This window comes from Acomys minous (genome assembly GCF_964271855.1).
Source record: "Acomys minous genome assembly, chromosome: 14".
NCBI lineage: Eukaryota > Metazoa > Chordata > Mammalia > Rodentia > Muridae > Acomys > Acomys minous.
The window spans coordinates 18,323-555,763 of NC_140496.1; the positions used below are offsets into that span (position 1 = coordinate 18,323).

Below are 537,441 nucleotides of genomic sequence, written 5' to 3' on the forward strand. Positions count from 1 at the left end.
TAAGAGCACTGGCTGTTCTGACACGCTCCTCATGGTCTCTGTGAGTACCAGTAGTCCACAGACAGACACACGCACGCACGCACGCACGCACGCACTCACGCACAGTCGTACAGAGACAGCCAGTGGCTCAGGACAAGCTGAGAAACAAATAAATAACAGGAAACTAAGTCTTTATCCATTTATTTATTTTATTGAGTCAGGGTTAGTGAAGGAAGGCAAATGGCCTGGGAGGAAGGGAGAATAACACCTGTGGGTCAAGAGGGGAGGGTCGTGTTACGCTGGAAGGATGGTCAGTCAGTCCATCCGTTGGTCCAGATGGGCTGGGGCATAGTTCTGTGCCTTTTATCTTCAAGAAGAACCTTCCTTCTGGCCTCCCTCCTGCATGGAGGCAAGGAAGCAAGCAGAGAAAATGGCCATCAAGTTGGAACCCACAAAGCAAGCATCCATTCCACAAATGCTGACAGCAGAGAGAACTGAGTCTAACACACACAGTCATCTCACAGCCACCTTCCTTCCCACCCAGATAACAGAGCACTCCACTCGGAGTTTTAGGGAACACAATGCTTCCCAATGTCTGTCTCCTCCATGTTTCTCTTCCCCACCTCCAGCAAACGGCACCCCCCATCTCTCAGTATGCCTCAAGAGAGACAATATGCAGACCTGGGACAAAACAGAAAACTCTGCTAGTCTGCTATTTCTGGAGCGAACATTGGACTGCTCTTCAAGGTGATCTGGTGCACCTGCAGATAGATAAACGTGAACGAACGAATGAATGAATGAATGAACAGATAAAATAGCTCCTGGAGAAAAAGAGAGCTGGTGCCCTTTTCCGGCCTGCAGAGGTGCCTGCAGATAGACAAACATAAATAAATAAACGAGTAGACAGGCAGATAGCTAGATGAATAAATAAATAAATAATAAATAAATAGATATAATAGCTTCTGGAGAAGAAGAGGAGGAGGAGGAGGAGGAGGAGGAGGAGGAAGAAGAAGAAGAAGAAGAAGAAGAAGAAGAAGAAGAAGAAGAAGAAAGAGATCTGATGCCCTCTTCTGGCCTGCAGGTGCACCTGCAGATAGACAAACAAGTGAATAAAAAAATAAACTAGTAGATAGGTAGATAGATAGCTAGATGAACAAACAAACAAATGAGTAGACAGGTAGATAGCTAGAGGAAACTGTTTGGAGAAGAGAAAAAATATCTTCACAGAGTGACTAACCCTGACCCTGACCCTGACCCTGACCCTGACCCTGACCCTGACCCTGACCCATTCTCCCATCTCTGTCACTTAAAATCCAAATATCTCTTTTAGGCTAACTACAAAGCGTGCAGCTGTGGTCAAATCTGGCCCTCCTATACCAAATCTCTTGAGTACGGCATTCTACTTTATTTTGTTGAGCGTGTGTTGGCAGGGCTGGAGATATCATTCAGTTTTTAATACCAATGTTAAACTAGTTTAATTCCTAGCACTCACATGGTAGCTCACAAGGATCTGTAACTTCAGTTCCATAAGAACCATATATCTAAGTAGGAATAAGCTGGCACCTGGCATTGACCTGGGTTTATATAAATAAGAGGTTTTCTGTGAGTACTGACATTAGGATTCAAAAATTCATGAAATAAAAATATACTCCTGTCCTACAAGGGAACATCAGAAAGTTGTTTAAGTTACTGTCCTCTGACAGTGGCTGACAATATGTAATGTAAAGAATGAAAGGGCACTCCAGCTGATGGTCTGGGGATGCACTCTATTATGGTAGGAAATATATGGGGCCAGTGTTGGAAATCTAGCTTGATAATTGGGTTAGAGGTCAGAACTCCGAGATTAAATAGAAACTTACAACAACTACAAACCTTGGATACTTGACAGCAAACTATTTCTCAAAAATGACTCAATCTACCAAAAGTTGCACAGCTGCAAAACTGCATTGTCAGATTGAGATTCAGTGTTTAAACACATGAACTCTGGGGGATATTTCAGATTCTAACCATAAAAGTTAATTCTGGAGCAAAATATCAGTGACCATGACCTAGTAAAACAGAATAAATTAATACAAAGTCAATGTATAATGACAGTCACATAGAGTTTTTATACCCATAAGAAGGAACAAAGAAAGTAATAAACAAAAGCATTTAATACACATTAGTGGGAGCATAAATAGACATGTTACACAGAAGTGGGTTTATCACTCGTGGACACTTCACATTGGATCTCATGACAATGTTAGTCTCTCCATGGGTGAATACTAAAGTAGGATGGCAGTGGGCACTATGACCCCCTTACAAGTTATAGGAGCCTCAGGGATAGGTTGGTTAGAGTGCTATCATGGATATTAATGTTTGCTTTTTCTGTCTGCTTGCCTCATTTGTAAATGGAAAGGTCTTGGTAGTGAATCAAGAAGCTCTATATTAGTGACAACTGAACAACTTCTCTCCTCCTTTAGAAAGAAAGTCTAAGTATAATATGATTTTTAAACTACTGTACCATTAAGTACTTGTTCCTCTTATATGGTGGCCAGATATTTTATAGAAAAAAAGGAAAGCACTTTCTCTTTAGGTTGTCCAGAAAATAATTATATTCAGTGAGTAGTATTATAGCCAATTTAGATTTTTGATAAATTAAGGGGGAGTTTTCTTGGGAAATCTAAAACAGACACTTCAAATGGCCAGGAGTGTAGAGTTCTTAGGGGCAATAGATATCTTGTCAGGTATTCTGAACAATTCTATGAAGCCTACATATGCCTCTCTGGGTATCCGCACATGATGTGGCATTGTGTTCCCTGGAATCTCCAGCACTTTTTAGGAACTGTTACCAGAAAAAAAAAACCTGTTACCAGTTTAATTGGAGCAACTTTCCTGGTTACTTCCGACCACAAATCATAGAGAGTCTCACTTTTGCCTTGTCTGAACATGAAGGCCTCAGCATCCTCCTAGTTCCAATATATGATCTTGGTCCAGTAACTCAGGGTTAGAAGCTGTCATTCTACCTTGCTGCAGTCAGTGCTGAATGTATTTGTTTTTATTTACATAGTTAGCTTTCAAAAGACTTATTATAACAGACAACTTATCATATATACAGCAATCATATATGTATTGTGGATGGTTCTACACATGGTTATTGAATCTCCACTATTTTTCACTGAGAAAAGGAAACAACACAAATATTGTTGACGAGCACATGAATTCATCAGGCTGCATAAGACTGCATGATACAGTAGCTCAGGGGAGAATATATGTCATCAGTTTGTGCCCTTCATGTGAACCTTCATTCATGTGCATTCACATGTGTATGCACAGGTACATGAATGCACATATGCACACACACAAACACACAATAAAAATGAAGAGTTAAATATTTTTAAAAAGAAAATTGTTGTAATGCATTTTTCACTTCTTATTTTATTAATTTGTGTCTTCCCTCTCCTTTGGATAAGGATTTTCCAATCTTATTTATCTTTACAAAGAATCAATTTTTCATTTCATTACTTTTTTTTTTGAAAAAATTGAAAATTTCTATTTTATTAGTTTTAGCCCTGACTTCGATGGCTTAGAATTCATTGTCCTGAGGTTTATCCATGTCATTCTCTGTGGACGTCTTTATTATATGGTCAATAATTTTTGGAGAAGATGATTTGTTAATTAGATTTTTTTCTTTCTTTTCCTTATTTCAAGTCACTTCTTATGTTTCAGTGGAGGCATTTAAATGATCAGGAGGGTAAAAATCTTGGTAGGCACCAACCAAGGACAATGTGTGCAGTAAACTTCGAACCCCTACCCAGATCTAGCCAATGGACAAGACATTCTCCACAGTTGAGTGGAGAGTGGGGTCTGACTTTCACACGAACTCTGGTGCCCCATATTTGACCATGTCCCCTGGATGGGGAGACCTGGTGGCACTCAGAGGAAGGATAGCAGGTTACCAAGGAAAGATTTGATACCCTACGAGCATATATAGGGGAAGGAGGTCCCCCTCAGTCACAGTCATAGGGGAGTAAGGGGAAAATGAGAGGGAGGGAGGAATGGGAGGATACAAGGGATGGGATAACCATTGAGATGTAATATGAATAAATTAATAAAATATAAAAAAATCTTGGTAGGATAGAGATGCAATTTTTCCTTTGTGTCACTGATATTGAGGACCACAAGCTATGTTCCTGTTCTTCTTCTGAGAGCCAGTCTCGGTTTAATGCCTAGAGCAATGTTCCTGTATCAATACAGGTGGTACCTGGAGGTGAAACCTAGCCATGTGGAGGAATGGCCCAAGGCAGTAAAAATAAATAATCTAATCAGGGGAATGAGATCATCACATCTGGTCCTCGAGGTTGCCAGGTGTCATTGGTGGGCCTAATCTCTAGAAGGCACAGGAGGTCATACTGATGATTGAGATCTTAGAAGAAAATCCCTGTGCCATGGTTGGTGTAGGGGCCATCTAGGAAAGGCCCCAAGATAGAGTTTACAGGTATCTTATGTGACAGGATCTGTCATTTGGTTCTGGAGTTTCTGGGACAGCAGAGGTAAGCCTAAACCTAGAATCATTTAGTGAAGGAGTCCTAGTAGATTGGCCTCTGGAGCCTAAAATACTTAATTTTATTAATATTGTAATTTATTCTATAATTGGGAAAATACTTAAAATATGCAATAACTCAACTGTACTTTTCAGTTGGACGGACTGGTTCATATCTTTCATAATATTGTTTGAATTTTCATTTTATAAACTCCTAATTTTATGCAATCTCTTTCAGATTGATGTTACAAGAGCATTATTTTATGCATGTTGTACCAAAAAACATAGCTTTCTTTTAGCTAGAAGGAATCGAAGAGAAAACATTGAAATGAGAAGGTAAGAATTACATTTTGTTTTTAAAAGGCATTAGAAAGAATGTTTATCTAAACTATATACTCAGTCTTCTAGCTCAGGAGTATTAGTATTTAAATACACCATGAGGGATAAAAAGAGTTAACTATCCCTGTAATGTTTACCTCATGAATTAACAATAGGGTAAATCAAAACTGGTGTGTGTGTGTGTGTGTGTGTGTGTGTGTGTGTGTGTGTGTGTGCGCGTGTGTATAGATATAATGTATCTATGTATATATGTGTATGTATGTTTTGAGTCATATTTTGACAATTCAGGAATATTAGGAAACAAGGCAGAAGAGAGAAAGATGTGGGGAAAAGTACAGAAGACCATGGAGTTGGCTTGGCCTAGCCTCCTTGAGAGGAAGCATTATATGTCTAGGACTCCTGAGGCACAATGTGCATTCCAGTTCCTGAGACACCAGTGCACTCCCCCAGGCAGTAAAGCATTCAGGTCACCTCGTGTTTCCTCGTTAATAGTTGAGGAAGCATGGAAGCTTGACAGGACAGTTGGTTTTAGATGTTAATCTTGTGTACCATGTATAACTTGCAAACATCATTGTATCCCGGAAATTACAACTGTAATGAGCCAGTCTATTGCCATTATATTCTGTTTATGATAAAGGTATAAAAAGTCTGATTGCTCTCAATAAAATTGTCACAGCCTCAATTGTACTGTGGCCCCTCCAACTGGGCCTGATTTAATGTCTTGAGGCCATATCAAGTGCCCTTACCTCAGTAAGTAAGCACAGGTACTTATAATAAAGAATATGAACAACTTCAAACACAGGAAATAAATGGAGGAAAATGGAGCAATGTGTAGGTTGTAGGGTAAGAGAATAAATTATTTAGAAATGAAATATAGCAAGGTGTTGTAAATGTAATAAGAATATAAATGCGTTTCTAGTTCAAAGTTTCATCCATAGGAGAAAAGTTATTTCTAATCTCCATGTTTTCCTCACTGTTATCAAGTACTAGAGTTAGGATCCAGTTTAGAGTTTAAAACTAAGTTGAGTTTTATAATTAGACTTAACATTATATAGTAAAAAGAGCAGATTTAACGTTAGAGTTAGGTGTTAGTGTTAAGATCCACAGCTGTTATGGAGCTATTGGCCTGTCATGAACACTAAGGAAGTATGCAATTATTAAACTGAATATTAATGATGGATGAAAGATGGACCAGAAGCATCTTTATTGGCCCATATATTCTATAATGTTATTTTATCAATTGAATGGATTATTCTTCTCATTTGGAAGTTAGAAAAATCTGCCATGATTGCCTGAAAAATTCTCTGATTATTCACAACAGGACAACTGTGGAGGAAGTTTGTCCCTTTGGCCAGAGAGCTGACAGGGCAGCCCTCAGAGGAGCTAAAGAGTCATCGGGGAAGGGAGAAGTACGCCAGGTGATGGTGTTCAGGGAAACCTCACAGCTCTGACTGTGCAGCAAACAGGGGCTTCTTTATTTATACAGGCATCACAGAACAAAGACAGACTAATGATTACTCAAAAAGTGCAGATTATATGCTTGATTTTATTTTCATTACATGTTCAGGGTTACAAGTTCAGTCACAATTAGAAAATACAAACAGAACAGTTTTTTATTATTACTATCAGCCCTATAACTTGAATCTAAAGAATCTAAAGAGTGTTTCCTCCAAGCAAATACATTTATTATATGACAGCCAGCTTTTAGGCTGGCAGTGTTTGCAGCTTTAAAGCACTCCATACAAACAGCAACTATCTGAATTAGTCTTATGAATAGCAAATAGTAATACTTGTCTCCTTATATGTTTTATCATCTATGATATAAAGTAGGAAAAATTAATTTCAGTTCATCTATCTTATTACTAAGTTTTGTTCCTTTAGGAATGTACCCTGTATGACCTCCTCCATATATTTATTTTTCTGAGACAGGGTTTCTCTGGTAGCCCTGGCTGACCTGGACTCACTTTATAGACCAGGCTGGCCTCAAACTCACAGAAATCCACCTGCCTCTGCCTCTTGAGTGCTGGGATTAAAGACATGTACCACAATGCCCAGCTATGACCCCCGATCTTCAAATTGCATTTTCAGAGAGCTCTAAGCCATAATAAAAAGAGTCTTGAATCTGTATCCTTTTCTCCTGGCCAGTCAGAATTTGTCAGTTGTCTCTGTTTACCCTATACCAATTATAGTGTTTGAATTTGCTCAGGAACAGATACTCCAAGAAGATTCTTGAAGTAATGGGAATTACTTCATCTAGCTCTGTGCTTAATGATCTCTAGGCCATAAGAAAAATTTCCAAATATTGGCCAGATAAGGTTATGTTTAGAATGTTCCTAAAAGACTCAGACATGATTTTCTCAGAAAAGACTAAATGAATCATAATACAGAAAGCCCCCAAGAATAAAATACACAGATATCACACCCAGCATATTAAAACAAATTTCTGTAAGTCAAATGCTATTTCATCACTCAGTAGAAGGAAATATGCTTGCATGTCTAATATTGTCCTAGTCAACAAAATCAAATTTCTGTAGGCACTAAAACCCATTTAAAAAATACAGCTGAGATCCTAACAGTACAAAGTTTCTTTAATGATGTGAGGAGTTCATTTCCTCAGGAACTGCTATGCAGTTTCTATACATTATTCTAACACACAGGTGTCTTTTCATCTTCTTTCATACTCAGAATGAGGCAAAGAAAAACCAAGTTAACTCTCCTTCACCACCAGACTTTACACCCAGAAATCCTAGGTTTTTTTCATGTGTTTCAAAATATACTTTGCGAATAATATTTATTGTCAGATATTTTAAGCTTTATATCTTTTGTGGTTATAAATGGCCAGTATTTGCCTATGAATCTTCCAAAGGTTCTTGAAAAGTAAAACTTCTACACAGAAAACTTCAATAAACAGAATATTTTATATTCTGAATATTTGTCTGGCATACGTTATCAGGCATAAAGATCTGCTTATTCAATCATCAACAAATAATTATTGAATGCCGGCACACATTCCAAGTCACTGACACTCTTGATACCTCAGACTTGGTATTCCAATGTAATTCATGCTCTGTTCATTTTCTATTACACATAAACATCTCTTCTTTTCTAGAATATCAGCAGCTGTTAAAGGTTCACATCTACAATTTCATAATGACATTGCAGCATCAAGGCTACTCCTGACAATAGTCATTAGCACAAGAAATTACTTAATGACTGTATTTGTGTTGTTTTCTACAAAAACCTGTGTCGATCACTCTCTCTCTCACTTCTTCCACTCTGGAAAAAACCACTGTTCCTTATTTGCTGACTGGGCACCGCAAGTTCTCTGTTGCCTTTTTTTTTTAAAAACATATTGAGTGCAGTATAGGTGTTTTAGGCTTCCGTGTACCCACACTTGACTCCTCGCAGTTGCTAGGGCACAAAGGAGGCAGAGCTTCGGGCAGCGGCAGAGCTGGAGGTTTGTGTCCTGTGGTCTTTGCCTCATATATGGGCATGAGGTATCCTGGTGAGCCAAGTGTCGCGCGCCACACCCTGTGATCGTTTCTGATCCCCTGGGCGCAAGGGATCGGGGTGGCAAGGCGCGAGCCCTGCGGTCGGTTGTTAACACCTTGGGCGCAAAGGCCCACCTTTCCCTTTCAGCACAAATGTCAGTTTGTACTGGGGCAGGGCTGTTGCCTGGATAGTTTGCTGGCTTCTCCCAAAGAAGTCTAGGAGACTCGGAATTAACAACTTTCTCAGGCAAACGGATTCTCATCTTTACAGCCTGCTTCCCCAAAGCCAAGCTGCCTAGCAAGCCAACTTCCAACAGCCTCAGCAGGTACAGTTCTAAGGTGGGAGGCGCTGCCTTCCTGAAATGTAAGGGTGCACTTTAGGCTCTTGGCAAGAGTATTCTCATCGATGAGTCCTGATGCATAACTGCCATATTTAAGGTCCTTTCTTGTTTCTCAGGGAGTATGTGTCTAGCAATTGAATCGCTACAAGTCAGCAAATACTTTCCATTGGTTCATTCCTATACCCTAGTGTGTGTTTCCTCAGTATAATATAACAACGTGGCATAGACTTTGAGTCTTGAAATGGAAGTTAATCACTACCCAGTTCCTAGGCAAGAAGTTCAAAGTCAAAGTGTTTCCAGGTCAGGTTCCTACCAGAGAGTCTTAGAGCGAGTGTGTACTGCTGTGCTCATTTCTGATGGCTCCTTTGTCTTCTAGACCTGTCACTCTATGATCTGCCTCCCATGCAGGAACCTTCTCCTCTCTGTGTTATGTGTTTACTTTGTATAAGAAAGCATTTGGAGGCCGGGCGTGGTGGCACACACCTTTAATTCCAGCACTCGGGAGGCAGAGACAGGCAGATCTCTGAGTTCGAGGCCAGCCTGGTCTACAAAGTGAGTCCAGGACAGCCAAAGCCACACAGAGAAACCCTGTCAAAAAAAAAAAAAAAAAAAAAAGAAAGAAAAAGAAAAAAGAAAATGTTTGGATTGGGGCCTGTTCTGATCTAACATGAAGTCAACCTGATCACATCTTCAAAGACTCTAATTCAAAACAAGGTCACATTCACAAGTTAGGAATACATTTGGAGAAGAACACATTTCAATGCACAGCAACATGAAACTTGTTTCTTTTTCACATTAGGAAACTCCCTTTGACCACATGTCCTCTCTCCGTATTTTAGCTAATTTTTTCTAGAGTTATTATATTCATATTCTTTCTAATTCCTCTCTGACAGTTGTCTAGGAGGTTTAAGTCTCTCGAGTTACTGAAATTGCTTTTGTTATTCATGTTCCAGACATCAGACTTAAATGTTTTTCTCACACATATTCGAAATGTACATCCTTGTCACATGTTTACTTTTCAGTTAGGTGCCCTCTGTACCTCTTACTAGAAATATCTTTTGTTGGCTGAAGTGCTAAAGCAAACAAACAAACAAACAAAGCTCACAAGCAAAATTATTTTTTTACTACTTTCATTTTTAAATCCACAGTTGTATCAATAAGTATTTTCTGCTTACATTAGAAATTATGCCCAACATAACTGAAAAATTAAGTATTTAAAACCTTTATTAAAATAGTTCATTTTATGCCATCACTAATTTCTGATTGAAAATAGAATTTTTCAAACAATGTATTCTGATTATGGGTTTTGCTCCCCCTAACTCCTCCCAGATCCTAACTTCCCATTCCACCCAAATCCACATTCTTTCTTGTTCACTTTCATTAGAAAACAAAGATGCATCTAAAAAAAATAATAGAAGAGAATAATATAGAAAAACAGAATTGGACAAAATAAACAAGAGAAAAAAAAGCCCAAGACCCATTTTGGGGGTTGAATGGGCCTTTCAAAGAGCTTGCATATTTGATGTCCTGCATATCAGATATTTATATTATAATTCATTACAGTAGTAAAATTATGGTTATGAAGTTGCAATGAAAATAGTTTTATGGGGGTCTGGAGAGATGGCTCATTGGTTAAGAGCACTGTCTGCTCTTCCAGAGGTCCTGAGTTCAATTCTCCACAACCACATGGTGGCTCACAACCATCTATAATATGATCTGATGCCCTCTTCTGGCTTGTAGGTATACATACAAGTAGAGGACTTATACATAAAATAAATAAACTACCTATATATGTGCAAAGAACTGCCTTAAAAATAAAAAATCATATAAAAAAAGAAAACAGTTTTATGATTGGGGTCACTACAACATGAGGAACTGTATTAAAGCATCGAAACATTACAAAAGTTGACAACCACTGAGGCACTTCAAAGGGAAATGCAGTTCTCTGCTGAAAACTTTTTATGCATATAAATCTTGAAGGAGATTTGAGTAAAAACACTGACAGGACTTCTTTGGTTCCCAGATTGGGATTAAATAAGAACTAGGAACAAAGAACCAGATCCCAGAACTGGCATTTCCCACTCAGAATTACTTTCAGCTCTCGGGCAAAACTTACCTTATTACCTGTGATTTTATGTTCAAGTTTAAGTGTGGCTGACGGGGTGGAATAATCTTGTCACACTTCTCTCCATATTATTCTGCTATAATTCCACTTTGTCCATCCAGGTTTCCATATTGCCTCCACAGTAAGATGGACACTGTTTACTTTCCATATTGCCTCCCCAGTAAGATGGACACTGTTTACTTTCCATATTGCCTCCCCAGTAAGATGGACACTGTTTACTTTTCATATTGCCTCCACAGTACGATGGACACTGTTTACTTTCCATATTGCCTCTACAGTAAGATGGACACTGTTTACTTTCCATATTGCCTCCACAGTACAATGGACACTGTTTAAGACACCGCCAGTGCAAACTGTACTCTTCTGGAGCCCCTTTACAGTGGTAGGCAAGCAAAGTGTCTATCCAAGTTAGCATTGGTTTTGAGGTGCTTACTTCAGAAGTCAACAGAAATGTCTGCACACTCATCTCTGCAATGCTGATCTTGACTGTATGAGAGCCCAGCTCCCCATTTTCTTTCTCAGGTTGTTTTTATTTGCTCAAAGTTCCTGTATTATCTTAGGGGACGTCCTGGAGTGAGCCTTTCTGGTTAGATTTTTGTTGCTGTTGATGTTGTTCTAATTCTTCCATGAAGGCATTCAGATCTTCCTTGCCAAGCCAAGCCAAATGACATACAGTTCAGGCCTTTCCTCAAGATGATGAAAGCACACAGGGAATAACAGATCTTGCAGCACAGCTGTAAGTAGTCTTCCTTGACATATGAATGGTTCCTAGTTGCATGGAAGCCTCTTCCTCTGCTGATTGTACTGGAGCCTAAATCCAGAGGCTCAATGTTAAGCACAGAATAGCTGTTTGAGCCTTTCTTGGGTTTCTCCAACCGTCTGCAGGCATGCTTGTTGCAGTAAGCTCTTTGTGATTTTTTTTTTAATCTTTCTTTGAAAGGTGAGTAGAGATGCCAGGCTCATACCTCACACTCAATTATTTTGCTGACTTGGGAGCTGCCTTCCAGGAAGGGAAATTCCTGAATTCTGTTGATTACTCCCATTGAGGAGTGAGACTAACTAATCCCCTGGGCAGCCCAGATGGGCGAGGAAGTCACATAGAGATGATCCAAATGGGTAAATAAATCTCTTAGTAAGAGGATAAGGTCAACTGTTGTCTACTAAAAGGAAAAGAGCTAAGTCAGAAATTAAAGTCTAAGCCTTGTATTATTGGGAGCGCCGCAGGAACTGGGGAAGGACGGACTTTAGAGTGCAGAGACGGGGCTTCCAGTGCAGAGGGGAAGAAGCTTGGTTTTGGATAGGAAAAGAGGAGGAGTTGCAGAGCAAGCAGTGGGGACTCTTTATTCCCTGGCTTGAGAGGTGACAAGAGAAAACTCCCAGCTACTACAAGCCCCACACTGCCTGAATGCCCAGAAAATGCTGAGGCTACGTACCTGGTTGAGATCGATCATCTTTTTGTGGTCATTCTCCTGAGTTTGAAAACAGCCCAATTTAAAGCACCAAACTAAGGTGAGTTATTCTGTGCTTGGGGAACCTACAGCATTGCCAGCCAGGCCTGGATTCTTGATGGTGAGAAGTGACTACCACATGGCTGGCTGGAAGCATTCCTAGTGTGGAGCATCCCATCCCCGAGAAACTGCACAACCAGCACAGGCCACTCCCACTACAGTCCGTTCAGCACTTTGAACTGAGCTGGTGGTGACGGGGACTTGGACTCTAGTCCCAGGCCACAGCTTTAGCCCTAGCTCTCCTTTGTTGGTTTATTCCTTAAAACACATTTATTTTTTAGCCCCCAGTCTGTTTGAAATTCAGATAAAACTATATTATCTTGTGAGAAGAAATATTAAATGATCCCATTGATATCCTCATATCATCAATGATAGCCTTTTTAGGTTTCACGTTCTTTTATTTATTTATTTATTTTTAAGGTTTCACATTCTTTCTGAAAGATTTTTTTTATTCTTCTCTTTTACCTTACATTTATTTCTGATGTACTTTGTGATTTTGTTTGCTTCCTGTTGGTACTCTGAGAATATTTTGAACTGTGCCTTCTGGTACTCTTTAAGTCTGAGAAATTTGTTCTTTATCATTTGTTTGAATATTCCTTCCTATATGTTTCATATTTCTTTTTCAAAAAGATTTATTTATTTATTTATTTATTATGTATACAGTGTTCTGCTTGGATGTATACTTGCAAGTCAGAAGAGGACACCAGGTCTCATTATAGATGGTTGTGAGCCATCATGCGGTTGCTGAGAATTGAATGCAAGACCTTTGGAAGAGCAGCCAGTGCTCTTAACCTCTGAACGTCTCTCCAGCCCTTGTTATCTATCTGTATTTATGTAAATCAATGTATCACTTAATTTTGCTCTTCATTTCTCTTCCTTTTCCTTTGTTTTGCTTTTATGTTTTATACTGTTCTCTGTCATATCATTTCAGTCAGATCTTCGAGGTGTCATCAATTATATTGCCCATTTTTATTTACACTATTTCCATTTGAGTCTTTATTTTTTTTCTATTTTTTTTACTTTATTAATTTATTCTTGTTACATCTCAATGGTTATCCCATCCCTTGTATCCTCCCATTCTTCCCTCCTTCCCATTTTCCCCTTATTCCCCTCCCCTATGACTGTTCCTGAGGGGTATTACCTCCCCCTGTATATGCTCATAGGGTATCAAGTCTCTTCTTGGTAGCCTGCTGTCCATTTGAGTCTTTAAAAACACCACTTATACCCATTTATAGTGCATAAGCACTAGCCTATGTGTGGCGACTGTCAGGCCACAAGCCAAATTATTGTACCTTAATTTTACCACTGTATCCACAATAACCATGCTTTGAAATACCTTTTCACATTCTTTAGGAGGATATATTGTTCTTAGTCTTAATCAAGTTTCAAAGAAGAAGGAAATACACAAGTGAAAGCAGGAGCCTTTCCTTACCACGATGCAGCTTCTGGAATAATGCTACATATGGAGATGTACATTATAGAAAAAAATAAGAATAGAATTTTAATGTCTCCTAGAACATTGCTTTACTGTTGCCTCTGCCTTTTTTCCTCTTCCTAAATTTCTCATATACAAATCAGACTTGAGTCAATTTTCAAAACTTATCTTGACTTCTTGTCAGGATATCCCCTCTGTTTTACAACCCAAGGTTGATTTTTAGATTGATTTTCTCTGTAATAGATACTCTTGTCACAATTCCAAATCTGAAATAGTTTCACTTACTTCATCTTTCACTCATATGAAATGTGATGCATTTTGAAGACAAAAGTGATATCATTTGGTGCAAATAGTATAGAAAAGAAGCAAAATTTGTAGAAAAATTGGTCTTTATTGAAATCCCAACTATAACACTTCCTATCTTTTCATGTTGTCCTGGGATTAGCTTCTCTGAGACTGGTTTACATACATGCAAAATGGGAATGACGGTGTATGTAAATGATGTGTTTTAGCTTAATAATGTGTCTTTCACTTTTAGGTTGCATACTTGACTTTAAATATTTCCATTGTTTTATTTTACTTGCCATTAAAATAGCAAAAAAATATAACGACAGCTCCTCCCAGAAGAGATTTGATATATGTTTCAGCTATTTTTGCTTGCTGTGACAAATTATCTGACAGGAGTGCCTGCTGAAAGGAATGGCCCACTGGGCTAACAGTTTCAGAGGCTTCAGCCTGTGGTCACTTGGCTCTACGCTTCTGAGCCTGTGGTAAGGGCAGAGCTTTATGTGGGAAGCATATGAAGGGTGAAGCTGTCACACTGCAGCGGACAGGGAGCAGAAAGCAGAGGAATCTGGAGACCAGGCGTAAACCTTCAAAGTCAGCATTCACTTATCAACTTCCTCCAGCTAGGCCACACCTCCTAAAGTTTCTGTCACCTCACAAAGTAGCACTATCATTTGGGAAACAAATGTCCAATATATGAGCCTTTACAGAACTCCTTGTATTCACACCGTAACACTGTCATCTGAACAGCCGGCTACATGCAGTACTACAATGATAAAAAATACATAGTATATGAATTTCATTAAATAACTTAATTCTGTTGATAAGTTAGTAGTGTGGGATTTTTCTTTGAATCCATTAATATTTTATTCACAGGGAGGTGCTGAGATTTTTACATGTAATTTGGAAACTAAGTCAGCCACAAAAATGAAACGAACAAGGCAGCCATCAACCATTAGTAAGAAATTGACAAGTGTTCCAGAATTACCTTATAAAAAAGGAATACTGAATTCACCACGTAAGCCAAAAGAAAAACGTAATGCCAAGCCAACACATGATAACGTTGAACCAATGGTCCTGGGGTCTCCACCCACAGGAGAATCAATTGTACGGTATGCCTTGCCGATACCATCAAGTAAGACAAAGGACTCAATAACAGAAGATGAAATGGTCCAGAAGATTGTCAAACACCTGAAGATGGTAAGATATTTGCTGGGTCTCCTACTGGGGTAATTCCCAAGAAGATCACTAGCTAGAGGATTTGCTCTTGGGCAACAGAAGAATCAGCTATAGTTAGGATAGACTCTGTATTTCACCGTATCAATAAGATTTATTACATCAGAAGGAAATAGGGCCAAAGCTGCAAGAATGTTCTCTGAGGCATGCTTAGTTTTTCTGGCAACGACACATGGCAACTCGAATAGAATGTGTGCCACAGGAGCCGTTAGACACTCAGTGCCCAGAGGGGTGATAATTCAAAGTGCTCTTTGTCGAGCACATATTAGAATTCAGAATCCCAAGGAAAGCAGGGAGTTCAACATGAAGCACACGGTCTTGGATAAGACTGTTCTTTCTAGCTTCCTGAAAACAAAATTTCTAACTGCCAGGCTAAGGCCATCTTTGCAAGCAGGGCTTTGTAGGTATGGGTATCTTGAAATCTCATGCCAGCTGAATAATTCTTGTCTGCACTTCAAACAAGAAATGCAAGGCTATAGTACTTAATATTTTCTCTAAGTATCTTTTACATAATGATTGACAGTCAAATTCTAAATAGCCTTTTAAGTGAGCATAGGCGGGAAGACAACAATACAAAAACATTGTGGTTCATCATACTTCTAAGATACCTGATAGGTGATAGTTTGCGATCGTGGAGAATGTTTAAAACTTATTGCTTTCAGCTGGGTATGGTGATGCACACCTTGAATCCAGCACTAAGCAGGCAGAGGCAGGTGGATAGCTGTGAGTTTGAGGCCAACCTGGCCTACAAAGCAAGTCCAGGTCAGCCATGGCTACACAGAGAAACCCTGTCTTAAAAAAGTTTATTGCTTTCTTCTCTTTACCTTTTTAAAAAATGTGATATTCAAAGGAAAATCAGACTACGTGGAGAACTCTGCTTTCTCCATCTCTCCTCTCTTTTAGCTCTGTATCCACATAGAGAAGATAGACTCTTGGAGCATCCCTGTGTCTAGGAAACAGGGTCAAACACTTCATCAGGGTATCTTTTTGATGATGTGTGATGAGTAAAGGGCAAGAAAGTTTACATTCCTGCCACTGGCAATAAAGTTACATCTATAAGATCATGCTGTAACTTTTTTTTGCATTTTGACTATGAAATTTTAACTTGTTTTGCATTGTTTTTTGTAGGTTGCTTCTTCTTTGGACGACACCTATGGAGCTTTCAGTGAAGACAGAGAAAAAATAAGAGTGAAATCTGCGGAGGAAGACTTATCTTTATCTGTAAGTGTATATAATGCAAATGAAATAAATTAAATACTTGAAGGGGTAACCCTTGCCTTCAGAATCCATACACACTGAATGGATCACTATTTGCACAAAGATCTTGTGACATTTGACAAAAGTGTGCTACTGTTTCCAGCCTCAGCCCATTCCTCCTGCCTTAATTATCTGTAGTCTGCTTTTTATAGCCTTGCCTCTGTGGTGAGTTTTAAATATGAGCTTGGCTACTTTGCTTGAGTTGGCTATAAGAAAGTATTCTTGTGCCAGGAAATGGTTCAGTGGGCAAAAGTGCTTGCCACCAAGTCTGACAACTTGAGTTTAGTCCTTGGGAGCTACATGGCAGAGGGAGAGGGCCAGTTCTTACCAGGTGCACTCTGACCTCCATGTGTATACTTTTGCAGGCAAACATGAACCCCCTTACCCAACCCCCACGCACACACAGATAAATAATAAAATGTAATTAAAAATATTCTCTTCTAGACTTTAAAGTGGGTTACAAAAGGTTTTTGAGATTTTTGTACATACCTTTGTTGCAGATTTCACTGTAATGAGGCTATTAAAATAACAGTATGATTCTCCTTAAGTTGGTTAGGCTTTGTTTGTTTGTAGTAATTTTTGTTTTTTGGGGTTTTTTTTTTTGCTTATTTAACATTTTAAGGTGTTTTAAAATTTTATTTATGCATATGTGTATATGTCTGCATGTATAAATGTGGTGGTACCTGCAGAGGCCAGAAAAGGACATTGGAGCTAAATCGACAGAAAGTAGTAAGCCACCAGTTGTGGATGCTGGGAACTGAGTTCTAGTCTTTTCCAAGAGCACCAGGCACTCTTGACTGCTAAGCTATCTTGCCAGCCCTGTTTTATATATGTTTGACTCAATTATATGTTTGCACTTAACTTTTTAACATTTATTTACTTATCTATTATTTATTTATTGTTATTATCTGGGTATGAACAACTACATGTGCCATAGCATATGTGTGGAGGCCAGAGGACCACTTTGTTGGTTAGTTTTTTTCTTTTACTTTACATGGGATTCAGGTATCAAATTCAGGTCATTAGGCCTGTCCAGAAAGTTCTTTTCCTCTCTTAGCCATTTTGCAAGCCCCCTTTTTTACTCTTTTTTTTTTAATTAAAAGGTCTTTAAAAAATTTTTTTTATTACTTTATTCTTGTTACATCTCAATGGTTATCCCATCCCTTCTATCCTCCCATTCTTCCCTCCCTCCCACTTTCCCCTTATTCCCCTCCCCTCCATTTTTACTCTTTAAGCTACAATATTATCCTTTTATTTATAATTAGTTCTACAATGGATTGATTTGGGCTTTGTCTAATAATACATCTTCCTATAAGCCTCTTTAATATCTGTATTTTTATGTCTTATTTAATTTCATTCAGAATATAAATTAGCTCATTGTTTACATCATTTACATGATTTGTTTGTCTTGTAGATTGGAGGGACTGCCAGTGACATTATGCTTAAGACTTTAGTTTCTATGCACTTGGTAGGAGTGACAAGCATATGGTTGTTGTTTGGGATGATCTTAGATCTTGTACATTTTATTTCTCAGAACTTTATGCTGATTCATTGAGGGGATAATTATGTCATCCTCACCAGACACTTTAATTTCTTTTATTCAGAATGCTTTTTATTTTCTTATCTTGACTTATGATGGTTTGGGGTTGTATTGGATAACAGTGGTTATCCTTAGGGGCCGCTGGGGAGGGGACTCCCATTACATGGAAGACTGAGGACCCTGTATGGGTTCCCCAGTGGCCACTTTCCTCAGAGAAATTACAGGCAGCCACAACCCTTGTTCAGGAACAGCTTAGCTTAGGACATATTCAACCTTCTGTGTCACCCTGGAATACCCCCATTTTCGTTATTAAAAAGAAGTCTGGAAAATGGAGGCTGTTGCATGATTTAAGAATTATTAATGAGCAAATGCAAGTGATGGGACCAATTCAGCGCGGACTCCCACTACTTTCTACCCTGCCTCAGAATTGGCCCATAATTGTTATTGATATCGAAGACTGCTTTTTTTCCATTCATTTAAATGAAAGGGATTGGGAACGTTTTGCTTTCACAGTTCCTTCTTGTAATCATGAAAAGCCAGACCAGAGATATGAATGGGTAGTGTTGCCACAAGGTATGGCTAATAGCCCTACGATGTGTCAGCTTTATGTAGGACAAGCTATTGAGCCACTGAGGAAAAGATACCCCAAATTAAGATGTATCCACTATACGGATGACATCCTTCTGGCACACAATGATGAAACCCTTTTGCATACAGCTTTCTCCGAACTAGACCAATTGCTGCGACGAAGGGGATTGTCTATAGCCCCTGAGAAGGTACAACAAGACACCATAGTGAGTTATTTAGGAGCAAAGATTCTACCAAGACAAGTTTGCTCCCCAAAATTGCAGTTACTCCTGGATTGCCTACACACTTTAAATGATTTTCAGAAATTGTTAGGTGATATTAATTGGATTAGACCTTATTTAAAGATTCCAAATTATATCTTAAAGCCATTATTTGCAATTCTAGCGGGGGACAGTGATTTGAATTCCCCTCGACAATTAAATGAAGCACGAAAGGCTTTAAATAAAGTTAATCAGGAATTGCAGAAAGCTTGCCTAAATAGAATAAAAGAAGGAATTCTCATTCAAATGTGCATTTTTACAAACAACAGACCAACCTACAGGAATTCTATGGCAAGATGGACCTTTATTATGGATCCACCCGAAATGTTCTCCTGCAAAAACTATAGATCAGTATCCCACAGCCATTGCAAAATTAGCCATGGAAGGCCTAAAACAGATTTTACAATTCTTCGGTATGGTCCCTGAAAGAATTATTGTCCCTTATGATAGTCACCAACTTCAAGTTTTGTTTGCAACAGTTGATGAATGGGCTATTTTAAAAACTAGTTTTGATGGGTATTTTGACAATCATTATCCAAAACATCCATTGATGACCTTCTTTAAGGTACATCCAGTAGTGTTTCCAAAAATTACTCGATCCCAGCTCATTAGTGGAGCTGTTAATATCTTTACAGATGGATCAAAGACCGTTTACATGTGTCTCAGATGCATACTCAAGTTATGATGGCTCAGGCATTTGCAGCAGTTGAGGCGGGGCAATCTCTACAAGTGTGGTTGTGGGTCCTGAAGAATTGATCACCTCGTCACGCTCGGGGTGCAAGGCAGAGCACTGCACAGGAGGTACATTGTTTGCAGTTAGTGGCCTCCTGGGGAGCAAGTCTGATTGCATGTGGGTTGGTACTCCAGACCCCACCTCCAGTAAAAAGGTACCGGATGGGTCCAGTGCTGAGCCAAGTGAATGGCTTTGGCTGAGTACTGTTGTACATCAGTGTCCATTCGACAGGACGGGTTCAGCACTCAATCTGGTGGAGGGCTTAGATTGTGGGCTGTTATACATCAGTGTCCTCCTGGAGATCAGACCTCTACTCTCACCTGTTGCATCAGTGCTAATAAAACAAAAGGGAGGAACTGTGGGGAGCCACAGAGCCCTTTGTGGACCCCCGCCTCCACATGGCACCTGGCATGCAGCCAGAGCCGCCTCGATTTAAACAAACAACCCTTTATTTGAAAAAGGTCCGCTGCTCGTGAGCCTATCAGCGTGTGAGACGTGGCTTAGTGTGATTGGCTGTTTGGGTGGTATAAATGAGCGTGAGGGGAGTGGCTTGGGGGATTCTCCAAAAAAGAAGGCCTGAGTAAAGCTGATTAGGAGAACCGGTGGTCGCATCTTTTTTGCTGGTAGAGCAAGGCGCAGCATCCCTCCCTCCCATTTTCCCCTTACTCCCCTCCCCTATGACTGTTCCTGAGGGAGATTTCCTCGCCCTGTATATGCTAATAGGGTATCAAGTCTCTTCTCGGTAACCTGCTGTCCTTCCTCTGAGGGCCACCAGGTCTCCCCCTCCAGGGAAAATGGTCAAAGGTGAGGCACCAGAGTATGTGAGAAAGTCATATCCCACTCTCCCAAAGAATCGAGGGCCATGGCTTTGCTGGACAAGTACTATACCACTGGGATGTATCCACAATCCCACATTACCTACCTTTCTTTCTTTTTTCTTTCTTTCTTTCTCTTCTCTCCTCCTCCTCCTCCTCCTCCTTCTTCTTCTTCTTCTTCTCTCTCTCTCTCTCTCTCTCTCTCTCTCTCTCTCTCTCTCTCTCTCTCTCTCTCTCCTCTCTCTCTTCCCCCCTTTCTCTCTTTACAAGACAGGCACTCTCTGTGTAGCCTTGGCTGTCCTGGACTCTCTTTGTAGATTAGCATGGCCTCAAACTCACAGATCCATCTGCCTCTGCCTCCCTGAGTGCTAGGATTACTGGTGTGCACCACCATGCCCAGCACCCTATATTATCTTTCTAACGTGTGCAATAATATACACACAGTAGTTATTTTCTTTAGACCCTCCTAAAAACAAGAATGTAAGGGTGGGATGCTATGGTTTCTGCAGTTGTATAGATAAGGGTAGGAGAGACATATTGTGTGTAATCACTCTACTTCCTTCCACATTTCATTTCTAGGAGGGTTTGGTGGTATAACATTTGAAACATGGTTTCTTGCCACCCATGTTTGAAGGGACAGAAATTACACCAAATTAAAATACTTTCCAAATACAATCAAATATATTAAGAAATAAGTAGATATACAAGTGGGTTCTAAAATTGAAAGTAACTCTGTTTTGTTCTTTTTGGAAGGTTGGTGATGATATGAATGCTTTTTTGTTGTGCTGTTCACAATTTGCAGCTCAGCTGGAGGAAGCAGTTAAGGAAGAACGTATTGTAAGTATTCCAAGTGCCCAGCGTAATTAAACTCTTAAACTTTGAGAGCTTGTATTGGTTGTAGAATTTGTGATGTGCTATCCAGCCAGCAATATTAGCCTAGAATTAATCCTTTGGGGAATTACAAAGGTCATTAGATTTTTAAAATATATTTCTTTATTCTTAGTGTAGACATTTATACCTATGGATCTTTTCTCTAAATACAGTATCAATATAGTCATATGCACTTTCAAATAAGATCTATATATTTATTTTCATTTAAAAATTAAGTTTGTATTATCAAAATCATGTTCACATTAATGTTAAAAACAAAGACAGGAGGCTAGAGAGATGGCTCAGAAATTAAGAGCACTGACTGTTCTTCCAAATGTCCTAAGTTCAATTCCCAGCAACCACACGGTGGCTCATAACCATCTATAATGAGATCTGGTGCCCTCCTCTAGTGTGTAGGGACACATGCAGTAAGAACACTGTATAAATAATAAATAAATAAATAAATATTAAAAAAAACAAAGTCAGGTTTTTAAAGGATCACTATAGTACTCTTTTTCCAGTACGAAAAGAAAAATACTATTACACAGTTTTGCTTGACTTTCTTCTTTTCCTTATATATCATTATTTTCCCTGATAAGTTATTATTTTATATTATGTTATTATTTTTTAGAAGTGAAATAATGTATGGCTTGAAAGACAGCCCAGTGGCTACGGGCATTTGTTCCTCTTGCAGAGGACTCAGACTTGGTTCCCAGTACTACATGGCATCTCACAATCGTGTGTAACTCAAGTTCCAGAAGACCAGCATCCTCGTCTGGCCTCTGTGGGCCACATGTAATGCATTTGTACAAACAAGCACACAAGACAAGTACAGAAAATAAAAATAAAATATTTTAAAATTTTAAATGAAACCACATTTTTCTCATTTGCCAATATACTTGAGTTTTAAAACACACCATGGTCATTATTACATTTGTAAGACATTTAGGGCTTGTTAGGCTGACTATTTTATAATGTCTTCTTATGTACCATGAAAGATAAACTCAGTATTTATATGTGAGGGTCAATATTTAGTTTCTTTTCTATATACACTATATATTAGTAATATTTAATATACACTTTACATTCTGTAATATATACATATATCCAACTTCATTTGTAATGTTTAACATCATTTGTCTCTGCCCTTTCCCCACCTCCTCTTTCCTCCTCTTTCCATCTGTCTGCCTCATAATTCCTTATGACTATTTTATCTTGATGGCCAATTCTATTTTGTGCTCCTATTTTGCATGTTACTTTATCTGATACAAATATTCTTACTACTTTTTGTTTGTATTTTCCAAGTAAATGTTTCCTTTTTAAACATTTCTAACATTATTTTTATGTTTGTTTCTCATTTAAGAAAAATTCCAAACTTTTCTCAAAGTTCCCTGTAATCCAAACAATATTTCACTTGATGAAGATTGACCTATAGACCTGTTTACCAAGTAGAGAACCCAGAGGGTTGAGAGAGGGCTGTCTTGGCAAAGTGCCTGCCTGTTGTGCAAGCACGAGGGCCTGGGGCAGACCCACAACAGTCACATAAAAGCTGGCTGGTGTACATCCTGATCCTTACACTGGGATGAGGGATAGGGCTGGATGGATCCATGGAGTTTACTGATCAGCTGGTCTAGCCAATCAGGTTCATCAAAATACATGCCTGTGCTCCACCCTCACAGACTCTAACCCTCAGAATCTGTAAGACAGTTCATGTTTTCTTTCACAAGCTGCTTTTGTCATGGTGTTTTTCTTTTTATTTGACAGTAGTATAATTGAAAAGTAAAATTACATATTCAAGATTGATATATTAAATACACTAATATTAAAAAATAGCTTTTATAATCAAGTTCATTAGCACTGTTTGTATGTATGTGGTGTGGTAATGGTCTCTCTCTCTTTTTGTCTCTATGTATTTGCCATTTTATTATGGAAATATAGTGATTCCCACATTAAAATTAATTAATATAATAAAAATGAAATTACATTTTATTGAATTTTTCCTTTATTAATTTTTAAAATATATCTTTTCAATACAACACCAACTATATAGCTTTCACTAGATTAGATGTTTTCCATAAATGCTATGTCTGCTTTTTTCTGAAAATATTTCTAATTAGATGATAATTCTAAAGCAAAAATTATAGTATGCTTATTCTATAAATGTCTCTTTATTTTTTAATGCTATTAAATTATTTTATTGTGTGTCCTACAAGTTTCAATTAATAATGAAATAGATTTTGAAAAAAGTATGCTTAAATCATATCTCAAAATACATAGAAATATATAGAAAATACATAAATCACATTCAAAGATAATTTTTGAAAACTTTCTAAAACAAATAATAAACGTGTTTATAATAAAGGAGACTGCTAGAATAAGACTGCAAGTTTTTCAATTTGAAAAGTATTTTTAGGGGAGCTGGAGAGATGGCCCAGTGATTAAGAGCACTGACTGGTCTTCCAGAGGACCCGGGTTCAATTCCCAGCACCCACATGGCAGCTCACAGTTGTCTATTACCCCTTTTCTAGGGGATCTGATACTCTCACACAAACACCAATGTATATAACATAAAAATCAATTTTAAAAAAGAGAAGTATCTTTTCTTCATTTTGTGGTGGTGGTGAGTGGGGCACAGGAGTGGGAGGAATAAGAAGCAGTGAGATCAGGGTGCACTGTATGAACTTCCCAAATATTTAATACAAATATTGTGTTGGGGAAAATAACAATTACTAATATTAATTCAAATGCAGGTAGCTGTAAGAACAACCACTTCAGAGCAGAGAAGTGGGGAAGATTTGCTACATTTACCATGCTGTGAAACCTCAGACTGGCTTCATATGCCCCAGATAACCAATTTGCATCCCCCCACTAATTCTTTTCTATGCAGTGCTTTGCCACTATTTCTTTAAAAAGACAGAGAAATATTGAAGAGAACGTTAAATGAAGTGTGATGTGCAAAGCATCTATAATTTCCTTTTCTTTTTTGCTCTTTTAATGAAAATAGATTGTTTTCCCTTACCATATATCCTGATTACAGTTTCCCCTCCCTGTACTCATCTCATAAGAATTCCGCTCTTTGTTTCTCATTGGAAAAGAACAGGCTTTATCATGATGTTTTGACACAGCAATATAAAAGTAATTAAGATAAACATGTAAACCTGTCTTCAGGAAGATTCTCTTCATATAGTTGTTTTAAGCTTCAGCTCCATTAAGCACAATTTAGCTCAACTCAAACTTTAGCATAAAGAATAGTCACTTAAACTCACCAGCTGATGGCTGGCCCCACTAAATAGAGTGGAAAGGAAGAAGTTAAAATATCTTTATTTGCAGATGATAAGATTCTCTCTATAAAAGAACAAATACACTCCACCAAAAACCTCTACTCATAAACATATTAAGTAAAATAAATAAACAGAAAATTTAGACACAAAAAGCAATAGCCTTCTTATATACAAATGACATACATAGAAAGAAAACAGGGAAACAATATTTACAATCACTTCAAAAATAAACTGTCTTGGAATAAATCAGGAAGTTTCTATACTAACAGAACAAGAGAGTTATAAATAAAGTATTTTTTCAAATACTCTTCTGGAAACATCAAGTAGGCAGATTATGGCACCGTGGGGAAATCTCTGCTGTAGGCCTCAGATGTTAGCTGATGCATTCTGAACCTTTCAGCTGATGGGACCTATGGATCTTGGTTATACATTGGAAACCGATCAATCTAATAGTTACAAGAGTATAAAGTCACACAGAGGCTGACAACCAATGACTACTTGGAAGCTAAGATAGTACAGGATGATTTTCCTTTGAAATCGCACATCTCCACCATCGTTTGTGTTTCAGTAAGTTAGCCACACCTTGTAAGACATATAACACAGGTGTGGCTCTCTTCTGGAAACCTCATCTCACAAACAAAATATTAGACGTGAGTAAGTTGGGAGTTTACAAATACAATCCTGTAGAGTGAAAATCTATTATTTCTTCTAGAAGTAGTTGTATATACAAAATGGACTAAACACCATAACTATGAAATTATTATAGCTTTTGAACTATAGAGTTGTAGTTATTTTAGCAATATAAATCATCATAATTTTATCAAGTTTATTTGAAATTGAAAGAGTTGCATGACACTTATAATCTTTAAATATACTAACTTAAATTTTGTTTTCTAGGTTTTGGAGTCTCTTTTTAAGGTATGTGCTTCAATTCATTGCAGCTTAAATTAAGTAAAACTAATGAGAAAGATGCATAGTAAGCAAAGATGTTCTAGGTTTTGAAATTGCAGCATTTCATGGTTGCTGCTAGATGTTTTTAAGTTTCTCTTTGCAGTTGTATGTTCACTAGCCCCATTCTGAACCCTGTGTGATGTGTGAGTCAGAAATAGTGCTTGGCAGATTCAGGGTTAAAGACAGATGTATTAACTCTATCATTTCTGTTCCTTTTTAATGAAGTGGTTTCAAAAACAAGTCAACCAAATGGAAGAGGTAAATATAACACTTCTTAACTCTTGATTAATTAGTAAGTATTTGACCCATTTGAAAATCAGTCTGAAGTATGTATAAGTCAAATGTTTTAATAACCATTGATTGTAAAGTAACACTTTGATTTATGTTGAAAAATAATTAGTTGGTAGCAAAAATGTTTATCAGTAATTTGCAAATAAGTTTTCTGAATTAATCCAGTAAAGAACAAGATTTATTGGATTATTCTTTCTCCTAAAAAATAATGAAAAATTCACTCACTTTCTTTTTCTAATTTGCATTAAAGTGATGAGAATTTGTCAATTTTTCCTTAGAAAAATTTAGTGAAACAATTAATTTAGAATTGTTCTTGTAAATATTTTGAGTTGCATTTGTTGTTATTGACCTTACTTAAAATTTTTATACAGCAAAATAGTAAATACCAGCTTGACATGTAAGTATCCTGAGTAAGTTGCAGCTCTATTGATAGCTAAGTGCCCTTCACTATATTTTAATAATTATATCAGTGTTTGGCGATAGCTATATATAAGACTAAGTAAAAGCTATTCATATTTGATAAAGGTAATAATGAAATGTTTTTGAGGCATGAGACCAAAATGAATCTTCAGTAACTGGTCAATTTTGTTTCTTTAGCTAGGGAAAGACCAAAGTATTTTAGAAAGAGATCTTCCATCAGATGACAAATCAGTCAATTTAAGCATTGCACAAATAGCAAAGCTAATGCATAAAGTTGAAGATCTGAAAACTCGCCTAAAGACCTCCACACTGCCTAAACGCATGTAAGTGAATTATAAGGATTAATAAAAATCAGTAATTAGCATTGGATGCAAGCTAACTCAATGTTACTGCTTTACAAAGAACTTCTAAATGATATCTGAATGTTTAGTTGCTTTTTTCTGATTTAAAGTTTTAATAGCCTGAGATGATGTTATTCAGTACAGTGGACATTAGCCACATGTGGGTATTCAAATTCAATTTAGTAAAACAAATTGCCTTCTGGATCACACTAAACATATTTTAAACACTAAACAAATATAAAAAGCTAACATTTAAAACTTTTGTTTATCTTTAAAATATTTGGATTATAAACATGCTTCTGAATGCTTTAAAAATATTTTTAAATTGAAATAGAATTATATCACATCCTCTTCTTTCTCCCTTTAAATCCTCTCAGGTGCCCTTCCATGCCCTCCTTGAGTTATTAATCTCTTTTTCTGTATTGTTGTTACATACATACATACATACATACATATGTATGCACAGATATATATTTACAGTGTACTGAGTTTATTTTTGTGGCTTGTGTATATATAGATTCAGGACTGACCATTTCTCACTGGATAGCTAATCAAGGGGGCTCATCTCTGAGACAGGCTAATTCTTCTCCCTGCAGCCAATAATTGTCATAATTCTTTGTTTAGGGGTGGGACCCTGCAAAAATTTCCACCTTCCACATTAACATGTTCATGTTACTGACATTGTTCTCCACCCTTGTTTATACAACCTTTTCTAGGAGGCACTGTTTCACAGTAGGCTTCCTGGTATTTTGATCTTACAATCTTTCCATTCCCTTTTCTGAGATGTTCTTTGAGAAAGAGATTTAGGAGCTATGATGTGGTCTCTGAGTGTCTGGAGTCTTCTCAGGAGTGGTCTCAAGAGTGCTATGCCTCACCTGTGTTATGGCTTTGGGCAGGGGTCATCTTGGGCATGGTCTGCCTCCCCTGGCCTGTGTGGCACTGGCCTGGTGGTCACCTTAGGCTCATTTCTCACTCAGACTGCCCACATGGCCCCATGCTAGTCTCCAGCTCATTCCTCCTGGACTTGAACATAGTATAGTAACACTGGTGGTCATCTCAGGTTAACTCCCTGTCTGGGCCCCCTGGTGACAAACTAGTAGTGATCTCAGTTTTGCTTCTTTTTTAAACTTCTTTTTTTTTAAATAAAATATTTTCATTTAACTTTAATTTATGTGTGTTGGTGCGAGGGTGTCAGATCTCGGAGTTATAGACAGTTGTGAGCTGCCATGTGGGTACTAGGAATTGAACCCGGGTCCTTTACAAAGAGCAGGCAGTGTTCTTAACCGCTGAGCCATCTCTCCAGCCCCTCAGTTTTGGCTTGGTCAAGGAGTGTTAGGCTACTAATCATTCAGATGTTCCCAGATCAAACACTGAACATACACATAGCCACCTACCGATGCACATGCAACACGGCAGCCATACCTGTAATGCCTCTGCGGGGCAGGGGTAGACTGTCTCTTAAAGTCCATTACCTTACTAGTGCGGATCACTGTCACAATGCAGCATCACTTCCTGATAGGTAGATTGGTAAGTAGGTAAGTGGAAAGATAGATGATAGATAGACAGATAGATAGATAGATGGATAGAAAATAGATGATTGATAGATGATAGATAGGTTATTGATAGATGTATACATATACAGTTATATTTATCAAAAAATCTTGGTATTATTTTTTCCCTCATCTGTCTTTCACCTCTGTGTTGGCCTTCCTCCCCTCCTCCCTAGTTGAAGCTCCTCCATGTTTTTTTCATTTTCTATTTCATATTACTATTTCCTTCTCATTCCACTCACCCCATGCTTATGGTCCCTTTATACTTTCCTGGTTTTAATCATTACTCCATGTTGTATGCTCACATTTGAGGATTTGAATCCAGAAGCCACAGATGAGCGAGAATATTGTGTTTCTGGGTCTGGCATGTCTGAAGTTGATCAAGTGAGACCTACTAGAAAAATCTATGTTTGTTTAAAAACTATAAAACCAAGTTTAGAATTATACTTATAACCACTGGTTTTCATCAAGTATATATAAAGCACATTTTTTTTTGGTTTTTCGAGACAGGGTTTCTCTGTGTAGCCTTGGCTGTCTTGGATTCACTTTGTAGACCAAGCTGGTCTTGAACTCACAGCAATCCACCTGCCTCTGCCTCCCTAGTGCTGGGATTAAAGGCGTGCACCACCACCACCCGGCTAAAGCACATTTATATTGTTAAAAGAAACTCAGAGTTGAAAGAGGATAACGCTCAGTATGCAATCTCTTGATCTGATTTCTCTGTGTTATTAACTAGTTTACAGGAATGAAGAGAATTTCATTATGTCAGTGCTATTAGAAGGCTTCTGTACGTGCATTTGAGATCTTTGTTGTTAGGCAGGAATATTTGTAAACAATATATTAGTTTGATTTTTAAAAATAATTTATTTAGTTTTATTTTATGTACATTAGTGTGAAGGTGTCAGATCCCCTGGAACTGGAATTACAGACAGTTGTGAGCTGCCAGGCGGGTGATGGGAATTGAACCCGGGTCCTTTGGAAGAGCAGGCAGTGCTCTTAACCACTGAGCCATCCCTCCAGCCCCCAAATTTATTTATTTATTGTACATGAGTGCTTTATCTACAGAAGAGGGTACCAGATCTCATTATAGATGGTTGTGAGCCACCATGTGGTTGCTGGGAATTGAACTCAGGACCTCTGGAAGAGCAGTCAGTGCTCTTAACCTTGAGTCATCTCTCCAGCCCCTTTTAGTTTGATATTTAAATTATTCTGTACACAAGGTATTTTTTAGTAACTCCTGGTAGCCTAGTAACCGCTTTAAGAGAAAGGCACTAGTATATGTAAATTTCAGCAGCTAAAGACCCTGGAGCTCAGAGAGGCACAGCAGCTGCCTCCTGGGTACACAGTTACAGGGTTGGAGCAGGTTGTCTCGCTCTCAGGCTTGGGCAAGCTAAGATGCACTACACCAAGTGATAACGTATTAGCATTTTCTACTGATTTGTTTTGTCATTTTAGTTTTAAATGTTATTGGTGTGCTTAATTATATTCTTGAATATATAATTTATAGAATTTGTCCTTAATAATGTAGGATGGCTTTATTATTCATTTATCTTAGTAACTATGAATGAATGATAAATGATATGCTAACTTTTATTCCACCAACTTATATGTCTAGTCTGTAAATTATAGTTACTGGGGCATGTAACTTAACTCTTAATGAAGATATGTTTTATTTATTTGCACTCTTAATAGGGACAAAAAGGCTTTATCAGAAAAAATGAAAAGTTATGACACTGTGGGAAAGCAAATTGAAGGTAATATTTTGTAAATGCTTGAACTGTATACAGTTTCCTATGTATATTAACACTTTGATATTTAAAGTTTAATTTTTTTAAGTTTAATTTTTACACTTAAAATTATACAATGACAAATTGAAGACACTGTTCAGTAGGGAGTTTGATATTTCCATACAAGTTTTATTATTGTTTGGATTTGGGAAACATAAAAGATTAATGCCGAGCTGAAGAGATGGCTCAGCAGTTACTATCACTGATTCCTCTTGCAGAGGATCCGGGTTTGATTCCCAACACCTACATGGCAGCTAACAACTCTCTGTCACTCCAGTTCTGGCAGCGGGAAGCCCATCTTCTGTTATCTGCAGGCATACCGCACTTATGGTGCAGATACATATATGCAAGCAAAACCCTCAAACACACAAAATAAAAATAAATAATCTAAACATGTGAATGCTATTATGATTTGGTTGTTGCTCTCATCAAGTTTGGAGTTTTCAAGGTCACACACATTGTGAATCATTTGAACATGCAGTAATACATGATGGTCTGTTAATGTTGTAGTGCGACCACAAATTGGTTTACCTCAGGAAAATTTTAAACACTGTGCAACTTAAAAGATGAACAGGATTAAGCGGATGTGGTGGCGCATGCCTTTAATCTCAGAACTTGGGAGGCAGAGGCAGGTGGATCACTGTGAGTTCGAGGCCAGCCTGGTCTAGAAAGCAAGTCCAGGACAGCCAAGGTTACACAGAGAAACCCTGTCTCAAAAAAAAAAAAAAAACCGAAAAAAAAAAAGATGAACAGGATTTATTTGAGTGGAGAAGGAAAACATTGGTCATTTGAGATGGTAGTAACAAGGGAAAAACCCAACATTAACTAGAGAATTAAACTGGAGTAATAGAATGTAGAGGTCGGCAGCACAAATCTGAAAGAGGTCCTGTTTGTAGGACTGATTGCTAAATCAGTTGCACATTTTTAGTATTTAACAGGGAATTGTTAAAGATCTTGTATAGTGAAATGGCAATGCAGATTAACTGTGTAATAAATACAAATTATATCACTAATAAAAGGAAGTGAAATGGACAGTTTAGAAACGTATTTACCTGATACAACTGACAAAACTTGCTGACTGAATATGAAAGAAAAGATGATGAGATACTCATGCTACTATCAACAAATAGAAATGAATAGAAGAGGGAAGCATGTAATGGGAGAGTGTGGCACGTTGTGGAGCACCTGCTTAGCATACTAAGACCTGGGCTTGATCCACAGTGTCACACAAAAAAGATGTTCCAGTGAGAAAATAATGGATCTGTAAATGGTTCATTCAGTGACCATAGCCCATGTGCCTGATTGCGAGGGTTTGATATTGGAAGCTGTTATTTCATCTTTCTTTTGCATGAATCATTAAAATTAAAAATGTAGACTATGAACCCAATTAGTGCATAGAATTTCTATACAGCATGTATAATGGCAGATACTTGTATCTATTTCAGAGTTCATAAAGTCCCATCCAGCGTTAGAGTCTGAAGTTGTTTCTGAAACTGATCGAGGTAAGCAGCTCTTCATTTAAACATTGTCATGCTAACACCTCCTAAAGGTTCCATATCCTTCCCAATTATTGCCATCAACTGATGACCAAATGTGTACATGTGAGAACATTCTCAATCATACCACAATAGTAAGAAGCCTCTTCATTGTTGATGCTTTCAAGAATTTTAGTCTGTTTTATTTGTGTGTGTTTGTTTTTTTAAAGAAAGGGTCTCATGTATCCCATTTTGGCTCCAAAAAACAGCTCAGTGTCCTTGAAGTTCTTTCTGTAGTCTGCGGTACTAGTGACGATTGAAGGAATCTTCATATGCAAGCACCTGCAGGAGGCACCTGTTGAGGCTTTTGGTAGCAAAGGCTGTTAGAATTCTCGTGTGTGTGTGTGTGTGTGTGTGTGTGTCTGTGTGTGTGTGTGTGTGTGTGTGTGTGTGTATGTATGTATGTGTGTGTGTCTCTGTGTGTGTGTGTATGTATGTATGTGTGTGTGTGTATGTGTGTGTGTCTCTCTGTGTGTGTGTATGTATGTGTGTGTGTGTGTATGTGTGTGTGTCTCTGTGTGTGTGTGTGTGTGTGTGTGTGTGTATGATTTCTCACCTAAGGGAAACTACAGCAGTGGGGTAGCTGTTGGTCAACAATATAGCTTGCAGGGTGATCTGTCAAAGTCCAGCTTTGGAGATTTAGGCTCAGTTACACTGGTGATTGACATCTCTTTCTCTCTTTGGGGGGGTTCAGTCAGTGACTGATGTTTCTTTTTCATGTTATACACCTAAATTAAGAAATCTTTTAAATTTAAAGACTGAAAGAGGCAGCCAGTAAGTACAGGGAAGAGGAGAGGAGACAGTTTTCTCTCTGAGGCTTAGAAAGGCTGCTCTACCACTGAGGAGGAAAACCTAAACTGACCACCTTTTTTCCTGTACTCAGGGCTGTGAAAAGCAGCTTCAAGCCAAAAACTGCAGGGAATTGTAAAAGGTGGCTCTTTGAACTGTGTAGGCCTGTTTGCAGAGATCTCTGGTAGTGGTATGCCTGCTGGTGGTGAAGCCCTGAGTCTGTTAACTGATTTGCGGATCTACAGGGAATAAGAAACGAGAGAGAGAGAGAGAGAGAGAGAGAGAGAGAGAGAGAGAGAGAGAGAGAGAGAGAGAGAGAGAGAGAGAGAGAACAAGACCATTCACACACACAAACACTCAAGGGAGAAAATGAATGAGGTGACCGGCCCCAGCAAACTTTATTGTTCTGGTTACACCTCTTATGCCCTGAGGAAAAGCTCTCTACATCAGAGAAAGGATCACCTCATAGTCAAATGGACTTACCACAGAGGCAGACTAAACTGTGACAATGGGAGGATTTTTAATGACTACATACATATTTCATTACTAAGCTAAACATTTCTTTTCTAGTCTTACATTCCAAGATAAAAAGTAAATTTGGAATCATAGTGATTTATACCATAAGCTGACAAGGTATAAAGACTTACAATGAAACATTTCATATTTTTTGACATTAAGGTTTTTACTTAATTTAGACATATCTTGGAAGCCCCATTATATTCTGGGTTCATGAGAAATTCAAACCAACTTGCCTATATTTACAGTGCACACCAGTATTTGTGATGCTTGTCTGAAGCCACAACGCTGACTCAAGCCTGTCTCCTAGTGAGCCTTCTGGAGGTCCACAAAAGAATTTATTGGTGCTGTAAACTTTCTATCTGCTGCTTAACTTTTTAACTTCTAAAATTGTTTGAATCAAATCAGGAATTCCATTATCAGGAATTAACTCATCTGAACAGCAGTGCATCTTCATAAAGATCCCACAGGAGGTTTGTTCAATCAGAGTGGGTAAACACCCAGAAAGTGATGGTTCACACCATGCCAGATTTTTGAGAGATGCAGCAGCACAAAAAGAAGGGGTGTCAGAGGCTGGAAGCAATTCTGGGGCTACATCATGGTACAGACCTTGCAAAATACCAGACTATCTTCCTACATGCTTCTGAACTTCCCCAATACAACGGCTCTTGGCAACGATCATAATAATGGTAGCACCAGCATTGAGGCACGCTACCTGTGGACTGTACATGGATTTGGGTTCTATACCTTAGGTTTGCAAGGGCTAGCTGTGACTGTGAGGTCCAGATGCTACTGTATTCTGAGCTACTGTTTCCTTAGCAACCTCAGTGAGGATGTACTTGCTTCATCTGAAGCACTGGTGTCTGCATTGCAGATGCTTTCAGACTGTCCCTGAAGCCAGGCTCTTGGATGTAATCACACGTGCAGCAGCAGTTGGACCAGGGCCTTGGGCTGTAAACTTATCTGCTCTTATGTTTGAGTACTGGGCATCCAAGGTGGCACTGAAGCTTGGGTTACAATGCAGTGTGCACACAGTGCAGCTCGGGTTCCTGGGGACTTCTCACATGCAAGGATGGTTTTTCTGGCTGCATGTAAGAGAGGAGAGAAGTCTAGTGTTTTCATATTTTTTTTTAACCAGGGTTAGGGTTAGGAGGTTATTTTGGTCCCTTTGACTTCTTTAGATTTTTCTCTCTTTGTCTTTGACTTTTCTGAGGTTTGACTATTATTGCAATATTAAGCAAATATTTTGACTTTGTTTTTATTTAGTTATTTTCAGCTTCAGGCCAGTCAAGTGACTCAGCAGGTTAAAGTGTTTACTGCATAAGCTTGGTGATCTGAGTTCAGTCCCTGCAATAGTGGAAGGAGGAAAACAGACTGTACAAAGTTGTGCCTAATTATCTGCACTCAAACCCTGTCACAATCACTCCATAAACACATCATGCATAACGATACAATGATAACAAAACATTTTAAAGTGATACATGATTTGGCACCTGTCATTAATTTTAGAAAATGTGTCATCATTATCACTTTGCATTGCTCTTTTGTTTGTCCTTTGTTACTGGTTACCACATAGGGCATATATTGTATCTTTTCTTAGTTGTTTCCAGATTCTCAGTTACATTTTTATCTCATTTGCTTCTCACTTGGGAAGTTTCCAATGATAGTTTCATGCTCACTGACTTTTTTCAAGCAAGTTGCTTTAATGGTCTGGAAAATATTCTTAAGAATTACCTAAAAACATGCAGGTTGTTTTCTAAAGAATTACAAGTATTAAATCACATTTTTTATCCCTACAGTTGCCATATAGAGTAGATATATTTATTAGACAACAATAGAACATTACCTGGTTATTATGATTATTAAAAGAGCTCACCTGGCCCTGCAGATCCAAAGCTGCAGGATCTCCATGACACAGGGAAACCACAGGATAACTGAGGAGTCCCAGTCAGGATCCAGTACTGATAGTGTATCAGAAGTCAGAGGCCTGGGAACAGACCAATGAACCATTGCAATGAACATTTGCAAGTAAAGACACATGAACAAAAGAGTATACTGTGTTATAGCATACTTCAGCTCCTACAAGAAGTTTTTTTGTTTTGTTTTGTTTTTGTTTTTGGGTGAGGTTGGTTTTTTTTTAAAATTCTCTTTTTGTTTTTGTTTTTTTTTGGGGGGGTGGAAGTTGCAAGGGTGGAGGACGATGTGAATGGATGGAGAGATGAGTGGGATTGGGGTGCATGGTGAAAATTCACAAAGAATCAATACTTTTTTTTTTTTAAAGAGCCTACATAGATTAAAACACATAGTGTGATTGGTACAATGCAAGTGATTGCAAAGGAGTAACAGTGATTATTCTGCAATATTTTTTTTCTTTTTCTTTAACCAAGACAGGGTGTTTTTCTGTAGCCTTGGCTGTCCTGTAACTAGCTCTATAGACCAGGCTAGTCTCAAACTCTCAGAGATCGGCCTGTCTCTGCAGGTGCTAGGATTAAAGGTGTTCACCACCACTGACCTTTTTAAAAAAATTATTTATTCATGAAGTTTATGTATTAGTGCTTTATCTTCATACATATCAGAAGATGGAATCAGATCATGTTATAAATGGTTCTGAGCCACCATGTAGTTGCTTAGAACTGAACTCAGGACCTCTGGAAGAGCAGTCAGTGCTCATAGCTGCTAAGCCATCGCTCCAGCCCTGCATTATTTATTTTTATTTACTTTTTACTTCCGGCCTGTAGCAGTCATAAGACATTCTTTGTTGTAGTGTGGCAGAGGGTTAGCATTTCTTTTTACTTAATTATCAGAGTTTCTGCTTGTATTATCCAACTGCTCTTATATGTTGCAAGTTTTTCCGTAGGCAACAGATACTGTTAATTGGTTGTTTAAAATTCCTGCCTGATAACTTAAAAAGACCTGTTGTATTTGAAATCCTGTGTTGATAATTGCTTATCTCTGCAGACTGTGTGGTGTTTTTTTTTTTTGCATCTAGGTATGTCTTGTATCATAACTATTTTCTATTGAAAGCCAGAGATGATATATAAGATAAAATAAAATAAGATAAATGTGGTTGAAAGTATTATGTCGCCTTTTTATGTTCATTTAGTTTTCCCATCCATATCACTGAACTGTATGGTCATATAACTTCAGCCATTACATTACCTTTATATTTTTTGTAATAGAAACTCCTTATTCAGTGACTAATCGGATGAATGTGATGATTAAAATGTTTGAAAATCAGACAAGTATGTTAGAGAGGTAAGCTTTGAAATAATTATTTCTTATTTTCTACTTATGAAACTGAGCATAGAATAGAAACATTGGGGACATAAGTAAGAAATGAGGCCACCATCAAAAGCTGACCTCTAAGATGTATGTGTGTATGTATGTATGTATGTATGTATGTATGTATGTATGTATGTATGTGTCTTAGTTTGGATTTTATTGCTGTGAAGAGACATCATTACCATGGCAACTTCTTAAACATTTAATTGTGGCTGGCTTACAGCTTCAGAGGTTTAGTCCATTACTTTCATAGTGGAAGCATGGCAGTGTGCAGCAGACATGGTGCTGCAGAAAAAGCTGAACGTCCTACATCTTGATCCGTAGGCAGCAGAAGGGGACTGTGTGCCACAATAGGCATAGCTTGAGTATTGCAGACTTCAAAGCCCGCTGCCACAGCGGCACACTTCCTGCAACAAGGCCAGTCCTCCTAATAGTGCTCCTCCCTACGGGCCAAGCATTCAAACCCATGAGTCTAAGGGTGTGAGCTCCTTTCTCCGGGAGGCTGGGCTGACAATCTAGTCACAGAGTTTTCTTCGGTCTTCGGGAGGCTAGCTGAGGAAGGCTCCGTCCTGAGAACCAGTCACTAGGAAGGCCTCCTCGGCAGTGAGGGAGCTTTCTGGTCAGATCCCCTAGTTTGAGGGAGTTCAGGGTGGCCTTGCAGTTAGCAGGGACTGAGACAATGGGAGTCTGTGTCCCTTCCAGCAGGAGAAGGGAGTCTCGGGCTTGTAAAGGGCCAGGTAACCGACTGCACTTGTTTAAAATAAAGACAGCCAAGAGTCGAAGAGCTAGATTTTAATTTACTAAGCTTAATGAAAAGAGAAAGACAAGGACAGGGAGCTACAGGGAGTGAGTCCCCTCCTCCCAGACCTCTGGGATTTTAAACCAAGGGTATCTGAATTGCAGGAGTCACACCCAGGACACCTCATGGGGCTTATCTCCAGGGCAGCTTTGATATGTGTTTTTTCTTTTTCTATTTTTTAAAATATATATTTTATTAATTTATTCATATTACATCTCAATTGTTATCCCATCCCTTGTATCCTCCTATTCCTCCCTCCCACTTTCCCCTTACTCCCCTCCCCTATGACTGTGACTGAGGGGGACCTCCTCCCCCTGTATATGCTCATAGGGTATCAAGTCTCTTCTTGGTAGCCTGCTATCTTTCCTCTGAGTGCCAGCAGGCCTCCCCATCCAGGGGAGGTAGTCAAATATGGGGCACTAGAGTTCATGTGAAAGTCAGTCCCCACTCTCTACTCAACTGTGAAGAACATCCTGTCCATTGGCTAGATCTGGGTAGGGGTTCGAAGTTTACTGCACGTACTGTCCTTGGCTGGTGCCATAGGTTGAGCAGGACCCCCGGGCCAAGATCTGCCCATCATAATGTTCTTTTTGTAGGTTTCTAAGACTCTCTGGATCCTTCTATTTCCCCATTCTTCTTTACCTTTCACACCTAGAATCTTAATAGAAAGTCCTAGTATCTATCCCAATCTCCGGCTAAGTGAAGACTTTCAGGGGGCATCTCTGTGGGCTAGTTTCCAATTCAAGTGAGTTTATGCCATGTGTATCTTTCTGCTTCTCGGTTAACTCACTTGGGATGATCATTTCTAGTTCCATCCATTTGCCTGCAAATTTCATAATTTTCTTGTTTTTAATAGCTGAGTAGTATTCCATAGTATAAATGTACCACAATTTCTTTATCTATTCTTCGACTGAGGGACATCTAGGTTGTTTTCAGGATCTGGCTATTACAAATAAGGCTGCTATGATAGCATCTTCAACACATGGTGCTGGTCTAACTGGATGTCTACATGTAGAAAGATGCAACTAGATCCATATTCATCAGCATGCACAAAGCTCAAGTCCAAGTCGATTAAAGAGCTCAACACAAAACCAGAGACAATCTGTTAGAAGAAAAAGTAGGGAAGAGCCTGGAACTCTTTTGCACAGGAGACAACTTTCTGAACAGAACTCCAATAGGCCAGGCTCTAAGCTCAACAATTAATAAATGGGACCTCATGAGGCTGAGAAGTTTCTGTGAGGCAGAAGACACTGTCAACAGAACAAAGCGACAGCCTACAGACTGGGAAAAAATCCTCGCCAACCCTACATCTGACAAAGGGCTTCTTATATTTTTATGAGCAAGACTTTCCTTAGCTAGGGGACCTTCTCTATAATTTTGTTGAAGAACTGGCCTATGTCATTGATTTGTGTTGTAGGTACTTTTTCCTCCGGCCCTTGGTTCCTGGAATAATGACTCATGAGACTCAAGATAATTATTTCCAAATACCCAGGCCATATAGCTAGGCTCTTCTCTAACTAGCTCATAACTTAAATAACCCATTATACTAATCTACATTCTGCCATGTGGCTGATTACCTGAGCTCAGGCACCATGCACCTATCTTCCTCACATCTTGCTGGCAGAGTCTAGCATGCCTGGTTCTACCCCAGATTCCTTTCTCTTCCTGGATGTTCCACATCCTATTTTCTGCCTAAGCTATATAGGCCATTGTGGAGAGCCACAGATAGCAGCACCCCCTGCTGCTTCCCCGGCGCAATGCGCCCCTTATGCACATGTGCAGTGCGCCCCTTTTGCACATGCGTAGTGAGCCCCTTATGCGCATGCGCAGTGAGCAAGCCCCTTATGCGCATGCCTGAAGGCATAGCGTGAGGTGGCGTGATTCGAACAAGGCATAGCATGAGGTGGCGTGATCTGAACAAGGCATAGCGTGAGGTGACGTGATCCGAATGCACCAACCAAGAGCGACAACGTGGCAGTCTCTGATAGGACCAGGCACACTATAAAGGTTCTGTGGGAGCTTTTCCCGGGGTCACTCCGGTACTCAAGGTTCCTGAATAAACTGCTTCGAGAAGAGTTCCCAGTGTTGGTGTCTTTCCTGCTGGACGGGGGCGGCATCGACAGGCCATCAGATTTATTATTGACAGGTGCTGCATTCATACAATACACAACATATTCTTTCTATCAATTTGAGAGTCTTTTCCCTCATCTATAACCATATTTTGAAGATCACATTTGGTTGTTTGTTTTTTATGGTGTCCAACATCTCCTGTGTGTTCCTTTCCAGATTCTTGTTTGTTTGTTTAATTTCTCATGTTTCTTGCTTATTTGCTCTAGATCTTATCCTTGGGACCTGATATTCTGTCTTCTACTTGATTCATTCTACTTGTAAGGCTTTCCACTGGGCTTTTAGGGTTTTCAGTTCAATCTTCATTTCAGCTTATGTCCTCTTTGGTGTTTCTATGTCCTGATTAAATTCTGTTCTCCAGTCTTGAATTGTTTTCATCATTCCCAGCAGCATAATTTTTGTGTTTCCTTGAGCATCACTCGGGCATTCATTCTCCTTAAAGTGTTTCTCTTTGGTTTCACTGAACTGTTTCCTTGTGTCTCCTTTAAACCCTTAACTTCTTTGAAAAGGCTTATGATTGTTCTTTTAATTTCTGTATCCTGACATTTATCTAGAGCAGTGGCTCTCAACCTTTCTAATGCTGTGACCCTTTAATACAGTTCCTCATGTTGTGGTGACTCCCATCCATAAGATTATTTTTGTTGCTACTTCTTAACTGTAATTTTTCTACTGCTATGGATCATAATGTAAATATTTATGGTTTTTGATAGTCTTAGGTGACTTTAATAAAAGGATCATTTAGCCCTCAAAAAGGTCATGGCCTTAAGTTGAGCACCCCTGATCTAGAATATTCTCACTAGCAAGAATTTCTACAGGATTAGCAGAGGTTTTTGTTTGTTTGCTTTGTTTTTCAAGACAGGGTCTCTCTGAGTGCTGCAATTAAGGGTGGGCACCACCACAGCCTGGTGAACTTGCAGAGTTTTTTTTTTAAATACTTACTTGATCTTTGAAATTTTGGGGTATTCCTGTGGCAAGATCTAGGCATATGGACTTGTTTATTAGCTTTGTTGGAGTTGTAGCAGTGTTGGAGAGAAGATGTGAGAGTGGATTGAGTCTAGAGGATGGAAACAGCTTGGATGCAATGAAGTCAGGTGAATGAAAGACATCAGGCTGGTATGAAGGATGTGTTTCCTGTTAGAATCTGCAAGTATGGAAATATATCAGTCTGAGTGGAAACTTTGGATGTGCTGTGCATGGCAAATAGGTAGGGAGGAGACTGGCCCAAGCCTAGAGCTCCTCTGCCATGAAGGCTGGGAAAGCAAGACTAAGCTGGTGCACTGATTGTGGAACCCAGGCTAAATCTGTTAGATTACAGAAAAGATATGGATAAAGATATCAGAGGTGCTTAGCAGGCTAGAGTGTTGAGGATTACGTAGAAGGTTAGGCTATGTCCTGGCAGACATCTAGATTTTAACTACAGCACAGGGGGTAATATTCAGACAAGGCTGGGATGTGGCATATGGGACCCTGCAGAAGCCTAGAGGTCACTTCTGCAAGTTAGGGTGGCCAGACTGGGCCAGGGTGCTGGCTGTGGGATCCAGGGTAGACCCAGTGGGATGTGGAAAAACAGCTATTGGGTAGGGAGAATGCTCATCAGGCTAGACCCTGGAAGAGGACATAGCAAGTCTAGGTATGGTGAGGTGTGGAAAAGAAGATCAAAGGGTCCTGTTGGTGGATACATGTAGAGAGAATCCTAGCAGGAGTCTAGACGTTGGCTACAGAAAGAGCAGGGGAGGCTGTGAGACTAGGCAGGGGCACCTGTTAAAAAATCTTTAGAAAGAAATTGTAAATGTAAATTAAAAAAATGCATATATTTAATATAGTGTAGTAACTTATGGTTTGTTTTTCAGAGCTTTAAATGATCAGAGTATAATTGAGACGGTAAGTATAACATTCTTAATCTGATATTGTACATTGTCTTTGAATTTTGGAGAAACTCCAGAGATGGCCATTTTCTTTCATTGTAACTAGAGATGAGCATTCACTCAGTTCACCCAGCTTGTGAACTAGAAGTAATTGCATGTTATTTTTACTTTAAAGACACAATGGACATTCAGAAACACTTCTGAAATACTAAGCTGGAATCTCCAGCTTACCTAGATATGTCAATCCCAGTGGTAGCTCAGAAGTTAATGCCAGCGGCTCATTCTTTTTCATGCTTAAGTGAAGTTAGTCTTAAATGAATAACTAAGTATTAACCATTACTGAGATGCTTGGTTTTAATTGAAATTATTACATTTTTCTTTAGAGATATAAACAGATGGAAGCTGATTTTCAAATGTTAATACTGGAGAAAATCCTGCTGGAAAATGAAATACGAAAAATGAAAGATACAGAGGTTGGTAATACAAGTGATGAAAATGCCATATAGTACCCACTAAGGCCTAGTATCATACAGAGAGGAATCAAAGTGGCATTTATTTGTTTTATGACACATTTCTAATAGTAATAATTTGTAGAACCTCTGAATTTAAAGCCTAAATTAATGTTCTAAATGTCTATGTTAATTACCTGCACAAAGCGATGCATCAACCAAGGACAATGCACACGAGAACCTAGACCCGCTGCTCAGATACAGTGGATGGACAGCTCGTTCTCCATGGTGGGCGGGGTTACAGTGGATGAACAGCTCGTTCTCCGTGGTGGGCGGGGTGGGCACTGCCTCTGATGTGAACTCTGGTGCCTGCAACCTGATCACTTCCCCTGATAGGGAGGCCCTGTGAGCACACTGAGGCAGAGAATGCAGGATATCCTGTTGAGACCTGATAGGCTGTGGTCAGATGGTGGGGGTGGAGCCCCGCACACCCCCATCAGAGGTCTAGGGGAGGGGAATAGCTCAGAAGAGGGAGGGAGGGTGGGTGCCGGAAGATATGAGTGAGGGGATAACAATTGGGATGTAATGTGAATTACTTATAATAAATTTAAAAACATGTGTTCAGTAATGATATGATGGTTTTAGATGCAAATTTGTTCCAACTATGTTGCACACTTTGAATTTCACTCCTCTCTGTGTGCCATTTTATTGGAACAAACACAAGTTGAATGCAGCTTTGACAGAATCTTATTTAGGGTTTTACTGCTGTAATGAGACACCATGATCGCAGCAATTCTTATAAATAAAAACATTTATTTGGGGCTGGCTTACATTTTCAGAGGTTTAATTTATCATCATCATGGTGGTAATTGTGGCAGCATACAGACAGACATGGTGCTGGAGACGGAGCTGAGAGTTCTTCATCTAACCCCAGGCAGCAGAAGGCGACTGTGTGCCACACTGGGCATGGCTTGAGCATGAAACCTCAAAGCCCACTCCCACAGTGACACACTTCCTCCAACAAGGCCACACCTCCTAATAGTGCCACCACTATGGGCCAAGCATCCAAACACAGGAGTCCATGAGGGCCATTCCTATCTAAACCATCACAACCAGCTCAATGAGTCTCAACAAACAATCTCATACAAGTCACATCTGGTGCTTCAACTTTCTTTCTAGTTTCAGATAAACCTGTTTTCACTTCAGGTTCAACCTCTACACAGGGGTTTTCAGGTTTCTCTCAAGACAAAGGGCTGTATCTTTTCAATATACTTCTGTATTCTGAGTCATTCACTTCCGTTTTTAAAAATGTCACTGAATGGAATTTTTGTATGATGTCACCCTAACATATTTCCCCATGTGCTACTGACTCGACTGTATGTGTGGCACAAGGAGGTGACTTTCACACCATAGCAGAACCGTAAAACTGTCAGAGGAAATTAATTATTTCAGGGTATGAAATTACTCTGTACATATGTATGTTTATAGAGGATGGAGAGAGATCATTAGTGGGTGTGCTTTCTGCACAAGCACAAGCTGCTGAGCATGGACCCCCAGAATCTACATTCTGCACCTGTATCCCCAGCACTGGGGAGCAGTGATGGCCAGATCCCAGGAGCTTGCTGGCCAGCCAGTCTAGTTAAAATGGCGAAGCCCACGTTAAATGAGAGACTCAGTCTTAAAAATGAAGATGAAGAGTGATAGAGGAAAACCTCTGACCTCTATACTTGCATGTATGTGCAGGTGCCCCCTTTAAAGTACAAATAGAAACAGCACAGGCAAGTCACTAGTTTTTCTTTGTTTCTGTTCAGATAATTTCCCCCTGAAGCAGTAGAGTTATTCCCAGGGTAAAGGGGAAATCTCAACAGCATATATTACCATGCATCTTTTATAACTTATGCTAACCTTATTTTAACTTGTTCAAAATTGTAGAAACCAAAGCTTCCAAGCAAGAAACCTGCAAAATCAGAAAAGAAAAAAGATAAAGATTCAGAAAGGTAAGGCATAAAGATATATGATCTTTTCCTTCCTAAGGTGGCAAAAAATGTACCTAGTCACAGTTTTAAAAAATAAAATTAATAGCCGGGCATGGTGGCACACGCCTTTAATCCCAGCACTCGGGAGGCAGAGGCAGGCGGATCGCTGTGAGTTCGAGGCCAGCCTGGTCTACAAAGTGAGTTCAGGACAGCCAGGGCTACACAGAGTAACCCTGTCTCAAAAAACAAAACAAAAAAATTATAAATAAATAAAAAATAAAAGTAACAAATATATAGGTTTATAATAAGGATATGACTGGGAAAAGACAAGAAGGAAATGACAAGGAGCCGTTACAGAATTATAGGTGGAGAGTAATGCAGAAGAGGTTAGAGGTTAGAAAAGCAAAATGAAATATTTAAACAAAGTTCAAAGTTTGAGAAAAGTTATTCATTTGTTTATCACTTAAGCCAAATGGGTCTAATGGCCATTTTAATGTATGAGGGGCTGTGGAGGTGGCTCAGCATGTAAAAGTCCTTGCTGTATGTGGGAGGAGGTCTCTCTCAGTCACAGTCATAGGGGAGGGGAATAGGGTGAAAGTGGGAGGGAGGGAGGAATGGGAGGATAGAAGGCATGGCATAACAATTGAGATGTAATATGAATGAATTAATAAATAAATAAATTTTTAAAAAGTCCTTGATGTATAAGTCTGAGAACATGAGTTTGGTCCCTGGAAACCATATAAAAGACAAACACAGTGTTGTTCCTGTCTGTAATCCCAATGCTCTTATGGCACAGATAGGAGACAGGAGCAGGTCATGTATGCAGTACAGTGAAAGAAAGTAGAGAGCTTGCCTCAAACACAAGATAAAAGCAAAGAACTGACTCTTTTGAAATAAAAGATACTATTACATTTTTAAAATATTATATGAGGTTTACTAAATGAGCATGGGGAGAGAAGGAAAGAGGGGATGGGTACGAGAGAGAGAGAGAGAGAGAGAGAGAGAGAGGAAGTAAGGAGATAAGAGGGTAGAGAGGTGAGGCAGGTCTGTCCTTTTATATACTGGGCAGGGCCACACCCTCATGGCAAGTAGGTAATGACATCACAGGTAGGCAGACTGAAGCAGAATTCTAACATTCCTCCCTTTTCTTATAATTAAAAATGAGAAACCTGTTCAGGGTAGAGGGTGTGGTATGTCAGCGTGTCCTGCAGCAGACAGGGCCGAGGGGTGCTGGGGGAACCTGGAGCTGTTTGTCTGGAGCACACCATTTCAACCTTTTGTAAGTGGATAAGGGGTAAAGTTATCATCTTAACAACTTCCTGCTGACAGTAGGGTGGTGACAGGGGGTTGGAAAGCTGAAATGTTGGCCAGGTTCCAGAAGAACAGGCTGTTGTATTTGCTGTCTAGGGTCTAAGAATATCTGCGGCTGGGAGGAGCAATGTAGATCCAGCTGACATGGTCTGTGAGGTTGGACTGGAGCAGCTGTGGGTAGCTGCTTTGACGATGTAGGAAGTCTGTCAGGATGCTGGGACATATATATGGGCAGAAGACAAAGTTAGTAGGTTAGGGAGAAAATTTCCTTCAGGTATACATTTGAAAGTCTTGGGAGAGCAAAGAGAAAAGGCTGGAAAATAAAGAGAGAGACAATGCTGACAATGCTTGAAAATTTTGGGAGCACAAAGAAGAGTTTGAACGTGGGGGACTTCCTTCCATTTTACCCTAGGTGTTTACACGAAACTCTTGGGAGAGCAGAGAAAAGGTTTGGCTATAAGGAGCTCCTTCCCATTTTACCCAGTTGTTGGCAATAGTTAAAAAGCGTTAGTTTTGGATCTGTCCAAGTTTGGTTGTAGAGGCATGTAAGTTTAGCAGCCCTTAATGGGGCCGTAGGGATTTGAAATTCTCCAGAAGGCATCCCAAAGGTGTTCTAGGAGGAACAGACATCTGGACATTTTCCATGGGAAGGTGAAGCCAGTAATTTTTTATGGCATTCCCCAAAACGGATAGTGACTCAAAAAGACAGACTGCTCGGTAGCTCATCAGCACTGACCAGAGACCAATGGAGCACAGCTTGCCAGATAGCTGGATTGTTGGCAGCGGTGGCAGCGATGGCAGCGGCGGCAGCGGTGGGAAAGAAGCTACATCTGACTGCTCACCAGATGGGAACGGTCCTAGTCGTAGGTCAGAGAAGACGACCAGCCTCAGTCCTGAAAAAGCAGGCGTCGGGCATGTGGTTGTCCTTAAAGATGGCAGCTAGCCACGTGATTGACCTTAAGGATGGCATGGAGCAACTCCTGAGACCTGCCAGGGGGTAGGGTGTGTGTGTATGTGTGTGTGTGTGTGTGTGTGTGTGTGTGTGTGTGTGTGTGTGTGTGTGTGTGTGTGTGTACCTGCAGGAGGCTGGTGGAATGCAGCCAGCCCAGTAATCTGGGCCACTGAGAGTGGCAGGTCAGGGGGCCTCGGGACCCGCTGGGGGCTCAGCATTTGACCCTAGGTGGGATTGGCCTCTCTGGGAATTAAGGCAGCAGCTGTGCACGTGCATCCTGGAGTGCTTGGTAACCCAGCCCGAGCAAGGGAAGAGCTGTGCACGGTATCCCCAGAGAAAGGAAGGGTAGGGGCTGAGATTTCCAGGTAGTTTACCTAGCTTTGGATTGAACAGTGAACACAGGGAGAGCCAGTTTTAGAATGTAGAGCAGAAATTTATCTCAGCTTAGAATTGTGGTCTCTGGCAGTCTTGACAATCTGGTTGGGAAGACTTCCTCACAGGTGGCTCCGGGTAAGCACAGTTAGGTGGCTGTGGCAGTGGGAAGTGGGAGAACAGTACTTAGAGAAAGGAATTTGGCCCTTTGGATTTTGTATCTCGGGTTTCAGGCACCAACTTTATAATTAATAATAAAAAATAAGATAATAAGAGATAATAAGAAACCAAGGCAACAGATGTTAGGATATATGAGGCACCAATTTTGTATTTAATAATAAGAAATAAGACAATAAGATAATAACATACCAGGCAGCGGACATTATATTATATGAGGCTTATTAAATGAGCATGAAGAGAGAAGGAAAGGGGGAGAGGTACCCCAGAAAGAGAGAGAGAGAGAGAGAGAGAGAGAGAGAGAGAGAGAGAGAGAGAGAGAGAGAGAGAGAGAGAAAGACAGAGACAGAGAAAGGGAGTAAGGGAGTAAGAGGGTCGATACTATTATTTTTTAAAAAAATATTTATTTTATGTATATAAATGCTCTACCTACATGCACACCTGCATGCCAGAAGAGGTTTAAATTCCTTGGAAAAGCAAAGACATTATGTGTTTTCAAATATCATGATTAAAAAAAAGAAACTATTCTTAATTACAGGAAGATATCTCCCAGTCAGGAACTTAAAGCATATGAAGAACTGCTTCAAATCCAAGTAAGATATGTTTTCTCTATTTCTGTAATAATTCACACAAAATTATCTTCTGCTTCATTTTGATGGCTCACATGTCCTTTTGGAACTCTACTCTGCTGAGGTGGCCGGGTGCCATCAGCAACCTGATTATAATTCTGGCTCTTCCCCATGCATTTTTTTTTCCAGTTTCCAGGTCCTACTGGTTGGTTATTAGAGGTTTGCTTTTTGTCTTCTTTGTTACTTTGGTTTTGTTTAAATAGATATTGTTTCCTCTCAGACTTCAATAAGAAGAATATTATAGATTTCTAGTGTTTTCTTATAACACTTGCTTTATTAAAGAAAACTTATAAGTGTTTTACACTTCAAAGAAGGTTTTGTATTTTTATTTGACTTCGGTGTTTCTGGTGAGATACAGCCTTCAAATTGTTTATTTCCTGTGTGATGTTTGGGTATTTTCTTTTTTCTTTTCTCTTTTTTAAGGCTTTTCAACAGTTTGGTTTAGTGTCATGGGTACGTGACTGTTCTTTTTTAAATTCACTGTAATTTGACTGTTATTAATATACTGTTTGGGTATGCAGAGCACCTTGACTATGTAATGTCTGCCAAAGTTTCAAATATACTTCTGCCACTTTCTGTACCTATAGGGAAATACAGTTGGATAGCAGAAATCTGATGTCATTCTACATTTCCTTGTATGTCTGTAAAAGGTTTATTTCTATATTTACATATTTTACAGTGATAGGTCTGCGTGGTTTCAGCCTTTCATTATCCTAACCCACTTGTTTTTCTATCCACACATCCACGATATAACTGTTAATACTGCAGTTGTTGACATTTGGCCATCTATTATAGTTTCTGTTTGATGAGATGTGTCAATTCACTCACAGACATAGGAGTGTCACGGTGGCCGCTTTAAAAATGTTCTTTACTAATTTTAAAGTCAGTGGTGTCTTGGGATCTCTTTTTTGGTTTCTTTTGTCTTAATAGTAAATCCATTTTCAGTTTTTTCTAATTGTTTTATGGATATTGATAGTGATGTGGTGTTAAAACTCTGGCATCTACTATGTCCTTTTGATGATGAGTGAGTGGGAACTATGTCTCTATCCAGACACTTATTTTAATTCTTTTAGTTTTTGCAAGGTTGTTTTGAGTCTTATTTTGTGTATGTAGTTTAGAAATTAGAGGGAGGTTTAGACAGATTTTATACAAAATTATTGGGCTATTGTCTTCAGTTTCCTTCTTTGTGTGACTTCACTCTTTCCATGGTTAGGATTGCCTCAAACATTGCCTTTGCTTATCCATTGTAAGACAGTGGCTTCCTGTAAGCTTTGGAGTGCCTCATATGACTTAAGTAACTTTACTCCCAAACTGAAAGCCATGAAATCAGAAATCCTACCTAGGCCATCTGTTCATTTGTGGGTCACTTACCCTTGTTGCACATCAGTGTTGGTGATTCTGCTTCATGTGGTGTGCAGGTTAGATGTGGCACGTATTGCCCCCAATCTTGATATGACATACAAAAAACATGCATGGGGCCTTAGGTATGGTACTCAAACCATCATCCACTGTGTGTTTCCAGAATGTGTAACTTATTCATTTCTGCTAAAGCCTGAACTGTTTCTGATGCTAAAATTAGAGATCCTTCTTAAATATTTCAGACCTAAAGAAAATGAGAAATGAAATGTTTCATTCATAATAATTCTAAATTACAAGATTCATGGTAATTTTGTGCATGGGAAATCAATAGGAAGCTATAGCTTCAAGGGGTACCCACCACTGCATAGGAGAACTTTGCAGGCAGATGTGTTTAGGTCACCATGTTGGCCATCTGTGTATTGGAGACATGTAATAATCACAAAAATTAAATCTGAAAAGTACTTGAATGAATATTTTTCTCTCTTTTTACCTCCTAGAAAGAAGCAGAAGAGCTGAGGATGGAGAAGCAAGCCCTTCAGAAACAACTGAAATGGGCTTTAGAGGTGAGGGTTGCACCGCTAAACAGAAAAAGCTAAGAGAATGCCTAGAGGAAATTTCTAAATGAATGCTTTGATTTTATAAACTGAGTGTGTGTCTGTATGCATAGATACGTATATACACACACATACAGCACTACACATAATACATTGCTGCACATGATCATTTATGCATGCAAATATATTAATAGACCATAATGTTCATTCATATCTAAAACAGCAATCCAGAAAGAAAATAAGTCTTTCTTCATGAAGAAAGCAATCTCTTTTAAACTGCTGATACACAATTTATTTGAAGGTAAAATACTGCTCCTCTGAGATGGCTCAGTGGTTAAGGGTGCTGCCTCTGACTACACAGCCTGCCTTTAGATCCCTTTCCTCTAATTGGAATGCCTTGTCTAGCCTTGAGGAGGAGATATGCCTAGTTTCATTGCAACTTGATATGCCAAGGCTGGTTGATATCCATGGGTGGTCTCCCTTTTCGGAGGTGAAGAGGAGGAGGAGTGGACGTGACGGAGGATAGGAGGGAGGGCAAGCTGAGATTGGGATGTAAAATAAATAAATAAACACACACACACACACACACACACACACACACACACACACGAGTGCATACTGCTCTTGTACTACCTACTGGACTCCACAGGGAGCTGCACACAAATGTGCACACACCCACACTCAGATGACCATACACATGAGTAAGAAAGGAAGGAAGGAAAGACTGACTCCTGCCACTCCAATTAAGTTTAATAAAATGAGTACATTTTCTCTTTCTGCTTTTTCTCAAATTCTAGCCAAACAAAAATTGAAATGAGATATAAACATTTCATAAATGGACACACAAAGTATAAGTATTTATATTCTGTATGATGTTTTATTTTAAAATATAAGAAAATCCATTTATTATACAATTTAAAGAGTAGCTAAGAACAAAGAGACTGTATTTTAGAATAAAATAGTAATTAAGGAAGTGACAGATTTCCCCCAAGATATTTATCAATTACCTCATTCAGAAAATGTAATGCAAAAAATTAGAATGATTTAGGATAACATTGAACAGAAGCACAGGTAATATTTCATGAAGGGTCATAGATGAAGAGTGAAGAAACATAAATTTTCCAATCTGAAAGTTCCATATTATCAGTATTTTAATTTACCATATTTATGAGATTAACACAGAAGCATAAAGAAATCAGCTCATGGATGAAAATGCAATTCTTTTTCTTACATATATTGTTTGGTTATTTGAGACAGGGTCTCTATGTAGCTCTGGATGTCTTAGAACTCACTTTGTAGACCAGTCTGCCTTTACCTCCCAGAGCGCTGGGATTAAAGGCCTGCACCAATGCCTTGGGTAGATGCAGTTATTTTTGAGCATAAGAAAACTGCTAGAAGATGTAAGGGACAAAAACCCAAATTATGAAAAAAAAAAGATGAACAATTAAGGAGATGACCCTCATCCAACATGAATGTAAGATTTCAGTGATGAAAGCATTTCCACTTCTAGTGTTGAATGTAAAACAGGTACACATTCAAATTAATATGATAATATGGTACTTAACAATTTTTAGTACTAAAAGTTCTTATAGAAGAATATAATAGTTGCCCAGGGTAAGAATTTAGAGAAAAATGGCTAAATACAGTACTTATTATTTTAAAGTATCAAATTTACAACTAAACATTAATGATAGTATTACTGTCTAGCCACAAGAGCGTCCCGTGTGGGTTGCATGCATCCCAGGATAGCTGTGACTGTGATGACAACATCATGTCAGTATCTTTCCTGATTTGCTTTCCATTGCTGCAATAAAACACTAACCAAAAGCAATCTGGAAAGGAAAAGATTTATTTGGCTTATATGTTCTGATCATTGAGGGAAGTCAGAGCAGACATTCAGGCAGGAGCAGAGGCAGGAGCCACGGATGGAAGCGTCTTACTGTCTTGCATGATGCTTTTGATCAGCTAGCTTCCTTAGCTCACCTACTTAGGGGTGACACCACCTACAGTGGGCTGAGCTCTACTGTATTAATCATTAATCCAGAAAATGTCCTATAGGAATGCCCACAGGCCAATCTGATAGAGGCATTTCCTCAGCTAAGGTTCTTTCTCAGACTCTAGTTTGTGTGAAAATGACAAAAACTAAATATCACACTGTCAAAAAGTCAGACATTTTGCTAAAGCAAACCTTTCTAAGCATTATTACCCAAAAGCAAAATGTTAATGAATTTGAGTCTACTAAATTTACACCTTTTAGATTGTTTTATTTTATTTACTTTGTGTGTATGGGTGTTTTGTCTGTGTGTATGTGAGTGCCATGTGCATGCAGTGCCCTCAGAGGCCAAAGAAGGATGCCAGGTGCCCAGGCCGGGAGTCAGATTCAGTGGTGAACTACTGTGTGAGTGCTCAGAATTTGAACCTGAGGCCTTTGGAAAGGGACCCAGGGCTCCTAACTACTCAGCCATCTCTCCAGCCTCCCCTAAATTTACAACTTTCAGGTTGTAAATTGTGACCTGAGTTGTCCTCAGTCTTGTTCTCTGGTTTGTAAGTCTATTGTGAATATTAGTTGCTCTGTGTTGCTCAGGAAGGGGCATGCTCCTGAACTGAAAGCCATAAACACGGCAATCTTGTCTAGGTAAACATATGATATAGACAGTATCAAAGTTTTATATGAAGATATTTCATAAACTTCCTTGAAATACACAAGAAACATAAGCCAATTGTGATTCAGAAACAAACATGCTTAATAAAACACAGAAACAAAAGTGTCAATGTCACTGACTATTGAATTTCACTTTAACAATAGATATTCTTCTTCTACAATTTTGCTAAAACTTTAGGAACAAAAATAACTAATATTTGTGGATATATGCCAAAATATACAATCTTTCCCATACTTCTTTTATATTAGCATGAATTGTTGCTATTTTGGAAGAAAATATACAGTGAAGGTCTTGGGGAAATGTAACTATTTCATTTATCAAGTTCAAATATAGAATTTTATCCTAAAAAAGGTACAGAAATTTTCAATTAAGGAGGAATAATTTTTTTTTTTTGGTTTTTGAGACAAGGTCTCTCTGTGTAGCCTTGGCTGTCCTGGACTCACTTTGTAGACCAGGCTGGCCTCGAACTCACATTGATTCACCTGCCTCCCGAGTGCTGGGATTAAAGGTGTGAGCCACCACGCCTGGCTAGGGAGGAATGAATTTTAATAGAAAAAAAGTGTGAAATCAGCAAAATGCTCACTGGTAAAATATTTGCAAATTAAATAATGTCATTTTACTAAATATATTCTGTTACCTATTTTTGTGAATATATATTTTACTGTAAGAATATGACACTTTAATGAAAAGACCATATTATATGTTTATAGCATAATATAGTATATGTAAAATTAAAATGTATATCTATAAGAACACATAAATGTTGAGTGATTTTCTATGTAATTAGAGGGTTTTTTTTTTGGCCTGGGTTTTCTTTTTCATATTTTTCTTTGTAGAAGAAATTCTGATACTTGGTGTTGTAAGCACCCCTCATTCAGAGTCTTTCTGGGGTGCCAATCGTGGTCTTGAAAATGGCATCTTGGGAAAATACCTGGGCTTTGTTTTAATAAGATAAAAGTAGAAGACCTTTAAAATTTTTTTGTTCCAACCTACAAATAGCTTTTATTAATTATGCTAGACTGATTAGTTTAATTATACTAGACTGTTTAACTTAACCTCCTCGAATCAGTTAGAGAGAATGTGGGTGTCAGGTTGTGTAGATTCCTGAAGTATGTGCTTTGGTGGGGGAGATGTGACTGAAATCTGACAAACTGCTTTCTCACAAACAGGAAGCTGAAAGAAATAAGAATCAACTCAGCAATGTCCTACATCAAGACACGGAGACGTCTAAAGAAGGGAAGAGTAAAACAAAGGTTACGGGTGAGGATCCCAAACATACCCAGCCAACAGACAGAGTCACGCAGTCAGGTGGACAAAGGCAGACCCAAGACAAGGTGAGGGGAAACTGACCCAACAGTCGGCGTACAGTGCATTTACTTTCATATTCTTTATTACTATATTTGCACAAATTGCTTTTATTTATTTGGAGTTTTGATATGTGGATTTATTGTCATTTTAAATACCACCTTTACCATCTTTACCATCTTTAAGTTAATTTTGGGTGATGATTTAAGCTTTTGTTTGAGAACGGGGAGAAAATAAGGTTTTAAAACTAAAGATATTCTGTTTAAAATGAATAAAATTCAATATAATTGCAAAATTATAAGGAAGAATTCTAAAGAATATTTTATTTTGTTTCTGCTGCACTATGGATTCAGAAGCTTTGCTTCCATCTCTGACACTAAAACATTTTCTTGAGCTTTGCTCTGGCTTGCTTGAGTCTCACCCTTTCCCAGGGTCTGAGCTCTTCTTTGACTGACCTACAGGTCTTTGTGCATACTCTCATGACGATGCTTACATCTGTACACTCAAGTGTACCTTCTGCTGTAGCCACACAGACTGCCTCTAGGTCAGTAGAAATGCTACATAGTCTATCATGTTCAGGCTTTCCTAGTTTGCTCCTTGTGCTGTTTCTCCCTTATTTTCTAAAAATTTTCTAGTTACAGAGAGAGATGTAGAAAGAAAAGTACAATTTCAGTTAGTTATCGTTGGCTACATAATAAATTCCCACAGAACTTCATAGCCCAAACAGCATACACAGTTATCTCAAATTTGTGGGCCTGGATCCAGGTGTGCCTTAGCTGGGTCTCCTGGTTCTGACTATATTTAAGGGTTAGTACAGTCACAGTGTCAGCCTTAGGACCCACACAGACTTGTTAGTGCCACAAGCCTTGGACTTAAAGATCAGAACCTTCCCTAAGGAAGATAAAGGTATGAATGTATTGTATGCACTATTATGTATATTTAGAAATAATTTCAAAGTTAATACATAAAAATGTTAACTGATTTTTCTCTGTATGGTGAGATTTTATGAAATTTGTTATATTATTTCTAGTTAAAAGCCTTAAATTTTCATTTAAGAAATAAATGGATTTTCTACACTTCCTCTCATCCTTTGATATTATGGTATTAATTGTCCTGTTTCTAGTATACACTTCTACTACCGTAGATCTACTAGTTTTTATGTTTTTTCTATACAATTAGAGCACAAAACACCAGCAGTTTAGAGAAATGCATTAGAATTAAAAATTGTCCTCAGAGGTGGAATTTTTATAACTTTTAATTTTAATTATTAAACCATTAAACTATTGTTTTTGCCAAGTGGATTAACTCAACTTTTCCAAGTCAGCAAATCAAAGTTGAGAGATAATGTATGTACATACTCCTGGAGGTTGTGAGAGTGCCAGGAAAATATCACGGAAGGCTATCCTTAAAACACTTTCTTCACAGCTTCACAAATTCTGAAAAAGCAGCAACAAAGCAAAGGCAAAGTCAGAGAGATGTGAGGCACTGAGACACGCTAGATCTTGGAAGTGACATACGCTCAATCTCACCATAACCCCTGCATTAGAAAAGCTTCATTCTTTAATGCCTTGTTGGTTATGGCAAGACCATACCAAGACATGAGAAGACTCCATCACTGGTATGAATACCAGGCTGAGAGCATGGTCATCTGTTGAGAGGCTGCATGCTAAAAGTAGATTGAATTGAGCACTAAGTTTAGTAGTTTGGCTTCCAATCCTCAACAAGAGGAGCCACAAAAAGATTTTAGGTAAAGGTGTAATATATAAAAATTTATAGTGTTTAAATTAAGTAAGGGGCCAGGATTGCCATTATTTCTGTCACGAACTGAAAACAATTATCTGGCAATCTGTTAATGGGATATAGTAACACTTTAAAGAGTTAGTGAGTATAAAATGGCAGAGTGTTCACAAACTGCTTATTCATGTTGTGAGCACTGTGTAACACTGTACTGCATGGTTTTGCTGGTGCTTTTTAGCTTGGCCACAATCTGCAAATGGCTGTATGAAAATCATTGTGTCTTATTAGTGCCCTGCTTGACTCTTACAACAGACACTAAGTGTGAAATAGCTTGATCATACCAGGGCATCACTGACAGTAAACCAGGGCCAGTCTGTTGGAGAGACTTATCTGCTGTCATTCATGTGTCCTGGCATATGGAATCTTTTGTTTGTTTGCTTGCTTGCTTATAGACAGGGTTTCTCTGTGTAGCCTTGGCTGTCTTGGACTCATTTTGTAGACCACGCTGGCCTTGAATTCTCCGAGATCTGCCTGCCTCCCCAAGTGCTGAGATTAAAGGTGTGGTGGTGCATATAGAGTCTTTACAAGTGGCTTTGGGTACAGCATTCAGCCTCAGCACTTAGGACTGACCTGAGGAACTTTCCACTTGTCACATTTAACTTGAAGAAAACTTAGAAAAGCAAGCTAACAAAGTGTCTAATAAAAAAGTAAGTCAGTTTGGTGAATGGTCAGAAGTCTTGCTGCAGGTGAGTAAAGATGTTCATGTGAAAGAAACAAAATTAGGTGATATTCAGGCCTAGAGTAAAACTTAACATCAAATCTATGTTGCAGAAAAATACCCATTACTGTTCAAAGGAATTCATCTATTAATAAAATCCCACTTGTTGGGGAACAGGTTTCAGTTTGATCAGATACCTCAATAAATATTGCAGTATGCATTCTCAATATACATTTAAAATAAAATAAAAATTTAAAGCACCATTATGTTATTACATTAGCATGATAAACAAATCATATAGTAATAGATACATTTAAAATAATTTTTATCTACTAAAATTACCTATAGACTTTTAATTAGGAAATACAGCTCTGGACTGGAGAGATGGCTCAGTTGTTAAGAGCACTGTCTGCTCTTCCAGAGGTCCTGAGTTCAATTCCCAGCAACCAGATCGTGACTCAGAACCATCTATAATAAGATCTGGTGCCCTTTTCTGGCATGCAGGCATATATGCAGATAGAGCACTCATATACAATAAATAAATAAACACATCTTTAAAAAAAGAAAGAAATGCAATTTTAGGGTCAGCTCTTCCATAATCTCTTCCTATGCCAAAATATAATTTCTCAGCCTTTGTAGCATATTTGACTTATATGAATGTTATATTAAGAAAACTATTTTGATGCTTGGTATGATGATGCAATCTCTAATCCCATTGCTTAAGAGGCAAAGGCAGGCTGGGCATGGTGGCGCATGCTTTTAATCCCAGCACTCGGGAGGTAGAGGCAGGTGGACCACTGTGAGTTCGAGGCCAGCCTGGTCTACAAAGTGAGTCCAGGACAGCCAAGGCTACACAGAGAAACCCTGTCTCAAAAAACAAAACAAAACAAAACAACAACAAAAAAAAGAGGCAGAGGCAGGAAGACCTCTTGAATTCAAGACTAGCTTGGTCTGCATAGTAAGCTCCAGCCCAGGCCACACGATGAGAACTTGTCTCAGCAACACTAAGGCAGGGCAGGATTAGGAAAATTATTTTGAACATTTTTTTCTAGGTGACTCAATGTGAACATTGCCTATACATATTTGTTATGTGTAAATTTAATTTTATCTTTATTACAGATCTCAACTGAACAAAGGTTAGTTGGTGAAAGGTTAGTTGGTGAAAGGTAAAACATTTTTTGTTTGTTCTGTCTTTTCATAATTTTATCAGTTTATATACCTACATGTAAAAATAGCAACCTGAATCTTTATTTCGTCATGTGTTCTTGTGTTATTACTTTGGACAACTAACTTTAAGTAGAAAATGTTTGGAATTTTAGATTTCAAAAGTTGAAAACTCAAAACTCTGAAATAACTTTAAATTAAGAATCATACAGGCGGTAAACCTTAAACCCCTACCCAGATCTAGCCAATGGACAGAACACTCTCCACAGTAGAGTGGAGAGTGGGCTATTACTTTCTCACGTACTCTGGTGCCTCACCTTTGACCATGTCCCCTGGAGGGGGAGACCTGGTGGCACTCAGAGGAAGGACAGCAGGTTACCAAGAAGAGACTTGATACCCTATGAACATATACAGGGGGAGGTAATCCCCCTCAGGAACAGTCATAGGGGAGGGGAATAAGGGGAAAATGGGAGGGAGGGAAGAATGGGAGGATACAAGGGATGGGATAACCATTGAGATGTAACAAGAATAAATTAATAAAGGAGAAAAAAAGAAAAAAAAGAATCAGATTTAAAGTATGATTAGATTTCTAAAGTGATAAGCTGAATCTTATTTTTAATTTAGGTACTAAAATATATGTGATTATGTGCATGGGGATTAAAACTTCCCATTGCACTAGAGTCTCATTACCACAAGTCTCTCTGTTACCTCTGTCTTGAACCTGGTCTTGAACAGGCTGGTTTCCATAGTATTGATCAATAGACTAGAAAATATCAACCAGCAGGTGGGTTAGGTGAGAGTGGGCATCCAGGATCATGCGAACTCTCATATTCTTGGCTAGCCACAGAGGGATGCTTTGGGTGTCTGTTCCTATCTGGAAAAAAAAAACCCATATTTATTGTTTCCCTTGACATATGCTCCAGCCATTCCTCAGAGACAGACATGTGCACACCTGATAAACACATATGTTAATGCTCCACAGAGATAAGCTAGACACTCCATTTTCTGGAGTGACTGATTTAGGAGAGATTCCCACGATGTCCACATATAGAGTATTCTGGGGCAAAGATGATGCCTATCTTTTAAATGAATAGTATGTTTTATTCGCTTTGTTGTAAGGTCAGAGAAAGAGTTTGAAATGAAGGTCATTATTTCTATTGAAGTGATTTCCCCCTACACCCAGACCCGAGTTGCTTTGGCACTCAACCTCAGTGAAGGACCTTTGCATCATATAATGGCATGTAACTTGGGAATTGGAAATCGACTTATGAATACATCACTTCTGAATTTTCTTTCACATCAAATCTTATGCTTTAAAAAAAACCTTTCTACTTCTGTGGCCATTTTAATGTCCCAAGATTATTCTGTCCCGTGTCTCTGTGGCTATATGACTTTTGGTTCTGCTTTAGCCAAGTAGTTTGTCCCTTGTGGAGCACTTGGGACTATCTACAACACAGTCACTGAAATGTGTGCCATAGCAACTCAGAACTCAGTGGTGATTTGTCTGGTGTGAGGCTTCACATGGGTCATTCCCCATCTTAAGAGTGATGTAAAACTTCTATTTTCAAAAACAGTAATAGCTAGGTGCATCATATACCACATCTCTATATAGTAAGCTTTATTGAATCTTATGCAAAGTAGTAGCAGACCATGAGGAATACACTAGGCTCTCATATATCTGTACAGTGTATATTTATATTAGGAGCAGATGGTGGACAGTGAGAAGTACCAGTAACTTATAAGTTTATAGAAAAATAGGTAATTCTAGAACTCTTAAAGCTTCTGATAAGAGAGATAGATACTTTTTGGGAAAGGGACACGTGAAAGGCATTCACAGTCCAATATTGTAGTCATTCACAGAAGACCTTGTCTTGACCAAACTATAAAATGGGAAAGAGAGTCCACTGGGGGGTGGGTGGGGGAACTCCTGTTCATTATTCCCATAAAAGAGTGATTTTCCTACTAAAAGAGGAATAGTTTGAGTCATATAATATTAGTTTTACATAATTTCCCTATAGTTTAAATTCTGCTTTTTAATGTTGACAATAATCAAAATGTTGGATCTAGGTGCATAATCAACATTGTCCCTGTGTGAATTATTACACACAGGCTTTAGTGGTCCATCACTCACATTTTCCTATGTTAATTAATTCAAGTATTTTTAAACTTTGGCTTATACAGTATTATAATAATGTAAACTACTAAACCTTTTGAGTATATCTTTAATTGAAGGGCCTACCACATGTTGCTCAGAAGATTTTGACCAATGACAAACATTTTAAACTATTAACTATTTGTGTTAGAACGAGGGAACTATTTCAGTTGGTAAAGCGCTTGTCTTGCAAATGGGAAAACCTGACTCTGTCTCCAGAAGCCGAGTGTAATGGTGTACAACTGTAATCTTAGCAGTGAAGAGGTGAGATAAACTGGTACCAGCAGAGCCCTGACCAGTTAGCCTAGTCTAATTTGTAAGATTTAGACCAATAAAGACCCTGTTTTGAAGGAAGTGGGCTCTACTCTTGAGCATGATACTCTGGTTTTCTTCTCGTCTCCACACATGCCCACATGTACTCATATGTGCTTGCACATGCACATATGTGATAACTATTGAGTTTTACATTTACAATATTGAAAATTTCAATAAATTTTAGTTTTAGAATATCTTATATTATAATGTACTATACATCTGAAGCTTAGTTTTTTTTATATGAGATGTATTCCACATCTTATATCGTAATAGATAATATTAAGTTCACTCACCTATATTTACATTGATGATTAAAAAGTCAGCAACTACAATAACACTTGAGAGAGTTTTGGGGTTTTTCCCCCTAAAGAGGAGGGTTGTGACATGGGCATGGTGGTGCACGCCTTTAATCCCAGCACTCGGGAGGCAGAGGCAGGTGGATTGTTGTGAGTTTGAGGCCAGCCTGGTCTACAAAGAGAGTCCAGGACAGCCAAGGCTACCCAGAGAAACCCTGTCTTGAACCCCACCCCCCGCAAAAGGAGGAGGGCTGTGGCTGAAGTGTTCTGAAAGAATGGGAATGGAGCTAAGCAAAGTTATCCTGAAAAGGACCTTGAAAAGACAAAATCAGGGAAGTTTCCTCTGTTTTGCCCTCATGGCTCATGTAAGAAGAGCTTTTGTCCATGGTGTGTCTACAACAAGCACACATGTAGTAACTCAGTGTGAAGCTGCTGCAGTGCCCAGACGCGGGGGATTAACATGGGTGTTAGACAGAAAGTGATTTGTCCTCACAGAGCTATCTGAGCTATAGGGAATGCTGTCCTGGGCTGTATGAGCCCTGTTAAAGCATGTGCCTCAGTTTATACTGTTGTACTGTTTCATGTTCCGGAATAGCGATGGCTAGCAAGAACCTTAAACTGAGGTAGGTGGTGAATGACACAAACTGATAAGACATAAACCACACCAGAGAGGAGGCAAGTACCCATCACTTTCATCATTACTTTTATTATTGTTGTTGTTATCTTTAGGAGTATACACTATACACCACTTCCTCCTTTGTGGTTCACAGTGGCTTTGAAACACTCCCATTCCCACATCTCAGAGGCACTGACTGGACTGACGTCAGATGGTGTCGACCTCTAATTGCATCCATTTAGCACTTTTCCTCTCAGGGTTAGGGCCAGGGTTATCTTCCCAGCACACACTCCTCAGTTATATCCAGTGGTCTTCTATGAGTTCAGAAGATGAGAAGTGGTCAGTGTCTGAGTGTGAGAAAATGCTTATAAATCAGTATTTCAGGCCACACTATTGGGATTGCTACAACCTTTCTCTGTTGTTACGTAAGATGGTTTACCTGCTTAAATCAAATAAGTAATAACACCTCAAAATAAAATCTCCATATCAAAAATTTGAGAAATATTGTATTCTCTTCTTAAAGTTGTATGCAAAAATTAATAATAGCAAAGGAAGGAAATTTCTAAAAAAACATCAGTTCGCAGTGTACACCCAAACCATTTTTATGCTTCAACAGCCCGATGACAATAGTCCTCTGGTGTGTGTCATTAAAATCACATCTAGAAGAATATGTGTTTAATAAGTATTCATCTTAAATACTAGGAAAACCTAGTAAGTCATGCTTGAGGGTGAGATTTTTATCCTTGTTAATTTAAAAGAGGAAGGGAACCATTCTCTGTAACATTAGAACTTGCTTTATAATGGCACCACAAAAATCTGTACTTGGAAATTTCTTACCCACTTTACTGAATTATTTTAGAGACTTTGCAACAACCATTATGCAATTATTTCAAACAAAGTATTGTTTGACTAAGCTAAACTATTATAATCTTAAACTTGGTTAAGACTGCTTAAAGACAAGTGATCAGTGATGGCCCCAATAAAAAGGAGTGTTTCATAGAAAATGTATGTACTGATACCATTAAGTATTACCTGCTGTTGAATATTGTTAGATGCATAAACCGGGACTGTGCAGGCAGAAAGTGCTCTGTGGACACTCTAGTTCTAGAAACTCGGGGGCTAGTCTCATGCCTTGTGGTAGGAAAGAAAATCTGATTTCATGCCTAACCCTAACCCTAACCTTACTTTAAAACCCAACTAACTCTGAACTTGGAGTTGTCATGGTTTAAAAAACATTTTAATGTTAATGTTTAGTGTTATGTTTGATGTTTGATGTCACTTTTAATGTTAAGACTTCTCTGGGGAGGTTTTTATTCCACTCTGAGATAAATTTGTGAGGATGTTTTTCAAGTAAATATGACTAAACAACAGCCTCCAAACTACCCTGAGTTCAGCTTTGGCTAATGCTTGTCCTATGCTCTGTTATCGTGAATGACTACTGCAATATTTTAAATGCACTTTTTTGTGTCTTTACTTTAAATCTCTTAAGATGCGTTGCCATCTTCAACTTATGTGACATCAATTTTGTGTCTGAATTACCTTTGACCAGTTGATGTATATAAACTTGCTTGCCTAATATCATTGCCAATTAAATGATTCTTCAGTTACAAACTTAATGTCCTCCACCTAATCTAACACTAGACATTTTGTAATTCTAAAGCTTGGAGAATCCTTCAGCTTTAGAGGGTTTCTCTGGTGCATCAGATGATAGATCCCTACCCGACGACGAGCACTCACCAGAGAACTTTAAGTCCTCTACAGCAATGCCGTCAACAGAGGAGCACCAAGAACCAAGCCCACCCCAGCCAAAAGAAACAGAGATGTCGTCCCTGGTGTCATTTCCTGTTCTCACTGATGAAACAGAAAAGGTGTGGTACAGTATGTTGAAAATTGCTTAATTTAAGTTAATAGATTTTTTTGGTGTTTTTAATAGTTTCTGAATAAAACCTTACCAATATTTCCTTACTAGGCAATAACAAGTGTGCTTTTTAATATAAAAGGTTTATGTTTACAATGTTGGAAATAATATTTGGAAAAAATCTAACTAGAAATTTCAATGTGTAAAACACTCTAATTGGTATTACAGAAAGTTGCTTAAATAATTCATGAGATGAAGAAAATGTTCAGTTTTTATTCAAAATTAATCAACAATGATATTTATAGTGTAAAGAAGTTTGACTGTAAAATCATATCAGTTTGAGTGATTTTATGTACAATTATTTTTTCTGAGACAAGGTTTCTCTGTGTATCCTTGGCGGTCCTGGCTTTGAATTCACAGCGATCTACCTGCCTTTGCATCCCTAAGTGCTGGGATTAAAGCTGTTCCTGTCTTGATTTTATATACACTTAGAACCCAGGAAAACTTAAGAACCACTTTAGTTAGAAAAGTGTTTAATTATGACATTTTTAGGGCCAGAAAATCTGGGAAAAAGAAAGGTTAAACAGTCCAAGTGCACATGACATATCTCCAACAGTATGGTTTTTTATCATTATTATGGCTGTTACTAAAGTGGGCTTATGGAAGACTTCTGGAAGCCATTAAGCTTTGTCTAAGGAATTAAGCATGCTAAAATGGAATTTTAAGCAAGAGCTATAATGTTGGTTACATTACATGACTCCCTGCCATTTCAGTGCTTGGTGTTCCCACATGTAGCTCAGATTTTCTAATTGTTCACAACTTTTTATTTAATGAATTGAGAGAGTAATGAAAAATAAAATGTTTTTGTAATGAGAACTCAGATTAGGGTGAAAAGCTTCCTGATAAAATAGTAAATTAAATAGCGCTTTGATGTATATTATTTGTAATAATTTACCACAATTTTTTGTTGTTAAGAATGAAGCACCAGAACAAATCCTATCCCAGACAGAAGCAGAAAACATTAAAGGTAAAAAAGATTTTCTGTTGTATAACATGAAATGTGAAAGTTTGTGTCTCCCTATGAATAAGGCCCTTGTGAAACACCAACATAACAAACTCCTAAATAAAACCTATGCTCGCTGGGGGTTATGCAAGAGTTAATTTGATGTGCTCTCACTATGTAACTAAAACTCCATTTCAACTCCATGGCCTGAACTGAGAGAGAGCAGAGTTAGCACCATAAACTATTAGTGCATCAGAAGTTCATCTGGGTACATCAGAAGACATGATGATCTCTGCTATTGAATAATTGGTATTTTGCTAGGTTCTTTGAGGATTTGTTGATATATAGTATGTATAAAACTAAGACAAATCTAGTCTTTATGCACACATGCCTTTTTCATGTATTTAATATATTAAAAGGAACACAGTATAAATGCTGTGGTATAAAGAGGCTCTACATTTTTCACAGAATGAATTCTTAAAAATGATCTTGCAGTGAAAGAGAATTGGGATCCTGAAACATGGATTTCAAAATTGTAACCCTTGCAGTGAAACATTTTGCCATTTTCTCTATATATTAACATCATTGTTCCTCTAGAAAGAATTTTCATTAACAGTCATTTCATGTAAAAAATATATGTAGATATTTAACTTCCTGAGTGACTAGTCATGCAACAAATATATAATTAATGAATTTTAAAGCTCTTAGGATGAACTAGTATAGATTTATAATATATGTTCAGTGGTGATAAAATTCAAGAGCATACCACAGACTTTGTACTTAAATTCTGAGTTAGGAAATATGAGTTATCCCCAAACAAAACCAATAAACTGGTTTAAGTAAACTTAATAAATGGATTACTGAGAAGTTCTATTTTCTTGTTTATTAACAAAATGCAGACAGCCATTTCAGACTATAGACACCAAAATGATTCATTACTGAGAAATTTCTTACAACACAAAAGGGTGAGCTAATTAAACTATTTGATTTATAATACAACTGATCTGTACAGTTCATCTCTCCTGGACTGTCTGATGTGACCAGAATGATGACACACTCTTTTGTATAAAACTCTTCCTCCTCAGAAACCCCGAGGTAAGGTAATTAGAGTGACAAATGAGGAGCCACAGTTCTGTATGGAACTGCTGCTAGGCTTAAAAATTCTTCCAAAGACAGAGGGGAAATTGGGGGATTACTCTGTATAATTTCCTGAACTATTTCTGGAACAACTTAATTAAAAGGACTTAAAGTGGCCCTGTAAACAACGTCCCTGGAACGCTCGTTAATGCCGAGATGAGGGCCATTTCCCACTTCTACTGCTGTCCATCCTGTTATCACAGTCATGGCTCCAGCCATCATGATTTCCTGTCATCAGAGTAGAAATCCTCTTGGCTTCCTCTGTAATGATAGTCAGACCCACGGTCAGAGTAGCACTGCTCGCAGGTATAGTGTCTATCTGCTAGGTAGGGGTGAGAATTCTGTCCTTTACGCTGGGATGACAGTGCATCTTGGCTCCACCAGGAGCTGGAAGACTGATTAAAGCTATGAGCTTGTGGTTGAACTGATGCTGAAAATCCCGACTGATCTCCATGTAGAGAACCAAATTTACCAACATCTGACATCTGTCTGAACACTGTTCATCAGTGCTTGCCGCTGATAATCTTCTGGAGAAGAAAAGGACCTCTGGACAATCTGGGCTGATGGAGTCCCCTTACCCACCATCCTTTCATAGCTGTCAGGAGATGTGGAGGTAGGGCTTAAATTTCCAACGTGAAGCTGAGGGTATGACACACTGGCATCCTGAGAAGCCTGACTACTTCCTGATCTAAACTGAATTTTGATAGGCCTTCCAAAAAAGTTTGATTCCGTTGAGAAGATTCATGGCATAAAGAGCAGATACCTCGTGCTTGGAATTTGCAAATGCAAACTGCTTCAGTTTGCCATCTTTATCTTTTGGGATTTTTTTCCACCTTTATTACTGGTCCAGCGTGTGGAACAACTCGAAGAGCAGCTCCTCCGTCACCAGGTTACCCACGAACCTCTGCGGCCACGCCCCATCGCCGAGCCGCTTCCAGTCTCAGGCCTAGGCTGCCATCTCCAGGCTGACCGACCTTACTGCGCCGCATACCTGTCTTTAATATCCCACTTACATTGCATAACTTTCCAAATAAAGTGAAATGGTTGAGATTTTAGGTATGGAAGCATCACTCCTGTGCTCCTCAGTGTAAGTGCCTCCGCATGTCCTCTGTGGCCGTGGGATATTCAGACACAGTCAGGACTCCCATGTTAGTTATGATTTTAAACAAGAGTTGATTTTAACTGACTTAATTCAATTCAGCGTCATTAAGCACACTCACAGTGTGCTTACACAGTAACATACACCAAAAAAAAAAACCCTCAAGAAAGAAAACATGAGCATAAATATTTATAACCTTAGATTTAATGAAGAATTATCAGTGAAGACAACAAAACTAAAAGAAATAAGAGTATCTACCTCCATGGCCTTTCATGGCTACAGTTTTGTGAAGCTCATTTTTGTGTATCCCTTTTGTTTCTTTTATAATTCCGTACAGATTACTGAGTTTTCTCCATTTAGGATGACGTTGGCTGTATGCTTGCTATAAATAGACTTTTATATTGCTGAGGTATGTCCCTTATCTCCAATTTTTTTTTTATCATGAAGGAACATTGGGTTTTGTTAAATACTTTTTCTGCATCTAATGAGATTTTTTTCAGTCCGTTTCTTTGGTAGATTACATTCATTGATTTATATATGTTGAACTATGCTTGCTTCTCAAGGATGAAGTCAACTTAATTGAGGTTGATAATCTTTTTTGTGTTTTGAAATTCAGTTTACTAGAATTTTGTTGAGAATTTTTGCACCTATGTTAATAAGGGTGATTGACCTATAATTTTTTTCCTTTCCTTTTCTTTTTTTTTACTTTATTAATTTATTCTTGTTACATCTCAATGGTTATCCCATCCCTTGTATCCTCCCATTCTTCCCTCCCTCCGTTTTTCCCTTATTCCCCTCCCTTATGATTTTTCCTGAGGGGGATTACCTCCCCTTGTATATGCTCGTAGGGTATCAAGTCTCTTCTCGGTAACCTGCTGTCCTTCCTCTGAGGGCCACCAGGTCTCCCCCTCCAGAGAAAATGGTCAAATGTGAGGCACCAGAGTATGTGAGAAAGTCATATCCCACTCTCCACTCAAGTGTGGAGACTGTTCTGACCATTGGCTAGATCTGGGTAGGGGTTTAAAGTTTACCGCCTATATTGTCCTTGGCTGGTGCCTTAGTTTAAGCGGGACCCCTGGGCCCAAATCTGCCTATCATAATGTTCTATTTGTAGGTTTCTAGAACCCTCTGGATCCTTCTACTTTGCTATTCTCCCATGCTTCTCTCATCTAGAGTCCCAATAGGATGTCCTCCCCTCTGTCCCAGTTTCCTGGTAAGTGCAGGCTTTCGTGGGACATGCCCCTTGGGCTAGTATGCAGATGTAAGTGAGTATATACCATTTAAGTCTTTCTGCTTCTGGGTTAACTCACTCATTATGATCATTTCTAGCTCAATCCATTTATCCACAAATTTCGGGAATTCCTTGTTTTTAATAGCTGAGTAGTATTCCATAGTGTATATGTACCACAGTTTCTTTATCCATTCTTCTACTGAGGGACACTTAGGCTGTTTCCATGATCTGGTTATTATGAATAAGGCTGCTATGAACATGGTTGAGCAAATTTTCTTGTTGTGTGCTGGAGCATCTTCTGGGTATATTCTAAGGAGTGGAATAGCTGGGTCTTGAGGAAGCCCTATTCCCAGTTTTCTGAGATAGCACCAGACAGATTTCCAAAGTGGTTGTACTAGTTTGCATTCCCACCAGCAATGAAGGAGTGTTCCTCTCTCCCCACATCCTCGCCAGCATGTGGTGTCGCTTTAATTTTTGATCTTAGCCATTCTGATGGGAGTAAGATGGAATCTCAGAGTTGTTTTGATTTGCATTTCCCTGATGACTAAGGAGGTTGAGCATTTCTTTAAGTGTTTCTCAGCCATTTGATATTCCTCTATTGAGAATTCTCTGTTTAGTTCCAAGCCCCATTTCTCAATTGGGTTATTTGGTTTGGTGGTGTTTAGTTTCTTGAGTTCTTTATATATTTTGGATATTAGACCTTTGTCAGATGTAGGGTTGGTGAAGATATTTTGCCAGTCTGCAGGCTGTTGCTTTGTTCTCTTGACAGTGTCTCTAGCCTTACAGAAGCTTCTCAGCCTCATGAGGCCCCATTTATTAATTGTTGACATTAAGGCCTGGGCTGTTGGTGTTCTGTTCAGGAAGTTGTCTCCTGTGCCAATATGTTCCAGGCTCTTCCCCACTTTTTCTTCTAAGTGACTTAGTGTCTCTGGTTTTATGTTGAGGTCTTTAATCCACTTGGATCTGAGTTTTGTGCAAGGTGACAAATATGGGTCCAGTTGCATTTTTTTACACATTGACCTCCAGTTAGACCAGCACCATTTGTTGAAGATGCTATCCTTTTTCCATTGAATGAATTTGGCTTCTTTGTCGAAAATCAAGTGACCATATGTGTGTGATTCATATCTGGGTCTTCGATTTGATTCCACCGATCAACCAGCCTGTTGCTGTGCCAGGACCATGCTGTTTTAATTACTATTGCTTTATAGTACAGTTTGAGATCAGGTATGGAGATTCCTCCAGAGCACCTTTTATTGTACAAGATTGTTTTAGCTATTCTGGGTTTTTTGTTTTTCCATATGAAGTTCAGAATTGAACTTTCAATGTCTTTAAAAAATTGTGTAGGTATTTTGATAGGGATTACACTGAATCTGTAGATTGCTTTTGGTAGGATGACCATTTTTACTATGTTAATTCTCCAGATCCATGAGCAAGGAAGATCATTCCATCTTCTCATGTCGTCTTCAATCTTTCTTCAGAGTTTTGAAATTTTTTTCAAACAAGTCCTTCACTTGCTTAGTTAGAGTAACTCCTAAATATTTTATGTTGCTTGTGGCTAATGTGAAGGGTGTGGCTTTCCTAATTTCTTCCTCTGCAAGCTTGTCATTTGTGTATAGGAAGGCTACAGACTTTTTTGAGTTAATTTTGTATCCAGCCAATTTGCTGAAGGTGTTTATCAGCTGTAGGAGTTCTCTGGTGGAATTTTGAGGGTCACTTATGTACACTATCATATCATCTGCAAATAGGGATAATTTGACTTCCTTCTTTCCCATTTGGATACCCTTGATCTCCTTTTGTTGTCTTATTGCTCTGGCTAGAACTTCAAGTACTATATTGAAGAGATATGGAGAGAGTGGGCAGCCTTGCCTTGTTCACGATTTTAGAGGAATTTCCTTGAGTATCTCACCATTTACTTTGATTTTGGCTATTGGCTTGCTGTATATAGCTTTTATTATGTTGAGGAAAGTGCCTTGTATCCCCGATCTCTCTAAAACTTTAAACATGAATGGGTGTTGGATTTTATCAAATGCTTTCTCTGCATCTAAAGAGATGATCATGTGGTTTTTTTATTTTCAGTTTGTTTATATGGTGGATTACATTGATGGATTTCTGTATATTAAACCATCCCTGCATGCCTGGAGTGAAGCCTACTTGGTCATGACGAATGATATCTTTGATGTGTTCTTGTATTCGTTTTGCAAGTATTTTATTTAGTATTTTTGCATCGATGTTCATAAGAGAAATTGGTCTGAAATTCTCTTTCTTGTGAGGTTTAGGTATCAATGTGACTATGGCCTCATAGAATGAATTTGGTAATGTTCCATCCCTTTCTATCTTTTGGAGTAGCTTGAAGAGGGTATTAGCTCACCCTTGAAGGTCTGGTAGAATTCTGCACTGAAACCATCTGTCCCTGGGATTTTTTTGGTTGGGAGACTATCAATGATTGCTTCTATTTCTGTAGAGGAAATGGGACTATTTAGCTTGTTTATCTCTTCTTCACTCAACTTTGGCAAGTGAAATTGATCAAGAAAATCGTCCATTTCCTTTAGATTTTCAAATTTTGTGGCATATATGCCTTCAAAGTAGGATCTTATGATTTTTTGTATTTCTTCAGTGTCTGTTGATATGTCTCCCTTTTCATTTCTGATTTTGTTGATTTCAATACTGTCTCTCTGCCTTTTAGTTAGTTTGGCTAATGGTCTGTCTATCTTGTTGATTTTCTCAAAGAACCAGCTCTTGGTTTTGTTGATTCGTTGGACTATTTTCTTAGTTTCTAATTTGTTAATTTCACCCCTGAGTTTGATTATTTCCAGACATCTACTCCTTTTGGATGTTTCTGCTTCTTTTTTTTCTAGGGCTTCCAGTTGTGTCGTTAGGATGCTTATGTGCGATGTTTCCAATTTCTTTTTAAAGGCACTTAGTGCTATGAATTTTCCTATTAGCACTGCTTTCAATGTATCCCACAAATTTGGGTATGTTGTTCCTTTATTTTCATTGAATTTCAGAAACTCTTTGATTTCTTTCTTTATTTCTTCCCTGACCCAGGTGTCATTTAGCAGAGAATTGTTTAGTTTCCACATACATGTAGGCTTTTTGTTATTTCTGTTGTTGTTGAATTGCAGCCTAAGCCCATGATGATCTGATAGGATACAAGGTATTATTTCAATCCTCTTGTATCTGTTGAGGCTTTCTTTGTGACCTACGATGTGATCAATTTTGGAGAAGGTTCCATGGGGTGCAGAGAAGAAGGTATATTCTTTCTTGTTTGGGTGAAAGGTTCTATAGATATCTGTTAGAGCCATTTGACCCATGGCATTGGTTAATGATGTTATTTCTCAGTTTAGTTTCTGTTTCGATGACTTATCCTTCAGTGAGAGTGGGGTGTTGAAGTCTCCCACTATTATTGTGTGGGGATCGATGTGTGGTTTAAGGTTTTTAAGCAGATCTTTTACAAATGTGGGTGCCCTTGTATTGGGAGCATAGATGTTCAGAATTGTGATGTCATCTTGGTTGACTTTACCTTTGATGAGTATGAAGTGTCCTTCCTCATCCCTTTTGATTAATTTTGGTTGAAAGTCTATTTTGTTCGATATTAAAATGGCTACGCCTGCTTGCTTCTTGTGACCATTTGCTTGGAATATTTTTTCCAACCTTTTACCCTGAGGTAATGCCTATCGTTATGGGTGAGATATGTTTCTTGAATGCAGAAGAATGTTGGATCATGTTTATGCACCCATTCCATTAGTCTGTGTCTTTTTATTGGAGAATTGAGACCATTGATGTTGAGAGATATTAATGACCAGTGACTGTTAAGAGTCTTAATTTTGATGTTGTTTCCAGTCAAGCATTTGTGTAGTTGTGTTTTTGCCATGGTATAGTTATCTATTTCCTGAGTAGTTTTGGTTGTAGCTTGACCCTTTGGGATGGAGTTTTCCTTCTAGTACCTTCTGTAAAGCTGGATTTGTGGATAGGTACTGTTTGAATTTGTTTTTGTCATGGAATATTTTGTTTGCCCCATCAATGGTTATTGATAGTTTTGCTGGGTAAAGTAGTCTGGCCTGGCATCTGTGGTCTCTTAGGGTTTTCAGGATCTCTGTCCAGGCCCTTCTGGCTTTTATGGTCTCTGTTGAGAAGTCGGGTGTAATTCTGATAGGTTTGCCATTAAATGTTATTTGGCCCTTTTCCCTTGCAGCTTTTTAATATTTTTTCTTTGTTCTGTATGCTTTGTGTTTTGATTATTATGTGACGGGCAGTTTTTCTTTTCTGGTCAATTCTATTTGGTGTTCTGTAGGCCTCTTGTATGTTTATAGGCATCTCTTTCTTTAGATTGGGGAAATTTTCTTCTATGATTATATTGAGAATAGTTTCTGGGCCTTGGAGACTGATATCTTCTCTTTCTTCAATGCCTATTATCCTCAGATTTCTTCTTTTCATGGTGTCCTTAATTTCTTGGATGTTTTGTGTCAGGAGTTTTCCAGATTTGGCATTTTCCTTAATGGTTGCTTCAAGATCTGTGATTGTATCTTCTAGACCTGAGATTCGTTCTTCCATCTCTTGGATTCTGTTAGAAAAGCTCAGGACTGTGTCATTCGCCTTCTTCTCTGAGGTCTCACGTTCTCGTTTTTCTTCTGTCTGTGTGTTTATCATTGAATCCATTTTCGTCTTCAGATCTTGAATTGATTTTTTTTCATCTGATTGTTTGCATATGCCTGAATTTCTTCCATTGCTTCTTTATAGGTCTTCAGAGCTTGAACCGTTTTATTTATTTCTTCCATCTGGTTGTTTGCATTTTCCTGAAATTTTTCCAGTTCCACTCTATGTGCTTCTTTTATGTCTCTCACCTGTTTGGCTGCATCCTCTTGCATTTGATTACGAATTTTATTTGTTTCCTCCATTAATATCCTCATTACTAAGGATTTGAGGTCATTTTCTTGTATTTCCATTGTATTTGAGTTCTCTGGGTTGTTTTCTTTGGGATAGCTGGAAACTGGAGACGCCATGTTGTTTTGTTTTTTTTTTGTTTTTTTTTTGCATACACTTTTACGCTGTCCTTTAGACATCTTAGCGTCTTTGTTTTTGTTGGGTAGCTTCCAGAGTTGGATGGAGGGGGTCTGATGATAGATTCACTTGTTTTCTCATGATTTCCGTAGGCTGGAATCTCTGATACTTCACTGGTGTGGATGGCAGGAGGTTAGCCCTGTCATTTTGGACTCTCACAGCCAGTGATCCTCAGCTCCCCTGTGCTGTGGGTCCTGCAATTGTTCTGGGTCTCTGAATAAGCATTGGCTCAGGCCAAGGTATCCACAGCCTTCTGGGTTCCCTGCCAAGTCCAGCCAGGGACACTGGGCCTGAATTGTGCACTGAGCTCAGCTAGATTCTCAGGGCCTGAACCGTCTGCCGAGCTCAGCAAGGGATTCTGGGCCCAAAATGCACACGGGGTCCAGCCAGAATTTTTGGGCTGGGACTGTGCACCAAGCTCAGCTAGGGGCTTTTGGCCCAAAGTGTGTGCTGTGGTCAGTTATTGACTCAGGGCCCGAACCGTCCACCAAGCTCAGCCAGGAATTCTGGATTCAAACTGCACACTGTGTCCAACCAGAGTCTTAGAGCCGGGACTGTGTCAAAAGTTCCGCTAGTGTCTCTGGGCCCAAGCTGTCTGCCAAGCACAGTTAGGGACTCAGGCCCCAAACTGCACGCCAAGCTCCACCCGAGTCTCTGAGGCGGAACTGTGCACCAAGCTCAGCCAGGGACTCTGGACTCACACTGCACGCTGAATTCAGCCCAGGACTCTGGGCCTATACTGCATGGATAGTCCAACCAGAGTCTTGGAGCCACTGAGCCCGTGCGCACAGCTCAACTAGAGTCTCTGGACCCAATCTGCCCGGCAAGTCCAGCTAGGGCCTCTGGGCTGAATCTGCGTGCTGACCTCAGCCTGCGTCAGCGCCCCAGAACTGCCCACTGAGCTGAGCTAGTGTCTTGGGCAGAACTGCTCGTTGAGGTGAGCTGGCGCAGAGGGTGGAACCGACCGCTCTGCCCAGCCTGCATCACAGCCGGAGAACTGAGGCTGCGCTGAGCTGGCGCAGAGGGTGGAACCGAGCGCTGTGCCCAGCCTGTGTCGCAGCAGGGGAGCTGTGGCTGCGCTGAGCTAGTGCCTCAGGCAGAATTGCTTGCTGCGCTGAGCCAGCGTCTCCATGGCACTATGCACTGAGCTGAACCCGGGACTCTGGGGCTGAACTGTCTGCCAAGTCCAGTTTGGGTCACAAGGCACCATGGGACGCAAATCCTGTCCAGAGCCCCCTCTCCCGCAGCAACTCCCACCGGCCACCACACCAATCGCCTCCACCAGAAGGCTCAGAGCTGCAAACCTCAGCCACTGTCGCTGGTGCCACTGGTGCTGCTGCTGCCGCCGCTGCTGCTCCTCCGATCCGAGAAAATCCGTGCTCTTCTCATGTGCAGGGGCACGCAGGTCCTCTGCATCCTGGTCCCTCTGAACCGCGGATCACTCCTGCTGCCGTGGTGTGGGGACCTTGGTGTTCCTGGCTCAGAAATCTGTGCAATTCCCTGAATTGTTCACTGGAGCTTCCAAACACGGTCCACACTGCTCGCTGCCATCTTGGATCCCCTATAATTTTCTTTTTATGTTCAGTCTTTATGTGGTTGTGGTATCAGGTTAGTGGTGATTTATTTTAAAAATTTGAAACATTCTTTCAGTTTCTATTTAGTGGAATAATTTGAGGAGTGTTGGTATTAGTTTCTCTGTATAGGTACAGTGGAATTCTTTGCCAAATTCACTGACACTGTTTTTTGTTTGTTTGTTTGTTTGTTTTGTTTTTGTTATCGTTGCCAGGAGATTTTAGTTATTGTTTCTGTTTCACTTGGGTTTATGAATCTGTTTGAATTGATATTTCATCATAATTTAACGTTGACAGGTCACATATATCAAGAAATTAATCAGTTTATTTAGTTCTCCGATTTGGTGGAATAGAGATTTTAAAGTAAGTTCTTATGTGTCTATGAATTTCTTCAATGTTTGTTTTAATGACTCCCTTTCATCTCTAATGTATTTAATTCAGATTATCTCTTGGTCTTTCTTTTAGTTAACTTGGCTAAAAGTTGGTCAATTTACTAATTTTCTCAGAAAGCCAACTCTTTGTTTCATTGATTCTTTGAATTATACATTTGTTGTTCTACTTTTTTTTCATTCATTTCAGCTCTGAGTTTATTTCTTTCCAGCTATCCCTTTTGAGTATTTCTTCCTCCTCCTCTCCCTCCTCTCCCTCCCCTGTCCCCCTTCCTCCTCTTCCTCTTTCTTTTTCTTCCATCTTTCAAGTGTGGCTTTAAGTTACTAAGATGAGATATCTCCATTTTTTTTTTAAATGCAGGTGCTTGCGACTGTGAACTTGCCTCTTAGAGCTGTCTTGATTGTATCCCATAGGTTTGGGTATATTGTGATTTCATTCTCATTTTACATTATTATTTATTTTCATTTTCGTCTTGATTTTTGTCATGATCCCATTTTCATTCAGTAGTGAATTACTCAGTTTGTGCACTTTTGGCCGTTCCTATTGTTGTTTGTATTTAGCTTTAATCCATGATAATCAGGTAGGATACAGGGCGTTATTTCTCCTTGTATCTTAAATCCATTGAGACTTACTTTGTATCTTAGTACATGGTTGATTTTAGAGAAAGTTTCATTAGCTGCTGAGAAAAGTTATATTCTTTTGTGTTTGGCTAAAATGTTCTGTAGATGTCTGTTCAGCCCATTTGATTTACCACATTTTTAAAATCTAACGTTTCTTTGTTTAGTTTTTGTCTATTGGTGAGAATGAGATATTGAAGTTGCCCATGACTAAGTTGAAATATCCTCTGGGTAGACTTTTCCTTTGATGAGTGAGTCTTTCCCTATCTCTTTTGATTAGTTTTGTTTTGATGGTTGCTTTGCCTCATTTAAAAATGGCGACACCTGCTTGCATCTTAGGCCCATTCATTGGAATAATCCTTTCGTCCTTTACCCTGAGGTAATGTCTATCCGTGGTGGTGGAGTGTGTTTCTTGAATGCAGCAGAAAGATGAATCCTATTTTCTAATTCGCCATCTTACTCTGTGTCTTTTCATTGGGAAGTTGAGATCATTATTATTGATAGTCACTATTGGGGAGTATTTATTCATTCATATTATTTTGTTGTGTTTTTTCTCCCTCTTTTGATTTATTACTTACCATTGTTTATTTATTCTTTGTTTCCTCCAAAGTGTAGTTAAGTTTATCTTGACAGTGAAGCTTTCTCTCTCTGTAGTCTGTAGAACTGAATTGGTAAGAAGAAATTGTTTAAATTTATTTTTTATCATGGAATATTTTTCTCTTTCCATAAATTGTGATTGATCCTTTGCTGGGTATAGTAATTTGGGCTGGTGTCTGTGCTCTCTCAGAGCTTGTGGGACATATTTCCAGGCTTTTCTAGCTTTCAGTGTCTCCTTTGAAAACCTGGTGTTATTCTAATGTCCCTTCATTTATATGTGACTTGAGGCTTTTAGCATTATTTAGTGTTTTGATTATTGTGTGTTACGGAGATTTTCCTTTCTGGATCTGTCTAGTTGGTGTTCTGACTGCTTCCGCCCTTATGCTAATACTTTCCAATATATAGATCCTTAGAAAATGCACCCATGTTAGCAGAAGGAAGGAAATAAGATGAGAAGAACAATAGAGAAAAAATGAATTTGAAGTGTTTTTAAGAAGCTCATAGAATAAAATGTCCCCGCTGGCTGGTGGTGGCAGCGCACACCTTTAACCCCAGCACTCAGGAGGCAGAGGCAGGCAGATCTCTGTGAGTTTGAGGCCAGCCTGGTCTACAGAGTGATTCCAGGACAGCTAGGGATACAGAGAAACCCTGTCTCAAAAAAACTTAAAAAAAGAAAGAAAGAAAGAAAGAAAGAAAGAAAGAAAGAAAATATCCCCAATCTAAAGAAAGATACCTATCATGGGATGGGAAGCACATATTTTATTTTCTCTTACTAACACATAAGAAACACTTATTTATCAATATATTATAATTTTAATTAAAATTTTTATTTTTGAGACTGTTGTAATGAGTATTGTATTTACATAATTTCCACTGCCCCTCTCTATCCTGCAATTCCTCCTGTGTTAGCCTCTCCCTTCAAATTCATGACCACTTCCTCTTTAAATGAATATGTAAGTATGTACCTACATGTGCACACATGCATAAACATGTACACATTTTTACACGAACACGCACACACAACTGATTCGTCTGCCTAAAGCCCTTTGTCTAGAGGTTAAGCATTATCATGACTCCCCATCCACACCGGCATGCCAACTGGTGTGGCCATTGTGTTACTCTTGTTTATGCAACTATCCTGTTGAGATTTCATGTGTGTAACATCCCTGCTGTGTTTAGAAGTCAGTGTTTCTCATCTGGCTACAAATACTCAAAGTATAGTCATATCAGAATTAGCCTCTGGGTTATTTACATTTAAAAGTAAGGGTTGCTGTCATTTTCTTTGATATTTGAAATCTAGATACTCATAAGAGATAGGATTTTTTGTTTAGTATACTGAATGATTGTTTTTATGCAGTTATTTATGAGATACCAAAAGAAAGTCCTGCACCAGAAGATAAAGATTTGCTGTCAGCTCTCCAAGTGCCTCCAGGGACGCGACTTACTGACAGAGGGAAACGAAAATGTGAGCACAGTCACAGAGAACTTTGACTAAATTATTATAAGCTAAACACAACTACAAGACACTTTTCCTTGGATCACAATTATTTATATGAGAATACATTTTATAGCTTTATTCTAATAATTTCTAATTAAATAGTCTAATATAATTAAATTTCATTCTTCAACAGCTCCATGTACATGAGTATATAGAAAGAGATGACAGAGAGGTAGCATTCTAATTACTACTCTCTCCCTTCCCTTCCATCCCTATCACACCCACCCTCATCTCTACCGCTCCCTTTCCCATAATCATGACTTAGAATGTTTTCATCTAAATATACAGACATCAAAACACCCAGAGAACTAAAATACAAGCATTGACACCTTTTGGCTGCCATTTGTATGGTCGGTGACCGCTCTGAAGTTTGCTCTCTGCACACAAGAAAACTCCTTGCACACTCCCCATTTAATTGGCACTGTCTTTTTGCTGTATAGTTCATGAATTTAGCTTTGTGTTCCTCTTTCTGAAACACCAGACAAATGGGACGGTTTTGACTACCCAGAAGACTCATCATAAATCTATTTCTCTTTAGCACTTTTTATCGCTGCAAAAACACCTGATGTCAATAATTTAATTTCAAGAACAAAATCTGAAATGGAGAATCTTGACGCCACCAAATATGAGAGCGTGTTTAGTAAGTAATTATTAAATATTACAAAGGTGTTTTCAACTGAATTCAGGATAACTCTGTCCATCCTTTTATAGTTATACCAATAGTTATGTCAGGGTTTTATTTTATAATGTAATTTATCCATACTTACTGTTCTTTATTGATTATTTGCCTGTGTTTACTATATTCAATTGTTAACTTTTCTACTAACCCTGGCATACAGAAACTTACTTTAGTTCTAATTAAAGACACACTGTCTTACCACTTCTGCAGTTAAATGTTTGTTAGACTTAAAAACTGTTATGTCTTCTGTTCAGGAAGTTCTACTTTTAAAAAACATGTTTTTATGATATATCATTTTCTATCTTAGCAATATAATCTTCCCACACATTTATGGCTTTTCCACATGCCCTTTATCATGCATACAATGATAGTGGTGTATTTTTTCAAATACAACTAGCTGTCTTTTAATTAGTACTTGTGACTAATTTAATTTAGTTACTTCTTATTTTAAAGTTTAAGTATGTTTTTGTGTGTTGACTTTTAAAAATCTAGTTTATTACTCTTTTAATGCTGTATAGTTTTATAACATCATATATTTTCCCATAGGCATATAATGACAAATATTTTAAACTTTGATAATATTGTCTTAATACACTAAGAAAACTAGATAATGCACTATCTACCTGTGCATCTGAAAACTAACACAATGTTTATAGTTCAGGTAGACCATCTCCTTTATTAGTTTATTGTCACAAAGTACAAAATTCCTTATGTCTGAAGAAATGAGGCAAAATTACCTTGAGTAATTAATGTGTTATGAATTTAGCACTTATACAACAGGTATGCCTTCGATTCTGAGCTTTAACAGCCTTTTTTCCTTGTAGTCCCAAGAACAGAGGAAGAGTAGATAAAAATATTGTGCCAGATGCTAAAAGCCACTAGAAGAAATTATAGTGAATATAATTGTATTACCTGTTCTGAGCAGGTGGTTTCACTACGTGTGCACCGCCTTGCCCTTTCAGGAACTCGCATTAGGCTGTGTTGTTTAACTTGCTCTGTTTTCATTGCCTTGGGCTTTGTGTTAGTTTTGACATTAACTGTAAGGTGTGTATTCTTGTACCTTCTATTTAGGCTTTACATATTTCTTCTTACAGTTCTATTTAGTTTACAATACTTCTTATGTTATTGGTATCTACCACATAAAAATTCTCATATTTCTTGCAAACTCATCTTTTTCTCTTTCTCATATCAATAAAACTACGTTATATTTATTCTTTTTAGAGGAGACTACTGAACCCAGGGCCTCAGATATGATAGGTAGTCTCTGATATTGAGCTACTTCCAGCCTAATTTATTCACCAGTACATTCATAATGTGTAATTCTTACATATTTTCTATTATTGTAAATAGTTTACAGTTAGGTTGTGCATAAATACAATGTAGCCTCCACTGTTTGCCCCTCACATGTGTACACAAACACATACACATGCACAGATACACAGTGTAAAGCTTTTAAAAGAGGGAGAACTCATAGACATACAAAACTGTCTTCATGGAGTAATGGTCCGCCCTTGCGTTTTCTCAGTAAAAGCACTGTTGTAGTTCTTATATTTAGTATCATTGTTTGATTTATTCGGAATTACAACACAACACTGTAAGAACACAATCTTAATGCTATCACTACTAGGAAGTCCGATATTCTATTATGGCCTCTTCATTTTATTTTTGTTGTATTATTATCACCACATGCATTGACGTCGTCTGCCTTCCTTCTACCCTTGTCCTTCAGCACTGCTTCCTCCCCAGTCCTCTTCTACTTTTAAGTAATGTCTTTCTTAATTTCCACTCATGACATAGCATGTAGATTTATGACCCTTGTCTTTCTGTGCTTAGCTTACTTCCTGGACATGATGTCCTCCTGCTCCATGTATTTTTCTGCAAAATGCAAGATTCCAATATACACCATATAGCCTTTATCCATCTGCACTGTCATCTGTACTGGTGATAGGTTCCTATGCTGTTTTTCTAACCTTATCAATAACAAACATGTCCAACTATGTCTCTGTCTTTGATTTTGCTACATCTGGGTACATACTGGGAAGTAAATTGGTTGGATCGTATCATTCTGCTTACAACTTTCTGAGTAAATGCAATTCCATTTCCCACAGTGGACGCATCAGTTTTTATCCCCATCAACGGCTCTCAAGGGTTCTTTTCTCTCAGGTACTTCCTCAGTGGTGTCTGCTTTATCACAGCCATTCTGATGTATCTCATTATGGTTGTGATTTGCGTTTCCCTAATAGCTAACATTACAGAGTTTGTTCATGTATTGACTATTTGTATTTCTTTTAGAGTCTGTCTATAGTGGCTATTTTCATTTGAATTCTTTAATTTCTGTGTTAGGACCTTTTATGTTTGTTTGTTTTTTAGCTGACAGCTGGCAAAGATTTTATCCCTTTCTGTAGGCTGCTTTTTCACTATGATGATTATTCTCTGGAAAGGCTTGTGGGTTTGGTAGGCTCCCACATGTTAGCTTTGTTTTGTTTACTGTGATCTTGGAATCTTATTGAGAAAATTATTGCTTGTATCAATATTTGAAAGTTGTTTCCCATCTTCCTCAGCACTTTCTGTTTCAAGCCTTCTGTCTAGGTTTTTTACTCATTTTGAGTTGATTTTTATCCAGGGTGAGATGAGTTGAGTTTCATTCTCTTTGTGTAGATGTTTTCCTATCACCCTTTATAAGATGCTGAGCTTTTTCCAGGATGGGTTTTTTTGGCACTTTGGGGGACTATCACTTAGCTGTGGACATATTTCTAGGTTCTTTATTTATTCCACTGGTCTATGTATCTGTTGTTCCTCTTTTAATGTCAATTCAGTGTTATTTTGTAATAGATCTGTAGTATTTTTAAATTTTTATTTATTTATTCACTTTACACCCCAGTCATAGCATCCCCTCTTCTCCTCCCAGTCCCACCCTCCCTCCCTTCCCTTATTCCTCAGAAAAGGGAAGCCTCCCTCACCCACCCACATACACCATCTTATCAAGTCACATCAGGATTGAGTTCATCTTATTTTCCTTTGGCCTGGCAAGGCAGTTCCATCAGGGAAAAGTTATCAAAAAGCAGGCAACAGAGTCCATGCCAGAGACAGCTCCTACTACCCTTACTAGTGGCTCACATGAAGCCTGAGCTGCCCATTGGCTACATCTATGTAGAGGACCTAGGTCCAGTTCATACATGGTCCTTGGTTGGTGCTTTAGACTCCACAGGCCCCTCTAGGCCCTGGTGAGTTGGCTCTGTTGGTCTTCCGGGGAGCTGTTGCCACTTCTACACCATTATATCCTCCCCTCCACATTTCCACTAGACTCTCTATACTTTGCCCAATGTTTTGCTCGAGTCTCAGGATCTGTTTTGAACCACTGCTAGGTGGAGCCTCTCAGAGGACAATTCTGGTAGGCTCCTGTCTGCAAGTATAGCTGAGTATCATTAATAGTGTCAGGGACTGGCTCTCTTCCATAGGGTGGGCCTGGGATTTGGCCGTGCATTGGTTGGACATTACCTCAATCTCTCTATTACCTCTACCTGCTCTATCTTTATGCCTGCATATCTTGTAGGCAGGGTAAATTTTGGATCAAAGTTTTTGTGGGTATATTGGTGTTCTCTTCCCTCTACTAGGAGTCTTATCTAGTTAGAGGGTGTCCTCTTCAGACACTATGACCCCTGCTACTAGGAGTCTCAGCTGGATCCCCCTCATATCTTTCCAGAGACCTATTCTGACTTAAGTCTCCAGCTTGTCAACAGAGATGCCCGCACCCACAGTTTTCTTTCTGTAGGCATTCTGTTCCCCCATCCTGACTTTCCCCAGGTCTGATCTCCACCCTTACTTCTCTCTGTGTTCCCTCTCCTACCTTGTCCCTCTCTTCAATGACAACCTCTACATATTCTATTTTCCCTTCTGAGGGAGGTTTAAGCATCCTCCTTGTTTCTTATCTTCTATGCGGCTGTGTATTGTGGTATGTTTATTTGTAGAGGAATGTTAATTCAGAACATGGCTTTTCTGGCAAGAGATCACATCCAGTGTGATCCATCTGGCAAGAGAGCATATCCAAAGATCTTCCAGGTCTGTGTGGTCAGCTGGAATACAAACACGCCTTTAATCCAGGACACAGAGGCAAGCAGACCTGAGTTCAAGGCCAGCCTGGTATAGAGCAAGTGTCAGGTAAAGAAAATCTTAGATCCAGGCATGGTGACACATGTCTTTTTTTATATACTTTTATTTTATTACACATATATAAAACAAACTACATACAGCAAGGAGATCCATGTGATAATCATGAGAATAATGAGTTCTAGACATGTTACATTCATAGTGACTTGGCCATCTGCATTCATCTCGTTTGAAGTGTCTTTCCTGTCTTGTTGGGTCTAAATTTATGAATGTGATTCAATATCCATCCTATCTCAACTCTAATCACTTAACTTCTTTATCTTGATCTAAAATGATCTTTTCCCCTAACCAGCTAAACTTGGTTATAAAACTATACTATCTTGTCTTCAATGCCCCTCAGAGACTTGAGAAGGAATAAAACTTAAATTCCTGAGTGAACCAGCAGTGTGGGTTAGCAGCTCCCAAAATGTACAAATTGACTTTTTGTACAAAATGTACAAATTGACAGTTTACTGCCTGACCAGTCACCCAATACACTTTATAACGTTGGAGCCTCATCTTCAGCTTTCTGGTCTAATATTTCTGCCAGACTTGTTCACAGGGCAGGAACTACTGAGGACTTGTTTACCCTGACTTGGCTGAATCCATCTGACCCAGGCCTTTTTTTGGTTGGGAGACTTTTGATGACTGCTTCTATTTTCTTAGGGGATATAGAGCTGTTTAATTTGTTTGCCTGGTCTTGATTCAACTTTGGTAAGTGGAATTTATCAAGAAAATTGTCCATATCCTTTAGATTTTCAAATTTTGTGGCATATAGGCTTTTGAAGTAAGATCTAATGATTCTTTGCATTTCCTTGGTATCCATTGTTATGTCTCCTTTTTCATTTCTGATTTTGTTAATTTGGGTACTCTTCCTTTGTCTTTTAGTTAATTTGGCTAAGGGTTTGTCTATCTTGTTGATTTTTCTCAAATAACCAGCTCTTGGTTTTGTTTATTCTTTGTATTGTTTTCTATGTTCCTAATTTATTGATTTAAGCCATGAGTTTGATTATTTCTAGTCAACTACTTCTCTTGGGTATGTCTGGTTTTTTTTTCCCAAGAGTTTTCAGGTATTCCATTAAGTTGCTGTTTGTGATGTCTCTAATTTCTTTATGAAGGCACCCAGTGCTATGAACTTTCCTCTTATCACTGTTTTCATTGTGTCCCAAAGGTTTGGATATATTGTGCCTTCATTTTCACTGAATTCTAGAAAGTCTTTAATTTCTTTCTTTACTTCATCCCTGACTCAGTTGTTATTGATTAGAACATTATTCAGTTTCCATGTGTTTATAGGCTTTTTGTTAGTTCTATTATTGTTGATGTTCAGCTTTAGGCCATTGTAGTCTGATAAGATGCAGAGGATTATTTGAATTTTTTGTATTGATTGAGGCTTGTTTTGTGGCCAATCATATGGTCTAATTTGGAGAAGGTTCAATGTGGCATGGAGAAAAAGGTATAATCTTTTCTGCTTGGGTAAAAAGTTCTATGGATGTCTGTTAGGCCTGTTTGATTCATGACCTCTGTTAGCTGATTATTTCTCTATTTAATTTCTGCCTTGAGGTCTCCTATTGTTATTGTGTTAGGATCAATGTGTGATTTAAACTTTAAAATTATTTCTTTTACGAATGCAGGTGCTCTAGTATTTGGGACATAGATATTTAGGATTGTAATGTCCTCTTGGTAGATTTTTCCTTTGATTAGAATAAAGTGTCCTTCTCAATCTGTCTTGATAAATTTTAATTGAAAGTCTACATGAAAAGATATTAGAATGCTTCCTGGGTCCATTTGCTTGGAAAATCTTTTTCCAGCTCTTTACTCTCAGATAATGTCTATATTTGTTGCTGTGATGTGTTTCTTGAATGCAGCAGCATGATGGATATTGCTTTTGCATGCATTTTGCTAGCCTGTGTCTTTTTACTGGGAAGATGAGGACATTGATGCTATTAGTGACCAATGGTTCTTGGATCCCTTTATTGTGGAGTTAGTGGTGATTATGTGTGGCAGTGTGTGTTTTGGTTTTTCTGATGTGAGAATATCTCTATACTGCATTTTATTGAGTGTGGCTGACCTCATTGCAATGTAGTTTTCCTCCTACTATTTCCTGTGGAGCTGAGATGGAGTTTAGATACCATTTAAATTTGATTTTGTCATGGAATATCTTGCTTTCTCCATCTACATGATTGAAATTTTTACTGGATATAGTAGTCTGTGGTCTCTTAGTGTCTGGATGACCTCAGCACAGGCCCTTCTGGCTTCCATGATTTCTGTTGAAAAGTCAGATGTAATTCTAATGGATCTGCCTTTATATGTTACTTGGCCTTTTCCACTTGCTGCCTTTAATATCTTTTCTTTGTTCTGCAGATTTAGTGTTTGATTATTATGTGGCAGGAGGAATTTCTTTTCTGGTCTAGCATATTTGGTGTTCTGTAGGCCTCTTGTATGTTTAAGGATATCTCTTTCTTTAGGTTGGGAAATTTTTCTTCTATGATTTTCTTCTTTTTATTTAATTAATTTATTCAGATTATTTATAAATTGTTATCCCATCACTTGTATCCTTCCATTCCTCCCTCCCTCCCACGTTCACCCTATTCTTTTCCCCTAGTCTATGACTGAGGGGGACCTCCTCCCCCACTATATGGTCATAGGCTATCAAGTCTCATCTTGGTAGCCTGCTTATTCTTTCTCTGAGTGGCACTAGGCCTCCCCACCTAGGGGAAGTGGTCAAATATGAGGCACCAGAGTTCATGTCAGAGTCAGTCCCTACTCTCCACTCAACTGTGGAGAATGTCCTATCCATTGGCTAGATCAGAGTAGGGGTTCAATGTTTGCTGCTTGTATTGTCCTTGGTTGGTGCAGTACTTTGAGGTTTCTAGGACCCTCTGGATCCTTCTATTTCCCCATTCTCCTATATTTCTCTCACCTAGAGTCCCAATAGTATGTCCTCACATGCATTCCAATCTCCTGGTAAGTGAAGACTTTCATGGACATGCCTTTTGGGCTAGTGTCCAATTATAAGTGAGTATATACCATGTGACTCTTTCTGTTTCGAAGTTAACTGACTCAGTATGATCATTTCTAGTTCCATCCATTTATCCACAAATTTTGGGATTTCCTTGTTTTTAATAGCTGAGTACTATTCCATGGTGTAAATGAACCACAGTTTGTTTGTTTTTTTTTTTTATCCATTCTTCAACTGAGGGACATTTAGGCTGTTTCCAGGTTCTGGCTATTATGAAAAAGGCTGCTACGAACATGGTTGAGCATATGTCCTTGTTGTGTGGTGGAGCATCTTCTGGGTATATTCCAAGGAGTGGAATAGCTGGGTCTTGAGAAAGCCCTATTCCCAGTTTTCTGAGAAGGCACCAGATAGATTTCCAAAGTGGTTGTACAAGTTTGCATTCCCACCAGGAATGAAGGAGTGTTCCTCTTTCTCCACATCCTCGCCAGCATATAGTGTCACTTGATTCTTTATCTTAGCCATTCTGATGGAATCTGGAGTCATTTTGATTTGCATTTCCCTGATGACTAAGGAGGTTGAGCATTTCTTTAAGTGTTTCTCAGCCATTCAATATTCCTCTGTTGAGAAATCTCTGTTTAGTTCTGAGCCCCATTTCTCAACTGGGTTATTTGGTTTGGTAGTGTTTAATTTCTTGAGTTCTTTATATATTTTGGATATTAGACCTTTGTCAGATGTAGGGTTGGTGAAGATCTTTTCCCAGTCTGTAGGCTGTCGCTTTGTTCTATTGACAGTGTCTCCTGCCTTACAGAAGCTTCTCAGCCTCATGAGGTCCCATTTATTGATTGTTGATGTTAAGACCTGGGCTATTGGTGCTCTGTTCAGGAAGTTGTCTCCTGTGCCAGTTGTGTTCAAGGCTCTTCCCTATTTTTTCTTCTAACTGGTTTAGTGTCTCTGGTTTTATGTTGAGGTCTTTAATCCACTTGGATCTGAGTATTGTGCATGGTGATAAATATGGGTCCAACTGCATTTTTCTACATCCAGTTAGACCAGCACCATTTGTTAAAGATGCTATCCTTTTTCCATTGAATAGATTTGGCGTCTTTGTCAAAAATAAAGTGACCATATGTTTTTGGATTCATTTTTCGGTCTTCGATTTGATTCCATTGATCAACCAGCCTATTGCTGTGCCAGTACAATAATTACTGTTGCTCCATAGCACAGCTTGAGATCAGGTATAGAGACTCCTCTGGAGGGTCTTTTACTGTATAGGATTCTTTTAGCTATTCTGTGTTTTTTGTTTTTCCATGTGAAGTTGAGAATTGATCTTTCAATGTCTTTAAAAATTTTGTATGTATTTTGATAGGGATTACATTGAAATGTAAATTGCTTTTGGTAAGATGGCCATTTTTACTATGTTAATTCTCCTGATCCACGAACAAGGGAGATCTTTCCATCTTCTGATGTCATCTTCAATCTCTTTCTTCAGAGGTTTGAAGTTTTTTTTCGAACAAGTCCTTCACTTGCTTTGTTAGAGTTACTCCTAGATATTTTATATTGCTTGTGGCTCTCATGAAGTGTGTAGTTTCCCTAATTTCTTCCTCTGCATTATTGTCATTTGTACATAGGAAAGCTACTGACTTTTTTGAGTTAATTTTGTATCCATTTATTTTGTTGGAGGTGTTTATCAGCTGTAGGAGTTCTCTTGTGGAATTTTGAGGGTCACTCATGTACACTATCATATCATCTGCAAATAAGGATAATTTGACTTCCTCCTTTCCCATATTTGATCACCTTTTGTTATCTTATTGCTCTGGCTAGAACTTCGAGTACTATATTGAAGAGATATGGAGAAAGTGGGCAGCCTTGCCTGGTCCCAGATTTTAGAGGAATTTCCTTGAGTATCTCTCCATTTAGTTTGATGTTGGCTAATGGCTTGATGTATATAGCCTTTATTATGTTTAGGTATGTGCCTTGTATCCCTGATCTCTTCACAACTTTAACCATGAATAGGTGTTGGATTTTGTCAAATGCTTTTTCTGCATCTAAGGAGATGATCATGTGGTTTTTTTCTTTCAGTTTGTTTATATAATGTATTACATTGATAAATTTCCATATATTAAACCATCCCTGCATGCCTGGAATAAAGCCTACCTGGTCATGGTGAATGATATCTTTGATATGTTCTTGTATTCAGTTTGCCACTATCTTATTGAGTATTTTTTTCCGTCAATGTTCATAAGAGAAATTGTTCTGAAATTCTCTTTTTTTGTTGGGTCTTTGTGAGGCTTAGGTATCAATGTGACTATGGCCTCATAGAATGAATTTGGTAATGTTCCATCATTTCTATCTTTTGGAGTAGCTTGAAGAGTATTGGTATTAGCTCCTCTTTGAAGGTCTGTTAGAATTGTGTGCTGAAACCATCTGGCCCTGGGCTTTTTGGTTGGGAGGCTATTACTGACTGCTTCCATTTCTGTAGGAGAAATAGGACTATTTACTTTGTTTATCTGATCTTGATTCAATTTTGGCAAGTGGAATGGATCAAGAAAATTGTCCATTTCCCTTAGATTTTCAAATTTTGTGGCATATATACCTTTAAGTAGGATCTTATGATTCTTTGTATTTCTTCAGTGTCTGTTGTTATGTCTCCCTTTTCATTTCTGATTTTGTTAGTTTGGATAGTGTCTCTCTGCCTTTTAGTTAGTTGGGCTAATGGTTTGTCTATCTTGTTGATTTTCTTAAAGAACCAGCTCCTGATTTTGTAGATTCTGTGAATTGTTCTCTTTGCTTCTAATTTATTGATTTCAGCCCTGAGTTTGATTACTTCCAGACATCAACCCCTCTTGGGTGTTTCTGCTTCTTTTTTCTAGGGCTTCCAGGATGTCTTAAATTTCTTTATAAAGACATTTAGTGCTTTGAATTTTCCTCTTAGCTGTTTCATAGATAAAACCACTTTCAATCAAGGCCCCAAGACAGGCCAGTAATTGACTTTTTAAGTGTGTGCCCTACCTTTCAGATCTGTCCTACAGACTATATAGTTTATAAAAACTGTAAGAAGTGCCTCTACTCTGTGCTAATAACCATTTGCCATAATGTCAAACAAGCAAGCAGAGATGTAGCTGCAATCATGCCTCAAAGAACAGTGGGCGTCAGTCTCCCACAGTAGAAGGTCCGCAACATGTTTTTGGTTGTAGCCCTGCTCAAAGATAACAACTTTCTTGTAATATATAGATAAGTACTATTAAGAATTTCACATGGGCAGGCAGGCGATGGTGGCACACACCTCTAATCTCAGCACTCGGGAGGCAGAGGCAGGCAGATTGCTGTGAGTTCAAGGGAAGCCTGGTCTAAAAAGTTAATCCAGGACAGCCAAGGCTACAAAGAGAAACCCTATCTCAAAAAACAAACAAAAAATACTGAAAGCTTACAATGTTGCCAGCCTGGTCTACACAGCGAGCCCAAGACAGCCAAGGCTAACACAGAGAGACCCTGTCTCAAAAACAAAAACAAAAACAAAAAGACAAGCAAACAAAAAAAGAATTTCACATAGGGAAATAAAAGTGCAAGGTGCTAACATGTCTCACCACAGCTGGGTCTCTTTCATAGTCATTGGAGCAAAGTAGGCCAGTGGCTAACCATCACCAGAATGTCCATCATGTTCATTCCAAACCATGTCTCGAATCTCACAAGGTTTCTAGGTACTTGTGCCTTGTGAGCAATAATTGTCCATATGAGTGACATATATGAGTTACTAGGGCAGTATTTACCATTCACACAAATTCTTCAATAGAATGTGGATCCAGGGTGACTTTTCCATTGATGGCATCTATTCTGAGGATTTTTGATGGCTTCGTGGAGTTTATTAGTAGTGTATGACAAGCTATTTCATAAACAGGAACGCTGATCACCAGCCACTCTACATCACTTCCTATGTATCTATTCATTTATTTTAAACAATAACAAGAGGTGAACAAAGGAGCTTTCATTGTCATAGGAACTGTACCCATGCATTCCCTCATTGAGTCAACATTGTGCAGAATTGCTGCCGGAATTGTAAGCTAAATGTGCTTTACCAGGATTGATGAGGATAGTGCCAGTGGCCATGGTGGCCTCTCAGATGGCCCCCAAGACAATCTGTAGGTTTGGGTTCACTCAGGTGTTGAGCTCTGCTTGGTAAATTCATAGATTACTTCTGGTAACACCCCACTGACGGTCACAAAAAGGGTTCCCATTCCAGAGAAGACGCACAAATAGCATCAATTCCTTTGTACTTGTTGGGGTCAATACAGGCCAAAGGCTGGCATTTAGCTACTCTAGAACAAGACAACATGTTACTTCCAGCTTTCTTTGGTCCTTGCACCTTATCTGTAGTAATGGACAAATCATGCTGTATAAGATTCAGTGAACATGGATTCCTTGTTAGCTAGTGCCCTCACCTAGATCTGCCATTGGGCTATCACAATCTGCTAACAGAAGCAGTCACTGTCACACACTGAAATATTCATGTTTCTATGGTCTCTGCAGATGAATGGTGAAATGAACTGGAGAGACTTTCTTTCTTTCTTTCTTTCTTTCTTTCTTTCATTCATTCAGATAATGAGTACAAGAGGTGATGCTGTGGAAAACTTGTCAGACATTTGAACCTAGGGAATTTCAAACTTAGGTAGTTTTGGAGCCAAGGTTTGATATGTCCCAGGCTGGTCTTTAGCTGGTTATGTAGCCAAAGGTGGCCGTGAATCCCTCTGTGTCTACCTCTTGAGCCCTGAGACTCTAGGCGTGCGTCACACACACAGTTCCAAACATTTTTTCACAGATTGAACTAGATGTGTCCTTTGTGCAGATCCTTATTCAGATGTTGATGAAGCACTTAGTCCTGAGAGTCAAGGCTCAGTATCAGAGGCAGACTCACAAACAAAGACGCAAAGAACTCACAAAAGAGAAAGACCCATTGGTAAGTATAAATATTCCAGGTAATTGTATTCTAACTAACCTTTTCAAGCAGTCTTTTATTTTGCTTCATGGATATGCATATAAGCATGTATGTACAGAAATCTTACCCTGTCACTAAAATGTTAGTTTCCTAAATTAAGGAAGAATTAAGATTAGAACTGCACAGCTCAGACTGGCCTTGAATTTGACTTCTCCTGCCTTATCCTCCCAAGCAGAAGTTTTGACTCTGATTATTTAGTAGCCATAAAATGTGGTGTCCCTTGAGTCCCACTAGCAAATAACTTCCCAAAGTGTGTCTTTTTCAGTGTTCTGATGTGTCTCTGGAGTTTTGTGGTAGCTCAAAAGAATATGCCCATAGTAGAATTTGACCAAGGTTGTTTTTTTGTGGTAGACTCAGAAGCAGAACATGAAAACATCATCTTATCCCTTAGCAACTCTGCAACATATGAGGGGAGAAAGAGAAAGGGGGGCTTCTAGAGATTGTGATATCCTGACCTGGGGAGCAGTGGCCTTCTGGTTGGCTATATACTCCAGTCATAAAAATAGATATTATTGAGATAAGCAAGGTAAACACAAATAAGGAGCCAAAAAGTCTAAGGAGTCATCTCTCAAGCCTTGTTAGAGCATCTTCTTATTCATAGGCCCTAAAATAAAAAAGCGTTTCTGGTAACCTCACAGGTGTGCCTCAAGAAACATGCCCAAATGAAGGAAAGGAGTGTAGACATATGAGTAATCCCACCCACAATCACACCTTTTTAATGTGTTGAGTTATTAGTATCAGAAGCTTGGCAGTAGAGTCTAAAGTATCATCCCATGCCTGTGAGTTACCAGAACCATAAATTTGACTTGGGTTCTAGAAGTACTTCTTAAATCTGCATAAACTAGGAAGCTTAGCATAGATAGAAAAAAATAGAACACTTAGTCCTTGAGCGATGTCTTTACTAGGGTCCATTTGTGTGGTAACATCCATACGGCAGAAAGCAGGTACTTCCTCTAGATCATTCAGATGCCCTTGCCTGTAGACTTATGACTGGATAGGAGAGCAGTTCAAAAAGCCTGTGAAAGGATATTAGTGGTGACAACAACTTATCCCTATAAAGTTAACGTGGTCTTGAGCTTCTATGAAAAAGGACACTGTATGAAAACGGATACTGGAGATATAAGTTTCTGCATATTAGTTTCTGTCTCCTTGGAAAATAGTCATAGTGTATAAGACAAAACACAGTATCACGTGTCACATGATTGTACAACATTGAACCATGTAATTATGCCACAGCCAAGAACTCTGTGTGCACAAACATTCTTGTTACAGAGATTCCCTTTGAGAATTTTTGTTTCACTAATCTCAGTCACGACAACAGCTTTATTTTTCTCCCTAGAAAGCTGTTTTGGGTAATAAATGTGACAGATATACATGTGGAGATTTCTGTATTACATACCCAATTCAAAAGACTTAAAACCATTCCTTTGGTGCCCAAGGCTGAATGCAAATGAGAGGCTTGAAGTGAATCTGTCTCTAGACCATGTTGTCAAGTAACTATGGCCAGGGATTCCTATGGCACCCTTACCCTGAACATCCAGGAATGGTGCCACTTAGCATTGTTAGGTTCCAGCGCTGGCTTAATGCTAACTGCTTTTCTATTCCATGTCGGTAAAACCTGGATATCATTGTAAATCAACTGGCATAGCCTTACAGAAGGGCTTATTTTAGCTAGGTAAGCATTGTCAAGATGCCTCGGTGGGTAAAAGCAGTTGCTATACAAGGCTGATGATCTAAGTTTGATCACAAATCCCATGTAAGATAAATGGAAATACCACAAGGTTGTCTGACCTCCATAACATGCACACATACACCACACACACACACACACACACACACACACACACACACACACACACACACATACAAAATAACAATAATCAATAAAGTTAGCTTAGCTAGGTAACCAGTGAAAGTGGTAGAAATAAAACTAGAAGTCAAAGTCTGAGAATAGGTCTTCACATTTTTGTCCTCACTCTACCATGACTTGGGAGAAGCCCATGGTGTCTCTGCAAATAACGGACCTATCATTCTTCCCAGTGCACAAGCCATCATGTAAGTACAAAATATGGTACCCAGCAAGGAAGTAGAAAGTCATATATTCCTCCTTTTGGGGGCAGTGTAGCTGCCACGGCTCTGAGGAAAGTTGTATAGTGACAAGCCTACACTGTGCCACTCCCCCTTACAAAGATAAACAAAATTCCAACCCTTATTGTGGAAGGAAGTTGTCCAGGTTGTTAAGGTTTCTGCATTGCTAGGCAACATGATCCACGGGACTTTCTCACAAAATCCCAAGTCTTAAAGACTCACTGTATCACAGGATGCTTACAGCCAGTAACTACCATGAGGCTAAGCATGCAAAGCACTCATCACCTTAGGACCATAAGCTATAAACAAAAACTTACCGCAACTCAGACCTTTTTTCCAAGTCCGTGGGTTGGAGCTCGTACATAGACATCCTGGTCAGCAAATACGGAGTTAGAAAAGATTTCAAATGTGATACGTAGCCTCAAGAATGCCCTGAGGGGCCTGCCATCACATTTTGAGGCTAATGATATAACTAGAAGAATATTGAGCAGGGCCCTGTCTCGCAACTGGAGCACCCTCCCTCCTGAGAACATCAGAATCAATCACTCTGTCCAAACCCTGTTTCTTCTAGAAAAGCTTTGTGCATCTATCACTACTTTTTCTTGGGGTGTCCTATACTATTTATTTCTTCTGATCTGGAAGTGTGGTTGTCTTAAGATTACCACACAGAACACTGGCACAAGACCCAGAAGCGGAAGGGTACAGGTAAGTCAGCCGGTACAGACCACAGGCAAAGGTAGAACTTTTGAACCTATATTGGGCAAGTTCATGTAGCAGTTGAAAATCACACAGGTTCACACACAGGTACTTGGGCAGCTGGTCAGGACCGACTTCCTTCAGGAAATCTTTGTGTCTAGATAGTGAAGGCCACAAGTGCAGGACTCCGAGCACTGTGATGTACCAGGTGACTTTCCTTGACCTGTGGTCATGGTGGGTTAGCTCAGGAAAGTCAGACCCTGAGACACAGGACTTGCTCAGTGTTCCCAGGGATAGAGCAAAAGGGCATCCACAGTAAAAAGCACAAGAATTATACATGATGGCTCAGGATGCCTACACTACGTTCAGAAATTCGTATAGTGGCAGGTGCCGGGTTTTCTGGTTTTTTTTAAGACAACAAAGCAATCTCAAGGTAACAAGTTAACCATGACTTTCTTACTGCATTATTAAAACCCCTCCCTAGGTTCCATTTTGCCACCCCAAATAGTCTCTGACAAGGGACGAACACAGTACAGAATGCAGCATGGCGAGTGCCTCAGCCCCAGAGGCCTACGACTTATGAGGCCAAGATAGCTGGAATTCTAAGAAGCCCCACCTCCATAATCAGACAGTTTAGAATTGCTTAGCACGTGCCACTGGAACAACAAGTGATATATAGATGATATAGATATAGGTATAGATATAGAAATGGAGGTAGATATAGATAAGACAGAAATAGATATAAAGAAATAGATATAGGTGGTATAGATATAGGTTATATATAGATTATATATAGATATATATATAGGTTAGATATAATATAAATTAGATATAGATATGGACGATATAGATTATATATAGTTGATATAGGAGACTAAAGAACTTCAGGATTAATTCATAACTTCTCACCCCAGTACACAGTCCAGCTTTATGTTCAGTATTATGTCCTTGAGTTACTGCTTTTGCTTTTTCCTTTATACCTAAATTTTATTGTTTTCTGTTTTCATTCGATCTCATATTTTATTGATTTAGTTTTGTCTCCCAAATACTTAGAACCTGAACTCTCCCCACAAAGTGAAAATCCATGCTTAAAGGGGTTTCATTTCTTGCCCAGTTCTGGCCTCTCATTTTGTAGATAACCACCACCATCACTCCTCCTCTCTGTCCTGGAATGGTTTTGTAAAGATAGCCATCTCAGCTGGGCAGGTGGTGCTGGCCTGGATGCCTATCATATAGAAAACAGGAACATGAAAACTAAGAGTTCAAAGCCATCATGGGCAATTTAGATCCTGTCTCAAAGTAAAAAGTAAAAAGAAGACTGGGAATTCTAGCTTAGTTGTTTAGCGCTTGTCTCATAGGTACAAGGCTCCAGGTAAAACTCCAGTGCCACTAATGTAAATAAATAACCACTGCTCCTTCATTTTCTAGTTATTCATCTTCCTAAACATGCAAGTTTAGGAAGGATAGCATGCAAATTTTCTCCATACCAGGTTTTTTTCCTGGACATTGAACATGTGCATTTTCATTTCTGTTTCTGTGAATACACCTTAGCCTAAACTATATAGAAGTTAGAAACAAGTATAGAATAGATACCTAGAAATGTAAAATGAAGGTCCAGTATACAGCCAATAACTATAGTTTCACAATTGGACCCTGTGGTAATTTATGTACAACTATCAAAATGAGAGCAATTCTGCTGTACCATTATAATAACCTTGAAATATAGAGAACTGAAAATGGATCTATTTTCTAATAAGTAAAATACAATTCCTCATACAGCTTCTAATAAAAAACCAGAAAAACAGTTGGAACATCAAGAGTCAGAGTTGAAATCTGAAATCCAGTCAAAGAAACTAAAAGTTTCCAATTATGAAAATGGTAAGTATAAAATTTATAGTTAACTTTAAATTTAAAGTGTTAATCTTATCAAATCCTTTCCTTTAGTTCATAAATATACACATGAGCATATAATTTATAGAGATTTTGTGTCTTGACATAAAATGTGAATCATCAGAATGATTAGAGAAACAAAGTGACCTGCATTTGTTTGACATTTCGGGTTGTGGGGTCTCCCCCTGGCAGACTTGTGGGCTCAGGGTTTGCCAGGATCTAGCTACTCCAGATGTTAAATTTCTGCAATCACAGGAAACTCTGACTCCAAAACCCAGTGGGCTCCGTTCCCTGATCCTTGTCATAGATTTGAGCTGGCAATCAAAGAGTCTGATGAGACAAGAAAAAGCACATTAGAAGCTCAGGAAAAGGGCGACTTGGGTTGCCTGTCGGAGGGTGTGCTGGCTAGTTACTATGTCAATTTGACATAAGCTAAAGTTAACTGAAAGGAGGGAACCTCAATTGGGGAAAATGTGTCCATAGATCAGGCTGTAAGGCATTTCCTTAATAAGAAATTGATGGGGGAGGGCCACGCCCATTGTGAATGGAGTCATACCTAGTCCCGGGTTCAACAAGAAAGCAAGCTGAATGAGCCATGGGGAGCAAGCTGGTAAGCAGCACCCCTCCATGGCCTCTGCATCAGCTCCTGCCTCCAAGTTTCCACCCTGTTTGAGTTTCTGTCCTGACTTCCATGATGGGCTACAATGTGGACGTGTAAGCCAAATAAACTCTTTCTTCCCAAATTTGCTTTTGGTCATGCTGTTTCAGCATAGTAATAGTGAGCCTAAGGCAGACAGGTGAGCCCTCAAATAGCTGAGGAAGGCACGCAAGCGCTCCCGAAGCCAACTAGTGCCAGTGGCTATCATGTGCTAGGACAGAAAACTTATAACACTTAGAAGATATCTTCTTTGTGGTGAAATTGCCTCTTTCTTCCTAATTTCCCCCCCAGACTTCATGTGAGTGTTAGCTCTCTGTCTCTGGCCTGCATTAATGGTCCAGCTGTGTTATAATAAGATCCCAGTGTCCCTGGCATGGCCTTTGTCTCGTCACAGAGAAGGGTGTGGTCAGGATCATGACAGCCTGCTGTTTCTTAAGAGTGCTGCTTCTCCTGGGCCAACCCCTTTGGAAAGATGTAATGCTTTCCACACGAGGCAAATCAAGCCTGATCATCTCTGTGGACAGGATGCTGACAAGAGTCATCTGCTCCATACCTGCTGCCTTCAGCTTGAATAGTAGCCACTGTTGATAGCACAATGTCAGGTAATGCCAGGGGCAGCAGCACTGCAGTACTGCAGGGTCAAGTCACCAATGGCCAATTGTTACCAAGCTCCCAAGACCAGCTGGTAAACACAACTTCCTTAAACCAGTGATGAGAGCAGGCATTTCTTATCCTGGAGGTAAGTGATACTGTTTCTGAGATGTCAAAGTGCCCGGCAGATTTACTGATATAATTCTAACTGCAGCAATCCTCAGGGGCCAGTTCTTAGGGCACTTAAGTCACTTGCTGACTGACAAGGACCCATTCAAAATTCACTGGGGGGAGAAGAAACTGCATCTGTGTTAGTCGTGAGCACAGCCACTTGGAAGACCCTAGGGAGATTCTTTGAGCACGGAGGGTAAAACACTCAGAAGCAGTCATCCATCCCATTTTATCTACCATGTATCATCTAGCCTGTTTCTATGTCGTTACCATGCCATTTTTATTACTGTTGCTCTATATAGTACAGTTTGAGATCAGGGGTTGTGATTCCTCCAGAAGATCTTTTATTGTACAGGGTTAGTTTACTGTTTAGTTATTCTGTTTTTTTCTTCATATGAAGTTTAGAATTGTTCTTTCAAGGTCTGTAAAGAATTGTTTAGGTATTTTGATAAAGATTGCATTAACCCTATAGGTTGCTTTAGGTAAGATGGCCATTTTTACTATGTTGATCTTCCCAATCCACAAGCATGGGAGATCTTCAACTACTTTCTTCAGAGTCTAGAAGTCTTTTTCATACAAATCTTCCACTTGCTTGGCTAGAGTTACACCAAGATACACTAATATTATTTGTGACTATTGCAAAAGGTGTAGTTTCCCTAATTTTTTTTCTCAGCCCGTTTGTCATTCGTATACAGGAGGACTACTGATATTTTGAATTAATCTTGTAGACAGCCATTTTGCTGAAGGTGTTTGTCAGCTGTAGGAGTTCTCTCGTGAAATTTTGCGGTTGCAGATCACTTATGTACACTATTATAACATCTGAAAATGGTGATACTTTCACTTCCTCATCTCCTATATGGATCCCCTTGATCTCCTTTTGTTGTCTTATTGCTCTGGCTAGAACTTCAAGAACTATATTAAAGAGATATGGAGATATTGGACAGTCTTGTCTTATCCCTGATTTCAGTGGAATAGATTTAAGTTTCTCTCTATTTACTTTGATGTTGGCTATTGGCTTGCTGTATATTGTCTTTATTATGTTGAAGTATGTGCCTAGTATTCCCGACCTCTCCAAGATTTATTTTTTTTTTTGGTTTTTTGAGACAGAATTTCTCTGTGTAACCTTGGCTGTCCTGGACTTGATTTGTAGACCAGACTGGCCTTGAACTCACAGCAATCCTCCTGTCTCTGCCTCCCAAGTGCTGGGATTAAAGGCATGTGTGACCACGCCTGGCTCTCTCTAAGATTTTAAACATGAATGGGTGTTGGATTTTGTCAAATGCTTTTTCAGCATCTAAGGGGATGATCATGTGGGTTTTTAAAAATAACTTATTAATTTTTATTATAGACAGTTGTGAATTGCCATGTGGGTGTTGAGAATTGAACCTGGGTCAGTGCTTTCAACCCCTGATCCATCTCTCCAGCCCCCTTGTGGGGTTTTTAAAAAGTTTGTTTATAGGATGTATTATATTGACGGATTTCCATATACTGAACCATCCCTGAATGCTTGGGATGAAGCTCATTTGGTCATGGTAAATGATATTTTTTATGTGTTCTTGGATTTCATTTGCAAGTATTTTATTGAGTATTTTTGCACCTATATTCATAAGGGAAATTGGTGTGAAATTCTCTTTCTTTGTTGGGTCTTTGTGAAGTTTAGGTACCAAGGTGACTGTGGCCCCATAGAATGAGTTTAGTAATGTTCCTTCCATTTCTATTTTGTGGAATAATTTGAAGAGTATTGGTATTAGCTCTTCTTTGAAGGTATGGTATAATTCTGTGCTGAAACGATCTGGCCCTAGGCTTTTTTTGGTTGGGAGACTTTTGATGATTATTTTCACAGCAAAATAGTTGTGTCCCTTTTGTACCTGTTGGATCTCAGAAGTGTGTCAAGTGTCTGTTAATTCACCCATCTTGGTTTCCTTGGTCGGAGTGTTTTTGTGAGTCCATCCTTCACACATTGTCCCTTAAGCAGTTACATGCCTTGGGTAGTCTTCCAGAGAAGGTGTGATTTTCATGCTTATCTGTCTACTTTTATTTGTTAATAAGCTGGAAATTTTGAAAATTTTTGTTTTTCTGTTTCATTTTATCTAATGATTCATTTGTCACTTTCTTTACCAATTTCTGTTCTAAAAACAAAACAAAACAAAACAACTAAACTATTCCTTAAATGCTTTATTCTAATATTCAACTAACAAAACATCAGAGTTCTTTGCTCACAAGTTCTACTCGACAGAATCGCATTGCCCACCATCTTATAATCACTTTTCCTCCCCCAACATATCTCCAATTTCCATCAAGCCTTACCAGAAACATTTTCAAGACTCATATACCTGTCAGTTTTATGTCCATGCCAGTGTAAGTTTCCATCTAAGATGACAGAAGTGTCCTCAGTAAGTTCTTCGCTTTTCTTTCTTAGATCACATTCATCCGTGGTTAGGGCTTTACTTGTATCTTGTCAAAGTGGGTAGAGTTAAACCTCCAACCTTTGAACTGGATAGTGTTAAAGACTGTGGAGACTGCAGCTAATTATACCAAGAGGCTCAAGAAGAGCGTACCACTCATGCTTTTCTTGGAATAAAGCATCGTTCTCCAGTATATAAATAGGGGCCAAACCCAACCACTGGTCCTATTTATTTTAAAAGATGAGATGCTGAATTAGAAATTTAGAAGCATGCTCCAGTTCACATAGAGATTCACCCAGGGAGAGGGGTGCGGATGTATAGCCACAGGGCTTTCTTTGATAGACCTAAGCCCACATTTGAATCCCTCCCAAGACCACTGTGCACTAGTTGTTATCACATTTGGAGTTTAAGTTTTACTCTATGATAATCACTAGAAAAATTTTGTACTTATCTAGGGTTGGGTCTAAAAGAAAACCTGTAAGACTTTAAGATGTAGCTGCTTATGTGCATAAACGTGTATATATGAACTCTCTTAGATGCCTTCAGTGTCAGTATCTAGGGCTGGTTCTCACTTTCTCCATTTATCATGTGTGTCCTTCTTCAGCATTAACCCTGATTCTCAAAATATTTACAGATTTATTAAAAATATGAGCCCTGATACTTCATAGATTTACTCTTATATTAAAGATACTAAATGCATATCCTTATGTAGTTCGTTTCGCAGAACCAGATGAAAATAATGCACTATTCCACCAAGAATCCGCAGCAGAAACACAGATGCAAGTTGAAAGAGGAACAACTTCTGAAGATGCAAGACACAGTAGTAAGTGAGATAAGCACAGCAGCTTTAAGTCAAACCCAACTGAAGGCCTGTGTCTCTGAGTCATTCTCTCTGTATGAGTGTGTCTCGTGGACAGCTTGCGCTCAGAGCTAAGTGTGTTTCTTTAGAGCACCGAGAAATGGAAGTCAAAATGAATAAAGTGGGCAAAACGGGGAAAGAAAACAGAGCAAGCAAGCAACCTATGATCATTGGCTTCTGGGTGTTACTGTCATGCTCAGGAGTTGCTAAGAAAGGCCATGCACCGTCATGAATATTGTGCTCAGCTTTCCTCATCTCCCTGTGGGTGGGAAGTCTGAGTTCAGAAATTCCCTGACCCATGTGGTTTTTTTCCTCTTTAGCAATTCCTTTAGAATACCAGAAAAGAGATGGATCAGTGGACAATGTATTTTCAGAGAAGAAACTTGTCACCAGAAGACAGTCTCAGAGCAAGAAATATTACCCTCCCTTGGATGATAATTCAGAGAGTGCGGGCTTGTGAATAGACTCTCAGCCACGTACTTCTCTGAACTATTATATGCCCATCACTTCCGAATCTTCTGATAATCTAGGTATCTTTTGTAATTAACTGCTGGCTTACTTCCACTCAGTGCCCACTTTCTAGGTTTCTCTGTTTCTTATTTTAGTATCAAGCAACTACGCTTTGATCTTAGATGCTATGTATAGCCTTTTTGTACATACAGATGTTAAAAATTCATCTCCTCAAGGGCAGAGCATATGGTCCTACTAAAGTGACACTCATCGTTTTGATAGTTTTCTTCATTTCCCTTAATAACTTCCTTACCTGCTGTTCATGTAGCTCAGCACACTTTCTTCTGGTTAGTTTCTGGATGAATTTTTCACCTCTGTTGATTTAACTTTCTTCAGTTTTATGATTTATAAGAAACTTTGTGTATGATTTTGTACTCATTCTGATATTTACATTTCAATAAGTGCTTAAGGGTATATATAACCAAATTATGGATATCCCTTTTCAACATTTTTTAGATTTGTTTTTCATTTTATGAGTGTTTTGCTTGCATGTACACATGCCCCCATGTGTATGTCTGGTGCACATGAAAGTCAGAAGAGGGTGTCAGGTCTCATGATACTGGAGTTATAGATGGTTATAAACTGCCGTGTGGATATTGGAACCGAACTTGTATCTTCTAGAAGAGCAACAAATGCTCTTATCCACTGAGAACCATCTTTTCAACCCCAAATTACAGATATTCTAAGCTGTAATTACTGCCGTTTTCTTGACTTTTCCTATTTTACTACCTGTTATGTTGCTTTCATTCTCTCTACTGTACTTTCTGTAATTATGTCTGGTGCCATATTGGATGCAAATATTTTGCATTCAAAGTATGGATTCAGTAAGAAAAGTAATTTAAAATATGATAATTTTGTTTGTAATAATGAATAAAATAATTTATAAACTAAAGTCACTTAAATCACAATGTACAAAAAGTATCAAAGGTGCTTTTATGTTTGAATAGTTAAGTATATATTCACAGTATATTTATATTTCAATTTGACAAAAATTTTCTTTCATCATTAACATTTAGAAGAGAGATTTCATATATGTTCCATGTGAGGTTAGAGGTTTCACCCTCAGACCCCCAGTTCAACCCTCATCATGTTATGCCTTGGACTGGTCATATGTAGCATCAAAGAGTCATGCCTAGGACCCCATACCAAAGTCAGGGCCATGCCCGATAGCCAAACACCTCAGACTTGGTCCCTAAGAGGTCAGAAACCTATTCCTGGAGCCCAGCCCAACTTCAGGATCTCATCCCTCCACTTCCTACCTTGGACTGTCCATGTAAGATACAAGGCCAGTGGTGCACGCCTTTAATCCCAGCACTCGGGAGGCAGAAGCAGGCGGATCGCTGTGAGTTCGAGGCCAGCCTGGTCTACAAAGCGAGTCCAGGACAGCCAAGGCTACACAGAGAAACCCTGTCTCGAAAAAAAAAACAAAAAAAACAAAAAAAGATACAAGGCCAAAAGCCCATGGTCAGAGATTCTGCTTTATTTCAGTGTCCCATGCCACTATTCCTCACCTTAGACCAGTCTAGGCGTGGCCAGAGACCCATGCCACAGAGCCATAGGCAGAAGAAGGTTCAGATCTACAGCTAGAACCAGTACCAGACAGTGGCACAGAACAATTCTCAGAAACAACAGAAAGGGACTTCCTGTCACAGAGGAACTCCTAGCTGTAAGAGCTAGGAAAGGAGTGCAGAGGCCAGCAAAGACAACATAGCAATCAAGGCACCTGTCCTTAGTGCCTTTTGTTGCAGCCAGTAACCTAGTCTCAGGGGAATATCAGTAGAACTCAGTAGCCTGAACACCGGTCTAGTAAAGGAAAGTAACACCTGAATCATAGCCACAACCTAGCTCCTACAGCATATTGTAAAAACTCTCAATAAAATAAAATAAAAAAGTGACCTAAAAAAATAAAGCAATATGCTCAAAGAAATCAATAAGAACATGACAAAGGAGTTAAATGAAATATGGAAATCCATACAAGATATAGAAATGAATTTAGGAATAATGAAGAAAAATTGATCTAAAATGCTGGAGATGAAAATTTTTATAAATTAAATTAAAAGCTCAATGGAAAGCCCCACTAATATAATGAAACATGGAATAAAAGGCAAGAATCTGGGGAGTTAAAGAAAAGGTAGAATAAGGGAAACATTTAGTTAAGAATGTGATTTTTAAAAAATTTATGAAAGGGACATCTGAGATCTTTGGGAGACCATGAAAAAACCAAGTATATAAACAATGGGCTTGGAAGTAAGTAGCAAACCTACAAGGCAAAGAAAATATTTCAACACAATTTTAGAAGAAAATTTCCCAAATCTAGAGAAGTAAAAGCCTAATTGGATTTAGAAAGAATACGGAATACCAAATAGACAGGACCAGAAAAGAAACTTCAGTATACTGAAATCTAATGAGAAACACAAAGTCACATGTAAAGGCAAGCCCATTAAAATAACTGCCAAACTTTCCATGGAAACCACTAAAACAAGAAGGGTTTGGAATGATACACTTTCAAGTTCTGAAGGATTACAGTTACGAACCCAGATTAATATACCAAGCAAATGTATCTCTCATGATTGAGGGAGAAATAAAAACTTTCCATGAAACATAAGCTAAAAGAAGTTACGAATACTAACCCAGCCCTACAAAGTATTTTAGAGGAGATCCTTTGTACTGAGGAGAGCACAAACACATCCAGGAACCTACAGGGGGAAAAAGATGCAAAGACAGTAGTTGTACAAAGGAATATTAGGGAAGAGCAAAATACTATGAAATCAACAAAATGACAGTAACTAATGCATACCTTTCAATAATAGCACTGAATATTAATGGTTTCAGACATTACCTTAAGGTTGAAAAGATTTTAAAAGTCATTCCAAGCAAATGAAACTAGGAAACAAGGAGGCCCTACTATTCTGATAAGAGACAGCTTTAATCCACAAGAAATGTGAAAACTAAGATGGACCCACAACTTCCATTCTGGTTAGCTGTTTAGGGGTTAAGATGTTTTCAGGTCTAGCTAGATGTTTTATGTTAATAGAGATGAGATATGATAGATACTGATTTTCATTCAGAATTTTAGACTCATCAAGATAGGAAAGATGGTTTCTTCAAAGTTGCCAAATACAAATAGCCAAATCACTGTGAATGTAACATTTATATAATTCCTGATTGCTTCATGGCTCTTCCTACTATATGTAGTTTATTTTATTTATGTGTAATAATATAAATGTATATGTTAAAAAGAAATATAATTTGAAGTAAAAAAATTTACCCAACAAAAAGACATCACAATTCAATACATACACACAACCAAACATGGGTACAACACACATGATAATACATAAAGATATGGATTTCCCCTAAGTAAATAGCCTGCTCTCACCAATGAACAGATCATCTTTGCACAAAATATTTGTATTAAATAATACCATAGATCAAATGAACTTAATAGCTATAGAACATTTCATCCAAATGCTGAAGAATGCATGTATTTCTCATCAGCCTGTGGCCCTTTCTCCAGAACAGGCCACCTATTGAGACACAGAGCAAACCTTAGCAAATTTATGAAAACCAAAAGAAACCCCTGTATCATGTTAATTGTATGGCTATCTCGCCTGCACAAATGTTTGTACACCATGTGTGTGCAGTGCCTGGGGAGATAAGAAGAGGGCTTTAGAGCTGGAGTTACAGGTGGCTGTGATCTACTGTGTGGGTTCTGGGACTCAAACCTGGACCTTGCACCTGGTGCTCTTAACTGCTGAGCTATCTTTCCACCACCATCGCCCCCCTGATTTTTTTTTTAAATGTAGGCACTGAGAGCTATAAACTTCCCTCTTAAGACTCCATTCATTGTATGTAAGGTGGTTTTTGTTATGCTGTATTTTTCATTTTCATTCCATTTAGGAAAAAATTATTTCCTTCTTGATTTCTTCACTGACACATTCATTATTCAATCACCAGTGACTTAATATCCCTGAGTTGGAATGTTTTCTATATTTTCTCTTGTTAATTGCTGGCTTTTCCTATTGTGTTCAGATAGAACAAAGGACACAACTTCAGTTTTCCTATATTGGTTAGACTTGCTTTGTGTCCTAATATGTGACCTTTTTAAGGAAATGCTCCTGGGGACGCTAAAAAGAATACATACAATGCTTGAGTAGAATGTTCCGTAGATGTCTACTAGGTGCACCAGATCTATGATGTCATTTAGTTCCATCCAGAATTTCTTTGTTCATTCTTTTTTTGTCCACTTGGTCTGATGGTGAACGTGGCATATTGAGACTACCCACTATTAATATGTTGGAGTTTATCAATGACTTTGATTCTAGTAATATTTGTCTTGTGAAACTGGATGAGCCTGTGTTTGGTGAGTTGTTCTCTTTATCTCTTCTGACTAGATTTGTTTTGAAGATGATTTTTGTCAGACAGTAAATAAGGGCATTTGCTTGTTTCCTGGTTCAGTTTGGTCGGAACATCCTTTCCCATCCTTTCACCCTGAAGTGACAGATAATTGTTATCATTGGTGGTGAGGTGTGTTTCTTGGAAGCGACAAAAAGGAAGATCTTGTTTCCTAATGAAATCTGCTAACCTCTTTTTTTTCTTGGGGGAATTGAGAACACTAATATGAAGAATAATTATTAAAAGATGTGCATTGATCCTTATCATTTTGTTGGTTTTTCAGTGTTTAGTGCTTTCTTGATCCATTTTTTGCTTGAAAAGTATCTTAGAATCATTTATATTTTTCTCCTATAGTCTCTCAAGTCTGCTTTTCCTTGTCTTCAACCTGATCTATTCCATTCAGTAACTTCTGCTGGGCAGTCTTGGTAGTCGTGCATCCCTTTAGCCTGTTTTTATCGTGAATAATTTTTCTCTAACTTTCAGTTATGATGGTTCTGCTGGGTACATTAGACTAGATTGGCAGTTGTAATTTTTCAGCATTTGAAATATATCCTTTTAAGACCTTTTTTTAATATAAGAGTAAGTTATTCTGATGGGTATTCTTTTGTATGTGACTTTACCCTTCACTTTTACAGCTTTTAATATACTCTGTTCTGTACATTCATATATGATATGGAAGGTCTCTTTACTGGCCCTGCTTGTTTGGTGAACTATGCTCCTCTTATATCTTATGTATGGATAGGCTATTCTTTCCCTAGATTTTGGAGATTTTCTTCTATGACTTCAGTAAAAGTATTTTGTATGGCTATTGTGTGAAATTCTTCTCCTTCTTTTATATGCATAGTTTTGCCTTTTCACGATGTTCCAAAGTTCTTATTTATTTATTTATTTATTTATTTATTTATTTATTTATTCTCTTTATATATTGATTACAGGATGTAAACTCTCCTACCAGTCTCTATCTCATGCACTCTTTCCTCCATTCTCCCTTTTATTTCTCCTCAGAGAAGAGGGAGGTCCCGCATGGATATTAACCTGCTTTGGCATATTAAGTTGCGGCAGGACTAGGTACATCCTCTACCACTGAGACTGGATACATGACAGAGGATGAGCATATTTCTTTTTTGGCCTTCAGTTTAACTGCTTTTCTTTTTAGATTTGGCAGCGGGGGAGGGAGGGAGACCGTGCACAGGTGATGGCACACATAGCTGCAGCTCTGGGTGGGCAGGGGAAAATTTTCCTGACTTGCCAGCTGTATGGCCTCCGAGCAGGTGCTGGAGCAGTTGGTCCTTTCCAGCCGTCTGCATCGGTCGCCTACCCAGGTCACCCCAACCAGGTGTGTAAGTGTGGAGGCTCAGGGAACACATGAGTGGAGGAGGCTACAGCCAAAGGGAAAGTTCTTGGCTTCTTTAAATGCTGTTTTGTTGGTTTTGCTTTTGTTTTTAAATATCCAGACTCAAATAACCAAGTGGCTGTATTTTTTAGATGTCTGGTAATTGTTTCTGTGCAGGTAAGACTCATCAGGAGAAAAGCCTATGCTTTTTTATCCAGTGGCATGGTACCAACTCTTCCTATACCTGTTTCTGTTAATGATTACTAATCCCTCTTGGGGGAGCAGGGGCATTTCTCTGACTACCTGGAGTCCCAATGGGCTCTTCTCAATTATTTGGGCCCAGAAATTTAGGTAGAATAACTAGGACCCACCTCTTGGGAGTTTGAACCCACAGTATAATGATAACGGGGGTGAGGCCAGTATCACTCGGCACATCCTAGAAAAGCAAAAGGCTTAAGATAAGACTGTTTCTCCTCCTGATATTGTGAGAATGACTTTTGATGACCTTTGGGGTGTCAATCCTTCATACCTGTTAAAATTTGTCTTTCATGTTTATTGGGTACAGTGGCTGTTAGGATCTTCCTTCTTATCCTTAGAGTCTGGTATACAGCATTGCTGTTAACTGCCCCTGAGCCAAGCATGAAAATCCACCCTGAACTTGTAAGAAAAAATGATGGGTGAGGGACATGTGCTGGGATATCTCTGAGAGAATAAAGTCCGGAGTGAATGTTTGCTATGGACATTAGCTCAGCTACATCAACAACTCCAATATTTCATCCCCATGGCAGCGTATTAATGTCCTGCTGTGTCTCTGAGGAGGTCCAGGGCGGGGTCTCTGGTGTTGGATGAGGATCCCTTCCAGTTCGCTTCTTTTCTTGGGTCACCAGAGCTGATGGCTCAGGCAACTGATCAGGATCAAAAGAAGAAACAAGAATATATATCCTAAGTCTAACAGAAAGATGTGACTCTATCGATATATGAGGTAAAATAGTTGAATAAGGTCTTCAAACGCCTCAGAGACACACAGAATAAGGCATTTAAAGTTGTTCTTACAATCCTAAATTTCTTCGACAACAAGACAAGTTAACTCCTGACAACACCCAGCCGACCTCAAAGATGATGATGAGCATCAAAGAGCCTCCTTATGGACATGGCTTCAAAGGTGGCAAAATGTCCTCATTCCTGCCACAAACAGAATCTGCCTAAAATGGGCAACTTAGATTCAGGCAGAGTCAGCGGCTGCACTCTGCCAAGTCAGGGTAAGCAAGTCCTCAATAGTTCCTGCCCTATGAACAAGTCTAGCAGAGATACTAGGGCAGAAAGCTGAAGACGAGGCCCCAGCATTATAAAGTATATTGGGTCAGGCAGTAAACTTTCTTAAGTCAATTTGGAAGCTGCTAACCCACACTGCTGGTTCACTCAGGAATTTAAGTTTTACTCCTTCTCAAGTCTCTGAGGGGCATTGAAGACAAGATAGTATAGTTTTATAACCAAGCTTAGGTGATTAGGGGACAAGATCATTTTAGATCAAGATAAAGAAGTTAAGCTATTAGAGTTGAGATAGGATAGATATTGAATCTCATTCTGAAATTTAGACCTAACAAGACAGGAAAGACACTTACTTCAAACAGATCAAATGCAGATGGCCAAGTCACCATGAACATAACATGTATAGAACTCGTTATTCTCATGATTGTCACATGGTTCTATCTGCTATATGTAGTTTGTTTTATACATGTATAATAAAATAAAAGTATTTTTTTAAAAAAGGAAGAAAGAGGAAAGGGAGCCCAGTGTTTCTTCTCTAGAGACTGGCTGTACTGCAGCCAAAGAGGAGAACTTAAACTGACCACAATTTTCCTATGGCTTAGGCTATAAAAGTGTCTTCTGCCAGAAACTGCACAGGGGTCACAAAAGTAGGCTCTTTGATCTGCAGACAGGCATCTTTGTGGAGATCTCCAGTAAGCAAATGTGAACCTAGGCCTGTCAGTCCTAAAACGCTGATGGAAAAGCCCTGAGTCTGCTAACTTATTTGTGAATCTACAGGAAATAAGAAATAAGAGAGTGATAGAAAATAATCCACTCACACACACATAAATTCAAGAGAAAAGGTGGATGAAGTTAGGCATCTTAACTTCAACTGACGATAAGTTTCCCAATTTCAAAGCCATTTATTGTTGGTCACCGTACTTATACTTCTGAGAAAGGGGAATTACCTCATAGTCAAAAAAGGGCAATTAATCACAAAAACAGATAAATTCTAAAATACAACAGGTTATATGCTTTAAAGCTAAACATTTCTTGGCTGGGTGGTGGTGGCACATGCCTTTAATCCCAGCACCCTGAGAGGCAGAGGCAGGTGGATTACTGTGAGTTCAAGGTCAGCCTGGTCTACAAAGCAAGTCCACAGAGAAACTCTGTCTCAAAAAAAAAAAAAGAAAGAAAGAAAGAAAGAAAAAAAGCTAAACATTTTTTATCTAGGTATCCATTACATAAGTTCACAGTGAGTTCAGAGTGACAAAGGTAATATATGACTTTTCAATTAGGACTGATCTAACTATACATTATCCAGCTATCTCTTAGTTCATAATGAGTTCAGGACAATAATTGTATCTGTATTTCATTCTAAAAAACTGAGTAAATTTAAAATGACAACACATGATGTCACAAAGTGACAAGGTATAAGGAATTACAACAGAACAGTTTGTATATATAAACATTAAGGTTTGTACTTAGTTCAGACATTTCTAGGTAGTCCCATTATATTTTGGGCTTATGGGAAGTTTAAACCAACTTGCCTATATTTATGGTGAATACCAGGATTCATGGTGCCATCTGGAGGGGAGGCTTATCTGAAGGCACAGATCTGCTACAAGGCTATCCCTAGGCATCTGGAGGTCTGTATTTATTTCAGCCATAAACTCTAAAATTGTTTTATAAGATCTAAAACAATGTAAAATTTTAAACTATTTGAATCAAATCAGAAATTCCATAATCAGGGATTAACTCATCTAAATGACAAACAGTACATCCTCAACAAGATCCTGTAGGAAGTTTGCTCAATCAGAGCTGGTCAATACACAGAAAGTAACAGTTCACACCAATGCCAGATGCTTTCTCTTTTGTTTTGTTTTGTTTTGTTTGAGACAGGGTTTCTCTGTGCAGCCTTGGCTGTCCTGGACTCACTTTGTAGACCAGGCTGGCCTTAGACTCACAGTGATCCACCTGCCTCTGCCTCCCTGGGTGCTGGGATTAAAGGCATGCACCACCATGCCTGGCTCTAATGCCAGATTTTAGAGAGATGCAGCAGTGCACGACTGACAGGGTAGTCAGAGGTTGGAAGCAATTCTAGGGTGCATCACAGTACAGGCCTTGCAAAATACCAGATCCCTTCCAGAGATCTCTCACACCTACTGAACTTCCCCAAATCAATGGCTCCTGACAGCATGTCAGAGGCTGGAAGCAGTTCTAAGGGTGCATCACGGCACAGACCTTGTGAATACCAGATCATCTCCTAGACTGCCCATATGCCTAGTGAGCTCCTTTAACAGGATGGCTCTTGACGGCAGTGGCAAAACAACCCCCTACTCAGAGTGGGCTCTTTGGGGATTTGAATGTAAATGTTGATAGCGTGTGCAGAAAATATGCACAATAGCTTTCTCCCCCTACCCCCAGATGTGTAAAGCTTAAAGACAGCTCTCCTACAGAGACTCCCCTACCAAGATTGGCTAAACCTGATTCCTTGATTCAGCCTGTGCAATATCCCCATGTCCCTGTTCAACTGTATATAACAAACACTGTGAGCTTCCAGGGTGCTGTAGCTTCTCCACCAGAGAGGCCACGCCGTTCAATTTCAGCTTTTCTCTATGTTTTCAGATCTCAGTCATGCCCAGAGCCATGCTGGTTGAGGCAGATCAGAAATTATTCCTTATGCGATTTTAAAAAACTTGTTAGATAAATCCCAGAGCTCAGAATGTGCTCCATCTTAGTGAGTGGTGCATGAAGTAGGACTGATAAGATTATACGCCGCTCTCGCTCAGTGAAGCAACTGATTGATAGTGGTTTCTATGCCCATCATGATGAATGAGACTTTCTTACTACATCCCTGCTGGCATCTTTTTTTTTTTTTTTTTTTTGGTGATGTCTTAAATTTGGGACTTTGTAATGGTATTTCACTGTTGTTTTAATTTATATTTATGGGCTGGAGAGATGACTCAGTGGTTAAGAGCATTTGCTCCTCTTGCAGAGGACTTGCGTTCTGTTCTCAGTACCTACTCACAACCTGCATTGTATTCACAACCTTTCTTTGTAAATTCAGCTCCAGTTGTCCTCTTCTGGCCTCCACAGGCACAAGACACACAAAGTACGCAGAAATACACATAATTTTAAAAATTAATTCACACTTAGGCAGTGCACGTATATGTATGACAGTATATGTCAACTGGGAATAATGAATTAAAACAGTAACAAAATACCACTGTGGCTCTTTCATCTATTCTACAGAGAAAATGACCTTTGTTCATAGATGACATGACTTATTTTTCCTTTTCTCTATGTATATTTATTAACTAATTATAATGTCAGATTATCTGAACATCGTATTTGGACGTTGTGAAGTGGATCATCCTTGCCTTGTTCTTCACCTTAGTGGAAAAATTTTCTAGTTTCTCACCATTTAGTACAATAATAACTATGGGGTTCCCACACATGGTGTTTAGAAAGTTGAAATCACCTTCTGATTTTGCTGGTGTTATTTCTTGTAAATGATTGTTAAATTTTATCTAATGCCTTTTTTGCATCTGTGGGGATGATCATATGCTTTTTCTTAGCCTGTTAATAGTAGATGTCCAACCTGCAGATACTGTACTTCCTTGTAAGTCTGAGTTAAATTCCAGTAGTTCTAATTCTTTGTAGTCAACTTATTCATATTTCATTGAGGGTCTATGTTGCTGAGTAGTATTGATGTGTAATTTTCTTTTCTTATATTAGGGCAACACTGGCCTCAGAGAAGTAGAAATGAGTCCATTTTATTCTCTTTTCTAGAAAATGTGGTAGAAATTTGGTATATGTCTTGTGTTAAGTGTTTGTTGCAATTAACCAGGGAATCCCTTTGGCTCTTCTTTTTCTATTATAAACAGTTGTTAATTATATATTCAGTTTATTTAATGAACATATTTTAATGAGCTTTTTCTTATGTGAGATTTGAGAGAGATGATGTCTTTCAAAGTATTGGGCCATTTGACATAGGTTACTAGTTTTAAGCATGGAGTTATTTATAGTTTATTGTCATTTAAGCCCACAGGATGATTTTAACAATTTATACTCTCTGTGCTTACCTTGCTTAAAGATTTAGAAATTTTATTTATCTCCTCAAAAAGCTAACTTTTATTTTGCTGATTTTCTTGTCTGTTAACTTTTATTTTCAGTTTTGTAGAGTTGTGCTCTAACTATTTTACTCTTTAACTTTATATTTTATTTGCTCATCCTTTTCTAGTTTTGTACAGTAGAAACAAGTTATTTGTATGTGAACTTCTTTTCTAATATATGCACTTGATGCTATAAATTTTCTTACAAACACTACTTTTGCTGCAGCAGATTGATTCATGACTTACAAAGAAAGAAGCAGAACTTCTAACATAAGAGTGTAACACTGAAGGAGTGGGCAGGAGTGTTGAAAGCTGCATGGCTGAAGGTGTTTATACAGAGCAAGCTTTTTAAATGCGAATGAAATATCCCTGTATTAGGGAAAGATACCATCAAGGACTCTCGCTGCAGGAAGTCAGTGACTGAGAATACGGAGGACAGTTTGATTTTCTTGTTATGAGCTAATGCAGATCAGTGACTTTACAATGAAACCTGCGTTCGTCATTTCAGTAACCTGGGAGCCTTCAGAATTGGACTAAGTCTTCCCTGCCTGTGCTCTGTAAGCGCAGCAACGTTGCCTGGATGACAGCTCATGTCTACTGAATAAGCCCATTGGGAGATCTACTGCCCACAAAAAAAAAAAAAAAAAGATTGCTTTTAAGATACTGTTATTGGGATGCGTGGAGAAGATGTGTGATTAGAGAAACGCTGCAGAGCATACATGCTGGATACCACGAAAGGCCCAACATTCGAGTCTTAACGCATTTCAAAGGTTCCTACTGCCCTTCCTGATTCTTTTGATGGAGCTGCATAAAGGAAATGGAAACCACTGGAAAGAGTTCACCATCTAGATGTCATCTTTTATCACAGGGAGAACGTAAACTGTTTATATTAACAAGAGTTTGGAAAACACTGATCCCAACATTGGTGGCTTTGAGACATTCACAACTTGACTGGAGGAAGAACCTACGAACGTGAAAGAGGAAGAAAGTAGAGCCACAGGTGGAGTCTGGGGTCACAGCCTCACAGCTTCAGTTTTAGGGTTCAGTGTGACTGAGTGGGGACACAGCCTCACAGCTGCAGTCTCAGGGTTCAGTGTGACTGAGTGAGGATCTTAGGGTTCAGTGTGACTGAGTGGGGACACAGCCTCACACTGCAGTTTTAGGGTTCAGTGTGACTGAGTGAGGACACAGCCTCACAGCTGCAGTTTTAGGGTTCAGTGTGACTGAGTGAGGACACAGCCTTACACTGCAGTCTCAGGGTTCAGTGTGACTGAGTGAGGACACAGCCTCACAGCTGCAGTTTTAGGGTTCAGTGTGACTGAGTGAGGACACAGCCTTACACTGCAGTCTCAGGGTTCAGTGTGACTGAGTGGGGACACAGCCTCACAGCTGCAGTTTTAGGATTCAGTGTGACTGAGTGAGGACACAGCCTCACAGCTGCGGTTTTAGGGTTCAGTGTGACTGAGTGGGGACACAGTCTCACAGCTGCAGTTTTAGGGTTCAGTGTGACACAGCCTCACAGCTGCTGTCTCAGGGTTCAGTGTGACTGAGTGGGGACACAGCCTCACAGCTGCAGTCTCAGAGTTCAGTGTGACTGAGTGAGGACACAGCCTCACAGCTGCGGTTTTAGGGTTCAGTGTGGCTGAGTGGGGACACTGCCTCACAGCTGCTGTCTCAGGGTTCAGTGTAACTGAATGGGGACACAGCCTCACAGCTGCAGTCTCAGGGTTCAGTGTGACTGAGTGGGGACACAGCCTCACAGCTGCAGTCTCAGGGTTCAGTGTGACTGAGTGGGGACACAGCCTCACAGCTGCAGTTTTAGGGTTCAGTGTGACTGAGTGGGGACACTGCCTCACAGCTGCAGTTTTAGGGTTCAGTGTGACTGAGTGGGGACACTGCCTCACAGCTGCAGTCTCAGGGTTCAGTGTGACTGGTGGGGACACAGCCTCACGCTGCTGTCTTAGGGTTCAGTGTGACTGAGTGAGGACACAGCCTCACAGCTGCAGTTTTAGGGTTCAGTGTGACTGAGTGAGGACACAGCCTCACACTGCAGTCTCAGGGTTCAGTGTGATTGAGTGAGGACACAGCCTCACACTGCAGTCTCAGGGTTCAGTGTGACTGAGTGAGGACACAGCCTCACAGCTGCAGTTTTAAGGTTCAGTGTGACTGAGTGGGGACACAGCCTGACAGCTGCAGTCTCAGTGTTCAATGTGACTGAGTGGGGACACAGCCTGACAGCTGCAGTCTCAGGGTTCAGTGTGAGTGAGTGGGGACACAGCCTCACACTGCAGTCTCAGGGTTCAGTGTGACTGAGTGGGGACACAGCCTCACACTGCAGTCTCAGGGTTCAGTGTGACTGAGTGGGGACACAGCCTCACAGCTGCAGTCTCAGTGTTCAGTGTGACTGAGTGGGGACACAGCCTCACAGCTACAGTCTCAGGGTTCAGTGTGACTGAGTGGGGACACAGCCTCACACTGCAGTCTCAGGGTTCAGTGTGACTGAGTGAGGACACAGCCTCACAGCTACAGTCTCAGGGTTCAGTGTGACTGAGTGGGGACACAGCCTCACACTGCAGTCTCAGGGTTCAGTGTGACTGAGTGGGGACACAGCCTCACACTGCAGTCTCAGGGTTCAGTGTGACTGAGTGAGGACACAGCCTCACAGCTACAGTCTCAGGGTTCAGTGTGACTGAGTGGGGACACAGCCTCACACTGCAGTCTCAGGGTTCAGTGTGACTGGTGGGGACACAGCCTCACACTGCAGTCTCAGGGTTCAGTGTGACTGAGTGAGGACACAGCCTCACAGCTGCAGTTTTAGGGTTCAGTGTGACTGAGTGGGGACACAGCCTCACACTGCAGTCTCAGGGTTCAGTGTGACTGAGTGAGGAGCCACTTTTTAGAAATGTACAAAGAAAACAATTTAACTCATTGTAGAATTTCTTGCAAAGTTAGTCAGCCCTCCAGATGCTATCAACTACATTCTAAACTTTTTGCTGTCTTGTCAACAACATTCACAGCATCTTCACCTTGAGTAGAATTCCATCAACCCTCCATATTCTCATTTATCTTCAAATCCATCTTAATACCTAGTGAGGTAACCCAAACCTTTATTCTCATGATGCCTTTTTTGTCTTTATAAATGGCTATTTTTCTGTTTATCATTATTTTTGAGCAAGAAAGTATTAAAAAGTGACTCAGGGCATCAGCTAAAAATATTTCATTGGAAAACCCCTTTCTCTGTCTATAGCTGTTTTAATGGCACAACAACCCCAACTGACAATAGGATGTGTTACCTTTTACTTTATTGGAAACATGACTTTTAATAAAAGCTTCTCCCCTACATTCATTTGAGATATTAGGTACAAAGTATTTGTGTCACTAAGCACATGTTTTACAGAGCATCTAGTGCCATATATTGGCCCCTGGTTTCAGCGCTATATCACATCTTGCATGGTATCATCACAGAGTACTCTCTAAAGATACCACAGTAACTAAGGCATTGCCGACACATTTCATAATACCCTCAAAATCATGTTTTGTCGATGGTAGAGTTTGTACTAGTTCCAGTGAATTTTGTGGGGATAAACTCATTGTGACACTCCCATTTTTAAAAAATCTTATTCCCAAGACACTAGCCACCTGGCTGACTCACTAGCTTCTGTCTATGACCGATAGTCTGAATCTTAGACCTTCTCTGGGCCACACATCATAGAGCATTTGTGCTGTCCCAATTTTTGCTCTTTATTGCTGTTTTGTGGTCTCCAGTTAGTGTGACTGCAATGTATTGCCAAATAAAGGGTTAATATACAAAATATACTTAAACATTAAGCAATCTGAAAAATAAATGGGAATAAGACAAAATAGATTGAGAAAAGCAGAAGTGTCTCATGTGGTGGAGATGTATAAGGATAAAGAAAAGAAAGTATTTCAAAATACATTCGTAAGATTCTGCTTCTGTGCCCATCAAGACTACAGTGTCTCAAAATAGAGGCCCTGTGTTAAGAATGAGCACTCTCTAATCTACCTTGGTCTCAGGCCCCTGACCTAAAACTCCCATATTTGTTTCTCCTCTTCTGCCCGACCCTGACCTTAGCTGGGGTTTTTTAATTGCATGAGAGGGATTCCAACTCATGACTTCCTTATGCATGCTAATATTTTTTTAATCTGTAAAAACTTAAGTGATAGTTGATTAGCTATATAATGTTAAAATAACCACCTTAATAAAATGAAGAAAATAGGCCATGTGTTTCAGCATGTTTTTCAGAGTATATCTTTCTTCAATGAATTTCACACATCTGCTTTGTAGGTCAGAACATCGACCTAAGGTCTCATGAAAATTATATGTCAGTAGAATCAACATCAAAAGATCATCCTCAATGTAAGAAACTGAAAACTGACCACATAGAAAACACCTGGTATGTATAATGGCAGCAAATAACCTTGAGTCCTATAACTATGCATATGAAAATAACAAATTCAAAATGTTGTCACAGAGGCCTGGCAGATGGTTCATTGGATAAAGTTTTTGTCATACAAGCAAAAAGACCAGAGTTTGGATCCCCAGAATCCACAAAAACTAGCCTGGCATGGAGGCCCATCTTTAATCCTACTGCTCAGGGTGTGGAAACAGGATTCCTAGGACATGGTAGCTAGCTGGATCAGCCACTTAAGCAAGTTTGGGGTTCAGTGAAAGACCTTTCCTCAGTAAAATTCTAATGGGAAGGTGGTGAATGCAAGCAGTATTAATGTTCCAAAAGAAAGAAAGAAACATCTCAATTGTTATCCCCTCCCTTGTATCCTCCCATTCCTCCCTCCCTTCCATTTTCCCCTTACTCCCCTTCCCTATGATTGTGACTGAGGGGGACCTCCTCCCCCTGTATATGCTCATAGGGTATCAAGTCTCTTCTTGGTAGCCTGCTATCCTTCCTCTGAGTGCCACCAGGTCACCCCATCTAGGGGATGTGGTCAAATATGAGGCACCAGATTTTGTGGAGAATTAGAATTGTTCTTTCAAGGTCTGTAAAGAATTATCTTGGTATTTTGATGGGGATTGCATTGAATCTGTAGATTGCTATTAGTAAGGTGGCCATTTTTACTATTCAAATCCTACTGATCCTGAGCATAGGAGATTTTTTTCATCTTCTGATACCTTCTACAATTTATTTCTTCAGAGACTTGCAGTTCCTGTCATGATTGGTTCTTAACTTGCTTGGTTAGAGTTACACCAAGATACTTTATATTATTTGTGGCTATTGTGAAGGGTGTAGTTTCCATAATTTCTTTCTCAGCCTGTTTGTCATTTGTATACAGAAAATATACTGTTTTTTTTTTAAAGTTAACTTTGTATCCAGCCACTTTGCTGAAAGGTGTTTATCAGCTGGAAGAGTTCTCTGGTGGAATTTTTGGGTCACTTATGTATACTATTATATCATTCTCTAATAGTGATACTTTAACTTCTTAATTTCAAATTTGTATCCCCTTCATCTCCTTTTACTGTCTTACTGCTATTGACAGACTTCATGTATTACATTGAAGAGATATAGAGAGAGGGGGCATCCTTGCCTTGTCCCTGATTTTAGTAGATTTGCTTTAAGTTTCTCTCCATTTAATTTGATGTTGGCTATATGCTTCCTTTATATTGCCTCTACTGTGTTTAGGTATGCACCTTGTATCCCTGATTTTTCCAAGACATTTAACATGAAGGACTGTTGGATTTTTTCAAATGCTTTTTTGGCATCTTATGAGATGATCATGTGGTTATTTTTCTTCCAGAATATTTATAAGGTGAATTACATTGATGGATTTTCATATATTGAACCACCCCTGCATGCCTGGAATGAATCCTACTTGATTTGGTGGCTGATATTTTTGATGTGTTCTTGGATTCAATTTGAAAGTATTTTGTTAAGCATTTTTGCATGCATGTCCATAACAAAAACTGTTCTGAAATTCTCTTTTTTTGTTGGGTCTTTGTGTAGTGTAGGTATTAGGGTTACTGTGGCTTCATAGAATAAGTTTGGAAATGTTATTTCTGTTTCTATTTTGTGGAACCATTTGGGGAATATCGGTATTAGCTCTTTTTTGAAAGTCTGGTAGAATGTAGTGTTAAAACCATCTGACCCCGGGCTTTTTTTTTTTTCTGTTTTTGGATGGGAAACTATTGATGACTGATTCTATTTCGTTGGAAGTTATAGGACTACTTATCTTGTTTACCTGATTTTGATTTAACTTTGGTAAGTGGAATCTATCTAGAGAATTATCCATCTAATTTACATTTTCCAATTTTATTGAGCACAGGATTTTGAAGTTAGACCTAATGATACTTTGGATTTCCTTCATGTCTGTTGTTATGTCCCCATTTTCATTTCTGATTTTGTTGATTTGAGTATCGTCTCTCTCCCTTTTGGTTAGTTTGGCTAAGGGTTTGTCTATCTTTTTTATTTTCACAAAGAACTAGCTCTTGGTTTCATTGATTCTTTGCATTGTTCTCTTTGTTTCTAATTTACTGACTTCAGTCCTGAGTTTGATTATTTCCTGCTGTCTACTCTTCTTTCTTTGCTTCTTTTTTTCCCCTAGAGCTTTCAGGTGAGCTGTTAAGCTGTTAGTATGAGATCTCTCCAATTTCTTTAGGTAGGTATTTAGTGCTATGAACTTTCCTCTTAGCATTGTTTTCACTGTGTCCCATTGTGTATGTTGTGTCTTTATTTTCATTCAACTTTAGGACGTCTTTAATTCTTTATATCTTTCCTGATCTAGTACTCATTGAGAAGGGAGTTGTTCAGTTTCCATGAGTGTTTAGGCTTTAATGCAAGGTGAACTGATAAAGTACAATTGGTTAATTCAAATTTCTTTTGTTGGTTAAGGTTTGCTTTGTGACTTACTATATGGTCAATTTTGGAGACTATTCCATGCAATGCTGAGAAAATGGCATATTCTTTTGTATTTGGGTGAAAAGTTCTGTAATTATCTATTAGGTCCATTTGATTTATGACATTTATTTTTTTAAGTTATTTTTTATAAAACTATGTTTGTTTGTCTCTTAACCCACCTATCACACAAATAATGGAGACTCTATTATACTGTTTAAACAAGATTTACATCACAAGAACTGAGCAATTATTATGCTAATCTTAACCCTCTAAGCTAATTTAGCTTCCTCCCAGCTTACATTCCAGAGATTCTCACACTTTGTAGCTTTCCTTGCTCCAATTCCTCACCTGATATCTCTCAGACCTCTCCCTTCACTGAATCCCCTACTTCCTCCTCTAACTCTCCACCCCCCCCCCCCACTGGATGGCAAGAAGTCTAGACCTATTCTCTCCCTTGATCATCAATTGCCTATAAGCTGCTTTATTGGCATATCAGGGGATAATTGGGGAACAGTATTTATATAACATTAAGACAGGAGATTCTCAGAACAAGGATTATAACCAGATATTATTGGATACAGAAATTACCATTTTAATTACACAGTAACTTTATGCATACACAATTTCATTATTTCCCTATTTAGTTTCTGTCTTGATCTGTGCATTGTGAGAATGGGGTTTTGAAGTCTCCCACTGTTAATGTGTGGGGTTTGATGTGTGTTTTAAGCTTTAGTAATGTTTCTTTTAAAAATGTGGGTGCCCTATGTATTTAGAGCATAGATGTTCAGGATTGAGATGCCTTTTTGATGAGTATGAAGTGTTCTTCCCCTTCTCTTTTGATTAACACACTAGTTTCTATGGCTATATAAAACCCTGTTATGTACATCATAAAGTAATAGCTGTGTTATGGTGTGTATAATTATAATTTACTCTTATCATCCCCTTCCCTCTGTGCTTCTTAAGCTACTGTGAATGTTTTTTTTTCTGACTTCTTTCTCAGAAACATCATTATTGGTATTTAGAAAAGCTACTTATTTTTGTGTATTGATTTTGTATCCTAATTCTTTGCTGACAGTGTTTGTCAGATCTGATATTTCCCTGGTAGTTTTTAGTGCCTTTTTAAAGTAAAGGATCATGTCATTAGCAAATAGGGATAATTTAACTTATTTCCTTCTTATTTGTGTCCCTTTTATTTTTTCTTACCTTATGTTCTAAGACTTCAGGCACATTATTGACTAAATAAGAGAGTACACACCCATGTCTCACTCTTCATTTTTAGATAACATGCTTCTGATATTCCTCCCTTTATTATAATGCTGCTGTAGGTTTAGTGTATATAACTTTTATCATGAAGGAAAATTGGACTTTTCCAAAGGCCTTTTCTACATCTACTGAGATTGTTATATGATTATGGTCCTACATATGTTATTTAATATGCATTATGAACCATTCTTGTATGTCTGGAATGAAGCCCACTTGGTCACAGAGGATGATCTTTCTGATGTATTCTTGAATTTATCTTACAAGCATTTTATTAAGAATCTTTGCATTCCTCTTTCTCACACCCCTCTCCTCAAAGTGCAGGCATCTATGCAGAAGAGGGGTGGAAAGATGGTAAGAGCCACAGGTGGTAGATGATTTTAAAGAAACAGTATTTTCCTGACACAATAGGGCAGATGCACACATGAACGCATCAAGACTGTGCCAACATGCACAGTACCTGCATAAGTTCAAACCAGACAGAATCCAAGCATGAAGGGAGTCAGACACAAAGTCCCACCACTAGCCAAGAAGCTACTCACAAATGATAGCTATTGGGGAAGGAAAAAAGAGTTCTCTTCAATGGAGTGACACTAGGCATATCAACCAGGACAGGCTTCATACTAAGGAGGGGAGAGGGAGGTTGGCCAAAATAAATTAATCTCCATGCTTATTAATAGTTTATTTTTTGTACGAATGAGAAAGAAGATGAAGGTGGGTGGATAGGGAGGGGAGGATCTGAAAGGTTTTAGAGGATGGAAAAGAATACGATAAAAATAGACTGTTTAAAATTCTCAAAGAATTTAGCAATGAAACTGTCTGGTATTGAGCTTCTTTGTTGGAATATTTTCTCTCTTCTTCCAATCTTGTTGGTGGTATATCTGTCTGTAAGGGCTGGTATTGACTTTGGTAGCACATATGCATATGGTAATTTATCTTTTACTTCTGTATTTTCTACCTTCTTAAAATACAAGTTTTGAAAATGTTCCCTGATGGTTGTCTGGATCACATTGGCATTTGTTTGAGTTCCTAATTTTCTTTTCAATTTACCATTTTGTGTCCTGTTTATTTTTTCTGTTTTCTTTTGGTTCATTTGTACATGATTAGTCAATCTAGTTTACTTTTTCAGCAACAACAATACAACAAACAACTTTTGTGTTTTCCTTTAATATTCAATGTCATTCATTTCTATATTGATGTTATGTTTTTTATTTATTGCATTGCAATTTACTCATTTTTAAGATCTTAAGATGCATTATTAACTCAGTTATTTCAACCTCAGTTCTGTTCATGTGAGCCTTCACAGTTGTCAGTGTTATTTTTAGAACTTTTATTACCATATTTCAAAACATCTGAAATGTTTTTCCTTATATCTTTATTTGATACTAAGAATCTCTATATTTCCTCATTGATTTTTTTAATGATTCACTATTCAAAAATATTTAACAATTTAGATATGTTAATATCTAAAAAATAATAACATGATACAATAAAGAAATTATTTTGAATATTTTTATTTTTTATTATTATTATTATTATTATTATTATTATTATTATTATTATTATTATTATTTTGGTTTTTCGAGACAAGGTTTCTCTGTGTAGCCTTGGCTGTCCTGGACTTGCTTTGTAATCCAGGCTGGCCTTGAAATCGTAGTGATCCACCTGCCTCTGCCTCCCGAGTGCTGGGATTAAAGGCATGCACCACCCCACCCCCAGCTTGAATATTTTTTAAATGTGTCTTCACATCCATGTTTATGAGGGAGATTAGCAAACAGTGTTTACTTTTTGTTGTGTTCTAGTCTGATTTGGACACTGGGGTAATGCTGGCTTCAAAGAATAAGTCTGAGGGGGCTGGAGAGATGCCTCAAAGTTCGGATCTCTGGCTGCTCTTCCAGAGCTCAATTCCTTGAATTCAATTCCCAGACACCACATGGTGGCTCACAACCATCTATAATGAGATTTGGTGCCCTCTTCTGGTGTGCATACATAAAAAAATAAACAAATCTTTAAAAAAAAAAAGAGTAAGTTTGAGTATATTTATTCCTTCACTTGTGTTTTTTGAAATAATTTGAGGAACCTTGGTGTTAGTTGTCTTTTAAAGATATGATAGAGTCCATCTGATCCTGAACCATTTTTAGTGGAAAGACTTTATTACTGCTTCAATTCCATTGCATGTTATGTTATGTTATGTTTTTTATATCCTCTTTGTTTAATTGGTATCTCATAAGTATATGAAAATGTATTTTTTCTTCTAGATTTCTAGGTTCTTTTCAATATGAATTCTCAATACTCCCTAGTGCTTCTCTGGATGTCAGAATCTAATGTAATAGCTTCTCTTTGTATCTAATTGTCAATTTTGGTCTTCTATCTCCATTTTTTTTTTTTTTTTTTTTTTTTTTTTTAGTAATTTGACTGGGAGTTTGTCAATATTGTTTATTTTCAAAGAACTGGGTATTTTATTGATTCTATGTATTATTCTGTTGGTCTCAATTTTATTAATTTCTGCCCTGATTTTTATTATGCCATCTACTGGTCTTGGGTTTCTGTTGCTGTTGCTCTACTAAGACCTTGAAATACATTATTATTGATTTTAGATCTCTGATTTTTTTAAATGTAGGCATTCTTAGCTTTATGTTTCCTTCTTATATCTGCCTTTCTTGAATCCAAAAGAATCTAATAAATTCTGCTTTTATTTTCATCTGATTCTAGAAAATTTTACATTCTTTCCCTGATTTTTTCCGTGATTTATTCCTCATTCAAGATGTACCATTCAGTCTTGAGTTTGTGCACTTTTAATGGCTTATGTTGCTATTGATTTATAGTTTTACTGAAAAGATACAATAAAATATTTCTATTCTATTTGTAAGTCTCTCTTTGTGGCCTAGAACATGATCTATTTTTAGAGCATATTCTAAGTGCTACTAAGAAAAAAATGTGTATTCTGCTTCTGATGGGTCAAATATTCTTTTTTCCATTAATTTATTTATTCACTTTAAATCTTGATCACAGACCCCCTCCCTCATCTCCTTTCAGTCCCACCCTCACACCACCCTTCAACCACTCCTCCTTTCCCTTGTACTCCTCAGAAAAGGGATACAAAGCCACCCTGGCGCATCCTCTAAGCACACATCCCCTACTGAAGACAGACAAGGCAGCCCAGCCAGGGGATGGGGATCCAAGGCAGGCAACAGAGTCAGAGGCAACCCCTGCTCCGACTGTTAAGGCAGCTTCATGATAATCCTGCTGCACATCTGCTACATACGTGTAGGGAACCTATGTCCAGTCCGTGCATGTTCTTTGGTTGGTGGTTCAGTATCTATGAGCCACTATGAACCCAGGTTAGTTTACTCTGTAGGTCTTCTTGTGTTGTCCTTGACCCCTTTGGCTCCCTTAATCCCCTGCCATGGCACACACACTCTTTCACAAGACTCCATAAGCTCTGCCTATTGTTTGGCTGTGGGTCTGTGCATCCGTTTCCATCACCTGCTGGGTAAATCCCCTCAGAAGACAGTTATGCTAAGCTCCTGTCTGCAAGCACAGCAGATTATCATTAATAGTGTCAAAGGTTGACTCTGAGTCTTTTCTGTTCTTATAACTTTTTGGTTTGGTCTTTTTATAGTGTCCCAGATTTCTTGGATGTTTTGTGTCAGGAGTTTTACAATTTAACATTTCTTTGGTTTATGTATTGATTTCTTCAATAAAGTTTCTTTCTGGCTTTGACTTTGTATTATCTTGAAATGGATGAGAAGCAGATACTAAAGTTACCCACTATTGCTGTACTGCAACATTGGCCTTTGCTCTACACACATGCAGACACAGTCCATATCTTTACATGCACACGCACTTACACAGATGTACACACATTCATACATATATGAACTCTATGTGATAAATATTTACTGACAAGCAATGTAGTCATATAAGTGATATTAGCATAAATGTTATACTACTTTATACAACATATTTCTTCCTTATGCTACTAACTTTATCAAAATAGGTAATTCAAATAAAAATATTATTCAAATTCTTGAGTATTCACGATTAAAGCAAGAGTTACTTATAGAAATCAAGGTATGAGCTGTTTGGTTGAAATAGAAATGAATACTATCTTATAGGAATAAATGTCTAGGACAGTTTTAGCTAAAAATAACTCAGGGTTTGTGAAATTAACTGCTGACGTTTAATGAGATAACATTTTTTCTTACCTGAATGATATATAAAAATGTGCTTACCTTTTAGACATTATGTTTATTTTAAGGTTAGGCAATAATCAGTAAGCCTCAATGGTACTATGTTTAATTAATTAAAAGTTTTTTCTTTTTGTTTTGGGTAGATAAAAATATGAATAGAATCTTTACAAATGAATACCTAGCATCACAAGACATGGATCGACGGAGACTAAAGGGTATGTGGCATATTTTAATACATTTTCAATAAGAGTCATAAAGTGTTTAATGACTTAAAACATAGTTTTAAATCTGATTCAACTTTATTTGTAGCTTTATTATTGAGTCTTTTGTAGAATGGATATTTTAGAACATAACTTACTGACATTTAAATGTGATGACACCAATGAATGCTAAAGTACTACTAACACTCCCTTTTGCTTCATACGGTTCTTGATATTCATTTTTTATTATTATTCTTAATATTGCAAAGCTTTGTTTTAGGTTGGAAAAATTCTCAGTAGGTAAAGTGCTTGCCATAAAAGCATGAAGACCTTAGAGCCCACATAAAGCCAGATGGAGTAGTGCCTGTAGTTCCAGAGCTGCTGAGCAGGATTGGAGGTAGAGAGAGAAGACAACCCAGAAGGTTGCAAGGCAGCTAGCACAGTGTACACAGCCCTAACCCTAGTCCTGTCTCAGGACAAGTGGCAGGTGAGGTCAACCACTCAGGGCCACCTGCTGACCTCCAAATACACCGTGGCATGTGTGCACATGCATTCACGCACATAAGCACAAACATACATAAAGTTCTTCTTTAATTTCCACTTGGCTAAAGGGTTACCTCTTTGCTTTTTGAAATAGTGTTTTATAAACTATCATTTTAATAAGTAATTTTCTAAAAAATTTGTAGCTATCCCACATTTATTTCACTTTTTAAAGTTTATTTATCTTGTGTTTGTATTTACATTTTATCAGGTACCATTAGCTGCTAAACTGTATTTTCTGTTATCTAGGCAAATTATTCTTGTTATTGTACAATTTTGAAAGCTCTAAATATATATGACCACTCCTTTTAACTTCATAAGTTGGATAGTAACACTCACTCTGATCCTAAGAGATAGGGCCTTTGGAGGAAGTGATTGAGTCAGAAATGTCCCACCCTTGTTAGTGGGATTACTTCTCTTATAAAGGTGTGGTATGGGATAATTTGTTACTTTTGCTCTTGTGCCATGTGAAGATACAGAAGGAAGCACCCACAGGGTGAGGTGCTACTGTATCAAGTATCCATAGTGGCAGATGCTAAACAAGACAGGCCTATTTCTGTGAGGCTCAGCTTAGTCGAGGCATTGAGAAAGCATATAAAAACCCTTCCTCTTCTTGGAGATGATCCAAGTGTCCATGACTAGACTAGAACATTGTAGAATATGGAGAGTAGAGGCCATTCTGACAAAGTCTCAGATCAAAAAGAAGAATGGGACATTAGAAACTGGAAGAAAGGCCATCCTTTCTGTGAGTGACAAAGGACTGGGCCAAAAAGCGTCTCTGTTCGAGTGTTCATGGTAGGAGGCATTTAGGAATACAAAAGAAATTACTAAGAAAAAAGCTGAGGGTTCCATGTGGTTTCTCTTGACTGCTCATGATAAAATATACAAAAAAATCAATTAAAGGCAGAATTTAAAAACAAAAGGCAAGCAAACTAATCTGTGGAAAACTTTCATCTGGACCAGGTTTATAAACATGTGTTTAGAAGAGGGCACCAAAGGTGTGACATGTGACCATTTGGATGAAGTAATTGAAATGCCGCTCAGGAAGACAATGAATGACCCAGAGCATTTCTGAGACTCCTCCTAACTCGTTATCTTTTTTCTTGCTGTAACAAAATGGCTGATAAAAGCAATTTAAGGAAGGAAGGAAGGAAGGAAGGAAGGAAGGAAGGAAGGAAGAAAGGAAGGCATTATTTTGAAAAGCTCACAGTTTGAAGGCACTGTATGGCAGAAATGCCGTACATAGTGCAGAGGCAGCTGGCCGGTCACTCTGTATCTGTATGGGGAGCATATGCTTTATAACCCACAGCCTCTTCCTGATTGACAGCCAAATGCAATCTGACTACCCACTGCTAACTCATTATGTCCCTCACCATGAAGGAATATTTTGCCCAACAGTAGTCTAAAATAGAGCCTCCTTTTAAATATTGCTTCCTGTCAGGTCATACACCAAGAAAAGTAACTATATAATGACACATGCTAACCCTTGGCAGGTTCCCATGGGCCCTTCTACAACCGCATCATTCATATGAACTATTTTTCATTCATCATATTGCCACATGCCTGATTATGTAAGCATAACATTAGTCACAGTGAAGAATTTTGTGACCATACAGACAACCCCCTTAGAAGTAGGGCCAAATCTTTCCTGTGTACTCGGTCTCTGTCTACATCCCTTTCCTTTCACAAAACTCTAATGTAGTTATTATCACCAAAGTATCTTAGACATGCCTTTTCATCATGGCAGTTTGGAGAAATATCTGTGCACTTCTGCAGAATCAAGCACACATAAATGGTTCTACTGTGTTACCCCAGATCACAGAACAGTACTTCAGCCCTCAAAATATGACTTTTATATTGAGGTTATAAATTTTCATTTATAATTCTTTTCTCTTTTTTGTGATAGTTTATTCGGATTACATCGCAATTGTTTTCCTCTCACTTGATCTTCCAGTTCCCCCTTCCCCCTCTTTCACCCTATTCCCTTGTCCTAGACCTCTGACAGAAGGGGACCTCCTCCCCCACCATAAGGTCACAGCATATCTGGTCTCATCTAGATAGTCTGTTTCCCCTTCTTCTGTGTGCCTACCAGGCCTCCCCACCAAAGGGAAGTGATCAAGTTGGGGGACCAGAGTTCATGTCAGAGGCAGTCTCTGCTCTTCACAAAACTGTGGAAAATGAGCTGTCTATTGACTACATCTGAATAGGGGGGTCTAGGTTTACTGCATGCATTGTCCTGGGTTGGTGCAACAGTTTGTGCAGCCCACTCTGGGTCCAGACCTGGCAGCCTTGATGGTCTCCTTGTGGGGCTCCTGAACCCTCTAGATCCTTCCATCCTCCCACTGTTCCGTACCACTCTCAGTGCTCCACCCAGAGAACAGCAGCATCTGTCCCAGCATCTGTCCTGATCCCCTGCTGGGTAGAGTCTCAGGACATCTATATTGGTCTAATATCCATTCATAAGTGAATATATACCATGGGTGTCTTTCTGGATCTGGGTTAACTCACTCAGGATGATCATTTCTAGTTCCATCCATTTGCCTGAAATTTTCAAGGTGTTCTTGTTTTTAATAACTGAATAGTATTCCATTGTGGAAATGTACCACAGTTTCCTTAACCATTCTCCAGTTGAGGGACATCTAGGCTGTTTCCAGATTCTGGCTATTACCAACAAGGCTGCTATAAACATGGTTGAGCAAATGTCCTTGTTGTATGGTGGAGCATCTTTAGGGTATATGCCCAGGAATGGAACAGCTGGGTCCTGAAGTAGCACTATTTCCAATTTTCTCAGAAAACACCACATTGATTTCCAAAGTGGTTGTACAAGTTTGCACTCCCACCAGCAATGAGGAGTGTTCCCTTTTCTCCATATCCTTGTCAGCGTGTGCTGTCACTTGAATTTTCTTTTTATCTTAGCCATTCTGACAGGTGTAAGATGGAATCTCAGAGTAGTTTTGATTTGCATTTTCCTGATAATTAAGGACGTTGAACATTTCTTTAAGTGTTTTTCAGCCATTCAATAGTCCTCTGCTGAGAATTCTCTGTTTAGTTATGAGCCCCATTTCTTAATTGGGTTATTTGATTTGGTGGAGTTTAATTTCTTGAATTCTTTATAGGTATTGGATATTAGCCCTTTGTCAAATGTAGGGTTGGTGAAGATATTTTTCTACTCTATACGCTGATATTCTGTTCTGTTGACAGTGTCCTTGGCCTTACACAAGCTTTTCTGTTTCATGAGTCCCATTTAGTAATTGTTGATCTTAGAGATTGAGGTGTTCGTGTTCTTGTCAGTAGGTTGTCTCCTGTGCCAATGAGTTCAAGGATCTTTCCCACTTTTTTCTTCTAACAGATTTAGTGTGTCTGGTTTGATGTTAAGGTCTTTAATCAACTTGGACTTTAGTTTTGTGCAGGGTGATGAATATGACTCTACTTGCATTTTTTTTACATGTAGACATCCAGTTAGACCAGCACCATTTGTTGAATATACTATCTTTTATCCATTGTTATGGTTTTGGCTCTTTGTCAAAAATCAAGTATCCATAAGTGTGTGGATTTATTTCTGGGTCTTTGATTCGATTCCATTGGTCAGCCAGCCTATTTCTATGCAAGTACCATGAAGTTTTAATTAGTGTTGCTCTGTGGTACAGCTTGAGATCACAGATGGGGATTTCTCTGGGAGATCTTTTATTGTACAGGATTGTTTTTAGCTATTTGGTTTTTTTTTTTCCATGTGAAGCTGAGAATTGATCTTTCAAGGTCTGTAAAGAATTGTGTAGGTATTTTGATAGGGATTGCATTGAATCTGTAAATTGCTTTTGGTAAAATGGCCATTTTTACTATGTTGATTCTCCTAATCCATGAGCATGGGTGATCTTTCCATCTTCTGATATCTTCATCAATTTCCTTCTTCAGAGACTTGAAGTTTTTTTTTTTTCATGGAAGTCTTTCACTTGTGTGGTTAGAGTTGTACCAAGATACTTTATATTATTTGTGGCTATTGTGAAGGGTGCAGTTTCCCTAATTTCTTTCTCAGCCTATTTGTCATTTGTATACAGAGAGCTACTGATTTTTTTTTTTTGGAGTTGATTTTGTATACAACCACATTGCTGAAGGTGTGTCTCAGCTGTAGGAGTTCTCTGGTAGAATTGTGGGGGTCATTTATGTACACTATCATATCATCAGTCAATTGTGATACTTTAACTTCCTTCTTTCTGATGTGGATCACCTTGATCTCCTTTTGTTGTCTTATTGCTCTAGTTAGAATTTCAAGTACGTATTGAAGAGATATGGAGAGAGTGGACAGCCTTGTTTAGTCTCTGATTTTAGTGGTATTTCTTTGGGTTTCTCTCCATTTAACTTGATGTTGGCTATTGACTTGCTGTATATAGCCTTTATTATGTTTAGGTATGTGCTTTGTATCCCTGATCTCTCCAAGATGTTAAACATGAATGGGTGTTAAATTTTGTCAAATGCTTTTCCAGCAGTTAAGAAGATGATCATGTGGATTTTTTCCTCTCAGTTTGTTTATATGCCAGATTACATTGGTGGATTTCCATATATTGAGTAATCTCTGCATAAGTGAGATGAAGCCTGCTTGGTCAGGGTGAATGATGTCTTTGATGTATCCTTGGATTTGGTTTGTGAGTATTTTATTATTTTTACATCAATGTTCATAAGAAAAATTGGTTTGGAGTCCTCTTTCTTTGTTCAGACTTTGTGACATTTAGGTATCAAGGTGACTGTGGCCTCATAGAATGAGTTTGGAAATGTTCCTTCCATTTCTATTTTGTGGTGTAGTTTGAAGAGTAAGGTCTAGTAGAATTCTGTGCTGAAACCATCTAGCCATAAGATTTTTTTTGGGGGGGGGTTGGGAAACTTTTGAGATTGCTTCTATTTTGTAGGAGAAATAGGACTATTTAATTTGTTTACCTGATCTTGACTCAACTTTGGTAAGTGGAATCTATCAAGAAAATTATCCATTTCCTTAAGATTTTCAAATGTTGTGGTGTATAGGCTTTTGAAGTAAGACCTAATCATTCTTCGGATTTCTTCAATTTCTTATTTTGTTCATTTGGATAGTGTTTGGGTTTTGTTTATTCTTTGAATTTGTTCTCTTTGTTTCTAAGTTATTGTATTCAGCCCTGAGTTCTATTATTTCCAACTGTCTACTCCTCTTAAGGTGTTTTTGCTTCCTTTTTTCCTTAGGGCTCCCAGATGTGTCATTAAGTTGCCTATATGAAATGTTTCCAATTTCTTCATGAAGGCACTTAGTGCTATGAACTTTCCTCTTTGCACTTCTTTCAATGTGTCCCATAAACTTGAGTATGTTGTACCTTCATTTTCATTGAATTTTAGCAAGTGCCTAATTACTATCTTTATTTCTTACCTGTTCCAGTTGTCATTAAGTAGAGAGTTGTTCAGTTTCCATGTGTGTGTAGGCTTTTTGTTATTTTGTTAGGCAGAATTCTGTCTGTAGCCAAAATGAGGGAAGACAAGCTATTCCCCGACAAAACCAAATTTAGACAATATCTATGCATCAACCCAGCTTAGGGAGATATTTGAAGGAAAACCTTAACACAATGAGGTCAGCTACACCCAAGAAACACAGTATATAGATAATCTCACAACAGCAAAACCAAAATAGGCACATCCACACACAATCACCACAAACTCCACAATAAAAAGATACAACAATCATTGGTCACTAATATTTCTCAACATCAAAGGGGCTCAAATCCACAGTGAAAAGTCACAGACTAACCAAATGGATGAGGAAACAAGATCCAACATTCTGCTGCGTTCAGTAAACTCACCTCTGCAACAAAGATAGGCATTACCTTGATTTCTTGTACGTTTTGTATCAGGAATTTCTTAGATGTAACATTTTCTTTGATGGTTGCATCAAATTCTTCCATTGTATCTTCTACTCCTGAGTTTCTTTTCTCCATCTTTTGTATTCTGTTGGTGATGCTTACCTCTGCCATTCCTGTTTTCTTCTCTAAGTTCTCTCTTTTCTTTCCAGGATTTATCCAGTTTGTGCCTTTATCGTTGTTTCCATTGTCATCTTCAGATGTTGAACCATTTTATTGATTTCCTTCACCTGATTGTTTGCATTTTCCTGAATTTCTTCCAATGATTACTTCATTTCCTCTGTATAGGTCTCTGTCATAGCCCCTTTAAGGTCCTCAATCTGTTTGGCTTTATCTTCCTGTATTTGTTTATGGATTTTATTCGTTTCCTCCATTATCATCTTCATTATGAAGGAGTTGAGGTCATTTTCTTGTTTCAGTTGTGTTTGAGTTTCCAGGACTGATTGCTTTGGGATAACTGGGTTCTGGAGATGCCATATTATTTTGACTTTTGCTGTTTGTGTTTTTTACACTGGCCTTTAGTCATCTTGCTATTTATGGCACTGGGTAGTAGTTTCTGATGTCCTTCACTGGCCTTTGGGAGCAACTCATAGATGAGTGGCTATAGATTGAGACCCTTCACCTGTGGGGATCAGGGAACCCTTTCGTGGATCAGGTGGGTGACCTGTGTTCAGATCTGGGAACTTTCCGTGGATTGGCTGAGTAGCCTGAGGTCAGATCCACTTGTGCTCTACACTGTGGGCTCTCCTCTGGGCTCTAAGAACCAGACACTGTGGCCTTGTGGCCTACAGTTCCATCTGAAATACAGGGTATGGGTACTGCTCCCCACCTAGCATGTGACTAGCTACTTTGGAGCCTGTGCCTATGCCTGCTCAGACTCAGAAACTCTCCTTGGATTGTCCAAGTAACCTGAGGTCAGATCCACCCATGTTCCACACCATGGGGTCTCCCCCCTTGGGCTAGGAGTCCCAGACACTGGTGCTCTGCTGTGCACAGTTTCACCTGAGACAGATTGTCATGCATGTGGCTAGGCTTTGGCCACCGTGCTTGTGCCTGCCTGGGCCCTGGGGCCTTCCATGGATTGGCCTGGTGATCCAAGGTCAGATCCACTCATGCTCCACACCCTGGCTTCTCCCCTGGGATAGCAGATCCAGATGCTTGTGGTCTGCAGCACACAGTTCAGTCCAAGACACACAGTCTGAGATGTAGAGCACAGATGCTGCTCATAGGCAGGTATGTCTCCAGACTCTGGGGACTGGGCACCCTCCCGCAGGGAACCAGGGGCTCCTCTGTGGACCAGCTAGATGGGCTGAGGCCAGACCCGCACGGTGTAGATCCCTCCGCACTCCAGTTCTCGTGCTTTGTAGCTCCCGCCCTGGCCCCTCCACTCATTCCTGCCGATCAGATCCAGTGTGTGATTGGCACTAGTATTTTGGATCTTCCCTTCTTTTTCTACTGTTCTTTTCTCTCTTTTGGTGAGCTTATTGAAGAGAAAGGAAAGAGCTTTATTAGGTGATTTTCTATGGAGTTCGCAATAGGAATGTGACTATTTGATGTCAGTTGCACTGGAATACCATGAAGAAGACAGTTTAAATTGATATAAAACTAATTGCCCCAAGAAAAAACCTAGTGCTAGACCACAGTAGTCATCTACAAAGTGGATGACACCAGGCTAGGACCCCTTGATTGCTTTTGCCCAATTCTATCTTGTAGATGGTTACTTTTACTTGATTCCATCCTATGCTGCTTGGTAAATGTGGTGCCTCCAAAATGCATAGACCAATGGCTGGTTCTAAAATCCCACTCATTTATTAAATCAATATTTTACCAAAGATAAGTGCTAAGTAATTTGTTTTGTCTTGAGTTTTTTTGTTTTTGTTTTTGTCTTGCTTTTGTTGGGTGTTGAGACAGGGTCCCCTGTGGCTCATGCTAGCCCCAAATGTACTATGTAGCAAAGAATAAGCTTAAACTTATGATCCTGAAGTTTCTCTTTGCCTAGTGCTTGAAACAAACATGTAACACTATGGCCGCTTTATACAGTACTTAGAATTTACAGCTAGACATCTACTCTTTAAAGTATAAAAGACTTTAGAACCCTAGTCCTGTGTTTTCATCAATTAATGAGAGTGCAGTATTGCATGAAGCAGCTGTTCCACACATCCCTTCCCCTCTTCATGTTACTACCAAACCCTGGTCATACATATTACACGCTCAGTCCCACTACATATTTGAGCTGTGACCTGGAAAATAGATTATAGAATATAAAGGAACAAGTCCATTCCAAATTTCTACATTCCATGACTATTAATATCTTCATTTTATTTTATTTTTAATTTTATTAATTTATTCAGATTACAACTAAATTGTTATGCCATCACTTGTATCCTCCCATTCCTCCCTCTCTCCTGCTTTCACCCTATTCTCCTCCCCTAGGTCTATGACTGAGGGGGACCTCCTCCCCCACTATAGGGTCATAGGCTATCAAGTCTCATCTTGGTAGCCTGCTTGTTCTTTTTTTGAGTGCCACCAGGCCTCCCCACCCAGGGGAGGTGGTCAAATATGGGGCACCAGAGTTCATGTCAGAGTCAGTCCCTGCTCTCCACACAACTGTGGAGAATGTCTTGTCCATTGGGTAGATCAGAGTAGGGGTTGGATGTTTACTATTGTATTGTCCTTGGTTAGTGCAATAGTTTGAGCAGACCTCCCTGGGCCCCAATCCACCCACCATGATGTTCTTCTTGTAGGTTTCTAGGACCCTCTGGGTCCTTCTATTTCCCCATTTCCTATATTTCTCTTACCTAGAGTCTTAGTAGGATGTCCTCACATCTATCCCAATGTCCTGGTAAGTGAAGACTTCTTGGGACATGCCTTTGGGGCAAGTGCCCAGTTATAAGTGAGTATATAGCATATGAGTCCTTCTGCTTCTGGGTTAACTCACTCAATATGACCATCTCTAGAATCTTTTTATAATAGTCATAATCTTTCTAAGACCTACTCTCTTGTCTGGTAGGGAGCTTAAATGCTATTTAGGTGTTGTGTAGATTAATGAGATAATATTTGGGACTGAGAAGATATCCCAGGGAGTAAGATACTTACTGCACAAATATGAGGACCTGAGTTCAGATTCCTACATACAAATTTGGCCATGGAGTCCAGCAAGATGGCTCAGAGGGTAAAGGTACCTGCTGCCAAACCTGATTACTTGAGTTTAATCCCCAGGACCCACATGGTGGGAGGATAACACTGTCTCACCAGATTTGTCTTAACCTATACATTCATGCTGTGATATACATGTGTGTAACTTTCTATACACACACACACACACACACACACACATTCAGATGAGCATGTGCACATGTATATACTACACACACTAAACAGTGGTAATAGTTGAAGGTGCTAGCATGATAATTGTCATACAGTGTGTATTTTATAAGGTTTTAAAAATTGATGAATTGGGGCTGGAAAGATAACTCAGTGCTTATAAGCACTATTGATTTTCCAGAGGACCTAAGCTCAGTTCCCAGCGCTGTTGTTCACAGCAGCCTTTAACTCCAGTTAAAGGGGCTCCAAAAATCCTTCTCACCTCTGTGGGCACCTGTAGTCACATGACATACACATGTTTCAGATGTACACATAGGCAGAAACACTTATATGCACATTAATAAAAATAAATATTAAGATAAATACTGACACATTTAACTTCAATTGGTGTTAAGTTGCAAAGTAAATAAAGTTAAATTATTGTAATGTGTACTATCTTTAATCTCATTATATAATACAACTTAACCTCAAAGTGTTCATTTGCAATAATGGAAGCCTATTATTATTACAGCTCAGAATAAATCAGTAATGGAAGTTCAGGAGATGCCAGAATTTCAAAAATCACTGAACCCAATTGTTAGTGACGTCATACTTCATTTGGGCATGGACAGAGTGGTTGGTAAGTACACGTTTATGACTGAATATTGAAGAACAGTCCAATGGGTAAATTTATGAAATCTTAGTTTCAAAAAGTAGACAAATTAAGCAATAAATGTCCTTTCTCAACTTAATAATAAAGTGGCTCTAATAAGCCCACATATTAATATGTAATTTTTAGATTATGTATCTTTTGTTTTATCAAACAAACAATTATGTAATGCATAGTATATTTACATGCTTAGGAAATAGTAGGTAGATTTTTCTGTACATTGCATGCTTTTGCGACATAAATTAGATGCTACATGTCTCATTCTTTCTGAACATAGTTATCAAGTTATATATAACAAAACCAGGAATGAACACAGGCAATATGATGATCTTACAATGTGCCTGTAGCTCAGATGGGAAACTTGAAGTAGAAAAGATTGTCATGATATGTAAGAATTTAGGGTATGTGCAGATAACTGAAGCCTTCAAATCACAATTCTGAAGGCAACCATCAAAATTCAGCAAAATGGTAGGCTAACGTTTTTTGTCTTTCCCAGACAAAAAAAAATCTATCAGAACCAACTATACTGAAGTTGTATAAAACAGCCAAAGGCTTACAGTAGCCAAGATAATATCCACTTAGGAAACTAAGGAAAAGCCACTGCTGAGGAAGAAAGTTTACAGAAGCCAATGCATTATCAATAGACATACTCTTTAATAAGTGCTAAAGGAAGATCTTCAATTGTAGCAAAAGGCTGACAGGAAGAAACTGAACCATGTGAAGAAATAAATGTCTCCAGCATGTTGTAATTTTGATTTGTAATGCCAGTTTTCAATGCCTTATGTTTAAAAGGCTCCAAAGCAATGGAAATTAGTAAATGAATGAAAAACAATTCAAAATAATAAGGAAATTTGAACACTTACCGGCAAACAATTAAATGAACTCGGGAAAACAATTTGTATTCTGAGAAAAAGCAACAGAGACAGATAGTCACAAAGCAGAATTAAACAGACATCTTGGAACTGAAGAATTGAATTAATGAAAAAGTTTAGGTAGAATTTAGATCAAATATAGCAGAAGTATAAATCTATGAATATATAGATCTTTTGAAATAAGGGATTCAGAGGGCAGAAGAGGATGTACAGTGTCCTGGAACTGTAGTTACAGATGGATATGAACTTCTGTGTGGCTGCTAGGAGTTGCAGTCACTACTCTCAACCACTTAGCCATTTCTCCAGCCCATGGGCAAGCTTTTTTTTACAAGGTACCTACACCATATATAAAAGTAGAATAGTGTTATGTGAAATGAGACTTGCAATAGCTATGGAAATATTTTTAACTCTAGGATACCCTCTTAAGAGTATGTAAAGGTTATAATTGATAGATTAAGGAAATGAGAAAAATAATCTTTAAAATTAAATATAGGAGAAACTAAAAGAGAGCAAGAGAGCCAAGCACAGTGGCTCAGACTTATAATCCCAGTACACAAGAGGCAAAGGCAGGAGGATTGCCATGAATTGAGGCCAGCCTGGGCAAAATAGTGAGTTCTAGGCTAGCATGGACTATAGAATAAAACCCTGGGATTACAGGCATGTGCCACTATGCCAGGCTCCAAAACTCTTTTTAAAACATCTTATTTAAGATTAGAAAAAGACTTAACAAAATATAGCAAGAATTAACTCTAAAAATAGCATATTATAATTGTCCCCATATATGAATAACAGTTATACAGAAAACTAAAAATCATTAAAAGTAGTTTTAAAAAGCTTAAAGAAGTAGAAACACACACCAGGCTTATAAACTGGGAAACTGAGTGTTTAAACTCATTTTCTTAGAATTTCTTAAAATTCAATGCAATTAAAACTAAGTTTATAGCCATATTTTTCTTTAAAATGAATACATTAACTCTTAAGTGTATGTAGAAGGTCATAGGGTCAAAACAGATCACTCTGACCAAAGGGGGAAACGTTCAAAGGATAGAAATAAAATACTATGTGAGTTGATAGGGGGGGGTGGGCAGGAGGGTCCCCTTTTCTAAGGAATAGGGGAGTGGGAGGAGTGAGAGGGAGGGTGTGACAGTGAGGAGAAAGGGCTAAGATGAGGATGTAAAGTGAATAAATAAATAAATAAATTTAAATTAAAAAAAAAACTACATGAGGTGTCTTTGTAAGCAGCAGCCCCAACAGGCTAGGATAATTAAAGAGTTAAGTAGTAGTGGGGAAAAAAGAGATGGAAAGGATATCTAAACAACACATTGGGGAAGGGACAAGCAAACAACAAGTTTGCCTTTAGTTCAAATAGACAAAGAATTGGGGCAGAAAGACATAATAAAACAGCACTGATCAAGGTGTGACCTTAATTCTGATTCTGCAAGTGACCTGAACAGGCTGTGGTTGCTGTTCTCATGTGAGGGGTTCAAACTGGCTCTATCTGGGGCAGCCTCACCTCCGTGGACAATTGCCTTCTCCATGGTTCGCTCTCCCTGCTCTGCTGGGCCTGGGATGCAAAATGACTTGAGGTCTACCTGTGTCTTCAGCTTCGACGGGAGGTGAGATCAGTGAGATGGTGAGGTGTCCTTGAGTGACTCCTACACCCACACACACTCAGAAAGGACTCTGAGTCAAAGAAGACAGACATGAAGAAAGAAACAAAAAACAAAACAAAACCTGCTGGAGAAAGTCAAGGAAGTCTTTAAGACAGAGGCATAGACAGAGGCTCCGTGAAAAGGGTATTGGCAGCTCAGGCAATAACAGCTGACTGACGTGATCTCATGAAAGAAAGGCTTCTGCACAGCAAAGAAAACACTTGGCAGAACGAAGAGACAATCTGCAAAACAGGAGAACCTAACCTAGCCCTGAGATGAACATATGACTGGATGAATATCTAATATATATAAATGACTAAAAGAAAAATTTCCAAAGCGTAAGCCAGCCATTAAAAGGAGAAGTGAGATGTATAGTTCACAAATAGCAGAGATGCTGGCTAGGAAAGATGATGTAAACAGGCAGGTTCTCATAAAGCTAAAACTCCAACCACAATATAACCCAGTTATAGCACAGTTATTATAAATTTGAAGGATTCTATATCAGAGTACCACAGAAGTAGCTGTATATCCCTTTTTATTAAAGTAATATTCCCAGAACCCAAGATACTGTATCAACAGATAAAGAAAATATGGTACATTTACACAATGGAATTGTATTCATCCTTAAAGAACACTGAGATTCTGCAATTTTCATGGCAATGAACCGTCATAGTTAACAAAATAATCCAAACTCAGAAAGATAAATATTGCATGTTTTCTTTCATATTTGCAATTTCAAGGGTGTGTATGTATATACGCTCATGCATGTGAAATGAAAATATACAGAATAGTAGGAAAAAGAAACAGACTAGCAGGAAAGGCAATGCTGGGTGGCAGTAGAGATGAAAATGCTCAAATTATATCATGTACTTAAATGAAAACATCACAATAAAACCCATCACAATAAATTCATGGTATTTGTGGGTAAAGGTGCGTGGACAAAAGGATAATGCTGTAGGACACACTGTGACACACTACAGCTTCCACAATGCAGTTTTTTATGTTTTGTTTTGTTTACATTTGTTTTTCATTTTGGGGGACATTGCAAGGCAGAGGGTGGGTGAGATGAGTAGGATTGTGAAGCCCACAAAAAAAATCAATAAAAGTTTGAAAGTTAAAAAGAATAAATATGTGCTAATAATTTTTTAAACAAAAATACTCAAATAAATAGCAAGAGAACTCATTAGTAACGATTGGCTTATCTGAAAAATATCGAAGAAACTTCCAGAAACACTTCAACATACAGATAAAGTCATGCCAGCAGCTCAGTTATCTGAAACTCACACACACAAAAGGAGAGTGAATGAGTAATTTTTTAATTACAAAAATGTATGCAAATGAATATGTCATCTCTCATCTTGCCTTAATTTCTTGAAAAGGCAGCTGTGTATAACACATGTATACAGCACGTTGTTGGGCTTATAACTAAGGCACATAACTCACAGACAATGGGAGCAGGTGGGAATGCCCAGGAAGTAAGAAAATGACAACCGAGAAGGCAACTCACACAGGAACGAATACTTGGATGCAGAAATGCCAAAAGCAAAGGCCTTTATAGAGCACGAATGTTGTGTATACTTTCTTGAGTCATTTTCTTTAACAGGCAGTAGCTTACATGAAGCTATTTATGTGTGCAATCTGTAAAACAATAGCATGAGATGGAAAGGGAACAGAGCCGTATATGAACATTAATCCTGCTTCCTGTATCTGTAGAAGCACAAATCTGAATTGCCTTCTGAAGTTGCCTATAGGCTTAACACTAACTTGTGAATTTAGTTGTCACCAATCTAGATCCCTAGATGGCCACATTTCATTTACAGATCTCCTTTTGGTAAGCCCAATAGCAACTTTTACAAAAGCTATGGCAAATACTAGTTAAAGACACCAGTTTGCATAAGAATTACGTTATTACTTAGATGTGTGGTTTTGGAACAAAGATCTTGAGCTTCTGTGCATGGATGTTTATATGCTCACTCACAAATCTGCTCTAGTGTTCAGTGATGTGACAGCCTAGAGGTCATCAATAACAAAGTCTAATTCAGTTAGTACCACACACACACACACACACACACACACACACACACACACACACACCTTATATCTATCTTATAATTGCCTTATCAAATGTCTTTGAAATCCATTGTTCCTACAGAGAATGACCCAAAAAACTTGAAAGAGCCCTTTGGACAACAATTATTAAGAGATGAAATAAAAACATACTCAAAGCGTGGACTTGGTAAGAAAACCTTTTTTAAATATTTTATTAATTTATTCATATTACATCTCTTTTTTTTCTTTTTTTTTCTTTTTTTTTCATTTTTTTCATTTTTTTTTCATTTTTTTCTTTTTTTTCTTTTTTTTCTTTTTTCATTTTTTTTTCATTTTTTTTCATTTTTTTCATTTTTTTTTCATTTTTTTCATATTACATCTCAATTGTTATCCCATCCCTTTTATCTTCCCATTCCTCCCTACCTCCCATTTTCCCCTTGTTCCCCTCCCCTATGTCTGTGATTGAGGAGGACCTCCTCCCCCTGTATATGATCATAGGGTATCAAGTCTCTTCTTGGTAGGCTGCTATCCTTCCTCTGAGTGCCACCAGACCTCCTCATCAAAGGGGACGTGGTCAAATATGGGGCATCAGAGTTCTTGTGAAAGTCAGTCCCCACTCTCCACTAAACTGTGAAGAATGTCGTCTCCATTGGCTAGATCTGGGTAGGGGTAAGAAAACTTTTTAAGCCCAATACTTTTCATCATTTTTTTTGATTAATGTGCACTTTTAATGGAAATGCATATATTATTTGACATGGACAAATCTCTGCATGCACACTGTCATATTATTGTGTAGACCAAGTATTTATTGAAAATTTAAAGTTAGCCAGATAGCATTACATTTAGAATTCATCCACTTAGGATATGTTCCATCAAAATCCATCACAGTTTTAGGGAGCATAGAATATTACTAAGGCAAGTGTGTATAGTGTTGTTCTTATTACGTTCTATGTCCACTTTGGGTAGTAAGGTGAGATCTTAATCTGTGAGGGGCAACACTGGCTCACAGGTGTAATAAAAAGTGGTACTCAGCAGTTCTTTCACTAGCTAACAGTCCCCTCTCTACCCTGGAAAGAGGAAGAGAACAAGGGAAAGGGAATAGAAGGGAAAGCTGGAAGGTGAATGTCATCTAAGTGCATGTGCCAACTATGAATCCCTTCACTTCTTACAGTGAATGTACACTAATAAATATGTCTAAGGTGCAGCTGAGTTCTTCAGAGCAAGACCTCCACTCTGTGTCAGAGTCAGGAAACATTTTCAGCTTCCCATATGTGTCCCGCTGCAACCAGCTTTCATACAAAAAACAACAACAAACAAACAAAAAACAACAGCAAAACAAAAACCAATTAGGCATGATAGACCACACAGTTAATGTGTTAACTAACTCATTCAAATAGAAATTCTTTGGACATATTTCATTTTAGGGGTTTTTTTTTTGGTACTGCTCCTAGATATTCATTTCTCAAGGAAAAGTACAAATCAGTAAAACTTAAATACAAAAAGACACAATCCTAATTCCAATACTTGTTAAATTATCTTTTTCTCTCACTGAGGTACTAAAGCAACCTATTGAGATGATGTATGAGAGGCTTCCATTCCTTGACACTGCCTGTTATTAATTTCCACCAATAGTACTTACTGTATTTAGAGTTATATAATGTGAGAAGACCACGGAAGCTCACTTATGTGAGTTGAAGAGTGACTGCTATGTGTGTGGGTTATGGTCAGCAACTTGGCACTGGGGGGAAATGCTACAGTTCCACCTCACCAAATAGATCCCTGCAGCGTTCATTGATTTTAACATATGCTTAAAGCTCATATTACTGTCAAAGCTATGTATGATTATGGAAATCTGCAATAACTTTCTGCTGCCTGGAAAAAGTAGCAGTTAAGAAATTGTAAGGCATGGCCCTATGCATCAATATTGTTATCAATGTGCTGTGGAAGCAAATCACTAAATGTGTAACTCCCGATACAGCGGGGTTTTTTTGATCAAGAATTTCTTCTCAGATGCACTCACATTTCTATCCTATTCTGTTGGAAAATGCTAACCAACATAGTACTGAGCACATGAATATACTTATGTATTATTTAGATCATCATTTGTAGAGACTGATACAGGGCAGTCGACTGATGTCTTTAGAAGAGGTGTAATAATACAAGGCAGATGTCACCACATCAAGAGCACTTTAAAAAATATACTTCTAATAAAGATTAAAAAAATATATACTTCTGTCATACTTATATCTTATAGAGTTTAACTAAATAATGGTAACTAATGACAACAGAACTTAGTTTATTGTTACATAAGAACTTTTCATAAATTCCTTCTGGTCTTTACTTGAATTTTAGTGTTTGTGAATAAAAAGTAAGCTACATATTTATACATCTGGAGCTTTTCTATTTAAAAAAAACGATCCATAGAAGTTCTTTTTCATAGTGACTTTAGACTATACGTTATGGAAATATTTTAAATACATTGCAATCATTTTCTAAGTTCAGTGTGTTGGTACTTATAAAGCTGAGGTAGAAAGATCAGAAGTTCAAATCCAGTCTAACCTACCTAACATGTTCTCGGTCAGCCTGGACCCTAAGACTCTGCATAAAAAATTAATTTCTATTTCTGGCAAGTTAGGAAAGTTGCTTTTCATTTTTCCAATAGGAAATGCTAGCTTCCATTTGGGATAGCAAGGAGAATATAGCTAATAATTATGTTATTGGATATTAATATCACTCTTAATGATTACAGGATCCAATAATCTTCATTTCTCTGAGAGGGCATTTTCTCTTGCTTTATTGTTGTCACTTGATGCATAGTTACATAATCAAACAAGAGCTAAAATACTCTCCTACTAGGAAACTTCTATGACTCCTAAATCCAGGACTGTGTGTTTTTTCTCATGTGTGGAATCTAGTGGGGGGAAATCGTGAGATAGAGAAGACACTGGGGACATGGGAGCATATAGAAAGGCTAGTGAGAGTCAAGCTCACACCTCCAGTCCCAGCACTTAGGGAGGCCGAGGCAGGTAGACAGCTGTGAGTTACAGGTCTACAAATCAAGTCCAGGACAGCCAAGGGAACAAAGAGAAATCCTCTCTTGGAAAAGATTTGTGGTAAGAACACACTAGAAGCTATCTGATAAGTGATGAAGGCTAATGATGGTGATAGCCTGCACTAAAGCATGATGGTAGTTGTAAGGTTGATGATGATGATGACGATGATGACGACGACTCCAACTATAATATTACTAGGGAGAGGGACAGAGTTTAAAAAAATTATATAGAAGATATAGGCAGTGTAAAAAAATAACTAAGCTGATTATTTGTATCATAAAAGAAATAAGTGAGACTGTGTATTCATGTAAGAAAACAGAGCCAGTTGTTAACTCAGATTCACAGAAACAAAGAACCAGGTAATTTAAGCAAAAGAGTTAATGTAATGAATATTGTAAATATATAGTTTCTCCTGTCTTCTTTCAACTTTTTTCATAGGCATAGCATGGCATAAACAAATAATTATGACATTAGAGCAGTATCTGTAATATGAAGTTGTATTTTGTTTAGTAATAGTGCAGAACTCTTGAGAGGGGCAGAACACAGAAGAGTCCTGTTTTCATACATAGGCTGCTGCTGTCCACCTTTTCTTCACTCACTCCTCTCTGGAAATATGCTCACAGACACACTCAGGAGTTAGTATCTCCTATGTGATTCTAAATCCATTTTAGTTTGACATTAAAAATTAACCATCACTATAATGTCCATGAAACATGGTTGTCAACAGAGTTGGGAATGTCAAAGGAAAAAACAAAACTTGTACATTAATTTTTCCTTTATACAATATTCTTAAATGTGCTTTGTGTTTTTGGATAATAATCTACAGTTTTCTGAAGACATGAAACTACTTGGAAAAATGAAGGGTAAACATGCTAAGAATAGTAATTTTTCAAGTCATATATTTATGATTTATTTATTAATCTCTAATAACAGTAACTTTGTCATTGCATAAGCAACATTTTTGTTATTTATCTCTTATAAAGAAATTCTAGTATGTATTATAAGTAGGCATAATATAAATAACATGAATCTTAAAACTGAGCTAATTAGAAAATAGCCCATTCAAATTAGTGCCACATCAATCTTGGAGTGTCTGGGGGAAATACTCCTGATGCCATTTCATACATTTTCCATTTCTGGCTTAGATTAATGCATTGTGTTGAACTTGATAAATAAATCTCTCTGGTGAGTGTGCTGAGAAAGGAACTACAACACAGAGACCCTTCCCTGCTGGTTACTTTTACAAGGTTAAGTTAGTGAAAGTAGATGTTGCAGCCCTACAGTGGATTTCTTCCATTGAGCTCTCTCCGTTACAGATCACTGGTCCTGAATGGTGTTACTCACACTTGTCCTTGCGCCTATAAAGGCTGCATCTGTGAAGAGTTTTTCAGAGTTGATTCTGATTAGTGTCTTCAGAGACTTGTCATGCCTGCCTCCTTGTAAGGACATGGGGAGAAGGTGAATCTTCTACACCAAACTCCCTGCAGAGTCTCAAGTTTGAAATACAATTTTCCCATCCCAACATATGCACACGTGCTGTAATGGAGGTTTAGTGGCAAGGCATGGTCTCTTTAGCTTTGCATATGTGTGTTGTATTCTCATGTGTTATTAATAGAGTAAAGCCTCTTCACCTAAACACTTACAACTGAGGGAGAGCTAGGATTGAAAACTGAAAGTATTTACCCTGGAAAACAAGTCTGGGACAGTCAACCTCAAGGCCACCCTCAGGGACTCCTTTGCCCATGTGAACCTCCCCTTCCTAAAGATTCCACAGCCTTGGCAAACACCACCAACAGTGTGTTCAAGCACATGAACCTGTGGGGATATTTCACATTCACCTTTGTTAGGATTATATTTCTCATCAATTTATAACTGTCAGGATTTGAGTGTAATAAATAATTTCAAATTAGAAGAAAAGGAAACATTTGGGAATATGTTACTGACAAAATATCAGAATGAACAGTCATGTCAAAGTTAAACAGGGTTTTGATAGAGGCTAAAACTACCAAAGATGCCATTGTAGGGTGCAAAGCTAAAGCCAAGACAGATGATGACATGACAAGATACTTTATAGAAGGTGAAGTAACAGACAAGTGTACACTCCACATAATACATAGAGAGAGCATTACAAATAAAGATCAACACATAGAGCTTGTATATATAATATCATAGTATCATTTAACACATTTGTTTTAGATATGAGTCCATCTCCAAACAAAGACAATATTAGTCCAGGTAAGTTCCTTAGGAAGTCACTCATGAACAATCAAGGTAAAGAAAATATATTAACATGTAAGATAAATTAGAATTTTCAGACATGCAGGTTTTTTTCCAGTGAAATATTTTAAAATTTGGAAGATATACGAAGACTTAGTGTCTTAGGCTGGATGGTCTATACACAACAGAGACATATTTCTCATGGAATTTCTTCAGAAATATATCTCTTGCTGTGTCCTCAAGCGCTAGAAGGAACAAGCAGAGGTTAGGGGCCTCTTAGGACAATACTAACGGTTCTCCTGACCTTATAACTACCTGTATCCAGTACCATCAAAAGGTGATTCCAGCCAACATGAAGACGGAGGACAGGACGTTCAGAGCACAGCAAAGATGCATGGTAACAGTGCAAAAACAGAGTCCTTTCTACACCATCGTCATCTCATTCTCTAGCTCCTCAGATATTACCGTGGGCAGGAATAGAATCCATATAATGATGTTTTATGCAAGTATTTTCTAAAACAAAATTGCAACAGCATTTTGTTTTTCCTATATCCTATATTGCTATTTCATGAATCACATTTAATAATCACAACACAACTCTTTCCTACAAACATCTCTCAATTAAATGTTTTTTCTTTTCTTTTCTTCTTTAAATTTTATTATTTACTATTTTACATCTTAGCAATATTTAGGAAATATATGTAAATGCCATCTATTAAAATTAAATCACTTGGGGCAGACTTTTAAGACAATTATATAGAAAATTACATTCAACTTACAGTATCAAACTATATCAAAGAATCCTCATATAAATCATTGTACATGTATGGTTCCATGAAAATTATATACATAATAATCATAAATTGTGGGGTTGGGCCATCATACTATATTAAGGTTGCTATTTTTATTGACTTACACATTTTCCTCAGCTTCTTTGACTGACTAAGCCATGGCTTCTGAAATCTTCGACCATAACTCACTCTCTTGGTGGTCTGTAGTTGTGACCTTACTAAATCTCTTGTCATCCAGCTTTAGTTTAATATCTAACCAATGGTTGAAGTACATGAGTCCTGTAGTCTCTCGTACTTTCCCTCCGCTCCCTTCCCCTTTCCTTACGTGTATTTGACTCAGGGTCTTGCTAAGTTGTCCAGGACTCATTAACTTGCTCTGAAGCCTACTCTGGCTTTGAATTTGTAATCCTCCAGATTCAGCGTTCTAATTTTCTGAAATTACTAGCCTGCACCATAAGGCCTAGCTTGGTTTAAGTTTCCTGTTCGATAGTTACCTATGTTACTTTTATGACAGTGTGACTTATAACAACTAACTCTGACAATTGTTGCTTGTGCTTGGGCCACGAGATTCAGCAGCTTAAGAACAAAGCTTTTTTCTGTAAAGCGAGCCGTCAACTGTTTCTACCTACGGATCAAATGCAGAAATAAGCAGAGTGGAGGTGGGAGGCGGGTACAGGTCCAAATGAAGAAAAACACTATCACAGAGCACAAGGACAAGAAAGAGAAAAGGATGAACAGCGTTGTAGAAACTGAAGTAATAGTGAACGTTTTATAAAAGTGTGGGAAAGAAAAATATAAGTGAAAACATACAGATGAGTATACAGAGTTCGGGGTATAGATTATGAATACTCAGAACTGTCATGCAAATGTCCTTTTCAAACTTTGTTTCAGACACGAGTTCATGGAAAACCAAACTTTATGAAAGTACTAATGCCAAGAACCACGCACCGACATTTCCAACAAAAGTGATCAATCTGTCACCTTTTGCCAGTAACGGTAAGAGAGTATTCACAAAGACAATAAGGCCTAATTGCATAAAGTAGTTCAGAAGTATGCCTTTTCTTTATTCTGTAACATATTCTTTAATTTAACTGTGCCATGGGGAATGCCCCTGGTGCCTGAAAATGAAAAAGTTTCCTTCCTTCCTTCCTTCCTTCCTTCCTTCCTTCCTTCCTTCCTTTCTTTCTTTTTCTGTCAACAGTGTAAAATTTCATGGTTTATAATGCTTTATTCAGCTTTATTCAGAGACGATGGCTGCTCAGTGGGACTCAGGGTTAGGGTAGTCCCACAATGGCTGTCTCATAGGAGCGTATTATCAGACATAATGACTTTAATTTCTAGTATCATATCACTTTGTTTTTCTCTCTCTTTCTTTTTAGGCAGAGATGAAATTTATTAAAAGACATACTCAGTACAATGGCCATGTCATGTTCAGAAGACAGCACTTCATAGCACTCTTCCTCCATCCTTTGGCTCCTGCATTCACTTTTTCCACCCCTCCTTCTATGATAGTCCCTTAGCCTTAAGGATAAAGGAGTTTGTTTGTTTGTTTGTTTGAGACAGGGTTTCTCTGTGTAGCCCTGGGTGTCCTAGAACTCACCTTATAGATGAGGCTGGCCCCAAACTCAGAGATCTGTCTTCCTTTGCTTCCACAGGGCTAGAATCATGGGTGTACACCAACACTGCCTGGCTTACAAGGCATTTTTATGTTAAAATATATTTTTGAATTATGTGGAAAGTTTTTATTAATTAAATTTCTTCTTTGAGAATCTTATTTATGTATATGACACACTCTGACTGCTCTCACCCTACCCGCCTTTACCCACCTCCCATCCTCACTGAGTTTAACTATGGCCTGCTGAGCTACCCAGTAATGAAGGGTAGGTCCCCCGAGACTGCTGCCCGTGTATGTCCAACTGTTCGCAGGCCCATTTTTGCACAGACTGAGTGCCAAGAACCACAAATCCCATACCACAAAAAGCATAATTCTTGAGTATTATATCTTAGCTTCTTTAGACCCACAGACCAAGGCAACTACAAGTGTTCTTTGTTTCTGGAAGACTTGCTCATATTAGTTAGCATAGAAATGGAATCTTACCCTTCCCTAAAACTCTTCTTTGCAGCCTCTATCTTTGTATTCTTAATTGAGTTAATGGTCTCAAACTATTTTAGTTTGAATTATCTACATTCCTTTAATTTTTATTGAGAACTAATTTACAGTGGCTATTAAAAGCAACTACAAACATGATGCATCTTATACCTAACAATCTATGTTTTTCTAGAAGAAAACTTGGGAAGCTCTTCACCATATATGGATGTAGTTCCAAAACCACTTTATCGGACATCTAGGGGAAGTTCAGCCATCTCTGCAACCTTCCAGAATTTACTAAACAGAAAGACTTCAGGTAATGTTTAATAATTGTCTGTGTGAACACTTTAGTTATACAGGAGCAGTTTATTATATTTAGGCATAAGATAAATAATACAAATATTAAAACTGAGCCAATTTTAAAATAACCTATTCAAACCCATCCAAATCTAGAATGGAATTTTGCAAAATGTAAGTGGATGCGTACTGAACTGTGTTCGGCTAGCACATGTTCATTTTGATGGTGAGTGACATCTCTGACATGTTGCCACATTCTAACAGACAGTACCATCATCTGAGCCCTAACAGGCCTGAACGTCCTAGCCCAATGGCCTTGCCAGCTCAATACACCTGCCAGAATATGCACCACCTACTCAGAGTATCACCCACTCGGAATATACACCATGTGTCTTTTTATCTCCCTGCTTAGAGAAAATCGTGTTTTCTTGTTGTGTCTAGAATATAATTATGCTCTGATAAATCGTTTCCTACTGGAGTTTTAGACTTTCAATGGAAAAGCCAGCCACAGGGAGGACATTCTTTATGTGCACAATCAATGGAAGACCTGAATATGGAAACTCAGTGTTTTAATGTAGTTGTTGCCCATTAACACTATTTTCTAACTGCAAGCATTCTGCTACCATATTTCAAGATTTGTCCTCAAATAAGAGTCAGACATTTTCATTACATTTGGTCCACAATAATGTTTAAAAAAATGTTCCTAACAGTATTCATTACACCTCTCTGCAGTTTTCCTCTATATTTTCACCATATAAATTCCACCACCCCCTTTATAAAAATAGCTTTTCCTACAACTAAAATCCCATCTGTAATATAGAGTGAAGTGACTCACGGAATTGTATATAATCCTATGGTTTTAAAGATGTTCTCCTCATGTTCTTATATAGCATTTCTTTTCTTTCTTTCTTCTTAATGTTTATAGTAAAGTTTGCATCAAATTCACTATTTAGTCCAGGTTGACATCAAGATTTCCAGCCCCAAGCATCTCAAGTACCCACCCCCACACACCCCCAAAGGCAAGTCTAGTCTTGAGTTTCCTCACTTGTATGCTTACAATGCAGTTATTTTGTATCATCTCTAAATTTATAAGAAAAAAACCCGTGTTTGTTCTGTTTTTAAATTTTTAAATTACTTTATTTCTTATATAATTTTATAATGTCATTTTTTTAGGAGCTCCAAAACCAGTGGACAAAAAAATACAAGCAGCTGAACTTGAAAATCAGCTGCGTATGTCGATCACACCTTCAAAAAAACATATACGTAAAGGTAAAAAAAAAAAAGTAAGACAGATATATGAAACAAAATTATATTCTATTTGCACTGTTTCTGTTGACCAGAACTGTCAATCTTGTGCCCCTTCTAAAACACAACCACACCAGTCCAGCGTGCTCTCCGCCGTTCTCTATAAACAGACAGATGCGTGAGGGCTTGGCGCCTCTGCATCGCCATAGTCCTGTGAACAGACGCTTTTTACCTCTGAACCAGGCAAACTGGTGCATTTCTGTCTCTTGGCTTAGTGTTCTAGAAGGTCAGTATTTCAGAATGTACTCAATGGTTTCTTGTTTAAATAATGTCTATTTATTAGGGCTATAATCAATATTGCAATCAACATAATTTCATACATTTTTACTATGCTGCTTGTGTTGATGTTTCTGTAAATTTGAGTGGGTAGGACTGGGAGTATGGCTCATAGGGTAAAGCATTCACTGTGCAGCGTGAAGACCTCTAGATGGGACCTCTAGAGACCTTCAGATCTTCAGATCTCTAGAGCCCACATTAAAAACAGGTTGTAATGGTGTATGTCCGTAACCCCAGAGCTAGCACAGATCCTGAGGTCTCCTTTACCTGTAATCTGCCAAATTGTAAGCCTCAGGTTCCGTAAAGAGACTCTATCTCAAAAAAAAAAGTGGACAGCGATAAAGGGAGACACTCGACACTGACCTCTGTTCTCCATAAGAACACACTTGAAGCAGTAAACTTCGAATCCCTACCCAGATCTAGCCAATGGACAGGACATTCTCCACAGTTGAGTGGAGAGTGGGGTCTGACTTTCACATGAACTCTGGTGCCCCATATTTGTCCATGACCCCTGGATGGGGAGGCCTGGTGACACTCAGAGGAAAGATAGCAGGCTACCAAGAAGAGACTTGATACCCTATGAGCATATACAGGGGGAGGAGGTCCCCCTGAGTCACAGTCATAGGGGAAGGGAGTAAGGGGAAAGCGGGAGGGAAGGAGGAATGGGAGGATACAAGGGATGGGATAACCATTGAATTGTAATATAAATAAATTAATAAAATATATTTTAAAAAAGAATACACTTAAAAAAGCACACTAACATGCACATGTGCACACACACACACACACCACAGAAAGACACACACAAAATGATTAAAATTAACTATATAATGGTATATCAGCAATACCATTATATACTTAATTTTAATATATATATATGATTTTAATTGTAACATATGTTGCTAAATACTTTCAAAAATATTTATAGTTCATTAATGGCTTTGCCAGTAAATCCAAGAAAACCCTACTTTCCTATATCTTAGTAATAACTAGATACTTTATGGATTAAATATATTAACATCTAATAAAAAGATATTAACAATATAAAATTATGTTTTATGTCAATACAACAGAAAGTTATCTAAAGGCTGAAAACTCCTAAAAATTCTAAAAAATAATTTACAGAAATAGAAAAGGACACTTTTTAATTCATGTGGAATCTTCAGAGACCATAATACTCTAAATCTAAAAAATAAAAATAAAAATAAAAACAGTATGAAGAATCACTTTATAATTCCCAAACGTTCTCCCAGGCTACAGTAATGGAGATATTATGGTTTGTACACAAATGCGACCCAGGCCAGTGAAATAGACTAGAGATCCCAAAATTAAGCTCACACCTGCACCGTCAAGGCATCAAGACTGCTCAGTGAGGACAGGGCATTCTACTCCATATGGTGCTGGGGAAGCCACACGCAGAGGCATATGAAACGGAGTCCCTCAGCTTAAACTAGGTTCAAAATATGACTCAGCATGAATCATAAGAAACAACAAAACTGTAGAAGAGTTAAAACTCTTTAAAATCCTACAAGACACAATGTGTTTTCGGATCGACATCAAAGACATAGTCAAGAAAGAAAAAAAAAATGGACAAGTTGAGTTTCATCAGAATTTTTAAACTTGCACATCATAGGATAATGTAACTTTGTACATTTAATATTTGCTAGTAAAAATAAATAAAATAAAATAAAATAATGATGTCATCAGAATAAAAAGCAACCCCTAGAATGGGTGAAAATATGTTCACATCTTTATCTGATAAAGGATTGATAGCAGTGCTGTATTGATTGTAGGAACTGGGGAAAGGGCATCAGTGTGCACATCACTCCTAGGAAGGTATTTCGAATAGTAAGCAAACACAAGAAAACATGGATGGATGGCAGCACTGATCTTTGGAGCTAACTCAGTAGAGACTGCCAGTGGTAGACCCCTTCGCACCCATTGGATAGCTCTTGCCAGAAAGAGAAAGAGGAAGAGATGAAAAAAAAGTGGGAAAGCTGGATCTGGGTGCACAGGCCTGCAATTCTAGCTGCTTTGTAGACTGAGACTAGGATGGAATGTCCAGGGCCAACCTGGGCAATTTAGCAAGACACTGTAAAAAAATAAAATAAAAATGAAATGGTTATGGTTGTAGCTCAGTTGTATCACACTTATTTACCATACGTGAATCCCTAGGTTAGAAATGGGATAAAAGAGCAAACATTGGCTATATGTCTAGAAACTGAGACCATGATCACATGGTCCTCCAGCAGCCCTCCCCTCTGCTGCCCTCCCTCTGCAGCCCTCCACATGCAGCCCTCCCTTCTGCAGCCTTCCCCTCTGCAGCCCTCCCCTCTGCAGCCCTCCCCTCTGCTGCCCTCCCCTCTGCAGCCCTCCCCTCTGCTGCCCTCCCCTCTGCTGCCCTCCACATGCAGCCCTCCCATATGCAGCCCTCCCTCTGCAGCCCTCCCTCTGCAGCCCTCCCTCTGCAGCCCTCCCTCTGCAGCCCTCCCCTTTGCAGCCCTCCCCTCTGCTGCCCTCCCTCTGCAGCCCTCCACATGCAGCCCTCCCATATGCAGCCCTCCCATATGCAGCCCTCCCTCTGCAGCCCTCCCTCTGCAGCCCTCCCTCTGCAGCCCTCCCATATGCAGCCCTCCCATATGCAGCCCTCCCTCTGCAGCCCTCCCCTCTGCAGTCCTCCCCTCTGCAGCCCTCCCCTCTGCAGTCCTCCCCTCTGCTGCCCTCCCCTCTGCTGCCCTCCCCTCTGCAGCCCTCCACATGCAGCCCTCCCTCTGCAGCCCTCCCCTCTGCAGCCCTCCCTCTGCAGCCCTCCCTCTGCAGCCCTCCCTCTGCAGCCTTCCCATATGCAGCCCTCCCATATGCAGCCCTCCCTCTGCAGCCCTCCCTCTGCAGCCCTCCCTCTGCAGCCCTCCCATATGCAGCCCTCCCATATGCAGCCCTCCCTCTGCAGCCCTCCCCTCTGCAGTCCTCCCCTCTGCAGCCCTCCCCTCTGCAGTCCTCCCCTCTGCTGCCCTCCCCTCTGCTGCCCTCCCCTCTGCTGCCCTCCACATGCAGCCCTCCCTCTGCAGCCCTCCCCTCTGCAGCCCTCCCTCTGCAGCCCTCCCTCTGCAGCCCTCCCTCTGCAGCCCTCCCATATGCAGCCCTCCCATATGCAGCCCTCCCTCTGCAGCCCTCCCCTCTGCAGTCCTCCCCTCTGCAGTCCTCCCCTCTGCTGCCCTCCCCTCTGCTGCCCTCCCCTCTGCTGCCCTCCACATGCAGCCCTCCCTCTGCAGCCCTCCCCTCTGCAGTCCTCCCCTCTGCAGCCCTCCCCTCTGCAGCCCTCCCCTCTGCTGCCCTCCCCTCTGCTGCCCTCCCCTCTGCTGCCCTCCACATGCAGCCCTCCCTCTGCAGCCCTCCCCTCTGCAGCCCTCCCTCTGCAGCCTTCCTTCTGCAGCCCTCCCCTCTGCAGTCCTCCCCTCTGCTGCCCTCCCCTCTGCTGCCCTCCCCTCTGCTGCCCTCCCTCTGCAGCCCTCCCTTCTGCAGCCCTCCCCTCTGCAGCCCTCCCCTCTGCAGCCCTCCCATATGCAGCCCTCCCATATGCAGCCCTCCCATATGCAGCCCTCCCTCTGAAGCCCTCCCCTCTGCAGTCCTCCCCTCTGCTGCCCTCCCCTCTGCAGCACAGATGTCTCTTAGTCTCAGTAACCCTCATCTACATTTTGTTTTCAAGTGAGCAGACATTAAAATTATTTTAATTATTATATTTTGGGGTTACTTTTTATTTGGAGGTTTTTATTTGGGAGAAGAGGTTTTAAAAGAGTCTTGTGTAGCTCAAACAGGCCTCAAATTCCTTACTGAACTTAAACTTGTAATCCATCTCTACCCACCTCCTGAGCACTGGGATCACAGACATGTACCGTCACACCTGGTGTGAATGGTGCTGGAACTTGAACTCTGGGGCTTATGGATAGTAAGCAAGTATTCCACCAACTGAATGATGTCTTCAGCCTCCAATTTTATTATTATTTGAGACAAGATCTCGCTATGTACACAAAGATGCCATCAAATTCACTAGCTTGGCCAACCTGGTGCACAAGTCTCCATTTACCTGCATCAGCGCCCCCGTGTGGCAGAAATATGAGTAGACAAGTGCCAACATGCCTAACTCTTCTGCAATATTCCTAGCTTAGACCTTTTTAAGTACCAGGCAAGAAAAATTCATATATGTGTACTGCTTACACAGCTTCAGCAAAACTGCTGTGCTTTGGGGCCGGAGAGATGGCTTAGAGGTGAAGAGCACAGCAACCACATGGTGGCTCATTACCATTTATAATGAGATCTGGTGCCCTCTGCTGGCCTGCAGGCACACATGCATGCAGAATACTGTATAAATAGTAAATCTTCTTTTTTTAAATTACTGTGCTTTAGAAAAGGGATAGAATTTGTCTTAACTTCCAAAAGATGAAGTGTGTTTAATTTTAATACAATTTAATGACATTTTTCTCATTTTTCAGGGAAGTCTAAACATCAAAAGATAAAGAAAAAGAATGCTGAGCCTCCAGTTAACCTACGTACTTCGAGACCTTCTACCAAAAAACAGAAACCTAAAGGTGAAGGGGTCATTGTAGCACAAATATGTGAAGTGCCATTGCATTTTATTCACATTGCTTCTACTTACCAGTGTCCTCAGCATATGTGTGGCAGATTTCCTTCCTCCCTCAAACCTTATATATGGTGCTCTGAATAATGGTGTGTAATGAATTAGTCAATAGTTCTTACTGAAATGCAAGGCCTTTAGTTTTTAGTGTTTGTTGCAGTTCCATCCGAGATGCAGTGAATATATTTGCACATATTTTTACTATAATGCTTACATTTCTGTAAAACAATATAAGTAGGATTTGTGGGTTAAATTTTACTTTAATAGCCATCCCCAAATACTTTTGAGAAGTATAACATAATAATTTTGCCAACAAATGCACAAAAAGCCTATTTCCAGGTATGTTGGCCAGCACTGGACTACTTATAAATTGGAAAAATAAACTATTAAATTATACCATTCAGATGTCAGTTCCACACAGTTGTGATCTAGAGACTCTTGGGGAAAGTCCCTGGAATTACAAAGAGCTCCTGCAATATAAAAGTCCATTTTAAAATTCATATGGAATCTTCAGAGACCATAATATTCTAAGTAATCTCGGAAAAGAAAAAACTAGAGTCACACTTCATAATTTCAAACATGCTACCAAGATGTGGACATTATAAGTTTGGCATATGCTTATTCAGTCATCCATCAAAATCCATCCAATCAGATACCAAGGAACCCAGGGAAGAGGAGGTGGAAAGAACCAGAGGTCATGAAGGACACCAGGAGAATGTGGCCCTTTAGTCAGTTAAGCAAGGTACATATGAGCTCACAAAGGCTGAAACAGCAAGCACAGCACCTACATGGGTGTGCACTCAGTCTTCTGCATATATATTATAACTTTTAGCTTGGTATTGTTTTTGGAACTCCTGAGAGTCAGAACAAGTGGGTCTCTGACTCTTTTTCCTGCTCTTGGGAGTCTTTCCTGCCTGTCTGTTTCCATGTCCAACTTCAATCTTACTTTGTCATGTTTGGTTGTTATCTCTCAAAAGCCTATTTTCTGATGAGTGACAGAAGGGGAGTGGACCCAGAGGGGATGATGTGGAGAGGAATTGGGAGGAGTAGAAGAAAGGGAAACTATAATCAAGAATATTGTGCAAGAAAAGACTCTAATGTCAGTAAAAGGAAAAGCACTCATGGTGTCATCTGGGAACGTGGACGACTACAGATACAGAGCTTAGTAACTTATTATTAATTGTAGCCAATACTCATAACTCAGGTCCATCTTTGTGACCCCTTCCAGGCATTCCTTCCCTCACCAAAAAATATGTCTGGCATACAGACAGATAACATGTAGACCAAAAAATAGCAAAATGATCCCAGAAGTAACCTCCTTGCAACCTGTATGGTCAAGACTACTCGGTGGGCAAAGCGTTCCACCACAGATGGTGCAGGGGAAAATGGGCATCCTCAAGCAGGAGGATGAAACATGGAACTGAGCTTGAACTATATTAAAAAATAATTCAACACTAAATCAAAGACTTATAAGTAATGCCTAATATATGGAAATTTTACAGGAAAATACAGGGAAAACCCTTCTTTTTTTCCCAAGATATATATTACTTTATTAATTTGTTCTTGTTACATCTCAATGGTGGGAAAACCCTTCTTGACACTAGATTTGGCAATATCTTTTGGCAATGGCCTCAAAGACACAGAAAAAAAGGTAAAAGATGAAAAAATATTAATGGGAATCTAAAAATAAACAATAAAACTCAGGAAAACTGAGGTAATTGCACTAAAAGGCACTTCTCCTAAGAAGATGTTATGATAGCCATGGATATATGAAAAAAATTAAAAGGTAGCTATCACTAATCATTTAGAAATTCATCCCCAAACTATAATCAGATAGCACATCATGAATGGCTAATATCAGAAATGGAAGGAAACAGGGAAGAAGACAGGAAAAAAGATGATGGACCTGGTGGCGTAGGCCTGAAATTCCCGCTACCCTGAGGCTGAGAGCCATAAGGTACACATGAGCCTCAGTCACAGAGCTTAAGGCCAGACTGGACAACGTGGAACCTATCCCAAAAGAAAAGGGGAGGTCAGGATTGCTATCACTTAACACACGTGTCTAGCACACAGACATACCTACATTCAATTCTCAGGACCACAAGCAAACAAAACAAAAACAGATGAAGAAATGAATACATGCTAGCAAGGACACCCGAGCTCCAGTAGGCTTGAGCAGCCCTCCCTTTATGGCCCTGCCGTTCATAGCACAGGGTACCCTCTCAGTCTCAGTATCTCACATCTGCATGTTTACTCTCTGATTAGAGAGAGATAATGGTCTCCTTTGTGTGTTTAATTGAAATAATTCCGGGATAATTTTTTTGTCAGAATGTCAAAATTTTCAGTCTGAAAACAATGTCAGGTGCATATTCTTCAAGCAGATAAGTGCAGTAAATAAGTAAAGCATTTCATTTTTTTGTGCCAAAAAATGTAACTTTCCTGTTTTGTGCTTATTCCCTGTGTGGTTTTTTAATCACACAGTCTCATGTTTCTTAGACTGGCCTAGAGCTTTGTAATTGAAAAAGACCTTGAACTTCTGGTCTACCTAACTTTTTGTCCTGAGTGCTAGAATTGCAAGCATACACTTTGATCCATCCAGATGGATAAATAAATGCTTTTAAAGATTTATGTCATGTATATAAGTGTTTTGCCTGCATTTGCGTATGTGCACTGTGTGCAGACCTGGTGCTTTGTAGAGCCAGAAGAGGCCTTCAGTTTCCTAGAACTGGAGTTTTGAGTGGTCAGGAGCCATCACGTAGGTTCAGAAAAATCAAACCCCAGTTCCTCTGAAAAAATAGCAAGTGCTCTTAGCCACTGAGCCATCTCTCTCTAAGAACTGAATAAATGTGGGTTTTTTTTTTCTGAAATAGGGTTTCTCTGTGTAGAGCCCTGGCTGTCCTGAACTCACTTTGTAGACCATGCTGGCCTTGAGCTCACAGAGCTGCACCTGCCTCTGCCTCCTGGCGTGCTGGGATTACAGGTGTGTGCTATCACACACAACTTTTTTTTTTATGAACTAATTTTAAAATAAAGGGAATCCACAAAGCAGAACAAAATGTTCCAAATCAAATACATACCCAAAGATTTGCAAATAGATATCCAAATCTCAGCAATAATAAAACTCAAGTAAACACCTTGCACAAATTCTACTAGACCTTTCTTCTAAGAAAATAACACAAATGGCCAACAAATATATTACACACAAGTAAACATCACTAACCACTGAAGAAATTCAACCTAAAACTAACAAAACAAAACAAAAACCCAAAACACTTAATACACCTTGGATAGGTATTATTAGGAAGGGAGAGAGAAATGAAAGACAAAGGTGAAAGAAAAAAATAAAAGATACCATTATCAGTAGCCTTTACTAATAGGAAAAGCAGTGCAGGAGGACCACATATTCTAGGACCCTAAGACACAGAGTGAGGTCAAGGTCACTCTATTCCTACATAGGAATAAAAGGAAGGCAGAGAGCCTTGCCTAGTGCACACTGAATTCCTTCTTTAGCTTATGGAGCAAATGAACACAGAAAAAGAACAAATGTTGGGAAGGGTGTCAAAAAAAGTAAAACTCAGTGGCGCATACTGCCACACAAGCCCCAACAGGCTCGAGCAGCCTCCACCCACAGCCCTATCATTTGCATTACAGGTGTCCTTTCAGCCCCTCAGCCACACTGTGCTGATTCTTGATTGGAGAAAAGGGGCAATGGTCTAGTTCTGGGTGCTGGATGAAAGCAATGCGAGGATGCATGGTTTTCTACCAGAGCATCCAACTTAGGGCCAAAGGGAGAACCCAGGCGCACATTGCTCACGTACATTTATCTCACTAAATGGAAGTGTAAATGTTTCACTTTTGCCCAAGAAATACAATATAATTTTTTTTAATTTGTAAAATTGGCCAGTTAACCTTGAGGAAAGTCTCTCAACAGCCCACTTACTTTATTTAAGTCTTGCCGACAAATGGAAAGACATAAAAGCTATTTTATTTTCTATTTATTTTCTTTTCTGTTTAACACTTTTCCAAATTCACGTACAACAGTGTTTCATAATATCTGTCTTGCTCTGAAGTTTTCATTGTGAAAATGTCACCTTATAATTTTTTTAAAAAACAGATATAGCTTTACATGTACAGAAACTATCCTAAAATGTGTTCCAGACACTCATAGTTTCATTTATTGTCCTACTTGGGGTTTTTTTTAAAGGTGTTTTGTTTTGTTTTTTAGTCCTTTCTCTGACATTTTCGTATAGCATCTTTGGTTTGTGAGACAGGAATGTTGTGTATAGCAAGACTGAGTCACACTTAGTGACTTTTGAGTGCTGGGAGCACAGGCATACAATACTTCTCCCTGCTCTATTCGTTCTCCTTATGTGCAATCTTTTACAAGTATTTGGGGGGGGTCATGTGTACATGTTCCTGTATATGTGCATATGTGTATGTATGCATGTATTTCTGTGGAAGCCAAATGTTGGTCTCCCCTGTTAATCTCAAACTTATTCTTCTTTTTTAAATTTGTAAAATGTGTTATTTAAAAACTTTGCAAACATCAAAAAGTAACACCCAATCAAATTAACCAGGCTTAAAGTCTATAGAATTTAATAAATTTCTACACAGATGAGGCATTTGTAACAGAACTCATGAAGCCTCGCATTAAATTTTATACTTTCAGTGTAAAACCTATTTTCTGAGGCAGAGTATCTCAGCAAACACAGAGTGAGATTATCTAGACAGCAAGCCTTAGGGGGTCCTCTTGTGTCATTGTCCCGGCACTCGGATTGCAGTCTCCTGCCACAGCCCCGAACTTTATGATGGGTGCTCGAAAACTAGCCTCAGGTCTGCATGCTTGTGTGGCAAGCACTTCACCTACTGCTCTGTTTCCTCAGCCCCCGACTTACACTGTTATAACAGACTTAGATAAAACATCAACAACCAGACAAGGCAGGTTTAAAAAGAGTCTACATTTGCTGGTTAAATTGCTTCATATAAATTATGAGGAGTTAGGAGGCTTTAGAGGAGATTGATTAGTTTCTCCAAGACCTGAACAATGGCAACTTCTATAGATGAGGGAAAATCTCACAGGGCCACACCCCTGGGCAAAGAACTACAGGAGAGTAACGACTTCTGAGAGGGGAAGAATTAGCCTCCCCCAAGCCTGAGCCCCCTGATTGCTTATCCAGCCTGATGTGGTCAGCCCAGAAACTATATACATACAGAAACAGACACAACAGACTGCACTTGTGCATTTGTGCATATGTATGTAATGATAGTAGCCAACGGAAAAGGGCTATTAATTTCAGAGTGGGGGCATCTGGGAGAGCTGTAAGGAAAGACCATGGGAAGGCCTCGACATGGAAAGGGGAAGGAATGTAATTGTGGATCAACTTAGACGGATTTAAGCATAAATACATATGTAATGAGTTGATTTTTGCACCTATAATTTTTGAAATTAGTTTATTTACAGTATCATTTAATAACCTTCCTGTTTTTTCCAGAACAGCCTAAACCTGTAACATTACTTGAAGGAGACATTGAACTTTCAAATAATCTGAAGATAGCTGCCTCTGCTCCAAATATCAAGGTCATTAAAGGTAAAGGAAATACCTTTAATGTGTCTGAATGTGTGTCTGAAATGGAACTCTGTTCCCACTGTTCCTATCTACCAGTATCCTAGATGTGAGCTCCTCTAACAAACAGCCTGCATTATGAGCCCACCATGCTTTTCCTGCAAGCAGACACATGTGTGGAAGGTTTGGGGAACTTGATCAGAGCAGAGTCCTGTGTGTACACTGATCCCCTTACTTCTAGCCCAGATAGACTGATTGATCCCCTTACTTCTAGCCCAGATAGACTGATTGATCCCCTTACTTCTAGCCCAGATAGACTGATTGATCCCCTTACTTCTAGCCCAGATAGACTGATTGATCCCCTTACTTCTAGCCCAGATAGACTGATTGATCCCCTTACTTCTAGCCCAGATAGACTGATTGATCCCCTTACTTCTAGCCCAGATAGACTGATTGATCCCCTTACTTCTAGCCCAGATAGACTGATTGATCCCCTTACTTCTAGCCCAGATAGACTGATTGATCCCCTTACTTCTAGCCCAGATAGACTGATTGATCTCCTTACTTCTAGCCCAGATAGACTGATTGATCTCCTTCGTGCTTTATACCTTTCATCTTCTCTGTACTGTTATAAGGTGAGAACATATTACATCTCTGCAGTTGCAGTTTCAATCAATGGTGCAAAAAAATCATAACTTTTTTCTATTGAGACACGGTCTTTCTTACTGTGTAGCCAGCCACAGCAGACATGGAAGTTGCTAGACTGACAGGCTGGCTAGAACTCATGGAGATGGACGGCCTTTGCTTCCCATTGTCCTAGGATTAAAGGCATGTGCCAACATATACCACTAATCACATTTTTATATTAGTTTGTCTCTATAAAGTGTGTGAGTGAGATTGTAATTAGGAAATGTATGGTTTTACTATTCATAGATATTTCTATATACATTCTAGAATGACTATTAGTTATTGTGGAAATAATGTTATGAAAAACTTTTGCATAATTCTCAGCACTAGATTTTGTGAATTAACAATATTAACAATATTAAACTATATTGGTATCTGACACTAGCATAGAATCAACTACAGCCTGCGGGAAAATCCCTAGAATTAGAAAGATATCTTACCAGAGTAAAGAAAGTCCATTTTCAAATTCGTATGTAATCATCAGAGACTGTAACAGTCTAAATGTTTTTTTTTTTTTATGAGCAGAATGCTGGGGTAGGGTAGCTCAGTTGTAGAGCTCTCATCCAGCATGTGCAGAGACCTGCATTCAGCCCTCAATATCATAAAATCTAAAGAAGAAAGGAAAGAAAGGAGAAATGGAATAGAGAAGAGGAAAAAGTCAAAAATGTCAACAAAGGGAATGTGAAGAAATAGAAAGCAGAGGCACATGGTGACTACAGGCCTGCGAGATCTCTCACTGCTCTGTATTAGTTTCCTGACTTATGCTCTTGTAATGCACAGATACATCAGACAGAGGCTACTCATGCTTGTTAGCTACTCCATGTAAATAGCTGGTGGAAGATGTGCTCAGAAATAGTTTATTTCCATCATCTTTACATGATATTGTGCTTGTTTTCCAGAGCTGTCTAAAACTTCTAATTTAGATGATGAAGATCTTCAGTTTTCAAATAATCTGCCCAAGTCAACATCTGCTGCAAAGACACCTGAGATTAAAGGTAAAGCACAGATGTGTGAATTAAAATGTTCCTTTCCCTCTTTGCTGTTTACCAGAATCCTCAAATCTGTGAGCCCCTTTCCAACAAACTGCCAAGTTACATTACAAGCCTGTGTGGAGAGCTCTGTCTTTCTGCACAGTAACAGGATCTTGTGCACGTAACCCCTCTTCTATGACCCAGGTGAACTGCTGGGCTTCCTTCCTCTCTCACAGCTTGAGATTTCCTCGTTATGCCTCTAAATGAGAAAACAGAACACACCCAACCTGTAGTTCCTCTTTACGTCATCCTTACATTTTTGTTGTTGCAACTACAATCAATACTATCTGTGTCCTACTTTGTACGATAGAGTGTGTGAGTCTGGTACCTGGACTAATAACATGTACGCTTTTAGTTTTCACAGATACCCACAAATATTTTGTAAAGTGACCATGATTAATAGTTGTGGCAATAAAAGCATGAAAAATATAGCCAAATATCAAAGCTAATATTATATTCTTCTGTGAGTCATTAATAAATCAATAGTGTGTTGCCTAATTTCTGTAGTTTCCCTTACAGTTGATACCTACTTTTATTCTACTGTGGTTAGATAGATTAAAGAGTATTATCTCAATTTTCCTGTATCTGTTGAGACTTACTTCATTTTCTAATGTGTTGATAATTCTAGAGAAAGCTTCATGGTCTGATTCCAACAATGTGCATTCCTTAGTGTTTTGGTGAAAAAGATTTAAAACTTTTTTTTATTTAAATAATGTATTCAGATTACATGTTGATTGTTATCCTTTCACTTGTATCTTCCCGTTACCCCCATCTGTCCCTCTTTCACCCTATTCCCCTCCCCAGGCCTGTGATAGAATGAGACCTCCTCCCCCACCATATGGTCACAGCCCATCAGGTCTCATCCTGGTACCCTGCTCACCCTTCCTCTGAGTGCCAGCAGGCCTCCCCACCAAGGGGAAGTGGCCAAATAGGGGGCACCAGAGTTCATGACAGAGACAGTCCCTGCTCTCCACAACTGTGGAGAATGTGCTTTCCATGGGGGATAGGACAGATGATGTGACTTGCTATTGGGACTCCAGGTGAGAGGCGGGTGAAGTGTTTTATTGATGTCTTTACGTTCATTTAATTTATGATGCCATTTGACTCTAGTGTGTCAATGTTGACTATACTTCCAGAAGTTCTTTATTGTGCAGAACTGGTGTAGCTATTCTGGGTTTTTTGTTTTTCCATATGAAGTTAAGGATTGTTCTTTCAAGGTCTGTAAAATAATTGTGTTAGTATTTTGATAGGGATTGCATTGAATCTGTAGATTACTTTTAGTAAGATGGCCATTGTTACTATGTTAATCCTACTTAGCCATGAGCAGGGAAGATCTTTCCATCTTCTGATATCTTCTACAATTTCTTTCTTCAGAGACTTGTTCTTATTATACAGGTCTTTGACTTGCTGGGTTAGAGCTGCACCAAGATACTTTATATTGTTCGCTGCTATTGTGAAGGGTGTTCTTTCTCTAACTTCTTTCTCAGCCTGTTTATTGCTTGTATAAAGAGAATTACTGATTTTTTTTTTAAGTTTCGTATCCAGCCACTTTGCTGAAGGTGCTTAGCAGCTGTAGGGTTACTCTGTAGAATATTTGGGGTCCCCTGACAGAGGTACAAGCATGTCCCAATTTAATAAATTATATGTTCTCAATCTTAAAACTTATTTCTGAAATTTCACTTATATAATATTTTAATGAATTATTGTTTTGGTTCATGTCTGAAGCATAGTCCTAGAAATGACAACTTCCATCCAGTAAAATAATGAAGGCCATGAGATGATAGACAAAAATGGAGGTTGATAGCATCCCAGAGACAGTTGCCAAGAATCTCTGAAATCAATTTTCACTAACAGAGGACATTTGTGTGACTCTACATACTCTGGATTAAGTGAAAAACTATCATTTGCCTATTTTGAATGTAATTATACTAGTCAGAATTCCATTTGCTTGACAGAAAATGAAAGAGCAAGAGGTAGTTACACCTTGAAATATATTGGATAAAAGTTTCAGAAGACAAATATGATTAGGAAAAATAGTGCGAAAAGTGAATTGCCTGTTAAAAATTCAGTGTGAATAAAAATAGAGGTTAAGGCAAATCTTATTCCTTCTATAAACTGCTGCAGGACATAGTTTGTATAAGACTCTCTTGCTTTTTCTTCCATGTTCTCCTTCTTGTTTTTGACATTCCTAAAATACCAGTTCATTACTTAAATAACTCGTGGTTTTTGTTTCACACTTGCACATTTTCACCTGAACTGCTCTCACCATGATGTCTGTAGAGTTTATGAAAGTTTAAATCCTTGCTAGCTTCTAGTATCCTTTTCTTGTGGCTACAGGACATGTGTAGATCATTCTACATTCCTTGGATAAAGCTATGCAGTGGAAAGTGGTAAGATTGTTAAAATCTAATGAGTACGGAAGGGGGTTATACAAATCTGGAACTTAAGTGTCTATCTCTGCCCCCCAGGTATTTTAAACAAAATATCTTTTTTGCTTAATTTTGATTAAATTGTGCTTATAACTGCCTGTTCTCTACAAGCCAGTGTGTGATGTTCAGTAAGATCAGTGCGTTTTGGTCTATGAACAGAAAAGTGACAAGTATCTTCTTTGAACAAATCGCTAGACCACCAGAGATGAGGCATATAAGAAATATTTTGCTTCCAGACATTGAGATTTGGTAGTTGCTTAATGCTACAGTCAGTTCTTTTCTGTTTTTTTCCCCATACATTGAAACCAGTTTTCCAATGAAATGGTATTCAACCATAAAGATGGATGGAACTAAAAATTATTTTGACAAGTGAAAAAATGTGGGGTCACTTAGTACACTATCATATTATCTGCAAATAGTGGTGCTTTGACTTCTTTCTTTCCAATGTGTATCACCTTGATTGCCTTTTGTTGTCTTATTTATTTAGGTAGGACTTCAAGTACTATATTGAAGAAATATATATAGAGAGTGCAGCCTTGTCTTGTCCCTGATTTTAGTGGAATTGATTTTAAGTTTCTTCACTTAATTTGATATTGGCTATTGGCTTGCTATATATTGCCTTTATTGTGTTTAGGTATGCACATTGTTTGTCTTATTTCTCCAGAACTTTTAACATGACCAAGTGTTGCATTTTGTCAAAGGCTTTTCCAGCATCTAATGAGATGATCATGGGATTCTTTTTTTATTCAGCTCATTTATATGGTGGAGTACTTTGATAGATTTTCATATTTTGAACCATCCCTGGCATGATGCCTACTTGATCATGGTAGACAATGTTTTTTTTTTAATGTATTCTTGGATTAAGTTTGCCAGTATTTTATTTATTGAGTATTTTTGCATCAATGTTCATAAGGGAGATTGACCTGATATTTTCTTTCTTTGTTGAGTCTTTGTGTGGCTAAGGTATCAGGGTAACTGTGGCCTCATAGAATGATTTGGCAATATTACTTCTGTAGTTTTGTAGAATAGTTTGAGAAGTATTGTATTAGCTCTTCTTTGAAAGCCTGGTAGAATGTTGTGCTGTCCCTGGGCTTTTTTTATTTTGATTGGGAGACTTTAAATGACTGCTTCTATTCTTTAGGGGTTATAGGACTATTAAAATTGTTAGCTTGGTCTTGATTTTAGGTTGCCCAATTTTGTGCAGAGCATGCTTTTTAAGTAAAACCTAATTATTCTTTGGATTTCCTCAATGTTTGCTATTGTGTCCCTCTTTTCATTTCTGATTTTTGTTAATTTGGATACTGTCTCTCTGCCTTTTAGTTAGTTTGGCAAAGGGTTTATCTATTGTAGAAGAAATCTTTTGTGTATGAAAGCATTACCTGTCAATAAAAGCTGATGGCCTATTAACTGAGGCAAGAAATAGATGGTGGGAGTTCTGGCAGGGCGAGAGTGGATTCTGGGATATAGTCAGAGATGTGAGAGATTCTCCCCAGATCTTGAGAAAGATGGATGATGAAACTGGAGGAGAGGTAACCAGCCATGTGGAACACATAAGATGATAAGGTATGAGCTAGTCAGGGAATGATCCAAAGCTTATGGCCTAGGCATATATTCATAAATATAAGGTGTCAGGGTCATTACTTTGGGAGCTCTTGGTTTTGTTGATTCTTTATATTGTTCTCTTTGTTTCTAATTTGTTGATTTCAACCCTGAGTTTATTTCCTGTCATTTACTAGTCTTGTGTGTGTTTGCTTCTTTTTGTTATAGAGTTTTCAGGTGTGTTTTTAATATTTGCTATTATGAGATATCTCCAACTTCCATATGAAGATATTTAGTGCTATGAACTTTCCTCTTGACAGTGCTATCAGTGTGTCCCATAAGTTTGAGTATGTTGTGCCTTCACTTTCATTTAACTCTAGAAAGTCTTTAATTCCCTTCTTTATTTCTTCTCTGACCCAGTGGTCATTGAATAGAGAGTTGTTTGGTTTCCTTGAGTTCATAGATTTTCTGTTGTTGATATTCAGCATTAATCTATGGTGATCTGACAAGACACAAGGAGCTATTTTAATTTTCTTGTATCTCTTGAGGCTTGCTTTGTAACTGAGTATATATTCAGTTTTGGAAAAGGTTCCATGAGGTGCTGAGAAGAAGGTATTTTTTTATGTTTGGGTAAAATGTTCTATAGATATCTATCTGATTCATAACACTGGTTAGTTTCCTTATTTCTCTGTTTAGTTTCTATCTTGATGATCTTCCCATTGGTGAGAGTGGGGTGTTGTGTGTATGTTTTCCTTCTTTTTGTTTTGCAAGTGTGGGGTTATTTCCCATGTTTTCTTGGGTGTAGTTAGCTTCCTTGGGTTGAAGTTTTCCTTTCAGTATCTTCTGTAGGGCTGGATTATGAAAAATATTGTTTCAGTTTGGTTTTGTCATGGAATATCTTGTTTTCTCCATCTATAGTAATTAAAAGTTTTGCTGTGTATAGTAGTCTGGGCTAACATCTGTGGTCGCAGAGTCTGGAAGATATCTGCCCAGTCCCTTCTGGCTTTTAGAGTCTCCGTTGAGAAGTTAGATATAATTCTGATAGGTTTGCCTTTATATGTTACTTGGCCTTTTCCTCTTACAGCTTTTAATATTCTTTGTTCTATACATTTAGTGTTTTGATTGTTATGTGGTGGAAGGCAAGGTGGCATACAAAGAATACTATCTCAATTTTCCTATATCTGTTCAGACTTATTTCATTTTATAATATGCTGATAATTCTGGAAAAAGCTTCATGGTCTGATTGCAACAATATGTATTCTTTAGTGCTTTGACAGAACATTCTGTAGTTGTTTGTTAGGTCCACTTAATTTATGATGTCACATATCTCTACTGTTTCTCAGGTTTTTGTCCAGATGACTTGTCTAATGTTGAGAGTTGATATTGAAGTTACCCAATATTACTATGTTAGGGTTAATCTGTAACTTTGCATAGAATAGTATATGTCTTATGAAATTGGGTACATTTGTATTTGTTTTTTGTGGTCAGAATTGCCAAATCCTCTTGATGGGTTGTTCCCTTAATAGATATGAACTAGCTCCTTTGCCCCTTCTGACTACTTTGGGCTTGATATCTATGTTTTCTGATATTATAGTAGCTATGCCAGTTTTTTCCTAAATACATATGCTTAGAAAAACATCTGTCTTTTATTTTGAAGTGGTGCCTATTTTTAATGGTTACATCTGTTTCTAGAAGGAAGCAAAAGGATGGAGCCTGCACGCTAATCCATGCTGCTTATCTGTGTCTTTTATTTGGTAATTTAGACTATTAACATTCTAAATTACTATTGAAATAAGTATATTATTTATTATATTTTCTTATTTTATAATATTTTCTTAGATTTTTAAAATGTTTTGCCGTGTGTGTGTGTGTGTGTGTACACGTGCATGTATGTATCACATCTGTACAGATGAAGGGTTCAGATGCCCTGGGAATGTAGTTACAGATGGTTGTGAGCTGTCTCAAGTAATTTCTGGGAATGGAACTTGAGTCCTCTGGAAGAGCAGTAAGTGCTCTTAAACCCTGAGCCATCTCTCTAACCTTTTAGATCTTTTTATTTTTTTAATGTATTTACAGGAGGCTGGAAAGATGGCTCAGTGATTAAGAGTACTGGCTGTTCTTCCAAAGGTCCTGAGTTCAAATGGCTTACAACCATCTATATAGTGAGGTCTGGTGCCCTCTTCTGGTTTGCAGGTACGCATGCAGGTAGAATACTGAATAAATAATAAATAAACAAATCTTCAAAATAAATACATAAATCTTTACTGTCCTGATATTATTTATCCCACCATATGCCATGACCACTTGAGTAATATCACTGTTCATTAGGAAAATTAAACCCAAAACTACAATGAAAAATATACTTCACACCCACTGAATGGTAGCCAGGAAGGGGAGCAGAGAGGGAAGAAATGGAAGAAAAAAATGACTGGGCCTACTGTTACATACCTGTCATCCTAGCTACCTGGGAACTCATGCAGGAAAATCACAAGTTCAAGGCCAGCTTTGTCAATAGAGGTCAAGGCTAGCCTGAGCATGAGACTTTGTCTCAGTATAAGATATAAGTGGAACACTGAGAGTTCACATCATGTGCCCTGAGCTCCAGCTGGCTTGACAGGCTTCCTTCTACAGAGCTGCCATGTCATCACAGGTGTCTTCTTAGTCTCAGTGACCTCAGCTACACTTTTATTCTCTCATTAGAAAGAAAGGATAATTGGAATATAAGAGTTTTGTTAAATTCTTATCTAGTTTATGTGTATGAATATTTTGCCTAAATGCATGCATGTGTGCCAACTGCCTACCTATTCAACCCCCTAGAACTAGTTTGAATGGTTTGAGCCACCATATAGGTGTGGGAAATCAAACTCAAGTCCTCTGTACAAGAAACAAGTGCTCTTAGCCAGTGACCCATCTCTTCAACCTGGAATATGAACTGTTTGTTTTTCTTTGAAAATTCCATATAGAGTTATGCAAATTATCTTGTTCATATAGTCCCTCCTACTATTACCCTGAATGCCACTTTATATGAAAAAAATAAACAAAGAAAAATGTATACACATAATAAAATATTCTGAATTTTTATTTAAGCCATTCATGGTTTTTATTATTGTCCTACTATTTTTCAACATTCTGTCTATGAAATTTGCATATACCATTCTATCTTTATTTGATATGAGTGCTACATACAGCAATGCCAAGTAACTCTTTAAATGTAGGCAGACTGGCAGGAAGAAACCGATCTACCTTCCTCAGCCTCCCAAGTGCTGGAATTACAAGTGTGAGAGACTTCTCCCAGCTCTATTCTTTTTTTCTTACCTGACCCTAACCCTTACAATGCAGTTTTATATACTCTTAGCTACCAGGCAAGGTAAAGTAAAATAATATTTATCAGTGCTCATTAAAGTGCTTTACTTCAATAGTTGAAAAGGAAGCTGTACTTCAGAAATTGGAATATTTAAGTACCATTATATGAAATTGCTTTCATTTTTCAGAAACATCTAAAACTACAAATTTGGACAAGAAAGGTGTTGAAGCTAAGAATAATCTGCAGATGCCAAATTTGGCTGCTACAATGAACCATGTGCTAAAAGGTAAAGAAGTCACTGCCAAACAGATGTATGACATGGATATCTGCTCATTTCCCATTGTTTCTGTTTTCCACAGTCTTTGACCTGTGGGCTCTTTCAGCATAGAACCGGTCTTATGAGCATAGTGTGTGTTTGTTCCTATGCTCTTCATGTATGGAAGGCTTTATAGAATGCAAGTAATAGAATCACATGCACACAACTCCCTTATATCTGACCCAGATAAATGGACAGGTCCTTCAGCTCTCACACCTTTAATATTCTGCGTGATATTCCAAAGTATGAACGTGCCACACTTAGTAGTTCATTTTTTAATTTCTTTACATTTCTGACCTTGTGACTACAGTTAACAATACGATCAAAACTATCACATGTTTTTATTATGCTACTTTGAATCTACGAAGTAGAGCACGTGAGTGGAATTATTGACTAAGAATATGTATGCTTTCAGTTCTATAGATTCTGTGAGTGAAGTATTTGCATATTCATTATAGAATGATTATACTTAAGTTATGGCAGTAATTGCTTGAGAAAACTATTTCCTGGATCCTGTCCTGACTTCCATCAGTGATGAACAGTACTGTGGAAGTGTAAGCCAAACCCTCTTCTCCCCAACGTACTTTTGGTCATGGTGTTTTGTCACAGCAATAGAAATCTTAGTTAAGACAAGTTGGTATCAGTGTGGTGGGTGTTGCTGGGCAGAACTGACAATGAGCTGAGGGAACGATTATCAAAGGAACCCTGGGATAGAAAGGCCATTGAGTGTTGAGAGCTCAGTGGGATGCTCTGTGGGAGCTAAGAATGTTGAGATCAGTGCAGAAGATGGAGGCCTGGCTTGGAAGTTTCAGGGAGAAGTAAAGACTCTCCCAGGATTTTTATGTGAAGAATCTGTGGTTTTGGTTAGCTGGAGCTAAAGAATCAGCTGTGATTAACAAGATACCAGAACTAATAAAGTGAAACCTTTGCTGTGCTTGGAGACTTGATGCGGGTCAGCTAGGGCTAAGAATTTAGCAGTGATTAAGAAGAGACCAGCACTGCTGAGGTGAAATCTTCTGGGAAGAATTACCCTGAGAGTACACAAAAGCTGTGTTCCAAAGGTGGCCAAGGTTGTAAGTTACACTGGTAGACGAATTTGGTAGTATACAAACTGGGTCCTATAGGAGTTACCTAGGTGGTACTGGTTTTGAAGGCATAAAGGGGTCATGAAGAAGCAGCCAAGGGTTGGCACTGTGAGAGTCCAGGGCACCATATGATGCACATACGTAAGCATGAAAGATAACCATATATAAGCCGCAGCCTTCCTAGTGCTGTGCTACACCTCTACCAGCTCTCTTCTATTGTCATCTGGCAAGTACCTGTATAATGACCTTAAGTAAAATACCAGGTAGGAGGCAAGGCTGATAGGATGAAGTCTTTTCCTGCTTGCTTATTACATGCTTGAATGCTGAAAGGAAGCTGTGTTTAAGTATCCAGTACCACTGAATTATTTGTTCTTGCTTTTCAGAGCCATCTAAATCCAGTAACTTAGACAAGAAAGTTGCTGAAGATATGAATATTCTACACATGTCAACCTCCACCATGATGAAACTTTTGTTTAAAGGTAAAGAAGTCACTGGAAAACAGAACTCTATTCTTTTCCCACTGTGTCTATGTACCACTACTTTCTACCTCTGGGCATTTCCAGCATACAGGAAATATTACAAACACAGAATGTGTTCCTTTATTTTTTTTTCAAATATACAACTGTAAATAGGCAGCAACTTTTATTCACAAGATGTAATTGTTGTCTCGGAGGCTTACTGCTGAATAAGTTCATCCTTTCTAGTTCTTTCTGAACTCTAGCTGGCTGGTTCTGCTTAGCTGTTTCGGCTCAAAACTCCTCTCCAAGTTGACTTATTCAAACTGGCTTCTCTCAGCTTCTGACTGAAGTGCCCCACTTGGCCTCAAACTAACACTGCCAGTCTTTTCTAATCTTCTGACTCCGTGTCATTCCCTGGATAGTTCTGTCTTCACTTGTGTCTATCTTCTTCTCTCTATAACCTGTGTCTCTGTACAACTGTCCCAGTAAAACTGCCTCCTAGCCAGCCAGCTGTAGTGCACGCCTTTAATCCCAGCATTTGGGAGGCAGAAGCACCTCTTCTCTTTCCTCCTCCTCCTCCTCCTCCTCCTCCTCCTCCTCCTCCTCCTCCTCCTCCTCCTTCTTCTTCTTCTCTCTCTCTCTCTCTCTCTCTCTCTCTCTCTCTCTCTCTCTCTCTCTCTCTCTCTCTCTCTCTCTCTGCTCTATTAAGTTGCTTCCCTTTCCCATCTCTGTTCTCACGAGAGTTGAGCATATCCTATCTCTGAACTCATTCTGTCAAATCTTTCTCTGATTTATCACTTTGTCTGCCCCTAAATTAGACTTCACTTTCAAAACTGGCTGTTTCCTTCTACAAACTAACTTTATCTCCATTGTTAGGGATTAAAGGTGTGTAGTAAGGGTGTGTCTTCATTCCAGCCAGATCACAGAGACTTAGAAGGTCTTTGGATGTGGATGATACTGGATTACAGTTCCTCTACAGACAACTGTGTGTAAGGCTTTGTAGTTCTGTACAGTAACAGAATCCTATGTATAGATTACCCTTATCTCTAGTACACATAAATTGATGTGTGTCCTTCATCTCTCGTATCCTTAATATTCATCATGATATTATGAAGTGAGAATATTTCACAGTTCTTCAATAATTCCTTTTTAAATCACCTTTACCTTTCTGCAATCAACATCATTGTATATTTTTTTTCTTCTGCCACTTTGTGCCTAGAGAGTAGTGGTTAGATTAAGGACCTATATGTTTTTAATTGATTTGATATCTACATATTCATTCTAGATAACTGTAGTTAATAATTATAGCAGTGATGGCATGAGAAAATGATTTTCTGACTACTACCACTAGAAATTTTAGGGATTCAAAATATTAGCAAGGTTAAATTACATTGATCAGTTGTCATTAGGAAAGAAAGTGACCTACTGAGTCTGAGAGAATCCCTAGGATCCCAAAGTTACGGTGTGCCAAGAGCCACCCTGTTAAGGGAGCTCACTAGGCATATGGGCTGTCTAGGAGGTGATCTGGTATTTGCAATGTCTGTACTGTGATGCACCCCAGAACTGCTTCCAGCCTCTGACATGCTATCAGGAGCCATTGATTTGGGGAAGTTCAGTAGGCATGAGAGATCTCTGGAGGTGATCTGGTATTTGCCAGATCTGTATCATGATGTACCCCAGAATTGCTTCCAACCTCTGACTACTCTGTCAATTGTACACTGCTCCATCTCTCTAAAATCTGGCACTATAGCTGGGCATGGTGGTGCATGCCCTTAATCCCAACACCCAGGGAAGCAGAGGCAGGTGGATCACTGTGAGTATAAGGCCAGCTTGGTCTACGAAGTGAGTCCAGAACAGCCAAGGTTGCACAGAGAAACTCTGTCTTAAAAAAAAAAAAAAAACAAATAAATAAATAAATAAATCTGGCATTGGTGTGAACTGTTACTTTCTGTGTATTGACCAGCTCTGATTGAGCAAACTTCCTACAGGATCTTGAGGATGTACTGTTTGTCATTCAGATAAATTAATCCCTGATTATGGAATTCCTGATTTGATTCAAATAGTTTAAAAAGTTAAATTGTTTTAGATCTTCTAAAACAGTTTTGGAGAGTTTATGGCTGCAATAAATACCTTTGTGGACCTCCAGATGCCTCACTAAGGAGAGCCTTGTAGCACATTTGTGGCTTCAGATAAGCCTCCACTCCAGATGACACCACGAATCCTGGTATTTACCATAAATATAGGCAAGTTGGTTTAAACTTCCCATGAACCCAAGTTGGGATGAAGCTACCTAGAGATGTCTGAATTTACTGTTTCCTAGAATGAAAGACAGATAAAATTATTGCCCTGAACTGATTATAAACTAAGAGCTGGAAAATATATAATTAGGTCAGTCGTAATTGATAAGTCATATATTCTTGTAACTTTTAGGCCTTTGTCACTCTGAACTCACTGTGAACTTACGGAATGGATACCCAGATAAGAAATGTTTAGCTTTAAAACATAACCTGTTGTATTTTAGAATTCATCTGTTTTTGTGATTAATTGTCCTCTTTTGACTATGAAGTAATTCCCTTTTCTCAGAAGTATAAGTACGGTCACCAACAATAAACAGTGTTGAAATTGGGAGGCTTAACTTCAGTTGTCTAATTTCACCTGGTTTATTGCCCCCCCCTCTCTCTTTCTTATTTCCCTGTAGACTCACAAGTAAGTTTGAAGACTCAGGGCTATCAGCCTTCTATGGCTAATGAGCCTAAGTTTGCATTCGCTTACTGGAGATCTCCACAAAGAGGCCTATCTACAGATCAAAGAGCCTCCTTTTATGACCCCCCTGCAGTTCCTGGCTAGAAGCCACTTTCACAGCCTCAGCCATAGGAAAATTGTGGTCGGTTTAAAATCTCTTCCCCAGCCACAGTGCAGCCAGTCCCTAGAGAAGAAACCCTAGGCTCTCTTTTTCCTCTTCCTTCTTTCAATCCTGATCAGTTACCTGAACCATCAGCTCTGAAGACCCAAGAGATGAAGCAAACTGGAAGGCCCTACCCTGGACCTCTTCAGAGCATCAGCCGGCCATTAGCAATGGTGCAGAGCTAGAAAAAAATCTATTTCGAGGGCTGCAGAAATGATTCTAGAAAGAGTTACAGAATTGAAATCCCAAAACCCTTGTAAAATGCAGCAAACTCATGACCAGACATCAGTAATTCCAGGTTGCAGAGCAGAGACTGGCTTTCCAGAGCAGGCTATTAAGACTAGCCATATAGACTGGCTCTGAGTTTGATCAATAGACATTGCCTTAATGAACAAGATGGAGTAAAGACAGAAGAACACACAAAAACACCTCAGGCACATGTGTGCACAAAAACCCACACATATATACATACACACTACATCTCTCTACTTTGGCTTCCCAAATGCTGGGACTATACATGTACATTGACACTCCCAACTCTTCTTTTTTCCCTGACTAGCTCTTTTTTGTTTGGCTGGTTGGTTTGTTGGGTTGTTTTGGTTTTGGTTTTGGTTTTGGTTTTCAAGACAGGGTTTCTATGTGTATCCTTGGCTGTCCTGGAACTCACTCTGTAGGCCAGGCTGCCTCTGCCGCCGAGCATGCTGGGACTACTAGAGTGTGGCACCATGCCCGGCTCCTCACTAGCTCTTGTCAACTACCAGGCAAGGATTATTCAGACACAGTCCACTTTTGATGATTAAGCTGCTTTACCTAAACAGCATTACCTTAGAAATTAGCTTATTTCTGATATTAATAATTGCGTTTCTTCCCCTCGCCCAGATCTGTTGAAACCTATAAACTTAGATGATGAAGGTGCTCAACTTCTAAGAAGTCTTCACATTTCAACTTCTGCTACAAAGTAACATGTGCATCAAGGTAAGGGACTCGCTGCTATCCAGATGTGTGACACAGAAGTCTCATCCCCATTGTTCTATTTACCAGTGTCCTTAAGTGTGGGCCCTTCCAACAAACCTGAATGTTTCCTGTAAATAGATACGTGAGGGGCTTTATGGCTGTGTGCAGTAACAGAACCCTGTGCACAGATCCTTCCTATCTCCAGCCTAGTTAAACTGATCAATTTCTTTCAACCGTCAAACCTTTAATTTTCTGCATGATATTCTGAAAATAGAACATGTCATACCTCCTCAGTGGCTCCTTTTCATGTCGCCTCTATATTTCTGTTGTTGCAAATAGAATCAAAAGTGTAATAACTACCACTGTCTGTGTTAATTACCACTACTGCAAGGAGAAAGTTGTGATGAGCACTGAAAGATGCACTGGTCAGCCAGGCTAGTTAATAGGAGTAAAGCTTTTAGAAGAGTGCTAGCATAAGTAAGTGGTGTCTTCAGCAATAAGATGCCTTACTGTCTAGTTGTGGAGGGGAACCAGTAGCCCTGGCAATAGCCTGTGATGTTTGGGGGGGGGGGGGGAGAGGTTGGGACAATGACTCAACAAGATATAATCCATTCCTAATATTGGAGGTTTTATTTGGAAACATATCCCAATGGGGGCATTGTCAAATGGTAATGTTATCCAAGTAACTTTTGTATATGTTTTAGGAAGCTTCTACAGCACTGTGTTGCCCACAGGGCTTTGCAGAAGGCCTTTAGTGCTGGCTTCCTCTTCCTGCAGTCTCCCCATTTCCCTGCTCTCTCACTCCTCCCCTTTTAATCCTCTTATTCAGATTTTCCCTTTATCTCTTTAAAAACACTATATGTTATTCCACCTTCCTTCAAAGATCTACCCCCTCCACTGGTCCTCTACTATCTACCTGACCTCTTTGGTTTTAGTTTTTTTATTTTTATTTTTGAAGCAGGGTCTAACTATATAGTCCTAAATGTCCTTGAACTCGTTATATAGACCAGGCTGGCCTCAAACTCAGAGGTCTGCTTATCTCTGCCTGGTGCTAAAGGTGTGCATCACTACTGGCTCTTTGTATATTAATAAAGGCCTAAAGCCCAGCCATTACAAAACTTAAATAAAACTAGTCCTCCTGGAGACATTCCTCCTAAGAATATACCACAAGTAGCCAACAACCACATGAATACATAGTGTTGTAGTTTTGTTTCTGTTGCTCTGGTAAAATATACTGACCAAAGGCAGTGTAAGGAAAAACAGGTGTGGTTGGTTTACAGTTCAAGGTTATAGTCCCTATTTTCAGAAAAACCACAGTGACAGCTGGTCAGACTATATCCTCAGGAAAGAGCAGAAAGAAATGAATGCCCCCTGCTGCCTGCTTGTTCTCATCTACTTTTCTCCTGTCCTATATAGCGCAGGACCCTCCACCGGAGGATGGTGACAACCACAATGGGATGAGTCAATTAATAATCAGAACAATCCCCCTGCATACATGCCACAGGTCAATCTAATCTAATAATCCTCAATTGAGACATGTGGCAAGTTGTAATTTGGAACCAACCATCATACATGTTAAATATAACTAATGACCATGGAAATACAACTCCCAACTACAGTTAGACAGCACATCGTACCCATCAGATGGTTACTGTCTACAAAAGGAGGAATAGAGGTGGAGAGCGAAAAGAAAAAACAATAAAATGAGCATTTGGGTGCAAGACTGTGATTCTATTCACTAGGGTGAGTGAGGCAGGAAAATTATAAGTTCAATCACAGCCTGAGCTACAAAGTGAGCTCAAGACTCACCTGTTGAAGTTAGTGAGACCCTGTTTAAAAGAAAAAGAGGAATGGAGAGGGATGTAGCTCAGTTGTGGGGCATTTGCCTAGTGTAGACAAGACCCTATGTTCAATACCAACCCCCCCCCAAAAAAAAAAGAAAGAAAAAAGAAAAGGAAAAAATATTATCATGGATGTCAAGAAACTGAAACCCCTGTGGCTACTTGTAGGAAGGTAAAAATGGTACATAATATCTGGAAAACAATGTGGAAGTTCTTCAAAGTATTTCAAATAGAATTACCACATGATAAACCCACTAACTTCACCTCTTGATATATATAGAAAATAACTGAAATCAAGAGCACAAGTAGATATTTGTATAACCATGTTCATTTCAGCATTAGGTCCCAAGTGTTGACTGGTAAATGATGAAATGGAGCACTATACAGAGAATGGTGTATTAGCTTAAAAAGGAAAGAAATCCTGACACATGTCACAACACGATACCCATAACCCAGCCCCACAGGGACTAGTATACAGTCGTCCATTTATATGAGAATCAAAGTGGCAAATTCACAAATACAAAACAGCAGGGTGCTGGCTAGCAGGAACTTTTGGCTTGGGGACCATTTAATAGGCATAAAGTTTCTGTGTTTCACAGGATAAGAAGTTCTGGACATACGTGGTGGGTAAAAGCCTCATGTGCCTAACTGTTCACTTAGGAATAGCCAAGAGGGCCCATTTCATGCTATATTTAATGTACAATTTTAAGTATTAATAATTTAAGTCATAGGGCCAGGCATGGTGGCGCACACCTTTAACCCTAACACTCAGGAGGCAGAGGCAGGAGGATCACTGTGAGTTCGAGGCCAGCCTGGTCTACAAAGTGAGTCTACAACAGCCAAGGCTACACAGAGAAACTCTGTCTCGAAAAATGGGAAAAAAAGGAATAATAATAATTTAAATTATTAAAAATAATTAGAGAATGGGGTTTTGATCCTCAGTGATGTTTATATTCAATGGGAACTAGGTCTATCTTAGACAGCCATTTTGTTTTTCTATGAAATAATCTTTTTTCCGTGTCCATTTTCTATTAATTCCCTTATATTGCTGAAAGTGTGATAAGATATTTAACCTTTTCTATTTCTATCAATTCAAATTTAGAGAGAAACTGAAGCAATTCAAGAGTTTCCACACAGGCTTACCTAACCCTCTCATGGTTATTCTTCTCGTGTGTGTGTGTGTGTGTGTGTGTGTGTGTGTGTGTGTGTGTGTGTGTGTGTGTGCATGGCTGCGTGTGTGTCTGGTATGTGTCAGTCATAAGACTTATCTGCTTCTGAACTGAAGAAGAATCACTCAGAATCTGTTCCCTAAAAACATATTGTCTGACTTGATCATAGCTCGGCTCTCACAAGCAGGAAACACATCACTGCAGCCCAGTATATGATCTGCAGTCCATGCTCAAACTGCATGTCTTTCAGTAAGGCCAACTTGAGAACAGACAACGATCTGGAGATATTTCTCAAAAGAAGGCATACATAGAGATGGCCATGTGGAGAAATGCTCACATCACTCAGGCAGTACAGAGATGAAAGGGGTGTTCACACAGACATCATCAATGGATTGTATGTATCACATGAGAAACAGCTCCATTTAATATTATTTTGAGTCTTTCACTTATCTCCTTAAAGATTCAGATTTTGTTTTGTTGTTTTCTTCTATTTGATCCTCTTTTTAAAAATATTTTATTGCTAGGTGTGGTGGCACACGTCTTTAATCCTAGCACCTAGGAAGCACACACAGGTGGATCAGGTGGATCTCTGTGACTTTTGAGGCCAGCCTGGTCTACAGAGCATGTCCAAGATAGCCAAAGCTACACACAGAAACCCTGTCTCAACAAACAAACAAAAAAGAAAAGCAACAACAAAAGAATGCTCTTGCACCATTCCTACAGATGCTATGCGTTCAGACTCACACCATTCTCCATTTCCATTGCTTGTTTGACTGTGTATCCTGTTTTCTCTGACACCAAATATAATAACAATGTTGTTTAATACTGTGAAATTAAATAACTAAATACTTTTTCTTTAGCATTAAATAATATTCCATGAAAACCTGCTGCACATCCATACTTGAGAAAAAGAATCCCAAGAGTAAACAGCATAAAGATGTTCATAGACACAGTGAGGCAAAGTGCCATAGGAACCAATGTGTGGGATGCCATGTGAGTGGACGGTGCTTATGGAACAGCAGTGTGGAAGGCCCCTGATGGACATGGTAGAAACAGATCATGAGAGTCCTTCAAAGACGGCAGCAGGTGGATTCTATCATTTCATGATAGCCCCCTATAATTTTAAAAGTTCTAATTACTTTACAATCACAAGTAAACACCTGGGAATAAATGTAGTTCAGTTTTAGAGACCTTCCCTGTCATGACAAGACCCTGAAATATTGAAATAAATAATAATAAATTTAAGTCACAAGTAAAGAAAGTATTCACCCTGTTCAAATCACTAATGTTTAAATATTGCAGTCAACTTTCAAGGATTTAAAAGATGTGACTTTTGTCAACTTAATGCTTTTGAACATTCCTAAGGAGTATAAATACTGGATGTAATTATACTGAATCTAATCTGGACTATCACTGACATAAATTTTAGACTTGCTGACTATTTTGAACCTAGTTTTCCCCCAATAAGAAACAGAGAAACGGGCTAGGTGTGGTGGTACATACCTTTATTCCCAGTACCCAGGAAGCAGGAGGCGATCTCTGTTTGAGGCCAGCCTGGTCTACAAAGAGAGTTCTAGGGCAGCCAGTGCTATTACACAGAGAAACTCTGTCTCAAAAAAACAAAAAAACCAAACCAAGCAAAACAAACAAAAGAACAAAAGAGAGAAATGGGATAGCTCAGCAGTTAAGAGTACCTGCTACTCTTGGATCAGGCCCAAGTTTGGTTTCCCGTGCCCATGTTAAGCAGCTTATAGCCACTTGTAACTACATATGAGCATACACAGACATACACACAAGGTAAAGACAAAACAAATGAACTGAAGTAATTATGCTAGTCTAATATAGTGCCACGGTTTTGTGGGAAAAATCAATAAAGAAATGAATTTCTACTAGAAATATGTAAAAGATACGTTTGATGCAGTTCCTATGCTTTGTGATCTTTCACTGTAAAAATATTGTTTACATCTTATATATCCATGTAAACTAACCACTTACATAGTAAGAAAAAAATCTTAGCCCAATGCAACTGCCAGTCAAGGTAGAGCCATTTGACTGATGAGTCTTGGAAGCTGAAATATGTAGGCTTTGACTTTTTCCAAACCTACTTTATTTGGGCTTCTTTAATGCTTATACCTCACTTCTAACCCACCTATCCTAGATAGGAGAGAAAAGAGGGTAATAGAAACAGGAGTAGACCATTTTGGACTCGGTTCCTGGAAGCAATTCCCCTGGGTAGTCAGCAGGATTCCAGCAGATCAGCAATTCAACCAAAGTTGCTGCTGGAACCTGGAACAGTAGCCGGAACCCGGAGCTCCGGAGCATTCTCTGGAGCGATGAATAGCCAAACAATACCAAGACCCAAAAAGCCCCCCCCCCCACTCCCTGCCTACTGTTTTGGGCTCATATATATATCCTCTCAGAGTCTATACTAAGATGTATTTCAGCTGGCAAAAACCAAGGCCCTGCACACGGTGGTTTGTCTTCTAGTGGATAAACATCACCTGTTTCTCACAAGTCTGTTTCCCATTCCACTCTTGGGGTCAAAACAAAAACATGTTTCCATCCACTACAGAAATAGACAGGAAGCAACAGTACCACGCTGTACTGGTTCTTGTGAGGATTTCAGAGAGAAAGTAACGCAGAGACAAGTAGAATTAGAGCCAACAAAGCTTGAGTTTCAGGCAAGGGGAGGCTTCACCTTATGGGTTTCTCTTTCCAGTGTCTCAGCTTAGTGTAACAGGCAGCCATCCTTCATGTGTGGCAATTCATGGGGTTCTCTATGCTAGATCAAGTTCACCTTTCAAGAGTACTCTTATGGACTTCCAAGGTGACAATGCCACCTGCATGCCAATGACCACTGGACCTCTAGCATCCAGAGAGCTGGGGATAGGACTCAGGTGGCAGAGTGCTTGCCAAGCACCTTCACCCACCAACCCAACTGTGCTTTTCTCAGTACCTAAGAAGCACCTCAAGTCCTGCAAGGGTCCCGCACCCCTACTTTCTACAACAGGGCCTGACACATGAGATATCTGGAAAATAATAAGCAAATGTGTGACTAGAGCAATTCTGGAAATCGAAAGCTTTCTACTGAGAGGAAACCTACAAAACTATAAGCCAAACAAGGGCAGATGTTGACTCTAAGGGATTTGGCAAAATGACGAATAAGCACTGAAATGAATTGTCCAAGAGTTCCTCTATTTGGTGGTTGTAGGACTATTAGGTTAAAATGTATGTATGTAACTAAGTATGAGGTCTCAGGCCTGTAATCTTAGAATCTGGAAGATTGAGACAGAAGGGTCATGATGTTACCTACTGAGTTACTTAATGAGACCTAGTCTCAAAGGGAAAATGGTATATACTCACTTGTATCTTGACACTAGCCCAAGGGGCATGTCCCATGAAAGTCTTCACTTACCAGGAAAGTGGGACAGAGGGGAAGACTTCCTATTGGGACTCTAGGTGAGAGAAGCAAGGGAGAATGGGGAAACAGAAGGATCCAGAGGGTCCTAGAAACCTCTAAGAACATTATGACAGATGGATCTGGGCCCAGGGGTCCTGCTCAAACTATGGCACCAGCCAAAGACAATACGTGCAGTAAACTTCAAACACCTACCTAGATGTAGCCAATGGACAGGACATTCTCCAGAGTTGAGTGGAGAGTGGGGTCTGACTTTCACACGAACTCTGGTGCCCCATATTTGACCACCTTCTCTGGATGAGGAGGCCTGGTGGCACTCAGAGGAAGGATAGCAGGCTACCAAGAAGAGACTTGATACCCTATGAGCATATACAGGGGGAGGAGGTCCCCCTCAGTCACAGTCATAGGGGAGGGGAGTAAGGGGAAAATGGGATGGAGGGAGGAATGGGAGGATACAAGGGATGGGATAACAATTGAGATGTAATGTGAATAAATTAGTAAAATACATTTTTAAAAAAGAAAAAGAAGAAAAAGGAGGGGAAAGTATGCTATTCAGTGTTTGCATTTCCAATTCAATTTCCATGAAGGCTGAGCTGTGAAATCAGGGTAGGTGATGTTTGCAGAGGCAGTGCATCTCAAGCCCATCCACAAAATAGAATCCATCATGGGTGCTTTTAAAACCACAGGTTCACTGTCCCCACTCCTCTAAGTTAAGCCACATTGTTTGTATGTGATGCTAATGTGCTGCCATCTAAGTCATGAACTCAGCCAAGCACACAAGTAAACAGCTGCTCTCCTTCGTTTTCATCTGAGTTCTGGAACTACTGGCAGAGAGGGCTCAAATGTTCCTCCTCTCCAGACCTCCTTTCAGAGCAATCATGAAAGGATTCCCCTCCGTAACACTCCTGTAGAACTTTGTGGAAATTGGTATGTTGCTCTCCAATATAAAACAGATGAGCTGTTCCAAGCAGCTACAGTGAGTGAAAATTTAGATGTTTATGTAAGTTTGATAACCATAAGTAACTTATAGCACTCACAATGGAGAACACAGCTCAATAAGTATATAACTATATAACTGGTTCACAGTTGCAGACGCAACTTCTCTGTTACTTTGGAGAACAATTCTCAAACGTCTTCTTGTCTGGATCAATGAGAACTGGAACAGCAGATACAGCTGGAATTTTTTATTGGAATTTGTGGGATATGAACTTTTAAAAGATATAGCTGAGGCATAAGCCAACAAATAAGGGACAGTGATCACTAGAGCTCGGTGTATTGAGAGCTTCATGGATAGTTCATTCAAAGGCAGTCTGATGCTTTGGAGTCTGTTTTGCCATTGAGAATGAACAGTAAGTTTAAAATCAAAGATATTTTGACAATAAAATGTAGTTAATACAAAAAATGTTTTTATTACCAAAGCTGCAGAAAATTGAAAGTGTCAGAAGTGCAATGTTAGGATTGATAGTGACAATTGCTGGTTTATTTTCAGAACTCCTCTACACTCTTTGGAACAGCCTGAACCTCCAAGATCACCCTCTTGTTGCTGATGTTCCAGCTTGCTTTGGGTAGATAAGATCCCCCCACTACCTTCTGGTATGGTGTAAAAGCAATTAAATGACATTTGTGCTCTGTGTGTTTGAAATGAGTGGTTCTTTCAGTGTTGTTTGATTTGCTAGGCTATTCTGTATGATCCTGTAGAAGAAGAAAAAATTACATTGATACATCACCTACCTTTCAAGCAAGGACATTTGGCTTAGAAAGTAAATATATGTTGCTGGGATATTTTTAATATTAAAATAATAAATTCAGGCTGAAGAGATAGTTCAGAGAGTAAAGTGTTTGCCTTGTAAGCACAAGGACCTGACTGATACCTAGGAGACACACATAGACACACACATACAGAGAGAGAGACAGAGAGAGAGACAGAGAGACAGAGACAGAGAGAGAGAGAGAGAGAGAGAGAGAGAGAGAGAGAGAGAGAGAGAAGAGGAGAGGAGAGGAGAGAAGAGAAGAGGAGAGGAGAGGAGAGGAGAGGGGGGGAGGAGAGAGAGAAGCCAGGTATGTTAATGAATGATTGTAAGTACAATACTAGGGAGATGTTAAAAAAAATCTCTGAAGGTCACTGGCCAGACACTCTGGTTAGCTTCAGACCAATAAAAATAAATAAATAAAAATAAAAACCTATGTCAAAGGAAGTGATACCCAAGGTTTATCTCCGGCCTTATGCACACATGTAGGTTTATGCACATGTCCACATGTGAGCATGATATATACACACATACATATAGATAATTTGAAAAAAAAAGAGGGCTGAAGAGATGTCTCAGCGATAAAGGCACTTGCTGCACAGGCCCGGAAACCTGAATTCAATTCTCAGAATGCATAAAAGTGGAAAGAACCAAATACATAAAGTTCTCCCTTGGCCTCCACATACCTATCATAGCATGTGAATATAATAAAAATGCAATTTTTAAAATGTATTTAAGAGTTCACAATTATTACTTCTCTTAACAGCTCAACACCAGCAGATCTGGCACGGAAAGCATGCTAGCTAGGTACACCATAAAGTGTAGTTCACAGACAACAAAACCACTAACGAATGTCAAGTTAACTTGGTATAGTTAAAGAGATTATTATTTGATGGATACTGGTTCAGAGAAACATTAAAGAGAGTAGCCAGGGGCTGGAGAGATTACTCGGCAGTTAGGAGCACTTGCTACTCTTCCAGGGGACCTAGGTTCAATTGCCAGCATCATGGGTCACAACCATTAGTCCCGGGGGATCTGACTGTTCTGGCCTCTGAAGGTACCAAGCACATACACGGTGCACTGACGTATATACAAGCAAAACATCTATACACATAAAATGAAATAAAATATTTGTTTAAAATGAGTAAGCAGAGAGAAACTTCATGAATATCTATGTTGCACAGCTTATCTCCACTCTGGGTGGCACAGCTTATCTTCTAATCATGTGTCCCTTGCCTTGTGCTGTTTGATTTTTATCTTTTGAGACAACGCTTTACTGTGTAGCCTAGGCTGGCTGTGGACCCCACTGCCTCAGCTCTCTAAGTTCTAGAATCACAGAATGTTCCCCCACATCAGGCATCAGGTGCACCTTTGAGAAGTTTGCAAAGAGACTTCAGCTTCTAGTTTTGTTTTGGTTTTTTTTGTTGCTGTTGTTGCTTTTGTTTTTTAAAATCTCTATATTTAGGCTTAATTCTCACATTATTATGAGTTTAATATTTAATAAATAATCATGGCAGCTTCTATAGCTTGATTCAAAATAGTCCATCATACATTTGGTGCCTCTTAGTGGAACACACATGAGTTTTAAGGCAGAGCATACTTATGTATTCCATCAGAATCTTAATTTCATCTTAGAAAATGTCAGACCTGGGTGAAGGGTGACATTTTATTCCTCTTTATCCACCTTCCTGAAATACATGTCTTTAACAACACTGGATTTCAAGGTATGACTAAGAACACATCACATATGATCGACATTTCTGCGTCCTGTGTAGCATTTCTTTTACACTGTGATACTTGACAGATGTTCCTTCAGCATCTGCTTTAGAAGCTAATCAGAGACCTCGCTTTCTCAGTGGTAAGAACTCTCTCACTGCCAGAGGTGAGTGCTAAGACTGAGTCAAGCCCCATCATCTTACCAGGTAGATTAATTGACGAAGCTACAATGAAGAGGAGAAAGTGAGACCTGACATTCAACAACGAATATAGAACCTTGGCTCAGAGCTTAGCACCAAAAATATACATATCATAATAGAACTGTTGACTGTGGTCTCTATGGCCATGAAGGTTAGGATAATGTACTTAATATATTTGAAGAAGCCATTACTGTTACTCAATGAGATTGTTAAACATTTTACTAAGACACAGGAGAGAAAGTTCAGGAAGCCCTGATACCATATTTTACTTTATTGTGAATAAGTACCATGACTTAACAGTATACTGATCAAAAAATCAATTACTCTGTAAAATAAAGTATTCAAGGTAAAAAGCTATAAAAATAGTGGACTCTTTCTTTGGGAAAAGCAGCTAACAGGTGAAAATACTTTATATGGACAATGTGTTGTGATGAACAGATCAGCCAACAGTTGAGGTAGCAGGAGAGGAACGCTATTGGAGAAGATGATAAAGGGCACATGGGAAATCTTTGTTCTGGACTATTAGCATATCTAGAGGCTTTAATAAATATATGTTGGCTTTCCCATCTTCACCAATATACTGCAAAGTGATGCTAAACATTTTCAGTGTGGGAAACACATTACAGGGGAAGGCTGAAGCAATTTGAGTTTAAATACCATGAATAAACTTTCTAACTACAGCTGCAAGGAACAATCAGGGAAACTGAGAGCACACTGTGAAGAGCTAAGGCACATAAAGAGTGAGACAAGGCTAGGCAAGCAGTGGCTGGAAATCAACACAAACCTCTAAAGAAGGAATCTCCTGTGTTTGCACAGAAGCATCACCTGCCAATGAAAAGCTGATGGCTTTTTAGCTGAGACAGGATCTAAGGAGGTGGAAGTTCAGCAGGGAGAGAAAGACAAAGTCGAGGGGATTCCACTCATGGACTCTGAGAAGGAAAAGACACATGAAACTGCGGAAAGGTAAGCAGCCACGTGGCACACAGAGTACAGAACGGATAATTTATGTTAAAAGCCAATGTTTATGGCCCAGACATTTATTCATAACTGATTAAGTCTCAGAGTCATTATTTCAGGAATTGGGATATCGGGGGAACACCACATGATTACAAACTTCTCTGGAAAGGGAAATGTGAGTACAGATCGGTCTGGACCAGAGAAGGGTTGCATTACAGGCGGACAGCAACAAGAAAGAAGCTGAACAGGGGAAGAGGCTGGGTCCAAACTGTGGGTGCTACTTAGAAACTGGGCTTTAGACTCCTTGAAATTGTTTGCTTTTGGAGTTCTTTAATCACCAATATTGAAGACCCTTATTGCATACAGATGTGGACGAAGGGAGAAAATGTCAGAGCATAGGGCCATGTTATCAGATACTTGCTCAAATTTTTGGACGGTGCCAACTTAATGGGGACAGTTTCAGCAGAAAGAAATAAGGAGTTCCTAGGGGTCCCTCCTATGACTGACTCTACTGCATCACAGAAGGATAAAGTATGACAGTTTGTGCGTGTGTATGTTTTGTTTGTTTGCCCTGGGTCTGGAATTGCACAAACAAAACACTAAGGGTAGCCCTGTAGTGAAGCAAACGGTTTATTTTTCAGGCAACAGTTACTTGGAGCCAGGGACACAGCTCCAATTTCAGAAGCTGAAGCCACAACTCAAAGCAAGCTTGTTACAGTCTTTTTAAAGAGAGGGAAACAAAAAGCAAAACAAACAAAACCATAAGAAAGGCATGCACAAGAAGGGGGAGAGCAGTCTTATCTGGACTGGTCAGTACCCAGCCAGGAGTCGCCAGGATGTGATGAGGACCAGGGGCTCTTCGTTGTGCGAAGCTGACAACAGCAATCTATCTGGGGACTGGGAACATCTGTCTGTCCTTGGCTAATGGGCGGTCCCTTAATTCTGGTAGTTTTACCCAGAACTGAAGGCCTGTGTGTTAAGATGGAGGTCAGGCATAAGATGGAGTCTAGTTAGCTAGTCATTTCATTTGTTTGTTTGACTTTGGTTGTGGTTTTGGCTTTCTGAGACAGGGTTTCCTTAAGTATTAGCTCTCCAGAATCTAGAAGTCTAAGATGGTGTTCATAAAAAGTTCTGCGACATCTTTATCACATAAAAAATTCCATGTGCACTCCCATTTAGATCTAGCCAATGGACAGGACATTCTCCACAGTTTTGTGAAGAGCAGAGACTGCCTCTGACATGAACTCTGGTGCCCCCATTTGACCACTTCCCCTTGGTGGGGAGGCCTGGTGGCACTCAGAGGAAAGGGAAGCAGGCTATCTGGATGAGACCTGATAGGCTGTGACCATACAGAGCAGAAGGAGGTCCCCTTCTGTCACAGGTCCAAGGGAGTGGAATAGAGTGAAGGAGGGAGGGAGGGGGTGAATGGGAAGACACAAGTGAGGGGATAACAATCAGGATACAATCTGAATAAGTTATTTTAAAAAAATAAATGAAAAAATTCCATACATAAAAAATAGCAATAAAAATACAGAACAAAACCAAACTATGTATTTTAGGCCTTTTTATTTTAATAAATAACTTCAGTTAATAGCACTGTCAAAATTAAAAGGCACTTAAAACAAGATTGTGACTAGTGTGAGAGCAAGCACAGTAGGGAAGGCACGTGCAGAAGGCGCACAGTGGTTGGATTGCTGCTGGCTGGGGGGAGCCCTGCCCAGGCCCTGCAGTCCCACAAGCAGCAGGACAGCTTACAGTGTTTGTGAAAAAGGCAAATGTACAGCCAAGTAAAAGAAAAGGTAATGATAAAAAGTCAAAACCCCAAATTGCAAACAGATACATTAAAAGATTAGAGGAGGTGATAAAGAGCACCAGGAATGAAAAACAATTAAGGAAAATAAATTGAACCCCAGAGGTCCCCACTCAGCAAATGCTTTGAAAAGTATGGCCTTTCTGTGAATAGTGCTGAGTCAGGGGCTCTTTAGCAGAGAGGCTCCCAGTACTTTTATCCAAGGTTGGATTTATAAAGAGAAGGTGTCAGAGTTACAGGATCAGGTAACTCAAAATGGCACACAGGTTTTAAAGCTAAGTGTTCCTTCCCACCTCTCTGCGTCAAAATTATTTTAACTGGAAACTGTCAGCACACTTGTCTTTCAGATGCATCATCAGGCATGCCCTGTGGGCGGCCAGCAGGCTGAACCAAGCCCTGAGCCACCAGCAGGGCTGTACTTTGATTCTGCATACCCAGCCCCGGCCCATCTGTAAAGCTGAGAGTCAGTTGCCATGCAGACACTTGTGATGCTGCTGCTTCAACTCTGCCCTGCATTCGCTGTAGCAGTGATTCCAAACGATCCAGGAGGAAGGGTTAAAAAGGCACGCTGTGACCTCAGCTGACAAGGATAAAGATCCTTTTCTCAAGTCTTCTGTCAGTCCCTGGCATGGATTATAACATTATTTTCAAAATAACAAAAAATTAAAAATATACATATTGTACATTTTCCAAACCTGCACATGAATAAATCCCTGGCCATAGAGCCCCAAAGCTACCCTACTGTGACTAAGACGCTGCTGCTGTGAGCTTGGTGTTGCGACATTGGCCTGAGGAGGACTCATTTTCCCTCATACTTCGGGTTGACCACAGTTGTCACGGCACTCTTGTAAATAGGATTTTCACCCTAAAACAAACAAAATCACTAGTTACTCTCTAAAATCAGTATTCCAAAACATTAAAAGCTACAGTGCTCTTAAAAAGTCACTTCCACTGTCCAGTCTCAAACAGTATTTATAAGGCAAAGATAATGTCTGACACGGCACTGAGAAGGGCAGCCTTGCCCCAGGAGGCTTGGGCTGTTGGGATGTTGTGCTCTGACCGGTTCACTGTCCCTGGAAGGCCGCCTCACAAATGGCCTCCACACAGAACCTGTACAGCTGCTATCAGAGGCTCCTCTGATACCAAACTAAGGAAGCCCCGACCCCTGACTGACATACTCTAATGCTTATTTATGGGGTGGCTGGCTTTGTTCCCAGGAAGGGAGCTGTGCTCTAAAACTGCGTTCTGCATATGTCTGTCAGTGTTAGCCAAGGCACTGTGCCCCATCAAGTCACAATCCAAATATATGCTCAGAATGTCAACTAATTACCATTCTTCGTGAAATTACTACTCTTCAACAGCCTGACGGTGATGTTGATCTTGAGTAGTCTTGAGTGAGGACCCCTGCTAATTTAGCATGTGACTCAAAGCCACAAAAATTTCTCAAGACTGAAAAATATCCTGACTGTGGTGTTTTAAGTAGAATAACAGCCATCATCATTACACAAGCACAACTCTGTCCTTGAGGAGAGCACAGACTAGCGTGTGAAGATATAAAGTAAGGTGATGCGACAGGTTCAAAATAGAACTATATACATAATATAAGAAGAGTACTAGAAACGGGGAATAACACGAGAGGCTTAGGAATACTTCCATAGGGAAACTGACTACAAATAAATTACTGAAAAGCAAATAGGAATATATACAAAGCCAAGGTATAAAGCAGAGAATGCCATATCTAGGTAGATATATATATATACACACACACAGTTCATTTAAATTTTTAAATATCTAATTATGTTCTGGGGTGCTGGGAAGGTAATGTGGGCTCAGCCCTGAGGGCAAGGTCAGCATCTACCAAGATGGCAGCAGCTATGTGAATACCAGTCAGAACAAGACCGCACCTCATCTTTTCTGTGCATGGAGGATCTGTGGTGTGCTGGTTGGTTTTTTGTCAACTTGACACATATTAAAGCTCCTTGGAAGAGGAAACCTTAAGTAACTGCCTCCATCATACTGGCCTGTGGACAGGTCTCTGGGGCATTTTCTTAATTGCTAATTAGCGTAAGAGAGCCCAGCCCACTGCGGGTGGTGCCACCCCTAGGCAGGGAGCTAAGCAAGCCAGAGAAAGTAAGCCAGCACACAACAGTAGGAATTTCTCTGGTGGTCTCTGCTTCAGTTCCTGTCTCCAGATTCCTGCCCTAAATTTCTGATTTGGTTTCCTCTGATGATAAACTGTAACCAATAAGGCAAATAAACCCTTTTGTTTCTCCAAGGTGCTTTGGGTCATGGTGTTTATCATGGCAACAGAATGTAAGCCAGAATAAATGGTTAATCTCAACTGTAAAAATCATGTGGGAGACTGACCTCTGGCCATGTCTGTGGGGAACTATCATGCTAGGTTAACTGGGTGCGCTGCCCACTGTGGGTAGAATCATTTCCTGAGCTTGAGTATAAAGGAGAAAGTGAGCTGAGCCCCAGCATTTGTCGATGTTTGTGATGCGGTTTGACCGGCTGTCCCAAGCTCTCAGCTAGCTGCCTTCAGAGCAAGTACAGCACCTCACAGACTTTCCAGCACACTTCCTGCAGATAAGAGGCTGCCTTCTTAGAAACTCTTCCAGGGTGTGATGCTAGAACTGCCTGTGTTTTCACTACCATTAGTTGTCTTTAAGTTAAAGTATTTAACAAAATCTATTATTTAGTGCTTAAGAATTTTATAAGGGAGCAAAAGGAAAAACAAAAAAGAGATGTTCATTATTTTATATCAGTTTGTTGTTTATTTTTATATCAGTTTATCAGTCTAAAGTAAAATTTATATGGAAAAAACTTACCTTTGGAAAAATCTGCTTTGCCACACAAACACTTGTATTTATTATTTCAAGGTCAATCAAACAAAATTTTAACATGCAAGTTAGAGATAAAATTAAACTCACTATGTGTATTAGATACCAGTTTAAATGGAGGTTAGCTAAAGTAACTCAGATTAGTCCCACCACTCAGGCTGCAGCCCCTGCCCCAAGACGCCAAAGCGTACTTGCATCAACTGAATGATTCGTTGATTAGGGCTTATAGGGCTGGAGATGGAACTTCAACCCTCCTACAATACATCCTGCAGCCCTTCAGTTTTGCTTTCCAAGTTCACTAACAGAGTAAGTAATTGTCTTCTGTGTAGGAAAGTGATTCCCACATTATGTCTGCTCAACAACCTTACCCCAAGTCACAACACAGTGTCAAAATGGGCCACGCTGTAAAGTGCTCTATTTCTTCCTAATAACTTTCTCCTGAAGAACGTGATTGCTAACCTGATAACCAGTGGAGGGACGTACGTGTTGGAATCCCACAGTCCAGACTTGAATGTTATTTCAGTAACTAGCTGTGTGAACTTGGCTCCTCTGTTCTCTTGTATAAAATAGTAAAGCTGGTTCCCACTATCCTCACAACTAACAAGGAATACAAGGCATTGAGAAGGATCCCTGAAACACAGGCGGGCCCTGTAGCCATGGCCAACGCTGTCTCTGTCTACAGAAAGTGGAGATGAGAAACATGAAATTCCCAGGCTCTATCCAATCCATGAGAAAAAAATTTGGTGCTAAATGTAATCAGTCTTTTTAATGTAGGTTTTAAGAGCAGCAAAAACAGGGAGATCTCTGTGAGTTCAGGGCTACCCTGATCTACACAGCAAGTTCCAAGACAGCCAGGGCTACACAGTTAGACCTTGTCTCTGTCAGAAAATAAAATAAAAACAAGCAACAAAAGTTTTCAGTTTTAAACTCAAGAGTCAGAACTATTTAATAACTAGTAAAAAGCACATCAATGGTATTCGGTTTCTAGTAGAATTCCCACATAATCAAGAACTAAAAATCTCAGAATCTTTCTAGAATGAGTAATATGAACTGTAATTGTGAATAATACAAGCTATACCATGATCTTTACCCTTGGTTTCACCATTTTGACTCCACACTCAATTTCACTGCACAGTTTAGGAGGTCAGAGCAGGGCACATCAGAGCCTATATAGTCTGTCAGTCAGCACTCTGCCAGCTGAAGACGGGAGAGGAGCGGCCTCTGGGAGACGCTCAGGGCTGCTGTCTCACTAAGGAGGAGGACTGCGGCTGACTAGGGCTGCTGTCTCACTAAGGAGGAGGACTGCGGCTGACTAGGGCTGCTGTCTCACTAAGGAGGAGGACTGCGGCTGACTAGAGCTGCTGTCTCACTAAGGAGGAGGACTGCGGCTGACTAGAGCTGCTGTCTCACTAAGGAGGAGGACTGCGGCTGACTAGGGCTGCTCTTCACTCCACCAGCGCAGGGGCTGCTTCTATACCTTATTTTTGTAAAGTTCTTCTAAGCACTAAGTCAACATTTGAGAGAAGCCACAGATAGCCATATAAAGAAAGCCAAACAAATAGCAGTAGGAGTGAGAGACACACATGGTGCAGTAAAAAATAAAAAATAAATAAAAAGGACAGAAGTTCACATGCAAGGATAGAAAGTGAAAGAAAATACGAACGGCAACTCAGAGACCAGCTTTACGTCCATAGTTTGGATTCTTGAAATTATTAATAGGACTCTTGTAAATCGGATTTTCTTGCTAAAGTGAAAGAAATAGTTTCTAGTGATTTCATCAGAAATAAAATCGATTTGTATAGTGTATTAACACTATAAAATGGAATTCTATTTCTATACTTCTGAAATTTCTAAATTTTATTAACAATCCAACCAAACTGCAGTAAAAAGCACATAACTATTATGTCTTTACAGTTTAAGACTACAAAATGAAGACATCAACTCTTTCTTGTGACTCTTTCAGGGCCAACATTTAGCCAACCACCCAACTCCATTCTGAAAGCACTGACTGAACGGCACACACCATTCAAAGCCTGTGCTTCTACTGAGCAAGCTTTATAGATATACAGTCTGAAGAGAGTAAAATATACCTTAAGTTCAGACCAAATATTTCCAAGTACACAAACACACCTACTACAGAACTCATCCCAAGAGGGCCTCTTGTGACCCCACCTTCTGCTCAGCCCTTCCCTCATCCCAGCCTCAGACCCACCGGTTTGTGTGTGAAGAGAATCGTATGGATGGACTGGGGTGGGAGGGAGGGAGAGGCTCTTTCTATAGTGTAGCCTGAGACACTTGTGATGTCATTTAAGATTCTATTTCACATTAGACAAGTGAGCAGAGGGGCATATTTAGACTCAGACCTATTGAAAAACAAAAGACACTGGCCACTATATATACACAGAATATATATCCTCATAAATTTTTTACTGCAATAGGAGGCTTCTGGTTTTCAACAAATGCAAACTCTTTGAATAATGAACTTTGTCAGAATGAAATATTTAAAAAGGACTTTAAAAGCAGTTTCACCATTATAAGTTACATTTACTTTAGGGACCAACCTATTTCTTAGTAGATGTTTCATTACTTACTGTGTCCCACTTGGCATTCATTTTCTCCTTTTCGAATTTAGCAAATTCCCTTCTGTCGTGAATTATCATTAAAAGCTTCCAAATCAGCAGCAAGGCCAGGCCAATAAGAACAATCCCAGCAACCACACCTGCTACAATTGGGATGATGTCGGGGCCAGTAGGACAGTCTACAAATGAAAAGGTTAATCGTGAGCATAGAAAGACTGTTTATAAAGTTCTCATGACCACAAAGATCTGGACGGAATATTATAAAACTAATAGTATTGAAAACTCAAGAGAGTACACACTATCCCAAAAACCTATTTAAAACTTACTAGGTTCTAGGTCAGGAATGGTGGCAAGTACCTTTAATCTCATGAGATGGATAGACCTCTATATGTAAGTTTGAGGCCTACTTAATCTACATAGTATGTTCCAGACCAGACAAGACTACATAATGAGACACTATTTCAAAGAAACAAAGCTACTAGGTTCTAACAAGGTAGCTTACAAGACTGCAGGAAATATGATCAGTACTTCATTTACTTGTAGGTTATAGAATATTTTTTCCTAAAAACTGGAACTTTTAAAAAAATCATAAGAGCATCAAAAATAATGAAACACTTATATATATAATTAAGAATATTCACTCGGAAGGCAGAGGCAGGTGGATCTCTGTGAGTTCAAAGCCAGCCTGGTCTACAAGGGGAGTCCAGGACAGCCAGGGAGAAATTCTGTCTCAAAAAAACAAAAAAAGATTGTCACACTTCAAAGTCAGCCTGGTCTGTGTTGTTAGTTCCAGGCCAGCATGGCAAGACTGTCCTAAAACCAAATAAAAAGACTTAGGAAATTGGAGAAAAACCCTATGTGCATGAATTAGGCCTGCAAGTAAAGGTCATGGCACAGGCACAATTCCCGAGACACACACACACACACACACACACACACACACACACACACACACACACACACACACCCCAATTATAATTATTTTTTTAAAAGAGTATTTTTATCAATGCTTTTTCCCCCAATTTGATCTATAATCTGGCGTCATGTTAGTCAAAGTCTTGTCATGACCACTGCAGGAATAAATCAGCCACTACCTACCTATATGCCAATGCCCTGGGTTCACTACACAACACCACAAAAACAGCAACAAAGTCCCTATGTTCAAAGATTGCTAAAACACTGGGTAGTGGTGGTGCACGCCTTTAATCCCAGCACTTGGGAGGCAGAGGCAGATGGATCTCTGTGAGTTTGAGGCCAAGCTGGTCTACAAAACGAGTCCAGGACAGCCAAGGCTATACAGAGAAACCCTGTCTCAAAAAAAAAAAAAAAAAAAAAAGAAAGAAAGAAAGAAAAGATAGCTAAAACTATGAAAAGATACTGAAGAACACATGACAGTATTCACAGAGTTTCTGTCTGGTGCTGCAGAACAGTAAAGACCAAAATATGGCTCAGTGGGTGAAGGTACACACACTCATACACAAAATACACTTTTTTGAAAAGTAAAAACTAAAAAGTTGGACAGTTCCCTGTAACATTAAATGCATGCTTACCATATGCTTTAACATATGTTCACACCCAAAACAAAACAAAACAAAAAAAACCTATGTACTAATGATAAGGAATCTACAAAGGACAGTAGAAAAAGAAGGTAAAATATGCTTAATTTCTGGGAAGCTGAGCAAATTCAACATTAGTAGTGTCTTTTAAGATAACCTCTTCCAGTAAGTAACTAAAGCTGGAACAAGCTCATATTTAAATATCAAAATATTGCTCAGGTTGCATCTATGGGCAGATCATTGCATTTAATCTTGAAACTCTTCATTCGGGAAACTAAAATACGGGTGTCTCTCTTCCTCAGTTGACATAATTAGCCAAATTCTACTTTAACCTTTGAGAAGAAAAATTTCCCAACATAAACCTAGTAGTAAGACTCCAGGCTGTCTGATGTCAGAGCCCCAGCAATAGCCTGGAGTAGGAACAACGCTGGGTGTGCACATCCCGACGCCTACCTGGAGTCTCCACAACGTGCACGATGGCTTCATTGTTGCCGTTGACTGAGTAGGTGAAATAGAACCAGCAGTCATCAATGTCCTTCTCCTTGCAGTGGGTCACAGGATCGACCTGCACAGGCTGCGGCAACTTGTCCCTGCTTTCCACCTTGGTGAGGTTGAAGTGGGAGCACTCCTCTGCACACTTGTCTTTCTTTTCTCCTTTATTGAAGGCTCTGCACTGAACACACTCTCTACGGCAGAAATCATTACACTTAGCATGTATTAGGATGCATTTTGCTTAGAATACTTCACGTGCTAAACTAATGGCCAGGCTGATCTAAAGGCAACATAAACTCGGTGGGAATAAAGAGGCAGTATGTTCCACAAGAGATCTCCCGTAGCCCCAGCCAAGCCACTGCCGCAAAGGCCAGAAACACCGTGGCTGGCAAAGCTGCAGTCAAAGAGTAAGAGGGTAGGTAAGGCGTTCTCCAGACCCACCTTGGGCCAAGTCCACCAAAGCACCTCTAGGTACAGAAGCTGCCTGCAAGCATTTGCCCTCCAGTGGAGGAGTAAGGGGCTTCAGTGCCTATGGGGGCCTAGTAACACCAGGCATTATCAGGGTCCATCCATCATCTAACTCAAAACCTTACTTCCTAGTCAGCTACGGGAAAACTGCCCGGCCTACAGTACCAACCTGGCATCCACAGAACAGTTACGGATGCTGCAGGACACAAGACAGGCCTGTAATAGGTATGCTCAATACTATCAACTAGCACCCTGCAGAACTGGGAGACACACATACAAGTCTAGTCTGAGCCCTTGGTGGTGGCCACATCTGCAGTCCTAGCATGGGTAGGCTGAGGCAGAAGGATCTCAAGTTCAAGGACAGCCTAGGCTCAATAGCAAGGTCTCTCATTCTAAACTGTGTGTGACTTTTATAAAAAAACAAAACCAAACAAAAAGCCCTAACACCATTCAACATGTTTCAGTGAACAAACTTCAGCAGTTTAAATTTTTAACAATTTTATGTAAACTAAACACATTTTCCTAGTCGATGCTAACACTTGGATTTTTCTTGCAAGTGAAATTTCCCATTAATAGGTTTTAAAATGCTAGTCTTCAAAATGATAATTGAATCACAATAAAGAAGTAAAGGCGGGACAGGGAGACAGCTCAGTCAGGAGTGTGTCTGCCTCACAAGCATGAGGAGCTGAGTTCTGATCACTAGAACCATGGAGAATATGTGCCAGGCATTGTAATCTCAGTGCAGGAGGCAGAGATGGCTGGATTCCTGTCCTAGGCACAATTCCAGGTCAATGAAACCCCTGTGGTAAATAAAGGTGGTAGGCTTCTGAGAAACAACAACCCAAGGTTGTCTGAGCTCCATGCATATATACACATCTCCACAACACAAAATTAAGATACTGGTAATAAAACTGGACCTATATCACATAAATATGTAGCATAAACACACAGTAACTTAAGGAATGTATTATTGGTGTCATAGTTTACCAAGGAGAAAAACCTTGCATTGGACTAGAGTATGCCTCTGTGGTAGAGCTCAGAGCTCTATCCCTACACTAAAGCTTAAAAACAAGGGACGGGGTAGTACAGCACAGACTCATACAGTGAGTTCAGATTTTTTTAAAAAAGTATAACTCTGATGATACACTTCAGTGTTACACAGTACACACTCACTACTAAGGATTTTTTACGATATAAACAGCAGCAGATGCTCTCTCCGGGGTGTAATGTATCAGCACTCTCCTCTGGCTCTAGTAGTGGAACAAAGTGTGTGTGCCTACATGAAGCACCCAGGCAATACTTACTTATGCTCTGCACAGACACCAAGGCAGGTCTGACACGTCTCACAGGTTGGCCCTTGAAACTTGGGATCTGTACACTTGCAGGCACCACACTCACAGACGCCCCGGCCATTGCAGATCTGACCATTTGATGCTACACATGGCGCAGTGTCCAAAGAACAGTCACACGCACTGCCGGTGTAATTGGGAAAGCACTCACAAACACGGCACCTGCAAACACCATTTCCTGCAATGGAAACATCATCACAGCAATCATTCACAAATTAAAACCAGCCACAGCGTAGAAGAAAGCAGATGTAATCAAAGGCCCACCCTAAGTGCTGCCTTTTCTGTGTGTTCACCCAGGAACTCTTCTGACGTCTGACCTCATTAGAGATCTGCACTGTGTAGCTACTGCTGGTGTTTACTCACCTCCACAAATTAAGCCATTGGATCTATCACAGTTGAAGTTATCACATTCACAGAATTTGCCAGAGTAAATTTCATTTGTATTATCTCTCTTCCTACACACACACTGTCCGCAGACACACTCTCCATTGTTACTGCAGATTTCTGAGCTGTTCTCTTTCCTGCAGTAGGCATCCATGTCTTCGCTGTTGACTTCATCTGTGCTGCATTCACAGTGCCTCCCAACACGCCCCTCATTGCACCTGAGGAAAGATCCAAACAGTCATAAAGCAAAATGTTTTTTTAATCTCATCACAGTAACAAAATATCAGGTAGGGCTGCCCACTCCACACATGCAGACATGAAGAGAAGTGCACTATTTTTACACACATACACCCATGCATACAGCACGTGTGTATGTATACAGCATGTAATACAACTTGTTCTTTTTGTCTTGTTTTGTTTTGTTTTTTGAGACAGGGTTTCTCTGTGTAGCCTTGGCTGCCCTGGACTCACTTTGTAGACCAGGCTGGCCTCGAACTCACAGTGATCCACCTGCCTCTGCCTCCCGAGTGCTGGGATTAAAGGCGTGCGCCACCACTGACCTGCTACAACTCAAGTTCTTATGGAATACATAGGTGCCTCAGGGAAATTCATCCTCAGTAAAGAACCATTCAGACCAAAATGCAAACATACTCCAGCAACAAACAGCAAACAAAACATCTGGAAAATTAAACTCATTCTTTCAGGAAAATAAGATGGATTCTTGTAGACAAGACCACCTTGAGTTCAGAGAGCTGCCTGTGTCTACCATCCAGGGACTAAAGGCATGTGCCACTTTGCTAGGCTGCATTCTCAAATGCAGTGTTATTGTACTGCTGGTACAGATGACTAAGTTTGAAGCAAAGGTCCAACTGTTAACATGAAAAATAGCAACGAATGTAATCCCAGAAGTTGACAAATACATTGAGTACATACAATTAATGAAACAAGTAGTAGCCTTGGCTAAGAGGAAATTTACTGCACAGGTCTGGACTTCTCAGATAATCCACATATTACAACATTTATGTTTATGGACAGTAAATAAACTGATTTTGCATGTGCTAAACAAAAGGCAAAGAATTTCAAGAAAATCTTTTTGGCAAAATGCCATTTTACTACAAAGTTATCTAATGACTCAAACAAGATACATACAACACAGAAAAAATATAGCATTTAAATTATTACTTAAAATGAGCAACTAAAAATTGATAGTAAACATAGCTATTCATTTTTTTTTTTTTTGGCCCAATAGTCAAAACTATAGTGATGTGGGACTGACATTTAGATTAGAAAGTTCTATTATTTCAAAGAAATATTATGAACACAGTTTAATTTTTAATTTAAAAGTAGCCAAGGGGGCTTGTGAGATGGCTCGGGGGGTAAAGGCACTTGCCACCAATCTTCACAACCTGAGTTCAATCCCTAGGGTTGCAGAGCAACCTCCTGCAATTGTCCTTACCTCCTCAAGCCTGCCATGACACATGAGCGCGCGCGCACACACACACACACACACACACAAAGACAAATAAATAAAGGTAAGCTTTAAATTCTGTTTACTCTTTATCCCAGCAATACAAAATTAATGCAGTACAAGATAAACATTTCTCTTGCTAACTACATCACCGATCAAACTGTCATTAACACTGGGAGCAGGGGCTTCTGCCTATAACCCAAGTACTGAGGCAGTAAGGTCATAAACTTGGAGCCATCCTAGGCTAAAAAAAAAAAAAAAAGACCCTTTCTCAAAGTAAAACAAAAATTAAAAAGAAAGTCACCACTATCAGTTTGACAGTTTTTACAAAACATGTTTCTATCTACTTTTCTTTCTTTTTTTTTCCAGATGTGTTTTGCTGCAGAGACCTGGGAGTGCCATTACAGGAGCAAAGCCCAAAGGCTGCCATTGGAGACTATGGATACAATGCTTACCTAGCTAAAAGCATCACTGTGGAGTATGAGCAGTTATTACTAAGAACAGAGCTCCTCGTATGTGAGTAAGTCACTGGCGCAAAGGAATTACTGTTTTTTTGTTCTTGTTTTTGTTTTTTAATGTTCTATGAGCTTCCCAAATAAAGATGCCTGTAATGTTTCTGTCCTGCTGTAGCAAGGCTGCACTCACCTGCAGGCTCCACACTCAAACGTTCCATTTCCCTCGTGGCACTTGGGACTTGCTGGGATGCCGTGGCTTTGGCAATCGCACTTACAAATAAACTGAAGAAGGACCTCTACTTCTTCAGTGAAGCCCAGAGGTTTAATTTTAATGGTTTCAGACTCCTTATTTGGACATTTATTTGCAGTAATGCTGATTTCAAATTGAACCTTAAAGGGAAAGAATAGGCTAACAAATTTAGCAATGAATATAATATTTCAAAAGCTAGCCCTTTAATGTTTCTCATATAAGAAATTAACATTTTTAACTCTTTTTAGGTTTATTTTATGTGTATGGTGTTTATATCTGTGCACCATGTGCACGCAGTGCCCATGGGTGTCAGAAGAGGGCTTCAGCTCCCCTAGAACTGGAATTACAGGTGGCTTTGAGTTTCCATGGCCATTTGGTACTGGGAATAGAACCCAAGTCTTCTGCAAGAGCAATCACTGCTCTTAACCACTGAGCCATCTCTCCCGCTCCAAAATTATTTTTTTTATACATGCTTTTTTCTTTTCACAGGAAAATGCTCACACAACATACCTCATCTCCAATGGAAATGTTGGAACACTTTCGTCCATTTTCTCCTGTCCCATTCACCCCATTCTTGCAGTATGATTTGTAATTTATTGTTACTCCTTCTGGCAATTTGCTATTTTCCAGAATGACTTCTGAAGAAAGGGACTAAAAAAAAAAAAAAAAAGACTAATCATGAACAATAAAGTACAATAAAATATGACTTGAACACACACACACACACACACACACACACACACACACACGGATGAAATAAGCTGTTATGAAAGGCTATAGTTCAATACGCTTCAATCCAAGTGAGTGTTATAGTGTAACCAACTCTAAAAAGGGCCCAATCTTCAAAATCATATATACAATGTAAAAGCATTTCTTCATTATTCAACAAAATGCTAATGATCTCACAGCACAAAGGCCTGATTATGAGCAACCCTAAGAACACATAAAGGATGTTTGCTTCCCCCCTCCCCCAGTGTCGCATGGCTGTCTGCTGGCCTACCCTCGTTTAGCTAACAAGAGACCAGAGCAACAGAGTAAACAAATTTACTTGGTACCACTGTTATCTTGCCCACCTCCTAAACACCTGCCCAGGAGCTATGAGGCCCTGGGCTTGGTTCTCAACATTGACAACAAATAAAGCATGGGAACAGCAGACAAGGAAGAGTACAGGTAGTGCTTAATTAAAAGAGTAGACATCTCAGAACAGTGAGGCTGTAGTGATGAGCCTCACTCACTCACACCCCTATAGGGATAGCAGTAAGAAAGACAATCTGTCAAGACCACAGCCGGAATGGGAGGGTGTGACACAAGTAGAGTCTTGTCTCTGACAAACCCCTCTGAGTCAGAGTCTTTCCACAATGTCTTGGGATCTTAGGCATGTGTAAAAATCAATGTGAAGTTCAAAGCCAGGCATGATGTAGCACACCTAGAAGGTGGAGGCAGGAACATCACAAGTTCAGACCTTCAGCTATACTGAAAAGTCAAGGCAGCCAGGCCACATGATACTGTCTCAAAAGATAGGGCTGGCAAGATCGATCGGAGTTTAAAAGAAGCTTGTACCAAGCCTCAACCTAAGTTTGATCCCAAATCCACATGGTAGAAGGAAAGAACTCCCACAAGAACTCCCATCCTGTGACACACACACACACACACACACACACACACACACACACACACACACACACACACACACAGAGACACATACAGTCTGAAGGGGGGAAAGTAGTTTTTAATCTAAATTTAACCTACCAAAGACTGGGGATATAGGTGTATATAGTTCTTAACAGTCACCATGAAACTGTAGGTGACTGTGGATTATTTTAAATGATCACTGGCTGGTGCTTACTGGTAATCAGACATTCTGACTTAAGCTCCCAAAGGGAGAGAATTCTGCTATAGTTTCAGTTCCCAAATGGTATGCCTATGTATGTACATACATATGAGAGTGTGCAAGCCTTGCTGAAAACAAAAAAGCAAGTCCTTTGTGTTAGCATATAAGCAGCTTTACAAGCCTGCCTCCAGGCTGCCTAGCAACCTATGACATCATCACCTGCCCACCACTAGGTATGCCAGGGGCCCAGGATATATCATCAAAATAGGTGAATATAGCCAGGCATGGTAGTAATGCATGCCTTTCATCCCAGCACCTAGGAGGCAGAGGCAGGTGGATTCCTATGAGTTCAAAGCCAGCTGAGTCTATATAGTGAGTTCCAAAACTGGCAGGGTTACATAGAAAGACTCTGTCTACAAAAGAAAGAAAAGAAAAGAAGGAAAGAAGGAAGGAAAGGAGAGAGGGAGGGAGGGAGGAAGAGAGAGAGAGAGAGAGAGAGAGAGAGAGAGAGAGAGAGAAGGGATGAATCAATAAAAGTGATTTAGGGAAGAAACAGAAGGTAAGAAGAGCTGTATACATCAAAATGTCAGTCATGTTTTACTCTTATTCCAACTAGGAAATATATGGCCTGATGACACATAAACAAGAGCTTGGAAATTATGCATACACCTTTATCTAAAAAGTATTGCTTTGCTTAAATTGTGCTTTCATAAGACTAAGACAATAAAGTTTTTCCTCCAGACATGGAACTTAAATTCACATTTTGCACTGACCCTTCAGCTCTCTGACATGTATAGAAAAGGTGTTTTATTCAGGACACAGCATGAAGCTGACAACATTTAACGTGCACTCACATTGTAGGCATCAATGATCAACTGAATCACATTACTGGAGTTTCCAGACAGTGTGCCCACCGCTGACTTAGGAATTAAATTCTTCAGTTCCTGAAATTAAACATGTAAAATATTAATATTATTTAGTCAACCAATTAGAATCTTCTGAAAAGTAACAACTATTTTGAAACTTAAATTCTCTATTCATTTCCTAAGTATCTTTCAAAGTTAAACCTAAAAAAAGAGACTTTAACAACAAAAAAACCCCACCCTAATAAAATGCAATTAAAATTAACATAAATGATATTTGTTGAATTCAGTCTGGCTACCTGGTAGCATTTTCCTAAATTTCAAAAACATAATTCTGCTACTAAAGACTACACAATAGGAAAGATCTAGAACCTTCATTCTTTTTTACCTTGTAAACGGGCTGAAACTCCTCAGTAACTGCGAAAATTGTCTGAATATTATTTTCACTTAATTTCTGGACAAGATGAGCAATTGAGGGATAATCCTAAGGAATCAAGCAATACAATTTAGTAAATAAATACACTGTATAATCAATGATGGGGGTTTTGTTTGTTTTGTTCAGGTCTCACTCAGTAGCAAATAATTGCTGAGCTGGGTCGTGTGTACTTAGTGAGAATTTTGGTTTCTTTAAAAACCCAGGTCTGTAGCCGGGCACATACCTATAATCCCTGTACTTGGAAAGGCAGAGGCAGGAGGATCATTATGAATTTGAGGCCAGCCTTGTCTACAGAGCAAGTCCAAGCAGCCAAGGCTATACCAGAAAAACTGTTTCAGGAAAGCAAAACAAAACAAAAACCAATTATGTTATGTGAGCATGTTTTTGTTTGAATGCTTTACTCCCAGGTGTAGGATAGGTATGGGGTTGCTTCAGTTGGCCCACAGCCACTAACTATGACTGTCTTCTGCTCTAGCAGGGGCGTGATCTTGGCAGCTGAGGATTGACTTGGAATTCTGGGAACTTTTGAGAGGGGAGAGCCCAGAGAAGGCCTCTGTGTGGGGCTTAAGTACTTACATAGTAGTGGCTCATTGTATACACATTATTTTCCAGGTGACACTGTCCATCGTTGGGTAAAACGATGCCCCCAAGCTTCCCATCTCCAGCAAAGTGAAACCCAGCATCCGTAGAAAACACCAGCAGTCGTGTCACATTCCTCCAGCCAATCAGTGACTTTAAAAAAAAAAGGGGGGTCAACTGCAGACACTGCCCAAGTAACTCAAATGCTTCCAGGTTCACAAGCTGCAGCACTTTATAGCTTCTTCCTGCTGGCCACCCATAAGGACATCCCTCAATCCGGAGTCTGCCTTTTACAGTGGTGCTGAGTATTTATGACTACAGACTCGGTCTACACCTTCTCTGGCTCCCATTCCCCGCCCCCACCCACCCTCCTGTGCACCCTGCGTTCTCCTACACCACCCACCTCCTTTATCAGCTCTCTCCTTTAAGCCATGCTAGTGTCAAACCTACTGAGGATGGCCTTGAACTTTTAACCCCTCTGCCCCTAACTCCTAAACTGGGATTATAGACATGTGACATCATACATCGCTCCATTTTCTTACTATAGGAACAGTTGTCTAAGAACTTGCCCTACTTTAAATCCCTTCATTTTATCTCATGAAATCAGTTCATTTGTATAATTTCACTAGCTTAATTTTTTTTCTAAATTTAAACTGACTCAACACATGTTTATAAAATCCTTGAAGATAGAAACTAAGTTTCTTAATTCTAGTCATCTTTCAAAAGCAGGTTACCTGCTCCTTTGCCTCTGAACTATGACAAATTCAGAAAGGCAGCCATAGCCTTTCTGTGGCAGTGTGGGCAGGGGGAGCTAGTTTGATCCTGTTGGTTAAAAAGAAGCAGCCCAGAAAATGTTCTCCATACAGTGACTAGGAAAAACAAGCTTTTCAGAGAGTAAGGAAAGCTAAGGGCAGTAAATACTTGGAATACTATTTTTAAAATAAAGAGCACTACACTGGCAGGTCAAAAGTAAGGCAGTGGTCAGTATGTGCTGTCTGTGTGTACTTCATACGTCACCACTGCCCTATGAGCTGTCTGCTGTTACCTCTTCCAAAAGACATCAAGCCAACTGACTAGGAGCAGAGAGGACAGGAAAATGCCCCCTCCACACTCTCACGGTGCTTTACTTAGGGTCTTGAAGCTCTGCACTTTCCCTGCTACGCTATGGTAATCCAGACAAGGTTCACTGACCTAACAGTGTTTTCTACTCTCAGCCTCAGTTCTCATTAAAAGAATACTAAGGGTCTGGTTGGTGGGGCACACCTACAATCCCAGTTGTAGAGGCAAAAACTTTTCTACAAATTCAAGGATAGCCTGGGTTACACAGCAAGACCATGTCTCAAAAAAGCAAATCAATCAGAAATACCCACGGATCATAAACACTGGTCCCTAGTACAATAGAACCAGGCTTACTATCCCTGAAAACCTTACAATTAAACCACAAATATTACATTACTACTTTTATTACAAACATAAGTTGTCATATAGCTCATCAATCACGCCTTTGAAAGCTCTTTCCGCTTATTATTAAGGCAAAAGAGGGAGACATGTCCCAAAGGCAATGAGCAGAGAACTGACCTGAGGAACATGGTGTGACACTATTCCTGACCTGAGAAACATGGTGTGACACTATTCCACATGGCATGTTCGGAGCTCCCGGGGACACCCTAGACAATATCAGTTACATCTCCAGGACAGAGCCACAAAGTTACCTAAGACACCTTAGCCTCTTCCAAAACCCCAAGCCAGCCAAAGCCTATCTTCTGCTGCTTAAAATGGACAGCTCACTACTAGGAGTGAATCCCCTACCTGGCTCAAATAGAAATGCATTAATTAGAGGGACCTGAGAAAGCAGCAGTGACAAGTGGGAACTTAAAAGACTGGCATCACTATTCCTCAGGAGGGGGGATCTTATAGTCGCTAAGGCCACTCTGATCTAACGCACTTAATATAAATCCCCACAGACAATGCTACCAGCCCCTGTAGAAATCACTTACTCCACAAACTGCAACCTGCATGATTGCATCAAAACCACCTTCTGGAGAGTCCAAGTTACCAGATATGCGCTGCTTACTAACAAGTTCATTGAAATACTCTCCTCTGTCAGTAAGACTGAGCACATTTTTGTAGCTAAATGGGCTGGTGCAGTTTTGTTCACTCGTACAAGGGTTTCTGAGCTTTGCTGGGGTTGTACTAATGTACGGCATCACAGTTTTCTCCACAAATGAGCCAAAACCTAAAGAAAAAAAATGCACTTGGATAGATGAGTGGGCAGAGACCAACACACTTACATCACTTTTAAATTGGTGTTTATTTATTTGGGAGAAGGGTGCACGTGCATACCACACATTCATGCCTGGAGGTCAGGGGACTCCTTATAGGAGCTGATTTTAGAGACTGAACTCAGGCATCAGGCTTGGAAGCAGGGGCCCTATCCACTGAGCCGTCTTAACAACTCTACACGCACACCCTTTTCTGAGGCCCAGATGAAGGCTACAGAGGCTGCACAGCTGGCAAGAGCTCTTGCTGCACAGACATGAGGATGAGCTCAGCTCCTAGCACCCCAGTAAAAGACCAGGTGTGGCGCGCGCGTGCGCACACACACACACACGCGCACACACACGCACACAGGTAAAAACTATGTTCCCAGCATTCCTACCAATGCGGAAGTCTGAAGTGATCCTCCTCATTTCATTCATCAGATCTGTCCCCAGACTCTTCACATTCTCCAGGTCATCCTTCATCGAGTAGGAGAGATCCATAAGGTAGTAGAGGTCAATGGGGTAGTCTTCAGCCCTCTTGAATTTTAATGTAAACTTCTGTGGTTCTCCTAATTAATAGAGTCACAGTTGAAATTAGGTGGCTAGTAATCAGGAAAAAATGAGAAAAATAAATAACAGGTTGAATGCTATAGTCTTAAGTGACCTACGAATTCTGTCAGAGCCTCGGCAGGCACACACTTGCTTTCGTTACAGAGGAGAGGAGGGAGGGGCTACGATTGCGATACAAAATGAATTTTTTTTTTAAAAAAGAATCACAACACCAAGACTTAGGGAGGCAAAACTGAAAAAAGCAAAACCCACTACCAGTAACCCGCAGGGTGCAGGAGGTGTAGGCCACCCGTGGTGTGGCCTGGAGGCCATGGGACCTCCTTTCTGTATCATCTCCCAGATGCCCCATCATGACATTTCACCTCACCACAAACTTAAGAGCAAGAGGCCAGTCCATCAGTTGGAACTTATAAAAGTATGAACCAAAATAAACTTTTTCTTCTATTACAAGTAGTTGCTACTGTAATCACAAGCTGATTTACATAAAAAGTTATGAGGAAAACAGAGCACCACAAGTTTTGGCAGAATGAAAGGCCAGCACACTACAGAGCACAATGGACAGGCAGAGGCTGAAGTCGGGAGGGAAATGCTGTCTATGTGAAAGGCAGTGCTACGTGTAGGTGGAGTAACAATCCAGTTAGAGTTATACAAATAAGTTACAGAGGTAAGGAGGTTAGTTAGAAACTACAGAAGATCAACAGCAAGAGATGAAGCCTGAACTGAAAAAACGAGGAAGGTGAGAGAGGTAAAAATTGTCACATGTTCTTTACTTACAAAGCAGAGCTGGAAGGCAGCATCTACCCAGCACATGAGAGATCCTAAGTCCTAGCTCCAGTACCACAAAATAAAACACTTAGAAAATAAAGGTTTGGATGAAAAAACAGTCTGGTTGGATGAAAAAAATATCAGTCTTTTCTCTATAGCCACCGGCAGGCAGCTGGAGGAAGAGGTGCAGCTCCCTGAGAAGTCTGTGGTGTTGCAGAATATGAATGATTTTTAATGACTTGAGGGAAAGCCCACCCTTTTTTGTTTTCGTTTTTTGAGACAGGGTTTCTCTGTGTAGCCTTGGCTGTCCTGGACTCACTTTGTAGACCAGGCTGGCCTCGAACTCAGATATCCACCTGCCTCTGCCTCTGCCTCTGCTGCCAAGTGCTGGGATTAAAGGCGTACGCATCACAACTGGCTAGAAAACCAACTTTTAAGCAAATGCAGAGGAGCTACCATGAGCTTCTGAGCTTGGGAAGACAGCCTCTTACAAACACCCAATAGTGATAGTAATGATTTGGGGCTGTAGGGCACGAGAACTTGTTGCTCTTACAAAGGAGCACGGTTTGTTTCCAAGCTAAAGACCATCCTTAACTTCAGTTCCAAAGGATCAGATGACTCCTGACCTCTGCAGGCATCAGGCACACACAGGTAAAACACACAAATAAATAAACAAACCTGAAAAGATGTTTAAAGGAATGATGATTAAAATAAAATGTGATTTAGGCAAGTACATAGTGACTGTCCTGCTAAGGGCCCTGCAGGTCTGTAGCTCCAAGACAGCAGTGGTACTCTGCTCCAGTAGAAGTAGAATTCTGTAGAATTCTTTTCCTGACACAGAAGTTCAGGAGAAGAAAGACTGATTTTGGCTCCGTCTCGGGGAGGCCACGGAAGCTAGTATCTACCCTTAACAGCAGGACCATGAGGGAGCAGCTCTGTATCCTGGCAAATCAGGAAGCCCAAGGCCCACCCCCAGTGACCCACTCTGCCAGCCAAGGCTGCCAACTGAAGGCTGCACAGCCTCCTAAAACAGCACTACACGCCAGGGAACAAATGGTCACATACATGACCCTGTGTGGGACATTTCACATTCAAACTGTAGCAGTGTCCACTTCCCAGGCAGCAGTAACAGAAGGATGGGAAGGGTGATGGGCAGAAAGAGGGCATGTTGTCTATTCTAGACGTGGAGTGGCCATGAGTACCTAAGTACCTCAGTATTTAAATACTAAGTAAATACACAAATTAAAACTTTGCTTTTATATTATGAAATTATAGTAACAGGTAAATACTATTATTTTTAAAGCTCAGTGAGTTTAATTGGTATTTCCTGAATCTTTAACAGATTTTGCTCTGACAGAGGCTAGATTTAAAATTATTTAAAGTATATGTGTTACAAAAATTGTAATGGCCAGGAGTGGTGGTGCATGCCTTTAAACCCAGCACTTGGGAAGCAGAGGCAGGCAGACCTCTGAGTTTGAAGCCAGTTTTAGCAAGTTCCAGGACAGCCAGGGCTATATAGAGAGACCTTGTCTCAAAAAACAAAGATAAGAGGTTATGTCTGCTAAAATTTAACTTATACTCTATCTTTGGGTACCAGTTCACCTCTAAAACTGAACCAAAAGACTGGAGAGTTGTAAAGTTGTAAAGTTGCTATGGAGAACTCAAGTGGGGATGGAGGTTACCTGATCGCAACTTCAGAAGCAGCTGCTGCGGTTGGATCTGAGTGATGTCTTCCGGCTGGAGCTTCTCTGCCATCCCTTTGCTGCGATTGGTGACATTTTTATTTTTCTTTATAGTCTGGGAGCCTCTGGGGTTTTCTATGTCACTTGGCTGGCAACCCTTCTTTTTTAGAGCTTCTAAATCATCACATCGTGCAGAAGTAGGCATTCCTTCTTGTAAAAATGTCTAAATGACATAAAAAATACTGACATCAACAAAAAAAGTGTAGCAAGTATTTTGATGATTTTACTGCATGTAAACAAATTACAAAAATCGAGGGCTGGAGAGATGGCTCAGTGGTTAAGAGCACTGACTGTTCTTCTAGAGGTCATGAGTTTAATTCCCAGCAACCACATGGTGGCTCACAACCATCTATAATGTGATCTGATGCCCTCCTTTAGCCTGTAGATGTACATGTAGGCAGAGCTCTGTATACATAATAATAAATAAATAAATCTTTAAAAAAAAAACAAATTACAAAATTCAAATGGCTTAATCTAAGGTAGTTCATTTCTAGCTTCTTAACAATTCCCATCATAGTAAGTGCTCTCAAATAAAAACAAGTAAAATCAACAGAAAAAGTACCATCTTTCCCTAGACTTCATGCATATTTTAAAAGTCCTACCTTCCAAGTTCAGAGTGTGCCATCACTAACTACACCCTTCAATTCTCAGCACAGTTAGCAGCCCTACTGTAGATAAGCCCATATATCAGTATTTTTTCTAAAACTTTCTCTTAGAAAAAGTCCTTAGAAGGTCTTTCATAGTATGTAACACTCTGCCTAGCAGAGCGACTAGATGTTTAAGAAAAGCACATTAGCCTAAATACATCCCATTAATAATGGTGTGTGTGTGTGTATGTGTGTGTGTGTGTGTGTGTGTGTGTGTGTATGTATGTGTGTGTGTGTGTGTTAAGTCCAGGACAGCCAGAACTACAAGAGAAACTATCTTTAAAAACCAACCAACCAACCAACAAACAAACAAATAAAAAAGGTGGTAACTGGAGAAACGGCTTAATGAGTAGAGTACTTGCTATGAAACGTGAGAAGGTAAGTTCTGATCCCTAGCATCCACATAAAACCTGCACGTGGCAGTGAACATCTGTAACCACGGCCCCAATAAGGGAGGACAGAAACAGAGGGTTCTCAGACTCACTGTCCAGGACCGTGTGGTCCGTCCATGCTGGTTCAGGCCATCTAGCTGAAGCAGCAGGCTCCAGGTTCAGTGAGAGACCCTGTCATAAAAAATAAGTTGGAAAGCAACAGGAGAGACACCCTGCTGTCTTCTCTCATCTCCAGCACACACATGAATGTGTCCACGTAGGGCACAAGACTCAAAACATGACAGTGGCTGTCAAAGTATTTTTAAAGCAAGTGTCACATAGCAAGAGCACTTATACAATTATAGAGACATCTGGAAAGAATGACCAGAGTCAGGGGTCAAAACTGAAATAGGTTTATTTTTACTATCAAACCTCAAAATCCAACAAAGCTCAAGCTCCTAGGGAATTCTCCATTTCCATTTTGTTGTTTTGCTTTGTTTTTTCAGAACAGGGTTTCTCTGTGCATCCCTGGCTGTCCTGCACTCACTCTGTAAACCAGGCTGGCCTTGAACTCACAGAGATCCACCTCCTGAGTGCTGGCATTAAAGGCCTGGGCCACCACATCCAGCCCCCCTCTTTTAATCCACCATTTCTAACTGTAACTGGTAAACAAGAGTTATATTCTTAGTTTTTTGGAGAAAGAAGGCAAGAGCTTCGACTAGCCATTGCTAAATGTCCCCAGTTTCACCCAGCACACCATCAGAAGGGGGACAGTACCATAAAAAGAGAATTCTGAAGCAAAACAAAAGCCTTTCATTTTATGTTTTACCTTGTCAGATCATGTCCTATCTGACATCTTACAATTTTAGACCAAACACCTGAGAGAAGACATACACAGTGAACCTCTGACCTAACAGAACCTCAACTTAACTCACTGCAGTTTTAGTAAGCTTTATATAAAGGGCCACATCAGGCATCTGAACTCAAATTTACATTTATTTCCTTTCACTGGGGCTAGGCCTTCAGGTTTCAAAAGCCCACATCACTCACTCAGCTCTCTCTGCCTCATACTATGAATTAGGATGTAATCTCTCAGCAAGCTACTGGTCCAGCACCATGCCTGCCTGCCTGCTGCTATGCTCACTGCCATGGTGGTCATGAACTAACACTGCTATGAGCCCCAAATTAAATGGGTTTTGTTTTGTTTGTAAGTTGCCTTGATGGTGGTGTTTTGTCACCGCAATAGGAAATTACCTAAGACATGTACTTTGTCAAACCCCACAGTTGTGACCACCATACACTATTCAATGAACACTGATTCCAATGGTGTCTTATCTGGTACTTCACAAGGGTAGGCTCTGAGTGAGGCTCAAATATCAGAGAACAGAGCGGGGTGTGGCAGCACACGCCTTTAATGCCAGCACTCAGGACGAAGAGGCAAGTGGATCTATATGAGTTCGAGGCCAGCCTGGTCTATAAAGCTAGTCCAGGACAGCCACGGCTAACATAGAGAAACCCTGTCTCAAAAACAAAAACAAAAACAGAAAAACACAAACCTCAAAACAAACAAACAAACAACAACAACAACAAAGAATAAATGAACCAGAATCTGAAATCTTACCGTATTTGTACACCACCCACAATTTGGCCCTGCTTGTATACATTCTCCACAAGATTTGGCATTTGCTTTTAAACATCTATTTTTATCTGTTAAAAAAAGAACAGACAACTTAAGTTTCCAAGAAAAAAAAAATGAATGGATCACAATGAAAAGACAGACGTGATGTGCAGATAAACATACATGTTAAATATGAACATGCTGGCCTAGTTACTACGTTACACTAGGCTATTCCAAAGAAAACATAATGGTCTGGGATCCTCTTGACACTGAGAGCCATAAAAAGACCTCCTTGTCTTTTGTAGGACAGAGTAGGTACCATTAGCTTAGCTACACACCAGTGAATCTGTTGAAAAGTATAATTTCAGTACCTATAATTCTGTCCTGGTATTCCTATATCCAGGTCAGGTTTTGTCTTCTCCTGTGACTTATAACCACATAAGTATCTTCAGGGGTTCCACTGCACTTTTAGTACGTTAAATAACTGCAAGTCCACATTTACCTAATCCATAACTCCTTAAGTTTACATTTCTTTGGCTCGTCTAGACTGGCACATTTTCTTATGGTAAAGACCATCTCGAGTTATGTTTTCTGACTAGACAGAGGTTGCCCAGAATCCTCTCAGTAACCCTAACCACTACAATGCAGGGCCTTGTGCTACAGGCTCTGGGTAGCTGTCGAGTTCATGTATAAAATGGACCACGTTTTCTATTCAGGATCTTTCATCATTTTCACATATCCATCCTGAGGTCAGATAATTCTAATTACTCTATTTACTATGGTTTCTCTGAGAGTCAGACAATAGAACCAGGTGTCCTTTGCTCCGAATATAGATGGTCATGGTTGCCATGGAAATTTAAACCATCCTCAGCTTGTCCTCTGCTGTTATAAATATGCTAACACTACAAAGACTTCTTAATCAGTGTAAGAGTTTCTTCTAGAAAGTACATGTCCCTTGAGGTTTTTTTGGATTTTGCCTGCTCAGAACCCAGAACTGAACTAATCCCCAACTCTTTGCAGTTTTATACATTTGGAGATGGAGGGGAGTTGTGTCTAGCCCAGGCTAGCCTAAAACACGATGCTCCTGACTACTGCTGCCTCCCAGGTGCTCGGATTACAAGGTGTGCACCACTGCCAGCCTTTCACTCTTAGATGCCAATGGACACATCTTTGTAATCCACCAAGGTACATGTTTATTTTATTTGGTTCTGAACATATTACATGCCTCTGCCTTTGCTCTGGTTCCTCCAGCACTCTCACATTCTCAGGTGTTTCTGTGTGGTCTGTGACATACTGTTATCTGGGATCTCATGATCCTCACACTAATGTCAGAGATGATTAACTGATGGTGAAGATCCTGCAGGCCGCTTAGACACCTGTTTCTCATAGTTTGGGCTAAGGGAGGGTTTTTGGTTTTTTTGTTTTTGTTTTTGTTTTTGTTTTTTTGCCCCCTGACCCAAATCTACCTGACCAAAGACTACTGATACAAGATGTTGAAATTTAAAAAAAAAAAAAAAAAAAAAAACAAGAGAAACAATTCTTTTTTTACCTGTTTGACCAAATACAGAGCAAATCAAGCTAATCAGTCCGATCCAGAAAACCAGTTGCAAATTCATCTATAAAAAAAAATTAGGTGTCATTATTGGAGAGAACATCAGATACATTGTGTCCCATCTCCCCTTTTTTCTCCTCTCAATCTGTTTCCCTCCAAATGTCTCTATGCTGCTATCTGCCTTTCTTCCCCAGATGGTTACCATATCTTTGACCCACACTACTCCAACACTCATACGACACTGGCAGAGCATGTTCCTGTCTTCTCTAAATGAAATGTCTTAGCATTCAATTAAATGTCACAAAACTACACATGTTCTAAAGAAACCAAGCTAGTACTCCTAACAGAAGAAAACTACGGCAGCTTGTCCTGTAGAATGTTCATCCCCACAGCTTTCTGGGGCCTTCAGCCCAACAGGCACATCCAAAGGCCCAGGCACCTCAAGACTGAGGGAACTTTCCAGAACTGTATCAGTCATCCTCATGCTGACAACTCCTCAGGCTAAATCACATCACATGCAAGACTCTGATCCAATCATTCAGTTTGCTTTCCTGTTATTTTTTTTCTTTTGTAGGAAAATTAACTATACATGGAATTGGTAAAATAATCAGCTCTGATTCCCTCAACCTTCCACAACAAAAGGCCCTACTAGACCTAGAGGCTGTAGTGTGCTGGGGAGTGAGGGGTGGGGAAATCAGGAAATATTCTGTATGTTAAACAGGCAATTTCTAATCACTACCTCTACTTCTATCAACCAAGGTTTTCATTCCTAATTAAATGTGTTCAAAGATGGCTGAGGTAACAGACTGGTCAGCTAATACCTTAACTGCCTTCTGTTCATGGACACCTGCAGTCTAGTATAAATGCATATACTCACCCTCAGGGTGACTGGGGAATAAGGGATGCTGGCTTGGGCATAGTCCCAGAACTTAAGAGACAAAGGCAGGAGAGCTACCATGAATTCAAGGCCAATCTGGTCTAAATCGCAAAATTGTTGTCGTGAGAGACAGAAAAAAGAGCCCTGGGATTGTGGAGGCAGGAGCATCAGAAGTGCAAGGTCATCATCCTTCCCCTCACAGCAAGTTCAAGACTTTGTCTTCTTTTTTTCTAAGTCCTTTAAATTCACATTAACAATGAATACTTCCTTTCCGGCTCTTCATCAACCTTTACAAAGCACAAAAATCTTTGTTCTGGCCACAGGCCCCTTTCACATAAAGAGTAAAGGCAGGCATGCTACTGTGCCATGAAACACAGTCTTAATCCTGGGACGAACATTTGCCTCCTCTGTTCATGCAGAATTTCCAGAGAGCAAGAGAGAGGTATCTATCCAAGAGAGGGTCTAGGAACCATCTGCCAGCTATCAGGCTTACTCCAGGAAATGAGTCCCTCCCGGGGCTGGCAGGCATCCAAGCGGTGAATAAAACTTGAGGGTCACAAAAGCACGATGGTCTAAGGTCTGTCTGAGGCCAATGTAGTAAGTCAACACTGCCACTGGTGACTAAGGACAGAGAACATGCCACTCCTGCAGGAGCATATGATCACAGAATAAAGATAAACACATTCCTTCAGGCTACTTTGATACTTGCTAATCATCCTTGAGAAATCTTTCAAAATACCATACATGCCAGAGAAACACTGTGATGGAATGGAAAAGATGGTATTTCCCAATGTGCTGAGATGCATCACTTTACACATTAGTGTAAGTACCCCAGACCTCTGTTTCTACCTACCCTGATAGGCCAAGGAACCTACTAAGGCCCTCGTGCCTCTGAAAGTATGCCAAGCCCAGAAGCAGACAAAACAAAGTTCCAGTGTTCAAGAACAGCTAAGAGAACAAAGACAGCTCTGGAAACAGCTTGGAGACAGTCATCAACTCTCCTGTAAGGGTCTGTAGTCTGGCAAGAAACAGAGGAGCTGTTGTTGCTTGGTGGCATTCGTAAATGCTGGGTTTTAGGGACAGAAATAAGTAAGAATTCAGTAGGGCTCTAAGGACAATGACAGTAACTAGAGAGAGCAAAAGCTGGACGCGTAAGACTGAGAGCACACTTGAGAGTGGCCTTAAGGAAGGCAGCACAACTGAGCCAAAGTACCTGCAAGGGGTGGAGCTTGAGAAAAATTGCATCAAGGTCATTCATTCACATGGATGTCCCTCCCATGCCTAAAGCTGTACCTTGGAGTAGCAAGACCTGTTCAGCAGGCAACCCTTGCCCTAAAAAAGGAGCTTAGAGGTTCCCTATTACTGGCATCTAAAGATAACTCATCACCATAGGGGGACAACAGGGAAAATGTCATGAGACATCATAACCAAAAGTTGTTAGCTGGTCTGCATTTCATCACATCAAACTACTACAGCTGACGGATATGGAGTCTGCTTACCATGCATGGACTTTACAGCCTTAATCTGTTCACTTATAAACTTCTTGACTATAAATAAACCCTTCCCCAGGTTGCTTCTGGTCAGTATTTAAACACAGCAACAGAAAGGAAAATAGGACAATACTTTTCAGCTTTCTTTCCTAATACCTCTACTCCTTGGACTCTATTGGCTTATCCTCTTTATCTTTTAAGGTCCTTCTTCAGGCTGTCATGTCAGGTTGTGTCATCTCTAGAAATACAAATACCACTGTTCAGGTGGGTCACTGTGAGTTCAAGGCCAGCTTGGTCTACAAAGGGCATCCAGGACAGCCAAGGCTACGCAAAGAAACTCTGTCTTGGGGGAAAAAAACAAAAAACAAAAACAACCAAAAACACCTACCTTTTAATTTCCTAGCTAGACTGTTTCTTTTAGGGGGTGGGGAGGGGGGGAGAGGAGGGGAGAGGTTGTCACAGAAGCCTTCTATGTCTCTCACTCTCAACTGTAAGTCTGCAGACACCGATACTACTGCAAAAGAAGCTTCTCTGCCCTTTATAGTCAATGGAAGCACAAACCATGGCTAGACATCCACATGGCCGCCAGCGTCAGCACAGACCATGGGAATCAACATGGCTCAGGTGGCAGCACGGGCCATGAACATCAACATGGCTCTCAAGAGTAGTGCTGCCCACAGACATCACCAAAGATATCTTACGGTTTACAGATAATGTTTTTTTAAAGATGTTTGAGTATTTGCCTGCATGTACACTGCCTGCATGAAGTACCCATAGAGGCCAGAAGAAATCGACAAACCTGCTGAAACTTGAGTCCCACATGGGACCCAGATCCTCAGCAAGAGCTACAATTGTTCCTAGCCACTGAAGCCTCTCTCCAGCCCCATATAAATAATTTTAATGTGTTACATCATACTAATATATATGGCACAGTTACTCATCTGTTTTTGTTTTGGTTGGTTGGCTGGTTTTCAATACAGAGTTTCTCTGTGTAGCCTTAACTGTCCTGGACTTGCTCTGTAGATCAGGCTGGCTTCAAACTCACAGAGATCCGCCTGCCTCTGCACTGGGATAACAGGCATGCACCACCACACCTGCTTTTGTTTTGTTTTTCAAGACATGGTTTCTCTGTACAGTAGCCCTGGCTGTCCTGGACTTGATTTGAGCCTGGCCTCAAATTCAGAGATCCACCTGCCTCTGCCTCTCAAGTGCTGGGATTAAACATGTGCGCCACACCTGGCTATTCATCTATTTTTAGTTTTAAAGAAATATATAAATTTAGATAAAACATTTATTGAATAATTAACATACTTACTACAACAATAAACAGGCATCTCAAAGGAAATAAAGACAAAAATGCCACATTTTATCCTGCTTTAGAGGGCTCAGAAACAAACCCTAATGAGAATATTTTGTTTCAACAAAACAATTTCAAAGTGCCTGTTATGACTCAAATCTGTAACAAAAAATTAAATTGGTTAGGAAAACAAAGTATGAATATGGTTTGGTTTGGTTTAGTTTGGCTTTTCAAGACAGAATTTTTCTCTATGTAACTCTGACTGTCCTGGAACTCACTTTGTAGATTAAGCTGACTTCAAATTCAGAGATCCACCTGTCTCTGCCTCCCAAATTCTGGGATTAAAGACATGTGCTACCACTGCCTGACCTATGAATGTCTTACCTGTATTTATAACTATTCATTATTTAAGATACCATATGTTTTCTACATTTTAGATGAAGTCTCCTTGTGGGTTTTCATTTTAAATTATCTTATTAAATGTTTGTTCTAAGTTAGGCATGGTAGCACAAACCTTTATCTGAACACTTTGGAGGCAAGAGCAGGCAAATCTCTGTTTTAGGACAGCCTGGTGTAGGACCCCATCTCTAAATAAATAAATAAGAAAGCAAGCAAGCTATAAAGGCTATATATAATGAGATATAGTTTTTGGAAAACTGCTTTGGGGTATGAAAGGACTTTGTATAATAAGATAAAGATTGTTCCAAAGTAGAAATAGAAGAGAATTGTTTTAAAAGATTAAACTGTGTTTTAGAAACAGCCAAAATGAAACTTATAGAAAGTGCTTAAGTTTTTTTTTTTTTTGTGTGTGTGTGTGTGTGTGTGTGTATATGTGTGTGTGTTTGTCTTATCAAAATTTTAATGTCAAAATTCAATAACAGATAAAATTAGGGCTGGATTCTGCTTAAAACAATAAAGTTTTCTAAAGTATTGATCTATTATGATATACTCTTAGAAATCTTTTTTTAAAAGATGGCTTAGAAAAATACTTTTAATTGTGATAACTAAAATTTGGAATTAGTCTTCAAAGAGTAAAGAAAATCAGATATTTATTTCATCAATTAAACAACTTCAATCTGACTAGACAATATCCACACCCAGACTACAAATGAAATCAGCTTTTTGATTCACATTTCTTACTTTAAATATGAAACAACTTCATCCGAGAGCACATTCATAACTTCATTCAGAAATGCTGGCTGCTACTCAAGTGTCCCATATAATTAAACATTTCTCCAACTTTTTGTTTTGGTTTGTTTTGGTTTGGGGGGGGGGGGCTGGGTTTTGTTGTTGTTTTGGTTTGGGGCAGTTTTTTTGTTTGCTTGTTTTATTATTTTTCAAGACAGGGCTTCTCTGTGTAGCTGTGGCTGTCCTGGAACTCACTCTGTAGATCAGGCTGGCCTGGAAATCACAGAGATCTACCTGCCTTTCCCTCCCTGAGTGCTGGGATTAAAGGTGTGCAGCACCATGACCGGCCAGATTATTTCTTTATACTCTGTAGTATGGGCATATTCACACTCCTTCCAATGAATCAAGTGAGAAAACAGTGCATTCCTAAGTGTTAGGTTCATAAATAAAAAGCCTCAGAAAACAACAAAAACAAAAACCCCTCAGGCCAAAGCCCAAGGCCCAAACTCTCAACAACATTAGATGTTCAATATGAAAGGCTAAAGATTCTCACTCTAAGATTTCCTTTGTAATATCATAACATTTTTAAACCTTTTGTCATACTGGTAGAAAATATGCTACTTCTATTAAAGTGCGTCATACATCTCTCCTAAATGCTGCACCCCCATTCCCTGCATTTGCTTTAAAGAGGGATGGGTGTCTTTAACCCCAACATGAAAGCAGAGGAAAGTGAGTTCCAGACCAGCCAGAGCTACACAGTGAAATACTGCCTCTCCAAAATAACAGTCTAATACCAGATTTTAATACATAAAAAATCAGTATTCAAGAAAAACAACATAGGAAAGTAAAAGACTCTAGGAATTAACAAATGATTTCGTCTACTTGTCACCCACGGACAGTAATAAAATCAAAGAGCTTGAGTAAAAGAAGCCAACCTTTTGAGTTCTGCACTACCTGAGGGAGATGAAGTCAGATCATGGCAAGAGCACCGTTCTCTTACAGGAAGAATAATTAATACTCAGCTTTTTCTGTCTGGCAGGAAGAGGTGTAGTGGTGACTAGGGGGTCAGTCATTGGCCCAAATATTAATAACAAGACCAAAATAAGGATTAACAAAATTTAGCAAATAACCAGGTATAATGGCACCACAATCTTTAATTCCAGGTAGAGGCAATCTCTCTAAGTTCAAGACCAGCCTGATTTACATAGCAAGCTCCCGGATAGCCAGGACTACAAAAAGAAACCCTGTATCAAACAAACAAACAAAAGATTATCACAAAGCACAGGGAAGAAGAAAACAAGGAGGGTGTCTTAGTGTTTCTATTGCTGTAATAAAAAATACCATAACCAAAAGCAAGTTGGGGAGTAAAGGGTTTATTAGGTTTACACTTCCAGATCATAGTCCATCACTGGAGGAAATCTAGACAGGAATTCAAGCAGGGCTGGAACCTGGAGGCAGGAGCTGATGCAGAGGCCATGGAGCGTGGGTTCTTACTGGCTTGTTTCCCATTGCTTGCTTAGCCTGCTTTCTTATAGGACCCAGGACCACCAGCCCAGGGATGGCACCACCTGCATATCCCTGATATTGGCCTGTCTATTTCTCTTCCTAATCTATTCATTCATTCATTCATTTTGGAGAGACAGCATTTCACTGTGCAGCTCTGGCTGGTCTGGAACTCCCTTTGTAGACTAGGTTGACCTCAAACTCAGAGACGCACATGTCCCATTAATCACTAGTTGAGAAAACGCCTCACAACTGGATCTTATGGTGGGATTTTCTCAACTGAGGCTCCTTTCTCTCTAATGACTCTTAACTTGTGTCAAGATGACACACAAAACCAGCCAGTACAGACAGAAAAAAAGAGGCGAAGTAATCTAAAATAGGAATGTGGTAGCACCTCACGGCAGTCTACAGGCCTAACAAGTATACAGCAGTCTCAGTAGACAGCCTCCTAAATGCCAGCCACATCTCAACCCTGACTGCAGACAAAGACTTTTGAAGAACTCAACGATAACCCTTTCTAACCAAGAAAACATCTATCTGAGCCTAATTCTGTTTGAAGCTGAGTACAGTGGTTCATGCCTGTAATCCCAGCACTTTGAGGCTGAAGTACAAAGATTTTTATAAGTTTGTAGCTAGCTTGTTTTTTTTTTTAAGATTTATTTATTTTATGTATGTGAGTGCTCTGATTTCATGCACACCAAAAGAGGGAATCAGATTCCATTACAGATGAGCCACCATGTGACTGCTGGGAACTGAACTCAGGACCTCTGAGAGAACAGCCAGTGCTCTTAACTTCTGAGCCATCTCTCTAGCCCACAGCTGGCTTGTTCTATACAGTGAATTCCAGGTTGGCTAAGCTACATTAAAATAATAACAACAATAATAGTAATAGCAAAAAATAATTTAAAGTGTTTGATCCAAAGCGCACAAAAAAATCTGAAATCTGAAAACAATAGTTATCTTAAGAAAAAAAAAATGCATGCTGGATGTGGTGGCACATACCATTTATCCCAGCATTCAAGAGGCAGAGGCAAGCCAATCTCCATGAGTTTGAGGCCAGCCTGGTCTACAGAGCAAGTTCCAGGATAGCCAGAGTTGTTACACAGAGAAACCATGTCTCAAAAAACAAAACAAAACAAAGAAAGAAGAAAAAAAATGCATCTTGGATGTGGTGGCACATGCCTTTAATCCCAGCACTCAGGAGGCAGAGGCCAGTCTGGTCTACAAAGAGAGTTCCAGGACAGCCAGGACTACACAGAGAAACCTTGTCTCAGAAGAAACAAAAAACCAAAAAACCAGCAATTCATGACTAGTGATTATTCCACCATCCCAAGGAAAATGAGAGTATGGATGTCCTCTTCAGAACTCAAGGTATATGAACTGGGCACAGTGGTGCATGCCCATAATCCCAGCATTCTGGGAGGCAGAGGCCAGCAGATCTCTGTGAGTTCAAGGCCAGCCTGGTATAGGGTGAGTTCCAGGACAGCCAAGGCTACAGAGAAACCCTATTTTGAAAAACCAAAAAATAAACAAATAAATAAATAAACTCCAGTTATATAATCAACAAAAAATCAAATCTGAGATGTCTCACAAAATACAAACTACCAAAGAGGAACAGCCAATATGGCAGAATGTGTGGCGACTCAAAAGACAACTGACATCTGCCTCCACCTCCCTCACCCGAAAGAAGGGCAGCCCCATGGAAAGCATCAAATTCAAATCAGATACTACAAAGTAAACTGAGTAACTGCCAAAAGATGAAATCTGGAAAATAAAACAGTTTAAGAAAAGCTATTAAGCCAAAATATGAACACTCAGTCCACAGTGAGAGAAAAACTGCCTTCCTTCCCAGGGTCATCTGCCATTACGACTTTATTAAATAGCAAGTAAGTTCCCAAACTAACCTAGTAAGCTGTCCCACTATACTTTCTATATAAATCTTTGTCTTTCTTTTCTGTTTGTTTCTTGTTTTTCCCTATGAATGGAGAATATGTGAATTACTAAATGCTTCAGCTGGCAAAATTTACTTTGTTCCCAAATGTAAGTGTGAAGAGATCTTGCAAAAGTTAACTACCTGAGAGCTGGAGAAAAAGAGGGCTCAGTTCAGTGCTTGCGAGCACTTGTTGCTCCTGCAAAGGACTTGGGTCCAGTTCCCAGCACCCACACCTTCAGCTCACCACCGTATGTAACTCAGGTCCAGGAAATCCCAACACCCTCTTCTAGGCTCTGCTGGCACCACATATACACAAGTAGTAACATATGTATACATGCAGGTACAGTACACAAAAATAAATACATCTTTAAAAAAGAAAATTAACTACCTGTTCGTGGTACCAAAAACACTCTATAACTTCAATTAGGAGGAATTTTGAATTACATTTCTACATTGCATAATCTAATATACTCGTTTAAAGAGATTATTCCAAATTGTTTTCTTGATAAAGTTCATTTTGACCACTACCTTTTATCCTATATTCCTTCTCTCACCCTGCAGTAAACGGAACAGGCATAACACAGGCAAACTTTATACAGCAAATGTTTAGAAACCAAACAACAGAGAAGCTACTTCATTTTTCAATTTACTCAAGACTAAGCTAGGAGTGACATCTATTTCAGTCTTTTGGGAAGAATAAAATATTACCCTAATGGAAAAGTTTTAGCAACTAATATTTCTGTGCTGATTTTCTTAATGATCACATGGGGGGGGGGGGAGACTGAATGACTATTTAATATGTGTCTCTCAACTTCTTTTGTTGCTCTGTGCTAGAGATTGAACCCAGGGCCTCGCAAATATGAACAAAGACTCTACCCCGAGAGACACTTCCAACCTCTGTAACCCTTTTAAAGTCATGCTTCCATACTTTTAAAATAAGGATAACTCACTCCTACTATATTTTTATTACATTTCCCAAATGTAACATTAGACTACTAAATGTACGATTTCAAACTTCGATACACCAATAATCAAATAGTACAGTACCCCACAACTGACCTCTAAGACAGGCCAAAATCATAATATGAAATAAATCATACATAATCTAGAAAATACTAGATGTATTAGAAAGAGCTAATAACATCCAATTTCAGAGTATGAAAGTAGTCAATAAACATATAGACTGTGAAATATGTTCTGTGCTTCAAATGGCACATTTTAGAATGTGTGTGTAAACATTCTTACCCTCCCACTTGAAACTACATTCCTTAAGCAAAATGCAATGCAAATTTTCTTCTATCCTTACAACTTCTATTTGTTTTTTACTTTGTTTTATTTGAGGCCATCAATCTTCAACAGTCACAACAGAGTTTATTCTTTTCTTTAAAGAATATAATCTTGATGTTGCCTAGCACAAAAAATGGCAAACTTCCAGTGACATTCAATAATGTGTTGTTATTTTTATTATTTTTAAACTAATTATATTCATGCAGGAGTCCTATCTTGCTAGACTAGAGAAAGAACTCAGGCCTTCTTCATACATTTCCATGGATAAGCACACACAGTCATATGCACGTAACACCTGCCAAATCAGACTGGACTCTGCCTCTCAACTACGTTGTCTTCTGGTCTCTTAAATACATCATCATGTCACCCACACCTCAGCTCAGCCCATTCCTCACTCCGACTTCATCTTCTCCACCAAGCCTTCCAGAACCACTTAAGCCACAGCTGACCTCAAAAACTGAGAGTATCATCTGGCATGGTATACTGTATAAACTATTCTTTGGTGTTAGGTTTTCCTGAGCGAAACACAACTGTCCCAATTAGGGAATTCACTCATAACCAAAGGCATGCCAACCCCTCGACTTACACTCACTGAGTACAATGTTCTTCCAGTGACTGCCACTCAGTACTAAATGAGTACTGAGCTAAAATGCAACTAAAGACATTCTGAGAAAGAGCAGCCAGTAATAGGTCTGACTAATCGGCCTCTATACTTTATTATAATGACACAGGAAAATGGTTGCTCGGGGCTAGAGAGATGGTTTAATAGTCAAAAGCACTTTCTGCTCTTCCAGACAACCGAAGTTCAGTTCCCCAAGGCTCCTATCAGGTGGCCCACAATGATCTGTAACTCCAGATGTAGGAAATCTAAAGTCTCTGGCCTCTGAAGGAATTTCACCTCATGTGTACAAACTCATATGAAATCACATACATCTATACATATTAAAATAATTTTTAGGGCAGTGGTGGTGCATGCCTTTAATCTCAGTACTCTGGAGGCAGAGGCAGGTGAATCTACAAAGCCTGGTCTACAAACTGAGTCCAGGACAGCCAGAACTACACAGAGAAACCCTGTCTTAAAAAAAGGGGGGGGCGGCGGTCGACTAGAGAAATGGCTCAGGGGTTAAGAGCACTCATGTCTACTCTTCCAGAGGTCCTGAGTTCAATTTCCAGCAACCACATGATGGCTCACAACCATATGTAAAGGGTCTACGCCCTCTTTTGGCATGCACACGTACATGCAGATAGAACACTCATACACATAAAATAAATATATAAATATTTTTAAAAATTATTTAAAATGGTTTCTCATAAAAGAACAAAAACTGTACTCTGTAGTACTTAGATCGAACAGCCACTACCTCTTATCTCAAAGTGAGAACAACAGTACAGATGTGAAACCAAAACCAGTGGTGCAACATTGTCATATAGAAATCCAGGTCAGAGCCTATGCTGAAAGCCAGGTTGCCCAGTGGGAAGCCTCTCCTAAACCAGACTGGGGCTCTGATTACTGCTCTGAGTGAATGGGTATAGAAACAAACTAGTCTTTAATTTAAGCATGCTAACTGCTGAAAAGCCCCACAGATTCTTACACACTATCTACAATGCCTGACAAAGGAACCAAAGTTCAGAGAAGAAATTGGGAAAATGAACTGTTTTCCCTGTTGCTCTCAAGGGCCTTTTCAACTCTACGCTCTGGTGCTTTTATTTGCAGCCTACACTATCAATCAGCATTGATAGATGGATAATTCCCAAACCCCACATGAATGAGCAATTAATTCTCAAACATGATGAATAACTCCCAAACCCTAGGCTACATATCTCTACCTATGCCCAATAGCCACCTTAAAAAGGCTCAGCAGTGTAGATCCTACCCTCCAGTGTAGCACTGCCTCCCTGGGTACACTGCATTACCAGCCTTTCTGTTTCCCTCAACATGAACTCTATCTCACCGATTCTTCTCCCTAAATGGCATGATTCTTATCCTCCCACTGCCTACCACTTGGGATCTCCAAGCTTATCAAGTTCCACCTTTGTCACACACACACAAAATTGGAGTAACCATGTGCCCATTATTTATAAACTAAAACACACCTATTTCTATAGAAAGAGTGTACATTATGATAAACACTTGCCCCGGCCTGCGGGGGTTCAACTAAAGCTCGAGGAGACTTATCTGAATGATAAAATGCAAGACACAAAGAAGAACAGCAAGTCTTAAATGCTGATCAAGCTCTCAAACTTTATTAGTCAGGCAGCAGCTTTTATAAGTCAGAAGGCAGGGAAGCATATTGCTATAGCAACCCAACTGCAGGCTTTTCTCAAAACACAGGGAACTCCAGGCAGGGTCATAATGTCCTGCCACACAGGGCATCTTGCTCTGTCTTCATCTAGCTTTAGTCTAACTGCTGACTCACAACAGGGTCGCTCCATCCCTATCTGTCTTTAGTCTAACTGCTGACCCACAACGGGGTCAGCTAGTTTCTGGTGAAAGGCAAGCTCTGGTAAAAAGAGACTTAAAGGTGCAGGCTCTGACAAGATGGCTGAACATTGGCCATATGGCCTATTGTCTCCAACAAACACTTACAACTTTTAAAAGCCATAAACAGAGAATACTCTTATAAAATGTTCTTCCTTATAGTCCAATGAGCCATTTTACACATCCCTTGGGTTAAAAACCTTGGTATTTTGAAGTCTTGGGCTAATGAGACTGCTCCTGTAAGAAAAAAGTGTGTGTATGTGTGTGTATGTGTGTGTGTGTGTGTGTGCATGTGTGTGTTTGTGTGTGTGTGTACACATATATGCTCATATTTATAGAAAATGTTTATATTTGTAATATATAATATATACAGCAATGAATGTACATATAGATATATATATATATACATGTATGTCTGCTTACCTATGCATATAAGTTTGAAGGAGTCTCTTTATTCACATAGAAATTACATGATGAGCCGGGCATGGTGGTGCACGCCTTTAATCCTAGCACTCAGAAGGCAGAGGCAGGAGGACCTCTGTGAATTTGAGGCCAGCCTGGTCTACAGAGTGAGGCCAGGAGAGCCAGGACTACAAGAGAAACTCTGTTCCTAAAAACCAAAACCAACCAACCAAACAACATGCTAGACATGTAAAGATAATTATTCTTATCTTCTAAAGTCACACACCAAAAACAAAGTTTTCAAACTGTGAGAAATTTACAAAGTAGTTTAGTCCTTTTTCATGCAGCTCCTGGGAGTCAAGTGCAGTGCTCTCATCTATGTCAGCCTGTAACCAGTCAGCGGTCTGCGGACTGTCCTTCAGGTTTCGTACACTTCCACTTCCTGAGACTGTGCATTGCTGCTACTTCAGATCACTCGCTTCCTCCTGTCTCCCTTTATCCTCACATCCCAGACTACTACCTATTTGACATATGATAAACACAAAATATAGAAAACACTAATATAACCAACTCTGGAACTCACTAATTTACAGATAAATGGTAAAAGCTTATTTTAACATATTCGCAGAACATATCTTGGATTCCATCCATAACGAATCTTCAAATCAGTTGGGCTTATTACACATCAAGAATTTTACATTTAAATGCTGAGGAAGAAAAAAAAAGTCTTCTGAAACTTTTACCAGTTTCAACATGTTTATCTCGTCCCTCTGGCAGCACAGTTAATATCAATACATTCAGAGCACTAACAGACTAGATTAGACACCTCTCTCTTTACATATAAGGCAGGGAGGGTTCTGCTAGAAAAAAAGCCAAACAGTAAAGGAACTGTGCAGGCAGCAAGCAATATGAAAAAACTTACTACTTTTTCTAGTAAGAAACAGTGAGGAGCGGTGATCAGTGTTCTTGGAGTTAATGAACACAGAACTACATTTTCATTTTAGAGATGTTGATTCAGGACTGATTCAAATTAGGCTGACCAGAAAAATTGAAAAAAAAAAAAATTGGTGTCCGATGTAGTGGCAAGGCAGAGAGGTAGGGGATCTCATGAGTTCAAGGCTAGCCTAGCCTACAAAGAGAGCCCAGGCTAGCCAAGGCTACACAGAGAAACCTTATCTATAAGTAATAAATAAATAAATATTGGTGTTAAAAGTATTAAGCTCAGTTATTTTTCATGTACAGAATATTGAACATTTAAAACAACATGGGGGCGGGGTGGAGAGATAGATGCTCGGTGGTTAAGAGCACTATCTGCTCTTCCAAAGGACCCGGGTTCCATTCCTAGCTCCAGGGGATCTGACCCCCTCTTCGGGCCTCCACAGGTGCTATAGGCATACAGTGCAAACTTACATGCAAGCAAACACCCACCCACATAAACAAATTAAAACCTTAAAAAAAGGAAACAAGGGGTTACAGTGAGATGGCTCAGCACATGAAAGTGCTTACCCAAGCCTGGCAACCTGAATTCAGTCCCTGGAATCCACATGATGGTAGAAGAAAAGAATAAACCTCACAAATTTATCCTCTGACCTCCATACATGCATGTCACAGCATACACATTCGCACACCAACAACCATAAATTAAAATTAAAGAAATTATCTCAGCAGGGCATGGTAGAGTATGCCTTTAATCCCAGCACTCAGGAGACAGAGATAGGTGAATCTTTGTGAGTTCGAGGCCAGCTTGCAATACACAGAGAGTTCCAGGACAGCCAGCACCACACAGAGAAACCACCAAAAAACAAAACAAAACACACACACACACACACACACACACACACACACACCAACAACCAAAAACCTTAAGGCAGAGCTTCACATTCTCAACAGCACAGAGTCTTCAAATGTAGGTTCATGAATTTAACAGATAAGCTAGAATTTGCATTCTACTCACCTAAGAAGTAGCATTCTAGTATCTGCTACTCCCCCCAAGTGCCTGCGTACAACATACCAGGGTTTCTGTACTCTGTTTGACATTCTATCATCTTTGGCCATTTACCATTGATGAATGAATCAAAATTTCTCATAAACATAAATATCATACTGAGATTCTTAAGTCAGTCCTTTCCTTGTGGCCTTGATGTCCACCAATGTTCAAAAGGTTAATTTTTTAAAAAGATTTATTTATTTATTATGTATTCAGTGTTCTGCCTGCATGACAGAAGGGGGCATTAGATCACATTATAGATGGTTGTGAGCCAGCATGTGGTTGCTGGGAAATTGAACCCAGGACTTCTGGTAGAGCAGTGCTCTTAACCTCGGGGCCGTCTTTCCAGCCCACAATAGGTTAACTTTCAACTAAAATTTCTTAGTCATTTCTACACGTTATCTAGGATACAATCTATTGTAATGGTTGTGTGTGATTTAAGAAAGAAATCTAGCCAGGCGTGGTGGTGCATGCCTTTAATCTCAGCACTCGGGAGGGCAGAGGCAGGTGGATCGCTGTGAGTTCGAGGCCAGCCTGGTCTACAACGTGAGTCCAGGATAACTCACAAAGAAACCCTATACTGAAAAACCAGAAAAAGAAAAAAAGAAAGGAAAGAAGGAAGGAAGGAAGATCTAATGAAAATCCATCTAACATTTCTTTTTATCCTATGCAAACAACAACAAAATGTAGTCATGCTTCCCTCTTCATACCCCAGTGGAACGGCAGTTCCAGGAAACCTTTCTCATGCTACTAAAACATTCTGAGAAGTTCGTAGATCTTTTTAATGTAGCAAGGAGCAATGAAAACGAATCAATAAGGCTGGAGAGATGGCTCAGGGGTTAAGAGCACTGCCTGCTCTTCCAAAAGTCCAGAGTTCAATTCCCAGCAACCACATGGTGGCTCACAACCATCTATACTGGGATCTGATGCCCTCTTCTGGCATGCGGTGTACATGAAGACAGAACACTCATAATCATAAAATAAGTTTATAAATCTTTAAAAAAACAAAAAGCAATCAATATATGGAATATTATTGTTTAAGCTTGTGGTTTTACATTTTATTTAGTTTTTGTTTTGTTTTGTTGTTTTTTCAGACAAGGAGGTCTCACGACATTATGAAGTCTGGACTGGCATGGTGCTGGAATCCTCTTGCCCTAAACAAGGCCTTGCATCGGTAAAGTTATTTATCTTCAGAGCGCTCTAAAGGAGAGCCCATGAACTCTGCAAATTACTTATACACCCGTACCTCAGTTTCTTCATTTGTAAAAGGAGATACACAGACCCACTACCACCATGGATCAGGGTCTGCGGTAAGGTAAACATGTAAACACATGCTAGGAGTTCGGTCTGACCCTAGTGCCACAAATATTACTATAATTAGTGTAAGAGCACCTTTTCTCTTTTACGGATGAGGAAACGGAAATAACATAATTTATTACTCATTTCGCCACTGGTTTCAAATTAAAAGTTCAAATTCACTGTGCCATGAGGGATTAGGGCAACCGTAAGCCCAGCCAGTCCCTAGGAGGCATGAAAAGAGCAGGCAACCACACCGCCCAAGGCCCGGGGCGGGCACCGCCTCGCCGACTACGGGCGCCGCCGCGCGCGGCCTGGTCCCCGGGGCCCCGCTCTGCGCTCGGGAAAGGCGCCCGCTGGGCACGGACGGACGGAACCCCTCGGGGGCCACAGGGCACCGCAACCCCGGCGTTGCCCACCCTCGTCCCGCCACGCCCCGGAGTGGCAGGCGGGGCGCGGGACCCCTCCCTCAGACAGACAAGGCCGGGCGGGGCGGGGAGCAGCAGCGGGACGTGGCGGTGCTCCAGAGACCCTAAGACCCGACTCCGCCCGGCCCAGGCCGCAGAGGCACACGCCTGGTCGGCCGCAGCCGCTCGGAGCCCACGCCCGCACTCCGTGTGCCCGCGGCCTTACCTTTTTCGCAGCGGCCGGCCGGCTACCGCGCCGCCCGGGCTCCGCCGCGCTCTGCTTCTCTAAGGATCTCGGGCCGGTGTCGGCGGGGCTCGGCCCTTCGGAGGGTCTCGGGCCGGTGTCGGCGGGCCTCGGCTTCTCGGATGGTCTCGGGTGGTGTCGGCCGGTCTCAGCGGCTCTTCAGCGCGTGGGCGGAGCCTCGACCGGCCGACTCCCTCAGGAAGCCGCCCCGGCCCCGCCCCCGCCGCTAAGATCCCGCTCCCGGGCAGCCCGGCTTTCTGTCCCTCCGGAAACGCATTCCTCCGTGCCGCGTCAGCCGCGCCCCAAGGAGTGGGAGGAGGCAGGAAGAAGGAAGGTGGGGCAGGGCGCAGACAAAGGAGCGCGGCAGCGCCGCCCTTGTAGGCGAGGCCCGGCCGAAGTCTCTGTTCCGTCCCCTGGATCCCGGGCCTGACCTGTCTGTGCGCTGAGGACCAAGAAAGATGGGGTAGTGGCATTCTGCAGGCCGCTCACGGAGCCGCCCGTCCCCCCCAAAGTTGCACCCTCCCCCTCCGCGCCGCCTGTGCCGCCCTGCCCACCTCCGAGCTGCTTTTGCTCAGTTTTCTATCTGGATGGCCAATATGAAAAAGAAAAATCGTCTGTTTACGTTTTCATTTCTTTTCTGGGAAAAGAACTGAAAAGAAGCCAGCCAGTCTCAGAATCTAAGAAGCTTGAAACTTGGACTTACCACATCTTACTGTGGCATGCAGATGATCAGCTTACCCGAGTGAGTGTGGGCTGCCAATAGGAGCAGGGCGCCTTGCCCTGCCGGGAAAGACAGCTCTCATTATCAGGTTTGTGAACCCAGAAGAGAGCTGGACTTGGTGGCTAACGCCAGTAATCCCAGCACTCAGGCAGAGGCCGGAAGATCTTTGTGAGTTCCAAGGCCCACCTGATTTGGAATCCAGGACAGCCACGGCTACACAGAAAATCCTTGTTTCAAAAAACCAAAAAAGAAAAAAATTTAAAAACATTAAAAAAAAAAAAAAAAAAAAGGCTACTTCTTCAGCAGCAGCCCAGCCCAGGTAAAGCTCAGTAACCTTACCTTTAAAGGTATTGATTTTTTATCACGTCAGAGTTAAACCATTTGCCCGGTCTCTGCACAGGAAACTACTATATAAACATTTTATCCGTGCTTGGCCTGAGTGTGATTTGGGAAGACAGTAACAAATCTACCACAAGATCCTAAGTGGGCTTCACAGGCAGCTCTAAAAATCAGTTCCTCAAGCGCTTACAAGACACAAAAGTAAGTAGTGCTTGCCCAGCACTCCCAGGGGGCAGCCTAAGCGGAAGGAGTACAATTTACACGCAGAAAGTCATAATAACACAGCAATTGCTCAGAAATGTCACTATGCTTGAATTCATACAGATGTCAAGAAGTGGACAGTTACTTAACGGTATAAAATGCATGAGCATTGTTGTAGTTAATAGTCTCACTACTGGAACATAAAATTTGACAAAAGCAACTTAATGAAAATTCATTTTTACCTCACAGTTCCAGGGTACATCCATCTCAGCAAGGAAGTTGTGGTGGCAGAAGCTTGAGGTCGTATTACACCCACAACTATTTACCCTGTGCCTCGAGGGTTGAAGTTCTACCTAGGCAGAGATTATAAACTGTTTCCTGCATTTTCAGGGTGTAAGCCTTTCTCCACTGTATCATTACTGTGCTGTGTGGGCTGTTCTCCCTAGCAATAGCTGTTGCCGCTTTAGTAACAACCTTAGGGTAGAGATAGAATTCTTTCAGTGAAACAGTAATCCCAGTGCAAGACTCAGATCTCCGGAGGGAAATCTTTTGTGTATTCCCGGAGTCCCCCTGAGAGAAGGAGTCCATTGTCGATGCAAACGCATAGGAATTTATTGAGCCGACACAACAGGGTCTGCCAAGCTCTTTCGAGCTGGAGACCCTCCGAAGAGCAGAAGCATGGGCGTTTCTACCCTTTACAGAAGCAGAACTCAGCAGAGAAACTTGACTGGTTATTAGACTAACATTGGGACTTTCTTAGTTGGGGAGGGTTAGGTACAATTTTGGGGTAGTGGAAATTTTTAAACACAAACTGGCTGTACTTGAGTCAAGCTGGACTCTTTAAGGTTTCTCCTGTCCTTGCCACACACACACACAGTGATGTGATGTCGCTGTCTATCCCTGGCTCAAACTGGACCCTACACAAGCTGGCTGTCCTTGGGTCAAGCTAGGACCCTCCAGAAATGTACATGCTTTGGCCCTAATGGGGGTCCTTAAGGGAGGACTACGATGGCAGAAAAGTTATATTTGAGGCCGTCATACATGAGATGCGCCAGTGTTTTCCAAACCACAGGTGTCCTTCTTTGCTAGACTCCAGACAGGAGCAATCATTAGCCACATCAGGCAGAAGCAATCATTAGCCACATCACAGAAGCAATTATTAGCCACATTGTTGTTGTTCTCCACCTATAGTCACTGTACCCAGAATCCCTATCTTGGGCCCCAGCATCGGTCCCTAGCAATAGCCAGCATTGTAGACTAAGCCTCCATCTTGGACCAGGGTACAGGGGAAATGCAAAAGTGATCTTGCTCATAACTTATGCACAGAATGTTTCTCCATGGCTCCATCTTTATTAAGAGAAGATATGCCCAGGTGTAGTATTGCACACCTTAACCTCAGCACTCAGGGAGGCAGAGGCAGGCAGATCTCCATGAGTTAGAGGCCATCCTGGTCTACAAAGCAAGTGCAGAACAGCTAAGGCGACACAGAGAAACTGTCTTGAAAAAAACAAAAAAACAGAGCGAGCGAGAGAGCAAGAGAGAGAGAGAGAGAGAGAGAGAGCAAGAGAGAGAGAGAGAGAGAGAGAGAGAGAGAGAGAGAGAGAGAGAAAAGATTAGTGCTTTTTATTTTCTTGTAAGGAAGACAAAATTATCACTTGGTCACCCCTTAGTATGAACATCCAAATTAGCAAAATGAAAATAGGTTACTCTGTCCTGAATATGGCACTTTTTTCTTTAAAAAATTGTTTCCTGGCCTGGACTCACTTTATAGACCAGGCTGGTCTTTAACTCACAGAGATACAACTGCCCCTGCCTCTACCTCCTGCCCCTGCCCCTGCCCCCTGCCTCCTGCCCCTGCCCCTGCCTCCTGCCCCTGCCCCTGCCCCTGCCCCTGCCCCCTGAGTTGCTAGAATCAAAGGTGTGTGACACCATGCCCAGCGTTAAATGTTTTATGTGTATGGATATGTTGCCTGCATGGTGTTTGTGCACCACATGCAAGCCTAGTGCTTGGGTTCTCCAGAAGAAGGTGTCAGATCCTCTGAAACTGGAATTACAGTGAGTGAAAAGGTGAAGCCATCTCTCAGTTCCTACTTTTTCTGTCTCCAAATAAGCAAGTGACATACAAAGAGTCATATAATGCAAAGAAACTGGAAGTTTCTTGATTTGGCAAGTTTTTGGCTTGAGCTTGAGTGCTTCCATTGAATGATGGTCCTCAGCAGTCCACAGAGGAGCTGTGGAAAGTCAGTCCACTGTGCAGCCACCTGCTGGGCACATGTCCTATGTGTCAGGGCATTTGGCTAGCTTTTTTAACTTTCCATTTATTTATTTGGTGGTGGTTGTTTTGTTTTTCTATTTTGTTTTGGTTTTGTTTGTTTGTTTGTTTGTTTTCTAACATGGAGATAGAGCCCAGGGCCTTGTGCACGTCAGGCTGGGCTTTGCCCTGAACCACACTCCAGCTGACGAGGTTGTCTTAAGGCATTAGGCAGCCCTTCATTTCTCTGCATACTTAAGAGTGTCCTGGGAAGTGGCAGAAAGCTGGCCCAGTCATTGCAGTTTCAGCTAAGCAGCAAGTCTTTCCCTTTCCAGGTAAGTTAGTAGTGCCTGGCTCGAGGCTTTGTATATGGGTGTCGTGAGTAAGGCTGTCAGCTCTGGCCCTGCTTCCTGTACTCCATATATAGCATCCTGTTTTTTTCTTGGCTCAGGCCACAGAGGTTTGTTTCCACTGGGTGTAAGCATTCCTTGCCAGCACTCAGATGCTGAACATTTTTAAAGGCCTACAGGGAGCAGTGTTTAGGGGCAGCTCTCTGCAAAGACTGAGTTTGTCCAGCTGTGGAAGGGAATGTGCCTTCTTAAATAAGAATGAATATGTGGAACACAAGCAGTTGAGCAGCACTGAAGTTATTTTTGGGAACAAGGGTCATTCATTGCAGGAAGGGAGGACTGTAGAGAGGGCTAGCAACCATGAGACAACATTGTCTCTTTCTTCACCTACCTACTCCAGTAGCTGAGGAAAATCTTGAATTAGAAACAGTTTCTTTTTAGGCTAGATTCAGTGAGAAGCAGGAAGGACTGCATTTTCCTAAAGAAAGAGAAATATATATAATTGTTAGGAACATCTCCCTGTGTTCATTACCCCCAAATTAATCCTCACATCTTACATCAGTGTGAATTCTTGCTCCACTAAGTCCTTGCTTCAGGCAGATAAATGAGATACCATTAAGGCCTCAAAATTTGTAAGCAGAATTTCATTTGTACTATATATCTTATTATTCTGATTTCAGTTTTATCTTAGCGGCAAAATATTAAGAATCATTTACTTTAAACACATATAACTAGTCCTTTTTATAAACAAGGTGCTTAAGTAAACATCTTTGTTGCTGCCCTGAGATTTTGAGCTATGTATATCCACTAATTTTGCCTGAAACAAATTTCAAAATATTAGCTAAGTCTTCCAAATACTTCTTTAGAATAAGATTTTCATTGTATATTATTTATGTGTAAAAATAGAATTGAGCGCAAGATCAAACTACATAGCCGAGGAGCTGTTTATGCTTGCTTTTCAAGTTAAAAAACGAACTGGGTGGTGGTGGTGCACACCTTTAATCCCAGCACTCCTGAGGCAAAGGCAAGCAAATCTCCATGAATTCCAGGCCAGCCTGATCTACAGGGTAAGTTTCAGGACAGCTATGGGTACTCAGAGAAACCTTAGAGCTTTTTATTTCAGATTTTCAGTTTAAGGACTGGGTGTGGTCCATGATGGAGCACAAAGGTCCAGGGTTCAATCTCCAACACACACACACACACACACACACACACACACACACACACACACACAGTCATCATTTTAGACAGTAGAACTGAAATGTCTTCAAGTTATATATAAAACTTATCCAGAATAAGGGCTGAGGGTCATGACTCAGTAAAACACTTGCCTAGAAAATGAGAGACCCCCTAAGTTCAAGTTCCAGCACCACCAAAAGAGAAGAAAATAAAAATAAAAAAATGAATAAGAGCTGGAGAGATGGCTCAGCAGGCCAGAGCACTTGCTATACATGTATACAGTCCTAAGTTCAGATCCCTGTACCCTAATAAAATGCTGGACCTTGTAGTGGAAGTTTTTGGTTTTTTTTAGAAACTCAGTTATGTAAACTTTTTTTTGTTGTTCTTTTAATCCCAGTTGTGGGATATGGGGCTGCTTTAGTTTGTCCACATCTGTTAACTATGATTGTCTTGTGCTCTGAGAGGGGCGTGACCTTGCCAGCTGCATGTAATTTAATTCTGAGGATTCTGAGAGGAGATAAATGCCAGAGCCCAGTGGGGACAGGGGGCACTCAAAGGAAGAAGGCTGCTGCTGCTCGTTCATCCTGCTGCTGCATTTGCTGTTTGCTGGACTGCTGGATATCCTGACTACAGAGATTAGACTTGCCCCAGGGAACTAAGTCTAAAGAGGTCTACGTCCCCTCTAACCCTATTTCTCTCCTACCTAGTGTTGGAGGATTGGAAGAGAGGTAGAGGTATAAGAACCCAAATAAAGTAGGTAAAAGTATGCCAACAGACCCCAAGTATGCCACCCCAAGATTATGAGAGATGGAGACAGGAGGATAACTGGGTTGTTGGCAGCAAGCCCAGCTCCAGGTTCAGTGAAACAGTCTGTCTCAAAGGAACAAGGTAAAGACTGATAGAACAGGACACCAATAACCCACTCTGGCCTCTACACATGTATGTGTACACATACACACACACATGCATACATGCATGCATTCATCACACACACTAACATACATACAAATAATTAAAATTAAAAAGACTAAAAGCCACCCTTATTAGGTTTTAAAGAGCAAATTTAAGTTCCATGCCCTAGCATTTTCACTTCGGGGTTGCCACCACAAGCCCTAAGACGTTTTGATTTAAGATTTCTGTGTGGCAGGCATTGCAGACTTCCCCCCCCCCCCTGCGTTCACTAGAAGCCCCTAGTTGGCTCTGCTGCAGCTGGGGACGTTTTTGTTTGTCTGTTTTGTTTTTGAGACCGGATTTCTCTGTGTAGCAACTCTGGCTGGCCTCGAACTCAAAGAGATCCTCCTGCCTCTGCCTCCCCAAGTACTGGGATTAAAAGCTTGCACCACCACACTAGGCTGCTGGGAGAGTTTGAAATGGAGACAATTTGGGTCTCTCTGTCATTTTCCTGAAGTAGAGTCAAATATTTTAGTCTGAAAATTTTGACAGTCCTGCTTAGCTCCTTACTAGTCTCATACACATGACTTGTGCTCATTTACGTACATTTATACTAATACCTTCTATTACTGTTCTTCTCTTGTGACAAAAAGTAAACCTTTTATTGTCTACAATTACCCAGTGTGACTAAAATATAATTGAGCTGTATTTTTATTTTTACATTGGTGTCTGGCTACTAAAATAAAAAAATGCTTCAGTCAGAATTCCTTGCTGATGTGCAATTCCTACTTCATGTAATTGAGGAAACTGAAGTTTACACATTTTTAAAAATTGTATGTATTATTGTTTGTATGTGATATGGGGGTGGTACATGCCTGCCATGATGCACATGTGGAACAGAGGGCAGCCTATGGAGTCAGTTTTCTTCTTCTGCATTTACATAGCCCCCAGGAATCAAACTCAGGTCTTCAGGGTTGCACAGCAAGTGCCTTTGCCCATTTGGTGCTCTCACCAGCCTTGACTGAACCATATATAAAAGTGATTTATTATTTTTATTTATGTGTATGGCTATTTGCCTGCTCTGTGTGTGTGTGTGTGTGTGTGTGTGTGTGTGTGTGTGTGTGTGTGTGTGTGTTACCCTTGGAGGCCAGAAGAAGTCATAGATGCCTTGAGGTTGGAGCTGCAAGCTGTGAACCTCTATAACTGTTGAGCGCTCTCTCCATCCTGAATCTCCTGTTTTTAAATCAAGCTTCTGTAATTGACTGTGTAGATCCAATACCTTGAATAATTAACTGCTTTTGTTGTTGTTTTCTTTGACACAGAGTCTCTTGTAATGTAGCCTGGTGTCATGTGGTTGAGGATGACCTTGAACTCCTGACTTTAGTACACCAGATGCCTAGATTACACGGGATGTGCAGACTACTCGAGTTCCATGTAACTGACCCACACTCTCAGCCTATGTTTTGTTTGTTGATGGTGAGGCTCGCTAAGTAGTCCAGATCACACTCACAATCCTCTTGCCTCAGCCTCCTACATTCTGAAATTTCAGACATCTTTTTTGTTGTTGTTTTGGTTTTGGGTTTTTTTTGGGGGGGGGAGTTGTAGTTATTATTGTTTTGGTTTATTTTTTGGTTTCTCAAAACAGTGTTTCTCTGTGTAGCCTTGGCTGTCCTCAACTCACTTTGAAACCAGGATGGCCTTGAACTCACAGTGATCCACCTGCCTCTGCCTCCCTGCGTGCTGGGACTAAAGGTGTGTGCAGCTGTCTCAAATTTTAAAATGAAGTTATTGAAGTGTAACAAGATAGAGAAAATGTTCCAGGACAGCCAAGGCTACACAGAGAAACCCTGTCTCAGGGAAAAGAAAAAAAGACAGAAAATGCCCTGTAGACCTGTAGTAACGTATAAGTTGAGTGACCTGCATTTTATCAGCCAGGAAAAAGAGACAAGAGAGCAATTGTAACTTTCTGAGATCAGAACCCAGACAGTCAGACTCCAGAGTCCACATGCTTATCAAGGTTGCTTACCCCTTCTGATCCCCTGGATAACTTTGCAGAAACAGTATCTGCTCTGCTACAGCACCACCATAGAGGCCAGCCTGGCCATTCTCCAGGGAGAACGAGCGAAAAGGCAGTGTATCTGTATGAGTCAGCCCAGTTTCCAGGATCAGCATTTTCAGTAAAAATGAGGTAACATCTTCATCTCTGTGTTTTTCTTTTAACTGAAGAAGAATTGGGGATATGAGGATGCTGTTGAGACTTGGACCCTAAACAACATGTAAAGGACAGTGTTACAGTTGTTACACATCACTGTAAAAAGCCATAGAGCCCTGATGAAGAGCATCCAACCTAATCATTCCAGACATTGTGGTTACATCTTTACTAGAGACCTTATATGCCAACTTCCATCTTTTATGCGTCTAACAATTTTATGTGTGAAATTATTTTAGTTCTTTATACTTAATATAAAGTCACAAACTCTTTTCTGTTAAGATGAATGCTGTTAAAACAAAATAACCCCCAGAATGTAGCAAATAGGCAAAGATGCCAAAACTGGAATTCTTGTGTTTGGTTGGTGAGCATGAAGACAATGCAACTGCTCCTCAAATAATTCAAAGTAAAGGTAGCCTAAGACCCATGGGTGCCATTTTGGATATACTCTGAAGAGAACTTTATCTGTCCACTCGTCTGTCTGAGACAGGATCTCATGTAGACTAGGCCAGCCTCAAACTTGCTTTGTGTCTGAGGCTGGGATTACAAATGTGTGTCACCCTTACTCATAACAGCATCACATGTCTTGGACAAATGCAGCCTGTGTGCCCATAATATATGGATACATAAGCAAATTGTGATCCATGTCAAAATTAATTGAATAGTATTCCATCATGGTGGGGAAAGAAATCTTGATACATACCATAACAGGAATGAATATGAAGATATCATGCTTTGTAAATAAATATTTAAAAAGCTAGTTATAGGGGCTGGAGAGGTGGCTCAGCATTTAAGAGTGCTGACTATTCTTCCATAGGAGCTGGGTTCAATTCCCAGCACCCACATGGCAGCTCACAACAGACTGTAACTCCAAAATCTGATACCCTCCCACAGACATACATGCAGGCAAAACACCAATGCATGTTTTTTTAAAAAAACTATTATAAATAAAATAAATTAAGCTAATTAGAAAACACATAAATACTATACAAGTCATTTACATGAAGGACCTGGAGTGAAAAGTTCATAGAGACAGACAATAGCAGTGCAGCTGAGGTAGACTGAAGTCTGTAGGGAATGGGAAATGGGAAATCATGGCTCTTTATGGGCAGAGAATTAGTTTTGATGTGATGAAAAGCATTCTGAAGACAAGTCACACAACAATGTGAAAATCATTAACACTTTTGAACCATACTCTGCAAACTGTTAATAAATTTTGTGTTACATTTTACTGTTTTTAAAAAGCTGTTATTTCCTAGTTTGGTGTGCTGAAAACACTTAGAAATAACAATGTGTTCCAACAGAGGGGTAATATCTAAAATATATAAAGAACTCAAGAAATTAAACACCACCAAATCAAATAATCCAGTTAAAAAATGGGGTGCAGAGCTAAACAGAATTCTCAACAGAGGAATCTCAAATGGCAGAGAAACACTTAAATGTTCAACATTCCTATTTATCAGGGAAATGCAAATCAAAATGACTCTGAGATTTCATCTTACACCTGTCAAAATGGAGAGGATGTGGAGAAAGGGGAACACTCCTCCATTGCTGTTGGGAGTGCAAACTTGTACAACCACTTTGGAAATCAATCTGGCTCTTTCTCAGAAAATTGGGAATAATGCTACCCCGAGAGCCAGCTAGACCACTCCTGGGCATATACTTGAAAGATGCTTGACCATACAACAAGGACATTTGCTCAGCTATGTTCATAGCAGCTTTATTCATAATAGCCAGAATCTGGGAACAACCTAGATGTCCCTCAGTCAAAGAATGGATAAAGAAACTCTGGTACGTTTACACAATGCAATACTATTCAGCTATTAAAAACAAGGAAATCCTGAAATTTGCAGGCAAATCAATGAAACTAGAGATGGTCATCCTGAATGAGATAACTCAGACCCAGAAAGACACACAAGGTATATACTCACTTATAAATAGATATTAGCCCAACATAGATGTCCTCTGAGAGACTCCGCCCAATGGGGGATCGGGACAGATACTGGGACTTGAAGCTGGACTCTGGACAGTACTGAGAGCTGTAGGGAAGAGTCGGGGGATGGAAGGTCTGGGAGGGAACAGGAGCTCCACAGTGAGACCATCAAGGTCTGGGCACAGGAATGCCTACACAAACTGATGCACCCAGTCAAGGGCAATGCATGCAGAGAACCAAGATCCCCTGTTCAGTGTAACCGATGGACTGCTGATTCTCCATGTGGGGGAGAGGGGGCACTGTTGCTGAGCCTCTGACATGCTCTCAAGTGCCATGATATGGTCACTGCCCCTTGGCAAGACAGCCTAGTATGCAGACAGAGGCAGGGGATGCAGGCTATCCTGATGAGACCTACTAGGCTGTTACCAGAGGTCTAGGGGAGAGGAATAGGCAGAAGAGGGAGGGTGGGAGGGAATGGGAAGATAAGAAGGAATGTATAACAATCAGGATGTAATGTGAATAAATTATTAAAAATAAAATACACATTTAAAAATCCCAGGCGAAGGAGGGGAGTGCTGCAGAGACTAATGCACCAACCAAGTACTAAGCATGGTGTGGACCTAGACTCTCTGCTCAGATGAAATAGATAGGCAGCACATCTCCTTGTGGGTCCCACATGGACTTGTACTCTGCCCCACCCCACCCCACCCCCAACACTGTTTACTTCCCCCTGGCAGGGCTGCCTTGCCAGGCCACAAAGGAAGAAGATACAGGCAGTATAGATGAGACTTGATAGGCAGAGGTCAGATATTAGGGGAGGAGGGCTCCCCCTGTGACTTACTATTAGATGCCATTCTTTGTATGGCATGAATGAAGACCTGCAGATGTCTTTCTTTGCTCATACAAATAGCAGAGAACTGGCCTTAATTGCTCTGTGCATCCCGCATACCTCATACATTTATAATTTTAGGACTGTATAATGCTTGTGAGAAATTATATATTTTCAAAGCAAAAGAACCAGACGCTGATGCTGGATCAGACCTGACAGGATTCATTCCTTTCATCATGCTGGATGCTGACATCCTGCATCCTTCATGTTCTAGCACCAAGCGCTTCAGTTGCCGTTTCTCATCAGAACAGGACAGCTTCAAAGAAAGTTTCTGATCCCAATTGGTCCAGCACTTCATACTGTCCCATACAGAACTTCTAATAAGCCTGGAATTTCTCAACATTTAGAAACTGGACCACAAATGCTATTCCTAGCTTGTTTAGCCATTCCTTCCCATTTTATTTGGGCCCCTACAAAGGTATTATTCCTCCCAAATCTTCCCTTAAGGGGAGTTGGGTAGGTTTTGGATTGCTTTCTTGGGCTATAGATGTTTATTTTCATTAGGGGTTGGTTTTAAGTTACTATCGGTCTTATTCAGAGAGAAAGCAAGGTTGGACTCAGGGCTGTCTCTCTTCTCCTTTATCTTTCTTTCTTAGGTCTAGAGATAAGGGTTGGAAAGAAAGATGGGGGAATATAGAAATATATAGGATGATAGGACAAAATGTAGATTGTTGAGTCTACCCCTCAGCTTAAGGCCTTAATTGTTGCTCACAAGGTTATTTTTAGCTCATTGGCACAGAAATTTGTATATTGATGTAAACTAAGTCTAATTTTGAAACATTGGTATATAATTCACTTTTAAGATTATTCTTCCCACACATTATATATATATATTCTATTCAAATATGAGGTATTGTACCCACACAACTCAAGTACAATACAAGGGTTACTTCCAGTACTTTGAAAGTGGTATGGCAGGCTGTTTAGGGTAAGTAAGCTATACAAGTTAATTGTTAGTTGAACAAATCATGGTCATGTCAATTACTAGTCCATTTATATTATAAGAATATACATCCTAGGTTTAACAGATAGATATGATTCTATAGATAGATAAAGTAAAATGGATAAGGTCTTCAAAACTTCAGAGACCTACAGAATATGGTGTTTAAAGATGTTTTTACTATTTTAAAGATTCATTGACAATAAGACAGGTTAACTCCTAGCAATACCCAGCCTACCTCAAAGAAGATGATGAGCATCAAAGAACCTGCTTAAAGCCAGGCATGGTGGTATATGCCTTTAATCTGAGCACTGGGAGACAGAGGGAGGCAGATCTTTGTGAGTTCGAGGCCAGCCTGGTCTACACAGTGAGTCCAGGATATCTAGGACTACACAGAGTCTCAAACAAACAACCAAAAATCAAAACAAAACCCTAAAACCTCCTTATGGAGATGGCTTCAAATTAGGCAAACCAGCCACTGGGCAAAATGTCTTCATTTTGGCCACTGACAGAATTCTGCCTAAAAATGGGCAAGCTTGGATGCAGGCAGCATCAACGGCCAAACTCTGCTAAGACAGGGAAAGCAAGTCCTCAATAGTTCCTGCCTCACAAATATGTCTGTCAGATATACTGGGCCAGAAGACTGAAAATGATGCTCCAACATTATAAAGTGTTTTTGCTGTTCAGGCAGCAAACTGTCTCTGTCATTTTTTTCACTTTGGAAGCTGCTAACCTGCACTTCCTGTTTACTCAGGTCATTAATTTTATTCCTTCTCAAGTCTCCCATGGAGTTGAAGACCAGATAGTTTAGTTTTACAGTTAAGCTTAGTTGTATAGGAGTTAAGGTTTTTAGATCTAGATAGATGTTTTAAGTTGACGGAGATGAGATATGATAGATATTGATTTACATTCAGAATTTTAGACTCACCAAGATAGGAAAGATGTTTTCTTCAAGGTTGCCAAATACAAATAGCCAAAACACTATGAATGTAACATTTATATAATTCCTGATTGTTTCATTGTTCTTCTTGCTGGATGTAGCTTATTTTATTTATGTGTAATAATATAAATTTATATGTAAAAAAGAATTAAAAAAGAAAGATGAAATAAAAATAAATAAATACATAAATAATGATGTGCACTGTAGTGTTAAAACCATGGCGCAGTGGAAAGACACATTACCCTTGCTGATTCCAAGCTCAAATAAGAAACACACAAGATGGATTGAAGTGAGGTTGGTGTGTGTCAGAAAACAAGGAAACAACCTAGGTTCATTTAATTAAATTGAAAATGGAGGTGTCAGGCATGATGGCACAGGCCTTTAATCCCAGCACTCGGGAGGCAGAGCCAGGCAAATTGCTGTGAATTCGAGAACAGCCAGGTCTATAAAGTGCTCCAGGACAGCCAAGGCTACAGAGAAACCTTGACTAGAAAACGAAAAAAAAAAAAAATTAAAAGAAAAGGACATGGAGACACCTTAAAAAGTCTTTTGTGAATGTAAAAGATATTTTCATAAAACATACTGCCAGGATCAGGTACTCATCTTCCTTTAGGAATAAGACAGAAAGGGGACCCTTCAAAGCACTTCTCTGGTGTCATGTTCTTCCAAACACAGGTCTGGACCGTGTCTCTCCATAGCAGCGTCAGTTACACTGCACGCACGCCGTGAGGACACTATTCTTATTCACTGGTGGACCAGTTAGTGAATTCAAAGCTTAAGTCTGAAAACCACACTGAATGATTTCTCATCGCTCCTTGGAATTTTTTATTTTAGAATGATGGATGTTCTTCCCCTTTGATTATTAAAGAAAAGTGTTTTAGCTAGTGCTACAGTGGCAAAGCAGAACAAAGCCATTGCCAGATAGTACAAGAAAAGCAGTGATATTATTGATATAAAATCTGTATTCAAAGCCACTTCTTTTCTGTTTTATCTTTCTTTAACAGAACAACTGATCCAAGACAGGTTTGCCATGTAAATCAGAGTCACCAACTCAAGCACATGAGAAGTCTTGCAGCTGGGTAGTCAGGGTGTTATGCAAAAATAGGTAGAGGAAACAGCTCTTGCCACCAGTCTGTTTCCATGTGATTTGATGTTGCCAGTGTCAGGTTGAATATGTATTCTCATCTTTTGAAGTTTTGAAATTTCTGCAGGTTATTCAAAATAATTTAGTTTCTCTCTTTTTTCTGTAAATCTAAATCTTCGTGTTACTTCTAAAACAAGAAATATTATCGCTGTATCAAGCTGATTTTCAGTTTGGCTTTGAGCTTTCCATACTGTTTTGGAGCTGTAAAAGACCGCTTTGGGGAAGAGTCTCGGGTAGCTTCTAACTTGCTATGGAGCGAGGATAGTTTTTAACTACGGATGTTCCCTGCTTCTAGTTCCCAAATGCTAGAGTCACAGAAATGCTCAACCACACCCAGCTCAAAATGTTTCTTCTCCTTTCTACGAGGTCCTGGAACCCAACCCACACTGTTGCATATGTTTGGCAAGTGCTCTACAATTGAGCTACATCCCCAGCCACGGTAATGGGCTTTTCAGTGGTCACCTAAATTAAAGGTGTGAAGCTATGACTTCAGGACTATTCAAGGGTTTAAACATCACAGAGGGGCTGAAAAAGATACTGGGTCAGATAAGCAAACATCACACATTAAGACACAGACAGGTACTGAGGCATAATTTGCAATTATTCAATTTGCCCTTGATGATTTATTTATGCCCCTAAGAAAAAGTATTAATGTTGGGGGGCATGCTTGGGCACTCTGTATTAAGATGCTGATTTTTGTACCCAGAGATCTGGTTGCAGTCCAGATGTGGGCATTGTCATTCCTATGAAGAATCTCCTGTCTCAATGTTGTGTAAAAATTATTCTCTATCATCTCTGACTGGTTAATAAAGAACTGGACAGCCAATATCTAGGCAAGGAAGTTAGGGCTAGACTTCCAATCCCAGGGAGGGAGTCCCAGGAGGAGAGGAAGGAGAAGGCCCCAGGGCCATGAGGAGGTCTTTGTGAGGGAGTGACCATGAGGACAAAGATGGAACAGGAGTGGCCAGGGGAAGACTAGATGGCCAGTAATGGAGCACATGGCTGGGCAGTAGTCCAGACCAGCATAGACATGTTAGAATAGATGAGTATCTGCCCAGCTTAACGTTTTAAAGCTTATTAATAAATGCAATAGGTCTCCATGTCATCATTTGAGAGCTAGAACAGAAGTTTTAATCTTACACACTAGGAGCTGGAGAAATAGTTCATCAGTTAAGAATGCTTACTGCTGTTGCAGAGGACCCCGATCCAATTTCCAGCACCCACACCTCTAGTTAATTTCAGTTCCAGGGGATCCAATGCCACCTTTTGGCCTCTTTGGGCAACTGTATGTACATTGTGCATACAAACTCACCCAGGTATACACACATACACAAATAAAAAGAAATAAGAAATAAATCTACACACACACACACACACACACACACACACACACACACACACACACACTAAAAGCACTAAAATAAAGTCTGGGTATGTGTTTCCGTTGGAAGAGTGTTTGCCCCGCAAGCAAGGCTGTCTGGGTTACATCCCAGCACTGCAAAAGCCAGGCTTGGTGACTCACATGCGTGACTCTAGAACTTGGAAAAAAACATCTCTCTCTCTCTCCCTCTCTCTCTCTCTCTCTCTCTCTCTCTCTCTCTCTCTCTGTGTGTGTGTGTGTGTGTGTGTGTGTGTGTGTGTGTGTCTGTCCCCCTGCGGTGCCCCCCTTTTTCCTCTTCCCATGCTTCTCTAATAAATCTCTTCATATCAGAAAAAAAAATCAAACAACTTTCAACCAATAACACTGAAGCCGTAATTATTGTAGCTCCCTGTATTGATAATGTTGTAGAAGTTGGAGGTGGATAAGTCAGTCTACAGCTGGCACCCTGACATCATTCGTATCACCTGAGTGCCTGCCATCAAATCTGCAGCCTGACGTTACCCTCAGGAGAAGAAAACCAGGAGACATCGCTGCTTTCGCTTCTGTTAAGGAGCACAACACAGCACTAAGGGGACACAGTCTGGTACTCTGTTCTATCTCACAGCTCCTCTCTGCATTCCAGATTCTTACAAGCAGCAAAAGCCAATGCCCTCCTTCCAAGAGAACGCCTAGGCTATCACAGAGGGGCCTTCTTAGAGTGTGTCTCTGATTCCCCTCTTTCATTCACAGCTTTCTTTCCTAAGAGTTGGCTTGGTCAGCCAGGCATGGAGGCGCACACCTGTAATCCCAGCACTTGGGAGGCAGAGGCAGGCGGATCTCTGGGAGTTTTTTAGTGTCCGTGTAACATATCTGGAGCACATACATTCCCCATTACACTTTTTATTCCTGCCCTCCAAATTTGAAAATCAGAAGTGGTATTGAGCATCCTGGTTTTTAATTTCTTGGCATTTTATATGTATGAGTGAATAAATTTAATTTAAAAACTAGGCTAAAGTATGCTTTTATTCTATTTGAAACACATAGCAAGAGCTGTCTGGGCGGTGGTGGCGCATGCCTTTGATCTCATGTGGCGCATGCCTTTGATCTCAGCACTCAGGAGGCAGAGGCAGGCAGATCTCTGTGAGTTCAAGGCCATCTCAGTCTACAAGGTGAGTAAAAGATAGCTAGGGCTATTAGATAGAGAAACCCTGTCTCAAAAAAGGGAAAAAACAAAAAGCAACAACAAAATACATTTACCATCCATTCATATCAAAAATCAGTAAATCATCTCAGAAACCATCGACTTTCATTCTTTCCCAACAATATCAAAGGGCCTCAGAAACCAGGGGAACTACAAAGGTTCTGATACTGCAGTGTGTACAAATTGTGAAATCACACATATTCTCATGTGAAATGTGAAAACAGTGTGGTCTAACGTTATGGGGGAAAGTGCAATATGAATACATCAAGTTTTCATTCTCAAGAATCACTTTTAAATTTGGGGGCAAAACTGACAGCTTGTTGTTTGGGGGCCTTTTCTTTAGCCTGTCATTTGTGAATGGTGTCCACTGTAGGAAAAAGAGCAAAGAAACTCCCAGTCTTCCTACACCGAATCCTCATCAGGCGTCCCCTTGCTTCTTCATCCAGTCCTCTTCGAAGTATCTGGAAGTAAAAATCTAGAGATTCGGGGTCGTTTCCTCCCATTCCTTATGATGCATACTTTTTTGAAACAGGTGTTCACTCCACCATAATGTCTTCAGCACAGCTGGCAGAAGCAATGCTTTCGATTGCTATCTTTTTTTTTTTTTTTTTTTTTGTCTTTTCTTTTTTAAAGACAGGATCTCAAGAAACCCAGGCTGGCCTCAAACCCCAGTTCCTGTCTTCTCGTGTGTGTGTGTGTGTGTGTGTGTGTGTGTGTGTGTGTGTGTGTGTGTGTGTGAGAGAGAGAGAGAGAGAGAGAGAGAGAGAGAGAGAGAGAGAGAGAGAGAGGAGATTGGTCTGTTCAGATTAGAGCCTAAACAAATAGAAATCCCAAGCCAAATCTGCGTTGTCTGTGGTTTTATATGCCATGAATCTTGTCTTCTATGTCACTAAATCCTTTCTATCTATTTTTTTCTCTTGAGCTATCAGGTTGTTGATAGGCTAAATCAGTTATCCTGTAGAAATATTTGTTTCAAGTATGCAGCTTGAAGGCTAAATAGGTATAAAGTCTCATGGAAGGAAACACTTGAAACATGGCCAAGTAAACAATTGAATCCCTAAAGGATTTTATTACCTCCCATGAAATTAGTCCATAGGGTACTTATTTCATTCCAGTTTACAAATGAAATGAAATCAAATAGGTCCCTTGTGAATTCGCTGAACGTATTTTCCTTTCCTGTGTAATAAGATTTGCCCATTGAGAGAACCATGCAGAAGTCTTTTGTTTTGTTTTTTCATTGATGTACTATTACTGGGGCTCCTACAATGTTCAGATTTTAGTGAACTGACCATTTAAGCTGGAGTGACCTGGTTCTGAATCTTCTCCTTTATTTTTCTCCCCTTACTTATACCTTTGTTTTAAGGTCTTACTATGTAGCCCAGGCTGGACTTAAACCTCCCCAGTGCTGTGATTACTGGTATGCACTGCCGTGCATTGCTCATTCTAACCTTCATGTTACAGCTAGTCCTGATCACAGCTCTCACCCCTTTAAACTGGATACATCAGAACTTGCTGGGCATCTTTCTTATATTATTAAATCTTCGAGGTATACATTGCCAGGCTCATTTAATAGAAGTGCTCCAATCCAGGGCCAGTGAGATCACCCAGTGGTTAGAAGCACTAGCTGCCAGGCCTGATGGCAGAAGTTGGAATCCCAAAACACGTTGTGGAAGAAAACTGACATCTGAAAGTTGACTTCTGAACTGGCATGTGTGTGAGCACACGCATAATCATAAATTAAATAAACAAATGTGATTAAAAGTATAAACACTATCGGCAAGCAACACTTTTAATCCCAGCACTCGGGAGGCAGAGGCAGGTGAGTTTAAGGCCAGCTTGGTCTACAGTGCAAGTTCAGGACAGCCAAGGCTACACAGAGAAACTCTGTCTTGAAAAACCAAAACCAAAACCAACAACAACAACAAAAAAGTGTAAATACTCTAACATTTATCTGTGTAACTGGATTTTGTTTATTTACTCTGGAACAGAGTCTCATGTATGCCAGACTGGCCTTGAACTCACTGTGTACAGGAGGATGACCTTTGACTTGTCATTTGTATTAGGTCTCAAACTCAGTGATATATCAAAATTATGGGTTTAAAAATATTTTTTTAATTTATTCTTTGAAACTTTCAGGCACTCCTGATTCCCTCCAACTGGCCATGTTCAGTCTGAATTCTTCCAGATGCCCCAGTCTGTTCTCTTCCTCAGATCTACAACAAACCTTCTCTTCAACCATACCTTGGAAGCAACATTTCTTCATTTTTTCATTCAGTTTTTTTTTTTTTTTTGGCCTGGAACTGGCTCAGTAGACCAGTCTGGCCTTGAACTCAGAGATCTGCCTGCTTCTGCGACCCTCGTGCTGGGATCAAGGTCCTTCACCACCACGCCCAGCCTGACCTTCAACTTATCCTCCTCTGCCTTTCTCTCAGAAGAGCATCTTCTGAGATGCCGCACTAACTTCCATCTTGTTCCTTTAATGTTCCCTTCCTCGGTCCAAGTTGTGTTAGAAACTGGAATCTTCTCTGCTCTCACTATAGCAACTCTCTGCGCACTGAAGATGTAGCTGCCTGTGGCCCTTGGACAACACCAATTTCATAGATAGGGATGTGTCATACCAGGCTCCTTTGCTCTATTTTCTTCCACACTACACTCTGTGCTGATCCCAATCTCGCCAAGTCAATCGATTTGAACTTTTTGTTTGACTTCAATATCTCTTTTTTCCACCTTATTTCTCTATGGAATTTCAATTGGGAATTTTTGTTTGTTTGTTTGTTTAGCTGCTTCAGGATTTTTTTTTTCTGCTTCAGATTTGACAAAGCTATTATTTATTCCTCTTTCTTTCCCTCTCCCCCTCCTGCTCCTGCTGAGATGTTGCCTGGTCTGGCCTTGAGCTCACTAGGCCACAAAGGATAACCTGAAACTCCTGATCCTTCTCTCCTGCCTTCAGAGCGCCGGGATGGTAAGTGTCCACCCCTGTACCTAGCTCAAATTTGCTGCTGCTGTTGTTTTGTTTTTCAAGACAGGGTGTGTCTATGTAGCCTTGGCTGTCCTGGACTTTGTAGACCAGGTTGACCTCAAACTCACAGAGATCTGCCTGCCTCTGCCTCCATTAGTACTAGGATAATAGACATATGCCACCACACCCAGCTTGTCAAAATGTTTTGTTGTTGTCGTTTGGTTGCTGTTGTTTTGATTTTTCGAGACAAGGTTTCTCTGTGTAGCCTTGGCATTCCTGGACTGGCTTTGTAGACCAGGCTGTCCTCAAACTCAGAGATCCACCTGCCTCTGCGTCCTGAGTGCTGGGATTAAAGGCGTGTGCCACCACTGCCTGGCCTGTCAAAATGTTTTTAATAGTTACATTGAATACAGTTTGTTATAAACTCAGATTTACATGAGCCCAGCTTTGAACTTTCACCCTACAGTTCCGGTGGGTGGTGCTGGTACCAAGTCACCTCACTCAAAGCTCCTGTCATCAGACAATTCCTGTTAAGCTTTGTCTCAGTTTTGAAGTGTAATTGGCACCTCTCTTGTGGTTTGTGAATAGCTATAAGAGAAGCACCCTGGGGGCATCATGATTAAAACACCCAGATGCATAAAGAGCTGGGTCTTGTGAGTGAAGCTGTGATTCAGCAGCAAGCCCAGACTAGTCATGAATAAAATAGCCCGGGGTTATCTATCATTCCAAGGCATTCCCTTCCCAGTCCCCATCTCATCCCTGAAGGTCAACGGATGACACTTCAAGGAATGACGTAATAGGGTTATCACACAGCTGGCTTAAACCAAGCTTTCTCATTCAGCTGGGCAGTAAAGGGAGGGTTAGTAACTGGTGGAAATCGGATCACAGCACACTCACTTCCTTTAGTCAGACAAGCTCATGAGTATTCAGCTTATTTTTAGGAAAGTGCTGGGGCCAGGGTTATGCAGAAGGAACGGGCAGCAGACTGAGCCCAGAATGGACAGGCCTTTGGTATGAGTCATGGCTCTGCTCAGCCTACCCACTCACCTTTTAGAACAGCATCTTAAAAATGGGAGTTCTGGGACTTGCACCCCAAGGAACGTTTGAGCTGCTGAGACAGGTCTCAGACAGGAAGTGAGCCAAGATGAGGTGTGTGTCTTCCCACCCCACTGTCTCTGCATCCCTCTCCCTGGCCTAGGCCTGAGTTCATGACAGACAGAACGCGCTGACTTGGCTTTCCCCCTGAGATAGAGTCTCATGTAGCTCCGACCTGCCTCAAGCTGGTTATATAACTGAGGACAAACTTGACCTTCTGACTCTCCTTCACCTCCCACGTTCTGGGATCTAGGTGTGTGCATCATGTTCCCCTTATGCTACACTAGAAATGGACAACTCCAGAGGATTAGTGCACGCTAGGCAAGAGCAGCACTCTGCCAACTGAACCCCTAGCCCTCGGTTTTCACCTTTTTTTTTTTTTTTGGTTAATGACAATATTACATGATTCAAATAATAGGGTCGAGCTGGAGAGATGGCTCAGCGGTTAAGGGCACTGACTGCTTCTCCAGAGGTCCTGAGTTCAATTCTCAGCAACCACATGGTGGCTCACAGCCATCTATAGTATCATGTGATGCCCTCTTCTGGCCTGCAGGTGTATGTGCAGCCAGAGCACTGTATATGTAATAATAAATAAATAAATCTTTGAGGCAGGTGGATCTCTGTGAGTTCAAGGACAGCCTAGACTACAGAGCGAGTTCCAGGACAGCCAGAGAAGTTACACAGAGAAACCCTGTCTCGAAAAACCAAAATAAATAAATAATAGTGTCAAGATTTTATGGATTGGACTGGAGGGATGGCTCAGAGGTTAAGAGCACTGGCTGTTCTTCCAGAGGTCCTGAGTTCAGTTTCCAGAAACCACATGGTGGCTCATAACCATCTATAATGAGATCTAGTGCCATCTTCTGGTGCGCAGGCACACATGGATATGTAATAAACACATAAATCCTTAAAAAATTTTTTTTATGGATTAGGAGGCAAAAGTGTGACCCTGCACCCATAACTCCAGTTCCTCAGGAAGCTGAGGCAGGAAGACAGAATTCCAAGCCTGAACTCCAGCCATGGTGTGTCAAGCCTGCCACAGTAGCCCTTGTAAGACTGAGTTAGGAGGGTCCTGAGTTCTGGGCCAGCCTGGGCTACAGAGTGAGGCTTCCTCAAACAAGAGCACCAAGAACAGCAAAAGAAAGAACAGACAAACAAAAGTCAGGTGGGTGTGGCGGCATACATTTTTAATTCCAGCACTCAAGGGGCAGAGACAGGAGAGATCTGTGAATTCCAGCCTGGTCTACAAAGTAAGTTCCAGGACAGCCAGAGTTGTTACACAGAAAGACCCTGTCATGAAGAACCAAAAAGAAAAGAAAAGAAAAAAAAGAAAAAAGAAAAAACAAGATAATTTATCAACCTAAGAGAAAATTATGATTTATTACAATTTTAGGTTGTTGAGCTGTTTGTTGAATTTTTCCAAAAGTATTAGTCCTCAGTTGTTTAGAAATAGTAAGAAAGGAACCATGAAGGAAAGGGAGAAGGAGGGAGGCAAGAGTAAAATTAACACAATTTGTTCTTTCTAAGTGCCAGCATAAAACAATCTTTGCTTTTTAAACTTTATTTTATGTTCTTTACCATTCCGGGAATCAAACCCAGGACCTCACTTGATTGCACTGCTGATCACGTAAACAGATCGAAGCCCTCCAGCAGCCCTAGGATGCTCTGTTAGGAAAGGAAACATTACTCTGCTCCATCTGTTAATTAGAAAGATGGGCTTCTGTTTGCTTACTTGCTTTATTGCTATCTGCGGCAAGGTTTCTTGTAGCCCAGGCTACCAGTGAACTTGGTAGATGGTCAAAGATGACCTTGAATTTCTGGTTTCCTGTTTCAGATTCCTCAGTGCAAGGATTAGAGGCATTGGCTACTTTGACAGACTCTGTGATCTTGGGGATGGAGAACAGTACTTGGTTTGAGCACTCTAGCATCTGAGCCACATCCATAGCTCCCAAGATGTTTTATTATTTTCAGTCTATTCATAAGAATGTAAGTTACAGAATGCAAGACTGGCTGCCTTGTTTCCAGTCCCAAATGCCCAGAGAAATCCACAGTAGAATATCTTTAAAATTAATTGTTATTAATGTGCATGTGTATCTGAGCATGGTGCATGTGTCAGAGGACAATTTGTGGAGGTGGCTTTCTGTATCCACCTTATGTCTACCAAGCTCAGTTTGCTGGGTTTTCATGGCAAGTAAATACCTTCTGGTGGATGCATCTGACTGTGTCTGGGCCATTTGGCCTTCTGTCACTTGTATTAAAAGTTTTATTTTGTTGCCTGGAGTGGTGGCACACACCATTAATCCCAGCAGTCGGAGGCAGAGGCAGGTCGATTGTGAGTTCGAAGCCAGCCTGTTCTACAAAAGTGAGTCCAGGACAGCCAGGACTGTTAGACAGAGAAACCTTGTCTCGAAAAACCTTAAAAAAAGAAAAAAAGTGGCTTTTAAAAACAATTTTATTCTATATTCTATATGGTATGGAGGTGTCAGAATCCCTGGAACTGGAATTACAGAATTATAGAATTACAGGTTGTAAACTGACATATGGGTACTGGGACTTGAACCCGGGTCCTTTGGAAAAGCAGACAGTGCTTTTAACCACTGAGTCATCTCACCAGGCCCCAAAAGTTGTATTTTTAAATGGACCATTTACTAACAACAGAGGAGACTAGAGATAAGATTAAAATACATTATATAAGCACAGAGGAAATGTCATAATAAAGTTCCGTTATTTGTGAAATTAATGTAGGTTAGAAGGTAGGAAGGGAGGGAGGAAGTCACTAGCGGGGAGGCTGGAGGCATTCTGTCTGTAATCCCTGTTTAAGGCCAGCCTGGACTACATAGAGAAACCAAGCCTGACTTGAACACAAAGGAAAAGGCTAAAGATGGAGAAAAGAGCAGGAAGGAGGAAGGGGGAATGGAGGAGAGAGGGGAATGAGAGAGGGAAGGAAGTGGGGAGAGGAGGAAGAAGAGCAGAGTGCATGGTAGGTTGTGAGGGGCAGACAGGGACTGAAGGCTGATGCAGGGCTGGGAGGGCACTCACAAGCGGAGGGGGCACAAGGGGGCGGGGCAGCATCTAAAAGCAAGTAATTCTTTGTCTTCATGTTAAAAAACCTCAACTCTGCTTTGCTGGCTGCAGGATGGCGCGTGCCCTGGTGGCCTGCCTGGGGCTGGTTTAGCCCTGGGTTCCATGTCCATGTCCATGTCCAGCAGGGAATAAGCCAAGGGTGCTGGTGCAAGCTAGTAAACCCAGCAATAGGGCCAGAAATTCAAGGCTACCTTTGGTTTTATAATAGCAGTTGAGGACATCCTGTAAGAATCTCTGTGGTTTCTTATTTCTTCTCCTCGATAAGAGGTTGGGACTGGCAGTTCCTGCGACCCCCACCCACCCACCCCACGATTTTGTCTGTGCAGCAGAATGTGCAGTTTTAAACACAATGTTCTGTCTACCAGCAAACTGCACTCTAGCCTTGTCCATGTTTGCAAAAAAGAAACTCTCACCTTTCATCTTGCCTCCCTCCTCCCAGTCCTCCTCAGTAGCTTCCTTCTTCCCCTCCTTTCTCACTCTTCCTCCTCCTTTCCTCCTCCCTTCCTCCCTCTCCCTCCTCCTTTCCTCCTCCCTTCCTCCCTCTCCTTCCTCCTTTTCCCCCTCCTGCTCCCCCTTTCTCCTTCCTCTCCTTCCCTCCTCCTCTCCTTCACCCTCCATAGAGTCTTATTATGTAGTCAGAGTGTTCTCAAATGCTCCTTCCTGCCTCAGCTTCGGTAGCATTTGTACCTCATGCTGCCACCCTACCCTTCCCTAGTTTGTGAGGGGGCCATGCTTTCTCTCGTGCAATCCTAAATTCTAAAGACTGGCCTCTGCACACACTCAACCCCTTTCGCTCAGCCCTAACTCACTTGGGAGAAAGTTTGTTTCTGTGGAGAGAAAGTGCACCTGCTGGGGGGGGGGCAAGAAGACCACAGTGAGGGGTGCCCCACTCATCATTCCACTGTGACCCCTTAGGTGCCATGAAACTCTTAGTGACCTGGGGGAAAACGCATTTCACCCATTTCACTCTGGGCAGCACTTAGCACGCTCTCCTCTACTTCTTTCTGCCTGAGCAGCTAGCAGTAGGTAGGAACCTTGAATGGGCAGCCAAGCCTGCTAACACCAGCCTGGGTGCTTTCCCAGGACCCCCCCAACTTTGCAATTCTATGAATGGCAATATTTGTTTCCAATCTAGTCCCTTTGAGAAAAAAAAGAAAAAGAAAGAAAAGAAATCTTATTAAACTAGAGACACAAATACACAGAAAGATTCTTATAATTTTATTTTTATAAAGTTAAAATGCTTATCTTTGTATTTTAACCAAGCTCACCAGAATATATACAATTGCTTATATGGAACTATTAATAAGAAAGAAAATTTACCCTGGAAAATTCCGACCTGAACAACAGACATGCACAGAGGTAGGTGTGGCCCAGGAACCAGAGAGAAGGCCCAGGCCAGTTAGCAATATCTCAGTCCCGACTTAATCACAACCACAGTGGCTGAGCTCGCCATGAGCAGAGCTTCCTGCATAGTGTGCAGGCTGTGACTGTATCAGGAAATAAAACGTGTGCAGTTATATTTTCTGGCCAGTTTAGCTTTTGGTTTAAATATTCATAGTGGCTATGAGGTCAGTGACAAGGCCAAAGGTGAGAAACTGCATTAATTATTTTCTCAAGCACAGGGTAGAGAGGCCAGATGTTTCCTTTCTAACCAGGAAACAAGGGGTAGAAAGATTCTACCATATAAAGAGTCTCAGTAATTCTCTCACCAGTATCTAAGACGGTCCCCAAGTTTTGCAAAGGCACAGCACTCAGTCTTCCCACAACAGTGACTGGCACATGAGGGATGCCTGCTAAATAATAAGCAAATGTTTAAGAAGGCAGTTCTGAAAAACAATTTTTTTTTCTAGAGACAGGGTTTCTCTGGGTAGCCTTGGTTGTCCTGGACTTGCTTTGTAGATCAGGCTTGCTTCAAACTCTCAGAGATCTGCCTGCCTTTGCCTCCCGAGTGCTGGGATTAAAGACGTATACCACCGCACCTGGCTCAGTTCTAGAAATCTAAAGCTATCTGCTTAAAGTAGTAATTCAGAAAGAAAGAAAGAAAGAAAGAAAGAAAGAAAGAAAGAAAGAAAGAAAGAAAGAAAGAAAAAGAAAAACCAAAACTGAATTATAAACTCATAAGGCAGACACTGGCTCTTTAGGGAATCTGACAATATTGCCAGTAAATATTAAAATGAATCGGCCAAGAGTTGTTCTAGTTGGGTGTGTAGGACTACTAGGTTTAAAACGTATGTGTGTAGCCAAGTACAAGGGCTCAGGCTTGTAACGCAGGGTTTGGGAGACTGCAACAGAAGGGTCTGAGGCCATCTACTTAATATGACTCAATCCAAACAAACAAACAAACAAACAAAAAACAAAAGGAAAAGGAAGACGGGGAGGAGGGAGGGAAAGAAAATAAAAATGGCAATCAGTGCTAGACATGGGCTTAGTTGGTAGAGTGCTTGCCTAGCCTTTAATATCCCCTGCACCAAAACAAAACAACAACAAAAAAGCCAGGTGTGGTGACGCACGCCTTTAATCCCAGCACTTGGGAGGCAGAGGCAGGCAGAACCCTGTGAGTCCGAGGCCAGCCTGGTCTACAAAGTGAGTCTAGGACAGCCAAGGCTACACAGAAAAACCCTGTCTCGAAAACTCTAAAAAACAAACAAACAACAATAAAACCCTAAATCAAACCAACCAACCAACAACATATCGGATATGGTAGGTCATGCCTGTAATCCTAGTACTTAGGAGGCCTAGGCAAGGAGGATCAGAAATTCAAGGTCACATCAGCCACACAGTGAGTTTGAGGAATCTGAGCTAGAGACCTCATCTCAAAACCAACCAACCAATCAAGCAACAACGCCACATTCCAAATCTAGTGTTTAAAAACTCATGGTGGCACGCGCCTGTAATCTTAGTACTCAGGGAGGCAGAAGCAGGCAGATCTTTGAGTTTGAGACTAGCCTGGTCTACAAAGAGAGCGCAGGACAGCCAAGGCTGCACAGAGAAACTCTTATTTGAAAAACCAAAACAAATTAACAAAACAAAACAAACAAACAAACAAAAATCCCTCATCTGTTCATTCATTGATGGTTGGCATGTGCCAAACATAAAGTTATCCTTAACAGTAATTGATAAAAACTATTTCAGTAAAAGGAACAACATGGCTTAAGGCCATAGAGTTACAGACCTGAAGTTGACAGTTTTAGGACAAAGCACTGAGTGGTTGATGACTCAGACAAAAAGAATCGCCCTAAATATCTAATAATAAGAAATGTGTTCAACCTGGTCTAGAAAGTGAGTCCAGGACAGTCAAGGCTACACAAAGAAACCCTGTCTCGAAAAACAAAAACCAAAAACCAAAAACCAAAAACCAACCAACCAACCAAACAAACAAACAAAAAAACAAAAAAACAAAAAAAAAACAAAAAAAAAAAAAAAAGAAAGAAAGAAAGAAAGAAAAGCAAGCAAGCAATAAATGTGTTATATATTTGGGGCTGGGTATCCAGACAAGATTTCTCTGGCTGTCCTGGAACTTGCCCTCTAGACCAGGCTGGTCTCAAACTCAGGGATCTGACTGTCTTTGCCTCCCCGCCTGCCCCAGTGCTACTTTCACAAGACACAAGACTATACTTTCAGTTAAAATCTTGTTTCTCCAAAAATTTGTTAACAGAAAATGTTATGTCTGGTAAGCAGGACAACAATGGGGGCAGCAGCCTGGTTTCCTAGCCATGCCATTTCCTAGTCTGTTTAAGGCAGCCATTTCCCTCTGCTTCCTTGTCCAGTCCTGTCCATCCCAGGGCTGAGGCAGAGTACTGAAGGAGACTCCCTATAGGGGACAGCTCCAGGCTGGAGAACATGGTTGATTTGGGCAGTGCAGCAGGCTGAGGGTATGTAGAAGAGTATAGCTTGAGACCGGGGTGGACATGGGGTTACACCTCATGGTGGGACACTTGCCCACAAGTGCTGGGTCCTGGGTCCATTCCTAACAACCCACCCAGCTCAGGTCGGTCTTGTACTTGATATGTAGATGAGGAGAACCTTGAGTTCCTGCTCCTCTGCCTCCTCAGTGTTGGTGTGGTAAGCAGTTTCATACAAGCGCCCCACCAACTGACCCACATCCTCACCCCTATTCCTTGTTGTTGAAGCCTAGTAATTGAGTCCAGACAGGACGAGCATGAGGAGGGATGCTGCTTAGTCAGGAGTGTAGAAATGAAAACAAGACTGACTCGTGCCTCTATTATAGTCTTCATAGAAGGCATGGAGGGGTGCAGCTTAGTGGTTTGTTTCCCATAGCTTGCTCAGCCTGCTTTCTTATAGAACCCAGGACCACCAGCCCTGGGATGGCACCACCTGCCAAGAGTTGGACCCTCCCCTGTCAATCAGTAATTAAGAAAATGTGGTACATGCTTTCCTGCAGCCGGATCTTCTGGAGGCAATTTAGTCAAGGTTCCTTCCTCATACGACTTTAGTGTGTGTCAAGTGGACATAAGACTTTTCAACCCAAACACAGTAACAGAGAAATAACTAAAAAAGCCGGAAATAACAGAGGGGTGCAGATCCTAAAGATCTGTATATGGGTTTCCAAGCCAACCTTCTGGGTCACATGGCTAGGTGCCTCAGCAGTCCCAGCCTGGTGGGGAAACGAAATTGGTCCTTTGTCAACAATGGAAGCCTAGAAACGCTGGCTCTGATAATTGGAAAGGAATCAGAAGAGATAGAGTAAATAAACTCATCAATTGAGAATAAAGTGAATAATCATCCTTCAGTCACAAACTCTTTTATTCTGGGCTGCTACCAGAAGATGTGGCCCACAGTCTGGGTTGGTCCTTCCACATCCGTTAGGGAAATCAGAACAACCTTTCAGCTGAGGCTTCCCATGTGTTTGGGCCTGAGGCACAAACCAGCAGATTGAAGAGGTAGAGATGGGCACTTCTGACAAACTATGCCTTGTAGACTTCTCAAGGCCTCAGTGACCCTTGGCAATGCCTGGACGTGCTTATGTGTTCCATGTCAGTGTCATGTTTTCGCCATAAGAATGACAATTTAGAGAATGAAAAGCCTGGGGTTTGGAGGTGGCAATGGGGCATAGCTTAGTTGATGGAGTGTTTGCCTGGCATGCAGGAAGCCCCGAGTCCCACTCCCAGCACCTCAGAAAACTGGGTGTGGTGGTAAATGCTTATAACCCCAGAACTCAAGAGGTGGAGGCAGAAGGATCAGGAACTCAAGTCCATCTTTTACTACACAGTGAGTAGAGGCCAGCTTGGGCTCTACAAGACCTTGTTTATTTTGTTTTGTTTGTTTTTTAGTTTGTGTTTTTGTTTGGTTGGTTGGTTTTGGTTTTTCAAGACTGGGTCTCACTGTGTATACATGACTGTCTTGGACGCACTTTGTAGACCAGGCTGGCCCCTAACTCACAGAGGTTTGCCTGCCTCTGCCTCCCAAGCGCCACTGTGCCCTGTGGTTTTTGTTTTGTTTTGAGGAAAGGTCTCATTGTATAGCCCTGGACTGTAGCTTGTTACACAGACCAAGCTGTTCCAGAACTCACTCTGTAGACCAGGCTGGCCTTGAACTCACAGAAATTCACCTACTTCTGCTTCCCAAGTGCTGGGATGAAAGGCATGGGCCACCATGTCCAGCTAACCCTGTTTTTTAAAAAAATAATGGGCCACGGTGGCCATAGTGGTGTATGCTTTTAATCCCAACATTCCCTAGGAGGTAGAGGCAGCTGGATCTTGGTGAGGTAGAGGCCATAGTAAATTCCAGGCCAGCCGGGGTTATACGGTGAGACCCTGTCTCAAAATACTTTCTAAAAATTAAGTTAACATTAAAAATAAAAATCAAACCAAACCCATGAAAACTGGTCTAATGAAGACTCTACCAAGAGAGGTATGGAAGTTGTGAGGAAACTCCCTGTACCAAGGAATGGACTCTGGGCAGATTTCTCTTTCTTCAGTGTCTAGCAGGCAAATTAAAGCTGCAAAAGAACACTACAGACTGGGGGATTTGTAAACAGAAATGTTTTGTCTATAGCGTGGTTAGGTTGTCCAGTGAGGGCTTCCAAGGTGGCACCATGTCCTCGCATTGTAGAAGGTAGAAGAAGAAGAAGAAGAAGAAGAAGAAGATACCAGACTGAAGTCCATGAACTTGGGCCTTAATCCTGTTATTGAGCAGTGGCCTTTCTGACTAAATCACCTCTCTTCCTGCCATTCCTCTCACCATCAAGCTGGGAACCCTAAAGATCTGAAGGGACATGTTGGAATAACTGTGTGGCCCGAGGAGGCCCTGGCCACTCTTTCGGTCTGCATGCTTTACTGAGCAGTCTCAAGATTGCTTAGAAAGAGGCAAAAGCCTGCAGACATAGGCACCAAAGGTACAGTAGACAGTGCTTACACCTCACGCCCAAGCCAGGATCAGGCAGCTATCTTTTGTCTTTCGCTGAGAGGGTCTCCTGCAGCCCAGGTTGGCTGCAGCTCCCCACGTGGCTGGCGATGACTTTCAGCTCCTGCCTTTGCTTCTCCAACGCTGAGTGCTGGGATCACAGACATGTGCTGTTGTGTCTGCTTTATGTGGCGCTGGGGATCAGACTTTGTGCTTCATACAAGCAAAGCAAGCACTCTACCACCTGAGCCACATCTCTTGCTCCTTTTCTCTCATTTTAATGGAACCTAAGAATAAGTCTTGGGCTTATTCTAGTTAGCAGTTTAAATTCTTCTTATTAAACACTTATAATTTATTATCATCTGGTAATAATAGAGTGTATGATAGATAGTATTGTGTGATGGAAACATTTAAAAGCTAAGAATATACTTTTTCCCAGGAGGTTTGAAAAGCTTTACACTAAAACTACAGAAGACTTAATAGAGTGTTAGAACCCACCAGAGATGGTGCTGACTTTATGACTGGAAAGCGAGGGCTGTATGCTGTGCCTGCCTCTGTTAACATAAATGATCACTAGGAATAAATGGAAACACTTTATTGTCTTTCCCACACAATCTCTACCTCTTGGAACTTGCCTGTGATCCCAGCACCCAGGAGAAGGAATCGGAAGGTTCCAAAGTTCAAGACCATCCTCAACTACATAGTGAATTTGAGACCAGCCTGAGCTATGGAGACTGGCTCTAAAACAAAACCAACCAAAAACAAACAAACAACAAACAAACAAACAGCATTTCATCCTGTCATCTAGGCTATCTCATGTGTCACCTGTACCTGAGTTCATTTTATACCTTTTAGCCACGCATCTGAGACATAGAGAATTTGTTTGGAATCATAAGCTAGATTTTCTTTAATATTTTTATTTTAGTTAGAATCTCACTCTGTAGCCCACACTGATCTGGAACTTGCAGTATGAGCCTAGGCTGGTTTTGATCCTTAGCCTCCTTGTTACAACCGCCTAGAGACTAGCAACTTTCCAGCTGAGTGTTCTATTTAGAATTTTATATATATATATATATATATATATATATATATATATATATATATATATATAAAATTTATGTGGGGGTGGGGGAAGCAGGCTGGGGCATATAGCTCAGTGATAGGGCACTTGTTTAGCACATACGGGGGCATGGGTGCACTCTAGACACTGGAAAAGAGAAAAAAGGAAAGAAAATATCAAATAAAGATAATAATGTCAACCTTTCTTTCTTTCTTTCTTTTTTTCTGAGGATTTCTCTTGGATTCACTTCATAGACCTCAGAACGCACAGAGATCTAACTGTCTCTGCCAAGTGCTGGGATTAAAGGCATGAGCCACCACACTTGGCAAAGATCTTTTTTTCTTTCTGTCTTCTTTCTTTCTTTCTTTCTTTCTTTCTTTCTTTCTTCATTTTTGATTTGTCAACCTTTCATTTTTAAGGTCGTGGAAAGCCTCTTGCATCAGCTTTACCAAATTTTAGTTACTGTTCACCGCCCCATGGCAGTTAGGTTTTCTGAGTGTGCTGACATTTGCGAGGTTCCCCTTTCTAGTCTTCCTTCGTCATAGTCCCTCCAGTTAACAGAATACCTTCGGCCCAGGGCAGACTTCCTCCTCACCCTGGGGCCCCCGAGTCTCCTTCGGATGGCAGCTGGCTCGGCTTCTCTATCTGCAGTTTATTCGTCTTCCCGTCCCCCCTCCCCCTCCATCAGGCTGTTTTCTTTCTATATATGGTAATACTGCTCACCAGCATACGCCGCTAGCTTCCCAGGAAGACTGGAAAGTGACATCATCCTAACATAAACTTTCTGACACAGGCCGTAGCCTTCTTTGTTAAGGGCTTGTTGCTGCTCTTGAGTGGTGCTAGGGAGTGAGTAGCCGGAGCTGCGGAGCCAGCCCAGCAGCTTGGAGCACAGTGAGGATGCCTCACGAGCTGCAAGGCGCCCTCATTCCAGCCAGGAACTGGCGGCTCAGCCAGTTGAGATGTCTGCGAGGCTCTCAGGCAGGGATAGTGGGAGCAGAGGGTTTGTCTAAAGTCACACGGCTTAGCTGTAACCAGGACATAGTGTGGGATCCTTCCAGAACACAACACACACACACACACACACACACACACACACACACACACACACACACACACACACGCACTGAGCTCCAGAGAGGAAGTTCCAGGACATTGGAGGAACCTGGCTGGGTAATTAGTCCCAGAATAAGAGCTTCCTCTGTTCCCTGGTGACATTGACCCCAGAAAAGCCTGGGCTTTTCTGAATTACCAAATCACCAGGAGCTTAGCGGAAATGCGTGGGGCTGGGGTGTCTTTTGAAAAATGGTCTCATCATCTTTGAAAAAAATCTTCCTGGTTATTTGGCTTTAAAAAAAAAATCCTTATGCTGGCCGAGTAAAACAAGCCTGTGTGGGATCCCAGCAGAGACTGAGACAAAGGGATAGCAAATTCAAGGCCAATCAACTTGGGCTACGGAGTTGTACTCCGGGCCAATACGAACAACTTAGTGGGACTGTCTCAAAGTAAAAAGTGTAAAAAGAGGCCTGGGAACATATAGCTCCGTGGAAGTGCACCAGCTAGTGCTGGGGGAAAATTAACAGACTAGTTACCTAATGGAGTTTCCAAGACTATTGCAGAGTTCTCATCCAAATTCTGTATTTAAATAAAACAACATTTATTTTGCTTTGTGCCTATACTTAGACAATGGAAAGGAGGAATGCCCCACCCTGACCTGCAGGAGCGCTGCAGTGGGTGTCAGAGCACTCACAGAAGGGCAGGTAAACCTTTACAGCAGCTCACCATCATATCACAGTGCGGCATCGGATCTGAAGCTCACGGCAGGTTCTTCCCACTAACTTGATAAATGCACTGGCCTACCCAGAGGACTTCAGAATGAAGTGCATCCAGGTCTGCCAGGCACAGTGTTTATGTTTCTCTAACTGGGAAACCAAGGCATTTCTCGGCAAAAAAAAAAAAAAAAAAAAAGTAAGTTAGTGAGGGCTGAGAGACACGTCAGGACACCTGCTTGACTCACAGGAATGAGGGTTTCATTCAGTCCCCAGTACCCTGGCACAAGCTGGGTGTAACGGCACACTCCTGCACTCACAGGAAATGCAAACAGGATTACTCCTGGGGCCCGGCCTAGCCAAATCGGTGAGCTTCAGGTTTAGTAAGAGATCCTGTCTCAAAACCCTAACCCTGAGGACGACCCCAACCCTGGCCCCATATGCATGTGCACACACGAACACATACACATATGCAGAAGCAAAGGTGATTGATTAGTTACTGCATTATAACCAACCTAGACCCATTTTATACCAAAGCCGTGGCCTTTATTACCTATCCCCTCTTTAAAGTCCAGCTGAAAAAGCTCAAAGAGCAAACCCTTTCTGTAAGCGTGTATGTATCTTGTCTTAAAACGTTTGCTTTTCTCAGTGGCATGACGTTGTGCGGTACAGATTCTATGGCTTCCCTTATGTGAGGTCAGAGGACAAACAGAAACAGCACCATCATCCTCATTTTCCCACACGGTGGTTTAAGATTTAGGGGTTGAGTATGTGTCTGGGAGGGGCGTGGTGCGGAGGAATGGGATAATGGGATCTAGAGGAAGTAGTCTGCCATCTAGTGTACCCGGTTGGAATTGCATCTTGCCACTGTGTAGGAGCTAAAACTCATAGAACGGAGAACCTATTAGGATGAGGCAGTTTATAGAAGACTCTCCATCAGAACTCCAGAATTACACAAACAAAACACCAAGAAAACGCATCGCTTACTGTTTACTGTTAAACTAGAGAATAGAAGATATGAAGACAGTCGGTCCTGGTGATGCACGCCTGTAATCCCAGCACTCTGGGAGGCAGAGGCAGGCGGGTCGCTATGAGTTTGAGGCTAGCCTGGTCTACAAAGCGAGTCCAGGACAGCCAAGTCTACACAGAGAAACCCTGTCTTGGGTGGCGGCGGCGGGTGGGAGGGTGGGGAGTATAAAGACTTCAGAAAGCCAGTTAGAGACCGTGAATAGCTACTCCTCTTTTTTGTCACATAGGCTCAAATTGAGTGAATGCCTCCAAAGACCCGTATCCACTTAGCTATTTGGTCTTTCTGTTTCTTATTTTCTCAATGCCACACGAGTGCTGTGACTCTGGAGGAGTTCAGCTCCAGCTTTCCCCACCTCTTCATGTTTTACTTCCTGTCTCTCACTGTTCTTGGTTCATAGATGCTATGACTGACTGCAGCATCCCCCACAGGTTCCGCAGGCTAAATTTGCTGGACCGTTGCTGTTTAAACTCTGTGGAAGCCCATTCCCTTCCCACGTTTTCACATGTATATGTGGAATGACCAAAGGGTGATGTTGGGGTCTTCATCAGTCACTCTGAGGCAGTGTCTCCCACTGACCCAGGCTCATACCATCTTCGCAGATTGGCTTTCCAGCTTTGTGTGGATACTTGCCCAGTCACTCCATGCAGTAAGCTTGTCTCCTTGCTGCCTTGTGGTCTTCATGCTGCATATCAGTCCTGTTGCCCCCTAGTCAAAGCCCCCTACTCACCAGGATCCAACCTCTCCTTTATTTGTATTGCCTGTAATTAGATTATTGTACAATATGTTCTGTAACTGAGTCTTGTGCAAATACCATCAAATGGTTCATGGTTAGACTTTGTTCTAATTTAACACAAAACACATTGGAAGAAGAAGAAGAAGAAGAAGAAGAAGAAGAAGGAGAAGGAGAAGGAGAAGGAGAAGAAGAAGAAGAAGAAGAAGAAGAAGAAGAAGAAGAAGAAGAAGAAGAAGAAGAAGGAGAAGACTAACCAGCTAGTGTTAATTACTAGGTCTGCTACACTTCTGGGAATAGAGTGCTTTCCTTTAGAGGCACGTTGGTTTTAGTCACTCTTAGCTCATGGAGGAGGGAGGGATCTCTCTCTCTCTCTCTCTCTCTCTCTCTCTCTCTCTCTCTCTCTTCTCTCTCTCTCTGACAGGGTCTCCTGTTGTCAAAGTAGGTCTCAAATTCTCTGTTTATCTGAGACTGACCTTGAACTTCTGACCCTTTTGCCTCCACCTCCCAAGTGCTAGGATTTCAGGTGTGTGCCATCACACCATACTTATTCAGTGCTAGGAATGGAATCCAGGGCTCCCTGCCCTTCAGCAAACACTCTACCTAGTTACAGTACCAGCATCTGTTATTCCTTCTCTCTAAATGAGGATACAGATGCTCAGAGCATCCCTAACGGTGCCAGTCCAGGAGCACTAGCACACCTCTACTCGGTGCCCTCCCCAGGCGCACTGTCATCAGACTGGCACACAGAGAGAGAGTGCTTCACTAAGTCCTTTATTTTTAGCTGGACATGTAGGCGCAGGCTGGTGCCTAAGGGAGTGGCCAGGCAGCAGATTTTAATCAGGGTGTGTGGTTATACGCTGGCCTGCCTGGCAATTTCAGTTCTTTCTGGGTGGTTATGCCACATATCCAGCCCACACCCATTTGTCCCTTTTGAAAACCACTAACTGATATTCTGGAAGATATGACATTCTTTCACATAGGCCTCTAATTAAAGACTGAACTGCCTTGTTTACTCCTTCAAACTGCAGAGTCCAGATGCCTGCTGTGCTTTTTGACCTGCCACAGGTGTTTGGGGAACTGGGCCCTTCATGTGAGGAACAATGAAGAACAGCTACACGAGAGCTGCTCAACTCTCTATCACCGATCTCTCTATCATCTGTCTGTCTATCTGTCTATCTATCTATCTATCATCTATCTCTCTATCATCTGTCTGTCTATCTATCTATCTATCTATCTATCATCGATCTATCTATCATCTATTAGATTATTGTGATATGATCTCCTATAGACCCGAAGAGTATCTGCTCTGTATTCTTTGCTGTGTTAATAAATCTCTTGCCTGAAGGACAATTTGATTCAACTAATTATCCACACACCCCCTAGTACGACAGTTTTTCTCTGAATGTGTCTCTCTCTCCCCATTTTTCCTCCCTAGAAATCTAACAATAAAAATGTAATAAGCAACTTTTATAATTATATGTCCAATGAAATGATCATAAAGAGTCTAAAAGTCTCATGAAATACAGTGTTTTATCTTATGTTAGAGATATTAACATATAAAGGAGATTGGCCTTCAGGTGAATTAACAAAGGTTCATGATAATAGTGGCAGGATAATTCTTAAAATAATAATTATGGGTCTGTGGCATGGCTCACAGGTAAAGGCATTTGTTGCCAACCTGACCACCTGAATTCAGTTCCTGGGACCTACATTGTAGGAGAGAATCAGCTCCCACAAGTTGACCTGTGACATCCACTTGCACACCATGATGCACACACAGAGATCTACAAATATACACAAATATAAAATAAAATCATTAAAACCAGCTATAAATTTGCTGATTTGCTAGCTTTTCTTGGGGCAACATGAACCAATGTGTATTGATCCCTGATAGAGCTGCTTAAAAAATAGCAATTCTATCCAAGTCTAGTTTGGCCAACAAATGAGTTTATTTGACTTACTTAAAGATCACAGGTGAAGATTACTTACAGAGGCCTAGGTGACACCCAAAGCAGCTGTCTCACCACAAATTCCCACCCCATTATAGATGATGACCTTATGGAAACTGCATCAGAGAGTCCCTTTTTAGTTAACCTTCCACTTCTTATATACCCTAGTATCTCCCAAGATCCTTTGCAGCTGGTGGAGGGCAAGAGTGGGCAATGACTGCAATTCCTGGTGAGGGTCATGTGTTTCTTCTCTATTTCCTTCTGCCAAGGAACATCAGCAGCTCTGTGGTCTTCACCATTGCCATTACCACAGACCCAGCCACCTCTGTATTTTTTCCTGTTTACGTACTTGCAAGGATCCCCAGGCCACTTGGAATAATCTATACTCCAAAAATAGCAATGAGTTGGCACATTATACCTGGAGGAAAAAGGGTCCATAATACCACCCTTGCTGCAAGTTGCACCAGATATCTGAGTGTCCAGGAGGAGCCAATTAGGATGTGTAAAGTTGCTAGTTTCTTTCCTTTACTGTGACAAAGAACCTGACACAAACAATTAAAAGACAGGAAGGTTTATTTTGAATGACAGTCTCAATTCATAACTTACAAGAGCCTTGAATCTGAGATCAGGTGTTTCAGGCACTGGCACTGGGTAACATGGTGTTAAATGCCGTGTGAAGAGTGCACCCTTGTGTATTCAGAGCTAAGGCTGCAGCAAAGTCGTTCGATGTGGCTGAAAATAACTAAGGTTGGTTAGAGAACCCAGGTTCTGTGCAGAAAGGGCCATGCATAGGGCAAAAATGCAGCCAGCCCTCTGCTTCCTAGGAGGCAGAGCTCTGACAATGTCTTCCACGTTACGCATTAACCATGCCTTACTCCCGGCCCAGAAAAAAGAGTAAGCCTTGTCACATAGTCTAAGTTACATGTGCTCTGTTCATCTGACTAAGTCACATATCACAGGTCACATATTAACTAATCCTGCTTCCTTAAAGAGAAAAGCCTCCCTTTCCCTTAGCAATGTTAAAGAGTAAATGTATACTTTGCTTTGTCCGTAAGACTAAAACCTCTTACATGAGAACCCCACCACGCTGCTTGCTCGTGTTAATAAATCTCTTGCTTGAAGGCAACTGGACTCATCACTTCTCTTCTTTAATCACCTTTTTCTTGCCATTCTTAATACCTAGTAGAATCCATTATATATCTGGTTTTGAGTACAGTTTTGGTCATTGCATATACAGCAAATTCTGTTACCAATATTTTGTGAGCTCAGCATTTGGTTATATTCAGTAAAACATTGTAGTTCCTGCCCAGACACCAGCCAGAGTGAGTTTATAAGAAATAGTCAAAGCCAAGCACTGTGGTGCATGTCTGTAATCCCAGCACTCAGGGAGGCAGAGGCAGGCAGATCATTGCGAGTTCAAGGATAGCTTGGTCTACCAAGTGAGCCCAGGACAGCCAAGGCTATGCAGATAAACCCTGTCTTGGAGAAAAAAGGCACACATACATACATACATACATACATACATACATACATACATACATACATAATCAAAGCTGGATGCCAGTAAGAAAAAAAGAGGAAGACCAAAGTGAGTCATGGCAGGCTTAACCCACAAGTCCTAGACTCCATCAGAGCCCTCTCCATGCCTGGTCCAGAGTTTGAAATCCAGCATCTGTCTTAATCAAATTTATATGTAGTCATGCACTTTTACTTCCTAGATATCTGTTCTTTTCCTAGGGTCCTGAAAAATGGAGGAGACCCCTGAGGACATGTATTGGGATAAACATCTTCTTCTGCCGGGAACAGGACAGGACCCTTAGCTATTACTTGGAGACCTGGTTTCATGCATCTGGTCTGTACTCTGAAGGAAGTGGTCAGCCAGGGCTGGAATGACATCAGAGGCTGCTGAATGCCTGCCACCAACAAGCCCAGGAGAGTGTGGTGTGATGCCGTAGGCTTAGCCTGAGAGGAGAGTGAGCAAATGGGAATGGTGTTTATCTGTATGTTGGGACGCAGAGTGTGGTAAACACCCACCTGTCTCCCAAGAACTTTCTTGCTCAGTGGATTACCTGCTAGCTTAAATACTACAGCAGGAAAATCCCATTCCCGACTTCACAGCATAGAAAGCCCGCACTGTCTGATTGTTGTGGGTAGACAGCCTCCTGTGAACTGACTCCGGACCCTGTGATTCTTTCATGTTGGGCTTTGCCAGCTTTGTGGGCTTTAGGGCTCTCCAGTAGATCATTCTAGAAGGGGCATCCATTTCACTGGACATATCTCACTGGCTGGAACTCAGGAACCAAGCTCTATGTAGCCAGAATAAAGGCACTGTGGTCTTTCTGGGTGCCCAAGAAGAAACTAAATTGGTCTGAAGAAAAGTTAAGAAAAGCACACAGAAGTAAGCACCAGCTAAGTGAGAAGCCAGGAATGTCCCCACACCGTGAAGAAGGCAGCTTTTCAGCCAAGAGTGGCTTTTCCAGTCTTAATAGGAGGAACTGCCAAGCCTTGCACAGATGCCTTCACAGTCCGGCCCTCACTCAGCTCCCTCTTGCTGCTCACGACCCGGCTTGCCTCTTCTGTTTCAGGCACTGCACACTCTGTAGTGGAGCTACTTGCTGCTCTTTCAGTGTATCACATACATTCACACCTCTAGGCCTTTGCAAATGGCATTTCCTGTATGAAACACCGCTCCCCCTTGCCCTGCCCCCTCCAGCAGCCAGCACACATACCTTTTTTCTGTGGACTTGGCCTGGACTTCCTCCCTGGACAAAGTTCATCACTGTCAATGGGTCGTGAGTTGTTGTGTTGCGTCTTTCCTGTTTGCTTTCCTTCTGTTTGCTTGTGTGTTTCTTCTAGACTGTGTTAAAACATGTCAGGGTAAGTATCTAAATGAAGTAAATATTTAGAAGTCCTTTAGTATACCAAAGTCTAACTGAAAAGCCAAGCCAAGTATCAGCCAGAAATTCATAACATAGTAAAACCCGGCATATAATCCCAACGCAAGAACACCTGAGGCAGGAGGATTGCCTTGAGTTTGAGGCTAACTTGGGTTACAGGGTAAGTCTCTGTTCCAAAACAAAAGCAAACCCCCAATTTAAAAAAAATGTATTTAATCAGGTTGTGGTGACACACACCTTTAATCCTAGCACTTGGGAGACAGAGGCAGGAGAATCTCAGAATTCAAGGTCGGCCTGGTCTGCAGAGTAAGTTCCAGGACAGACAGAGATACACAGAGAAACCCCATCTTAAAAAACAAAGATTTATTTTTATTTATATATATGAGAGTTCCAGCTGCATGTGTATTTGTACAACATGAATTCCTGGCAGAGGCCAGAAGAGAGTGTTAGAGCCGCTGGAACAGGATTACATATGGTTGTACGCTGCCATATGTGGGTGCTGGGAACTGAATCCAGGTCCTGTGAAAGAACATTAAATTTTCTTAACCATGTAGTCATCTCTTCAGGTCTACTAATACAAAAATCCAAAACACAGTTTGTAAAAAAGAAAACACACTTTATGTTTGCATTGCTTTTGTGTGCTATGTACATCTGCTTGCCTCAACCTCCCAAGTGCTGGGATTAAAGGAATGTGCCATAATGCATGGTTCCCAAAGCAACTTTAATTGAAGAAAAGTTGGAAGTTAGTCTAGGGTTGTAGCTCAGTTGGAGGAATCCTGTCCAAATTTTGGGTTTCATCGGCAGCAAAAAATAAATGGGGTATGGTGACACATGCCTGAAATCCCAGCACTCAGGAGGTGGAGGCAGGTCGGTCAGAAGTTTAAGTTTGGTCAGTAAGGTGGCTCAGTGGGTTATCTCCTGACTAGCTGGATCCCGGAACACAGTGGAGGAAGGAGAGAACTGACTCCTCCAAGTTGTCCTCTGACCTTCACACGTGCTTGGCGACACGAGCCTGCCCTGCTTCATTACCTATATCAGTGTAAAATAGGTTTGTTTTTTTTTTAATTTTAAAAAGCTTAGTTTCCTAGTGAGTTTAAGTCTAGTCTAGGCCATACAGGGCCCTGTCTCAAAAAGGAAAGGGGGGTGGGGTGGGTGGGAGGCTGAAAGACTGAAAGAGACTTGAAAATGTGGTCTAGATGCGCCGAGTCCCTAGAGAAACAGAAAAAACCCTGCAGCTGCTACGCGGGTCCTCTGCGGTGCTGAGTCCAGCTGCTACGCGGGTCCTCTGCAGTGCTGAGTCCAGCTGCTACGCGGGTCCTCTGCGGTGCTGAGTCCCGGGCCTGGCACACAGAAGCAGAGAAAAGCAGACTCAGAGAGGATTCTGCCCGGCATGAATACACACTCATCTGTAGAAAGAAAGTCTAAGGCTTGAGAGAAATGCAGAAAGGACATGAATTTATATTAACATTTCATTTCCTGGACTTGACAAACTGGGAATGCACACGCTCTGAACCGAACATGCTCTGAATTTGATCACAGCAAAGAAGCCCATGTTTCTACCTTCCCAAAAGCAAGTGGAAAGCTATAACTCAGAACTTTTCATTCCTGTCATGGATCTCAGGAAAAGGCAAAGACAGGCCTCTTCCTAGTGGCACGGAGGCAGCATGGCTCCAAGTTCAATAAACTTTGGCAGTGAAATGAAGCTCACCTTCAGACTTCTTTTAAAAAGAATTATATTAGCCAGATGTGGTTGGCACACGCCTGTAATCTCAGCACTCTGGGAGGCAGAGGCAGGCACATTGCTGTGAGTTCGAGGACGGCCTGGTCTACAAAGTGAGTCCAGGACAGCCAAGGCTACATAGAGAATTGCTGTATCAGAAAACAAATAAATAAATAAAATTCTGAACTCCTGTTTGTCCTTAATGGAGCTTGGAGCCTCCCCAGGCCCTTTGAAGGCTGACATCCCAATGCCTTCCCCAGGCCTTCTAGGGCTTTCTACTAGCAGTCAGTACTGTATGACTGACTCTCAGGATGATCAAGAGGAGTAGCTAGACTGCTCTAACCCTGAAAGAATGAAAGGAGACTCCAACAGTGAGTGATTGGCACCCAGGCACCGCGTGTGATTGGCACCTAAGCGCTGGACAGCAGCAGAGACAGATGTTCAATTTGCTTTCCCATCCCATCAAATTCCCTTTTCACATAAGATTGGAAAACTCATTTTGATTCCTATGACTGAATAGGCATCTCTGCCTTTTGTCAGCTAAATCCATCTTCCATCCCCTGGCCACAGTTTCTGCCAAAATTCTCTGTTGTCTCCACAAGTCTCTGCCCAAGGTGAGTCCTGGAAAGATAATCTTATGAAGTTTAACAGCAAAGGACCACAGGAAGGTGATTTAAGAGGAGTAGCCCGCAGTGACACAAATATGTAGTTTTACTTGAATTTTGGTCACAGGGGGCTTCCCCATTGCTTTTCATGTGCTTTCTGCCAACAGCTTAGGATGAATGGGGCTTCATGTTTCAGAAATGACTGTGATAAAACAGAGCAAGCTAGGTGGGACGGAACAGAAGACACTGAGAATGGAAGCACCTGGCTCCAGGAGTAAGGGAAGCATTTCATTTATCTCCTCTCCTTCTTACAGCCATTGTGAAACACACACACCTCAGAAGGTGTGGAGACCACAAGCTAGCGGTTGACACATAGTCTGCTGCAAACTTCAGGATGGGAAGGCAGCCCCAGCTTCCAGCACTCCTTGCCCCCACACTGGGATGCTGACTATGTTCTGAGTGGAAAGGCAGTTATTTTTATTATTATTTCTAAAGATCTATCTATCTATCTATCTATCCATCCATCCATCCACCTATCATCTATCTTATCTTTGTGTGTGTAAGAGTGGGTGCATGTACTTTTGTATATATGAAGGCCAGAAAAGTGTGCTGGATCTCTTAGAAGCTGGAGTCACAAACAGAATTTGTAAGGTTTCTAGCTTATATCTGGGCTCTAGAATCTTAACTCCTGTCTTTACGATTATGCAGTAAGAAAGTTTTTTGTATGTTCATTTGGTTGGTTGGTTTTGCTTTCGGAGTTTTTAATTTGTTTGTTCTGAATCAGGGTCTCCCCATCAAGCCCTGAATGCCCTGGAACTCACCATCACAGAGATCCACCTGCCTTTGCCTCCTAGGGCTAGGATTACAGACAGGCACCACCATGCCCATTGAAGTAAGCTTTCCTAATCCCTAAGATATCTCTAGAGCTCGGAAATACAGTTATTTTTAGAAGACTTGAATTTTAATTCCAGGTCTTACCTGGACCACCCTTCTGACTTTGAATTCATTATTCTTTACCTTTTTTTTTTTTTTTGAGGGGAGGGGTGACTGGTTTTTGTGAAGGAGTTTCACTAAGTAGCTCCAGATGTTTTCCAATTTGTGGCACTTGGCTTTCTGGTACGAGGGTGACAGGCATGAGCTACCATGTCTCACTATTCCTAGATTCTTCTTTTCTTTTGTTGAGATTGGGTTTTATGTATCTCAGGCTGACATTTAATTTGCTGTGTGGTCAAGGATAGCTTCGAACTTCCTGCCTCTACCTCCTGAGTGTATGTGTCATCACACTTGGTTTATGCAGGGCAGAGTATGGAACTCAGGGCTTTGTTCAAGGCAGGGCCATTGGCTCTCTCTCTCTACCTGCTGCCTGTGCATCTGGATGTAAAACTCTCAGCTACCTCTCCAGCACCGTGTCTGCCTGTGTGCCACCAAACTCTGAGCCATGACAGCAGCGGACTAAACCTCTGAACTTGTAAGCCAGCCCCAGTGAGATGTTCTCTTAAAGAGTTGCCATGGTCATGGTGTCTCTTCACAGGAATAAAACACTGACTAAGCCAGCGCTAGGAAAGGGTTCTACCAATGGAGCTACATTCTCTACTCTTCTCTTCTCAAAGCCTCTGTTTCTCCATCTGCCAGCAGAGAGTGCTAAGTTGTAGCATCTTTGAGGTCTCTCCTATTTTTACCATCCGATCGTGAGTTTCTCATGTAAAAAGCCCTGGGTTCTATTCCCAATACAGTATAGATGGGGCCTGGAGGCTGACACCAGTTCCCCTGGTATTTGAGAGTGGAGGCAGGGAGAGAAGAAGTGAAGGCCATCCTTAGCCACACAGTGACTTGGAGAACATCTTGATTCTTTCTCCCTCTCGTCCTCTTTCTCCCCTCACTGACCCACCTCTTTCTATTTAATTGTGAAAACCATATGATGTATATGTGTGGCCTTTGTGTGGGTTATGTGTTTTACAGGGTTTTACATTATGGTTAAAAAACTTAGAAGCAGCCAAATTAAATTTCTGTCGGGGAAAACCCAAACCCACAAGATTAGTCTGCAAGAAAGAGAACTTTTCCTTTTGCCTTTGGGTTGTTTTTTGTTTTTTGTTTTTTTTTTTTCCAGTCTTTAAACTAGGCTCCCCCACTTGTCACATTTCATCCTCAGAATCTTTCACGCTCTCTTTTGCCTTCAGAACTTCAGGCCAAGGCACCAGGGCTTCTTGAGTAGGGTAGCTAGCATTGACACAGCAGTGTATGAGGAGTAAACTCAAGAGATTGGTTCTCAGGCACCAAGGATTGCACAGCCTTCAGAGTTCCTAAGCACATGGGCGCATGAACACACACACACACACACACACACACACACACACACACACCAGAGAGAGAGAGAGACAGAGAGACAGAGAGAGAGAGAGAGAGAGAGAGAGAGAGAGAGAGAGAGAGAGAGAGAGAGAGGAGACGGAGACAGAGACAGAGAGACTTGGATAGACCTTTAGGTGAAGTGATCAGGGTAGAAGGGCCAAGGTTCACAGCATCAAGCATGCATGACAGACTAGGACAAGCTCTGACTCTGCCTTTTGGAACTTCTGACAAAGTTGGGAATGTAAGACTTCCACATTTGAAACCTCAGACACAGGAATTACAGTGCAATTGAGTATGACCCCCTTCTTATCATATATATATATATATATATATATATATATATATATATATATATACATAATTTTGAGATATGGTTTTACTATGTAGCCCAGGCTGGCATAAAACTAACAGTTATCCACCTGCTTCACTTACCAATTGATTTATTATGTAGTGTGTGTGTGTGTGAGAGAGAGAGAGAGAGAGAGAGAGAGAGAGAGAGAGAGAGAGAGATTGATTAGGTTTTTAATTTGACATTTTATAGTACCAAGTCAAGAACTAAAGAGGAAGCTGGGTGTGGGGTGCATGCTTTTAATCCCAGCACTCAGGAGGCAGAGGCAGGTGGATCGCTGTGAGTTCAAAGGCAGCCAGGTCTACAAAGTGAGTGTAGGACAGCCAAGGTTATACAGAGAAACCCTGTCTTGAAAAACTAAATAAATAAATAAGTAAATAAATAGAATAAAATTAATTAAATAAAAAAGAATTAAAGATGAGTAAGTTTGAGAAGATAAATATCAATTTGTGTAAGATTTATTTAGTCATTATCACTTGACCATAGGACATTTATCGTGCAGAAAATAAGAAATCAACAGTAGATTTTGATCATACATGGAAACAATTTCAACATTTTCTTAGGTGGGGTCTCTCAGCCTAGCCCAGATGGGCCTTTACCTCATGATTTTCTTGCTTTAGACTCCTGAGCAGTGGAATTGTCACTGTGTGTCACTATGCCTGGCTAACAAATATTTTATAAGCACCTGCAACATGTCAGGTATGAATTCTCTTTTTGTTTATAATATAGCTTTATTTTTAGTTTTGCAATTTATTTATTGAAATATTATACATACATTTTTGGCTGTAGAATTCTAAAATCATATTTTCCAAAATTTATCTTAAATCACAGTGATTATTGCAAAAGAATACATAAATAATTCAATTTTCTTCTCAATGAGTTATCCAGTGAACTGTTTGCTCATTTGGTAAACATTATCTCACCAACTTCTTCATACCCTCAGGAACTCTAGGAAAGGCAAAAGAATTAATGAGAGAGTCACTGGAAACCATTTTAGTCATAGTACAAACTATGCCTTGTTTTGGGGATGGTGGTGGTGATTCTTTTCCATTTATTTTATGTTATTTATTAACAATATTTTCCCACACAATATATTCTGATCACTGTTTCTTCTTCCCCAGCTCCTCCCAGATCGTTGCCACTTTCTCTTTTCTCTCTCTTTAGAAAACAAACAGGCAAACAAAAAACCCAAACAAACCAACATTTTTTTGTTGTTATTGTTTGTTTTCTGAGACAGGGTTTCTCTGTGTAGCCTTGGCTGTCCTGGACTCACTTTGTAGACCAGGCTGGCCTCGAACTCACAGTGATCCACCTGCCTCTGCCTCCCGAGTGCTGGGATTAAAGGCGTGTGCCACCACACCTGGCCAAACCATCATTTAAAAAATAAATAAAAACAAAACAAAACACAAGACACACACACACACACACACACACACACACACACACACACACACACACACACCAAACAAAGCAATGTGAGACAAAAAGTCTCCACAAATCCCATTGAGTTCATTTTACTAGACTGGAAGGCTACCCTTAAGTATAAAATCATTCATAGTACATCTCAATTGCTATCCCATCCCGTGCATCCTCCCATTCCTCCCTCCCCCCCCCCCCCAGACTTTCCTTTTCTAATGATGTCAGGTGCAGATAGTTTCTTGGTTGGGGTGGGAGCCCATGTCCACTTTCCCTTCTCAGTGCTGGGACCCCGTCTGTCTTGAACCTGTGTAAGCCCTGTGTACGCTGCCTAGGTTTCTGTGAGATCATATATGCATCAGTCCTGTTGTGTCTGGAAGACAGTTTCCATCCCCTCTGGCTCTTAATCTTTCTCCACTTCTTCCAGATAGCTCCCTAAGCCTCAATGATAGAGGTTTGATGACGATATCCCATTTAGAATTGAGTTGAACTGTATTGTTTAAGAGTTGTAAGAGGACAATTTTAGGGGCTGGTTCTCTCGTTCAGTGATGGATTCTGCGAATCAAATTCAAGACAGCTGAGCCATCCTGCAGGCCCTTTGTAGTTGTTGGTTTGCTTTTGTCTTTTTGAGACAGAGTCTCTCTAAAGAGCCCTGGATTTCCTAGAACTCACTCTATAGAGCAGGCTGGCCTTGAACTCACAGAGCTCATTCTGCCTCTGCCTCCTCAGTCCTGGGATTAAAGGCGTGCGCCACCATACACAGCAATTGTTCTTGACACAGTGTCAGGTACTGCAGGCTGGCCTCAAGCTAGAGCTTGTAGATGAAAGTGATCTTGAGGTGCTGAGCTTCCTGTCTCCGCTTCCAGAGCACTGGGGTCACTGGTATTCAAGCCACACCCAGTTTTATACAGTACTAAGGGCTGAATTAAGGGCTTCATGCAAGTCAGGCAAAAATTCTACCCATGCAGCCACATTTCTCAGTCCAGGACTGCACATTTGAAAGAAGAAAGCACAGGTTCTGGGCTTCTGAGCCTTGGAGGACTCTCCAGAGAAATGCTGGACTTCTCTTTGGAGGTCCATGTGCTGGCAATACTGGGCTACATTTCAAGTCAGGATAGCACAATCAGTGAGATGCTAGAGACTTCCAATTTCAACTCCGAGTTTCATGAATGAAACTCAGGCAGAAATGCAGACAGTGTGGTGGGAGAGTTCTCTGTGATCCCAGAGTCTCCACACATTGGAACTAAAGCCTGAGGTCTGGGCTGCGCAGCACAAAGGGTGGACATGCCATGTATCCCTGTACCAGACAAGAAGACACAGCACTGGGGTCACTGGTATTCAAGCCACACCCAGTTTTATACAGTACTAAGGGCTGAATTAAGGGCTTCATGCGAGTCAGGCAAAAATTCTACCCATGCAGCCACATTTCTCAGTCCAGGACTGCACATTTGAAAGAAGAAAGCACAGGTTCTGGGCTTCTGAGCCTTGGAGGACTCTCCAGAGAAATGCTGGACTTCTCTTTGGAGGTCCATGTGCTGGCAATACTGGGCTACATTTCAAGTCAGGATAGCACAATCAGTGAGATGCTAGAGACTTCCAATTTCAACTCCGAGTTTCATGAATGAAACTCAGGCAGAATGCAGACAGTGTGGTGGGAGAGTTCTCTGTGATCCCAGAGTCTCCACACATTGGAACTAAAGCCTGAGGTCTGGGCTGCGCAGCACAAAGGGTGGACATGCCATGTATCCCTGTACCAGACAAGAAGACACAGGGCGTCGTCAGCAATCAAGCTATTTAGAAGCGAGAGTCTAGCTTAGCTGTGTGTTGTGGAGTCTTCAGTCTTTGTAAGTGACTAGATGCCATTTTATATATGTGCTGTTTCTGAGATATTAGACTGAGAAAGTCAGCTTGCCGTGGTTTACCTCACCCTGGTGTGGGTATGTGTGTGTGCGTGGGCAAAATCATCTAATGTCAAAATGTATTGTTAATTTATTTTCCAGTGTCTTGGATGGAATATAACTAGGTGATATATGTCAAATGAATTTCATGGCTACAGTCCAAATGTAACAAATGAATCATTTAAGTCTATCCGAGATTGGTGATGCCAAATTTTTCATTCTCTTCCATTTTGTAAATGCATCATATCTCAGCTCAAAACCAATCTATTAACCTTGAAAACACTCGGAACTGGAACGAAGGTTCAAGGTGAGCCTTGTGACCTCCCATGTGACATTAGTCACATTTAGCAATTATCATTGGCTTGGAGTAATGGGTAGCTGGCTAAGGCGAATGGCACACACTTCCCACCAATCAACACTGTCAGAGATGGGGGAGGGAGACACAGGGCATGCAAGATCCTAGTTTGAGACCCTGAGCCCATCTGCCCCAGACTCCTGCCTTATTAAAACAGATTTGAATGTTTGGCAGCTAAGCTGATAGATTGCACATGAAATCCTCTTGTAAAAATCTTTGTGTTATGAGATAAGGAATTCTGCTTAATGGATCTGAAGGGTGGCTGAAGAGTTCAGAAACGACGTCTTTGTCCTCTAAACCCCCAAGATGGACCAGTCTAATGAATTTCCCAGGTGCTGGGATAGTTTTCTCCCATCACACGGGGGATTACTGCAGGTGGGGCTTTGCAGAGTTATGTTTAAAACTGGTCTAAATAAATGTCTCATCTAAAATTGAGGTAGAAATAACACATAGATTACTATCCTCTGCATGTAATTTATATTGCCTTCTATCGATTTTAACAGAATATAAAACTTAATGTAGATACTTTGGCTTTGTGACAAGGAAGAACAGTTAATGGTCTGCCCAGATGAGGCGTATGAAAGTGCTTCTCTGGGACTCTTCATCCACACTCTGCTTTCTCTCAGCATGGAGACGCACCGCCATGAATAAAGAATTTCCTCTGTCACTGTGCCATTCTTACAGCTAAATTTCCTAGCTATGCAGTATGTCAAATGTGTTCAGTTATATCTTTTTGTGTCTTAAAAAATGTTTCTTATGTGTGTGAGCTACTTCCTTGATGACATCACATGATTTTATGTCATTACTCACAAAGGAAGGGAACACTAGATCTATTCCTGGGGGCAAACAGTAGATATTTTCTACTTCCAGATTTAACTGAAAAGTTAGTTTGCTAGAGTTCTAGCTTGAATTAACTTAAAAGAGAAGTATATTAAGTTAAATTTTAGGGATGAAGGTGACAACAAAGTGGTAGAGCACTTGCTTAGCATTGATGAGCCCTGAGCTCTGTCTCTGGTACATGCACACACACATTTATATGCACTTATACACATATCACTGTGTGGATGTGTGTGTGTGCACATCGGGGGGGGGGGAGGTAAACCCCAGGATGCAGTGCATATTAGGCAAGTGGTCTACCACTGAGCCACATCTATGGTAATATAATTACACCTAAGTATATGCAATATATGTGTGCAACGTGGTCAGATCATAAGTGTAATTTATGTGATCGAGAAACTTGAGCTTAAAGATGAACTATCTCTGATGGAGAACAGAAAGTTACCTTTTGTAAACACAGTTCATGACAGACAGATGCAGAGAAAGAAAGAATCCAAAATTGTGCGAATTTATTCACTTTCATTGAGAGAAGCCAGCTACATTGGTGTCTCAGATACTGAACTTTGTAGCCGTAATAAGATCCCTGACAAACATAACTTATTTATATTTGTTTGTTTATTACATGTAATGTGTTCTGAGTGTGGACTCGTGTGCTATAGCCTATGTGTGGAGGCCAGAGCACAGCTTTTGGGAGCTGGTTGTCACTTTCCATTTTGTCTTATTTGTTTGTGTGTTTTTTTTTCTGTACTATGTACTCTGCGTCAAGCTGGCCTGGGACCTTCTGAGAGCTACTCCTGTCTCTGCCTGCCTCCTCACCTTAGGAATGCTGCAAGTGTAAATGAGCCCCACCACATCTATGTAGATTCCAGGAATGGAATTTGGGTCAACAGGCTTGTATGGCTGACACTTTCGCTGGCTGGGCCACCTCCTCAGACAAACAAAAGCAACTGAAAAGAGAAAGGACTTAGTTTGGCTCACAGTTCAAGGGCACTGTCAGTTGTCATGGTGACAGAAGCCTGAAGCACCTGGTCACATTGCACCCGCAGTCAGGAAGCAAAGAGTGATGAATGCTCACACTCAGCCTTTTAATACAGTTCAAGACACAAGCTCAGGCAACAATTCTTCTCTCTAGTAGCACGGGCCTTCCTACTTTCTTTAAACCATTAACACAGTTCTTCATAGACATGCCTAGAGCCTAAGGAATTCCTGTGTGCCTTGAGGTCACAGCCAGGTGACTCCAAACACTGAAGACTGACATCAACAGTAATTGTTAGCTAACCAGGAAGATGGAAGGAAGTTATTTGAATTTAACCAATTCCTTCCCTTTAGTACTTTTTTTTGTCTTCTAATCACCATAAGGATCACCTAAAACGTATTCGGAGTAGCTATAATAGAAATAATGAGAGGCTCCTGAACGCTAAACACACCAGTAGATTCTTTATAGTGTTCAACTGATATTGAAATCTTGAAAATGTCATTTTTCCAGAGGAAGAGATCATGTGCCATGTAGCATAGTCTTACAGGCATGACATGGTAGTTATACACTTAAACTCACAGCAACTGATATTACATGTGTAGAGCCTGCATAATATTGGGCTCATGAACATCCTGTCATCTCTAAGGTTCTACAGGCAAGTAATAATGGCTAGCGGTAGGAGAGACATTTTCTTCAGTGTGTAGACACTGGCAAGGTGCCCATGCTCCTGTAAAAAACCCTTTACTCATGTTCCTATAAGCAATGCTAACTTAAGTCTCACACACACACACACACACACACACACACACACACACACACACACACACACGGAAATAGAAGGAGGTAAGTTGTAAAAAGGACTATCAAGAGTTGGAAAACAGCAAAGGAGGGTGACGGAGGGGAAAATATGATCAAGTTACATTACAAACACGTATGGCAATGTCACAAGGAAACCATCATTATGTAGAGTTAAAATTTGCTAATAAAACACTTATATTTACATTTCTAGTGGAATTCTCAAAAAGATGAGTACCTCCTTCCAGAAAACATGCAATTGATATAATAAATATTTTCCCTTTGCTTTTTGAGATGGATGTAATGTAGCCCAGGTTGGCCTCAAATTTAAGATGTGAATTCAGCCTTAGACTCCTGAGTGCTGGGTTACAGCCACATACCATCACACTAGATGAAAATAAATAACTCTTTGGGGGTGATTGTAAGAACAATGGGATTGAGATATTGTGGTCACAGAAAATGGTGGAGAGTCCATGATTACTATAAAGAGTTGCACATAGCTTTAAGTCTTTGTATTAGGTACTTTTCTGTCACTATGACAAAATAGTTTGACCCAAAGCAAGTTAAAGAAGACATTTTATATTGGCTGACAATTCCAGAGACAAAGTCCACAATGACAGGGAAGACACGCATGGTGGCAGGTGGAGGAAGATCATGCCTTAGCCACACACATGGAGCAGAGAGTGTGACTGGGAAGCAGAGCGAAGCTATAAACCCTAAACCCTGGCTCCAGTGGCAAGCTTCCCCCAACAAGGCTGCATCTCCTAAAGATTCCATAGCTTCTCCAACCAGCATCATGAGTAGAGGACTAATGTTGAAATACATGAGCCTATGGAAGGCTATTTCTCCTCCAAAGCACTACAGTCTTACTGTAAACGCATGCTAACTTTGGGCAAGTAAGACTTGAGTCACCATTTTAACAGAAAGCAAGAAAGGATTGAGTCATAAACTTGTTTGAGGTAATGTTTTACCAGAACATTTATACACTAAACAAAACAATGAGAAAGCTCTAGACTTGGGGCTGGAGGCATTGCTCACTGGTACATGTTTGCTGTGCAAACATGCAGACCTGAAAGCAGTGCTCAGAAGCCATGTAAAAGCAAGGTATGGCTGCAAAAATCTGTGTCCCAGCGTTGTAGGGGATGGTGGAGTCAGGGGAGCCCTGGGACTTGACAGCAGCTCTCTTAGTGAGTGTATAAACTCAGGGGTTAGTGAGAGACCCTGTCTCCAAAGCAATATAAAGAGTGATCAAGGAAGACTGATAATGTCATCTCTGGTCTTCACGTACACATGTGCACACATTCCACACGAACACATCTGAATGCATGTGTGTACACCTCATGTGTGTGCACACACAACTAGAATTTTCTGCTGACCTTTATAGTAAGTAAGCAAGCTTTGTTTCAAGCAATGATGCATGTGTTTTGTCTTGTTTTTTAACCTCGTCAACTGTTGTAGGATGTTTTGGTTTAACTTCCAAATACTTTATTAATGGTAGCTTATCTCATGGATCTTTTAATGACTTGGCCACAGAACAAAATTAAACTTCCTGAATTTGATTTCTCTAAAACATATCTAGCAAATGTGATTGCCCTTTCTGTCAAATACGCCCTCGATGCTTTATGCGTCTGGAGTGATTTTTTTCCCCTATCTCATTATGGTTGTCACAAGACTCTTGACATTCTCTAAATCATCTTTCCCTGAGTACAAGAGGTCCACGAGGAAGTCAAGATCGATGATAGACTTCATCTCTCTTGAATTTTAATGCAAATGTCTGTTCCCCTAATCAAACAAAGGTTAAAAAAGGAAATCAAATTAGCTTATTACAAAAGCCAGCATAACTGAACTGACAAGAAAAATGCTTCCTGAATAAAAAGTCTTTAATCAATATCTTAAATAGAAATGTCACCAGGAGGAAGAGCTCATAGTGGTCAGGTCCAATCTGCAAATCAATGTAGTCTTTTAAGTAAATATTTGACCACAACAGCCTAATGCTCTGGGCAGCTGCTCAGAGGCCCTTCTCTTGGTCCTTTTATTCTCTAAGGCAGGATCTCATGTAGCCTAGGCTGGTTTCAAACTTGTTATGTAACCAAAGATGTCTTTTAGCTTATTTTAGTTAAAATTTATTTTTATTTTATCTTATGTGTGTGAGTGTTTTATTGCATGCATGTCTGTGCACCATATCCGTGCCTGGTGCGGGAGAAGGCCAGATGAGGTCATCAGATTCCTTGCTACTGCAGTTACAGATGCTCATGAGCTGCCATGTTGGTGCTGAGAATGGAACCTCTGCCCTTTAGAAGAGCAGTCCAGTGCTCTTCACCACTGAGCCATCTCTCCAGCACCAACCTTGAGCTTCTGATCCTCATATCTTCACCTCCAGAGTGCTGGGATTACAGGCTTGCACCAGCACATGGAGTTTGTGTGGTGATGGGAAGGGAACCTAGGGCTTTGTGCATGCTAAAGAAGTGCCCTATTAACTGAGCCACAGTCACAACCCCAAGAGAGTTTCTTTCCTTATCGGAAAAGAAAGAAGTATCACTGTGTAAGTGTCATGTCCAGGGTATCACTTCATGTGAGAGAGACCTCAAGACTGGGCTATTTCACTGTGGAATCATTGGGTGTTAAATACTGGGAGGTTCTGTTCAGTGCCTTGTCTTGGAATTCAGTTCTCTGTGCAAGTCTGCTGTTCAGAGCAGAGTTGGAAAACAGCTGCTTATTAAAGGTAGATACAGAAATGATGCTTCTTGTTCTGAACTTAAATAGGCTCTCTGAAATTATTTAATCAGAGAATATACAAGCCAGGTATAGTGGCCGAAACCTGTAATCTCAGTCCTTGGGAAGTGGAGGGAAGAGGCTGGGAGATTTAAGGTCATCCTCAGCAACACAGTTAGTTCAAGACTAGCTTTGAGATTCTATCTCAGAAAAAAAATGCACTATAGCTTAAACTTTGGGAAAGTTTTAGTACCAAGTTTGCTAAAATGCAGTCATGTGACAGACGGCTTTTTAGAAATAAACGCCATGTTATGGAGTTCTATTAGTGGCACCTTCTTTCTATGTGGCAGCTGTCATGCGTACTGGGAGGACATTTTTACTGCTATGCTATGGACACAAGATAGAACCTTCTATTCACAGGTTTCTGACATTGAGCAAGACAGCTGATCTTCCATACTATAACGCAGAGAGATGGTTTGTCTGTCTACCAATCAAAAGGCTTCTTTGGAGGACTTAAGGATACTCATATGTGGCGGGGTGTGTGTGTGAGTATATGTACAAATGAGTGTATAGACCAGTGGCAGATGTTCATTGTCTTTCTCAATTGCTCCTTGTTTTTTTTTTTAACATTTATTTTTCTTTTGATTTATGTGTATCTCTATGTGTGTGTGTATGCATGTGAGTTCAGGTGCCTGCGGAAGCCAGAAGAGGGCACCAGATCCCCTAGATCTGAGATACAAATGGTTGTGAGACATCCCATCCCAAGTGCTGGGATCCAAATTCAGGCCCTCTTCAAGAACAAGTGATCTTAATATCTGAGCCATCTCTCTAAGCCCAGATAGTTTTTATTTTTTGAGACAAGGTCTGTCACTGAACCTGGAGCTCACTGATTTCTAGAGTGACTGTCTAGTGAGCTTAGGGACCCTCCTGTCTCTGCCTCTCCATCACTGAGATTACAGGCATGTAGGACTGTGCCTGTCTGTCTGTGTGTAGCACCTGGTCTTTCTCTACCTTGACAAACACAGTCAATGGACTTGCAGACTTGTAGTTCTCCCTTCCCTTGGGGGGTCATTGGCCACGAGCTATGTGCTAAAGTAAGCTTTTCCTCCTTCATGATGATGACCTCTGGTATGTTGTTAGCAATCAAAGCTGACTAACTTACTGTTCTTTGCAGTACAGAATTTCCACATGCCCTCCATTGCAGTGAGGCAAGAACAGAGGTGTTCTGTGAAGTTTACAAGGTCCTTGTCCCAAGGGGATCCTTTAAGGCCCTTGGGGGATGCTCTACAGTGGAACTAAGGTCAGAATGGCTTTCTGAGTGGTGTGACAAATTCAAGGGCACACAGGAAATACAGCCCCCTCCCCCTACCCCCCAGAGAGGGTCTTTCTTTGTAGACTAGACTGGCTTGAAACTCACAGAGATCTGGCTGCCTCTGCCTCTCTGTTGCCTGGATTAACTCATGCTGGTATTAAAGGCGTGCATCATCACTGCCCTGGCATACCTTTTTATATTAAATTTAAAAGTTAAGATAATAGATCTCAAATAATGTAGAGGGATTTTAATCCAGTAACAAGGCTGCTCTGGCAAGGGTCATGTCCAAAGACCTTCTAGGTAGGTCTGTTTGATCTGGCTGGATGCAGACACACCACACACCTTAAATCTCTCTGGCTGGGATACAGACATGCCTTTAGTGCATACCTTTAACCCCAAACAATGACATCTAATAAGGGGCAGAGTAAGTGACAAATCAGAGAAATATTTGACAGAGTGATTCAGAGATAGAATGCCCAACGCTCATGAGAACAGACAGGAAAGAGGCTATTTAAGAGCAGCATAGAGAGGGTTCAGTTCATGGAGTCGTCAGCTGGGTTCTTGCAGTTTGCTGCAGTTCAGTCAGTTCACTGAGCACAGTGCAGAGTGCGTTCAGAGAGTTGGATTCCATTCAGTCAGTTGAGTGCAGTGCAGCTGAATTGAGCAGTTACTTGGGAGTGAGCTCAGTGGAGTTCAGCTTGGTGCAGTTCAGTTCCAGCAGATCAGGGGCAATTTTCCAAGCAGAGCACTCCAGCGAGAAGCCAAATTGAATCAGTCAGTTTGGAGAGGAATTTGAGCCAGAACAGCTGAGCTGAACCAGTCAGACAGAATTCAGAAAGAGCTAGAAAAAGGGTGAGCTTATTCAGCAGTAAGTCTCAGAGATGACAATTACATCTGGTGATAAAAGACACTTTTACATTATAGTATATATACATATATACATATATATTATTCAGTGCCCTCTTCTAATCTCTTACTGTTCCCTTTCCATTCTGCAAATATTCACTGCCCTTCCCTCTGTTCTCATGTCATATGTATTCCATAACCTTCTCACTCTCCCTCCCTTCTCTTTCCATTTACACACACACACACACACACACACACACACACACACACACACACACACACACACACACTGTCTTAGTGTTCTTATTGCTGTGAAAAAAAAAAAGGCCAAAACAAAAAGCAAGTTGGGGCAGAAAGGGTTTATTTGGCTTACAGGTCCACATCACTATTCCTGCCGAGGAAAGTCAGGACAGGAACTCAAGCAGGACAGGATCCTGGAGTCAGAAGTTGAAGTAGAAGCAGTGGAGGGAAGTTACTTACTGGCTTGCTCCCCAAGGCTTGCTCAGCCTGCTTTCTTCTAGAACCCAGGACCACAGAGATGGCACTACCACAATGGGCTGGACCCTCCCCCATCAATCACTAATTAAGAAGATGCCCTTCAGGCTTGCCTATAGCTGGTTTTCTGGGATTAATGGCATGTCACTCTGTGTAGCTCTGGCTGTCCTGGAACTCACTTTGTAGACCAGGCTGGCCTTGAACTAACAGAGATCTCCAGTGCTGGGATTAAAGGCATGTGCTACCACACCCAGCCATCTTTCCCATTTTCAAGAACTGCTGCTGACCTTTCATGTAAGCAGGGCACATTTGGGTTGAAGGTTTTATAGGTGGGTTGGTGTCCCTCTTCTTCCACTGAAAGTCACACCTGGCTGCAGGAGGTGGCAACTTCAGCTGGGATCACCTCATTTACTCTGGGAGTCTCCCCTGTCCCAGAGATGCTCCCCCACAGATTTCCTGGTCTCTTTCCTGGTCCTCCCCTCCCCTCGCCACATCTAATCCCAGCCCCGTTATCTTTCCCGCTCTCCCACACAGCTCCCTCCCTCCATCTACTTCAGATGTCTATTTTATTTCCTCTTCTGAGTGAGATTCAAACATCCTCCCTTGGGCCCTCCTTGGATTCTTTGGGTCTGTGGATTTTAGCGCAGTTATCCAGTACATTATTGTAAAAGGAACTTTTATTCACCTGTTTCAGTTGTTGTTTTGGAGGCTCACTGCCTCTGTCTGCTAACCTAGGACTAGTCCTGGAAGCTTCTAGCCTCTGTATCATCTAACCTAGGCCTACAATGTTTTCAGCCTCTGAGACTTACTGCTTAATAAGATCACCCTTTCTTGTTCTTTCTGAGCTCACAACTGGTTGGTTCAACTCAGCTGTTCTGGCTTAAACTCCTCTCCCAACTAATTTATTCAATCTGACTTTTCTCTCTGCCTCTGACTTGCTCTGCTTGGCCTCAAACTAACTCCAGCAATCTGCTCTAATCCTCTGGCTCCTTCTGTCTTCACCCGTGTCTGGCTTGTTCTCTCATTCAACCTCTCTCTGTAAAACTCTCCCAGCAAAACCTCCTCATCTCTTTTCATTCTCTGTGTTGCCCCTTAAGCAGCTTCTCTTTCCTCTCTCTTTCTAAGAAAGTTGGGCATATTCTATTCTGTGATGTCTTCTCTCATTTGTCATCATTTCTGCTACTCAGTAGACATTATTTTCAAACATGGGTTCTTCCTCCTACAAACTAACTTTACCTTCATTGTTTGTGATTAAAGGCATGTGCCACCATGCCTGGAACCAAGCTTTTCTTTACATGATACTTGCTCTATACCAGGCTGGCCTTGAACTCAGAGTTGCTTGCCTCTGTTTCCTAGATTAAAGGCATGTTTGTATTCCAGTATGATTACACAGACCTAGAAGGTCTTTGGATGTGATCTGTTGCCACCACAGCCATGTTTTGAATTAAAGTTCTTCTATACATTATGGCTAATGTCCATTTTTAAGTGAGTTCATACCATGTGTGTCTTTCTGGGTCTGAGTTACCTCACTCAGAGGATCTTTTCTAGTTTTATTCATTTGCCTGCAAATTGCATGATGTCTTTGTTTTTAATCGCTAAGTAGTATTCCATTGTGTAAATGTACCACAGTTTCTTTATCCACTCCTCAGTTGAGGGACATCTAGGTTATTTCAAGTTTCTGCCTATTATGAATAAGGCTACAATGAGTATAGTTGAACAAGTTGTTGTAACTTACTTAAAACTGTAGCTCCTCTGTTAATACTTGCTTTTGTCTTTAGGATAACAGAAACCATTTTGTTTTTAAGTCTCTATTTTGATCATGAGGTGAGGTAAGGTTTAGGTTCTTGGGCTCTACCAAACTTGAATAACATTTTACTTACAATTAAATACTTGTTGAATGTTCTGCTTGAATTACTGATATATGCTCTATTTAAACAAAATCCACAATACCCTGCTATGTTCCCTTCTCCTGGAACAGTGGGGAACTGGAAAGTCCCTAAGCCTATATCCTAGCCAATCAACTTAGAATGCATTGTCTAGCTACATGGATACAATGTACTCAGAACAAAATCAATTCTTCTTGTGTTTAGCCAGTCAAAAATGATGTAACACTGCCTTCCCTTTGCTTCTCAACCTGGTTACTTGGTTGTTACCTGATTATGATTTTTCTTATTAACACCCTGACTTAGAAATAGGCCACTATCCCAGTCTGGCTCCTGAGCCTGGATTGTGCCCCTGACTATGGCCAGTCTTGGGGTGTTGCATTCAGTAAACCATCCATATCTGACTGAGATTGGTGTCTGAGTGGCTTATGTGACACAACAAAGTGTCTTTGTGGTATGATGGAGCATCTTTTGTGTACATGCCCAGGAGTGGTAGAGATAAAGCTGGAGCAGAGCAATGGCAAGCCAGTGACTGACCCAACTTGAGACCCATGAGAGAGAGCCAACCTGACACTATTAATAGACTCTGCTATACTTGCAGACAGGAGCCAGCATAACTGTCTTCTGAGAGCTTCATTCAGCAGCTCATGGAAACAGATTCAGAGACCCACAGCCAAACAGTAGGATGAGCTTGGGGAGTTGTGTGAAAGAGTGGAAGGAAGGATTGAGGGAGCTGGAGAGGTCAAGGACACCACAAGAAGACCTACGGAGTAAAGTAACCTGGGCCCAAAGGGGGAGGGTCACAGAGACTGAGCCACCAACAAAAGAGCTTGTAAAGGCTGAACCTAGACCCCTTCCTACACATATGTAACAGATGTGCAGCATGGCCATCACATGGGTCCCCTAATAATGGGAGTAGGGGCTATCTCTGACTCTGTTGCCTGCCTTTGGATCCCTCTCTCCTAGCTGAGCTGCCTTGTCTGGCCTCAGTGGGATAGGATGCACTTGAGGTGCTGGGGTGGGTTGGTACCCCTTAGGGGACCCCTTTCTCTGAGAAGGAGAGGGAGGAATGGGGGAAGGGGGTCATGAGGACAGGACTGGGCCTGGGATTAGGCTGTAGAGTGATTTTAAAAAAGAATCAACGCGCGCACACACACACACACACACACACACACACACACACACACACCAAACAAGCAAACAAACAAAAAACAAACCCCAAACACAAAAACAACAACAAAAAATTGCTGTTGAACTTGAGCCTGAAGGCTCTTACACACGCCTGATATTCTTGCCTGAATTCTTCCTGAGACCACTGACTTCCATCCTTCAGACTGTTTCTTCTATGTCCTGACTAAAAAGAACTTTTGTTGTTGTTGTTGTGGTGGTGGTGGTGGTGGTGGTGGTGGTGGTGTGTGTGTGTGTGTGTGTGTGTGAACATGGGTGTATGTAGAAGCAGAAGCAATAGGATAACTTTGAGCATTGGTCCTCAGGCGCTATCCAGCTTGCTTTTTCAGTCAGGGTTTCTCACTAGCCTGGAGTTCATTATTACCCAGCACTGGGATTACATGTGTGTGCTACCACACTGAGCTTCTTTACATGGGTTCTGGTGCTAGAACTCATGTCCTCATGCCTGTAAGGCAAGCACTGTTTATACTGGGCCAGTTCCCAAGGCTAAAACGTTTGACTTTTTTTTTTTAACAGGGTCAATTTGGTCTGGTACTCCTGGTGTTGTAGAAGATGGCCTTGAGTTTCTTTTTGTTGTTGTTGGACCCCCCTTTCCCCAAGACAAGGTTTTTCTGTGTAGCCTTGGCTGTCCTGGACTCACTTTGTAGACCAGGCCAGCCTTGAACTCACAGCGATCCACCTGCCTCTGCCTCCTGAGTGCTGAGATTAAAGCCATATAATACCATTCTTTGCTTTATTTTGAATTTCTAACTCTCCTGCCTCCACTCCCCTTTCTGAGTCCCGGGTTAATCTATACCCCATTTTATGCGGTCTCATGCATAGCAATGAAGACTCCTTTACAGCTTGGAAAAACTGTTAGTGGTGGTTGTGCCATTTCATTCAGCAGGGGGAAATAAATGTTTCCTTCTTTTTTTAATCAGCAAATGATTCTCGAAATATATCTTTCTGACTGCAGATCATTAAACATTGTCAAGGAATTACAAACAGTGACTCTCTGGCATTGGCTTTCACCACAAGCTCCTGGCCCAGCCATGATTTACTTCACAGGCCTGGCCCCACCTGCCGTGGAAGAGTAGTGGCTCCCTCTGCCCACAGGCTCTGCTTCCTTTCCCTCTTCAGTCTTGTCCTCCATTGCTTACCAGTAGCTGGTGTTTGGCTGAGCATCCTGCATGCCTCCTGGTGCTCCCACCTTGTGTTCCTTGGCAGCTGGTGTCTAGAAACGTGACCAGGCAGGCACCAGCAGAAGCATGCTTCTTGCTTCCTGAGCTGTGACTCAAACGTAAAGCCAATTCTGCGGATCAAACATAATTTAAGACTGAACTCAGAGTGAAGGAGCAATTTGATTTGGTGAATAAAAATGCTGACTGGATGGGATTCCAAGCATTGCCCCCTTGCTTTTATCTCTTTCTGTCTCTCATCTGTGCCCTACACCTCCCCCACCCCGCTGCCCCCCTACACACACACACACACACACACACACACACACACACACACACAGAGGAGCCAATGAAGGTTGAGAGATTACAAATCATGACACTCATATGGAGGTCAGAAGACAGCTTTGTAGGGTTGGTTCTCTTCTGTCACCTTCACATACATCCTGGGACTTGAACTCTTGGATGTCAAGTGCCTTTGCTCAAGGAGTCATCTTGCTTGCCATGTTCTCCTTTGATGCTTTGTGTTAAAAGTCAGAATGCAGGGGGATTTACATTTTAAAAGTAAGCCCTCTGGCCTGGAGATGAAGCCCAGTTTGCAGAGTGCTTGCCTAGCATGCACAAAGCCCTGGGTTCCATCCCCAGCACCACAGTCTGCTCAGGGTATCAATGCCTTTCTGCCCCAGCTTTCAGGGGGAGAATTGTCAGATCTGGATTCACATAAAACCTGTGTTCATAGCTGGGTAGTGGCATATGCATTTAATCCCAGCACTCAGGAAGCAGAGGCAGGCAGATCTCTGATTTAGAGGCCAGCCTGGTCTACAGAGAAAGTTCCAGGATAGCCAGGGCTACACAGAGAAACCCTGTCTTGAAAAACCAAAACCAAACCCACCTCAAACAAAACAGAAAAGCCTGAGAAGGGACACCATTGGGAGGTGGGGACTCTCTGGGACGAGCTGGAGAGCCAAGAAGGGGTAGGCTCCTGGGAGGACGTGGGGGTGACTCTGGTTGAGGGTCCTAGTATCAGGGGATATGGAGACTGAAGTGGCCACGTCCTATACCCAGGATAGACTTCCAGTGGAGGGAGGGGGACACTAACCCACCCACAAAACCTTCAACCCAAAATTTACACTGCCAACAAGGTGTACAGGGATAAAGATGGAACAGAGACTGAGGGAAGGGCCAGTCAATGATTGAGAGCCACCCGATGGGAGAGAGCCAACCCCTGACGATATTAACTATACTCTACTATGCTTGCAGACAGGAGACTAGCGTAACTGTCCTCTGAGGGGCTCCACTCAGCAGCAGATCGAAACAGATGCGGAGATCCACAGCCAAACATTAGGCTGACTCAGGAGAGCCTTGTGGAAGAGTTGGGAGAAGGAGAGAGGGAACTTGAGGGGGCAGTAACTCCACAAGACCAACAGAGTCAGCTAACCGAGAACCGTGGGGGCTCACAGGGTCTGAACCACCAACCAAAAAGCATGCATTGACTGGACCAAGCCCCCCTATACATGTGTAGCAGATGGGCAGCTTGGTCTTCATGAGGGTCCCCTAGCAAAAAGAGCAGGGGCTATCTCTGACATGGACTCTGTTGCCTGCTTTTGGCTGACTTTCCCCTGGCTGGGCTGCCTTGTTGGGCCTCAGTAGAAGAGGATGCACTTAGTCCTGATGCAACTTGAAGTGCTGGGGCGCACTGTTGTTGTTGGGGTCCCCCTTTCTAAAGGGGTAGAGGGTGGGAGGGTGGGGCAGGGAGAATAGGAGGGAGCGGGCTTCAATAGGGATGTAAAAATGAATAAATAAAAACAAAACATTTTTTTCCAAGCCAAGGGTGACAATGCATACTCATAGCCCCAGGACTCAGGAGATAGAAGTTCAAGATCACCCTTAACTACACAGGAAGTCTGAGGCTAATTAAGGTTATGTAGGGGAAAAAGTAGAAAAGCAAACCCTTACATCTGTGGTTTCTCACTGGGCAAGAAGGTGCTATGCTGCCCTGCTGGCCAGAGAAAGGCACCGGATGCCCTACAGCCCAATTTGAACTGTCACCCACGTGTTCTGCAGTAGGTACTAGAGAGAGCCAGCTCTGTGGGTGGACTCCACCCTTCCACAGCCTGAGGGAAGTGGCTTGGAGGCTCTGCAGGACACCAGATTAGAATGCTGGTACAAAGACCTCGCTCTCGTCATGTCTTTATTTTTAACACCATAGGAGCCGAAACTCTAGAAGAGGCAGCTGTGTGCCAAGTTCACCAAACCCTTTACCAAAAGCGACCTCTGTTCTAGGATAAGAAATACTCAGGTAAGAAACACAGATCCTGTCTAATGTTAACTTGCAATCTAGATTTCCTACAATTCCAGAGTAGGGCTATGTGGGCTATATTTTCTGAAGAGACAGAGCTAAGAAGCACTGGTACAGGAAAGCATCTCCTGGAAAACGCTCTAAGCAACAAGTGGCAACACGCTGTCATTATTGTTGTCCTCCTCATCCTCATCGTTGTCATCAATCATTTATTAGTTAGCAATGAAATTTTTTAAAATTTTTATATTTTTCTTTTCTTTTCTGTTTTTGGTATTTTGAGGTAGAGTCTCATGTATTCCAGGCTGGCTATGTAGTAGAGCTGGTGCCGGGTGTGGTGGCGTATGCCTTTAATCCCAGCACTCAGGAGGCAGAGGCCAGCCTGGTGTATAAAGCAAGTCCAGGACAGCCAAGGCTACACAGAGAAACCCTGGCCTTGAAGTCTGGATCCTCTTACTTCCCCCTCCCAAGTGCTGTGATTTCAGGCTGCGCCTCCATGGCTAGGGGTAATTCTGATTTTTCTTTCACTCCTTTCTACCTTTCCTCCCTTTCCCTTTTCTTATTTTTTATGGTGCTGGGATATTTATTCTACAAATAATGAGTTGCTATTATTGATAAGTAGGCATACTCATTATTTAATCAGAATGAATCAGGTAGACCTAAGATAATATGCTAAAATATGACATTATCATCCACAGATATGTATAATTATGTGCCAGTTAATTTGTTTGTTTGTTTGATTGATTGGTTTGGTTTTTGCGACAGGGTTTCTCTGTGTAGCCTTGACTGTCCTAGACTTGCTTTATAGACCAGGCTGGCCTCAAATTCAGACATCTACCTGCTTCTGCCTCCCTAAGTGCTGAGATTTAAGGGGCCACCACCGCCCAGCATTTTTTTTTTTTTGAGACAGGGTTTCTCTGTGTAGCATTGGCTGTTCTAGACTCTCTTTGTACACCAGGCTGGCCTTGAACTCACAGAGATCCACCTGTTTCTGCCTCCCAGAGTGCTAGGATTACAAGTCTGCACCACCTTGCCTGGCTTGTGCCAGTTAAATTTTTAAAGAAAGAAGTTCTTTAAATTACCTTTTAAATTTCATCTAAGTATGCATTTTTCTGAGATTTATTTTTATTGTTTTTAAGTATGTATATATGTGTATATCTATGTGTGGGTACGTACTTGTGTGTGCAGGCAGAATTCAGAGATGTTGGATTCCCTAGATCTGGAATTACAAGCAGTTGTAAACCAGCTGACTGCTGGAAGATGCTCTTGTGCACTGCGTATTCAAATGCTGATTTCTGTACCCAGAGACCTGGTTGTAGTACAAACCTTGGCATTATCATTATTATGAAGCATCTCCTGTTTTGGTATGATTGGCTTAATAAAGAGCTAAACAGCCAATAGCTGGGCAGGAGAGGATAAGGCAGGACTTTCAATGCCAGTGAGAGGGTACCAGGTGGGGCAGAGAGAGGCAGAGTTGCCATGAGGACACAGATGAAGAAGGAAAACCCAGGAAGAGACTGAGATGGCAGGTAATGGCCACATGGCAGGGATAGTTGGGATAGAATAGCTCAGTATCTGCCCAGCTTTAGTGCCTGAAGCCTTTTTTGGTTTTTCGAGACAGGCCTTCTCTGTTTTGGGTTGGCTGTGTTGGACTCACTCTGTAGACCAGGCTGGCTTCAATGCCACAGTGATTCTCCTGCCTCTGCCTCCCTGAGTGCTGGAATTACAAGTGTGTGCCACCATACCCAGCTGTGCTTAAAGCTTTTAGTAAATATGATAGGCCTCTGTGTCATTATCCGGGAGCTAGGGCAGGCATGGAAAACTGTACTTTTACACCTGATATGTAGAAGTACCGTGCTGAGAACTGAACTCAGGTCCTCTGCAACAGCAGTATGAGTTGCTAACTGCTGAGCCATCTTTCTAACTCCATTGCTGTCATTAGCATTGTTGTTGTTATTGAGCATCATGTAACCCAAGGTGGCTTCGTACTTGATTTGCTGTCAAAGCAGGACTTGAACTTCTGATCCTTCTGCTTCCAGACCCCAAGTTCTGGGATTGCAGACATACAGGCACACCACAATGCCCAGCTTTCAAATAGTCATCTCAATGTAGAACATTACATCGCTCAGGACAAGGGACCCCTCTGAGCACCAGGAAGGACAGTGGAGTGCTGTCTCCCAGAACAGTTGTCAGTCTGTGAAATGGTGAATACATTTTTCAAACTCTTCATTGTACACAGAAACTTAAAAAATGAGAGAAAACTTTACTTGTGATATGTGTATGTGTGTGTGTGTGCGTGTGCATGCATGTGTGATGTTTGTGAGTATGGTTGGGTGTACTCATGCTATCATGGGTGTAGAAGCCAGAAGACATGCTTATGATTTACTAGTCAGGATCCTCTAGAGTCACAGAACTTATGGAAAGACTCTCTCTCTCACGCTCTCTGATATACATACACACACGCATACATACATTACAGACAAACATACATATATTCATACATACATATAATCTATTGGAATGACTTACAGGCTTCAGTCTAACCAATACAACAATGGCCACCTGTGAATAGAAAGTTCAAGAATATAGTAGTTTCTCAGTCACACAAGGCTGGGTGTCTCAGCTGCTCTTCTGTATAAGCTGGAATCCAAGAAATGGATGTGCTGACAAAGTGAGGGCAGTCGGGCAAAGGCTGAACGAGCCCTTCCTTCTTCCATTGTCCTTATGTACGTATGCTTCCAGCAGATGGTTTGGCCCAGATTAAAGGTTGTGCCTCAAGATCTGGATCAACAACATGTTGTCTTCCTGCCTCAAGACCCAGGTCATGGGTGTGCTCTCCACACCTTTGCTTCTTCCCTTTCAACCCCTAACACTAGATAGGAAAGAAAAAAGTATAGAGGCAGAGGGGGTGCCATTATCATTAGACTACTTCCTGCTGATTGGGGGTGTCCAGTTCCCTGTCACACACTCACAGAAACTATCTGCAGCTGGGAAAACCACACCCCTGACAGAGTAGGAGGCAAATCATAGTCAGCTGCTGTGAAGCAGCCCAATATCTCCACACCTGGGATTAAAATGAAAATATATTCTGATAATATTGCTGTGTCTTTTTAAAAATTTTTTTAAATTTTTTTTTTTATTTTTTGGTTTTTTGAGACAGGGTTTCTCTGTGTAGCCTTGGCTGTCCTAGACTCACTTTGTAGACCAGGCTGGCCTCGAACTTACAGCGATTCGCCTGCCTCAGCCTCCTGAGTGCTGAGATTAAAGGCTTGCGCCACCACCGCCCGGCTGCTGTGTCTTTTAAAGAAACCAAAATTCTCACTTCAAAAATCTTCTTTTCATTGGCCTGATCAACTGGGAATGCAGAGGAAATGGGTTCTGTATCTACTTTGTTTTTGCATCCCTTTTTACTACTGGGTACCACCAAAGCCAGCAAGTGACACCTGAAGACTCAGGGCTGGGGGCCAGAGGCTATTGCAGTAGCCACCAGTAGCCACTTCTTCAGAATTAAAACATTCCCTCCTGGAGGGAGCTCCTAAAACTGGGGGAACCCCTGAAACATAAAGGGTTTAATAAGCCCTGGAAGTTACAAGATTAATAGGCCCCTACCCAAGGCTACAAGGCCAACGACAATGGCCTGGGAGAGGAGACTCACTTGCACAAGCTTCAGAGATGCAGCCTTTGTGAAACATCACCAATGCTTTGACGCAGTTGCCTTTGAGCTATCCATCATGCCTCTGTAAGCTAAGGAGCCCAGCAGACCACTAAGCTAGACTTTTGTCCATCTTCAGTGCTTTGTGAATAGGTGCTCGGCCCCAGGAAATGTCACCCACAGGAGCAGAAATACCACATCAAGAAACCCACAGCTATTTTGTAACCAGCCCAAGACTTCCCTCGGTCTATATACAGACTTAAAAGCTGCCCAGGAAGGGTTGTGGACTCATCTTTGGTGACCTAGGATTTGACAACAGAACAAAACAAAAAGCCCCTGAGACTTCAACCTAGAAGTTGGTCTGAACTGAAGTGTGAGATCTCTGGGAGTTCATCTCCTCTAAGTTTCTATATTCTTAAGTTTATGCCTGGAAGAGCAGCCACTACACACTGAGCCTACAAAGCTGAGAGCCTGCAGGGGCAGAGAAGGAAGGGCTAGCAACACTTTGTCATCAGAATTCCAGGAACTGAAAAATACATGCTTGGCTAAAGGTGACCATAAACAGCCGCTGAACGCTGCACATTAGTCATGAGTGTGGTGACCTAGTACACTGCACAGCGATAGGCTGTGTGTTTTCATTATTTGGGATGTGGAAGACCTGAGCAGAGTTCTAGGAACTCCTATCATAGGGCCCTGCTTAATCAGCAATCCTTTCGGCTTCACAAATAGGGGGTGACATTCCTGAGTTCCTGGGTCTGATTGTAGACCTGTCCACTCCACTGTCATTCTTTTGTTTGTTTGTTTGTTTTCTTTTTTTTTTCCAGACAGAGTTATTTTTGTAGCCTTGGCTGTCCTGGACTTCCTGTATAGATCAGGCTGGCCTCGAACTCACAGAGATCAACCTGCCTCTGCCTCCCGAGTGCTGGGATTAAAGATGCTGGCCACCACACCCGGCTCCACTGTTATTCTTTTCAGTTAAAAAAAATTAAGGAAAAGACTAACATGGATAGTCTCGTGCATGTATGGAAAGGTAGGGTGTCCTGTCACTACACTTCTCTCCTGTGTTTTATTTTTGTGGAGATGTAGTTTAAGGATAATAACCTTGTTATTGCTCTGGGAACATGGAAGGTTGGAGAAGAGCAACAGCAAAAATGGGGTCTTGGGGTGAATTTGACTGTAAATATTTCAGTTGGCCTGAATGATGCTTAACATAATTAGATAAAAATTAGGCATCACGGTGCACATCTTGATATTAGTATATGGGTGGAGGCAGGATCTGTAGCTAAGGATAAGACCTTGCTTTTAAAACAAACAAACAAAACAAGACTGATCATGGTGGCTTGGGCTTATAATCCTAGCATTTAGGAGGTAGAGGCAGGAGAATTAGAAATTCAGGTCAGCTGTAAGAGCATTGGCTGGAGCTTTGTGTTTGCTTGCTGCCTTTTAACTACCACGAAACCTTGCCTTCTTGATTGGCTGACTAAAAGGCCTCCACCTGGGTGGGGCAGATGGAGGAAGAAGATGAGGACCTTGGGAGAGAGAAGGAGAAGTATTGGAGGAGGAAGGAAGAAAGGATCAACAGTGGGTTACCATGGAGAAGGGACATGGTCGGATCAGCATGGATGGAGGAAAGCGGCCAAGAATAAGTGAGTGTTTATGGAATTATGGATGGGAGGTCGCCCAGATAGAAATGATTAAAACAGATGGCATGGGATAGAGGCTGGGAAATAGTGGAAGGTAGCTTAGGAGGTAATATCTGCCTTGCCCCAGGTGAAATGAGGCTATTCTAAAATCTATCAGGCATCTGTGTCTTTATTGATTGTGAAATTGGGTTAATAATACCACCATAATAACTATAAGCCTAATAATTAGCATTTTAGGCCATAGTTTTAAATTAACAACAACTCAGCTACATAGCAAGTTCCAGACTGGGTGACATGAGACACCGTCTCAACACAATGCAACAACAACAGAAGGAAAAAAGATTTAGGCATCTTTGGTGGTCTCATATAAAAATCTAGATTTTGAGGTAGCTTTATAAACAAAAAACCAGAAAGTCTGGCTACAGGAGGTCCAGATTCTTTTTTGTTTGTTTGTTTTGTTTTGTTTTCAAGACAGGGTTTCTCTGTGTAGCCCTGGCTGTCCTGGACTCACTTTGTAGACCAGGCTGGCCTTGAACTCACAGAGACCAGCCTGCCTCTGCCTCCCTGAGTGCTGGGATTACCACACTGTGCCCAGCTTTCTTTTGTTTTCTTTGAGACAGGGTCTCACCAGGCAGCCCTGATTGGCCTACAGAGACCCACCTGCCTCTGCTTCCTGAGTGCTGAGATTAAAGCTGTGCATGACCACACCCTGTTCTACCTTCTGTTTTGAGTCCGGATCTCTAACCAGCCTAGAATTAGCTGATTCAGCCAGGTTGGCCAGGTTGTGAGCCCAGAAAATGTCTTGTATCCACTGTCCACTGCTGGGATTGCAAGTGTGCACCACCTTGCCTATTTTTTTTTTTTTTTTGCACAGGTTCTGGGGATTAAAGTCATTTTGTGATGTCTGGTTCTGATCCCCAAGTCCTGTACCTTTTATTTTACAAGACTATAAGGAGTCTGCGAATCCCTTAGACACTTTAGGGGTCCAGAGATAAGGTGCTTTCTAGATAGTGTGGATGGAACTCATGCAACCAACAGGACTTCTGAACAGAGCAAGCTTAGATATGGATGTCAGAGGAGGCACTGGCCTACTAACATAAAGATGAAGAAAGGCAGACAAGAGTCAGAGATACTTGTAGCCTTTCAAAGCCAGAAAGGGAAAAGAGAGACTTTTTTTTCGGGCCCTTAGAGAGAACTTAGTTGTTTTTTTCTTTTTTTCCCCTCTTTTTTCTTTTTCATTTTCTTCTTGTTCTGGACTTCCACAGGTAGAAGATGATAAATCTGGCTGTTCAGAGTTGTACAGCTTGTTGCTACTGGCAACAGCAACAGGCATATTGGAAAGGACCCCTTACCTAAAAAACATGGTCACTGGCCATTGGCCTGCTTTACTCTCATACTGTCTATGCTCTGGGATCTAAGCACATTTGCCTGAGTCTTGAGCAGGTAGGGTCCATGGAGGCCCCCAGTACTGACTGGGAAGGTTTGGAGTTTTTGAGGTGCCCAGTACCTGACACCACAGATGTTAACTGAGGGGACAAATGTTTTCAATGTTGTCTAAAATGTTCCCCCATTTTGCTGGCACCTTCTTAAGGGTATGTGACTTGTTCAGAAATACAACCTTTGGTTGACAAATGTGTCAAGCTTTCAGGTAGATTTAATCAATGAACACCACTCTTTTATTTTCCCCCAGACCAAGATTTCATATTGCATTTCCTTCCATTAGCATTGATATAAAGCAGCAATTGGTAGCCAGCCACACTGACAGACCCTCCTGGGTACAATCCAGGAGGACTTTAAATCACTTATCCCCAGTATGATTCATAGAGTGCAGAGAGCGGGCAGTCATGGAGTATTGTATAAAGTTGAAATAACACAAGTCTCTACCTTCACTGACATGACCCAGCTTCTTTAACTAGAGGAACTGTGCCTGCCTCTCAGCATCCTAAATCATGGCCCCAGAATAACGTGTCCTTACTACATTGAAGGCGACAGTAGGATGACCTGAGTGTGGGGATGGATTGGGCACCAGTGTTGATTTTGGGAGATAAGCCCTGTGTGCTTCAGGGCTGGGAATTTACTCCCTCTGGTATGGCTCCTTCCTCACTAGTGTCTCCCTTTGAAGGGAGGGACCACACAAAAACATATCAGAGCCTCTTGTCTTGATCAACTATTAAAGGTCAGGCTGGCACAAGGAGTACTTAGACTGTTAGGCTTCCCTTCCTGCTCTGCAGGGAACAGAGTAGACGTTGTAACTCATGGGATGTTTTTGTTTGTTTGTTTTGTCAAGTTTTATCCTTTCCCAAGGATAAAGTTGTCTCACTTCATTTTCTGATGATCTGGCTGGATACCTGAGGCTGGTAACTTCTAAAGGGCTTTCCTCCCTCACTATTCCCAAGCCTGGGAAGTCCGTGACATCTGCTTGTGGGTGGAGGCCTGGTGTGAAGGCAGGAGTGTTACACAGCAGAAAAAGCCAGTGTGCAAGCTTGGGTCTTTCCTCTTTGTATAAAGCCACCAGGACCATCCTGGTGCCCTACCTTCATGATGTCATCTAACTCTTACCACTTCCATGTGGACCTGCCTTCAAAAGCCGTTAGCATAGAACTCCTGGGTTGTTGTTTGAAGCATGTAAACTTTGGGGAGAAACATTTAAATCAAAGTATCTGTTAATTTGGTGTTACACACACACACACACACACACACACACACACACACACACCTTTTATGGAAGATAAACAAGATTAACAGGAAGTGAACATGGGAAAAAAACCATAGAGAGTGAGAAGATAGATGACGGCTAGAGAGACGCACAGGAAGTAGGAACATTGAGTTGAAGGTTATTTAAGATAGCATGGAGAAGGAGAAGGACTTTTCCTTCTGGGATGTGAGCTGAGTAGGAAAGGCTTTTTTTTGTCTGGGACACTGGCTGAGTAGGAAGGTCAGCGGGGTGCTTTCTCTGCCTCTGAGCTAGCAGGCTTTCACCCCAGCATCTGGTTCTTGAGCCTTCACTGGGAATATCAAACGTTTGGATTTTCTTTCTTTATAATAGTAGGCTTTGTACAAAAGAACCATTGTAAAGGAAAACACTCAGAGTGAGATTGGCTAATAGTTGGAGTGACTATTGTGCCAGCCCATGCCTTAAGTTTTGTTGTTGTTGTTTATTTGTTTTCTTTTTTGAGACAGGGTCTCATGTAGCTCAGGCTGGCTTTCAACTCTTGATCTTCCTACCTTCCCAAGGGCAAAGATTATAGAGTTGGACCGCCAACCCTCAGTTGTATGTTTAAGAAGACAGCTTCCTGAGGGTGTTTTCCTATCTAGGTGATTGACAGGCCTACTTAGACTCATTCTTAGGAGAGGGAATAGCACAGTAAAGTGTTACTTATCAGTAATCCCACTGCTTACCTAGCAATCTTAGGGCAGTTTAGAAAGTATGTCTCTACAATGGTAGAAGGTTAGACCTAGATCCCATTTTTTTACTCATGACCCTGCAGTACTCAGTTTCTGCTTGTACAGGATGTTGATGAGGGAGGAGCCCACCATTGATGTCCTTTAATCCTGCTGATATCTGGGTTGCTACCTAACACAGCCTTAGGTCACAGAGCTCTACCTGATCAACTTGAGTGAGGACTCAGAGCTTCGGGTGCATACACAGCCTCCTACTAACCCAAGAAGAGAATAAACCTACTGCTTCTGAACCCCTGAGATCAATAGGGCTGTGAGTTTCTATTGTCTTAAGGCACTAGGCTTCTGGCAAATGCTGTTTCTTTGTTTACTAGTTTGCAGAAAATGACAAGACTTCAGCACATGTACTGAACTCCAAGTCCCAAGGAGTTTGTTGTTGTTGTTGTTGTTTGCCAATGTGGATAAAGGAAAATGGCCAGTTGACAGACAGTATCAGAGAAGAGTCCACTTTCCACTGGAGACTGCTGAGTTAAATTATAACTGTTAGATTTCAGCTGCAACTCCCAAACAACTAGAACATCCATGCTCACCTACGGTAAGGATATTAGTTTTAATATCTTTGTCTCTTTGTAGCTACTGGGTTGTTGGAGTGCAACCCTGGGGTATAATTATTAAGCACTTTTATTTTTGTCTGACTTGCTCCTTTAGTCCACTAATTAGTTTCTTGCTTCTAGATGACCACGGTCACCTTCAGGTAATGAAAGGTCTTCTAACCACCAATTAGTGTATTTAATTCAGAATGCTAGCCAAAAACATTTAGCTCTGTTCAAGGTTATACCTACATTTCTTTGCCAACTGCTATAGCTGTTTTTTTAAAAAATAGTATCTCATGTATTATATGTTGCATTGAATTTATCACTGTGTATCAAGGATGACCTTGAACTTGCTCCTACCTCCACCCATCAATTGCTGGGATTGCATCAGTATATAGCCATCTCTAGTTTATGTGGTACTGTGGGGCAGTGGCGGGGGGGGGGGGGGAGGCGTGGAATCCAGGGCTCTGTGCACAAGGACAGCACTCTATCAACTGAGTTCCCCCTCAACCTCTTCTGTAAATGTAGGGAGACTTAATTTCCCCCCAGCTGTACTTTGATTCATTAGCTACTTCCTACACTTGCTCTTAGCTATTGTAAGGCCAGAGGGAAGATGAAAGGAAAGGAATATTCCCAGATTCTCTTTCTGTGGGTGAAACATCCTCAGGAGAGAAGGTGCTTCTGAGAACCTTTGAGTAACTACGTGAGCCAGCTGTGAATCCTACCATGTCAGTCCAAAAAGCTAGGCCGGGTCAGAATGGCTGGACCACTTTCTTCCTTCTTTCCCCAGTCAGTGCATCTGTATTCCTGTCTCATCTTGTATGCTCCCTTCCTTCTCTCCCCCTTTGGTAGATGCTTCCTCATCTTTGGCCTTCAATAGAAGGTTCTTTTTTATGCTCCTTTTATTTCCCAGTCCTCATGCTCCTGGGTTGTTTTCCACGGGCGTTGTGCTGGCTGATATGATGTTAACTTGATATCAGAGAGGAGGGAGCTTCAACTGAGAAAATGTCTCTATAAGATCACACTGTAGCCAGGTGTGGAGGTGCAGGACTGTAATCCCAGCACTCGGGAGGCAGAGGCAGGCAGACGGCTGTGAGTTCGAGGCCAGCCTGGTCTACAAAGAGAGTCCAGGACAGCCATGGCTACACAGAGGAACTTTGTCTTGAAGAAAAAAAAATCCTGCTGTAAGGCATTTTTGTTTGTTTGTTTGGTGTTAAACCAGATACAAAAGTAGGGGAGGGATGGTCTCAGGGACTAAAAATGGTCCAAGATAATTTGTTTTTGGTCTGTAACATTTTAGTGCTCCATAATCATGAAGCTGAGTCATTTGGCTTTGTAGAGTCTGGTATATATTGAGTGTGTGTGTGTGTGTGTGTGTGTGTGTGTGTGTGTGTGTGTGTGTGTGTGAAAGAGAGGGGGGGCATGTAAATCAGAGGTCAACCTGGATAGGGTGTCATTCCTCAGGAACTGCCTACTTTAGTTATTTTCAAGACAGCCTCTCAGCAGATTGCAGCTTTTTGGTGTAAGTTAAGTTGGCTGGCCCCTGGAGTCACCATCAGCATGCTACTATTTGTTTGTTTAATGGGCTCTGGGGACTGAACTTGGGTTCTTATGTTATGGTTATTTTCTTCTTACTTGGTGGTAACTTTAACTCCATGGAGGATAAAAGACTATTTTTTTTTTAAGACAGCATCTCCTGCCTGTGGTGGTGTCCAAATCCCATGGAGGACAAGGCACAGACTCTGGTACCCTAGATGCCAGCTGACTGACACTGAGTGTTTAGCAAGATGGAAGATGGTAATGTAGGAGGCAGAATTAGATGTGAATCTTCCTGAGGTGACAAGAGCTCACCATGCTCAGCACAAGACAGGCACATCTTAGGACCATTCCCCAAGGACTCTGATGATGATTGTGAGAAGGGTTATGTAACCCAGATTGGCCTCAAACTTCCTGTGTAGTTGAAGATGACTCTGAACTCCTGACCCTCCTGCCTAGGCCTCCATAGGGCTGGGGTTAATAGCACGCACCAATCATGCCTAGTTTATGAAGTGTTGAGAATTAAGTCCACCATTCCTGTGTGGCAGGCAAGTACTCTTCCAGTGGAACCCAGTCTCTACCCTCAAATGTCTATCATTATTTTAATCTTTGTGATTTTGGATTCTGTCACTAGCAGCCAAACCCACTTCTTCCTGGAACAACAGCACCAATGAGATCCTAATTTAATTCATTTCCATAAACTCCTCACTTTTCCTCTTCCCCTCCGCCTCCAACAGGCTATCTCTGTGTATCCTTAGCTGTCCTGGACTCACTTTGTAGACCAGGCTGGTCTTGAACTCATATCAACCCACTTTCCTCTGCCTCCCAAGTGCTAGGACTAAAGGCATGAACCATCATGACCAGCTTCACTTTTTCTCTTACTTATATAATACACAATAATAAAGTATGTACCTCAAACTGCTACTCTAAATTTGATTTGATTATAGCCCTAAACTAAGTGTATGGAGACACCTGCTTCTTTCAATAGTTCATTGATTGCACAGTGCTCTCATCCTCAGATGCACACTCCTTCTTCCCTGTGGATGGCAGACCCAGGACTCCTCCAGGCTGAATGAAGGAGGATACCCCTCCCAGCCCAGGTGTGCCCCACTCAGCACTCCCCACCCCCACACCACAATTATACATAGTTAGACATATCCTGTGACCTCCAGCACATTTGCACACCTGCATTTGTTATCTGTGAAACAACGAACCATTGTTTGAATTGAAACTTTTCAGGTCTATCTAAAGGTTCCTAATGCTCAGCTCTGTCCTTTCTAAATAACCTGCTGCAGACATGCAGAGAATGCCTTCACTCTAGGGTACCATACAGCTAATTTGATGCAAATCTGTGGTCATGGTCCTAGCCTTCTAGGGACATCTGTAGTAAGCTAGATCAATGTTTTCTACTATGGAAAAATACTGTGGATTTTAGACTTTTAATGGTGGAATTGAATTGTGCTGTGGATTAACAAAAGAAAAGGAAATCCATTTTATTTTACCAGGAGCTTTTACTTTTAGTTTTAGAATTCATACTTTTGAATGTTCCCCTCATATATTAATAAGTACTTTAAATGCTCCTCATTAGGTTAGCTGCCTACTTTGTAAAAAGCGTTGGACAAAATGTGGAGATATGGGCCACTTGTTTTTCCTTTTTACAATCACCAGTTTAAACTTTTTTTTTTTTGTAATAATGTACATTTTCCAAGAAATAAAGTATTCAATTTTTCCAAGTCTTATTGGAATAAAGGTTTCCTTTTTCAAATTGCTGTTTAAAACACCAATCTCATTTGCAGAAGGTCAGTGTCTTCTTAATATTTTAAGAATTTCTCACAATCTAAGCTGTCTCCTTTTACACAGTTTGTGAGCTCTGCAGAAATTGAGCATCTGGCTCTTTGCCTGAGCACCTGATGTCATCTCAAGATAAACTCTATAAATCAAAAGAAGACACAGAGGTGGACTTTTACAATAACATAGAATATACAAGACAGCAGGAAGAATAAGAAGGAAAAGATGACTGGAACCAACAGTCTTAAGTTTGGAAACCAACAAAATGGTTAAATAGTATAAACATAATAGTAACACCAGCCCATGTGCACATCAGTGTGTAATAGATGTGAAAATGCAATGTATGAGCCCAGGGAAAAAGTCATGTTTATTTTCTCTCTCTTATCCTACAGCTAGGACTCTCCCCTTTCTCAGATGTTTTTAAATGGGTGTTGCCTTGGCACAACAGCCACAGCTGTTTATTTTTGTTGCATATGCATTTCACAGAGCTATTCTCCAGCCTGTGATCCATGTTGAGTCCTTAAATCCTAAGTTGATTGCAAGCAACAATATCTTCAGAATACACACATACATAATACATTATATAATTCATATTAACATATTTATATTAATTATGCACTATACTTAAAATTATATGATGTATTTAATGTGTTCTATGCATTACATTATATAGACTAATTTACACATCTGGATAATTGTGTAGATTATATGTACGTCTTACATATATATTCTTATAGTCACTTTATGTCTTTCTTCGCCTTCTATGGTCTGTTTCCCCTTCCTCCCATTTTCTAAATCTAGAAATAAAATTTCTTTAATTTTAAATTTTAATTTTATTAATTTATTCAGATTACAACTCAATTGTTATCCCATCACTTGTATCCTCCCATTCTTCCCTCCCTCCCACTTTCACCCTATTCCCCTCCCCTAGGTCTATGACTGAGGGGGACCTCCTCCCTAACTATATGGTCATAGGCTATCAAGTCTCATCTTGGTAGCCTGCTTATTCTTTCTCTGAGTGCCACCAGGCCTCCCCACCAAGGGGAGGTGGTCAAATATGGAGCACCAGAGCTCATGTCAAAGTCAGTCCCCGTCCCCGCTCTCCATCTAACTGTGGAGAATGTCCTGTCCATTGGGTAGATCAGAGAAGGGGTTGGATGTTTACTATTGTATTGTCCTTGGTTAGTGCAATAGTTTGAGCAGACCCCCTGGGTCCCAATCCACCCATCACAATGTTCTTCTTATAGGTTTCTAGGACCCTCTGTGTCCTTCTATTTCCCCAGGAGATCTGGGCCACTTTAAGAATAAGAAAGATGAGCCAAGAGATGGTGGTGCAAGGCAGAGGCAGGAGGATTTCTGTGAGTTCAGAAGCCATCCTGGTCTACAGAGTGAGCCCAGGACAGCCAGGGCTCTGCTACACAGAGCCTGTCTCAAAAAACAAACAAACAAACACACACACACACACACACACACACACACACACACACACACACACACACACAGAGAGAGAGAGAGAGAAAACAACCAACACAACAACAATAGCAAAACCCCCCAAAAGAGAAAGATAGAAAGAAGACAAAGGATCTCTCTAATGATGAAATGGTTTGGAGAGCATAAGAAAGCTTTTATTTACACAAGCTGGAAAATTCTGAACAGAGAAATACTCTCTTGCCAATTACGCTGGAGCACCAGCTATCTGCCCAAGATTTCCCAACTAGTGACCTAAATGGGAATTCTTTGTAATGGAGCATCACTCGCCATATGCCACATACGCTTTCCTGTTTGTAGGAAATGTTGTTTGCTATGCCCATTGAGCTGTAAATAAAATAAGACCCAGCTGTGGGGCAGATTCTCTTCCCTTCCCTCTCCTCCCCCTCCCCTCCCTCTCCTACCCCTCCCCTCTGCCTGTCCCTTTCCTCCCACTGCTAGGCTCATAGCCAGGCCCCTGTGCATGCTAGGCAAGCACACCATTTTTGAGCCACATTCCCAGTCTGTCTGTGGAGTTGATTGGTTTGCAAATAAGTGAGGCTTATGATGTTAAGAGAGGTGTAGACTTTGAAGCCACAGTGCAAGCCAACAGGGCTTTAAAACATTAGTTCCTGTTGACTCACACTATACAGTCTGGGTTTTGTTTTTTGTTTGTTTATTTGTATGAAAGTATCTTTTTAAATATTTATTTTTAATTAATTAATTAATTTATTCATCTTAGTTCTGTTCCCGTCCTTCCTCCCTCTTCTGGCCTATTCTCCTCCCCTAGGCCTCTGATGGGGGTGTTCCTCCCCCACATCTGACCACAGCCTATCAAGTCTCATCTGGACAGCCTGCATCTCCTTCCTCTGTGTGCCCACAGGCCTTCCAGCCAAGAGGAAGTCACCAAATCGAGGGCACCAGACTTCATGTCAGAGGCAGTCCTCACTCCCCACACAGCCTTGGAGAACGAGCTGTCCATTTGCTACATCTGAACAGGAGGTCTAGTTCCCTGCATGCGTTGTCCTTGGTTGGTGCATCAGCTTGTGCAGGTCCCCCTGGGTCCAGATCCACCAGCCTTGCTGGTCTCCTGAACCCTCCACTCTCCATACCACTCTCAGCACAGAGTCAGGCAAGTCCCAGCATTTGCCTGTTTTAAATGTCATCTTGAGACTTACTGCCTCTGTCTGCTAACCTAGGCCTAGTCCTGGGAGCTTCTAACCTCCATACAATCTAATCTAGGCCTAGAATGTTTTCTAGCCTCTGAGACTTACTGCTGAATAAGCTTGCCCTTTCTTGTTCAATTTAGCTGTTCTGGCTCAAACTCCTCTCCAAGTCGATTGATTCAATCTGGCTTCTCTCAGTTTCTCACTGAATTGCTCCACTTGGCCTTCAACTATTTGCTGTAATCTGTTTTAATCTTTTGGCTCCTTCTTATTTTCTGGCTCATTTTGTCTTCACTGTGTTTAGCTTGTTCTGTCTTCAACCTCTCTGTGTAAAACTTTCCTGGTAAAAACTGCCTCTGAATTCCACAAACTCATCTCCACAGCACTGCGCCTCAACTCACTGACTCAACTGAACTGACTAGAACTCATGCCTGCCTCTGAAGTGCTGGGATTAAAGGCCTGTACCACCACGCCTGGACCTAAGCTTTTCTTTACCTGAAACTTGCTCTATACCAGGCTGGCCTTGAACTCAGAGACCTGTTTGCCTCTATCCCCTGGGGTTAAAGGGTTAAGGTTAGCATAGTCCTGCCAGAGTAGCCATGTTGCTGGGTTAAATTTTCTCTACATGTTGGTTTTGTTTTTCTTTTTTGGTGCTAGAAAATTGTGTGGCAGTCCCTCCCCCTCTGTGAGCAGTTAACACAGCAGGTAAATATCTGAAAGCAGACAAAATCAGCACCAGGATCTACTGCTCTTGTTCACGGATGTTAAGTGGGGACACCTCAGCCCTATTAGCCATGTTTTGAATCTTAATTTCTGTGAACAGGAAAAGAAACTGTATCTACAAAGGCTGATATTAATCAAAGACTTCAGTGACTGGGTATTTTGAATGTTGCCAGGGTTGGAGCCTTATTACAGTTTCTCTGAGTCAGGCCTAACATCCTGATAAACAGATTAAAAAAAACCTTTGGAATGTATTAACTTAACAAAACCCTATTAACCACCAATAGGGGCTCCAAGAAATGCTCTCAGATAGCATCTGAGAGGTATAGCTGAGATTCCCCCACCTGCTGTAACTGCCCAAAATGCTTTTATCAATGTATTTTAATTTTTTTGATTTATAACTTTCTTTGTTCTGATACCATAACAACTCCATGAAACTGCTTTCACACTGGGACGTGGAGCCCACATCTGAATTCCCAGGCCGTGATTACTCACACTTTGGCTCCAGAATAAACTATTTAATACTCCTTTTGATTTGATTGGATGAATAAACTCCGTCTCTGGGCTGAGTGGCCTTAGCCTTTGCCTCCTGGCTGTGATTCAGGGTCCTGAGCACCTGTGCCCAGGCCGTCCACCTGACTGGAGGTCTCCACTTGGGCTGAGTTAGAGTGCACAAGTTCACCCTGAGAGAGAGAGAGAGTGCAACACTTACTGTTCTCACCCTCCCAAGGGAGCTGGCCAGAAGCACTGGCTAGCCACTTCCCTGAAAATAGATATAACTAGAGTTTGTTGGCCCAGCTGCTATATTTAGCCTAAGAATTTTACAAAATGTACAATAGAGCCCATCCATCTTCCCTTACGAAAGACCCACCAGAAACAGAAAAAAAAAAGCTCATCACACACTTGTGGGATCTTAAGTTGTTTTGCTTGAGGTTTCTCATTTCCTGAGAACTGAGGAAGTTTGACCTGGCATGGGTTTTTTCTCTTCTTTTCTTTCTCTCTAATATATTTTATTGGAAAGAGAGAAAGTTATGTTGTTGTCACTAAGCAACATGAATGGGGAAGCACGCCCAGAAGCAGTGTGACAGCGCAGATAAGAACTGAGATCTTTTTCTGTGTCTTCAGAAGCCAGGCCAAAATGCCAGCCTCGTGTCTAAATGTGTTCCACGATGCGACCAACACTATCCATTGCCTGAACCTTGACCTTAACAACCAGGGAGGAGAATGCTAGCAAGCCAGATGTCTGGTGAGGATGGCCTAAACCGCATTTATAAGTGAGTCAGCCGTGCAGTGTGCCTGCCTGGAATCTCTACTTCATATATTTATTCCAGGATTTTGTCCTTTGGCCCAATTTCAGAAGACTACTTGACTACTTTATGCCTGCAATTTAAAATACTGTCTGGCTGTTTTTCAGTATAAGGGCTTGTTTAAAGACAGAGAGCTCAATTTGTGTGCCTACTTTCTTATTTAACAAATGGAGAGAGAGAGAGAGAGAGAGAGAGAGAGAGAGAGAGAGAGAGAGCGAGCGCTCACCCATTGTCATCACACTGAACAAGCTCCAGGGCTGTCCTGGGATTCATAGTTAATATGTGAAATCCAGAGATCCCACCTAACTACTTTTCCACTGAAAAGAGCTAAATTTTTCCTCTGAAAAGAGCAGTAAACTTGAGTATAAGAAGAAAAATAAAGGGCTGGGAATGTAGCTTAGTTTGCAAAGTCCTTTCCTCATGTGCAGGAAGCTCTGGGGTCAATTCCTCGGTGTCACATAAGTTGGGAGTAGGGACTGAAGCCTGCAGTATCAGCTCTCAGGAGGTAGAGGAGGGAAGATAAGTATTTCAGTCTCCAGCAGCTTATGGAGTTTGATGTCAGCTTCTGAGGTACCTCCACCTTCCTCCACTGTTGTTTTTAACAAAATCTTAATTCTTGATTTTTGCCAATAAAGACTCAGGAGCCAGATGCTAGGGTGAACGCCTGCTAGCTCAAGGAGGCAGAGAAAGTACCTAGCTGACCTTCCTCCTCAGGAGGAGGCCTTCTCCCATACAGTCTCAAAGACCCCTCAAACTGAATGTCCCTCCCTTCTACTTCCTGTGCATTTCTCTGTTTTCCTGACTGCCTCTTACTCTCTATTTTTTTCTTAATAATCTTATATTCACTTCCTGTCAACTGGTTGCTTGCTCTGCCTCTTGACCTATGGTTGACTTCATTTAATCCTGTTTATAATATTCAAGCAGAAAGCTCTTGGATTAGAGGTGTGTGCTAGGCTGAGCCACACCATAACTAGAAATACGTTTTTCCAGTAAATAACATAATCTTAGGGTCCATAGTGTGATCAAATATCCTGCAGCCCCCAACCCCTCCAAGGGCAAAACTCAAAGACTTTCATATGTCATATTCAACCTATTGAGTGGTCACCTTATGCCATCTGATGAGGAGTAGAAATAAGATCTGAGTTCTTATGGGCTCTTGGCAACAAGACTTCTCTGCTTCAATAGCTCAATTCATTCTTGAATTCATTCACACATTCTACCAATAAACACTTAAATGCTAGGTGCTGGGTTAGCTGATAAGAATACATGGTTCCGAATAGGTTCACCTGTCCCGGGAAGTTTAAGAGCTGGGGTGAGATAGTTTTAACCAGACGCACAGTAATACGTTAGGGTGTAGGGTGGTTTCTAGTGCTATTTTGGGATAAAATGCTGCTTCAGGACTGCATCTGGAGAAAGTGTCAGTGTCAGTGTCTTCTGTGTCTTTTTTTTTTTTAATTTTATTTCTGCAAAGCCAATCAAGAAGTATTGGAAGGAAAATGTGTAAAAATTATCCTTGTATTTTTGGGGATTTCAGCAAGCACTTAAGGTTTGAGAAAACGAGGACTTAAAACAGTTGAATCAAAGGCAATGGCCAGCAATGTGTATTTCAAAAGAATAGTGATGTCCTTTCTTAAGCAACATTCCCCCTTGGCCAACAGCTGCAATACCATACAGCACACAACAGCTTACTTGAAAGTACAGGAACCAGAGGGAAAAGACGGCCACAAGTCATCCCAGTTACATTCACTATACAATGCATTTTTGGCCCTTGATGAATCAAGCGTTCATGCTGCAGTACATTCAGTACAAACACCTCATACTTCAGGTTTAAGATCCTGCCCTTCCTGTTCCGACGTGCCATCTGGCTCTTCATTGTAAATATTTTCAGGCATCTACCGTATCTTCAGACACTGAGCAAATGACCCACGGTTCACTGGGGTTCCACCTGAAGTCTGAAACCCTGGGAGTGTGTCCTCCATGACTAAACAGGAGTTCTGGAGGCCCGTCTTCTGTGTCCTCTGCTGATTGTTTCTCCCCAGTTTTACTTAAATCCCAATCATTCAATGGCAATCAGCACCACTTGAAGCCAGAATAGTTTCATTATGTGGAGACCGATGTACCTGAAAATTTTCATCCTTGTGCGATTCAAAGGTTTGGAGTTTTAGTTTTAGATTACAAAGGTCCCATAAAGCTGCAGTCTTATCTGCAGAGCCAGTTGCTAGAGTGAGCTCACTGCAGGGATCGAATGAGAGGCAGTTCACCTCAGCAGTGTGTGAGCTTAGAAGTGGTATTGGACCTGGTGTCCCATGTCATAAGTTCCTGATTATCAGCAACAGATCCAGACAAGGGCACATGCAGCAGATGCCAGGTGACATCCTCTGCAACAGCTGAGTAGCCAGTAAAGACTGCTTTAGCATCGACAATTTTGTCTTCCTTTGGTCCTGCATTTACATCCCACAGGCAGACGGTGTGGTCATTAGATGCACTCAGGAGATGTCCACTCAAATCAGAATTCCAGGAAAGACCATAGCCTGCCTTTTGGTGACCTCTTAATCTAAGATCAGGATTGAATTCTCCACTTGGATCTGGTTTAATAGGGCGTCTTGCCTTGCAGTTGTATGGAAAACTGTTTTATAATGAAAGATCTTCACTGGGGATTGAGCGGCATTTAATGAAGTCTATGTCTATATTTTGAAAAAAAAAACCAACCCAATACATCAGAAGATAGTGTTTTTGTGGCAATGATGTGAGGATTCTGTGGCATATAACAACCGTGGTTTACTTCTCCTTCATGATTAATTTTAATTTCACATTCAGTTGTTCCTATTACAGAACCAAAGCCACCAAATTCTCCCTTGCCACTGTCACAATGGGAAACATCAAACTGCGCATCATCAATGGGAATATGAACCTGAGCGGCCGCCAGCTGATTCTGCTTGTCTGATGTATGAGCGCCCAGCGCAAGCCAGTGGAGGGCATAGTCCTTTCGTTCTGATCCAGTCACTTCCGGAAGCCACTGAACAGTAAGACTGGAGAGCATGGGTCATAACCACGTCATACAGAAACGGTGTACTCTTCTTCCAGATTTTATATTCTTTGTTGATGACATGCTCCTCCAGAGTATCTTCAAACATCTCTTTACTCGCCATCTTGCGTCAGGTCGTTTGCCCCCACTTTGCCGCCTTGGACTTCTCACTAGGCAAGAGCAGCCCTACGTCAGCGCTCCTGCCTTTCCCAGGCACGTCACTCCGTAGCTTGGAAAACCTGAGCTCCGTCTGGCTGTCTGGGCGCTGCCCAGATAATAGGTCCTTCTCTCCTGCCTCCTCCCCGATTGCGGGTACTGAGGTCTGAGATGCTTCCCTCTCGCTCGCTCTCCCTCGTCTTCTGTATCTTATCAGAAGGCATTGCTATGTGAATATGGGAGAGGGAAAGACAGTGCAAGCTAAGAGTTCAGCATATACAAATGGTCATAAGAACTGGTCCTGCTGCCAACGGAATAACAGTCATCTACAACGAAGAAGAAAGTGAGGCTGGTGAGAGAGCTTGGTTAATAAAGCAATACCCTTTCCATTATGAGGGCCTGAGTGTGACTGTCAGAGCTCACCTAATAAAGTCAGGTGTGGTGGCAGAGATTGTAATTCCACTACTGGAAATGTGGGCCCCTGGAGCTGGTTAACCAGCCATTCTTTTGTGTTTGTTTTGTTTGCTTGTGTTTGTTTTGGTTTTTCCAGACAGGGTTTCTCTGTGTAGCCTTTGCTGTCCTGGAGTCACTTTGTAGACCAGGCTGGCCTTGAACTCACAGCGATCCGTCTGCCTCTGCCTCCCGAGTGCTGGGACTAAAGGTGTGCGCCACCACCGCCTGCCTAGCCAGCCACCCTTGCCTACTTGGTGAGCTACAAGCCAGTGGAAGACCCTATTTCAACAACAACAACAGCAACAACCACCACCCCCAAAACCTAAAACCAACCAAATAAATCCTAATGAACAAGATGGGCTGTGCCTGAGGAATGACATCAGAGCTTGTACCGGGGCCTCCACATGCTTGCACATACACATACATGCACACTAGCCCACAAATACACATGCATAGACAGAAGAAGAGGAATGAAATCACATTATTTGCAGGAAAATGGTTGTAGACAGAGATATGCTGAACAAAATAAGCTAGAGTCAGAAAGACAAGTATCATGTTCTCCCTCACACAGGGACTCTCGAGAGAAAAAGACGGACAAGTGGAAGGACAAGTAAGGAAAGGAAGAGGATCCAGGGAAAGAGGACGAGAATAAGAAGAGAAGGCTACAGGTGAATATGATCAAGGTACATCATATACATGAATGAAAACGTCACAATTAATGTACACTAATAAACATAGAAATTATTGTGCAAATGGCAAACAATTTTCCAATGACTAATTAATGCATCTTGATATAAGTAATTCCTGAATAGCCAAAGTGGTTGATGGCTTATTTTGCATTGAGATTAGTACTTTGTAGGCATGTTAATGTATTTTATACTTTACAATGTTAACCATATTAATTTGTCAAAATTAAGTGTAACTAGCAACACAATTACAAAGAGATAGTGATCTGTGTGAACATGCAGTTTGCCAGTGAGAAAGGCAGGGTTGAGGGATTGCTGAGCGCACCTCCATTGGGAGCTCATGGCAAAAAAGCCAGGTTGTGTGTCTGTGGTGACGATTGAGGGAGGACAGCAGTGTATAGAAATGTGCACCCACCCCTGGAATCTTCCATCTGGGAATGATTTATTAACCTTCACATTTAATTGGCTAAAGAAGGTCACATTCTCCTCCTAAATTCCCAGGGGACAGGGAAACACAATTCTCTCATTTGTCCAGAAGTAGATGAAGCAGCTATAATTACCACAGCCACTCAACTATTAGTTGGAGTAATTAGAAAAGTAAAAATCTTAGAGCAATTGGGGCTAGAGGCATGGCTCAGTCAGTAAAGCACGTGCCTTGCTAGAACCAGAATCTGAGTTTGATCCCTATGGTGCAGGTATTTGAGGGGTGAAAATGCAGACAAAGGTGGAGTGAACATGAGAAAGCAAGTTTATTAGGAAAAGAGCAGGAAAACTAAGATTCCCAAAGTGGAAGGGATCCCTAGAGAGTTCTGTTGAGCTGCCAGCCCAGCATCTTTTTATAGGACTTATGGCAGAAACAGGACAAGGAAAGAGGTCATGTCCACTGGGACTGGCTAAGTCTCTGGGCAAATCATGGACCAAGCCAATGGAGGTTCACATGATTTGTGCATGTCCCCCAGGCCTTGGCTTGGTTTGTAAGCTTCTGACCTTGGCTAGGTCTGTTAGCACCTGGCTTTCGTAGGGTCTACTAGCCATCCATTAAACTGTATTCTCATGTTTATGTGGCCAGCTTATAGCTCACCACTTTTCTACCTATGGGGAGCTAGTTTTTTTCTTGGTTGCCTTTTATTTAGCTCTTTGTTTATGGAGAGACTTGGGGCAGCCTTTCTGGAATACATTAAGAGACTTTTTGGAAGCCATCCTGGGCTGGAGCAATGGCTCAGTGGTTAAGAGCACTGTCTGTTCTTCCAGGGGTCCTGAGTTCAATTCCCAGCAACCACATGGTGCCTCATAGCCATCTATAATGAGGTCTGGGGCCCTCTTCTAGTGTGCAGGTGTACATGTATATGTAATAAATAAATAAATCTTTAAAAAAAAAAAAGAAGCCATCCTTACCCACAGTTCAGTCTGTTGCAGCTATATGCATGGGAGGTAAGACTATATGTAACAGCAGCAGCGCCTTGCATATGCTCCTCAGAGGGGCACTGTGGGAGCCAACCGAAGCCTGCCAAGACTGGCTTTGTTTTTCCAGAGTCCTGTTCTTTCTCTTATCTGGCCAGCTTCGCTGTTTTATAACCAACTTCAAGCCCTTTTCTTTATTTTCCTCATTGTTCTTTGGTGTTTTAACCCTAAAATTTCCTTTAACCCTAACATCTGTTTTCAATATAACACTTAGAACTCATATTAAGAAAGACTACAGAGTGGTGACACATGCTATCAAGTCTAGTGTTGGGGCAGCAGACACAGGAGGATCTTTGGCGTTTGTGGATCAGCTCACCAAGCCTATTGTTGAATTCCACACCTGTGAGAGATCCTGTCTCAAAAAACAAGGCATATTGTGCCTAAAAGAGCAACAGCTAAAGTTGATGAGTGGCCTTCGTACATGTGTATATGGATGCAAACACACACTAATTAAAACTGTTGTATTTGTTAAGTGTTACTTTTCCAGAATCTGGTTTGTAAAGAGCTTCTCCATAAATAGTTTTCACATGTTCTTTATGTCATATTTCAGTTTCTCTTGTATGTCATAAGAACTCAATCTTCTCAGAATGGAACATTCTCTTGGTGTGACTAGTTTTCCTCAAGTGGGCATCCTCTTTCATCTATTTAAAAATCTGTTTCTGTTAATATAATTTGACCTTTGAGGCAATGGTCCCTTGTCCCTGTGCACCAAAAAAAGAAACAAATGCAACTCCTGTTTATTTGTGATGAGAGATGGGTGAGCACACACAGCTCTTGCTTTTTACCAGGCTCTGAATCACCCATTATTTATTTAGGATGTTTATTACTAAGGGGTATGTGACTTGGCTAAGGTATGTCCAGACCATCTTCTTTCAGAAATTCTAGGATTCCAATATGTTAGCCTGAAGATGTGTTTTGTATAGACTACCTGGACTTCTGGAAAGATACTTCCTCTGAATGGAGTCTTGGGGTGATGGAGAATTCTAGAAGCAGAGTGACCTAAGACATGGCTCCATGTAACTAGTTATGAATGTGCTATAAGAAACGCCAAGTCCAGAATATCTGGGACCTTACCTAACTGAGATGTCAGCTGAAGAATGGAGAAAGGACAGACATGTGTACAGAAAAGCTGGGCTGGGGTGGTGCACTGGCTGATTTGGTGACAACTTGTCACAAGCTAGAGTTATCAGAGAGGAAGGAGCCTCTGTTGAGAAAATGCCTCCATGAGATCCAGCTGTAAGGCATTTTCTCAATTAGTGATCAGTGTGGGAGGGTCCAGCCTATTGTGGGTGGTGCCATCCCTGGCCTGGTGGTCCTAGGTTCTATAAGAAAGCAGACTAAACAAGCCATGGGGAGCAAGCCAGTAAGAAGCACCCTCCATGGCCTTTACATCAGCTACTGCTCCAGGTTCCTGCCCTGTTTGAGTTCCTGGTCTGACTTCCTTCAGTGATGGACCGTGATGTAGAAGTGTAAGCCAAATAAACCCTTTCCTCCCCTTCTTGCTTTTTGGTCATGGTCACAGCCGTAGAAATCCTGACTAAGACAGGTGGGCTGTATACTCTAATAGAGCCACACAAAGAAATGGCTCAGGACCTCAGTGAGTTTATTTAGTAAATCACAGGGGCAGGGGTACCTAGGTTTTTAGGAGTCCTCTGTAGGTGAGCAGTCTCAAGCTGTAGTCATCTGAGAGGAGGAAGTTGCAGATGCTTTTGCACATACTGGTCAATTGTTCATCAGTACTTGTACATGCACACCCTTTTAAGATTTGCACTTGGGCCAGAGGAAGGCTTTGCTATCCCTCTGAGCCTCACCTGGGAAAGGCTTTGTGTTGCAAGATATTTGATCCCAAGGTTCTGAGGCATGGGGCCCTTGAGATGACAATGCTTTTGGGACCAGAACAAGTCCCAAGTGAGTCAAGTCTAGAGTGAATTTGTGTATGTTGACATGAGCTGTCCATATCAAAGACCCCAGAGCTTCAGACTCATGGAGGAATGACAAAGCTTTCCCCGGCTCACCAAGATGAGGCTCAGAGGGGATGGCAAGGCCTTCCTCAGAGGACTGAATGCAAGTGTTGTCTGTGTGCAGAATATGTCTTCTGTAGCTTTCTCTCCCGATGCTTGTTTACAGCCTGAATACTGTTCCCCTACAGACACTAGCTAATCCTGGTAGAAGCAAACTCGTCTCTTTGATGCAGCTGTAAACTATAGACTCTGCCTTTTTGTTTATTTATGTGTGGCAACCCCACTCCTTGTCCAGCTGTTTGCAATAGCCCTGCCTGCAGCTTGCTGACTCAGCTAGGCTGGCTGGCCAGCAAGCATCGTGAACCCACCTGTCTGTGCACCACCCAGTGGGTGAATTACAAGTATGCCAGCATACCTGGCATTTTACATGGATTCTAGGGATCCATGCCTGATTTCTCACACTGTGCAGCAATCATTGCAACCAATAGCCTTCACTCTTGGGAGTGTATAAGAAACATTTTTAAAGGCAATTCAAGCTTTGTTAGTAAAAAGTGATCTTTCTATGGCAGACATGTGTCATTACAGAATACAGATTTATTTTGGGGAATATCTCTCACCTGAAATTGTCTTTAACTCTCAGAATTTCTTCAAATGGTGTCTGGGAGTACTGAGGAGGTCAGGAAGGCGGAAGGGGGAAGACAGTTTTCACTTTTGTCTCAGTGTGAGCATGTATTCTTGTGTGAGGGGTGGATGTGACAGAAGATGAATTTGGAGGGTGGTATATTGACTAGGAGCTGGGGTGGGGTTACTTTGGAAACAATAAATAGACTTCCTGAATTTAAAAGTCACCTGGTTCTAATGAGACATGCTGACGTTGACCTGTGCGGCAATATGGCATAGACTTTTTACAAAAAGGAAGGAGGAAGCTGTGCTGTTGTTCATCATCAGGCATCTAATGGGCTGGTCTAGGCGCTCCTTGCTTCTGGATGTGAACAGACTGACCTTGAGATCAAAGGTCCCATTTCTCTCACAGGAGCTGCTTAGAGTGGCTTAGAGCGAGGCTCTTATGCTAGGCAAGGCTCCTGGTTTCACTGGGGGTGGTGGAGAGGAGTTTTTCCACTCGGTGTTACAGTTAGCTTTTTAAAAATAAAATTGCTGGTATCAGGCAGCAGTAGAAACTCGGACATTCCAAAAGAGGTACAGTTCCTTAGTTAAGCAGCTGTGCTAAGCCAGCCAGAAGGCAGATCTGGTGAGACGCAGGCCCAGAGGGCATAATTCAGGCCGGGCAGGTGCTTTGCTGGAGGTCAGCACTGATCTTGCAGCACGTGGCCAACTGACCGGCAGTCAAGGGCTGTCCAGAAGCTTGCAGCCACCTGGAAGGTAGCTGCTTGATTGACAGCTGAGTTCAGGCCTTGGGCACCAATTCTCCAGGAAGGAGGGAAGACCTCCCTTCCCTAGAATAAATGGAGTCTCAGACTGTCATGGTAGAGGAACGGCAAGAGCAGAGAGAGAAAGGGAAGGAGGGGAGGGGAGAGGGGGGGGGAAGGGGAGAGAGTTTATTTCATGAATCAGGGACATAGACCTTGAGCGGTGGGCGGGGTTTCACGGGTGAATGTGTCTGATTCACTGGGGCTAGAGATGCTAGGGATATTTATTGTACATGTAACAAAACAGCTCTATCATGAGAGGGGAAAAGCCGTCCTAACATGCTCTGGGTGGGGAAAGATATCCAGAAAAAGTCAAAGGTTACTGGTTGAAAGCCAAGACACCAAGACATCTTATTAGAATAGGGTGTGTATCCCCTGGAATCCCAGGTGCTTGCTGAACAGATTTCTTATCTGGAAAGGGCTGGGCTTGTAGTCTCCCTGCCGGCTATGTGATGCTCCTTAGAGCTTCAAGAGTTCAGGCAGAGAGGGGACCCTGCTGAGAAAAGGGCTATCCTGAAGCACCAGTAGGCCCACACCCTGCCATGCCACAGTCCACCCTCTGGATGGGGGGGGGGGGCAGCGTGTTCCAGTTCCCAACGGACAGACTTCTAGTTCTTTCTCTGCAAGACTTCCATTTCAGCCATTCCTAATTCAGATTTCAAAGCTGTAGAATTAGTGTGCCTAGGAAAGATTTTTAAAAATACAGACATCAGTAAGTTGCCAGTGCCCTGACGAGGGGGATCTGAGCCGGTGGCGCTCACCTGAGGCCTATTTGGAGCGGGGAGAAGCTCAGGTGACATGGTCACGCTGATGAGATGCTGAGACCGGAGCTCTGCCAAGGCCAGAGATCAGAATCACTCCGTTAAGAAGGGACAGCTTGAGAGAATAAGGTAGATTCTAGGAGGCAGGCGGCAGTTTCTTTGAGGATGAATATAGGCCCTAGTACTAGCTAGGTTTGGGGTGAATATTAATCCCAAAGATAGGAGGAGAAAGACCACAGACTCAGATAATCACACCCAAATTAATGAAAGCAACAATTAGTTAAAGCAGGGTTTGAGAGATCAGCATTGAATGTGAGGAAGATAAGGATTTTACTGTTCAAACGGGGGCTCTGGTGGGAGAAATGGATGGGGTTACCAGGAGCAGAACATAAACACAACATATTAGTCATAATGACATCCTGAAACAGAGATGTGGTTGCAAGGTGGGCATAGCAACAGGTAGTCATAACAACGTAGCCATAACCACCCTTTTGAAACAAAAATAAGGTTGCAAGATGGCTATTAACTTTTTGAAACAAAGACATGGTTAATATTTCTGGAACAGTCAGTACAGAGCCATCTGTAGTTAAGGCTACAACTGAGGCACAGCCCAGTCCTTGAGAAACAGAGATTTAATCATAAACAGGAATGAACCTAGTTTGTCTTTACTATAAAATGGCTTTTAAGCCTAAAATGGAGGCAGGCCAGTTCTTCATGAGAAGAAAGGCTTTTTATGCAGAAGTATGTCTCTCACCCCCAAGCAAAGAGAGGGGGGACGAGATACTGTGTAAGTACTGACCTCCGGAAACATCTGAGAGCTATGAATTTCTAGAATTTTCTCTTTGGCCTGGGCAGGACTCAGAAGGGAAATGGTTGTGAGAAACTGTACAGCAGCAGGGCTTCTAGGCCTTCAGCAAGCCACGTCTGTAAATCATAGCACATGTCATTGTCTAGGGCCGTCAGGCAACAAGGCATTCTATAACGTTCTTGCTAGTTCTGCACCAAACACACCAGGGTTGCATGCTTGCATGGCTCTCGGAGAAGCAGGTATTTGCCAGAGCACCTCAGTGATAAACACAAACGAGAGACACATTTACCATTCATTTTAGGAACTGTCGCTTAGAACACATATTTTGGTTGTCTCTTCTCTCAATAAAGCTACTGGGTAGAGAGCAAATACTACCAAGAATGGAATGGAATAGCAGATGTCTTAGCCAGGGTGGCTCTGCGAGCTGTGTGCCATGCTCAAGGTATAAACAGGACCTCCTTTGCTTTTGTGTTCTTCAACTGGTGGTTTTAATTAACAGGTAACGCAGGAAGAGGACTGACTTTCTCTTGAGGTTACCCCTCTGAGACTGGATTACAAAAAAAATCTCTAGCGATTTTGAAGAGATGATTTCAAGGCCACAGAGAATTGCTGAGGAAAGTGTATGTGCTTCAAGCTGACAGCGGAAGCCTGAAGTTACACAGTGATGTGCCAGAACCACCTATAGGTGGTCTTGGCCTTCTAGAGCCATCATCCCATACCCTGCCCCCCCCCCCAACACTAGAGTAAGCCTGGTCTCCTAAGGGCTCTCCAGGTTGTAGTTTTTCCTGTTTGGTTCATTAACTAGCATCTCTCAGAAAACCAGCAGTTTCAAAAGCCAGAGTCCCAGCTGGGTGGGGCATCTGCTGTGTGGCTATTCCTGTCCTGGAGGGAGCAGGAAGGCTTGTAAGATTCTGCAAGCTCATGATACTTGGAATGCTCTGGAGGGTCAGAGAGTGACAAAGCTGAGCCCTAAGGTTATAGATGCAGTAAATATTTGCTGGGAAGAGATCATCAGAAAGGCTGCTTTCAAGTCATGCAGAGAGGTCTAGGGATGCTCTTTCATGAGTCATGCTGGGGTGGGACTTTCAGCTGCCTGTAAACAATCCAATAAGCTCACCGAGTTATCAAGCTAGACTCAGATGCAATGGCATCTTTGATCTGCCATTGGTGCCCTGTCTGGGCTGAATAGATATTTGTTCATGTCTCCCCAGGAAAAGTCACACAACAACATCTATCCTTTCATGCCTTGGAGCCATCATCATTTTTGCCTCTAATTAGTCACCCACAGGGCTTTCACAGGACAGAAGGTTCATGTTTGGAGGATTAAAAAAAATAGTTGAGACAGATATAATCACCATATGACTAGAGAGTAAATGAGATTATGGAGGCCAGAGGAGAGAGAGAAGGAAAGCAGGCTCAGAGGTGAGCATAATTAGAATGTCAACCTAAAAGATGAGTGGAGAGAAAAATGACTCTTCAAACTGGACTGGAGTAGAAAAGAAAAGGAGAGGTCAGAGGTCACAGAGGGGGCTGGTGAGATAATTTGCCCTTTAAGCATGGAGACCAGCATTTATATCCTACATGAAAACTGTGTAGGGACACATCCTGCCTGTGATGCCAATGCTTGGGGGAGATGAAGACAAATACTTAGCTAGTTAGGCTAGCCACGTCAGTGGTCTCCAGGATCAATGAGAGACCTTGCCTAAGTCAATAAAAGGAAAGGAAGGTGTGACAACAACCTTTGGCTCCCACGCTCATGCCCGCACATGTGCAGACTCATCTCCATTCATACTTGTACACATACACGCTCAAACATGCGTACACACACACACACACACACACACACACACGCACGCACGCACGCACGCACATACACACACACACGCACATACACACACACACACACATACACACACACACACACACACAGAGGAACGGGGGTGCGGGGGGTGTTTAGAGACTATGGTCCGTATAAAAAGAATATTGTGTGTTAAAAAGAAAGTGTGCCTAACCTTTAATGGCTGAGCCATCTCTCTGGCCCTAAGAGAAAGTGCTAATCCTCTCTCTTCAGGGTCTCTGTAGGAGGGCAGTAGAAAGAATGACCAATGGGAAAGAACATGATGCTCAAAAGAGTTGTGAACTTGCTGTGGGCTCATTAAGTTAGGAATGTCTGGTGTTTTTCAATGGGGGTGCAAGAGATGTGAGCTTTGCAGACTCAGAAGAGAAAACAATCAACAACATGGGTCCTTGGCCTGAGACAGCAGCTGGGCATTAGGGGATGTAACTCAATTGCTAAAGTACTTACATACTACTCCTGAGGCCTTGTCTTCCATCACAGGGACTGTGTTAATGGGCTGTGGCACATACCTGTTACTCCCAGCACTCAGGAGGCAGAGGCAGGAGAAAAGTTAAAGATCATAGGAACAGGTAGTGAGTTGGGGGTTAGGGTTATGCAGGAGGAGTTGCCTCTGCAGTGGGAAGGAAGGGGTCAAGGGTTCGCTCTCGTACTGAGTTCATACTGTGAGTCTAGTCTCTGATCTTGCCTTAGCTGGTCACCAAGTCAAAGCTGCATGTAGAGGAGGAGGACTCAGACGGAGGCTTCCTGGGGTGATGGTAAAGACAGGCTTCCTGGGGTGGAGGTCACCCCACTTGTGACCTAACAGGGCAGATGCGACTGAGGGAAGCCAGCTGCCGGCCTGAGCTCTTTAGTGTGAGAGCCGCCTTATGATGAGCCTTATCTCTAGATCCACGGGATGACTCACATCGGCTCTTACAATCACTACACATGTTTGTATTTTTTAGGTTAGTAAATTCCATTTAAAAGCTGCTTGTAGAGCTTGTATCCTCATCCTCATGCAAAAGCACATAATGTTTACATATTAAGTGTCTTCTTGTTGCTACTGACTTCATGGAACGTGTTTCTAAAGGGAAGTTACCTTCTTAGAGCCGACTTTTAGATTACGTGCTTTCTTTGAACATCTGGCCCAGAACTTCTCCAACAAATTCGAGACAGTTTGTTTATTTGGAAACATGGTGTTTATAGAGATAAAAGACACCTGAGCAAAATCAGTTAAGTGATTTTATGTAACAATAGGCATGCAGCGGGTCTGGACCAAGGGGGGCCTGCACAAACTGTTGCACCAACCAAGGACAATGCACACAGTAAACCTAGACCCCTGTTCAGATCTAGCCAATGGACAGCTCATCCTCCAAGGCTGTGGAGAGAGTGGGGACTGCCTCTGACATAAACTCTGGTGCTCCTGATTCAATCACTTCCCCTTGGTGGGAAGGCCTGGCAGGCACCCAGAGGAAGGGGAAGCAGGCTGTCCAGATGAGACCTGATAGGCTGTGGTCATATGGCACTGGAGGAGGTCCCCTTCTGTTACAGGTCTAGGGGAGGAGAATAGGGCAGAAGAGGGAGGTGGGTGGGAACAGGAAGCTACAAATGAGGGGATAACAATTGGGATGTAAGCTGAATAAATTATAATAAAATAAAATGAAACAATAGGCAGGAAATTTCCCTTCTTTACACAAAGGTTTAACTTTCAAAAATCTTTGTGTTTTTATACAATATAAAATGTACACACAGAGAAACACATAGACACACATATATACACAGGTTCATAAACACATACACAAACACATATACACACAGACAGACAATACATACACACATACATACAGACACACATAGACACAGATAGACAATACAGTCTGACATGCAAGTACACATATACATAGGCACATAGACACATAGTCATACAGACAGACACAAATACATTGGGTGAACAGACATATACAGTATGCACAAACATATACACATAGGCATTCACAGACTGACACATGATGACAAAGACACATATGTATGGTCATATATAGATATCTAGGTATACACAGACACACAGAGACATATATAGATGCATACACATTTGCTGTCTTTTAGACAGGTCTTACTATGTAGAGCAGGCTGGCCTTAAACTCGTAGCCTACTGCTATTGCCTCCCGAGTGCTGGGATTGCAGACATGTGTCAGCATGCTTGGCTCTATGTTTTCATATGCAATGGTTTTTACATTATTATTATTATTATTATTATTATTATTATTATTATTATTATTATTGATTTATTTTATGTATTTTGCCTGCATGTATATATGTATGCAAGTTCATGCCTGGTGCCTTCAGAAATCATAAGAGGGGTATCAGATACCCTATAATTGTAGTTATAGGAGGTTTTTAGCTACCACAGGGATGCTAGCAACCAAAACCAGGTCCTCTGCAAGAGTAGCCAGTGCTCTTAACCACGGAGCCATCTCTCCAACCCCCTCATACGTGCTGTCTTAATACGTCATTTGGTCATCATTTGATAACTCCAGTATTTACTTTTTTGTTTGCTTGTTTGTTTTGTTTTGAGACAAAGTTTCTCTGTGTAGCCCTGGCTCTCCTGGAACTCACTCTGTAGACCAGGCTGACCTCAAACTCAGAGATCCTCCTGATTCTGCCTCCTGAGTGCTGGGATTCAAGGCGTGAGCCGCTACGCCTGGCTATTAACTCTTAAAATTAATTTGGATTGAGAAGCTGCCTCAGTGGGCAGATGTACTCTCAGAGAAAGTAAGATGATGTGCGTCCAGATTCCTAGAACCCTCTAAAGCTGGGCATGGTAGCTCACACCTGTGTTCCTAGTGCTTAATGAACATGAGAAGCAGACAGGAGGACCACGCGAAGTCCCAGGGTCAGACCGAGAGCTCCGGGGGGTAGATTGCGTAATGCTTCTTTACTAACTTTAAATGTTTTAAAACTCTAAGGAAGCAGGGACAACAGCTGCTAAAAGGCATTAGATTGTAGGAAAAAAACTGCTAAGTTGAGTTAGTCTGTGTAGTGCAAGGGTGTTTTAACATCAAAATAAAACCCAGGAAAGGTGTTAGAATGTGGCCTAGGAGGTTATGCTTATGTTTCAGCAGGAGACCAAGAGTTGTGGACACCACCAAGAATGATACAACTTTGTTCCTTGCTATACTGTTTATGGCAACTATACAGGTAACAGGGATCAATCACACATATTGGGCCTATATTCCCTAATCCTCCAATTAACATAGGAGTAAACTGGGAAGGTATAAATATTCCTTTGATGGCCCTTATTACCACCAAGGATCTGCTAAGCCTATGAAATAGGGTAAAAAAATTTACAAATTGTAGTATGTAAATACAAAAAAATTCCCATTACCCCATTTATATGGGTAATAAAACTTAAAGTCTAAATATAACTTTTTAAGTATGATTATCTATAACTAATACTACCCAAGATTTTCATAATATTATATACTTCATCAGGTTTCAAGTGACAGGAAATTAATGCTACTAGTTCCGTAAATCTGCCATTTTGTAATATGTGGGTTACCAACAAAAGATCTGACAGGATACATTGACAACAATGTGAAAATAAAAATATCGAGTGCTTGTTAATATCATCCATGGAGAACTCATTGACCGGGAGTCCCATGGCTTCCCTTGAGAAAAATATTCTCACTCAGAATTGAGATGATAAAGATACATTTTGAATGAAACTGTGGAAATTGGTTCTCTTGTTAACAAACCTATTCAGTTACATAAAAGTGGGATGTCAAGTCCTCTCTTAAAATTTGGCAATTCAAGCTAATTTGTGAAAGTTTAAAAGATGCCTTACTATCCTCTTAAATTAAAAAAAAAAAAAGGAAGGCAAAACATTCATGTTGGGAATGCCTGCCTTCCTGCCACCACAGCCCTGCCCTGATGATAATGGACTCACTCTCTGACTGTGAGCAAGCCATCACTTAAAGATGTGTGTGATGTTTCCTTGGTCATGGCGACTTCTCACAGCAACAGGATGGTGACTAAGACAGGAACAGCTGGGAAGCTCAGAAGAGTAACTGACAGTTAAGTCCCTCCTGACCACGGTGGCCTCTTTGGCACAGTTGTGTGTATTTTCTTCTGGTCACAGTCTGCGATGTCCATGGTTAGATTTCTTTAGTAGAGAAGCTGAATAGTCAGTTGTTGCTTTGTGTCTGGACACTGTTCCTTTAAGAGTTGTGCAACCACCGACATTTCTAATTTTTAATTGTTTTTTATTACAGAAAAGCATAAGGCACTATTGAAATCAAACATCGGGTTATTTGTTAAAGCAGATATTCTGTTATGTGACCTTGGTTTCCTTTTACAAGGATCTACTCTGAGGTTAACGGAAGGTGGACTCTTTTACTTTGTAAATGAGAGTTTTTGGAAAGAGGCTGTGCTTCCAAAGACTAATTAAAACTGTAGCCATATGGAAAGGTTGGAGTGTTGCAGGTCGGGAGGGTAATTACCTTATCTTGGTCTAGTTTTAGTTCCTCGCCACATAGTCATTCCTTGCCCAGCTCTGTGTCAGAACTAACACCCTGTGACTAACAGGTGAAAACCCTTCAAAACCTATCACCTTAGCAGGTCACTAGCGTTCACCAACCACAAAGCTAAGATCAGACAGTGCGTTGGGCCTAAAGAAAATTCCCCCTGCTTTGCTGTAGCAGGCTCTCTGATGGACCCACCAATGTATTTTAAACGTGCCTTGATTTTCTGATTTCCTTTGTTCTGTAAAACTGCTTCCATGTTGGAATCTGGGGAAAGCTAAAATTGTGCTCCTAGGCCATGGTCACTCAAAGTGGCTCGAGATGAGAGCTGTGGTTGTTCTCTTGTAGGTAACTTCAGCCTACACAGATCAGCTGATTTTTGTCACAAATTAGGCTGTGTGTTTGGGGGTTAATGTTAGCTTCCAAAACAGATCTTTCTGAGGAACAAATAACTGAATAGAGAGAAGGGCCTCATTAAAGCGCGTTCGCTTGGCTTCCTGAAGGGAGAAAGATTTAACGTGAGAGGGACTGGATTATGGCAAAGGCTGGTGACAGCACTTGAAGACTTCCGGGAGGAGACTTGGAGGGGTTGAAGGTAAATTCCAATTAAAGGATAAAAGGGAAGCCCAGTGCTGAAACACGGTGTGTGATGTTCACAGCTGGGGACTTGTAGATGGAAGGTGGCACTAAGACACACACGGGAAGGAGCTTTAAAGACCCAAATGAATAAAGGTGTGAGGTAAATATTTCAAATCTTGTTTAATGAGCTAGAGATGGAGCAAGCCAAGCTGAACTGAGACACAGCTCTGAAATTCCCATGTTAAAACACACACACACATACACACACACACACACACGTGCACTCTCATACACTATTTGAAGGGCCAAGAACACTAACCTGTAGCTTTTCAGGACTCTGAAAGGTGGTCAGGGAAAAGGCATGCGCTGCAGGGTTGCCTGCTGGAGTCTGAGGCACAGGCCAGTCCTATGGTATGGTGGTCCTGTCAGAGGTTTTTTTTTCCCCCTGAGAGCAGCCAGCAAACTTCTGAGCCAATCAGCATTTGAGTTGTCCCTGGTTTTCTAAGCCACAGTGAACCTGCCTTTCCACACTGTTAAGATCATCTGTGTTTCCACATCAAGGGGCCCAAAGTAATGGACCGGGGAAGTCACAACTCACCCCCTGTACGTCCGGACTTCTACAGCAGAGGCCATAACATTTTTGTTTTTGATAATCCTTGGGGATGGAATTCAGGACCTCATGGTCCTGATGGGCAAGCACTCCATCGCTGTACTGTATTCTAGCCATAGAACAGAGCTGTTCTCTCTCTCTCTCTCTCTCTCTCTCTCTCTCTCTCTCTCTCTCTCTCTCTCTCTCTTCTCCTTCTTCCTCTCCCTCCCTTCGCCCTTCCCTCCCTCCTTTCCAGACAAGGTTTCTCTGTGTAACATCCAGGAACTGTCTTTGTAGAACAGGCTGGCCTCAAACTCATAGAGATTCACCTGCCTCTGCCTGTAGAGTGTTGGGCTTAAAGGCATGCGCCACCACACCTGGCTAGAGCATAGGTTTTAATCATTTCATCATTCTTTTTTTTTTAAAAAATATATTCTTTTGTTAAAAAAGATTTATTTATTATGTATACAGCACTCTGCCTGCATGTACACCTGCCTGCCAGAAGAGGGCGTTAGATCACATTATAGATGGTTGTGAACCACCATGTGCTTGCTGGGAATTGAACTCAGGATCTCTGGGAGAACCAACAGTGCTCTTAACCTCTGAGCCACTTCTTCAGCCCCCTTTTAATCATTCTTAAGACTAAGTGAGCTAACAAGGGCCAAACACTTACCTCATAAGAGGAAAGGACACAAACTGTGTAGCTGCTGCTGCTGGTGGTCATCAGCTCCTACATGTGTCATTGTGGCTGGAGAGATGGAGGCAGCCCTAGGGTTTACTGACCAGCTTGCCTAGCCTAATCAGCAAGCCCAGTCCTAGAAAGAGCGCTCACCTTAAAAGTCACAGTAGACAGCTGCTGAAGAATGACATCCAATGCTATTCTCTGACCTCCATACGCATGTGCACACATGTACATGTGCACATACACACACGTGTGTGTATGGTGTGGGTCTTGTGCTGGTCTTGTGCGGGTGGTGTGTGGTGTGTGTGTGTGTGTGTGTGTGTGTGTGTGTGTGTGTGTGTGTGTGTGTTACCCTCAGATTTATGGGGAGAGACTAGAGGGTAGTTATTTCTCCCTCTTTCCATCATTATTTTTATTTTTACATTTTATTTGTCATTTATTGTATGTCTATGTCCATGCATGTGGAGGTCAGAATGCAACTTGTGGGAGTTATTTTCTCTCCTTTCACCATGGAGATCCTGGGGATCAAACTCAGGTCCTTACGCTTGGCAGTAGGTGCCTTACCCCAGTGAGCCATCTCTCAGGCCCCCTCTACCTTTAGTTTTTGAGAAAGATGTGTAGCTGGTTGTGGAGCTCATGGATTTGGCCAGGCTGGCTGATGAGTGAGTTCCATATCTGCCTCCTCAGCACCAAGATTAAAGGCGTGCTGGCATGTGTGGCTCCTTCCTCCTTTTCTTCTTCCCACTCCCTCTGGAGCCCCCCTTCTCACTTCCACTCCCGAGCTTCGTCTCTCATTAACCAGCTGAGCTTAACTGAGGTTGCTTACATGTGTATGGGTGTGGGGCTATTTACTGGGCTATTTCAACCTAACGCTGGCTACACCACTGAAGAAAAGTGATTCTGCCCTTTCCCACCAGACACTAGTTGCTGACAGCATCTCAGCTGGAGTGTTGTTGGCTAGATCTTGCTGGTCTTGTGTAGGTAACATTTCCTCCTCCTTAAGCCTCGCTCGACCTAATCTTATTTGGGGTTTGCCTCAATGAGACAAGGTCTCCTGTGTTCCAGCTGGCCTCAAAGTCTCCATGAGGCAGAGGATGACCCTGGAACTCCTGACCTCCTTCCTCCAGTCCCGAGTACTGGGATCACACCATTGCACCACCATGCCCAGCTCTGAATTCATTTCCTAATGTTTTTTCTGAATGTTCCTCACCGAGTTTCTCTGCCACTGCCACAAGAAGCACACTGTCTACCTGGACGCCAAGGGCCCTTATGTTGCAGCATTCCCTCTTTGAAGTCTTCCTCTTTTAGTCTTCTCCATCCTGGGGTCCTCAAGCCACATCAGGGACATGAGGGGCTGCTGCAATAATAGAGAAGGAATGATTCACAGAGGAGGAACAGAGGGACATTTGTGTCAATGTGGGGCATTGAGGATGTGGGACGGGAGCCCACAGGTGGGAAGGGAAGCAGGGAAGGTAAGAGTGCACTTTGAGGTCTGCTGGAGACCTGCAAGGGAGAAGTCTGAATCCCAGCCTCTGCAGGTCTGGGGAGCTGAGGGTGGGCTGCATGTGGCTGTGCTGCTGTGGTCTGTCAGCCTGGGTGTGGGGTATGAGTGGCTGGAGTAAGGAGTGCTCTGTTGGTGACAGCGTGGATGTGCTTTGCTGTTGCACACAGATTAAATACTCACACAGTCTATCTGCGGGTGATTCCTTTTCTTGTTATCAACTTGAACCAGTTTGCCACAGCAAGTTTGTTCTGTTGGTATTTAGTGTCTGAAGCATTGGTGTTGAAAATGTCATGTCTCCTGTAGGATGCCAAAAGCACCATTTCCCCGCTGTTAGTTTTTGATGCTTCTCCTTAACCCTGTCTCTTCAACTGTCTTTTTGAGTCCTTCTTGAGTGTGGGTCATTCTCCATAAGTATTCATGTGTGTGTGTGTGTGTGTGTGTGTGTGTGTGTCTGTCTGTCTGTCTGTCTGTGTGCACACGTGCACATGTGTGCACATGTGTATGGAGGTCAGAGAATAGCATTGGATGTCATTCTTCAGAAGCTGTCTGCTCTGATTTTTAAGGTGAGGGCTCTGTCTAGGACTGGGGCTTGCTGATTAGGCTAGGCAAGCTGGTCACTAAACCCCAGGGCTGCCTCCACCTCTTCAGTGTTGGGATTACAGATATGGGTCACCAGGCTGGGTCTTTTTTATTTAAGGCTGAGGATTTAGTTTATGGCCCTGTGCATTCATGGCCATCACTTTAACAGCTTCACTATCTTCCCAGCCCTTCGCAACTAACCGCTATCAAGGAGAATATGGCAAAAGTCATGAGATGCCACTTACAAGATTAGGGAGTAAAAGGATTGTGCCTTTATTTAGGATGCAAGTCTCATATTCTCTCCTGGGATCCACATTCTAGAGGAAGTTTCTGCTCACTCTGGACATGCAGAGAGATGACATCATGGCAAGGAACTGACATCCCCAGCCAAGAGCCAGAAACTCTCCAAGGAGTGAGTTTGGAAGCAGATGCCTCTGTTCAAGCCTTGTGGTGACTAACATCTCAGCAAACACCTGTGATCTCACAGGGCTCATGAGTCAGAAAGCCATCAAAGGTCTGCCTATGAGATAACAGACGCTGGCTACCTTCATCTCCTAAGGTTGCGTAGTCTATGACTGCCAGTAGAATGACTGTTGTTATTCCTGTTAGTGATGGGCCTGTGGAGTACAGTTATGGTGTGTCCATGTGGTGGTGAATGCAATGATGATGTGGAAGTTAGATAGAAGGGAGGAAGATATTCACAACGTATGATTATTTGATAACAGCAGATTATTATTCAGCTACCTGTACTGTATGGCTAACGGTACATGTAGGTTTTCTTTTATTTGACTCTTGGAGATGGGGACTCACAAGGCAGCCTAGGGTAGCCAGGGCCTGATAGTCCTCATCTGTCAGCCTCCCAAGGGCTTATGTGTACTAACACATCCAGCTTGATCCAAGACACATGCTTGCTAACGTGCACTGAATACAGAATGTGGGTATTTATAAACTGGAATATCTGTTATTTTACAAATTGCCTACATAAATTTCCTTTAAAACAAGAGGAGTTGGGCTGCGGATGTAGTTCAGCAGAAAAGTTCCTGCACTGCATGTGCAAGGCTCCGGGTTTAATCCTCAGCATAGTAGCCAAAACCAAAAGCAAATCGTAAGGCTGCTAGAACCTTCCCCGTTCACACACAGGACAGACTTAAGTGTGACTCTGGGGTTGTTACACTTGGAGGTTCCAGGACTTTAAAGAATAGGTTTGTAAGGCAACGGGGCCAAGACTGGTACCATCTGCAAACTCAAAACTCCACAGCTCATTGGGTAACCACTGGTCCCCATTACTTACTGAGATTCTGGGGCACAGCCAACATTTGTGCACCATTGAGCATATCAGAATGCCATCAGACTCCTATCTTTCTGCACCTGACATAGTACCCAGCTACAGGCAGGAAAGCTCAGTGTCTCATAGGATGGCTTTTAGATCCAAGCAGGTTGACCAGCAGGAGGCAGAAGATGTCTGGGAAGTTCAAGTACTTAGGAGTCCACACGGGATTTTAAATTCATACTTGATATAATCCTCAGTATTTTTAAAACACTGTCCATGCTAGGCTGCTCTGGGTGGGATGACATCCATGTGGTAGCAGCATCACTGTTCTGGTGACAGGCTTCCCACAGTATTTTTTCAGTCCTTGTAGAATTCATTCACCCCCTAAGGAGAACGACCCATCAGGCTTCTGGAAACAGATATGTTGAACAGAAAAAAGTCCTTCCTGAGAAATTTAGAATTTGTTTACATTTTGTTCCCGTGCAAGTGAAATGACAACAGGACTCGGAGGTGATGGAACCTTATATTCACCCCACAGAGAGGAAGCAGCCATAGCCAGACGGTTAAGACTGATTGTCAATTTAGCAGGATCAAGGATTGCCACGAGATAAACTTTAGGTCATGCCCATGAGGAGGTTTCTAAATTAAGTTAATTTAGTGGAAAGATCCACCCTGTAGGCTGAAGGAAAAGGAGCTGAACACTAGCATTCTTTCATCTCTGCTTCCTGACTGTGGATGAGTGTGACCAGCTGCTTCAGGACCCTGCTGCCATGCCTTCCCTCTATGATGGACTGTGTCCCCTTGAACTGTGAGACAAGCTAAGCTCCTCTTTCCCTAAATTGTTTTTATCAGGTATTTTGTCCTAGAAGTGAAACAAGTAACAAATGTCTCCTGTGTGTAGCTGGTGTCCAGGGCTGGGGATCAGCTTGAGTTTGTTCCTAGTTCCGTCAATCAGTAACTATATAGCCTTCAAGTCCTCAGTTTTCCCGATCTGGGTTGGAGGCTCTTGTTTCGTGGAATGTTAGGAGGACTGAGTTCCAGGTTATTGTTATGTCAGCTATGCTCACATCAAGGTTCTTCCTGAAAAAAGGTTGATGAAAAGTGAGGAGGTCAGTCAGTAGTGAATGGTGTGCGCACACGCGTGCACACACATGCTTACACTAGGCTGCTGGCCAGTGAGCTCCACTCTCCTGCCTCGTCCTAGCCCCGCTGGGATCACGGGTGCGTAGCCTTGTCTTTTTGTTGCTGCTGTTCTTTTTTATGTGGATACTGTGTAGGAACTCGGGTCCCCATGCTTGTGCAGCAAACACTCCACCCGCTGAGCCATCTCCCACACCGAGTTCTAGGCTAACCACTGGTATGAGGCAAACTGGAGCTTGAACCAGTGCAGTACCATGGCGCTGGCAACGTGTGGATGCGAGATGCAGATCCTGATGCCCTGTCTGAGGCAAGATGGGGTGAGGAGGGGGGCACAAAACCAACAACAACAACACGACTCACAACCCTGAATTCCCAGAACAACCCAGAGGAAGCAACAGCTATGAATGCAACTCACCCTAGGTGACCCTGGCCCAGGAAGTCCACAACAGCCTTCCAGTTGGACGGGGTCAAAGGTCATTTCTTTTTAGAGAAGGCGGGTGGGGGGAGATCTCTGATGTGGGAAACTGCTAGGGCAGCATATGGGCCTTGACACCCTTAATTCTTTTGGAGGGGAAGAAAGAACAATTGAATGGCTTTAATGAGTCTTACAGCAACTTCTGCATCTGGGAATGTACAGAGTACCCAGGGGACGGGGAGCTATAGGAAGACAGATGGAAAGTGGTGGCGGCTGCTTTAAATGGGCAGGGCCTATCCCGGTACTTTTGGGAATCTTTTTGCCAGTTTGTTCCCAGGGGTTTCCATTTAAGTTTGAGACTTAGATGTAACTGTACCCAAAGAGCAAAGGACACCAAGTAACACCAGATGTGTATTCTGTATCACTTGCCCCACAAACCTTCCTCCACCAACCTTCACAGTGACCTTATAAGGGAGAGACTTGAATGCTCATTTCATAGATGAGGAATCTAAGGCTCAGAAAGAGCAAGTGGCTGGCTATTCTATATGGGACGAGAAGTCTACAGAGGAATTTGAGTTTCTTCTTTCTTGGTCCTCTCTCAAAAATGATCCTGTCAAGTACAGGAGTCCTATGCTCTCCCCTTACAGTATGTGTGAAACCATCTGTGTGGATGAGATTCCACTCTGTGCACGTCTAGTCCAGAGGCTTATGGGAAGTCTGTGGGTTTTCTTAGAAGCACCTTGATCAAATGTCTTACCTGCACTCAGAATGCTGTGGGTCAGCAGTGCTGCCATAGAAAACTGGAATTTACCACTGTCTTAGCTTGTTTTTTTCTCTTTAAGAACTCTGCAGACCAACATTCCAATGGCTGTGTAAGCTCCGCGCTGCCTTCTTGTGCTTCCATTAATGAAAACTTAGAGGATTCCAGCTAAGCTGCGGCAGGAATGGCTTTGCTCAAACCTTCCATCTGCCATGCAGGGACTTCCTTTAAAAAGAGAAAAGAAAACAAGACATGGTGGATACTTTTTTTTTTCTTTAATGAAAAACAAGTAGAAAGTAGCAAATTCTTTAGGATACATATTCTCTCAGAAAAGATAAGAAAAATATTATTGTTCTGACAGGGAAGGAAATGTCTAAGGGAGTGGGCGGAGAGCCACTTGCCGCTCCCTTTCCTCTTAACCACAGGGGTGTGAAGACACGCACTGAACCAGGTCTGTGAAAGCTGTCCAGCACTCGCCCCGATGGCTTTCACTCCAGCAGATGGGAATCCACTTAATAATCTCTAAACTTGCCAAGAGTGGAGGTCGCCCCAGCCTCCAGAGCTCCTCAGTCCAGTGTTTAACAGTCTCTTTGTCAGGAAAGAGTTCCTGGTGTCCAGCACAGGGCCTCAGAGGGGCTGTAGTTGTGCTTGCTTCCTCTTGACGCATCCTCAGGAGGGTTTTCCTCAGCACTCTCTGAATGTCAGAGTCCCGTACAGACGCCTCCTCTCCCAAATCAAAACAGACATTTTCTTTCTTGAGCTCATTGTTTTGAGCCTAAGCCTGTGGTGGTCTTGGCTACCAGCTGCCTTGTCATCCTGCTGGCTCCTCACTGAGGGCAGGGCTCAGATGGCCTGGGTCACCTGTGCTGCAGCTTTTAGACTCCCATCTCAGGCCCAGAAGTAGCTCCGTTAGCTGAGAGTCATGGAACATTTTGAACTAGTTCCCCAAAATAACCCTGGGAAATATTTCTTGGTTTCATGCATCCCTGGGAAATATAATAAAAACAGAGACTGTAACATCTATTTTCTAGTGTATGTTATGCTTTGATTTCAGGTAATTTATTAACTTAGCCATTTTCTGTTTGATCATCAGCTAGCCTCAGTGATTATTTGCCATGTGCCTAGCTATTCTGGACATGGCTGAGTCCTTTTCCTCAGTTTCCTGAATACACAGGGCATTGAATAAACCTTTGAGCATCCTGTTAATGATGGCTCTGGAGTGGACACCCCCACTTTAGGAGGAAATCAGTGCGAGAATTCTAGATTTTTCAAGCATCTTAAGTAAAGGAAATTCCAGCTTGCCGTGTGAAATTCTTCTGCAGAGAGAAGGAAGGGGCCCACACTGGAAGCTTACTCTGACAAGTAGCTTGAAATTTCAGGAGGGAAAGAAATGGAGAAGGGATCATGAAGCAGTGCAGCCTGCAGCTCTCAGATGGGAGCTCCTCCACTTCTTAGACACGTGGCCCCACAGCACAGCAGGCTGTTGGGCACCTGTTGTCTTAAAAAGTAAACATTAGCTTTCGGAACAGGGGCACCTTGGGTAGAAAAACTTAAGTTTTTATGTAGTTAGTTTTTATAAACTGAGGTTGTAGGCAGTGTGAGACTCATCACTGTCGTGGACAAACACGTGAAAATGAAGGGGCCTAAGATCTCGTGCTGTCACTGTTGCTCACCTGGGTAGAATGCTCCCCCGGCGTTCACACAGCCCTATGGCCAACATAACTCAGCTGCACTGTCTAGGCCTCGCCTCCCTGTCAGGGAGCCTATGGCTGCATATTGTTTGCAGTTCTAGGGATAGACGCTGGGGCCTTATTTTCACATGCTGAGCAAATGCTCTGTCACTCACCTATACCCTGAAATTTGGTATTAAAAGTGTTCAGAGAAGCAGGAAGATGGATTGATTGGTAAAAGACCTGAGTTTGACCCCAAAACTGATGTTTAAAAGCAAAGCAACAGCAAGAAAGTGAGTGTGGTGAAGCTGGGGGAGGGGCCGGGGGCTCCCCAGTGCTCCCTGGCGAGTGAGCTTAGCCCACATGGAGAGCTCCAGGTCTCAGTGAGAGGACCTAGCTCAAAGAACAAGAGAAAAGACCTCTGAAAAATGACAGCTGAGGCTGACATCTGGCTTCACACGTGCATTCACACCTGTGCCCACATCCTTGCACACACCCTCTATAGATTGTATGCTGAAGTACTGTGTGTGTGTGTGTGTGTTTTTTTTTTTTCCTGGAAAATCAAGAGCTATTTGTATGGACTACTTGGAGGAAGGTTTCATTGACCCGTATAAAGATCATAATAAGCTTCTAACTCAACCCTCTTCTCTCACATGCCAACAAAGATATTTTATTCTCGTGCTGTGGGCTGCACACTGTAGCCAGCAGTTTCATGTGCAAAGCGGTTATGGTTCTGCTTAGGAATGAAGCGTATTCTATCAGCAAGCCTGGGTGGTCTCAGATGGTGGGCAGCAGAGCCCTGGCTTACTAAGACCATTGCATTCCCCCCTTTCAAAAATTCATTCTTTTCTAATGATTATGGAGGAACAATATGAGTCAGGCACTATGTGGCTATATGCTCACCAGGAGCTCTGTAGTACCTTGCCCAGTCATCTTTGCCATAGAGTCAGCCATCTGCATCAATGACTTCTCTCTCTGTCTAATAACTAATAAAATGAACAATATAATTTCTTCCCATGTCCAAGACTAGCCATCCAAAGTACCAGTTTCCAAGTCTGGGGCTGTGTAACAACTTGTCTGTCACCGTTGCATTTTGTCACAGCCCTGTGGCTGGCTTTCGTAGACCTTAGGGACCTGTTTGCTAGAGAATCACTTAATGTATGATATGATGCATCATGTTCTGCCCCTGTGTTCTGACAAAATGTCACCCCCACCACCACCCTCAGACCATCTGTAAGTGCACAGATGGTTGCATGGGGGTCAGTCTCCCTCTGTCAGGACTCTTCAGAAATGACAATCAAATCCCTCAATATTTATCTAAGATGCTGTAATTTCACAGCAATCTTTCGTTTATCATCCCCTCCCTCCCTCTCTCTCTTCTCCTTTCTCCCTCCCTTCCTCTCTTCTCCTCTTCCTCTTCTCTCTCTCTCTCTCTCTCTCTCTCTCTCTCTCTCTCTCTCTCTTCCTCTCTCTACCTCTTCCTTCTCTCTCATGCTCCCCTCCTCCTTTCATTGGGCAACACCTCCCCCATAGGCATCAGCGGCCCTTTCTAGGATCTTACCTCTCACTAACCTTTTGTGAACATGTCTGAAGTGGACACGCCTAGACACAAGGCCTGAGAAGCAAGGCCGTTCGTTTTTCACTCAGCACTTTGGAAACAGAGGTTTTTAGTGGAAACATTATAAACAGAATGGCTTTTTATGCTCAGTGGAGGCTTGGAGCAGATACTTTTCAAGCCTTCCAAAGTTGAGCTTTGTTGAAATTGTTCTCAAACACTTAGTTTGGCATAGGAAGCCAAGAGAGCTTAAATGTGTAAACAGGACAGGAGTTTGCTCATTGGTTATCATTGTGTGTTTTGCTTACAAACGAAATATTCTTTATCGCTTTGCTGAGTGAGTTCTAGGGTATACGAGTTTTGTTTTGAAGCAAGAAGAGCAGGGACCTGATGCCCAGGTTCTTGCACAGAGGCTGAGGCTGGCTCACCGTTTCAGGAGGAAGTAGGTGCCACCACACAAACTGAGCAAGACAGAGGTCGGATGTGCCAGGTGCTCAGGTCATCCTCATGCACATTCTTCTTCTGAAGGCCAGCATAGCTACTCACAGCGTCTCCCAGTCGAGGTGGTAAACAACTTAGGTGTTGGCTGGTAGAGCGTGTCTCTGTGCTTATCACTAAGTCAAATGTGCAGGGAGGAGAGGAGGAAACAGTTTCATTTCCCATGAGCACCCCAGAGTTAAAGTGGGGACATAAGAGACCACAACCTGCAGAAGTAACAGCACGCAGACTTCAAGACGACCATGGCAGGCCGCTTGGCCAACGGCTGCAGTTGAAGTTCTTCCTAAAAGCTCCTCAGTGCCGAGCCAACACGTGGTTTTAGAAGTTTATCTTCTCTGTCATAGGAAAGGAAAAGTATCTGTGCCAAGTTACACTTTCTAACGCCGTGATTTGCTGTGTTGTAGGCTTTAGGAAAAAACTGCCTCAGGAAGGTATGTGAGGATGATCTGAGTGTGTGGCACGGCCATCTTTCATCATGTTTAGTCTACAGAGTGGCGCCGATTTCCTTAACAAAGAAATGATACTTCCCCTCAAAAGACGTTGGTGACATGTTGGAGAAAAATCCAAATATTCTCTTTTTGAAGAGTCATCATGTCACTGTTTAGTCTTTGTCTGTCACCTTAACATGAGAGTTGAGCCATGTACTAACAGCAAAGCACCAGCATGACAGGGTGTGTCACGTATGTGGAAGGCCTGCCTGGACATTGGAAGGGGCCCTAGATTGTGTGGCTTTCCTATGTTTATGTGATGCTACCATGTAACTGGGAAAGCAGGCTTAGACATTTGAGAGAACCTGAGGTTTCATGACTTTCTTATGTTATATAATGTCCTCATGTAACCGAGGGCAACTCCCGGGATGTTCTAGACTTCACTACAGAGCTCCCACGAGCCACTGTGGAAGTGTTACTCACTGACTGCATTCCTGTGTGAGGCTTGTAAGAAAGCCAATCTGAGAGGAGTGGGCTGCTGAGGGTTAAAATGAATTACTGAGACCGTGGCACTTGGGAAGTGTTCTTGAGGCACTAAGAGCAAAGAGGCCACCTGCGGCCTCTGAGGCCTGAAGCATGTGCCATGTCTGCTGAGCCGTGGTTGGCCCTGTGGTGAGCAAGCCTATCAAATGCATACATACAGAGGTTCTGACTCTCCAGTGCCTTCCACAAAACAGAGCCAGGAGCTCCATCTGGCACTCCATTTGCTAAATGTCCCGTTTATGTCAAATGCCAGGAAATGTGGCTGTTTAAAATCCCAGGGAATAAGATTTCCACTCAGTAGCGTTCTAATGGACACAAACCACACTCTGTGAAGCAAAAACCCTCTGCTGAGCCTTCAGGCCACACCACCTCGCCTCACACCACCCCCACCCCCAGCTCCCTGGGCCTCAGCTGTGATACAAAAAGTTACAAGGTGAGGGAGAACCTCTCAGCCTCAGCAGCGGGCTGGTGTGCCTAGTGCCGATAGAGGGCAGTGTTGCACATCCACTGACATCCACAGGCCAGCTGGACCTGACTGGAGAAACGTTCACCTTCTTGTATTCAACAACAGCGGTTTAATAAGCAACAGGAGCAATTAAAGCAGCTAGCCATCAACTCGTCCCGCTCCTGAGCTGAGCTCATTATTGCTCTATCACCACTTGGATGTTTGCAAAGGGCTTTGTAATCATTTGGAGAGAGCATTCCTTCCTGTCACTTCTCCACAGAGTGCCAGGTCCATTAGCCTGGGTTTTGTTTGTTTTGTTTTGATTTTCTAGGAAACTCAGATCCAGGGAGGTTAGCTGGATAGCTTTAGGATTTTGAGTCCAGAAGCAGAGTTAGAGAGGAGGCTCAGCATCCCACATCCTATGCTAAGGAACCTTCTGGATCATGGTGCCTTTTCAGGCTGGAATATGAATCAACGGCATATGATAATCTCTTCTCTCTTCCTCCTCCTCCTCCTCCTCCTCCTCCTCCTCCTCCTCCTCCTCCTCCCCCTTCCTCTCTCTCTCTCTCTCTCTGTCTCTCTCTAAACATAGGTCCTGACATTTGTGGGGAAAGCAGTTTATCCACACTTACCAGAGATGGTAGTCTGTCCTGGGAGTTGGCTGGCATCACAGAGATGGGCCACCTTCTATCCCTCCTGTTCATGACTGTTGCTTAGCCCAGCAAGAGATGACAGGCGGTAGCCAAACTAGTTCATTAGGTCTATTCTTCAGCCCAAAGACAGAGGTAGGGAGAGGTGAGAGACAGACATGTGAATCTGGCAGGAGAGTGAATACATTCAAGTACCCGGACAACCAAGATTCGCCCTCGGCCATTCCCTTTCATGACCAGCTCTTGGAAAAGTGATTATTGAGAGACAAGCTGTCGAGCTCTTTAGCACTCCACCTTCATTGATCTCTGTCTCCACAGGATCTCAGCTTCCTCCACATTCTGAAGACATTGAATCACTGGCTATGGTGTCACCTATCTGCAGAAGCCCAGCCTGGTGGCACGTCCTATTATGTGAGGAACACACAAGCCATTTCCATTATGGATGAAGTGCCATCTCCCAAGTGCAGGCTATTTCTTTTACAATGACATCAGCAAACTGATAAATGAAACTAAGTGGCAGAGTTTCATAGAGACACATTGCCAATTTATTTCTGAAACACTGTTAGGCCAAAGAAGGTCCAAGTATATGCTTGTATTAATTTTGGAATGACAACTTAAAATGGCTAGAATTTCTGGTCAGGCTTTTTGATACTTATCACAGTGTCGATATGATCTGGCGACGCACACAGGTTTTGTTTAGACACGTATCTTGTTGGGTGGCAGAAGTATCTGGTTTAGGGCTATGAAAAGTTCCTCTCTGTCTGGCACCTCATTTACTCACCTAGTGAAGACTGTTGGCTCCAGAGACACAAGTGCTACTTTCACTCTGACTAAGCCCTATGCCAGGCTTGGGGCAATCGGAAGGGGTGGAGGGCATGCGGTATTTTGATGGCGCTAGCTTGGCCTCGGGCAACACATTTAACTCTGAAAGGTTTGTACCCACATCCTCTTCACTGTGGCTGGGTTGCTGGTGTCTGGTGTCACCATCTTTGGTGATGACACCAGTTGTTTGGCTGATCTTGCCAATTTGAACATAGATTGATGTTGATATTGATGGAACATGCAGATCTTGTCTCTGATACATTTCAAGTCACTCTCGGTGATGCAAAGATTGTGGAACAACCTTTGGGCCTAAATGTCTCTGTCATTGGGCAAGTTTTTATAATTCAAAATGGCACCTTGCAGGCTGGGGAGATGGCGCAGCAGGTAAAGTGCTTGTCCCACAAGCGTAATGGCCTGAGTCCTAACTTCAGCATGCGTGTAAAAAGCCAAGCACAGTGCTCAGAATCTGTAATCTTGGTGCTGTAGAGGATAAGACAGGATGCTCCCTGGGACTGACTGGGCACATTGTTGAGCTCCAGGTTCAGTGACCGCCCTATCTTCACTAAGTAAGGCAAAGAGTGACTGAGGAAGTGCTGTCCTTCAGCCTCCATGTACTCGTGCACCCATAGATGTTGTGTGTGTATGTGTGAACATGTACACACACATACACACACATACACACATACCCCCCCCACACAAATGGCACCTTAAAATTCCATTCCTTTGGATGTAGTTATGTCTTATTTCAAGCCATCACTAAATGTCAAGCAGAAAGTTTCGTAGAAGATAGTGATGTCCTTTCTCTCACTGAGGTCCATGTAAAAGTAAAGGCTTGTGGTGCTGGAGTGTGGAGTCTACTTTGAGAATTGGGAGAACTTGAGTTGGAATCCTGCATCTCTGTGGGACAGAGTTCTGGTTCATGTAGCTCTCCAAGCTCTTGAGCCGATGACACAAATAGTCATGTATAGTAGCTCAGCTGCCAGGGATTTCTGGTCAAGCATGAGGATTTTGGAACCCTTGTCCCCACTGAAGACGCCTCATCTCCTCCTCTCTCTGCTCCTCCTCCCCGTCTTTCCCCCTCCACCCTTTTTTTTGTGTATATACATGGGTGTGTGTGTGCATGTGTGGGTTCAAATACTAATGTAACTGAATTTAGCTAGCCAGGCAGGCCAGTGAGCGTAGGGATTCTCCAGGCCCAGCTTTTTATTAGCGGTGCTGGGGATCTGAACTTAGGTCGTAGAAGGCTTGCATGGGAAGCAGTTTTCAGTCGGTGCCTATTCCTGTTTTGTTGTTGGTTGGTTGGTTTTATTTTTTCAAGACAGTTTTGTTTTGTTTTTCCTGTGTAGCTTTGGCTGTCCTGGAACTTGCTCTGTAGACCAGGCTGGCCTTGAACTCATAGAGATTCTCCTGCCTCCCGCATATGTCACCACGGCCCATCTGTTTCTGTTTTATACAGTGTAGGCTGTGATTCTTGCTCTCAGGTGAGGCAAGGCTAGAACAGAGTCTTTCAAGTGACTTTCATGAAGACACCACCATGGTACCCACAAAAGCCTGTGTTTTGGGCCTGATTCTTACATTATTCATTCAGTAGAATACATTTGAGTTTCATGTAAGTATACTGTTTACACCACTACAGAGCTGCTCAACACATTCTCATGTCTGATTCTGACCACAGCAAATTTTATACCATTTTTTCCCCCTGAAACTAAAAGGAATTAAAGTCAATGACAGCAGTGAGTAGAAAATTCTTGGTATAGTTTTCTGTTGTGCCTACAATCGAAGTTATTTATGTTTAAAATTATATACTTCAAAATATTTCTACACTATCCAAAGACTTTATAAAGACCCAGTATTTCTTTTCTAAAAGTGTTCTGATTTTGTTTATTGAAATGGTGAAATTATAATCAAGGAACATTGAAGGGAAAATAATTTGCTATTCAAGACTGTCAGCTGAGCTTACTCTTTCCAGCTTTCTTTCTGCCCTGTACATATCCTCGGGCTAACAGGAGGGTTTTCATCTGTAGTCCTCACTCAGCCTCAGCAAGTGTGACCCTGAGAGAGGAGCTTAGCTTGGACAGGGACTCAGCTCACCGCATCACTGTGTGCTGTGGAGCCGGGAGCCACACTGTATGGAGAGCATCTCAAATACCAAAGGGCTGTAATATTGACGGAAAGCTCTCATTTCAACCCCAAGTTTTATGCCACACTAGAAGCCATGAGCATCTGTTTTTAGGGAATGACAAAAAGAAAACAACAGGAAGAGAAAGAAGATATGCAAATACTCAGAGTACTTGGCCCAAAGAAGAAGCCTAGAAACTCCTCACTTACTATCTTTCAGGATCTCAAGGCCTGTGGTAAAGAAAATGTGGGAGGCAGCTGTTAGCTTTCACCCTTTTGTAAATAAAAAAGTTATGGTTACAATTGAAGAGGAGAAGGTGTGTGTGTGTGTGTGTGTGTGTGTGTGTGTAGAGGTCAGGTCGGTATCGGTTATCTTCCTTTGTTGCTCTCTCTGCCTTTTTAGATTATTTATTCCCCCCCCCCGACCGTATCTATTGAGACAGGGTGTCCCACTGAACCTGGAGCTTGCCAATTAGGCTAGGTTGGCTGGCCAGCAAGCCCTAGTGACCCTCCCTCCTGCCTCCACCTCTCCAGCTCTGGGGCTATAGATATTTGGGCCATAATTAGCTCTGTACTCAGATTCTTATCCTTGTGCAGCGTTTACACACTGAGCCATCCTCAGCCTCTGGATTTAGGCATGTGGAGACTGCCATTCAGGAGAGGGGCTAGGATGTAGGGAACAGAGGAAGCCCTGCGTGATGTATTTTGACATAGACGTGGCCCTTCAAGGACTCCAAGACCAACAAATACATGGTAAACTGTCAGACTCATTACCCACATGGGCCAGGCTCAAGCAGGGTGGCCACACTTTCCTTGTGAGTCAGAGTGTGAGCATTTATGAACAGTTGATAAGTGTCTGCAAAGACGAGCAGTGGCAGATTCCTCCTCAGGGATGTTCACAGCCCGAGGCTGCTCAAGTACAGAGACCTCCTTCTGGGACTAGCTAACCCCTCTCACTGTGCTGTGCCCAATAAACACGCTGAGGTTCCAGGTGGCAGGGACAGTGGCAGCAGGGGACCCCACCTGACACAATTTCATTGCATGCATGTTTGTGTGTTTGTCTTTTCTTCATTCTCTTGCTACCAGTAGCCAGTGTTGCAGGACCACAGCTGTGCTGGACACAGCACTGGATGGTGCAGCCTGTTCTGCCTTGGGTCTTAAAGAATGTGAGGTTTGTCCACTGTTGTTGATTATTCCCAAACCTTGTAGGGTGTCTCTCCAGTCTTCTGCCCATGAATTCTGAGCTCTGGAGCTCAGGCAGTGTGGCAGGAATGCCTTCTCTTAGCTCCTCCAGACTGCTCCCAATTGGGATGACTCAACAAGCAGGTTTAACACCCTCAAGCTACATAGCAGGGCTGGGATCATGAGCTGATTTCTTCACCTATGAGTCACATGCCTGGGCATCTCTGCAGTGCTCACACATCTTTGTACATCTGACTTTGTGCTAATGATTTCAAAACCAAATGTAAAAGCCACATAGCCTTTGCTTTCCTTCCTTCTTTCCCTTTGGTGTGCACATCTTTGTATATGTGTATTCATATGTGTGAATACCTATGTGAGTTTGCAGTGAAGGACAGAGCTCACTCTTAGGTGTAATTCTTCACTTGTATTTGAGACAGGGTATGTCACTGGCCAGGAACTCATCAAGTCAGCTAGACTGGCTAGCCATCAATCCCTAGGCATCCTTATATCAACCACAACCCCCAAATCAGCCGTGTAAGCATGCACCTCCACACCTGTCTTTTTACAAAGGTACTGGGTGTTGAGATAGGAGCCTCTTGGCTTGGATAAATAAAAGCCCTCACCTTGTTTTTTAGTTTTTAAATAGCATATGATTACTTTTGGTTTGTCTTATCTTTAACAACTTCATGGAAATATAATGGATGCACAAAGCTACATGTATCTAACATGAACAATTCAGTGAGATTGACTGCAAGTACCAGCAATGCCACTGTCACAGTCAAGGTGACAGATTCAGCTCCTCCATGAGTTTGCTTTGCTCCTTTGTGTCCCCACACCTTGGTGGTGACATGGCCTGCCCTCTTGACAGATTTTGAAAGCACAGAACATTGCTTCTTGCTAGACATACCCTGTACCCGTGTTCTAGAATTTACTCGCCATATCCCCATCAGATCACAAGGCTCTAGTTTCTCTACATAGATACAAATGGCCAAGAAGTATATGAAAAGATGTTCTGCATGAGATCTGGGGTAATTTCTCAGTAAAATGCTTGACTTGCAAGCATGGGGATCTCAATTCAATCCTCAAAACCCACTTAAAAAGTTAGATGTGGTGGCACACACTTGTAATCCCAGAGCCAAGACTGTAGAGTTAGACAGATCCCTGGTGTTCACTGGCCACCTAGTCTAGCCTATTCAGTGAGGGCCAGGCCAGTCAGAGACCCTGTCATAACACAAAACAAGGTGTGTGGTGTCTGGAAAATGATCCCCAAGGTTGACATCATGAGGTATACCTCTTCCCCACAGACAACAAAACAACAACAAAACCCAGTCAAACACCTAAACACTGCGGAAACTCACAGATCCATCGGGTGATGGTGCCGAGTTCATCCTACATTCCAAGATCCTGACACCAGGCTCCATTCTGGGAACTGAAGAATTCAGCATGTCTATGCTTGCTACCAGGAAATTACCATAGTGTGAGGAAGGTAGCCCAGAGGCAAGGTGGTACCTGAGGGGAGCGTCCCTGGAGGCCCATCAGGTACTCTGCCCTCCCCTGTAGGACTGGACATTCTACCAAGACAGTTTTAGGCCTTCTGAGTCCACTGAGCCACCCAGCTACAAGTGGCCTTTCAGTTGGTTTTCATTTCTGCCCTTCAGCTTATGCTTTCTGGGCCATGGGCACTGGGATTTCTAATCTTGGAAGCGAGTGCCTTTCTAAATGTAAACAGATGGACAAAGTGCCAGCTGCGTGTAATACGTCCCACTGTAGTAGCACTCTGGTGCTGGCTGGGTAAGCATAGCTGTATTAAACAGTAGTGCTTGCTCAGCCCTTTCAACACGGGCAGAGAAAATGTACAGCTCAGGCCCCTGTGGGTGCACCCAGAGTGAAGTGCCTCCAGTTAGCTCAGCAGACATTGGGCAGACCTGCTTGCTTATGCACTTTCAGGGGACCGTGCCAGGTGAGCCATGGGGACTTGAACATTTATTTATCCAGATTCTGTATTTGGAGGAGGTTTGGGAGCAGGGAGGGCAACGTAATTGAACAACCTCAAACCAACCTTCTGCTATTGCCTCCTAAAATAACTTCAGAGCTGAACTAGGCCCCCTTGCCAGGTTGGCCACATCTGGCTCAGAGGTAATCTTGTGTTTTCTCTGCTGCACTCTGGTTGCCTCCCTTGGTACAGTAAGGGGCTATATGAACTTAGCCACTCTGCTGGCCAGTAGCAACATTTTCTTTTCTCCTCTCTCTCTCTCTCTCATCCTCCTCCTCCTCTTCCTCATCTTCATCCTTCTTGTCTTCGTCATCATCGTCCTCCTCCTCCTCCTTCTCTTACCTTGGTCATGGTCAGAGGAGGTAACATTCCACTGCTGGCCCTGGAATCTTTCCAGAGGGCCACTTGTCCAAACACCTTTTCCTTTAGCCTTAGAAAAACCATAAAATACTGTTTTGACAGCCTTGTGGCACCATTTCTGGAAGGTTCAGTCAACTCCAAATTCTTTCTGGTTCAGTGTATTGACTCAGGATAATACTGACTAGTATTGTGGGGTGATTACTATGTGTCGCCTACTGTACTGACCTTGCAATAGTGTGTGTGTGTGTGTGTGTGTGTGTGTGTGTGTGTGTGTGTGTGTCCACTGTTTTTGTGAGACAGGGTCTTTCCCTGGCCTGGGACTTGCTGATTGGACTACACCGACTGTCTAGCGAACCTTGGGGATCTCCCAGTGCCCGTCTCCCCAGATCTGGTATCACAGGCACACATTACCAGTCTTTTTCTTCTTATTTTTTTTAAACTATGGTTCTTGGGTTCAAACTCAGGTCAACTGAGCTATCTGCCTAGGCCTTCTTGCAATATCTTATAACATCACAGTTTTAATAGTTACCACCAGTATATCACCAACAATAATAACTAATACTTGCTAGGTATTTAGGTGCTGGCTAGTTTTATGTCAACTTGACACAAGCTAGCATCATCAGAGGAAGGGAGCTTCACTTGAGGAAAATGCTTCCATGAGATCCAGCTGTAGGCAGGCATGTTGGGCATTTTCTTAATTAGTGACTAGTTAAGAAAGATTGGAGGAGGGCCTAGCCCACTGTGGATGGTGCCGTCTCTGGGCTAGTGATCCTGAGTGCCATAAGAAAGCAGGCTGAGCAAGCCATAGGGAGCAAGCTACAAGCAGCACCTCCCCATGGCCTCTGCATCAGCTCTGGCCTCTGGGTTCCTGCCCTGTTTGAGTTCCTCTCTTGGCTTCCTTCAGTGATGAACAGTGAGGGGGAATTGTATACCGAATAAACCCTTTCCTCATCAAGTTGCTTTTGGTTCTTGTGTTTTATTACAATGATGATGATGATGATCCCAACTCAGACTCTTCCCAAGTGCTGGGCCCTGTGTAAGTGTTCCAGATATTGTGTGCAATCTTTCTAGTGCCCTGGGGTAGTGACTGTTAGCATCGTCTCTAACACAGCCTGGGAGGCTTTAGACAGGTTCAATCTAAGATCCACAGTCCACATGTGGACCAGGGTGAGTATGAATGCTGACCAACACGACATTGTGAATTTACTACAAACACAATGTTTTGGGTGGTTTGGTTTTCTCTGTAACTCACTTGTGCAGTTATTAAGCTTGAACTTTGCAGATGCTAGTGTCGTATCTCAATGTCAAAATTCTAACACCCTGTGAGTGTGGAATCTTTCCCATGGTCATTTGATGCCTGCACACCTTACATCATCCCCAGTGCTGTTTTCTGTTTCTATATCTATGATTTTGGAGGAATCACAATGCTGAATTTTGGGATTACTGAAGAGAGATGAGCAAGTAGTTGGTAGAAATCACTTTGGAGAGACAGGAAAATCCACCTTAGTGCAACTGGCAAGCCTTACAAGCAGTAATCTGGAAGATGCAGTCCTTCTGCGACTACTGAGTGGGGCAGTCAGCACTGTAGAGGCCACACTATTCTGAGTACCTGTGTGGACTTCCCATACCAGCTTCATCCTCGATCACCTGAACGTAGCTCCTGAAGGCCCCGAGGAGACCTTAAGATGTGCAGTTCAGGTGGTACAGTGCTGGCCCAAATGCATGAAGCCCTGGAGTCAATCCCCAGTGCCATCTAAAGCTTAGGTATGATGGTACAAGTTTATACTCCAAGTCCTCAGAAGGTAAAGGCAGGAAGACAAGGAGTTCAAAAACATTCTCAGCTCCATAATGAGTTTGAAGGCAGCCTGAGCTACTTAAGACCATATCTCAAAAACTAACACAATATAATCAAATCAAACTCTAGATTTCCAAGCAGCAAGACCCTTCTGTAAGGTGACTGCTGGGGTTCAGAGACCCATGACAGCCTCACCTGTACATCAGGGCTTTGCTGCTTGCCCAGAGGACAGGAAACAGCTGGGCTCCTTGGTGTTGTCATCTTTTGCCTGTCCCTGATGGACGGAAAGTGCTTTTCTCAAAGTGTATGCTTAGTGCAGCTGAGAATCAATGGGAAAGAGGGGGCTCAGAAGTGCCTGAGCAGTCATAAATATTTCATGCTGTTGAATCAAATGGAAAAGGCAAGGCTGTTGCTTTTTCAAATGGAAGTGGCAGAGACTTCATCCCATCTGAGAGTAATAGGCACACTGCCCAGCGATCAGAGCGTGGAGACAAAGAAGGGAACAGCCAAGCCTGTGCAGCACAGAAATGGAAGGTTCCAGGCTGGAGGCGGTGTTCAATGTGAACTCCATAGGCCAAGGCATTGGCCAGGCTGCAAATAGGTCTCCCTTTATGCTTTCCTGGAAAGTAGCTAAAGTGAGGCATTGTTCTCAAAGTCCCAGGAGAGTTGAGGTAACACCCATGAAATTTCTAGAATCACACGAATAATGATGTGCAGTTTTATGAGCACGTGCAGGAAGGAGGAATTAGGCGGCGTGGCGTTGCATTTCCTTGCCCTCTGTCGGAGACCATCACACTCTAGATCATTCTGCACGGCTGAGTAGATGGGCTGTTGGTAAAGAGTGACAGGGACAGATGTGTACCTTCATTGCTTTGGGAATTCTTTTTCATGTGTCTCAGTCTCTGAAGGCAAACACAAGGTGATTTTCCAAGCCATTTCCCCTGCTTGACCTACTTCCAAAAATGATGTTTCTCTCCCTGCTTCCTGCCTATTTCAGGGATGGGAGAATGTGGCCATATTTCTCTTTGAGATCAGAGTGTTGTTAGAGTCAACTCCAAATTTATATTCAGGGCAAGAGGTGGGCTGTCTAGGCAACTTTACCAAGTGAACCAATTCCCAACCTCCTTCCTCCTCAAGCCTCCTCCCAAATCCCCACCCCCACCCACCCCCCAGCGGAGGCAGGTAGACTATCTGGCTTTCTAGCTTTCTTTGTTTTGACCTTTGAAAAAGTCCTTTGACGCCTTGGGACTCACTTGTGAATGGATTGAAGCAATAAGTTTGACTACGTTTAAGAACAGGCCATTAGAGATGATCTAGTTGAAATGAGGACCTGGGCCTGGGACCTTCTCTAGATATCCTGCCAACCCATAAAGGGTGGCTCCCAGGGACTCCAGAGACCTCAAACCCTGGTGACATAAGTCATCCATTATCAGGGCATGTGTTACAGACCCCAGCTCACGTATCAGACATAGCAGACCCTGCATTAGCCAACTTTCTACTTACAGTCATGTCACTGTAATGAAGTTTTAATTCTGTATTATATCTTCATGAACTTTTTCACCCAAGGAAACACTCTTTTGTCTGTCTTTAGCATGTCCAAATGTCAGCATCTTTGCTCTTGCACTAAGCATCATTATTAAGTAAAAATAATGTTATAGGACACAAAGGTTGCAGTGGCTTCACTAAATGCAGTGTGGAGACACTGGGAGAGAGATGATTATCCTCACAGACAAGAAAGAACAGGACCGTGTAAGTTTTCATCATGCCCCTGAGAATAGTATGTATCTTAAAACCAATGATTGTGGGCTAGCAAGATGGCTTAGTGGGTAAAGGTGCTTGGTGCTAGGCCTCGTGGTCTGACTTTGATCCCTCGAACCCTTATGGTAGAAGAAGAGAAGTGGCTCTGTGCAGACGCCATGGAAAGCTCCCTCTGCCCCACATAAATACACAAATGTAAAACAAACAAACGTGTTAACTAGAACATTTCTGTTGATATTTTTATACCGCTGTTGATTGGGTCACCGAAGCTGCAGAAAACAAAACTGTAGACAGGGATGGCTCCATATTTCTGTTTCCTTGCCCACACCTGGCCCTGTGGCCATAGCAGGGAAGTGTGCTGTATTCACATCTGGCCCATATCTCTTGGCACTTAGGGCATGCCATCCTCCCAGAGGACATCTTTGCCAGCTCCTCCCGTACCATCACATATGAGCCGGCCAAATGGAAACTCAAGTGTGGGGATCCATGGAACCCTGTCTGCGGAAGTTTGAGAGATCTTTGCGTTTCCAAGGCATTTTATTTTTTAAAACTAGAATGAAAATTTCCCTTTCTAAATATAAGTTGAGGGTATTGGGATTGAGTCTACAATCCTGAGTAAGGGACAAAATACAATGGTTGCAAATATTTATCAACATTTCCCTCTCAGTCTCTACATAGATCTTGAAATGGTCCTCTAGTAGTATTCTCTCTCTCTCTCTTCTCTCTCTCTCTCTCTCTCTCTCTCTCTCTCTCTCTCTCTCTGTGTGTGTGTGTGTGTGTGTTACATTTGTGGAGGCCAGAAATTGACACCAGATGTCTGCCTCAGTCATTCTTCACCTAATTTTTAGGACATGGTCTCTCACTGGCCTGGGCCTCATCGATTTGGTCAAGTATCTGGCTGATGAGCTCTGGGGATCCATCTTTCTCCAGCTCCTTGGACCTAGGATTACAGGGGTGCAGTGCTGGGGATCAGAACTCAGGTTGTTATGCTCGCACAGCAAACAGTTTACTGACTGAGCCATCTCCTAGCCTCTCTCTAATACATTTTAAAAATATGTTCTAGGTTCATGACCTCTTCTTCCGGGAATCATTACGTCCTCATCACTTGACAGCATCCATCAGCTCTGAGAGCTTGCGTGCTTCAGAGAGATTGACGCCCCAGTGGACATAGCGGTAGGCTGCAGGCTGGCTCCATGAGGGATGTCCTGAGACTGGGTGAGTTCTTCAAGGCAGGGCTGGGATGATGGCATAGCTCTCAAGATTAATCTCCACACGTGATGCAAGAGACGGACATGGAGTCTCCACAGGCTGCCTGGGCCAGAGATTCTTAGTTCTAAAGGGAATTTGAGATGCAAATCCTGTCAGGAGTATTTGCTGTCAGAACTGTGACCTCATCCTATTGATTTCCTTTTAATGTCTTTAACTCTGGAATCCCTGGAAATGAGAGAGATTTCAGAAATGGGCATCCCAAAGCATCCATAAGGCTTCAGGCCGTTGGATGTGTTTCTCCTGGGTTGAAAGCTGCTCCATCAGGGGTGATGTGAGACACGCCTGGACTCATAGTCCCAAGCCTCTACATGACCTACAGCATACACTAAGAATTCCTAGGATGAGGGCCTCAGGTAAAGCAGCTGCTCATGAGTAGACTGAACCCTCGGGAACTGCCAGAAGCCAGCCATGTTACCCGTGAAAGTGGCTGCTTTGTGTGGTTTGCCTAATGATTTTTTTCCCCATCATCTTTTCTCTACTCCGTTTTTCCTCCCCTCACTCCACCTTCCATTCTCTCTGAGGGTCTTGAACTCCTGATAATTCTGCCCCTCCCTCCCCCCGAGTGTTAGGATTCCAGCCTCTCATACCACACCTGTTTTAGGCGGTACTGGGAATCAAAGCCAGGCCTCTCTGTACACGTGCGGCAAGCACTTTACTAAGCCGCAGCCCCAGCCCTTGACTGATCCTTTTATTTCACAGGGACAAGGGACCCACATGGGATTCAGAACGAAGTCCTACTCATCCTCCCAAGTGCAGTTGGTTAGTTACATTTATGTCATTGTCATCAAAAACCACAGACAGAAGCGATGTAAGGGAAGGAGGGTTTGTTTGGCTGAAGGGCACAGAGCGATTTCAGGCTATCGTAGTGGGATAGAGCAGCTCTGTCCTGACAGCAGGAGCATTTGGCAGAGGACATAAATCGAATCAGGAATCAGAGAGAGCAGCCCTGGAAACAGGGACCAGAGAAAACCTCAGTGACATGATTTTGCCATTTCTCTACAGCCTTCAGCACCCCAAGGTGGAGAGTGACTGTTTAAAAGATGAGCCTTAGTTTTGAGACAGGGTCTTGTGCTTGCCTGGAGTTCACAGATTAGGCTAGGCTGGCTGGTCAGCAAGCTCCAGAGATCTGCCTGTCTCTGCCCCACCCCTCACCCCCTCACCCAGAGCTGGGACAACCAGCATGCGCCAACACACCTGGCCTTTTAAACATGGGTTCTGGGTATTGAATTCAGGTTATTGCTGGCAAGGTGAACACTGTACTGCTGACTGAGGCACTCAGCACCAAATGGTTCTTAGAGCAAAGCAGACTGGTTTTCCTGTTCTCACACTGAGGTTATCTAAAGTTTGCCCTGCTGTGACCCCATGGATGTGGTGGCCCTGAGGAGAGCCACATAGGGCATAGACAGTTTCCATGACCTAAACACATACAGATCAGTTTGGTGGGAAATCGAGGAACCAGGAAGCTTCCACTGAGCATGTGCAGAAGAGCAGCCTCACCCTTTTTGCCCTGTGCCGGCCAGTCTCTTGACTGTGTGCCTAGCCCCAGTTAGCAGCTGAGTGGAGGCCAAGCCTACCCACCCCTCAGCTGCTCCTTTCATTACCACCTCTGCTGGGCTTGTGTGTTCCTGATTGCATGGCTGCCCTGCCAAAACAGTCCCATAAGCCACCTAAGCCCTTGCCACTCACTCTAAAGCCCTGGTTCATCATCTCTCCCAGCTCCTTTTGTTCTGTTTGGACATTGCTCCTTCTGACTAGTGATGTTGGCTCAGCTCCGCCCTTCACTCAGCTGTGCTGTGTTGCATGGCCCTGCCTGGTTCTCAGGGCTCACGTCTAGCAGAAGATAGAGAGACATCTCCCTGGCGGCTGCTCCTCTTGGTCCGGGACCAAGTGAGTGGTCTCTGTGCAGCTTCCTTTGCTGTGCTTATATGATGTTAAATGTGATTTGCAGATCTGTGGTTTGTGTCTAGTCAGTCATTTGCTTGTTTGGACTAGAAATTGATGAAGAAGATTAAGCTCAAGTTCATATTCTCTCTCTCTCTCTCTCTCTCTCTCTCTCTCTCTCTCTCTCGTATGTGTGTGATATACATGTGTGTATATACACAGTTTGTGTGTAAGGGCATGCATCTTGTGTGTGTGGGCATGCATATGTGTGCGTGTGGAGGCCCAAAGGTGATATCAGAGAAGTAATTTTCAATCACTTACTATTCACACTTTATTCATTGAGGAATGGCACTTAAATCAAACCCAGAGCATGCCAATAGAGTAGCTTGCTTGGGGAATTTACACAGGCTCTGGGGATCTGAACTCTGGTCCTCATGCTTGCCAGGCAAGCCTTTAACTACTGTACCATCTTTAAAACCTCACTTAAGTTTTTAAGACAGGGTCTCTTATTGGGCCATAGTTCACCAAGTAAGCGTGGCCAGTGAGTGCCAGGGAATCCTGTCTCTGCCTCCACAGCCCTGGAATGTCAACTGTGTGCGCCCATGCCTGCCTTTTTAGTGTGTGTTTTCAGGAATCAAACTCAAGTCCTTGCGCTTGTATATTAAATGCTTTACTGACCTAATTATCTCACTAGTCCCAAGTTCAAGTTCTTGACAGGCTGCCTCTGCACTTTGAATATTTCTTTCCATGGGCATAAATTTATGGTGACAGAGGCAGGCATAGAGCCTTGAGCTTGTTAAATCACAACAGACCACACTGGTATTACTGAGTGTCCTCCCTCCCTGAAAATATACAGAGAAGAGATAGGATGCATGTGGGCTACAGAGAGTAGGTCACTGCAGGTTTCAAAGGAAGACTCTAGTGACCAAATAAGAAGAGGAATAAACAGACTTGCCTAATGTGCCTCAAATGTGAACAAAAGGCAAAGTGCATGTCTTTTGGCGGGCATTGCTTTCTATTCTCAGTTTGGCTGACTTCTCCCTGAGGGAGGCAGAGGGGCTTTGAAGTTTAGAGTCCCATTTGAGGCAGGTTTGACCCTTGGGCAGGATATCAAAAGCCTAAACCTGGGACCTGGAGGACAGCAGGAGCCAAGAGTCAGCCTACTTTTGAGAACTTAGTCATTTCAAGACCCAGAGGTGCCAGCTCAACACCCAGTAATAGTTTCCAGTCACTGAGCATGAACAAACAGTAGGTAACAGTCATCTCTAGATTCCTCTGGGAGCCCCCTGCTTGGAGGGACCTGAGGTAGCTGTGCTCGTTACTTCTAACACTTCTGCCAGCTCATGTACATCCCAGGCTCAATGAGCCTCATACATTGCACTGTCCTTGGGGGACTTTCTTTTAAAAAATTTTTTTAAACCTATTTATTTATTTATTTATTTATTTATTTATTTATTTATTTATTTATTTTATGTATGAGTATTCTGTCTGCATGTATACCTGCAGGCCAGAAGAGGGCATCAGATCCCAGTATAGATGGTTGTGAGCCACCATGTGGTTGCTGAGAATTGAACTCAAAAAGCAGACAGTGTTCTTAACTGCTGAGCCATCTCTCCAGCTCCCCTTGGGGACTTTTCTAAAGTATATGTTTTAGAGTTTAAAGACTGACACCTGATTAAAGCAGCCTGCTCGACACCCACGCAACTTGGCTCTACTTGGAGGGGCTAAACTTAGAGAAAACCAAGTTAAGTTACCAGTTAGGAAAGCCTTAGAAGAGCACCCGAGACTGCAGGTAGCTTATATCAGAGATGGCCAGGCTCAGCCCAGACAAGCAAGCCATTTAATCATAGACAGAAAACTTCCTCTGCCTCTCATTAAAAGGGGATGAAACATTATCATTGGAACTTTGAAATAAGAATCATGTTTCCTGAGCTAGAGAGGCAGCCCAGTCTGTAAAGTGTTTGCTGCACAAGCATAAAGACTCAAGTTTTATCCTCAGCAGAAATGCCCAGTGTGGTGCCGTTTGCTTGACATTCCAGTGCTGGGGAGTTGGAGACAGGTGGGTGTAGTGAGGATTTTATAATTTTGGTTTCTTTTAAAAACACAGATATATTATAAGAATATGTTTTCATTTTAATCCCAGGTGTGGGGAGATGGGGTGTTTTGAAGCAGCTGACTATGATGTGCCTTGTGCCCTGGCAAGGGTGTGGCTTTGCCAGCTGCAGATCTCTGTGAGTGTGTGAGGTTTGGAATTCTGGGAACTTTCCCTAAAGGGTGTGGCTGGTTGGTGGTTGGATGCTGTCGGTTGTGTTTTGTTAAGTAGTTGTGCGCAAAGAAGAAAACAGAAAAAATTAGATATCCTGATTGCAAAGGTCAAACTTGCCCCCAAGGAAATTGACACCCCTAATCAGCAGGAAGCTGTTCTCAATAACAACACCCCCTTTCCCCTCTGTCCTTTGTTCTTTCCTTTCTAGTGTTTGGAGGTTGAAAGGAAAGAAGTAAACAGGTGGAAAAGGGTGGAAAAGAGAAAGGAGCCCACAAAATAGTAAATACAGGCTACAGGTGGATTCCTAAGGCCAGCCAGAAAAGCCTAAACAGTGCATATCGAGGCCAATGAGAGACTCTGTCTCAAAACACTAGGAGGATGGCTCCTGAGGGAGTGCACACCCATGAATACACATGCTCGTGTATGTACACACACACACACACATACTCACTGTCAGCAGAGGGGAGAGACAGAGACAGACAGGAGAGAGAGACAGAGAGAGACAGAGAGACAGAGACAGAGAATGAGAGCGAATGTTTCTTATTCTGCCTTTCAGGGCAGTGGCAGGGTGGCAGAAAGGGAAGGAAGAGAGGTTCGTTTTTCAGCCAGTGCCCTCTGGAATGGCTGAATAGGGAGGCTGCAGCAGCCAGGCAGGCCTTTCAGAGTCCCTGCTCAGAGCTTGGCACAGCCACTGTGGAGAAGGCCATGCCACAGATTCAGTCGCTGCTGCTGGGGCGTGGCAGCAAGGCAGGGCATTAGAGGTCTCGCTGCTAATTGATTTAGTCTAAACCCAAGTCTAGTCTCCCTTGGCAGACACCGCCATTCCTATTAAGAGAGACTGAAATGAATCTCCTCTATTTCAGTGGATGTGCCCAGCTGCAGAGACAGTACAATGGTGTGCATGGACACAAAGGGTCTGAAGCAAACCTGCTGCACAAGAGGGGGTCACGCAGTAGCAAGGATGGGGGTTTCAGAGAAAGCCTAGTAGCCTGAAGTGAAGCACTGATGCAATATGACAGCTGGCAGGTGGGTGGGCAGGATGTAGCGTCTCTATGGAAACTGGAAGACAGGCAGGCTGACAACACAATGTGCAGCTTTCTCAGACAGCCTGCCCAGACCCAAACAGATGCAACCTCCTCAGCCTTCCACAAAGCAGCAAGGAAGGCAGGGAGATGCTGGTTAAGCTTTCAGCTAGTGAGAGAGATACACCCCTGTGCTCATTGCCTCCTCACACACATGTGAGTGTGTGCGCCTGCGTGTGTATGTCTGTGTAAAGTGTATACGTGTGTATGTGTGGAGACTGAAGTTGATGCCCAATGTTTTCCTGTATTGCTCACCTGTTTTTAAAGACAAGATAGCCTCTCTGTGGATGCTGGGAAGGTTTCTTTCACCAAACCCGAAGCCCCCTCATTAGGTTAAGGTGCTGCACCAGCACACCCTGGACCGTCCTGTCTCTTCCTCCCTAGTGCTGGGATTACAGGTCCATGCTGCTGCCCCTGGTCTCTTGATATGGATTCTGGGGATGGAGAAGACCAATCCCACCTTTTTTCTGGAGGTTGGACAGTGGGTGGTATCCCCAGATCAAGCCTGAAATCCCCATGTTAACACACACACACACACACACACACACACACACAACTCGTACATACATCACACAAAAATGGAATAAATTGGTGCTTTCCAGGTGTTTTTATTTTTTTTCAGAGGACTTTTATTTCTTTTGATTTTACCTATGCTCTGGAAAGAATATTTCTTGTTAAAGCTTATCAAGCACATATGTCTGGGAGAGGAGGCTTGGTAGGCATGTGCATATATCCATGTTCCCCCCCCCCCAACTGTGTCATGTGCTTGAGAGAGAAGAGGCTCCTGGGAAATACCACTTTTGTGAGGCCAAGTGTCTCCATAGTCTGTCAGATGAAGGAAGGGCATTCATTTGTGTCTCTAGGACGTTTTCCCTCCTGCCAGGATGGTCAGAGTCTTTTATCAGGGACCTTCAAGGAGAGGGCAGGTGCAAAAAGGTTTCTGACACTGACTTAGCACTTAAACTCCCAAAGCTGTTGGGGCCTGGTGAGAGATGAGGAGGGTGAAAAGGAGAAAGTGGCTTTTGGCACCTCTGAGTGCCCTCATCCAGGTCTCTGGTCGGCCCTGAGAAGTAGAGGCAGCAGGGGAGAAGAGGCTGGAAGGGCAGTTGAGGGGAGGAGGAATAAGAGAAGGTGGTGGTGAATGAGGAGGAGGAGGCAGAGGAGGAGGAGAAGGAGGAGGAGGCAGAGGAGGAGGAGGAGGCAGAGGAGGAGGCAGAGGAGGAGGAGGAGGCAGAGGAGGAGGAGGAGGCAGAGGAGAAGGCAGAGGAGGAGGAGGAGGCAGAGGAGGAGGAGGAGGCAGAGGAGGAGGAGGCAGAGGAGGAGGAGGCAGAGGAGGAGGCAGAGGAGGAGGAGGAGGCAGAGAAGGAGGCAGAGGAGGAGGAGGCAGAGGAGGAGGAGGAGGCAGCCTCACACAGAACCTAGGCCAGGCTGCTCCCAGGGGCCGGAGCTCTGGAAAACAGAAGTGGGAACGTTATCTGACAAGATCTCCCTAGCAGACTTTAAGCCCAGAGGGCCCCATTGAGGAGAGGAGGCCGGGGTGCTAGGGGCTCAGCTCCGTGCAAGAGGAATCAGAACAGCATGAGCCCTAGGCTCATGAGGAGATAAGGGATTAGACTTGCTGGAAAGCTGGGAAACCTAGGAAGTCTCTAACATTCTTGAGTTCCCATAGAAATGGGCCTTGTGCAGCTTAAGAACAGGCTGGGAAAAGCTGATTTCTACCCCAGGGTGTCTGATGAGGTATAAAAAAAAAGAAAAAAAAAAAACAACCAAATTCCCGCACAGGCCAGTGGAGGAAAACCTCTTGTGATCCTGTTCCAGGCCCTCCCCAGTGGCCACAGAGCAGGAAATTGTGTGTGGTGAGACCACTAGGAGTGGGGCCGCTGAGCAGACAAGTTCTTTTTGAAATTTTAAAACAAAGTGAATACCAATGCCAGGTGTTTGTATTGTGGGTTTCTCTTTGGTGGTGAAGTGGGTTACTTGCATCTTGGATTAGATTCCAGTTGTTCCTGGGAAGTTGCTATTCAACTTAAAAAAAAAAAAGAGTTATGTGCTCTTTATTTGAAATTTTTCATTCATTGATTGGTTTGTTCACCTTGCAGCCTCTTCCTTCTTCTCCACCCAGTCCACCCTCATGCTCTCTTCCCTTCACTCCCTTCTCCCATTCTCCTCTCAGAGAAGGGGAGGCCCCGGTGGGTACTAACCCACCCTGGCGCATCAAGTTGCAGCAGGGCTAAAAGCATCCTCTCCTACGGAGTTCAGACAAGGCAGTCCACCTATGGGAAAGGGACCCAAAGGCAGACAACGGAGTCAGAGATAGCCCCCACTCCAGTTGTTAGGGGACCCACATGAAGAACGAGCTGCCCATCTGCTACATACATGTATGGGGTCTGGGTCCAGCCCATGCATGCTCTTTGGTTGCTGGTTCAGTCTCTGTGAGCCCCCATGGACCCAGGCTAGTTTACTCTGTAGGTCCTCCTGTGGCTCCCTCAATCCTTCCTCTAAGTCTTCCACAAGACTCCCTATTGACTTCCACAAGCTCTGCCTATTGTTTGGCCGTGGGTCCCTGGGTCTGTTTTGTAATTGACTAGAGGTCTTTAGGTGGGCCATAGAGTTTGTACTGAGGGTACCAGCCGGCTATAGCAGAGGGCAGTTTCTTGGTGCCAGTCATGCTTCCAAAGCTAAAATGGACTGTATCCTTGAAATTTAGGTCAAAAGCAGTGTTTGCCAGGTATTTGGCCATACTAGCAAGAAGAGGAACCAACACACTCTTGCAGCCTGGTGCCTATTTTTCAGCAGTTCAGGGTGGCATATGGCTCTTTGGCATTGCTAAAATCGGGACATCCTTGTGTGTGCCAACCTCAGGAAAGAAGCACTGACCAACACTCTACTTTCCTCTCCACTGTCACTGGAGTACATGCTAACTGGGGATGGATCTGGTCCCCCCAAACTGCTTTTAAAATGGCTAGCCTTGGATGTGGTCTGCTGCAGAGGGTTGCAAGCTGCAGGCTCTAGCTTTACTCTTCCAGGCTGCTGGTGCTACAGGAGCCCTTCCACATCAGGTCCACCCCACTAGTCTTCAGCAAAACAATTAAGGGCCAAGAAAAGGAAGAAATGGAGGTTTACCCAATGGTCCAGTGGTCCCCTAAGCCCACCTTTCAGGTCCTGTCTAAATTCAGGGCAAGAGGTATGTACAGCTAAGCAGTCCTGGTCAGTGTGGTTCTGTCTATCACTGATTGGTCCTTGTCTCGGCTCCAGTCTCTTTTGCAAGGTGTTCTGACAAGTTGTCATAATTGCATGGAATCTCTTCCTTGAGACAAGCTCCTGTCTGTGGCACAGGCTTCAGCCCTATCCCCTTTCAAGCATGAGGTTCCTGAGGAAATCCCAATTTCAAGGAGTCCATTGTTTCAGCAGTCTGGCAGCTGAGTGGAAGCAGCACAGTGTCTTTTTAAAAATAGCTTCGTCTGCCAGGATTCTACACAGGGAGGACCAGGTCTGCTTACTGATACCAGTGTCCTTCCTTATCCTCTGTCCTTGCCAATGATGCCCTGTCGCAGGGATGGTAGGGAGAAGCATTGTGTGAGTCTCTCTTCTGAGTAGACAGGGTGCCCTCCCACTGTGGGTGAGGACAGCAGAGCAGAGACCCATAGCTGGTGTTGCTCAGACACCTGGGAGATGAGAGAACAGAATGCTGAGATGATTTGGGTCAAATCAGAAGTCACTTGAATTAGGCAGGGTCATCATAGGTGCTACAGAAAGTGTAGATGCTAATCACATGGGCTTCCCGTGGTAGAACTGTGTTGCCATCCCTGAAAGGGTTTGAGGTGGGTATACTTGAGTGATGGATGGTGTGCCACAGCATAGTCATCTTCATTTTCTTTTGGTTTTGTGAGACAGGGTTTGTCTGTGTAGCCTTGGCTGTCCTGGACTCACATTGTAGACCAGGCTGGCCTCGAACTCACAGCGATCCGCCTGCCGCTGCCCCTTGAGTGCTGGGATTAAAGGCGTGTGCCACCACGGCCGGCTCATCTCAATTCTTGTGTACTTCTATTTTGTGATATTCACAGGGGCCGGGGCAGGACACTGTGTGGAGACTTTGAATACCTTAGGCTGGAACAGACACGGATCTTGTCCACTCAGATGAGTGTTCTGATTCGTTGTTGATGATTAGAAAGTCATCCCAAGGGACTGCAATGCAGCTCAGTTGGTAGAATGCTAGCTTGCACACAGACCTGGGTTCCATCCCCAGAGCCTTATAAAGCTGAATGTGGTGGTAGTGTGTCTACAATCCCAGAGCTTAAGGGGCAAGAGGATCAGGAGTTTAACGTCATACGGAACTGAATATTGAGTTAGAGGTCACGCTAATATACATGAGACTGTCTCAAAAAGAAAATCATTACTCCAGATGCAAGCCTATAATAATATTGACATTGTTCCACCAAGAATTTTTCCACTCAAGGAAGGCTCAGTGGGAGCAGCCTGTTTTCTGCTCCACGTGGGGCCTCCCCTGCCAGTCTTTAGGCTCGGGGCTGACTTTTTTGGGGAGGGAGGGGAGAATGTTATGTCCTCCTTATCAGATGCTAGTGTCTGTTAACGCATACCTGGTGTTGGTAACAGCATACCTGGATTGACTGTGTGTCCCAGGATGCATCACAGCGTGGGTCTGTGTTCCCAGAGCAGTGTCCCCGGAAGACTAGCTAGAAGCTTCGTCCTCTTTCCTGATTTGGTATGGTAAGTCCCAGGACCTACCTAGATTAATGGGGAGAGCACCCAGCCTTGTTAGTCTGTGTCATTGCTGGGAGATAGTCATGGGGATGCCATGCTGATGCAGAATAAGATAGAAAATACAGCCCAAGTGAGGCAGTCATCACAGCGACAGTGGTGGCAAGGAACCTCACATACAATAAGGAGCATTTTCATCTAATAAATGAGTACATGGTAATTCTCACAGGTCAAATGGAGACATTTCGTAAGGTGTTGGCAGAGGAAGCAGCACCATGCTGTGAGAGTGAGTGAGGGGACCAGGTGGTACAGTAGCTTCACATGCTTGCCTTGCCTCATTCCAGCTGTAGGAGTGCAGCAAGGTGGGATGTTCAGGGTGCTATGCTACCTGACTAATCTGTCAGCACTTCCTCCAGGCCCCTCAGACACAGGCTTTGATTTTATAGGAAGACGCCGAGGAGATCAAAGTAAGAGCCTAAGTACTCATCGATTCGTTTACTGACCAAACAGAGCAAATATCGTCCAAATTCAGGTGTTGGAGGCATCAGGAAATAATAGGGAGCTAAAGGGGAGGGCAGCTGTGCAGCTAGTTCTCTGACTTCACCTGCAGTCCACGAGCATGCTGCTGTGCAGAGACAAGCTTGTCACAGGTGGCTCCCAGGGTATACAGTAAACTACCTAACTGGTTAACCACTTGCTCCCCATGAAGTGTCAATCAAGGATGAGGGTGGAGTGATAGGGTTCTTCTTACAGGATGCTCAGGTGGAGATGCGTTGATCTGACAGCTCACAGCAGCATGGAACAGGAAGGCATCTGAAGGGATTATGTGTGTGCTTTTGCTACTAATTTGCATTTAATTGTAATCGGCATTCATTTAGGGTCCTGGCAGCTGAGCTGTGCTGTGTGTCAGCCAGACACTCCAGCAGATCACGATGTTACCCAGGAGGGTTTCAGAGGGACACTCACTGCATTTGTAACAAGTGGCATTTTGCCACACAAGAAGCCTCTTTCTTCAGAAAAGAGACAAACCATGAAAGAGACGTCAGGATCAGAAATGAAGAAAATCATAAGGTGCCTGCGGAAAAGCATTTCCCCACCCACCCTTGAAAAACAAATTTCTAGTCCCCTTTTTATCCTTCTTTCAGCTGTAGCAGTGGCACTAAGACATGTTTTTCTAAATTGGCAGGGAATGAGTGGTATTTGAACAAAGAACACATCAAATGTGGGACAACTTCATAGGAAGAGCCTAACAGAGAGAACAAAGAACACAGAGCTCAGACCCTGGCTGGCTGGCTCACTAGTAGGAGAGAAGCTTTCATTGGTTGTCTGGGGATGTATGTATATAATTTTAAAAAGTTAAAAGCCACTGTATATGGTGTGTCTCATTTGTGTACATAAGATGTAGCCACAGAATCAAAAGACATAAGAAATGACTTTGGGAGATGGCTCTGCTAGTGAAACGCCTCGTATGTACACATGAGAACACATAAAAAGACAGATCTGGCAGCGCCTGTTTATAATCTTAGTACTGGGGCAGTTGGAGATAGGAGGGTCTCTAGGAAAAATGGTTTCTCAAATTGGTAAGCTCTAGGCTCAATGAAGACCCTGTCTAAAAACTAGGGTGTAGAAAAAGAGGAGCACAGCGCACTTTAACCTCTGGCTTCCACATACATGCCTATAGATTTACTTACATATAAACTCATACCTCTCCCCCGACCTCCGCACACACATGTGAGAGACTTGAAAAGTGTTCAAAGCCAGGGTTTCTGTATAAAGATGTATTTCTTTGGGAATCTTCACTGTGGGTAGCTTGAGGTATAAACTGCTAAATAATTACTCAAAAAAGTGCTTGGGGTTCCTCTAAATAGACTGAAGTGTGTGTGTGTGTGTGTGTGTGTGTGTGTGTGTGTGTGTGTACACGCGCGGTGAGTATATATATATGTGTGTGTGTGTGTGTTATATGTAGTTTGTGTATATAGATAGGTGGGTGTAATGTGTATGTAGGTATGTGTTAGTGTGAGTAGTGAGTGTGTGTAGGTGTGTGTATGGGTTTGTACTTTAGTTATGGACTAATTTATAGTTCAATCTATAGAATAAAATAGACATGCAATAGGGGTGTGTGTGTGTGTGTGTGTGTGTGTGTGTGTGTGTGTGTGTGTGCAGGGAGAATATCTACTATGGCTTTTAGGCTGGTTTGGAAGGAATTTCTTGAAGAGCATCACCAGTTTGTGTGATACCAAACTGCAGGAAGATTCTGTGAACTAGTGCTTCTCTTGGTCATTTGCTCTCGAGAGTCATCACTCTTTGTACACCTTTATTAGCAGCTCTGTAATCATGCTTATTAAAATAAAACTGGAAAACGTTAAATTGTGGCAACGCTGGAGACACTCAGGAAGATGGAGGATTTCTGCTGAGGTCCAGTAAACTGACCTCATATGTTTCTCTTTACCAACTCAGTGTGCAAGCAAGGTAGAAAGGAAATAAAGCCCTCAAAGTCAGTGGAGGACAACAGCAGGCAAACAATTACTATGAGTTCCTGAGAAATAAGAGACCCTTGGACATGAAATGACTTAGGAAAGTAGAAGGAGATGAAACAAGGTTCCCGAAAAGAGATTTTGTAGAGAAGATTTTGCCCCTCCGAAACTAGGGGCACAAGACATGGCTCTGAATCACTCGTATGAACATACACCAAAGCACATAGCAGCAATATTCACTAACAAACCAAATGTCCATTTGTGATGCCAAGTTATAGAGTGGTTTATTTTTTAAGCAATTGCTTTTAAAAAACAATGAAAATGACTATGCATGTTGTAAACTGAATTAACCTTGAAAGTATGCAACTTAAAATGAGCCAGATCCAAAGGAGAAAGATCACATGGGTCTATTGACATGGAGTCTGCAGAGGAATCAGGTTTATAGAGACAGACTGCAGACTGGGTGTGCAGAGGGGTGCTCAATGGCGCAGGCTCCATACACAGTGATGAAAGAGTTTGGAAACAGCTGGGAACGGTGGGTGTACGCTATTGTGAATGTATTTGATGCCGGTGCACAGCACACTTAAAAATGGTTCAAGGGGCAAATTTATGAGTGTTTTTTTTTCATAATTTTAAAAAAGAAGGGAGTGGGTGGTGGTGGTGGTAGAAGAAGGCTCAGAGGTTATGTGTACAGACTGCTCTTCCAGAAGGCCAGGATTCCATTCCTACACCCACACAGCAGCTGAAAGCAGTCTGTCACTCTAGCTCGGGAAGATCCAACGCCCTCTTCTGGACTCCGAATGCAGTACATGGACACGGCACACAAACACCTACACATAATGTCCATACACATAAAACAAAAATAAGTATATCTTTAAACAGAAAAGCAAATAGCCAGAAAAACAAAGCAATCACAGAGATGACAGGGATGTCCCTCTTCCAACCTTTTAAAAACAAAACTTTTAATTTTATTACTATTACTACTACTACTACCATTGGTGGTGGTGGTGGTTGTGTGTGTGTGTGTGTGTGTGTGTGTGTGTGTGTGTGTGTGTGTGTAGAAGCATATATGGTATATGTGTCAAGGTCAGAGGACAGCTGGTTCTCTTTCCACTGTGTGGGTTCTAGGGCTGGTGAGACAAACACTTTTATCTGCTGTACTGTCTTGTCAGCTCTCTTCCAATGTTTTATTAGCAAAGTCAGGGGAGAAGATGAAAGAATAGGTCATTAAAAGTCTTTTAAAATCTTGGCACGGTGGGCACATCTGCCTGAGTCTTGGGTGGCTGAGAGCTGACACAGAATGATGTGAGTTCAAGGCTAGCCTGGGCTACACAGGTGCAGAGGCTCTGTCCCAAAAAAGCCAAATAAGCAAACAAATGTACAAGGCATAAAGGGAGAAACAGAAATAAAGGATGAGAGATCCATCAATGGGTGAGAGAGTCCAAGATTTGGCTTGTGGGAGATGCAGAATCAGAAAGTGAAAGAAATAGAAGATGATGTCAGAAATATCACAGGATCAATACAAGGGAAAAAAAGCAAGCCAGAGGGCACAGTCCTAAATTGAAAAGGCCCATCACATGCTCAGAACAACACACTGAAGACTGAAAAATGGTCTCCATGGGAGAATAGCATTGCTCCTTGTGATATAAAATGGCCCTACAGCTTACCTATGTCAGGTCACACACAAAGGATGAAGAGAGAAAATGGCACAGGACTCCTCAGCTGTAAGGCTGTAAGCTAGAAGACATGGGGTCAGCGCCTTCACTATGCCAAGGGAAGATGAGTCCTCACCTAAAACCTTATCTTCAGCTGGACAGTCAATAAGAACACACTTCGGAATCTTGTCTGCAGGGAATTCACTTGGGCTTACTGTAGGCCAGTCAGAAGGAGAAAGAACTTTTGCAGCCAAACTTCTTTCTAAAGGTGTTTCTGATCATCTTTCTTTGGCACAGAACCCAGTGAGGTCTCCTACTGCCAGAGAGCAAATGGAGCTTGAGGGATTGGTTAGCCTTTTAAAAAATTTTTTATTTATTTACTGCCACGGCCCTACCAAGAACCCCTGCATCCTAGAGTGGATCACTTCCTGTTTGCTAATTTCCTTTCTCATTTGACAAGATGATATTCTCCAAGAGCTTTGAGGAAATAGAAAATTTTGAGCATCTGCACGTTTACAAATGGCTCCATTTTGCCTACAACCTTGTAGGTAAATAATCTAAAAAGAGAGAGAGAGAGAAAGAGGAGCCTGGGGATGCCTGCTACCCTGTTCTGTCTTTATCAGTCAGTTTGCTCTGTCAGGGATTTTATAGCGGAAGACTGCAAGCAGTGAGGCAAGGGACTTCTTAGGGCAGTGGGTCACGGTTGCTTTTGGGGCTCCAACAGCCTTTTCACAGGGGTCGCCTAAGACCATGGGAAAACACAGATTTTTACACTAAGATTCATAACAGTAGCAAAATTACAGTTATGACGTAGCAACAAAAATAATTTTAGTGGCTAGGGATCCCCACAACATGAGTAACTGTATTAAAGGGTCGCATCATTAGGAATGTTGAGGGCCACTGTCCTAGGACAGACATGTGGGGCGAGATGGGCCAGACGCTAAGGGATGTATTCCCCTTCTGTCACCAACTGTTGGAGAAGGAGATCAAGCAGTGGCAGGATGATGTGCACCAGACCCCCTACTCTGCACCTTAGCAGAAAGTCTGGGTGATGACTGGCTGTGAGAATGGGACAGCAAAGGCAGGCCATTGCAATCAGGTATGTTTCTCTTCCTGCCCCCAGCTGACCACACCCAGCAAATGAACTGCCGTAAACAGCTCAGCTTGTAAGCATTAGCAACTCTGACTGTTGTTCAGGAAGCAGAAGACTTGGCTTGTTTCTTATTGTTTTTGTTTTTCTGGTTTAAATATAGTTAAAAGTCTCTCACCTGGGTGTGGTGGCTCACACCCATAATCCTAGCACGCTGCAGAAGGATTGCGATGAGTTAGAGACTAGTTTTGGCTACACAGTGATCTCTGAGTAACGTGGTTTTACCTGCAAAGCCTCAAAAACAAAACCCCTCCTGACAGATGAGTTATGGGACGCTGTGGCACCCTGAGTTTGGCACCCAGTAATTGCTAGTGGCATGGTCAAGTGTAGGAACATTGAGCATTAACACATTCTTGTGAATTTATTTGACTCTGGGACTGTGCAGAAAACAGCAATAAAACCCCAAACACATTTACAAAACAAGCCAGTTACTCCACGAGACTCACTATTTTTAAACATCAGCATGCATAGCACCTCACAAAGAACTTGTGGAAATTGTACATTTGATTTCCAGTACCAGTTTCCATATAAGCCCATCAGGATGGACAAAGGAACTTTCTTTCTTTCCTTCTTTCTTTCTTTCTTTCCTTCCTTCCTTCTTTCTTTCTTTCTTTCTTTCTTTCTTTCTTTCTTTCTTTCTTTCTTTCTTCCTTCCTTTCTTTTTCTTTCTTTCTTTCTTTCTTTCTTTTTCTGAGACCAGGTTCCTCTGTGTAGCCTTGGTTGTCTTGGACTCACTTTGTAGACCAGGCTGGCCTCGAACTCACAGACATCTACCTGCCTCTGCCTCCTGAGTGCTGGGATTAAAGCTGTGTGCCTCCACTCCTGATTGAATTTCACATTTCTAAATAAGATTTTGTTGTGTGGGTCTTTTACCTTCATCTACGTGTGCTGCATGCATGCAGTGCCTTCAGCGACCAGAAGATGGCGCCAGAGCCCTTGGAACTGCAGTTAGCGAAGGTGGTAAATTGCCATGTGGGTGCTGGAAACCCAGGTTCTCTGTGAGAACAGCACATGCTCTGATGGGCTGAGACGTCTCTTCCGTCCTGCAATTTCAGCCTTTTTTAAGGGAACATTTCAAGTGATTGTAGAGCAAGTGGCTGTGTACCTCCTTAGGAGCAGGCCTGACTACAAGGCTGAGTGTTGTGTTTACTTGTGCAAAGACCACACCTAGGCCTTGCAAGCCATGGAAACCTTTCTTTTTCTTCCTAGCTCTGCCATGCTGGAGAAAAAATATTTCCTTCTTTCTTTAAAATTTAGTTTGCTATTTGTGCACCATCCCCGCCCCCATGAATTTGATGCCAGGGGAGGCCAGACCCTTCAGTTTCCCTGAAGCTAGCGTCCCAGGCAATTGTGAGCCACCCGACATAAGGGACGGGAACTGGGAGCGCAGTGCAATTTCTTAACTACTGAGCCATCTACAGAAGAACAAACAGAATAAACAGCAATAATAATAATACCACCAAATACCGTACAAGTGCATACAGTAATTACCTAAGCAGTGTCTACTGAGAATTGTCAAAGTCCTAATTCACCAGCCTCCGTTCTCCAATATTTCACTTCAAAGGCATTTATCTGGCACTTACCAAGGCTAGCGTTATAGATGCTAATCTAAGTTCAGAGGGCACCGGCTCTAGACCCTTACATCTCAGGACAAAAGGCTGCAGCAGGGACACACAGAATTAGAGATAGAGATAGAAATAGCTCTGCTCCTAGAAGCATTGCAGATGTGCCTGCTGTGTCATGTGTGCATCGGTAGGTGGCAGAGAAGAGAGAGGCTCTGACCTGATCTCATTGCCTAATGCTCCCTGAAAAGGGTGAGCCTGAGATGACCACCAGTCGGGTGTCGGGGGCTCTGACAGGGATAGAGCCTGGGATGACTGCCAGTCAGGCACTGTGCAAGCCCAGATGGCTCCCAGGGTGGGGAGCAAGCCAGAGACTAGAAGAACCCAACCTGGGGCCATGGGACAGATGGCCCTGGCATGTCTGGGACCTTGCAGGCCTGGGGGGCAGGGGAGACCGTACCAGGGATGACCCTTGCCCTGAGCCATAAAACACAGGTGGGGACATGGCACTCCTGAGACCACTAATGAGAAGACACCAGACCCTCAGAGACCACAGGTGCCACTAAGAGGAGCACACAAGTGGTGGAGAAAGGGAAGAGAAAGAGAAACAGAAGGATGTGGGCACAACGAGGAGAGGCAGAAGCAGAGACTTGAGGGTAGTGAGGAACGGCCTGTTGTGAATATCCTGTAGTGTCACCTGGGACCATTGCGGGGGGCGGGGGGAGGAAGTGGGGAGGTGGGGTGTCCTGGCCTGGGCTGCCACCTAGGGATGTGTCAATGCCTAAGCGCTGTGCAGATCTGGCCCCACCCCTTGCCTGGACATTGTGGGAGAGCTGGCCCTGCCACTCATCTCAGGGAGGAGGGACAGTCCAGACCCTTCTAGATACCCTGTGTTGCCCTGGGTCATGGAGATCCTGCACTTTGGGATCTGTAGGACTGGCCCCTGCCGGCACTCTAGCAGTTGCCTGAGGGACAGGCAGAAGTGTAGACAAAGGGTATCACACTGAGACCTTGCCCCTCCGTTGGGGCAGGGGAAGGTGGCAGGGGGAGGTGGCAAAGGTTCAGGGCAGGTATGGAGGGGAGAGGGGCAGATAAGTGGGACTGGGGTGAATGGTGTGAAATTCACAAAGAATCAATAAAAAGTTTTATTTTTAATTTTTAAGAAATAGAGACAGCTTGTTAAGTGATAAAAGGAGGGCTAGAGATATAGCTCTGTAGTTGAAAGCACTTGCTGCTCTTGAAGAGGAGGGCCCAGGTTTGGTTCCCAGGACTAACATGATGGCTAACAATTATCTGTAATTCCAGTTCTAGAGGGTTCAACACACTCTTCTGGCCTCCTAGGGCACTGAATGCACATGGTATACAGACAAACATGCAGGAAAAACACCTATACACACAAAATAAAAATCTTGAGCTGGTGTGTTAGCACATGCCTTTAATTCCAGTACTCAAGAGGCAGAGACAGTCAAATCTTTCTGAGTTTGAGGTCAGCCTGGTCATGTAATGAGTTCCAGGTTAGCCAGGTGTAGACAATGTACCATGTTCCATGTGGTAAGGGATGTCGTAAGCAGTGAAAACTGGCCGGTGTGATTCTAGAAAAACAGCCTTTGTTCCTTGCTGTCAGTGAAACTCAGAGAATATGCCTCCTCAGAGCCAGCACTATGAGACACTAGGACTGTCTGATTTGCTTGGGTAAGAATAGATGCCCCAATCTTGCCAGAAGACCTGAGCCTCCTGGGCCACTTTGACACGGGGAAGAGGGTTCAGCTTCCAAAACAGGCGATGTGGGATTTGTGCAAGGCTTTTCACAGTTGGGTTCCCTGTGCAGCTTCCAAGGAAACAGGACTCCAAGTCCCTCCTTAGACCTACCCGATGGTAATCAGACTGTGATGTTCCTGGAAATTAAAAGACTTCTGATGGCATATGGCCAAGGCCAGTAAACACTCTGCCTTCCAGTGTCACACCATGGCTTAAAATGGTAGGCTACCTCTGTCCTTTTGTGTGGCTCTTGCTTTCCTCCCTAATGGCAACTTCTTTCCCAATGACTCCCTGCAGCACACTTTACTATTCTTCCACTTGTGTAATGATGTGTGTGTGTGTGTGTGTGTGTGTGTGTGTGTGTGTGTGTGTGTTGAATACAAACTATGAATGTGGAGTCCAATTATTAGGTTAAGTTGGCTGGCTGGAAATCCCTAGTGACCCTCCCATCTCTACCTCTCCACTTCTCCAGATCTAGTATTATAGGTAAGTGCCACCGCAACCAGCTTTTTACACAGGTTCTGGGCTCTGGCTCATGGCCTTATGGTTTCAGGGCAAGCATTTTACAGACTGAGCACTCTGCCCAGTCCCCTGCCCTCTCTTAAACAACCCTCTGCTTACTTCCAAGCCTCATCACTACTTCCCTGACTCTTAGTGAGATGCCCTGTGATGTCTGTGGCTCCCAATGTCCTTTACAGAAGCAAGCTGGTAAATATAACGTTTGGGGTCAAAGATGTCAAAGAAGGGTTAGTCCCCTTTTGGTGGTTGCACTGGTACGCTTTGTACAACTAGGCTCTGGAAAGAAGTGACAGAAAAAAACTCATTTTGGGGGATCATAATGTCTGTGGAGTAAAAATTCCCATCTCAGTAGGGTTAAGTCCAGAGCGTGGCTTCACACAGCCAGCCCTCAGAAGGGACCCACAGTAGCTTTCACAGGTCAGGACAAATTGGCCGAGTGCATCCTTTCTCCAACTCGTCCACCTCTGACAAACATCTTTTTGCTTCTTGGGTTTTCCAGCATTTTCTTTTCCTTGTAGTGTATGACTATCTCTCCTTGAATCTGCGCAGGCATTGGGTGCCTTGCTGATACAGGAGCTATGTAAAATGTGGTGACAACAACAGAAACTTTCACAGACAGGCCTCAAACAGTAACTGGCTAATGGCAGAGAGCTTAGAGCTTCAGAGACCAACAAATTCTGAGAGTGACTGCCACTGGCTTCCCAGCTTTGCCTGGGGCGTAGGCTGACTGGTTTTAGCAGAGAAGAGAAATGCCTCCTCTTGGCTATCAGCCCTAGCTCATCTTGTCGTGGCCTGGACGTAATCTACAAAGCTCTCAGCACCCTGACTTTGCTAGTTTCCAAAGCAAATTATCATTGTAGAATACCTATGAAGTAATTATAGATAATGGTCCGTGGTCTGGCAGCTTCAACTTCAGCCTTTTCACTGAGAAATGAATTCCCTATCTGCAGCTACAAGACCTCATTATGTGTTGGACCGGCGAATTGATAATGTAAGACTTGAAACACGTTTGATAGCAGAGAAAGCCCTTTCTTAGCCTGCTGAGCCTCCAGATCATGGACCCTGGAGACAGACATCTGAACTTAATGCAAATTTCAAAGGAGATTACAGTGGCTTCTAGTCATCCCCTGGGAACTCTGGGAATGCAGAAACCAAAGAAACAAAGACGCAAACATGTAGTTGGTGTGGGAGGGATTTAAACTGATGGAGGATGAAAGAAAATGCCTGTGGTAGCCTGGGACGGTTGGTCTTGTTTTTTGATGAAAACATAAGCTCCTTTGGCCAATGATACAGAGAAACTGGATCTCACTCTGCCACCACTCAACAAATGTATGCAGTTTATCTGAGGTGCTGGAAGTGACAGGACAGAAGATGTGTGCTTGTTTCTTTGTTCTTAGACCAAATCTGCCCTAAACCTTTCTGCTAAGCTGTATTTTCTATGTTCCCTAAACAGCTTGCCTCAGTCTATGTTTAAGGCATGGAGAATATGGCTGGAGATTGGCGACTTGGCATCAGAAAGAGGCGTGGACATTCTCTATCCCTCTCTGCTTCCCTTGGTCGGTAGCCTACATGGCCCCAGCTTCCATGGACCATTTGTAGCATTCTGGACTCCTGCTCACCGAGTGTGCCTGATTTCTCTTCTAGCCCTATGCCTAGAGCAGCTTACTGGTGTATCAAGTCTGAGCCACTTTGTTGTTGTTCTTTGACTTATCAACCCCCTGGACCTTTGGGAGTGCCTAGTGCTTCATATAATTAGACAAGGCCTTCTTTTGTTAGCTGTAGGCTGATTAATTTAGAAAGCAAATAGCTCAAAAGTTTACATGGTGCTTCTCTGAGCAGTCTGTGCAAAGCCTTCTGCAGACACAGATGGTAGCTCTTGCTCACCTGCGGACACGGAAAGTAGCCCTCACAGGTGATAGCCATCTCTCACCAACAGACGTGGGTGACAGCCTTCTCTTACCTGCAGAGACAAGAAAGACTCACACTGAGCAAGCAGTTGGGCTGTATATCCAAGAGTGAGCAGACGATTCTAGGAACTAACAAGAAGGAAGCAGGAAAGGAGAGAATAAGCCAGGTGTTGCTCAAAAGCACGACACAGTAAAAGTGACAATAGGAACTTCAGGGGTGAGTCAAGTTGCCAGATGACACTGATGGAGAATTCCAAAACCCAGCATGCTGCTCTGTAACTTACCCACAAAGAGAAAGCAGAAAAACAAACAAACAAACAAACAAACAAACTGAATTGTCTACTGATTCTGGACACTTTATCCCCTGTAGGGATGACTACTCTTGTCAGAATACTTGAAGCAACTCCCCAGAGAGACACAAAAATGCCAGGATCACCTCCCTCACACACATACTGGACTTGTGCCATTTCTTTCATAGGTGAAATTTAGGGAGTCCTTTTGAGGGACCTTCAGCTCAAGCTGATACCTCCAGGGCTTCCTCTTGTCACTATCTGCCTCCTAACCCCAGGGGAAACACCCTTGTGACCCCTACTGGCGGTGCTGAGTAAGCACCACAGAGCTCTTGAGAACAGACTTCAGCGCATTCCAGCCCTGACCGGATGGAAGCTTAAACACGAGCGGTAGCTCACCCTGGCTAACCAGACTGGAGAGGCAAAAATAATCACCACGTGTGTGCCAAAAATGGCTCAGCAGAGTCCACGGGAAGGGAGAAGACTGCTATCAGTGTTTAACTCAGGGTTAGCATACAGAGGATGCTGTACTGAGAACAGGAAGGTGACCAGAGAGGCAGAAGCTCCATGGTGACACACTGCCACAGCCTGGGAGGAGAGAAGAGCTGGCTGCATGCGGGCACATCAGGTTATGGGTGTACAAGACAATCCACGTGAGGAGGAAGGAGAGGATGATGAGCAGTCATGCCAGGATGATTTGCAAAGAAGTTGTTGGAAGGGACAGAGACAAGGTGCAGAGTGGAGTCAAGGGTTGGCATTCTTGTCTCAGCTCTCTACGCTCTTCTACGCAAGGCTAGGCTGTTCCAGACTTTGACATCAGTTTGACAAACTGCACTGACAGTAACTAGTCTGAAAAATCTATTGATTTTTATTTTCTTCCTTCCTTCCTTCCTTCCTTCCTTCCTTTCTTGGAACTCACTCTAAAATCTCCTCTTTCTAATAGGAACTGTTTCAGAAGTGGGTGGAGGTGACTTCCCCTTTGGGAAGTCTTTTCTAGGTACTTTCTCCGGGTGTCTGGAGTTCTTTCCACTGCCATCTCCCTGGCCTGCTCCCTGAGTCCCTTACTGGTTCAATGTCCTGTTCCCTGGAAGCCACACTCTACAGCTGGGGCCATGGGTAGGACCAGGACAATGACGTGGACCTCACCTGCCAATGCTCTGATCAGCTAATGAATAAACTTCCTGGTAAAACAACTGCTTCCAAGGAAAAGTAGATACACAGAAGTTAAACTCACAAAAATGCCCTTGAATGTTTTAAAAAAGGAAACTCAACTTAGTTAGGAAAAAATATTGATTGGAATTTTGCTTTCAAATTCCCTCAAAATTTGCTTTCAAAATTTTCTACCCTCTGGGCATAAGAAATCCTGGCCAATAGATCTCCCATTTTTAGTTCCTGCCTGGGGGGCTATTCAGAACGGGGCTGACCGATGAAATCTTTACCCTCATCATTCTTCGCCCTACAAGCCTATCTCCTCTTCTCACTCGCTATGGGATACTTAACATTGATTTTTTTCAATGGACTTATGCTTTTATGGAGTTAACTTCACCTCCTGTCATATAGCAAATGCTGGAGGCAAGGAATTACAAATCTGGTTGCTGCTTAAAATGAGGGGAAAGGGAAAATTAAGAATAAAATACACAGAGCTACTGGATCAATCATCTTGGGACATTTGCTTTCCCATCAGCCAGAGAGCAGTTTCTTTCTTGTTTTACTGTAAATATCTTAAAGTACAGGAAAATAAACTAAAAAGGCTCATCAATATCCCTACTATTATAGTGGTAAAGGTGTAATACAAGTTGATTGGTGAATGGATAGATGTCTAATTTATTTTTATATAATCAGGATTATTGATGCAATTTTAATGAAAACTATTAAGTTTTTAATTTTACTTAAAAAAACTGAAGTAAACCAGACAGACACTGAACCTTTGAAAGTGATTTTTCCATGATTTTTATTAGCATATATTAATTGCACATAATTGGTTTCATTGTGCATTTCATGTATATATACAATGTATCTTAATTGTATTTACTCCCCTTTACCTTGTCTCCTCTTCCTGCCTTTCTTCAGATTCCCTTCCTCTTCTGAACTGTCCCCTCCTATTTTCATGTCTTTATTTTTAATTTTTTTGCTGACCAAACACATTTCACTGGGATCCTTACAAGAGCAGGGGTGAAAATTTATTTAGAGGAGCAAGGACAACTCGCCAGTGGCTACACTGCTAAAGAAAATGTCCCGCCTTGCTTTCGCTGCCACAGCTTCCCGGATCCTCTAGGAAGGGCAGGCCCCTGTGAGCCTCTGTCTCCTCTATGACAGAACATTAAGTTTTTTCAGTTAATCTCAGCTGCCTAGAGTTCAAGACTTCAGTGGCTTAGCAGCAGGTGTTTGCTTAGGCCCACGGCTCAGGTTCTCGGCCACTTTCAGTAATGCTAAGTATGGGCTTCCATCTCATGGAGTAGGCCATAAGTCCAATTTTTTGTCAAATTTTTTCTTTTATTATAAAAATATTTTTTCCACACAAAATGTTAGTTTCCCCTCCCTCTACTCTTCCCACTGTTCTCCCATCTCCCCTCCCATCTGGATCCACCCCTTTCTGTCTCTCATTAGAAAACAAACAGGCTTTTAACCAATAATAATAAAACAAAATTCAATAATTAAAAAAAAAACCAGTGAAATAGGATAAAACAAACAAACAGAAGAAAAAGAGCCAAGAAAAGGCACAAGAAACAGATATAGACTCATTTGTTTGTGCATTTAGGAATCCCAGAAAAACATTTATTGAAAGCCATTGCGCGCGCGCGCACACACACACACACACACGTACATACAGAGGACATATAGGATACATACATACATATACATATACACTTATAGATATATTTAAATAAAATGAAGACTTCTTTTAAAGCCCTGACATAACATTATGAGACAAATAACCTCAAAAGACGGCACCGAGTTCATTTTCTGTTGGCCACCTACTGCTAATTGTGCCCCTTACTCAGAATGGCTTGTTTACCCAGTGAGGCTTCCCTGGAGAAACTTCCAAGTAGCTATCAATTGGAGATGGCTTCTTGGTCAGTGATGGGGGCGTGTACTTTTCCTTTCAGCTCCAGGACTCCATCTGCTGCAGATCCGTGCAGGCCCTGTGCACGCTGCCTCAGCCTCTGTGAGTCCCCAAATGGGCCAGCCCCGTTGTGTCTAAAAAAGCCTTGATTCCTTGGTGTCCTAGACATCTTCTACTGTATTAGGTCTCCATACATTCCCCTCAAATGACCCTTAGTTTTAGCTGTGTCTCCCTGTTATTTCTTCCCTTGTTCACTCTTCCTCCCCCTCCCCCTTTGTCAGTCATTTCCAGTTCCCTGTATCCATCCATAACTATTTTATTTCCATTTCCTAACAAGATCTATCTGTCCTTCAAATCTTCTTTGGTTCAACGGATAGTAGCTTGGAAATCATTGATTTAACAACTAATAGCCACATATAAGTGAATATATACTAATTTGTCTTTCTGAGTCTGGGTTACCTCACTCAGGATGATTTTTTTTCTAGTTCCATCCCATTACTTGTGAATTTCATAGTTTTTAGTGGCTGGGTAATATTCCATTGTATAAATGTACCGCATTTTCTCCATTTATTTGACTTCTTCCTCTCCTATTTGTATCCTCTTGATTTCTGTCAGTTGTCTTCTTGGTATAGTTGACTTCAAGTACTTTACTGAGTAGACATGGAAACAGTAGACACCCTTGTCCCTTATTTTAGTGGAATTGCTTTGAGCTTCTCTTTGTTTAGGTTGATGTTGGCAGTGGGATTATTGTAAAGTGCCTTATGATGTTGAAGCTTGTCCCTTGTGCCCATAGTCTCTTCAGGATTTTTATCATAAAAAAGGTTGTATCAGAGGCTTTTTCTGTATCTGATAATTATGTGCTTTTTGTCTTTCAGTCTGTCTACATGGTGGGTTAGGTTTTTTGGTTTATGAATGTTGAGATATCTCTGCATTTCTGGGATGAAAAAACTTTATCATGGTGGATAATCTTTTGGGTGTGTTCTTAGATTTAGTTTGCTATTATTTTATTGAGAACATTTGCTTCTGTGTTTATAAAGGATATTTACCTATGATTTTCTTTTTTATTGGACCTTTGCATGGTTTGGTATCAGGGTACTAGTTGCTTCATAAAAAGAATAAGAAACGTACTTTTACTTTCTATTTTGTGGAATCAATCTGGTCTGGTTTTTTTGTTTTTTGTTTTTTGTTTTTTTGCGGTGGGAGATGTTAATTATTGTTTCTATTTCACTAGGGGTTATATGTCTATTTACATTGCTTATTTGATCTTGATTTAACTTTGGTTTTCCAGTTTGGTGGATTGCAAATTGTTAAAGTACATCCTTATTTTTTGAATTTCCTCAGTGTCTGTTATAATGTCTCCCTTTTCATCTCTAATTTTATTAATTTGAATATTCTTTGTTTAAGGATTTATTAGTCTTGTTGATTTTCTCGAAGAACTCTTTGTTTAATTGATTTTTTGTAATTTGTTGTTGTCTGTTTCTTTTTCATTAGTTTTGGCCTTGAATCTGATAATTTCTTCACATCTACTCTTTGGGGTTTGACTCCTTTTTGTTTTTCTAGGGCTCTCAGATGCATCTCTAAGTTACTAATATGACAGCTCTTTGTTTTTTTTTTTTATGTAGGCACTGAGTACTATGAATTGCTTCTTAGAAATATCTTCATTTTGTACCACAAGCTTAAGTATTTTCATTTTTATTCAACACTAAAATGTTTTAAATTTACTTCTTTATTCCTGTCTTGGCTCATTTCTCATTCAGTCATGAGTTGTTTAATTTCCATGAGTTTATATCATTTCTTCTGTCTCTGTTGTTGTTGATATCCAGTTTTCATCCATGGTGGTCAGATAGGACTGGATATTGTTTCAATTTTTCTGTATCTGTGAAGATCTTTTTTGTCCTGTATTTGCTCAGTTTTGGAGAAAGTTCTGTGAGATGCTGAAAAGAAGTCTATTCTTTGTGTTTGGATGGAATGTTTTTGTTAATGTCTTCTAGGTGTGCTTGATTTATGACATCCTTGATTATGATTCCAGCATTTTTCTGTTTATTTTTTTTGTCTATTGGTGTATTTGGGATATCAAAGTGGCCTAATATTACTGTATGAATGTGATTTTTAGCTTTAGTAGAGTTTCTTTTTATGAATTTGGGTGTTCCCTTATGTTTGATGCATAAATGTTGAGATTTGGAATATCCTCTTGGTAGGCTTTTTTTTTTCATTAATGAGTATGTAATTTCCTTTCCTATCTCTTCTGATTAATTTTGGTTTGAAATCTATTTTGTCAGATATTAAAATAACTGTGCTTTCTTGCTTCTTGTTTCTATTTTCTTGAAATAACTTCTTCTACTCTTTAACCTGAGGTGATATCTATCCTTGATGGTAAGTTTTTCTCGGATGCAACAAATGTTTGTTGATTGCTGTTTTTTGTTTTTTGTTTTTTATTTTATTTTATTAATTTATTCTTAATACATCTCAATGGTTATTCCCATACCTTGTATCCTCCCATTCCTCCCTCCCTCTCATTTTCCCCTTACTCCTCTCCCCTATGACTGTGACTGAGGGGGACCTCCTCCCCCTTTATATGTTCATAGGGTATCAAGTCTCTTCTTGGTAGCCTGCTATCCTTCCTCTGAGTGCCCCCAGGTCTCCCCATCCAGGGGACATGGTCAAATATGAGGCACCAGTGTACATGTGAAAGTCATACCCCACTCTCCACTCAACTGTGGAGAATGTCCTGTCCATTGGCTACATCTAGGTAGGGGTTTGAAGTTTACGGCCTGTATTGTCCTTGGCTGGAGCCATAGTTTGAGCGGGACCCCTGGGCCCAAATCTGCCTATTATAGTGTTCTTCTTGTAGGTTTCTAGGACCCTCTGAATCCTTCTACTTTGCTATTCTCCCATGCTTGTCTCATCTAGAGGCCCAATAGGATGTCCTCCCCCCTGTCCCAGTTTCCTGGTAAGTGAAGATTTTCATGGGACATGCCCCTTGGACTAGTATGCAGATATAAGTAAGTATATACCATTTGACTCTTTCTGCTTCTGGGTTAACTCACTCATTATGATCATTTCTAGTCCAATCCATTTGTCCACAAATTTCAGGAAATCCTTGTTTTTAATAGCTGAGTAGTATTCCGTAGTGTAAATGTACCACAGTTTCTTTATCCATTCTTCTACTGAGGGACACTTAGGCTGTTTCCATGATCTGGCTATTATGAATAAGGCTGCTATGAACATGGTTGAGCAAATTTTCTTGTTGTGTGCTGGAGCATCTTCTGGGTATATTCCAAGGAGTGGAATAGCTGGGTCTTGCAGAAGCCCTATTCCCAGTTATCTGAGAAAGCACCAGATAGATTTCCAAAGTGGCTGTACTAGTTTGCATTCCCACCAGCAATGAAGGAGTGTTCCTCTCTCTCCACATCCTCGCCAGCGTATGGTGTCACTTGAATTTTTGATCTTAGCCATTCTGATGGGTGTAAGATGGAATCTCAGAGTTGTTTTGATTTGCATTTCCCTGATGACTAAGGAGGTTGAGCATTTCTTTAAGTGTTTCTCAGCCATTTGATATTCCTCTGTTGAGAATTTTCTGTTTAATTCTGAGCCCCATTTCTCAATTGGGTTATTTGGTTTGGTGGTGTTTAATTTCTTGAGTTCTCTATATATTTTGGATATTAGACCTTTGTCAGATGTAGATCTTTTCCCAGTCTGTAGGCTGTCGCTTTGTTGTCTTGACAGTGTCTCCTGCCTTACAGAAGCTTCTTAGCCTCATGAGGTCCCATTTATTAATTGTTGAACTTAAAGCCTGGGCTGTTGGTGTTCTGTTCAGGAAGTTGTCTCCTGTGCCAGTGTGTTCCAGGCTCTTCCCTACTTTTTCTTCTGAGTGACTTAGTGTCTCTGGTTTTATGTTGAGGTCTTTGATCCACTTGGATTTGAGTTTTGTGCAAGGTGACAAATATGTGTCCAGTTGCATTTTTTTACACATAAACATCCAGTTAGACCAGCACCATTTGTTGAAGATGCTATCCTTTTTCTATTGAATGGATTTGGCTTCTTTGTCATAAATCAAGTGACCATATGTGTGTGGATTCATATCTGGGTCTTCAATTTGATTCCACTGATCAACCCGCCTGTTGCTGTGCCAGTACCATGCTGTTTTAATTACTGTTGCTTTATAGTATAGCTTGAGATCAGGTATGGAGATTCTTCTGGAGGATCTTTTATTGTACAAGATTGTTTTAGCTATTCTGGGTTTTTTGTTTTTCCATATGAAGTTCAGAATTGAACTTTCAATGTCTTTAAAAAATTGTGTAGGTATATTGATAGGGATTGCATTGAATCTGTAGATTGCTTTTGGTAAGATGGCCATTTTTACTATGTTAATTCTCCCGATCCATGAGCAAGGAAGATCATTCCATCTTCTCATGTCATCTTCAATCTCTTTCTTCAGAGTTTTGAAATTTTTTTCAAACAAGTCCTTCACTTGCTTGGTTAGAGTAACTCCTAAATATTTTATATTGCTTGTGGCCAATGTGAAAGGTGTGGTTTTCCTAATTTCTTCCTCTGCAAGCTTGTCATTTGTGTATAGGAAGGCTACAGACTTTTTTGAGTTAATTTTTGTATCCAGCCAATTTGCTGTAGATGTTTATCAGCTGTAGTAGTTCTTTGGAGGAATTTTAAGGGTCACTTATGTACACTATCATATCATTTGCAAATAGGGATAATTTGACTTCCTCCTTTCCCATTTGGATACCCTTGATCTCCTTTTGTTGTCTTATTGCTCTGGCTAGAACTTCAAGTACTATATTGAAGAGATATGGAGAGAGTGGGCAGCCTTGCCTTGTTCCCGGTTTTAGAGGAATTTCCTTGAGTATCTCACCATTTAATTTGATTTTGGCTATTGGCTTGCTGTATATAGCCTTTATTATGTTGAAGAAAGTGCCTTGTATCCCCGATCTCTCTAAAACTTTAAACATAAATGGGTGTTGGATTTTATCAAATGCTTTCTCTGCATCTAAGGAGATGATCATGTGGTTTTTTATTTTCAGTTTGTTTATATGGTGGATTACATTGATAGATTTCCATATATTAAACCATCCCTGCATACCTGGAATGAAGCCTACCTGGTCATGGTGAATGATATCTTTGATGTGTTCTTGTATTCATTTTGCAATTGTTAGGGTGTGGATTGCCCTCAGTCCCCTGCTTGGATTTAGTGTTCTGAGATCCCCGTGTCTTCTTGGGTGGAGTTAATATCTTCAGACAGAATTTCTGAAGATAGTGTCTTCAGTAGAGCTAAATTGTTAGGAAGGAATTGCTTAAATATGGCTTTATTATGAAATGTTTTACTTCCTCCATAGATTGTGCTTCATAGTTTTGCTGGGTATAGTAGTCTGGATTGGCATTTGTGGTCTCTCGGAGTTTGCAGAAATCAGTCCAGGCCTTTCTGCTTTCCACTGTTTCTATTGATAAGTCAGATGCTAGTCTAATGGGCCTGTCTTTATAGGTGGCTTGATCTTTTTTCCTTGCAGGTTTTAATTCAACTTTTTGTTCTGTACAGTTAGTGTTTTGGTTGTTGTATGCTGTGGGGGATTTCTTTTCTAGTCATATAAGTCAGAGATTCTGTATGCCTCTTGTACTTGGCAGGCAGCCCCTTCTTTAGGTTGAGAGGAATTTTTATCCCATGATATTGTTGAAAATATATTCCTTGCCTTTAATCTGTGTTTCTTCTCCTTCCTCTATACTTAATATTTGTAGGTTTGGTCTTTTAATAATTTCCAAGATGTTCTGAGCCTGGATCTTTTTAGATTTAACATGTTTGACTGAGCTATCTGTTTCTTCTACATTGTATGTAGGACCCAAAATTCCCTTTTCCATGTCTTAATGATCTGTTGGTGAGGCTTACCTCTAAGGTTTTTGTTTGACATCCTACATTTTCCTATTTCTAGTTTTATTTTTAATTTAGATTTTCTTAAGTGATTTTATTTCTACTTTCATATCTTGAAATGTTTTCATTATTTCATTCAACTGTGGTTTTCACAGATTTTGTTAAAAGATTTATTAATATCTTCTTTAAAGTCTATGAACATATTCATAATTCATATTTTGATGTTCTTGTCCTGTGCTTCCACTAAGTTACATTTCTCATACCCTGTTGCAATAAGGTTACTGGCTTATGGAGGAGGTAGACTGTCTTGGATGTTCCTGTTTGTATTATTTGTAATGAAATCCAGGTATGATGTTTGGGGTGTTTCTTGGTATGGATATCTGGCCTTGACTTTGTTGGGTAGGTGTTCTATTCTTTGGTAGCTGCTGCCTGCTCTGGATCCTAGGCAAGTGTGATAGCTGTGGGGCCCTTGGTAGACAGTGCTTTTGCTGGTCAGTGTGTGACACAAAGGAAGGAGGTGGGCTAGGAGGGGCAGCAGGTAAGAGCTAGGACCGTAGTCCACACCATAAATCAGAGTCCCCGGGGACCGGGGGTGGGTGATAGGCAGGACTGCCACAGGCAGCCCGCTAGAGAACCGAGAGCAATTCAGCAAAGAACAGAGGGAGGGACAGGAAGGGCAGTAGAAACTGCCTACCTGAGTCACCTGTGGGGTTCCTGGCTTAAAAAAAATGTTTCTGTGAACTGGGGTACAAAGCAAGGAGGTTGGGTGTGGATGTTGGTTTCCTAGAGATGATCTTTGTGACAGGAGCAGCATTCGCTGAGGAGAGGTCTGAAGTGTGGCTGTGCTAATCTGGCTGCTCCGTGAGGTAAATGCTGGCTGACACGAAGGAATGGAGACAGACTGGAAGGGAAGGCTGATAAGGGGTGGGGAGAGAAATAGCTAGAGGGACCCTGGGTCCACACCAAAATGTGGAGTTCCCAGAGAACGGGGCCAGGGTGGGAGGCAGGCTGCCGTAGGGACAAGAGTGAGTCTGGGGAGACAGAAAGTTGGGGATCAGCACCAAGGACTTAATCTAAATTTTTTGAGACAACGCCTCTATGTGTCCCTTGCTGGCCTTGAACTTGGTCTGTAGCTGAAGATGACTTTGAGTTCTCCTTGTTCTGCTGCCACTTTCCAGGGGCTGGGATTATAGCTGTCTACCTCCTCGCTCAGTTTGTGCATTCTGGAGACCACACCCAGTGCTCCCCCACAGAGCTCAGCTCCAGTCGCCCCCCCTTTAATCTTCAATTATCATAATTACCTCACACCATTCCCATTTCATCAACAATTCTATTTTCAGCACTATTTTGCTTGTTTTCAAGTTATTTGTTAAACCTGTAATAATGCTAGTCTGTTCCTTAAATTTATCTCAACTATGCAAGCCTATTTTTGCCATATCCTGTTACTTTGTTGTCTAATTTTAAGTTTTTGTTTATCATGTGCATCTTGATTTATATGTTCTTTTAAAAAAGGATTTATTTATTTACTTGTGTATGAGTGTCTTGCCTGCATATGTGCATGCGCACCATGCACGTGCCTGGTGTTGAGGAGTTCAGGGAAGGAAATCGGATCCGGGGAACTGGAGTGACTGGAGTGACTGGTAGCTGTGAGTCAGACAGGGTCCTCTGCAAGAGAGGTGCCTAGACAGCGCTCTACTGCTGGGAAGAGACGCCATGGCCAAAGCAATCCTTATAAAGGAAAACATTTAATTGGGGACTTGCTTACAGTTTCAGAGGCTTAGTCCATTATCATCATGGCCGGGGGCATGGAGTACAGAGGCAGACACCATTCAGAAGTAGCTGAGAGTCACACCCTGATCTATAGGCAAAGCGAGACACTGTAGAAAGCCCATGATGGCAGGCATTGAATCCTCAAGATCCACCCCCTCCCCCAAGTGACACACTTCCTCCAACAAGGGCCGCCTCCGGATGACTAAACATTCAGATGTATGAGCCTATGGGGGCCATTCTTGGTTGGTTGGTTGGTTGGTTGGTTTTTCAAGACAGGGTCTCTGTGTTAGGTTTGCCTGTCCTGGACTCGCTTTGTAGACCAGGCTGACCTCAAACTCACAGCGATCCACCTGCCTCTGCCTCCCGAGTGCTGGGATTAAAGGTGTGCGCCGCCACGCCCGGCCCATGGGGCCATTCTTACTCAAACCACCACAAGCAGGAAGTATTGAACCACCAAGCCATCTCTGCAGCCCTATGCCATCCTCTTGGTCACTCTGTTTTCTTATGCTTCTGTGTTTGCTGATGCCTCCTGCCTGAGTACACAGGAGCTTGTTTGCCATAGTCTTCCCGCTCTCCTCACTTAAAGTGTGAGGAAGTGAGAAAGGGCAGGAGGTGCAGCATGGTTGATGGTAGCCATTGTTAGGTCGCCTGGGCTCAGTTCTCTCTTCAAAGATTTTCTAGAACACCTTTCATTTGGTAGCCATTTAAGGTATCAGATGTGATTTTTGAGTTGGGCCCAGAGACACAGTCGCGGTGATGTAAATGGCACAGATTTTCCCTGGCTAATTCTTGTGGCGGCTCCAACCTGCTGGCTGCTTGGCAGTGCTGAGGTTCTTGTGTGGTTATCTAAGGGCCTGCCCAGATTTCTCAGCTCTACACCATGCTCATCTCTAATTGCATAGCCACACCAGTGAGAACAAATGGAAAAGTCGGGGCAGTTTGACCGAGGCCAACTTCAGCTGATGTTTTCAGGCATCATCCACTTTGGTGTTTGAGACACAGTCTCTCACAAACAGCTCTGATCTCCATGACCGTACGTTTCAAATATTACCTTGTCATGTGCCTAGTACCTAACGAAGCAGCTGCCTTCTGAAGTGAGTGTGTGCGTGCGTGCATGCATGTGTGCATGTGTGTGTTTGTGCGCACGCGCGTGTGTTGAGAAATGTATTCAGTATTCTGGGTAGTCACATTTTCAGGTGCCATTACATTTGGGAAACCCATTATTCTAGGAAGAAATGTGAAAGTGTGGACTCATCAAGGTTCCCCTCTAATGCTCATTCCCGAGGTAGGAGAAATTAAGTTCAAACTTCAACTTCAAATTGGCTCCTGCAATGGAGAGTGCTTCATGGAACCCTCCTCCTCCATCCCTCTGGTTGTCCCAGTAGCTCCCTACCTCTCCACTGTGAAAGAAGCTCTCTTTCTGGCATGTGTCACTCTGAGTATGATGTGGTCAGTGAGGAGTCCTCCCTTCCTTACACACATTCATGTGTATATGCATGAGTCCAGGGGCCAGCGTAAGCTGCTGCTGTGTGGGCAGCCTCTACTTAGGGTTTTTGAGACACAGTCTCTCATTGGCCTGGAACTTGCAGATTGGGCCAGCTGGCCACCAAGTACCAGGGACCTTCTAGTCTCTACCTTCTTAAAGCTGGACTGTAAATACACACAACCAGACACAGCTTTTTTCCCATGTGTTCTCGGATTTGAAGTCAGGTTCTCAGTTTTGCACAGCAAGCACTTTACCAATTGAGCTATATTAAAGTTCCCAAGGGCTTGTTTTTGATGAGGATGTGGGAAATCCTGATTTTACCAGCTAGGTCCATGCTACATGCTCCTACCATGATGTCCTGTGTTTCCTCAGGCCACAAGCAATGTTGCCATTGTTTGAAATCCCCGAAGCTATGGGCCGTATCTGAACTTTCCTTTTTAAGATGATCATATCACATATTTGTTAGTGCAAAAAAAAAAATCTGACTACCAGATGTCTGGAAGATGAGATCAAAGTATAATACTGAATTTATTTGTGTTTTATATACACATTATAAACATGGTATGACAGTAATGTTACATAGTTTCTGCATCGTGTTTAGTACGGCCCATCACAGGATGATAGGTGTATAATTTTTTAACTTATGTCCCATATGGGCACTCAAATAATTTCAGACTTCACAGCTGTGTCAGTCAGCTTTCTGTTACTCTGGCAATGTACCCTGAGATAATGAACTTATAAGGACAAAATGTTTACTTGACTCAGGGTGTTCAGTTTATGATCATCTGGTGCCATCACTGTGGGACTGTAGTTACACAGAACATCAGGGCAGGGAACACATGGCAGAACCGAACTGATCACCTTGTAGTGACCAGGAATCAAGAAGGAGGGGGAGCAGAAGGGGGAAAGGAAGAAGGGGAGGACAGGGGGAGGGGGAGAGGGGGAGAGGGGGAGGGAGAGGAGACCCTGGGATAAAATGTAGCCTTCAAGATACATCCTCAGTGATGTACTTCCTCCAACTAGGTCCTAGTTCCCACTAACCCATTAGGCTCTAAATCCAAAACCAGAGGTACCCATCCATGGGGTCATGGCCTTCCTGATCCAAGGCTCTCAAAGGCCCTACCTCTGAACACTGATGTACTGGAGATCCAGCCTCCCCACACAAAGCCTCCCCTCTCTCCATCCCCACCTCCTGCTCCCCCAGATCCACTCCCATTTTCCTTCAAAATATGAGCAGGCTTCCCAGTGATATCAACTGAATATGGCCTAACAAGATACAGTAAGATTGGGCACGATCCCTCATATCAACGCCGGACAAGACAACCCACTAGAGGAGTTCTAAGAGCAGGCAAAAGGGTTAGAGACACCGTCTGCTCCCACAAGGATTCCCACAGGAGCACCCAGCTACACAACTGTAAAGTTTATATAGAAGACCTAGCTCAGACCCACATGGGGTCTGCGATTGCGTTTTAGTCTTTTACGAGAACTGCAGGTTTTGAAACAGGGTCTCTCATTTATTCTAGACTGGACTGGAGCTTACCATGTAGGTGAGGTGACCTTGAACCTCTGATCCTCCAATTTTAACATCTTGAGTGCTGGGATCTTAGGGGTACACCCCTTCACCTTTATTTTTCAGTTCTCAGGATTGAATTGGGCTTCATGGGTGCTAGAGAAACAATATATCAACTGAATTACACCCCTACCTCTTAGGTGGTTTAAATATAGATAAAACTGAGAGTCTAACAAAGCAATGTTATTTAAGACCCTAAAAGTAAGTTTGTTTGTTTTTTTTTTTTAAGCTGGAGGGCTTGAGTCATGGCAGAATTCCAAGAGATTTGAGGAGAGTGATGGAGTCTGCTTCAAATAATCATGCCCATCACATTAAGACATAATTTAGTCAACAATGAGAAGCTTCCTAAGTTGGCAGAATTGGAGCACTGATGGCTCTCACAGGGGATGGTGTTTTCCCAGCAGGATCACCTCAGGACCAGCAGCCCTGCGGCTTACACTTCTGATGAGGTGACAAGGCCTCAAGAAAGGGAGTGTGGCCGGCTCTGGTTCAAACGAGGGGCAGAGGTGCCAAGCCACTGCAAGGGCATAAGGGGTGGGCAAGCTGCTGTCTATCCCGGTGACTCATTTTCTTGTTGAAGCGGCCAGAAGGCAGCATGTGTATATTCCCAACCTAGAGGCAATGAGGGGCTGGCTGTTTTACCCGTCTCCCAGGCATTGTTTCATTACCATGTGGAGATGAGATCTTATTTTTAGCTTATGAAACTTGGTCCCTTCTATTCCATTGTTGACCTTGAACTTGTTTGTAGCCGAGGACGATCTTGAGGTCCTGATCTTCTTACCTCCACCTCCCCCTTACTGGAATTATAAATGGGCACAACCAGGCCTGGCTAGAGACCCTCTTTATTGAGGAAAAAAAAAAAAAACAACCCCACAACTTGTGGGTGCTCCTACCTGACCACGAAATTCTATTACCTGATATAACCTCATCTACTTGTAAGAAAGACTCCCAAACAACAAAATTAGAAATTAGGAAACAAACAAAAAAACATTAAGCAGAGACCAGTCTCATTTTACCACTTAGTGCTTTAATATCTTCAGCACTCAGTTACTTGTGCGAGGTGTAAGTTAACTAGAGAAACTGGCTCTTTAGAACTCAGGTTCTTCTTGCAGGACAAGCTCTGCCGAGGGCCAGGACTTTACACTCCTGTGGTGCTTCCTCAGCCTCTAAGCCAGTAGCATACACCACACCAGTTATTCTTTCTCATGAAATGGCTCATTTAGGCCTCTCACAGGTTATGGGGGCAAAATGGCCATAATACTCACCTGAGATTTTATTTACTCTGTGTTTGTTCATTTAGTCAGGGTCTCAAGCAGCCCAGCCGGCCTTGAACTTATTATATGGCTGAGGACAGGTTTGGACTCCCCTTTCAAGTGCTGGGACTACAGGCGTGAGCCATCGTCTTTAGTTTGGAGGGAGGTTTAGGACTTGTTAATCTTCTAGGCTGCTCTGTGATCAGTTTGGAATGTTTACAAACACAGCAGGGATGCCTTTCCTTACTTTTGAAGGTTTAGAAGTGACCAGAACATGAAATGCCAAGACAAATGGCTCAGTGTGGTGTCAGATTAACACAGACGGGTTCAAGTCATCAAACATCTTGTTAACCCCGACTGGATCATTACACATGTACATGTGGGTTCAAATATCAGATCATGTCATCAAAATATGTACAAATTACCATCTGCCGTCAAACACGAAGTCCAAGGGACGGCTCCCACCGTCCACACAGGCTGTTAAGCAGTACCATTTGTGGAGGCCGTGGCAGACAACGCCCTGGAAGGAAGTGGTAGGAGTCATGGAAGGAAGGAAGACCAAATGCATGCTGGATGAACCCTGTGACCTCTCTGAACCTTGGGGTTCTCATTTGTAAGAGGAAATTAGGAGACTGTTAAAGCCTAATGTCCTAATATTGCTATAGAAATGGACACTGCTAACGCTAGGGCTTGGAGCACTGGGGAGGCAGAGGAAGATTACAAGTTCCCTGCCATTCTTGGTTACATCGCTAGTTCAAAGCCAGTCAGGGATACATGAGGCCTTGCCACAAACAAACAAACAAACCAACCCCAATGCCTAGTGTTCTCAATAAAAAAGAAACTTAGGGGAGGTTCCTCCACTCCTTCCTACAAGAACAGTGTCTCTCATGGGGCCGTCAGCTCTATGTTGTCCTGTGTGCCACTGGGTAGTGAGGTGCCTCCTGGGCACACAGGCTTCAGTACCAATTTTGACTTTTTTTTTTTTCGAGGGTTATTTCATTCTGGTTTCTCAGTTGCTGAGTTACTTAAGATTCCTAAGTACATATAGTTTAGGAGGGGGTAAAAAAAAAAAAGCTAATTCTTGACAGCACTGCTCTTTCAAGAAGCACAACGCCTTATACTTTTGGCCTGGAAGCAAAATAATTACAAAACAGAAACACAGGCAATAAATGTCTTTGATTTGCACAGATAGTCCGCTCAGCCTCAGTGGCAGTTAAGTTATCAAGACACACAGGAGGCAGGACAGTAAATAATTTTCATGTTTAGATTAAATGCTCCAATCCTCATGATGTTTTTAACTTACAAATCTTGGGAGTTTTATACAATGATAGAGGTTAGACAGAAAGAAATGCTTAGCTAAACTACCAACCACGGAGAAGAAAGGAGCGAGAAGCGTCCATGTTTAAAGCCTCAAAGGAAAGAGAGAGAAGCCCCATGGCCCTTGCACTGATTGCCCTAGACCCATGTCTAGGGAGCTGGAGATGAAATTCAGTTGGCAGAGTGCTTACCTAGTGTGCCCGTCCCATGTTCCATACTTAGCAATGTATAAACTTGGTATACACCTCTCATCACTTCAGGGGTGGAGGCAGGAGGATTAGGCATTCAAGGCTCCATAGTGAGGCTAGCCTGGGCTACTTGAGCCCTTACCTCAAAAACAAAACCAAACCACAGTAACAAATTAAAATAAATAAAATATATCTAGATTAATTCTGATAAACAGCTTGTTTGCAAACATCATGTTTTCTGGAAATGTCCTTCCTTGAATGTCAGTAGAATTTAATTTCAGTAAAATGACTACCTGGTTTTACCTGGTCTTTCTAGGCAAAGACCTAAAAGCACACACAGTAGGGAGCTTTTTGTATCCTTGGTTAAGTCCTGGGAGATGGTTTCAGTATCCAGGAAAGCTGGAAGTAGAGGAAACGTGACTCACAGCTTGGAGCAGTGTGGCATGGCCACATCTTCCAGCGCTCCTTGGGCTGCAGTTTTCGGCCACTAGAGGTGGGCAGACAAGTAACCCCTTGTCTGTGGCGTGGGGGTGGAGTTCTGCCAGCCCTGGTGTGTCAAGCTTTCTAAGGATCTATTTTGGCTCAACACATTTTGCCCTCCTGGGGGAGGGGAAGGATAGCATGTCATTATTCTTCTATTGTTTTGGCCCCCGAAGGGACAGGCATTTCATTTCCTCAAGGCTTACCAAATAGACCATTGTAACAGCACTCTCAGTTTTCCCTTCTCCCTAAATTTAGTATCTAATCAGTATGTAACTTTTTACATTCCCTACCTGTTTTTTTTTTTTTTACAGAAGCAAAACTCACCAATAGTAATTTGTTAATATCATAAAACCAACTTCACCACGTGGATATAAAAACCAATATAATTTGGGTGGGAAGAAAATACCCACTTAAGAGACCAATTCTACCTCACTCAGTGCTGAAGCCATGGTTTCAGGGTCCCGTCTTGGAAAGGGTCTCCTTGCTCTCTGCCCACTGTGAGATTATTTTGAAAAGATAACTTAAATCCTGGAAAGTACCAGAAAGTGGGAGGACCCCAAGATCTCTTAAAAAGAGCAGAGCTAGTGGAATAACAGTCATCAGGTTTGGGATTTTTATGAAAATGTTTAATTCAGCTGCTTCTTTGGAATGTGTAGTTTGGAGCTTAAGTTACAGTTCATCCTAGGTGATTTTGATGCTACTCAGAGAATACAAATGTCATTTCAAGTTAAGGCTTCGCTGTTCAATTTGAAACAACAATTTACAAGTGTCATACATATCATCATAGAAAATAAAAATTTCTGTAAAAAAAATTTGCACAAAATTTTATGAGGGTACAAAACATGAAGCAATAATATACCAGAAAATGAGACATCTTACTACAGAAAGTCTTATAGATTTCAATAAAGAAAAAATATGTTATTTTACACCTTTAAAAATTACTAAAGAATCTAAAACAATATAAACTGAACATTTTGTAACACTGCCTTTACAAATTAATAACTTTATAAACATATAACTTTTAAATATATTTATCAGTGCAAGGTACTTTAAAATTTAAAGTTGCAGTATCATTTTTCCTTGGCTGAGGACACTGGTCAAGTCTGTTGCCTTAGAAACAAAGTCTTACTTAATGCTTCCTCCCAGTATGATTACAACAAGTGAATAGATGCCCCTGGGAATAAAAACGTATTCTTTTTTAAAAATGATCAATACTTTCCTGGAAAAAAGTCATTCTTAATCCCATTAAACCAGGGTGTATGAACCGTTTGTTCAGGAAGCAAACGTGATCTCTAGGAAACACAGCTGAGCGAGCCCTACAGCCACACGAGGAAGGAAAGAGACTGTGGTTCCTGTGCACAGCTCAGCACGGCAGAGTCCACCAGCCGCAAGCTGCTTTGGGTTAGGGCGCTTTCCTCTCTGTGCAGTTGAGGGTTATGTCTCGCCAGCCCTAAGGCAGGGTTTTTTTTTTTCTTTCCAAGCCATTGGAAGTTTCTAGAATTCATTAAAATTTATTTTAAGGAGAAGAGGAGGGAGAGGGTTACGATCTGGATGTAAAGTGAAAATATAAATTAAAAATAAGTTTAAAAATGAGCTAGATGAACATTGCTTTTAAAAACTGAGACAATGTGGTTACTTATTATGCAGAACCTTCTGCAGTTGACTGCATTTCATAGTGTAATAATGTGATTTTGTTTTCTTAAGAACTTAATAATTTAAAAAAATATTCTCCCCCCGCCCAAAATTATTTTTTCAGGGATTCTGATGAATAGTTCTAAACATTTGTTTTGATTTTATGTACCCCTTCTGTCTGGTCTTAACATAGTTTTGCCTCAGGCATCAGGTTTATTGTTTATTTCTTAAATGACCTGTTCTTTTTACTCCCGTCCTCTGACCAATAACAGAACAAGAAGGTTCTTGGGGTTCACTTTGTAGGTTTGGATGTAAAATTTTCACATCGTTTTAGACTTGGGGATTTTATTCAGTGCTTCCTGTGGGTCCCATCTGAAAGCCAGTTTCACTCTTTTCTCTTTCAATTTATGACTCTGATTAAATGCAATCTGATCACAATGGATGGGCACATGGCTCAGGAAAAAAGATACTGTCACTTTAACCAGTTAACAAGAAACCCAAAGTCAGACTTTGGAGGACAAAGTTAGGAATTCCCCTTACTTGATTATCTTAAAACATAAAGTCTAGTAAAATTGTTCGCCGTCGCCAGCAGGTTAAAGCTGCAAGGTCCTTTCTGGACAGTGGCAAATGCTTCGGTTCTAAGAGCAGGAAAAGGGACAGAGGGAGGAGAGAAAGAGCCAAGAGTTTACATCTGAAAATACATTCCATAGGAAAGAACAAGGAGAGAGAACATTGCAGCTTTATACAAAGGGTCAAGAGACAGGACACTGAACTCAGAAAAAAGCAGACCGATTAAGCCACGTTGTTGCCAGCTCGTCAGAGCCCTTGCCCTCCCGGGGTTGGCGCAGCACACTAAAATATACTTTCTTCTTAGTCAGTGGGCCACCACGTCTGATTGAAGAGAAGGGTTTTTCACCAGAAACAGAGTGGGTCATCCACGGGACGCAAGGAACCAGTACAAACAAAAAGGCACTTGAGAGGACGAAGACTAGCCAGTGCCGAAGACTTTAGTGGTGGTCATCAGCGGGACACCCGCGTGCCAGCGGTTCGGTGGCTGCGTGGGATGGTATTCTGAATGGAGGTCACAAACACGAGATTCAGTACAACACTGGAAAAACATCAAGAAAATCTGTCGATATTGCTTGGTAAACAGAGCTGACACGCTATATGGGTACTGAGGCCACAGTACTTTGCAAACAAAATAGTCTAATTCTGTTTTGTTTTTTTCTCCCTATGCTCGCTGCAGGTAGCGATGCAAAGGTGGACGTTGGCGTCCCCTGAAACGTGGTTATGCTAATAGGCTCTGGGCACTGGGCTACGGGTCACATGTCCATCAAAAGGGCCCACTGAACAACGCCTGGTGCCAGCATCTTGGATTTTGCCATTTCTGATAAGAATCCACCACAGGGTAAGGAGAGGTGGGGTTAAGGGGGGTAAGAGGGTGAACCCTAAGGTCAGTCACACTTGGTCTCAACTGGCTTCTGATTACCCAAATGAAACCAAGAGAAGAAAGTGGGCTGTCCACAATTCCTGTTGTCACCACAGTCACCTGTTTGTGTTTGTAGGCGACGCCCATTTGAAGCTCCTGAGAAAAGCCTGGTGTGGCGTCACAGACGCCCTTCCCAGCTTACAGTGAAAGCAGAGCAACAGTCCCCGTGCCTCCACGGACCTCCCACCTCAGTCCTCCCGTGCTCCCTCCAGCTTCGTGCCTTCATGCCTCCGAGTAATTACTCTGTGGGTTCAGTTTATCTTTTTTCAACTTCACGCCATCCACAAGTTCAAAGTTGTAGTTCTCCAGGGCAGACAAGTTTCTCTCCGACATCCCGTTGTGCCAACAGGCGCAGTACAGCACAACTCCACAGACTGCACCCAGGAGCACCCCCAGGGCACTCATGGCTATGATGGTGATCAGGATGGGGTCCAGGGTCTTTAGCACGTTGCCTGGCTTCCGGGAGATGTTCTTGTCGTGTTCCCCTTCCCCTTCATATCCTGGGGTGCTCCCTAAGGGAGGAGACAAGGTTACTCACGAATACTGAAAGGCTACATGGAAGTAGACAGACAGTCAGGAAAAAGGGGAGATATAGGAGGCACCGTATGCTCTGGTGCACGGGGAGAGGAGGGGTGGGAGGTCATAGTGGTGGAATGTGGCGATGGATACCAAGGACGTCACAACCTTGACTGAATCGCTCTAGACTGACGTTAGTCACAATGAGACAAGGCCTCAAAAGCCCAGGTTGGCCTTGAGCTCTCCATAGAGCAGGGGATGACCTTGCATTGCGGATCCTCAATACCTCGATGTCCGGATTGTAGGCACGCACCACCACACCTAATACATATGTTGCTGTAGAGTAAACCCAAAGCTTGTGCATGCCAGGCAAGCATTCCACCAGCTGAGCTACATCCTCAGCCTTGGATGTGCAGGCATGGAGTTTTGGCAAATCTTGGTCACACAGGTAACTAGTGCGTTTCAATGGTTGGATTTAAACATTCTCCTGACATCTGCCTGACCTCCCAGGCAGGCCCAATAGGATGCTATTACGGGATGCTGTTTCTAGTGTCCCCATGGGGTTCATACACAGAAAACCATGAACACCTCTTAACCCCAAGATTATGCTAGTAACACTGAAAGAGACTTTTTCCCTGAGTAAGTTAATGCCCAGCCCTGTCATGCAGAAAGGGCAGCCGCAATGGACAGAGAAACAGTGTTGTGTTGTGCCAAACAGACGACATTTAATAATCAGTGTCTTCACCACCCTGGTAGTGTTACTGGAGACCGTCACGCTGCTCTGCAAAGGAGTCACTGGGGATGTGTTTGCTTTAGAGTGGAACATGAGAAGTTATTAGCACGGGAGCATTGAGCCTAATTACCTGGTGCTAGGAGGAGCACTGAAATGCTAATGGGCAGCTTGTGTGGTGTTTACTTAATGGTGCTCTGATCAACTGAGATTCCAATCAGCAAAAACTAAGAATATGAGACGGGAGTCCCTAAACAGGGGGAAACAAGCCTTGGGGGCATATTAATACTCCATCCCTTGATGAAAGATTGTTTTGAAACAACTTCTAATAAAGTTTACAGCGGTGTGGACTTGGTAGCATGTTAATATCTGCAACAGCACAGAGCTGTGTTTATTATTTTTGTCAGCTCGTGACCCGCTATACTTAGAGTAGGATCATATTTCCAGTGGCAAGAGCTGGCGATGTTGCCTCACTGCCCCATGCTCGCTGTCAGCAATGCTGGCCAGAAGGTTTGGAAGCTTCCAGAATTTAGCTCTGATGCCATGTCTTACATCCGAGCACCGAGAAGTGCTAACCCAAACCACACGTTTTAGAGCTAATCAAACATAGCCAGCTACCCTGATGTGAGATTGCTACTTAGGTTTCAGTCCCAAAGCCTGTCAAGTGGGAGTATACTTGCCCTATACAGCAGCTGCTCTGAGGGTAAAGTAGTTCCTTACTAAGTCCTGTCCTCAATGTCATCCCAGACTTTATGATTTTGTTTCTGTGGCATAGCTCAGGCATGGAAAAACGGGGCATACCCACTCCCGGGAGTGCAGGCTCAGTGTCACCCCCAACTCCCCTAGGCAGCTAGGGACAGATGGAGACCCAATCCACACCCACTCGCCTAATCCCAGGGCCTGGGTACACTAGTGTACTAGGATTCCAGAGACATTTCTTTACAACAACAAAAACCATAAGAAACTAAAAGACATTGATCAGTAAGATGACTTTACCTGTCTCATCAATTTTAATTTCTGTGTTCTTTTTATCCAGGTCTGTTGGTTCTGCCAGGGCAAATAAAACGAAAGGAGATGGTAAACTACAAATGAAATAGGACAGATATGACACACACACAAACTGCATAGAGACCTCCAACCCCTGCTGGGCTTTCACAGTTCGGGCTGCAGAGCGTTCCTTTCCTTGGCTTGGAAAAGCTGCTAAGTCACTGGGAAGGGCAGAGGGACACGTTTCCGCATGCGGAATGTGGACTACTGATGAAAACAAGGATCACAGGTGGGAACGGACCCGTTACCGAGGCCGTAGCATGCTAACGGCTGCTTCCTACTATTGGTGCATACTAAGTTGGCTTTTGAAATAGCACAGTGGCTCTTTGAGCCAGGAAACTTCTTCTCGTGCCTTATCAGAAATAAATAAAATAACATTCTATGGAAAAAGCGGAGCCTCAGGATTGGGTAGAGTCCTAAGTCTTGTATCCCGGAATTTAAAATCTCATGTAACACATAATAAGCACTTTGGTAAACTTGTACAAATGAATGGTTCATCTGTAGCGGGCACTAATAGCATCTAAGGCTAGATTGTTCAATAATTAATATATATTTAGTGAATAATTATATAATTATGCAAATATGCATACAAAGGCCATCAAGGGTCATTTCTCAGTTTCATCTAAGTTTTTGAGATGGGATCTCTTCCTGAACTTGATTCAGGTAGATTGGCAGGGGTCCTCCTGTGACCGCCTCCCCAGTGCTGAGATTACTTATGCGTGCTCCTGTGCCTGAGTCCTACGGATCCCAGCACAGGTTTTCAGCTTGTCTCACCAGCCCTTTTAGACCACCTTTTATTGGCTCATATAAGTAGGCAAGAGCATTAAAGAAGTTTACAAGACCAGCGTCCACGAATTCAATGGACTAGGAGGCACATTGCTCTGCATACAGTACATAGCCAGAAAGAACTTATTGGCCTGAACTGAGTTTATTTCTTTGTTTTCATTCATGAGATTTGCTTTTCTAACCCTGAAACATCCCCTTCTTAGTCTCTGTTTAGGAGAGAAATACAGTATTACACATACTGTGTTAACTCTAGGAAATACCCATTCAAAGCCAGATAGCCACAGCAATGAGGAATTTGCAAAAACAATGTCATCTGAACTATTAAACTGGGTAGGATGGCACTGAAGAGGTTTTCTAACGTAGAATGAAAACCCAGATCATTATTCACTGCTGTTCTTTTTTCAGTTTCTTTAAATGATGGTATCAAATCATTTCCCCTTTAAGGATTACATATATTCAATGTATTATACAATAAAAGACTTGTAAGTTGTGGAAATGACCAAACCCTATTGCCGCTAACAGGCCGCCTTTGTCTTCGATTTGCCCAGCAGGCTCTTCCCGTTCTGTTATAATTAACAGCCTATTATGTAATGACGTATAACAAAAGTTTCAGTGTAGCAACCGGAGCCTAAGACTAATTACTGTGCTATTACATTGTCATTAGTGATGATATTTGTAATTATGGATTAAGAACTGGGGAATATGAATCAGATTTTTATGTCTGACTTTCATGTGTGGACAACACAAGGCCATCATGACAACCTGTTAGGCAGATGGATGAGCGGCCATTACCTGCCATGCCAGCCGGTGGCAGAGCCAGAAGCATCGGCTTGTTTATACTACCATAACAAATATGTCTGTGACTTCACTGACAATGTAATCGTAATTAAATTCTCCGTGATCCACATGTTCGAAGGCCTGCTGTTTTGTTTCCACACTCTGATATCGTCTGTGTGTTCTGCCCCCATCAGAATGTCTCCCTAAGCCAGATATGACTTCTAAGCTACAGTCTTTAGGCTCTGGAGGCATCAATCAGACTTTCTAAGTGACTAGGTTAAAGGAGGAAGTAAATGAAGATGAACTGCTCCACTTTTATGCCCTTCCTGCATGCGAATTTAATCTAAATGACAAGGCAAAGTCCATCCACAGGCTAAGAATCCTGCCAGTGCAAAGGATTTTATTCATTCCCAGCCAAAACCCATCCTTACTTGCACAGTCCTCCTGAGAAATGTGTTTGTTAATACTGATGTCATCCACAGCGATCCCACCGAGGTTTCCCTTTCCAATTTCACCTTCAAAAATAACCTGAAAAAAAGGAGGTGGTTTCCACAATATTTTTAAGTTCTGTCTTCAACACACCAATGTTTATAAACACTCTCTCAGTTGAAGCTTTGGCATAAGCTCATGAGACTGCATGCAAATTAAATTCATGAAATTGCACAAAGTTAAGCAAAGGAGATTGCATATAGACACACGGAGTTATCCATTCTTCCTATCAGTGGCAGAGATGATTCAAACCTCTCCCCACATTCATTTTTCATAAGATAAACTTTAGAAAATACTTGAATGAGAGGGACGGTATCTGTGCCATCTTAGAAATGGGTTATGATGGAGAATTTTTCCTTTGTCCTGCTGTTATCTAAGGGACAGTGAGATATGTCACCAAGACAAAGACCACAGAGGCAGCCGTTCAGGGTGGTGAACAACCTCATACATTATCCCAGCATACAGAAGCCTCAGCCCTCCGTTTGTGGAAGGGTTCTTACCTGATACAGTTTCAGAGATTTGTGCAGCAAGACACGTCCTTCCTTCCAATGGTCTCCTTGGTGCCCAACCACCATCCAGACCAGCTGGTCGTATTCCTCTGGCTTCTGGTAGCGCAGTTTGACCCTCAGTGTTCCAACATGAGAGCCGGACATGTGGTACCAGAAGGTCATGCAGTGGGCAGAACCCTGGGAATAGACCACGGGGCTCACCAGGCGGGCTACTTTGCCCTTCTGATTTTCATCAGCTTGGGAATAGATGAAGTTGCCATCTCCTGCTGAGGCAAAACTCTGTGTCAGGGAGATCAACCAAATCCACAGCTCTCTTTTCTCTCTCTCTTTCCTGTCAGGTACTATCCATAAAAACATTCTCCTGGGTTGGGGCCAAAAAACCAAGCAGCCAGTGGGAAGAGCAGATGTAGTCACTGGGAACTGCATAGGCACTGGTAGCCCTGCTCTAAGAGGCTTTGAATGGGCTCTGGGTACTGTTTATCAGGATCGTGGTATCACAGGGATCCAGGCTACAAATTATATCTGTCTTCATACTATCAAAAGTAGACTCTAAGCACAGTCTGTCTCCAGACTTTGAAGAAAGTGTCTGGATTTAAAAGGTTTCAGCACATCAATGTATGCTCAGATACCCTGGGTATCAGCTGAGATGTTGATCACTGTCCTCTTGTTGCAAACCTGCTGGCTGTCACTTTTCCAAGTGATTGTGTGTGTGTGTGTGTGTGTGTGTGTGTGTGTGTGTGAGAGAGAGAGAGAGAGAGAGAGATAGAGAGAGAGAGAGAGAGAGAGAGACAGAGACACAGACAGAGACACAGAGACAGAGAGACAGAGACAGGCTGTGTCTGTGCATGTATGCACATGTGTATTTGTGTGTGCACACACATGTGTGTACACACTTCTTTGGTCGAGTGCATGCCTGTGTGGGGGACCTCATACTGTGCACATAGAAGCCAGAGGGCAGCCTTGGGCATTATTCTTCAGGTACTAATCACTTTGGTTTTTGAGACAGAGTCTCAACAGCTTACAACTCCACAAACAGTACAGTCTGGCTGGCCAGCAAGCTTCAGGGAAACACCTGTCCCTATGCTAGGAAAATACGTCCATGCCACCTCACCTTTAAAAAAAAAACATGGATTTGAGGGATTGAATTCATAACCTTGGGTTTACAAAGCAAGCACTCCCCCCCCCCTTGACTGAGCCATTTCACCAATCCTTAAATATCTTTAGAAATTGTTATTTTCCCTTTGATTTATGTTTAATGGTCTATCGATTTCTCAACTTTGGCCAAGAGTTTGATTCTCACCTGCAAGCTGCTTCTGTTTGCTTCTGGCCCAAGGAGAAGCAAGTCTGCATTTCTGAGGCTCATTTGAACATGCTGTTTTGGCAATGGCGACATTTGTGGAGCCATGAGGACTTGCAGTTGGCTCTGCTTTAATCACCCCCAGTGGGAACATTTGTTCTTGCTTCCACCTGGTCTAAACACACAACTTGTGGGCCACCTTTTGCTCTATGAATAGGAGCCACAAACTCCCACACTTCACCTGACGTAACTGGAAATGTAACGTGATGCTCAGGTCACAGAGGGCAGCCGGGTGCTTCCTTTGCTGGCCCACAGGCTTGTAAATTGTGAGGTGGCTTTCCCCTGTGCATGTGTGGGCATGCCCTCATGCTTGGTCTCAGTAGTGTCTAAGTCTCTGCAGGCTCCTCTCACCCTCAGCTCTCACAGGTGCTCGTATTAAGTCAGTGAGTGGATCCATAAGGATCACTGCTCCAGATGTGTGCGAGAGGCTGCAGGGCATCTCTCGCTATCCCTGGGAGGGAACCCTCAGTGCCTGCTGACTCTGTAGTGCTCAGTGTCTATTAACCTGCTGGGCTGCCAAGACCCGGTGCCTGTCTTTGTGACAATATCATTGCCTCAGTGAGTGGCAGGTTGGCCCACTGAGATCCACAGGGAAAACCCACACCTCTCCCGTGCCTGCTTCTTGATTGACCCTTTGGGAAAAGACCAAAGTGAGAATGCTGAAGGGAAGAAACAGAATTATGCGGCCCAGCAGTCTAACTGCTGCACACGAAGCCTTCATCCCAACTATGCACTGGTTCTATCTCTCAGAGAAATGTCCTCTGACCTCCTGAGTTATAATTACATACGAGTCTATGTGTGTGCATGGGCGTGTGTGTGTGTGTGTGTGTAGGCATAAGTGAATGCTGGGCATTTTTCAATCACTTCTCCACCTTGTTTTAAGACAGGGTCTCTCAATGAGTCTTGAGTCTCTGCTGATTTGGTTAGACTGGCTGACCATCAGCCCCAAAGACCATCTAGTCCCCTAACAGTTGGATTACAGGTGCACAAGGCCATGCCTGGCTTTTATGTGGGTGCTGGAGTTCTGAATTTAGGTCCTTATGTTTGCATGACAGGCACTTGACTGTGGAACCATCTCTCTGGTCCCCACGGGTTCTCTTTGCCCTTATTGTATGCCTCTGACACTGGCTACCTATCCAGCCACACTGTGATGGTTTCCACCTAAGAATGGACACCAGGTCCTCCTCCTTAGCCTCCCTCAGCATTATGGGTTAAAAAAAAAGTCCATGCTCAAGTCTTTTGGACAAGATGATGCAGTCAATGTACCATCTGTGTTGGTGAGTCTCAAGCTTTCAAATTCCAATTTCAGATGGAAAACAATCCAAATTATGTCCATCTGAAAAAGTACCAAAATTAGGTAGTATAATTAAAATGGAAATCTTTTGTCTAGAGGTGAATGTAGGTAGGCTTTATGCAAATGTTGTGCCATTTAAGGTGACACACATATGGGAGCCAATTGTACCTATATTTCCAGTGCTGAGCACAGCAGCTGCTGGGTAAATAACCTGCTCAAACTACATTTGCTCGGTGAGCAATGGGAAGAAACTGGAATTGCTTACAAAGAGGTATGCACGTCCATTCCTACAGTCAAGGGCATAAAACCCAGTGGGGGTTCCTTTACATTCAAAATTAGGAATTTTAATGAAGCATTAATAATTTTAAAATGCTTTAACATCCAATTTGCAGAGTACCAAATATCATTATCGTTGTTTTTAAGACAGGGTTCACTATGCCGCCTGAACTGGCCTTGAACTTGTGTCCTCATGCTGAGGGCTGGGATTCCAGTAAGCACCATTGTGCCTAGCTTCCAAATACTATCAGAAAGCTCAGGGTTGGGGCTATAGTTCAGTTTGTACAGTGCTTGCCTGCACAAAGCCCTGGTCCATTCTCCAGCACCACATAAACCTGGGTGTGGTACTGCATGCCTGTAACCGTAGCACTTCAAGGCAGAGGCAGGAAGGTTAGAAATTCAAAGTTATCATCAGCTAAAAGTGAGAAGTTAAGGCCAGCTCTGGCTTGAGTGAGTCCTTGTCTTAAAAAAAAAAAACAAAAACAAAAAAGAAAGAAAGAAAAGAAAAGAAAAGAAAGTGAATATCGGGCAAGCACCCAAGTTGACAAGAGTTAGCAGGCGGGGGTTCTTTTCATCTAGATGGTCCCTTGTTAACACGTTCTTGGCTCTTCCATGCTGGCCATGACTACCTCTCCCAGATGACCCCATTTCTCTCGTGTAGTGGGAGGCTCTTTCTAGTTAAGGCAGAGCCAGCTGCCAGTCAGCCTCAGCGGCTGGGAGAACAAAGGAGCCGCATAGTCCGAAGGAATCACACTTCTCTATCTACTGTGCATCCAAGAAATGTACTCCTGGTCCTCCAAGGCAAAAAAGCGTCAGTGTTTCCCCTTTCAGACATCCTATCAGACTCTGGGTCGGGAACTATGTCTTCATTTTCTCAGTTAGCACTCTACTTCTGCGAGCCTTTTAGCGTTTGTTTCTGGCTAACGTAGCTTTTCACCCTCTCTGAATGTCAGGTCCTACTGGGCCACTCCACCTCACTTTGCATCCATTTTCCCACCATTACTGCCTTCATCTCAGCTAATTGCATTTAGTTAATCTGATGCCATCTATGTGTACAGTGCCATTTACAGTCAAAGTATTTTAAGTTTTCTAAAACCGCTTGTCTTAAGATTCAATGGAAAGTGTCTCGGAATTGAAGGAGTCCAATTTTATCCAATTTCCTTGTCACTCTCATTAGGAAAGAAGGAGTAGCCGTGGCAGAAAGGGGCCTCTTCGGCTTACTTTGTGATTACATTCACCACAGAGAAGCAATCAGCAGAGTTGGAAAGGGGTGGGGTGCCTTCTACCCATCTGGAAGCTCAGAAGCCAGGCACCCGCCAGGGCTGGCATGTGACAACTTAGGGTCCTTCTGCACCCTAAATACTCAACTTAGGAGTCTTTTGATGGGCCACTACCGAATATAGTCAGGAGTGTGATGAGGTGCGGTGTAGTGGTGGAGGTGTGTGTGTGTGTGTGTGTGTGTGTGTGTGTGTGTGTGTATGAGTGTGTGTGCGCGCGTGCATGCTCGTGCTTGTGTCAGAATGTTGTTGGCTCTGTGTAAGAACCTCCTACAGGATAAAGAGACCAGGATGTGGTGGGAAGGAACACACTGAATCAGCAGTCTGCACTCATTCCCCTCGCAACAGCTCCTCACAGGAGGAGGATGTGGGTTTGAGAGCTGGAGTTTGGAGCGTAGAGGAAATGGTATAGGTTGCAAGACGTCTCCTGAAAGGGTCTCACCCCACATTGTTCTGTCTCTACTTCAGGGGGACAGAGAGCAAGCACCAGCACGATGGAGTGGGCCTGGTCACGCCCTGGTGCAGAGCCTGGGGTGCAGAGATCACTGGAGAGCATGCTCGTGCACAGAGTGCTGCCTGTGCACCGTTAGCCTGGAACTCATTACATAGTCACGGTGACCTTGAACTTCGGATCCTCCTGTTTGCCCCTCCTGAGTGCTGGGGTTGCAGGCATGTGCCATGCCTGGTTTTAAAGCTGTTTTGTTCCCTTCTACTAAAAAATGGTTAAAGTTGTCCTGTGTAGAAGTTTAGGTAAACTATGAGCTTGAGTTCACTGAATGTGTCTAATGTTGACCTTGGCTAAACTAAGCCTGGCTTTCCCATCCTTGCTCGTTTTGGTTTTGAAGGAGGCCAAACCAGTGGCCAGATTCAATATGGATTCCTGTTCTTGCTCCAAGCTGCTCTCCACTAAGGAAAAAAAAAACCTTGAAAATTCCAGAAACAGAAACACCAGTAAACGCCTCCAGTATTACGTATCACCCATAAAGCAACAGCTGTCAGGAGCTGTCCCTGGTAACCAAAGATGTGCCCAGCGTAGAGCCGTGGTGGCACTCTTACCTGTGTGGTCCTGAATGGGCCCTGTCTTGCTCGTCAGCACACTCCACTTGAGCTGCGCACGGCTGTCGTGTTCCCAATGGCAGAACGTCTTGTGAGAGCCCCAGCCAAACTCGCAGTTAAATCCGTACGTCGAGAAATCTTCAGGGGAGAAGGACAGACAGACACTGGGTCAGAAAGCCCATTAATACTCTCTTGGGAAATTAAAAAAAAAAAAAAAGATAATTCCGTACTTGTTCTAAAACTATGGGAAATCCACAAAATCCAGGGTTACCAAGAAACTAACAGATACATGAACAAGTTACAATGTTTGCAAAGCCACGTTTACTATTACCATATTTTTGGTCCATCTTTTAAAAGATTATGGATTGCCCATCAAACTGGGTTTATGTAAGATTTCCAGGAAGGCTACTTTCCAAGGTATACAGGACAACAGTGGCATTTTCTCTGTTTGCACAGTAGTCAATATGAAGGGTAACCTTATTGAGGATGAACCAAAAAACTTGATATCCATCAATGAAAGGTAGCTTATTCGGGATTCTCTGTTAGACTCCTAAGCCCAGATGTGGCTTGGCAGCAAGCCTGGCCCTGGAACTCCCTTCACACCACACCAGCTGATGGTCCGAGCCTTGTGTCAGGAAGGAGCAACTGAAGCATTTAGCTGAGGTTAGTTTCCTTCTTCCGTGCTTTCCAGGAGTTCAACTTCAGAATATGTCTTTTTATTCTTTTTGTGAATTTCTAAATTTGTATATAAATTGTTCATTCCGCTTAAAACCTAGATTTGAGGTCATGTAAAGCCCAAACTCATTTAAACATCGACCCTTCAGAAATACTTAAAATTATTTTTTTTCCAACTGCTTCCTTTGGTAGCTGAAAGCACGAATGTGTTTGTAGGGAGGTGTCTGACCTTGACCCCAAAGCCTTTCTTTTACTCTTCCCGGTTGTCTGAAGGGGCCTCCAGATTGGAAGTACTGAACAGAAAAAAAAATCAGTGATAGTAGGGTTTTGTTTGGGGAGGCTTCAGCAGAGGCTCAAGAATATTCCAAAGTTGAGGTCTTTGCTCTTCCCTGTGCCCACGCAGAGCAAGCCTGAGATTAGCAGTCCACAAGATGGCAGTATTGAGTCAGCTAGAGCCTCATCAAGGGTGTCTGCCCAACTGTAGTGGAGTTTCAAGTCTCTCAAAAGACTTGCATAAAATAAAGGAAAGCCTGCTATTATGGGCTGTCTTAGGGTCAGGCAGAGACCACGTCTCCTTTTGAGCATTTATTTAATTTGCCCAAGTGTTTAACACAAAGTCTTTCAATTGCTCTTCCCGTCCTCTCCAGTGCCCATCCCCCCATTAACAACAGAGGGAGGGATTTTAATAGGAAGATTTATTAAATAGATAAGGATGATTTACTTTGCATGTTTTGGTTTTCAATGAATTCTTTTCAAGTGTTAATGTCATATTTTAGAAGGAACTAACCATATTAATAATAATAAAGAGGTAATGTGACCACCCAAAGGGTGGGCAGAGCTGGTTCCAAAAGAGAAGTTGGTCACGTGACGTGTGTATTGTGCACATGCTCAGCTAGTGCAAAAGGTCAGCTCGAGTGTCAAAGGAGAGGGGTTTTTCATGTGCAAGATATTGAAGCATGAAGTGGGACTTTATAAGGCTCAAAAATCTCTCCTGAAGCTACCGCCCTTGGGAAGCAAAACTGACTTTTGCAGATGGCACGGTCAGCAGCCTTGCCCTGGAATGTACTGTTGTGTAACCTCATGGTAGGAAATGTTGATGTGAAAGTGTGAGGTTTGGACTTTTTTTTTCTTTTTGCTTCAGTCTGCTTTGTAAAATATGCAAGAGGGCAGAAAGCCTTCATAACACATGGCTTTGGTTCCATCTACTTTGCCAACACATAAAATTTGTTCTCTAGTCCAGAAAAATCCCACTGTGCATTATGTTGGCTAACATTTTGATGACATCATAAAGCGTATGAACTTGGTGTTTTGGCAATGACTAGGACAAAGAGAAAGATGTTCTTCACACTTTCCTTCTCCTCAGTGGATAGCAGCCCACTTTTATCTCCCAGTGGCCTGGCCAGCCCTAGAATTTAATTAGGGGACCCACCTTTACACTGTACTTCCCCTTGTCTTCTTGTTTTGCTTTAATAATTTATCACCATCTAATTCATTTTTTAAAAAATCAATGCATTTTAGAAGGGCAGGGAACTGGATTGCCGAGTGTGTAGCTCAGTGCAGACAATTCAAGCCTGGATACAAAGGTGACTGAACATTCAAAATATCAACAGACATTTGTGGAGGGAAAAAGAAAACTGCAGAGGGATCAGGAAAGAAGCAGCAAAGAGGGAGAGAGGGAGAGAGAGAGAGAAGGAAGTCAAGTGGAGGAAAGACACGAAGATATAGGGACACTGGCAGCTAAGTTTTTAAATTATTACCTAGACCCTGGAGTTGTGCACAGTTCTCATTAAATGCAATAGTAATAATTGGACTAAATCCCTTCTTTAAAATAGCAGGAAACAATATTCTGATCTTAAAACAATTTATGGCCTCTGTGAGCAAGTGCCAGCTGTGCTGCCGAAACGATCTTGCCCGCAGTTGAGTCATTAAGCACAGGATGTAAGCAAGGACCTAATTTTCAAGTCAAGGCCCCTGTCTAGCATGATCACCGCTTAGTCATCAGCTGGCCCTAAAGTCCAAGCAAGGACGGAAGCCCACAGGACCGTAAGTCACCAACATACTGTGAGCTGCTGCTGGGTTGTGAAAAGACCCTCAGAGGGTGAAAGTCCTTTGCAAAGAGAACTGCATTAAACAGAGGTCTTGGAACTTTCTGCCCAAGCGTCAATGGCCTTTTAGGCCTCTGATGACAACCTAGGCAGTCTATGGATATTGCATTCTTGCTGAGTTTATTATATGGATTAAAATCATCAAGATGAAATCTCCCCCATCCTCTTGTCTCTGTTTTTGTGTGCATGTGTGCATATATATGTTTGTGTGTATGTGCATGCATGCGTGGGGGGGGGCAATCTCAGATGTCATTCTTCAGGCAACATACATCTTGTTTTTTGTGATAGGCTGTCACTGGGGCTGGAAACTGGCCAACTAGGCTAGGCCTGCTAGCCAGAGAGCCACTCGGATCTGCCTGTCTCCACTCCCTCTCGTGCTCCATATAACCCGCTTTCTATGTGTTCCTCAAGCCTGCATTTACTCACTGAGATATCCCCTCAGCCCTTAAGATGGAATCTTAAGATTCTGCTTAGTTTGTAACTGCTCAGGAAAACAGAATTTTCTGGAGTCTGCTGTCACCTGTGAAGTGTGTGCATCAAGGTTTAGGTGTGGCCAGCCTAACCTTCAGCTGGACTTTTCTCTGGAAGTCCCTGTGAAGTCCATGTAGTGAGCTAACCAGAAGGTCACACAGTTCATGACCCTTCAGTGAGGAGATGGAGACAGACTCATCACTCAGACAATGGAATAAACAAGCAGCCATATGCACATTGTCTACCTCTGTGATCAGCCGGCCTGTTTGAACTAGTCGTGTCTAGATGGTGACAGCAACAGTCCTGCTGACTCATGCTCTGTACACCTGCCCTCTGACTTCTGCAGACCCCGAGAGAGGGCTGACAGGCCCCTGTTTATAGGACCTTCGCAAGAATGACCCAGAGGGCCTGTGGAGAACAAGCGCACCGCCATGACCTTCACTTTCGCTCATTCTTTTCAAAGACACCTATGCTCTTTTAATAGCTGAGAAGAGGAATGAGTGAAGCAAGGGCCTCGCTGCTTCAGAGTGGTTCTAACCCCTTCTCACAAGAGAACCAGAAGATCAGTTGAAACACACATGACGTCATCAGAACTTCACTTATTCACTTTGTCCTCTTCCTGATTCTAGGGGGAATACTGGGAGCCACAGTCCCACAGTGCCATTCCAGAGAAGCCCCACTCAGGACACATAGACCAGGGCTTTCCTCCTTGTAATAGCCTGGTAAAATAGTTGCAAGGAGACACATGTGCCCTTCCCTTGGCATCAGACTTTTAAGGCAAGGTTGGAAGTTCCCCATGACTCTCATCCTGGGAGGAGGAAGGCTGCAGCCTGTGTCCAGCCAGAGGGAGAACTTGGTCTCGGGGAAGACTTCACACAGGGCTGATGGCAAACTTCTTGCCCTCTATTTATACGTAAACCCCATGTCAGAGTCTCTAAGATGTAGTTCAGGGTCTCTGGACTTCTTCCCTGTGTATCTGCATTGAATACACTGTTTTTCTCTGCTTGTCACCATTACCTGTTTGTTTGAATGACCTGTTGAGGATAGCTTCTAGGGCCTGGGCTCACAGCCTAGAAACATGTGAGGCTACAGCTCCAAAAATCAAATTATAACCTAGAAAGGTATAAGCAGGAACACAGCATTTGGGGGATTTAAGTGACTGTTCCTCTGCCTAATGTCTGAGGAGTTTTAGGCTATGTGGGAACAAGCATTTTGTCAGCTGAGCTCCAGAAAACTGGGGTAAAGTTCCACAGAAGTTTGCCTTTCAGTTTAATCAGGTCAATGGTGACAGGGCCTTTAAGGAAGCATGCTAATTAGGACAGTCTTTTCTAGTCCTCTCTGAGGCAGTCACAGTGTGGAGGAAACATTGATACACGCCACACGGTCCATTAATAAATGACTTCAGAGGCCAAGGCTGGGTGAACTTCAATAAAGGAAATGGAAGAATCTGGAAAGCTGACCCTCTCACCTTCCTCTAATGATTAACTCCAAAGTATTTATAAAAAACCCTCTGGTTGCTTATACAACTGCTTCCCTTCATGTGAGTCTTTGGAGGAGACAGTCACAGAATGCTAACAGAAAACAAAAGAGGGCAGCCTTTGATAACCCGCACTGTTGGGCATACAGAGTTCTTGGGTTTCCTCTGAGCTAGAGGATAAGGGGATGGGGGAGGCTGCTCCCAGGGTGCTTCTCTGCCCAGGCACAGTGTAAACCTTGGTTTCCTGAGCCAGTCTCATGGCACACCCACTGTAAGCGTTGTAAAACTGCCAACTCTGTGGCAGGCGCAACAGACAAACTTTGCGCCTCTTGATTTTGCAGAATGGTGATGAAAATAAATAGTTAGGCTGTGGCTTGTGAGATTTCCTCCTTCTAGTTTGCAAACACAGGCCACATCAGAGCTGTGCTGCAATTAAACAAAGTATGTCTCTCAGTTCCCTGGGGGGTAGCTGGGACTTGTCATTCAGCAATGACTGATGAGGAAGGGAACCTTGCTCACTGGGACTTACTGGGGATCAACAGCGTGTGGCTTTTACAGCTTTTCTGCTCTCCTCGGTCTCTAGAGCAACCGAAGCCAGAAAACTCAGTGATGCTACTTTGGGAGTGGGGTTGGAAGGGATGCGTGGGATCTAGACACCTTAGATTTTGATACCTGATTGGATGGTGCTGTCTACAACGGTTGGCTTCTCTGTGGCCAGGACAGTGGTGCCTCCTGAAAAATAAGAGCAGTGGCATATGGAAATAAGGAAACGGAGGCGACGTTACAAGCACACATATTTACACAATCCCCACAGAAGACTCTTACTTTAGTTCCTGCCAGGACCAATCACATTTGTCTGATTCTTGGTCTACCACAATAGCAAATTCAAACAACATTACTATAAAATTGTTTTAATTTTAATGAACATTTTGTGTCTGTTTAGATGTGTGTGCAGATTCATAAGCCTCAGTGTGCAGGGGCATGTGTACGCGGATGCCAGAGGACAGTCTGACGTGTCGTGCTCTGGGGTATTACTTACCTCCTTTGAAACAGGGTGACACAGTAGACTGGCTGAATGGCTGGCTGGCTGGCTATTGCGTCCCAGGGACACCCTCCTCTAACACTGGACTACAAGCTTGTTGCTCCTATGCTCAGCTTTTTGTGTGTGTGGGTTCTAGGAGCTGACTTCAGGTCCTTAAGGTTTGTGAGGAAGCCCTTTACCAACTGATCCAAAGTCCCAGCTCTAACAGTAGCACTTAAAAAAAAAGTCATACATTTATTTAGATTTTTAAATGAACAAATAAACATTGTCTCTGTCTACAGTGCACAGTTTCACACACACACACACACACAGTAGTTAAATTAGGCTAACTAGTAAATGCATTGCCTTGCATTTCTTTTTTAGTGGTGGTGGTAATGCAAACTCTTGTATCATTTAAATTTTTTATGTATCTTTATTTTATGTGCATTGGTATTTTACCTGCATATATGTCTATGTGAGAATGTCAAATCTTGGAGTTACAGACAGTTGTGAGCTGCCATGAGGGAGCTGGGATTTGAACCCGGGTCCTCTGGAAGAGCAGTCAGTGCCCTTTACTGCTGAGCCATCTCTCCAGCCCTTCCTATAGCAATTTTTTAAGTGTACCACATATCCTGTCACACTTCCTCATAAAATATCCAGAAGGCATGGTGGTGGTGGTGGTGGTGGTGGTGGTGGTGGTAGTGGGTCGGGGACTTTGTTCTAAGGCTAGAAAGCAGCATTCAGTGTCAACAGTGAAAGGCTAGGGCATATACCCTTCCTCACTGACTTAAGTATTAAAGTCAACAATTTCCAGTGTTGAGAAGTGTGCCTTCAGGGAAGTCATGAGGTCAGGCTCCACAAGGTATTTTTTTTTTTAAACTGTAGGTTTAAAGTAGATGGCCGTGGTCCTTCCTTTTTCATTCTTTCCCCTGGCACAGCTGGTTTTTTTTTTTTCCCCAAGATCAAATGTATGGTTTGTAGAAGTGTGGAAGGTATGTGAAGGCTAAAGAGATAAACGCTTCTTCAGAATAGAGGTGAGAGTTGGACAACAGTTCTGTGAGTGCTGGCTGCTTTCATTCAGTCTGAGACTTCCTTGGAAAGCCTGCCTTTTGCAGACCTTAACTTCTCCCCTGCATGGATTTGCTTTCATCATCACTGTAGGCTGCTATAGGTAGTGTGTGTGTGTGTGTGTGTGTGTGTGTGTGTGTCTGTCTGTCTGTCTGTCTGTCTGTCTGTTGTGCATATGAAGGTACATACACATGTGCACATGCGTGTGCTCCAGTGTACAGAAGCCAGAGGTTAATCTCAGATGTCACTCCTACCTTGGGTTACTGAGACAAGGTCTGTCACCAAGACCCGGGGCTTGCTGGCTAGGCCATACTGGCTGGCCATCAAGCCGGAGCGAGGGAACCTCCTGTCTCTGCCTCCCCAGTGCTGGGATCACAAGCACATGCTGCTATACCTCATTCTCGTGTAGCAAGAACTCTACTGAGTCATCCCCAGGTCCCTAAATAGTGTTCTCAAACTTGCCCCACCGTAAGAATAGCCCCAATTACTCACTGCAGTTTCCTCTCTTTTTGTCCCCTCTGGGACCTCAGTGGGAACAGAATCTCTGCAAGGAAAGGCCTTGAAATAAATTATTTTCCAGAGCTTCTCAGATGACTCTTTGACTTACTGGGTCTGGAAAACAGTGGTGTGCTGCTTTTGACTCAGGGGCTTAAGGAAACCATTCTCCTCCAGTGTTTTTGCCACACAGACTCTGGTTGCAGAGACCAGATCTTCTGTGTTACTGTGCACATATGTGTAGATATGGTGCGGGAGCCAGAGGCAAACACTGAGCGTCTTTTTCAATTGATCTCCACTTTATTTTAAATTATGTGTATTTTAAATGCCAGGACACTGTGTGTGTGTGTGTGTGTGTGTGTGTGTGTGTGTGTGTGTGTGTGTGTGTGTATGTGGGTCACACACTGCCGAATGGACTCTAGGATCTGAATTTAGTTCTTCATGACTGTGTAGTAAGCACATTGTCTGCTAAGCCATCTCCCAGGCCCAAGGAACTGACCTTTATCCCAGAGTATAAACTCCGGCCTACTCGGGGTAGGGGCATGGGTGGGCGGCACCTTATTGTAGGGGTGCTGCCCACGACCCTAAGGTGCTACAGTTGGGTTCTGCCCAGCAGCCCCACTTCATGCAAATTTGTGACGTCCTTTCCTACAGCTCCACAGACCAGAGCTAACATTAAATGTGCTGACGTGCATTAGAGAGCTGCAACATTTTGGAACATCTAGAGGTTTCTGAGCTAACCCTTTATGCTAACTACGATGTCCCACTAGCTGAAGGAGGGTTGTACGTGCATGGCCTCAGTGAGATGGGCACTAGAAAGAAGGGACTCACATACTGAGACTTAGGAAGGTGAGTTTCTGATGGAAGGGTTGGAGGGAGGCCAGAATACATTAGCACACTGTCGCTAGTCATCTGAGAGGAGAAAGATTCAAGGTGAACACTCGCTTCCATATCTGATACGCATGATCAGTTTCATTACAAGCTGAAAGCTGAATTCCACTGTTGGGTCTACACGACTCAAGGTGAAATTTCACCTCCCATTGCCTTTGAAAAGATTCTGAGGTTGAGCTGCTTCAGGGGTGAATCTTAACTTTGGCCAGAAAGGATAAGACACAAACTCTCCAGCTCTACCACAGGCCACAGTTCACCTGAGTGGCAGCATCACTTGTGAGTGGCAGCATTCCCTGGAGTACTGGTGTCCCTCTGTGTCCAGACATGTCCAGAGTTTGAATAGACTCTGAATGTGCTGACTGGGACAAGCACTGCTCAGAGAGAGCTGGCCTTCTTCCCACGTGCTCTCAGGGTCCAGGTGAGAAAGCTCCTGGATGCTCAAATTTGATCGTTCTGGCTATAAAGCCTGTCACAAGTAGCCAAAAGGGTGACTCCAGATCACTGGCTATCAACCCTCCTAGTGTTGGGACCTTTCAATGCAGTTCCTCATGTTGTGGTGACCCCAGCCATAAATTAATTTTTATTGCTACTTTATAACTGTTATGAATCATAATGTAAGTATTTTTGGAGATAGGGTTGCCAAAGGGGTCACAGCCCACAGGTTCGAGGGGTTTAGAGGTTCTTGGGCTAGGTAAGCTGAGGAAGTGTGTACGTGTGTGTGTGTGTTTTACATGTAGAATTCTACTTGGGTCAGGTGTGAGTTCAGGAGGCATGTGTTTGGAGTGTAAAAAGTTGCTTGGGGCAAGGGTAAGCTCGGAGGGTGTGTTTTACAGATGAAAGGTATTTGTGTCAGGTAGGCTTAGTTGGATTTTCACAAATAATTTTATGTGAGCACTGCTCTTTCTAGGAAACAGTCGCGCAAGTGCGCGTGCACGTGCACACACACACACTTTAGTTTTGACTTTAATTAACTGATGAAAATGAAGCATGAAAATGAATAAGATTATGCGTTCTCAGTGGGCTGTGGGCGGGCGTGACCAGCCCGTGAGGTTCTTAGTGTGGGCAGAGATTTTTAGAATTGTTGAGACATACTAGCCTAAGAAAATAACTATTTTCTTTCTTGCCATGGTAACTTATATAAAATTAAGGATTTTTTTTCCCTAGCTGAAGAAAGCATTTCAGCACTGTAGGTCCTCTCAAGGGCTGGCACTGTTCCCACTCTGAATGACACATTTTCTGGGGGTGCACAGCTCGCCTCATACGTGCTTTGCTCCAGGCTAACAGGCCTGCCCTATTCATTTGAAGGATCCAGTTTCAGTTGCCTCAGTCATGAACTAATGAAAAAAAAAAAACCAAGAAGGCCATTTGTTCGGATATGAGGAGTGAATCTGAGCCTTTGTTTCTAATCAATATTAACTGACCACTCCAGGGCTCACAAGGATAAGGGCTCGCTACAGAGGGCCATTCAAACATGTGCTGTGACACTGAAATGCTTCCTTTTCACGTCAGACTTCACGGATGCTGTGTTGGGCCCACAAAACCCTGAGACTTGGGATAGCTGGCTTACGGGCAACTCTGGGAAGACGGTATGGGGCCTGGCTTGGGGATGGAACTCTGTTTTCTATATCGGCCAGAACTTGTCACCTGATGTAAAAATGCCTCAGCAGTAATTGGAATAAGTTTTTGTGGCTTGTGTCTACTTGTTATGTTTAAGATTTGCATTGACAGCCCACAACAATGTGATAAGTGATTGTCTTGGAAATCTGGAGGGTCACAGTTCCAAGAGGGTGGGATTTAAATATAAAAATTCTAGTTAGCTGTGCTACATTTATGGGCTGATTTTTTTTTTTTTTATCCTTTTAACCTTGGATTTTACCCTGGAGCATGGAGCTCTTTCCCTCTTCCAGAAGAGCGATTTTGAAGTAATTGGAAATGAATCAAGGGACATTCTCTAAATTTTAGCTGTAATGTGTTTAGCCATCAGTCTTGCAGTATTAGGAAATTACATGATAACACCTTCAATTTTGCTCATGAAAATTCATTATGAGGGCTGTGGGTCAAGAGGCTTGGGAAGACAGTTCAGTAAATCACTTGCTCATAAGCCTAAGAACCTTGATCCCCAGTACCCACACAAAAAGTTAGGGGCGTGAAGCCCCAAAGAAAAGGCTGAAATGAGAAGAAAAGGAAGCTGGAGTGACAGGTCCAACCCACTGGTCACCTACTAGAAGGCCTGAGCATCTAGCGCAAGTCAGGCCCACGGGCATCTCTGTTTTTGTAACGTCAGCCTGTGTCTGTATAAAGGACAACAGCGGAACCTGCTCTTGCTGTTCCGGCCTCTAGCAGCTAGGTACGCTGCTCACTGAGGACCAGACCCCTATCTATGACAGTGCCAGCTTTTCTCCCCAGAGGGGTCCCCATCCTCTGTGTTCCTGAGAAGCGGTGAACAACAGCAGCTGGCCAGGGCAAAGCTGAGTCCACTCTCGCCCGTCCCTCTATGGCCACTAGGCCCAAGCACAACTGTCTGTGTGTGTGTGTGTTCTGAGATGGATACCAGGTCTAGGATGACTTCCTAGTCCCCAGCCAGTGGCAGCCACCACAGGAGACTCCCTGCTAGCTGCCTGCATCACAGACTCCCTGCACCACAACACTGCAGGCACGCTCCTACTCTTTGCTATTGTCAGCAACATCGTCCCAGCAGGGTGGAGCACAAAGGCCCAGCACAGCTCTGAAGACCCGCCCCCCCCCAAACAAGCATGTTTTCAGGCTCCACCCACACGTGTTAAACCACATCTGTGTAGGAATAGTATGCACTCTCAAAGGGGCCAGGGAGGAGCTTGGGTCTCCTCAGCCTCTGAACGCCCTCGTCTGTTTGAATTCAATGCAGTTGATTTTTATACGGTACGCAATAAAAAAGTAAAGCAGGCTTTTAAAACACAAATTTGGGAGCTGAAGTACATGTCTTTAACCACAGTGCTGGGCACATAGAGAGAGGCAGCCCCCTAGAGCTCAGTCAGCCAGTCTAGCCAAACTGGGGAATCTCAAGTTTAGTAAGAGAACTCTGTCCTTAAAAATAAAAAGCAACAAATTGAGGAAGACATTAAATGCTGACCTCTGACTCTCACAAGCACACACATGTGCATGCACACACAAGCACACACAAGCACATACATGTGCATGCACACACAAGCACATACATATTCAAAATAAAACAAATATCAGATTTCTCTGTCTAAATTAGTCCTAGTGATCCTGTTATACTTTTTGCAAAAACAGGGTATGAATTTTGGTGCCTGGACCAATTTTCAAATAGGCAATCTCATTTCCCTATTTGCTTAATTTCTTCTGATATCTGAGTGTATAGAAAGGTTTCTTCAAAGCTTTTGTGGTTTTGAATGAGGTGGAAGCAACGCCAGATAAGCCCCAAGGCACCGGCTCAACCCCATCTGAGGCATCTGCCAGCCAGGGCTGATGTGAAGTCACAGGTAATTTTGTCTTAGTAAATTTTAATATAAAGCAATTTACAAAATCCCGTCTTAAAAGCTGCATTAAAATTAGAAGTCTAATTTAATCAATTTGTTGCATAAAGTCTCCACTCAAACAATTTTATCCTCATTAGGAAAGAAAAGTGAACACTTTACAGCCTGTGGTTGGGGACGGGTGCCATGAATGTTACCATGGAAGGGGGTGCCTGAAGATGAACTTAACACAGCTGCAGCCTCTGGGCATGATCTGTGGGTAGCATAAGGAAATGAAGTCGCACATAGGGTGGCTAGGTTCTTTTCTCCAATGGCCCCGCCAGCACCCTGCCACCAACCACTATGAGTGACAAGCACACACACAGGACACAGACTGACGAGACACAATGGTGGGATGAGGTGGGCTCTGCACCTGTGAGCTGGAAGTCATCACCTGTGCCACTGTGGCAGTTGGCCTGGTCATCGTCACACTCGTCCACTGGGTTCCCGTTGGGTGTGGTTGGTTCAGCTGTAGGGGCTGAAACAAGATGAAGTATTACTTCTCACATTTCTGAAAAGGCATTTGTGAGGCGTCTGCCGTTGGGTCTGCTAAGTCTTGTGCAGACTCAACTCAGGGCAGCGTAGTTTGGAGGCCAGGGACATGCTCTGCATCTCTCAGGAAGAAGCTAAGTACTCGTGAATTTCTCTGATCCCTACCTGCTGAGTAGATTCTGGCTGCAGAAGCAATCAACACATAGTTATCTATATTAACATTTCTTTCCTGAAAACCTCTTGAGTTCTCCCGGATATTTGCTCATGACCCTGGAGTTGAGAACCCTCGTGATAGAGATTAGACTGTTCCCTTTCATTCCTAATATACTAAGAAGTCACATCCATGGAATCCGTTGTCCTCTCAGTATTGGCTAGTTTGCTGAGTTTACAGCATTGTTTTTTTCTTCACTGAGGAGCATCAGCTTGTACTCTGCATAGCACTGCCCTTTGTTCAGAGGCTGTTCTGTCTCTCTAAGCGGGTCTCTTCCACCTGGGGCCCTCTGTCCCAGGCAGGTGTCTGTCCCAGGCTGGGCTGTCCCTGTGTCACAAGGTCAACTTAACTGGTTTGGTCTCTAGTGGGATTGCATTCCACTGCTGGCTGGGCCTCCTGTATCTTTGAATTTGTGGTTGAAAAGTAGCCAACATTAATCAAAGACTGCTTTTGAAGTCCTTTACATTTGGTTCAGTCTATTTTTTTTTTCAGCCTGTTACTCATTTTTGCAATCTGTTTAATATTTTACAGTTTTGGGGATTGCATTTCACATTACAGGACAAGAGATAAGGGTCAAGGCCCTTGATGTGAGGAAAGTCTATGAGATGTTGGGAGTAAGGTGGGACTTGGGGCTCCTCTCCAGCCCTGGGAAACCACAGCTGCTTTACTGAGAAGAACTCAACACTGTCACTATGCTTAAAGACAGTGTTAAGAGAAAGGTTTAGTGTAGAGCTGAGTTTCTACTGCTCAAAAATCCCTAACCCAAGAATCGTCAAGAAATCACCATGGGCAGATAGACACATGTTATTTAGGCCTAACTCCCGGACTTTATGAAACCCGTTTGTTAGTGAGTTCTTGGGATCTGCCTGTCCCTGCCTCCCCAGTGCTAGAGTCACAAGTACACACCACACCACTACACCCACATTTGTTTTATATGATTCTGGAAATTGAACCCGGAGTCTTATTCTTGAAAGGCAAGGATTTGATCCTCTGTGCCATGAACCCAGCCCTTATTACTTTCCCCCCCATAATAATCAGTGCTTTACACACACACACACACACACACACACACACACACACACACACACCTGAACACACATCCATGCACACTTCTGTTGCGCACACACTCCTGGCTCTATTCATTCACTCACTGGGTCAGCAGCTCTGGCCGTTTGTACGGCTCTGGCCCTCAGCTACCACAGTCTTTGATAACCTGACAATTTAAAGACTTTTAAGCTCTGCTGACTTCTCACCATTGCTAATAGTACTTACAAGGAGAAGCTTCGTATCGGGAGGTGCAACGTGGTGCTGAGGTTCCATTAAAATGAGTAAGAAACGACTAATTTTTAATGCCTCAGTTTCCCTATCAAAGCCTGGGGATCTTTAGCTGCTGTTAAAAGGGGAAATAAGAGAAAGGGAGTCCTTCAGCATTGGGTTGGACCTCATCATCCCTCCAGAAGCCCTTCAGATGCCAAGAGGCTGAGGTGGCTCTGGTGCTCACTTACTAAAGCCCGAGAATGGCTCTAAGGAGTGGAAGTGCGTTAAGAAGCAGTGGAATTACTTTTCCTAGATGATTTTTTTTAGCCTAGTTCAGGGGAGTGCTTGTAGATTCCTTGTCTTCCTCACTCCAGAATTGAACCTGGCAAACTGCCACAAGCCTCAGTGTTTTCAACCCTACATTCATTCCACCCCCTAAATCACAGCTCCTTCCAGGGTCAGGGTGAAGTCCCTGCCTCAGGGCCACCTCCGCTTTCCCAGAGGGCCATGCTTCTCAGTACACCGAATGAGTACATTTTACACTTGGTCAAGACTGATAACTGCCTCTTTGTCATTTGCTTGATCCCGGGCATGTGCTTACTGTTGGTCTGCACTGACAGTGTTGGAAGATTAAGACTACAGATTTGGAAGTCACAACCAAGGGAAGGGTGGGAGACAAAGCCTGATTTTAAATATGCATTGAAAAGTGGCCATGAATTACTCAGCAGTGTGGTGATTGATAGCCTAAAACCCTATAGTGCATATGGAAAGTTCTATGGCATGTGCTCAGGAATGCAATTATGTTTGGGTAGCTCAACACACACGTAATTTTGAAACCAGAGGAAGGTGATATTAAAAAGGCCTTCTTTGCAACAACTTTGAGCATGTGCTCAGTTGATTAACATCTGGGCACCAACAACAGCCGTTCTAGGTAACCCAGAGTAGGACCCTGAGGTGGGAAAGCTGGTGTAAGGTTACTCATTTATAACCAGATCCAAGGCAGATGGGGATTCCAGGGCATCAAGCAACAAACAGTACAATAACCAGCTCAAATCAATCAGCACCTCCGTCCCAGGTGAGACTCTGAGTCTGAATTTTTCATGTAACCTTTAGACGAACAACTGAGAAATGAAAAAAAAAAAGTCCTTCAGTAGACCTCACCATATTATCATACACTTTATTGTAGGTCAAAAACTTTTTTTCTTCTCAGCAGCCTAAGGAATTTGTTCAAGATGCCTTGATGTCTCTTGATCTATCAAATACTGCTCCTGTTAGAGCAGGGCATCAGTCTGCACCACAGACACAAATCTGGATGGGATGGACCGCTTGACGTATTTATTTTTATTTTAATCATTTTAGTGTGTGTGTGTGTGTGTGTGTGTGTGTGTGTGTGTGTGTGTGTGATGTATGTTTATGACTGCAAATGAGTGTGTGAGCTCCAGTGCACATATGGAGATCAGAGGTCAATTTTCACGGGTCAATTCTCTTTTCTACAGAAGGATCCTGGGATTGAACTCTGGTTGCCAGTCTTGCACAGAAAAAAAGCAATTTTCCTTCTAAGCCATCTTGGTGATGCCTTTAACCCATGTCTCTAACAGCTAAAGGAGTCGGCCAGGGGTTTTGGAAAGTGGGCACAAGGAAAGGCAGTGTAGTGGTTAAAGGGCTTCACTATACTGCAATGGAAATACTTCAGAACCCTCGAGAGATGGTGGAGGCAAGAAAACTATGGGTGCAAATAACACCCTGAGTTATTTGCTTTAAAATGGTGGCACACACGACAATCTCACATAGTTGGGAAGCTGGAACAGGAGGATCACAAACTTGAGGCCAGTCTGGGCTATAGTGAGACCCCCCATCTCAAAAATAAATACTGTATTTTCTGGGGTATAAGACAACTGAGCGTATAAGACAAGTCCCAGCTTTTCCAGTTAAAATACAGTTTGGAATATACTCACCGTATAAGACTACCCCTCTTCCAATGCACACCCTGTGCAGCAGGTTGGGGCATGTGTCTATCTGCAGGTGGCGCACAGACAGTCAGATGCTTTATTAAATGTCCACAAACAGCCAGTGCCAGCCTACACTGCACCTTTAAGGCATCTCCACACACAAACCAAAGACGCACAGCTCTCTGAGTCAAGTGGGCGGGTTCTGGTGGAGAGCCAATCCACGCTCAAGTTCTGCTCCTCGAGGAACAGGAAGATGTGTACCTCCCTGTTTCATACTCCTTGCACAGAGTGGAGAATCGGCCGTGGCACCCCCCCCCCACTATATTGCACTGGACATATGAAGAAAGGGGAAGCAAGCTGCAGGTAAGTATCTGGCATATAAGACCACCCCTGACTTTGGCACGACTTTTTCAGGATTAAAAAGGCATCTTATATGATAAGTGAAATAAATAGAATTTATGTATGTGTTATGTATGTTTCACCTCCATATTTTTGTATGTGGATGCTCCTGTGTGTGTGTGTGTGTGTGTGTGTGTGTGTGTGTGTGTGTGTAGGTACACATGTGTATATGTACATATGAAAGCCAGAGGTCAACTTTGGTAGCTGTTCCTCAGAAGTTATCCTCCTTGATTTTTGAGAAGGTGTCTCTCATTGGCCTGGAAGGGATCTACCTCTCTCTGCCTCTCCAGCGCTGGGATTACAAGTGGGCAAACCACACGCAGCTTTTTTTTTTCAAATGTGGATTCTGCAGGATTGGACTCAGGTCCAATCTTTGTATGGCAAGCATTTTACCAACCAATTGAGCCACCTCCCTAACACACACACACACACACACACTCTTTCTCTCAAGAGAGAGACAATCCCCTAGACAAAAAAACAAAAACAAAAACAAAAACAAAAAAACAAAAAACAAAAAAAAAAAAAAAAGAAAGAAAGAAAAAAGAAAGAAAAGCAGTGAGACTACTAAGGCAAACATTGAGAGCTCTGTGGCTGCTTGCCAGGCATGGAGATGCAGCTCACTAAGGGGAAAGGTGGACAGTTCTACCACAGCACAGTCATAGGCATACATGCATGAGAAAATAAATAGAAGGGACTCTGGGAACTGTAGTTACCTTCCAGTTCACAGCCCAGTAGCTCCATCCGCAGCCCAAGCCCACTGTGTGTGGCTCTCTCTGGGTAGATCCTGATGAATCGTGTGGAGAGAGGTGAAAACGTCCGGAGTTCAGGCGTGTCATAGTTGTTGTTGCCTTCAAAAGACTGTGAAAAAAAAAAGCACTGGTTAGTAAGAGAGAAAGTAATAAGGGCTGGGTAGTTTGTGTATGGGTAGGTGGTGTACCATGTCAGATCCTTTCCTTTCAAGGCTCTGGATTCAACCACAGAATCCATGTAAAAGAAAGTTGGGCATGGTGGTATGCACATGCCTTGGAAGATCCCTGAATCTCAACCAGCCAGCCTCCACTAAATGGCTAGCCCCAGGTCAGTGAGAGACCTGTCTTAAAACACAAGGGGGAAAGTGCCTGAGAAATGGCATCTGAGGTTGTCCTCTGGCCTCCATCTTCATAATTATCCTTGCACGAACACCACACACACACACACACGAATATACCTGCCCATGACCCGTAGGCACTCACACACACATATACACACAGCTACATAGATGCAGACAGACATACACACACATGAACATACCTGCCTAGGACACATATGCACACACACATACTCACAGATAGACAGACACAGACACATACATACCTGCCCACGACCCATACTCATGCGCGTACACACACACACACACACACACAGACACTAACACAGACATAGGAGGGCACTCTTGGTTTCGTCTTTTTATAGGACAGTAGAAACTAAGATGTCAGTAATTGAGTATGAAATCAATGGAGCAGAAAGGTTAACAGAAGGAAAGATGTACACATTAAAAACATTCTCAGAGCCTTGCTAGAAAAAGCACCTTCCTGAATACCCACTGAGCACTAGAGTTTCCACCTCCCTCTAAAGCTTAGGGGGCAGAAAACAATTTATGGATCACCAGAAGGTAACACCTGTGACCATTATGTCTAGGTTAGGGGTCTGCTTCCAGACTTCTCTGTGTGACATGAGCATCTTCCCTTTCTGGTTGATGACATCCCTGGGCGGGACTCAGAGGATCTTTGTCATCAGGTGAAGAAAGTCCAGAGAGAACGCTGCCTGCGTATGCTGGGCCCCACATGCCCTAAGTCAGAAATTCCAAGGAAGCACATTTGGGAGTGGCATTTTCTAACCTCCTTTACATAATTCAGGTATCTCCCCGGCTCTGTGTTTGTGCTCTTTCTCTGTGTGTTACACATGTATGTATGATACATGTGCGTGTTCCCAAGCCTGAATCTGGAACTTACCACTGGCCAGTGAACTTGGGGGACCCACCTGTCTCCACTTTCCAGTTAGATTTAGGGAGCACCACAGGTCTCCTTGCTTGCACAGTGAGTACTTTACACATTCAGCCACCTCCCAAGCCTCCACCTCAGAACTCTTAGTAGGATAGAGGCGGGGACTGAAACTATTTCTTTATAAATGGCTGGCATTTCTTTCATAAGTGATTAAAAAAAAAAACAAACCCAAATATGGTCTAAGAACTGACTGGTGTCATTTCCCAGGAACTTTAAAGTACACCCTGCCACTACAGAAGCTAAGGATTTAATGAGGTGTTTTGAAGCGATACACCCATGTGCCTTGCAGATGTGGGCCTGTACTATTTGAGATACGTGGAGGAAGATAGCACAGCAAGAGAACTTGCTGCCTCTTGGAGTTTATAATAGACACTGAATTTCAGTCAACACCTCAGTCACAGGCTCTTAAATGAGAGGCTCTTGGTTTTGCTCAAACTTGGTCCTCTGGAAGAGAATGAATTAAATCCCCAAAGGAGAAACAATTACTTTCCTTTTGTGGTGCTTGGGTTAGAAACAAGGCCTCCCGAGCTCCAGGGAAGTGCTCTATCCCTAATCTATAGCCTCGCTCAGAGATAGTTTAATGGAGTCCAAATGCTATATTTCAAGACTTTCATTTGAACCAGTGAGTGGAAATCTGTTCGCTTAAGGTGTGCCACCAGCTGAAGGCACTTATAGATCAAAGTCAACAGTCAGCACCAGTTCTGGCTACCAGGGACATCATTCTGGAAGCTGGCTGAACTACAGTGTGCACTGGTACCTCTCCCTCTCCCCTTCCCCTCCCCCTTCCCCTCCCTGTCCTCTCTCTTCTCCCTCCCCCTCCCCCACCCCACCTCACCCCCTCCCTCTCCGTGTGTGTGCACGTGTGCGTGTGCATGTGCGTGTGTGTGTGTGTGTGTGTGTGTGTGTATGGAGGCCAGAGGACAACGTCAGGTATCATCTACTTTTTTGTTTTGTTTTGAACAGCACCTATTAGGGCACATTGATTAGCATCCTACTAGCACCTCTGTCTCCGCAGATGGCCACTGCCTCCTCACCTGCTAGGACTACAGGTGTACACCACCCACAACTGACTTTTTCATGTGGGTTGATCAAATTCAGATCATCCTGCTTGCAAGGTAATCACTTTACTTCCTGAACTATCTTTATAGCCCTTACACATCTCTTATAGATGTCTAAGGTCTTATAGAAATAAAGTCACAGAGTGGTCAAGGAATTGGCCTATAGCAGGGCCAGGATCCAAACCCAAACTGTCTTACTAGCACTCTTAGGCACACCACTGAGATGCTCCTGCACAGTCTCCTCATTTTGTCTTGCTTTTGAGGAGAGAGGGTCTTCCTCTGGTACTCAGGGCTGACTGCAATTCCTGGGCTGACATGATGCTCCTGCCTTGGCCTTCTGTGTAGCTGAGATGTCTACTGCACCCAGTTTCTAGCCTCTTCGCTAGTCAGAAAGGATTCCAAGTTCCAGGAATCATGTTTGTGTTCACTGATGTGCAAACTGGCAACCAGATGGAGTGGCCACCTCAGCCATGCCAGGCAGAGCAGAAATGCATCGAATGGGCTCAGCGTCCTACCACAGCAGAAGATGCGAATATGCTGTGGAGAACATGCCGTGACTAGAGGAAGCGTGTAGGAAATCCAGTAGAAATCTAACATGCTCACACTAGAGCTTAATTAATCAACTTGCTTTTTTTTTTTTTTAAAGAAATACATTTGCTATCCAGGTCCTGACCCCTGATAGATCTGCAAGTTCTGTGAGTAACTGAGAATCTGACTAGAATATTTCCAGACCCAATTAAGTTGTTGTCAGTGAGACACTAATCTTAATGAAAACACCATTACTACACAGACAAGTCCTGTCTATTCTGCTGTGGCTGGGAAGATGAGAGGAGGGCTCTGATATCCTGGAACCACTTCTTCACTTCAGCTTGGACAAAGAGTGAACACAATATGAGTACACTATAAAAGTTGTCAGTGGTGATCAGGGAAAACGCAGCAGTGAAAGCGACGTGGGCTTCAGACAGCAGAGGCTTGCTTAGGAATTAGTACTGGCTCCTAAAAACTATCGTGCTTTAGAACAGGAAGACGTTGGCTCCTTCTGGTCTGGAGAAGTCTAGATAATTTAGACCCTGACATGTAACCATTCTGACAAGACGGAAGTTAAAAGAGAAATAAACGTGCCCTCACTTTGACTTTTGGACTATGGAGAAACAATGGAACCCAAAGTATTAGAATTTCCCTAGTAAATTCTGGGTGAAGGAAAAGGCTAAAGGCTGGTGGTAGCCAGAGTGAGAGCTTGTTTCCTAGGAAGAGATTTCATACAGTTCTGAGAATCTGTCAGGTCACTTAGCAACAGACATGGGAGCTGAGAAAAGGATGAGTCAGTGGTGGGGAGACCACACTTAACCAGCATGGCTTAGCTACACACACCTCTTGTCCTGTATTCAAACCTAAATTTCATGCCCAGGATCTGAAAGATAAACTTGACTGATCTCGTTTTTTTGTTCATCTTTCCAGTGTGGCCACAGAATTTGTCTCCTTTTTCTGCTTTTCACTGTCATTTGTGATGGCCAAAACTAGCCTCTTAGGCTCTGACCATATCAGCTCTGGTGGAAGACAGACCTTGCCAGTCACATTTGTGGGTGGGAGTGAGGGAACACCATAGAAGAGACTAACTCACAGAAGCATCATTTTATCCTACAAATACCCACGAGTGACAGCTGCCGTCCTCAGCAGGCAGGCGGCATTTGCACCACTAAGCAGAAAATGTTTCAAATATCTTTATATGATGTGAAAATGCAGGCTGTCTGAAACAGAAGACTTTACCTACTTCCATCTCTACCTAAATGATATAACTTGAGTGGCAGGGCATGCTAAGGCTCACAGATTAGGCTCCGGTTAAGCAATTTAGACATCCCCACGGCTTCAGGTATCTAGGAAGATGATAGTAATGATTATTTCCGGACTAAAAACCCAAAGCAATGATCAGTCTCCAGCAGAAGACTCTGTTGAGGTTGAAACACATGTGTTAGCTTCTTTGTCCAACTCTACACTGGGTTTACCACGTCAGGCTGACAGCTTCGGGCTCCGCTGCGGTGAGGGTTGGATGACAGAAAGCATATGATGCCTCCTATCAGACACATATGGCAACTTGTTTGCTCTCTCGGAACCCAGTGTGAAGAATGTGTCACAACAACACGTCCTGCATCGGCAGCAGCAGGGACTTGGCTTCACTGCCTACCCATGTCTGGGATGCCATCACAGCCCTTCCACTCCTCGAAGTCAGTGCATAGGACCTCCAGCTTCCGGTGTGTTTCCCTTTTTGTTTTTCCCATGTCCAGAAATGGTGGACATAGAAAGGACAAGAGGACCGGGGATGTAGTACAGGTGGTAAGGGCTGAGTTTGATTCCCAGGACCCAAGTAAAAAACGCTGGGGGTGGTATCACTAACCCTAATGCTGAGAGTGCAGGGATAGGAGGACTCCTGGGTTCACAGGACAGCAAGCCTGGCCTACCAAGTGCGTCCCAGGCCTGAAAGGGGGCCTTCCCTGTCTCAAAGCACAAGGTGGATAGTGTCTAAGGAATGCTGGGTAAAGTGCGCGCCAGCTTCCGCATGCTTGTGCGTGGCATAACCAAGTACAGTTACACATAAAACATGTGTGTGTGTGTGCGCGCGCGCGCACACACACACACACACACACACACACACACACACTAGAAGAGGAAAGTAAAAAGGATGCAAGGAAGAAGGGAGCTCATGAGCTGGAGCTGGAGGTCAACTAAGTGGCTGAGTTACACGCACCGGAACCAGGGTTTCGTTCTGCAGACACCAAGCATAACAGAGCATTGCCTGGGACCCAGAAGGAGAAGATCAAGGCCAGCATCAGCTGCCTAGCCAGGCCCAGCCACAGCTGGAGCCTGCGTGAGACCTTGTCTCAGTCAAAGAAAGAACATAGCCATACATCATGCTGAAATGCTTTAGAAACCACAAGTTAATTCAGGGAGGGATGGGAGACAGTCGTATGCTTTCCTCAGCACAAGGACACCTCACCGGTTTAGTCAGCCACCAGTAGCTCTATGGCTGACCTGCAGCCTTCGGAAGATAGGGTGTTGTCCTCAAAGCCATATATCTGGAGGTAGGGAAGCTGGCAGCCTGGCCACGATGGCTTCCTAACTGCAAGACCTTGCCACCCTGGTTGGAAAGTCAGAGAGGACTGTCCCAGCCAACGAGCTGCCGTCTTCTTCACCCATGAGAGAACAGCTTTGGGTGGGCAGTGTTAGAAAGGCCCAGAACAAAGGCCAAATGTGTTGGTGTGAGAAGTGTCACCGAAGTATGTGAAAACATGGGGGCGGTTCCTCATATTTATCCCAAATGCACTTAGGGCCACCCAAGCTCATTCCTGGGACGATTTCCAACTTGGTGTGGTGTGCTCAGGAAGTACAAATAAATGTAGCCAACACCGTTGTTTTACTGAGTAAAAAAAAAAAAAAAAGCATTATCTTTTGGGTTTAAACAATTGATAGCACATTTTGTGAATGCTGAGATTACCTTCTCTTTTTACTAGGTTAGCAAGAGGTGCTTGAGTTTTAAGAGGTTCCAAATGCATAAGGGTGTATCTAAGCATTGTGTAAAATAGCTAAAAGATGGGAAGAGTCCCAGTACCCATCAGTGGTTAATGTATAAACTAATGTGGTTTTCACATGGCAGAATAATATGCTGTTCGCCAAAGGAAGGAAATTGGGATCCATGGTAGTTCAGTATTACGTTAATGAACTAAACCAGCCACAAAGTGACACATGCTCTCTGACTGGCTTAAAGGAGGGTCCTGAGTAGTCAGATCCTGAGGGGCAGGAAGTAGGATGGTGACGTGGCAGGGGAGTGGCAGTGACTGCTGAACGGGCTCACAGACTCAGCTTCACAGGATAAAAGTTCTGGAAAAGGGTTGGACACAAATGTGGATTTACACTCCACTGTCACAATGTATCTGTACAAAGGTTCAGATGGTAAATTCCATGCATATTGTATACAACTGAAGATTTTTGTTTGTTTGTTTGTTTTTTGGTGTTTTGAGACACTGTCTTATTCTGCAGCCCACACTGGCCTAGAACTCACTATGTACCGGGGCTGGTTTTGTTTGTTTGTTTGTTTAGTTCACAGAGATCTTCCTAGCTTCTGCCTCCTGAGCACTGAGACTACAAACACATCTATCTCAACAACAAAAAACTTAAAACGGTGTGGGGAAACGTAGCTCAGTGGAAGAGTACACTCTGCACACACTTTCTTCAGTACCACAGACAAACCAACAAATGCTTTGGGGAGACTATCCAGCGGACACAGAGCTCACTCTGCAGTGATGAGGACCTGAGGCCAGATTCTCCAGCACCCACGTGAAAGCCCGATCTGGCCCCTTGGATGTGTAACCTCCACGCTGGAGTGGAGGAGAGAAGCAGACCCTGGAGCTACTGACAAGCCATCCAAGCCAAACCTGTGCTTCCCTGGCAAATCCTGGATTTCTGCTAGGACATGAGAAGGGGCCTGGAAGATGGCTCAGGTGGTAACGGACTTGCCAAGCGAGCAGAAGGGCCTGAGTTTCACCCTCAGAGCCCGTGTAAAAAGTTCAATATCAGTGGTGCATACTTGTCATGCCAGCCTTGGAAGGTGGAGATGCCTGCATTGCTGGGACTTATTCGCCTAGACCTTGTCCCCAAAACCAAGGTGGCTAGCTCCCGAAAAACCATAGCCAGTGTTGAGCTCTGGCCTCCACACTCATGTGTATGGTGCTTCACACATGGATGAACAGATGTGTGTGCATGAACAAGTGCATGTGTGCAACACACACACACACACACACACACACACACTACAACAAAAATCCCAGGGCGTGAGGATTTGGCTTTTACCACGGGCTGGAGAAATGACTTCCTAGGGAGCTAGTGGGCAGGCAGCGTCCCCAGACAGTGGCTGCTCTGACCCCAGGGCCTCACCTTAGCCTTGCGTTTGCTGTCGTCCATGATGGTTTTCCAGTCGGAGCCGTTGTTGCTGTAGGAAATCTTGAACTTCCTCATGAACACCTTGTTCTCGCGGTGCTTCCCACCCTGGATGATGACGCCCCTCACCATCTTCTCGTCTCCCAGGTCCACCTGGAGCCACTCATTGACGTACGGGTGGGGCGAGGGTGGCAGTGCCCAGCCCGAACGACTGGTCACCAGGCGGATGTTTTCTGGCATCCAGTTCCTGTCTCCTTGGTTGGACGCTGTAATCTGGGAGTCTGAAATAAGTCCAGACACCATGCCCAGCATTCCAGAGCAAGGGTAATCTGGAGGCAGAGGGAAACAGAGGAGGGGAGGTTGTTTTCTGAGAGATCGCGCTTAGAAAGAAAACATAACCTTGTACCCATTTATATGAAAATCCCCAGCAGAGGCGGTCCCAGGAGCTGAGTGTCCAAGGATGGTGCCATCTACCATAATCTCTAGCATCAACTGTCCTCAAGACTTTTATTTTTCTTTTTTCAGTTTGTTGTAAAGGTAGGATCTAATGTAGTCTTGAACCTGCTAAGTAGCTTAGGCTAAGGATGACTTTGAACTTCTGTTTTTCCTACCTTCATCACTTTAGTGCCATGATTTTAAGTATGTGCCACTATGTTCAACTTATATGGTCTTATGCATTGAACCCAGGGCTTGGTGCAAGGTAGTAGACACCACTACCTGAGCTCAGGGATTCTTGTGTGCCAGGCAAGCATACTACCAACCAAGTCCACATGCCAAGCTAAATCTTAATTTTATTGAGGGTATGAAACAAGTCATATTTTTCTGTTCTCTGAGACTTGCTGAGACTGTTTTTGTACACTGCCGTCCTCAACAAATATTTGCTGAATGAATCAATGCATTACAACAGTCAGAAGCAGCTGTCGCTTCTCAGGATGCCTTCCTGTAACTCAGCCTGGCTATTTGCTCTGGGTGGGAATCTTGGAAACCAAGAATAAACTCAATGGTAATTAATATTTACAAAATCCAATTTTCTGAAGGACTATGAAACTCTCCTGTTAAAAATAAAAGTCCCACTTTTTGGCTACACCAGTCACACCTGCCTGACTTCCCACCAGCTTCTTTAAAAAAGTGATGCTCAGCTGGCAAAGGGAGCCAGATGTTACCATTTGAGGAAAACACAGCTAACTTGGATGCTGCCAAGCAGAGCAGAGGCTCTACCAGCTGAGTGCCCTTTCTCTTACACAGAGCTTCTGGGCTGTTTCTTTCCCCAGACCCAGTTGAAAGCCAGCCCACACTCAGCCAGAAGTCAGAGTGTTGAGCCAGTCCCCACCACTTCTCTGTGAATGGCCCTTCTGAAAAACAGCAAAGGGAACCTTGATTTGCCTTGGACTGAAAACCTTCAGACTCACTGAGCACGTATGGACAGATACCTGAGAGATAAAGGACATCAGCCTCTCACCGGTCCTCTCACTGGCCCCGGGCATGGCCAGTTAGGCTAGACTGGCTACTCAGCAAGCCCTACAGAGCCTCCTGTGTCCCCCATCCCAGCTTTGGATTACAAGTCTGCGATACAATGCGTGACATTTTATGTGGGGTCTGGGGTTTGAACTCAGGTCCTCACACTTGCAACGTAAATGCTTTACCGATTGAGCCATTTCCTCAACTTATCCCATAATTAACTTGTAATAATTATGAAGGAATATCAACAATTAATTCAAGGCTTGAATGAGATGCTACTTTAGAGCAGGGTTTCCTTGGCAGGTAAAATTAGATGAACTTTTGCCTATGTTATTAAGTTTAACAAGCAAATAACAACAAGAAACAGGTTATCCAACTAGATCGGAATTTCAGAGAAACAGTGACTAATTCTTGGTGTATCCAAAATGGGTGTATCCAAAAAAAATGGGAAATACATATACTAACAATTATCTTTTTTTTTTTTTAGCCACATCAAGCTTAACTGGGGATTCTGTATTTTTTCTTGGCAACACTGTTTTTGCTTTAACTTTAAAAATCAATCCTGAGTGAAAGAGACAAGTGGATGATGTTATCGGAAGGAGTTTGACGTGGCTACTACTAGTGATATGAATTTACCATAAGATCCTCTGTCTGTACTTGACCTTAAAAGAAAAACTGAGCAATCCAGTTAACCAGTCTTCAAAGAGTGAGACAGTAATGGCTAGGTGTGACAGTAGCTCCCAGTGGGGACCACCCAGCCTCCCCTGATGGCTTGGGAAGTTGCCTAAGGGTGTGTGGTGTCTGAGAGGTCACCCTCATCTGTGACTGACAGGGGGGCACATGACTGCGGGAGAGCCAAGCACAGGATGGCATTCATACAACCCTGCAGGAGTACTCCAGCGTGCTCGCCCCAGTCCCCTCCCTTTGCCAAAATGATGCAGCCCTCTTTAGAGCAACAAGGAAAACATTCCTTTCTCAGTCGCCTGAAGCAGGATAGTTTACCCCTGTGTGTCCATTATATATTTTCTAGATCTCCAGGATGGCTCTCTTTCTGAAGAATTTATGAATGTGAAACCTAGATTCAAAGCTGGAGCTCTAGAGGCTTTGGCAGTCAAGTAAGTGATGCGTGACATCCTAAGAGTTTCTTTTTCTTCTTGTTTTGTTTTGTTTGTTTGTTTTGGTTAATTTGCTAGTTTCTTTAAACTTGTCAGATTGAGTTAGGACTTGCCTATTCGTAAAGAGAAGGTGAAAATTCAAGGTTGTTTGCTGGTCAGACGGCATAAGAAGCGGAAATCCTTCACTAAGAAACAGCCACCGAACACTTGTGGTGCTCGAGGCCTCTGGGGTAAAGAGAAAGCATGGTGGCCAGGCTCTACATTGTCTAGTCCAACAGGACCTGCTCTTTCATCAGCCTGCACGCACAGAGGACTAGGGCCTTCAAAAGACGGAAGAGCTCATGAGTGATGATCTCACAGCAGGCTCTGCCTGGGATTTACCCTGCTTTCTGTTTAGAGAGTACCGTGCTTACTTTACGGTATGGGGGCATTTAGTGAGCACTCTACTCTAAGCCAAGTACATTATAAAAATCCTTTCATTTAATCCTCATCACAACTCATTAAGGTATCTCACAGACCAGGAAATGTACATGTGAGATGCCTGCAGTCAGGCACTCACAAAGTGGACTGTCCTGAGCCAGGCATGACCCTTCTGGCTGTGTGAACATCATGGTCACATTCTGCCCTCTCAAGAAACCTTTTAAGGCAACTGCTGGGAAATGACAGTCATTTCACTAGAAACAAAACAAAACCCAAATGTGTACTTAAAATAACAAAGTGGGCTGTGTGTAAAAATAATATAACAAACTACTTTAGATATTATTTAAGTAAACAGGCCATCTTACTACTTTTTTTAATCCAATGAATTACTTTCTTTTTTTGTTCAAATTCCTAGAATTACCTCTTGGGATGTCCTTATGATAATAAGAAGGGTAATTTGAGTTCAGATAAATATTTTATTTAACCAAGAGGATATAACATAAATCTTAAGAGACTGGATATGAAGCTTGCTTCTAAATAAAATTCTAGTGTAGTGACAAGAGATAAGGTTGGAGAAATGGACCAGAAAGTCCCACCCAGACCTTGTTCCTATGAGTTTACGGTAGACTTCAAATTAGGAATGCTCTAAAGTCCCCTAGAACATTCTACTATTTAACTGTTATCAAAAAATTAAAAATAAGGCCACCTTGACTTTTCAGTGCCTGTCCCTCTTCCGAATGCTCTCTAACCAATTCCTGCCTTCAAGGCCTTGAACTTTCTTAGTCTTGGTTCCTCACATGGTAAACAGATCTGTGTCAACAATGGAAACTAATACAACTTGAGTCTGACATCAGATCTGGGTTTTACTTTTCAACACTGATGTTTCCACAGATCTTTTCTGAACCCGCTTCTCAACACAGCACCTCCAGTCTAATGGGAAAGTCTGGGGGTGGGGCAGGTGCCTTCTCTTCAAAAGTCAGGTTTTTTTCCTTCTTTAGAAATAATCAAACTCAGCAGACAAATAATAAAATGAATTGAAAAATTAAATGCTCTAAATATGAACACAGACAGAACACAGTGGTTTCCACTGAAGACTGCAAGTTGTTTACTTTTTAATTAACGTCTTGGTGAATCACAGACTCTGTGTGCCAATCTTTTAAAACAGATTTATTTTTATTTTATGGGTATGAGTCTTTGCTTTGCATGCAGTGCCCACAGAGGCCAGAAGAGGGCGTGGGACCCCCTGGAACTGGAGTTACAGGCAGTTATGAGCTGTCACGCAGGCACTGGGAACTGAACCTGGGTCCTCTGGAAGAGCAGGGTGCTCTTAAAGACCACTGGCCCATTTCTCCAACTCCCATGTTTTTCAGTTTTTAAAATATGAAGGTAACATGTATGCTGTTGTTGCATTGAAATGAAAGCTCTCTAACATATCTACTTACATGGAAAAGGGTTGGAGCATGGCTGCTCTTAATCAGAACATAGGATCGCCTCACAGTTTCCGAAGCCCTAGAGGCTTTGGGCCTAGCAACTCACAGCCAGACACACCTAGACCTCCAGCCACCTGGCCTGACCCTCTTCCCAGACATATAGCAAGAACTAAGCCTAATTCATAATTTTCATCCCTCAAATAGGAATAGCCTGTTTCAATTTGACAGAGACCTCTCAAGTCCTGTTTGAAAAACAAACCAAAAACTTTTACAAGTTGACTTCCGCTTTAAAAAATATCCAGCTAAGAACTGGTAATAAAGCTCCTACTGTGATGTATGAGGCCCTGGTCCAATTCCCAGGGGGAAACACACATACCAAGTCAACAAAAATAGAGGCAAAATCCAACAGAGTGGCCAGGGTGCTTAGGGAGTGAAAGCAGCCCTTGATAGAGTCAAGCTCCTTAGGTGTAGTTGATGAAGCCACCTCTGGGTTTCAACACTGTATAAAGAAAGCCAGTGTGGAGCCTTCCACGGAGCAGCGATTTACTGCAATGATAAGCCTGCTGCCCACTGAAGAGGCAGGTTGCATTCAGTGGAAAGGAGAGCCCTGACTGAATCCCTGCCGTTCGACACACTGTGCTCACTGCTCGTGTGCGCCTCCCCCGCTGCCACGAGGAATAGCCTATATGACTGTTATCCGGGGAGTGAGACCCTGGCCTGGGGCGCTGGCTACTGAGTTAAGGCGGAGCTTGAACTCACACATGTCCCACCCAGCGTACAGGCCCTTGTGGCTTGAGTGTGAAAAGGTCCCACAGGCTCATGGATTTGAACTTTCATCTCTAGCTGCTGGGACTTTGGGGGAAGGCTATGAGATTTTTAGGCCACAGCATCCCATTGGATGAAGTGAGTCACTTGGGGGCAGACTTTGAGGTTGTCTGCTTCTTGGGGGAATGTGTCCACTTCACTTGCAAGCCAGAATGAACTCCTCTTCCCTGAAGTTCCTTCTTGTTAGACACTTTGTCACACTGATGAGAAAGGTAGCAAATACAGACCCCAGCGACCAAACAAATAGGGGCAGATTACTTTCATATTTGAACACATGAACGACTTCTCCTTGAATGGAAGTTAGTATTAATTCAAGGGGGGCAACTTCCATGTTGTCACTAACCTGTTATCTTGCAGCCATAAACTTCAAATCTCATAGATATACCAGTTTCCCAGGATGTTGGCTTGATTCGGACAAATCGCGTTATCAGCGGTTTGGGGAAAACGCCAAAGACGACATCTGTGGGGTTGGTGTTTCCCTGAAAGATCTAGATGGGAAAGGGGGTGTTAACAAACTGTATTAGAAACAAACCCCAGAAAATGTCCACAAATGCGCGAAGAAATTGTTTACAGTTCCAGCATTTTCTACCAAGGTTAGTGTGCCATTAGCAACCTGTCATGCTATTTTCCCAAATAACTATAATCAAAGAGAACCCTGTCCAGTGTAGAATGCCACCCCAATCATGTATTCTTGCTTGAATGGCTACAGCTTCTAAAAGCATTGTCACAAGGGTGGCATTTATTAAAGGACACACGCTGTCATTTTCAAAAGTGAGAAGCTGTTAACTTTACCCGAGAAGCCACAGCTGCACACACTCCACAGGGCCCCTCACTGTGTTTCGCATCCCCAGTGGCTCCCAGAAGGGATGCTCTTTGAGTTCTGGGTTAGGTCTGGAGTTTTGAAATTACAGCTCATGGTTCTCAGATACAATCCTAAGGCAAGTACCTTCCTCCCCCACTTCCTTCCTTCCTTCCTTCCTTCCCTCTCTTTCTTCCTTCCTTCTTTTCTTTCTTTCTTTCTTTCTTTCTTTCTTCCTTCCTTCCTTCCTTTCTTTTTTTCTTTCTCTTTTTTGTAGACATTGTTGAGTGTATCCCTGGCCATCTTTGAATGCACTGAAGATGACCTTAACCCCCCTCCCCCAGTCTTTCTGCTTCTACCTCTCAACCACTAGGGTTTCAGGTATGTACCATGTGTGTGGTTTATGTGGTATTTTGGGTGGATACCAGGGCTTTGTGCACATGAGGCAAGCACTCCAGCCACTGAGACACATCCCCGGCTTCCATGCTTACTTGGTTTTCTTGGTAAATGTTCTTAGTCATGCATCAGTGGTTTTAATACTTAAGATTTTTTGTAACATTATGCTTCAGTAGTCAGAGGCAAAACTAAATAATAAACGATTTTTAACTGAAAATTCTCAGTCTTCAGCTTCTAGGTACAAATGGGTCCTTTGATTCTAAGAACAATGAAGCACATCGCCACAAAGGCAAGGAGGCCCAAAATAAACCAGGTGCCTGAAAATGTCCTTTGGGACCATGTGGAATTTGGTGGTGTTGTTTACAGGATCTCTGTAAGCCATCATGGAACATTCTGGCACCAGCCTTCCCTTAGATAAGAGTGGAAGCCTCTGCTTTCTATATCTGCAGGTCAGCTATGGGGGAGGATGGCCCTGTAAAAGCAGCAGTGTTTCTACTGGACTGTGGTGGCGCACGCCTTTAATCCCAGCATTCAGGAGCAGAGGCAGGCAGATCTCTGTGAGTTCACGGCCAGCCTGGTCTACACGGAGAGCTCCCGGACAACCAGGGCTACATAGAGGGACTCTGTTTTAAAAACCCACCCCCTTCCAAATAAAGTAACAAAACCAGCATTTCTCTATGGTACTGGCTATGTCAAGCACTGTAACTCCCTACCATCTCCAGGTATTATAACAGAGCCTTCCTTGCAGGGCATGGAGGCCCTCCCCATATCCCAGAATATCCATGCAGTTCCCTGAGCTCTGCTCTTCCCTTCAGAGAAAGGGCACACCAATGTCATCAGACTGGTGCTTTTGCTTCATTGAGCTGGCATGACCCTGTGCTCTGCTCAGCAGCAAACACAGAAAATGCCCTGTGCTTTGCTTCTACTTCAGCTTCTCCCTCTGGGAAACAATCTGAATGGGTACATTTTCATGTGATGTCATGAGATGCCTCCAGAAGTAATAACACTCAAATACTGTTGTTCTTCTAGGCCGGGTTAGTTCTACTACGAACCAGAGTTGCCTGAGAAGCAGGGATGTAGGTGTACATCTAGTCTGCTAATGCAGAGAGTTTCCTGCAGGTTGCTGAAAAGCATGCAAGTTCATATTCTGTCCATAGGATGAAGACTGTCAGGGCAGGCTAGTACCGAAAGCCTACTTTGCCGTGGTACAGCTAGTGAAATAAGGAAAGATGGTGAGATCTACAGCCAGATGAACTGGGGAGAGTTGTAGGAAGAGACGTCAGTTGGATGCTCTGGTTTCATTTAGGGTCAGTGAAGGCCCCATATTCCAAGTCTCATGCCTGCTGCTTCCTCCCTTATCCTTTCAGCTTGGAAGGCTTGTGTGTGCAGGGCTGTTGCTGCATCAAAAGCCATGAGACCCTGGAGCATTACTGCCAGCTCCAGGAAGAGGTTTTCTTTCCCAGGTGGGGATACGATTCCATGTCCCCCACCTTTCACAGCCCTTGTACTGTCCGCGGACTGCTCCATGGAGCTCTCTTCCCACACAGCCGATATCCCCTACACTTGTCTCCATCTTGCCTGCCCTCCATGAGAGAGTCTGTATCTGTATTTACTTCATACCACAGAGGCTGTCCTCAGTTCTAGTGTTCAAGAGAACTGAGGCCATGTGAACACAGCTGGGTTCTTGTAGAGTGTGTGAGTGAGTGTGTGTGTGTGTGTGTGTGTGTGTGTGTGTGTGTGTGTGTGTGTGTGTAGGGGAGGGAGAAACTTCAGGTATTGTTTCTCATACAGTGTTCACTTAAGCTTTTGAGACAGGGTCTCTTACTGGCCTTCCAATGAATCCCAGTAATCCTCCTGTTTCCACAGCCCAGGGCTGGGGTGGCAAGTACATCCCACACCACTCCCTGATTTATAAAAAATCTATCTATCTATCTATCTATCTATCTATCTATCTATCTATCTATCATCTATTTATTATGTATAGGAACATGCCATGGTGACATGTGGAACTTGTGAGAATTGGTTCTCAGCTTCCACCATTTGTGTCCTTAGGAAGGAATTTGTGTGTCAGGATACTGATGAGCATCTTTACCCACTGCGCCGTCTCACTGGCATGTGTATGTTCACGTCTTTATAAACATTTACAACGTGGGTTCTGGAGATGGGACTCAGGCCCTCATACTTGTGTGGGAAGCAGTTTACTGGCTGAGCATCTCTCCAGCCTCTCAAGCTTTGGACTTTGAGTAACATCAAATATGAATTCTGAAAAATCTTTTGATTAATAAATCAGAGCAAGTATAGCTTCAAATAAGCAGGCGAGCTGAGGGAAACACCTCAGTTCCTAGACGACAGAGGGCAGGGTGATCTCACTGAGGCTGGGCTCAGCCGCTCCACTGGGTGAGGTTCAAGAGAGTAGGCTGCATGCTGTCTGTGTGATCTGAAAGAACACAGCAAATCTGTGTTCTGTTCTGGCAAGCAACAGCCAATTGCACTTGTAAATAAGTTTGTGAGCACTGAGGGTAGATGAAAGGGTGCTGGCCCATTATGGAAAGGGGGGGAAAAAAAGGGTTATGAGAGAAGAAAGAAACATGAGGAAAACCCAAATAAAGGAAGCCAAACACCATCAGGAATTCCTGAGGTGGGCAGGGTTAGGCTGTGCATTCTATGTCTCTGGTGATTCTTAAGTTTGTCTTTTAATTTGGCTGACGCTGTCTTTTTAGTAGCATCTGTGTAACTTCTTCTAGGCCTTTGCATCTGGGAGCATGAGACCCTTTGGTCAGATTTAGACCTCTAATTGTACTTTTCATTTTAAATCAATTCAAAAAATAAACCAGCCCTGACAGAAAAAAAAAATCCCCATAGAAACGGATAAAAATTGATCACACACGTGAAAGACTTTAGTAAGGGAGCGGGAGGGAGGGGCAGGAGCCAAACTCACAATGGCCTTATTTCCTTCTTTCAGGGTGATCCAGTCCTCTCCATTGGAACTGATGTCAACTCTGTAAGTCTTGACGTAATATTTCTTCTTGGTTTCTTTGGAAATGGCGCCCTGTGTCCCTACAGCAGTGACGAATCGCAGTAGGCCCAAGTCGACCTGCAAGAAAATGACACATGGGTTCAGTCAGCTGTCCCAGACACACGAGCTGTGACTTCGGCAGCTTTCCTGCAGGCTTTGCACAAGGGTTTCCACCCGTAGCAATCAGCTGGGTCTAATCCGATGTCAGTGTGCACTATCTCCCCCCCCCCCCCACTCTCTGAAGGAAGGCAAAGGCTATCAAACTGCCTTCCCACAGGTCAGTGCTGCAGTCAGCTGGGGCCAGAGAAACTTCTTTGCAGGAAGTACAGAGACTCAGAACTGGTCCAAGTGCTGAGACCACTAGAGTGCTCAGCTCTGAACAGGGCATCTGCACCATCACTTCTGAGGCTCAGGGAAAGTCACAGAAGTGAGTGTGGAAAGACTGTAAGAGCTGGAGGAATGGGTAGAGTGTTGTACAATGCTGTCTTTCAGGCATGATATGACTGTCACACTCATGAACTTAAAGCCACTGAGTTTACCTGCACAAGACATGTACCAAATTAGGTCTGTCCACATGTCCCTCCCCCTTGAAAATCTATCAGTGAAGGAGTGACAGACATTTTCTTAGTGCCGTAGTCACTAATTGCCCATCTTCCTGTAAGCAACCCAGAATAAAATCCATTGGTAGACATACCACATACACACACACACACACACACACACACACACACACACACACACACACACACGAGGCCAGATAATAAAGAGACTAGGTTATGAGAAAGGAGCATGTTCTTATCACTACAGCCAAGATCACTTGATTCATAGTGCAAAGGAAAAAACAAACTGGGTTCATGTCAGTATATCTTCCAAGACATTTAACACACTTCCCAAGGTATATCATATGTGTCATTTTACAGCTGGAGAATCAAGGCAGAAGTACACATTGGCTACTGAAGAGGCCTGAACTAGGCCTCCCATCCGATCCAGTTGACCCTGCATTCCAACTCTTTACAGCATCCTGTCTCCTCCCAGTGAGATGCAGGCAGGAAGGGCACTGATGTGAATGCCGTACGAGTGCTGTGGTTCTAGAACAGACACAGCAGAGTCTGGAATGGTCCAGCAAGGAGACGAGCAAGGGTATAGGCTTGGCCTCATCTGAAGCTCCTTCAGATGTTTTCTCATGGCCTTGCTATAAGCAGATAGGTTGAGGCAGCTAGGTCCCAACACATGATAGGGAGGGAAGACATCATAAAGGAAAGCTTGTGAGCTCCTGTTGGTTAGTGTCCAGTGAGGCTTCCCAGCAGCAGAGCCTCACTTTGAGTCTTGTTCACTGGAGGGTGGTGGGGACTTCTGGTAATAAGTTCTGCTCTGTCACGTGTTCCCACCTTGAGTAGCTAGTTATCAAGGCAACTGGTCAACTGCTCATAAACTGGAATCCCTAAACACCTCCTCATGAGTGCGTGCCTGTGTGTGTGTGTGTGTGTGTGTGTGTGTGTGTGTGTGTGTGTGTGTACCTGTTTATGTTTGCGTATATTCAGGTGTACATGTATGTGCCTGCATGTGGAGCTCAGACGTCAAGCTTTAAGAGCTTTCCATCCTTGTGTTTTAGACAGGGTCCCTTGCAGGGCCCTAAAACCACTGGCTGACCAGAGAGCTCCAAAACATTCCCATGTCTGTCTCTGCAACCATGGAGTCATAAGTCAGTGCCATCATAGCTTCTTCACATGGGTTTTTGGGGACTGAACCAGGCTTTCAAGTTTGCATGGCAAGCACTGTACCAACTGAGCCATGCTCCCAGCTTAGCAAGACATTTTTTTGCAATCCCCCTTTTCATATTTTTCATAGATATTTTCAGCATAATCACCCTCCTTTTAACCTGTTCCTATGGTCATCATTAATAATTACATGTAATTTAAAATAAAGCTCATGGTTACTCTTTACATGAGTGTTTTCACTGTCTTTTCATTAATGCGTTAGACATTTCCTGGAAGGCTGTTTCCTTCTATTTGTTGTAGGGCCTGGATTGTACAGAAAAATAATTTAAAGATAAGAAATAGCTTTTTAAAAAAGGATGCACAAACATACTATTTTTTTTTACAGGACCCAGAGAGGAATTACCTAATACACCTGGTTTGCATTGACCAGATATTTCAACAATACAGTAGGAGCTAATGGAACACCATTTTCTTAAAAAAAAAAAAAAAAAAGGCAGAGCAAACCCCCACTCCACCCTCAGCTTCTGAATCCTGAGACTTGACAGCCCAATTTTTAGAAAACACTATTTCAATTAACCCTGCAGTGCCCAAGGCTCCTGCAGAATGTTGCTTTGGCAGGTCTGCCCTGAAAGGCCGCCTCCTCTGGTCTGTCAGGAACAGATTTTACCTGATGGCCCTGGAAGGAGTTAAAACCCAGAGGTGCAAGAAAAGCAGTTCTCTGAAGGCAGGGTGGAGTTCCACAGTCCTACAACAGTGCCTGCCCTGGGAAGGGCCCAACAATACAGCTGCATTTCCTTGGTCTAAATGTAAAGTTGATGCTCTGTAAGCTTTCACCAGATTTAAGAGAAAAATATAATAGTAACAACAACAACAATCTCTCTCTCTCTCTCTCTCTCTCTCTCTCTCTCTCTCTCTCTCTCTCTCTCTCCCTCTTTAGTTCATAAGAAAGATTTTATTATATGTCCATGGCTAGCCTGGAGCTTGCTATGTAGATCAGGATGTCTTGGAATTTGAATTCATGGAGAGCTACCTGCTTCTGCTTCTTAGCTTGACTAGGACTTGCTATTTAGTCAGATGACCTTAAACTTCTGATGCCCTCAGCCTCCACCTACCTAGTTCTGGGCTTATAGGCTTGCAGCACCACATTGTTACCGAAGGAAGCCAGGGCTTTGTGCATGCTAAGCAAACTTTCTACAAGCAGAGCTATGTCCCATCCCCAGAACAAAATTTTAATATAATTAATAATACTGTAGATTAACAATGGTGGCCATTTCAACTTTTAATTTAACAAATAAATGTTTACTCAACACATTTAAAACAAATCCAGGGCCTGTCTTCTCAGCTGACACTGGTAATTCTGTGCAGAAGGGGAGCAGGGGGCTTCTACTGAATACTCCATTTTTTCTTATCCCCTATTAACACAGGTTTCCAAAGGCAAGACTGCTACTGGATGCAATATTTGGCAGGTAAAATAAAAGATGGCAAATTAAACTGAATTTAAGATGAAAAGAAAAAAAATATACTAACTCAAAAACTTCTGAAAATTCCTACAAAGTCTGTGCTTTCAGAACACCCACAGCATCTAGATAACGGCTCTAGACACTGGAGGAAAGCCGCAAGGGTCTCAAAATGCTCTGAGAACACTGAGAGCTCCGCCGACCATCCACTGAGCTATTCATCCACTTGCAATCTGAAAGGTTCTTCGAACCTGGACATCTAAGGGAGCACAGCGCAGCACCATCGAAACAGACTCTTCCTGCCACACTTATAGGAGGCTTCAGTTTGGGATGATTCAACTCCCAAGTGTACTCTGAATATTGAGCTGATCTGCAATCACTTTAGAACTCTGCTCCCTGGATGTACTTTCGGATGGACAGACAGACATCTCCAGTAGCCTGGATTCCTCTGAACTCATTGTGTAGCCAAGACTAGTCTTGAACGTTTGATTCTTTGGCCTCCACCTCCCCAGTGCTGAGATTATAAGCATATGCCACCATACCTGTATTGTGGGGTGCTGGGGATGGAACCGCCATATCTGCTTTGTGGGGTGCTAGTGATGGAACCCACCATACCTGTATTGTGGGGTGCTGGGGATGGAACCCACCATACTTGCTTTGTGGGGTGCTGGGGATGGAACCCGCCATACTTGTTTTATGGGGTGCTGGGGATGGAACCCACCATACCTGTTTTGTGGAGTGCTGGGGATGGAACCGCCATATCTGCTTTGTGGGGTGCTGTGGATGGAACCCACCATACCTGTTTTGTGGAGTGCTGGGGATGGAACCCGCCATACCTGTTTTGTGGGGTGCTGGGGATGGAACCCGCCATACCTGTTTTGTGGGGTGCTGGGGATGGAACCTGGGGCTATGTACATGCTAGACAAGAACTCCACCAGTTTAGACACATCCCCAGCCCTGGTATTTATGAAGTTTTGAGGGAGTGCTAGTTACTAGGCAGGAAAGAAGATTCCCAGGTACAAGAGAATCAGCTGGCTTTCAGGAAGGAGCCTGGTACAGAGACAAGCAACTCCTCAGCAGGAAAATGTCCGTAGAACACAAGCATGAATCACCTTGAGAAGGAAATGGTATTTTCTTTCTCAACAGCAATGAAACACACTAGCAACTTCCTCTGTAATTGCATAAAGTTTCCTGCTGGGCTTTAAAGTCTGTGGCTCCTCTTATTGGCTGCACTGGGAATATTTGAAACTCCATTCCATTTTTCTTCCTAACATTACTGCCATTAAATTTTCACTACAGATGAATGACAACTTCACAGAATCTAGGTCTACACTGCTGTGACCAAGAGAGGGTGCTACCTGATCCCCAATCACCAGCTTCCTCCAGCTGTGGATTCAGCGCTAACGGGGGGGGGCATTATTTGTCCACTAGGCTTTCTCTCCAAATGCCAAGGGGAATTCTGTGGAAACAGGAAGGGACCCCCCATCCTCCACCCCCACCCACGATAAAATGCATGGAAAGTCTGGGAGGAGCTGGAGACAGTTGGTCCCATCAACACCTTGCTCGCATCATGTTGTCCATGCCAGGCTTAATGCCTTGAGTGCTTTTATCAGTTTCAGCATAGTGCACCCCAGAATGTGCCACTTAGCATAAATGTCATTTTGAGATAAAGCAATTAAGAATCAAGAAGAGATAAGAGAAACAGTCTCTGCCATCCTGAGAGCAGCGCTTGTATCTTCTATGTTAAGGGTGTGAGAGTCTCCCTGGTGCCAGGCTACCCAGTATCAATCCTGGGGTGAGTGCATGAGCACATCTTACTGGAAAAACCTGAATTTCCACTCATTGTCATGAATGTGTGCTCTGTACTTTCTCACAATTTATTGGCCCCCCAGAAGCCCAAATCCCCTTCATTTTGACAACTAATTTCTCTATAGTAATTGCCATTTGTTATACAGCTGGATGTATAACTTTTACTTTTCTATGAAGTCCCAGGGACATTAAAAAACATGAATAGAATCCGCATTGCTTTCTCTTGTTGATCGATCGTTTGCCAGTTTAGTTTGAAGGCCCCAGACACAAGCCTAGCCCAGCACAGGGATAACCTTTTCTGCTCTTATGAGTCTTTCTCACTGGCGTAGCTAATTAGGACAATGGCCTCAGTCTACCTTCATGTGTAGTGTCTGATTATATTAAAACACTTGTAACCTCATTAAATATATATTTATAATTCCCTCCTTCTCTTCTATCTCTCCCTCTCTTCCTCCCCATCCACTCTCCCCTCCTTCTTCTAAAGAGCAGTGAGCATTTCCTCTTTTCCACCTGGTGGATGAGCCAGGCACTTCTGCTCCCGTGAGTTCGTCTCACAGCTCTTTGGGTTCATCATGCTATGCTCGCCCGGTAGTTCCTTTTAGTCATTTGTGATTTGTCTGGAAAAGCATTTGTCTTTCTGTATAGCTAATGGGATTCCTAGTGAAAAATTTATAAAATGTAGTAGTTTCAAGGAGGAACAAAATCTCCTTAAGACATCACTACTGGGACAACATACTTCACTTTCCCAGAGTCTTGTTCCTATGTTCCTATGAAAATACATGTGAATGTATGTGCATTTTACAGTTATAAAAATAGGGCCATTCTAACTCTGCAGTTGGCAACTTGTCAGTTCCTTCTGTTTTATGACTATATCTCCTGCCCAAGAATATTCCTCTCTCTCATCCTTTCTCTTCTTTCTTTTCTTTTTTCTTTTTGAACAGGTCCTGTATAGTTTAGGCTGATCTAGAACTTACTATTTAGCCAACACTGGTCTGGAACTCTCAGACTCCTCTTGCCTTAGCCTTCTGAATGCTGGGAGGACAGGCACGTGCCACCACACCCAACTGCATCACCACTTTTAAAGGCATCCCCTGTATTGGTGGACTGATGTCATCTGACTCCACAGTAGGATTCTGCAAGCAGACAGTAAGAGAAAGGATATGTGTGTGTGTGTGTGTGTGTGTGTGTGTGTGTGTGTGTGTGTGTGTGTGTGTGTAGGGCGAGGGGCAGGAAGAGTAGAATTCACCATGAAGAAAAGGAGTGATGAAATATCAGGCGAGTGCACTTCTCACAGGGCAGCAGACACAGTTGGTCTGAAATGCATGGACTCTGATGAGCACTGGATTTTCATAACTGGAAGGAAGTGAGCAGCAGCTGTGGAGATAATCTAGGATCTCGTCCACATCTGGACTACGCTTTGCTTTCACCAAGCCTGCATTCCAGGACACAGGAATGGTGCACTTAAGGCAACCAGGAATGGCAGAGAAGCCAGCACTGCTCAGGCCTCTTCTCCACAGTGCACCCTGCTGTGTTCTGGAGGGTTCCTTTCCTGAACATTACTTGCTTTACCCACAAATATCTGGGTTCACAGGCACTATAATCAGGTAATGTGACCCCAAGCCCAAGCAGCTTTGCTTCACTCACTATCTTCTGGGCTTTAGAGACTGACCTTACATCCGAGCCGTCATATTTTTGACCAGAAGATGGATGCGTTTTCACATCTGAGTTTGGGGGAATTCTCTGATGAAGGGCGGCGGAGAGAGATACGGAATGGGTTAGGCACACATGCGACTGAACATCAAATGCATTCCCTTAGCTCGTTGAGCATTTCCCACTGCGGGTAAGTCACATATCACATCTGGAAAGTATCCAGTGGTGTGTACGCTATCCTCACAAGTCCATCAGACGCCTTTGGAGTTCTAGTCGCTGCTTCCTGAGCCAGTTTTCACAACGCAATGAACATAAGTGACTCAACAAGACACTCTGTTTCCAACATTGATATGAAATTCTAAGATGTTAGATTGCCTATCCATATCTTATTTTCACACAAAGAGGCATCAGGCAGAAGCAAGGGACTCTAGAGCTTGTCTTTTCAGTCATGGGGTGCAGAGCATGGTTGGCCCTACTGCTGGGGACCTGTGAAGGCACTGGGTCTCCTGGCCCCTTGCTTGTTCTTTCTTTTCAGGTACCTACAAGAATAAACACTTTATGGCCAAAGGCATTGTCTTCACAATAACAGGAAACACATTCCCCAGATAAAGAGAAGCGAGGAAAAAGCCCACATTTTACCGAGAATCACTGCGTTTTTCTCAGCATTGCACAGTAAATCACACAGCTCGCAGCCTCCCAGCCATGAAACGCATGCTGCTGCTTGCCTTGATTGTGCACAACTGGCCATCAGTAATGTAATGTGGAAAACCTCATTTCCAAAATGAAAATCTGCCTTGCTCAATAAAATACTGCCCCGTGAGTGAGCATTGGCAAGGGAGCATTTATCAGCTTTTAATGCTCCCCTGGCAGGCCGGCACAACAGCCTGAGAAAATAAAGGACAAAGAACTGATTAAAAACCGGAAAGTCTGCTCGTGAGGGGAAGACATGGCAGATTTTCTTCAGAACATCTCTGATGACTCAAGGCTGTTTAATTCATCAGTTGATACTAAAGCTAAAGAAAATATTTTTAAGCAATTGTCTCATTTCCTTAGATAAAACACATGTTTTCTGACCTAGTCAGGCATGTGGACCTCAGCTATTCTAGGCTGAGTGGGGCTAATTCGTAGCGTCTGACCATTGTCTGCCTGAGTCTCAGGGTCTCTGGCTTCTTATAGATGCTAATCGGAACACAACCACCTAAGGTTAATAACATAATCCTCCACCTATATTATTTTTTCATGATTATTGTATTACATAGAAAATGCAGATAACTAAAAATCTGTATTTCGGCCTCTGTGTTTAGGGTGTTTTGTTTAAGGGCTAAACTTCAAACCTCTTATCAAACAAGGAAAGTTTTATGGACAAATAAACTGAGAAGCAAAGTGACATATGTCCTTGCCCAGAGTCACCCTGTGTGGCTCATGGCACCCTGTGCTGTTCCCCAAGTTATGAGACAGCAAAAATATGATCTGACAGCTCTTCTTAGGAAATTAAATATTTTGTGTGGTTATAGGAAACATGAGACCATCTGTGGCCACCTTGCTGTTAGTTTAAACTGCATGCAGAGCTACTGGAATGGTCCATTTTGAATATTATATGGTGAAAAAGATAAGCTGATGGTTATAGGTATTTTTTTTTTAAGTTCAAGACAGGAAAAGCCAACACTCACTGGTCATCTTAGTTGTTTGAATGAACCCTTCTGATCATAGTTAAATTAGGGGAGAAACCCAACTTCTGGTTGCAGCTATCTGATTAACGGACACTCTGCCATTCTCATGTTAATCCACAAACCAGAAGCAACTATTTTAAAAAGAAAAAAATTTAATTCTGAGGTAGTCTTTGACTTGGTTCTTTGTAAATAGTGAAATCTGCCGTACCTTAATTGTCCAGAAACAAGGAGGCACACAGCAAGTGTGAGCCTTGGGCAGACGCTGACATTGAGTCAACAAGAAAGTCAGAGCTAAGCCGCACAAGCTTCAGAGGTGCTCAGACGCAGAGGGTGACAATAAACCAAAGGATCGAAGGGTGCCGTATGTGCAGAGAAGGCATTTCACCCAGTAAATTCAAGCGCTTGGGTGTGACTCTTTGAAACGCAAAGGCATGTTTAGAAATGTGGTGTGTCACACATGACAGTGCCACACTGAAGTCAAAACTGACACTGTGAGAGCAACAGGACATTACCGAGTTCAGAGAAGGGGAAGCACTCGTGGAAGGGAATAGACAGGGCTTTATTGAAAAGGTCAAGTGATGCATTCCAACTGGGCCTCACAGAATGGGTGAGACTCTGGCTGAGGAAGTGGTCAGGGTTGATGAGGCAGAGGCAAAAGGAGTGGCAGTCTCACCCAGTGGCTACCAGGGGTTAATATTGCTCTTCTGTCTGTATCTCCTGTCAGAATTTACTCAGAGATCAAGGGTAGCTCTGCTCGCTCTGCTCTCTCTCCCTCTCTCCCTCTCTCCCTCTCCCCCCTTCTCTGTCTCTGCCTCTGTCTCTCTCTCTCTCTCTCTCTCTCTCTCTCTCTCTCTCTCTCTCTCTCTCACACACACACACACACAGACATACACCATACACACAGACATGTGCATTCACACACACACACAGGCATAGAGACACATACATACATAGACATACACGTCAGAACACCACGTAGTGACATAGACAGACATGTGGATTCACACTCACACAGACACACGTATCACATACACCACACACATAGGCATGTAGACACATACACACGTAGACACACCACACACCACACACAGACATATAGACATACCATATAAAGATACACACATATACCACACTACTCACATCTGACACACCACAGAAAGACAGAGGTCACACAAATGCACACCACAGAGACATATACACCATCCACATCTCCCTCAAATTACATATACTCCATATAGAGAGACAAATCACACACACACACACACACACACACACACACACACACACACACACCATACATAAACACAGACACACACATACCACATATATACACTGCCATCTATAAAGATGTATCACATAGTCACACAAGTTACACATCACACATACTCATCACACACACACACTATACATACTACACTACACACCAAGAAATACACAAGACATATACCATATATAACCATACCACGCTACCATACCACACACAAAGCCACATACACACACAAGAAACACAACATATACACATACATATACCACACACATATACTACATATATACACATCACTAACACATCACACACACCCCATCCTCCTTTGTGGCCTTTGTGAAATGCAGGCATCCAAATCACAAAGCATCTGATAGTTACAGAGACAGAGGTGACCTCGCTGTGATTTTACCCCACGGGCAGCCTCATACACTGTACTGCTGAGTTACTTTCTCTGACTCCGCAGACGAGGGACACCCCCGTCGGAGACTCCGCTCTTGGGCCAGCCTGCCTGAAGCTTTACGCCTACACTAGAAGCAAAGCCCTCTGAGGACACAGTGCACTAGTGCTGTGCACTTCCTCAGGTTCTTCCTCTGCTGTTCAGATCCCACGCTGGCTTCTCAGCAGCAGCTCGAACCTGTACGGGGCATCCTTCCTCCCCTGCAGGGAAGGCAGTAGCTGGCAACTGCTCATTCACAATGCAGGTTAGTGTTTGGTGTGTCTAAGTGCTTGTTGCAGGGTTAAAAGGAAGGACAAGATTTTTTTTTCTCTCTGTAGTGAGGGAGGAAAAAAAAAAAGCCAAGTAAAGGGTAAATCTCAGTACAGAATGTACAGGGTGCACTGAACTTTGCAGAAGATTCTGGGCTTAGGAAAAGTGGGGGGCGGGGGCGCGTTAGGGTTGACATGTGGTGGCCAAAGGCACCCAGGAAGTGGCTGTGTAGCTTTGACACAGAAGAACACTGTAGCCAAGCAACTCAACCAGCCAGTTCCAGTTCAAGCATTAGTTTCTTCTCTTCAACAGGAAATATTTACTTTCCACGGCTGTTATGAGGACCATATAATGCAGACTCCCACACCAGAGTGAAAAGATTGTTCCTTAGTCATCTCATAATTAGTGTGTGTGTGTGTGTGTGTAAATTATAATTTCTTTGGAGGAGTGACAGTCTTCTGCAGCTTTCATTCACTATTCCTATATATCCCTAATCTTTAGCAGATGGCACCAGGGTTCCTTGTGCTTAAATTCAATGCTGTTTTAAGTCCAGCATGGTTGTCAAAGTCTGTAACCCCTTTCTTTCAAGCAAAAGACAACTGCATGATATTAAAATCAAGAAGAAAGTCTCTGGGCCACTAGCTGTCCTTTCTAAGAAGGAATGCGATTACTCTTACCCTCATAGTTTGTGCTGTGAGTAATATAACTTGCCAAGAGCTTTTCAGTTCTTTTGAAAGGTTGCTACTTAAAACTAGAGTGCCATTGAGTCGGACCGGTTGGGCCTACCCTGTATGATGTGGTCCTCTTTATTCATTTCTCAAACGGCCTCTTATGAACCTAGTGTCTCTTCTCCTGGAAGTTGCCTAAAAGCAGCAGTGATGAAAAACCTCTTCTGCTGTATCACACACGATTTCAAAGACTTTGTCCTGCCTGCCCCGCCTTCCTGCTAAGAAGCAAAGACAAACCCGACACACTGTGGTATGTGTGTGTGAGCAGTTTACCTGCCTGCGGTCTGGGACTCCCTTATGCCTTTCTTGTACTTCTGCAAACGTAGCATCAAATCTGCACCCTTGAAAGTCATAAGGCTTCACATGATTTTCAGTCTGCAAGAGGTGTTATCATTGCAGGGCTAGACAAAGCAAGCAGACTCCAGGCAGAAGCAGAGCTAAGCTGAATCCAAGGTGCACCGAAGGACACAGATGGACACACAGACGACACACACACACACACACACACACACACACACACACACAAACACACACACACACACACACACACCCCTTAGTTTCTTGGCAGTTTAAAAAGATGTAAAACTAAAGCAACCAAGAAAATATTAAATATAGGGAAGGAATCTTTCAGTTTAAAATACTGCACTGAGACTGGGGGATGGCTGTCAGTAAAGTGCTTGCTGTACAAGCAGAAGGACCCGGGTTTGACTGACCAGCCCCTGACGAGGCTGGTGCAATGGCACACACTCATTACCTCAGCACAAGGGAAGGATCGTTGTAACTCACTAGTCAGCCAGTCTAACCTTTCTGGTGCGTCTCAAACACAAGGTGACTAGCTCCTAAAGAGTGACAGCCCAGGTTGTCCTCTGGCCTCTACATGTATGCGCAAGTGCATACGTATCTGTACACACACACACACACACACACACACACACACACACACACACACACGCACACGCTCCCCCACAACACAGTGGTTGCTACATTGGGGGTGATTTCTAAATGGCTGACTAGAGGTAAGCACTCATAGTCAGCGTCTGCCTGTTCCACAGTCAACCATGCCCTTAATTTCTCCTTTGACTAAAAGCTTGGTTTCAAAAACAAACGGAGGGTGGGAGGATTCCTGGAAACTAAAGGGTTTCAGACGGGAGTAGTGGCCTCCATCAGTCACTTGCCCTATAAACTCTGACAGCTTCCGTTCACACGGTTTTCCATGCATGTCTCAGTGATGTAGGTGGGCCTCTCCCAGTAACGAGAGTCTCACATGCTGATGGGGTAGTTGTGAGCTCAGGTGTTGAGAAAACTTCCCCACTTGCTGTAAAACATCCTCCCAGGGGCTGACAGGATCGCTGAGCCTGAGGTTAGAACGAATGTGACCCAGAGTAGAGACAGAAGAGAAGCATTAGGCTGCTCGGTGCCAGCTGTCACAAATTCTGTGCAGTCTCTGGAGGAAAGACCACAACAGTGGTTTTTGTTTGTTTGCCTGAGGCAGTGTTTGGCTACCTAGCTCTGCCTGTCTTCATGCTTGAGGCCTCTGCCTCTGGAGCCCTAGCGTTACTGGCAGGGGTAACCACCCTCAGCCCAATCATTTTGAATACAGGTAAATGAGGCTCTCAGTGTTTCCCTATTAGAAATCTGACCAACCATTGGTATACTGATTCTTTTTGCTGGAGTCATTTATAAAGGGGGTGGCTAAGGCTTTCAAAAGTACATTTTCGAAGAATGATCAAGACTTGTGATTAGAACTCATGGTGGCTGAGCTGAACAAAACCCAGGCTGTGGCAGGATGAAGAATGTCCCCCGTAACCTCCCTGAGTGGAGTCTGCAATGGAAACGAGGAAGGACATGCGTCCCAAAGAGCTGCAACTGTCTGCTTCCCCCAGAAGAAAGGGACAAACATGGCACCACAGTACCCCGAGGATCACATGCCTCCTTCACAGCGCAAATGCAATCAACTCACACACAACTGCAAATTATTTCCATGTTTTGAGAAAAATCCAGATTGCTAATTTCAAGCATTTGAGCTCGGGTCACACGATGAAAAAAATATGCCTGCCTGACAGCTTACAAAAAAACCACAGGACATAACCACATACGTCACACGGGAGTACTGTGCTGTTTGCCTCTCCCCTACATCAGCTGGGAGTCTCAAACATGCCAGAAACAATGGCTGGCACTGAAGCCCTGTGTGTGTGTGTGTGTGTGTGTGTGTGTGTGTGTGTGTGTGTGTGTGTGTGTGTGTGTAGGTTTGAGGTTAATAGCAGGTATCCTCCCCAAGCTCTTCTCCACTTTAGTTTTGAGACACTGTCTTTCCCTGCACCTGGAGCTCATCGATTTGGCTGGGCTGGCAGGTCAAAGAGCCCCAGGGACCTACCTACCTCCCCCTCCCCATCATGGAGAGCCTCGGTCACTGCTACTCTGACTTAGTTCCTCATGCTTGCAGGGAAAGCAGTTTACTGGCTAAGATAGGGTTGGACATTTCAACTACATGCTCAGCAACAGTAAGGAGTCACCTGTTCGGTGCAGGTGGCCAGGCTGCACTGCGTGAAAACACGTAAGAAGTAGTAATGTGGGAGGCACTTTTTGGCAGAAACATGGAGCTAGAAGGCTCTGGAATGCTTCGAAGAGCTTCCTTCTTCCCACAGGGCCTTGCAGGGTTTCTGATCAGGGAGAATTCAATTACATGGTAGTTATACTCTGAGATGCAAAGTTAAGGGATTACAGCACATCACTTCACATGGTTTTAATTAAAATGCCAGAAATTAAAAAGAAATGGAATGATGATTCTTAATCTGTACGAATTATGTTTGATAAAAGACCTTAATTGAGATGAATCTAAAATGAGAAACATAAATATCCTAAATCTATACATTTTGTAGGAAGTGAAGTAGAAACCAGTTTTTCAAAAAAACGTACACTATTCTAGAAAGCAGCAGTGCTTCCCTCTGAGAAAGCTAGGTTACTGCGTGGTGGAGGTTGAGAAGTGCAGCTGTGTCTCCAGGTGGGCGCCTGCATGAGAGTCGCGTGCTCCCTGCCAGACAGAACATCCAGGCAGAAGTCTCAAAAATGATCACCACGGCTACTGCACTAAATGAGGTTTGTCTATGTAACAGCCAGTTGCTCTTAGAGAAAACGTACTAAACACGCAAAAAGCGCTGGATGCTTTCCTCTTCATGTGCACATATGTGTACGCATGTTTTCAAGTGCACAAGACTTTTTATATGTTAGACAACTGCTAAATAAATTATTTCACTGTGGTATGGATGCCTTCCAAATGATAATGACACCATTATAAACGGATGTAATCACTGGAAATGTGCTAAGCTATAGAATACTGTAATATTTGTACTATGAAATATTACTTGAGAATAGCAATGGCTATTCTGGATTTAAAAAAAATACTTTAAAAATTAAGTTAACCTATGTGATGGTTAATACTGTCAACTTGACAGGACACAGAATCACCTAGGAGACAAAGCTCTGTGGATGTCTGTGAGGGAGTTTCTAATTAGGCAAACTGAGAGTAGGACCCCACCATAACTGTGGGTGGCACCACTCTATCGGAGGAGGAGGAGGAGGAGGAGGAGGAGGAGGAGGAGGAGGAGGAAGCAAGCTGAGCACCAGCCCTCATCTCTACTTCCTGACTGTGGACACACTGTGGCAGTCAGGTGCTCCATGTTCCTGTTGTCACTCTGTCCCCATCATGATAAACTGTACCCCCAAACTGTAAGCCAAGCCTCTTCCCTGAAGCCTCTCACGTCAGATTGTGTTGCAGGAATGAGAAAAGTAACTGATATAACACACAGAGTACTGAGTTCCACTATGGATTTTTCACTAAACTGTTTTTTTTTGGGGGGGGGGAATGCTTAAATAACAATCAAATTTGGCTCACCACATGCATACTTATTTTGTTAAACTCAGGAGCTTAAAAAAGTTAATTTTTCTTTTTCCTATAAGTTCCATGTGTTTCTCAATATAGTGAAAAAGATTCCCCACAGTTTCACATTTCTTATGATTTCCTAACGTCTTTTCATTACCCTGAGTATTTCCCAGCAGACATTTGGTATTTAATTCCCAGAGCCTCTCAAACTGAAGACCCTGACTCGGTGCTCCTGTAGCGAGGAGCCCCACAGGCCTAGCTGGGTCTGGTCTTTCTCTGGTTGGACCTGGGATTTACCACCTTCCACAATATATAAACACTTCACGTCTAGAGAGACAACCAAGATGCCTTCCTTGAGGAAGCTGCTGTGTGGGTGTGGCTTTCTCGTCATCTATCTGGGTAGTCTTTTAGCTTAGATGCTCAGAAATGAACATTGCTTTTTGTTTAAGGAGAGACAGATACCGGGTATCGATCAAACTTTAAGGTGCAAGCAGGTTGTTGTGGTGGGTATGCCCGGCCTACAGACATTTCCTTCAGAGACAAATGTCTGCTTTCTCTCATTACCCATGGGCTGCATTTCCCTGCAAACTAGCTTGGAAGAAACAAGGGAAACAGCCCACCACAAGCAGAGTTTCAGCGTGAACCCCTCAGATGAGCTTCCTGGGGGAAGCAGCACTAACAATTACTTGATCTAAGGGGAAAAAACTTTCTTAATGGAAAAAAAAATTAGCTGTGTGCTGCCTCACACCATTATCAATAGTATTTAAAATGAGTTCCAGCTATGCTCCATATATTTGTATTTTCATCTCAGGCAAGCTCAGAGCACTAGCCAATTGAGTGCATTTATTTTTAATAGAATCATGGAATCTTAAATGCTTGAAAGGCCCCGAGAAGCTGTCTTATCCAATCATCTACCCCCCGAAGAACAGTATCGATAGCCCTCCCAGGCTTGCTAAAAGAATGAAAGGGCTTATTTATTCTCTTTGCTAGATCCATAAAATGTAGTTAGAAGTTTAAAGCGTTAGAATCATAAGGAAAAATAAAACTTTGCTGGAATGAAGGCTTTGTTCTCCTGACACAAGGCAATTAGAAGAATGTCATAAATGCATTTTTAACCCCTTGAGGCAAAGAGAACTGGTAAAAAAAAAAAGCACAAGTCACATGCACAAGTGCACATGTGATTATTCTTAGTCATAATGTGTGCAATTAGTCTCAAATGCCTACTCTCGTCAACTGCTGGAAATACAAAAGCATAATGCATTTTATTACTATTGGGATATACAAAGCATTTTAAAATTTAATCTACTTTTCTCTCTTTATTGGAATCTAGAGTTGAAGGAGATTAGATAGTCAAGGGAAGGGAGGGAAAGGGCGCATGTATAAGGCACATGCATTTGTGTGTACATGTGTGTTTGTGCATGCTTACACATGTGCGTGTATTTTGTACACATACATGTTTGTGTGTTCATGGGGATTGGGTGTGCACATACTTGTATATACATAACTTGCTCAAGCATCAGTCAGCAACCCAAACTGCTCTTTTGATGTGGATCAAAATCCTCATGTTGATGTGAAGCTTCTGAGTGGTGCATTAACCAAGAGCTATGAGGCTCTGCATCTCCATCCACATGGAAGACTGGGGACCAGGGTGCAGGCCTCTCTCTCAATGGAGACGGTGTCTGTGGATACCCTAGAAGTGTCACCCTAGGGGTTCTTCCCAGTTCTGAAGAAACGTATTTGTTTTTTGCTCTGGGCTTTTCAAACTACAATATGAAAGTTATTTAAAGCTTAAGACTGGGTGTGTTACATTACACACAGCATAAATGTAGCCGTTGCTCCTAAATGCAGACATTAACACATGCTGTAAAAGGTACAATTATTACCACTGGGACAGAAATCAACAAACCTCACGAAAGGAATTTCCTAAAACTACTATCATAAAATCTGTGCGCATTGTGGATTTCATTAACATTTTACTCCCGGAGGATTCCCAATTGTATAATAACAGAAGTTCTTTAAATTTTCAGTACTGCAGTCAGGAACACTCTTTTCACCCAAAACAGATGTGAAACAATCAGCTTTCCCTTTTCCTTGGCCCCAGATTTGGTGCTGGCTGGCAACCAGGAGCACGTAATGGGCTGTTATTTAGGTTACAGATGTGAGAATGCAATTATTTTCCATGAAAAGATAAATCGATAAATAATAGACAGGCTTTGTAACCTCTGTTCCCTAGTCTGGAATATGTTGAAAGTTAAAAGACAATAGCTGCAAACTTTTGATTGGCATACTTCAGGAGATATAAAATATGTCTGTGTTCAACACTTGCCTCGTGCAGGAGAGCTAATTTCATTCTCATCTTGCCTGTCACTTATGACTGACAATTTTATCCTATATTTCCGTTCCTTGGTCTCATCCTTATCTCTGCATTCTGAGTGTGATTGTGCAGTAGTCTAAAATAACATCTGTATTTATTTAGTTTAAAACAGTTCACTTTTAAGGACTAAAAATAGAGAAACTTAAGATAAGCAACAAGGGAAATAGTGATGTGATTTTCCTGAATAGGGTAAACAAATACCTCAGTATTTTTGGAAAACAAAAGAACCAAGCTCCAATTCAAAGAACAGTAGCAGCTTTCTCTCTCTCTCTCTCTCTCTCTCTCTCTCTCTCTCTCTCTCTCTCTCTCTCTCTCTCACACACACACACACACACACACACACAGCCCCCACACATCACACATGCACACGTGCACACACACACACACCACACACATCACACACGCACGCATGCACGCACGCACGCACACACATCACACATGCACGAACACACACCACATGTATGCACACACACCACACACGAACGCACACACACCACACATGTACGCGCACACACACCATGCACACACACACCACACACGTGCACACACACTGCACACGTGCGCGCGCGCGCACACACACACACACACACCACATGGTGAACACCCTCTTGATGGTCACCTTTGGCCGGGCATGAAAAAAGTAACCATCCACACAAATGTCTTTTGGTAGTCAGAACTCTTATGTGGGGAGGCACACAAGTTCGCCGGGGCACCGCTCATCAGCCTGCAAGACACAGAGGAGCCCCTGTGCCCGAGACCTACCTACCCCACACAGCTTGAGGCCTGCCCACTCTAAGAAACAGCTCCACATATCATCCAGTTCTGTGCAAATCTGAGGCTTCTGAAGTGATGATTCTAGTTAAGAGACATTGTCCACCAGCCAGTAACTAAGCAGGGGCCAGCTGAAACTCAAAGTGCCATTGCTCTTCAGGGCCTCACCTTCAGAAGGGTGCACACTCCTTATAGCTTACTAAGAGCAGAGTAGGAACAAATCACCGGGCCTTTTGTCTGGAAAAATGAAAGAAAATGATGCTAACACCTGCTTTCAGTCCTACTCTTTGAGCTGAGGTGTCCTAGGAAGGAGAAACAATCTCTTCCAGGATCTAACTGTGAATGTGGGTTCAAAAAACAACAACAAAAACCAGCCTGTCATTACATTAATGAGAAGGCAAAGCTCTGAGCAAAGCTGCACACGACCTTTCAGCGTAGTTCTATATGGACAACTGCCGGTCTTTCAACATTATTTGCTAACATTATTATTCATGCTCTCTAGGGAGCGTTAACCTGAAATGCCCATTAGTCAAATTATTTGTCTGATTTCTAAAGCAGAATTAAGCAGTCAACTTGACCAAAACTATTTAAACCACCTTGGTAACTTCTATATGACAAACAGTCAGCTAAAATATTGAAACAATTACATGAGTTTCTGTTTACCCCAGTCAAATCCACACCACCCCTCAAGCCCCTGAAGCTCTGAATTGAATATATCTCTATTTATGACCTTTAAATGACCTGTAATGTGAAAGGCCAAAGTCTCAGAGACAACTTTAACAAATGTGGCTCAGAGGACAGGGGCTTCTATAACAGCGGGCCCTGGAGTGAACACAGCCCAGGTATCAGGCTGTGCAAAACACTGGTCTATGTGGGAAGAGGAAGTCAGTGCAAGTCTAGTGTAAATGGACATGCCAAGACTCAGGTGGAGGAATATTTTAAGGTAAATTTTATATACCCTCCAGGTGAACATTTAGAGTACTAATATTAGTTGTACACACACACACCCAACACACACAGAGGAATGTACATGGAGCCAAACACCTATATTTTCCCTAAATTGGCTAACATTTCACAGGCATCATTCCGCATTTGGGGAAACCAGCGAGCTATTTCTGTCAGTTCTCTAGTTACAGATTTATAAAGTATCATTTTATTGTAATTTCGGCAATTTGCTAATGATCTGAATGAGTTAACGCACCCCCTGGAGTGCCTGGTTTATAAACACAGAGTGTTTACAGTCAGAATAACCCTGCTGAATACACATTCTGGATTAGTCAATTTGGCAGATGGAAGCGATTGTGAGGAAAGCGTTACAGATTGTAAACCCAAAAGATGCTGGCAATTTTGTGAAAACTGAAAAATGATTTCAAATGGGGTACCTGTTCTATACTCGACACCTGAGAACAAAGGAGCAATCCAGAAAGTACAGGGGAAAGAAGACACTGTCCAAGACTTGTTAACAAACGGCAGTGTACAGCTTATGACAAATCACTTCAGTTTCTAACTTTCAGTTTTGGGATACTCTAAAGGTTGCAAGCAAGGGCTTCAAATCAAACATTCCGAACTGAAATGAGCAAGCACGTTTTCCTACCTAAAAGATGATTAAAATGTATATTAATGTTGATTGCTAGAGGAAACCTTTATCTCATTTCATTTGGTCCTTGAAAGAAGCCTTTGCTCTTAAAGACAGTTCAATGCCTGCCTGTTTACGGTATGCACATGAAGCATGCATGTGCGCGTGTTCACGCAAAAGCCAGAGAGGAACATGCGTCTGTCTACCCTGTTTTTTGAGACACACTCTCTTACTTGCCTGCGGCTCTCCAAACAGGCCAACATGGCAGACCAGCAAGTCCCAGGGATCCTTCTGTTCCCCCCTCGCCAGTGTGGGATTCTGGTCAAGCTCCACTATAGAACAAATGCTTTTTCACACAGCTTCAGGGTAGAACTCAGGGCCTGATGCTTGCACAGCTATCTATCTGCCCAGCCCCAGTCCCGTGCTTTAAATTACCGACACTTCCACTCTCAGCTGGTTGTAAGTGACTGCTGCCTTCCCAGAGGCCCGCTCCAGTGTGAATTATCCACATCAGGGCTAACTTTCCAAACAAACAGAATGTGGCTGAGAAGCCAGCTACTTTCTGCTCCTCTGGAGTACTCAGAGCCATAAATACGCTGCTACAAAATTTCTCTTTTCCACAAAAGACTATGGCCCTTCTGTTTGGAGAAGAGTGAAGTTTCAGCCTGAGTTGGTTTATCAAATAATTCTATTTCTTAAGTTACTGGGGGTGGGGTGGGGAGGCAATCGATTACTCCCTGGTGCCATTTTTATTTATCTGGGATCAGCAGAGTTCATTTCCCACCAAGCCTTGTGTCTCTTGCTGTAGCTTTTCTTTTTTTGTCTCCTGGCATTTTAATCAGGGAAAGTCACAGTTGTTTTGAGGAAAACGCTCCCAAGAGCTTTAATTAAAGCTGGAAGGATAAATCTGTTTACAGTGTGGTGAACACCATCATTAATAAAACATCGGAATAATTAACAAATTAAATCCTGCTTTTTTGTGCGTGTGAATGGCTACAGTTAGGATCTATGAGACCACGTCTCTTGAACAAATACAACACGATATGTACTTTGTGTAGAAGAAAAGAAAAAGGCAGCCTTCGTTTCTGGGCCTCCCAGCGCCATGGGCTGGTGGTGCTTCAGTGACTGAAGGCCACATCATTGTTTCGTAGGGAAAGGACCTCATTTCCAGGAGTCTAAGGTTAGGCTCTAATGATGTGTTCACAAATAAGGATTCTGATTGCACCACGGATATACTGAGTCTACGACTGCTTAATTAGAAACAATGAGAGGGAAAGATCATATTAATAATAAGATAAGTAGCCTAAAAGAGAAACTACAGAATGGGATGCTCTAGGGGGAAAAAAACCGATCAAATTTTATAGTGTGCTCAACTGTGGCCACTGACAGGAGCTTTCCTGTGAAGCAGCCTTGTGAGCAGGATGTGGCCATTCCAGAACCTTCCAGTCGGGACTTCCCTTCATGGTCCTTCTAACCAGGCGGCTTCTTGTCCTGTTTGAAGCTTCCTGGCCGACAACGGATCTCACAGGAAGCGCCAGTGTGGACGTTGATATCCATGGCTAACGATGCATTGTTTTGTTTTGTTTTTTTAAAATGTTACTTGGTGATTTCCTACATGAAACAATGGGCACCGAAGGCTGTTCCTGTCTTTAAGGAAAGCCAGTTTCCAGCGTTGCTTTATTAATTTAACACATGCAAGTATTTGTTCTAGTCGTTGCTACAGCAACGTGTTTTGTGGGGCATATTTCATGCAAAATGGGATAAAGCTGAAAATCAAGACAAATGTCATCTGCATAATCATGTGCATAAAAATAGAAGTGTACGTGTGTGCTGCCGTACGTGCCGCGCGGCGTGATTAGCGGTGCCTGCCTCGGCCCTTTATCTGAATTATGCTGTACTTGTTGGTTAATTTATAAAACATCTATCCGATGAAAACAACCAGGCAACCACTTCCAAGGAGATTCAGAAAAGCTGGAAGCACACGAGATTATTCATAATTAGGTGATGGGTGGGTGATAACTGCTCCTACTGTGAACACAGACATAAGTGTGTAAATGAGTTCTGAGTGCCGAGGGAAAAGGACCATTTTATCTCAGTGTGAACAAGAAGCTAAGCTTTCCTGACAGTAACCTCTCATAGCCACTGAGGGGCAAAGTTCTTTCACGTGGCCAACATAAGCGTCTCCGGCTAGAGGGAAGGAGAAGAGGACAGAATCTGGTACTCATGACAGTGACCCAGATGCGTGAAGGCAGAATGAACCACAAAACACACCTGGTGATATTGAGAAGCAAGTGAGTCTGGAAGCCCAACACACTTTGCTTCCAAGTCCGGGGTTCCCGCTGCCTGTGACCTTGAATACCTGCTGATTTTCCTCAGCCTCGGTGCCATGTTTTTGAAATGGAGTGTTAGCTCCTTCCCAGGATTAGGGGATTAGATCAAACCTGTGTCTTGTTGGAACTGGTAATGTGGTTAATTGAAAGGGTGATTGTCTAACATGAGGGAAGCCTTGACTTCCATCTCCAGCACCACATAAAAGCAGGAGCTTTGATCCTTGTCTGCAATTCCAACACTGAGGAGTAGGAGGCAGGAGGATCAGAAGTTCAAGGTCATCCTCAGGTATATAGTGAGTTCAAGGTCATCTTGGTCTACGTGAGCCTGTACCTCAAAAAGAAAGGAAAGCTGTCCAAAAGCTGATAAGTGGCCAGGACACCTCAGAAGCAAACAATAGTGGAAAGTAGCTTATGAGAGATCGCACTCTCATTAGCACATTCACAGAATGCAGTTTGCCCTTTTCCCTACACAGAGGTCAGCTGAAAAGGGCCTGGAGATGAGGGACTGGCAATGAGATGTGAACTTCTTCCGTAGGAATTTTTACAGCTTGGGTAACTGTCCTGGGTCTCCTCCTCCTCCTTCTTCTGCCTCGCCGACAGACATCTCAGGTAACAGCCACCCTTTGCTTAGCCTGGTAAGTAAAGGTCTGACCCCTCCCAGCCAGTCCAGTAGTGGAAGAATGTAAATGGAAATAAACCTGGGGTGTGTGTGGGGTGTGTCTACTGCCATGCTTCTCCTGACCACACTATCCCACGAAAAGGTTGAATGACATTCTTATGTAGCTATCTAGGACAACACCTAGTGCAAATGATATAATATCCAGTCCCAGTGACAAGCGCTTAGGGAATGCCCACTTTACCTCCGTATTTCTGCCCATGAAGAACTGGTTCGTTCAGAAGAACTGCTACAATAGCAGTTTCAGAAGGCCCGGAGGACCACAGGGCCCCGTTATTGAGTAAGCTCTATGTTACTCAGAATAGAAGTGCATTACCATGCAGACATGCTTAGCACTGCAAAAATGCAAGCTTCCCTCAGAGTTGTGTCTGTCATTCACAGCGAGCTGCATGTGGGTTTGGAGACACGGAAAGACAAGCTACCATGAGCAAATCAACTTTACCTCTGGTTCCATCTAGATCGGCTGCGGCAACCCCAAGTGACCCCGTTTTTTTTCTACCTTCTCCGCATGGCTCGGTGTTATTGTTCAGGGTTAGAATGGGTTCAGCCTCCAGTAACAGGCTCTTCACTTTAAGTGCGTGTTAAATTAATGCAGCCTTCGCAAAGTAAAACCGAATCCTGCACTTGTGCTCAGATGACGCAGCTATGGGCACAAAGGCAGAGGGAAAACCACTGACTCGTAAGCAGGGAACCCACACGTTTCACTGAACAACGGTCCAGAACCCATGAACCCAAGCACAGGGCCTTGGTGGAGGCGTGATGGTTAACCATGATTGCCAGCCTGATGGGATTTAGAATCACAAAAGAAACAAATCTTTGGATGCATCTTTGAGGGATTTTTCTAGATTAGGTTAATTGAGGTGGGAAGACACACCCTAAAAGTGGACAGCATTGCCTGAGGTCCCGAGCTGCATAAAAAGGAGAAAGCGTTTATCCTTCTCTGCTTCCTGATACTACGTGACCATATGCACCTAGCTCAGGCTGCCACACCTTCCCCATCACTATGGACCCTATTGCCCAGAACTTCAGAGACGCAAAGTAAACCCTTTCTCCCTTAAGTGGCTTTCGTGGGATATTTTGTTGCAACAAAAAGACAAATAAGCAATACAGGTGGAGACATCCGGAAGTCAAGGTTGTGCAGGATGGGTACTCAGAAAGGTGCGAGGGATGGCTTCCGGAAAACGGTGAGAGTACAAGACATGGGCGGAACCTAGTAGAAGCAGTAGCCCACCCCCTCAGGGACACACGTCCTCAAACAAGGCCACACTTACCAACGGTGCCACTCCCTATGGGCCAAGCATCCAAACACTTAAGTCTCTGGGGGCCACACCCATTCAAACCACCACAGAAACGAGTGTACACTTATTGAGAAAAACAATCATGTCTAGTTCTGCTAACTCTGGAAAGAGCAGTAAACAGGACTTGAGTTTCCTGGGAGCCACCCGAGCCAGCTCTGCTCCTCTGTAGGTGTGAGTGTGAACATTTTGAATGAGTTCAGTATGTTCACGGCTCTTTCACCAACTCATATGTGGGTGTTTGACACAGCACACACTCCTATTTGACAGCCTTTCCAGGTGCCTCATATGACTCCCAGCCCATTTGTGTCCAGCCTTGTGCCATCTACCTGGATCCACTCCCGGTAGGAGTCCTCCCCTGGGGTCCATCCATTTTCGGGGTAGTTCAGGCGGGAGCGCTCTACAGACCAGCTGGTGCCATACTGTGAAGATGCGGTGATCTGGTCAGAATGGATCTCTCCAGATTCCATGCCCAAAGCCTCCATACACTTGAAATCTGCGGACAAAATATGGGTGAAGGGTGAAGACACATCTCAAAGTTAATGTGGCAAACTGAAGAGTCCAGTCATGGCCTGGGATGACAGTCAGGAAGTGTTAGGATCTGCACTTGATCCTCAGCACTCAAGGAAAAGGCAGCTGGGCCTGTGCCCTTAGCATTAGAAGCCACATCCCAGGGGCTTGCTGGCCAGACAGTCTAACCCTGAGCTCCAGGTTCACTGAGAGACTCTGTCTCAAAACATAAAGTGGACGGTGATCAAGGGAGACACACAGCCTGATGTAAACCTCAGACCCCCACCACACACACACACACACACACACACACACACACACACACACACGGGGGAGGGGGTGAGTGGGGGAGACAGACAGAGAAGAGACAGAGAGAGACAGAGGTCATTAACAAAGTCTGACAAAATATCAACATGGTATTACTGGAACATGGAACCTGTAATTATGTTTTCCTGAATGGGGAACCTGTGTCAGCACAGTTATTATGAACTTTCCCGTGTGGGCTAAGGTTGACAAAAACGCTATCTGAGGTGGAGAGATGTGGTGTGGTTGACAGAGTGCGTGCGCAGCATAGATGAAACCACGCAGGTGCATGCTGCGTGCTGTAATCTGATGAGGTGGCCACACCACCTGTAATCCCAGCACCCTGGGGGTGGAGGCAGGCAGACCAGAAGTTCATGGGTATCCGCAGCTACAGAGTGAGCAGGAAGGCAGCCAGGGATACATGAGACTGGGTCTCAAAATAAACCTTTTTAAAAAAACTTGATAGTCTCATATTTCTTGTAGCAAGGGAAAGCTGACCAATATGTTTTAACTAATAGAAATTTCACATTTCTCTAGAAATTTCACATTTTTCTAAAATTTATATCCCTACAGATAAGATTTTATGATATCAAAGATATATATAATAAATAAATAAATTCTCTCTCTCTCTCTCTCTCTCTCTCTCTCTCTCTCTCTCTTTCTCTCTCTCTCTAGCTAAATAACTTAAGAGCAAAAAGATTTTGAATTTCATTGTCTTTTTCTCAGTCCAACTTGGGGCAGAATACATTAGCATCTCTACCAGATCCCTGAAAACACCTAGGCCTTACCCAGGGCTCCTTCCCAAGCTGCTGGCCTTCAAAGAACCCTTAGCCACACAAGCCTTAGGCAAGTATTTCTTCTTTTCACTTTATTTGTCTGCTATGGGGAGGGGTTGCAGTACTGGGAATTGAGTCCAAGGACTTAGTAATTCCAGGAAAGTATTTGACCACTGACGCTTTCCCTGCCCCAATCATTTTAATAAGATCTTTAAAGAATATATTACTCTTTTTTGTTGGAAAAGTATGTAACAAAAATTGAAATATTCTTTGTTCACAGGCTATGTCTCTGGCTCAATGGGTTTGCTGCTTGTCCAACATGAACCAAGGTCTGGACACTATCCCCAGCACTGCATAACCAGGTATAGTGGTGCACACCTATAATCCCAGCGTGGGAGGTAGAGATAGGGGGCTCAGGGGTTAAAGATCATCCTTGGCTACATTGCAAGTTTCAGGCCAGTCCAGCATAAGATTCTTAAAACCTTAGAGCTGGTGAGATGGCTCAGCAGGTACAGTCTTTGCCACCAGGCTTGACAATCTGAGTTCTACTCCCAGAATCCATATGGCAGAAGGAAAACTTTCTTATCTGTAAGTTGTTTTCAACTGTCTCTCTGTCTGTCTGTTTCTGTCTTTCTGTCTCTGTCTGTCTGTCTGTTTCCCCCCCCCTCTCTCTCTCACACACACACACACACACACACACTAAACTAATTTAAAATGTAAAACATCCTGCTTTTACTTTATAAAAAAATGATAACAAGTCCCCCAGGGTTTGCCACAGTCTACACACAGTCCTTGTGTGTGACTGCTCTGTGTACCCTACCTCTGGCTAGTTCTGCCAAAAACTGTCCTTTGTGGTTCCCGACACCTGTGCCAGGGAAGGTGCCAGGGAAGCCTCCAGGCCTCGCCTCATTGTTTCCATGAACTGCTCTGCATTTTCCACTTCCCTAACTGCAGAGGTTCACACACAATTTTATGGAGGAAATATACCAAGTGATTTTTTTCCAGTACACACACACACACACACACACACACACACACACACACACACACACACACACATGCACTCATGCACGCACACACAATTTTCTAGAGAGAAAAACAAACATTGGGCACCACCATTGACAGAACATTTCGTTAGTGTTTCATTTGGCCACAGGGGTATGGGGAATAATGGGCAGTGTTTACAACAGGCCTGTTGAGATGAACAAATACTGACCTTCAGAGAAGCTGCTCTGCAGCACACTGTAGTTGGCCGAGAACCCTTCTTTTGCTATTGCGCTGTCGGTGTAGAAGACCATGGAAAGAATGCCTGAGGAGGAGCGGATCCGGCCAGGTGTTTTCTGCCCGCAGTATCGCCCAATGTGAGGGCCAACTAGGAAAGCAGAAGTACAGAGAATGTCAGATTTCTCTTACAGCAGATGCAAAAACAATCATTTATGAGCAGGAGTCTCAGCAGAACACAAAGACTGGTGTAGCCTAATCTGGGTGTCCTCTCATTGATTGGTAGATTGTGAACATATTGATGAATCTGCGGGGAGGGTTTGAAAAGATGGCCATAGGGACATTCACAGGGCAAACATACTCCCCAGGCAGCACTGTTGTTCTCAGGAATGGAACAGGCGGAGGCTCAGTACCACAAAGACCAGAGTTCAAATCCCCAGTATTTACATAGAAAGCAGGTGTGGCAGCCCAGATATAATCCCAGAGCTTGGCAGGTGGAGGCAAAGATCTCAAGGACAAGATGGTGAGCAAGCTCTGCATTCCGTGTGAGATCCTGCCTCTGAAAACACAGTGGAGAGCACTAGAGAACATGGTGGATGTCAACCTCTGGGATCCACATGCACCTCTACGCCCATGTGCACTCACATACATCAGAACACATATTATACACACACACACATACACACACACACACACACACACACACACACACACACACACACATAAGGAAAGTGGATGACTCCTGAGGCATGAAACCTGAGCTGTCCTCTGGCCTCCACATGAGTGTGCTAACATGCGCATGGGCACACACACACACACAGAGACCTTGCTTCATTTGCAAAGAATGCAATTCAAACCATCTGGTGGCACCTTGGCATTCCTCTTTGTCCCAAGCTGTCTGTACAGCTCCGCAGGGAAAGGCTCCCAACTAGACAAGGTCCAGGGTGTCTCACTTGTCCTCTCCCCAGAGGAGAACCTGGGAGACTTAATGTCCCAAGAGGCATCCATGGCCAAACAACCCTATTTCCTTCCTCATTCCATTACATAGCCCCAAATTCTAAACCACCCACATCACACACTTAGACAAAAACCTTTTACAAAACTCTCTTCAGGGCTGTGCCTAACAACTGATGGACAATCTAACCATTCAAGCTATAAACATTGATGTTTTATATAGAAGATAATAAGTTAAAATCAAAATGGGTGGAAAATGTGTTTTTCTGATTTCTGACCGTTTTTTTAACTCTTCAAAACCAAAGATTGGGGGGTTGTACTACACTGCGCTTAGTGGCCAACAAATGGCCCACAGGAATCGTTCATACCCAGCAGGAGGTACATCTGCCCTAGGCCATGAATGGCACTGAACATTGACTAATTTGTGTGAAAGTCAAATTCTGATTTGCTTGGAGTAGCTGTGCCTTTGCTGAAATGTTTTATCCCAACCTTGGTGATGAGTCACTTCGTGCAGAAGCCCCTAGCAGCTGAGGGACCTCTCTCTTGATTTGTTCAGATCAGCAAAACAAAAAAGTAGCCATTTCCACTCCACTATTTTAATCTCACATATGGTACAAACATACCAGATGGCGTGAATTTTGAAAGACAGTCTGGTGTAGACCATTTTCTCCTCCCAGAAAACTACTGTTCTGCACACTTCAGCTAAGAATCACTGTTCCACTTAAGGATCCCAGTAGGCAGACTTTCCCCTGAGGTGGAGGGACAGGTCTTTAAAAGGGTCATGGGTCTCCAAGGATCATGTATGTACCTTGTTCAGCTGATGATGGTAAAATGATTCAAGTGTCACTACAGAAGTGAACCCCACAGGATCTGGTCTTCCCAAAGCCTCCCAAGAACCACTGGCTTTTTAGTAGGGGGCCAATCTCAAAACTTTGTATTTTGTAGACCCTTGGCTGACAAGTTTTCAGTTTGACCAAATCCTCTCAGGCCAAACAAAAACTAACTGAGGTGGTGCACGTATTTGAGTTTATTTTTGTCTTTGAGAAAAGGTTTGATGGATATCCTAGAACGGTCTCAGACTCAGTATGTAGCTGACAACAACCTTGACCTCATGATCTTCCTGCTTCCTCTGGAATTATAGGGGGGCTCCATTGTGCCTGATATATGCGGTGGGGATCAAACGCAAGGCTTCATTCAATGAGTCAAACCAACCTACCAACTAAGCTCAATGCGCAGCTTTGACACAACACTCTCTTTATATACATGAACGCAGGGCTTTGTGTGTGCAAGGTCGGCACTCTACCCACTAACACTCAGCCCTCAGCCCCCTATACGTTACTCTGAATGCCTGATCACTTGATATATTCAAAGCCAGACTGAGTTCAAAGACTATTCTCTCTAGAGACAGAGAACTTGCTGTGTGATGTGGGTTTACCATGAGGAAAGCACAAGGGTACGCAGGAGGGAGGCTGATGATGAGCCTCTAAAGGCCATCACACTGGTCAATAGCTCTGAATGCTGCAAAGAGGGTCTAGTTACATTTGCCTCGAAAACGGAACTCTTAGTATTCCCACTTCTTTTCATGGCTTAATCCTGGCCTGGATTTCTTCTGCAAGTGCTAGCTCTTTGCCAGGCTTTCTTCATCCTGCATGTGAGGCCCTGCCACTAATTCAACGCCTCCTTTCTTGGCCAAGGAGCTCCAGGTTGTCCATAATGTATGCACAAAACCATCTTGCTGGAGCCAAGAACTCGGCTCTTCCTTTGCCTGGGTAAGAAGCCCGTTTTGGTCTGCAGTTATAAATGGGAGGCTTAGTGTCCATTCATCGTCTCCTCATGGCTCCCCCTCATTTAAATTCCATTAGTGTGGCTTCATAATCTTTTTCTTTAGTTTGTGGGCAAACTTTTATAGTCCTAATCCTTGGGGTTGCTCCTTGATCACCACAGCCCCTGACCTTCCCGATCAACGCTGGCAAGGAAGGCGCTGACAGCCATCCTCCCCCTTTTCCTATCACCCCGTTCCTTTGGGGAGGGTGGCTGGGGGAGTCTCTTTGAAAGAGGAAACAGAAGAGAACTTGTCTAACGCAGACTCATAATTTAGAGAGACTCCATGACTCACTGGTTTATAATGTTGGAGGCATGCTGGGTAAATCTGCCTTCTGTCTTTTAGAACATCGCCCCCAGACAGATCCCTGTATGTCTCCTTAGGAGCCCTCAAGATACAAGAGTGTAAGGCTTTGGCGACAATAATACAAAGAGGTATTGAATTTTCGTGAACAACAGGGGGACCTCAGCTTCGCAAGCTAATGCAATATTGATCTGAGCCAGGAGGACGAGGCACTCTCATGCGCGGTGTATCTGCTCGTTTGTGTTTTATTTGAGCGGGGCTACTGGTTTCTGCTTTTTGTAATTGTGGACCCAACAGCCAAAGAGATGGGTGAAAATGATCAGCAAACCCAGATGCAAAAGACGAATCACTGAGGACGTTAGGAAGGTTTGTGTACGAGCTTTGTGTACAAGCTTTAGAATACACACTTGTAGACAAGCTTTAGAATACACACTTGTGGACAAGCTTTAGTATACACACTTGTGGACAAGCTTTAGTATACACACTTGTAGACAAGCTTTAGTATACACACTTGTGGACAAGCTTTAGTATACACACTTGTGGACAAGCTTTAGTGTACACACTTGTAGACAAGCTTTAGTAAGGTAAGTGCACAAGCTTTGAGCAGCAGGGCCCTAGTCCTACCAGGTTGGGTGTGAAGGTGACAAGATGTCTGCCCTGCTTAGATGACAGCAGCTCACTTACTATTCTTTCAGTAATCATAGCCCTACCTCGATGTGGTCTTCCGCCTTCTTATAGAAGAAACACACATTCAAATGTAGCTTACCCCTCCCTTCCTCCCTCCCTCCCTCCCTTCCTTCCTTCCTCCCTTCCTCCCTCCCTTCCTTCCTTATCCCTCCCTTCCTTCCTCCCTTCCTCCCTCCTTCCTTCCTCTCTTTCTTTTGTACCTATGTGCCTAGGTTAACCTTAAACTCAGTACTTTCACTTAAGCCTTCCAAGTTCTGGGATTACAGGCATATATGACCATGCCTGGCTAAAGAGGTACTTTTAAAGTGAGATAACTTTAATACAACAGAAAAGTATCATTTCATAGGCACAAGACAGGCCACTTTTTATAAATTAATAGGCATACTGATAGAGAATCTCTAGAGTCTGCACATTTGGCACATTCCTTCCTATCCGTGCGCTCTTACTAGGCTACTTTATAAGTAAAACTAAATAAGACACAACAGCACTCCTCTAGCTCCTAAGAAACCCTTCCCTGACTCTGCTGATCACTTCTGCAATGACAGTGACAACCAAGTTCCGGTCTTTCTTCCCAGATCAAGCAGAGGGCTGGCACACCAGTCCTGTGAGCTACGATTGCCTGGCTCTATTGTGCAGTCCGCACAAACATGCAATATCCCTTCGCAGAGGCAGGCTTGGCTCTCTGCGGCAAGCCCTTCTGAACTTGTGAATCCTCCAAGCTTCCAGAGAGTGAGAGACAAAGATGTGTGACTCACAACCTGCATGCCTCGAATTCAGAGTTTCAGAGTGGGCTGCTTTTCTTCAAAGTCAATTTGAGTCAACGGAGAGCTTTTAATTACTTAGTCATTTAATCCAATGTTTATGATAAGATGGAACATAAAGTCATGCGATGGCTGAAAGCCTTCTGCACCTTTGGGATGTTGCTTCTGGAAAAGATATCAGAGACTAACAATCTATCGGGAGATATGAGCGTTGAAAAACAGTGACAAAAGTGTTTCTAGTGCCACTGACAAAAAGCCCAGGAGGGTCCGTTCCCATTTTCCCAACAAAACAGGAAGCTACAACTGTGCTGGTATTGACTAGATGAGACCATGTAACTGTGAACAAATATACAATCTTTGTGTTGGGAATGCAGCTCAGCTGATTTAGTGCTTGGCTAGTCTTCATGATGCCCTGGGTTCAATCCCTAGCACAGCATAAGCCAGGTGTGGCAATGCATGCCTGGAATCCCACTACTGGGAAGGTGGAGATGGGAGGATTGGGAGAGTTCAATGATATTCTCTGCTACATAGTAAGTTTGAGACCAGACTGCACTACATGAGGCCCTGTCTCAAAAATAACATAAAATAATGACTTCATCCTATTCCAAAGCTAGTGTTCTCTGGAAATGAGTCAACTCCGCAATAGTTCAAACCATGGTGCATGAGGCTGGTTACTCTTATATTCTTCCTAGTTTCAGAACAGTAACTTTTCTAGAACAGAAAATTACTGCTTTAAGAAACCCTTGACACTAATAACAACGTGCCTCTTTCTAAAAGTATTCTAAATAAGTTGGCTGGTGAGACCTCCTCCTCAGATGTCATTTTAAATGAAAGTTCTAGAAAGGAAGGCTGCAAATTTGGGTTGTGAACAAATAAACCCATTATTACACATCCCAACTATTGTTACCACATTATTATAATGCTGTTTTCCTAATTATCAGATTGAGTGCTTGGAAATCAATCAACGCTATGTTTGGGAAAAATCTCATTATCTAATGAAGGAATTCCTGTAAGATCATTATAACCTTCTTCATAAGGTTAAAAAAAAAAAAAGAAAAAAAAAAAGAAAGAATAGATCAAACCATTGCTAACTCATTCATTTATTAAGTAGCAGCATAAAACTTCTCTAACATTAATTTTTTTTCTCTGCTGTTTACTGACAAAATGACTGGAATTTAAATGTCTTTTAAAATACTGTAAGCCATTGCCTTCACATTTTACCTGATCTTTGCTCACAATACAGTCAGCTTAAAAACACCATCCCACCTGTTGAATGGCAGCTGCACTTTCAACTGCTGGCCACTGAGCCTTTTTGAGTTGTCCTTTCTAATGCATGCAGTGTGTCCTCAGGGGAGCTCTTCACTGGAATGTGGGCTAAGCACAACTACCAGCAACATGGCTGCAACAAATTCTTCGTGCTCTTCCTTTCCTTTGGAATTTTCATGCTAACTTTTGCATTTCAGTTTAGATCTCGAGTAAGTTTTAGATGTCCACATGGCCATTTCCCCACTTCCTCAAATGGCCCTGTCTTACCCTGGCCTGGCTTGACCATACCATTTAAAATGTAAACTGCACCTCCTCTTCCTGCATTGTCATCCCTTAATTCTACTCCACACTCACCCTCTCATTTCTAAGATGGGTGATTTGATGTAAGTGATGTTCTAATGAACAGAAATAAAGTGGTCAGGAAAACTATGTGTTGATCCCCAAGCTATTACAGAAATCACTCTGGACCCTGAATAATCTTTCACAGACCCCACCGCCTGTGCACATGGTGGAGGAGTTGGGACACGTAGTTGGAAGGCTTTCTAATCACAGAAATTTCGTTGCGCCCCCCACCCCACCCCACTCCAACCACAACCACTGCCTTTTCAGAGTTTCATTTTTCTTTTCCCTTGTCATTTCTGGCCATTTTAAAGAAATTATGTGTGCATTGTGACATTTACAGAGGATTCCTCCTTTTTGAGAGATTTTCCCAGCTGTTGTCAGATGTTACCTTCGGGGAATCCATCCCAGATCTCCAGCCGGTCGTATCGACAGAACATTCCTCCTGGAGGATTTGAGTCTTGCTCCAGGTCAAAACTTTCAAACTCCAAGATAATCTCGGACATCTTCGGTGCAAAGATGATGTAGGTGCACTCCAAGCTGTTGGGGTATTTTTCAGGGAACCCGGGGGACTTTATCACCCCAGTAGGTGCTGTGTAGTTCTGAGAACATTCGGGCCCTGTGGGGGAGAGACGAAAGGGGCGCAATGAAAATTTCTCGACTGTACATGAGGTGTGGACGGAACGCAGAGGGTTTCTAGGAAAAGCCCACCATCGTCTCCAGTCACTGCTCAGCCAATCCCCTAACAGCAACCTACATGGTAAGTCAGACTAAGGGTCACTGTGCTCACCATAGTGTCCCATTTGTATGGAGTAATTGAAAAGCATCTGTTGTTACATGCCAAAAAACAAAACAAAACAAAAACCAAAAAAAACCAACAGCAACAAAACAAAACAAAACAAAAAAATGGGGTGGGGGGACAGATATAAAATCATGTGGGAACAATAAGTAAGCTGCAGAAATCTCAACAGAGCCCCAGAGAAATAATTACAGCCCCTTCAAGCCCAGATCTTTAAATTTCAAGGCTGACAGCCATTTATTGGTGAAACAGAACATTTATGGAGGCGAGGGAGAGAATGCAGCCAAGAGAGTTTGGGTTTCAGATTCCCCTGGCAGTGAGTCGGTCACTCCGCCAGATGTGACCTCTGTCTCTTTGACAAACTGAATGTGAAAGGTAATTCGTACATAGACCCCCGGTGACTGACTGACTCTGAGCGGTGTTGACACAGGTGCGTGTCAATGTGTGGCAGCTAGCGAGGGCACCATAAACTGTGATTACAGCCCTGATGCTAGGAGTCACCTGATATCAACACTGACACTATAACCTTCCCCCAAGTATCAGCTGCGGTGCAGTATACCATCCGAAACTTACCCATTCACAGGCCTGTGTGTGCAAGGTACATATTTACAATGTGTGATTTTAATAGCTGTTCAGGGTTATCAAGACTTAGCAAACTGTGGTGATTTGTGATTGCAGAACAAGAGGAGGTGTGCACGCACTGCGGGCTGACCTTGCAGCTACGTGAATGATCAAAATCTCAAGTCTGCTGCAAATATTGCCAAACAGGGGGCCTGTCTACACAGCTGAAAAACCAGCTTTCCCTTGTGGACACCACTGCTCTGATCTTCAAGCAGCCACGCTTAAGTAAAGCAGAGAAAACAGGACATCCTTCCCTTTGAAAGAGTTATTTATTTTATTTTTGTGTATATGAGTGTTTTCCTGCATGTATGTGCATCACAGGAGTGCTTGGCGCCCACAAAGGTTGAAACCCCTGGAACTGGAGTTTTGGACAATTGTGGGTTACCATATGAATGCCAGGAACCAAACCTGAGTCCTTGCAAGAGAAAAAAAAAAGTTCTTCTCTTGAAGAACTTGAAGGCCATCTCTTCAGCCTCAAAACTGGGATCTTTTAAATCTCAGTATTGAATCTGAGAATGTTCGAGTCAGCTTCTCTTTCCCTGTGCCACTGTCTGGCTGTACCTCACAGGCCACTGCAAGAATTTCAAGAGTTGTTGATATAAGGTGGCATATCGACTGTTCTCTGCACCCTGGAGTGCACGTGTACATGCTTGTGTATATGCAAATGCGTGTGAATGTGCACACAGTAGCCAGAGGATGGCCTCTGCTGCCTTTCCTTCGTGCCACCCACCTGGCTGTTTTGAGGCAGGGCCTCTCACTTTTACTGGAGCCCACAGATTTGCTAGACTGGCTGGCCAATGATTTGAGTCGGCCTCCCAAGCACGTTCCATCACACCTAGCATTTTACTTGGGTGTTGGGGATCAAACTCAGATCCTCAGGCTTACAGGACAAGTACTTTACTGACTGAGCCATCTGCTCAGTCTGACACTGCTATGAGTCCTGGAGAAGCCTCCTGAAGTGCCCAAAAATCCGAAGTAACTTCTTGGAGATCAAAGTCAGTTTTAGTGGCTCAGGTCAAAAAGCCTAGGCTCTGGCAGCTCTTGAAAGGAAAATTAGTTGGCTAACCTCTGAGTTAGCTATTCACAGTTACCTGGACACAATGTACCCGGCCTTCCAAAGGCAATCTGGCTTGTTAAGAATGAATGTCTACCTACAAGGGCTCGAGCTACTCCATGCTGCCTCCAGATGTTTGATTATGGCTGGAACGTCATGAGTCTGTTGCATTTTGCTATGTTAGTTCTAGGTAAAGGTTTTCATTCCATTCTGAATGCTCTGGGAGCTCTTCAGATAACAGCAGTCTCATCAACTTGAATTACTAATCCACAAGTTATATATGAAATATATACATACTTCATATTATCAAAAACTATAATCACATACCTATATTACATATTGTTATATTAATTTATAATTGCATACTTAATATACAATAAATTCATGTGTTATATATGCCATATAATTTATGATGCATAGTTATTTGGTAATATTAGAATTTTCTTCCAAGACTCAATGTGTCTTCATGTCTCAATCTCCTTTTGGGGGAAGAAACATCTCGGTTAGGTCTTCTAAAGCAAAGTGCACAGAGAGCTCTCATGGAGATATTAAAGTCTTCTCCTAGAAAAGGTGTCATGCCACAATAGTTATGGTTCAATGAGACAAAACTCTACTTCCAGAGGTGTACAATTTTCAACATTTCCACAGCATCTGGCCACACCGTGTACCCTTGGAAGTGATCCCAGGTTAGGTGTGGCTTGAGATAGCAGAGAAATCTCAAGAGGTGATGGGAAAGAACTGGGCTGAATTCCAGAAGTTGTGGGCCCCATTCTTGCCTTGGCCGCTGACACCTCATGGAGCCTCAGGTATCCTGAGCCTTTCTTGTCCTCATATGGGCCCTGAGCTTTGGATTTGAAAATAAAAATTGGTAATTTCTAGTTTTCTCTGCCGTACATTAAAGAAAAAAAACAAAACAAAACAAAAACATTTTTTTGTTTTTGTTTTTTGTAGACAGGGCCTCACAGAATGCAGACTAGCCTGGAACTTTCTTTGTATCAGAGGATGACTGAAGGAGAAATAAACAGGTTTTTTTGTTATTGAGCCCACAGAGGACTTTAAGATTTTTTGCAGTCTTGCCTTCATCTTTCAAGTGGGCTAAAAAGTGCCTCCTCCAAAGGGGACAGTGGCAGGAGAGGGTTCAGGAGCTCCCAGGGATGAACAGGAGTGAAGGGAGCCCAGAATCCAGTGAGTTACAGGGGGAAAGTGCTTGTACACATATCTAGAAGTGTACCGTGCTTTGGCTATGACTTGGAAGATGACAAGTACCTTATGTGGCTACAGAAAAGCACATATGGCTGTTGATGACAAAGAGGCTGGACAATTATAATAACTAAGATGCTTTCTTGAATTTACTGTTAGATAGGGTCCTCTATTTCCCAGGAATTTTGCCTCAAAGTCCTTGTAGCTGAGGGTGATGGTGAAATTCTGATACCCCTGCCTTCACCTATCAAACAACAGAATTATAAACTATACCTAGTTTATTCCACATTGGGGATGGAACCCAGGGGTTCCTTCATGGTAGGCAGGCACTCAACCAGCTGAATAACACCCCTCCCTGATCCTCATTAAGTATATGGACTCTTAACTACGTCGTCTGTACCAAGCACTGACACTCAGCCCCTGACACTGAGGTCCACGGAAACTGCTTTAGCAGTGAGGCTAGTGCCCAGGCCAACAGGCAGAACAGTGGGACAGAACAGCAGGCTGGAGATGTGGGTGTCCCAGACAAGTTTCTATACAGGTGAATGTTGGGCTAGCGCCCCAAAATTCCAACCCATGGGAGAGCAGACATAAGGAGAAATCGGGGCTCTGAGAACAGAACCGAGGTGGTGTAAGGGGACCAGGGAAAGGCGAAGAGTGTTAAGGCTGCCAGGCAGGACAGTCCTTGTCCTCGGCTCCTGGGATGTGGAAAGGCAAATCCTCATACTCATAGCCCATTGCCTGAAAACCTCAAAGCCAGCATCTAAAAAATTAATTTCCTGATTACATTAAACTATGATCAGTATCATCCACATTTTTTGGGAGGGGGGAGAGGCTTTTGAAGTTGCTGAGCCCCTGAAGAGTTTTCAGAAGATCAGAAATCTATGAGTTCTGTATCACTACATGACTTCTGAGAAATAATGTGCATTTATGCATGTATTTTGTAAATATTTTCAAATAGAAGCAAAAATGTTGGGTAAATAAAGCAAATGTTTGGTGAGTAAATTTGAAGAGAAGAAGTGGTAAATGTAATATATCTTGTATACAGTATGCTTGTACACATAGATACTGTGTTCTGTACACAGGGTACACACAGAGAGAGACAACGTGGGCATAGGCACAGAAAAAGCCAGGTTAACTAGGAACGCTTCCTGAGAAGACAGGGTGGAGTCGGCCTGTGCTGGGTTCCACTGATGGGGAAACGGATGCTCAATCCATCCACATCCCTAGGAAGTGGCACTAGTGAAGGTCACACTCTGATCAGAGTGTAGCCCTGAGCAGGATGCTCATCATCGTAGGCGACAGTTGGAGGTAGACAAAGGCCAAGGGCTGCTCAGGCCCTGCCCAGCGCTCAGCAGGATTGGACTTAACCCAGCACAGGGGGACCGTGGTGATAGGTTCTAATAACAGGGGCTCGGTGACCCATGGGGAGGCCCCAAATAGGACTAAATTACACTGGCAAACCACAGTGTGGGTCTGCTGGGTGGTCCGGGGCAGCGGACCTGGAAGGCGGATGGTATTTTCTCAGTCTGTCGTATGAAACTGAAGAGAACAGGCAACATTGTGGACACAGGGAGAAGATGAGCAGTGCTGAGGGGTGTGTGCTGAGGCAGGAGGATGGAGAGGGCTCCACAAGTCAGCAGCACGTTCTTCTCCCTCTTCCCTCTAATCTCTCGCTCAGCTACCTTCAGATCTCTCGGAAATACTGAAAACGAAAGCAAGAAACTTTCATTTCAGTAAGAAAATGAAAATTCTTGCTCATTTTCTGACACCTGTTGCCCTTCAAGAGACCATATGCAAGGAAGGAAGCACGTGTGTGCACATGTGTGTGCACATGCAGATAGGAAGCCACACACTTTCAATTTGAGAAGCCTGGTATCTGTGTAATCATGGGTTCATACACATGTGTAGGTCCCAGTGCTATTCCTTTTTTTTCCTTTCAGACAATGTCTCTCACTAGCTCATGAAACAGGTTAGGATGGCTGGACGGGCTAACGTGTCCCAGAGATCCCAGTCTTTTCAGCTTTCCAGGGTTAGGGTTACAGGCATGTACCACCACACCGTGATTTGTATGTGGGTGCTAGGGGTCCAACTCAGGACTTCATCCTCCAGGGCAGGTACTTTACTGTCTGTGCTTACATAAAATTATGCAAAAAGTTCTTTTTCACAAGCAGGACTATCAGGAGTTCAAGGTCATTTTTGGCTGCATAGGAGGTTAGAAACCAGCTTGGGCTAGCAATCTTGGAGGGGGTAGGAGGAGATGGAGAGTGAAAAGGAATATATTAAGCTTCAGTAGAATTTTAGCTTAATTTTGAAAAGATAAGAATCAAAGCTTTTTATAGAATTCAATGTGATGCGTTCCCTTTAAATAGTCAGCAGACATCAGAGTGACATCTTTTTTTTCTAATTTATTATTTTTGAGTACTTTTCCTCCTTTTCAAACATACTTCTGCCATACCATAACCATGGATGTATTTACTTTATTAAAAAATATTTTTCAACATTTCTGTACGGGAAAATTAAATTCTTTATGAAAGAGTGGAGTCACGGCCTTCATCTTTTCTTTCACTTGATCTCTTGGGAATTCAAACAATACCAAAGAATCATCTAAAATCATTCTTGTTTTTACATAAGTTACTCACCTCTCTTGAAGATTTCATAGCGGATGGAAAACCCTGCTCCATGTGTCTCGTAGTCAGAGACAAACTTGATGAAGAGAAAGGGCCCAGAAGACACCACAGGAGAAGGTGCGATCTTCCCGCAGAACTTCCCCCACAGGCGGCCACTTTCATTTCCTCCGTCGATCACCTCCACGTAGTCATACCTTGCAAACAAGGAAGGGAGATGTTGTGAGGTGGAGAGAAAAGTCCTTTTAGTTTCAAAAATTTGAGAAACTTAACATCCGATATTGTCTGTCATGGGGAGGAAAAAAATGCACCATCTGCATTTACCACCGCTTAGTGCAAGGAGGTGGGGGGGGGGGAGAAACAGCGAAATGCAATAATTAAAATGGACGGCATCGCCTGTGCACATTATCAACAACACAAAACCATTGGGGATAATGGTGTCCATTATACTTGCAGACAATGTCAGTTAAAGTAACCAATTACCAAGAGAAAGCAAAATCTCTGAAGCACAGCTCTCTATTATTAAGCAGTGTTGCTTTGTCTGTGGCAGGGTGTCCTGTGCATCCCATGGGGGCCGTTCTCTTATGAATTCAGAATGTCTCCTTGGCTGGAGGGCCCCATGAACAAAACTTTGATTTCTGTGAGCGACCTTCTAAGCATATGGCCACAGAATAATAAACAGATTCTTCACTATTTAATGCCATTCTGCCCAACTCCAGTCTTCTGAGAAAGGACTCTCTCTTTAGCCACATTCAGTGGCTGAGACAGAATACCTCCCCAGCCTACAGTGTCACAAAACAGGACTTAAACTCAGAAAAAATGGTGGGTTATATAAAATTGGAAAGTAACTTTGTTTATACTCACTAGTCAGATTCTTTAAAGGGATATTGCTGAGGGAAAAAAAAAAACCTCACAATTTTGAAGCCATCAAGGAAAACCCAAGCTTGCTATTCATGCCAACAGGGCCAATGGTAAAAAGATCATACTGAGTTCCTGTGTGCTTGGAGTTCAAGGATCTTAAAAAGGCAGGAAGCACACAGGTGGCCCTCAGTAGAACAAGGGGATTTCCACTGGTTTGGAGTTTTATTTCTTGGTCTTTATTTTGTCTTCCTTAGAGAAAGAGAAAGAAAGAGAGAGAGAGAGAGAGAGAGAGAGAGAGAGAGAGAGAGAGAGAGAGAGAGAGAGAGAGGAGAGTCCATGTGTGTGTGTAGTGTGTGTGTTGTGGTGTGTGTGTTGTGGTGTGTGTGTTTTGTGTGTGTGTTGTGTGTGTGTTGTGGTGTGTGTGTTTTGTGTGTGTCTGAGTGTGGTGTGGTGTGTGTGTGGGGGTGTACATTGTCAGAGGCCAACGCTGGCTCTCTTTCTTAAGAGCTCTCCAGCTTATTTTTTGAAAGAGGATCTCAGACTGAACTTGGAGTTCACTGCTCAGGCTGACTGGCTGGGCAGAGACTGAGCTGCAGAGATGCTCATCCTCTCCTTGCAGTGCCAGTGGTTACAGACGCATACTGCCATGCCTGGCTTTGTGTGTGGTTGCTAAAGACTTAAACTCAGGGCTTCACGCTTGTGCAGCGAGCACTGTACCAAACCGGCCATCTTCCCAGCCCTTCTAGTCTGCTTAATTACCAAGCCACCTGATCTGCCTTCATTTTTCTCCTAGAACTCACATGAGACCATTGCAACCCATCTATTTCAAACCTTAACTTGCTTTTAAAATCCTGGAGTATATTCACTTCAAGCCTGGCTAAAATATGGCGGTCACATAAACTGTATTTGGCAATTTAAAAGAGATCAAGTGAAGGAAATCCTCATGATGACCACGCAGCCACTAGCAAATCCTCTTCAAGCTGCCAGGACCTGTGACTTATATCTACAGAAAACCCCAGGAGACAACCAGGGGGATGACATCACTGGTTAAAGTGGACAGCTAAAGGCTCTTTAAATCAAAGATGACACTTACCTCATCAGTTAAATTTGTCTGCCAGCTTTGTGTATATCAAAAAGAAAACAAAGCTGGCGTTGATGGAGCTAAGAATTAACATATGTGAATTATTGTCCAAATATCATTTTCCTTATTGAGTCTGTTATTTCCAGTACTAATCGCGAGGCCAGCTGACACCTCCACTATACTGTCCCTCTGTGAAGTGAGGGAGTATAGGGAGGAAGTGTCCTTTTCTCTACCCAATCAGAGATGCTTTATATTGAAAAGATAAAAGAGGAGGGGGAGGTAAGGAAGGGTAGAAGGAGGAGAAAAATATATTTAAAGCCCTAATCAGCTTTCAGGGGTAACAGCCGCCATGAAAGGAGGAGTCTGGACCCACCACAGCCTCCCCAAGCAGCCTTTACGGAGTGGCTCTCTTCATGTACTATTCCACGGACAAGAAAGGCCTCCGGGCCCTGCCCTACGCTTTTTTATAATCTAACTGTGATTTTAACTGCTTGCTGTGTTTGGTCTGGCCATCGCACACCCAGCTTTGTAATATAAGCTTTCACTCCAATCTTGACACGGTATGAATACTAAGCAACTAAATCCTTCCAGGCACAAATAAGAGAGGTGGGTCAGGCATTGTGAAGAAGGAAGCTTTTCTGTGGCGAGGGCTTTTCTCCCAGGTATCAGAGTGCTCAGCTAACTACTGCCAGGGAACTGCAAGAAAAGAGAAAGCTAGTATTTTAATTCATGCATTCTCTGATAGTAAATACCGGGCCCTCCCCTTGGCAACCGTAAAAACTATTTTTAAAAGTGTGAGGGATGTGAATTAGAATCCCTTCCTAGCAAGAGATAAGCCATAGCCAGAGCCAATTTTAGGAAACTGAGTTATTCAGGGATACTATAGTCACATTTGGATGCTGAAAAGCTGCTAGCATTTTAGCACCCCCTTCAAAGTACCATCCAATCAGGTCCAAGCAATGTAGGGAAGAGGCTTCTTGCACGCATTCAGGAGAGTGGATCCGGCCCAAGTTATGAAGAGTGTCATCACCAAAGCAGTAATGAGGAAGCAGCTTGCATCTCCCTCTGGAGTTGACACCAGCCCCGCTCCCCACTATTCTGCCTGTCAGACACCATGCTTAGAATGCAGCTGGTGGGCTAACTTCCCTCCCTGGACTACCAAGGCAACTCACGCAGCCCTCATTGGCCCTGTGCCCGTGATCTCAGGTTTGCAAATTTCGACATTCCCTCCCACTCCCCCACTACCAAAGGCTGTGCACTGCTCTGCTATTGCTGCTGCTACCAGCACCATTGAGGCAAACACCCTTGGTTGGATTGTCAGGATCCTCAGCCAAGACACAGGATGGAGCAGAATGAGAAACAGCAGCACCTGTTTGGCCCCGCAGCTAGGGGAGACCTGAAAACTTACACCTGAGGGATCTAACTCACGAAGCCACAGAGAAAGCACCCTGAGTCGTCATCTCCTCCTGCTCTAGAAAACAAACGGATGCTCCAGGTGACTAGGGAAGGGGTCACCCTTCCATGTGGGGATTCAGGAAGCGGGTGGCAGGGGGGAGGGGTCCCTTCTGTTTCTGTTCACATTGTTGATGTGATGTGGCTCCTTGCTTATTGCAAAGGAAATGTTAAACTTTTTTCTTCCTTTTAAGACAGGATCTCCAGACACTGAACCACTAGCCTTGAGTTCGCTGTATGGCTCTTGATCCTGCTCCCAACTTTTAAATGTTAGAGCCACTATGGCCAGCCTAAAGGAATGTAAACTCACAGTGGATTTGGATTTTTTAATTCATTCAGAAGGCATTCTGCTCCTCTGCTGGAGTCCACCTTTAAACCCTTCCCTGTGCAGTTAAGGTGGCCGAGCATATACTCCTGGAAAGCAACAGGAAGATTCACATAGCCTTCTGCAATTTAGAGATCATCCCACAGGTCCTGAGATCAGCGGAGACAGCTGACAGATCTTTTTTTGGCTGCTCTTGGTCTTAGAATCTAAGCCCTTCACAAGGCACAGGCCACCTTTGCATGCGTTAATCCTCTGACCTCACCAACCTGGTGAAATGCCTTTACTTCTAGTCATCCATGAGACTGTCAAAAAGAATAAAGATTTCCTTCTATGAATTTCTGTAGAATGGCCAAGGTACACAGGGCATAGTGGTTCGCATCTTTAATCCCATCATTTGGGAGGCAGAGGCTGGTGGACCAATGTGAGTTCAAGGCCACCCTGGTCTACAGAACCAGTTCAAGGACTGCCAGGGCTATACAGTCTCAAAATAAGCAAAGTGAATCGGTAAATAAAATAAAAAAGACTAGCAAAGGGATTAGTTCCTTTTCCTTTTGAAAGGCCTGGTTTTTGGTTTTAGGAAAATGGCCAAATAGGACAAAAAGTTCATAGGGAATGAGAAACACACTGGTTACTGCAGAGTGGCTCTGCACACTTCAGCGGTGTGTAGCAGTGAACAGATGAGGAACAAGCCACACTTAAGCTATGTTTTCTCAGGAGATGGCAGGTGCCCCGTGATGCTGTGATGAAGCCAGTCCTCTACGGATGACTTGATACAGAGCTACTGTGCCCAGACCCCATCTCCCTCCACTTGACTTTCACACACCCTGGAGACCGTAGGAAGGGGACTCTCAGGGTGATTTGTCTTTCTGCTCTTCCAACAGGATCATCTCCCTCATCCCTGATGAAGGCACAATCACAGCCACAATGGAGAAATCTGATCCCCAACATCACTCCCTCCCTAAATTGTGAAGGAACATTGAGAAGCAAAGTCCCCGACTGTGGCAGTAAGTTTCTGTGTAGTGTCGGGGTCTTTTGAACAAAGTTTTAGAATTACTACCACACCCAACAGCCTGAACTGCCATCTATGGATGACCTGAAACACACTCCGGAAAAAGAACAAATCTCCCAGAGAATTAGAAAGAGCACTGACGACACCCAGTGAAGAAGCTGGATGTGTTTGTGTGCGTGATGGAGGCTTACAGGTCCACAGCCTAATTCCAATTTGTCTTGTTCTCTCTTTATCCCATTAAATAGCCATTTTCTTGCTCTCACCCCTCTCTGTGACTGACCCAATACCTTGATTACAGGTTATAAAAAACATCTCTTTGAAATGTATTAACAAACTTAATAAAACTCTAATTCCCCACCAAGCAAAACACTAAAGTCACCAGATCATCTGAGAGGTGAGGCAGGCATTTGTTGTGGCTGCCACTTACTGTATCCAATGGATTTTATTTATTTATTTATTTATTTACTTTTGGGTTTTCGAGACAGGGTTTCTTTGTGTAGCCTTGACTATCCTGGACTTGCTTTGTAGACCAGGTTGGCCTCGAACTCACAGCAATTCGCCTGCCTCTGCCTCTCAAGGTATCCGATGGATTTTTAAAGTCCCTTGACTTATGACTTTATATTTGTTACTATGAAACTGTGTCCATGTTGGATTACGGATTTTAACAGCCCTTGATTTATGGCTTTATTTTTCTGAATGATGGCTGCACCATCCCTCAGAGTATCACAGTACTAAAAGCAAGCTACTGATAGGACTGCAGTCCACAGTGAGGTGGAACTTTGTGGTGCTGAGGCGCTATGTTGGGGACATACTCTTGTGAGTAATCCCTCATCAGTGATAAGTAGGCTCAATAAACTGATTGGTTCACTAAACTGGATGTGGGTAGAATCCTTACTTTGGTCTTCGGTCGGTACCCTATCTTGGGTGAATAGAGGTTTCTTCATACCTCCTCAGGAAAAGTTAGCACAGAATCCTCCCCCATCTCCAAAAAGAGCCACAGGAACCCCTCTTTCACTCTGGATTCCCCTCATGCTTGCTTAGAGACCCTCGGGAGACTCCCAGGAGACTCCCAGGTGTCTTTCTGATTTACCACACTTTTACAGAGAAAACTCCTGGGTCTAGGGAAAGGGCAAGAGAAGGGTGGAGCAATGGTAGTGATGCCAATGTGCTGCACTTAGTGTGCAAGGTCCAGAGAATAGGGAGGTAGGGACTGGATCGAGCCAGGCTCTCCAAACACACACACACACACACACACACACACACACACACACACACACACACCAATCCTAAGACTGTTGTGATACATGTCTAAGATGGAAATAGGTAATAATTTAACCAGGAATTTGAGGGCTGGGGATACAGTCCGGTTGGTAGACTATTTGTGTAGCATGCACGAAGCCCTGGGTTTTTATCACAGCTTGGAACACTTCACAAGACTGGCTGTGGTCGTGGATGCGGGTAAACACTTGAGAGGAGGGTTCATGAGCCTCACCAAGGAGTGCAGCCACTTTGCTCTACACAGTGAGTTAGACATGATCTAGCGCTACACAGCAAGGTCCTCAGAGACCCCAGAGAACCCAAGACCTGTGGTGTAGGATAATGACCAAATTTATATTTTTAGTAGGAAATAGTTGGAGTTTAAGTTTCTGTCTGTGTGGAATTTAATGTCATGATTATGATTTATTGGCAAGTTAGATTGAAAAAAAATAAAAATAAAAGAAACTTTTACATGAGAAAATGTTTCTTGGATTAACTCAGATTCCAAATGCCTGCCTTTTGGAGGGACAGTCAAGCACACCTCTCTTGGAGCAAGTGTGCTGCAGGAGGAACAGCATCTTTTAGCATTAGACTCACAAAGTTTGGTGTTCTAGAAAAGTCACATGATTGTAATTACAATAAATTCAGTTCCCAAGGAAAACGGCCACCTGGAAGACATTAGTATTTATAATGTATCCACCTCCCACTTCATGGGACTTTTACTTCTTGCCAACTTTCTACTGTTCTCCAGGAGAGAGAGACAGACAGAGACAGAGAAAAACAGAGAGATGCAGAGAGACACACTGAGAGACAGAGACTGACTTTCACAGGCTCCTCACAAGGGGTTTGCGTAACCAGTTGGCCAGGTTACACAAAAGGGAAAGGGCTAAGAGGAGTGCCCCTCTTGTTTAGTTAAACCCTTACCTATTTATTTTTAAATTTACTTATTTAGTGTGTTGTTTGTGTTCTGTCTGTCTGTCTGTGTGTCTGTCTCTGTCTCTCTGACTCTCTGTCTGTGTCTCTGTCTCTCTCTCTCTCTCTGTATGTGTGTAGGTCAAAGAAATTACTTCTTGCCTTCTATTGTGTGGGTTCTGAGGATCAAACTCAGTCATGAGATTTTTTTTTTCAATAAAGGCCTTTATCTGCTGAGCCATCTTCAAAGTGCTATGTTTACTTTTTGAGGCTGGGTCTCATGGTGCTCAGACTGGCTTAAAACTTGCACTTAGGCAACCATGAGTTTGGATTTCCGGTGCTCTTGCCTCTGCCTCAAGAGTGTGCACAGCCATGTGCAGTTGACACAGCTCCGGGCTTTGTGCATGCTAGGCAAGTACTCTGCCAGCTGAGTCACAGGTCTAGCCCCCTCACTCCTCTAAGATATTTTTAAAGACATAGAATACTGACCTTTATTGCTAAGCTTCCCAATCCAAATATATATTAATTAAATATATTTTAATATATTAAACATATATGTATATTACATATACATATATATGTACGTGTTATTAAAGCTAATTGGGTTCATTTTAACAAAGTTCAGCAGAGCCTGGTCAGCTAAAGTCAGCTTCTTGCTTTGAAGCTCAGGCCCCATCTCCACAATCTTGATGTAAAGCTGCCTTCTCTCCAAGGAACAACTGTAGGCTTTGACCTTTTCCAAACCTACTTTATTTGGGGTTCCTTAATGCTTATACCTCCCTTCCAACCCACCTACCCTAGCTAGGAGAGAAAAGAGATTAGTGGGAACAGGAGAAGCAGACCTTTTTGGACTCAGTTCCTGGGAGCGATTCCCCTGGCGTAGTCAGCAGGATTCCAGCAGACCAGCAGTTCCACCAAAGTTGCTGCTGGAACCTGGAACAGCAGCCGGAACCCGGATCCCCAAAGCGTTCTCTGGGGCAAGTCTCTCTAGGGGCGTCCTGAAGTGGAGCGGTAAACAGCCAAACAATACCAAGACCCAAAAAGCCCCTTCCTCCTGTTTTGGGCCAAGATGTGTTTCCGCTGGCAAAAATCAAGCCCCTGCATGAGGTGGTTCATCTTCTAGTGGATAAACATCACCTGTTCTCTCACAAGCCTGTTCCTCATCGCACACTTGCGATCAAAACAAAAGCATGTTTCCATCCACTACAAACAACTGCTACTGTCTATATCCAAGCGTACCTGCAAAGACCCATGGGCTAAAGCTCTACTTCCCACCTCAGCAATATTTGGAGGTGTGGAACCTTTAGAGAGGGGCCTCATGGGAGGTTTTTATGTCACTTGGAGACAAGACATATCCTCTGAAGGGGTAAAAGACCTCGCCCTCTCTTTTTCCTTTTCATTTCTAGGTTGTGAGTGGTTTAACTCTACCATACACTCCTGCCAAGATGGCTGCCTCTTAACAGGTCAAAGAAACAGAATCGGCTATAAAGCTTCCCAAAATGTGAGCCAAACTAGCCCCCCCCTGGCCCCCGCGCGCATGCATGTGTGTAGATATGACTGTGCATGAAGGTTTATGTATGTGTGCATGCATGTTGGAGGATGACCTCAGGTGTCATTGCTCAAGTGCTATCTCCCTGACTGGCCTCACGAAGTTTGCCAGGTTAGCTGGTCAGCGACTGCAGGGTCCTCCCGTCTCCCACCCCACCCCCACCCAGCCATGAAGTTTGCCAGGTTAGCTGGCCAGCGACTGCAGGGTCCTCCCGTCTCCCACCCCACCCCCACCCAGCCATGAAGTTTGCCAGGTTAGCTGGCCAGCGACTGCAGGGTCCTCCTGTCTCCTCCCCACCCCCACCCAGCCATGGGATCTGCTGAGCTCAGCGTTTTCACCTGGGTTCTGAGGATGGCGCCTCAGTCTTCGCTCTCATGGAGCAAGCATTTCACAGGCAGAACCATCTCCCCAGCCCCGTCCTCTGTTCTTTATAAGCTTATGGTGCCAGGTATTTGTTACAAAGAAAGAAGCATAAGCAACACAGTCACCATCTCTGGCGTCCCCCCCAAACACCAGCTCGGGACAGTTGCCTGACATTAGCTGGACCTGGGTCTTCCTGACTTTGACCCTAAGTACTATTCATATCAAGGGTGTGCTGGGCAGGTACTGATGGGCCTCTTAGCATCTCAGATACTCATCTATAAAATGGACAGATTCGTAATATATACAATGGCCTCTGTAGGTGCTTAATGTCTCCTTTCCAAGGGAGGTGGAAGTGTGGAGTGGGCATTAGAAGGAGACAGTAAATACAGAGAAAAATGAATGGGTGGGGTTATTGCCGTTGTGTGTCTGTTTTGTTTTAATGGTTTTTTTGTTGTGTGTGTGTGTGTGTGTGTGTGTGTGTGTGTGTGTTGAGATAAGGTCTCATTATTCCAAGATGGCCTCAAACTTGTCACATAGCTAAAGCTCCTGATCTTCCTGCCTCCATCACCTGCACCCTGGGGTCACTGGCGCACCCCACCTTGTGAGGGTTCCTGGGACTGAGCTTTGTTTTCTCCTGTGCTTACCCTCAGTTCCCAGGCAGGTATAGTTTCAGCAATTCTGAAGATGTAGCTTTGCTACTGTCCAGGGCATATGCTGGGCTCAACACGACTGGCTCAGAGGGTGTGATCATGCCCGGACATCTAGAAAACCGTTCACACTGACAGCAGGTCGGCCTCAACACCGCTGTCAGAAATCTGTCAGTCAAAGCCAGAGTCAGCAACCTAGCTGGAGGACACAGCATATTCACACTACATAAGGCTGTTTATTTTAAATCACTGAACTTAAAGCAGGCAAGTATGGGGGTATGCCAGCCCCTGGGACCCCCATTTGGGTTTAGGTTAGGCACACCCCCCTCTTGTAATAATGAACTTGCCAGCCTAGTTCCTTCACCTGCAGGCATTATGCACCCCTCTCCAAACAATGCACCCATCAACCTTAGAACCCTTACCTGCACCTACGCTGGGCCTCACTCTCTGAATAATGGAAACATGTCCTGCCCCAATGACAATCAAATTTAGACACTTTCTTTGCAAATTTCGTCCATATTTATCCATGTTTGAAGAACAGACAGGCTGATTCAGTCTGAACTAGTTTTGGATGCACACGAAATAGGGCAAAACTGTGTCCTCTAGTCACCTTTCAGGAAGAATCTCCATTTAACGTCTCATGCCTATGTACAACTAGGCACATTTATGATTAAAACCAGATGCATTGTGGGAAGGGACATTACAGTAGAGAAACAACTCCATAACTTCATCAATTAAAACAGAGATCTGCCCAGACTATACCCTGAGTAACCATTCCTTTTTTGAAGTCACTATAAAAGGAAGCAGTGAACAAAAAATGGCTCCTTGAATATCTTGACTCACATGGTCTGCTGTCAGTCTGGACATTGTATCTCTCTTTAATCTGCACTATTCTTCTGCTCCAAATAAAGTTACTTTGAGTCTATTGCTAAGTAGACTCTGTGTTATCACTTCATTTCAGTTCTTGGTGTAAGAGGCCAAGGACTCAGAAACACCTAGCCCAGACTCTGACCATGGATAACAAAGTCCACCAAGTGTTTTCATCGATATGGCAGACTGACTTAATGATCTGGATTCCTGCTATTAGCACAGAAAGCTCCCTGCACTGGAATGGGTTGAGCCCTCGGGAGCAGCTTACAGGCCTGAAAGGCAATACCTCTGGTTTACAGTATCAGAAAAATCCTAATCCTCAAATTTCTCTTTAATTCTTTAGAAAAAAAGAAATAAAGCCATAATTCTTTTTCAGACTTCAAGACCCAACATGCTAATTTTAAGAGCTTAAAAAAATCCTCCTGATTAATCAGTAATTATTCACTGGGGATCAAGAGAATTTGCTAATCAAGGCTGCAGGAACTACAGTTGGCAAATACTTGCATCTTTAAGGTTTTTTTTTTTCTTCCTCTAATAATTACCCTGCAACCCTTTTAGTGCCAAGTAGGTGAGACTATTCTTTCTGTGGCAATTCCCCCAAACAGCCAGCCATCTTCTCTGAAAACACAGAGAGCAAAAGAAAAAAGGTGTGTGGGAGTGGGGAGGTATTGACACAGACTAGAAGCTTCTTCCAGTGAGTCTGCTCGGTGTAGTTGAATTTAAGAGAGATGCTGGGCATCAACTCAGTCAATACTGTTTCACAGGGGTTGGGGGGGGGGCGGTTAAGTGCAGATGGTAAAACGATGGCATCAAAAGCACCAAGGACCTGAGTACAAAACCCACATGAGAAGGCAGGCACAGAAGCATCCTGGGCTCTCGCCTACCAGACTGTTTTGTGTTAAGCAGGCAGCACACGAAGGGTAATTTAGGAGTCCAAGCCTTGAAGTAAGTGAACCTAAGCTCAGATCAAGAACTTTCAGACCTGGGTGTAATGAGTGTACGATGTCAGAGTGAAACACACCTCGGGGAAGATCTAAGCGGACAGGGCTTCTCTCCTTTATCCCTGGTGAAAGCGTCATACTCCTGGGTGAAAATATTCACGTCTGCTGCTTTGTTTTTTTCCATGACTTGAAATTCTACAAAGTCAGGAGGTAGGGTTATCAGCTGCACATACTAGGCCACTAGCAATCACCTTGGTATGTATCCTACATACGTTCTAGTCGGCTCATAGTGCAGTGAACGGCTCGGCTAATGAGCAACTCCTCCACCATTAAGAGTCCTCATGACAACCTGCAAACCAGTTGTCCAGCAGGTAAGGCATTGCTTTGCAAGCATAAAGGCATGAGTTTGAGTTCTAGAAGTCATATAAAAAACCAGGCCTGGTGTTACTCACTTGTAATCCCAGTGTGGAGGTCGACACAGGAGGAACCCTGCGGCTCCTTGACAACCAGTGTAGCCTTCTTGAGAGACTCTGTCTCAAAAGAAGTGGCCGGTGTTCCTGGGGATGACACCTAAGGTTGTCTGCTAGCCTCCACACACATGCAAACCTGGACACACATGCACCTATACACTCGAACATTGCACATACACCTCCACACACATATGCATTTGTGTGTGTGTGTGTGTGTGTGTGTGTGTGTGTGTGTGTGTGTTTTTAACTGGTTATTGTCTGACCATTTTATGTGATACTTTTTCTTTTCACTGATTTCCTTTATAGACTAATTAATCTGTACATTTCAGGCCCATAATTACTTTGGATTGGGAACTATCTTAGGGGAGAAGGTATCTGAACACCTCTAGGTGACCCTGCATTGATGGAGACATGAGGGATAATTGTGTGTTGGGAAAGGTAAGCATTGGCCTTAACTTCACTGGTCTCCTAAGAGTAGAGCACTGGCCTGGTGGACTTTAACCATCTGGCCACATAAAAGGTGAGCCTATTGAGACAGCTGGTATGATCTCAGCACAGATGTAGCTCAGCAAAGAGGACACAGAGCCTCATCTTCCCATGCAAGGGCTCCCCAGACCCCAATGCCTTTACAGCCAGATTCACAGAAAGGAAAGGGGAACATAATCAAGCCAGCTAAAATCAAATGCAGCAGAAAGTGTGTTTCACACACTTCTTCCAACCACAGCAGACAGCAGATAAAGGTATAAACGTCCCCTGCCTGTCGGAGTACAGGCTCATCTGTGTAAACAAGACAGTAGGTGACAGGGCAGGGCCACATGTACTCCTTATTTACAGAAACATATCCCATAATGTAAGGAGATTTTTCTCTCTTTAAAAAATTGTAAATGGCTGAAGCTTTCCCCTCTACTTCAGCAGCCTGATTTCTTTGGACTCTTTACAGTAGAGGGCTAACGTTTATGGAGAGAATTCATAGGTAGAAAGAGGCACAAGGAGAAGGGGGCTGTGCTGGAGTTGCTTCCTACAACTCGGGAAGCTTAGGGTCCATCCCCAGCCCCACACAGTGGTGCAAGTCTGTGATCCCAACACAGCACGTACAAACCAGAGGGCCAGAAATTCAAGGTTACCTTCACTTACTGAGTAGGTTTGAAGTCAGCCTTGGCTACCTGGAGCTTCGCCTCAGATAAACAAACAACAAATAAAACTCACCACGTGGTGCCTGAGGAATGCCGCCTGAGGTCGCCCTCTGGCCTCCACATGTGCACAAGTACATGCTGCACACACAAGAGGTACTCACAGACACACACAATTTAGGAAAGAAATCAACTTTGTAAACAAAGTGGGTGAAAGTGAAGTGAAGTGTCAGGTGTTAGAGTCGGAAGGCGGGATTGTGTTTACAGAGGACAAAAATGCAGCCCACACGGCTGTTATGGATACGACAAAGCTTCATATGCAGGTGGAGGTGCTTTCCTTGCCTTTCTCATGGGCGGCTGCGCTTAATTAAAGGACTGAGTGAAGAGTGTGCTGTGCCAAGGGCCCATATCTCCCGAATTTCTTTTGAGAGGACCACCCTAGCATTGGGAATCGTTCACCTCTGCTCAGATTCCTACAGGAAGAGGACACTCCCTGTGTGTGGATGGGTCCCTGTCCCCTTTGACACCCTGATAATCATCCTACGTCTTCCTTACTCTGTGTTGTCGACTCCTTCAGTAGAGATGTGTTTGGACTTTCACAGACAGTCCTAAGACTACACCCCAAACTGCAGTCACTGTTTAATTCTCCACAATGAGCTATCTGTCTATAGGTGTTGTTGGTGTGTGTGTGCATGTGTTTATGTGTGAGTACATGTGTGTGTGCATTCGAGTGTGTAAGACAAACATTTATCTACCAGTTTCATTGAAATGGCACCAAGTAAAGGAGCAACTCTTCATCTGCTCAAAGGGTGTTCAAGGTGAGCAGGTCAGAATCACTCCACATTCTAGAATCTTCCATGTTTCTCCCTGTGCCCCACGTTATCCAGCTTCTATCTTTTCTCACTGACTCTCCCAGGACAGTCCAGAGAATCTTGTAGCAGGAATGAAGATGTTCCCATGATGCTTTGGAGTGAGACCCCAGGAAGTGGTCTGAAATGCGAGGCTGAGGAGGGTGGTCTGGTCTACCACAGATTGGCCCACGAGCCAGATAGCCACAGACTAATGCTGCCTGATAACTTCACTCAAACAGTTTCCATGTCTAATTTCAGGGCTGGCTTGCTGAAGCCAAAGAATTTCACTTGTTATATTGATTTTCCTTTTTCTTTTCTTTTACGAGCCAGGCTTGCCAGCCGAGAACTCTGAATTCTCGATAGAGAGGGTTCCTGTCTTCGTAACTGAATTTCCTTTTATGCAACTATATAGTATCACGGCAAACTCGATGGCTCCTTTAACGTTTCTTTCTGTGTGTAATACAGTAGATTATTACTGTGCTGTGAAAATGTCATTTATTCAACATACTTTTCTTAATGACCCAGACCATAATAATTCTCCCCTCAGACATAGGCAAAATACCCATTTTCACTAATTAGACACATTCATAACCTTCATAAAAATTTAACCTTTAAGTAGCCTTTTGTAAATTTAGAAGTCATATGGTCCTCATATCAATTACTTCCGAAGGAATTCCTTCTAATTATGCTGACGAATGTACACTTCGAAACACAGGTTAAGAGTTCAAAGACTTCCAAAGCAGAAGTAATACAGGATTTGGTAGTCATTAAAAATAATAACCTCAACTTAATATTTTTCTAATTTTTCTTCTTTAAAATCCAATGTCTTCAAAAATACTTTTCCCTTAATAGGTGACAGATATGTTAAACACAAGCTGTGCAAATGTAAGAGCAGCAATTCTATTGATCTCTTCAATGGGAATTTTCTGGACAAATGGAAGAAGGCTATTAGCAGAAGCTTTGATTTTAGTCCCATTATATTTTGCAAATTAAAAAGTAAGGGTTTCTTCATGTGTATGATTAGGTGAATGTGTGTGTGTGTGTGTGTGTGTGTGTGTGTGTGAGAGAGAGAGAGAGAGAGAGAGAGAGAGAGAGAGAGAGAGAGAAGGAGAGAGAGCTCATGTGTATCTGTCTGTGCGTGCGTGCATGTGTGCGTGCGTGCATGCATGTATGTGTGTTTGTGTGTTTCTGTCCATGTGTATGTGTGTGCTTCTGTGTATCTGTGTCCATGCATGTGTATGTGCATATATGTGCATGTGTATGTGTGTGCATGTGTGTGCTCTCACTGGAGAATTACCAGTAGGTTCTGTTTATGCAGCGTTCATTCCTAAAATGCTGAGTGTGCTTTTATGCCAGTCATTATCTTATAAGCTGGAAGGGAGTAAGCAGGTTGTACCCTGTTTCATAGGAGAATATCCTTAGGGCAGCTGTGCCCACAGCACCCTGGGAACAGCTGGCCAGTGTGGCTAAACCACAAACGCCACAGGCAGTTACTCACTCTGTTAGCAGTGAGCTGCCTTCACTCACTCCTGGCTTCCTTGTGTGAATGGAAGGAACGGCATAGGTGCTATCTATCGTGCTGATGCCTCAGGCCTGGAGTCCTGCCCCTGACTAGCAAGTGAGATGGCAGGCGACAGAACAGATGCCATGGTGAAGGTGGGGAAAAGGGAGGCTGTGCTGGCAGAAGGTTATCTGGGGCATTTGGCCACCATCATGTGAGTGTGCTCTGCTCTCTCCAGCTTCGGAACTGTGTCCGTGATTCCACAGCCGAAAGCCGGGAATTCCTGGGTGGCAAACAGGACAACACATTCCTATTTGTTCCAGCTCAGGCTTCAAAAAACAAACAGACAACAATACCTAAAAAGCTGGGAGTATCTTGGTCCATGAACTTTGGTGATGACGTGTAGATCCCCGTACATATATGGTGAACTGACAGAGACAACTAGCAGGGTGATTTGGATGCTAATTAAAGTTCCAGGGACAAACTTCAGGGTTTTCATTTCAAAGCACAAAAATAACCCTCCATCTTTCACAGTGGCACAGTCTCTGACCCCCCAACCCTGTTCAGTGCCCACCTTTAGGGCTGACTTAGTATTTCTGAGACAGCGGAAGTGTCTCAGTGATCATCTAAGGTCAACTAAACAGGGCTTTTGTTTTTGTTTTTGATTTTGGCATCTCTTTTCTTTTTGCTCTTCTCTGCTGATTTAAAACCTCCCTTTCTAAAGAGCAATTCAAGGATCTTTGGGAGCTTTTCTTATTCACAGTCACCTCTAAATACGTTTCCACTTGAACTTATACAACTCTTGGTTACACGGAATGTGTACCAACCAAGTGGTTGTGGTCACACATAGCATAAAGGCCCCTCCTTCCAGAACAAGCTGTCTGTGCGGGAGTAGTTCCGTGTATTTCCTGGTGAGGTTGTGGCCATCCTTGTTTGTGTGAGTACACTCAAGAATGTTCACTCAGGGTAAAATGGCCTAAGCACACAGTCCTCACAATACACCCTGCCTTTTAGCGGCACACAAACTACTAAGCTTTCTGTGCTATTTGCTAGAATTCATTTTCTGGTACTGTCATATTTTATTTATTTCCTGGATTTAAAACATTTTTCCTAGATCTGTTGTGCAGGCCTATAATTCCAGCTATTCAGGAGGCTGAGGCAGGAGGATCACAAGCCCAGCCAGGGACACAAGGTCAGCCCTAGAAACTCAATGAGACCTTATTTCCAAATAAGGCGTAAAAAGAGGGCCGGGCTGTGGTTCACTGGCAGAGAGCTGGCCCAGCATGTGCAACCCACATTCAGCCCCAGCACTGCAGAACAGGAGAAAGCTTAGAAGCCTGTGGATGGGAATCTATGCTTATTTACCTTGAATTTCTCTGTAAATCAAATACTCAGGAACTTGGGAATGAGCCTATGCGTAGTGAGACAATGAATCTACAAAAGTAACCAGGACAAACATCGCAGAACGCCGAAAGCCGAACTATATCACCCTGTACTGTATGACACGTAAGCCAATTCTTCCGGGTTGTTTCGTAAGCACCTGCAATGAAGAAGTCTTCACGCCCCTTATGCCTTCAGCATCTTTCCCCCTCAAATCACATAAATCACTTTTGGGAAAACGCCAAGGCACACCGTGTGTGCTGTTCTTGTTCCAATTACACGAAACCTTATTAAAACAGCCATCATGACAACAACATCTCGTCAGAAGAGCCCGCCAAATACTTAGGGGCATAGTCTCAGCTAGACGGCCTGGGATTTGGGCACGGGGTGTCTATTAGTGATAATGGGCATTACGTCTGCAAATCCCCAGGTGATCATGTCAACCCTACCTGTTTCGCTTTCCACAGGTGGAATGATACTCTAATGAGGCCCACGTCTGCACGATTTCTACTTAGAAAATAAGCAGGTTAGATCCCACTTCCCTGTGAATCCCTTGCCGCGTTACTGACAAGGGTGACATGGAGGCTTAATTGCCTGTTGCAAGAACTGTGGTTCATTGTCTTTTAGAAAAGCCTGGTCCGTGCGGAGTCTCGGTGCATCTGCTGTTAATGTGTGTTAGAAACATGCACAAATGGTGAGTTTTGCCTAATGAAGCTGTTAATTATTTCCCCTTCATGCTTTCTCCTTACATTATCACTTCACTCTACTTCCTCCAATTAGGCAACAAGCATCAAATGGTTCCCTTTGCTTGAACTCCATCCTTCGTCTTCTGGAGTGCACTGTGCGCACACCGCCCTTTATCTTTTCTTTGGTGTGTGAAAATATAAACCCACCGCCCTTCAGATCTGAGGTCAGTCTGTCTGCACAACCAACATGTTATCCCACCATTTGAATTTCAAATTCTTCTCCACAAATGTTTATCACCTCGCCACCCCCGGTTAGCTTAAGGAAAACCACACACCTGCTCTTTTTAATCTTTGCTTCTTGTACAACACGGAGATGTAAATTACAGGTTTTATCGCTCCATCTCTCCCTTTGGTACACAATGTCCACTAAATAAAGTACAATTCAGGCAGTTAATTTCAAAGTCCAGGACTACAATGCTATCTGGAAGTAGCTGTATGCACATCTATTTGTGCATTCAAGAGAATAAATTCAAAAGATAGTGAGCTTATCTGTCTATGGAAAGTTTATTCATAAAATGTAAAGATTCCAAGGTTGTACTCCTGGCTGTGCAAAATGTTGCATTTGGAGTTTGTTTTTGAGAGGTTTTCTATCTACATGGGCCACCAAGATGTAAGAGGACAAGTGGCCCCAGTTAATCAAAGCCACAGGCTGACAAGTGATTAATTCCAGTTGTCAGAAGATTAGCTCTAGCAGTGGGGTCACAACCCTGCCTGTCATGAACTGACACCTAACTCGATAGGAAAGGTAAAGAAACTGGAACACAGCATTTCTAAAGCCAAACCTCACACAGCTGCAGTAGACCCTGGCTGGGTTCTGTGCCTGGCTTCTCAGAGGAGTCCAATTTTCAGCTTTTGTAAAATTAGTTTCAGATCAGTCAATACTTGTTTAAAAACATGTCATAAGTCTCTGAGGCTGGTGCATGCTTCAATTACCTCTGATTATTACATCAAGATTCACAAACGAGATACCAGAGTCACTCCTATTTACTGGAAAATGCTATTGAAACAAACTGAAATTCAATTTCAGGGCAGACTGCAATAACCCGTCAAAACATTCAAGTGGAGAGGAAGTTGGCCTTGAGGTGTGCTGGGCCATTGTTAAATGCAAGACAGCAACTCACCTAATAATTTAAACATGGTCTTGTGGCCTGACATTTTTAATGCTTTCTTGATCTCTTTCTTCTGGCCCTTATATGCTTTTCCCCACTGCGGGGTGCAGGACATGGAGGCTTATAGATTAAATACCAAGCCTTATTCTGCCAATAGCACTTTAGGAAAGGGAAAATGACTGAGCACTCTTATAAAGAGTCTCGCCATAGGTGTCCGTGCAAAGTAACCTTTATTTGGGCTTTTTAAAGGTGTCTGGGTTTTAGACACATACCAATCTATAGGACTACAAAGTTCAAATTTCTAACTCTCGTCTGGGGAAGTAAGCCTTGACCATATCTGTAGGCTGATCTGACATGTCTGCCGCACAAATTAGGACCCTAAACTTAACACGATCCGGAATGAACAATTAATTTAAGCTGCAGGATCTCTGTGCTATGCCACAGTCCCTAACATATTTTAGCTGCCCAATCCCTGACTTATTCAACACACACACACACACACACACACACACACACACACACACACACACACACATCTTACATGTACTTAGAGCCTCTGGAAGAAACCAGAGGGTTAAGGGTTTTTATGCTGTGGCAGCAGTGACTCTGAAACAAATACGCATTTGTCCTATTATCTTCAAGGCAAGAAGGAAGCAAGGCATGCAGTGTAGACAAGACTCTTCCAGACAGCCATGAGCAGCAACAATAGGTGCGTGCCAGAAATGTGCTGTGGAAACTCAGTCAAGACATGGAAAGTGGGTGCACTCAAGTCACACCGACTCAGAGAGGAGGCACACCTGCTTATAACAATCTCTTAGCAGAGATTGCAACCGGTTTCCCAGAAGCAGAGAAGCCACAGGGAACAGTTAGAAGCATCCTAAACCTTGGAATGAACTTGAAAGTGATCTGCTTCGCTATCTGTATTTGCAGATATGGAGGCTGAGTCCCAGAGCTTTCGCTGGCACAAGAGCTTCACATTGATAACATGGATCCTACGTTACGCAACAAAGCCAAACCACTATGGTAATATGCTTCCTTCTACTTCATCAGGGTGTGTGGGTCTACCTCTCTCCCCAACAAGGTCTCACGCAGCCCCTCATGATTACAAAATAACTTACTATACACCCCCCAATTCTCTTGTCTCTATGCCCTGAGATATTTGATCGGGGGTTGTGACAGTCCACCAGATTTGAGGTGATGGGATGGAACCCGAGCCTTGGGCATGGTAGGATACACCAGCATATGTTTCAGGGCCTCAATCCCAAGAGTCTTTTTATCTTTCTAGCATGTTTTGAATAGTAGACAAAAGGACTTTTGAAAGCGTCACTCAAAGTAATATGTACTCTCAAACGTTACAAGTGGTGTGAATTGTGTTTGATCCCAGGTCAAGGTGGAGAGCAAAGCAGGCTCTTTGTGCATGGTATCCTGTGCTGGCTCTGACCCTGGGGGTCAGGGTGGAGGGGGAGGCAGGAAAGAGAGGGGAACAGCATTTTAGTGGGAAACATGACATCACTGTTACAACCTACATCAGTTGGATAAAGGAGTGACCTGTGTCGTCTCTGCTTTAAAACCCATCAAAGGATTTCTCCACCTTCATAAGAATTTTGTATTCCATAAGCCCCTCCATTAGATTTTAGAAGACGGTCCAATCTCTGTTTTTATTTAGTGTATATACACACACCACACAGTCTGTGTTTATACCAGAATAGATTTTTCCATTTCCTTCAGATAAAATAAGAAATGTTTCTGACGTATTAACTTTCACACAATAATTCAGGAGGGATTTCTTTCCAGGCTTTTCCTTCTCTGGAATGTTTTTGGCTCTGCAGACTTGAACACTACAAATCAGTACATGTCTCAGCTCCTGGGACAGAGGAAAACACAGATGGACAGGATTGCTTGGGATTTTACGACCAACCCATTTGTACCATTACCATTTTATAGTGGTAGAGGGACTTGCTGATCATGAATCCAGTCACGTACCATTAATTCCAACCTTGTGAGAAGTCCTGCGGATAGGAACCACAGAGGGCACTTCCCAAGGCATCTTCTCCAAGGCCTGGATGTTAGTGAGAAGGAAACAGCTGCCTGAGCCACTGACATGGCTGCTGTACAAATCTGACAACCCGAGTTCAAGTCTCAAGGTGCCCGCCCAGTGTGCATGAGGCCCTCCCCACATCCCAGCAGACAGAGAAAACTGACTCCTGCAGAGTTTTAAGTCAGGCTCCACCCACTTGAGGGAGACAGACTGATTCTCCCATCTCCTTTCTGGGCCTTTGGAGTCCCACTTTCAGCCTGACTGAGTTGCTCTAAGGCCCTCTCCATTAACAGCCCATGGAAACAGTCATGTTGATCTCTCGTTTGGTTCTGCCCGTTCCTGCAGAGAGCCTTGGATTTTCCCACCACCATCTGCACTGTGTTAGTGGGGCCAGGGATCCAAGCCAGGCATTCTTCCAGTGTCCCAAGTCGTAATGGAACTGGAAATACATAGGTTTTCATCTTGATAATGACTTCCTAAAACCTTCACTATAAACACATGATGGATCTGTTCTGAAGGAATGATGCCATGTCTCTGGGTTTATGAGGCAATGACTGCCAAGTGAGGGCCAAGGCAAGGCGTGGCTTCCCCGTGGTTCAAACAGAGATGAGTGGATGGAGGTATGAACTGCCACCTGGGTCACTGGAGTGACAGAAAAGTGAACCATCACTTGTCCTCTGGCACCATGCTCAATGTATTGAGATGAATGTCATATTATATTAAAAAAATAACAAAGAAAGAACTTTTCATTGATGGCTTCCCCTCTAAATATTACATTTGTAGGATTCAGTATTAAAATCATTTGTCATATCAGTAGCTAAAATGAACCATACACACAAACAACCCCAAATCCCCAGCAGTTCAAGGAATATGACCAAAAGGTTGTCCACTATGCTAAACTTCAGGGTTAATAGCAAGTAAAACTACCCAAGATCAGAGTTTCCACAGGATGCAGTCATCCAATGGCATGATCAGAACCGGTAGGACTGGCAGGTAGGATGGATTAATATGAGATCAGTGGTTAGGCTGGGTTAATTTGAGGCTGGTGAGTTAGTATGAGTTGGTATGGGCTTAGTATTTTCACTGGGTTAGTCCAGGTAGGCAGTTAACGTAGTTTGCAATAAATCTGATTTTCAGTACTAAACATCCTTGGCAGTGCTTTCCTTTACATGGGGTTAGAGCACGCCGCAAGTCTGAGAGCCCACTTCTTTTGTTCCTACTGTGCCTTTAGCTATCCTACTGAGGCGGGGACCAGCGTCAGGAAGATCTACATGATGCTGGAAGCTGGAAGGCCTCCTGACCTTCTGACCTGGCAGCAAACTTAACTGCCCAAGCCCCTCAGCCTCCTTCCTTTTGAGTTAGTTTAAACAGAGTTATGAAAAGACCTTTTTACATTGGTAATCCTGCTCCTCCCACCCAGTGCAGCCTGGAACCAGCTGTGCTTTGGTATATAACTGTTGCCCTGATGGGATTTCTGCATTCACACAATACCTGACCTGGGCTAGGACTGTTAGGGTGTGGCACTGTGGGCTCTCTCATCTTGGAGTTTCAGGGGCTAGAAGGTAGTTGACATCCACATACCCCGCAGGGCTTTGCATTCGGCCAGGTTAGAGAGTTCCCAGAAGGCACTGGGCTACCACACCCCAATAAAATTAGCATACAGCTTAAACAAGGAAAAAAATCTTTTCACTCAGCACTGCACATACTCTACACATTGACTAAAAAGCAGAAAGCAGAAGACAATATGGCTGTCCTGTAACTAGACACTGTTTAGCCTAGGTCTTTCTTCCTGGTGCCATGTAATTTATGAGAAATCAAGTAAAGCCGTGGCCTGACCAGCTACAGCAGCACACTGAGGGTAAACACCTCACTTGAGTTCGGGAGGCAGTTTCTCCAAGGGGGTTGCTACAACCCACAAGCTGTGAACTTGTGAAGACTGTCTCCCATTGGTGCCACTGTTTGAATACTTGGTCTCCGGTTGGGGGTGCTGGCTGGTGAGGAAGCACAGCATGACCTCGCCCCACTTTCAGCTTGCTCTCCCTGCTTGGCGTTTGAGGTTGAAGGTGCGATGATCTCTGGGCTTCCTGTCCCAGCTACGTGTTGCCAACCCCACAACTCCCATCATGGACTCCGGAGCCGCAAGCCAAAACAAACTCTTCTATATGTTCTTCTTGGATCCTATGTTTCTAGCACAACAACGGAAATTAACCAATATAGATGCAGACGGGGAGAAGGACCCCGGAACACTGTTCGGGAATTTGTGGTTTTACTTCCTGTCTCTTTTGTCTGGCATTCCTAGAAACTGACTCTTCCTTCACACCTTGGGGCACGAGGGCCAAGATTTGCTGCCCACATCCTGGTGATTTGCTGGGATCTTGCACCAGTTATGTCTCCATGGCCTGAGGTGCCCTAATCTTTGTGGTTACTGAGGTATTGTAGTCATCAGGGATAGGTCCTCCCCACCCTAGGTACCTGCCCCCTTGGTGATTACTGGGGTATTGCAATCGGCTGGGATATGTCCTCATACTCCTAGGAAATCAGACTTTGTTTTGTTCTAAAAAAAAAAAAATGTTTCTTTAAGTTCTATTCTCAGGAAACAGGAGCCATGCTTTCTGTTGATCACGGAAATCAACTATCTGCCGGTCTCCCACCCTCTTGCCCAATTTAACGCCAACAACACACATCCATATTATTTCAAGACTTTTGAGATCCTTTAAACACTTTTCCAGTTGGTGAAAGGTCACTTCTAAGACAGCACCATCCTCACCCCAGGAGAAGCACATGAAAATCACATTATTGCTCTCCCCTGAATGAGTGGGTCTTCGTCCCTGCTCCCCTGGGCCTTATCACTGGGCTGCAGCGACCTCAAGGATGTGAAGAATGGGCTGGCCGCACATGACCAGCTCGCAGCTCCCTTCCTCGCTGCCTCAGATCTGTCCTTCACAGCCTACTCGTGAATTTTCAGCGTGAAGCTGAGGGCCCATTTGATGTCCCGGCGGTGTATAAAGCCTGAACTCCCGACATCTCCCTGTGCTTCTGTCTCACTCTGTGGGATCAGTTCTACTGGCTGGGATCATACTGACCACAGAAAGGCTTTGGCATGAGATGCTGACTTTAAGCTCGTGTGTGTGTGTGTGTGTGTGTGTGTGTGTGTGTGTGTGTGTGTGTGTGTTCGTTCTGTATCCTTAGGCAGATCTTTGAGCAGTTTTAGTTTTCATTCCTTTTCCTTGAAAATTGAGGACGATCAATACCTTGCACTAAACTTTTGAGGACTTAGGCTTATATTTATTCACAGCCCACCAGGCACACTGTAGACTCCATGTTAGCTGTCCCTGTATTATTCCAGGTCTAAGTTAGGATGCAGCCAGAATTTAAGTTCTATGTTTTTCACACAAGTGCATATAACCGCACTCCACCGCAGCTGTCACCACTATTATTGACATCTGCTATTCATTGAACAGTTACTTGGGCCAGGAATCTCACTAGGCAACTTTTGTTGAATGATCTCATGTTTTTACATATGTATTTATGATTTGTGTGTGTCTGTGTTTGTGTGTGTGTGTGTGTATGTTTTGCTGCATGTATGTCTGTGTTCCGTGTGCATGACTGGTGCCAGAAAAGAGTGTCAGATCCCTTAGGACTGGAATAACATGCTGTGAGCTGCTGTGTGGGTGCTAGGAATTAAAAATGGGTCCTCTTGAAGAGCAGCCAGTGCTCTTAACCACTGAGCTATCTCTTCAGCCCCTGAATAACCTCATTTTTTTATTCCAGTCACCTCACAAACCAGGTACTTTTTTTTAGCACCAGTGTGAAAGCAGAGGCTTTGTGGTGTTCTGCTGCCCACAGTCGCAACGTGAGTGACTGATGGCTCAGGCTCTGAAAACCATACCACACTCCAGCTAAATCCATGCCACCCTCTCCCCATAGCTTGACCACCTACCCTAAAGAGCCACACTCTTCCTTCAGGGCCCTAGTCCTCCCAGTCAGGACTCCATCAGCCCAGAACAACAGAAACAACACACTTGCTGTAAGGACTGTTCACCAGAAATGTCTCTAATCCTTGCCCAAGAGCCATCCCAAGGTCTCCATCCACAATGACCAAGACAGAGACAGTTTTGTCTCCCTCTCCTCCTCCCCCTCTTTCATCTCTGTGTACAGACACACTTATTTCTTGAAGCTGAGGGCCCATTTGATGTCCTGGCAGTGTATAAAGCCTGAACTCCCGACATCTCCCTGTGCTTCTGTCTCACTCCCTGGGAAGAGCCGCTGTGGGACCAGTCCTGCTGGCTGGGATCCTACTGACCACAGACGGGTTTCGGCATGAGATGCTGACTTTAAGAAGATGTCACTGCTTAGGAACCATCTACCTTGCTGTTTTGAGACAGGGTCTCTAACTGGGCTGGAGTTCACCCAGTAAGGCAGACTGGCTGACCAACCAGCCTCAGAGGTCCTCCTGTCTTCACTTCCTGAGTGTAGCGATTACAAATGTGCACCACCACGCCTGGCCCTTTCGTTGTTGTTGTTATTGTTTGTTTTGTTTTGTTTTCCAAGACAGGGTTTCTCTGTGTAGCCTTGGCTGTCCTGGACTCGCTTTGTAGACCAGGCTGGCCTCGAACTCACAGCGCTCCGCCAGCCTCTGCCTTCCGAGTGCTGGGATCAAAGGCGTGCGCCACCATGCCAAGCCATGCCTGGCCCTTTTATGTGGGCTCTGGATTAAATTCAGATCTCATGCTTGTACAGAAAGCAGTTCACTGACTGAGATACATTACTAGCTTCAAGTTTTACAAAATTTCTATGGACAATTGATTCTCAGAGGTGCCTTTGTGATAATTATAAATTCATCCCAGTAGCTGTAGACTCGCTGAAGTGTCAGGGCCCCATCTGTTTGTTGCCATTCATACTCTGAGTTATTAAATGTTCACTGTATCTACTAAAGAGAAGCCTCTTTTTAATTAACTTGTTTTTTTTTAAATTCACTTTACAGGCCGATCCTAGCCCCGCCCTCCCTCCTCTCCTCTTGGTCCCACTCTCCTTTCCTCTTCTCCCCTCCCCGGTCCCCTGTTCCTCAGACAAGGGAACCCCCACCTGAGCTTATCAAGTTGCATCAGGACTGAACATATCTTCTTCCCCTGTGGCCCCGCCAAGGCAGCCCCACCAGGGGGAAGTGATCAAGAAGCAGGCAACCAAGATGGGTGTGGTGGCGCACGCCTCTGATCCCAGCACTTGGGAAGCAGAGACAGGCAGACCCCTGTGAGTTCGAGGCCAGCCTGGTCTACAAAGAGAGTTCAGGACAGCCAGGACTACACAGAGAAACCATGTCTTGAAAATCCAAAAAGGAGAGGGGAGGGGGGAAAGCAGACAACCGAGTCCATGTTACAGACAGCCTCCGCCCCCCTCACTAGGGGACCCACATGAAGCCTGAGCTGCCCATCAGCTACATCTATGTCGAGGACCTAGGTCCAGTCTAAGCATGGTCCTTGGTTGGTGCCTCAGTCTCAGAAGGTCCCTGTGGGCCCCGGTTAGTAGGCTCTGTTGCTGTTCTTGTGGAGCTCCTGTCACCTCCGGCTCTTCTACCCATCCCCTCACTTTCCCACAAGACTCCCCATGTGTCACGCAATGTTTGGTCATGAGTCTCTGAATCTGTCTGGATCCGCTGCCAGTTGAAGCCTCTCAGAGGACAGTTATGCTAGGCTCCTGTCTGCAAGCATAGCAGAGCATCATTAATAGTGTCAGGGGTTGGTTCTCACCCACAGGGTGGGGTCTCAGGTTGGGCCAAGCATTGGTTGGACATTGGTCCAATCTCTTCTCTATCTTTATCCCTGCACATCTTGTAGGCAGGGCAGACTTTGAGGGAAGCCTCTTGTTACAGTTTGATTCATGACTGTCCCTTAAGGTGCCTGTGATAAGGCTTGGTCCCCAGCTTGGTGCTATGGTGAGACACTGGAATCTTTAAGAGTTTGGGCCTGGCAGGAGATCTCTAGGCCACTGCAGTGTGCTCTGCAAGGGGCTAGAGAGACCTCAGCCTTCTTTTTCAGTCTCTAGCCACAAGGTGAATACTTTGCTTCTGCATGTTTCTCCTTACCCTGGCTGTAAAGAAATAATGCCCGGTGACTGTTGTCCAAGGCTGTGAGCCAAAGTAATCCTTTCCTCTCCATATGTGGATTATTGCAGGTATTCATTATTCGGTATGGCAAAACTGACAGACACATATCTAACACGAGGATGCTGCCACCTGGTTTTGAGTGTGTGAACAGACTAGCCTCCTGGGTTGAGTATCCTCCATCTCACGCTGTGACTGCCCCAGTCTCTCCTCTCTGTGAGTAGATCAAAGCAGGAGGTCATTTTCACAGGAAAAAAACAACAACAAGAGGGCATTATCCACACAGAAGTTTTCACCTGAACTGCACTCCTGCTGGGGACCATGTTTTCAGGGCTGTGGGTTAGGAATAGGGCACAGTCTCATGGCTGTGTGTCTAGGGAGTATGAGATGACATTGTCTGAAAACCTTTTGGTCTGCTGCTCTGTCTTAGCACTGCAGTCCAGATTCCTCCCTCAGCCTGAAAATTGGGAGGTTATGTGGACTGAGAGGACCTATGGAGGAGGATTTTCATAAACGCATTGATGACAGAGACTAAAAGTTACAACCTCCCAAATGCCATATGTGAGAAACCTGTGAACAGTCTATAATTATCACCTGCAGGGGATGGGGTCACAGAGAATCACCTGCCACGCAGGGGCTGGGTCTGGGAGACAGATGGGGATCTCTGCTTTAACAAGATTTCTTCCACACTGAGCCAGCTGGTGATGACAGTGTCTTCTCCAGTTGGCCCGATACTGTGAAGACTGAGCAATCAGCCTAATTTCTATATTAAAACACAGTCAGTGCTCACCCTGCAGTGTGGACAGAGAGCTGGTAGGTGCAGCTCAGGGTCATGTCAGCATGGGAGAGTGGGCGTGCTGCTGCTCAGTGTGGGTGTGTGCTAAGCATGATGCCCTGGGTGTAATCCCTAGTACTCAAAAATAAAACCTACAAATCAAGGTTTCCTCAAGCTTTGTTTTTCATAAGGGAAAAGGAAAGAAGGAAGGAAGATACATGCATGCATACATACATACATACATACATACATACATACATACATACTAGAGGGGTGGAAAAAAATGAGTAGTTTGCTTTATTTATTTTTTTATTTAGTCTTCCAAAATAGACACAGCAGAACGTTTCCATACAGAAAGAATACCTGGATTTCTCTAAGTGGCAACGTGGTGACACAGGAAATCTGCTGATGAAGAGGTGGCCTGGTGGCTTCTGGCAGCTAACCCATTCAAAATCTATACGTTTTAATTTTGTTATCCTCTCTCCACCCAGCACAAGCCTTCCGATTAGGCTTTTCATCAAGTCCTTCTAACCTGCTCCTTCCTGCCCTCACGGTTCCTGTGATAGGCAGGCTCCTTCCTAGGCGCTTCCTGTTTGGGCTCTTGGCATAAGAGCTGAGGCTCCTGACCTGCCTTGGGCCAAGTTTTCAAAGCCCCCCTGAGTCTGTAAACAGGAAAGGTTTCCTCTGAGACCCAGGTTCCTCCTTGGTCCTCAGATGGCCGTGGGATAAGGACTTATCCCGTTGCCTGCCATGGAAGCTTTCCAGTTTAGGTTCACTAGAGGGCACGGTCATAGGAACGCATGGCAGAGGAGCCAGGCCTTGCCCAAGACAGGCTACAGGAGGAGTAGTTATGATGCTGGATTAAAGAGGTGGAGCCTAGAGAAACACAGGTCTCCCAGCCAGGGCTTAGGCTGAGGCACTACCAAATACTGACCAGATTTCAGTTCAGTCAGAGAGGAAACCCAGAGATGCAAGGGGTGCTCCAGCAACCTGGGGACTATAGGTTTGGAGATAAAGGCCACCTTTGTCCTCATAGTTAGCAAGCAGTCTATTTTTAGGAAAGGGGCACAGCCAATGATAAGCCACTGACCATCATCCATAAAAAGGACTGATTACATGTGTTTTTCAGCGTTGGTTTGGCTATGTCATAGTCATGGCTCATATTTTCAAAGTTGGATGACATCTTGGTCTAAGACCAAGTCTTGGTCTAAGTCTTTTCCTCTGTGATTTCATTAGAATCTATTGCATCCAAGTAAATTATATATATTTATGTATATGTATGTATATATACATATACATATAATATATAATTTTTAAAGAGTGAGTCTCCACTGTCTCAGGCTGATCTCGAGTTTGCTATGTAGCTGAGAGATTTCAGGCGTGTACCTCTACACCTGGTTTATGTGGGCCTGAGAATGCAACCTGGGGCTTTCCACACACTAGGTGAGCATTCTACTGACTGAGCTAATCCCTACCCCGTATTTTTGCATTTCTTTTTAATGGTTTGCTTGTCAAGAGTGAGTGGAGGAAGCCATCAAAGTCTTTTATACCCTTTTCTAAACCAAAAGTGTGGTGGGCAAAACAAAACTTAAAAAGCCCTTTCTTATAGAGGATTTTATTTAGAAAATAATCCTTTAAAAACTCTTTAACAAGATGAAGAGGCACCTGGATACTTCGATCGTGTTTGTATGTGTGCACGTGCTGGAGATGGAACCAGGGTCTCACGTAGCCAAGTGCCCCCCACTGAGCTATACCACAGCCCATAATTCTTTACTGAGTCAGCACTTGGGGACTGTCCTCTTCCACTGGCCATCTCATGACTTGCCTACACTCTGTTATTTTAAAAATATATTTTATTAATGTATTCATATTACATCTCAATGGTTATTCCATCCCTTGTATCCTCCCATTCCTCCCTCCCTCCCATTTTCCCCTTACTCCCTTCCCCTGTGACTGTGACTGAGGGGGACCTCCTCCCCCTGTATATGCTCATAGGGCATCAAATCTCTTCTTGGTAACCTGCTGTCCTTCCTCTGAGTGCCACCAGGCCTCCTCATCCAGGGGACATGGTCAAATATGGGGCACCAGAGTTCATGTGAAAGTCAGTCCCCACTCTCCACTCAACTGTGGAGAATGTCCTGTCCATTGGCTAGATCTGGGGAGGGGTTTGAAGTTTACTGCACGTACTGTCCTTGCCTGGTGCCATAGCATGGAGATGAGAAATTAAAAGGAACAGCTTTTTCCCCCCTATATTTTGAGACTCCTTTTCCTCTGAGATGTGATGGAGGGACTCAATCAGGTCACAGGAGGGAGGAAGCACTTCCTGTGTGGTGCATGGCTGTTCTGGGGGAACAACTAAATACAATTTGGTTCATACATAAACAACAGCCCAAACGGCCGAGAGCAACTGAAACACATTATAGTAATTAGTTTAGGAGTTGACCCAAGACATGTTCTCATTAAAATTCTTTCTATTTTTGGTTTCCATTCCGTCATCTTTCTCTGATTTGCTTTACTTGACTGGGACCCCTATCCCAGAAGGACCACACCACTTCTGGGGGTTAAAAAGAGAGAAAGGGCAGAGTGGAGAGTGAGGGAGAAAAGTAATAGGACCGAGAAAGACCGTCAGTTTGCCTTCGTGAGCCCTCTCAGCATCTCTTCCTGATCTGTGAGACCCCAAACCATCTCTGCTAAAAGGCCCCATTCATTTATTCACTCCTTTGTTCTCATTTGCTCCTCACTCTCGATGCTCCTCAGAACCCATGGTCCTGAAACTCAAGAGCACATTGCCTGTCCCTGAGCAGCCCTCCCAATGGCAGGATCCCATTCCAGCTTTGAGATAAGCTGGGTTTTTCGTGACACCGTCTGGCCAGTGAAATGAAAACAACTTCATGTCAGCCAGAGGCCACATGACTGGCACTCAGTCACTGACTTGGCCCTATTTATTCACATTCCAGCTCCTTCTGGGTAAGGAGTCTCCACAGCGTTGTGTGGCTCTCCTCTTCCAGAGTACTTGGAAAGGTGCTCAAAAGCTTCTAGAAGAATGCTCAGTGCTGTTTTCAGGTTGTCCATCCACTACCAGAGTTGAATCATAGAAGAAAACCGTATGCTTCTGGTCCAAGCAATGGAAACCAAACACAAAAAGCATCAAGAAAACCAGACAATTTCAAGGAAGCAGGCAACTCAGCTTTTTGTAGCTTCAGAGTGATTGACTCTAGAACAGTGGTTCTCAACTTTCCTAATGCTGAGACCCTTTAATGCAGTTCCTAATGTTGTGGTGACCCGCCCCCCCCAAACACAAATACTGTATCTGTTGCTATGTCATAACTATACTTTTGCTACTGTTGTCAACTGTAATGTAAATATATGATATGCAAGATATCTGATACATATCCCCTGTGAACGTGGTCCTGAGAACCGCTGCCCTAGAACAGTGTGAGCCATGGTGGTGTGTCCTGGGGCCTCAGACAGGTGGACACAGTGGCCCACTCTGCAGCCTAGAAGGAGAGAGTGAGCATCTACAGCTCCAGTGATCTGCTGCTAACTCCACTCAGGAATTCAGTAGTTACAGCTACCTAACAAGCAGAACTATGTTTCAACAAACATACGTGATCTACCATTTACAAAGTTTTTTTCCCAGGCTCGGGATGTAGCTTGGTTGATGGAATGCTTGTCTGTCATGCAGGGCGCTCTGGCCTCCACGCCAGTATCAGATAAACCAGGAACAGCGGCGCGCACCTCCAGTCTTAGTACTCAGGCGGTGGAAGGCGAGGCATAAGAAGTTCAAGGTCATCACTGGTGACATAGCAAGCTCAAGGCAGCCTGATATGCCAAGATATAAATCCTGCCCCTTTCATAAACGAATGTGTTATAGAATCTGGACATCTGAGGAAAATCTCTTACAAAAGTCCTTCGCTGCCACAAGTTCTAATGCTACCAGAGTTCTAGCTGCCAAGGGGACCGGCACACCCAGTGCAACAACCGGACGCTTGCTATCCCAGACAAAGAGGAGCCATGGATAGCAGTGTGACAGACAAGGGGGCAGCAAGGGAAGAAGGGAGGAAGGGTAACATCCTGGGTTTGGGAAAAATACATTCTCCCTGTGCAAGCCATGCCCTGGGCAAGCCACTGGCTGTCCAAACTAAAGTTTCTTAGTCTATAAATAAAGAGGCCAGGGTGCAGATGTGGGTTATCTCCTCCATCAGCAGGGAACAGTGTGTGTGTGTGTGTGTGTGTGTGTGTGTGTGTGTGTGTGTGTGTACACTTACAAACCCTGCATATTTAAACATGTGTGCAGGGCTTGTGGCCTTGAGGATGGAAACACAATTTGAAGTGCTTTCACCAAAAAGTGTTTCTAACAGAAATTTAATTTCACCCTCTCTCTCTCACACACAGGGGAAATAGTTGTTTATATTAATTTACAAAGGTTAAATCCATTCTTTCCCAAGTCTTTGTGGCTTGCTTGGGCTAGCTTGCCAACAACAGTTCTATTATTGGCAGGGAGCTGCCCACATCCAGCACACATTGTTTCTCCAGCACGAATAAAATCACGCTGGCCTCAGTGCAGTGTTTTACTGGGGCAGCTGCCTTCATTCTGGGGTCAAGAGAGTGGGCGGGGGTGGGGCACCTCTGTGCCTCTGTAAGAGCCAGCAGTCCCCTTTGGCCTCTATTTCCACATAGGGGTTCTGAAGTCAATGCTGCTTCTGAAGCAACAAGGGAACAAGGGAGGTGGCAGAGAGCCACTAACCCACTGAAATAATATGGGGAGTGTATTTTATGCCCGTGGCTGCTTTACACATTTCCTTCAGGGACAATGGTCAGGTACTGGCAACACGGCATTGTTAAAAGACTGGCTTCTTTTGGTTTCTTTGTGTGTGTGCGTGCGTGATATGTGTATGTACACATATCCATGTGTGTGGTATATATGTATGTGGTAAATGTGTATAAATGTAAGTGTAAGTGTGTGTGTGTGTGTGTGTGTGTGTAGCTAGACTAGAGGTAAGCCCCAGAGAGTCTCCTATAGCTGCTTCTGTGGATCGTGCTTGCACAAAAATAAATAAATAAATAAATAAAACCATTTTCCCCTGGAGTCATTTCTCCAGACCTTTTCAACACTGTTTCGTAGGCTTGGCTAGTCTGGAACTCATTACATAAACAACAGTGGCCTCCTACTTATGGTGATCCTCCTGCCTCTGCCTCCTGAGTGCAACACCATGCTAGACTTGTGTTTTCACCTTTGTTAGAGGTGGTGCACGAGGGGTCTAAGCTGCTCTAAAGGGTCACCTAAGGAAAGCGATTGTCTACTCATTTCTGGGAAGCACAGTTCCTGTGCAGGAGGTTTCACGAGAACAAAGACCTTTCTCAGAATTCTTTCCCTCCCGGCTTCCAGCTTTGTAGTCCTGGCAAGGTACAGAAAACCTTGGAGTTCATGAGTAACCACTGCAGTAATGCAAAGTATCACACTATCTTGGTTGTCAACCTCATGGAAACTATCAAGGAGATCTTTGTTTAATTCTTCTTCCATTTATTCTACTATAGTTTCTAACAACTCCACATCCACCATGGAAAGGGAAAGAGATTGCCACAATTTTAAGAAATACTGTTTGTCTGATCTCTCATCTTCTTAATCAATTAACAATAATAAAAACAACTACATTGCAATTTTCACATATATAGTACTTCTATATCCTTCAAATAATAGCATGCTTTGCTAATAGATTGTTTGTTTTAATACTTAAAACCACAGGTTCTTATTCAACTATTTTAACTCATATATCGATAAGATTCATATCTATCTGTTAGGCTATTTGTTAGGGCGTCAGCTAAACTACCTTGGGGTGATATTCACTTGCATACACGGATGAGGCTAATTTTGTTGGAGTTGAGCTGAATTTATCCAGAAAACACACTAAGACAAGACACAAGGCAGAGAAGCAACTGCCTGCCGAAGGGACAGAGCCAGGTTCCATGGACTTTCCCATTCACTGAACCGACAGGCCAATTCACAGCTTAGTTTCCAAATCACTTCCAACCAACGCATCCATCCTGCCCTAAACCTGAGCTCAGGATCCCACAAGGGCTGTCTTCCTGCATGGAGCACTGCAAGGCGGGACCCAGCTCTCTACAGCGACAAGTGCAAATGTTCTCACAAGACAGCACAAGTCTCAACTAAGTGAGGAGTCAGCAAACAACCCGGCAGGCCACACTCTGGAGATGGCCTGTTCTTCGCAAAATAGTTATATTGCAACAGAGACATGCTGACTCTCATTAGAGTGGAAAAGCTGAACCGAGAGTCCGTCTCGTCAGCAAAACTCACAGTATCGGAGTCTGCCTCATTTCAGAATGTGTGCTAATTTCTGCCTTGAAATATCAGCTGATGCCATAAAAACCTGTCGATGACTTTGAAGACATGGATGAGTTTCAGGATAAACCTCCGTGAATTGCCCTCTCAAACAAGTGCTTTTCAGAGTCTTAATGGTGCCCTCATCCTTCTGGTTCAGCAGCCATACTTCTGGAAATCACTTCTAATGCAATTCTAAGACATACAAAGACTTTGCATTCAGATATTCATTCCACCGTCATTTACAGTTATTTATACTTTTTGAATAATTGAAAGCACTCTAAATATCTCAAGAAGTTTAAATAAAAAGAACCCCATCATTTTGAAGAAATAATGTAATTTAATATTTAGAGCCTAATGTAATGTTTAACATTTAATTTTAAGGGAAAACAGTACAGGAAAAACTGTCTATAGAGAATTATATCAATTTTTTCTTTAACATTTTAAAACACACACATACATCTCTAATGCAGAATACACTAAAAATCACCAAAATAAAAGAGCTGTTATAACTTAGCCATGGGATGATTTTTTTTTTTATATTTTCAAATATTTACTTAAAGGAAGAATATGCAACATGTTTCCATTTTTGAGTGTGTATGCATATCTCCAAAGAAGGCTTACTGTATAAAATGAGACAGAGCTGGCCAGAACACCATTTTTTTTCCATTAAAATGTTTTTTGTTTTGTTTTGTTTTAATAGAGTTTCTCTTTGTAGCCTTAGCTGTCGTGGACTCACTTTGTAGAGCAGGTTGGCCTTGAACTGAGATCTGCCTGCCTCTGCCTCCCGAGTGCTGGGATTACAGGCTTGTCCGCCTCACCCAGCTTCATTTAAAAGTTTTTAAATGATCCCAACTTAAAAACAAAAAACCATCCTTGGTGTGCTCTGCATCTCCCAACCCGGTCTTTCAGTTCACTCCCAAGCCGCCATCTTGGATTTCCCAGTTGGGCTTATGGACCTAGAAATGATCATCCGGAGTGAGGTAACCCAGACCCAGAAAGACGGGTATGGTATATACTCACTTATGAGTGGATATTAGCCCAGCATAGATGTCCTCTGAGAGACTCTACCCAGCGGGGGATCGAGACAGATGCTGGGACTCACTGCTGTTCTTTGGGTGGAGCACTGAGAGTGGTATGGAAGAATGGGGAGATGGAAGGACCCAGAGGGTTCAGGAGTCCCACAAGGAGGCCATGAAGTCCTGTAGATCTGGACCCAGAGGGACCTGCACAAACTGTTGCACCAACCAAGGACAATGCATACAGTAAACCTAGACCCCCTGTTCAGATATAGTCAATGGACAGCTCATTCTCCATGGTTGTGGGGAGAGCAGGGACTGCCTCTGACATGAACTCTCTGGTGCCATGTATTTGATCACTTCCCCTTGGTGGGGAGACCTGGTGGCACTCAGAGGAAGGGGAAGCAGACTACGTGGATGAGACCTGATATGCTGTGGACCTGATATGATGGGGGAGGAGGTCCCCTTCTGTCAGAGGCCTAGAGGAGGGGAATAGGGTGAAAGAGGGAGGTAGAGTGGGACCAGTGAGGGGATAATATTCAGGATGTAAGCTGACTAAATCACAATAACATTTTTAGACAGACAAAAAAGACAGACTGAAAAAAATAAAAACAAACACACTTACACTGAGTTTTAAATTAATTTATTTTTACCTCTTCGTGTGCACGTTCATGAGTGTCCAGGTGCCCAAGAGGAGTCACAAACAACCGTGCATGCCATACTCTGGAGATGGCTTGTTCTTCGCCATCTCCAGAGTATGTGTACACATGTGTGTGTGTGTGGAGTCTGAAGGATAACTTCTAGTGTCATCCTCAGGAATGTCGTGCAACTCCTTTGAGACAGGGTTTCTCATTGGCCTAGAGCTCACTGAGTACAGGCGAGGTTGTCTGGCCAGTGGGCCCAGAGCCCTGCCTCCCGGTGCTGGTATAGTAAGTGTACAATGCCACACACATGGTGCTTTACTTGGGTTCTGAGGACTGAACTCCGGTCCTCATGCTTGCAAGGCAAACACTCCACAGCCTATACTCTGAATCTTAAAAGTAGCAATTATGTAAAACATACAGAATATAAAAATATAGGTTTTACTTAAAGAAACCAATCTAAAAGTTGTTACCGGCATTAGACAATAGTTCTATTCACACCTTCCCATTTAATTCCCCGAACTTTTACTCCAAACCAAGTCCCCCTACTCCCTTCTGTCTTTTGCCTCCTTCCAAAGGAACGGGTCTGTGAGTGGGCTAAAGGTGGCAAACTCATAGCACACGAAATACTGTTTCTTTAAGTATATAGCAAGCATCCTCATCAGCCCCTCTTTTCTAGAAGATAATTCAATGTACTATTGTTGGACACCACTGCTCAGCGAAAGGCATCATATGAGATCAAACACATCTGTCTCCCTTCAACAGGACGCCATACAACTTGACAAGAAGTTGGCATGTTGATTTCTTGTTTCGTCTTCCTCTTAAGACCAGAGAGTGAGAAAAAAAAAAAAAAAGACCAGAGAGTGAAACGTGTGCATTGGTATTGAGCTTGATTACTTTGCTTTGAAGGCCACTGAATTGTCTCTGAATTCTTTTTTTTTTCTTCTTTAATCCAAAGTCAAAAAGCTCATGACCATCGCCTATGTTTCTTTGGATGCATTCAGCAATGCTTTGGGCTGAATGAAACAGCTTGCTTAAAGTCCCTGTAAAGTTGAGCCTAGCGGCATAATCCTGTAATCCCAGCTACTGAAAATGGTAAAGCAGAGGATTAGAAAACTCAAGGCCAGCAAGAGCTCCAGAATGACACTCAGTCAAAAAATAAAACAGTGTGTGTGTGTGTGCGCGCGCGCGCGCGCAGGCCAAGGCCACCACTGAATGTCTTCCTCAATAGTTCTCCACTTTATCTTTGTGTCGGGGAAGTGTCTCTTGCTGAACCTGGAGCTGCTCTATTGATTCGGCTAGCTAGCCGGTGAGCCTGTCTCACCTAGAATGATACCACCTTGCCTGGAAGGGATTTGAACCCCAGCCCTTAGGCTTGTGCAGCAGGCATTTTATCCACTGAGCTATCTCCCCAGCTCATGCTACAGTTTTTTGTTTTGTTTTATTTTTTTGAGACAGGGTCTCTCTGTGTAGCCTTGGCTGTCCTGGACCTGATTTGTAGACCAGGCTAGCCTTGAACTCACAGCTATCCTCCTGCCTCTGCCTCCCGAGTGCTGGGATTAAAGGCGTGCACCACCACGCCCGGCTCATGCTACAGTTTTGAAACCTCTCTTGTAACTCCTAAGCGGCTTCCCTCAGTGGCTTTATATTCATTCTAACCCCGCCCCCCCACCTCTCTCTCTGCTTGTCATGCTAAGAACAACATTTGTTCATCTCTGCAACTTCAGCAAGACATGATCCTGAATCTCTATGGCTAACGTGTCCAGTTTCCCACAGTCAAGTTTCCTTTAGGGCATTGACTTGGAGTTTCCATCACTATGATAAAACACCACGACTGAAAGCAACTTGGAGAGGAAAGGGTTTTAATTCAGCTTTCAGTTCTCAGATCACACTCTATCACTGACAGAAGTCAGGGCAAGAACTCAAGGCAGGAATCTGGAGGCAGACATTGAAGTGGTGACCACAGAGAAACACTGCTTTCTGGATTGCTAGTCAAGGCTTACTCAGTCTGCTGCCATACACACACCAGGATCACCACCCACAGTGATCTGGGTCTACCCACATCGGTCATCAAGAAAATGCCCCCACAGGCTTGCTCGAGAGGCAATCTGGTGGAGTCATTTTCTCTCCTTCTTCCCAAATGACCCTAGCTTATGTCTAGGACTGTAGACAGCACAGACACCTCAACCTGAAAACTTTAAAAGCATCTTGAAGTGTCCAAAACATGGCCTGCTCTTACATTTTCAGCCTTCGCGGGTCGGATTTGCCATTATTCTGGGTGCAAAGATCAGAACCTGGTAGCCAGCCGCCCATCCTGCCTTTCTCTCATGCACAGCTCTACCTTTGCTCCAGCTTCTTTGCATCCTCTTCAGAGTACAGTGTTCTCTTCGTTTCTATTACTGCCAGTCACACCCAGGAATTCAGGGATCTTTTAACTGGAGACGATGAAAACAAAAATGGGGGGGGGGGAGCATTCCACTCACTGTTGAGTTATAAATATTTATTGTAAGATTATCATTGGACCTTAGTTTGAGTTGGGAAAAGAAGATATTTCCTAAGGCTTCTTTTTTTGTCCTTTTTGTATCATTTGAGTCACTTGAATAGTCAGTAAAGTGGTATCCAGTACTGTAAATAAACCCACATGAAGTCATGCCCACTGGCTGTTCAGTGCCCCACTAAGGGATAAGGTGTTGGCTGAGACAAGATTATAGCAGGAAGGGGAGGGACCGCAGTTAAAGGCAATTGGCAGAGGCTGGAGGCAGAAGCATACCCTGGCCCTGCACGGAATTCCGGAGTTGACTGAACCTGGACAACAAGAGCACTGAAAGGGAGAACAGGCCAAAGGCCGCTTACAATCACAGAGCTCAGCAACCAGGGTCTCTGCACACTCTTCACGGAACACATGCCTCAGGCAAAGGGTTACCGTAGACATCTTGTTTAGGCCATGACCAGGTTTCAGGGGTTGCAGACTGAGACAAGGTAGACCAGCAAGCTGGAATGGCATGGTGGGTGCACAGGGGAGGGGTCTGCAGGCGGCACATCTCCACCGTGGCAGTCCACCTTGCCTTTTTAGATAGCAATGCCATGAAGGCAGGGATGGTGTCTGTTTTGATGTCCGCTCTCTCTCTCTCTCAGCACACCACTAACTGCTGCTTTCTAGGTAGTCCCTAAACTGTTGAGTGAGTCGATGAATGGGATACTAGGCTGCAGATGAGCTATTCAGGGGAAGAAACTTGGTATCCGAAGATACATATGGCAGGGGGTGGGGGGGGGCTGCCCTAATAGCCCCCAGCTTCCGGGTTCTCAGGTCAGGCTTTATGACTACACCTATTGGTTTTCCCCGAGTGTATACCTTGATGAATGTTAGACAGTGGATGCAGGCTCACTATCCGTTTGGGGTTTGTATAACATTCAGAGTATAAACCATGCCCAAGGCAACATGGAGAAGAAGCACAAACAGTCTCATTCTCAAGGTCTGTCTTAGAAAATACCATGTTTTCCCACAATTAACAATGGGACTAGCCGGGCGCCATGACGCATGCCTTTAATCCCAGCACTCGGGAGGCAGAGGCAGGTGGATCACTGTGGGTTCGAGGCCAGCCTGGTCTACATAGAGTGTGTAGGACAGCCTAGACTACACAGAAAAACACTCTAAAAAAACAAAACAAACAAACAAACCAAACAAAATAAAACAAAAAAAAGTGGGACTAAGCTAGGTACTAACTTTTGATGTCAGTTCATTGTCGGTCATGTGACGGAATGAAAGCCTGGCTTAGAAGGACCACAGCGAGGATTTAGTGTCAACAGGCTCCATTTACATCTGTGTCCTGCATCTCCAAGGGCTTGTGTTTGGCTTTTCTCAACCAAGTTTCCTATCAGCTGTAGAACCACTAGCAGGAATCTTCCGTCTTGCTCGGAAGCATGCTTGTTTAAGTTGCTCAAATGTGCCTAGGCAGATGTGCTAAGGACACACTTAGGAGGACACAAGGTTTTAATCACACTCTTGTCCTTGCTCAGCTTTCAGCAAAACATTTCATCTTTATATGTTTGGATTTTGGTTTGTTTTTTTTAATGGGCCTAGTACAAATAAACAATTTCCTGGGGAATGTGTGAATTAACTCAGGGGTTAGCAAGTGCTTCGGAATGCACTATCAATGCTGAGTCAAATTATGAAATTGCACCTTTGCAAAAATGCTATTGTGGGAATAAATGAATCTGAACATTGTATTTACAGTGTGATTCTCCTCTGAAATAGAATATTCATAATGGGCCTCAGCGGGCGACAACAAAGTGCCATCTTATCTCCTGTTGATAGACCACAATCTTGGAAAATTGTTTTCACAATGGCATCTGAACAAGCCCCTTAATTTGAGTCTGTTTTACAAACAGATACACGGCTTATTACATAGGCACTGCCTCTGAGGCTCCACGAGTGAGGTGGGAGTCATTAAGAAAGTCCCTGTTGCCAGTCCTTTGTATTTTTTTCCAGTGTAATTTCTACTCTTTACAATCTAATTTTAATGTTTTGTTGAATGAAAAGATAAAGTAAAAGCTACTTTTGTGGTAGTGATGAAATTGGAGTTTAGGTTAATACCAGAGCTATCAACTGCGTATTATGTTAAATTACACCTCCGATTTGGCTTGCAATGCACACTGCTCATTGTGACTCGGAGTCTCTGCTGTCTGCGGATAGCAGATAGCACACACCCCAGCAGCATAAAACGCAAGCACATTCCCAGTCCTAAAAAAATTGTCAGAAGCAGCAGACTCCCAGTTAGGAATCAGTAAAGTCTACACCCAAAAGCCTGAAACAGGCAACTGCCAGGTGTGAACTAGGGTTAGAAACCTGCCGTGAGACAGATGTCCATGGAGAGGAACTTGAAGTATGTTTACCACAACATGTACATACATGAGCCCTTAGTGTGTGCAATTTATGTTCCAGTTAAAAGCAGAATTTGAGAGGAAAGTTCATAAGTCTCCAGCCCCTCCCCTGAGGATCTGTAGTCAGTTATGACTGCTGCAGGAGAGAGTGGACTCTTCTTTAGTGGTACTGGCAAGTTGTCCATGTGCCTGCAAATGACACTCCCGTATGTAGCCCTAGTGAAACTTGTGGAATCACACACAGAGAGACATGAAAGCAGAGGAGGGATTACTTGGGAAGGAGAAATGGATCAGAGGGTTCTGGAAGGTGGACAAGAAAGGGTACTAGACGGTGAATATGATCAAAGTATGTACTACACATATATGAGAATGTTATAGTGAAAATAATTATTATATATAATATATATTTATATTACATATCATTATAATAATATAATCAATATATATTAATACATAATAATAAGACTTAAACAACAACCAAGAAAGAGAAAGACTGGGCAGAAAGGCAAGGGCAAAGCAGCAACTAAGCAGGGAACAAAAGCCGAGTTATGAGCATGAGGTGTCTGAGTGTGGAAACTCGCTCGGGGCCAGGCCTAGTCTCTAGGAGGGACTCCACACACTCATGGCAACAGGGCCTGGGGAAAACAGTGCCCTCCTCCATGAGCCCAAGAGGGCCGAGAAAGCAGAGCTCTTCCTGACACCCAGAAACAGGAAGCCCACAACATGTAGCCGATAGAAGTTGAGCGAGTTCTAGAACCCAGTCACACCGCATACTTAAAACCTGCACACCACTAACTAAGCAAGTTTCTCAAGTGAGTGACAGGCACAGCTGACACAGAAACGGCACAAAATAGAACAGCTGAGGGTCTGGTAGGTCATGTGCCCAAGATTGTTCCAGCTTCTGTCTCCATGGAAACACAAGTCCTGCATCCCTAGCTCTCTGTTACGTAGCTGCAGATGTGCGGGGTGTATCTGGGCTTTTGTTTGCTTGCTTTGCTCACTTCTTTGTTGTGGTCATTGGTTTGTCTCTTCAGAATAGATACCAGAAGCATCCGAAGCTATCCCAGGCAGAGGCACCAAAGAGATAGTGAGAGCGAAACTTTCTGGAGCTGCAGGGACTTCAGCTCTTATAGGTGGACCTGTGCCTGTTGCTACACTGCTGCACTGCTACAGAAAGGTTGAGGTGTCGTGCAAGCATGGCAGTTACACCTGTAATCCTAGCACTTGAGACTTGAAGGACAAAGAGGGCCAGATGATCATAGGCTTCACCCCAAAGATAGTTTGAGGCTTTCTTAAGCTACATGACATTCTGCCTTAAAAGAAAGAGTGGGATGTGGGCTGAAGTGAGAGTGATCTATTTACCCACTTCCCCGACCCCCAACCTTAGGAAACACCACAGCACAGCCACTATGGCTAGCTTAGATTCTGCTTGGTATTTCTTTACCAAGGATACAGGGATTCCATTTTTCTGGTTGGTGTGAACCAGTGGAATCAGGCCTTTTTGCTGGGGCAGTAGGCCAGCTTCTCTAAGAGAGATGCACACACCCAGCACACACGGCTGCCAGCTGGGGCAGAGGCCCTCAATTATTTGTCTTAAATTTATTTAAAGGTGGTTTGGACGTGAGCCCAGACACGAGACAACAATCCACGGGATGACTGAAGGTCACGAGCAGGCAACCGGGCAGAGGAGAACTCTGATGTTTCTGAGCAGGGTGAGCATGCGGAAAGTGCTTTGGGGAGGCTGAGGCAGGAGAGGGCAAGGAGTACAATTTGAACGGTGACAGAAATGGAGCAGAAAAAGGATGAGAAAGATAGCAGAAGCGTGGCTCAGAGACATTTAGACTGGCGAGACTTAAAGAATAAGAAGGGATCATAAGATGTCCCAGAGAGTCAAATTCAGGGAAACAGGGATGAAGGGACAACAGAAAAGAAAATGTTGCTCCGGGCAGTATAAAGTGTGATTTTTCACTTGTGGAAACAAAGTCTTCTAGGTAGGCATCTGTAGGCATAAGGTCGCTGTGTGATTCAAATGCTGATGTATGTACTCCCAATGTCTAGTTGCAATCTTTGTTCTGAGAATCTCCTGTCTCAACGCTGTGTAATCACTGCCCCCCAGCTGTCCCTTGATAATGCCAACAAAGCGGCTTACAGCCAGTCTCTGAGCAGGGGGAGAGAATAGGGCTGGCTTCCTGCTGGCCAGGGGAAGAGGCGTTAGAGAGGGAAGTAGGGGAATTCAGTCATGGGAGAGGTCTAAGCAGCACAGGAGAGGGAGCTGGAATAGGTGAGCTACCAAGAGCAGGTATGTCTGGGATGTGCGCCATGTGGAAACAGATTAGCTTAGAGGGTTAAGAACAGAGTAATAACTGTTCAGTTATTGTGTTGTGAAGCTTATTATTAAACAAATATAAAAGAATCTCAGTTATTTGTGTGATAGCTGAGTTAAGAGAGAAACTGGGAAACAAACACAGTTTTATAAAAATAACATTAACAGGCATCATCCAGAAAATGGGGCCAAACTGGAGTCAATGAAACCAGTATGATGTGGGGTTAACTAGGCCAGGTGGCTGAGATAAAAAGGCACCACTTCAAAGGGGATTCGGAGCACTGCAGAAGGCTCAGCCAGGCCAGTGCTACAACACAGAAAAGTGGACACCGACCGTGAGAGGCGGGGAAGAGATGATTGTATTGATGTTGAACAAAGAAATTAGGTCCATCAGATGAGAAGATGGCTCAGTCAGTGAAGGGCCCTTTCCAAGGTTTTCTGATATAATTCATGTCCTCAACAGGTGGTCATAATGGTGATTTGGGGACAAAGACTGGAGATAGTCACCCCCATCTACTGTCATTCTAGGGCCTCCCAAGAACAAGCTTTTGGGGAAATCTGGCAAAGCTAGAGATGGAGGAAGGGGATGGTGAAGTAAAAGGATGTGAATTGCCTGTTTTAAATATTAATTTCCCCAGTTGGCCTTCTCTGTGGATGTATGTATAAAGTCCATGAGACTGTTACTGGTCACACTAGTTGAAATGGCCTGTCCTTCCTGCAAAACGGCTCCTGCATTGGGATTTGAGCTTGGGCCAGCTCACTCTCTGAATGGGCTGGACATATTTCCAAGCCCTCAGGGACCCACAGGATAAGAAGCGCACTTGCTTTCATCATCAAGCGTGCGATAGCATGACAGCAAAGCGAGCGACAGTGAGACGACGTTGTCCAGGAGGCCTGCTAGCGACTCCGCCCGTCTGATGCTTGGATCACCTTTTCAAGACCATGGAGCAAAGTTTCCGGAGCCATCCCACGGCGGGTATGCACGACTTTGGAAATATTTGTGTCTCCTTCCGAGGATGCGGATGTTATTGTTTACAGTCTGAACTTATTTTAAGGAGCAGAACCTGCGGATGCACTTCCTGTTCGAGTCATACCTAGGCTTTATTTAACATCTGCCTTGTACCCATAAGCCTACCTCATCAGCATTGTGTTCCTGAGCTAGGGGAGGAAGGGCGACTAGACGCCTCAAGAAGGAGAAGAGGCCTCCATGAAGCTCACTGAATCTCACACACGTGGCAAAAGACATGAAAGTAGAAGTTAGAAGGGGACTAGTTGGGAGGATAATGCACGGACAAAAACGTCACACTGAAACCCATTGTTATATATAACCGGTATATGATAATAAAATGATTGGAGGTCTGACACAATGGTTCTTGTTGAAAAAACCTGATGACCTAAATTTAATCCTTGGAGTCCACATAGCGGTAAGAGAGAACCAATACTGACAGGCTATCTTAGGGCCTTCCCACCCATGTCATGACACGCGTGTATCCACGCGCACATACACACAAAGACATGCAATACACAATTTAAAGATGAAGAAAGCCGTGTCTATATGCTGTTCTCAGTCAGGCCTCACAGCAAGCAACCTGGTTTCATTGTTTCTTCTTCCCACTTACACTGGCTGATACTGTCAAAGCAGCATCACTAACTGTGCCATAATCATGCCGTTCGCATATAATTGGGACCCAGGCCATATGAACCATCTCCTGTCTCACAGATGGGAGTGAATGGCAGAGGGGCAATTATAACCCTTGGCCTCAATTCTCACCAGAGTCTTTCCTCACAGGGAACTGCCAACACAGTCCCCTGACAACCAGGGATCCTCAGCTCTCAGTAATGAACTTGCATATGCATCAGACATGAAGAGAGAATGCTAAGAAGGGAAACAGATATACCTCAGGGTGGAACCAGCATATACTCCATATTGCTCAGCACAGCCCAGAATTACGGACAGAGAACTGGGCATTGGGAGGAAGCCACCTGAGGGAATACAAACGCTAACCAGATAGTTGGAAAGAAGTGTGCCAATAAAGGAGCGTCAGAGCAGAGGTGCCAAGCAATACTGAGCCAGAGAGAGCACCCAAACTGTTTGGCTAAGTGGTATTTGTCATTTTTGTAGACTACCATTTTTTCCCCAAAGAATGAACCACTCTAGAAATTAAAAAGTTTACTCATTTTAACTATCTTTTTCTATAACCATATTTCTGAAATTAATGTCCACTTCCCCAGTGTATCTAGGAAACAGCACCATCCATAATCCCTTATGAAGACCATGCGAGCAAATGTGCCTCCATAGTGGAGCTCTGTGTGGCTGTCTTATCTTTGTATGCTCTTTGTTCCATTTGAAAGAGGAAACTTCATACTTTTGAAAGTTTTAGATTGATTTTTCTAAGACTAAATCATGTTTGTTTCTACGGTGGCTTGGTGGTTAGGGCAACTATTCTGCTCATAGCATCTGGGTCAGAGGAGCTCTTGCAATTCTGACTGGGAGTCATTGGCTTTGGTCATTTCTCCCAGGTCTGCAGAAACTTGTAGAATGACACATGAATAGGGAACTGGAAGCTCTCCCATGATAGGCCAGCCTGTCACCAAAGCTACAGGAAACACCTCTGTCCTGATTTGGCTACTTGTTCAAGGTATCTATCCAGATAACAACAAAATACCTTTCAGGGTCTGTTTTTCCTCAGAAAACACTCCTCGACCTGTCATAGGAAGTGAATGTCTGGGCAAACATTCTCCCTTAAATAAATAGGAAAATAAAAGTATAAAATATGGTGAATGAGGAACTATGAGCAACTTTTATGACGTTTGCCTGAGATTAAGTAAATGTGTAGTGGTTAAAAGGGAGTGTGGCCCTCTTACTCGGGGTCTGAGATTGCGTCTACACACAGTCTTTGTGCAGCTGGTACCCGAAACACCCATTTAACCACCGACAGTACTAACTCATGCCATGCCTAGCCTGGCTACCAGATTCTGGCAAACAGTATAGTAACATGTACTTTGGGTTCAGAAGCCACCAACCGAAGGCACCACCATGTCTTTTATTCCTGACAGCCACTTTGTGCCAAATCACCAATCAGCTGTCTGCAGGACTCATACGTGCTTGATTTAATCGAAAAGCTCAACTTTTGCTCTGAAGTATTGGGTTTATACTTAGGCATTTGCAGGAGATGGTTCAGCTAAGAAAATGGCTGGAAGTCTTTCATACAAAGGACATGCATGGCCCGAATTTGTCTTCTGCTGCAACAGTGGTCAGGGTTTTTTGGTGTAGCAGGTGAACACCTGGGCATCTAATTTATGATTCTCTGTCTGGTCTGTGGTGTTTAAAATGTGTGAAAGGAAGAAGTGAGATCACGTGACCTGAGCGTACAACTCAGGGTGCAGCCGTCAGAGTCAGAATCAGCCACATTGCTCTTTCCAAGTGCTTTCTCTTTCCAAGCAGTCTATGGTTACTTCCAGGGGAGAGGAGGGAGTTGGCCCAGAGGGGAAAGTGTGTACATTACAAGCCTGAGGACCTGAGTTTGAATCCCCAGCAACCATGTAAAACAAATCCTGCCATGGCTGATGGGGATGGGGAGAAACAAGTGGGTCCCATGCTTACATGGACATGCATATAGATTTAAAGAGAAGGATATAAGCCATGTTGAGCAAATAAGATTCAGTAAATACATACCAAGGCTGGATGGAAGAAAGCAAGCTTTAAGGCCAGCATTTCCTTGGTAAACATGAATGTTTTTAAGCAGCTGAGTTGACAGGAGCCAGGAGATGATTGGTGGTTTGTTTGCCTCTGTTTGTCTGTGGAATGTAGTCACTGTGAGCAGACAGACTGCTTCCTGGGCTCTGTGAATTGTCTGTGCCATTTCAGCCATACAACAGCAGTGACTAACCTAGATCCTGGGCACAGGCCATCTAACTCAGCCTAGCTCGGTGCCTAGTCCTGGGAGGAGCTGGGACAGCCTGCCTACTGACAAACACCCAAGTAAGAAGCATTGGAGCCTGATCCGAACTGTTCTCTCTCTCTCCCTCACCCCCTCTCTCTCTCTCTCTCTCTCTCTCTCTCTCTCTCTCTCTCTCTCTCTGTGTGTGTGTGTGTGTGTGTGTCTCCTTTCTCTCTGTCTCTCTGTCTGTCTCTGTCTCTGTCTCTCTCTGTTTCTCGATAAATTATCAGCCTTGATGAACAAGCAAATACAATTAGTGCAGTTTATCTTTTCCCTTCCTTGTGCACATGTTCTTATGTGTGTTGTTGCTGAGGCAAAGATTATAATGGAAAGGACAGAGCTGAAAACACACATGAAGCTGGAGGCACATGTGTGCCCTGGTCCGATCTCAGGCTCCTGTGTCTCAGGCTCCTGTGTCTCAGGCTCCAGGGTCTCAGGCTCCTGTGTCTCAGGCTCCAGGGTCTCAGGCTCCTGTGTCTCAGGCTCCTGTGTCTCAGGCTCCAGGGTCTCAGGCTCCTGGGTCTCAGGCTCCTAGGTCTCAGAGAGAAGTCTTGTTGGGAGAACCACACACTTGATGATTCAGTGTGACACAATTTCAAGTAGCCTACTCCTTTAGCTTCTGATGGAAGTTGGGTTTGTGTGTGTGTGTGTGTGTGTGTGTGTGTGTGTGTGTGTGTGTACGAACACATATGTGGTAGGTGTGTATACAGGTATGTGCTCATGATTACAAACAGAAGCCAGAAGATGCTATCTGACATCTTGCTTTGCCACTCTCTACCTTCTTCCCTTAAGACAAGCTTCAACTGTTTGGTGAGCTTGGCTGGCCAGTGGGTTTCAAGAATCGGCCAGTCTCTATCTCCCCAGCGCTAGGACTGCAACAGTGCCCCTCCATACTTGGTCTTCTTACCTAGGATCTGGAATTAAGTCATCAAGCTTGTGGAGGAAGCACTTCGTTCACTGAGCCATCTTTCCACCCCACGGCTGTTTCTTTTATATCACACAGATGTCCAACACAAACCTACCTGGTCACATTCAAAACACATCACCGCTAAGTGTGAGTACATGTACTAAAAATAACAAAGAAAATCCTTTTATTAAGTACCTGGGGCCCTTCTCAAAGTTAACCAGGGCTAATGAGGGAAAACTCAAAAGGGAGAAAGTAGAAAGTTGCCTGCCTCAGTGGCACTGGGGTGCAGCAGGCACTGGCCAACAGTGCTCAAGATGGCTCATTTCTTCTTTCCCAAGAGGTTTTTACTTGAACTGAGGTTGATGGTGGCCCCTTCACATTGCTATAGAGTGCTGAACAGTCACACAAGATCAAAACCAGAGGTGAGATGATGACCCATTAAAACAAGGGGAGCGGAGCTGAGGAGACCAGTCAGCTGGTTACAAATGTGAGAACTGAGCTTAGTCCCCACCATCCATGTGAACAGCTGAGCCAATAATCCCAGCCCAGGGGAAGATGAGAAGGAGGGTCCTTGGAGCTCACTGGGCATCGATCTAGTCAAACTGGCGAGTTCCAGATCCAAAAAGAGACGCTGCCTCTAAAACAAGGTGGAGAGTGATTGAGGAAGTTACCCCAACATTCATCTCTTGCTTTAGCATGAACATACATACATGTTCACATGTCCTTCTCCCAGCCACAAGACAAACACAGGAAGAATTTTCTGGATTTCCTTTACATAGAAAGCAGAGTCAGATGGAAGACTTTGTGATTGTTATAAGGTATCTGTTAATATATTAAGTAAAGACAAGATGTTTCTACAGTAGCCACTGGAAAAATCATCTGAGTTTTCAGCAGGACAGGACTCTTTATCAGAAGGGGAAATGTGTGTGTGTGTGTGTGTGTGTGTGTGTGTGTGTGTGTGTGTGTGCATGCCCATGTCTGTTGGGTGTGGGCATGTCTGCCTGTGTGTCTCTGTGTATGTGCATGTCTGTGTGTATCAGTGTCTGTGTGTGCATGTCTCCCGTGCATGCCCATGTCTGTGTGTATCAGTGTCTGTGTGTGCATGTCTCCGTGCATGCCCATGTCTGTGTGTCTGCATCTATGTGTGTCTTTCTATCTCTACTCGAAAGACTTCGCATCATCTACTCAGTACAGACACATGATGATGTCTAACAATGCTTTAGTTCTGTTAGACTTCGAAACGTGTAAAGATGGAATCACATCAGTTTGTGACAGCAGCTGTCCTCGAGGACAAAGTCAGTGCCTGATGGTATATAACAGGGACTTCTGGAAACCAGAGCTGCTTCTTTCTGGCTTGGGGAACCTTCCAATATTTTATCAAGTGGTACATTCAAACTGTGCATTTAAAATTATATATTGTATTTGAATTTAAAATATATATACCTTTATATTTCATATAGAAAATAGAGAAATATTTTGGCTTAATATCCCCACTGTTTTGCATAAAATAAAAGCTTTTGTTTTAGTCTGAGTGATGCTAAAAAGTTAAAGACTGGATGGAGGAGTTTGCCTTAGACATACTCTCCCTTTCACACACACACACACACACACACACACACACACACACACACACACTCAGATACCTTGGGAAATATAGTTTTTAATATAACATTCAAAAATCAAAATTGATGCAAAATTCATCAAAAAAAGGAAGAAAGAATAAAATCAGAAAATATAACTCAGGGAAACAAAAATGGGACTCAGCCAATAAATGACTAAATGGTTATTGTAAAATTATGAGACTTAGTTTCCAGGGATAATCAGATTTAAGAAACTAAGGACAGATTAAATTTTAATAAATGAGTTTGTATTCTTTGGAAGTAAATTGAATTAGCTGTGTCGCAAAGCTTGTAAACATGTAAGAAACTGTAAAAGTAGCAATAAGGAAACACGGTGTGATTATCAACACCCCATCCCCAGATTTGACTATCATCTCTATTTAATTATAATTTCATTGTAATTCATATGGAGTTACAGGAGTGAAAGGTTCCTTTAACTGCATAGAATTTGGAAACATGCTCATCACTAAATACTGAGAAAATGGCAAAAGAAGTTAGAGAGAGAAAAGCATCCTTGCTGGGGGGGCGGGGTAGGGGATGGGGGAGCTGTCTCATCCATAAAGACTCCGCTGTTGGCCTCTTTCCCTAACTCTACCTTTGTAGCCGTTTCTTCTGCAGCTTCGCGTTCGTTTTCTTAATGTTTTTAACCCAATGTCTGTGAAATTTTTATTGCTCCCTAGATGAAGACATCTGATCCGAATGTAACCACACACCTCTCGGTTCGGCAGTATTTGTCACGAGCCATTATAAATCACCACGTTGATAGCCTGCATTGCGGGGGACGCTGGAGAAGTTTCATAAATCCTAACTACTCCGTCAATGGCGTTCCTGTTTATTATGCAGAAATAAAGTTTTATGAGACTCAAGATGTCTGCCTTCACCACTGAGGGAAGCCTTGGAGCAGTAAGCTCTGACCAGCTCAACACTTCCAGTGTAGAGTGGGCATTTCTTTCTCAGAGGTTCTCAGCTGCCCTCACTTTTAATGGTGCTTTGGTGCTTCCCAACATGCAGGATTTTGCCAGTGCAGAAAAGGAGAAATTATGATTCCTTCTGTATCCTCAGCACCTTCTCATCTCAGAGCATTCTAGTGCTGCCTCTTACGTCAAGGCAAGATCGTCCAGCTGGAAACCCTAGCCCCTTGTTAGCCTTGAAGACAGATGCTCTGCTGCTCTGCGCATTGATTGATTTACACCACACCTTGTTCAATAAGAGAATGGAAGAGGTCATATTACCCTGGTTTCAGTGCTTTTGTGTAATAAACTCAGCTGAATGGCAGCATCAACACAGAGTGCTACATGTGAGGAAAAAAAAAACAGCTCAGCAACCATTTATACATTCATTCTCCCCAAGGACCGCCCTGGGCACTGTGACAACCTAACCCTTATTTTGTAAAGTAAGCCTACATTTGACTTATGAACTAGATCAGTTTTAGCACCATTTACATGAAAATCTCATGATTATATCCTATATTGCCAGAGCTATACAATGCCTTTTACATAATTACGAACAAAGCAATGAAGATTTCAATAGAGATTTTCCCCTGCTGATGAGTCCAGCCCCCTGCCCTGCGAAAGAGAACCTCTTCCTTGGGTCTCAAAGACATTTCTTTACAACGAATGCTACAAGAAATTGATTTCTTGCTTGCTTTCTCATGGTGAAAGTTGACTGTACAAAAAGTGGCAATTTCAAGGGAAAAATATGCAGGTTGTATTTATGTGAGAATCAACCCATTACAAGATCAATAAATCTAGTCTGACATATGTTTACTTTCACATTTCCAAATGTTCTAACAATAACCAAATTGTTGATATCACGGTCGCGATGAAGACGCATTGGTGGAGAGCTCTTAGCTTCTCAATGACTTCGCATCTGCTCCCTCACTTAGTCCACTCATAACCTAATGGCAGCAGCACAACACATCATTTTACTGTCATTAGCCTTACACTCCGGCCACAGAGGGAGGAGGAACATTAACTGTCTCAACAGGAACAACCAACTGGGTTGCTGTTTTCTGAGGCAGGGTCTCATGCAGCCCACACTTGTCTCAAGCCTGCTGTGTAGTTGAGGGGGACCTGGAAGCCCTGGTTCTCTTGCCTCCTGGGATTGTAGGTCTGAACACCATGGCCCACAGAGCAGATAGTTCTTACAAAGAGTCATAGGTGGTGTGCTGAACTCAGTTTCATAAATGTCCTCGTACAATCAGAAGACGACAGACTAACAAAAGCTACCTTTAAAAGAACCTCCATGTGTTCCACTTTCTCAGGGAATTTTGAGCCACCTGCAGATAGTGCAGCTGTGAACAGCCCCAATTGCCACCCTCAACAGTGACCAAAAGCCAAACAGTATCTGGGAAGACAGTGGAGGCCATGCTTAAGGAGCTCTCCGTGTAACTTTTTGAGGTTTTCATTGTGATAAAGGCCATGTAGCCATAGTTTAGAATGTGGCCCAGAGGCGATTCCAATGAGCAGAGTCTCCCTGCCTTCACTGGAGGGATTAACCAAACAGCTTTTAGATGCTCATAGCTTCTTCCAGGGCACCGAGTCTGAGCTGCGACAATGAAAACAAATAAAACCCACAAGCAAGCACCCCCAAATCTCACCACCACCTAACCCTTATGGGAACAATCCTTTTTAAAAGTTGTGTGTATAGTGTGTGCATGCATGTGTTTGTGTATGTGCCTGCCTATGACCCACAGTCAATGTGGGGAGGCCCGAGGACAACTTCTAGCAATAGTTTTCAAACATGTGGCTCCCAGGAATTGAACACAATCACTCAGGCTTGGCAGCAAGTGCTTTCACTTACTGAGCCATCTTGCCAGACTCTAATTGTCCTCTTTCTTTCCTTTTTTTTTTTTAAAGAAGGAAATGAACTAAGAAGGTGGCCCTCCAACCCCGTCATATCCTACCCTGTGCATGACAAATAACACTGTGAAGCTTCCCATACATCATTTTACACCATCAATTTCTTGAGGCAGCTGTGTATGCGTGTGTGTGTGTGTGTGTGTGTGTGTGTGTGTGTGTGTGTGTGTGTGTGTGTGTGTAAAAGCATTATTTAGACACAATTTATCAGTTGGCTTTGCTCCCAAGCTTCTACTGCAGAATGTGCTGGGCTCAGCATACACCAGCTCTTAGAACTACTGCTGAATACACATCCCTATGTCTATGTGAGGCAACATCACATGAGGAGCTAGAAACTGCACCGTGCAACGTTCAAGACACAGAAATTAACGAAATCTCAAATCAGGACCTGATCTGCTTCCTCCCCAGAACTGGCTGTTGAATGTTTGTTCCATGCCACCTCTGATAAGTAGTGATTACTCAGAAATTTTTATTCTTTTTTTTTTTTTACGTGCATTGATGTGAGGGTGTCTGGTCACCGGGAAGTAGAATTAAACAGTTGCAAGCTGCCACGTGGGTGCTGGGAATTGAACCTGGGTCCTTCGTAAGAGCAGACAGTGCTCTGAACCACTGAGCCATCTCTCCAGCCTGATCTTTATTCTTTTACACATCTATATGGTAATAATTTCCTGGTCAGAAATCAGTAAGCATGAGCTTATTGAGATCAAAGAATACTTTATTTTTGAAGGAATCATGTGTTGCCAGAATGTCTTAAAAAATATCTCCTATACCAGTTTAAACATTGTTAAGATGCAAAAATAAATACAACACAGTATCCAAGTTACCTACACTATTAGCACTGTAACCATCATCATAAAAAATATTAACAGGCTGGGTGTGGCTCAGTGGTAGAATGCTTGTTTAGCATGCATGAAGCCCTGTGTTTGACCCCCAGAACTTCCAAATGACAACAAAAATCAAAATAATTCCCTGTTTTCTAGAAGGCATTGGAATGCTCGATTAACTCTACAAAAGATTAAAAGTCAACCCAATGCTGGGACTTGGTTCAACTGGAATCAGAATAATTTCAATATGTGGTCTTTGTGTCAGTTATTCACAAATGCATCTTCTGTCTATGGATTTATAATTCACTGGGCACTAACATGTTGGATAAAGTAGACGCCTCGATGCCTTGACTATGAAACACTGGTTGTTACCACGCCACAAAACAACAGGTTTCTGAGTCCTTCATACAGGTGAGAATGTTTGCATATCATCCTGATCTCTAAAGAGAATAAAAGTATGCCAGTACAATAGCTTTGGCCACTGGACATATCTGCAACCTGGTTAAGTTCAAAGCAGGGAGAATTGGCCTATTTCCTCATTGAGATTAATATTCAGGTCCACACTGGAGCCTACACCCCTTACAGCGAGCACTTCAGATGAGATCATATGGGCAAGATACCAAGCGGTGGTTCTGGATACTGAGAGCGATGAGCTATGAAGGCCTCAATCATCCACATCTACTACCAGGGCTTCCGTGTAAAGAGAGCGGGAGTCATTTAGATGGTCTATAGTAAAATATTATTGTGATAATGAGTCTTGACATAGACCAATGTTCAGTGACTCCAAGTTGAAGGGGATCGACAGGTGAGGCAGATGAACTCAAACCCGATCTATACCTAAGTTCTCATTGCAATTATTAATTTTCTTAACATTTTCATAAACATTTCCACAATTAACTTAATATTAAAACCCTTGCTAAAACTCAGCATGGTGTCAAATGTCTGTACTTGGGATGGTGAGGCAGGTGGGTATCTAAGTTCAAAGTCAGCACAAACCGTATAGTAAGCTGACATGACACCCTGTTGCAAACAAACAAACAAACAAACAAACACCAACACTAACAATAAACCTTCATCTAATTCACCCTCCATACTTGATGATGACTTACTTTCTCACATCAAACTCAATACAATCTTTAGGATCAGAGTGCTGGGGTAGCCCTGCCACTGAGCACATTCCTCAGCAATGGGAAATACAGCTCTAAAAATCATTAAATGAGCCACAGATTTGTTTTTAAAACACTCAACTTCACCATCTGCAGATAATGTATACTGGTGACCCACAATATTTAAGAAAACACAAGCTTTTTTTACTCGCAACCCTTTCCAGAAAGAGCCACACACCACACATTTCTTAACAAAAGATTTCCCAAACCAAAAGTGTCAACAGAAATAGGACAAGTGATCACGCATTTAAACACCGTCTTACATACTGGGAGAACTCGGCCACTTCTAACGTCATCTCCACACTACTGACATTTGAGCTCAAATAGGTGGAGACCCGATCAGTTCTCCCACCCACCGCACGGACGCTCACGACCACTAGATGGTGCTGTGGCGCCCTGTTCAAACTCCCTCACTTACTTGCAGTCTCTGTCCTCCAAATCGAAATGCGGGTTGAAGTTGATCATTATTCTGTGGTAGGGTTCTGGAGCTTGGATCAGCCATTCACACTTCTCACTTGGGTGGTAAGAGTGGGGGTAACCAGGAGATGTAAGGTACCCCGGATTTTCAATTTTTATAGTCCCGCCACATTTATCTGCAACAACAACAACAACAAAAAAAGCCGACATTTTAGCAGACCTTTCCCCCACACCCAGTTGAGTTTTTCCAGCTTTACACAAGCACCGGCAATTAGCAAACATTCTGCCAGTTAAGGGAAACTCCATTGTGTCCCCACAGGTCCTCCGTGTGACCAGAGACAGAAGAACTACACCGCACCACCAGGGAACACTCTTTAATCCCAAGGAGCATGGCTTTCACAGAAAGCCTACTTACTGAGCTCTGAGATGCTTCTCCCTCCCACCCAAAGTTCCTTCCAAAGAAAGAGGTCTTCTAGCATTAAAAACATTAAATCCCCTCAATTGATGTTAACACGGTCCCCTGGGAGCTCCTGCTAGACTTAATTATCCTCCTCGAAGTGTAATCACATTAAAGAACAGCTCTAAGTGGAAGGTGACAGGAAGATGCTGTGCCACTCCTTGCAAGTGGCTTTTTGATGATAAGGCTGGCCGGTGTCATTGACCAGTGGGGACTGTCTTCCAGGACTTAGATTGGCCTGAAGTCTAACCTCCTTTTGTTGTTGTTTTATCTGCCTGTAAATCTAAGTGATTTTGAGTTATCTCTGCTTTTGAGACTCAAATCAACAGAGAACAAAGTGCGGCTGGTGAAGCAGAAAGAACTCGGGGCTTTACTTATCCAAGTTGCTCAGCCTTGGCGACCAGATCAAAGCAATGGGGCAGAAAGAAAAATAAATAGCCACATGGCATTAATTCTAATTACTAAATGTTAGGGGAAGCCCCGGCCACTGAGGTCTGGGCATCACAGATGGCGAGCTACAAATTTTAACATCCTGGGAAAGGGAAGCTATCTAGTTTTCAGCCTTTACTGAAAAAACAAACCACAACCAAAACAAGAACTCAAATGCTGAAGTGACTCCCTAACAGCCAAATAAACCAGACTCTCAGCTGGTTTACAATTTAGCATAGATACTGTCACTTTTTATTATGGCCTGTATACAGGAGAGCCACAGCCTGCAAATACCACCCCATTTATTGATGCTTAATTTTAGGCAACAAAAATTTGGTGCATAAACTAATGTAAGAAGAACAGGTATGAAGCATTGAAATACATAACCCTATCAATCACAAACATCCAGTAATGGTATATATAGATTTTAATATTACGTCTAATAGATTCCCTGTGGAAAGAGAGTGGTGTTCTTTGCTCTCAGCATGAATTTATACATCCACGGAATTTTATTACAGGAAAACCAGGTCAAATGGAAATGAAAGATGAAGTGCACATCAAAAATGCATAAAGCTACATGCATTACAGAAGTCATTTCCCATAAATTAAAAAGAGGACAATATAAATTATGCTGTTTTCTCCAATTGCTAGATGTTTCTGGTTGTTTCTTAGATTGGAGGGGGTGGTCTTTCAGGTCCTCTTCCCATTGGCTTTTAAAGGGTTTAGGTCTACAAGAAGAACTGATGTTGCAATCCACACTCAGACCCTCAGCTAATCACACTAGCCAGCTCAGTGGCGTGACTCTGCAGAGGCCCCCGGCATTACTTTATTTGTGAAGAAGTCTTAGAGAGTAACCCCCAGCTAATTAAGTCCCTCCAGCTCTGTGTAGCCACCATGGCATCTGTTAGGAGAGTTGAAATAAAGCAGTCACCCGGATAGTCACTTCAGAAGACAGTGGGGTGGGGTTGGTGCCACACCAGAGCACTTTAATCTGTGACTTCTGAGAAAGTGAAGGCTAATAAGATAATGTGGACTGCTGGACGCCCACACTCTGCTCAGTCTCTCTAACACTTGATTAGGAGAGAGCAACTCCTAATGACTCCGGACCATTAGTCCTAAATAAGGTTAATGAATTAATTTAGTAGACACTTACTGGGAGGAGGTGGATATGGTTTTAAGAGGACTCACTACAGGCTTCCTGAGGCATGTGCTGGCTCTGGTCACCTCAACCATAGCAACAGGGTTTTAGTTGACTGGAGTCCAGATTCCCAGCATTCCCCACATGTCTGCTAAGGAAATTAAAAAGTTGTGTGTGTGTGTGTGTGTGTGTTTGTGTGCACGCGGGCATTGTTTGGAACCGCACAATCACAACGGCTCTTTACACTGGCTACCACTGGCATCTTTCCGGTACCCCAGCAAGGAGCTAAGCCAGTGGTTCTCAACCTGTGGGTCGCGACCCCTCTGGAAACACCCTCACCACCCCCCCATCTCCAAAAAACTTACATTACGATTCATAACAGTAGCAAAACTACAGTTACGCCATAACAACAAAAATAACTTTATGGTTGGGGATCACCACAACATGAAAAACTGTATTAAAGTGTCACAAAATTAGGAAGGCTGAGAACCACTGCTCTAATCTTAGGAGTTATGAAGGATACCTGTTTTGAGGTCTAAACATTTGGATTCTTTCCGTTAGAGGGGGGAAAAAAGATATTTTATTCCCTGCCAGAGTATAGAAGCACTGTACCAGCTCAGGTTCATTAACAAATTGAACTCCACATTCATGATTTTTTGAGTGTTTGGCTTCCCTGCCAAAGAGTATATAGAAAGACGCCGCCAACTCGGATTCATTAATAAATTGAATTCCAGCCGCGTTCACAAAAATTTTGCCTATCTTTTGAGAACACTGCTTGGTACCTGTTGGGGAGATCTACGGTTAAAATCTCAAAACCTGGGGGGAGCACATTAAGGAGATTAACTTCTATCATAAAGGAGTGATTTAAATTCTTCCTGGTAGAGGCCTCCGCTGGCTCGGCTCCTCTTATTAAAACAATATACCATCGTAAGTAGTAGATGCACTTTTCTCCTAATTACTTTGATTAGAATCTAAGCCAGACCAAAGTAAATATCTGGCCATTAGTAATAATGCTGACGGTTTACTGTTGGGATCAGCTCTTGCCTAGCCTTCAGCACCATCCAGGGGACATGGAACTCACTCTTTACTTTCCAGGGCACTGTTTATACCCAGGACTGCCTTTCATTTGCTTAACAGTGAGTGGTTTTAAAAGGCCAACTGGAAGCTGCAGCATGGTTAGAAATTCTCAGATATGTTGGTGCCTTGCACTGAATAGGTTAGAAGCCTCTATTGACAGTGCGACTTTCATTCATACTTCAGACGGGTCACTGACGGTTTACAAAGGCGGAGGCGAGAGTTCCAGCGACCGCCAAGACTAACCGCTATCTCTTGGGTGCTGCCCACCAGAGGAAACCGAGCAAGGGTGTTTCCGAGGAGAACCAGGAAGTCCTCCCGGTGAGGTGAAGTGTTCATTAACTCTCAGCAGCCATCAGATTTTTGAAAGGGAGTCTCATCTAATTGCCTCTGGGAGGAAACATTATTAAGATAATTGGTGTGCTGATCTGGGAAGGTAGGCGGCTCTGCCGCGGAAACAGAGGCAGGAGAAGCCCACAGCCAGCAACCAACCGGAGCAGGGGGCCTAGGACTTGCGGTCCTCCTGCCCCGAGACGCCCTGACTTCTCTGTTCCTTACGCAGGCAAGTTTCCTGCGCCCGGCGGCTGTGCGCGCGGCCCGTGGCTGGCGCGGGAAGCCCGCTGCCTGAGGGGACCCGGCAGCCCCGGGCACTCCGGTCGCTCGTGCCTCAGGCTGTCACTTACCGCTGCGGACAGCGCCCGCCAGGGCGAGGGCAAGGGCGAGCGCGGCGCCCAGCAACGGCAGCCCCCTCTCCATCCTCCCACGCCGTGCCAGTCCACCGGCAGCCACAGAAGAACACGATTGCGCGGATGAAAACCCAGCAAACCGGAATCTTAGAATCCAAAACGCTCTTAAGTCCGCCTAAGAACCATAAAATCCTCAGCGGGTCTTGGAGGGGAAGGCTAGCGACGAGCGAGGCAATGCCTGAATCCGCCAGAAGCGCGTCTTTTTGTGTCTCAAGTCGCCTGCATCCTGTCATTTAGCTCCGATTTCCTCTCCCTTTTCCCACACTTGTTCCTCTTCCAGGAGCCACTGCCCGGGCCATGTCTCAGGAAGAAGAAGGAGGAGGAGAAAAAAAAGAGAGAGAGAGAGGGGAGGAGTTGAGAGAAGGAGGGGGGAGAGGGCGGGCGACACACCAAAGCCAATTTCTACAGGGAAAGAAAAAAAAAAAATCCCGCTTGATTCTGGACGGGTTGGAGCCTAGGAGCTGGCGCCCAGAGGAGGTCCGGGTTGTCTGCGGGAAGGAGAGAGAGAAATGAAAAGATGAGCGGGAGAGCGAGGACTTTCTCCACTGGCACCCGCCTCCTCCTTCGACCTCCCCCTCCCTCCCAGATCCCTTTCCTCGCTTCCTCCCGCCCCCTCCCCGCACAGCTCAGCCAGTGATTGCCTGGCTGGAGACTTAGAGACACAAGTTTCCCTCGGCGAGATTTCCCGGTCGGTCGACTGCCCCCTACGCCCGGGTACCCTGCGGTGCTTGCTCTCCGCGGGAAGAAAAGCGCTGGGGGGGGGGGGGAGGGTTGTCTGTGCCCAGCGTGCAAGGACGCTCGCGTGTGTGCGTGAAGGGGCAACGCGAGTGGTACCTGCCCCAGGGGCCGGCTAGTCTACCTTGGCGTGATCCAGTGCGCCCTAGGACCGAGCTAGGCTGATCCAGTAGGCTAGGATCCCAGAGCCAAGGAGTTCCGAGAGCTGGGGTTAGCGGCTACTTCACGGAACTCCGAATCCCTAGACACCCGCGCACCCCGTAGCGAGGATCACGCAGCCAGTCCCCACTTCCACTTCCTGGGTGCCAGCCTGAGATTTGGGGCGGGAAGCAGCCGGGCGCTTCAGGACGTTCCGAGTAGTATAACTGTAGACCAGAACAAGAACGCCTGGCTGTTGCGGGAGACAAGCCGCTGAGTCCAGAGATCTGCGACCGTGCCTGCCACGTAAAGCAGAGGCAGATCTTGGGAGCACAGAGCCTGGCTGCAGCAGAGCAAGGCCTCCTTGCCAAGAATAAAGACACTCACGAGGCTGAGCTCCCGACCCCCCACCCCCAAGCCCGACGCTACAGGCTGCATTGTTCCCCGAGATTTGGTGTCCTCTCCTTTGGGGGTTACATTAACCCGGAGGATGGGTGGTGGCGCACCTTTCAGCTAGGGGGCAGCCGCCAACAGACCCAGACCAGCCACGTAGAAGCCCAGGTGCTTCAGAAATCTGACCAGGGGTCTATGGGCCCAGTTTTGTGCACCCTGAAAGAAGGACAAGGCTGGAAAGGACCCCACATGGGGGTGACAGGATGGTCTTTGCGAGGGTCTTCTGATGGCAGCTTTGGATTACATGCAATTGTGCCTACTGACCCTCCAGCCCTACCCCGCCACCCCGAGAAGGGGGTGGGTCTGGGGCCTCTGCCTAATGCTTCCCCCTCCCCCATCTCGTCCGGTTCCATCCTCAAGGGCTTTCCGAGAACTGCAGCAGGTGGCGTTTGGTGTATGAATAGCAAGCACAACGCAGGGACTTAAACTAGTGGCGGCTTCTGATCAAGCACTTAAACTGGGCTCAACGCCCTCAGAAGGAGCTGGTGAAGAAGGTGAAAAGATGATACGCCTTCTGGGAAGTGGCATTTATAGACACACAGCCACTACAGAGTTTGACCCCTACCTGGTGCAAGGGCTGGCAAAGACTTAGGAATGTTGGCAAGGAGACTCTAGTCAAAGGTTTTGGCTGAAAAACTAGGGTCAGTCAGGGAGAAAGGACGCCTGGGACACTGGTGCACAGGGCTAGGACTCTGCGCTGGGTATTTGGGCTGGGCGCTGGACTGAAGCTTCTGCAAGGGGCCGAGCAGCAGCCTGAACTCTGGGGTTTGGACTTACTATCTCGGAGTCCAGCCTTCTTTCCGGCCCCCGTTAACGGGCCCCGCCTCCAGCGCAGCTTCTCCCTCCCTCCTCCCCACCCCTCCGCACCTCCACCCCCGGCACAATGTTCTGGCCCAGTCCCGGAGCGCCACCGTCGGTCGCCACGAGCTTCCTCTTCGGTCTTCCAACCCGCTGGAAGAGCCGGTGGGTTGGGCGCGCCAAGAGGCTAGGAGTCAAACGCCTGAGCGGAGCGGAAGGGGCAGTCGCGGGGCTGTCGGCCCTCTGCAGGCAAGGTCTAGGCGTCAGCCGCGCCCAGGGCAGAGCCAGGGAAACACAGCAGCAGGGGACAGCCTTGGCGCCCTGCCACCGGGAGCGCGTGTCCCCGCCTTCCTGCGCCAGGAGTCGGGCTCATCCCTGCCAATACTAACTGTGCTAGGCAAGCCTCAGCCTTAGGATGACCCTTACTCCTGGAGTCCAACGGACAGGCGCCTTGAAGGACTTGGCTGGCCGACAGAGAAGGGAAAACCCAAATACCAGCCTCGCTCAGGCCACAATGCCAGGCTCGCTGAGGCGAAGCCATATTTAAGCAATCTGCCCTGGGTCGGTGAGCTAAGGGCAGGACACACCGAGCAGGCAATGTTTGGGGGAAACAATTTGTAATCTCCCTTCCTCCTCCTCTCCACTTCCCCAGGGAGTGCATTTCGCAGACTAGATAGAGCTAGGCCAACAACTGATGCATCCTGGGAAGGACAGTTACCCCATATCCAGAAGCAAGGGGGAGAAAGGGCTTTGGAGCCTGAGGGACCAGTGAAGGATTCCTGGCTTTCTGGCTCAGCCCCTAAACATTCTAGACAGCTTTTCTCTAACCTGTAAGGCATGCCCTGTGCACTTTAGGGCAGACACAAACTCTTGTCTCTGGTTTTCCGGGGACTAGGCTTATCTGAGGTTTTCCCAGACCCCTTGTTTTCCGTAGTGGGTGCTGCGAAATGGAGCCAAGCAACCCTAATTAATAATTGCCAGCTAGTGTTGGTATACTGCTAACTGTTCTGGCTACCAGCCTTTTCTTGTGCCACAGGGTTCCACTAAGTAGGGAAGGGGTGGTTCAGGTATCTGCAGTTCTCCACTCAGGGGAGACAGACTGGCTTTATAGGGGAGCAAGTGTGAGACAGAGGGAGAATTTGGCAGTATTCCTGGCTTGGTTTATTTTGGTCTCGTGCACACATCTCTCTTCTCGATATCACAGATCTGCCGAGGAGACAGGGCCTGCCTGCTGCTCTAACAGTGCTGGACAAAGGCTGTGCATAGTCAGTGCCACCTCAGGGGCTGCTGAGGAGGAGGCCTGCCTGAGCAGGGCCAGTACGAACCAACTGAGTGGAAGCACCCTGCTTCTTTCACCAAGACACTGCCAGTTTGCCAGAAATAAGAGAAGTCGTTGCTCCCAGAAGGCCTTTGGGGGGCCACCGATTTCTTCAGGTACTTCAGATTGGCACAGCGTGGGCAATCCCAGTGCAGCTCAAAACCAAATCAAATGCAGTTGAGACTTTGCATTCTGTTGGTTTTTTTGTGTGTTTTTTTTTTTAAAGTCAACTCTATGGATATAGAAAAACAATCAAATACTCTTAGGACCTAGCCAACATCTGGCATAAAAAAAAAAAAAAGAGAAACTTGGAAAGGATTAGAAATTACAGTTTATAATCACATGTAGTGGTATGGGGCTGTAATCCCAGCACTCTGGAATAGGAGGCAGGTGGGATTCAGGAGTTCAAGGTCAGAGTGAGTTGGAGGTCAGACTGCGCTACCTGAGACACTGTCTTTAAAATATAGAAAAAGAAGCTTTAAACAACAAAAACAACAAAATTCCCTTTGGGGCAGGGGACATGGCATAGAGGTGAAGGGAAGGTTCGGAGGGACCAAGTTCAGTTTTCAGCACCCACATCAGTAGCTCAGGGCCACCTACACCCAGGGATCCAACACTTTCTTCTAAACTCTGCACGAACTCGCACTCCCATGCATATGTCCAGCCATATGTACACACAATTAAAAAGAGTTTTTAAAACTTTAAAATGAGACCGTTCCCTTAAAATGACACTTTTTATGAAACAACTGTCATGCAAAAGTCATCTCTCAGGGTTTCTGCTATAGCTATCATCTGAATTTGTAGTGGCAGAAGAAAATAAATACACAGATCTTTAGCTTTGTTTTAAGTTACTTTACTTTTTATTATTTTTAATTATGTATATGTGTCTGTATGTAGATATGTAGATATGAGTATGGGTGCCCACAGACCAGCGATGTCAAATGCCACGGAGCTGGAATTACACATGGTTGTTAGCTTCCCAGTGCGGATGCTGGGAACTGAACCTAGGTCCTCTGGGAGAACAGCAAGTACACCTAACGTTGGTCCCACATTTCTCACCCTAATTTTTCTTTCTCTAAACCCTGGTGAGGTGAATGCCTTCTAAAGTCTGCAGGATGGAGTTTCATAGCAAAGCCTCTGTGACCTCAGTATCCCTGACACAGGCAGACAGCACTAACTCTGCACCAGGCCTGCGGAGTCATAGCCTTTGCAGTGATTGAGTTTGGGGTTAGAGTTTGAAAACTGTATTTAGTCAGCAACAGTAACCAGCAGTTAATCTGCCTTCCATGAACTACTTCTTGGCATGGGCCTTGAGATTGAGACAGTATCTAAGTAAATCGCCAACATGTTGGGATTACAAATTGTGCACTACACTACCTGACTGAATTCTCTCTAAATGAGGAAAATAAAAACAAGTGACAGAAACACTTAGCAAGCAAATTACAAATATTATTAGAGAACAAATTCAAATTTTCCAAATGGCTATCTTTACAATTGAGCTTGAGAAAGCAAAGCAGAGCTTTGGCTACTCAAAAGCTATCCATAGCTTCATGTGAATAGACAACCCCCTTTTCTGAGGAACAGGGAAGGGGGGAGGGGAGGGAGAGGGAGACCTGAAGGAGAGGAGGGAGGGGGCTATGATCAGAGTATAACACGAATAAATTAATTTCGAAAAAGAACAAAAAGTTTAAAGAATGCTGAAAGATCAATACAGTCATTATTAAGATGGACAGTTAAGAGCTCAGAGCCGGGCTGCTGTTGTAGTTCAGTTGATGGAGTGCTTTCCTAGCCCGCAAGCACTGGTTCAATCCCAGCATCCCACAAAGACCATGCAGGCCCTGCCTACCTGCAGTCCCAGTGCTCTGGATGTTGAGGCTGGAGGATCAGGTCATCCTTAGCTAAGGGAGTTTGAAGTCAGCCTGGGCTAAATGAGATGGGTTAGAAGGAAGAAAGAGGAAAGAAAGCCTCAAAATCACAGTTAAAGATTGCTTAGTTTACTCTGGAATAATATAATTTTAAAAATTCCACCACTCTGGCAGTTGCATCGAGAGTGTGGTGGTCTGTGGACTAAGGGGAGAGGTAAGATGGGCTTTGATGTCCTGTGTGGAGCACACAGTGGAAAGGAAGGGGAAGCAAAGAGTGCAGGGAGAGAGTGAAGCTGACTGGACGACAGGTTGCTATGGCAACAAAGGAGCAGGTGCTGTCAAGAATGACCCAGCAGGACTAAATCCTCCATAACTATAGGGGTCTTAGTGGCCTCCCAGGCAAGGACACTGAAGAAGGCTGTCTTGGAAGAAAGTTGGACTTTGACTAGTTTCGATTTCTGTCCTTTTGAGACAATCGGATGAATTTGTAATCCAAAATAGTTATGCACCTTTGCGCAGTGCATGGGTCACTGAAGTGCAGTTGGTAGCAGTGAAGTGGTAGGAAGGGTGGCATTGTGAAGGGGACAGAAAAGGAAGCCACGGCAGAAATGTTTAGAAGCCTCTATCATTTGGTCTGGGGCGTGGGGGTCAGGGAATGCACACTTGTTTGCTCCCACCATATTTGAGGGATTGGGTGGAGTCTCACTGGCATGGAGCTGACTGATTAGCCTAGCCTAGACTAGTCAGTGAGCCCCAGGGATGCCAATGTGCCCGCCAGATAGGATACTATTGTCCTGGCTCTGTGGATGACCTTACAAGTTCACATTTGGGGCTAGGAATACATTGTGTGTACATACGGCATTTCCCCCAAACACCGGGCTGGTTTTCATAAAACTCACAACAACTTACTTAACTCGTGGTGCGTAGCGGTACAGAATTAATGGTATTATTTTGACTTTCATGACACAAGAAGGATTCTCAATAAATGTCTTTTTTATAAAACAATTTTTCTGCCATTGTTTATACCAAATAAATAGATGTGTCCGATGATACCCAGGGAATATTCCCCCCACCACACAGCCACATAGCTCTCCAATACTAATAATGATACCCAGGGAATATTCCCCCCACCACACAGCCACATAGCTCTCCAATACTAATAATGATGCCCTCATCCCTATGCCCACATTCTCCTCTTTGTTCATTATAGTCTCGAATATTGCTCAAGGAGAATTTAAGATGTTGCCTTTCACACGTGAATGCACAGCTTTGTTTGATGACTCTGTGAAACAACAGAGCGCATCTTCAGTTTTGCTAAGTCTCCATTCAGCATCATCACTGAGCGATTTTTCACAGATACAGGGTGACTCTTAAAAATTGTCATGCAATTTCTTGTCATGATAGTTCAGTCGAACCTGCTGGCAGACTATCAGCAGCCACTCTTTCCTTAAGTCTTTTGCCTTCCATTTGTTATGTTAAGCCATTATATTGTCACAGCACCTTGTTCCCGTTGTGAGAAGTGATGCATTAATACCTGGGGGCTGGTTTCCAGCCACAAAATGCACCATTTTGAAGGACCGTAATGCCACGCTAAGGAACAGATGACACAGAGCAGTCATGTGGAAAGAGCAGGCTTCCTGGAGCGCTCCTATCTTCAGAGAGCCTGAGAGTAGAACAGGTTAGCTTCCGGAGACCTGTTCTGGTAGCCCACACTGCAGCAGGGACTGGCCATCTAGGCAGCAAAGGCTGCCCCTGCGCTTTCTTGTCTTCAGTCTTCCAAAGACAGTTTGACTTGCAGAAACCAGAAGGAAAAGACGTGTAAAAGTGGTGGCGGCACAGTTCAAATGCGCAGGCTCCAGGAAAGTGTGTGCCGTGAGCACACTGAAGATGGTGAGGCGGCCCAGTCAGCCCCTTCACTAAACAGTATGTGCCTGGACTGTCTTGGACGTTGTGTCTGTCTTCTCTGGCCATAAATGAATAAGGGCTACTGCTGGGTACTGAGAAATTAAAAAGAAAGAAGAGCCAGGGTTCCAGGTAACAGTTGCATCACCGTCACCTAAAGTCCATTTCTCTCCCTCATGTCACAGGTGCGGAAACTGAGGCACTTTGAG

General features: G+C 42.6%; 3 protein-coding genes, 3 long non-coding RNA genes and 2 pseudogenes across 14 annotated transcripts; 4 read left to right on the forward strand and 4 right to left on the reverse strand.

Annotated features, from left to right (window-relative positions):
- The first annotated feature begins 8,412 nt into the window (after nucleotides 1–8,412).
- On the forward strand, nucleotides 8,413–179,908 carry CCDC7 (coiled-coil domain containing 7). Of its 5 annotated transcripts, none has more exons than XM_084756142.1 (37): nucleotides 8,413–8,657; nucleotides 14,902–15,225; nucleotides 16,390–16,482; nucleotides 21,208–21,291; nucleotides 25,503–25,523; nucleotides 25,782–25,814; nucleotides 26,445–26,590; nucleotides 29,851–29,912; nucleotides 31,391–31,447; nucleotides 35,965–36,040; nucleotides 40,844–40,874; nucleotides 41,242–41,331; nucleotides 43,240–43,304; nucleotides 46,634–46,688; nucleotides 48,581–48,646; nucleotides 52,470–52,634; nucleotides 56,180–56,211; nucleotides 61,264–61,471; nucleotides 62,437–62,488; nucleotides 75,522–75,629; nucleotides 76,201–76,302; nucleotides 88,284–88,394; nucleotides 92,997–93,095; nucleotides 97,645–97,755; nucleotides 121,861–121,932; nucleotides 132,163–132,270; nucleotides 136,977–137,060; nucleotides 143,826–143,930; nucleotides 145,217–145,339; nucleotides 146,494–146,589; nucleotides 151,392–151,487; nucleotides 157,027–157,122; nucleotides 158,685–158,780; nucleotides 166,276–166,374; nucleotides 167,873–167,968; nucleotides 171,732–171,827; nucleotides 179,724–179,908. In XM_084756142.1, the coding sequence occupies exons 2-36, from the start codon at nucleotides 14,953–14,955 to the stop codon at nucleotides 171,812–171,814; spliced, it is 3,294 nt and encodes a 1,097-aa protein (XP_084612268.1). In that variant the 5' UTR covers nucleotides 8,413–8,657; nucleotides 14,902–14,952; the 3' UTR covers nucleotides 171,815–171,827; nucleotides 179,724–179,908. The 5 variants fall into 5 exon arrangements, 4 of the variants coding, with proteins under 4 accessions (XP_084612268.1, XP_084612269.1, XP_084612271.1 ...); XM_084756143.1 differs by having other exon boundaries at nucleotides 56,180–56,196; nucleotides 179,724–179,905; XM_084756144.1 differs by lacking the exons at nucleotides 8,413–8,657; nucleotides 14,902–15,225; nucleotides 16,390–16,482 and adding an exon at nucleotides 19,592–19,707 and having other exon boundaries at nucleotides 179,724–179,906.
- LOC311582610 (RNA-binding protein 7-like) lies at nucleotides 63,747–64,299 on the reverse strand (annotated as a pseudogene). Its single transcript has one exon. The product of its transcript is annotated as an RNA-binding protein 7-like (transcript).
- Nucleotides 179,909–184,404: 4,496 nt separating the features above from the next.
- ITGB1 (integrin subunit beta 1) lies at nucleotides 184,405–226,228 on the reverse strand. Its single transcript, XM_084756149.1, has 16 exons — nucleotides 226,057–226,228; nucleotides 209,742–209,808; nucleotides 208,196–208,281; nucleotides 205,497–205,719; nucleotides 202,878–203,048; nucleotides 202,216–202,454; nucleotides 200,216–200,371; nucleotides 199,592–199,687; nucleotides 199,195–199,284; nucleotides 197,020–197,160; nucleotides 196,450–196,649; nucleotides 194,316–194,554; nucleotides 193,908–194,130; nucleotides 192,097–192,329; nucleotides 190,100–190,266; nucleotides 184,405–185,530 (listed from the first exon to the last, which is right to left on the reverse strand). The coding sequence occupies exons 2-16, from the start codon at nucleotides 209,806–209,808 to the stop codon at nucleotides 185,465–185,467; spliced, it is 2,397 nt and encodes a 798-aa protein (XP_084612275.1). The 5' UTR covers nucleotides 226,057–226,228; the 3' UTR covers nucleotides 184,405–185,464.
- Nucleotides 226,229–226,454: 226 nt separating this feature from the next.
- LOC311582864 lies at nucleotides 226,455–309,352 on the forward strand. Its single transcript, XR_014774286.1, has 7 exons — nucleotides 226,455–227,335; nucleotides 245,494–245,584; nucleotides 288,655–288,744; nucleotides 297,810–298,030; nucleotides 299,715–299,825; nucleotides 300,584–300,664; nucleotides 308,845–309,352. It is a non-coding gene; the product is annotated as an uncharacterized lncRNA (long non-coding RNA).
- Nucleotides 307,897–308,805, reverse strand: LOC311582609 (histone-binding protein RBBP7-like; annotated as a pseudogene). Its single transcript has 2 exons — nucleotides 308,795–308,805; nucleotides 307,897–308,638 (listed from the first exon to the last, which is right to left on the reverse strand). The product of its transcript is annotated as a histone-binding protein RBBP7-like (transcript).
- A 3,800-nt stretch (nucleotides 309,353–313,152) lies between the features above and the next one.
- LOC311582826 lies at nucleotides 313,153–328,029 on the forward strand. The gene is made up of 2 exons (XR_014774259.1): nucleotides 313,153–313,262; nucleotides 327,362–328,029. It is a non-coding gene; the product is annotated as an uncharacterized lncRNA (long non-coding RNA).
- Nucleotides 328,030–386,584: 58,555 nt separating this feature from the next.
- On the reverse strand, nucleotides 386,585–531,091 carry NRP1 (neuropilin 1). 3 transcript variants are annotated; one of them, XM_084756148.1, is made up of 18 exons: nucleotides 530,883–531,091; nucleotides 529,961–530,511; nucleotides 526,181–526,355; nucleotides 471,892–472,073; nucleotides 465,967–466,194; nucleotides 459,439–459,594; nucleotides 456,963–457,129; nucleotides 432,652–432,807; nucleotides 428,862–429,006; nucleotides 423,268–423,599; nucleotides 415,955–416,099; nucleotides 411,328–411,411; nucleotides 404,616–404,675; nucleotides 399,216–399,353; nucleotides 393,947–394,218; nucleotides 393,389–393,485; nucleotides 391,344–391,394; nucleotides 386,585–389,613 (listed from the first exon to the last, which is right to left on the reverse strand). In XM_084756148.1, the coding sequence occupies exons 2-18, from the start codon at nucleotides 530,031–530,033 to the stop codon at nucleotides 389,324–389,326; spliced, it is 2,751 nt and encodes a 916-aa protein (XP_084612274.1). In that variant the 5' UTR covers nucleotides 530,034–530,511; nucleotides 530,883–531,091; the 3' UTR covers nucleotides 386,585–389,323. The 3 variants fall into 3 exon arrangements, with proteins under 3 accessions (XP_084612274.1, XP_084612272.1, XP_084612273.1); XM_084756146.1 differs by having other exon boundaries at nucleotides 411,307–411,411; nucleotides 530,883–531,090; XM_084756147.1 differs by lacking the exon at nucleotides 530,883–531,091 and having other exon boundaries at nucleotides 411,307–411,411; nucleotides 529,961–530,549.
- LOC311582865 lies at nucleotides 391,402–399,204 on the forward strand. Its single transcript, XR_014774287.1, has 3 exons — nucleotides 391,402–391,623; nucleotides 394,294–394,389; nucleotides 398,628–399,204. It is a non-coding gene; the product is annotated as an uncharacterized lncRNA (long non-coding RNA).
- Nucleotides 531,092–537,441: the final 6,350 nt, after the last annotated feature.

Coding starts and splice junctions, on each gene's coding strand:
- CCDC7 (XM_084756142.1), top strand. CDS start 14,953: ATGAAACGAACAAGGCAGCCATCAACCATTAGTAAGAAATTGACAAGT. Junction 25,524..25,781: donor TTTTGGAGTCTCTTTTTAAG/GTATGTGCTTCA, acceptor TTTTTAATGAAG/TGGTTTCAAAAACAAGTCAA. Junction 143,931..145,216: donor GTCACCTTTTGCCAGTAACG/GTAAGAGAGTAT, acceptor ATGTTTTTCTAG/AAGAAAACTTGGGAAGCTCT.
- NRP1 (XM_084756146.1), bottom strand. CDS start 530,033: ATGGAGAGGGGGCTGCCGTTGCTGGGCGCCGCGCTCGCCCTTGCCCTC. Junction 526,356..529,960: donor GGCGGGCGCTGTCCGCAGCG/GTAAGTGACAGC, acceptor TTGTTGTTGCAG/ATAAATGTGGCGGGACTATA. Junction 416,100..423,267: donor ACAGCAAACGCAAGGCTAAG/GTGAGGCCCTGG, acceptor TTTTTTTCACAG/TCTTTTGAAGGCAACAACAA.
- ITGB1 (XM_084756149.1), bottom strand. CDS start 209,808: ATGAATTTGCAACTGGTTTTCTGGATCGGACTGATTAGCTTGATTTGC. Junction 203,049..205,496: donor GCTTCTGAAGTTGCGATCAG/GTAACCTCCATC, acceptor TCTATTAATTAG/GAGAACCACAGAAGTTTACA. Junction 194,131..194,315: donor CAATGGCTTAATTTGTGGAG/GTGAGTAAACAC, acceptor TTTCCATTGCAG/GAAATGGTGTTTGCAGGTGC.